The sequence below is a fragment of the Panthera onca genome, chromosome A2 (genome assembly GCF_046562875.1).
Source record: "Panthera onca isolate mPanOnc1 chromosome A2, mPanOnc1 haplotype 2, whole genome shotgun sequence".
NCBI classification, from domain to species: domain Eukaryota; kingdom Metazoa; phylum Chordata; class Mammalia; order Carnivora; family Felidae; genus Panthera; species Panthera onca.
Window position 1 is genome coordinate 16425943 of NC_138340.1, and position 475831 is coordinate 16901773.

The 475831-nt window shown below is 47.7% G+C and overlaps 8 protein-coding genes, 2 long non-coding RNA genes and 2 pseudogenes across 64 annotated transcripts; 7 read left to right on the forward strand and 5 right to left on the reverse strand.

Annotated features, from left to right (window-relative positions):
* Positions 1-19289: 19289 nt before the first annotated feature.
* Positions 19290-25010, reverse strand: MYL3 (myosin light chain 3). Of its 2 annotated transcripts, none has more exons than XM_078443136.2 (7): positions 24800-25010; positions 22518-22545; positions 22236-22385; positions 21277-21450; positions 19854-19931; positions 19693-19735; positions 19290-19577 (listed from the first exon to the last, which is right to left on the reverse strand). In XM_078443136.2, exons 1-6 carry the CDS (start codon positions 24929-24931, stop codon positions 19707-19709), a joined length of 591 nt encoding a protein of 196 aa, XP_078299262.1. In that variant the 5' UTR covers positions 24932-25010; the 3' UTR covers positions 19290-19577; positions 19693-19706. The 2 variants fall into 2 exon arrangements, with proteins under 2 accessions (XP_078299262.1, XP_078299261.1); XM_078443135.2 differs by having other exon boundaries at positions 19290-19508; positions 24800-25008.
* Positions 25011-42287: 17277 nt separating this feature from the next.
* Positions 42288-64123, forward strand: PTH1R (parathyroid hormone 1 receptor). 5 transcript variants are annotated; one of them, XM_060630856.3, is made up of 16 exons: positions 52768-52874; positions 53404-53524; positions 54035-54253; positions 54405-54507; positions 56435-56569; positions 58176-58286; positions 58390-58508; positions 58664-58758; positions 58961-59156; positions 59663-59816; positions 61351-61411; positions 61751-61817; positions 62093-62187; positions 62804-62945; positions 63063-63104; positions 63610-64123. In XM_060630856.3, the coding sequence occupies exons 4-16, from the start codon at positions 54423-54425 to the stop codon at positions 63985-63987; spliced, it is 1680 nt and encodes a 559-aa protein (XP_060486839.1). In that variant the 5' UTR covers positions 52768-52874; positions 53404-53524; positions 54035-54253; positions 54405-54422; the 3' UTR covers positions 63988-64123. The 5 variants fall into 5 exon arrangements, with proteins under 5 accessions (XP_060486837.1, XP_060486839.1, XP_060486838.1 ...); XM_060630854.3 differs by lacking the exons at positions 52768-52874; positions 53404-53524; positions 54035-54253 and adding exons at positions 42288-42510; positions 43553-43675; XM_060630855.3 differs by lacking the exon at positions 54035-54253.
* Positions 64124-80291: 16168 nt separating this feature from the next.
* CCDC12 (coiled-coil domain containing 12) lies at positions 80292-133954 on the reverse strand. 2 transcript variants are annotated; one of them, XM_060630858.2, is made up of 7 exons: positions 133819-133954; positions 101038-101105; positions 83843-83922; positions 82171-82232; positions 81913-81947; positions 80760-80836; positions 80292-80664 (listed from the first exon to the last, which is right to left on the reverse strand). In XM_060630858.2, the coding sequence occupies exons 1-7, from the start codon at positions 133912-133914 to the stop codon at positions 80582-80584; spliced, it is 501 nt and encodes a 166-aa protein (XP_060486841.1). In that variant the 5' UTR covers positions 133915-133954; the 3' UTR covers positions 80292-80581. The 2 variants fall into 2 exon arrangements, with proteins under 2 accessions (XP_060486841.1, XP_060486842.1); XM_060630859.2 differs by lacking the exon at positions 133819-133954 and adding an exon at positions 124613-124639.
* A 2486-nt stretch (positions 133955-136440) lies between these two features.
* On the forward strand, positions 136441-166191 carry NBEAL2 (neurobeachin like 2). Of its 7 annotated transcripts, XM_060630862.3 has the most exons (55): positions 136442-136695; positions 144731-144819; positions 144902-145030; positions 145134-145215; positions 145306-145430; positions 145639-145721; positions 147330-147415; positions 147512-147794; positions 147956-148062; positions 148571-148651; positions 150057-150140; positions 150569-150667; positions 151107-151714; positions 151792-151924; positions 152016-152135; positions 152353-152674; positions 152890-152972; positions 153079-153171; positions 153413-153587; positions 153709-153842; positions 154204-154363; positions 154557-154659; positions 154825-154978; positions 155090-155248; positions 155405-155564; positions 155751-155836; positions 156009-156521; positions 157176-157354; positions 157450-157609; positions 157842-157979; positions 158071-158430; positions 158520-158669; positions 158807-158964; positions 159114-159238; positions 159328-159463; positions 159906-160066; positions 160166-160299; positions 160375-160482; positions 160594-160689; positions 161053-161177; positions 161264-161404; positions 161585-161715; positions 161815-161924; positions 162026-162143; positions 162245-162342; positions 162858-162974; positions 163618-163707; positions 163792-163901; positions 164066-164238; positions 164338-164432; positions 164637-164753; positions 164852-165010; positions 165087-165235; positions 165481-165616; positions 165701-166191. In XM_060630862.3, exons 1-55 carry the CDS (start codon positions 136645-136647, stop codon positions 165800-165802), a joined length of 8178 nt encoding a protein of 2725 aa, XP_060486845.3. In that variant the 5' UTR covers positions 136442-136644; the 3' UTR covers positions 165803-166191. The 7 variants fall into 7 exon arrangements, with proteins under 7 accessions (XP_060486843.3, XP_060486849.3, XP_060486845.3 ...); XM_060630860.3 differs by having other exon boundaries at positions 136441-136695; positions 160166-160482; XM_060630861.3 differs by lacking the exon at positions 136442-136695 and adding an exon at positions 143966-144124 and having other exon boundaries at positions 160166-160482.
* A 112-nt stretch (positions 166192-166303) lies between these two features.
* LOC132678497 (death domain-containing membrane protein NRADD-like) lies at positions 166304-169863 on the forward strand. The gene is made up of 5 exons (XM_060630867.3): positions 166304-166650; positions 167910-168050; positions 168721-168904; positions 169019-169161; positions 169260-169863. The coding sequence occupies exons 2-5, from the start codon at positions 167960-167962 to the stop codon at positions 169577-169579; spliced, it is 738 nt and encodes a 245-aa protein (XP_060486850.1). The 5' UTR covers positions 166304-166650; positions 167910-167959; the 3' UTR covers positions 169580-169863.
* A 2452-nt stretch (positions 169864-172315) lies between these two features.
* Positions 172316-297322, reverse strand: SETD2 (SET domain containing 2, histone lysine methyltransferase). 4 transcript variants are annotated; one of them, XM_060630869.3, is made up of 21 exons: positions 297122-297322; positions 268539-268554; positions 262361-266727; positions 259015-259146; positions 255557-255685; positions 253170-253293; positions 252124-252201; positions 249831-249928; positions 247403-247529; positions 239436-239570; positions 239066-239185; positions 236760-237422; positions 213442-213490; positions 210428-210611; positions 203189-203858; positions 196793-196927; positions 194145-194284; positions 191430-191541; positions 175495-175575; positions 173485-173586; positions 172316-173141 (listed from the first exon to the last, which is right to left on the reverse strand). In XM_060630869.3, the coding sequence occupies exons 1-21, from the start codon at positions 297190-297192 to the stop codon at positions 172980-172982; spliced, it is 7695 nt and encodes a 2564-aa protein (XP_060486852.3). In that variant the 5' UTR covers positions 297193-297322; the 3' UTR covers positions 172316-172979. The 4 variants fall into 4 exon arrangements, 3 of the variants coding, with proteins under 3 accessions (XP_060486852.3, XP_081649630.1, XP_081649652.1); XM_081793504.1 differs by having other exon boundaries at positions 268539-268577; positions 297121-297322; XR_014136814.1 differs by lacking the exons at positions 172316-173141; positions 173485-173586; positions 175495-175575; ... (3 more) ...; positions 203189-203858; positions 210428-210611 and adding an exon at positions 233646-233813 and having other exon boundaries at positions 268539-268577; positions 297121-297322.
* On the forward strand, positions 228534-228957 carry LOC132678502 (sterol carrier protein 2 pseudogene; annotated as a pseudogene).
* On the forward strand, positions 256551-257438 carry LOC132678501 (phosphatidylinositol N-acetylglucosaminyltransferase subunit C-like; annotated as a pseudogene).
* Positions 297323-297558: 236 nt separating the features above from the next.
* Positions 297559-394487, forward strand: LOC132678503 (uncharacterized). 23 transcript variants are annotated; one of them, XR_014136852.1, is made up of 10 exons: positions 297559-297804; positions 297906-298117; positions 298267-298688; positions 299399-299469; positions 301556-301624; positions 302038-302101; positions 339765-339948; positions 350641-350776; positions 372561-372645; positions 393551-393670. It is a non-coding gene; the product is annotated as an uncharacterized LOC132678503 (long non-coding RNA). The 23 variants fall into 23 exon arrangements; XR_014136836.1 differs by having other exon boundaries at positions 297559-298117; positions 393551-393679; XR_014136842.1 differs by lacking the exon at positions 393551-393670 and adding an exon at positions 378631-379375 and having other exon boundaries at positions 297559-298117.
* On the reverse strand, positions 343854-398856 carry KIF9 (kinesin family member 9). Of its 16 annotated transcripts, none has more exons than XM_060630875.3 (22): positions 398748-398854; positions 397394-397638; positions 393631-393728; positions 391712-391877; positions 389836-389942; positions 387060-387284; positions 380533-380616; positions 380306-380398; positions 379387-379534; positions 378252-378316; positions 375543-375620; positions 368170-368238; positions 367317-367421; positions 366100-366155; positions 365008-365098; positions 364420-364553; positions 362903-363094; positions 360679-360893; positions 356664-356840; positions 356102-356217; positions 355588-355692; positions 343854-345020 (listed from the first exon to the last, which is right to left on the reverse strand). In XM_060630875.3, the coding sequence occupies exons 2-22, from the start codon at positions 397428-397430 to the stop codon at positions 344970-344972; spliced, it is 2412 nt and encodes an 803-aa protein (XP_060486858.1). In that variant the 5' UTR covers positions 397431-397638; positions 398748-398854; the 3' UTR covers positions 343854-344969. The 16 variants fall into 16 exon arrangements, with proteins under 16 accessions (XP_060486858.1, XP_060486861.1, XP_060486856.1 ...); XM_060630878.3 differs by lacking the exon at positions 398748-398854 and adding an exon at positions 398640-398747 and having other exon boundaries at positions 397412-397638; XM_060630873.3 differs by lacking the exon at positions 398748-398854 and adding an exon at positions 398640-398747.
* A 161-nt stretch (positions 398857-399017) lies between these two features.
* On the forward strand, positions 399018-454490 carry KLHL18 (kelch like family member 18). Of its 3 annotated transcripts, XM_060630888.3 has the most exons (11): positions 399114-399228; positions 405664-405768; positions 432009-432139; positions 434568-434708; positions 439030-439228; positions 442041-442201; positions 443418-443554; positions 444906-445143; positions 448298-448402; positions 450409-450520; positions 451262-454490. In XM_060630888.3, exons 3-11 carry the CDS (start codon positions 432075-432077, stop codon positions 451646-451648), a joined length of 1545 nt encoding a protein of 514 aa, XP_060486871.1. In that variant the 5' UTR covers positions 399114-399228; positions 405664-405768; positions 432009-432074; the 3' UTR covers positions 451649-454490. The 3 variants fall into 3 exon arrangements, with proteins under 3 accessions (XP_060486869.1, XP_060486870.1, XP_060486871.1); XM_060630886.3 differs by lacking the exon at positions 405664-405768 and having other exon boundaries at positions 399018-399228; XM_060630887.3 differs by lacking the exon at positions 405664-405768 and having other exon boundaries at positions 399018-399228; positions 444921-445143.
* A 9527-nt stretch (positions 454491-464017) lies between these two features.
* LOC132674013 (uncharacterized) lies at positions 464018-467237 on the reverse strand. The gene is made up of 3 exons (XR_009608345.3): positions 466803-467237; positions 465159-465243; positions 464018-464281 (listed from the first exon to the last, which is right to left on the reverse strand). It is a non-coding gene; the product is annotated as an uncharacterized LOC132674013 (long non-coding RNA).
* Between the last annotated feature and the right edge of the window lie 8594 nt (positions 467238-475831).

Here is a 475831-nt window from a genome sequence, read left to right on the forward strand (position 1 = left end):
GGAGGGGCAGAGAGAGAGGGAGACACAGAATCTGAAACAGGCGCCAGGCTCTGAGCTGTCAGCCCAGAGCCCGACGCGGGGCTCGAACTCACGGACCGCAAGATCGTGACCTGAGCCGAAGTCGGCCGCTTAACCGACTGAGCCACCCAGGCGCCCCAATGCTTCTTTTTTTTTTTAAGTAAGTTCCACACCCAGCGTGGAGCCCAACATGGCACTTGAACTCACAACCCTGAGATCAAGACCTGAGCTGAGATCGAGAGTTGGACATTCAACCATCTGAGCCACCCAGGTGCCTTGAATGAAAGCTTCTATTACGTGAATTAAGACACTCAAACTGGGTTTTTTTTAAAAAAAAACACAGCTCAAATATATAAAAACACAGCTTGGGGCGCCTGGGTGGCTCAGTCGGTTAAGCGTCCGACTTCGGCTCAGGTCATGATCTCACCGTCTTTGAGTTCGAGCCCCGCGTCGGGCTCTGTGCTGACAGCTCGGAGCCTGGAGCCTGCTTCAGATTCTGTGTCTCCCTCTCTCTCTGTCCCTCCCCCGTTCATGCTCTGTCTTTCTCTGTCTCAAAAATAAATAAACATTAAAAAGAAATATTTTTTAAATAAAAACACAGCTCAAATATAAAAACAGGGAGGTTATAGGGAAAAGGATGGACTATGATATATGGTGCAAACACTGGCTAAACAAAGGAGTGGCTCTATTACCAACAGCCAAAGCCAACCTCAGAGCAAAGGATATTATCAGGGATAAGCAGAGACATTAATTACAGATGATAAACAAAATTCTAAATGCGTATGTACCTAAATACACCTAAACAACAGAGCTCAGAATTTACAGAGCAAGGAGAAAAAGACAACCTAACCAAAATTAGAATCTGGAACTTCAACATGTCTTTCTAAAAAACTGATAGAACGAGTACACAGAGAACTAGTAAGCATACATAAGATCTGCAAAATACTATCAACGAGTTAGACCTAATGGACATTTATAGATATTCTATCCTAGCAACAGCAGGATACACTTTTTTGCCCAGTATTTGTGAAACATACACCAAGACAGACTGCATTATGGGCCATTAAAGAAGTGGTCATAAATTTAAAGAACTGAGACTATACAAATTACATCATGCAGATACAGATCATAACAGAAATTAGAATAACAGAAAAATGTCTTGAAAGTTGGCAAATGTTTCGAGTTTTTTAAAACTTGGGAGTTTGGACTTCCAGAATGGCTTCGTGAAGAATTTGGTTGATTCTCCCTCTAGAGAAAAAGCTACTTAACTGGTGAAAGTTATTTTTTAAAAACCATGATGTCAGGTGTCTGGAAAAATCCTATGGGCATACAAAACACCGAGAAATATTTATACGAGAAAATCTACAAAACTTGGTAAGAACAGCAGGAGCCTATGGCATTTGAGCCCTAACCAGCTCTCATCCCCCCTCCTTAGCTCCATTTTATGGAACTCTGCTATGAATAAGTGGCCAAGACAACGGGATCTCCTTCTCCCCCAGCTAAGATTTCACCTCAGAAGAAGGAGGTAGCTCGTGTCTCTCCTTCCCCAAAGTCCATTTGCAGAAGCCCTGTTCCAACAGGCATGCCCAGGAGGACTGGAGCTCCCTTTCCACACTTTGCTCCTACTCACAGGGCAGAAGGTCAACCCCAGGCACAGAAGGCTGAGAGCACTGGGGCTTCGGGTGCCCCATCCCAGCTCACTCACAGGACACAGGTTCCGCCTGGGGAAGGGCCAGTGAGAAGCCCCATGGATTCCATCTGTTTCCCAGCGCCCACTCACGGATCAGGAGTTTCACTCGAGGAGAAGCAGGCTGCCCCCCCCCATCCTCGGCTCTGGTGCAGCAGCAGCACAAACATTCTGCCCAGGGGGACAGGCAGGCTGCAAGGAGGGCACTGCAGCTCTGTCTGAAATAACTGAATTTATTTGGAACAGACGTAGAGAAATTCGTGCCTCAGGGAGTTGTTTAAAACAGAGAGATCTTCCTGATTAGCAAGTAAGAGAGGGTTGATAGCTCCATAACACTGGCAGCGACAAGTGAAATGGTAGACCAGCTGGAAGTTTAACAGAGAAAACTAGTTCAGAAAACTAGAAAGAAAACTAGAGAGAGCCAGAAAGACCATGCACACACCACTGTGCACAAACTATGTCTTCTAGGGAGTGAATGGACAAGGAACTCCCAAGCTACTAGTCCCTGGCTGAACATGTAGGGGAAAAGTAAATTCCCTAAGCTGTGAAAGCAGTCTCCAAGATAAACACACATATTCAACAGTCAATAGCGAAAATAAAACTGACTAAAGGGGTTTACACACGACCATTGACCAATGAGTGGCTTATGCTGATTCAGGAATCAACCCTAAAATAAGGGGGGGGGGGGTGCAGGAATCTGAGCGAGGATATCTCAGAGACTGCAAAATGGAAGGGAAATAGACTTCACAGAATTATCTTACCCAAGTCACTAAACAAATAAACAAATGACCAAACAAACGACATGACCATAAGTCCGGGGTGGGGCCGGGGGGCACAGAACCAGTGTCCAGATTCGCTACAATATATTACCTGCTGTCTGCCTTTCAGTGAAAAAATTGCAAGACCTGCAAAGAAATAAGAAATGCACAGGGGAAAAAGGCAGATAATAAAAATTGTCCTTAAGGGGACATCTCAATTGAGATGCAAGAAAGGATTCCACAAAATGTAACACCTTTTCGTGATAAAAACATTCAGTAAACTAGGAATAGAGAGAAATGTCCTAAATATGATAAAGGCCATATATGGAAAACCTACAGTGAACATCATACTCAGTGGTGGAAGATTAAAAGCTTTCGCCTAAGATCAAGAACAAAACAAGGATGCCAACTTTCACCACTTCTATTCAACGTAGTACTGAAAGGTCTAGCCTCAGCAATTAGGCAAGAAAAAGAAATAAAGGCACCCAAATTGGCAAGAAGTAAAATTATCTCTGTTCATAGATGGCATGATCTTACCATAAAGGTTTCACAAAAAAGAAGAACCTGTTAGCAATAATAAACAAATTCAGAAAAGTTGTAGGATACAAAATCAACCACAAATATCTATTCTCTAATGCATACACGAACAGTGAACAATCAAAAAGGAAAGTAAGAGGGGCGCCTGGGTGGCTCGGTTGGTTAAGCATCTGACTCTTGGTTTCTGCTCAGGTCATGATCTGATGGCTTTGTGGGTTGGAGCAACATGGAGCCTGCTTGGGATTCTCTCTCTCTCTCTCTCTCTCTCTCTCTCTCCTCTCTCTCTGACACTCCCCCACTCACACTCTGTCTCTCTCGAAATAAATAAACTTTTTTAAAAAATGAAATTAAGAAAACAATCCCATTTACAACAGCATCAAAAAGAATACAAATACTTAGGAATAAATAAATTTAAGCAAGGAGGTGAAACAACTGTACAATGATAACTATAAAACACTGCTTAAGGAAATTAGAGACTTTAAGTAAACAGAATGACATCCTCTATTCATGGACTGGAAGACTTAATGCAGTCTTGTTAAAATGATAATATTATCCAACGCAATCTGAAGATTCAATGGAATCCTTACCAAAATCTCAGTGACTTTTTTTTGCAGAAATAGGAAAGCCTATTCTAAAATTCATATGGAAACTTAAGAACCCCAAATAGCCAAAACAATCTTGAAAAAGAAATCCAGGTTGGAAGACACATTTTCTGACCCTGAGGATGGCAGAGCACAGAGGAGTGAAATATAGGTCCTGGCTGTACCCACCGAAGCCATCTGACATCTGGACTCCTGAGGAACAGCCATCTACTAGTCTCCTTTATACTCAGAGCCACATGACATCAGTGTTCTGTTCCCTATCACAAAGCCTCTTCTGATTGTCACAGACATTCTTTTGACTTCCCCTTCTGGAGTCTGTGTATGACCCTCCCGGTCCCCACATCCACATCCAGGTTCCATCTGGGGACAAAGCCTTCTGCCCCTACCCCGGGGGGGGGGGGGGGGGCATCAAAGGTACATGATGGAGATACCTCTCATCAAGTCTCTTTTGAAAATTTAAATTCTCATTTTTATGAGGGGAAAGTAGGAAAGTGGGGAGAAGAAGAAAAAGCAGGGGAAGGAGGGAATTAAATGTGAAGAGTGGGGAAGGGAGGGGAGAGGAGGGAAGGTAAAAGGGGAAAGGAAGGAGGTGAGGAGAGCATAGGGAGGCAAAGAGAAGAGAAGTGGAAGGAGGGAAAGAAAGGAAGAAACTGAGTCATATGCAGGTAGGAAGATACAGAAGGCACTTGCCTTCCAAAACAAATCCAAATGAACCAACTGAAAAATTAATAAAACTATAAGAAAATAGACTAAGAGGGCTGGGAGAAAAGATCAATATACAAAGTCAATAACTTCTATCCTGCAGCAATCACAAATTAGAAAATATAATAGAAAACAAGCGATTCCACTAATGATAGCCACGCACATTTTTAAAAATACCTACGAAATGGGGTATCTGAGTGGCTCAGTTGTTAAGCAACTGACTTCAGCTCAGGTCATGATCTCATGGTTCATGAGTTCAAGCCCTGCATCGGGTGTTCACGAGAATTCTCTCCCTTTCCTCTCTCTCTCTCTCTCTCTCTCTCTCTCCTCACTCACTTGTATCCTCTCTCTCTAAAAAAATAATAATAAACAAACAAACAAACCTAGGAACTGACATTACACCATTAGCCCAGGACCCTCTGACCCTTTCCAATCCCTCCCCTCCTCACTAAAGGGGCTCCAGCCTCACTGGCCTCCTTGATAGGCCTCATGACCTCCTGCCTCCTGGCCTTTGTACTGGCTGCTCCCTCTGTCCCCAGATATCCAGAGAGTTCATTTCCTCACCTCCTAGGTCTATACAAGGGTTGGCAAACTTTTTCTGTAAAGGGCCAGATACTAAATATCTTAGGCCCTGTGGGCCAAGAGACAAAATCAAGAATATTACACACATACTTAAATAGAACAGAGAAAACAAACTTCCACAAAATATTTATTGATGAAATTCAAAATATAATCACAACTGGGGTGCCTGGATGGCTCAGTCGGTTAAGCGTCCAACTTCGGCTCAGGTCATGACCTCACAGTTCGTGGGTTCAAGCCCCATGTCAGGCTCTGTGCTGACAGCTCAGAGCCTGGAACCTGCTTCGGATTCTGTGTCTCCCTCTCTGTCCTTCCCCCGCTCATGCTCTGTCTCTCTCTCTCTCAAAAATAAATAAGCATTAAAAAAAAAAAAAAATATATATATATATATATATATATATAATAAAATTAAAAAAATAAAAAATTTTTAAAAATTAAAAATATATATATATACACACATATATATGTGTGTATATATATATAATCACCACTGAGTACTATTTTTTTGTCTTTATTTTTTGGTAATACAGGTTTACAAAGGAGAAAGAATGGAGTTCTTTTAAGGGGATACCATCAGTGTTAAGTGTTCCGGATCGTGGAATTGACTGCAAATGCTCTTCTGTAAGAACCACTCTCAGCTCAGAGGTGGCAGGCCAGATTTGGTCTGTACTCAAATGTCACCTCCCCGATGAGGCTCTCCCAGGATACCCTCTCAAAAGCTGTGCCCTCCACCCAGTCTTCCCCCCTTATCCTTTGATGATCTATGCTGCACTATGTATTTTACTCACGTATACATCAACCGCCCTCCCCTTTCACGTCTAAACGTTCCGCCTGCAGGTTCGTCTTGCCACTGCTATAGTCCCAGCCCCTGGGACACGTCTGGCACCTGGTAGGCACTTGATACACCTCTGAATGAAAACACAGAATCCTAGCGCAAGAACGTAGATAACTCTCAAGTGCTTAGAGAAGTGCCTGGCTTGTGCTGTGCTCAAGAAGTATTAGTCACCGTTATTGTCACTTGCAGGAGGGGCCCAAGCTTCTGGATGGTGCAGGCCCCAGAGCCGACAAACCAAATTTCTAGCCACCAGCCACCGCCATGTCCTGCCTACCTGCCTGCGGCATCTCCTCTCTCTGTCTCCCTGCTCCCTCTGCGGCCCCTAGTCTCTGTCCCTCCACTGGATCCTGCGTCCCCCTCTGGCTCTCTCGGTCTTTGTCCCTCGTTTACAGAGGGGACTTCAGGACCAGCTCCCAGGGCTCCTCGCCCCTCAGGCAGAGGCCCCACTCACTTACGGAGATGCCTTAGCTCCACTCTCCTCCATTCTGTCCCCCACCCCACCCCCTCAGTGCCTAAAGATTCTGGCCCCCATGTCTCCACGTGACTAGGTGCACCTTTCTGCTGACCCTTCACTGAGCACTGTGACTCTGCCAGGACACCTGACTTGTCCCTATCTACCCCAGGCTGCCAATTCCCCAGGCCCTACCCCTGCCTCGGCCACCCTGCTCCAAGAAGCTCAGGCCTGATCCCTGCCCCCCAGCTTCTGAGAGCCCCTCCCCCTGCCCTCGGGAAATTTCTCGTTGCTGGGGTACATCCGCTCTCCCTCGCCGGTCCCCTCTCTAATCCCACAACAGCCCCGTCCTACAAGAGAGGAAATGCCAGGTGAGGGGTCGAGCACTTTGCCACACAAGGAGGCAGGGGTGAAGCAGGACCCTGGGCAGGGCTGGAAAGGGCTTCTGGCAGTACAGCAGACAGAAAGCGACGGCAGACAGAAAGATGGACAGATTTTTGGGTGAGCGGTAGCAGAGCTGGGACTAGAAGCCGGAGCCCCTCCTCCCCGCCCGACTTCTCCGCAAGACCAGGCGTCAGGGGCTCACCCGGGAGCCGGCTCCCGCCCCCTGGCCCAGCGCCAGCCGTCATCCCCGTGAGGTCAGCCACCGGCCCGCGATTTCGGGGAAATACCAGCTCCTTATTAAAACCAGGCGGTGGTCAGGCCCCTGCTGCTTTCCCAGTAGAAACTAGGGTGTTTGTTCCGAGAGCGACGAGAGTGGGCAGGGCCTGGCCAGCGCCGCGGGCGGGAGGCGGGAGCCGCAGCACCTACCTGGCCGGGGGTCCGGGCGTCCCGGGGAGCCGGGCAGGGGGAGGGGGCGCACCCCGAGGTGTGGGCCGGGGCCGCGGTGGGGGGCGGGGGAAGCACACAGCACAGGAAAGCGGGGCCGACCGGGGAGGAGGGGCGTGGGCTGGTGACCGGGAAAGCACGCGGGAGCCGGCGGGACAGCCCCCCCCCACCCCGGGACAGCCCCCCCCCACCCCCACCCGCGGCGGCTCCGACCGCGGGCGGGGGGCCTGAGGCCCTCCCCTTCCGGGCGGGCGGTGCGCCCCGAGCCGCCCGCCGCTCCCTGCAGGGGGCGCCCGAGGGCCGCGCTCCCGGCCGGGCCGCCGGCATCTGGAGCGAGTTAGGCCGGGGAGGCCGGCGGGCGGCGGCGTGAGCTCATCCCGGCCCGCCCGCTGCGGTCCCGGCGCTGGAAGCGAACGGAACAGAAGCGCCGCGCCGCGGGCCGATCGGGGCAGCGCGGCGGGAGCGCGACTCCGCCCGGAATGTGGGTGCGAGTGGAGAGGCGGTGTTGTGTGTGTCGCTGGCGCGCCGCCGAGGGAGGGCTGAGTCCCGGGAGCCGGCCGCCAGCGTGTGTCGCTGTATGTCACCGCGTGTCGTGGCTTGTGAGGGTGTGTGTGTGTTCCCGTGGGGCAAACACCGCGTGTGACAAGTTACGCGCATCCCAGCACACAGTCTTCATTCTACCAAGTGCAGAGAGGGGAGAGGGCCGGCTGGACCGCACAAAGCTGGGTCTCCTGGCTCCCTGCCACTGATCCCCTTCTCCGTGTGTGTGTGTGTGTGTGTGTGTGTGTGTGTGTGTGCGCGCGCGCGCGCGCGCACGCAGAACAACGAGCCCGCCCACCGTGCCCCACAGTGCCGGCGTCCACCTCCCCTCTGCCCACACACAAACTTACCCTTCCCGGTCACTGCCCCAGGCCCCCACCCCTGCATCCTCAGGCCCTCTCCTCCTTCAGGAGGGAAGGAGAGACCACTTCACACCCACTTCACACCGGGGTCACGGTCACGGCTAACAGTGACACACAGAGACCACACGAGGAGACCTTCGTATAAGAAACTCCTTCTTGTTAGCAGGGCTCCCAAGTGGGAGAACCCACAGGCAGGTTGCAAAGTAGTTAGCAGCCTAGAGAGGTCCCTTGGGGAAATGCACTCATCCCTGCCAGCCCGGGGAGGGGGGAGCAGGAGAGGCTGGAGGTCACTGAACCCTGCAATGGGCCCTGGGGTTACTGCACAGGGTCTGAAGGGCCTCCAAGGCCCCAGCACCCCCAGGGCCAGGAGCCAGGGTGGGGAACATGGCATTGTGGCCATCCCCAGACACAGAGTGGGGAGCTAGAGCTAGAGGAGATGTCTCTGAGCATCCAGGGCTCCCCTGACCCATCAGGCTGGTCCCGGCCTTTGACCCTCACCTAAAGGATCAGCTGTGCCAGCTTTGGGTATCTGTAGCCCCAGCTGTGCTAGAGACCTTAGGGGGGTAGCCCTGGCCACCCAGCACCCACCAGCCTTCCTCGCGGGGCTTGCAGCATTGTTATGCTCCCATCCTCCTCCCTTCACCCCACAGCTGGGCAGTGGCTCTGAGACAAGGACCCTGCCTGCAAGATGGGGCACAGGAGTCTGTCCCCCTTCCTCACCAGCTGTTGCTCCTGGGGCCCAAAGTACACGTTTGCAAAGGGTTGGCCAAGAGCTCCAGGCCTCTGAGTCACCTCTGGGCCTCCACCTGTGAGACGAAAGGATGCCCTGACCTGGCTACGCCTCCACACAGAGTGTAAACTCTAAAGGGACAGGCATCTACTGTAGCCAAAGGGGTCCTCAGCTCCCAGGACACAGGCTCAGCTCTCAAGACACTGGGGCAAGCTGGGTGAGGGTGTTTTTTTTGTTGTTGTTGTTGTTTTTAACTGGAATGACTCTGGTTTGTATAACCAGAGCTTCCAAATTACTTAGCAAAACATGTTTGCTTTTTAATTAACATGTGCTTGCAAACAATGGTTTTAATTAAAGTGGGTGGGGGGAGGGAAGGGACGTGGGGGAGAATATTTCAAGGAGCTCCAAGTCCTGGGCCAGACTTCTTAAAAATAAAGTGGCAGCTTTGCCCCAAGCCAGCAGAAGCTGGGAGGCCAGGCTCTTTGGGAAGCTCCAAGAACACCCCTACCTGCCTCCACCCCTCTCCAGCTCCTTTGTTGAGAATTCACCGTATTGCTGATGGTTAAGTTGCTCACGTACCTACTGTTCCCTGGGCCCCCTGGGAAGGGGTGGTCTTTTAGAAGGCCATTTTGCAGGTAGATGGAGCGGGGTCCACCAGATAAGAAAGAGGGGACAGCATGAGTGGAGACGTGAGAGTGTGGGCTTTGTTGGGGGAATATTAAGTTCACTGGGGAGGGAGAGAGCAGAGGTGGGGGAAGGTGACCTGTGAAAAAGCCAGATTCCCCAGACTGGTGGACTGAAAGGGTAGTGCTGGACTGGGAGGCACTGATGTCCAAGTCCCAAGGAGAGGTGAGCTGGGGCCAGGGTGGAAGGCTGCTTTGGGCAGAGGGATTGGTGGAGGAAGGGGAGGGACTGTGGAGACTAGAAGTCAGGAGGTGGCCTGGAATCAGGGGCCTGGGGCTTGCTGGTCAGAGGCGGCTGCTGCAGGTTTGGTGGGATCCAGCAGGGGGCAGCGTGGGCCCCCTCATCCTGGACTCAGGATGCACCCAATCAGTGCTCTGTTCAGGAAGAGTGAGAATGAAGAAAGAGATGGTCCCTCCAAGTCAGCTACACTTTCTCCCTTTTCTGACTTTTAGAGCCAATACTGGAGTGCAGCCCAGGGTCAGAGGTCAGCACCAGGATGGGACAGTGCCCCCACCCCCTCTCACATGCAGACAAAGGGAGATTGAGAGGAAGGTTTTGGGGAATAAGGGCACCCACTGCCAAGGCTCGGGTCAGGTGGCCCCTGGCTCCAGATCCCGGGGGCCCCACCAGGACACTGTTTCTCATTAGGGGCCCTCTAGCCTCCCCCAGCCTGCGCCCCCACATGAAACGTGCCTCCCTGTACTTAATTCATTACGCCAGGCAGGGTGGGAGGCCCAGCGGGTGGGGGTTATTTTTTTCCCCTGAGCTCAGACATTCCTCGCTTTATTATTCTCCACATTTCAAAGCAGCTGTCGCCTCCCGCCGCCCCCCACCGCCCCCAGCCCGAAGCTCAGAGTCCAGAAGGGGCCTCTCCAGGGTTCAGAACGGCAGAGGCTTCCACACCTCCAGCCCAGCACAGGAGAGAGACTGAGGCTCAGAGCTAGAGCTCCAGGACAACCTGCAGGGACCTCCCCCCACAGTCTGCACCTGAACTTACCTCCCCCCAAGCTTGGATCCCCGCTGCCCTGTCACCCTCTTGTAACACTGTCTTCCCTGTCTCTATTCACCCTCTCTGGGCTACCTTCCACACTGGTGACCTCAGAGGCCCCCTCTACAATGCAGAGCCGGCCCTGGCGTCTCTTGCCTGGAGCAGGTGCTAGAACAGCCCTCAGGGGCCCCGCCCTGCTCAGGGCATTAACAAACCGAACTCTGGCTGGGTCAGCAACCTTACAGAGGGCAAGGCCCATCCTGGATCAAGGGATCAGCCCAGAGGACGGCAGGGCTGGGGTCAGCCTAGAGAGTCACCTAGAGGACAGGCCGGGGAGCAACAGTTCTAAGGACGCAGTTTTGGAGAACTAGGGAGGCCCTGGACAAACTGTTGCCCCACATCAGGAAGCTGCCCACTCAGCAGAGACGCCTCAACAGGGGGTGAGTTTCCTGTTGCTGGGGGTGTTCAAGCACACAGCAGCTCATCAGACTCGCCCTGGAAGAAAAGAGGTTGGCCCAGGTGTCTGAGGCCCCTTCCTGCCCACCTTTGAGGTCGGAACCCAAGGCCGGCAGGGAAGGCACCCATTCCAGATGAATGGAATTAGAGGTCCCTCCTCACTCGCTCCGGGATGGCAAGACGGGTCTGGAAGCATAGGCCGAGCTGTAAGGACAGGACACTTGGGAGCGGGGCCAAGACCAGGGCAGGACCTGGCAAAGGCATTTTCCTTGTCACCTCACCACAGTGTCCTGGTGCCTGGGGGAGAGCTGGGAGCACAAGCAGGTGATGGTTGTGTCCTGATGAGTTAAATGCGGTCTGACCCAGACCCTGGTCCCCGAGCCTGCAGGCTTCAGGGCCTCCACCTAAAAGAGGGACTGTGACCTCAGGGGAAACTGAGGCAGGAGCCTAGACGGGGCAGGCAACCCTGGGGGTGCTGAGGACTGAGTGTGGAAGCCACTCTTTTTTCTGTTTTAATGTTTATTTATTTTTGAGAGAGAGAGAGAGCACGGAGAGGAGACAGGGAATCTGAAGCAGGATCCTCAATGATGACAGAGAGCCCGATGCGGGTCTCAAACCCACAAACCGCGGGATCATGACCTGAGCCGAAGTCGGACGCTCAACCGACTGAGCCCCCCAGGCGCCCCTGGAGGCCACCCCTGATACCGTCTCGCCGCTGCTGACCCGAGAGCCAGGCATGTCCACCCTACGTGTGGGGCTTGATGACCGGATCCTCAGATTCTTCAGAGGGTCAGAGTCACTCTGTGGTGTGACCCTGGAGGGTTCACGCCTTCCACCCAAGCCTAGGGGCCCAGGGCCTGCCCACACCCCCAGCTCTACTCTTCAGACCTACCCCAGGGACCCCCTTACTACAAGGAAGGCACCCTCTGGGGCATGGACTGCACAGAGCCTGAGCTCCTGAGAGACGGAGAAGCTACTAGTTAGTCCGGAGATGGCTTAACCTGGAGCTGTGGATCTGGGTGTGTGTCCCTCCTGGGGGCTCCCAGCCCTGGGCCCCTTTACTCAAATCAGGCCGTGCAGAAGGAACCCCTGAAGCTCCTGGGATGTGCTCAGCCTCCCCCCTCATCTGTCCCTCAGCCCTGAGCACTGTTTCTCTTCCCCGAGTTAGAAACCATTGAACATGTGCCGTCCTGTCTCTGCAGCCACCATCCCGCCCCTGTGCTGCAGCTAGAGACAAGGGGCTGTGGCCACTGGCTTCCCACTCCCAGCTGCAGGTGGGAACAGGTATAGGCATCCAAAGGTTTGGGGACACTCCGAATCACAGGGTCCCAGAGTCTGCAATGAAGGGAATGGAAGCGTCTTCCCCCCGCCAACCCTGTGTGCCCCCTCCCCCAGCCCCGGCCCCGTCAGTGCCCTTTTGTCTTAAGGGCTCATCTGCATTGCCCCTGCCAAGTCTCCACTCCCTGCTCCGTTCCAACTGGCAGGGCCAGGCCTCTGTTAGCCATCACAGAGGGAGCACAGTACGCATCTAGCCATCACAGAGGGAGCATAGGCATCTGATGATGACAGGACAGGTGGATGAATGAATGAGTGAATGAATGAATGGATGGATGGATGGATAGATGGATGGATGGATGGATTACAATGAGCCTTAGACCTAGAAAGGCTAGGCCTCATTCAAGGGTTTCTTTCCAGGGGTTGGGGGAGATGTTGATCGCAGATTTTCTCTGTGAGATTTTCTCAAAACCTAAAAATTGATTTGTAAGGTCTTATTTTGCCAACTAAAGACATGAAAACAACAGCCACCAGCTACCATCAGCATTGTTTTGTAAACAAAAGGATATTCTCAAGACAAAAAAAAAAAAAAAAAAAAAGGAGGCCACATGAGATCTTGGAAGAAAGACAAGCAGGCCTTAAAGATGGATAAATTGAGCTTCATGGAAAGGCCATGGGCCACCAACGTGGGCCTTACTTTTTTCTCATGAAAACGTTCTTGGATATTGTCACAAGCTGGGCCCTGGGGCTTGGGGACACCCCAATGCTTCCAAACTCTACCAGCACAAGAACCCCTTTGGCAGCCTTCCTGACTAGAATGGGTTTCCCTGTGCTTGCACACCCCTGGGGGCAAGGTGCTCACTACCTCTCCCAGTTAGCTCCAGAGCTGGGGCTGTCATTCTGGAGCACCTTTAAGTGGCTTCTAGGCTCACCATGGAAGGAAGGGAGGGGAAAAGACCAGAAGACGAATGAGGTGAGGTAGAAGAGATGCTGAGGGGAGGGAAGATCGAGGCCTCCAGACCCAGGGTATTGGACTGGTGGGGGAAAAGGGGAGCTCATCATATTCAGCTGAACCAAAGTATAAAAATCAGAAAGTTGGCCAAGACCTAAGACTTCCCAAGGGCCACTGTCTTCCCTTCTCTGGAGTTCCAGAGTCTTCCGACATTCCACCCCCAATCCTCTAGAAAGGCTCTGGCATGCTCATTCCCACCAAGACCTCCCCGGATAGGTGGGTGAGGTACCCAGACCTATAGGCCAGAGAAGGGAACACAGATTGGAAGAAAACTGTGGAGTCCCAGGCGTCCTCAGCTAGGCAGGGGAAGAGGGGGCTGGCAGGGGCCCCCTCCCAGCCCTGACCTTCTAGGCCCTCCCCTGTCCGAGGGGCCCTGGGCCCTGGCTGCTGAGACCGGAGGGGGCATGTTGGGCGGTCGGCCCCAGGGAGCCTCATGTACACACACTCACACACTCCCCACATTCCAGCTGTGCTCTGTCAGTGTTTGGGCAAACCAGGATTGTGCGGCTTTGGGAAAGCGGGAACAAATAGCCCCCAAACTTGGGTGAGGGCGGGCCTGGGGCTGGGTGGAAGGGACCTGGGAGAACCCCAGGGAGCCACTTCTGTGCCGGGGTCACCGGGTTCAAGGTCTGGGGTTTTCCTGCTGTTCTCTGAGGCGACCGGGCCAGCAGTCCTGGGGTGTGGCTAGGCCGGCACCCACAGGCTCCTCTGCGCCCCCTCCCCTCAGCACTCCCCACCACCCACAGCTTCGGGACGGACAGCAGAGCCTCCAGCCTGGTGTCCCCAAGCACATACTTTCACAGCAATGAGGGCTGCCTGTCACACCCGCCACCGCCTGATTTCTTTGGCCTCTCCTCCTATCTCCCCCACATCCCCCCCCAACCCTGCCTCTGATTTCATACACTCTGTGGCTTGGACCCTTTTACTCCGCCTCTGATTTCTCTTAACGTCTTCATCAGCTTTCTGTCGGCCCCTCTGCCGCTGAGTGCTTTGAGCCCTAGCGTCCCCTTTCTCATACCTGCAGCCTGATTTCTTTCCTTCTCGTGAGATTTTCCTTCTCGTAATATTTGATGTCTTCAAGACCCTGCCTGACTTCATTCTACCTCGGTCTGAGATTCTGGCCTTCTCAGCCCCTCACTTAGTGCTATCTGACCCATGCCCCGTGGTGACCTCACGATCCCTGAGGATGGTGTTTGGAGAGAGGACGCAGGGCGTAGCAGGCTACCAAGAGCCGGAAGCAGCCATGCAGGGACGTCAGAGCAGAGGAGGGACAGTTGGTTCTAGGGTCCTGAGGCTGAACTCTGCCCCTGGCCCCCGGTTTTCCCTGGCTGCCCCACTGACTCTCTGGATCAGCCTGGACCAGGACCGAAACCAAAGAGGAATATTCCTGCCACCTTAGAAAGACCTCAGAGGGGGCACCTGGGTGACTCAGTTAAGCATCCGACTTCAGCTCAGGTCATGATCTCACTGTCTGTGGGTTCAAGCCCTGCATTGGGCTCTGTGCTGACAGCTCAGAGTTCCTTCGGATTCTGTGTCTCCCCCTCTCTCTGCTCCTCCCCTGCTCACACGCTGTCTCTATCTCTCTTTCAAAATAATAAATAAACATTAAAAAAAATTTTTTTAAAGAACAACCTCAGAGATCAGGCCTCAGACCAGATGGGGTAAGTGAGCCATAGAGAGACCCCAGATCAGACCCCACCTTAAAGGGCACGTGACCAGGCACTTGAGACATGGAGGGGACCAGGCCAATAAGGAGGCAAACCCTTTGTCCCCTCCCATCCCTTGCCACCGGCCACAGGGCCACAGGCTAGACCACCCTGCTTGAGGGGACAGCTGGGACAGTGTTTATGCAACGGTGGGAAGGCCACAACCCGGCTGGCAGTGCTGTCCCCCCGGCCCAGCACTGACTCAGCAGAGCCCCCTAGCACATACGCACTTTAACATGCATGCAAACACACGTGCCCATATGCACAGACAAGCAGCACACACGTATACAGGTATGCACACGGGCAACTCATGCACTCACAGACACACTCAGACACAAACACACAGGCCCGCTTGTGGGCACACGCATGCACAAACACACGGGGACACACAGAGATACACATTCCACCCAGCCGAGGCCGGGGGGGAGAGGGGATGCTGAGTGAGGAAAACTCTCACCCCTGCAGCTGAGTGGCTCCCCTGGAACCCTCCACCCACCCACTGCGACGCTTGTACCTACAGCTGGTGGCCGGAGCCCACACGTGGTCAGCACAGCCATATACAAGAGGCAAAAAAGGCCCAGAGGGGCAACATGACCATGACTGGGATAGAGACATATTCCGAGGGGAGTCCCAACGAGTGGGACCAAACCTCCCCAGCCAGAGCTTATCAGACACAACAGCCCCTGCTGTACCCCGCCAGCCACCTCCAGCCTGCCCCCTCATCCACACAGGAAGACCGGTGGGTTCGGGCTGCAGAGTGTCTTAGGGGAACGCGTGGGACACTCCCTTCCGCTGCCAGACCAAGCCGAGTGGGGTGGTAGCTCCCAGGAACTAAGGAAGGCTGGGAGCCCCGCAGGACCATTCTGGAAGGGGCAGGCATTCTTGAGAGAGCAACGTATCCCCTGGGATCCAGGAGAGACGTGAACTTGGAGGCAGGGTCGCTTCTTGCCTGGAGATGACAGGTGTGATCCCTGCCTGCAGGACTCCGGCCCAGGGTGAGCATCCCCAGAAAGAAAAAGCTGGGATGTCCCAGTCCCATGCGGCCCCTGGAGACTTCTGAAAGAGAGCTCAGCAGTTCCCCGGCTTGGCGTCCGGGAATGAGGTGGCTGGGACAGGCAGGAAGTGGGGGCTGCCCAGAAGGGTATCGGTCAGTCACGTGGCTCCCTGCCCTGATTGTAACCAGCGGGAGGCCCTGCTTTTCTGTGAGGGTCCTCAGCCACCATTTGTCCTGGGAGGCTAGCCAGAGTCCAGCAAGGTCACACGTACTCGGGAGACACCCCCACTAACAGAGGCCACCGCACGCCTCCCCACCAGCCAGCCAGACTCCCCGCCATAAAAGAGCAGGCCCCAGTCCCTCTCCTGCCGCCCCAGACAGGATCTGGGGCTGGGGTGGACTGCGTTGAGACAAGGAAAGGAACCGGAAAGCCTCGAAATCTGCCCAAGATGTTGTTGAGACTGGTTTCGAAGTGACCTGCAGTCTGACTGCCTCTCATCTCCACCGGGCCAAGCTGCTGCCTCTCATCTGTTTTCCTCTCCTGGACCCTCCTCCCTTATCACTCTGTTTCTGCTAGTGTCCCCCAGGCTATTCTCCACGCGGCAGCCAGAGTGATGCTGATAAAAATCTCCCCGGAGCACCCACCAAAGCCCATCCCGTGGCCACAGGCCCTCTGTCACCTCTCTGACTTGGGTCCCACCACCTCCCCCATGGCACCGCCTGCTCCCGCTCAGCGTCCTTGTGCCCTCTGCGGGAATGTCTTCCCTCGATGCTGCCCGGGGCAAATGCCGACGTGCCCCACGCGAATGTTCCAGCCTGCCTAGGAGGCCCTGCCTCAACCAGCGAGGACAGGAGTAGCTGGATAGCCTGATTCCCTTATCCCCTCAGTAGGACAGCCAGCCATCTTCTGGAGGCCCCCAGTGGGGCTGAGCCCCCACTGTCCGCAGCGCTCTCTGCTCCCATGCGCCCCACAGAGACTTCCTTTCCTTCCAGCTGCTCTCCCATGCTCCCTGGGGTCACCTCCCAGGGAGACCACTTGCATTCAGGCCCCTGTCTCAGCTGAGACATTCCATCTCTCCTTTCTTCCCATTCTCCTCTCCCCCTGCAACCGCATTCTACTTTCTGTCTCTATGAATTTGAGGACTCAAGGTACCTCATTCAAGTGGCATCACACAGCATTTGTCCATACCTGCAGTCTGGACAGTAACCAGCGGGAGGCCCTGCTTTTCTGTGAGGGTCCTCAGCCACCGTTTGTCCTGTTTCACTCAGCAGAACATCCTCAAATTTCATCCATGTTGTAACGCGTGCCAGAATGTCCTTCCTTTTTCGGGGCCGAATAACTGTCCATTGTGTGTATACACCATTCATCTGTCCGTGGGCGCTTGGCTGTTTCCACCTTGGGGCTATGGTGAATAATGGCTCTATGAACGTTGATGTGCGAGTATCTCTTTGTCCCTGCTTTCAATCCTTTCGGGCATGTACTTAGGAATGGAGTTGCAGGAATCATATGGCAACGTGTGTTTAATTTTGCGATGACCCTCCGTGGCGTTTTCCACAGCCGCTGCACCATTTTATATTCCCACCGACAGCACCCACGGGTCCCAGTCTCTCCACATTCTCGCCAACGCTTGTCGTTTCGTGGGTAATCGTCATCCTAATGGGCGTGAAGTGGTATCCCATAGTGGTCTGGATTTGCATTTCCCTAATTAGGGATGTTGAACATCCGTTCACATGCTAATTGGACATTTGTAGACCTTCTTTGGAGGAATGTCTGTTCAAGTCTTGCCCTGTTTTGTTTTGTTTTTTAATTTTAGAGAGAAAGAGTGCCTGTGCGGGAAAGAAAGGCAGAGGGAGAGAGAGAACCTTTGGGGCCCCATCCCAAGACCCTGGGATCACGACCTGAGCCGAAATCAAGAGTCAGACGCTCAACCGACTGAGCCACCCAGGCACCCCAAGTCTTGCCCATCGTTGAGGCAGGTTATTAATTATTTTGCTCTTGAGTTGTAGAGATCCTTTATATATTCTGGGTATTATCTCCTCTTTTTTTTAAGTCGTTGTCCAACTATTACCTTCTCCGATCATCACCGGCCTCATTATTTAACATGTCAACTCCCTCCTAGCTCTTACACATGGGCACGCACGTGCACACACACACACACACACACACGCACCGTAAAGCCTCTTCCCCACTTTGGGTCCCTCCTCAGCCTTTATCACGTGTTGACACACTTTATGGTTGGTGACTTTGTGAGCTCCACGGGGCAGAGGTTTTGACACTTTCTCCACAACGGTGTTCCCGGGGCCTAGGCGAGAGCCTGGCAAACAGTCGGTGCTCAATAAACTCTGAGAAAATGAAAGGAAGATGAGTGGGGCTCCCGCACACTCACCCCCTCATACATACTGTCTCACACGCGCTGCGGGCGCACTCCCCACACGCGCTTACACTGACAACCCGAGCGCACTTGCAGACAGGACCCCCACCCACCACACCACACCCTCACGCAGCGACTCACACAGCCACAGGCTCACCTCACATGCTGACGCACTCACATGCACAGGAGGCCATGCAAATGCACCTTGATGGAGCTGCCTCCTGGCCTGCGGGCTGTTTCCTACCCTGTGTGGCCCACTCCTCACTCTGAGCCCCTGATCTCCCCCACACCCCCGGTCTCTAGGGCCCCCAGCCTCTCTGCAGGGCATTGCTTTTCCTCCCGATCAAAACCACGTGGATCACCTCCTCCAGGAAGTCTCCCCTCACACTCCCCACTGAACTCCAAGGGGAGGGGAGGAGCCCTGGCCCCAAGCAAGGTGTGGGCAACGGGACGGGGTTTGCAGGTCGTGTATGTACCTCCCCCTGTCATTTCAGAGACTGTACACTTATCTGCTGCTGAGAAGCCCAGGGCTGGGGAACCCACCAGGGACCCCGGATACTGCCCCAGTAAGGCCTCTTCCTCTGGCCTACAGCCACAACACAGGCAGAGTGCCTCAGTTTCCCCATCTGAGTCAGGCAGGGGTCTAAGGCCCCTTCCATTCTGATAGCCTGGAAACAAAGTTAGCTCCTGCCCTGCCATTCATTCCCAATGTGACTCAGTGTGACTGCTCTGGGCCTCGGTTTCCCCACCTGCGACACGGGCGGCCCTGGGCCCATGCCCTGTGAGTCCCTGATTACTGGTGGTGGGAGGAGACAGTTCAGACACCCTAGTGCCATCCCTGTGTTGGGGGCTACAGCACAGCTCCCACCTCCAGAGGGGAGAGGGGGAGGAGGAGAGGACAAGAGCAAGGGGGGGGGGGGCACCCGGGCCTCTTCCAGCTCAGCCCTACTCCTACCTGTGCCCCTGGACGCAGGCGCAGGGGATTTGGGCACACCGGACAGGATAGTTTGAAGGGGAGAAAGGAGGCAGGATCTCGGCATGACTCCCCTCATTTTGTCCAGGGCTAACCATGTGGGGCTCATACATATTACAGAAGTCAACCAAAGGGCCACAGAGGGGAAAGAAGGAAGGAGGGAGAGAGGGAAGGAAGAAAGGAATGAATGAGGAAGAAAGGAAGGACAGAAGCCGTTTATTCATGAGGCCCCTGGGGTGAAGACAGGGAGGCACAGCTCATAGAGGGAGATGACAGGCACACGGAGATCTGCAGGGCGGTGCGGAGGGAGCTGGTGTAGGAGCCTCGATGCCCTCCCTTGCTCCCCACAACTCCAGGCCACTGGTGTCAGCGCTGAGAGTGGGGGATGAGCGGTCCCCAGCATGGCCTCCCTGGGCTCCCTGAGAGCAAAGGCGGTCACTGGTTACAGAGGACAGGGCGGAGCGAGGCAGCAGGATGCCAACTGAGAACTGGAGTTGGTGGGGATGGGGAGGTGGCGATAAGGGATCCGGATGACAGCACGTGAGGCCATCTCTGCTCTCAGCAGAGGCCACAGCTGGTTTGGAAAGAAGTGGGGGGTCTCACCTGCGATGGGAGGCTCAGCTGGCCATGATGTGCTTCACGAATGCTGGAAGGAAGGGGAGAGTGAGTGGCAGGGCTCAAGCACTGGGTAGCCAAGGGCGGGAGCCTAGGGTCCCAGTCCCCACCCCCGACCCCCCACCAGCTCCTGGCCTGCTGAGCAGCACCTTCGTAGTTGATGCAGCCATTGGAGTCTTCCTGCCCCGCCATCAATTTCTCCACCTCATCTTCCGTCAGCCTCTCACCTGGCGGGGCGGGAGGCTGAGTCAGCACCCCCGGAAGGTGCGAAGGGTGCGGGGACCCCCTGAGCCCCTCTGGGTGGTGGGTCTGCCTCCCTAGTGCTCCCACACCTCACTTTGGCACGGCCATCCCGGCTCACAAGGCCTCGGCCATCACCCCATTTCTGAGTCCAGGGGAATCAGTGACAAGTCAAAAACGGTGGAACCTGGGGTGCAGGTCTGGTACCCCCTCCAAGCCTGGGCTCTGTCTTTAAAAAGCCAGCTTGGGGGGCGCCTGGGTGGCGCAGTCGGCTAAGCATCCGACTTCAGCCAGGTCACGATCTCGCGGTCCGTGAGTTTGAGCCCCGCGTCAGGCTCTGGGCTGATGGCTCAGAGCCTGGAGCCTGTTTCCGATTCTGTGTCTCCCTCTCTCTCTGCCCCTCCCCCGTTCATGCTCTGTCTCTCTCTGTGCCAAAAATAAATAAAAACGTTGAAAAAAAAAATTTTTTAAAAAAATAAAAAAATAAAAAAATAAAAAGCCAGCTTGGCGTTCAAGTCACCAGCACGCACTGTCCTCTTTTTTCGACGGGCTGCTGGGGGTCCTCCCATCATGAGGAGGCCAGCCCCACCATGTCCCCAGAAGCAGTTCCCCAGGGCAGCCTTTTGAGGCTCGAGGAAGGACCCGTGGGGTGAAGCTGAGGGCCTTGAGGGGTGATGGTGGAGGAGACCAAGAGACAACATCTCTGTTCTCCAGACAAGTCTGCCACGCTCCTGCCTCTGGGTTTTGTGTGCTGTGTGGGTTCCCTCACTGCGGTGGGGGGCGACCTCCTACCCCCAGCCACACACACAACCCAGAGACCAGCACAGGGCTAAGCACGCAGTAGGAGTTCAGTCAACGTTTGGTACGGGGAAAAGCTGCTTTGAGCAGACATAGTAGGTGCTCAATAAACATTTGCTGTACAAAAAAGCTTCTTTGAGAAGGGGGTGCCCCTGCCAGCCAGATGATGGGGGTCTGGATGTCCAAGAGGCAGGCGCCTAACCTACTGGGCCACTTACTTGCCGTGTCCCTGGGATGTGACCTCAAGACAACGAACACCGGGACTGAGTTGATCCTGCTGGATACGCCACACTGCCCTACCCTGTCCCCAGAGCTGTCCTCAGCCCCCTGGGGTTCTGTGAGCTGCACCAACACCTTCTCTTCCTCCCTACCTAAGTCTCTAAATTCCCCACATTGCTGTCGCCTGCCATAGAGGCTTCTTGACTGTCACTCTCTCCATTTCAGACATGAGACACAGGCTCGCCTGGTGACGAGTGGTTTCTCCCAGGATGCCCCGTGAGGGAGGAGTGGGGGTGAGGAGGACGCGGCCCTCACCTAGAGTGGCCAGCACGTGGCGGAGCTCGGCACCCATGACAGTGCCATTGCCCTCTTTGTCGAAGACCCGCAGCCCCTCCACAAAGTCCTCATAGGTGCCTGTGTCCTTGTTCTTGGAAATGTGCTGGAGCATGGGCAGGAAGGTGTCAAAGTCCATCATCTTGGTGTTAAGCTCTGTGGAGAGATGGTCCTTGGTCCCACGCTCTGAGGGGCGGGATGGGCACACCCTTCCGCTGTGCCTTATGGTGAAGGGCTGTGGCCCTCACACGGTCCCAAAGCACTCTCTACACCCGTTAGCCATTTACAAAGCACTTCACCATCACGAGGCACTTCACAGTCAACGGAGAAATGCATTGTTTACATAATCCTTTGCTGTCCACAAGGACGGTTGGCTGCAGTGCTCTGTCTAGAGCCTCTGCTCTCCTTTGGGGAAACCCTCCTAGATAGTGTCATTTTCTAATAGACCCCACCCTCCCCACAACCTGTGATTGGCCAGGAGCAGTGGGGCCAATCAGAGACCGTCCCTGGGACTTTTGAACCTGGGGAGAGGGCTTAAGTCTCACTCTTCCTCGGGGCAAAGTAGGCAAACCTCTCTGGCAAAAACGGTGAGGGAATCTGGGGCCCGGAGCCCCAGAGAGATGTGGAGGAGACAAGGAAGGGCCACGGAGCAGAGGGTGGCCAAGGCTGGGTGCCCCCCCCCCCCGCCCGCCCTCACACCAGCCACGGCAGCTCATTTGCACTGTCAGTTTCCTATCTGGCGAATAAGCGTGGGGCCAGATGGCCCAGCAAACTCACTGCTTGTTGCCCCATCGGCATCGCCTGAGACCAGCTCAGTGTCCTCATCCAAACAATGGGAAGATGTCAGGAGAACCCAGAGCAGGGAGGGTCCCACGTTGTCCCACCACAGACGGCGCCCCCCCCAGTGGCCTCCCCGGGGCCTGGCACTCACGCATACCAACCTTCTTGCTTTGGTCTCCCCAGGACGCGGAGCACCTCGGCCTGCGTAGGGTTCTGGCCCAGCGCCCGCAGGACATCCCCGCACTGCCCGTATGTGATCTTCATCTCACACTTGGGTGTGCGGTCGAACAGCATGAAGGCTTCCTTGAATTCTGCCAGGAGAGGGCGTGAACCGGGGACACGCCCAGAGTCAGCCCACCCCACTCACGCTGCGCTGGCAGGACTCTCAGGCTGGGGACCCTGGGCCCCACCCTGCCGCCCTCGGGCTCAAGACCCTCACTCACCTTCAATCTGCTCTGGTGTAAACTCGATCTGAAAGGAGACCCCAAAGATTCTGAGTGCCTGGCTCAGAGGGTGGGACCAGGCCTCCTCCCAGGCACTTCCAGGGGCACAACCCAGGCCTCAGCCTCTTGGCCACCCAACTTGTCCCCGTTCCAGCACCCACAACCTCCTGCCATCGACCCTGGCACCTTCCTGCCTTCTTCCCCCTCCTGACCTGTTAGAACGAGGGCCTTCAGTCTGCATGTGCTCAGACCCTGATGGCAGCGGGGGGAGGGGGCGGGGGACCGCATCTGGGGAAGAGGTGAGAAGGCTGGCCCGGTCCCCTGAGTCCCCAGCTCAGCCTAGGCCTTACCTGTCACCCCTGGTCCTGGACAGAGGTGTCTGAAGCCACAAGATTTGATCAGACTGGCTTTGCCCCCACCCCCGGCAGGCCTGGGGGCCCAACGGGCAGGACCATCCACAGGAGAGAGACAGGAGGCCTCAACTCCTTGTGGAGGGTGACAGGAGGGGGAAGGGGGAAGGTACAGGCCAGATCGTTTCTGTCAGCATGAGAGCATATCCACAGGAATGCACGCGTGTGTGTGAGAGAGAGGCACGTGTGTATATTCACACACGTGTGTGCATCTGCAAGTGTTTACACGCGCCTGTCCCGCACAGGGCCCTCAAGGCTAGGCACTGTCACTCACATGGCCCCGCTCTACAATGGGGTCTTACACACCCCTTCCATAAGCCCAAGGCCACCCCCACCGAAGCAGAGCATGGGGCCAGGGGGGTGTGGGTGAGTGTTTGCTGAGGCCACATCAGAGCCACCTGAGGTCAGGAGGCCTCCTGGGACCTGGTTTCCCCCTCCTCACCCGATACCAGGTCTATTTTTATCACGGCAGTCACTCGCCCCAAGGTCAAGGTCGCAGGAGGGAAAGGAGCTTGGGGGAGGGGGCGTGACTGGCACCTCTTCCACTGCTGCTCCCTGGGAGCCCCACCGACCTCCACCTCCACGGCACACATCAGCGCAGAGGAACCCTGCCACCTTGTCGTGCTTGTCCCCACCCAGTGCTGGGAAGAACAAGTTGTTGCTCCCGGCCCCCTGCGAGCTCTCTCGGCACCAGGAAGCCTGCTGACATTAGGCTGCCTGGCCTCCTGGCAAAGCCTCCTGCCCTTCACTGGCCGGCCCGAGGGGCTCCCTACACCCTCCTCTCGGAGGGGAGTCTGTGCCCGCCGCAGATCCGGGGAGACTGGACAACGCCACCTTGGGCCTGGAGTGGTCAGACCTCAGCAGGGGGCCTGTGGGACACGAGTTTGGACACAGGGGGTGGCTGGGGCTCAGGGAGCCAACTCCAAAGAGCACTTTCTGTGAACAGTTCCTGGTAGCCTGCAAGGAAGGTTTATTACCCCATTTCACATCTGGGGAAACCGAGCCCCAGAGCAGTGAACAGGAGGGAACAATGTTGGGATTTGAACCCGGGTCTTGAGGGACAAGGTAGGCGCCCCGGGAAGGGCTCACGAACGGGAGACGGTTCTGTGCAGTTGGGCCACAGGTCTGGCTGGACAGGCAGGAGCTGTGTAGGGCTGGGGGAGCTAGCTCCACAGGGCAGGGTGGCAGTGACCGGTGGCCAGCCACGAACAGGGGACAGGCAGGACACGGGGGATGTGCCACTATGCAAATACCACAGGTGGGAGTCATGGCTCTCCCTCCAAGTTTAGACTCTGAGAAAGAATCTCTGGTTCCACTGGTCACGGCTCCAAGACCAATTTCCTACATGATCTACTCAGCCTGTGCCTCAACTTCCCTACCTAAAAGCTGAGGCTTGACTAAGTCTGGGGCTCGGCCACTCTGGTAGGGGTGAGTGTGACCCAGCCTGGGCAGGGGCCTCACTTCCTCATCCTCTCCCCCCAGGCCACCCTGGGGGACTTGGCGTGGACGTGAGACCCCGCTGCTAGACAAGGAAGATCTCCACTTGGCCACAGGGGTTGGGTCCAGGCAGCTCCGGGATTCCCCAAGGATGTGAGGTCCAGAGAGAAGGGCAAGAGACAGTTTCCAGAGCCAGCAAAAGACTTGCCCTTCGGCGGCACTGGGGGAGTCCTGCCTGATGTCTGACAACCATCCCTCCTGCTGCAGCCCTCCGGATGCCTGAAAGCCCCCAGGGCCTGTCTGACCTCTGCGTGGAGGCTTCCAGGGTCAGCTCAGTGCTCACTTTCTAGAGTCTGGCCTGCCACTGAGTAGGTCCACTCTGGGATCCACTGACTTGCCCCGTCCTTCCTGCTGAAACCCAGCTCCCACACCCACCTTGATTTTGGAGGCATCAAACTCCACTTCCTTGGGGCGCTCGGGCTCGGGTGCAGGTGCGGGCGGTGGCGCGGGAGCCGCCTTGGCTGCTTTGGCGTCGTCCTTCTTGGGGTCTGGCTTTTTGGGGGCCATGGGAGCTGTAAGCACAGAGAGGGATGTGGAGAGATGGAAAGCAGAGAGCAGGGTAGGTGAGGCTCCCAGGCCTGGCCTTTATCCTGTCCGGACACCTCCTGACCCCAGTCCCCCCCACCCCCACAGTGCACAATAGGGACAGGGCCATAAAAGGACATTGGCTAAGCTCAGGGGCTATTTCGGGGCCTGGGGAGGGCATTGTTCGGGCTCGGGAATGGGTGGGGAAGAGGGAGGGCCCTCCCTTCCTCCCAATCACCTGTTGGGGAGAGGGAGGGGGAGGAGAGGACCGAAGCCACTGCTCAACACACACCACTCACCCTCAAATGCACACGCACCCATAGGCACAGCAGCCCTGATGCCCCTCGGCAAGTCAATACACTGAACAGGACCCGAAGGCTGGACCGGAGCGTGTTGTGTCAGGAGCAGAAGGGCTGTGATCACCTAAGGGCACCTCTTGAGTTAAATTTCCCATCTGTGCACCGAATTCCCGTGTGTGTGTGTGTGTGTGTGTGTGTGTGCGCGCGCGCGCGCGTATGTGGCTGTTTGTGTATGTCTGTCTGTCTATGGTGGGAGGCGTGTATCTGTGTGTGTTGTCCAGGTGTCTTCATGCTTGGTGGGGGAGGTCCTCGTGTGCGCCTCTGTGTCTCGTGGGGAATGGCCCATGCCCATCTCCGTGTTGGCTCTGCGGGTCTGTCGGGGTGTTTATACGTACGCACATGTCTGTGTGTATCTCTGTGAGCGTGTCTGTGAGTGTCGCTTCCGTGTGTTTGTGTCTGGGTGTTTATAAGTATCTGTGTGTGTCTGCTCAAGGCTCGCAGGCAGCTGTGGCCCCGGGCGGGGCGGGGGGGGGGGGGTGGCGCTCCGGGAAGGCCTCAAGTGGCAACGGAATGTGCTGCTCCCTCGAGCACAGTTCAGCAGCCCAGCGGCCCCCACTGCCTCCTTCCTCGGCACGCGGCTGGCCCCTCGCCGGCTCCTGTTTCACCTCATTTCCCATCTCCTCTCCCCCCCACTGCCCTCTGCCTGTGGACCACTTATTTATGCCTCTGAGGGACCTCAGGGAGCCAAGCGAGATTTGCAACCCCCACCCCCGCCCCGGCACCCACCCCGTGCCCAGGTCTCACCAGAGGGCAGTGACAGAGGGCAGCCTGGCCAGGCCACCACTTGGGAAAGCGGGGGAGGTGGGAAGGCTGAGCTGGCATGAGGCCCCTCCGGGCCCAGAACTGTGAGAGTGGGGACATCTTGTGAGCACATTGGGCTCCCTCCCTCTGTGCCGGGGGTGGGAAGGAGGTGCTCCTTGTTATTTTTAAGTGCCCGGAGCCTTTGATAGAAACTTCAGAGGCAATGCCTCACCCATCCAGACCCCAGGGGGGATTCCTGGGTGTGGAGAGGGGCTGGGGCTGGAGCCTGGGGTGGGGGGAAGGATTCACAGGGGCCTCCCCCTCCTGGGGTCCCCCCACCATCTACCTGCTGAGCCCAGGTCGCTCTGATCCTGTCACTCGTCCTCACCAAAAGGGGGAGAGCAGTGGAACAGACGGGGCCGGGTCCCCCCCCCCCCCCCAGCTAGAACACAGGAAATGCCTCCCCTCATCTGGAGGACAGAACACCCCACATCTGGAAATCTGACAACATCCGGTGCTGGGGGGGGGGGGCAAGTTTTTCACTTTCCTTCCAGATGTTTGGCAAAAGTATTGAGAAAAAAAGGGGTGGGGGGAGGGTCCACAGAGACAAGCCAGAAATACCACAAGAGAAGACAGCCAGAGGAGGACACACAGAGAGAGAGGCTCTTGGGCGGCCCCACTGCCCAGGCCCGATGGCCCTCAAGACAACTGACTCTGGATGTCCCACAGGGACTCCAGCCACCCACAGGCACAACCAGTGAGACACTACCCAGTCCCCTTTCACTCATGATGGGTGAAACCAAGACCCAGGGCAGAGGACACACTCAGGGTCACCCAGACTTCTGATCTCGTTCCTTTCGTCCACACATGACTGCCATATCTCAGAAACCACTCGACACCAGCTTGAACAGGGGTAGGTGAGTGACATAGGGCTCCTGACCGGCAGCTGCCAGGTCCGTGCTACGGGGTGGGACAGGCTGATGCAGCCAGCCGGAGCCATACTGCACCACGTCCTCTGCTTGGGAGAACGTTGGGGGGGAGGGGGGCCTCTGTCCCCTTCCCTCATGCACAGGGCAGGTGCGGTCCTGCAGTGGGGACATTGTGCACAGAACCACCTTCCACTGCCTCCTGAGGGCTTAGACGGAGGCAGGGGCCAGGTCTTTGACTGCTGAGCTCTGGTTCCTGGGAGCCACAGCATCCCCAGGGCTCACCCTGGGGGACCTGTCTCAACCTCAAGCTAATGCCCAGCCCCCCAGCAGGGGCTCTGCAGGGATCAGCCTCCTCCATTGCCAGCAGGACAGGCTGTTGAGGCCAGAAGCAAGGCAGGGGGTGGGCTGGTGGGCAGGCAGGTGAGCAGTAAGGAGGGCCACTCTAAGGTGTGGCTCTCCTCTCTCTCTCCCAGCTCCCAGCCTGAGCTCTGTGTCCCTTAGGAAGGACAGCCTGCAGGCAAGATCCTGGCAGGGCCTGTGGGGTCTGGAGAGCCTGGCTCTTATCCCTCCGGTGCCGCCAGCCCCGGTGTCTGAGTGGTGACCGGTCTGATGCAGACTCACAGGTACTACAGTCCAGAGCCTTCTGGGGGGCAACTACCTTGCCCCCCTCTCTCTCCAGCCAAGGGGAATGCTGGGGAAGATATGGGCCCTAACTTCTGAGGGGCCCATGGATAGAGGCAGAAGACCTCAGGCCACACTGGCCTCCTTCTAGGTTATTTCCAGCCCGCATACCTTTTGCATAGGCTGTTTCCTCCCCTCGTCTGGGACCCTGGCCATGGCTTGCTCCTTGTCATCCCCTGATCTCAGTGATATGTCACCTCCTCTGCGAAGCCTTCTCAGACTACCCTGGACCTGCTCTTTCTGCCTTGTCTCTCACTCAGACTCCCCATCGCGGTGCACCCTAAAACGAGCCTGTTTCTTTGTTGTTTTGTTTCTTATGTGGATTCCCACCCTCCCCCCCATCCCATGAGGGTCAGCTGGCACAGAGGAAATTTTGTTCTTTCACATCTGTATATTCCCAGAGTCTACGACAGAGCCTGGTACACAGTAGGCACTCAATAAATGTCGGATGAGCAGATGTCCCAAAACATCTCAGTTTTACCCATTCCTCACACGGGGACTGGGACCTATTGCTAAACTCCACCCATGGGGTGGTGTCAGGGGAGATTGAGGAGGGGGGATTGGCCGGAAGACTGGTAGGAGCCTGGGTCGCTGCAAGGGGCACCCCAGGACAGGAGTACAGTCAGCAGCTGCGGCCACCTCAGCCCAGGCCTGCGCCGTCTGCCACTCCCACCCGCTGGCTGGGACTCCTGTCACTAGCCTGAAGAAACACTGTGACCCCGTGCTATAGGCAGTGACTTGACCATGAAGACCAGCCAGCAGGGGGCGTAAAAGGGATAGAAACCAGCCAACCCCCAGGACCCAGGATCCCGAACCAGAACCCAGAATCCAGAACTGGAACCTGGAACCCCAAGCCCCGACTCCGGTTTCAAATCTCAGGATCTGAACCTCAAAACTAGAACCTGGAACCCAGAGCCCAGGACCTGACCCCACTCCGGAGACCCAGACTTTAAAACCCGGGATGCCAAACCCAGACCCTCAATCCAGACTCCAGACCCAAGACCCCAGGCCGAGGAGCAGGACTGTCAACCCAGAGTCCAGACCCAGGACTCAAGACCCAGGACCCAGGACTGTCAACCCAGACCCCGGACCCAGGACCCAGGACGGGGGCTTGCTGGCTCCCCAGAGTGGCACTGCTGACATCTCTGTGTAGACAAGGGCGGGGAAGGGGGGAGGGTAAACGCTTGGCAAACAGCAGGGGTGAGTGCTTGGCAGACCTTCCTGTAATGTTCAGAGGGGCATGAGGAATGTCCCTCATCCTGTCAGAGCCAATTCGGGGAGCTCAGAATATGGTGGCCACGTGGAGAGGGTGGTGGAGGGTGACGGGAGGGAGGGATGGACAAGGCCTGGCTGTCCTTTAGGCTCAGGAGCCAGAGGCAGGGAAGGAGGGTCGGGCTCTTGTCCCCCTGGCCGCAGGCTCCACAGGCCGTCCTGGCCCGCCCCAGCCCTCCCCTCCTGGCCTGAGGCCTCTGGGCTGGGACGCAGGCCCACACTTCCCGGAGGAGTCGAGAACGCGGCCTGGGCCAGACCCAGAGCCTTAGAAGTAGGTCAAATGTTGCTGTGCAGCAGGTCCTGGGGACCCCGTCCAGGCGTGGGCAAGCCCACGGGCAGCAGCTCACCCACCAGGGCACCCGTGTGTATCCACATAGACGTGAACCCACCACCACGTGTTGGGTGCCCATAAGCACAGACCCCACGCAGGGCCCCCGGTCCCTGCCCAGCTGCACAGATGGGGGCACTGAGGCAGCCCCCCCCCCCCCAGAGAGGCAGCAGCTGCCCAGCAACTCTGGCCAGAGGTGGCACGAGGCAGACACGAGGAGCAGGAGGACAGGAATTTCTGCACCATTCCATGGCCCTGGGGCCTTGGGTGAAAGTCTGACTCCAAAGAGGACTTCCCAGCAGGGCTGCTATGCCACCAACAGGATGTGGCCTGCTTCCCGGAGCATAGCCCCAGGCCTTGAAAGACGGGAAGGAGTGGCCAAGGGGGAAGCAGGAGACTCTGTACGCTCTTGTGACCCAGGCTGGTCCTGGCTTCTCTGGGCCTCAGTTTCCCCATCTGTACAATGGCCATGGTGGGGCGAGGTGACAGTCACTGCCCCAGAGTCCCAGTCCATCCTCACCACCCCCACACCGCACACAGACAACTCTGTCCTCGGCAGGCCAAACACAACCCTCAGGCCCCTCCCTCTGCCCACTGTGCTGACGGGGACCAGATGCTCCAACCTTGTGGTTCTGGGGTGGGGGTGGCAGGACCCAGCGGGCTGGCAGGCAAGCCCTGGGTTTGGCCCAGGGACCTATAATCAGCTCCTGCCCCTCTGATCCCTGCCCAGGACTGACGCTTGGGGCTGTGGTGTCCTGGCCGGCTGTGGCCACGGCCGCTATATTTGGGAGCCCAATTGAGCATGAGGGAGGGGTGGGCAGGCAGGAGCCTCCAGGGACCAGCGCCTCGTGGGAGGACAGACTGGGGGACTGTTGGCCAGGCTTGGTCCGTTACAGAAGGAGGGCAGAGCCCTGACTTTAGGGGCCCAGTGTGAGGGGCGTGCTCTGCTCTCAGAGGCCTGGCCTGGGGGGCATCGGTCTTGCCCTCCGCAGCTGGTCCGAGGAGGTAGATTGGAAACGGGTCCGAGAATACCGAACCCCTTATTTAGTCCAAAGAGTCAGACTGCAAGTTGGGGCCGGGCATCCTGAGTGTGTGGGAAAGGGGTAGGGGCTGACAAGTGTGAATGGGAGTGGGAAGGCTCTCCGGGGGTGAGTTTGGGGCTAGAGGGGTCTCAGATGGAAGGGACGGGAGGAGGGGTACCCATGAGCCGAGCCAAGGAATGGAGAAAGCAAGGCCGGAGGCAGGGGTCCGAAGGAACGGGGCCAGGTGCTGCCCAGTCCCTCGCCGGCATGGCCTGCGGCCTCCCTGAACTGCCCTGGACATTCCCGCCGCTGGGCCAAACCCTGTACCCTCCCACCAGCAGTTTCCCAAAGAGCAAATATTTATTGTCCTTGGAAGAAAAAAAAAGAGTCCCCTTTTAGGATCGGGGTCTGGGAACTGGTACTGAGGCTTGCAGGGGCTCGGCGGCGGCCCCAGATGACCAGAGGCCCCACCTAGACAGGCTGAGGGTGGAAGGAGCCTGGCACGGAGGCTGGCCTCGGAGGACAGGGGTCGTGGCTGCCCCGGGCTGCGGGGTGGGGGCTTTGCCCAGGCCCATTTCCCCAAGGCTTCCCCAGAACAGGTCGGAGGGTGGACAGACACTGTCACCGTGGCAGGAGGTGTGAACGCGTGTGTGCAGATGTGTGCCATGTCGTGTGCTCACGCGTGTCGCGAGAGGCCATGACCACACGCGTGTATGAGTGTGTCTGGGGGCGTCCCTCTGTGAGCCTGTTCATCTGCTGGCACGGGGCAGGGTGGGGGCATGTGGACACAACCTCTGTTGAATGGCCAATTCAGTCAAAAATGAGAGTAAATTTAGCAGGGGAAAAAAAAAAAAACCCGTCAGTCAGACGAGGAGTCTGAATTGGGCGGTTGTTTGACTGGATGGACCGACTGTCTCAGGCAAACAGTCCCTGCTGGCTGGGAGGGGGAACGGGCCCCCCTACTCCGTGCCCATGCAGGCATGGGGGGAAACTGGAGGCGGGGACCCCCACCGACCGCAGCAGAGACGTGACACGGGGACTGAGACAGAGATGGGGACGGATTCAGAGACAGGGCAGGGAGGGTTGTGAGGCAAGCCAGAGACAAAGAGAGAACCCAGGGTGGGAGCAGCTTCCCAGGGCCACCAGACGAGGTGCGCGCGCACCGGGCCCTCAGCTGGGAGCCGGGATACGGCAGGTTCGGCCTCACCCGCGAGCAGCCCAGAGTGGACAGGAAAGGGGCCCCAGACCAGGGTGCGGGAAGAGAGCGAGGCCACGGGCGGCCGTGACAGCGGGGGTGGTGGCGGGAACGTAGGCAGCGCAGGGTTCAGTGATGGCAGTGGCGGAGGTGACGGCAGGAGGGTGACTGGGAGGTGATGGTGGTGATGGCAGAAGAGGCGATGATGACCGGGAGGGCCTCCCTCCCCGTCCCCTTGCACACGCCACCTAGTCGTGGTGGCCCCACCAGACCCACACACTCCACCCAGCACCAGCTGTGTCCTTGTGCCTCCAGTGGCCACACAAACACCCTCTGTGGCCCAGGGTGTGGAACTGCATAAAAATGGCCCAAGCCCCCAGCCAGGAATAGTTAGGATCAATTCCGGTACCTGCCTCTGCAGATATTTATATATCCGCCCCACCTACCCTGTCTAAAACACAACACACTCACACACACACACACACACACACACACACACACACACTCAGAAATACCATAGTCAGGCTAACCTGCTCTTGCTGTGAGTCCCTGTCTGTCTGGAAATACTCACTGGGCCCTAGACACTCCCCACACCACCTGGTCCCTTTCCACCAACGCCAGGGCCAACAGGAATCACACGGAGGCGTGTATGTGCACACACACACACACGCCCCGTCCACGGGGGCTTGCACCAAGAGCAACCACGCTCCCACGCGCACACCTTTAAACATAAATCCTCACACAATATAGATGCGTTTGCACAAATGTTTATACACATGTGTACCTGCCTGTGCGCACACATGCACCCACACATATGCCTGTCGCACGCATATGCACACACACTCGTGTGCCTCCGCATACACGCACACCTAGCACATCACACCTCTGAGCTCACTGGAACAGAAAGAGTTCTGGGTGGGAATTAGGAGGAGCGAGAAGGAGGAGAGATCAGGGAGATCGGGGAACCACAGCAGGCCTGCCTGATGAGGTCTGGGAGATCATGTGAGCACACATGAGTGTGAGTGAGTGTGTGTGTGTGTGTGTGTGTGTGTACATCCAGGTGTTTGGGACCTTTTCACTGCCTCCTCCCTGGCCCCCACCCCCACTCCTGTTCACAGAGGGAAAATAGAGGCCAGAGCACAGCAGCTGGGCCTGGGGAGGTCAGCGTCCCCAGGTTTGGGGCTCTCAGGCCTTAGCATCTGTGTTATTCTTGGCAAACCCAGGCCAGATAAGCACGGGGGTCAGAGCTCGGCTCTCGTGGGAAAGGACTCTCTGGAAGTCTCCCGACCCATTCCTTTCCCAGAACCTGGACCCCAGAGCAGGCAGGGGTGAGGGCAAAGGGAAAGAGCAATGGCCGAGGGACAGGCAAGTCCTCATCAGGCTGGCCTTGAGGGCCAGGGTGGGAGAACACAGCAGGTTCAGACACTCACAGATGCCCAGGAACGTGGAGTGACCCCTCAAACCAGCCCAGGGATGCCCAAGTGCACAGCCGGAGCACAAGGAGAGGGGCCATGACAGGCACCCAGCTCTCTGCAGCGGCGGAACTTGAGCTCCTCTGCTCCAGGGGGCTTCATGAGGTTTGGAGCCAGGGCTAATGGAAAAGCTATTTTGGGGAGATGGTTGGGATGTTAGGGGACACGAAAGCATCATGCCCCATCCAAAGCAGATGATGAGGTGCTGGTCCTGGGATTAGTTACCTGCTCCTGGTGTCATCACTGACTCCTGGAGCCTCTTCCCTCCAGAGACCTCTGGGTACACACTGGCAGGATGGGGTGGGGTCTTGGGTCAGCTCAAAAGGCAAGCAGTGTCCCCAGCATAGTCAGATCGGGGCATGCTCCGCCCGAGTCTCCTCGTTCCCCACTTGCACCAACTTCTGCCCACCCCCCCCCACCCCCCCACCCCACCCCCACCCCCGCACAGGTCTCAGTCCCTAGCAGAAGGCTGAGGCTTCTCTGCTGGAGCTTAGAGCTCAGAGCCGAGTCATCAAGGGAACAATCAGCTGGAATTCTGCACAACTATAGGGCTAGTCCGAGGCTGCAGATAAGCGAGAGGCACTGGGGGCTTCCTGCGCCCCCTGCCCTCAGAGAGCCTTGCCTGCTGGCAAACCCCGCCCCTCTGAAGAGGGGTTCTGCCTTCAGGAGTTCTGGTCAGAGGGGATAAGCAGGCCACTCCCACAGCCCACCCCCATCAGCACGCTCTCTCCCCGGCCTGGCCTCTACTGGCTGCAGCAGTCTGGGGTCAACAACCACGAAGAGACTCATTGATTGCGGCTGCCAAGAGCACTCGCCACCTCCGGCCCCCGCTTGCCTGACCTTGGGGTCCAGAGAGAGGGCATGCCAGTCTCCCCACCCCCATCACCCCACTGAGGACAGCAGCCACAGGGACAGCCGGGTTGGCCTGCACTGGAGGACTGGGGTGGCCCCTCCCTGCAGTCCCCCAGCCTCCCAGGTTTCAGTCTCCCCTTTGGGTTTTGGGCTCCAGTCACCTCCAGCTTGATGCTTGGGCTGCTCCCTGATTTGCTAAGAACTCTCCATTGGACGGGTTCAGTTTCATAAGGCTCCCTGGAGGAGAACTTTCTAACACTGCATGACAGGGACTTGTCCACAGGCCAGAGGAGGACCCCTCTGAGATCCTGGGATTCCCTTCCTCCCCGTGGGGAAACTGAGGATCAGGAAGGGAAGGCCTTCCCCATAGCAGATGAGAGATGAGAGGGGACAAGAAGGAGCACAGTGTTCAAAGTCTAAAGCTCCAGCCACTAAACCCCTTCCTGCAGAGATACAGGACAAGATGAGGATTTTTTCTACCACGGAGGACGCAGCAGGACAGAGATGACCCAGTCCCTGCCCTCATGGGCTCACTGTCTCTTAGGATATGGCAAGAATCAGGAGAGTGAGGTCCCATTCTGCTGGGGAGTGGGGGGGGGGGGGCGGGGGCAGATCCAGGAAGACCTCGGAGAAGAAGGGACATTAGAAGAGCATAGGAGAGCCTCCCAGCCGAAAAGGGAGGGCAAGTCAGACTGGAAGAAGCAGGGGCCAAGGTGAGAGCTCACTGAGGGTTCAGGCAACGGGAACCCCAGTCCAGGGGGGCTAACAGGGAAGTAGCTCCTGGAAGCAAAGCAAAGCCTCCACATCTGGGGGCCCAGCCAAACACACAGTAAGCTCTCAAGTGTTGGGGACTGAGTGATCTGATCCAGGAGGCCACAGGAAGGCATTTGAGCAGAGGAGTGGCCCCATCAGGGCTGAGCTTACAGAACAATTCTTTTCTCTCTCCTCCAACTTCTTTCTTTGCTAGGTCATCACTCCCTTATCCCCCTGGGCCCCTCAATAGCCCCGTGTGGTTATGCTTGAATCAGAACAGTGGTGTGGAGCACTGAGTGGGAGAGGCAGGGCTTCCCTCCACGTGGGGCCCAGCTCAGCTCACTAGGCCAGGAATGGCTCCTGGGGTTTCGAGCGGGGACAGGACATGCTGGATGGCCCAGGGGTCAGCATGCCTGCTCCCTGCCTCTGCATCCCCGATATGGCTCAGGAAGGCGGGAAGGAAAGGGGTGCAGTGGGGGTCCAGGACCTCTGCTTTCCACCTGGGAAGTGAGGCTTGAGCTTTTCGTTCACTCCAGAAGAGGCAGAGGTGCCCCAGAGATAGAGCAGTGGGCCGGAGCAGGCAGGGGCTCCGTATGTGACTTTGAGCAGCCCTCCCTGGGTCCAAGCAGCTGCTGGAGCCCTTCCAGCTCTGGGGAAGTTTCTGATGTGTGCACAGTCACTCTCCTGTTATCTCTGGAATCTCCTCCGAGGTGGGGACCCACTGGTCCCCAGTCAGGACGCTTCAGCCTCTCCCACAGCCAGCGGGGTCCTGGGTGTTGGGAAGACCTGGGTACTTGGTCTGAATGAGCTTGATGACCTCTGGCACGCCATTGCCCCTCTCTGGACATCGTTCTCCCACACACGGTTTTATAAACTTCCCCAAGTGCTTCCTCTTTCTGGCCAGTTCAGCCAACGTCCACGGCGCCTCTGGGCCAGGCTCTGTGCCGGGTGCTGGATGGCCGGACAGACACAGTCTGGTCCCAGCCCAAGATGTTCCCAGTGTCATTGCCAGCTCATTGCTTCACCCGGCTAGTGTTCTCCGAGGCAGGAGAGGAAACTGAGGCCCAGAGAGATGGCCCCGCCGTCCTCAAATGGCCCAGCCTGACCAAGGACCACCCACAGAGAGCACCCCTCCAGTCCAAGCAGGGCCCAGTATCAAGACCTAGGGGTCCCTGACCCTAGATCTCCCCACCATAACCCCCAGCCAGGACCCCGTGTCTGAGCTAACCCCCTTCTTTCTGTGTCTTCCTTCCTGGCCCCCCGTCCCTTCAAACCGCAGGGCCCAGCCGGCCTCTGGAACGCGTGCCCAGGACCTCGGTGATATTTTGAGTTTAAGAAAACTTTGCAGTCGGCAGGAGCTCTTAAAAGTTATAAATAGCAGCAGCGGGAGCCCATGCTGGGAGAGGCGGAAACACGTGTCAAACACGCCTGGGAGGGGGGTATTCCGAGGCACAGACACCCCCCCCTCTCCAGGGACCCACCAAGCTTCAGGGGATTTTACAACCACTGGAGTGGGAAGTCACACCCCACCCGGAAGGCGTCTGGGAAAGGAGACTCCATTCTAGTCCCGCCTCCCCCACCAGGGTCCCAGAAGTTTGGCCAGGTTGCCCAGGCATGTGAGGACGCTGTTGAAAGGCATCTGGGGTGGGAGGGCTTGCTCCTACCCTGCCCTTTCCATCACCAGGTCCCCACCCAGATGCCCGGCATGGGAACCCTAAGGGCTTAACCCCAGCCAATGATGGCAGGGGTGCGGAGGGGGTGGGAGCTGGTAAGCCTGGAGGGAGGAAGGGACTATTCCAAGGTCACACGGCAGCTGGGTGGAATTTAGACCCCCAAGCCACAGTTCTTCCCACCTAACAAATACTGCTGCTGCCTCCCTTCCATTTCAAGGGACCAGGGGACAATATTTGACCCCATCCGACTAAAGCAGAGTTGGAAGCCTGAAGACAGTGTGAGGCATGAGCTATCCCCGTCCTCACCTGGGGGTGGACGGACCCTGGAGCCTCATTCCTTAACGCCCCAAGCAATCCTCACCCTTCCACTTCTGATGGAGACCCTCTGTTGAACAGATGAGGACCTGTGTGCTGGAGAGAACAAGTGTCCCCCTCCACCGCTGTAGGATGTGCACCCACGCCCACCCCAAGGCCAGGTGTGGGGTCTCAGGTTTGCCTTGAAGGCCATGGGCTTTGAGGACACGCTCTCAGAAGCCTGGTGTGATGGGACACAGCCACCAAAGCCCCCTCGATTTTCTCAGCTGCTCTGCAACACTCATGGGCAGGAACCATTACTCCAACGTACAGGTCAGGAAACTGAGGCTTGTCCGAGGCCACCCCCAGGCCTGCCTTGCTCACGCCCCACCTGCTGCCCATGGCCCCCAGCAGGTCCGGGGGCGGTAGCCAGTCCTGGCGTCCAGGCGCTCTGAACCTCAGGGAGCCCCAAAGGGTTTATGGGGCTCCCGATGAATGGGCCTGTTGAGCTCAGAGGGGGCCGGGCCCGAGTAAACATGACTGGGTCTGAGCTGCCATTCTCCCTTGCCTCCTTCCCGAGGACCCAGGACCAAAATACAACTTCCTGTCCCCGGAGCTGAGGGCCAGACTCGCCCCTCAGAGCCCTGGACTGGGGCTCACTGGAGGAGCACAGCCACAGCCAGGCGGCCCCCAAGGGGAGAGAGGTCTTCAGGTTTTCAGATTCATAGATTCCAAGCCCTGAGCGCCTGCACACTTTGTGGAGCCCCTTCAAGCCTTGAACTGGCCTGTGAATGACAGATCAGGAAACCAAGGCAGGAAGGGGACCCACAGGTCAGGGCAGAACAGGCCCCAGCCTCCCACTCCCCTGGCCAGAGAGAGTGGGAACAGCAGGAAGAGCAGAGGGGTGCGTGGGGCTCAGAGGAGGGAGAGGCTCCGTGAGTGGAGAGTCAGGAAGCAGCAAGCTTGACAGAGGGCAGAGGAAAACTGACCTGCAAAGCTGAAATCTGGTCCCCATTGTGCACCCAGGGATCCCTCTTGGTGCTGCGCTCCTAGGAGCAGCCCAGCACCGGGGGGCAGGAGCCCCATAAACACTAATTTGTCATCGTCTCACTCCAGGCCCCTGGCCATCCTGGTCTACCCCCTCAGCCTCATTTCCCCCACCCGGAGGCCAGGTATGGACAAGCTCTCTACCTCCCTCTCCAGCCTGTGAACTAGAATGTGCTCGGAAACTGTAAATTGTGGTGTCCTCCCCAGGAGCCTGGAAGACCTGGGGAAGGGTCTCCCCTGAGGATGGGGGCCCCAGGAACGTGCCCCAGCTGCTGGGGTTGGTCTGGGGCCAGCCATCTCACATGCCAGGCGCTGGGGGCTACTGCTGGAATGTGCTGAGAGGCAGCAGCCACGTGAATCATTACACCTCGTCAGGCTCGGCCTGGGACTTCCAGACACAAACCAGCTCAGGCTGGGCTCAGGCAGAAGGGCAGCCTCCAGCCAGGGTCTCCAGGTGCAGGAGCGAGGCTCCAGGGTCTTGCATGGCCTCTTCCACCCCATCTGTCCACGTCCTCGCTCTCGGTGTCGGGACCCAGCCCTGGTTCCGTCACAGCTCACTCCACAGAACCACAGAGGAAGGTCATCCTGTCCACAACCCTGCCTCCGTAACAGCATAAGCAGACCCTGAGCCTGAGTGGCACTGGCTGGTTTCATGCCAAGAACCCACATTCCAGTGGGCAAGGAGTCAGATACGGAGCGGCTATGGGGTTGCAGGATTAGGACAAGGGCTGGGTGGAATGAGTATCCCCACGTGTCACCTGCCTGAAGAACACTGAGCACCCAGTGCTGAGAGGTGAGGCCTTCTCAGGTCTGTTTTTCTGCCTGTGAGCTAGGTATAAACTACCTGTAGCCTCCATCTGATTCCTTCAGGTGCCAAAGACTTTAACAAAGTCACTCAGAGGGGCTCTGCTCATACCTCACGGTGGCCTGAAATTTCTGAGACATGGAAAAGGCCAGGAGAGGCAGACAGGGACACCAGAACAGACGGAAGAAGAGTTAGCCAGAGAGAGGCTTGGAAGGGCAAGGAGAGGACCACCGTGTCACATCCACACCTGAAGGGCTGGGCTGGCCTGTGTCACACCCATGGAGGTGGGGGAGGGCCCAGTTCAGGGCACGGAACACAGGTACACTTGGACCTCCCTCTGCTCCCCCACCAGGCGTCTGGGACAAAGTCCTGGGCTGGTGCAGGGCTTGGTAAAAAATAATTAATTTTTCTTTTCAAGCGAAAGCTCTCACTTAAGCCTTTTCCTGTCCCCAGCAGCAACATCCTTGCTTAGGTCTGAAGCAGAGGCAGCTCAGACCTATCCATGGCCTCTCCATGGCCGACCTGAGTCTGCTCTGTGTTTCCAGGCCCTACCCGGAAGACCCTGTGGGCTCCAGGTGAGTGGGGTCCAAGGCAACCCTGGGACCTGAGCACAGCTGGGAGAGGCAAGGCTGTTGTGCCCCATTGCGTTAGCGCATGTGTTTGTGTGCGTGTGCACATGTGTGTGCCTGTGTCGTGCTGCGGGGCAGACAAGGCGTGCCTGCGTGGAGATGTCTGTGGATCTGGCGTTACTGCAGGAGGGGGTCTCTGACAGGAGGCCCCCCCTCCTCCAGGCGCCCCAAGAGTGCTCCCTGCCTGGGGCAGAGCCTCCCAACCCCTCTGCCCCCAGCTTCCCTCCCTTCGCCTTCCTGAGAGGTGAGAAAACCAGGCTTCCTGCTGCAAGGGGAGGGGGCTGCCCGAGCGAGCAGCTGCCGTGGGAGCCTCCAGTGACTCATCTGGGTGGGGGGTGTTTATGAGCAGGCGAAATGGCTGTAAAAGTGGCACCTCGGTTCACTTATGGCCTGGCCATCCCCACCCCCACCAGCCCCTTGCCTTGAAAAACTTCCAGAGGGGCCTGGAACCAGGGAGAGGTCTGAGGCTTGGTGGAGGCTCAGCCTGGGGTCAGGGTTCAGCTAGGGGTCAGAGGTCAGACTGGGATAAAGACTCTGTGTGGGGGATAAAGCTCAGTCTGGGATCAGGGTTGAGATTGGGATTCAAGCTGACTTTGGAGCTAGGATTGGGGGATGAAGTGTTGAGGGTCTGCAGGCCAGTTTTCCCACAGAGCTCCCAGAATGGGACAAGGGGTTTTCTGAGGGAGTGAGGCCAGGCTGAAGAGCTAAGAGCTGAGCCTCTGTCTTTCCTTCCTGAGTCTGGTGCCCACCGTGGCCCTAGGGTCTGTGTAGCTTGGCCAGAGCCCTACTCACAGCAGCAATGGCAGCAGCAGAATCCAGTTTAGGGTCACTGGGCCGGAGTCCAGTCTCTGCTCCAGTTCTGAGCTCCAGTAACCATCTTGGCTCTTCCCCATCAGAGGCAGGAATCCCTAAAGGCAGCTCCCTACCCCCCCAACCAGACCTTTTCAAACCACTGAAACTGACCAGAAACTGACCCTGGGGCCCTGGGGCTTGCCTATCAAAAAGGGCAGGCTGGCTCTGTCAGGCAGGCGGGTGCTACCAGTTAATGTGTGACACCCAATCCCCATGGTGGTACTTTAACCAGAGGCCTAAAGGTGACTTAGGGGATCAGCCTCACCCACAGTGGTGGAATATCCAGCAAGGGCTTCTGGGGTGAGGCACAGGAGTTATGGCTAGAGGAACGCCCTTAAGGGGCCCACCGCCCGTCAGACCCCTCTCTGCAGCCCTACCCACAGCCCACCCCGGTCCTCCCGAGTACAAATATTGTTTGTTTCCCAGTCTCAAGCTTTCTGGTGTCAGATCTAAGGCCTCCCTACATCAGCCCCTAGTTCCTGCAATCCCTCCATGAATGTTCTTTTCCTATCACAGGGCAGGGGTGGTCAGCCATAGAACCATAAAACATAATAGAATGGTTTAGGAACAGAGACATAAAAGTGAGACTATCAAAATATCACCCTGAAGAAGCACAAAGGTTCCTTAGGTACCCACTCTGGGCACCTGGGCCTCTCTGTCCCTGTTCCTAAGTAACCCACACACCATAGGGGGCAGCTCCCAAATCACAGCCCCTCCCCCCACCGGCCCCCCAGTAATGGAGAAGATGGTGTCACAAGGAGGGAGGGATGTTCTCTACACCAGGCATAGCATGATCCTAGCACAGTAAACTATAAAGGCCGAGGGCTGGGGAGTGAGCATGAGAAGGCCAGGAGTCTAGGGGACAGTACTTGTTGGGGAAAGTCACCTCTGGAGGAAACTGCCTCAAACAGCATAGTCCTTAATCACCAGGACAAGAAATTTGAGGGTAGTGGGATACAGAGGAGGATGTGGCCACAGACCCATAGGAAGACAGCTGTGCATACAGTATGGGAGATGGGTGGGTTTGGGTCTGAAGAAGGGTGGGCTGACAGAAAGGCTGGTTGCAGCTGGATTCCAGTAGTCTGAGGGTTTAGACTGGCAGATCCATTCACATGGGGGGAGGGGCCATCCCTGAAATGTTGGGGGGGGGGCCAGGGCTGGTTTGGGGGCTCTGAGGAGCTCCATTTCCACAGGCTGAGTCTGGGAAGCTTACAGACCCCATGGGTCTGGCCACCCACCCTCTGCAGCACGAAAACAGTAAAGTTAAAAGTGCCCTTTGAATCAGCTGGTCAAATCCTCGGTTTACAGATGAGGCAACTGAGGCCCAGACAGCAGGAAGTCGTCCTGCGCAGGATATACAACAGGTGAGTGGGTAAGCAGGGACTGCCACTCCACTCAGGTATTTCCCAGGGCAGCTTCCCCCAAGCCATCCCTAAAGCCATTCGCTCCAGGCGTCCCAGGCCCTCCCCAGCACCTCGGCTTCCCTGCCAGATACTGAAAGGTGGCAGGCTTGGGGTCCGAGATGCCTTCCTCTCGGCACTACAGCGTCCCCTCCCGGGCATGAGCTCGTAACCCCGCCCCCACAGACTCATCCCGCTCTTCCCCCAAGTTGGGGGTTCCCAGTGGACCAGAGCCCGCCTGGAGTGTTTGGAGATGTGAAGGGGTGGAGAGGGACGCGGGGCTCCGGAGTGGGGGTCCCGGCCGAGCCCCGGGTCTCGCGGCCTGGAGCCTCCCGGGGTGGAGTCAGGGGCGGAGCTGGAGGGGTGGAGGCCGGGCCGGCGTCTGGAAGGGTCGAGACTCTTGAGAGACCCGGACCCGGGGAGAGACCGGGGAGGGTGGGAGAGGGACGTGAGCCCCGAGACGCGGGCAGGGGCGGGGGCGGGTCTAGAGCACAGCGGACCTACCCACTAGGGAGTTCCCGAGGCCGGGGGTCCAGGCGAGGGCGGGGCGGGAGGGCCGTGGCGGCCGAGCCAGGCTCGGGGCTGGCGGCCCGGCAGCCTCCCCAGGGACCCCGGTGCAGCCCGAGCGGGAGTCCCGCGGGCGAACAGACAGCGCCGCGGCCGGGGGCGCGCGGGGTACCTCCCGTGAAGAGGTCCTGCTTCGCGGCTGAGGGTCCCTGTTCACGGGCCCGGGCAGGCCGATCAGAAAAAATAACCTCTGTGCCTCCCGGAGAAGAGAATGAAGCGGCGGCAGCGTCGCGGGCTACGTTCCCGGGCCCCGATGTCAGGGCTCCCTTGGCCCCGTCCCCTCCACACTCACATCCCGCCGCTGGCGACCCGGGGCGCGGCCTCTAGAGAGACGTCCCGGGGCAGGGGCAGCGGGCTCGGCTCGGCAGCTCCGCACACCCGTGGCGGAGGCGGCGCGGGGGGGCGGGGGGGCGGGGGCGGGAGAGGCCCAGGGAGGGCGCGGGGGAGGGAAGAGGCGCCCGGCCGCGGGGGGGAGGGGGAGCGGCAGACGCCGAGGCGAGGGACGCGCGCGGCGGGCGGCGGCTCCGAGCGGCGGCCGGGCGGGGGGCGCTGGAGGCCAGGCCGGCCAGAGGGGATCCCGAGAGCCCCATGAAGTGCCCCCGGGGCCGCGGACGGGGCGCTGTCCTGGGGAGGCTGTCGGGGGGTCCCCGACATCCATGGCTAGGCGCGGGCCGCGGCGGCGCGCTCGGAGTAAGTCGGGGTCGGGGGCCGGCGCCTCGGGGAGGGGGGCCGGCGTTGAGTAGGGGTGACGCCGGGCCTGGCCGGGGCGGGCGGGCTGGTCCGTCTCGGTGTCAGTCGGCGGCGCCTCCTCGGAGCCCGGTGGAGCCGGCGGCCCCGCGCCGCTCGGCTCGGTGGCTTTTTTGGAAACTTGCAAATGTTTTCGTAGAGAGAGGGAAGGGGGAGGGGAGGGAGGGAGCGAGGGAGTGACCGAAACGGAGCTCGGGGCTGCTGGAAGAACGGAGGCCAAGGCTGGGGGAGCTAGAGACGGACTGACAGACAGGCCGACAGGCAGAGCGTCCCGGCCGCAGGCGTGCTTCAGCCGCGCGGGCGCAGGCGGGGCTCCGGCCCAGGATGGGGAGAGGGTGCGGGAGGCGGCGGCGGACAGGATGGGGATCCGAGGGGGCTGAGGGGCAGGGAGCCGGCGGCCCGATCGCCGAAGGGCTCAATGTGGTTGCAAAGTTGGGATCGCGTCCCTAAGCTGCACGCCCCGAGCGGCTCGAAACGCGCCCCCCGCCCCGCCCCACCTCCCCTCCTTGCGCTGCCCGCGGAGCTAAAAATAACAGCCCGGTTCGCCCCCCGCAGACCGCGACCCCAACCCCTCCCCCGACCCCTCCCCCACTGGGCGTGGGGCGAAGCCACAGCTCCTAGTTCCCCAAAAGAAAAAAAAAAAAAAAAAAGAAAGAAAGAAAAGGCGGCGCGGGGTGGGGTGGGGGGGACGGGGGGCGGGCCGGGGGCGGGGGGCCCGGCCATATGGATGTGATTTCTCCGCTCCGAGGCAGACGGGCAGCTCCGCAGCGCTCGGCGCCCGCCCGCCGCCCGCCCGGCCCCCGGCTGCCTCCCTTCCTCCCTCCCTCTCTTTCTCCTTTGCGCTCGCTTGCTAGCCCTCGGCGCATGGGCCCCGCGCCGGGCCCCGGGGCCTCGGGCCGCCGGGCCTCCGGGGTCCCCTAGGCCCGGGCGTGGGCGGGGCAGCCCGGCCTGACGCAGCTCTGTACCCCACCACCACCACCACCAGGGCCGGCGGCGGCGGCTGCCCCGAGGGACGGGGCCCTAGGCGGTGGCGATGGGGGCCGCCCGGATCGCGCCCGGCCTGGCGCTCCTGCTCTGCTGCCCGGTGCTCAGCTCCGCATACGCACTGGTAAGTCCCTCACCCGCACTCCAGGACAGGCTGCGGGCTTGCTCTGCGGTCCCTGGGGTGGGTCCGACCGGGGCGCAGAGTCTTAGGTTCCCTGAGTAATCTGAACTCTGGGTGAGCGTCCTCTCTGACCCGAGATCCTGGGTGCCTGCTGTCTCTGGGGTGTCTGGACCTGGTGTCAGATGCCTAAGGTCTCCTAATTTCTGAAGGCTGGGTTTGGGGTCCCAAGTCTGGAAATCTATGGTTGGGGTTCCCCTATCTTCTGCTTCTGCGAGCACCACTCCCGTGGCTGTGTCTCCCTCAGAGATGACAATGTGATCTAGCTGTAGCCCGGGCTTTGGCCCTAAGGTAGGGTCCCACAGACTTTGTTCCAGGGCCTCTGTTTTCTGCAAATGTTGTTTGCAATCCAGCACACGGGGCTGTGAGTCTGAGGTCAGAACCAACCAGGCAGGGGGTAGGATTTAGGGGTCCCCTCCAGCTCTCACAATCACATGCGTGCACACACCGCGTACGCTCTTGCCCAGGGAGGCGGTGTGTGTGGCATGGAGGAAGGATGGAGGTCCCCTGAAGGAGACCGACCTCACAGAACACTTCTCCAGGAGAATCGTGCTGGAGGGGGACTCTGGTGAGTGAGGGACAGAGCAGAGGCCAAGAGGGGACCGGAGGGAGAAGAAGAAACAGGCTGGGAGATGGGCAAGAGAGACAGATGGGGTGGGGATGAGGGCTCCCCAGAGCAGAAGCAGCAGACAGACCAACAATAGCACAGAAAAGCAGGCACTGGCGGAGGCCAAGAGCCGGAGACAAGGAGGGAAGCATCATCGTCCGGGGCCAGAGTCTGGGTGCTAGGTGCCGGGGAGTCGGTCAGATCCCTCAGCAGCCCTGTCCCGGGAGACTAGCTCATTGCTGAGGAGACTGTCCGCCTGTGTGTCCCACTTCAAGGCCCCTGCTTCCTCCCTGGTACCTCCCCGGTGGGGGCATCTGCCTTCTAGAGAGACAAGCAGGCAGGCAGGCAGCTGCCTCCCCCCTGACCAGCTCCCTACCCAGGCAGAACCTTCATCGGGAAAGCAAGAGCTCTGAGATTCCTCCAGCTGCCTAATGCCCATGTGACCTTGGCCATCCTCCACATCTCAGTTTCCCCATCTGTAAAAAAACAGCAAGAACTATTTAGCTAAGAATCCCCTGATCTGAGGCTCTCTTCTCCTCTGGGAGCCTCAGCACGTTCCATTCCCTGGTGCCCGCGCCCTCTTAACTCTGGCTCCCCAAAGCCAGAGACCTCACCCCATAGGAGGACTTGCAGATGGGGGAAATCGAGGCTCAGACTCGTGCGGAGGCAAATGCAAGGACCCAGAGCTGTTTCCCCACACCCCCTTGGGCCAGGCTCACGGTCCCCAGGGCCCCTTCCAGGCTGTGTGCAGAGCCAGCCCGCGGTCTGTGTGCACATATATGGGGTAGACAGGAGGGTGGGTGTAAGTGTCCTGAGAGCATGTCTGTGTGTCAGAGCAGGGCTGAGCCAGACTTGGGGCATGCTGTTCTCCAGGTCCCCGTGAGTGTGTGTCTGAAACGCGTGTGAACTCACATGTGTCTGAAGCTGGGTCTGCACATCACTTGCAGGGACGTGGTTGTGCATATATGTGCATGTGCTTTTGTGAGCACATGTGCACCCAGGTCTATTGTTTCTTATTTTTATTTAATAGATGCTTTTGTAGCACTCTCTTCTTGCCAGACACTGTTCTAAGCACTTTACAATATTAACTACTTTAATCTTTCCAACAACCCTCTAAAAAAGGTTCTGTTATTGTTCCCATTTTTAAAGTAATCTGAATCACGCAATCAATATGACCATTTTTTATTGCATGCCAACCTGGTGCCAAGCCCTGTGTCTCTGTGGGGAGGGGGTAATGGGTCCCCAGGGCCCCTCACTGCTTTCTGGGGAAGTGGAGGCACATGCAGAGAATCGGCCTGGCTTAGCCCCGATGCAGTTCTGAGGGTAGGGCAGGAGGAGGGATGCCCTGGCTGGGTCTGCCCTGAGACCTTGTCGGGACAGCAGTGGCGGGATACTAGGACTGTGTATACACTGGACCTTCCCAAAGACCTTCTAGGTTTTAGGTCTAGAGGATGTGGCCCAAGCGTCACCCAATAGCCTGTAGGCCCCCTGGGCTCAGCTGGAGCCAGCGAGAGACTGACAGCCTGCCAGTTTCTTCTTCTGAACCCCGGGGTGACCGTTCCCACCCAGATCTGTGCTGTGGCCCACTAAGCCCGCCAAACTCAGCGAATAGTTCCCATCACCAAACCTGCATGCTGCCTGTCTAGCCAGTCCCAGAAGTGGGCTCCCAGGGACCTCAGGTTTGGGGGGCCAGAAAGCGCCCCACTGTGAGGACATCGGCTATGGCCAGACTCAGCTGGTCCATCTTGTGCCTTACGGGGAATAGTAGCCGCGAGCTGGGGGTCAGGTGGAGTGGATTTTGGAGGAAGGGACGGACCCACAGATTGTGAGTAGGGGGCAAAGGCATCCTTGGGGATGCCTCATCCTAAGGACATGTGAAAGAGAAACTGCAGGTCAGCATGGGGGGCAGGCCTTGAGTGCAGAGATGTGATGCGACCTCAGGGTCAGACCCAGGAGGGGCTGTGGTGGGTGGGAGTACAGGTGAGCCCTCCTAGCCTGCTCCAGAGCCAGTGTGGCCATGGACCCTCTTTTAAAGACAGGAAGGAGGGGCGCCTGGGTGGCGCAGTCGGTTAAGCGTCTGACTTCAGCCAGGTCACGATCTCGTGGTCCGTGGGTTCGAGCCCCGCGTCAGGCTCTGGGCTGATGGCTCGGAGCCTGGAGCCTGTTTCCGATTCTGTGTCTCCCTCTCTCTCTGCCCCTCCCCCGTTCATGCTCTGTCTCTCTCTGTCCCAAAAATAAATAAAAAAAAAAACGTTGGGAAAAAATTTAAAAAAAAAAAAATAAATAAAGACAGGAAGGAACCACCACGTGTTGAACAATGGCTGTCCTCAGATTCAGAGCTAGAAACTGTCACAAATGTTTTCTCATTCCATCCTTTCACCAGCCCATTTTATGGGAAAGGGCCCTGAGGTTCAGGCAGTGAATCTGTGGCAGAGGTGGGTCTTGAACCCACATCTTCAGACTCTTGCACCAAGTTTCTTCCTCCAAAGCAAGATCCCCATGTCCCACTGTGGGTTATTTAATTTTCCTTCCTTCCTTCCTTCCTTCCTTCCTTCCTTCCTTCCTTCCTTCTTTTCCTTCTTTTTTCCCTCTTTCCCTTTTCTTTCTTCCTCCCTTTCTTTCTTTTTCTTTTCTTTCTTTCCTTCTTTCTTTCTTTCTTTCTTTCTTTCTTTCTTTTTTTCTCCCTTCCTCCCTTCCTTCCTTCCTTCTCTCTCTTTCCTTTCTTCCTTCCTTCCTTCCATAAAATCCTTGTTATTTTACTTTTTTAAAATTTTTTTATTGAACAACTGATACTTGAATATGTTCTTTCTTATAAAAGAGTCACATAGTACAGAGTAAACAGAATTCACCCTTGATGGCTCCCAAGCCCCAGGGCCCCCTCTAGAGAAGATCATTTTTAACAGTCTGGGTCTGTGGGTGTCCTCCCAGACCTTTTCCTGTATATTTCCAAAAGGTACTTTTTTGTGTACATATAAAGCAGACAGTTTTGTTCTGTCGTTTTCTGCTTGTTGTCAAATGAATGGTGTCTGTTTGTAGGTAAAGCTCTGCCATGTGCATTTTTTTGCATAAAGGTATGTCTTAGAGATCTTCTTGCCAGGAAACATAAATCTATTTTTTAATGGTGCATAGTATTCCAAAATCTGGGATGCATTAAGCAGTCCCCAGAAATGTATATTTAGATCTTTTCTGCATAGGGGTGTGTGTGTGTGTGTGTGTGTGTGTGTGTGTGTGTGAGATTCCAGATGGGGGGGCAGAGGAGCTCCTTGAAACGCCCTCCCGTGGCCCAGTGTGACCATTTCTCCGCAGGGTATTTCTAGATTCTGTCATTGCTGGGTCTGAGAACATTCACGTTTTTTTATCTTAATAGACATGGCCAAACTGGCTTCTAGAAAGCTTGCGCAAGTTTATACTCACAATACCAGGAGGGACCAGGAGGGTCTCTCCCCAACACCCTCTGTCTCACGGGGGAAGCATGAGGATTTTCACCTTTGCCATTCTGATAGGTGAAAAATGGTGCGTCTTGTCATTTTAATTTGCCAATTACCCATAAGCTTTAGGACTTTAAGTTGGTCTATTGTCCCTCTTCTAAGAGCTTGCACAGAGCCATTACTCACTCCTCTTTCCATAGCTCATTTGTCTTTTTTGTATTGATTTGTTCAAGCTTTTTATATCACCTGCCCTTAAACACCTCCCCCCCCCCCCAACACACACACCCCAGCTCTGGGAACGGCCTGTGGACAGAGCAGGAGGAGGGGAGCCGAGCCCTCCCGGGAACTTGGGTTTTCTTCGGAATGTTTTAATGAGGCGTCAAGTGGCCTCCCCCAGATTCCTGTTGTGGGCCTTCTGGGGACACTCCCTGGTCCAGCCACCGCATCAGGAAAGCAGCTCTTTCAGAGAGAGAGTCCCTAGGAAAAAGAAAGGGTGGGGTGGGGTTTTTGCAGACCCCTGAAATTGTCTGCAAAATACCGTGTGACTGAGAGAGGGTGCAAAGCCCCCCTCAGACTCGCAAAGACACCAGAAACCTCCAAACCCTAAAGACCCCCAACTCTGGGACCGGCCTGAGCGGAGGTGAGTGCTGGTGGATCCTATTCTGCTGACCAGGCGTACGCTTAAGTTAGGCTGTACTATCCTTCTGGGCCTTGGTCCTCCGGGCCGGGTAGAGGCCGCCTGTGAAGATCCACCGGGTCCAGCAGCCAACTCCGCCATCCCAGGTTCCATCCCACCTCCTGCCCTGAAGGCGTCCACGCTGGCCAGGATGAGAGGCGTCACAGTGCCTCCCCCCCCCCCCAGCCCCTCCCAGCCCTGAACACAGGCAGCCTGTTCAGGAAGGCCTGGAGAGGGGGAGGAAAAGTCAGCACTTGTCAGCGGTGGCGGGGCAGGAGTGTCCCCGGCAGGGAGCCCGTCCCAGCCTGCTCGGGCCAGCCGGACAGACAGAGGGCAGCAAGGGGCGGGGAGCAGTCCCTAGCCAGCTGGCACGGGAGATATCGAGGGGTGCCAGCACAGGTCCCAGTAGTGGAACCTGGAGAAGAGGTGCAGGAAGGCCAGGAGGTCACGAGGGGGTCTCCTGTGAGCCAAGGTTTTCCCCTCCTGGCTTTTGTGGAGGTACAGCTCTCCTCGCTCCAAACACCAGGGCACAACTGTCCTCTGTCCCATTAAAGCCGAGCACAAGATGCCATCACCAACACCATCGCCGTGTGGTCGCCTCTGTCTGCCCCCACCCCTGAATTACCTTTCTGCCTCGGAGCCTCTGCTGGGAGGCTCTTGCCTGGTGCAGCAAGAGGTAGAATCCAGAAGGACTCTGGAAAGCCGGAATTGAGGCTTGCGCTAGAGGATCCATGGGGCCTGGTGCTTCCTCAAGCAGACTGGCCCTCTTCTTTTTAACTGTGACTCTCGGCCTCAGTGTCCCCATTTGTCAGATGGGGATGTGGTGGAAGATAAAGGAGATGTAGATAAAGCTCCACGGGCAACGGGGTGGGTGCCAATAGGCAGAGGGGCTAGACGGATGCCAGGCAGGTCTGCTTTCTCTAGAGGTGATGAGGAAGCTGACAGCCGCCTTCCCCCACGGGACCAGGGCGAACCCTGGCAGAGGGATGGGTGAGATGACCCAAGAGGACATCTCGAGTCTGACACCACTCAGTGGAAGAAGCCCCTTTCCCAAAGGCAGGGGTGTCGGCAGCTGAAGAAGTAGCCCTTGTATTTCCTTCTTAGTTTTGCCTGGAGGAGAATGTAGGCATGTCTGGGATCACAGACAGCAAATGTGTGGAATTTGGCAGTTAGGAGAGGAGCTGAGAGGAGTGGCCCTCATTTGGTCAGTGGCATGGAACTGGCTCTCTCCACCACAGCTGTCACCGTCACACCTCCATCACCACCCCTGGCCTCCCCGTCCTCACCTCCACCCCCACTGCCACCACACGAGGACGCTCATCCCCAACTGGGAGACTGTCCTCAGTGGGACTTCTCTGGGAGCTCAGGTAGAAGGAACTGCTCCCCCCCCCCCACCCCGTCCCCACCCCAGGGGAGGGGTAATGAGCAGATGGCCTTTTCTCTTCGTCTGGGCTTCTGAACTCAGGAAATGAGAAACACATCCGGGCCTCTTGACCACACACTAGTCTCTCCCTGGGACAGCAGCTTCTATGTTTGTAAATAACATACTGGCTTCCAGCCTCCACCTGCACCCTGCCTGGAGCCCCACAGACACCAGCTCATTGCTCCCAGGCTGCCCTCTCCCTATTCCTCCAGCTCAGGGCTGAAGTCAGGGCATCACCCCACCCCTTGCGTGTTCACAAACTGCACATCGTGCACACATGTGCACAGAGGAAGGCTCTGTGTTGGGGGGTCCACCATGGGGAGTGTGCTACAGCAAGGGGCACTGAAGCCGAGCCGTATATCGGTTAGGTCAGGAGAAGTCAGCCCTGACTCCAGACCATAAGAGGGATGTGGGAGGGGGGATTTGGGGCACCTGGTGCTGGGGCTGGGTGGCCCCCTCATTGGTGGGTGACCCCTGGCTATGATCCATCCCTGGGTCCCTCAGTCCTCACCCCTGACACCCAAGATCTGCCAGTACTCTAGGTCTAAACTGAGTCCCCACTCAGTTTATTTAAACTGAGCCAGCGTGAGTCCCCCGCACCAGGAGCTGGGCCAGAAAGACCTGAACTCTGCTGGGAAAGGGGAAGAAGGGCTGGTTAGGTCCGGGGAGGGAGGAGCAGACAGAGTCGACAGGCCAGGAGGGGAAATCGATCTGCCTTCGCTTTCCCCTTCACACTCGGGAGATAAGGCCTCCTCAGTCAGGGCAGAGGCAGATGAAGGACCCTGTTACCCACCAAGCCCAAGCCTGGGGGGCCTTGCAGTGACTTGCAATCTTACTGGGAATCCAGCTTGGATCGCCCCAAAAACTCACCAGGCACACTTCACCCAGCAGGCCCTCCTGTACTTCCTCCTCCCCCGCCTTCTGGAGTCCCGCCTCCCATCCACCCCTCACTGTGGGTCCCTGGACTTAGTCATCTACTCGGTCTCCCTCTGCCATTCTAGGTCCCCAGCCTGGAGCCACCTGCAGTGCCCAGCAGCAGGGGAGCCCATAGCAAGTGGGAGAGCCACGACTTGGCACTGGTGGCGCTGCTAAGGGGAGCAGTTATAGCGACCAGCTCGGCCCCGACCCAACCCCTGTCCAGGCTGTCCATGCAGTACCTCACTGAATGCTCACGACAGCCCTATCATCCCCCTGTTCGCACAGGTGGAAAACTGAGGCACGAGGGTTAAGCAACTTCCCTAGACACAGAGCCCATCAGTGGTGGAGGTGGGATTCAAGGTCCAGTGGTGGCCAGCAGAATGTCCCTGGACGAGGAGAGGGCACAGCTGGAGGGAAGGACGAATGGGGGCACTGCGGGCAGGGGAGCTGTACTCAAGGGCAGTGGGAATGAACTTGGCATGGAACTGTCCTCCTTTCCTTGGGAAAGTGCTTCCTTGATTCTGGCTTGGGTTCTTGCTGCAGTGGCAGTCCTGAGTGGCAATGGGTCCTACAACTTCAGGGAGGTCAGAGGTGGGGCCACCATCCCTGTGGATAAATGGAGAAGTTTGGGGGCCATGAGGTGCCTCCCTTCTCCTGAGTGTCCCCAGCCCCACCGTGGAAGCCAGACTCCAGAAAAGAGCGGTGCCTCCCCTTGGCCATAGAGAGGATAAAGCAGCAGCAGTTAAGTGGAGGCTGAGCGGACGCCTTGGGCCTGTGAGGGAGCGTGTGGTTAGTTCCTGGTCATCACCCAGCCAGCACGCTTTGCCAAATGGGCAGTTTTCAACCCATGACTGCTCACATCAGTGGGCTAGTCTATTAGGAGGGCTGGTGTGCCAGCCTTTGGGGACTGGTAGGAGCTTCAGTCACTCAGGAGCTTTCCATCAGCTGGCAAAAAGATGGGGCATTATCTGTTTGTCTTGAGAGAGATGGAGATGGGCAGAAGAAGGGGTGGGGAGGGGGGTGCGGTGAGGGAGTAAGGATAAGGCAATGGTAGAGGTGGTACCGACAGTGGTTATGGGGCTGGTGGCAATAATGGTGATGGCAGTGGTGGTCCTAATGTTGCCTTTGGTGGGGATTGCGACAGCGGTGATGGTAATGATGCTCTACTGGTCCGGATGGTGCTCATGGTGGTCATGGCGGTCACACTGCTGGTAATAATTAGTGCTCGCGGTGGCAATGGTGCTGGTGCAGGTGGCGGTGGTGATGGGGGTAGTGATGGTTTGTGTTGGCGTCGTCGGTCAAGGTGATGATGGTTGTTGGTGGTGATGGTGGTGGCGTTTATTGATGGAGGTGCCAGTTGTAATGATGGAAATGGTAGTGAAGGGGTGCTATCATGGGTTGGGGTGAGCTCAGCTATGCAGGGATCAGACCTCTCAGGAGCCTGGACCCCCAATGCCAGAGGCACAAAGAGAACTTCTGGTTAACCTTGGAGCCCCGTGAACTAGGGCAGGCCCAGTTGTCCTCCCTCAAGCCCCATCCTGCTCCGCTGCAGCTCAGGGAGGAGCGTGTAGAGCCGGGAGGAAACAGGAGGTGTGGGGGCCACTAGGGAGCACATGACAATCTGCCCCAGCCCTTCCCGGGGTGCCCTGGGCACTGGATCCAGCGGAGATCTCAGGGTCCAACTCAGACTGCAGAGACGGAGCACGGACATCTGATAGACGCCCCCGCCCCCCCCCCCCCCCCCCCCCCCCGCCCCGTAAGGAACCGCCGCATGACACACTTGCAGGGGCGCACACGCGGACCTTTGCCCGGGAACACATGTACACATGCATGTTCCCAGACACCCGAGGCTCACGTCCCAGATGCATGCGGGACAGTCCCCACGTGAGAACGCAAAGAGACAAGGGCGCACACGAGCGCGCGAGCCGGCCCGCAGTGGGTGCGCGGCCGCTGGACGCCGCGCCGCCCCTCACGCGCACGCGCACAGACGCGCACGCGCTCCGCTAAGTAAAACCAGCGGAACCCAAGTCCGGCCGAGCCAATTGGAGACTCCTTGGCCCTGGAAGCCGTTGCTGCTGCCACCGAGAGACGCGGTCAATTAACTTCTCCCAGCAGCCGGGCTCCCTGACCCGCCCCGCCCGGCCAGCCCGCCCCTTCCCCAGCCCGCCTCCTTCCTCCCCTGCCTCCCCCTGGCTCTCCGCCCTGCAAAGCTCCCCTCTGACAAGGGACCGGCCCTGCCGTGCGTTGGCTGAGGGGCGGCAGCTCTGCCTGTTGAGAGCCTAAGGGAGCCAGGCTCTGCCCTGTGGAGTGTGAGGGGACACAGCCCTGCTCTTGGGGCTGAGGGGTCTAAGGGGACAGACATGTCCCTGTCCTGGTGTCTGAGGGGACCTGGCTCCAACTTGGGGGGGGGGAGGGGGATGCGAGGGGAATGTATTAACCTCTGTGGGTCCCACTCGTGGAAGTGGCTAGACTTGGTCACACTAAGCTGTCCCCAGGGCAGCATGCTGCCTTTACTCTGACCCGCTTCCAACCCTGTCGGGGGGGGGGGGGGGCACAGCTTCAGGGTGCGACCACACCCCGATGCCCGTGATGATCTTGTTCTCCTCCTCAAAATGATTCCAGGGAACCCCAGTGGGTGGCAGCGAGTGCCCAGGGTGCCCAGGTTGGAAGGAAAAGAAGGAAGTATATTCCAGAGGAAACAGTGGGAACTGATACTCTCTTGTTGGCACCGTCAAAATACAGGGTCAGTCGGGCACCTGGGTGGCTCAGTCGGTTTAGCATCTGACTCTTGAGATTTCAGCTCAGATCATGCTCTCACGGTGCGTGAGTTCAAGCCCCGTGTCGGGCTCTGCGCTGATAGAGCAGAGGTGCTTGGGATTCGCTCTTTGTCTCCCGCTCTCTCTCCCAAAATAAGTACACTTCAAAAAAGAAAAAAACACAGGGTCGGCTTGGGTGGAAGGAGCCTCCAGATAAGCAGTGGGATGTGGGTGACTCCCACCCACAGCCCGCAGGGGAGTGTCCGCCCAACCAGACCACTGGCCAGCAATTCCTCAGTCCTCTAGCTTCTGGGACCACAAGGGTGGGAGCGGCTGAGGCACTCACCATTCACTGCAGAGAGCAGTGACTGGGGAGAGGGCCAGGATGGAAATTGGTGACTCCGGAGGTCCCCCAGGGCACTAGGGCTTGAAAGAATCCAGGGCTGGTTTATTTCCCCAGAGTTCACCACTCCTTATCCACCCCCTCTCCCTACCAGGTCCCCAACAGACAGGATCCTGTGAGGATCCATCCTGGGACATTCCATCCCTTTCCCATGTACCCTTAGGGAACAGACTGCACAGACAGTATCAGTGGCTGCAGCCTACAGGGTCACTAGCGGACAGGCAGGGGACATTCCCCTCCCTCTTTTATCCTGCTGGTGGGACAGGCCCTACCCTTTGGAGCTGCAGATTCCCATCTGTAAAATGGGAGCTTTGTAAGGCAGAGTTCCCAAATTCTAGACTCAAGGCCTTTGGAAAGGGTCGGGGGGGGGGGGGTGTGGGAATCCCTCAGGGAGGTTGGGATGGTTGTAGGACCTGCCTCTGAGCTGGTAAGTCGTGCCTGCAGTCTGACGCTCAACTTGGTAGGTGGATGCAGATGACGTCATGACCAAAGAGGAGCAGATCTTCCTGCTGCACCGTGCCCAGGCCCAATGCCAGAAGCGGCTCAAAGAAGTCCTGCAGAGGCCAGGTGGGGGCGGAGCCGGAGGGAGGTGGGGCCAAAGAAGGAGGGTCTGGAAGCGAGGTCCGAGGGAGGGAGGGTCCAGATGAAGATGAGGGCCTAGGATGCGGAACCAAGTGGCACCAGGGAAGTGGGGGGGGGAGGGGGGGGTGCTGGAAGAGGAGGTCAGGCCAAAGTGGGGTGGGTCAGGTGTCATCAAAGTCAGCAGACTGAAATGCACTGAGCCTTCCCTCCAGTGGCAGGGTTAGGGCGGTATGAAGGCAGCCACAGTCCGAATCACCCCTACAGGCTTAGATCTGGCAAGGCACACCAGGATCAGGGGCACTGACTAGGGCGCCAAATCCCACTGGGGTGCGCTGGGACAGCCTCCTGGAGGAGGAGGTATCCAAGGAAGGTCCAGAAAGATAAGTAGATCTTTGAAGAGGGCCACCTGGTCAGAAGACGAGGCTGAGGTGTCCAGGGTCAGGAGAATTGGGGTGCATGGGGCTGGACGGGGAGGATGGGTACCTGGGACTCTGAGTCATAGTTACTGTCCGGGAGAAGGTGTTTGATCTGAGGTAGGGAGGGCTGCTGCCCACCAGTGCAGCCTCTCCAGGGACCTGTGCTAAGGTGAAGAGGGGGCACTCACCTTCCTTCCTGCCTCCTGCCCTATCTTGCCCTGAGTCCATTTCCTGGAAGAGAAGATGGGAGCTCATTAGCAACCATCCGGGCCTCTGCCGCCTGTCTGATCAGTCTCATGGACCTGGAAGAAGCCCAGACCCACCCTCCCCCCCGCCCCCCCGACTGGCTGTCAAGAACAGTTTCCTGTCTGGAGCTGGCTCTCAGACTGCCGGGGACCCAAGCACACAGTGACACACTTTGTAGCACGTGGACTTTGCTCACAGTCACAGGGATTCACCTGGTCTCTTTGGTCACAGCCCTGTCCACACTGGCCCCACTGGTGACTCCTTGGTTCCCTGCCCTGGTGACTTCAGGGCTTGGGGGTCAGGTGGGCCCCCTCTCTTTGGGTCCCAGCACTCTTCCTAGTTGTGGAAGCCTGGAGGCACCTTGCCCCGCCCCAGCCCGCCCCCTCCCGATGGAGCCCCTCTCTTCCTGCTCTACCCCATCTTGCTACCCCCTCCCTGCTGATGCCCCAAGGATCAGGCACAGCCATTCCATCCCAGTTGGGGCGTCTGCCCTCAGCTTCCCATTGCTGCCACAGACCCTGACATGGGAGGGCCAGGGGCCCTGCTCAGGCTGTCACTGAAGGGACACAAGTCAGAGAATGAGGGAGACTTTTCAGCGAGGGAGAGAGATCTTGAACATCTCTCTACTGGAGAGAAAGGCCAGCCCAGCTCAGTCTCTGGAGTCCCTCTGTGGACCCTGTGGACCCTTAACTCAAGTATCTCAGGGCAGGGGACGGACGGGTAGGTAGACTTGCCTGAACACCCTTGACAGCTGCACACTCTTGCTGTTGTCATCCACACCGCCAGCTTCCTGAGCTGCACAATGCTCTGGCCAGGCTGCGTTTTCACAGTTTAACCTCTCCGTGGACATCACCCCTACCGTCCGCTTTTGTCCTGCGCCCCCTGGTGGGGCCTCGTCCTCCTGCACAGGCTCTGGCTCCGACTCCTGGGTGGGAGGACACCGCCTCTGCCCGTGGGTTGCCCACGTTTACTGCTCTGCCAGCTAGTTGATCCCACGCCCGCGTGGTGTTCGTTCCCATTTGAACCTCCTGTTGACAGTCTCCATACCCTCTGCTTACTTTGCACCTGGCAAGTACTTTACAGTTTGTAAAGCGCTTCCTCACCTGTTACCTCAGCTCTTTCAATGGCCTGGGCTGTCAGCAGGACAGGGATGAACCCACACTGCACAAAGGGGGAGTCTGAGGCAGGAGTGTGCCCTGGGTCTCCTGCCGTAGGACAATCGATAGCCATGACTGCCCTGATTTCTCCAGCTGACATAATGGAATCAGACAAAGGATGGGCATCTGCATCCACATCAGGGAAGCCTAAGAAAGACAAGGCATCTGGGAAGCTCTACCCCGAGTCCGAGGAGGACAAGGAGGCGCCCACTGGCAGCAGGCGCCGAGGTATGTCTGTGCTTCCATGCATCCATGGGATACCACCTAGGACCCACCCACCCCGCCGCTCGATCCCCGGCAAGTGAGCTCATGCTCTTCAGCTCTGTGGAAAAGAAGAGGCTGTGGCCCCCTCCCTTAGGAAAGCAGGGGAGGGGCTGGGAGGAGACAGAGCCCAGGAGGTATGGTGTGGAGGGGGCCGGCAGCTGGATGGGCCCAGACACCCAGGAGATTTGGGCAGAGAACTTGTCCCACATTACCCCAGCGGTGGCCCCAGGGCTGTGGCCCCTCCCATGGAGAGAGATGACAGAGAACCTGGGAGACAGAGGGGCAGGGCCAGATACAAAGACAGGGAGAGACAGACAGGGGACCGGGAGGCACAAACTGGGACTGGCACTCTGTCAGAGGAGGGTCCATCAAAAATAGTATCCTGGGCCATAGACACAGAGCAGGAGAGGATGGAAGCCACGGAGGAGCGGGGCCAGAGAGAGTGAGACAAGGAGGGGAGAAGAAAAGAGAGGGAGGAAGATGCAGGGCAGTGTTGTCCCTCAGGAAGGTAAGGAGAGACAAACGCAGAGCCCAGGCTGCAGCCACAGGGCCGGTTTGAACCGGCTGGGTGGGCAGCAGATTCCAGATGGGCCACATCTGGGAGGCTGTGGTCACCCTGTGGCTCCCCAGGGACCAGAGGGAATTGTGGGCCTAGCCAGGCGGGGCTGGGAATATGGTGCCCAGGACAGAGAGCCTTTCACCAGGCTGGGGTGGGTCCAGCCATCAAGGCAGCCTTCCAGGATGGCTGGAGAGTCCTGTGGCTGGAGCCCTGCAGAGGGAAAGAAGGGAGCTGGGGGGTGGAAAGTAGAAGATTCAGAGGCCGGGGACCCTCCAAGGTCACTTAGTAGCTCTGCTGTAAGGCTGGAGCCCTAAAGTAGGGTAGAATCCCACAGATAGCACTTAGATTTGGGGGGATGATACCTTCCCTACGAATGATCATTGGAGTCTTGTAGCAGGTGCTCAGGGTGGGTCTGGGAGGGGGGTGGAAGCACAGGCTGATATGGTCAGTCCCAGCTACCCGGTGAAGAAGCTGGAATACAAAGAGGGTGGACATCTGCATGAGGTCAGCTGGCACTGGAAGCTAGTCCTCCTGCCTCCTGTCCATGGTCCCTGGGCAACGATCACACGGAAAGCATTCTCAGCTGAGGGAATTAGTCTGGGAACTTCCCCTTCTCCAGGGACACCTGGCGGTGGGACCAAGAGTAGAGGAAAAAGAGAAAGGCCCGGCCAGGGGCTGAGTCCCTGAGGAGGGCAGGGCCCTAGGCTGTATGACTTCAGCAGATCACTTGTCTCTCTTGGCCTCCACCAGTCAATCTAGAAAATAGGGCCATGCCAGTACCTGCATACAGGGGCTGTGGGTGAATTCTATGAGGCCAGGTGGGTGCAGGGCACAGTAGGTAGTAAGGCTCAATACATTCTCTCCAGAATGCTCCAGGCCTGAGTTCTCCAGTCCTGGGGCACACCTGTCCCTGAGGGAGCCAGCGACCACAGGTGTGTTCATTCTTCTGGGTCACTAACCATGGACTTGACTGGTGTCCCCCACCTTGTCTGTCTGTCTCTGTGGGCACAGGGCGCCCCTGCCTGCCCGAGTGGGACCACATCCTTTGCTGGCCGCTGGGGGCACCAGGTGAGGTGGTGGCCGTGCCCTGTCCCGACTACATTTATGACTTCAATCACAAAGGTAAGGCAGGCTGGAGTAGGGTGGGGACCACAGGGGTGCCAGGACTTGGAGCTCAGAGCTCCAGACCTCTCTGCCTGCCCTGACCCTCCCCATGGACCCGCAGGCCATGCCTACCGTCGCTGTGACCGCAATGGCAGCTGGGAACTGGTCCCTGGGCACAACCGGACATGGGCCAACTACAGCGAGTGTGTCAAGTTCCTGACCAATGAGACTCGTGAACGGGTGCGAGCTTTCCCCCTCCCCAACCTGACCTGGATAAGGTCACCCTACCCCATTGGTGACCCCTGAGCTAGGCCTGACTCCTCCGGCAACCTTCACTGGCCTCTTACCCTCCACCTGAGTCCCAGGGCTCTGACGGTGTGTCCCCACCGGCACAGGAGGTGTTTGACCGCCTGGGCATGATCTACACCGTGGGCTACTCTGTCTCCCTGGCCTCCCTCACCGTGGCTGTGCTCATCTTGGCGTACTTCAGGTGGGCGGGGCTATGGGCGGGGCCGCGCTCGGTGGGCGTGGGCGTGGGCGTGGGTGGGGCCGAGGTCCGGTGCCTCCCTTCCCCTTACCCGGGCGGGGCGTCCCTGCCAGCCGCGCACAGCCTGGCTTCCCGGCCACACACCCCCCCCCCCCCCCCGCGCGTCCCCGTGCCCTCACCCACGGTGTTGTCGCGCGCCCCGCAGGAGGCTGCATTGCACGCGCAACTACATCCACATGCACCTATTCCTGTCCTTCATGCTTCGCGCCGTGAGCATCTTCGTCAAGGACGCGGTGCTCTACTCGGGGGCCACGCTCGATGAGGCCGAGCGCCTCACCGAGGAAGAGCTGCGCGCCATCGCCCAGGCGCCCCCGCCGCCCGCCGCCGCCGCCGCTGGCTACGTGAGTGCCCCTCCCTCTCACCGGCGGCCCGCGCCCCCCTCCCCCCCTCCCCACCTCTGGCTTCGCGCGAGACCCACCCTGCCGTCCCTCGCCCGGCACCTCCACTTGCCGCTAGGCCCTCCCCTCTGCCCGTCTCCTCCTGCCATGCCACTGGAGTGAGCCACGCACAGCCACCCGGCACCCTCGACCCCCGCTTCCAGCCCCTGCTGCCGTGGGCTTTGTGACTGTCTTCACCCGGCACTTTCCTCAACACTCCTGCCTCAGCCCAGCACGCCCACCTACCCCACCTCTTCACATTGCCCCCTGCCACTGTCCTGAGTGCCCTCCTGCCCCTGGCGACGGCTTTCTCCCTCTCCCTGCACCCCCAGCTCTGCCCTTGACCAGAGTCTGGCCCTTCCTGCCCTCGTGACCAGCACCACTTGTCCTATGTTATGAGCAGCCCTCAGCCCATCTCCAACTTCTGCACATGCAGGCCTGCCTTCTGGCTAACACCACTGCTCTCCTAGGCGGGCTGCAGGGTAGCTGTGACCTTCTTCCTTTACTTCCTGGCCACCAACTACTACTGGATTCTGGTGGAGGGGCTGTACCTGCATAGCCTCATCTTCATGGCCTTCTTCTCAGAGAAGAAGTATCTGTGGGGCTTCACGGTCTTCGGCTGGGGTAGGCAGGCGTGGGGGACAGCGGGGGCTGGGGCAAGGGTGGGGCCATGGGCAGCAGGGTCAAAGGGTCAGGTGCCCACACAGCATATGCCATCCCATCCACCCTTCTGTGAGTCTGACCCCATCCCAGATTCAGGCAACAGGCCTTGGCCAGGGGTCAGGGTTCACCTGGGATTGGCTCAGCCCGGGGTTGGGGTTCACTTGGCCTTGAGGCCCAGCCCAAGAGAAGGAGGGGGTCCTCTCAAGTTAAGATTCAGGTCAGGATCAGAGTGGGATCTCGGGTCAGAGATCACCCTAGGGCCAAGGTTGGGATCTGGGGTGCCCCCTCCACCCTGAGCCCTGTTTCCCTGCCGATCCCCCTCACTGCCTGCAGGATCCATGACCCAGAACCCCAGGGCGGGCTCTCGGCATCATCTGAGCTTCAGCAGCCCCTCTGAAGAGTGGGTTGCTGGGGCTCTGCACGGCTCCCCCACGGGCTCTGGGATTGAGTTACCGATAATTGTCCATTATTGTTGGCAGCTCCCGAGCTTGGCTGGGCTCCGGGGCAACTGGCCAGACTGGGGCGACTGGCCAGACTGCAAAGGGGTAGGCCCGGTGGCTGAAGCCCTCCTCCCTGCACTCAGCACCCAGAAGCTCTCAGGTCAACAGCCACAGCCCCTTGCCACACCCTGACCTTGTCCTCACCCACAGCAAGCCCCAGAGCTGGGGGAGATCTGAGCCTGGTTCCAGGAACTGACATGGGCTCTGGGGCTAGAAGGTGTCAGGGTGGGCAGGAAACACACAGATTGGGAGCACACAGAGCTTCATGACACAAGAATGTCACAGCTCTTTTTCCCACCATAAACCCAGGTCGCACCCTGCCCCTCCCAAGAGTTCACCTGGCCTAGAATGAAGTGTGAGGGGCTGGAGGGTGGGAACCTGGGCTCCCTTCTAGAGGCAGAGCTCACTGAGAGGTACCATGTGCATTCTGAGCTGACTCGGGCCTGGGAACACCAAGGTTCCCCTGTGGACTTTACTCAGCCTGGAACGACGGTTGTCACTCCATCCAGTCTCATCCGTGGGGGCTAGGGCCTTTCACGCTGGGTGTTGGGGAGGGGGGCGTGCTGGGACAGAAGAATGCTGGCACTGGGCCCCCTCCCCACAAGAGCACCCCGTGCGGATCACTGCCCTTGAGAGGAGAGCAGGGGGGAATGGGCTGGGCACAGGGAAGTCAGCGATGCCTTATTTTACCCTGTGCCCGGCAGGTCTGCATGTGTGGGTAGGAGACGCAGAGCCAAGATGAGGGCAGAGGGCTGAACTGGGCGCTGGGCACTAGAGCCTTCAGAGGAGGCTGTTGGGGAAGCGGAGTGGCACATGCCAGCCTGTGGCTCTGTCGCCAAGCAGCCCGTGGCTCCAGGGTGAGGGGGGTCAGGGACGGTGACTGGGTAAGCTAGGGGTCCTCAAGGATGAGAGGGGTCTGGCGAGGAGGGCTGAGGGGGGAGACATCGTGGGCAGCACCTACGGTTCCTCACACGCTGCCCCCTCTGCACCCACAGGTCTGCCCGCCATCTTCGTGGCCGTGTGGGTCAGTGTGAGAGCCAGCCTGGCCAACACCGGGTAGGTCCAGGTGGAGAAGGGGGCCAGCGGGGGCGGGGGGGTTCTGACACAGGCCAGAAATACCCCTGGAGCCCTCTTCCTCTGTGCGGTATGTGAGGGGGCTTCCTGTACCCTGGCCCTGAGTGGGCCCCGCTTCAGTTTTGTATCCAGCGTTGAGTCAGGTGCCCCCTCAGGGTCACAAGAGGCTGCTGCAAAAGAAGCGTGTGAGGGTGGCCTTAGGCCTGGCCACACCCAACACTCGGCTGTCCTCTGTCAGAGCAGACCAGCTCCGGGGCCACTCTGTGGGCAGGCTCAGGGTGGGAACAGGGGGGTGGGAGCTGATGCCTCGGCCTCCCCCAGGTGCTGGGACTTGAGCTCCGGGAACAAGAAGTGGATCATCCAGGTGCCCATCCTGGCCTCCATCGTGGTGAGCAGGGGTGGCAACAGGGCCGGGTGGGGGTATGTGCCACAGGCCCCAGTGCCCAGCCCCTGACGGGGACTCGAGGCTTCCCCGGACCCCAGGACTGGAGCCACAGGCCTGAGAAGCAGCTGCCCCCAACCCCAGTCCGCTGGGGAAACCAAGGGCCCACCTGGGGACGCAGTGGCAGAGCAGAGTCCGGGCAGGGCCGCGTGCCCCGGGGCCCTTGCCCCCACCCCCGGCTGGGGTGCAGCTCGAGATGCAGCCCTCCCTCCCTCCCACAGCTCAACTTCATCCTCTTTATCAACATCGTCCGGGTGCTGGCCACCAAGCTGCGGGAGACCAATGCCGGCCGGTGCGACACGCGGCAGCAGTACCGGTGAGCTGTGCCCGGCAGACCCCGGCTCCTCAGAGCTCAGGGGTCATCAGACCCCGGCACCATGTGAAAAAGCAAAGACAGAGGCTCCAGGAGTGAGCCTGTGTCAGGGGGAGAACCCAGCTCCTGACTCCCTGGCTGGCCCCAGGGATCTCACCCCAGAGCCAACCTGGGCCATTCGGTGCTAGGCCCTGCCCTAGAGCTGGGGTCTGCAAGGGTGAGACAAACCCAGACCTCTCCTTAAAGAGCTGATCGTTCAACTCTGAGGGACCTGAGGGCCGTGGGTGGCTTCGAGAGGGCGGTGGTTCAGCTAAGACCTGAGGAATGGGCCGTGGGATGAAGAAGGAAGGCAGGGGTGGCAGGGGGGGCGGGGGGGGGAGATGAGTGTGTGCCAGTAGGGGGACCGGCAGGTGCAAGCACCAAAGGGCCCTATTAACACTCTGCCAAGACAGCGAAGGGTGGTTGTCCCAGGTTAACTGGATTGTGCTCCACCCTGGCCCGAGCCTCAGGTCCCGTAGTGGCTCCCGAAGCCTGGAGCCTAGGGCTGGCGGGTGGGGACGGCACCGTGCCTACTGAGGGGAAGGGGCTTGTTCCTGACCCACGTGCCCTGCCGGCCCAGGAAGCTGCTCAAATCCACGCTGGTGCTCATGCCGCTCTTTGGCGTCCACTACATCGTCTTCATGGCCACGCCGTACACCGAGGTCTCAGGGACGCTCTGGCAAGTCCAGATGCACTACGAGATGCTCTTCAACTCCTTCCAGGTGCGCAGGCCCTGCCCAAGGCCCGGCCGAAGGTGGGGAGGGCAGCGGAGGAGGGTCCACTCCCACCCTCCCTGGATGCGGCCTCCGGGCCCTGACCCCACGTGCCTCTCTCCACAGGGATTTTTTGTCGCCATCATATACTGTTTCTGCAACGGCGAGGTAAGCGGTGGGCGACGTTGGTACGAGGCAGGGAGAACGGGAAAGCGCCAGGGGCCCCCCAAGTCCTGTCCTTCCATTCTTCTGTTCGGCTCCTCCTATATTCCTCCAAGAACATCCCCGAGAACATTTGTGAAAGCAGAGTCTTTCCAGATGATTCAGGCTTGGGACGTCCTAGGATTTGTGGGCTCTTCGATCTCTGGCATAGCCAGTGTCTTCCCAAGCCCACAGTTGAATCTCCGTAATCCAGACTGAACAACTCAGCCACCCTTGGGGCCATTTGAGCCTTGTAGACTCTGGGCGTGTCAGCTGCCTGAAGCCAGGCACCATGTTCTGAGGATGACGGGATTTTACTTGGCCTTGGAATTTTCCAGTGATATCCCGTGCCTTCGGTTCTATTCAGTGCTGAGTGTTGTAGGGGCAGGGAGGAGGGCACGGCTGGGCCTGGCCGGGGGGCACATGCGGCAGAGGGGTTACCTGACGTCCTGCCCTCCTCCCACCACCCCAGGTACAGGCTGAGATCAAGAAATCCTGGAGCCGCTGGACACTGGCACTGGACTTCAAGCGGAAGGCACGCAGCGGAAGCAGCAGCTACAGCTACGGCCCGATGGTGTCTCACACGAGTGTGACCAACGTAGGCCCCCGCACGGGACTCGGCCTGCCCCTCAGCCCCCGCCTGCTGCCCGCCGCCACCACCAACGGCCACCCCCCGCTCCCCGGCCACACCAAACCGGGAGCCCCGGCCCTCCAGACCACACCACCTGCCGTGGCTGCTCCCAAGGACGATGGGTTCCTCAATGGCTCCTGTTCGGGGCTGGACGAGGAGGCCTCTGCGCCGGAGCGGCCACCTGCCCTGCTGCAGGAGGAGTGGGAGACAGTCATGTGACGGGGGACCTGAGGGTGGGACCCATGGACATGAGGGCCGACAGACGGACCAAGAGACGGGTGGTTGGACGGTTGCCCACTCAGGGCTGGGGCTGGGAAGACAAAACAGGAAAAAAAAAAAAAAAAGGGAAAAGGAAGCAGCGTGTAGCTTCCTGTGGTCTGAACTGGGGACTTGGGAGGGGAGGGGCAGGAGCATCGGAGAAGTTCATGGGTGTCACCTCAGGAGGGACTCTGGGGGCCACAGGCACAGTGGAGCAGGAAAGACCTGGGAGAGGCCTACAGTGGCTGGAGTTTGCTGGGGTCACACAGGGACCCGGCGGAGCCATGCAGGGGCGGGGCCCCAACCTTTCCCTGCCACCCTTGGATGCTTCTGGTTGGACCGAGGCCCCCGGGGGGACCCAGGCTCCTCCGGGCCAGCTCTCCACCTGCTGCCCCAGTCACTGTCCACCAAGGGCCAACCGCATATCCCTAGGTCCCTGGCCCTGCTCCGGACCCCTTCCTGCCCCTCTGGTGGCCATACTGGGCCCCTTGGAGGCTGGGGTACGCAGGGAGCCCTCCATACGTGGTCCCAGCCCCCACCCCAGATGTGACACACCCCTGGCAATCAGACTGAGGGTGAGGGTGCGGGGAACATGCCGAGGCCATCAACTGAAGTGTGAGCTGCGGCCTCTGCTCTGGCCTGGGAGCTGTGGGGGAGCCTGGGGACAGCCCACAGGTCTGGCTGGGCTGAGGACCTGCAGGACCCGGCATGTCCACTCCCTGTGCATCCGAGGCCGTCGCTGAGCACCCCCCTCCGTCACCCATCCACTACATTCCTTGCCCCCTTGGCCCCTGCACTGCCCAGTCCTGGGCCCCAGAATGACCTCCTTGAGAACTGACCCAGCTGAGTGTCCATCCCGTGCTCTGACCAGCACAAGCTTCTTTCTCCATTCCGAAGGCAGCCCTGCCCGACTCTGGGCTTACACAGGCCAGCACCCCTGCCTGGCCCTTCCTTCAGCCCAGCGCCACCCGTTTGTTCTGCTCCATGGACTCAGCGTCTGGAAGGCGCTCCCAACTCTAACGGCACCGCCACCACGGGGGGCTGGGTGAGGGGTCACGGGGGAGGGACCGCAAACTCACTGGGGCAGCGGGTGGCACAGGTGTGCTCTGGGCAGCCTCAAGCCCGGCCCTGCCTGTCCTTCTAGATGGTGGGCAGGGCAAACAACTGCCCAAGGCCTGGCACACGCCTGGAGCACCATGTGGTGTCATGTGCTTGGAATGGCGGGAGACGCACGGGCCAGGACCTGAGCCAGTTTAAGCATCGAGGACTCCCGTGAACACCGGGCGCCACTGGAAATCATACAGGGAGAGCAACAAGGTCTGAGCCACATTTAGAAGAGTGCATCAGTGGAGAGGCCGGAGGAAGTTAGGGGTCAGGGGACAGGCAGCCTTGTGGGAGGCAGGTGGCAGGCCAGAAGCACCCTGGATGAGGTGCTGGCTGGGAGGAGGCCCAAGCAGAAGAGAACCCCCATCCCCTTCCCAGGGGTGTCCGTGTGATGCCCCTCTTCAGGGCTCAGAGCTATGGGACCTCTGGACCACTGGGCTTTCTGGGAAACTCGTCCCACCCACCCCGCAGGCAGGCACTGAGGCCTCTAGTGGGCTGGGCCCTGGGGCCCCACCGTCTAGCCCAGACTCCTCCTGGGGAGGCTTCTGAAATAGAGTCCATGAGGCCCCCTCACCCTGAAACATTCAGACTGGGTATCCCTAGGCCAGGGCTGTGTCTTCCCCCTCAGACTAGGCATGCCCCAGAACAGAGCTGAGCCTCCTCTTTCAGATTGGATTCCCTCTAGGACAGGGTTTAGTCTCTTCCTACAGACCAGGGACCTCCACCCCAGGACAAGGCTGTGCTCACTTCAGGTGAGATACCCACAGGACAGGGCTGTGCTCCTCAGACTATATACCCCCACACCCCTACCCCAGGACAGAGCCAGGCCTTCCCCTTTAGACTGGGAACCATTTCTGGGATGTCCAGGACCGGACTAGACCTTATACCCGTCCAAGCCCCTAGGCCAGGACCCTCCTCTCTCAGACCCAGAGCCCCTGGGCCAGGGCCGGGCTTCCCACTCAGAGAGGCCCTTGAGCAGCGCCCGGGCCATCCAGGTGTTGGCAGAGGAAGTGGGAGCCCTCAGTGGGCCTGGCAGGCAGTCAGGACCCTGTTTTCCTTGAGCAGGGGCTGGAGCCAGGTGGTCACTTCTCCCTTCAAGGCCTCCCAGCGCAGCCAAGCCGCAGGGAACACGTAAACAGCAGGCGAGCCGGGAGCAGGCAGGCAGGGAGGAGGGCACTGAGACCCCGGCTCCGCAGCCTCCTTGGCCACAGCGGCTGGCACCTCATGGGCTGCCATCGACTCTGAGCTGGGCCAGCGAGGCTGCCTGCAGCTCCCACCTGTCCTGGGCGTGTGGAGAGGCCCTGCCCTCTCTGGCCTGTGTTCCTTCGGCCCAGACTGGGACAGGGACCTCGGAAGACCATTGGAAGGTACCCTCTTAGGGCCCCCTGGAACACAAGGCCAGGCCTCTAGGCTGGGTGAGACCATAGCTCCCGGCTCAGAGTGGGGCCTAGGGGTCCAGGGGCACCAAAGAGACGGCCCTGCTCACCCTCAGCCTGCAAGCCTGTTGAGAACCAGGATGGAGTGGGACCCCCATGCCCACCTGGAGCGGGCAGGCTGGGAGAGCCCACATCCTTCTGCTCTCACCCTGGGAAGGTGGGAGGGGGCAGAACAGACACAGGGGAAAGGGGACTGAGTTCTCTGGAAGTTCAGAAGGGACACGACCCTGCCCTAGAGGGTCTTAAGGGGACACAGCCCTGCTCTGATGGCGTGTGAGGGGCCGTGACCCTGCCCGGGGGTCTGACAAGGTCCTCCTCTGCCTTGGTTCATGGAAGAGGTCTGGCTGTGGGGGTCTGTCGGTGGGGGGGGGGGGGGGGGGGGCAGGAGCAGTGGGGCTTGCTGCTCAGCTCCGGCACACAGGCTGGGCTGGGTCCAGCTGCCTGTACCTCATGCCTCCTCAGCCAATTCCAGGAGAATGATCCCCGCCTGAGGCTACCGTGGCCAACTGAAACAAGCCTTGGCTGGGGCGGAAGAGCCTCCTCTCGGGCAGAGGAGGGGACTCCAGAGCCAGGCAGGGGCCTGGACCCTGGCTGGCTCCCGGTGTGTGCTGTGTGATCCCGGGCAAGCTGCCTTCCCTCTCTGAGCCTCAGCTTCTCTTCTGTGGTCAGGCCCCTGTCCAGGTCTCCAGGCCTGTGTGGATTCAGTAGTCCCACTCCTCAGTGGGCCCCCAGGACACAAGGCCAGGATATCCCCGGTGACTGGTTCCCTCCTTCGGTATATCACAGTCCTGCAGGCAGTGGGGGCCAAGAGATGGTGGGTGTGGATTCTGGGCAGCTCCTCCTGTCTGAGGGCCGGGGGAGCGGTGAGGGGAAGGGGGCCAGGGTCTCAGAGGCAAAAGAGGCAAAAGAGGCAGAAGACCAGATTCCAACCTTCCCTTCTGGCCTCAGCTCTCCATCTGTGGGGGGAAGGGAGGCAGCTGCATTAATTATGTGCCTCCTGTTCAGGCCCCCCGGCCCCCAGCAGTCTTTGTGGGGGTAGAGAGGTGAGCTTCCCAGGGAACCGCTGGGGGTGGGGTGGGGAGCTGTGCAGATGAGCAGCCCCCATGGGCTCCTGCTGGCTTTGCTTCCCAATGGGGAGGAGGAGGGGACGAGGCGAGGCTGGGAGGATGGGCTTCCGGGCATGGGAGGGCCGGCCTGGGGCCACCCAGCACCTGTGGCTGCAAACGCTTCAGGTGCTGGCATTTGAGGCCCTTCCCCTGCTCCTCCCGCTCCCCACGCTGTGCTGTGCTCTCCTGGCAGCCCAAGGCAGCTGGTCCCTCCTGGGAACCGTCCAACCCCAGCATGTATCAGTCCGGGGACAGCCTTGATGGGAACCACGCTCTGGCCCCGCCCAGAGGCCACACTGGCCAGCTGGGTGCCCCCAACAAGCTCACCATCAGCGATAGAGGGATGTGCTGTGGGGCTGTTATGTGTGTACATATTTGTGTGGGTCTATGTTTATTTGTATTTGTGTGTGCATATTAGTATGTGTCTATTTATTAGTATTTATGTATGTATATTTATAAACATGTGTGCCTGTTCATATATGTGCCTAGCCATATGTGTCTGCTGTGTCTTAATTGTATTGTCAATTTGTGGTTCTATCTGTATATAAACGATACCTATCTGTGTGTGTGTGTGTGTGTGTGTGTGTCCATTTGCGTGGCTGTATTGTGTGTTTATTTGTATTTGTGTGTATGTCTGTGTATACATGTGTGTCTGTTTGTGTGTGTGTGTCTGTGTGGACCTGTGGTCTGAGAACGCCGCCTGTGGGTGGAATTTGGCCCAGAGACGTGTTTGGTTTGGCCCCTACAATATTTTCAACGTCTTGAGCCAACATTTAAAAATCAGGATATTTCACATAAAAATTCAGCTTTTCAGTTTCTCTTAAAAATTCAGAAGCCCTGGCAGCCTTGGGCCTGTGCTCCCATGAGGCTGCTCTCCTCCAGCGCCACACACGGGTGCCCATCCTCCTGCCCTCCGCACCCTCCCCACTTACCTGCCTACTGGCACCTTGAGGATGACTCAGTTTGTGACCCCAGAGTGTGCGGTCACAACTGAGTGTGAGCCCAGCTGTCAGGGAGCACGTACCTGGACTGAGTCTGCAATGTGGGGCTGTACATGTGAATGCATATGTGTGTGTGAGGTCAGTCTGTGTGAATAGGGTAAGTGTGAAGGCATGAGGCCAATCTGAGTGCACGGGGGACATGCGGGTGTCTGTGTGTGCACGTGGGGGTATATGTGTGTGAATGCACGCACGTGTGTGTGCATGGGGGGGGGGGGTGTGCGTGGCTGTGTTCGTGGCCATGTGGAGTGTGTGGGCCACTGTGGTCTGGCATGCTCTGCATAGGGGCCTCTTCCGGCCTTTGATGGGGAATTGGATTCCCAGCTTCTGGCTGGGCTGCCTTGTGGGATTTATTTCTGTCTCAGTGCCGACCAGAGGCCTGAGTAATGGGAACATTTAAAGAAAACCAGTAAATACATAGAGAAGGGGCAGGCTGGCCGGGAAACTCTGCCTGGACACCCCTGCCCAGCCCACAGCTGCCAGAGGCCCTGAGGCCAGGCCTGAGCCGGGGAGGGAAGCAGCCTTAGGACCTAGCACGCACATGCACCCCGTTCTGTGGGTTGCTCACTTCTGCCCACCCAGGCCCATCAGGTGAGGGCTGTGCTGCCCGGATGGCCCCTGGGACAAAGACAGGCATCTTGGGAGCTTGGCTTCAAACAAGAGATGCTCAGGACCGGCTCAGAAGATGGCAGAGGATGCCATGTGAGGTCTGGCCCAGGGGCTAAGGGACCCTGACCTTCCTTCCAGGCGAGTCCCTTTCCCAGCCAGACTATACAGGGTCCACATCCCTGGGTATTCTGTACATACGGGCCTCACACAGGTGCAGACCCTTCCCCAGGAGGAATGAGGCTGCCTGAGACCTGACAGGGCTGGTGCTGCCCCTAGAGCTGTGGTGCCTGGTGCCTGGAACCTGAGTAAGGCTGGTGTGGACTGGGGGCCTGGGGTGCTGTTCTCCTAGCGGGCCCCCACAGTTCTGGGCTTCAGGTCGACAGAGCACCACTCTTGGGACCGTCTTGGACATCAGTCACTTAAATGACATATGCCGTGTGGGAAAGGAAGGATTGCTTTCCCTGGTGGCGAGATGTGCATTACACAAGACCCACAGAGCAGCAGGAAAACAGGCTGAGCTGACCCACACTCCCTCTCAGGGGCCCCGGGTTGATGTCTTCTGCTGCCCCCCAGTGGCCATGTGAAGATGGGGAAATAAAGGCTGCCCGGAGACTTGTCCCCACAGTCTCCAGGCTGAGTGGAATAGCGGGGCCCTTGAGGCCCCAGATCTCACCACTTACGATGCCCCACTAATGTCTAGCCAGAGGGCTCTGGGGGAAGCGAGGAATTTCAGGCGGGTCTAAGGGAGGGAGTTTGGCTCCCACCACCAGAGGAAGGTCAACTCCTAGAGGACAGGGTATCATCGGATTCACAGCCATACAATCAGCCCCTGAAATAGTGCCCAGCACCAGGCGGATACTCAGGGAGCAGATCTGAATCCCCAGATCCTATAGGGTGGGCGGCCTTGCAGCAGGTCCTGGACATGGCTCAGAGCCCCGCGGAGAGGATGCCTGGATGAAGGCGAGCAGACATCTCACACTAGAGCCCAGCAGTGTGAACACTAGCAGTGCTGGTGAGCAGCAGTGTGGAACCCCAACAGGGGATTTGGCCGCAAGGCCAGGCCAACTCCACAGAACTAGATTTGCCCAAACTGGGTGCCTTCACACTCTTGACTGCAGCCTGCTGGGCTAGGCAGAATCTTCCCTCGTAACTTGAGGGGTTGTGCCTCTCTCTGACCCCGTCGGCTATTCCTCACTGTGGTATAGGCCCTGTACCAGCCCCCGGGGACCCATCCCTGCAATCCCAGGTCCAACTTCCTCCCAATCCCCTTGCTGCCCTTCCTACCTAGAGGCACCAAGCCTGGGTCTCTGGGCCAGCAGGCCTCATCCCCCTGTCCTCTGCTGGGGAAGGGGTGTTGCAGCTCAGGCCCGATAACCTCTCCAGAGATGACCCAGCGGCCAGATGTCCTCAAGGATTGCAAGCAGGAGGGACATGAAGTGTTGGGAGGGCAGTCAGGGCTGTCCTGGGGAGGTACCTGATGAGCTGGGCAGCAAGGGGCACACCAGAGCTCCCTCCATCCACAGAGGTGGGCACTGCCACCTGTCATTCCCTCAGCCCTGTGATACGGGGGCTGCTGGGGCCCGAGAGCCCCCAACCTGCCCCTCCAACCAAGGCCAAGATTCACTATGACCAAGTCTGTGGATCCAGAAAACTTGTGTCTTATTTTTCAAGTGCTTCTTAAAAAAAAAATCACACAATTTATTAACATGTGTTACCATTTTCTTTGTTCACCACTAAAGACATCTTAAAACTTTTCGACAGAATATAAATTCAGAGGAAGTTAAAAAGATAGTACACCACAGTCCTGTGTACTGTTCACCCAGTCTCCCCTGATGGCTACATCTTCTGAAGCTATAGCATAATGTCAAAACCAAAACCAGGAATCTGACATTGGCACGTGTATGTACAGTTCCATCCCATTTTACCACGTATATAGATTTGCATAATCACCAGTGCGACCAAGAACTATTCTATCACCACTAGGAACTCTCTCAAGCTACCCTGTCATATACAGCCATGCTTGCCCCTTACCATTCCTAACCCCCTGCACCCACAAATCTGTTCCCTATGTGTAGGATTTTGTCACTTCAAGAATATTATAGATAGGGAATTGTACAGCATGTGATTTTTATATGTATAAGATAGATGCATATATGTATATTTCACTCAGCATTAATGCCCCCGAGATTCATCCAAGCCACTCACTTTTATCAAGTTTGTTGTTCCTTTTTTACTGCTGAGTAGTATTCCATGGTATGGATGCACCAGTTTAACCAGGCACCAGGACATTTTGTGGTTGGTTAATTTGTTTTTTTCATAGAATAAAAACTTACTTAATTTTCCATTCCGTTACTCCCCGAAGTACAGGACCAAGTGAAGTAATGCCTTCATCCACCGCCATAGGTCAGAAATGTATTACCACATATCCTTATTTCACCCATTTTTGTGTAATATTTTAATTCCAAAATGAAGGATGGGGAGTTATACTAAGACCTTGATCTTCATCTGATGACTTGGAAACCTCCATTAAACTGGAGATCTGGGCTGGGTTTTTTTTCGTTGTTGTTTGTTTTTAAGTGACATATCCTGGATGGACAACAAATTCAAATAATCTAGCATTCAATAAGCCAATAATACTTGTGAGATTTGGCTTTTTCCTAGCTTTCGGTGATTATAAATAAAGCTGTTACGAACATTTGTGTGGACAGGCTTTATTTCTCTGGAATAAATGCCCAGGCGGAGCGTGGTTACTGGGTTACACAGAAAGTGTATGTTAGTTTCTTGAGAAACTGCCAAACTGTTTTCCAGAGTAACTGTACCATTTACAGTGCCACCACCAATGTACGAAAGATTCAGCTTCTCTACAGCCTTGTCAGAATTTGGTATCAGCACTCTTTTTGGAACCTTGCTGATGCAGGGCTCGATCGCACAACTCTGGGATCATGACCTGAGTGAAACCAAGAGTGGGACGTTTATTCGGCTGAGCCACCCAGGCGCCCCAGCACTCTTTTTTAGTTAAGCTATCCTAACAGGTGTGTGATGATGGCTCATCATGGCCTTCATTTGCATTTTTCCTTAATGGCCAATGATGCTCTCCTGTGCTTATCTGCCATTTATATACCCTCTTCCTTCCTTCTGTTGTGAGAGTTCCTTATATATTCCAGATAGGAGTCCTTTATCAGATATCGGGTCTGCAATTTAGTCTGCAGCTTTTCATTCTCTTAACATTTTTTTTAAAGTTTTTATTTATTTTTGAGAGAGAGAGGGAGAAAGAGAGCACAAGGACAGAGGAGCAGAGAGAGAGGGAGACACAGAATGTGAAGCAGGCTCCGGGCTCTGAGCTGTCAGCTCTGAGCCCGACGCAGGGCTCGACCCCACAATCCATGAGATCATGACCTGACCTGGAGTCAGATGCTTAACCGACTGAGCCACGCAGGCACCCCTTAACAGATTTTGTTGAAATAAAAGCTTTCTGTTTCAGTTAAATCAAATTTCGATTTTCTTTCTTCATGAATGCGCTTCTGGGTCTCGTGTCTAAGAACTCTTCACCGAGCTCTAGGTCCTGAATGTTTTCTCCTAAAAGCTTTTATAGTTTTACATTTTATGTTTACACCTATGATCCACTTTAAGTTTTGGAACCTACGTTTTTAAGAATAACAACTGGGCTTTAGGTTGGGGCTTTCTTCGGCATGTGGGGATCCAATCGCTCCAGCACCATTTGCTGAAGAGTATCTTGCCTCTACTGAGCTCGTTTTGCACCTCTGTTAAAAATTAGTGGGGCATCTGGGTGGCTCAGCCGGTTAAGCATCGGACTTCGGCTCGGGTCATGATCTCACGGTTCCTGGGTTCGAGCCCCATGTGGGGCTCCATGCTGACAGTGCAGAGCCTGCTTGGGATTCTCTCTCTCCCTCTCTTTCTGCCCCTCCCCCGAGCACACATGCTCTCTCAAAATAACTAAACTTAAAAAAAAAAAAAAAAAAAAAAGCAAATCAGTCGGCTGTTACTTGTTTGGGGCTACTTGAGTTCCCTACTCTTTCCCACTGTTCTCTGTGCCTATCTTTCCACCAACACCACCATCTTGATTACAGGGTTTTTTTAAGTCAGGAATTCAATATCCTTAGTATAGAGCTATGCAAATTATTTCGTCTTGGGTGAGCTGTGGTAGTTTGTGCTTTTCAAGGAATTGGTCCATTTCAGCAACTTTTCAAATTGATGTGGATATTTACAGCATCCCCTTATTGTCTCTTTGAGGTCTATGGGGTCGGTAGTGACAGCCTTGCTGCCTTCTGAATATTCGTAACTTGTGTCTTTGTCAGTCTTGCTGGAGGTTAGTCAATTATTGATTTTTGCAATGTTTACCAGTTTCTTTGCTTACCACTTCTTCCTGCATCCTGTGGCAGGCACTGCTGGCTGCCTTCCCAGGACTCTTTCTACCCTTCTTCTTTTCTCATGGAACCTCAATTCCAATCACGGTGGCAACGTGCCCAGCTTAAAATACCCTTACTCCCCACATGTCTGCAGTTCGGGCTGGATCGGACATGGTAATGGCTGGTGGATGTGAAGGCGAGCCTGGTGGACTGGGCTTGAAGCCACAGTTTCCTTAGTTGGCTTGCCCCTTGCCCTTCCCCCTCCTGCCCGTAGTTGCAACCCGGTGGCGCAAAGACTCCTAGGGGAGCTAAGGACGGCAGCTGGGGAGACAACGGGGAACCACGTCCCTGGAGTCACCGCATCCCCATGGACTTAACACAAGAACAGCAAAGCCTCCTGGTTGAAGATCCTGTTTGTGAGCGTCCACCAGATGTAGTCCCGATTCTCTCCTGCTCTCCCAGCTCCTACCATGCTTCCTCTCACTACAGAGCGTTCCTTTCGAGTTCTTCCAGCAAAGATCTGTGCAGAGTAAACACTTGGTATCGGAAGCCCAAAAATGTCTGTCTGGTGCTATGTCTGATAATTAAGCAGATGGACATTTGCTTCCTCAGCACTCAGGAAAATGTTGTCTTGTAGTATCTACCACTGATGAAAACAGAATGCATTCATTCATAGGTTGTTTTATCTTCCGTGTGCTTGTATGATTTTTCTTTTTACCCCCAGTGTTCTAACCCAGACCATTGTAGTGAAATTGCAGACGTGGTCATTAAAAAATTGCACTTCAGGGGTGCCTGCGTGGCTCAGGTGGTTGAGCGTTCGACCCTTGATCTCAGCTCAGGTCTTGATCTCAGGGGGAGTTCAAGCCCCTTACTGGGCTCCAAGCTGGGCATGGAGCCTACTTAAAAAAAGAAAAAAATTGGGGTGCCTGGGTGACTCAGTCGGTTAAGCGTCTGACTGATCTTGCAGTTCACGAGTTCAAGCCCCGCGTCCGGCTCTGTGCTGACAGCTCAGAACCTGGAGCCTGCTTCCAATTCTGTGTCTCCCTCTCCCTCTGCCCCTCCTCTGATCACACTCTGTCCCTCTCTCTCTCTCAAAAAATAAACAGTAAAAAAAAAAAAAAAAAAAAATTCCATTTCACACTTACCGAGTAATTTGGTTGTGAATTCTGGAGACCTCTCTCCTTAAACAAGTATGCATGTGACATACAGAATATATACCAAGAAAGTATATAAAATGAATGGATAGAGAATAAAACGAATTCCTGCCACTCAAGCCAAGTTAAAGAACGTTATCAATACCTCAGAGGGCTCCTTCCCGGAGTGAACTGCAAGCCTAGTGTTGAGAACTGTCACCTTGCTTTTCTGCACCCACTTTACCCTCCGTACGCATATCCTTAGAGAGTGTATTGTTTCACTGCCTGTTATGTAACACCACAGAAGTGGCTCATACTCCCTTTCTTCTGGGACATGACATCGCATGTGGCTGTAGCTCACTTCATTGCCAGAGTCTTCCGCCAGACGAATCACAGCTTATTACACGTGTGTTTCAATGTGGTGGATGTGTGCACATGCGCTGTGATGAATGACGCTCCTGCAAGTGTCACACCCGTGCCAAGGTCCCCCAGGACACTACTTCTGGAATTGATGCTCACAGCTTGTACACGTGTTCCGCTTCTCCAAAGTGGTCGCACCCTTTGGGCGGCAAGTGACAGCCCCAGTGCTGCAAAGCACATTCACATAGCTAATACCACTTCTGTCCAAATGTCTCCCCGTCTGAGGTTACCCCAGCTACCTTTGTTGGTTCTGGGCTTGATAGAGCTTTTCTAATCCCTTCACTTTCCATCTTTCTTTGAGTTTAGGTTTGGATTTAAGCTTTATTTTTTAAACAGCATCAGACTGAGTTTAAAAAAAAATAAGGTGGTTTAGTACACTGATGTATTTTGGATTAATTTACTTGTCCCACTTTTCTCTCTTTGCCTTCTTTTGGGTAGTTTTTTTTTTGTTTTGTTTTGTTTTCTTACAACTGCTTTGGAAGTGGTACACTCTTTTTCTATTGTTAGGGTCACCGCAGAAATGTCAGCCTGCCTGTGTAGCAGAGTCTCAGTCTTTTGTCTCCTCACCCGTGAGCTTCGTAGAGAGCTGTAATTCCAATCAAGAGTATGTACCTACCACTGCTGTTACATGTTCTCGTAGCCCTTGTCTTACTTTCATTCCATGGAACATTCTCATTTTATAACCTATTTAGAGTTCCACCTTCTCTTTGTTCCTACTTCTAGCTCAGATTTTCCATCTGGGATCCAGTCTCATTTCAATCTGAAGACATCCTGTAGAACTTTTTTTTTTTTTAAGAATGCTTATTTATTTCATTTTTAGTTTTTTTTTTTTAACATTTATTCATTTTTGAGAGAGAGAGAGCATGAGCAGGGGAGAGGCAGAGAGAGTGGGGCACCCAGAATCAGAAGCAGGCTCCAGGCTCTGAAATGTCAGCATAAAGCCCAACATGGGGCTCAAACTCACAGACCACAAAATCATGACCTGAGCTGAAGTTGGACGATTAACTGCCTGAGCTGCCCAGGCACCCCTATTCAATTTTTTAACAACAGCTTGGATATAATATACACCTCATACAATTTGCCCATTGATAGTGTATAATTCAATGGCTGTTAGCATATTTCCAGATGTGTGCAACCACCATAATCCACTGTAGAATATTTTCATTACCCCCAAAATCAATTTTTTTTTTCATGAGGGTCTGCTGGTAATAGATGCTCTGGGCTTGCTTGTCTGAAACTATCTTGTACTTGTAAGATATTTTCTCTGGGTATAGAATTTTAAGTTGACAATTTCTTTTCGTCCAGTTAACACTGATACCAGAAGGTATCTCCCCAGTTAACACTGGTTGTGATTGAGACATCTGCTGTCTTGCTCATTAAAAGGGAATAAATCTTTTCTAATTTTAACATCATTTCTGCTCTTTTCATTCTGCCAACTTATTGCACTGTGTCTGGGTATGCAGTGGTTTTAAAATACATCCACAAATCCTTAGACCTCCCTTCCAGAGGTGGAACTAATTCTCCTTTGAGTGTGGTCTGGATGTAGTGACTTGCTCCTCACAATATAATGTGGCAGCACATCACTTCCAAGACCAGGTCATAAAAGGCTCTAAAGCTTCCACTTGCCTCTGTCTTGGCTCGCTCATTCTGGGGAAAACCAGTTGCCACAGGACGCAAACACGCAGGGAAGCCTGCCAGAGAGATCCATGTGGCAAGGACTTGTGCACACGGCATGCTTCCATGAGCCTTCCTGGGAGTGGAAGCCATCACGGAAGCCTCACCCCCCAGCCTCGGCCAAACTTTTGGGTGGCTACAGCTCTGGGGGATGTCTTGACTGCAACCTCAAAGAGACCCCAAGCTGGAACTACCCAGGTGAGCTACTCCTGCATTCGAAACCATCCAGTAGTAAAGGTTTGTTTCAAGCCACTGGGTTTTGATTGTAATTTGTATACAGTGATGGAGGATTGATCCAAGAAAACATTTTAAGTAAACGTGCCTACTGAGCTTTAACACACATACAAAAAGCATACAGATCATATGTGTGTGGTTCGACGAATAGTCATAAAGTGAATATACCTAATTAATCACCATCCACATCAAGAGATGGGACATCTCAGTGTTGGTTTCTTTTTTCTGCCCTGCTTGAGATTTGCTGGCCTCGCTGAATCTGTGGATTGGTCATTTTGAAAAGTTCAGTCATTTAAAAAAAGTGTTTCCTCCACCCCATTTTTGTCTTTTTTTCCTCTCCTGGGACTCCAATCACACATCATGTCGGCTCTTCCTACTCTGTCCTCCATCTCTCTTAGCTTCTTGTTTTAGGTTTTATCAATCTGTTTATCCTGCTACATTCTGGAGGACCTCTTCAGGCCTAGCTTCCTGTACATGAACCACTTCTTTAGTTCTAACTCACAGATGCAGGGCTTTTAACTGCTATAATAATTTTTATTTCCAGAACATCACTTTGGTTTTTGGCAAATAGGTTCCTATTTTCAAGCCTGTCTTTTAATTCTTGCATCGTTTTTAAACATTTAAATCGTCTACCTGGTCATTCTAATGTATGAATCCTTTGCAAGTCTGATTCTACCACATCCTTGCCCATGTCCTTTGCTCCTTGTGCCTTGTTGCCTAGTAGATTTGGTGGGTGACCTTTTCCAGAAGCTGCTCACTTTTCCTGAACTTTATCAACAGGCGTTCGTTAAGGACTGCAATGAATCAAGGTTCATTCAGGTAGGATTTGCATTTCTATCAAGCATCTGAGACCACCACATTCTGGAGCCATTTATATTCTTGGCTGGAGGTTTCTCATGAGCAAACCCACACGAGGGCCAGCTCAGTTCTCAAGGGAGACCTTTTTCCAGTTCAGTCAGTGGCAAGGTTCAGTTTTCCTTTGGGATGCCAAGACAGCAGATTTATTATTCGTTCAGAGGGAGTGCCCTTGGGGGCCCCAGCTTTCTGGAGGGCTCTCCTACCAGGCCCCTCATTATGCATAGGCATTGCGTTATCTTAGCCCCAGGCACCGAGGACCCCAAAAACCAAGACTGGTTTCACCTGGTTTGTTACATATCTTCAAGGCAAAGGTCAGGCTTCAGCATTCTGCTGCTTCTCTTACCTTCTTGCTTGAGTGTTCTTGACTTTCTTGCCAGATCAATGATGCATTTAAAAAGTATTTGTTGTAATGACTTATTTACCTAGTGTTTTTAGCTGTTTGCAAAGGGAGGATCAGTTCAGGCAACTATTCTACTGTGATGCCAGAAACCGACGTGGTCAGCCATTCCTTCTTCAAGTACCTTCTGTCTCCAGGTTTCTTTTCTCCATCTCCTGTCCACTAAAGGCCATCGAGCAGTACGTCAAGGTTCTCAACCGCCCTCTCTCTCTTCTTTCTCTCTTCTTTTTCTCTCTCTGCCACCTTTTGGAGCTTCAGCTTTCCCTTCCTATTTATCAATTCCTTCTTTGTTATTATTTAGTTCCTCCAGTGAGTTGCTGAGTGTGTGTGTGTGTGTGTACGCGCTGCTTATTTTCATAAACATTCTTTGTTTCCAAGATTTCTAAACAGATCTCCCTCATGCCTAATCCCTGTTCCTGAGACATGGGGCTCAGTCCCTCTTTTATCTCTGTGGTAATAAAACAAACACTCATTTTAAAAGCCTGTTAGGATGTAACTGTTTCAGCTTCCTTGGGTGTAAATTCTTCCACATGTTGGGATGGTAGCCATTCTTCAAGGTGTTGGATTTTCTCACACATTTTGTAATGTGAGTCTAAGTGCCCATCGTGTGTGATGGTTTTTGTTCTCTCTCTCTCTGCCTGGCAGTCTTCTATAGGCATAGAGAGCTGTAAATGCAGAAGGAAACTTCTCATCAGCACTCGGGGCTCTTGTTCTGTGGGGCTGGCCACACTCTAGTCCTAGTGGGAAGCTAGCCGCCAGTCACCACGTGTGAGTCTCACACTGTCACAGACGAGCACCCCACTTCCTACAGCAGTCCTGGGCCGGGGACACCTTCTTATCTTTTATTCCCAGGAAGGGAAGCCCAGCTCCAGACGCTATGCAGAAGGAGTGTGGCTTTAGACCTGACACCTGTGGGCATGTCTAACCCCCACTGGTGTGGGAACCAGAGTGCTGGGTTGCCCACTGTTCAGCCAGCTACCTGCCACTTTAGCCCTATCATCCCTGCAAGTTTCTGCTCCCTTTCTGCACAAATTACCTTCCTCGGGTAATTGCATACTTTTAGCTGAAAGCATTTACTTTTTTGTATGAGCATGCTGGTCTCTGTGTGCACACACTCACTCCACCACTATGACCTGGGGTCCTCGGCACTGTCTGCCAGAGCCAGGCCAATGTGTTCCTCTGACTGAGCACAGAGGGGACGACACCCTGGAATGACACAGGGCGGGGGTGGGAGGCTCAAGGGGAAACCCTGAAGGAGACTCAAGAGTGTAATCATTCTGGTCATGAAATTCTAGCTGGCCACAGGTACTTGGACTCGGGAGTTGTGGCCAGCCAGTCGCTCTGGAGAGTCAGCTCCAGAGAAGGGTCACGGTCCTAATGCCAGGACCCTGGGGACCCAGGGTCCATGACCACACTCAAAACCAAAGCTATGATACCCTAGTCTATATGAGCCACCCTCCCCAATACAGGGGCCCTGTCCCAGAGAAGCCACAGTCTAGCTCTGACTGTGTTGTGGGGAGAAGGGCTGCTTGGGGTTGTGCAGGGTGAGAGAGAACAGCACCAGGGGCCTGGAATCTGGAGCGGCCCAGAATGGAGCCTTGCCAGGCACAGTGCACCCTCTCCACACCCCCAGCCTCTCTCACACTGTGAGGGGGTCCACAGAGGACCAGGGTGGGAGCCCCTCCACGCTGTCCCACAGACTGCTGTGAGGCCCAGGCCCGCAAGGCTTCTCTCAGACTCGGTCTCTGTCACCTGTGGGTTTTGGCACGACTACCTTCTGGACTCAGAAGGTCAGGCCTGGGCCTTTTGCACCCCTCCAGCCTCAACATGCTCAGCCCAACACAGCACTTACTCATACTAAGCTTCACCTCTGCTTTGCCCTGGGGCCCAAACCCACAGCGCCCCAAGGACTCAGAAAATATTGACAGGTTTCTGGCGCACATACAGGTCTGCTTGTTTCTATTTCTAGAGATAAAAGAAAGTTCAAAATACACACATATGTACAGACACAGCAAGCCCACAGGGTTGCTGTCAGCTCTGCCCCTGTCGGGGTGACGGGGACCACTTAGGAGACAAGGAGCTGACCTCACCCCACGGCGGGGGTTTCAGGCTGACGGGGCGGTTTGGCTCTGGAGGTAACAGCAAGCCCAGCCCCACCCTTGCCCGAGACCACCCACCCACAGGACAGGCCCGACAGGGGCAAGGGGACATGGCGTGCCTCAGTCAGAGTCACAGGCCTCTTGCTCGGTGGTGGCGTCCACTGCAGAGGCCAGGCTGTCCTCTTGGCCTTTCAGCCTCTCACCTGGATGAGGGACAGACAGAGGAGTGGGGAGGGGCCCTGTGCTTGGGCCACCACCCAGAGGGCAGGGATCCCGCCTCGCCAGGCCCTGCACTTACGGATCAGCTCGGCAATGGCCCTCTGGGTCCGTTTTTCTAGCTTCTCTAGTTTCTTGGCTACGTCTCTCTTGAGGTCCCTGGAGCAGGCAGGTGTGAGGAGGCCGAAGTTGAAGACTGGCTTGGTGTGGCCTTGGGACCCTCCCCTCCCAAAGCCCCTCTGGCATTAGGAATGACACTCAGCTGCCTGAGGAGACCACCGCAGGGAGGAGACCACCCCGGGGAGGAGGCCAGGAAGCTCCTCTCTCCCTTTCTGCACCCTCCAAAACCCAGCAGCAGTCACCCTTCCGTGTCCCGCTGAGGCAGCGACTGATGGCGCAGACCCACCAAACACGGGACCAAGTCAAGGTGTGCAAGGGTGGGTGGGGTATCTCAGGGTCCCTCTCAGCCTGGTCCCCTCGGTCACCATCAGGGAGTGACCTGCCCTGGCCCACTGTGGGTCCTGCTCCTCCTCTAGCCGTGTGCTCACCCTCACCACCAGGAGCTTCCAGAAGTGCACACACAGCCTATTCTCCCTGCCCAGGGATTCGGAGGACACATGCCCCGTGCTTCTGTTTCGACAAATGAGAACACCTTCAGTGGTGCTGTACTTGTCACAGAATCGCAGGTGAGGGATGTGGTCTGCACCTCTGGCCCAAGGTCAAGTAGAACACAAGCCCCAGGCCACATGGCCCCTCTCTCCCCCACTCTGTATCAGCCTGGTCACAGGGGCATCAGGAAAGGATGAGCAGCCCCATTTCACAGAAGGGGAAACTGAGGACAAAGCAGAACAGGCCAGTGGCAGCAGAACTGGGACAGCAATCTATACCTGCCCTTCCCATCCTCTCGCCTCCATCCTGTGGTTCCTTGAGGGCCAAGGCCGGCCTTGCTCAAATGGAGCTCTCTGAGGTGGCCGGACCCCCACCCTTGCAACAGGGACTTCTTCAAGGGACTGCTGCTCCTCACCCTCCTGGAGCCCCTCCCCCGCCCTCCAGGTGTCACCCCCATGGCCACCCTCTCACTCTCCACTTCTGTCCTGTCAGCACGTCCTTTGGACAGCAAGTGTCGACACTGTCCATCTCCCTGCTGTGAGGTGGGAGAGGCCCAGCCTGAGGGCCGTGTCTGGCACCCAGAGCGGCCGGTGGGTCCGCGCGAGTCCTGCAGCGGTGGCACTCACCAGTCAGGCTTCCGGGGCGCGAGGTTGGCCAGGTCCTGGGGAGGAAGAGACACGTGTCAGGACCGGACGGCCCCTGCTCCAGGGCACGTGGGCAGACAGGGGACTGAGGCAGAAAGTGGGAGAAAGGGAGGGAGGAAGGAGGGGTGTGGGAAAAGGGGGCGGAAGGGAATGTAGAAGTGGAGAGGAGGAAGAGGGAAGTAGGAGGGAGGAGAGCCGTGGGGGAAGAGAAAAGGGCCCACGGCGGCGGGGGCCACTCACCACTTCCTCAATGACGGGCTCTGGCTTGGCGGCCTCCAGCTGCTCCTTCACCTTCTCTTCCACTAGAGGGTGCAAGACAACAACACAGGCCGTCGGAAAGGGGCCGCCACTCTCCCTGAGGCACACGAGGCACACCCGGCACCCCGCACGGGAGAGGGGGAGGGTGCGGAACGGGCTCACCCAGAGACCCTGGGCTCTCTCGCCCCCACCTCTCCCGGGGCTCCCAACCTCCAGAGGCAAAGACTCTGCAAACGCAGCCGTGGAGGCAGGCCTGGGTTTTCCCGGATGACAGCCAACCTGGGGCGAAGGAGGGCCGGCAGGAGGCAGATGGCTAGAGTAGACAGAGCCCAGACCTCCAGCATGGAAGCATGGCCAGTATTCTCGGCCCTTCTCCCCAGCTGGGAAGTGAGAGACCTGCCTTGGTATAGCCACAGGATGGTTCTGCGAAAAGCTGTGAGTACTGGCTTTCCCACAATCTCCAGGGGCTCCTGGGCTCTGAGGACATCCTCTGGGCCCTGGACTAGCTGGGGCACAGGTGGCTTTTCTTCCCATCCCACTTGGATATGTGCCCGCAAGGATACGTGCTCCCCACCTTGGGGAGCCCTGACCTCACGCGCCTCCCAGCTATGCGCAGCGGCTGACGGCACCCTAACCCTAACCCTAACCCTGGGTGGGGAGAGCAGGAGGGCCTGCCTAGGCCCAGGCGCACTAACAAGTCTGGGCTCCGGGCGAAAGTTTCCTCCAACCACCCCCACCGCCGCCCCTCCCCCCCTCCCCACCACCACTCCCCGTCACTGTGGCCACATGTTGCCTCACCTGCCTCCAGCCACAGATGCTGAAGCCACGGGACGGGACTACTCCCCGCCCCTCTCCCCGGTCCCGCCTACTGCCCCCACCATGGGGGCCCAAACCACGAAGCGAACCACCTAAGAAGCACGCGAATCTTGAGGTGAACAACTGGCGAAGTAGACGAGGGTGGGGCAGGGGTGGCTGAATGGGCAACAATTTGCTGTCTTCAAGATAAATGTACTTATTCATTTATAATTTGTATAATTAGAAACCGATAACAGAAACGAAGGATAAAAACAGGGCCAGGGGTCTACGTGGTAAGTATTCTGCATCTCCAGTGTGGAGCATCTCCAGAAGCTCCCGGCTGCTGTGCTGCTCCCCACGCCACGAGACCGGGCAGCCCCACGGCCAGGCCGCTCACACAGGGACACCTGCCGTCAGGGACACCTTCTCCATCCTCTGCGCTCTGGCACTGCCACGCCTCGCAGCCGGCGGGCGCCTGCCCGCCCGCTGCTCTCTGAGCACCTGAGTGGTCAGCTCTTCTCCAGGGTCTCTCACTCTGACCCCCAAGTGCCCCCAGGATCCATCCCCACCTATGCCCCACCCCTACTGCCCCTTCCATGTCTCAGCCCAGAGAGGTCCTTTAGGGGAATGGGGCCTCTTCTCTTGCAGGTCCCCGGAAGGCCCTCCAGCCGTGCCCTGACCACCTCTCTGCTGTCACTCAGCACTGACCACTTCTGGATGGCTGTGAGACGTTGCCAGGGGTCCTGGAGGCCCAACTTCCAGGCCTGGCACTGCCAGTTATCCTCCAAGAGAGGACGACACCTGACAAGGTGGAGGCGGCTGACGGCGCCTCGAAGGTGGAAAGCTGCAGCCCACCTACCGGCGACTGGCTTGGCCTGGGGCACCCTCCTCCTCTTCAGGTCCTCGTCCTCTGGGACGTAGTTCCGCAGCCTGAGTTCCCTACGAGAGGAGATGACAAGCAGAGATGGAGCGAAGCATGTGGCAGTCTCGTTCACCTCGTACACCTGGAGGTCAGACTGTGAGGAAGCCACACGAGCCGGTGACTTCTAGACTTTCCTCCGGTCTCTCTGGAAACAGCCTGGTGAAGAGGGAGAGCACGGGAACAGAAGGACCATAGGGACGGGCCCCCCTCTCCATGCAGCCCCGTCATCTGCCGGGGAGCAGCTGGGCGGGTCACTCGCAAGGCCCCACCCGCACCGTAGGTTCTCGCCCAGAGCTGGGGCCAGGGATGCCCGGGAGCATTCTCTGGCTGTCTCTCCCGGATGAGCTCCATCTGACAGCCGGGAGAACTGAGGGTCAGAGAGACTGGAGCATTTTCATAAGGTCTCACAGCAGTGGCTGCAGCGTCTGACCCGGAGTCAGGGCCGGAGCTCCTGGGCTGAGTTTCTCCTACAGGACAAAGCCGGTGGTCACCCACTGTTTCTCCAAGCCTGGCTTCCTTCTTAGAGCCTCTGTGGCCTGGAGCCGCTGGCACAGACCTCAGCTCCTGGCGGCAAGGGTGTGTGCGTGCGAGGAGTAGCCGGCAAGGGTGAAGGACAGGCACGACAGCGTGCAAGGCTGGGACAGCCGGGAGAACTGCATGGCCCCGCGGCCACAAGAGGGCTTTAAAACGCTACTGGGCAGACCCCAAGACCTCCGTGAAGGGAGGGGAGCTGTGAGGGACCAGGATCACACACTGGGCTCGGCCAGCAACAGCGCTGTTACTTTCCTCTCACGTCAGTCCCCTTGGGCAGGGGTGGCCTCCACGCCAAGCGTGTGCTGGGGTCTTCCTGGCTCAGCAGCTCATCAATCCCAACCCCCACACAGGGAAGCTTGACCACAGGAGAAATGGCCCCAGGCTCCCTCCATGGGCTGGCAAAGTGACACTTTGCATGTGGGGGCTGCTGCTTCATAAAGGCAAGACAGACTGTGGGACAGACCATTTCCACTCTAGGGAAGCAGAACAGCCCCCTGACATGCCAGCCAGGTGAGCCTGGGAGGTGGGTCCTCCTTCACCACGTCTTCTGAGCCCCTCAACGACTGCTGGCCCCTCAGAAGTCCTGGGATGGTTTTCCCAGCAGGAGGGCTCCCACAGTCCATCACCTACCAAACCCTCTCTGCCGGGCAAAACCGCTGCTGAGGTCCCCTGTGCAGGCAAGCTGTTCTAGAGATGAGGCAGCAGGTGTCTGTGGCCACACACCTAGCAAGTGGCAGAGGTCTGAATCTGGGAGCTTTCTGTTGCCAACCAGTCCCTATCACCAGCTCTGGCAGCCCCCTTCTCTGCCAGGGCCCCAGGCCCAGAGTCCACGGCGCTAAGAGCAGGACACCCACCCTGTCCTCTACCCTCTCGCGCCTCCTGCAGGCCTGCTGGTAAATGCCACGGAAGCCCCAGCAGAGAAAGTGGGGCATGATTCGGTACACTGACTTTCGTTCACAACAAGGTAGTGAGAAAAGCAGAAGAGAAGAGAAACTGGGTGTGGGAAGAAAACTGCATGGACTAGTGAGAAAAAAAAAAAAAAAAAAAAAAAAACTATCGCTCTCAGAAACCAGCTTCAGGGTTTTGTGAGAAATCAGCAGGAGAGAGGGGAGTCTGCTAGGAACTAGACCCAGAGCTCGAAGCCCCAGGAACAAGTACCCGCGCCCCAGCCGCCTTGCTGCCCAGGCTTCGTAAGACGTTGGAACAGGGAAGACACAGCAGGGGGACAGGGAGAGGGCAGCACAATAGGAAAGAGCAGCACTGGTGGGGCCGGCGGGAGGCTGGCCACACAGCAGCCCCATCCCCCACAGCAGTGCTACCTCCCAGCGTCCCCTGCTCTCCCTGGGAGCTGAGCACCAGTCCAGCAGTCGAGAACACCTGTGTCCCAGTCACTGTGGGACCATCCCATTCTCAGCCTCAGCTTCCACATCATTAAACAAGAAGGCTATGTCCAGCTCCGTCAAGCTACATCCAAGCCCTCTCTGATTCACTCTGTGAGAGCTCATGAAGAGATAGCCTCTAATGAATGCCCAGTTACCTGCCCTGCCCTCGGCCCCCACCCCTGAAGGGCAGGAGTCTCTGTGACAGGTCATGGGGGCACTGGGTTCTGCTCCAGGGCCTGGCTTTTCCAACACAGAGCCGAGGTTTAACCCCCTGCTTCTGAAAATGGCTGAAAACACCTGACAAGAGACATAATTTTATTTATTTATTTATTTATTTATTTATTTATTTATTTATTTATTTTTACCGTTTATTCACTTTTGAGAGAGGCAGAGCATGAGCAGGAGAGGGGCAGAGAGAGGGGGAGACACAGAATCCGAAGCAGGCTCCAGGCTCCGAGCTGTCAGCACAGAGCCCGATGCGGGGCTCGAACTCACAAACCGTGAGATCATGACCTGAGCTGAAGTCGGACGCTTAACCAAGTGAACCACCCAGGAGCCCCGAGACATATTTTAAAAAATCTGTTAGCCTTGGACAAGTCCCAAGGCAACCAGGATCTGAGGGACTGCAATCATAGGGAGGGCAAGTGTGACAGGTGAGCCTGACACTGGGCACCTCATCTCCCCTAAAGCATCTGTCTATTTACGAGCAGAGGCTGCACAGCTGAGACCCCAAGGAGAGCTCCCTGCAATCTCATGTGGCCGAAGAGATAAAAGTTTCCATCAGTGCAAGAAGGAAGCCTCTTCCCCAGTCCTGAGAGGGTGGGTCAGGGCACCCCTAGTCTAACTGCCTGCCCGAAGCTTGAATACATCTTCCCTGGAGGAAAATAAATGATTCAGAACCCCAGATTATTTGTAAGATTTTTCATACACAACATCCAGGATTCAACCAAAGCCACGATAAAAGAAAATAATAATAAAGGTGATAGAAATACACTCACAGGAGATCCAGATATTAAAATGATTAGAAATGAAATATAGGGGCACCTGGGTGGCTCAGTTGGTAAAATATCTGACCTTGGCTCAGGTCATCATCTCATAGTTTGTGGGTTCAAGTCCCGCATAGGGCTTTCTGCTCTAAGCACAAGCCTGCTTCAGATCCTGTCTGTCTCTCTCTCTCTCTCTCTGCCCCTCCCCTGCGCTCGTTCTCACTCTCTCACTCAAAAATATAAACGTTTAGGGGCGCCTGGGTGGCTCAGTCGGTTAAGCGTCCGGCTTCAGCTCAGGTCATGATCTCGTGGTTTGTGAGTTAGAGCCCTGCATCGGGCTCTGTGCTGACAGCTCGGAGCCTGGAGCCTGTTTCGGATTCTGTGTCTCTCTCTCTCTCTCTGCCCCTCCCCCGCTCATGCTCTGTCTCTGACTCTCTCAAAAATAAACATTAGAAAAAAAATCTAAAAATAAATAAATGTTTTTTAAAAAGAAATGAAATATAAAATAACTGAAATTTGGGGGTGCCTGGGTGGCTTAGTCAGTTAAGTGACCGACTTTAGCTCAGGTCATGATCTTGTAGTTTGTGAGTTGAGCCCCACATCAGGCTCACTACTGTCAATGCAGAACCTGCTTCGGACCCTCTCTCCCCCTCTCTGCTGTTCCCCTGCTCGTGCTTGCTCTCTTTCTCAAAAATAAACATTAAAATAAAATAAAAATAAAAATAAAATAACATAACACATTTTTTAAAGTTCAGGAAAATATACCACAAGGTGGAGAATTTCAGCAGAGCATCTGAAACTGTAAAACTTAATGAAATGGAAATTCTGCAACTGAAAATCAACCAAAGTTAAGAACTCAATAAATGGATTTAATAGCAGTTTAAAACAGCTAGACAAAGGGTTAGTGAACCACCAATAAGTCAGAAAATACCCAGACTGAGGCACAGAGGGAAAAAAGTTGGAAAATAGAGAAAAGAACATAAGAAACCTATGGGACACAGCAAGAAGATCTAACATACATATAACGACAGCCCCGGAAGCAATGTTTAAAGAGATAATAGCGGGGGCACTAAAGCAGCTCAGTCAGTTAAGTGCCAACTCTTGATTTCGGCTCAGGGCACAATCTCACAGTCCATGAGTTCAAGCTCTGCGTCAGGCTCCATGCTGACAGTGCAGAGCCTGCTTGGGATTCTCTCTCTCTTTCCCTCTCTCTCTGCCCTTCCCCTGGTCGTGCCTGCACACTTTCTCTCTCTAAAAATAAATAAATAAAACATTAAGAAAAGAGACAATAACTGATGATTTTACATAATAAGTGGAAAACATCAAGCCATACAATATACACAGATTAAAGAAACACTATGAACCCCAAAGAAGAGCACACCTGGGCAAATCATTATCAAACTCCTAAACACCACAGACAAAGAGAAAATTCTTAAATTCAACAGACTCCTGATCTTCAAAGGAGAAACTAAAATGGACAGCTGATTTCTCGACAGAAACAATGGAAACCGACAATGGGGTGATATGGCCAGAGAAAGAAAAGTTGGCGAAACTGGTTGTCAGGGAATCTGTTCTTTACTAAAGGGAGTGCTTTTGACAGAAGGAAAATGACCTCAGATGAGAGCAATCAAACTGCAGGTAGGAATTAAACGCCTCAGAAAGAGTATGTGGGGAAATCTAAATGAATATTGACTGCACAAAAGAGTAAAAATGACTTGTGGGGGGAGCCTGGGTGGCTTGGTCGGTTAAGCGTCCGACTTCGGCTCAGGTCATGATCTCACGGCCCGTGAGTTCGAGCCCCGCATCGGGCTCTGTGCTGACCGCTCAGAGCCTGCAGCCTGTTTCAGATTCTGTGTCTCCCTCTGTCTCTGCCCCTCCCCTGTTCATGCTCTGTCTCTCTCTGTCTCAAAAATAAATAAACGTTGAAAAAAAAAATTAAAAAAAAAAAAATGACTTGTGGGATTGAAAATGCAGCAGCAATAGCACTAGAGACGGGAAGAACCATCCATGGTGTGAGAATGTTCTGCAGTCCTGGCGTCGCATGGGAAACGGTACAGTGTTACTTTATGTTGGACTTCGGTAGGTTCAGGATGTATGTTGTATCCCTACGGAAACCCCTGACAGGAAAAAGAGTATATAATTAACAAGTTATATTAACAGGAAATGGAATGATTAAAAACAAAACAAAAATCCAAAAAACCAAAATTGAGATAAAAAGGAAAGCTGAGAAACAACAAGTTCGCACACAAAACGGGCCCAGGCCGCCAACCTGGGGGCTCCCCACGGCGGCATCTGGCGGTATCCGGAGCTGCCACAGCTCTGGGAGGCTGGGAGATGGGACTACACCGCGCCAGCCGGGCCCCTCGGAAGCTGCCACAGTCACTAGGCAGACGCTGGCATCTGGAGCTCACTCTTCTAGAGGCCACTGGAGCCACGCACAGGTTCTGCTACCCTGGTCTTAGAATGTGGAGGCTGCGGCGGGAGGAGGTGCTGGAGCCCGAGGCTCCTAACAGGGTGACCTGGGTCCAAATCCCAGCTTTGATGCTTCCGAGACAAGGATGGGAAGGGTCATGCTCTCATTGGCTTCCACATGGAAATCAAGGACATCTTGATTTCATGAGGCTGTGTAAGGGATTCAAGCTGTGGACATCGATACTGAACAGAGCAGTGCCCTGCAGCACAGAGTCAAATCTCCCAGGAGTGCCTTGTTCTCACTCCACAACGCTGCCCCAGAAGCCCCGCCCCACACCCCAAGGGCTCCACCTGCCAGGGTGGGAATATGGCAGACTGTCCCAAGATGGGACAGTTAGCCCTCCGAAGCCCAGAGAGTAACCCTCGAGTGCAGCTGGGAACAGCAACCCAGCAGACACATACGTGGCCTAGCAAAGCTTCTCAAAATACCCTCCATGAGCTAGGGTGCCTGAGCAGATGAAGTGGTCCTTGTGTGGCCCACCAGGTGGCAGAGATGTGCCTATTCCTGCACACCACACACCGAGTGGCAGGACGGGCCAGGACATACCACCAGCAGTTGAGGGCTAGCCAAAGAACAGAAAACTACTCTCTCCCTGCCTGCCTCCTCAGTATGTCTGGTCTCCACGAGCCCAGCCTCGGTCACGAGTGAGTCCCGGAAGCGGGGCCAGCCAGGAGCCTGGCTTCTCTTCTCTTACTTATCTCTGCAGCCCTCTCTGCTCAGAACCGGGTGTGGAGTGGACCTGGACTGGACTGAAATCTGCGGATAGGGCTTAGAAGACAGGCTCTGAGGCAAGGCCTAAGCAATAGGCCACAGGCGGGGTGGGCTGGCCCCGGCCCCGGCCCCGGAGGAGCCACAGGCAGAGGCGTGGGAGACGGCCAGGCCAGAGGAGTGCCCAGAACTTTTCCCCAGCCATCTCCGGGCCTGAGGCTACAAAACACATGAGTCCTGAGCTAGGGGCTACGGAGGACACAGACTTGAGGGCCCCTTCCCCGAGCTAACCCTCTCCTGGTGGGGAGAGAGCGCTTCACGCAGACCCTGGTCACATGCCCTCTGGCCTGTATCAACAACAGAATGCCACAGGACCAGAGGGACAATGAAGACGCTCTTTGTGACTTTTGTGGGATGAACGCCATGATGTGCTACTGCTAGACTAACCAGAGCAAGGTGAGGAAGAGTAGCGTGCTATCACGTGTGTAAAAACAAGTGTGCTGTTTGGTGGGGGGGCGGGGTTGGACATACCAGCATAGTTTCCTATCTGTGTACCGCCTACCTCTGGAAGATGCCAAGAAGCCGGCCCTAAAAAGGTGGTCTTAGGGGCACCTGGCTGGCTCGGCTGGTAGAGCACATGACTCTTGATCTCAGGCTTGTGAGTTCAAGCCCCACATGGGGGCAAGGAGCCTACTGAGGGGAGGGGGGAGGTTGTCTTATAAGCAAGGGTTGGGAGTGAATGAAGAATTTTTTCCCCGTGTGCCTTTTAATACCTTTGAATTAGGAGCCACGAATCCCTTACATACTCAAAAACTAAAATAAAATGTGTAAATATACACCCAAATAACTACAGACATCGGATCCATCACTGCATAACCACTGAAAACGTTGTCTGTGAAAGACTGCCCTTAACACGCAACCGAACAATTAACAGAAAGACAAAAACAACCAAACGCTGACAGTGATTAGCTAAGCGATCCTTTTACTTGCTTCTCTGATTTTCTGTAGTTTCTAGAGTTGCTAATGTAGTTAATATTCTGTCTGCACAGAAACAGCCAACCAATTAGACAGAAGAAAACAAAGAAAGAGGCAGCAGGCAGAGGGGACACAGTGAGGCTGACCCCCAGGAGCAGTGACTGTGGTGGGCTCAGCACCCGGCAGCCATCAGCGCCTCTGGCCAAAGAGAAGCAGAGGCCAAGACGCGCTCCGGAGGCTTTTGGCCCTGGAGTCTACGGACAGGAGGGCAACACAGTGAGCCCAGTGCCTTCTAGGACTCCACCCTTTGCAACCACGTGTCCTGGGCCACCCACAGGCCCCTCCATGGAGGCAACTGGCATCTGAGCTGAGCCTGTGGTCTGTCCCATGGGGAGGACAGACACAGAGGCCACCTGGGAACCTCTACTTTCACCCTCTCTGATCCAGGGTCCCCAGTGTCCCCTAAACAAGACTAAGCCTCTTAGCACAGTCCTGGCCTCATTCCTCATTGGTCCCTACAGCCTGCTTTCCAATCAAATGTCCCCTGGGTCACTGCCAGCCCTGCCTCCTACACACTCTGAAGCCCCTTAGGCTTCAAGAGCTAGCTCAACAAGATGGCACTGCGGGCAGCCCTAATGTCCCCACTCACCCCAAGACAGCTGACCGCTCCTCTCCTGTGCCCCCTCTTTGCCCTACATGCCCCTACCCTCTACTCAGCAGCCCTCACACCCCACTGCACATGGCCCCTTTGTGGCTGTCCTGCACACCCTGCCTTACAAGTGCCTAGGGACTGAGCTCCGGCACTAAGCTCCCAGCATGCGCTTGCCCCCGGCTCGATGGAAGAATTCAGAGAGGGCGCTGATGGGTGGCCAGGGGCCCTGTGGGCCTTTTAATGCTTGGGAAGACAATATAGGAAGTAAAGGATTTGTGCCCAGGAGATTCAAAAAAGGCAGGAATGTGTTCTGGTCAAGGCAGCCAACTCCTAAGTGACTTCCACTGTCTCCGTGGCAAAGCAACAGTGATGCCCAGGTCCACATTCTATGGAGCCTCCTTAAATTGGGGGAAATGTACCCTTTCCCATCTCCTGTCTTCCGCCTTCTCCCCAGGCATCTGAGGAGACCTATCAAGTGCCCGAGCAGGTTCGGTGACCGCTGAGAGGTCTTCCTCAAGACCAGCTGCAGGGCCCCCAGGCGTGGGCTGGCTGGGAGAGCCCGGGGAGAGGACACGGAGGTGCCTTTTCACACCTTCCATGTGTGCCATTCAGAGGAAGGGAGGAAAAAGCTGGCATTCTCTGTAAAGTGGGAAACTCTACCCAGGAGTAGAGTTCTAGAATGTCCAAGTGAAAGGAAATTTCCAGATGATGTGGTCCAAACCACTCCCTGGTGAACGGGCATCAGAGAAAGCCCGCTGCTCATGGAGGTTTCCTAACCCTGGCCCACTTCACCCTCCTTCATCCATGCTACCAGCCTTACCCTCTGGGACACGAGCCTCTCTTCTCACCTCGCACGCAGCCCGTCCTGCACCCCTGGAGAGAGGCCGGAATGGGGCAGTCCCACGTGGCCTGCTGAGAACACAGCCAACCCCACCTGGCTACCGTGGTCCCTCCTGCCTATACAGGCCCCTCCAGGACCAGAAAGAGGGCTGTCTCGAAGCTCTCCCCCCAGCCACTGACCACAGGGAAGGCCAAGCCCAGGAGGGACCTGCAAGGCCCTGGAGGCCAGCACTGGCTGAAGACAGCAGCTCTGACCGCAGAGGCACACAGTGTGCACATCCGGGGTACAGAGACGCAGGGCTCTTCCAGGGACACACACACCCAAACAACCTTCTGGCTGCCTTAGGCTCTGCACACGGACGACACTCACCTCCGTGTCCCCAGTACAAACAAGGCCTCGTTTCTTGCTACCAGTGGCCAGACCCTGGAGACCCATGAAAACAAGGTGACAGGCGACCATCTCAATTGGTGTGCACAAGGGCTCCAGAGGCTGGGAGTCACTTCTCTCAAGACTGATGAAAGTGTTCAAACCTCATGACCTGATAAGCCTGCTCTGGGGAACTTATTCCGTAGAAATAGCAACAAAACAGGGACAAACAAAACACAATGTTCCACACAGAAATGTTTCTGGTAGCAGAATCTGTAGCAGCCCTGGGCAGACACTTGTGGCTCTCTTCTGGCAGAGTCCCCCAGAGGATGAGCACCCTTCCAGATGACGGCCAGGACTGGGGTGAGGGTGGGTGGGAATGTCCAGCTCGGGACAGTGCAATCACAACACCTAGAAACTTCACTATAGGTAAAGTGCAAAATCAGCGTGGAACCTGTTGGGCTATGGTGATGTTTTTGTTTGGTGGCTGCTGAACAGTTTAACCCAGGACACTTGGATACTTGATGGTTGGCTTAATAGCAAATGAAGCTTTTAAAGAGCCCAGCGGCTTCCCCACTCATGGGCAGAAGACATAGGACTCCAGCTGTCCTCCCAAAGGACGACTCTGGCCACACCATGGGGACAGACTACAGATAGGGGACAAAGCTCCCTCCCCTTCCATCCGGCCAGCCACCCCAGGCCTCCTGTCCTATGACAGGCAGAGAGGATGTGGCACAAGAACCGACCACGTGCTGGACAGGGCCACATCACGTGGACAAAGCCTCTCAAGTGACCCCTCAGAGGGCTTCAGGGAAAGCGGTGGGAGTTCCCACATCCGCTGGTCCTGCCCCGGCCCCAAGGCCCAGGCGACAGGCAGAGAATGGGATAATGCTTGCTTCTCAACAGGAATGCCCTCCACATGCTGCCCTCAGGGCTGCCCTTCAACCTAAGGTGGTTACTGACACGCTCCAGACGTGGAAATCAGTCCAGAGAGGCTCATGGATGTGTTCAAGGCATCGGAGTGAGGGAAAAGTCAGAGCCAGAATCCAAACCCAGGTCTCCCCCTCACCGAGCTCCTCAGGGACCCGCGATCATGTGGAAGAGTAAAGGCTTCCTGACCCCACGACCGGGAGTCCTGCCCAGGGCTGCAGTCCCACTTGCAGTGCAAGTGCTCTGAGCCCTTGGTGTTCCTTAAGGGGAAAATGCATGCTGGGCACCCCCCACCCTCCCGCTCCAGGAGTGCAGCCCACAGCGCCATTCTTGAAACCCCTCTTCCCTCTCCAAAGCCCATCCCCCCAGCCCTCCGAGCTACCAGGACCCCCACTCAGCTCCTAAAATCACAGTGGGTCACAGGTGTTAGCAGCACAAAGGGCTTTAGAAATACACAACAGAAAGGCAGCCACGCCTTTGCCTTAAAAACAGGGAGGCCACGGGGCACCAGAGCCGCTAGGGATGGGACCCACATGGGAGCCCCACCAAGACAGACTGACAGCTATGTTCACCGAACTGTGTCGGCCCCAAGGCCCACCAAGAGCACCAGATGCCCAGCCCCTGATGGTTCAGAAGAGCCAGCAGCTGTTCAAGGCAATGCCCAGGGCCAAGGGTCAGGTCCCTGCCCGGCTCGAGCTGCCGGCACAGCAGGGTCATGTGGCCTGCACCCGCTCCCACCCGAGCCTCTGCAGAGCCCAGATCACGTTCTCTGGATTTCCAGGTTGGGCTTTGTACCCACCCCACCTGAAAACGCACAGCTGACGCGGACGTGAAGCACCAGAAGTGGCTGAGGTACCAAAAATCAAGAGCTGAAAAATAAATTATGAGTAGTACTCTCAAAGAAATATTAAGCAGCCACTGAGAATCTTGTAGAAGTGTATTTATCAAAAGATGGTCGGGCTACAGTACGTGAAAACGGTAACAGCAGGATATGCACAGATACATGGTGGTCTGTATTTTCTAAGTTTTCCACAACTGAAAGAAATATGTAATTTAAGTACTTTGTATCAATTTAAATTTTAAAAGAGGAGGAGGGTAAAGGCTTTGGCAGCTGAGCTGAACCCCAAAGGGCCCACAAGACGAGGCCAGACACTGGCCACACTGGCTGTCTGGGGCCAGACGGGACTGGGGAGAAGGAGCCTGCACAGCCCCTCGCCCCCCATCCTCCTGGGGCCCAACCCGTCGCACAGGCCACACGGTGGATGGCGCTCAACCCCACCAGGCTGCCCTGGGCTGTAAGCCGCCAGCCTCTGCTGCAGGCTGCCAGAGAAACCCTCCTCTTCTCGCCGCACAGCTGCCTGGCCCCCCTGATGCCCACCCCGCCGGCCCCGGCCAAGAGGGCACATGGTACGGAGGCTCTAGCACCTCCGGGTTTGGGAGCAGCGCTAAGGGTAAAGGTCATGGAGCAGAACCAGGCCTGGCCTGCCTCAGGAGCTGGCAGACAGAGGCATCTGGGGGGAGTCCCAGCGCTGTTCCGCTTGCTCTCAGGAGGGAGATCTTGGACAAGTCACTTCATCTGCATGAAGCACAGCTTCTTCACCTCACAGTGCACCACACCTACCCCCAGAACAGACAGGGGGATTTACTGAGAAGGGCTTTGGAAGCACTGATGATCATGACCTACGAGATCAGGCCTCCTTTCCACGAAGAAAGGACCCAGCCAGCCTCCCACCTTTCCCTGACACAGAAGGGAAGAGCCTGGCCTGGTCTCATGGTGAACACTGCCTTCCTTCAACTAGTTCTCTCTTGGTTCATTCTCCCACATTCCAGGCCTATTCCTGAGCAACAGAGCAAAAGCAGAGTGGCCGCAGGTCTTTGTGCTGGTGCCTCAGCACGAGCCATGGAGCCACGCTCCCTCCCCAGTGCCACGGATGGGACAGCCCCAGGCCCGGAGCGCAGTGAGGGAAGCCCAGAGGAGTGGGTGAGGGCCACTCTGGTGGTTACCGCTACAGTGGAACAAGGGCCGCTGAATCAAGCGGATGCCACGGGTCTGTGAGCACGCCCTGGCACACAGACACCGTCCTGGGGACCCAACTCGCAGACAAAAGAAGGCCTGCCATTTGCCAGCCTACAGGGTTTGGGCGCCAGGCCAGGCCCAGGATGGGCCTCAGCTGGGATGGGACCTCTCTCCACACGGGAGTGGGAGAACTGGTTTTCCATCCTGAAGAAGGAGGGCCAGTGGCCCAGTTTCTTCAGCAGCAGTGTGTGACACGCACTCCAGAGTGAACCACTGTCCCCGAATGGTGACTGCTCCAGCTGGGTGCAGACCTTGATCCAAAGCCAGAGGGAGGTGGTGACTGTGGGGGCTGAGGGTTGAGGCTTGCTTGTTCAGGCACTCAACAAGACACGCTCCCCTGCCCCATGCCCAGTAGAGTGTGCAACACCTCCCCTCTCCTCCCACCTGGCAGGGTGGCTGTGACTATCAGCCACGAACCCTACCCCAGGCACCCCTCTATGGCACATATGTCAGCTGACTTGCCATCAGAGGAAGCGACTGAGGGCTTGAAAAGAAAAAAACAAAAGCAGCTGACAGAAATACCCCTTTCTGTGGGCCAGCTTTCCAGGGCCGCCAGATCGTCTCTTATCTAGGCAGCAGGCAAGGAGCTGTGTTAGAGATGAGTCACGGAGGCCCCTCAGAGTTAGCTACAGGGCAGGCTGGCTAGAAGAGGGCGGATCCAGCCCAGAGAACAAGCAGGACCCTTTTCTGGCAATGCAAACACGTCTTTCCTTCCCACAGAACGTGGCTCAGGCTGGTCCCCCTTCAAGGGACCGACTCCCCACCCTAGTGGGGATTTGGTTGTATGGGGACAGGGTAGGGTTTATCCTGAAGAGAGTAATACAAATTTTTAAAAAGGAATTTTGATCTACAGGTTCCAAGCAATTCCAATCAAAATCCCAGCAAGCTTTTCTTATAGATACGAACAAGCTGATGCTAAAATTTATCAGGAAGGGCAAAGGAACTAGAACAGCCAAGATTCTGAGAAGATTCCTTAGGCAAATGGGCAGGAGCACGGGCAGAGAGGAAGCTGGGTGAGTCGCCAGCATGGCTGGTGAGGGGCGACGTCCTGTGGTGCCTGCCTCCAATCCTGTTGGGTTTTCCTGTTTCCTCAGCCACATACCCTACCCCCCACGCCCCTGCATGTGCAAAATGATGCCGCTCAACTTCTTTGCTGAGGACGATCTGTACCAAGGAAGGGAGGCCCCACAGAAGACCTCCTAACGATTCATTTCTTGGCCAATGTACTTACTTCTATCCTTATCCACCCACCTCCCTGTTTCCCCCATGACTGCCCTATTTGCAAAGTTAGCATAGCCTACACAAACATTAGTTCTGCCTTTTCCAGGTGTGTCTGGAGTCCTTCAGCTGGCTCAGGAGGGCCTACAAGTGTCTTCTTCCTGCCCACAGCCCAGTGACGGTATCTGCTGTGCTCATCAGGAAAGCAAGTGTTATTTTTCTCCCCATCTTTCAGTCAAAGAAAGCCTCGGGTGAGGCTCACTGAGGCAATGTGACTTGCCAAGGCCAGAAGGCTCCTGAGTGGCAGTCCTGAGGTCTCACCATCAGCCTAGTTCCTACAACTTTGGGGCCGCTGCTGCACAAAGAACTGCCTCAACCTTTCTTATTTTGCTCAGTCCTGTCAGTGTAAACAAAGGCACGTGACGACCTAGTTAGTGAACACCAACTGAAGAAACAGGCTGCGTGCCACGTGCCTGTGCAGAGCCTAAAGGCCACCATATTAAATCCTCCTCCCTGCTCCAGCGACCTGTATAAAGCCCGGGCTGGGGTCTACAAGCAATGGGTCAGAGGATGTCTGTCCATGCCTCTCCAACAAGTGGCCATCCCACTTGTCCTTTCACCCTGCTGGTGTACACCTCTGGACCTTCTCTGCCTAAATCCTACCCACTAAGATTCCAGACCTAACTCAAGAGGAATGTTCTCCAGGAGGCCTTGTCCTGCTGCCCTGGGCTGAAGGCGGCCTGGAGCGGGCCCTGCGTTTCTCTCAGGACACTTCAGAAGGGCTGGTGCCCACAGGGCTGCCCACCTGGCACCTTGGCTCAGTGTGCGTGGACCTGGACTGAAGCAGACTATTCTTACCTCCCAGGAGCCAAGGAAGCTGAGATGCTCACCGGTTAACTGGCCTCAGAGGTCATCCCTTCCACCCCACCCCCCCCCCCCCCCCCGCTCAGTGGACCTAGAAGGTAGCCGCTTTCTCCCCATTGGCAAAGGGGGCCGTGGCAGGGGGCTGTGGCCTAGGGGCTGGAGCCTGCTTTCAAGCCGTAAGCATCCTGCTGGGAGTTCCTTTCCAGACTTGGGGTACAGATGAGCAGAAAGGTCCCCTCTTTCCTGGGAGAGACACTGACAGACTCTGCTGCCTCATGGTACTTCTGGAAAGCCCACACCCAAACCCTGGACCCTGCAGTCTGGGGTTACACCCACAAGGGTCTGGCCACTTGGCACAGGGACTGAGGCCTTCCAAGATAAACCCAGACAAACCCTTTACTCTACGCCAGTTAAAGTGAGGAGAGTCCATTTTTCCTGGGGGGGGGGGCCACAAATTCACTCCTGGCTAAGGCTGGGCTTCCTGACAAGCTAGGCAGTGACTGAGCAGCAGAGGGACAGCCACTGAAGTCAAGCCCCTGCCTACTAGGCCGGACTGGCCCACCACACACCCTACCTTAAAGGGGCAGGGTCAGAGGAAAGTGGAAGAACAGGATAAGCTGAAGCAGAACCCAATTCAATGTCTTCAAGTTTGATGCCTGGGCTGCTACGAGCAAAGGAACAGGGACCCTGAATTCGCTCACTGAGGGGGATCTCACAGGGGGTCTGGAGCTTCACTACAAAGGACTCTAGCAGGCGAACGGGGTCTCTTTGACCCGGAGATCCCGCACAGGAACCTGGAACTGTGCGCCCTTCACTTTCTCTTTCACACTGCTTTCATTATGAATCTCTCAGGCACACAGGAAAATTCAGAGAATAACACAACACTTGTACTCACTTCCTGCAGAGTCAACAAAAGCAACATTTTGCATTTTTTGAGACAGGTTTGTCCCCCCCCACCCACTTTGTTGTTGTTGTTAAAGAAATCCTATGCTGTAGCCGGTGAAAGCCTCTCCCTAATTCTGTCTCCTCCCCGCTTCCCAGCAGCTAATCTGAGGCACCTCCACCTGCGTGTTTACACTTCTGCAGCTCCCGCTTCCTAGCCCTTGACAGCTTACCACACACTTGCTTTTCTGTGAAGTCTGTCTCCCTCTAGAGAATGCCAGCCCCCTGAGGGCAGGGCCTATTTCGTCCACTGCTGCCTCCCAGGCCAGGAAGGATGCCCTGTGCCAATCAGACAACCAGCCGAGTCAGGCCTTGTTGAACGAGTAACACCTCTATCGCTGTGGGGGCTTCTGTATTTGATATACACGTTCCTACCCTGTCTGTTCTCAGTTCTGAAGCCCGCTTTTTCCTCTATCAACACCATGTTTGAGATTCAATCGCACAGTTCAACAGTCAAGTCTTCTACTCTATGACCCACCCACCTGCTAACCAATGACCCTTCTCTTTCTCATCAAGGAGGAGGGGGGATGAAAGCAGGGACCTTCCAGCAGAGCCAAGAGAGCCCAGGACTCGACGCTCTAGCCAGTGACTGAGAACCTAAGAACAAACCAGAAGAAAACCAAAGGTTCCCCCAGCAGTTACCACAGAACAGGGGAAACTGTGCAGGTACGCACCCCCAAACCACACAAGTGGAGTCACCTGACAAAAGAGCAACCACCTGGCCTTTGTCTCTGTCACCAGCCAGGCTCCCTGAGGTGATGGGGGGAGGGTGGGCCGAATAAGAAAGCACAGAGCCCACTGGGGTGGCGAGGGTCCCAGCACCACCAGCCTCTCAGCACAGAGCTGTTACCATCTCTGATAATAAGGGAGGTGGCAAGGACCCCACAGGGCTGCTGTGAGGACAGTGTGAACCCACTGGGTAAACTGTGAAGCCACACTCACACGTGCACGCACACACACACACACACACACACACACACACACACACACCCCTCTGTGGACCTGGAAAGCCCTACCTCATTTGAGATCAGCTCCAGATGAGGGGTCTGCTCCTTCTGAGTTCCCACTCACACTGGTAAAGACAACACAAGGCTGTGGCATCAGGAAGGCCTGCTCCCTCCTCCGGGGAGGGTCCCCCACTCCTGCTATAAACCCGCAAAGCACAGTCCGCCCAGGTAAGTTTTCTGAGGACCTCAAGATCCACTCCCCCAAGTGAGCCAGTGCCGTCAAGCCCTGTGCCTGCTTGGGACAGAGGACATCAAGGTGACCTGTCCATTCGGAAACCCAAGTCTGATCCTAAGCACAGCCCCCCAGCTACCCTTATGGCCCCAGCTCGGTGCTGGGTGTGGGAGGGAGGGCACGAGACTCAACCCTGGTATGGGAAGTGCTGGGCACACAAGAAGGTTCTCCCCAGCTCATGAAGACCAAACACAGAGCTCCTGCCTGCCCCACACGCTAGCTCTGCAAGTGGCTCCCGGGTATTTCTGATGCAAAGCAGCACCCAGGTCGTGTGGAGGTGCCAGCCCTCGAGACTGGAGGCAGACCATGTGCCCGCAACCACAGGGGAGAGTGCCAGGTTCAGGGAAACTACAGTTGACTCAGCCAGAAGACAGGATTTGCAAAGAGGAATGCCCTCTATGACCTGAGAGGGTTGGGGGAGCACAGACAGGGATGAAGAAGTGGAGGCCTCCGAGCTGAGCTCCACATGAAGACCGACATGTCAAAGGCAGAGATGAAAGGAAAACGGAGATGAGGAGGAATCCAGGCTGAGAGAGGATGCTGTCAGGAGATGCTGAAGGGCCAGAGAGGTTACGGGGGGACTAGGTTGGACCAGGCCGGTGGCCTGGACAGAGCTTACACACCAGGCAGGGTCTGGGCCTGATTCTGCAGGTGCCAAAGAATCACGACACGAAAGCGGTTTGACGGGAAGAGTGATAAACCATAAGGAGGGTCGGGAAGAAATTGCCGGTGGCTGAGTACGAGCCAGCGGGCCAGCAGGGGAAAGGGTACAGAGCAGGCTCAGGCTCCGACTGGGGAGAAGGGCGACATTTTCAGCTCTGAGCAGGCAGCCCGGGGTGGGGAGGAAGGCACGGGGTATAAAGACTGTGAACAGAGGTGAGAAGACACAGAAACCGGGAGGTGTCACTGGAGCACACAGGGCAGAGCGCGGCACACGGGCCTCACCTGTGCTTCTCGCCTTCCTCTTCCCCTTCTCTGAGCTGCTTGGTCTTGGGCTCCCCATCTTCCTTGTCCTGCAAAGGAAGGGAGAAAACCACTTGGTCACATGCAATCCTTGATGCCCAGGCACCTGGCGAAAAACGGGACTCCCTGGCCAGGAGCAGCCTGGTGTTGCAGCCCCCAAGTGGGGCACAACACTGGAGCCTCCCTCTCCCCCGCCAGCCTTCTACCCTCCCAAGCCCCCTCCCCACCCCACCAAACTTAACCACCGGTAAGCCCAGGCCAGACCCCCAGTGGCCCTCGGAGAACACCAGGAGGAGCTAGAAGGTTTTCATGGTGAGTAATGAAGCTGGCCTGTGTCAGAGGCCCACTTCCTGGGTCTGGAGGGAGTCCCCTGCTGAGCTGGGAAGAGTAGTGACCAGCAACGAGGGTGGGGCAAAAGCTCAGGCCTCCGGACTCCCCTTCCAGGCCGGACTCCTCTTCTCCAGAAACACCTATTTGCTTACATTAAGGAGGAACCACAGCTCAAACTAGAACTGGGCTTGCAATATGACTCCCGCAATGTATTCAGGGGATGGAGGGAAGGGGAACTAATTTGAAGTTTCTATAGGAAAAATTCTGAATCGTTTTTGTCTTTCTCCTGCCCCCCATCTCTTTGCGAGTCTAAAGAAGTCATGTTCATGTCACACTTGACATAGTATACTTGTTCTCCAGATCCACCAGGGGCCACAACAACGGATACCACCATGCTGCGTCCACCTGTGGAAGCAAGTCTTCCTGGGCCTTCTCCCTTACTCCGTTAGATCAGACTGGGGACAGACAGACATCCACGGTGTGTGCAGCGGTCTGTGCTCAAATGCATGACCATGCTCTCTGCTCTCAGTGCATGTCCTGAGAGACTCCAGGGTCTCCCTGCCTGCCAGGGCTGACCCTCCAGAGGGTGTCACTGTGTACTTCATTTCTGGCAGCAACGTGCCTTTGACCATCTCGCTGGAGCGGTGTTCCGAGAAGACATCAGTAAGGTGCCACAGGGAGCTGGCTATGACATAAGAAAGAGCTGGTGGCGGGGGTGGAGGTGGGGTAGGGGGGTGGGGGTGGGGTGGAAGCATCGGTCCAGGCAGCCTTTGGGAACAGGCTTCGTCAAAGGAGCATGAGATTCTTGATCTCGGGGTTGTGAGTTCAAGCCCCATGTTGAGTGTAGAGATTACTAAAAAAAATAAGCTTAAAAAAAAAAAAAGCTAGAACTGACATAAATTACAGGTGAAGTAGCTGGTGTACTAGCTCTCCTAGAAGTCCGTTTATGCCGTTGATGATTGCCTCCCCAGGAGTGGCATTTATTTTATGAGTCACTTCCTAACAGTGATCATCATGGAGACTCAGAAAAACCAGACCCCACCGTTCCTTGGCCTCCCACTTACGGGGAAAGGAGACCACCAAAACCAGCCTAGAGGCTTTTGGCTCAAAGAAAACCTTAGGTGATGTGATCAAGATAATCCTTTGCTCTTTCAACCCAGGGCAGCTTAGTCTCTTGGGGATGAGGCAGGAGGCAGCAGGGAACGAGTGACAGCAACGACAGGAGAGTGGTCAGCATGGTTTTGTGGGGTGGGGAGGGGATGGATGGGCAGAATTTGGGTGTTACAGAAGTAGGAAAGGCATTCCTGGAGGGGGGCACAGCTTGAGCCAAGGCGGGTGTGGTCAGATGAACACCTAGGTGGTTGCAATAGCAGTCATGGTGAAGGTGAATGCTGGTAAGGTTGTCAAGGCAGGTGGGGTCAATCACAGAGGGCTCTGACCAGTGTCCTAAGGCACTAGGAGCCCAAGGAGAGGCTGGGGGAGCTGCTGGCAGGACCTTTCCTAAGAGTCTGGCAATCGCACTGGACAAGTAAGCCCTGGGGCAGAGAGGCATTCGTTTGGTGATGGGAAAGAGAGAAGGGAGAACAGAGTACAAATTCTTTTTTTTTTTTTTTTAATGTTTATTTATACTTGAGAGAGACAGAGACAGAGTGTGAGCAGAGGAGGGGCAGAGAGAGAGGGAGACATAGAATCCAAAGCAGGCTCCATGTTCTGAGCTGTCAGCACAGAACCCGACATGGGGCTCAAAATCACAAGTTGTGAGATCATGACCTGAGCTGAAGTTGAATGCTCAACAGACTGAGCCATGCAGGTGCCCTTAGAATACAAATCCTTAAATAAGAAACAAGCTAGAGTTCTCAGGGCCTCCAGGGCTGCTGGGGCCTGGGTAGGACCCCTCCACAAAGGCCCAACAGACACATGCCCCCCCCCCCCGACAAAATGCCAGTGGATTATTCAAGCCATAAGCCTGGACAGTCAAACAAAAGCTCCTTCCCAACTGGCAGCTAGCAGACACCCTGATGGCCATCAGTGCCTGCCTCCCCTTGGTGATGAAGGACAGAGGTGCAAGGGCAGAAAAGGCTCAGCTTTCCCCAAAGTGGGCTGGTGGCCGACCCCACAGGAAGGCTTCTTTCCACAGGGCTCAGTTAACCTGGACTACCTGGCAGAGGAGGGTGAGGACTAAGGAACAGCCTTTGGGAACCAGTCCTGTGCAAACACCATGCCCCTTCTCAGCAGCTACCACAGCCACCACTGTCCTGGAGTCCCAGAGACACTCAAGTGCCTTGGCGCAGGCCAGTTATTCATTAACAAATGAGAAAACACCCAACTACCTAGGTGACATTTTAAAAAATGCCGGGCAGTCTGGTGGGCGGGCTGTGTCATCACCTCTGCGCACAGTGTGAGGTTAAGGATGACCCCAGCCTGGGCTGCTGTGGGAAGGGCAGGTGCTCCAGAACAATAAAGATATGCGTGTGGGGCAGGAGCAGGCTGACAAATACACAGGCCACATAAACACAAGGACAAGGTGTGCTCCAGTCTTCCCACTCAACAGCGATTCAGATAAGACAGTGAGTGTCATGAGTAGCAGAACAGCTTTTGGGCCATCCTGGCCTCGGTCACAGCAGGGATGTGTGACCTGGGATGGCAGCAGGAGGTGCACACCAGCCTCACGCTGCCGCCCCCCACCCCCCCACCCCGCCAGCCTAAGAGACTCAAAGGTCCTCCTGGGGCTGTCTTCCAGGTCCTCCATGCAATCCACAGGGAGTCTGGTGAATGGCCATCAGGGAAAAGGGAAAAGATTTGACCAAGGCCACAGTGCCTGACAGTGGTGGCTGCAGGTCTGGATCAAGGTCCTGACCCCCACCCTGTGTTCGCCAAGCAGATGAGAGATAGTGTGTCAAGAGTGGCATTCAGTTTCTAAAAACAGCGCTGATCCAGCCACCTCTCCCGTGCCTCCCCCCACCTCCCCACCGCCGCCATAGTTCAGACCTGGTTCAGACATGGCTTGGATCTGGCCACGCGCACTCAGACTGGCCACGGCCAGCTTGAAGTACACCCTGCGGGTGCAGGCAGGGCTCAAGAGGCTCAGCATCCCAGGGAATCTGGAGACACTCGCCCACCCGGAGACCATTAAATCTGACTCACCGCTTAACCCCTCCCCCCACACACTCTTCCCCAAATCTCCCTTCTTTCTCCTTCTTTCTCCTTCCCAGTCCCTGTTCTGTTCTCGGTTCCTTCCCCTCTCCCAAGCTACCTCCATAGGTCCCCACCACAACCCAGCCCACAACCATCCCTGCCCCCCTTGTGGGCCAGCCAGCCAGCTGCCCCTCTGCCCCTCTGCTCTGGAGGATGCAGCTCCCTGCTGCACTTCTCTCCTTTTTCCTCTTCCACCTCCCCAAAGACTCTCTCCACCTTACCATCCATGCCCAAGATGCTGGTCACATCTCCTGCTCCTCTGCTCAAAGCTCTCGTTGGCTCCCCAGACCCTCGGGACAACTGCCATTCTCAAGATGCAGTCTCACAAGGCCCCAACACTCGCCCTGCAGCCCATTCCAGAATACCCTGATGCTAGACTCTCTGTCTCAAATCCTGACATGCCCATTCTCATAACCCTGAAGAAAACCCACCCTCTGACCAATTCTGGAGGCCAACCCAAAGGCCACCTCCTGCAGGCAGCCTTCTGAGGCTCACAGGCAATAAGCTTGTGGCTCCTCTGGGCCTAGAGCACATCAGGGTCTGACCCCAGGCCCGGGACACAGTCCTGGGTTCCTCGCTATTCATATCCAGTCCCTCAAGTCCTTCACGTCTTCCTCAAGTGTGGGGGCATTTCCTGGAGCTCCTCCGGGCCTGGAGGAGACAACCTTCATCAAACGTTTGCCTATTTAATTACTCTCTCCACCAATTCCAGAAGAGCCAAACTCTTAGAAACACTGGTGGAGAAGGGCAGGAAAGCCATGTCTTGGACTAGGATCCTCCCCGCAGTCCACTTGCCTGTTCCTGGAAATACCCCCCATTTCTGACCCCAGCCCAGTTTCCACACCTAGGCCTTGACCCTGCTGCCCTCACTTGTCCCAGAGCCTGCAGGAGGAAGGGGCCTCTAAAGCAACACTTAAAGGGCTCTCAAAAATAGCCCTGCCCCAAACAGGGCTTGATTGAGTGGTTTCACACTGTTAGAAGTGCTTTTGCCAAAACCAACATTTTTACAAATAAAATGAGGGTTGTGCAAGACTGGTATCATTTCTTCCTGAAGTCTACGATAAGACTTCGGTGAAGCCATCTTGGCCCAAAGTTTTCTTTGTGAGGTTTTAGATATGGGGCTCTACAGATTTTATTTCTTCCTGTGTCAGTCTCATTAATTTGTATCTTTCAAGGGATATCCATTTCACCTAAGTTACTGAATTTACTGGCATAAAACTGCTTATAATACTCTTATTATCCTTTCAATGTCTGTGGGATCCATAATGATAATCCATTGACACTGACAACCTGTGTCTCTTCTCTTTCTTTATTAGATTAGCTGGAGGGGTGCCTGACTGGCTCAGTCAGTACAGCATGCAAGTCTTGATCTCAGGGTCATGAGTTCAAGCCCGTCGGGCATAGAGCTTACTTAACAAAAATAATAAAATATCAGATCAGCTGGAGGTTTATCAATTCTGGGGCATTCCAGACTTGGTGTTTTAACAATGTGTTTGTTCTTCAGTGCCCTCCTGGAAGAAGCCCTCATTAGCTGAGTATCCCTGCAGGGGGTAGGGGGTGCGCATCAATCCCTATTTGCCTGAATCCTATTAGAAACTCAATCAGCCCGCAAAAATGCAGAGGGCTGGGGGGTGGGGTGGGAGAAAAGCTGCTGTCTCCTGCTGCTGCCCTCCCTCTCCCCTTGTAACTCCGGTCCCCTGTGTGTGCGCTCGGTCTGCCCCTGGTCACAAACATAAAGGAAACAAGAGTGCTGTCCTCAAGGACCTCAAATCCACACAAAGGAACAGAAAGAAAAAGGTAACTCTGTGTCATGAGTGGGTGGTAAGGAAGACTTTATTAAATGTTTTGTATGCTTGGGGAACTGGCAAGGGATAGGTGTTGTCAGAGAAGGAGGTAACCCTTAAACTCAATTCTAAATGTCCAGCAGAGGGAGGGTTACCAAGCAGCTACCAAGCTGGAATGGTAAGTGCTCGGCAAAGCCACGAGGGCAGAGCCAGGGCACTGTCCAGGCCTGTGGCTGGCTCAGCCAGGATTGGGCGAGGTCAGGAGCAGAGGGGGCTGATGAGGCAATCCTCCAGGGCTGCGGACAGGCTTAGCCCAACTCTCAAAGGGCACTGTGGCAGCCTAGAAGGGGAGTTATGGGAGAAGATGGGGAGACCAGAAACCAGGTGAGATGGTCCACTCCCAGCCTACACCTGTCCCGGCCTGCGGCTGTTGCGCATCTGTGCTGGTTACGATCACACAAGGGTGGGAACTGCCATCAGGGCAGCCTGCTGAAGCAGGAGCTCTTTTGCTGAGGCAAGGAGCAAGCTCCTCCCTCATCCTAAGAGGAGATGCTGCCCAGGGTTCTTCCTTCCGGAAGAGGAAGAGGGAAGCAGGAAAGTGTTAACAGACACTTCAACCTCTGATCTAGGTTCCCCCTACCATCAGCCCGTTACTGAAGCAGCTAGAGACCCGACAGGAACTCACAGGTACAGAAACCCTTTCCAGTAAGTACCCAGATGCCTCACTAGCTCTGGGTGTGCCTGCTGAGCTGTTCATGGAAACGGCCTTTCTGTTCAACAATCAAGAGAGAACAAGGCCCCAAATCTAGTCCCCTAAGAAGAAGTGAAAGTGACCCCAGCTTGAGCCTCTCCAGTTGATTTGGGCCCAGGGCGGGGAAAAATCAAGGAGAGGTAGGCACAGAAAGGGGCGGAGGGGGGACAGACAGGAAGGGACTGGCTGGGGGCAAAGCTGGCAGGTTTCACAATTTCACCCTGTTGCCCATCCTCAGAACCAGGGCAGCCGCATGTCAGGTGGAGAGACTTCCTGTGGGGTGCGGCTGCAGCAGGCGCTGTGCTCCAAGGGCACTCATGGGGTAGGGCAGTCACCCAGGGTCTGACTCACCCTGAATATGCAGTGATAAGCCCCGGGCTGAATGCCACCACACTGGGGCACAGAAACTGCATAGTCCTCTACTGCCCAGGGACTGGGGAAAGGGTGGGGAGGGAGGTTCTGAGTCTCCTGGGCAGGCAGTGATCCCCGCAGGGCGGCACTCTGGTCTGGGACTACCTGGCCTGCTATGCCCACTCTGTCCAGCAGGTGGACACTCCCTTGAGGGCAGGCACTTGTCTTAACTGCTGTACCCACGAGCCTGACACTACCCACAGCAGGGACAGTGGTAGAGCGCAAGGGCTCTGGGCCGAACCCTGCCTGGCAAAACCCAGCTCCGTATTCGCCCTGCTGTGTGACCCTGGACAAGTTATTTGACCTGTCTGGCCTTAGTTTCCTATTCTATGAAAACAAAGACTACCACACTGACATCATGGCACTGTCACAGGAGTGGAGGAGGAGCCAGGGAGGAAGGAGAAGAACCTGCCACTCACATGGATGAGGCAGCAGACCTGAAGAGCAGGGAGGACTGGGCCAGGGCAGGAAGGGCAGGGCCACAGAGAAACCACAGGGCTAGAGGCCCAGACTGCCTGCATCTGCAGAGGTCATGATAAGCTTTCACTTTCATCAATCCTGAGAGTAGACAAGCAGCATGACAGCGTCTGCTTCATGAACACATCAGAAAACGGGTGACAATCTGTGCCGGGGGACAGATCTTTTGATTCTGCGTTCAGTGCTTCACCAAGAATCAGACTCACAGCGTCCAGGAACAGAGAGCCACTGCTCTCCCGGGGGTGCAGGCACTCCCTAAAAGCTTGTGAGCGGCGAGAACAAAGAGAGGGGGGCACAGTAATAAACTGGAGATAAGGGCCGCAGATAAGAGCCGGAACCAGGGCAGTGGTGCTGAGACGGAACACGGGGGTGCCTGAGCGCTCTGGGGGACAGGGCGAGGTCAGACAGACGACTGGCTCCAGGCTGTGACTGAGCCTCATGGGGAGAAGAAGGTGCCTGTGACACAGAAGGTAGCCGTGGTGAGGGGACTAAGAGAAGGGAGCAGTGGCTCTCAGGCAGACGAGGGTTAGGCTGATGCCTGCAGTCTGACAAAGGCCGGTGTGGACGCGGGCCAAGGGTCCAGAGCCTGTCCAGGCGTCCTCAGCAGAGGCAGGGTTGGCCCCACCATCGATGCCCTATTACATGGCCCCACCCCAGAGGAGTGGGGGGAACTGGCCCCATGCCAAGCCTGGTCCTATTCTTGTCGCAGGTGCAAATGGGAAACCGGCTGTGTTCAAAGGAGGCAGCAGATGCCCCGTCCAGCAGATTATTAGTTAACAAATATTGACTGGCTCCCTCGTGCTAGGTACGCCACATTAGGTCCAGAGGAGGAGAAAGAACAAGGAGGCCCCTAGTGTTCAGGGACCAGGGTGGGAACTCTTAGCCTGGGTCCATGGACAGGATCCCAGAGCTCAGCGATCAGACACACACACAGGCCAGGTGTGAAAAGGCTCATTCTTCTGGAGTAACAACCCATAGCTCTTCAGAGTCTCAAGGGGGTAGTGACCCAGAGGAGGAAAGGGAAGGCGTCAACAGCATGGTGCTGGTGGGGAGGCACACAGAGTTCTCTCTGTGGCATTTGAGGTATCCGGGGAGGCCCTCCAAAGGAAGTACCCCTGTCCTGCACCTTAAGGAGTGGGGGCAAGGGGAAAGGGCAGCAGAGGGAACAAGTAGCACTGTGAGGTGCAGAGGCTTGGGACGACCCCCATGGGCCCCGTGTCCCCAGCAGGAAAGAAGCCCTTGAAAGGTCCTGCCGAGGGCAGGGCAAAGACCAGGCGCCCCCTTTCCTTCACACGCGGCCAGCCAGGGCCATTGCCTCTGGGCCGCCAGAGGGGAGGGCCCTATGGGACGAGGAAGCCCAGGCAGCGGGGCTAGACCGGCAGGCGCAGGCAAACCACAGCTCCACAGCTTAGCGATGGTGGGAAGCGCGGCAAACTCAGGACCTCTCCAATTCCTCCCCTGTTAAAGCAGGGCCGGCGCTACTCCAGCAGTGATGTCAAGGATTAAAGAAAGTAGCCTGGGTCCGCCTTCTGGTGCAGGACCTACGTGCCAGGCCTGGCATCCAGGGGTGTCCCCCGAGTCCCGCCGTCATGTCCATCGTGTCTGCACCCCCCTGGGGAACGAGCTAGCTGTTCCCTGTTTTCATCCCCTCCACCCCTTGCTCTGACTGTACCCCACACACACCAAAAAACCCCCAAGAAAGTGGATAGCCAGTTGAGTTCTGGGAACCAAAACAGACTTAACAGGTACCCAGGGCCCAGGGCCCAGATCCAGGCTGGGAAACAAGAGACCAGTTACTGTCAGTCCATCCTGCAGAGAAACTGATCTACCTCTAACCTTTTCAAACGTAGTGATGTGTGAATGGAAGGCATCATCCTTTTCTAATATCGCTTCTTTATTTTTTTTGCCAAGTTTCTGTAGGTGACAAACGTGTCATTTTTAAAATTGAAGCTCAAGTTAAGAATGACCCATCTGATCCCCTCGGGGATGAGTGACAAGGGCCCCAGGCTGGAAGGACAGGCACCACCCGCGGGAGGCTTCCCCACAGAAGCCATCGCTCTGCACATACCACCCAACTGCAGGGCAGCTGGCAGACGGCAGGTGGGCTTCGGCACGTCCCCCGCTGTGTGGGCCGCAGGTCACACCCCTGTTCAGCAGAAGGGCTTTCTTCCCCAGGCAGGCCCTCCATTGATAAGTACCCCAGACACTGGATTTTACCTGGATTTGCTAGCATGCGATTTTATCATCTGCCTTCCCCCCCTAAAGGGGGCGCTCTGAGAGGCCTCTCCATCTCTGTTCCCCAGCACCTAGCACATTACGGCAGCGGGACTAACAGCAAAAGAGGGAATGAGCAAGCCAGAGGAGGTAGGACACACATGCTAATTCCTCCCCTATACACAAGGTTCTCCTCCCACAACTTCCAGGCATCAGGGGTCAGTAGGTTTGTCTCACGGATGCAAAGACTGAGGCTGCTTAGCACCTAACTCAGGTCTGTGCACGTCAGACCCCTACTCTTCCCACTGCTTTGGGGACACAGCCAGAAGCCCAGTTCCCTGCTGCCACACATGCGGTTCTTCCCACCACACACATCTGCGTGTTCACCACTCAGCTGTCAGTGCTACACTCCCCTCCGACAATCACCTGCACCTCTGCTTCTCCCCTGTAGATCGAGGGCAAAAATCTCAACCGTGCCCACTTCCTAGGAGTGTGGGAAGGATCATATCTAACCAGGTCCATCAAATGAGAAGACTTCCCAGTGGAAGGTGAGCTCTGGGAGGGCGGGACCCGACTGTTCCTCATCCCTGCTCTACTGTATTTCCTACAATAATAGCGGTCACGACAGCACGCCAGGCAACCGATGATTCAATTAACTGAAATAATCATTACTTGAGTAGTTGTCATAAAAGTCTAGTGAGGTCAGGGCTGCTTGCTTGCTTTCACAGATTAGAAAAATGCAAGTCTAGGGCCCACCCGGAGTCACACAGCTCAGGTCCCAGGGTCCAAAGGGGAGGGTAGGCCTCAAGCCTAGGCTGCTCCCCATAGAACCCAGCCCTCTGCTCTGGCCACACGGCCGCCCCCACCTCACACACACACACACACACACACACACACACACACACACACACACGTGGTCTCATGGGTGTATAACAGCACGTCTGCATCAGCATCACACTGCTCCCGTCTCTTCCTGGTGTAGTTTCAGAGAGATGTGACCCAGACGGGACCATTTCTGAGCCAGGAACTTCAATTCCAGAAAAGCACCACAAGGAGAGAAAAGAGCAATGCGCGGAGAGGTGCTCACAGCTAGGTTTCTCCTAACAGGGAGGACTGGAGCTACGAGGGGAGTCCAACCTGCTGGCGCGGCTAGGCCACCCGGTCACGGGAACGGCACCACGAAACAGAACACACGGGACCGTGAGAGGCACAGAGCCCACACACACAGCCGTGAGCCAAACCATGGCAACAAGACACAGGCGGTGGCCTGAGACTTCACGGGCTCACACAGCACGACTGTGGGTAATGTTTTTTCCATTTCCTTTCATTCCGTCGTCAAAGTGATTTAATAACAAAATGATCTAAAACAGCTAGAGGAACCCAGCTGTGTGTAGCTCACCGTCTGGACTGTCCTCACACCCTACACAGACTCTCCTGACCTTCACCCGGCTCAACGGGAAAGCAGGAAACCAAGGCTGGCCTTCAGGCCCAATGCAGCCTCGTCAACGTTTAGTGACCTCTGTCAAGCTTAAAAACACACAAAACCCAAAGAACCAGCATGCCACGGGAAGAGGAGGGCAGACGCACACTGGCGTCGCTCTGCAGCCCGGGACTGGGCCCAGCAGCCAAACCAGCAGCTGCGCTGGAGGACGAGCACCCTCCAACGAGGCCAGACAGCTGCCCGGCTCATGACAAAAATTTCAGTTAAGAAACCAACTGATGGTGAGCGGTGAGGTTACCTCCCCACCCTCTCACCCGGCCTCACCATTTCCCGTTTTTGGGAGGGAAAACGCGTCCTCTGCCACAAAGCAGAACTCACAACCACCAGGACTTCCTCACCATGGTAAAGCCCACGGCTGGAGCGAGAGCAAGCGAATCACAAGGCAAACAAGAAGGTCCGCGAAGCTGAGAAACCCCCTGCCCCGGTATGAGACGGCCTCGTGTGGCACTGGGAGGCTGGCCCAGAACCCCCTTCCCGTGCTTCACAGTGGACAGCAGAGTCACAAAGCACTGCAACGGGAGCCCAGCTGGCTGTTTTGGGGGATGGAACAGCCACCCAGAATCTCCGGTCCTGAGGCCGTACAGCTGGCACCCGACCCTCATCAGATCTGTCCAACTACAGAGCAAACAGGCTTCCCCTCTGCACATGAACTCTGGATGGTGGACAGGATTCTCAGCCTGAGCCCCCGAGGGAAGAGGGAGCCCACCTATCACGTGTTCACCATCCTTGAATCCAAGGGAAACGGCAAGCAAGGGCCTGAAAACCCCAGTAAGTGACCCTGAAAATTACTCTTCTACCTCCCCCTCCCCACCAGGCCCATGTGCCTGTTCACACCCGTGCTGGGTCCCCCCCAGCGTTCCCTGACAGCCACCAACAGGGTCCCCCCCAGCGTTCCCTGACAGCCACCAACAAGACCACATCAGGGTTCCTGCTATCACATGACACCACTGGCTTTACTCAAAGCGTGTGATCAACCCGGATGCGCCGCTACTTTTCTGCGTGGGCGGGCGTCCGAGCGCCCCAGTCCATGCCTGAACAACCGACTTAGGAAACTGTGTGGTCTTGGATAGGCTTCGCACACAGTGCAGTTCATCTGGCAGGTATGGCCACAGACTACAGACTCTTAAGTAAAGGCAACTCTGCTTCTCCCTGAGAAAAGTCTCAGCCCGGCCAACTCCCAAATCCACGTGCCTGTCTAGTGGCCTCATTTCTTCATTCAACTATTTTCAGAGTGTCTCTGAGCCTTGTCCTCTGTGAACAGAAAGGTGAGGAAGACATGACTGCTGCCCTCAGGCGGACGGGGGCAGATGAAAGGGGAAGGAGACAGGTGAATGGACAGTCATCACACAGCGTGAGCGCTGTGACTTCCTGGGTGACTAACAGCTGACAAGATGAAACCTGAACTCACCTGCAAGAAGCGTGAGCTGTCCGTGGAGGGCAGGGGCATGAGGGGAACTGGAAGGAGCAGGTGTGCTAAGCCTGAGCCCCATCTCTGTGGAGAGCAGGGAGACATCCAAGGTGCACTGGGGCTGCAGGAAGGAGGCGCCAGCATGGAGGCTTGCCCCAGGGGCTACAGACATTAGCCCGCGGGGACTGAGAAGCCAGGAAAAGCCAGAGGACAGGCAGGGGGTAGCAACAACATGACTACAGAGTGTGATTTATAAAGAGCACAAAGAAAGGACCAGAAAGGAAAGGGCGAGGGTCACCGGGTGAAGCCACTGAAAACCGAGTCGGATATGGGTCAAGAGAGCCACTTTCTCATCCCCAGGGTGGCAGAGGGCAGCTGCCTGGGAGTCTGTGTGGAGCGGCAGCCCGTTCCACCTGCACAGTGTACTGCCCACACAGCTATCCACGTCTCCCTCTCACACGCACATAGGGCCTCTGGCCCCACAACTTCCCTGGGATCAGGTATGGTCACCCCCTCCGTGCAGCGAGGTTTGGAACAACTAAAGGACTTTCTCAATGGTTCTCAGCTAATAAAAGATAGGTCAGCACTAAAACTGAGGTTTTCTGATTGCATCATGCTTCCAAAACTTTCAAAATAAGGCTTGGGTGTGTGTTCTGCATAACAGCCAGAGAAGTGTGACCATGTCCATTCTTACCAAATGAGAAAAGAAAGAAAACCACAAACGGTTAGGGCTGCAAAGGCCTCAGATAACATCAGGTACAGGATGAACCAGATCCAGTGGCCCACGGAACCTGTTATAAATAGAACCTACCAAGTCACAATCTTCCTGGTAAGACCTGGAAGTCTGAATGCTCCCAGAGCCTGCCCACTCCCGGGTCACACTTCTGCCACATGGTCCACCGGAAGAGCCTCCGAGTCAGACCCCATCCCTCCTCCTAGAGAGGCTGACCGAGGAAGTGAGCGGTAGGAGGCCGCCCCAAGCTGCAGTGACCAGGGTGGCTCTGGACAGAGCAGGCAGGATGAGGAGCAGTACAGACAAAGCTCTCATACAACATAAACATCCTGAGGGCAGCAGGAGGTCCAGGTGAAACGTGCAGGACGAGAAGGACAAGAGCTAGGCCTGGACCACAGTCTCCTGACTTCAAGCTGACCGGGCTGTCTACACCATCAGGTTGCCTGCAGCCATGGAGGAAGGAGAACGGACCCTGAGTTCCCAGGTCACTCTACGGGCCGCCCAGTGCCTGTGCCCCCGCCTTACGTGGGAAGGCTCTACCTAAGCCTGGGCAAAACAGAGCCAGCTGCACAGTAAAGAGGCTGAGACCGCCCTACACTCACTTTCTGAGCTAGGAAGGGGGCAGGGGGCAGCAGCACAGACTTCCCTTTGGCAGCAGCTGCAACAGGACTGCAGGGCCACAGCCGAGCCCGTGGCTGAGTCTAGTACAGAGGCAGGTAGGCAGGTAGGGGAGCCACTTTTCGCGAGAACTGCTGGGCTTCTTTTTGCCTGCATACCTCCAAGACTGGCTCTTGTTTTTTAAACAAACAAAATAGATTTCTGTTGCTTGCAACTAAGTACCCGGGCTACACGTGACCCTTTATAGCAATAACCTAACAGTAAAGTATGTGCAGGACTTTCAGGGCTCAAAATTGTCTTAGGTCCCACAGCTCACTGGATCCATGGGGAGACCTTGGGAGGTAAGCAGCATAAAGGTTCTGATGCCCACTTTGCAAATGGAGAAGCTGGGCGCAGGATGTCGGGTGTTCTGTGTACTTGGCCCCAGCACCCCCTCCCCCCAGCCAAGTCCATCACAAAAGGCCAACGGCTGACGCAGGCAAGGCACTCAGCTGGCCTGGGGTCCGCCTCCCCATCCCTCCATCCCAACACGGAGCTGAGCGTGCAAGGTACACAGCCCCAACACGAGCAGGTTGGAAAAGCAAATTCTTTGCACGTCAGTTCCCAGGCAAGTCAGCACTTTACAGAGCGACAAAGTGTGCTGAGGCTTCTGGGCGACTAGAAGCTATTTTAACCTCTGATCAGCTGCTTCTCCAAGTGTCACAGTCTGGGGAGAAGTAAAGGTAAGGCAGCTGTCTTCTCTCTGGTGTGATTCAGAAGTGATAAAATCCTAATTGAAACCAAATTTAAACTATAAGTCAGAACTGGCACATTTATTTGTGGGAGGAAATACTGCTTAAAGGAGGTCTTTTAATCCTCACCTATACATATTTCCTCGAGAAGCCAAGAGTACTTTTTTAAGCCATGTGCTGGGCTGAGGGGCTGAGAAGGCAGAAGCACATGAGGAAGCAGCTGGGAGCTGACCGGCTTGCCGTGAACTTGGGCGATCACTAGCTTTGCGGGGCTGCACCTTCCTCGGCTGCGGAGAGCTGATAACGAGAGTCGACACGGTGTGAGGAGCCCTGTGCTGTGGCCCGCATGGAGTAGGTCCTCAGTGAGGAGGCGCCAACCACGGTGATGACGGTGGAGCCCCGGAACAAGGCCTGTGCCCTCAAAGCGTGAGGCCCACGACATCCCACCCCCCTGCCCAGCGATGTCCACTCCCCCCCTCACCCCACTGCCGAAAAGGGTCACGGAACAGATCCCCGCACGCATGCCTCTTTCCTTCCCTCAGGTCACCCAGAGCGGCCACCAGCATCACCCAGTGGGCGACCAAGCTCTTGCCCTTGGGCTGACCAGTTCAGAAGGGCAGACCCTACGTGCACGCAGAGAATGTGAGTCCAAGCCAGAAGAGACCAGCCACAGTGTGCAGGGAACCGGGGGAGGCAGGCGGTTTCCACACAGGGTCTTCCCAGATTTGGACCACCTCCACACCTGCCAGCGCTGCCCCACCCCTCCTCTTCTTCCATGCCTCCCCATAAGCTGTCATCCTCCATGCCCTGTGCTCGATCCCTTCTCAGATGTTCTCTCAGCGCCTCGGCCAGGTCTCACTCCAGTTGGAGAGCTACACAGCCTGGGACACAGAGCCCAAATGGGGACAGCCCCATAAGCTAACCAAGGAGATCAAGCGGGGTCAGCACATTCACAGCGGGTTCAGAAGCTCCCTCCTCGGCACAGCGCACCGTGTATGGAGTACAAGTGCTCCCAGCCCTCCCTCCAGGACTCTCGTGGCTCTGGGACACCCCTCCCCAGTGTATAGCGCTGTGTTGTCTTATAATTTCTTTTTTTTTTTTAATTTTTTTTTAACGTTTATTTATTTTTGAGACAGAGCATGAACGGGGGAGGGTCAGAGACAGGGAGACACAGAATCTGAAACAGCCTCCAGGCTCTGAGCTGTCAGCACAGAGCCCGACACGGGGCTCAAACTCACGGACCGCGAGATCGTGACCTGAGCCGAAGTCGGCCGCTTAACCGACTGAGCCACCCAGGCGCCCCTATAATTTCTTATAATATTATTATTATATTGGTGGGACATGGGTCCAGTCTCCCCACGGGGTCCCCAGTCTGCCCTTGCTGACCTCAGTCCCCAAGCCCTACACAGGGCCTGGCACATAGCAGGCACTCAACAAGAAGAGTGATGCTGGCCAGGTGCACAAGGAGGGCTCAAAGGGCTCAGTGATCTACTCCTTGCCCCAGAGGGCCCAGTGTGCACGCCCACTCCTGAACAGTTCTGGGCTCCTGGACCCCCGGACCCAGAGCAGGGAAAGTTCTCTCATCTGATGGCTTCCTCACCCAGGTAGCAAACACAGGTGCATTTTCTTTAGGATTCAATTACCCGCTCCCCCCTCTCCCTCCCTGCCCCCCCCCCCCGCAAGAAATCTGGGGGCGCCTGGGTGGCTCAGTCGGTTAAGCGTCCGACTTCAGCTCAGGTCATGATCTCACAGTTCATGAGTTTGAGCCCCACATCAGGCTCTGTGCTCACAGCTCAGAGCCTGGAGCCTGACTGAGATTCTGTGTCTCCCTCTCTCTACCCCTTGCCTGCTTGAGCGCGCTCTCTCTCTCTCTCTCTCTCTCTCTCCCCTCTCTCTCTCTCTCTCTCTCTCAAAAGTAAATAAACATTAAAAAATTTTTTAAAAAAAAGCTGGTGGTACCAGGCCCAGAACACAGTGTGGAGGCAGGAGGGAGGGGCTGTCCTTGAAAGGACAAATGTCTTCTGCTCCAGCCACTCACACTTTCTCCAGACAGAGCAGCTCTTTAGAAGCCTCAATGAAAACAGCCCTCGAGTGTGGATTTTTACTCCCCACGGGGCATCGTTACCACAGTGACCGTTTTTCCTCTTGGAATTCTTTCAGGAGTACAAGCCATTGCTTCCCTCCTAAACAAAACTGGGGAGAAGCCAGGCCACCAAGGGTTAAGGGAAGGGCCCTGAAGGAAGCAGGGCTAGACACATCCAAGCCACATCAAGCGCTGCAGTGGGGTCTCCTGAACCTCTACAGCCGCTTAGAAATGACAAGCCCCTCCCAGCTGCTGAGCGTGTGCGTAGCAGGGGAGTGTTGAGGGAACAGTGTGTGGGGGGAGGGGGGGCGGCTTGTGAGTATGGGGGAGTTGTGTGTGTGTAGTCTGGGGAGGTACGGGTTGTGTGTAGGTGGGGGCTGGAGGCACTGGGAGCTGGGGGTGTAGAGGGAGTGGGGGTGTGGGGACTGGAGGGTGGGCAGGTATACTGTATGTGTGTACGCATACATGCACTGGGGGTGGCTTGGGAATCTCGGGGGGCATGTGGGGAAGTGTGTGGGTTGGGGAAGTGTTCCTCACTATCCCAACATGAAACACAGGCCACATCTTCCCCCTAAACAAGAACATGAATTGCATTTCAAATCAGAATTACAATACTTAGCACTACAGATCGGCCACATCCTGGCCCAAATGTCCACAGGGGCCAAATGTTTTGTTTTGTGTCTTTTTTTACTTTTTTTTTTTTTTTAACATTTTTTTACTTTTGACAGAGTATGAGGGGGGCGGAGGGACAAGGAGACACAGAATCTGAACCAGGCTCCAGGCTGTGCGCAAGCTGTCAACACAGAGCCCGATGCGAGGCTCAAACCCATGAACCGTGAGCTCGTGACCTGAGCCGAAGTCGGACCCTCAGCCGACAGAGCCACCCAGGTGGCCAATTTAAAGCACGCAGCCCAAGTCTGAAACAAGTGACCTAGAAGCAACTGTTTGAGGCAACTCCTATTTCTTTTCAGAACACCCCTGCTCAGTTGGTCCGGGGCATGGATGGCAGCGCCAAGGAGCTCTTGAGGAACTGGCTTGGCAGGTCCCTGCCCACCCTGCAGGTCCAGCCAGTCCTCTTTTGATGCACAAAGCCCAGGGAGCTCAGAGTCATGGGACACAGAGCACTCAGTAAGGTGCCATTGGGGGGGGGGGGGGCGCAGCACTGGGAGATGTTAAGTAAGTTTAGGAGTGGTCGCCGCCTACAAGGAGCTACCCGTCTACTGAGGAGCTGGCAGAAACTGGGACTAACATGCCAAAAAAAGAAAAAAAGCCACTACTACTAGCTACTGCTACTATTATAATCACCACAATTATTATCGAGATGTTGCGTGAGGTTAGCAGTATCATCAAGGATGCTGCGTGCCAACCATTCACAAGAAAATAGTCTTCTTTCTAAAAAACAAATGCCAAATAACGAATAGTGCTGAGTCACTGATATCCACGCTGGGGGAAAAAAAATCCTGACTCCTACCTCACGCCATGCAAAAACAAAGAAATTCCAAACGGACTGGAAATCTAAGGGTGAGGGGTGCCTGGACAGTCAGTCGGTTAAGCGTCCGACTTCGGCTCAGGTCATGATCTCACGGTTCGTGGGTTCGAGCCCTGCATCGGGCTCTGTGCTGACAGCTCGGAGCCTGGAGCCTGCTTCGGATTCTGTGTCTCCGTCTCTCTCTGCCCCTCCCTGGCTCACACTCTGTCTCTCTCTCTCTCAAAAATAAATAAACATAAAAAAAAATTTTTTTTAACTCTAAAGGTGAAAGGTAAGACAATAAAACTTCTAGAATATAGCATAAGAGAACATCATCATGACCTAGGAGTATATAACTACTGCATTTCCTTAAGCAGGCCACAGAACATATTCAGAAAAAAAATTTTTGATGAACTGGACTACATAAAAATAAAGAACATCTTCCGTCCACCAAAGAAATCAATTAAAAGGATGAAAAGTCAGGGCACCTGGTGGCTCAGTCGGTTAGGCATCCGACTCTTGGTTTCGGCTCAGGTCGTGATCTCACGGTCCTGAGATTGAGCCCCATCAGGCTCTGAGCTCTGCACTAGGCACGGAGCCTGCTTGGGATTCTCTCTCTGCCACTCTCTCTGTCCCTCCTCCGCTTGTGTGCTTGCTCTCACACACTTGTACATGTGCACATGCTCTCTCTTTCTTTCTCTCTCAAAATAAATAAATAAACTTAAAAAAAAAAAGCATGAAAGTCAAGGCCTAGAGGAGGAGAAAATGCAATACATCTACAGAACAAAGGACTTACTCAGGACACGAATGAAGAACTAGAAATTAACAGGAAACAGTATCAGGCAACCCAATAAAAAAGGGGAAAAGGAAAAAGGCTTGAACAGGCACTCACTTAAACATATGAAAAGATGCTCAACTGTATTTGCGAATTTAAGCCGTAAAGGGATACCACTACATCCCCACCAGCATGGCTCACATGAAAAAGACTAGCCGCTGGGAGTGTCAGAGAGGAATGCTCAGACACTGCTGGTGGGAGTGTGAAATGGTGTAGCCACTGGGAAAGCTGCCTGGCAGTATCTAGCCATGACCAAGCACTTCTACTCCTAGGCATATACATACCCAGCAGACATATGTACACAAGTCCACCAAGACATTCACAAGACCGGGACTAACAGCACAGTCCATTATGGCTCCAGCCTCAAAACCTAGAGGACAGATCCCATGGGGTACATTCGAATACTGGAATACTGTACAGCAGTAAGAATGAACTGACACCACACCCGATGGCTCAGACACAACAATGAATGAAAGAAGTCAGACCCCAAAAGACTATGTACTTTATGACTCCCTTTGTATAAAGTTCGAAAGAAAAGCCAACCAACGGTGTTAAAAGTCCCAAACGATTAATCTTGGGGCGCAAGCGCCCGGGCAGGGAGCAGGAGGGGAATTCTGGGAGGCTGCCATGTTTCTTGATCTGAGTGACTGATTACGTAATGTGCTCGTGTGGTGTAAAAAAAAAAAAAAAAAAACAACCAAAAATCACTGGGCTGATTTGTCTCCTTTTCTCTATGTACAGTACACTTCAATTAAAAGAGAATTTTTTTTTAATGCCACTACAGAGTTGTCAAAAACAGAAGCTAAGCCCATATATAAACAAAAACACATTACTAAAATCGAAAGAGAGGACAGTAAGAAGTCAGTCCCCAAAGAGAGGAGTACCTCAGGTCCCGGAAGCACACCCAGAGGACGGCTACCTGGAGGGAAGCACACGCCCTTCTGCCCTCCTGGCTCTAAGAAACAGGCAACAACAACTGAGGGATTCACCACCAAGGTCACAAAAATTCTCTTGTTGCAAAAAGCTAATGGAAAAATGAAAAACCAGCTTGAATTTCAAGATTCCTTTGCTTTTCAACCCTCTGTCCCCCATTTGTAGGCCTTGCAAACACCTGGTTACATCTTGTCACGCCACAGGAGTCACTCAAAGGGAAAGCTGAGGCCCCAACAACGTGTCAGTCGCGTAGCAAGAAAGAGGGACCTCATCTTACGGCCTCCTGCCCAGGGCTGCTTCATGAGGCTGCCTCGGGTGACAGGTGAGCTAAACAGCGAAGGATCCAGAACAGCATGCATCTACCTCGAGAAGCCCTGCCCTCTGAGGGACACTTAGAGGCTCACCCCTAGCCCAGGCCAGTAGTGTCTCCCCAGAATATGAGACCAGTTTGCGGGAAGGTCTCCTCCGCTTTGAGGCAGCCACTGCAGGGCCCTCCCTGCTCGGCTCCCAGGGGAAGCAGGCACCAGTTCCACGCCACGGGCAGAGCACCACGGGACTCGGCCAGGAGGCGGTGGGCTCCCCAGAGAGGTGACCAAGGTCAGAGGATCAGGGTGTGGGCCCTGTCTCGGTCTCTGCTGTCACATCTGTAAAATAAAGGGGTCCTCACTAGGGGTAAAATACGAGTGTAGCAGAAAGGACACATGCGCACACACCATCTCACTTCATCTTCATCCCGGGAGGCAGGGGTTACCATGGCGACTTCTGGCCAAAGACTCACAAAGCTCGGGAACATGAAGAGATTTATCTCTCCATTGATCTCAGGGTTGGCAGAGCACGGTGGCAAAAAGCAATTGTTCCAACAACCCCCGGTGCAGGGGGCTGACTCCGGCACAGCATTCAGCTCCCCTGGGAGCAGCCCTCAGGGCCTGCCCACCTGCAGGGGAGGGGGTAGGGAAGGCTGCCCACACAACAGTGGGCCAGCCCAGAGAGCAAGGCCACAGGAGCACTGCCTCAGCCTGGTGCTGCCTCTCCTGGGAAATCAGGGAGTCTCACAGGTGAAGGCTGGCGTGGCCTCAAAGCAGAGGACAGGCCTAACCCACGGCGAGGCTGTGACCAGGACCCCCCTGGCACCTTCCCCTCCCGCACGCACTTCCCGGAAACAGCCGGACCAAAATCGCTTGCCCATCACCTTGTCGGGTCCAAACCCATTCTGGTCTTCACCTGGCTTCTCTCAGCCCCCCTGCCCCCCATCCAAGTTTCCTCTGCTAGTGCCTCTGACATGCCTGTTCCCCCAGCCCTCGTCTCTGCTGGCTAAACCGGCACCTAGGGGACCTCCTCTAGCCCCAGGGCTCCAGATCCTATCCACACAGGCATCTCTCTGCAGTCCCGATGCCCGCTTGACAGGCTCTCTCCACCTAGATGGCTAATAGGCCCGATGTAGCCACACCACACTCCTGATTCCCCTTCAAAACCACTCTCCCTGTACCTCTCACCTCAGGTACAGGTGCCGCCATCCCCCCAGCCAGCACAGCCCACCTGCCAGGATGTCCTGTGACCCTCACGGCTCGCCCAATGCAGCAGCCTCCTGCCTCCACACAGTCAGGACAGGGCCCAGCCCTCAGGTCTCCAATGGCTCCCCACTGCCCCTAGAGCCCAGCCCCTGTGACGCCAGCCTGCCAGGGCCTCTCTACTCAAGTTCCTGCCCTACCTCCCCAACCCTTCACTGGATGCCTGCCACGCAGGGGTTCTTTCTGCCCCTCAAACAAGCCAAGCTAGTTCTCTGCTCAGTTTAGAATGTTCTTCCCTAGATCCTGGCATCCCATCCCTCCCCTGCAACCACCACCATCTCCAATCTCCCCCTCAGAGGGGTCTTCCTGTCTTACACACAGCCCCTCCTTACACACACACACACACACACACACACACACACACACACGCCCCGCCACTCACAGGTTCCTGACACTATCTTCCCTGTTCACATGTATACTGTCTCCCACCCCTCCTAGAGAAGCCCCTTGAGGAAGAGAAGCAGTCTTATGCGCAATCTGGATCCCCAGGCCTGGCATACAGCCAGTCCTCCATAAATACCTGTTTGATGGCTGACTGCAGAGTTCCTGCCATGAGGATATGCAACTAATGCCCCAGGGAAAGGAGGTGTTCTCCTTCCTTTTGTCATGGGAGAATGTCAAGGAAGTGATCAAAGATTTGTGAAAAAAAAGAAAAAAAAAAAAATGAATCATCTGGGGATCTTTAAAACTGCATGATTTCTAGGCTCCATACCAAGATCTCAACAGGAGATTTGGGGTGGAGCCAAAGAAAAGAATGCACCTTGTCTCCCCAGGTGATCCTGACGCACAGGTAGGTTTGAAAACCTCAGACTGATCTGACACCTTCATTTCACACATGACAAGTTAAGGCCCTCTGAAGGGATGACTCCATGCAAAGTTGCAACACTGGCTCATCAACAGGTGTCTGTGTTGAGAGTCCCAAACTTCCCACCCACAAGGTTCTCCCTGTCACTGGCTCCAAGATCTCAGGGTCTGAGCAGAGCTGGGGAAGAGAAGGTTGGTCCTCAGGAAGAATGGGGAACACACACACCATCTTGGCTGTGGCTCTGCAAATCTACTTGTGTTAATCTAACACTTTGCACTAAACGTGAATTCCACTTCAAGGAAGGAGAGCTAGGCTGAGGAAAGCCGGGGGGACCACCGAGATGTCCTCTTCGCTTCCCTTAGAAACACCAGCTCTACCCACTGTCACCCAGCAGTGACACCCAGACTTCCTCACTTTGACAGGGTGGGTGAGAAAGGACACACATCCAACTTATAAAAGGCTCGTGGGTAAGACCTTGAACTAGCCACTTCATGGACCTCTTTCTCTGTTCTTCTAGCTACTTGATGAGGTCAGAAGCCATGTCTCGGTTTTACAGACAAGGCCAGGGAGGCTCAGAGTTTTAAAGATCCACTCTGGGTCCCACAGATGTGTGGAACTGAGATTTAAATCAGATCCATCTGGGGGCACCTGGGTGGCTCACTCAGTTAAATGTCCAACTCTTGGTTTCAGCTCAAGGTCATGATCTCACGGCTCATTGAGTTGCAGCCCAGCATCGGGTTCTGTGCTGACAGTGCAGAGCCTGCTTAGGATTCTCTCCCTCTCTCTCTTACCCTCCCCTGCTCCCTTGAGCTCTCTCTCTCTCTTTCAAAATAAACAAACTTAAAAAAAAATCCATCTGGCTCCAAAAACTTAAAACAAACCAAACAAAACAATCCATCTGGCTCCAAAGCCCATGCTCTCCACTATACCACCCAGCGTCCACCAGGCGGCCTGATGGCAGTTTCTGTGTGTGATGGGAAGGAGACCCCATCCTGGGGGCTGCTTCTTCCCAAGCATCGGGGGGTGAGAAGCAGAGAGGGACACAGGGCCAGGGCTTCCTGGTCTACGGAACAGGGATAAACTGTTTTAAACCCACCTCAAAGGGCTGCTTGCGGATTGAGCAAATCAAGAGATCCCCTCACAAGCTGCCACATAAATGTTATGACAGCCGATCTGCAAGAGGCTGTCAACATGGAGGCAGTGGGCATGGGGATATGGCCACATGAGGTCAGGCCAGAGGCAACTTCCTGACAGATGAGCAGGACATAGACAAGTCTGACTCCTCACCTAGAACACTAGGCTCTTCTCCACACCTACCCCACTCCACCCTACCCCACCCCACCCGACCCCTCAATGTCCCCCCACCAACAACTGCCAGCCCTTCCCTCCAGCTCCCCCTTCCACCCTCAGCCCACATCGGCCAAGACCCTCCCCGGTGCACCCAAGTCCGACATTATCAACGTGCTCCCCTCCACCTTGGCGCTGTTCTACTCTCCAGACTGCCAGTCTCTTCAGCACATAACTCATAACTGTACCTCGATGAAATGTCAGCATTTAACTCCACCAGAGTTAATGCACACACAGAGAATAATGCACACAGAAATAAGCATCTGCTGCAGACAGCGGCCATGAAGACTGACAACCTCAAAGCCCTCTGCCGCAACTCTAGGCTCCCCAAGGCTGATCTCATGGTCATCTGGGTTTCCACTTACCCTCTCCTTCATAGCTCTCAATAAATAAGGAGTTCGGTCAGAGACACGGCCTCTTACGAGTTGGGCGAGAGGGAACAGGTCCTCCAGAGATGCATTGTCCAATAAGACAACCCTAAGTCAAGTGTGGCTGTTTAAATATAAATTAACTAAAAACGAGAGGGGCCTGGGTGCCTCAGTCATCCGACTTCAGCTCAGGTCATGATCTCACAGTTCATGAGTTGGAGCCCTGCATCGGGCTTTGCGCTGACAGCTTGGAGTCTGGAGCCTGCTTCAGATTCTGTGTCTCCTTCTCTCTCTCTGCCCCTCCCCTGCTCGCACTCTGTCTCTTAGAACTGAATAAATGTTAAAAAAAAAATTTTTTTTTAATTAACTAAAAGCGAAAAAATTTAATGAAACATCCTGTTGGTCACATTTCAGGGGCCCAAGAGCCACATGTGGCTATGGCTAGGGTACCGGCCAGCACAGCTTCTGTGCAGAACACTGCTGTGGCCACACCAAGTCCCACTGCTCCGGTCCATAGAGCCGGGTGAGAGACAGGCACCACTGGGGAAGCTGCAAGCTGACAGCCAAAGCTTGCTCCTGAGCTCATGAGCAGCCGGAGAAGCTGGCCAGCCACACCACGAGACTCCCTGTCACGGGATGGAACGAGACAGTCCAATCCAGGGTAAATGCTCAGGAAAGCCGACAGCCAAGGGCAAGTGTTTGTGCCAAGTTGATGACCTTTAGGAGCCTCCACCTGACTGCTGAGAAAGACATGAGAGAAGGACGAAACGGCCTCACACTGCTCTGCTGGATAGCACCGTAGAGAAATGCCACAGAGTTTCCTCTACACAGCTTTGAACTGTTCACCTACTCACCCAGCTTGGAACTTCTGCATGAGCACCAAGAAATGAGGCTCAAGTACAATATAGAAATACGGGTGGCTGCCCTCCCAGCTAGAAGCCTGGACTCCTGCAGAACTTGGCCACCAAAGCACCCAACAGCACTTTCAGACCTCACCCCTACTGCCATCACAGCCAAATGCTCGCTGTCAAACCCTCTGGAGCCTCCCTGACTGTCCCCACTCTTCCCCCCAACTGTTCCCCCCTCTGAGCTGCTCCCCTGGAATACTCCTTTCCAGCTACCTCAATATTCACTTCCCAGTCCCATCCTCCACACCTTGGCCCAAATTCCACTGTGCCTTCTCATGAAGCGTCCCCAGACCCAGCCTGGCTTTCCCAGGAAATGACCCCCAGCAATACAGTCTAATAGCTTATGTTTTCTTCCCACCTATCAGCCTGGGCTGGCTGACCCACAGGCAGTCCTGCACCCTTGCATGGAATCCTCTTCTTGCAGGCGTTCTTGCATGCTGGAATCCAGAAGTCACTTATGTTCCTTAACCGTGGGCACCCTAGCATCTCTGAACCTCTTGACTGGCCCCCCCCACCAATCAGCGGGCTAGCAAGGAAGTACTTTATAAGACTGCCAGCTGCACAACTATAGCTGAACTCTACGGCTGAATAACATGCGGAAACCTTACAACCCTGATCTTGTCTCCGTTTGTCACAATGTCAGGATTGGCTCTCCCCCATACTGTCACCAAACCAAGTTTATAGTCTGCTGCAGGGAGGGGAGGAAGCTAACACCATGAAGGGACATCAACCCCATGCAGGAAATCTTGATGCCTCCAGCAAAACCACGTGCCTACAGGTATCAGTGAGAGACCTGCCACCGAGTTGTAGGGGACCAGCAAGGAGCCATTCCCTTGGGGCAGACAGGTACTCTCCATCAGCAGGGGCAGGCTGAGAAAGTCAGTTCTCGTCTTCACCTCAGACAACTGAGCTGCAAATGGGGAGCCACTTCCACTCTGCAGGAGGGGACCCCCTGCTCCCCGTCTGCCCACAGCAGGACAGCCTTACTTCCTTCCCAGACTCCCCACTCAGATGTCTCACAAGAAATGACTGTGGGCTGGAAAATTAACTCAAACTGGAGACCCTTGACTGTCTTTCTCTCAGGCATTGACCCTAAGAGAAATATCACTTAAGAACTGTAGATTAGGGGCGCCTGGGTGGCTCATTCGGCTGAGCATCCGACTTCGGCTTAGGTCATGATCTCACGGTTTGTGGGTTCAAGCCCCACATCAGGCTCTGTGCTGACAGCTGGGAGCCTGGAGCCTGTTTCGGATTCTGTGTCTCCCTCTCTCTCTGCCCCTCACCTGCTCATGCTCTGTCTCTCTCTCTCTCTCTCTCTCTCTCTGTCAAAAATAAATAGACATTAAAAAAAAAAAAACTGTAGATTAAATCTGACACTAAAAGCACTCTTACAAAAATAAATAAAACTTAAAAACTTGTGCATCAAAGGACACTACCAAGGGAATGAAAAGACAACCCAAAGAATGGGGAAAAAATACCTGGAAATCCCGTATTTAATAACGGTTTAATACCCAGAATATATAAAGAATTCAACTACAGCTCGATAACAGAAAAGCAACCCAACTGAAAAATAGGCAAAGGATATGAAGAGATATTTCTCCTAAGAACATATACACATGGGAAATAAGCACATGATTAAATGTTCAACGGCACTTACCATCAGGGAAATGCAAATCAAAACCACAATGAGATGCCACTTCACACCTACTAGGGTAACTATCATTTGTTGTTTTTTTTTTTTTTTTAGAGAGAGACACCCATGCAAGTGGGGGAGAGGGGCAGAGGAAAGAGAGAGAATCCCAAGCAGGCTCCACACTCAGCACAGAGCCCAACGCAGGGCTCGATCTCACGACCCTGGGATTATGACTTGAGCTGAAATCAAGACTCGGACACTCAACCGGGCTACCGGGCGCCCCTACAATTTTTTTTTTAAGGGAAAATAAGTGTCGGCAGGATGTAAGGAAATTGGAATCCTCAGGCACTGCTGGTGGTAGCGGAAAATGGTACAGCCACCATGGCAAACAGTTCGGTGGTTCCTCTAAAAGTTAAACATAGAATTACTATATGACCCAGCAATTCCACTCCGTAAGTATACGTCCAAAAGAACTGAAAATGGGGACTCCAATAACACTTATAAACCAGTAAGTCCACCAACACGCCAATGCCGGCATTAGTCACAAAATCCGACAGGCATTCATCAGCAGACGAATGAATAAACATCCATTGCATGTGATACATCCACACAGTGGAATATTATGCAGCCTTAAAAAGGAATGGAATTCTCTTACATGCTAGAACATGGAAGAACCTTGAAAACTCATGCTTATGCTAAGAGAAACAAGCCAAACACAAAAGGACAAAGGTTCCACTTGTATGAGGTACTTAGACTGGGCAAATTCATCAGCTTTGAGGTTGCAAGGGGCTTAGGAGAGGGGAAGGGGGAAGAGTTACTACTGTTCTATGGGTGTCACGTTTCTGTTTGGTGTGATAAAAAAAAGTTTTAGAATCAGTGGTGGTGGTGGTACAACACTGTGAATATACTAATATCACTGAAAAATGTTTAAATGGCAAGTTTTAGGTTATATGTATTTTACCATTAAGAGAGAGAGAGAGAGAACTGTGGCGAATAAGGCTATACCCATCCTCACCAGCGGAAAGGAGGGCCAGAAATCAGGATCCAGAGGGGATTAAGACCTGTGTATAAGGGCAGCCTGGACTTGGGACCTGTGCTCTTTTTCCAGTGTTGTGGTTTTTTGTTTTTGTTTTAAGCATGTAACTCACAAAACCAAGAGGTATCAGGAAGTATACAATGAAGTTTTTCAAGCCACCCCTACCTTGCATCTGGGCAACCAGTCCAAGTCAGTGCATAAAAAGAGTCACCACATGTTCTTGTGGCCTCTCCTAACCTTAACACTCACTTGGGATACCTCCTAGCTACGTGACCTTGGCAAACTACCTCACATTTATCAGCCTCAGTGCTTCCACCTATAAATTAACCCTCTTCCTTTCTTCTCAGGGTGGTCATCCAGACCTAGATAAGATAAAGCAGGCAACAGGCACCATTACCATGTTAAAGTTGAAAACACTGCTGTCTTTAGTAAAGGAAATTAAACCATTAGGAGCTACAGAGAAAAACAGGCACACTATGTACTCTCCATCTCCCTTCTTTCCTTTTCTCCATAGCACCTTCTCTGTCCAACACTACATGTTGCCTGACCATCTGTCTCTCCAGCTAAACACAAGCTTCTTGGAGCAAAGACTTCTATCTGCTTTGTTCACTGCTGTACCTCCAGGGTCTAAATTACTGGTGCGCAGTAGGCACTCGGTGCACGTCTGTTGAAGGAATGGATTACAAGCTCCAATAGCCCATTCTGAACCAAGCCAAACCACATCTCATCACCTGGCACTGATCCACCATTGACACCACAGCCCGCAAACTAAAGAGTCAACAAAATATTCTAACTCCCCCTTTGCAAGAAAAGGACTAGAGAGGGTAGAAAAATCAGGAGCTCCTGGATAGGAAAGATGCACCAGGAAAGGAAAAGGCTTCCCAATGGAGTCAAGAATGTAGCCTCACAATAACTCTTCCTTAAAAAGAATGGAAGGAAACTCCAAAAGCCAGTGAACTCTCAATTCCAAGATAGAAGCCATGTGATTTCCGACTGCACATTTTTTAGAAATGAGTTCACCGCTAAGAACTTTCTGAGGCCAGAACTGTGAAGATTAAACCCAACTGAAGTAGCAATCCGTACACTAACAAATTGGATAATCTAGATGAAATGGACAAATTCCTAGAGATACACAATGTACCTAAACTGACTCATGAAAAAATTAAAAAATTGGAAAACATCTATATATCTATACATAGAAAAAAATCTGAATACATCTATATGTATCTAATAAGGAAACTGAATAAGTAATCAAAAACTTCCCAACAAAGAAAAGCCCTGAGCCAGATTGCTTTACTGGTGAATTCTACCAAACATTTAAAGAAATAACACCAATCCTTTTTCAAACTCTTCCAGAAAATTGAAGAGGAGGGAATACTTCCTAACTCATTCTAGGAGTTCAGCATTACCCTAATTCCAAAGCCAAAAACACTACAAGAAAAACTACAAACTCATATCCCTCATGAACACTGATGCAAAAATCCTCAACAAAATACAGCAAACTGAATCCAGCAATGATGAAGGACCAAGGGGAATTTACTTACTCCTGCGATGCAAAAATGGTTCAACATACAAAAACCAATTAATGCAATACAATAATAAGAATGAAGGAAAAAAACTGCATGATCATCTCAACTGATAAAGAAAAGCATTTGACAAAATTCAACTCTCCTTCATGATAAAAACACCCAACAAACTAGGAACAGAAGGAAACTTCCTCAACATGATAAAGGCCATATTTGAAAAACCCACAGTGAATGTCACACTTGACGTTAAAAGACTGAAAGATTTTCCCCTTTGATAAGGAACAAAATAAGGATGACTGCTTTCACAACTTCTAGCCAACATAACACTTAAAGTTCTAGCCAGGGCAATCAGGCAAGAAATAGAAATAAAAGCCATCCAAACTGGAATAGAAGCAAAACCATCTCTGTTCACATACGATAGATTTTTTATATGCAGAAAAGTCTAGAGTCCACGAAAAAAGAGCTGTTAAAATAGCAAACAAATTCAGCAAAGTTCCAGGATGTTGATTTTGTAAATCAACAGACAAATGTCAGTTGCATTTCTACATACACTGGCAATGTACAATCTGAACAGGAAATTAAGAAAACAATCCCATTTATAATAGCACCAAAAAGAATAAAATACTTAGGAATAAATTTAACCAAAGAGCTAAAGACTTGTACAATGAACACTAAAGGACACTGCTGAAAAAAATTAAAGACTTAAAATGGAAAGACATCCCATGCTCATGGATTGGAAGACTTAGTATCGCTAGGATGGCAACGCTTCCCCAAATCATCGACAGATTCAGTGCAATCCCTATCAAAATCTCAACGGTGTTTTTTGCACAAACTGAAAAAATCCATTCTAAAATTCACACGGAATCTCAAGGGATCCCAAAAGCCAAAACAATCCTGGAAGAGAACTAAGTCAGAAGACACACACTTCCTGATTTCAAAACTTACTACAAGCTATAGTAATCAAAACAGTGTGGTACTGGCAAAATGACAGACGTATAAACCAATAAAATAGAACAGAGAGACCCTAAATAAGGTTATTCAACAAGGGTGCCAAGGCCACTCAACAGGGAAAGGACAGTCTTTTCAACAAATGATACTGAGAAAGCTGGATATTCACGTGCAAAAGACCGTTATTAGACACTGCATAATACTATACATAAAAATTAACTTGGAATGGATCAAAGACCTAAATGTAAGAGCTCCTACTATAAAACTCTTAAAAGAAAATAATGGGGGGAAAGCTTTAGGATTTTGGATTTGACAATGGTTCGTTTGGTATGAAAAGCAGGATCAACAAAAGAAAATTGGACTTTATCAAAATCAAAAACTCTGTGCATCAAAGGACACTACTGGGAAAGTGAAAAGACAATTTTGGAAATGGGAGAAAATATTTGTGAATCCCAGATCTGATAAAGGGTTAATATGCAGAATATACTAAGAACTTGTACAATTCAACCACAAAAACCAATTAAAAAATGGGCAAAGAACCTGAATAGACATTCTCCAAAAAAGATATACAAATGGCCACAGGCACATGAGAAGATGCCCAACATCACTCATCATTACAGAAATGCAAATCAAAACTACAATGTGATACCATTTCACGCCCATTAGGATGGCTACAATCAACAAAACAGAACATAACAAGTGTTGATGAGGATGTGGAAAAATTGAAATCCATGTGCTGCTGGAAATGTAAACTGAGTGGCTGCTATGGAAAATATGGCAGGCAGTTCCTTAAAACATAATCCAAAATTTCCAATTCTGGGTACATACCCAAAAGAACTGAAAAAACAGAAGCACAAACAGATTATTTGTACACTCATTGCCCACAATGGCCAAAAGTTAGAAGCAACCCCAAATGAATGGATAAACAAAATGTGGTATGTGTACAAAGTAATACTGAGGTTTAGATAGGAATGAAATTTCACACATGCTACAACACGGATAAACCTTAAAAACATTACACTGAGTGAAATAAACTAGTCATAAAAAGTCAAATAGTATATGATTCTACTTATGTAAGATACCTGAAGTAGTCAAATTCACAGAATGGTGGTTGTCAGCGGCTGGGGTGAGAAGGGAATGGGAAGTTATTGTTTAAAGGGTACAGAGTTTATATCTGGGATGTTTAAAAAGGTCTGGACATCATGGTAGAGTTACATACCGTTATGAGCATATTTCAAATAGTAAATTTTATGTTATGTGTATTCTACCACAATAAAAAATTTTTGAGAAAAAATAGCAATCAGGACATATTTTCAGCCCATTGAGAGAATTCCACTTTTTTTTTTAAGTTTATTTATTTATTTATTTAGACCATGAGCTGGGGAGGATCAGAGAGAGAGAGAGAGAGAGAGAGAGAGAGAGAATCCCAAGCAGGCCCTGTGCTGTCAGCGCAGAGCCCAACATGGGGCTTGATCCCAAAAATGGTGAGATCAAGATGTGAGCCAAAACCAAGAGTCGGTTGACTGAGCCACCCAGGCACCCGGAGAATCCTTCTTTAAAAGCCAGTGCTCCTGGGCACCTTTCCCATGGCAATGGGCCCTGAAGATGCTACGTTGTCCTTTGTATTCTGACCTCAAGTCCAGCCCCAATAATCTGGGCCCTAAATACAACCCAACAGCACAGGTTGGCTACCCACTGAGAGGCTGAGGCTTGAGCTTCCCTAGGTCAGGCAGTTTTTGAGCACAGCGATCTGACACGGCCGACAAGTTGCCAACAAAAGCAGAAGCCAATCTGGCTAGTTTTCACTCTCTGTTACTTCCCCTTGTACTTTCCCTCAGGATACCAGACCGCCCTGTAGAAAGGAAACAGGGGCCAGATTGGCCAGTCTGATTCTTTAAAGTTGGAAAGTTGAGTCCCTGTTTTCCCCCATCCCTCGAAGGTCTAGATATTTACCATCCTTTGTACTTTGTAGAATTGAGAGAGGAGTTTTTGCTCATCCAAGGAGAGCAGAACTGACAACCTCCCCGCTCTGTGGTCTCTAGTGCTCTTTCATACAGATGATCCTGTCAGATCTCAAAATAACCCAGCAAGAATTAATATAGAGGGGTTGTTATCCTCCACTGCAGACATGAAGAAACGGGCTCAAGAAGCGGCTCCTGGGTGGCTCAGACAGTTAAGCATCCAACTCTTTGTTTCAGTTCAGGTCACAATCTCATGGTTTTGTGAGTTAGAGCCCCACATCCAGCTCCACGCTGATAGTGTGGAGCCTGAGATTCTCTCTCTCCCTCTCTCTCTCTGCCCCTCCCCCTCTCACTCTCTCTCAAAAATAAACAAACTTAAAAAAAATTAAAAAGAAACAGGATCAAGGAGATGAAGCCATTTGTCCCAAGTCCCACGACCCCAAGTGACAGGGACAGGGTTATGAACTTCGCACAGGTAATGAACTCCAGAGTTCTCCTTCCTCCTGATTACTCAGAAAGATCAAGAAAGTGGAAATGTAATCGGACTATTTTGGTGTCAAACAAAAGCAAAGAAGAGGCTTCCAAGTTTGGCCACTAATAGGACTAGGAGATCCATCCCCAGAGAAGTAGCCTGGGAAGTGTTCTCCCCTTTCCCTGAGGTGCACCATGACCAAGAAATTGGGGTTTTCTTTTTAGACTTTGTACTCAACGACTCCAGCTCAACGCCCACAGCACAGTCTAGTACTGCCGTGCCCAAGGCGCACTGGTGGGCAGGCGTCTGCCAAATTCAGTGAATTTCACCAGAGATGGAAGGCCGGCTGGGTCGTGGGGAAACGGATGATTCAGGGCGCTCATACGCGAAAAAAAAAATCACACCTAATCCAACGAGCATCTCCAACTTAGAAGTTGCCCAGGAGACCCACGCGGCAAACACCAGACAGTAGTGAAGACCATAGCGCGCTTACCACTGCCCGCCCCACCCCCGCGCATGCGCGACCACAGCATCAGCGCCCAGGGTCCCAGGCAGCTAGCACAGACTTGGTAGGCGGGCTACGACTCCTCGCGCATGCTCCACACGGGCGCGCATGCGCGTCTTTAGCAGCTGCCTTTTCTTCCTCTCCTGTCTCTCGTCCCTGTTCTGGATCCCAACGCTGACTACCTCATCCACGGCCCTCACTCCGCATTCCTCACCTTGCGCCCGGTTTTTTCCCGTAGGGCTTTCAGCCGTTCCTTTCGCCGCAACGCCTCTTCCTCTAGCCGGCCCACACCAGCCGCAGTAGCGGCCATGTTACCCGCCCGCCTCGTCCCGCAATGCGCAGGCCCAGGGAGTAGAGGAACCTCTGGTGGCCAATCCAGGGACGGGAATGGGAGAACAGGAAGTCTTGAAAACCAATCAATACCGAGTTGCTATAGGAGGGCCCGCCCTATCTTTCCCCGCGACTTGCTTCGCCTGTTGGGGGAGGGCACGGCAAAGAGAAAGGTTTTAAGGCTCGATTCGTCCAATGCCAATCAGTGAGAAAGTAGCAAGTGGAATCAGACCTGAGTGAAGGAGGATAGAGCGCGTCGATCGCTTGGCTTTTGCCTAAGCATGCGCAAACCCCAGCGCGCTCCGTATCGGCCACTTGGAATGTGCTGACCCTCCGTATCCACTTGTCCTGGTTCTTCAAGGCCCGAATACCTTCAAAGAAGTCTTCCCTGACTCTCCACTCCCATCCTAGTTTAATAAGAGATCTGCCTCTTCCTTCCTCTGCTGCTATCAAGTGGCTCCTGATGCACTTGTTCATGCGCTTCTGTGTCTTCTCTCAGGACTCTCAGCTCCTGCGCAGTGACCATTTCCTCGGCCTCAAGGATGATCCCCTCCCACCTCCAAGCACCCTGAAGCAACAAAGTACTCAGGGTCAGACTACCCGACCTGGCCCAGTGGGCCCCAGGAACCTCCTGAGCTTAGTTCCTGAGAACTAAGCTGAGAGTTGGTTTGGCCTTGACTACAACAAGTGGCCAAGCGGTGCACTGCTCCCCAGCAGGAGCCGCCAGGGTCTTTCCTGCATTAACCAGAATGCCCTGACAACCAGGAGACCACTTAGGCTGAAGTCAAGACCGTTTTTTTTTTTGTTTGTTTTTTTTTTAACATTTATTCATTTTTGAGGGAGAATCTGAGGACAAGCAGGGGCGGGGCTGAGAGAGAGGGAGACACAGAATCCAAAGCAGGCTTCAGCCTCTGAGCTGCCAGCACAGAGCCTGATGCAGGGCTCAAACCCATGAACTGTAAGATCATGACCTGAGCCAAAGTTGGGCACTTAACCGACTGAGCCACACAGGTACCTCTGAAGTCAAGATCTTCTGATAGGATGTAAAAGGTCCCGAAAGCCACACAGAGGCCATGCCCCCACCCCCACCTCCCACCCCGCCAACACATACCACGACTTGTCTCAGCAAAGCTGTTTCCTGCTTGGGGCCTCCCTTCCCAGGCTGGTAGCAGGTGAATGCCCACTCCTCCCAGTTCCCCTCAAAGGCTCCTGTGCCACAAGACCTCTGTTCAGTCCCTCCAAAACAACCCTTGACCTCACTAGCCTTTTGGTGCCCTGTTCCCCTGCATCAGGAGGGGTGACTTGACAGAACCTCATTCACAGGTAGTGAGTGCTCAGGAAATGTCAGCTCAGAGGTAGGATGGACAGAGCAGGAAAAAAAGCCAGAGTGGAAGGGCTGCCTAAGAAGCCAGGAGGACAGAAAAGGATGGGAATGGAGACAGTCTGTCTTCTCTTGGCCACTCAAGGTCTAGGGGACTCCAGACTCCTAGAGTTCCTCTAGCTGATAGTACCTTTCTGAGCCTCACAAACTTCCCAACTCCAACACAGGGCCTGACCCCTGCCCAACACCCGGGGACCCCTCACCTCCAGAGCAGGCTGGTTTGGGGAGGAGAGAGGGGTCCAGTGGTGATGGTGGCAATGGCCCAGCAAAGAGTCAGTCAGGCCTCCATCCCTGTCCACGCTGTCCCTGGCTACCCAAGTGATTCTCATTTGGCTTATCTGGGCCTCAATTTCTCCATCTGTAAAACAGAGGCATGAGACATCCTCCTGTCTTTAACCTCTTGAGATGAAAGAAAACAAAAGATGTGACGCCAAGTACTGAGCCCTGGAGTGGAGGATGCCTCCACTGGAATATCTAGGAGGATCCTTTGAAGAGGGGATCCGTGAGGACTGCCTAAATCTTCCAGGGATCTGCCTGACAGGTGGAGGGCACTGCTTCTCCGGAGGTATTTTGGGAATGCCCTGCTGCTTGCGCTCTGATTTCCCCCATCCTGCTCCACAAACAGTAGAAGCAAAAACATTGCATATTTGGTCTCCCCCGTGAAAGTGCTTAGAACAGCACCAGGCACGTGGTAAACTCCACAAGTGTCATCGTGGCTGTTGTTACCATTATTTGTTGACGGAATCTGGCCATCTGAACGCATCCCGCAGTCCCGTCCCCCTCCCCCCCCCCACCTCCCCCCACCCCCCCCCCACCCCCCCGCCAGACCCTGTTCCTTGCACAAAAGGTGGCAATTCCAGCTAAGCGGGCTGCTCCGGGGGTGGATCTAGACTAAGGGCGAGTCTGGAAAACCTGACCCCAGCCCTCGTCAGGGAGACTCAGATTGGCCCTTTTCAAGGCACTGTTAGGGGATGGCTGCGGCTGCGACGGCGAGCTGGGCTGCGGGGCGCCCTCCGGGGCCGCCCTGACCTCAAGCTCCTCCTCCCTTCGGGCTCCCCGCCCTTTGCACGGTCCCGGGAGAGGCGGGGCGGCGGTAGCGGCAGCTAAGTGCAGGAAGCCGGGCGGCGGCCGGCCGCGAGGAGGAGGAGCGTGCAGACTTAGGTGGCTCGGCGCGGCGGGGGCCAGTACTACTTCCCCGAGTAGTACCGCGCCGCTCCGCCCCGGAGTGACGCCCTCCGCCCATGGGCCTGGCCGAGGGCAACCGGCGGGCGGCGCGGAGGAGGCGGCGGCGGCAGGTGGCGCGCAGCAGGGCCGGAGCCGGGCCGGGCCATGGCCGCCTCGGAGCGGCTGTACGAGCTGTGGCTGCTCTACTATGCTCAGGTGAGCCCGCCCCACGCCGTCCCGCTGTGCCCCCAGCTCCGCGCGCCCCGCGCCTGCTGCACCTGCGCCCCGCGTCCCGCGTCCCGCGTCCCTGGGGCCGTGTAGATGAGCGCGCGCCGGGCGGACTTGGGCTCCGCACACACGTGTGCGCCGCCCCCGGCCCGCCGGTGCCTCCGGCACTTATACCTGGGGGGGTGACCCTCGCGGGCGTGCACCTCAACAGAGCCTCGGGGTTGGGTACCGCCCGCCTCGGTCGTGCCTGATGAGGAGAGGGACCCGGATACAGGCGGCTGGACACTTCCCCCCTTTTACAGATGGTGAAACTGAGGCCCGGAAAATAAACGAGAGACTGGGAGGGTTGGGAGAGGCAGGAAGCCTTAGTTTGCATTTGGGCTTGCCCCTCCTGTGGGCGAGGCCCCATTGGGTGGTCGTGGTCAATGGGTCGGAGTGGACTCTGGGTGCCTGCAGGCGAGGTGGAAAGGTAGGGTCCTGCTTTGATCTGATTGGAGTCAACTCAGACTGCTCCCCACCAGGGCACCAGCAGTGATGAGCTCCTCCCTGACCCTGACCGAGGAGGCCCCTACCTCCTGGGGGTCCAGCCAGAAGGAAAGATTTGCCTTGATTGCCGAAGGAGGGGGTAGGGGAGGTGAGCTAGGAGGGATGTTTGAAAGGGATGGAGGGAGGCCCTCCCCTCCTGAGTTCCCTGTCCTGTCTCAGAGACTACCTCAAGTGGCCTCTGAAGGTGAAGGGAGTGACTCTGACCCAGGTGTCCTGTCAGAGCTGAAAATCTGGTGTCCCCCAAACTCTGTGTCTCACACACATAGGCTCCCACTTTCCTTCTGCTTTCACAGCAGGGAGGGATTCCAGGGTAATGCCCCCCTCCTCTTCACCTAGCATCAGCCTCCCTCCCTACACCTGCCTGGCATCACGCTGCTGGCTCAGGTGTGCCCTGGGCACAATGGGCTATTGTGTGCCCCTGATCTCGTCACTAGGGGGAAGTTCATGACCAGATCAGCTGGCCCTCTGTGAAGAGGCTGGCTGACTGTCTCCTAGGACTGCAGGCTGGATCTGGGGGGCCCTGGGGACCTAGAATACAGGCCATAAGTGCCACAGTTTATTGAGTCCCCTTAGGTGGTGAGAGGTCCAGGCCCCTGGCAGGAGGCAGTGTGTGTGACCCAGGGCAAGCTCTTTACACCTCTGAGTCTCTATCTGTAAATTTGGCACACCCTTGATCTCAGGGTAGCTTAGACTCCGCAGAGAAGTAGCCAGTATGGCTTGTCTGCGCCAGAGAAAGTTCCTGCTTCCTTGGGTTCCCTTATCCAGGCCTCTCTGTTGACATCTCCAAGGGTTGGTCTTTGGGAAGGGAAAAGATTCAGAAGGAAATCTGCCCCTGGCCCCCATGCGTCTGATTGCCCGAGTGGCTGTGGGCAAGTTCTTGGTCCTCAGTTTCTTCCCCTGTGACCAGACGAAGGCGGGGGCGGGGGGGGGGGGCGCTTGAACCAGATAATGAGTCTGAGGGACGTTAATGGTGGGTCTTCGGGTTGCCTTGGTACTGTCTCCCAGGACTGTACCTCCGGTATAGCGTGGTGCCTACCCTTCTAGTTGAGTTCTGCAAATGGTCAGCCCCCCTATTCCCTCGGCGGGGGGGGGGGGGGGAGGTTAGCACTCATCTGTGCTGAGTCCCCTCTCCCTTCCAGCTCCTCACTTCATCAGGGCAGGTCTGGGGCACAGGCTGGCTGGTTGTAGCCCCAGAAGCCTGGGCAGTCAGGGGGTGGCCTAGGGCCGAGCAAACAAATCCAGGATGTGAGTATGAACCGGAAGCTTCGGCCAACCTCCCAGTGCTGCCTTCCTGCCCACATGGTCCTGCTCCTGCTCTCGGAACAGGTCCCCACCCCTCCATGCTGGGCTCCCAGGGAGTGGTGGCTGTGCTACTTTGAGCCCTGCTAGGGACCTATTGTGTGTGTGTGTGTGTGTGTGTGTGTGTGTGTGTGTGTGTGCTTGGGGGAGGGGTAAGATAAGGTAAGACTGATAGAGGGTGTTGTGTTAAGAGACCCCTCAGTTGGCCAGCCACCCAGTCAGAAGGTTCTCCCAACAACCGTGCCCCTCCCCTCAGCAGAGAGCTGACATCAGCTGGCAAACCTGTTTTCCCAGTTGTGGGTCTAGGCCCGCCCAGGGGAGCACCCCCCCCTTTCTGCCCTTCCTTTCTCCTCACAGACCCCAGGTTCAGACCCGCCCACCCCTCTCCCTCTAGGGGCCACAACTGGGGAAGGAGCATTGCTGAGGGAGGAGTAGCCCTTGGACAACATCACTCAATCTGAGCCCCTCGGGGCCCTGGTAGGGAAACCAAGGCAGGGTCATACCAAGGTCATCGGACACATTTGGGGCAGAGTCCGGCAGAGTTCTGACCCAGTCTCCGTCCTGGGAAAGGTCTAGTTCTGTGGGCAGGAAGCCTTAGGTGGGTCTGCACCCTGGGACAGCACAAGCTGTTTCCTCCGCATGGAGTCTTCTCCTTCCCGTTTGGGGGGGCCTTTGTCTCCTGTTCCCCTGACTGGGCTGGACCTCAGATCAGGCAGGTCCCCATTTTTACCCTCACTGTGCTTGCTACTTGGCAGTTTCCCCCCACCTCACGTTTCGCAGAGGCTCCGCAGGTGTTAGCTGAGTGGCTGGATGCAGGAGACAGGCCCCACAGCAGTGACCTGTCATGCCCTCGGAGGCTTAGTTTGGGCCTTGTGGGCAGAGGGGATGGGAACTCCAGGAGCCAGCACAAGGCAGTGGGAAGCACGAGAGGCCAGTTGTCAGGAGTGAGGGGGTGCCCGGGCGATAGGTGGGGGCTTCCCCAGGGAGGGCTAGCAAGGGGGTGAGGACAGGAGGACTGGGAACAGCACCCAGCAGGCTGGCAGTTGGGCAGCATGTAAAAGTTATGCAAAATAACACGCACACGAGCAGCCCCTCTTTGGGCGGAGCAGTAGTGTTGCTCAACAGCCCCCCAGTGAAAGGGAGTGCTGGGGGGCATGGCATCTGGGGGCGCTCAGGGCCGCCAAGGTCAGGACAGGTCAGACATTCAGGTTACAGGTGGGGAGCCCAGGCTGAACTCTCCAGTTACGCCTTTGAGGACTCGGGGTTCCAGGGAGGTCAGGTTGGAGCTGGAGGTGACGTTGCTCTGTTCACCCCTCACTGGTCCTTAACCTGACTGCTGACCTCCACTGCTTCATGGAAACCTGGTCAGGCCCTCTGCTTCCTCTGGGACTTTAGCTGGATCATATGCCTCCCTGTGCCTCAGTTTACCCTCTTCAAATGGGGAAAAGCGAGGCAGAATAGCCTCCTTAGTGCTTATACCTCAGAGGAGCAACCAGGGTTTCCTCTTCCCTGCCTTTATTCCTAAGGCAGCTGACGGGGCAGGACTGAGGTGATGGGGAGAGTAGCACAGAGCCCAGGCGTGGGGGGAGGGGCTGGTAATCCCTGGAGTTGTCATGGCAACTGGGGAGCTGATGTGGAAGTGTGGGGTCCCCATGGAAACAAGGTCGGTTACTATGGGGACCCTGGAAGGAAATTCTCGGTTTCCATAGTGATAGGACAAGGGGAAGGTTAAGCCCTAGGGGGCATTATGGAGACCAAAAAGCCCACCCCTTTCAAGACCCCATCCTCAGGTAAGGGGGAGAGCCTGGTCCAGCCACCTGGGGAACTTGTAGCACTGTGCCTCAGTTGCCATTGCCTCTGGCAAAGTCCCCATCTTCCTGCTTCATTCTTTGACCTGGGGTCCTCCAAGTCTGACCTCCGGGCCCCATGGTGTAGCCAGAAGCCACCTTCGGCTTGACGTTGCCATCACCCTCCTGATGCTGAGCGGGAAGACCCCCAGGCCTGAAAGAGTTTATCCTGACCAGACCCCACCCCACCCTGTCCCATTTCTGCTTGCCTGTCCCTGGAAATGGGGTGCTCACTACCACCCAGGCAATTCTGACCAGGAGCGGTCACCCACTGTGGAGCTACAATCCTCTCTCCTCACCCTGTTCCTGGCTCTAACCTGGGGACCACCAACAGACTCCCATTCTACCCACCTGGGACAGCCACCCGTGAGACCTTGGCTCTGCTAGTGAGCCAAGGTCCGCCACTCGTTAGTCACTCACCGAGGTGTGTGGGGAGAACGTTAGTGCTGCTCTAGCGTGCCAAGGGCTTGGGAAGGCAGAGCCCCTGGATTTGGGGATGGAGCTCCCCGCTCGCCTTACCTGGTGCTGGTGGGTGTGGCTAGCGAGCCTCTTGGGGCAGCTGAAGCGTAAAGAGATTAATGCTGAGTAACAGCCTACTAAATGTGAGAACCGGGGCTGGACTCCAGAACCCGTGCCCTCAGCCCCTGACTGGCAGCCCCAGCCCCCGAATCACCAGACAGGGCTGGGTCTTGAAAAAGATGCTGGCTCTGGGGAGCATTCAGGCAGAGGAAGCATGGAGGGCAAAGCTGTTACAGACCCGTGGGCGTGGGGACAGAGAGTCATGCCTTGGGGCTGGGCCATCCAGGGGGTACGGGGTGCTGTGACATGGGAGGAGGCCGTGGACTTGCCTAAACCTCGTGCTGGGTGGGCTGATCAGACAGTGGCGGCCGCTCGTGCGTACCTGAGGCACACTGGACGCCAGACGCCGGTTAAGGAATTTTTGCGTATTGCGCCACTGTAAACTCCAAGAGAGGTGGTGATGGGGAGAGGGGTTTGAAGCCAGGTCTGGGCCCTGAGGTGACACCCAGGGCAAGCCAGGGCCGGTGTTGGGCTTGGGGCAGGGCAAGCAGCTTGGTCGTCCCTGTCCCCTGGCAGACAGCCCCACCCACCCATCCACACCAAAGCTGCCTGCCCTCAGCCCTCCTGGGTTACCTCAGAGTTCTGGGGAAGTGGCAGTTCAGTGCCCACCCAGGGACTGTTTGGGCCCAAATAGCCCTTGGGGTCTCCCCACCCCTAGTACTGAGTGTCCTCAGGGCTGGCCGGGCATAGACTGGGGCTCCCGCAGACATGGTCGTGAGTCCCCCTCATCTGTCCCGGGTCCACTGACCTCCCCCTCCCCGCAGCTTGCTCGCCTGCAGCAGAGCCTCATTACCACTTACACATGAGCCCCAGGGCCTGAGGAGGAGTGTGGGTGCTCGTGGGAGAGGTGGGGTTGGGCCCTGGCCCCTTCAAGTTAGGGACTGGACTGGCCCTGCCCAGCATTCCTGCTCTGAGCTGGAAAGGGAGGGAAGAGCCAGTGGAGGCAGAGTGTGGGAAGCCCAGGCACCACAGCCACCTCTTCCAGCTCTTGGAGCCCTTGGCATTCAACACTGCCACCGTGACTGTGAGCCCCGACCCCTGCAGGGACCCCTGTGCCCCTGAGCACCGCAGCCTCATGTCATGGGGCTCAGGTCAGAGGTGAGAGAGGCAGATACCCCTATCCTCCCTAGTCCTATGCTTTAGAGAGACCCCTTATGCTCCTTCCAGAGCCATGAAGGCTACCTTGATTGCCTCAGCCCTGAACCCAGCCCAGCCTGGACCTGCTGGACAGGCCCAAGGGTGTGGTTCTAGGGATGGAAAGCAGGAGTGTGCTGAGTTTGAGGGGCCCACCCAGGTTCTGGGAGGGTCAGTCCAGGTGATGGCCACGAAGAGGGTGGCAGGTTTCTGTTTAAGTACCAAAAGCTCAGGTCACAGATGGCAGGGGGGCATAGGGTGGATAGAGGCCTGGACTGGAGGATGTGACGCAGAGCGGACGGAGAGCCTGGAGAAGCAGGTGCGATTGGACTGGGGGCCTGGAATGCCAGGCTCAGCTGAGCCCTTATCCTTAGGTTGGGTGGGCGGGGTGGAGGTGGGGTGGGGTGGGGGAGGGGTGGTGGACACGGTCAAACTTGGGTTTTCAGGGGCTCGGCAGAGCTACAGTGGGCAAAAGGGACTCACATTTTAGGTGAGAGATGTCTGTGGCTTACCTGGGGGTGGTTTGGGGGGTAGAAGAGGAGAGGGTGGTGTTGGGCCAGTTTTGAAGGTAGACCGGGATCTGTGGGGTCGCTGAGGCAGGGGCCACATGGTCAGCTTGGATGGGCTGGCCAGCAACCATGAGTGGCCCTGGCCTAAAACAAAGATCTGGCTTTCAACACCCTCAGAAGAGCAGCTGAAGCAGTTCTAGTGGATGAGACATCCTCTCTGGAGCCCCCCTTTACCCCCAACGCAATGGGAAATGTTCAGAAGTGGTCAAAGAGCCTGGCCTGCTCTGGCGTCTCAGGGTTGGGCATTTTGGTGTCATTGCTGATTGGTGGAGAGAAGGGGTGTGGACAGAGGTAGGGGAGCAGGAAGGCTGCCAGTGGCAGAGGGTGGAGAGGTCACCGAAGGTAACTGACAGAGAAAAAGTCACGGTGGTGTGGGCCTGCACCTTGGTAGCCCCAGCCCCTCTCACAGTTGCCCAGGCCTCGGGTCTGTGACAAATGCACAAGTAAGGTGCCCAGCCACAGGGTGAGGGTTTGCTCTGCCTAGGTTTCTTGTGCTCCTGGCCCATTCTGCTGAGGTGTAGCCCTTTCCCTGGGGTCCATTCAGTCCCTATCCTGTGGTCTGGGGTCTGCAGGCAGCAGAAATGAGCCATCCACCCGAGGTAGTTCCAGAAGTCCTTGGGTTGAGGTCCATGGCACCGGGGACGCAGCACCTATGATGTGTCCCTTGCCCCTTCAGCCTTCTCCAGTCCAGTCCCTGCCCTACCTCTGCCCCTGGGAAAGAAAGCTGCCTTCTGGGCTCAGCTGGTTTGGGGGTGGAGCTGCAGATGCGGGAGGGAGGACTGGGTAGGAGGAGGAGCTCCAGGCTACCACCCACTCTGTGCCCTGGGAGGGGCATAGCGGTTAGAGCCAACTGGGGCTAGGCTAGGACCTACTCAACTGTGTCCCTGGGGTAGAGACCAGTAGGGCCGGGTGGGAAGTCCAGGACACAGGGAAGGGGGACAGCGCAAAGGTATGACTGAGTCCTCCATAATCCACATTGTTCCCTGGGCCTGAAGTGTTGCATCCAGGTGAGGAAGCTCTGAGTGCCTTGAATGAAGGGCCCGTATTAGCATCAGGGATCAGAACCTGTCCCTAGATAGGCCTGCCCTGACTCCCCAAGTCCAGACCTCATGCCAGGAAAACGAGTCCCTGGTCTCCAAGCCCCACCCGGAGCAGGGTGACCACGCCCCTCTGCACTCCAGGCCCCGCCCCCAGTGCTGGGCCAGGTCCCTCGCAGCTTCTCTTGCAGGGCCCTGGGTGCCCCGGGGGGGCCCCCCCCACATCCCTGCGGTCTGCCGGGAGGAAGCGGCCCCCCTCCCCCACCGTGACTCTGCGCTTCCTGCCCCTGCCGGGGCGGGAGGGGACATTTCCCGTTCACACCAAAGTTTCCCTGGCGGCGCCCAGACTCGGGCTCAGCCGCTGCCCCTCTTGCCCATGGAGCCGGCTTTGGGGCCTGGGGTCCAGGTAACCAGCCAGGGAGGGCGTTAGGTTCCCAGGGCCAGGTAGGGCATTCTGCTTGTACTTGCGGGGAGTGTGCGTGTGCATGGGTCTGCCTGACCCATGGTGTGCATGTAGCACCAGAGCCATAGTCAGGGAAGGTCTCCTGGAGGTAGTGGCGGCTGCTGAGCTGAGAGAAGGTGGAAGGCAGAGGCCAGCCCAAGGCTTTGGATCAGGGGTGGCTGGAGGGTGGAAGGTCTTCAGCCCCAGCACCAGTGTGGGCCATGGCCACATCCCAGGACTGTGCACACTTAAGCCCCACCCTCCCCTGCCTATGTCAGGCTTGCCTGAGGCCCCAGGAGTTAGGGAGGTGGGAGCAGAGACTGGGGAAAGCAGACAGGGAGCCTGTGAGAGCTGTCAGCATGCGGGGTAGTCCTCTGATGCTGACCTTCCAACTTCCCATCCTCCTCCCCTCCCCGTCCCTCACTGTCTCCACCTGCACTGCCCTGCCTCCAACCCCTGTCTACCCCACGTCTACCTCCATTCGTTGCTGTCTACACCCCCTTGTCCTTCCCATGTGCACTGAACCCTCTCTGTCTCCCACCGCTCTTCCCCCCACTCCTTGGCCTGCAGAAGGACCTGGGCTACCTGCAGCAGTGGCTGAAGGCCTTCGTGGGTGCCTTCGAGAAAAGCATCTCGCTGTTCTCTCTGGAGCCGCGCAGGTGAGGCTGAATCTCCACGGAGGGCAGGGGCGGGGCAGGGAGACGGAGGGGCCTGGTGCCCTAGTGACCCCCCTCCCCGCAGGCCAGAGGAGGCAGGCGCAGAGGTGCCGCTGTTGCCGCTGGACGCGCTGCACGTGCTGGCCGAGCAGCTAGACAAGGGGGACCTGGAGCAGGCCCTGCTGCTGCTCAAGCTTTTCATCATTCTCTGCAGGTGAGTCCGTGTTGTTCTCGGCTCAGGGAGGTGGGGGGCAGCTTGGAACTGTGGGCCGAGGTGGGGCTGGCCTGTGCCTGTGACTTTTGTGACCTCTCTCCAGGAACCTGGAGAACGTAGAGGCGGGCTGGGGCCAGGTGCTGGTGCCCCGGGTGCTGGCATTGCTGACCTGGTTGACGGCAGAGGTGAGGTGGGCTCTACCCTGGGTGGGGAGGTGGTGGTAGGCGGTAGCCAGGGCCCAGCTAACCCCCTCCACCCTGTCCCCATACCTACAGCTGAAAGGAGCCCATGCATCACAGGAGGGCCGTGGGCCGCAGCTGGAGAACGTGGCCCTGCATGCCCTCCTCCTCTGCGAGGGCCTCTTTGACCCTTACCAGACCTGGCGGCGCCAGCATAGTGGGTGAGAGCCAGCCCACCGCAGAGGGGGCTCTACCCTCCAGCCACCCCTGATCCCCAGAGAAGGCTGGGGAGAGAATGGGGGGAACCGCTTTGGCCAAGGTGTGGAGGTGGGAGGGGGCACGGGTGTAGGCTGGTGAAGGAGGATGGCCAAAGAGGGGTGGGTGCCTGGCCTCACCCGGGCCCCTGCCCATCCCCCACCCCACCCCCAGGGAAGTCATCACTTCCAAGGAGAAGAGCAAATACAAGTTCCCTCCAGCTGCTTTGCCCAGTGAATTCAGCGCCTTCTTCAGAGGTCAGGCCCCGCCCCTTCCCCCCCCAAGGCCCCACCTGGCCCCGCCCCCAAACCTGAGCCCCTTCCTGCTGTCCTGCAGTTCCCCATCCCAGAGGCAGGATGGGTTGTGCTTAGTGGTGGCTGCAAACAGGGCTGGGAGCACCACGGGAAACTGAGGGGGGCCCCTGGCGCGGGGAGGGGCAAGGAGGACTTCGGGGGCAGAGAGGAGAGAAAGGGCACGTCGGAACAAAATGAGTAATTTCTTTTCTGGGATGGAGCGAAGGCCTCCCATAAGGTGGGGGAGATAAGTTTCCCTTCCCCCTTCCCCCCCACCTCTTGAGTCCCCGCAGCCACTTGGACCCCACTCTGATCTGGACCATCTGAAAACTCCCTGGTCCAATCCCTTTGTCCCTGCAGCCTCCACCCCTCTTCTAGGCAACGTCTACACTAAGTGTCTCTACTTCCTGCTCCCTCGGTCCTGGGGTCAGTTCCTCCAGGACCTGTGCCCCCTGGGAGCCCTCTTCTCTTAGGTCCCCTCTTTTCCTCTCATTGGAATGAGACTGGCCAGGACCTTAGATGGGACAGGGCAAGGTGTGCCTGGACAGGGGCAGGCCAGGCTTGGTAAAGTGGTGGCCTGTGGGGACAGAAAGTGTCTAAGTGTCTCTGGGATGTCCCGTGGAACTGCAGGCCTGGCATCTGGAGCAGGGGCTACAGCCCCAAGAGAGGAGATGCCCCTGGGGAACTCCCTGCCTCCATTGTCCCACAACCTGAATGCACTTCCCAGCACAGACTGGATTTTGTTCCCGTTGCCCTAAACCCCTCACTGGTGGCCTGGCACCTCCGGATCAGATCCTGCTCCTCCCACAGCCTCCCTTTCCAGCCCCACTTGCCCTCTGCACCCGGTCTGCTAGTCCTGGAATGCGACTAGTTACCACGTCTTTTCCTACCGTCTCCTTTCCCTGCCCAGGCCACCTGCACTTTCAAATGCCCTGTGTCCAGGGAGCTGTCCCACCCCATCCCACGTAAATCTAGTGAGCCCTGCCCTTGCCCCACCCCCGCCCCCCGCCATACACACCACTCATGTGACCCAGGGCTGGTCCTTTCTGCTCTCTGGGTTTCATTCTGTGGCCTGGCATCCTGTCCAGCTTTGCTGGAGCAGGGCCAGGTGGGCCTCCCACATATGAAGCTGTGAAAGCCCCTAGAAGTCCCCAGCAGGCGCATGGGTGGGGGTGGGGGGGCATCTGTATGGTAGATACAGCAAAGTCCCCGGAGCAGGTCACAGGAAGCTCCAACCGTCACAGGGTAGAGGGACCAGATTTGTATCTGAGAAACTAAACCCTGGGTTGCCATGGGGAAGCGGGGTGGGGTGTGTGTGTTTACCCTGGGGTCCCCACATTGGGGATTAAGGATCTGGGGAACTGGCCAGGCTCTCCGGGCAGGACCACGTCCCTTCAAGCTCCCCAAAGAAGGGCTGTGTTGTCCCTAGACACCCTGGCACAGAGCCATGGCATCTTAGACCCCCCAAGTACAGAGCCAGGTCTTTTCTCTCAGACCCAGCCCCCTACCCCCACCCCAGGGCACCTGCAAGCTTGGTGACATTGTCCTGTCCTGCCCACTCACCCTATCCAGAGAGCCTGCAGGATGCAGATGGCTTGCCTCCCGTGCTGCTTTTGCGTCTCGTCCACCTCTTTGGTGCTGTCCTTGCAGGAGGGAAGGTAACCCAGGAAGAGCCTGTGGACCAGAGGGTGGCCATCTCAGGGTCTCTGCTGGTTGAGCGCCTTGACCATTGCCATCTCTGCCCACACCTGCAGGAGAACGGGCAGATGGCTGTGAGCGCCGGCTCTGTGCAGGGCCTGTTGGGTGTGGTACGGGGCTGGGACCATGGGCCAGCCCAGGACCCCCGCCTAGTGCCCCTGGCACTGGAGGCACTAGTGGGTGCAGTACATGTCCTGCATGCCAGCCGCACACCCCCTCGTGGGCCAGAGCTCCGAACCCTGCTTGAGGGCTACTTCCGCATCCTTAATGCCGACTGGCCGGCGGGCCCAAGCCCAGGCCCTGAAGAGGCCCTTGTCACCCTACGGGTCAGCATGCTCGGTGGGTATGGGCTCCCAGGCTCTTGGGGAGGTGGCTCTAGCAGGGAAAGGTCTAAGTGACGATGGAAGGCAGGACTGGGAAGCACGGGAAGAAGGTTTAAGGCCGAGCGGAGGTGTTGCTGACAAGGGATCGAGCGGGGCTGACCCTAGACCCCTCCACAGATGCCATCCCCATGATGCTGGCATGTGAGGACCGGCCGGTGCTGCAGGCCACCTTCCTCAGCAACAATTGCTTTGAGCACCTTACTCGCCTCATCCAGAATAGCAAGGTGGGCTGGGCCCGGCTGGGGGGGAGGGCCTGGAACCCAGAGGCTGCTGAGCCACTTCTGGGGACCGAGCTGCTGCTGAGCAAACCTGAGCTGGACTTGGCCGGGGTGTGGCTGGTGGGATGGCCTAAGGCTCAGGATGGCTCTGCATGCCATAGGAGGGGGATGTCCTGGAAGGACCGGAGCTGCCCTGGCCCCTGGTCCCTCTTTCCCCAGCCCCAAGTCCGAGGGCAGGAAGAGGGCTCAGCTGTTTTAGATACAGTACCTTCTCCTGCCCACTTATCTGCTCCACCCTCCCCGACTCTGTTCTGAGCAGGGGATGGGCAGCTCAGATTCCCCCATTCTTCTTAGTGCCTGGTGGGGCAATCGGCCTGGGGCACACAGAGCCTTCCCTTGGGGTGGAGCTCTAGCAGCCTCCCCAGGTCCTGCTCTAACCCCACCCCTCCCCCCATCTTCCTCCTCTTCTCTCTCCTCTGCCTCCTATATCTTGTGCCTTCCCCCTTCCCCACAGCTGTACCTGCAGGCCCGGGCGCCCCCTGAGGGGGACAGTGACCTGGCTACCCGGTTACTGACCGAGCCCGATGTCCAGAAGGTACCACCTTGGGGCTGACCAGCTCAGGCACTCACCTCCCTGGGTCCCCACCCCCTGTGGCTCCCTCTCTAAGCCTTTCCTGCCTATGCAGGGGGAATGAGCAGACATGTGTAAGGTCTGGTGTGGCCTAGCAACAGGGCTGGGTCCCCCATGCTATCTCGCCCACCTTCCCTATCCTTATCCTAGGGAATGGGCAGGAGTGTTCTGTGCCCTGCCTAGTATTTGTATGGGGAGCTAGAGTTTGGCTTTGCCAGGCTGGAAGGAACCTTCGAAACTCAACCACCTACCCCCATTCCCAGAAGCGGAGACTGAGGCCCAGATACTACTGGATTTGGCTGTAGTCACTCACAGAAAAGGAGGTCCCCCACATGGGGCCATTTCTTTCCATGGGTCCTTGTCCCTGCCTTAAGCAGGTTACTGGGAGTCCCTTGTCCCCTTATGATGTGCTGCCTGCCTCACCTTGCATGAGGGCTGTAGGAGGCTGCAAGCTGTCAGTTAGGGGCTCTGTGTGGAGAGCCCTCTCTCTGGTGGTTTAACACCTGGGCCCCAACCTCTAGAGTCTCCCAGCTTTGTCTTTATGAGGCAGCCCCCTGTGGCCATTACACTTGCCTATTTTCTGAGAGCCTGCATATCTATTCATCTACTAAGCAGGCAAGGCAGGTGAGACCCCCGGTTTTCACAGATGAGAAAAAAATTGAGGCCCAGAGAGGGGAAAGAGGTCGTGTGAAGTCACTTGGGGAGTCAGGCCCCATGGAGCCCAAATACAGCCTAGCCCCTGTTGACAAATTCTCCAAGCCCTGCTGACCCCCTCAGCCCTCAGGGGTGGGGCAGGGCGAGTGAGCAGCGCATGCTTCTAGCTGTCAGGTTCAGCCAGGGTGAGCCTCAGTGTCTCCACCTGGATCTAGGGGCAAGGGGCAGGGTAGGACTCAAAGGTCTCGAAGGTTCTTCCGGTTCTAACATCCTGTGATTGATGGTCCCTAAATTCCCCAACCCCCTATCAATCATCATGGGTGATGGGGCACTTGCCTGCCTGCACATGTGTGTCTAGATTGGGTGGGGATGGGTGGGGGCCCGTAAGCCTACCAGACACAGGGGCATAAAGAGTTATGGCGAGAGGGTCCCCTGTTGATGTGTCCCAGTGAGGCACTTCCTGGTCTTGGTTTCTTCCTGGCTTCTTTGTCAAAGTGGGCCTTGCCGAGCTCCTCAGAGGGGGCCCTGGGGTAGGGTGAGGGTCATAACAGCTCAAGCAAGGAGGAGGAGGCCTGGTACCTCTACTCCCAAAGCCTCCAGCCAGCTCAGCTATGTGCCTTGGGGCACCTGCTCCTGGCCCTACACCGGGAGCAGGGGGCTGCCAGCTGTGACCCCCTGGCCCCCAGTTCTTCTGACTGACCCTCCCCACCCCAAGGTACTGGACCAGGACACAGATGCCATCGCGGTGCACGTAGTCAGAGTACTTACCTGCATCATGAGCGGCTCTCCCTCAGCCAAGGTGAGGACACGGCGTTCTGGCTGTGGTAGGGGTGGGGGATGGCAGTTAAGCTGACCGCGTGCCCCCAGAACTAGTCTGGTTGGTGGCTGTTAGAGCAAGGGAGCTGGGGAGGTGACCGTCTTGCCCTCTGGGGTGCAGCTCAGCCCACTGGGCAGACATGGTCATTGGTCAGTGCTGGCAGCTGGATATCCTGGGTCAGGGAAGCACTAGGGAGGATACTTGTGGGCTAACCACCATCTAGAGCCTTCTGAGGGGGACCCTTGCCCCCACATCCACCCACAGCCCCTTTCCCTTGCTAGCACTGCAACCCAGAGGCAGAGCCGGCGGGGGAGCCCTGGAAGATGACGCTTCCTCCAGGGTTTCCGTGGGGTGTGTTTGCCCCGGGGCCCACACACATGCTCACTTTTTCCCCACACAACCCTGCACAGGAGGTGTTTAAAGAGCGCATTGGCTACCCTCACCTGCACGAGGTTTTGCAGAGCCAAGGTCCCCCCACCCATCGGCTGCTGCAGGAGCTACTCAACATGGTGAGGGCAGGGGCATTTTGGCGTCAGGGTCCCAGAGACGGTCAGGACTGAGGGTTTCCCTGGAAGGGGAACTCTCCACCCTGGGGACTGTGTTGGCTGTGGGCAGTACATAGTGTGACCTGTGGCCTGAGCACATGTGTCAGTTGCACTGGGGTGAAGATTCTGGTACGTGTGAGCAAGCCCCAAGATCATCCTGGGAACACGCCATTGGGGCGGGCCAACCCAGACCAAAAGCCAAGGCTCGGGAATTAACGGTGCTCGTCCTGGACTTCCCTGAACTTTCCTGAACCTCAGATCCGCCCCGTGAGCAAGATGGGGTAGCACGTGTTGCTTTCCCACGCCGAAGGCAAATCCACTGAGGCCGGGGAGTCCCACTGTTGGCAGGGTGGCCCGTCCCATGCCAGCTGCCCAGGAACTATGCCGTTCTCTCTCCCCATAGGCTGTGGAGGGGGACCACAGCGTATGTCCACCACCACCGATCCTGAACGAGCAGCCCGTGCTGATGCTGATGCAGTGGCTGCCGGCCCTGCCCACGGCGGAGCTGCGGCTCTTCCTCGCACAACGCCTTTGGTGGCTCTGCGACAGCTGCCCCGCCAGCCGCTCCACGTGTGTGCAGGCGGGTCTGGTGGGCTACCTGCTGGAGACGCTCAGCACGGGGGTCGCCCTGGGGGTCCGCTGCCAGGAGCAGCTGTTGGCGCTGCTGCAGGCATTGGGCCGTGTGTCTCTGCGGCCCTTGGAGCTTCGTTGCCTGCTGCGCCCCCCGCCAGGGCTGGACTCGGGGCCGGGCGGAGCCGAGGCTGGGAATGCCCGACACGCCGGTGCCATCATTCGTGCGTTGTCGGGCATGGCCCGGCACCGGGGCCCTGCACGAGCCCTGCACTACTTTGACCTCACGCCCAGCATGGCCGGTATTATGGTACCCCCCGTGCAGCGATGGCCAGGACCCGGCTTCACCTTCCATGCCTGGCTCTGTCTGCACCCCACGGCTGCAGCACCTGCCCCGGCCCCGGCCCCCTCACGGCCCCTCCAGCGGAAGCAGCTGTACAGGTGGGTAACTTCCAGGGACCGGGTGCAGGGCCAGGGTGAGGAGAGCAGCAGGCATAACTGGCTTGGCCTCCCCCCAGCTTCTTCACCAGCAGCGGCTCAGGGTTTGAGGCCTTCTTCACGGCAGCTGGGACACTGGTGGTGGCCGTGTGCACCCGGAAGGAGTACTTGACCATGAGCTTGCCTGAAGTGTCCTTTGCCGACTCTGCCTGGGTGAGCCTCTACCCTCTTATGGTCCAGGGGGAGTGGGCGGAGGAGGCCCCCAGTGCCAGCCCACGGCTTGATGTTGTGGCTTCTGTTCTAGCACTGCGTGGCCATTGTCCATATGCCTGGGCGCCGGCCCTTCAGCCAGAACCTGGTCCATGTCTACAAAGACGGCCATCTGGTCAAGACAGCACCCCTCCGCTGCCCCTCTCTCAGTGAGGTGTGCCAAGCAGGGTTTGGGGAGGCCTTGGGTAGCGGGAGCGTCTTGGATAGGGTGAAGCCTGCAGCCCCTGTGTCCCCCACCCCCACCCCACATAGACCTCAGACTTCAGCCTCTGGGGTCTGTGCAGCCTTGGGGGTCACTGTGAGGAACCGGATGCAGGTGGAGCCCCAGGCTCTGCTGTGACCTGACCACTCCCCCAACCCTGGCCCCGCAGCCTTTCTCCTCCTGCTGTATCGGCTCCGCTGGGCACCGCACAACGACCACCACCACGGGGCTGCCTCCGCCACCAGTCCCCGCTGCCCTGGCTCACACTCACCCCTCCCTGTCCCGCTCCCAGTCGGTCCCGGCTACCGCAGGGCTTGGCTGGGGGTCGGGGCTGGTGGCCCCCCTGCAGGAGGGCAGCATCAGCTCCACCCTTGCAGGCACACAGGACACTCGGTGGGGCAGCCCCACGTCTCTGGAGGGTGAGCTGGGAGCCGTGGTCATCTTCCACGAAGCCCTGCAGGCAGCGGCCCTGCGGGCCCTGAGCACCTTGGGTATGCATCACCTGCCACGCACCGGCCCAGCCCCACCCCAGACGCGGCTGGTTGGGGCTCATGAAGTGCCCTGGCCAGAGACTAGGGGTCCAGGAGGGGAGGGAGAAGGTGTCCCTAGGCATATATGTCCTCTGGTCGGACAGAGAAGAGGCGGGCTCTGGATGGGGTTTGGCCAGAGGCCCAGCCAGGCCTGAAACCCCCTGCCTACCCCCCAGGGCCCAATGAGATGGCACCCTTCAAGCCCGAGGGGGAACTACACGAGCTCAGCACCAAGCTGCTCCTCCATTACTCACCTCAGGTACTGGGTGGGAGGCAACTGGCTCGCCCCTGCCGCCGTCCCCCTGTGGCTCCCACGCTCTGTGTGCCGCCTCGTCTCTCAACTGACCCTTGCCGCCTGCCCGCAGGCCTGTAAGAACAACATCTGCCTGGACCTGTCTCCTGGCCACAGGCTGGATGGCCGCCTGACAGGCCACAGGGTGGAGACCTGGGACGTGAAGGTGTGTGTGCCCATGCGGGCAGTGTGTGCAGAGAGTGTAAACACAGGCACGTGTGTGTGTGTGTGTGTGTGTGTGTGTGTGTGTGTGTGTGTGTGCAGGGTGGGCTGGGAGGTCTCTGGGAGAAAAGCTCTAGAGAACAAAACTCCCCTGGACCCAGGTTCCCAGACTGGAAGGTCTGCTGGGGTGGAACGGGGCAGGAAGCGACAGGCAGCTGCCCTCACACGGCCAGCCCTTCCCCTAGGACGTGGTGACTTGCGTGGGAGGCATGGCTGCCTTGCTGCCCCTGCTGGAGCGAGTGGCCTCACAGCCCCAAGAGGCCGAGGCGGGTCCAGCCGAGACACATGACCTCGTGGGGCCCGAACTGACCTCTGGCCACAACACCCAGGGCCTGCTTCTCCCACTGGGCAAGTCCTCCGGTAAGCGGCCCTGGTGCCTAGGTTGGGGTGGCGAGGAAATCTTGCCATGACAAGGAGGCCAGAGTGCTTGACCGCTGGCAGGCCCTTGACACACATCTGTCCCCTTCCTGGTGGCGGGTAGAAGAGCGCATGGAGAGGAATGCAGTGGCCGCCTTTCTGCTGATGCTGCGGAACTTCCTGCAGGGCCACACGGTGAACCAGGAGAGCCTGGTGCAGTGCCAGGGGCCTGCCATCATCGGGGCCCTGCTGCGCAAGGTGGGGCAGGCGGGGAGGGGGCTGCCCTATCTGACCAAGTGGACTGGGTGGGGGGACTAGGAAGGGGAAGCTGAGTCTGTTGAGGAGAGCCTCCTGGGAGAGGCGGTGGCGTCTGAGTGGGGCCTTGCCAGGCGTGGCAGGATTTGGCTGATGGTCTGGTGGAAGCATCAGCACCTGCTGGGGCTGGAGACCTGCATAGCAGGCTGGGGGCCTTGCGCCTCAGGCAGTGGGGAGCCGGCAAAGGGTTCCGAGTAGGCAGGATGCTCGTGTCCATCCGCCTGTGCAGGGCAGGGTGGGTACCGGGAGGCTCAGGAGCACGCAGCCAGGGCCTGCCACCTCACCCTGGCTCCTTCCACCCCAGGTCCCCAGCTGGGCCATGGACATGAATGTGCTCATGTCTGCCCAGCTGCTGATGGAGCAGGTGGCAGCGGAGGGCAGTGGGCCCCTCCTGTACTTGCTCTACCAGCATTTGCTCTTCAATTTCCACCTGTGGAGCCCCAGTGACTTTGCTGTGCGCCTGGGTAGGTGTGGGGCCTTGGATGAGGGACGCCACTGGGCAGGGTGGGGGTAGAGGTTCTGAGAAGTTCTAGCCCCGCTTCGGGTGACTTGAGGGGACCTGTGGCATGTGAGGGGAACATGGCCCTGTCCTGGAGGGATAGCTGAAGGGGCTCAGCTCAGCCTGGTGGCCTGAGGCCTCTGGTGATGCCCGCTCAGGCCACATCCAGTACATGTCTAGCATCGTCCGGGAGCACAGACAGAAGCTGCGGAAGAAGTATGGGGTTCAGTTCATCCTGGATGCGCTGCGCACCCATTACAGGTGAGGCTGCGGGGCTGACACAGCTGCCTCTGGCCTTGCGGACGGGGTCGACCCTCCCCCCCACCCCCCTCCAGCTCACCTGCCCACTGCCCTCCCTGTTCTCTCCCCTCCGCTGCCCTGCCTTCTCCTGGCCCTGGGTGGCTGCGCTTGCCGGGACCGGCCCAGCCCACAGCGGGAGCACCCCCTAGCGGCTGACGACGTGCGCACAGTGCAGACCTCACTCCTCGGCCTGGTGCGGGAGTTCCTGGTCCGGAGCTCCGCCACTGATCACTTGCAGGTCACGCTGAGCTTTCTGGCGGCTACAGGCGATGATGGCCAGGTAGGCTGGAGGCTGTTGAGGGTGAGACTTAGGTGCGGGGTGGAGTGTGGGCCGTGTTGTGGGGAGCGGCCGGCCCAGAATGAGGCTTTGTGTCACTTGCTGTGTCCCCAGGTGGCGGGTGCTCTGGACCTGCTGCTGGCACTGCTGCAGGGCTCACCAGCACAGGAGGCTCTGGCTATCTTCCTGTTGGAGCAGGGGAACCTTGAGGTTTTGCTGGCACTGCTGGTGCAGCCAAGGTCACTGCCCCTGCTGCCCGACCGAGTCTGCAAGGTACACCGAGCCCACCCCCCCCAGCATCCGTTTGACATGGCCCCTGCCTGAGGGCCAGGGAGGTGTGACTTCCCCTCCTCCAGTAACTCCTTCCCCAGTGATAACAAACCCCCTGTGACGCTTAACCCCCCGCCCCCCCCGCCCCCCCCGCCCCAGATCCTGCGCAGATTGCAGCAGAACGAGCGCTTACCTGAACGGAGTCGCCAGCGGCTCCGGCTGCGAGAATACGGTCTCCAGGGTCTCATCGCCTGCCTGCCGGAGGGGGCTGCTTCGCCCCAGCTCTGCCAGGGCCTCTACAAGCTATTCCTGGGGGCAGGTATATATCTCAGTCGGGGCCAAGAGGCAGGCCAGGCGGAAGGGTGTGATGGATTCAGGAAACAGGGCAGGTGGACATAGGAAAGGTGTTGGTACAGGGGCCAAGGCTGAGCCAGCAGGGCTGGGGTCAATCCCTCAGAGCCTTCCCGGGGTCAGTCCCTCAGAGTCTCTCTGGCCATCTTCCCAGACTGCCTGAACCTCTCAGATCTGTTGGCTGTGGTGCAGCTGTCCCTCCAGGCTGACCTCGGCGTCCGCCTGGACGTTTGTCGCCAGGTGAGTATGGGAAGTGAAAGCTTGCGGAAGAGGGGGCTTCTATCCTGGGGGCTTCGCTTTACCTTCCTGTGAGGAGCGCTCTCTGGAGGCCTCCCCCCTGCGAAGGCCCTAGGACGGGAGTCTGGGGGGCAGATTGCTGGATGAGTCTCTCACTTGTGCCCTGGCCCGGCAGCTTTTCCACCTCATCCACGGACAGCCAGACGTAGTGCAGCTGCTGGCCCGGCAGGCCGGCTGGCAGGACGTGCTGACCCGGCTGTACGTCCTGGAGGCTGCCACAGCTGGCGGTCCCCTGCCCTTTCCCCCAGAGACACCCACATCCCCAGAGCCAGCCTTATGCAAGCCACCCACCGAATCACCTGAGTCTTCGGATGTCTTCCTGCCCTCGGAAACCCCCAGCCCCGACCCTGACAGCTTTTACCACGCTCTCTCTCCATTTTGTACACCCTTTGACCTGGGCCTGGAACGGGCCAGTGTGGGTTCGTGCAACAATGTGGGCAGTGGCGGTGGCAGTGGGACTCTTACTCCGGCCAGCCAGCCTGGCACACCTTCCCCACTGGATGGGCCCCGGCCCTTCCCTGTGGCCCATGGCCGCCATAGCTCTAGTCTCTCCAACGTGCTAGAGGACGGCAGCCTCCCGGAGCCCGCCACCAGTGGGGATGATACCTCAAATACCAGCAACCCACAGGTGAGGCGGGTCCGCTCTCTGCCACTGCGGCACTCTAAGGGACACCTCTGGGACACAGCGCAGGCAGTATAGACTTTCCAGAGGTGGGGTCTTGTCTGACATCAGGGCTATAGGTGCTGGTCAGCCCTGGTGCTGCGGCCTCATTGCTGTCATCTGCAGTTGTGTTCCCGGGGTAGGGGGTCCTAGAACGGGACAGACGATGCTGAGCCAGAGTGGAGGCGCCAGCCAGGCTTTGGAAAGTCCTCAAGAGAGCCTGTAGGGCAGACACTTCACAGGGCCTGTGGGCATTATAGTTCTAAGGAATCTGCCTTGGGTTTCCGGGTTTGGGCATGGGTCTCTGCTTATTCTATGGCATTCCTCCAGAGAATTCCAGTATGGTTCTTGGGCCTGAGATTGCCGTGGGGCAATTTGTGAGCCAGCTCATCTGTTCTTAGGAGTCCTTGGAACCCCAGGATTCTGTCTAGAATATTCAGGTAGTGGCTAAGGCCCCTGCGCCATTCTTCCAGGCCCCAGGGTGTCTGCTGGCTGAATGCTCTGCCTCCAGCTGTCCCTACTAGTGGTCGGCAAGGCAAGGGGTGCTCGGCAGGGATAGTGTAAGAGCCAGTGCCTCCCTCCCACCCCCGCCCACACCCCCACACCCTTTTGTGCCCACAGCAAACCCCTGAGGAGGAGTTGTGCAACCTGCTCACCAACGTGCTGTTCTCGGTGGCGTGGCGGGGCGTGGAAGGCAGCGATGAGGCCGCCTGGCGGGAGCGTGGCCAGGTCTTCTCGGTGCTCACCCAGCTGGGCGCCTCAGCCACGCTGGTGCGCCCGCCAGACTGCATCAAGCGCAGGTGAGGAGACAGCTTGGCAGGGCGAGGGGCCTCTGGGACGCCTGAGGGGAAGCAAGACAGCCAGGCGGACACCTGAGTCCCTTGCCCACCCCCAGCCTCCTGGAGATGATGCTGGAGTCAGCCCTGACCGACATCAAAGAGGCCCCTGCTGGGGTCCTGGCCAGCCTCACCCAGCAGGCGCTTTGGCTGCTGCGCCTGCTGCAGGACTTCCTGTGCGCCGAGGGTCACGGTAATCAGGAGCTGTGGAGTGAGAAGGTGCGACAGCTCAGGGGCCTGTGAGGGCCACATGAGTCCGCGTGTTCACAGGAGCCTGCAGGCATCCGGCGTGGGAGGTGGGCGAGTGCACACGTGCACTCACGGGTGCGTCAGAATGGTGTCTGTGTGTGCAAACCCTACCTGGCCCCCAGACTTAAACCCTACCTTGCTCCCTCCCGGTGGGCTTCTGGCTTCCTCTGGTGGTGGCTGCCTGGAATGTGTTGGGCTGTAGCTCTTTGAAGGCGTGTGCAGCCTGCTGGATCGCATGGGAGCCTGGCCACACCTGGCCAATGGCACAGCAGATCTGCGAGAGATGGCACAGATTGGCCTGCGCCTGGTGCTTGGCTACATCCAGCTGGAGGACCCGCAGGTGAGCACGGGGTGGGTTGGGGTCTGGCAGCGGCAGGCGTAGGGAACTCGGGGTGTGCCTGGACGCCACCCACACCCGCTTCCGCCCACAGCTGCACGCCCAGGCCTATGTGAAGCTGCACTCGCTCCTGCAGACAGCGGTGCCCATGCGGCGCGAGGAGGCCTGCTACGTGCTCTCCAAGCTGGAGTCGGCGCTGGCGAGGGCGCTCAACACCCCCACCTCAGAAACGCCCACCGAGGAAAGGGAGCCCTCAGCTGCAGCTGCCGCAGCCACGGAACGCTGCTCGTGGCTGGTGCCACTGGTGCGCACGCTGCTGGACCGTGCCTACGGGCCGCTGGGGCTCCAGTGGGGGCTGCCTTCCCTGCCGCCCACCAACGGCAGCCCCACCTTCTTCGAGGACTTTCAGGCCTTTTGTGCCACACCTGAATGGCGCCACTTCATCGACAAGCAGGTATTTGGAGGTGGGGGCCAGGGAAGAGAAACGGGGGGGCTGGGAACCCACATAGAGCGCTGGTGTCCTCTCCCTGCCCAATCCTTCAGGTGCAGCCCACCATGTCGCAGTTCGAAATGGACACCTACGCCAAGAGCCACGACCTCATGTCAGGCTTCTGGAATGCCTGCTACGACACGCTCATGAGTAGTGGACAGCGGCGCCAGAGGGAGCGGGCACACAGTCGTCGGGCTTTCCAGGTGTGCAGCCTGGGGCGGGGGTGGGGAGCTGCTCCACTCCTGTGCCCAGAGGATAGCTGGTGGGACAGCGTGAAGAAACCCAACGGGACAGGAAGCCGCCGGCGGGACTGACCCATTCCTCCACCCCCACTCCCCAGGAGCTGGTGCTGGAACCAGCACAGAGACGGGCACGCCTGGAAGGGCTGCGTTACGCGGCGGCCCTGAAGCAGCAGGCAGCGCAGCACTCCACGGCTCTGCTCCACTGGGGGGCGCTGTGGCGTCAGCAATCCAGCCCCTGTGGGGCCTGGGCCCTTAGGTGGGCGGGGCTCGGGTAGAGGCCGGGAGGGGCGGGGCTCCGGGAGGGACCTGGACAGCGAGACTGCGTTTGGGGTGAGGCCTGGGAGGAATCGGGGCTTCTACAGACTTCTGTGCCCACCCATGACCACCAGCGGTGGGTATCTGCAGAGACCCACCGTTTCCCCGCTGGAAGTTGTCCAGTGCCGAGACATACTCGCGCATGCGTCTGAAGCTAGTGCCCAACCATCACTTCAACCCTCATTTGGAAGCTAGCGCCCTGCGGGACAACCTGGGTGAGAGAGGGTGTTCTGAGCTGGATCTGCCCAACCTCAAAAGCCCTGCCCCGCCCAGCTCTTGCTGAGCACCCTTGGGCCTGTTGCAGGTGAGGCCCCCCTGACACCTACCGAGGAGGCCTCGCTACCTCTAGCAGTCACCAAGGAGGCCAAAGTCAGCACGCTGCCAGAGGAGCTTCCGGAAGACCAGCTCGGCGAAGATGAGCTGGCCGCGCTGGAGACTGCGTGAGTGGGGCTTGGAGAGAGCTGACCAGGAGTGGGGGCAGGAGTCTGTGCCAGGGCTAAACACCCCGAGCGGGGTGTCCAAAATCAGGTGGGGGGTTGGGGAGAGCTGTCTAGCAGAATCGAGAGTGACTCTTTCATAACTAGACACCCCCGGGCAGGACTGAGACACACAAACCAGACCAGCATGGGGGCCCCCAGAACAGGGGGAGCCAGGGGTGGGAGTTGGTGTCATGGCCAGACATTTAGGGGCTCTGGTTTGGGGTGGGGACTGGGGTCAGTGGGCACTGGACCCCAGACAGTTCCTCCCTGTCCTCTGGGAAGCATGATAGTATGTTCCTCATGACGTGACAGCACTTGGGGAGTCTGGTCCTTGGGCTTATTCGGAAGGCGGCGGGGGGGGCGGTCCTAGAGCCTTGAGCCTGAACCAGGTGCTGGCCCCCAGGATGCAGGCAGCAGAACTGGACGAGCAGCACGAGAAGCTGGTGCTATCAGCGGAGTGCCAGCTGGTCACAGTGGTGGCTGTAATCCCAGGGCTGCTGGAGATCACCACGCAGCACGTGTACTTCTACGATGGCAGCGCAGAGCGTGTGGAAACTGAGGAGGGTGTGTCCTACTGGAGCTGGTTAGAAGGGCGTCAGGGGATGGCTTGCCTCTGGCGGGGCAAGGGTGAGTGACTCCTGCCCCTGATGTCTGTCTGCACAGGCATCGGCCACGACTTCCGGCGCCCACTCGCCCAGCTGCGTGAAGTCCACCTGCGGCGTTTCAACCTGCGCCGCTCAGCCCTTGAGCTCTTCTTCATCGATCAGGCCAACTACTTCCTCAACTTCCCGTGCAAGGTGGGCGGGACCACAGCCTCGTCTCCTTGGCAGGCCCCCAGGCCCCAACCCTGCCTCATCCCACCCCACACCCAGGTACGGAACCAGGTGTACTCGTGGCTCCTGCGCCTGCGCCCCCCAGCCCAAGGCTACCTAAGCAGCCGCTCCCCCCAGGAGATGCTGCGTGCCTCTGGCCTCACCCAGGTGAGAGGCCTCAAGTGTGGGGGGCGGGCAAGGTCAGAGCCCTGCGGTTGGGAGGAGTGCCGGACAGCCCAGCTGGCTCACCTCTTGCCTGCCCCTGCCCCTGCCCCCCAGAAATGGGTACAGCGTGAGATATCCAACTTTGAATACTTGATGCAACTCAACACCATTGCAGGGCGGACCTACAACGACCTGTCTCAGTACCCTGTGGTGAGGGTCCACTCCTTACCTCCGCCCCTACCCCTCTGGTCTGCCAGCCCTGGTTTGCCCCAGTGTAGGTGCTGTGGGGGCGGGGCGGGGGGGGGTGCCGCCTGACAGCTGGCTTCTGTTCCCTGCCCCTCCTCCCGACACACCCACACCCACTCTCCACCCTCCCCCGCTGGCCTCTCTTCTCCCTGAAGGGAATCCTGTTTATATGGACTGTCTGTCCTGCTTCCCTGGGGTCCCTCTAAGTGGTGTGCCCCTACCTGGGGGCTCTGCCCATCTTCCTGAGGGTGAGGGTGAGGGTGGGGCAGGCTGGGCAGATAGGCCATCAGGACCCTCATGCAGCTCCTTCCCTGGGTGGGTGGCCAGTTCCCCTGGGTCCTGCAGGACTACGTGTCCCCAACTTTGGACCTCAGCAACCCGGCCGTCTTCCGGGACCTGTCCAAGCCCATCGGTGTGGTGAACCCCAAGCATGCCCAGCTCGTGAGGGAGAAGTGAGCGTGTGGGCAAGACCGGGCTTGGGGGCTGGGATGGGCCAGGGCAGGGCTTCTGCTGACTCTCCCGCTACCCTCGGCTGCAGGTACGAGAGCTTCGAGGACCCTGCGGGCACCATCGACAAGTTCCACTATGGCACCCACTATTCCAATGCGGCGGGTGTGATGCACTACCTCATCCGCGTGGAACCCTTCACCTCCCTGCATGTCCAGCTGCAGAGTGGCCGGTGCGGCCCGGGGGGTGGCTGGCAGGTGGTAGGGGTGAGGGTGGCTTGCTGCAGATGGGGGGAAGAGGCAGGTCCTCCAGGTATCCTGGGCCCTTCGGCTCCCTTCGTTTCCCCAGCGTCACGCTCGCCCTCCCTGTCCCCACCCTCCCCACCTCACCTTGGCCTGTGCCCCTCCCCCAGCTTTGACTGCTCCGACCGGCAGTTCCACTCAGTGGCGGCAGCCTGGCAGGCCCGCCTGGAGAGCCCCGCCGACGTGAAGGAGCTCATCCCAGAGTTCTTCTACTTCCCCGACTTCCTGGAGAACCAGAACGGTAAGAGCTGGTGCGGGGCCGGGAGGCCTGGGCACGGAGCACGCAGGCTGGGGGTGGCCAGGGAGCAGGTGACCGTGAGACAGCTGACCTCCCTGCCAGGCTTCGACCTGGGCTGCCTCCAGCTGACCAACGAGAAGGTGGGCGATGTGGTGCTGCCGCCATGGGCCAGCTCTCCTGAGGACTTCATCCAGCAGCACCGCCAGGCTCTGGTGAGGAGAGGAACACAGGCGGACAGCCAGGGTTGAGGGTCAGGGGTGGGGGTGGGGGGGTCAGCCGTCCCTGGACTGACCGGCCCCGTCCCCACCCCCAGGAGTCGGAGTATGTGTCTGCCCACCTGCACGAGTGGATTGACCTCATCTTTGGCTACAAGCAGCGGGGACCGGCCGCGGAGGAGGCCCTCAATGTCTTCTATTACTGCACCTATGAGGGTGGGCATGCGCTGGACTCAAGTGGGGGCTGGGGCACAGGAGAGGAGGGCTGAGGGCAGAGGGCAGAGAGGGAGCCCTGACTGCTCTGCCTACCTGCCCAGGGGCTGTGGACCTGGACCACGTGGCGGATGAGCGGGAACGGAAGGCTCTGGAGGGCATTATCAGTAATTTTGGGCAGACTCCCTGTCAGCTGCTAAAGGTAAGGCCAGCTTGGAGATTAATGGTCAGATATGGGGTGCCTGGGTGGCTCAGTCAGTTAAGCGTCCGACTTCGGCTCTCATGGTTCATGAGTTCGAGTCCCATGTCTGGCTCTGCACTGGCAGTGCGGAACCAGCCTGGAATTCTCTCTCTGCCCCTCTCTCACTTGAACACGTGCACACAATGTTTCTCTCATTCTCTCTCTCAAACTAAATAAATAAACTTAAAAAAAAAAAAAAAAAAAAGAGGGGCACCTGGGTGGCTCAGTCGGTTAAGCATCCGACTTCAGCTCAGGTCGTGATCTCATGGTTCGTGAGTTCAAGTCTCACGTCAGGCTCTGTGCTTACGGCTTGGAGCCTGGAGCCTGTTCAGGCTGTTCTGTGTCTGTCTCCCTCTCTCTCTGCCCCTCCCTTGCTCATGCTCTGTCTCTCTCAAAAATAAATAAACATTAAAAAAAAAAAAGATAATGGTCAAGGATGTTCATGCCATGGTACTGACCGGGCCACTTGTCCACAGGAGCCACATCCAGCTCGGCTATCAGCCGAGGAAGCAGCCCAACGCCTTGCACGTCTGGACACTAACTCACCTAGTATATTCCAGCACCTGGACCAGCTCAAGGCCTTCTTTGCGGAGGTGAGGGGAGGCAGGGCTTCATCTTCCTACTCTGTGAAATGGGTTTAACTCCACTGTCCTTACGAACTTCTTGGGGCAGATGGAAAACCTAAATCAAGACCACTGGTGTTAGACACCTTTGGAAAAGAGGTAACAGGAAAGGAATGTGGGAGTGGGAGTGGGGCACCTTCTTTGCCAAGGCCCGGACAAGGTGTTGACTCGCCTAACCGTCTCTGAAAACCTTAGGGAGACCAGAAGTAAGGGTCTTGGCCTTGGATGTTTCTTTCCTCACCTTCATGCTTACATCAGAATGCCTCCCGGCCCGACGTTGTTAGTTTAGTTTATCCTCTCCTGCTGCCCGCGGGCTTGGGAATATGAAGTAACAGTAACAGGATTGGAGGACCAAGGTTGAGACCAAGCTTGAGATTCTGAAGGACCATCCTTGTCCGTCCCTGCATCTCACTTACTTTCTGAGATGCCCTCCTGAAAGCCCACTGATCTCTCTTGACTGTTTCTCAGAGGGACCTCTGCCTCTATGATGCCTAGTCTGTGGCCACTGGGGGTTGAGAGGAGAGGAAAGAATGGCAGCCCAGGCTGTAGGTACGGGAGTGGGGCACCCGGCTGACCACGCAAGCATAGCTAGCCTGGTACTCTTACTCTGTAGGTCATCAGTGATGGCGTGCCCCTGGTACTGGCCCTGGTTCCCCACCGGCAGTCCCACTCCTTCATCATCCAGGGCTCCTCAGACCTGTTGGTAAGTGCACCAGGCAGAGCCCATCTTAGCTGCACCCCTCACTGACTCCGCCCCACACCCACCTCTGCCCCCTCTTGCCCACAGGTGACCGTGAGTGCCAGTGGGCTGCTGGGCACCCACAGCTGGTTGCCCTACGACCGTAACATAAACAACTACTTCAGCTTCAGCAAAGACCCCACCATAGGCAACCCCAAGTAGGACACAGGGATGTGGGCAGGGGTGGGCTCTAAATACCCTGTCCCCTGACTCATCTTCCCACCCAGCCAGAGCGTGGGCCGGTGGCGGGGTCTGGCCTAGGTCTCTGAGGGCCTGGGTCTTCTTGGCCTGGCCTCACCTGTCATCCCCCTCACTGGGTCAGGATGCAGCGACTGCTGAGTGGCCCGTGGGTGCCAGGCAGTGGTGTGAGTGGGCAAGCCCTGGCAGTGACCCCCGACGGAAAGCTGCTGTTCAGTGGTGGCCACTGGGATGGCAGTCTGCGAGTGACCTCACTATCCCGGGGCAAGCTGTTGAAGCAACTCAACCGCCACCTTGGTATGGGCAGCCTTGGAGGTGGGGTGGTGCGGGTGGGGGTAGCTGGCCAGGGGGGGTGTGACTACTCTGTTCCATTTGTACCCTCCCCTCCCTATGCAGATGTAGTGACCTGCCTTGCATTGGACACCTGTGGCATCTACCTCATCTCAGGCTCCCGGGACACCACGTGCATGGTGTGGCGGCTCCTGCAGGAGGTATGCTGGGTGGGCAGCCCCGTGGGGCCCCCGTGAGTCCAGACCTGCCCTTCTCTCTGCTACCGTGAGCAAGCCTGGGGCTCCACGACCCTCCAGCTCTCTGGCTTTGGACGAGGCCATCACTTTCCTGAGCCTTAGCCTTCTCACTCAGGGGCCAGGGTAGTGAGATGTCCCCAGTTCTGAGCCAGCCCTGGCTCCCTACAGGGTGGTCTCTCGGTGGGACTGGCATCAAAGCCCGTGCAGGTCCTCTACGGGCATGAGGCTGCAGTGAGCTGTGTGGCCATCAGCACTGAACTCGACATGGCTGTGTCTGGATCTGAGGTGTGTGTGGGCCTGTGCCCAGGGGAGGCCAAGTTTGCTAGGCAATGCCCCTGGAGATTAGAGACCCCTGCCCAGCACCCTAAGCTGCCTTCCTGCAGGATGGAACTGTGATCATCCACACTGTACGCCGTGGCCAATTTGTGGCAGCACTACAGCCCCCAGGGGCCACGTTACCCGGACCTGTGTCCCACCTGGTGCTGGGGTCAGAGGGCCAGATTGTGGTACAGAGCTCGGCGTGGGAACGTGTTGGGGCTCAGGTATGGAAAAGGGGTGCTCAAACAAGAAAGGGGCAGTTGGTGTTCTGTCCTTGCTGACACCTCTTGCTTCTTCCAGGTCACCTACTCCTTGCACCTGTACTCAGTGAATGGGAAGTTGCGGGTTTCGCTGCCCCTGGTAGAGCAGCCCACAGCCCTGGCAGTGACAGAGGACTTTGTTCTGCTGGGCACAGCACAGTGTGCCCTGCACATCCTCCACCTGAACAAGTGAGTGCCACTGTTGATGAGTTCACGGGTCCTCAGGGTGGTAGTCACCGTAAGAAGACACTAAGAGGTGCTATCCCCCAGCCCACCCCCACCCCTCTCTGGTGTGTACCCACAGCCCCTTACCTGTCTGTGGGCACATTCTTCATGGCTGTCTCCTGTCCCACAGTGGGCAGAGAAGGTACCTGGGAGAATGAAGAGACACAAAGCTAACTTGCACTTGAGAGCATATCCCTCCCTCCCTGCAGACTGCTCCCAGCTGCGCCTCCTCTACCCATGAAGGTGCCCATCCGAAGTGTGGCTGTGACCAAGGAGCGCAGCCATGTGCTGGTGGGCCTGGAGGACGGCAAGCTTATCGTGGTGGGCGCGGGGCAGCCCTCTGAGGTGAGGATAAGGGCAGGGCGGGCCTCGATCGGGGCGGGGGGCCGACAGTCCTGGCCCACTTCTCCCCGATCCTACTTCCCCCAGGCGCGCAGCAGCCAGTTCGCGCGGAAGCTGTGGCGGTCCTCCAGGCGCATCTCCCAGGTGTCCTCAGGGGAGACAGAGTACAACCCTGGAGACGCGCGCTGACAGCCGTCACGCAGGCTCCTCCCCCGGCGGGCCCCGCCCTTGGAGGCCCCGCCCAGGAGTCGGCGGGAACCCGGAGGAGGAGGAGACCAAGAGGCCGCGGCCGGGGGTCGGCCCGGCTCCGGGGGTGGGCGGGACCCCACCCCTGCCCAGCTCAGGGATTGGTGGGCGGTTCACTCCAGGAAGTCCCGCCCCTCGCCGGCAGAGGGGCCGTCCGGAGTCTGGCACTGGCCTCAGCGGCAACACAGCACTTTTTTGCACAGTGTGGGGCGGGAGCCTAGGCTCTCCAGCCCCGCGTCCCGGCAGAGCACGGGGACCGGACTGTGGCCTTAATCTCTAAAGGCGGCCCCTCGCTCTCCCGGTCTCGGCAATAAACCTGGCCTGGTTTTGTAGCTGCTTCGCCTCCGAGTATGCATGCGCGCGGCGTCTCCGCCTGCCTAGGCCACCGTCCGGGCCTCGTGTCCCCCTGGCCCGTAAGCCCACCAGGGCGACTCGTTCCCTCCGCGTGGCCTCCGTTTCTCCAGCCGCGCCGTTCCGGCCCCTGTGGGCCTCAGCCACCGTTTCTCCCCTGCGGATGGCTCCCAGCTCTCAGCGCGCTCCCGCAACACCTCCGCACGTGTGCGCGTCCCTGCGCGGGGCGGGGCGGGGCTAAGGACGGCCACGCCCCCGCGCGCCCCCGCGCTCGGGCCTAGGCGGCTCCTCGGCGGGACCGCCCGCCTCGCGCCGGAGCTGGCCTCCCCAGGGTCTCCACGCAGCCGTCCTGGCTAGCCCATGGTAGCCTGGCAGCGCGGAGCTCCGAGCCCCGCCAGCCCGAGTGGATCCCGGGAGCCTCCGAGGGACGGCCGCTCCAGGTCAGGAGAGGGGTGGGGACAGAGCCCCGGTCTCCCTGGACCGGGAGAACCGAGGGCTGCTTTTCTGTTCCCCCACCTCGAGGCCCGTGATCCTGCGGATGTCGCCCGTCGTGCCGGCGTCCGTGTGGGCATGTGCGGGCGTATTTTGTGGTCTGGAGGTGCGCGCGCGCGCGCGCGTGTGTGTGTGTGTGTGTGTGTGTGTGTGTGTGTGGAGGTGGGGATTGGGGAGAAGCAGCTCCAGCCCCGCAGCAGCGCGGGTGGGGGGTGGGGGTCGAGCAGACACGGGCCTGGCTGTGGCTAGGCGCTCTAGTCACGGGCCCACCTGCCAACCAGGATCCGGGAAGGGCCCCTTATATGGTAAGCGACCCAGTTGTACAAGCCCCACATGTGGCAAGGGCCACCGCCGTCTCTATCCCAGACCCACTTGCACACTGGGTGGGGAAGTGAGTTTGGAGACAAGGCCGGATGTGGTGGTGGATGTCGGGGAGTTAGAGGGCCTTCCCCCAGGTTTCTTGTCCATGCCTTCCCGGCAACATCCCTCCTCAGCCCAGAGGAGGCTTCTCTTACCCAGACCTTAGGAAGCGCGTCCCAGCAGGATCCGCCCCGTGGTCTACATGGGTCCTGGGACTGAGTAGTCCTGGCCTTGAGGTTTCTAGCCTCAAAGGCCTCTCAATTCCCAGATGAGCAAGGACAAGGGGGCCTCTGAGCCCATATACTCTGCCCTTGCTGAACCCACCAAGGAACCTTCCTGTCCAGTTTCTGAGCAGGAAGTGAGGGTTAGATACCGATCCTGGAGAAGTGGGGCCACAGTCGCGCCAGGGAGCCCTGTTTTAGAGACTTAGGGTGTGGGGTTCCCAGGCTCATGCTGAGAAGTCTGGGGGAGATTCCCACTAAGCAGGCCTCTGGTCTGGCTTTGGCTGAGGTGGGGATGGGAGTCGCTCGTCCTCCAGTGCCATCCCTGGACTCAGACCAGGGGGGTTGCTAAGGTCTTTGAGATAGGGAAGTTTCCAGCCTGCTCTCCTCCATTCTGAGCTGCCGGCTCCTCTAGCTTTGGCCAGTGGGGGCTTAGCTCTGTCAACCCCACCCCCACCTGACACCGGCGGAAACTGGTCCAGGTTGGTGAGTGGGGAAGTGGAGGGGGCGGTGGTAACCAGCCCTGGGGTGAATCAGGATGGAGTGAGCCAAGAGAGGGGGACGGAGTCTACCAGGGGACTCCTGACATCAGGCCTGAGGAATTTCTCCCGTCTCGCTACACATAGCCCCTTTTGGACTCCGAGAAGTGTCCCAGCTCCTTTGCCTGAGTGTTGGAATGACACTCCAACATCTTCTCCAAGAGATGCAGTCCATGGGAGCACTGCTAGCCAGCAGAGCCATGCTTCACAACTCCAGCCACAGGGAGGGTAAGCTCCACGTGGGTAGGTAACTGTCATTCGAAGTTTGGGGGCACTGGGTAGGTGGGTAGGTCACACACAAGTCCAGTTACAAGTTCTGGAGTCCCTGTACCTTGTGCCTTGCCTGCACCGGATTGTGGAAATAACTGGCCTCCAGGCAGAAGTGAGCAGCAGCATTTACTTGACTTCCAGCTCAGCTTTATTTTGTACAAATCTCCAAGGTCTCATGTGCAGAAAAGCCCCCGTCGGGACCACCATGAATCCATTTGCTCTCCCGGACTTGGTGGCAGAGACAGGACACACAGTCTAAAGCCCCAGTAGACAGAGGAAGTAGAACAGGAGCCAGGAAAGGGAGAGACTGGAAGAGATAAAGGAAGTCTTCCCCAAGTAGGCGGTACCTGCCAGTGTGTCAGATGGAGAGGGTACAACCACAAGAGCAGACGTCTGGAAACCTGGGAGAAGGGTACACCTGGGAAGGGCTAGGTGTCCAAGAGTGGCGAGCAGAGGGGAGGATGCGAGAGATGGCCAAGCAGCTCCTGATGCCATGCTATGCGTTTTTGACTCTACGTAGTAGGGACTGTTGTTTCAAACCTTTTGGGCAGCAAAGTCTAAGTGAGGCTACCCAGGGATCCTAGCCTTGATTCCTTGCCCTTGATCCTGTTTGTCCTTTCCTCTACAGATAAGACCTGGAGGGTACAGGGCAGGGACAGGGAAGAGGTATGGGGAGGGGGAGCCCTGGCCCCCAATACCTCCTCCCCATTCCCTCCTGAGCCTCCAGGGGCCTCAGGCAGCATTATCCCTGTCTACTGTGCCCTCCTGGCCACTGTGGTCCTCGGTCTGCTCGCCTACGTGGCCTTCAAGTGGTAAGTAGTCTGGGCACTGCCCTGTGGCACACCCTCCCCAGCTGGACTCCCAGCTAGCTCCCTCTGTCTCAGTGAAGGCTGGAACAGGTTGGCGGGTCCCCCTGCTCCCCACAGCTGGCGCTCCCATAAACAAAGACAGCAGTTGGCCAAAGCTCGGACTGCAGAGCTGGGGACCTTCGATAGGGACCAGAGGCACGGAGACAGCATTGTTTTCCTGGACAATCCTAGCGGTCAGGAGCCCTGCGCCCCCAGTCAGGGTGAGCCCCCTTTCCCAATCTACAGACTTTCACACCTGGCTGTGCCATAGCACCCGGCCCACCTGACCCTGTTGTGCCCCTCACGTCTCCCACCCTAGGGCCACATCCTGAGCTTGGCTGCCGCCTCTACCTTCACCTCCCTCAGCAGCAGCAGGAGGAAGTGGAGCGGCTCCTGGAAGTCTCAGGCGAACCTGACAAGGGCTGGCAGGGTCTGGCGGGCCGCCTGGGCTACCAGACTGATGCTGTGGAGGTCATGGCCCAGGACCAGGTGCCAGCCTACACCCTGCTGAGGGACTGGGCTGTCAAAGAAGGCAGCGGTGCCACTCTCGGGGTGTTAGAGGACGCCCTGGCTGCCATGGGCCGCGAAGACGTGGTCCGGGTTCTGCGCCCCCCAGCTGAGGGCTGCTCTGTGGTGTGAGCGGTGCCGGCACAGCCCGGCCGCTCAGGGAATCTGCTTCGGTGCTTTTCCTTTCTTCGGCTTCCTGGCACTGGTGGCCTCAGCCTGCCTTGCTCTGGGGGAACAGAAGATCCGGCCACCACTCAGCTCCCCTTGTCCGGCCTTCCTCCAGGACAGGGACCAGGATGTGGGGGGGTCAGCAGTGAGGGGTGGTCCTGCCCTCCTCCCTGCCCCACCTCCCCTCACTTAGCCTCAACTGGTTTTTCTATTTTTGTATCTCGTATTAAAGGCAACTTTGGACTACCGTGCCGCCTCTGACTCCTTGGGCCTGAGAGACAGTGGGTTGCTAGGAGGCAGAGGCCCAGAAAGAGAAGAGGGTCCGCGGGAGGTGGGAGGAGCACGTGAGGTGGCAGGCAGCATGCTCCTGTAGAAGATGCGAGCACTCTGGAGACACAGGCTGGAGTTCACATCTGCACCTTGCCACTCGCTGGCTGTGCGTGTCAGGGAGCGATTTTTACCTTTCTGAACTTTAGCTTTCTTAGCTGGAGAACAACACATAGAATGGCACATTTGGTAGTCCCCCCCCCCCCCCCCCCCGCCCCTAGACTCTCAAACTGGCACTGAGGGGCCTGGGGTTTGAGACCATTTTTGTGACTTCTGCTGTGACCGGCATCAAGAGGAGACTGGAGGCAGACTGGCCCTGGGAAGCCAGCTACCGAGGGCCTCAGGTCACTGCTAGTTGAGAAAAAGGAAGAAAGGTCTCCTTGTAAGACCCATGCTCCAGGCTCCGGAGGGCGTTCCAAACATGCTTCCACAGCTGCTTCCGTGATTTCCACACAAGCCAACGGCAAGCAGGTCATCCCGCCCACCTGAGGGGCAGTTGAGAGCAGGGCAGCTGCAGCCAAACCGCCTGCACCCCATGCATCCCCTCCCACCCTGAAAGGAGGAGTGGGCAGGCTGGTACCGGCCTTTGGAAGGGTTTCCTACGACGGATGGGCCCTGCTCAGGAAGGAGTAGGGGCCACCATCCTGACATCCATGAGGCTCAGGGCACATAGCCAACACAGCCACCCGAATTCAGGAGTCGTGGGATTCCATGGTGGCCTAGGGAGGCCTTGGGGGGATCCTGTCCTCTGGCTGACAGAGGTGACTGGGGCTGGCTGCTTAAAATAAGGAAGGGGAGGTTTATAGCCACCTCCAGCCTAAAACAACCCCTGGGCAATAACCCAGGAGGGAAAGCAGGAAAGGCCCAGCATCTAGTCCACTAAAGTGAGACCGGTGCACTCGACCTCGCAGCTACTTGGGCAGGGAGTCGCCCACCCTCAGGGCTCTCAAGGATTGGACTGGTGATGAATGTGGAAGCCTGTGCCGAGGGGCACCGGACAGTTTCTGCATTAGCTGGTGCCCCTTCTCACAACCGAGGGGATTGGAGTCTGAAGTGTCAAGAGGTGTGTGGAAGGGGAAAGATTTTGGTAACACTAAATAGGGAGCTAAGATAACAATTCCTCTTCAAAGGTGTCCTGTCTGAAACTCTACAACTCCCTGGTCACCACCCTTTAATGGGAGGCCACCTAAATTTCCTTAGAAAATCTGAAACCTGGAGCCTCGGGTCGAACCATGAATTTGACTTGGTTGCATGCGAGCAGCAGCAGAAGACAGGGCTGCTCCCCTGCACCACGAGCCCACCCAAGAGAGAAACGCTCCCTTTTAATGTGCATGTTAACTGAAACATTCTGAATAACTCTCAAATGTTAAGAGGGTTGAATCAGAGTCCATCCATTCGATGTAATATGTGCTTTAAATAGTTTTGAAGGCTGCAGTAGCATGGGAAAACACTTTGTCTATATTGTTAAATAGTGGGTCTAATGATTAGGACTTTAAATAGGGGTTTTTCTCCTTCATTAACAATGAGGATCTGAGGAACCGAATTTTCCTCATCCAAACAGCACCAACTCCCGTCCTCAGGGTCGTAAGGATCGAATGGGCACGACCTGAGCACAAAAAATGCCCAGCATAACCTGCGTAACCCGCAGCAGGCGAGTGCACACCAATCCACACCGATCCACTTGGCCCAACCGAGACTTAGCAGGCAACAGCCCCTTCCCCAAGGGCGTTGCTGCAGGAAGCAAAAGAGCCCTGGTGAGGAAGAGATGGGACCAGTCTCTTTGTAAAGATAGCCCCAGATGGCCTGAAGCCTTCGGCTCTCCTCACAACGCTGACAACTGGTGCATCAAAGGGTGGCGGGAGGGGGTTTGCCACGGAGCCCTGCATCCTCCAGGAGCTGCCCACTCTCACAACCCGTGCACTGTACCCCGTAGTGTCCAAACCCAGTGTCAGGATGCATGGTGGGGGAGGTCAGGGAACCCAAACATCAAAAGAGCGTCCCGGTGAGCTTGGGGAACTCAAGTTCTGGAGGGAAGAGGGCCAATGCCCCTCCTCAGCCAGGAAGTATAAAGGGGAATTCTCATGCCCTTCTCCAGACTGACTTATTTAAAACTGAAGTAAAGAAGCCCAGAGGCCCACCTCCTTGCTCTGGAATACATGTTAAAGCTGACTCCACCCTGTATACAGGCACAAGATCCCAGGGCCAAAAGTGTCAGTCACAGTGAGACCTGTTGGGGACAAGGCCTGTGATGAACTCCAAGTTCAAGGATTAACTTTGGACTTCACACACCTATGGCAACCGTCGCTCCTTTCTCCAGTGACACCACCATATAGAAACATGCTTGACTAGCCTTTAGGGAACACACGTGCCAAGTTCTTTAATTGATTTTATTTTTTACATAAAAAGTTCAGTAAAAATTGGATAAAGTAAAGTGATTTTAAGCAGTAAATCAATCTTATCAACATAGCACAAGGCTGGCCGAAACCACAAGGCAGCCTGCTTTGGAATATTTACATGATAACAAATTAAACCTTGCAGGAGAACTTAAACTGTCCTTACAAAGTCTTCCTGTGATCTAGCACGTAGAGGCTAAAAGCAAAACGAAAAACAAACAAAACCAGGAAAAAACAAATTATTTTCAATATATTCACATATACATTAAAATATAATACAGATCGTCAGGGTGAGGGGTCGTGGGTGGGGACGCGCATGGGTCTGTGCGCTGACAGCACCGCCAAGGAGGAGACCCAGGTTTGGGAGTGGGGCTAGGCCTGGCCAGGATCTTAGCGGGGTCCTTCCCTAAGCCCTTGCCTCTGATGGGCCTCCAGCCACACCCCAACGGCTAGTGACCAGGGATCACTTGTTGTAGATGGAGCTCGTTTTCCTAGTTTTCAGTTGAAAACCTGCGGGTCTGAATTCCCCAGGGCGACACATCACCAGTAGCATAGCCCTGACAGAGGGGTGGGGCGGCGGGCCCGCAGGATTTCTCCGAGTCTGTCCTACCTGCTCGCCTGTCCTCCCACCCTGGCCCCACCAGTCACTCTAATTCAGTGTCCTCTTTGGGTTTGTAAACAGCCCCAAACTTCTGCATGTACTTCTTAATATACTCCTTGGTTTTGTGTTTCACATTCTCATTGCACTCCAGGTCCTCAGGGTTCTTACAGTACTTCAGCTCCTTATTCATAACGCCGTGAGTCAGCTGTCCAGGACACAGGAAGAGAGACCACAGTGGAAATGATTTTAGCGGGGGAGGACCAGCCTGGTGCCTCAGGGCCCTTCTCACCAAGACTGAGGTTGAATCAAGAGACAGGCTGGGGCAGGCTGGTGCTGGGGTCAGCAGAAAGGGGAAGCTCAGCTCTGTAAGTCTGTTAGAAAACACCAACCCTATCCTCAAGTAGGGTGCCCTCTCTTCCCAGACCTTCCCTCTCTCTTCCTGGGTCCCCAGCCCAGGCTTCTGGCAAAGAAAACCCACTTTCTGTGGTGAAAGGTACACGGTTTTCCCAGAACACTGCCAGACCACAAGCAGAGGGGAGAGGGGATACCTTGCGAGCTAGGTGTTTGAAGTCTTCAGTTGTGGTGATTCTTCCCACTTTGCAGTCAGGTTTCCGGTAAGGGTTCAGGCACTGGACGATGAACTGGGACATCTGCAGGCAGGAGAAAATGCACACACTGCTCAAAAGTCCAGAGAGGGCAAGGGCCTGTGCTGGGGAAATAATCAGACAGCCAATCCTTCCCTTCTCACCACTCAGGCTGGCTGGTTTAGACAGAAGGATGCTACTCTGCCGGGGAGGGGCGGGGGGAGGTGGCAAAAGAGAAGATGACCCTAGGTTGGGCCCGGGAAGGAAAGTGCTTCCTGGGGTAGAGGGAGCAAGCCTGACTTTGAGCAGGAGGGGGAGAGCCAGGGTGGGACTCCTCTGCTGCATCTCATGGTAGCCCCAGGTTTCAGCTAATAAATCTCAGGTGCCTGGCACAGATAGAGTGGAACTGAGTTCTCTGAGCCCTGGAGGCATAGCAGAGAGGGTGTGCAAGTGCTACCAGCAGGAGGCTCAGCAACCCCAGAAACACAGGCATTTTGTTATAGAAGGTCACTTAGATTCTGTGTGAACTTCTTTTAATTTTTTTTTTTTTTTTTTTAACTAGGCTCCACACCCAATGTGGGGCTTGAACTCAGGACCCTGAGATTAAGGGTCACAAGCTCTGAGTCAGTCAGGCGCCCCAGCGTCACACTTCATCTGATTCCTACAACACAACGTGAAGCACATGGAAGTGCGTGTGGTGTGACAGCTGCTGGGAGAGAACCCAGGGTAGGACCCTCTTCAACACACAACTCCAGTGTCCTCCCGAGCTGTAGCGTCTGTCCTACCCAGTGGCTCTCAAAAGAGACCCTGGCACAGGACCTCCGAAAGTATCTGTGGTGCTAAGATCCCAGGGTACAGAGGAAGCAAAGAGGCCAATGACAGCCATTTGGTCAGGAGGCACCCTAGACAGGGTCTACCCATCCCTGAAACTCAGGGAAGCTTCAGATGATCAAAGAATAAGGCTATATCACGAGGCAGGCACCAAACAAAGCTGCTGGTAGGCTGGGCCAAAACAGCAATAATTTCACTCAGGGACAGCGAGAAACTAAGTTTTATCCCTGGAAAGGGCTTTTATTCAACGTTTTTCTATGGCATTCTGGCCTCCATACTCTCTCGCTTCAATCCACTTCCCCAAGTATAGCCAGGGAATTCCTTCTTCCCAGCTTCAAGTCGGCAGTGGGGCCCTGTGACTCCCAGACACACAGACCCTGTATGAAGAAGCACGAGACTGTTCAGTCTCATCTTCCAACACCCCTCACATACCCTGTGCAAAACCCCCAGACTACTTACAATCCCTTGGGAGGGACGAGGGTTTCTTTTACTCCTGTACATTCTACAGCCTGAAGTTCTATCCCTCCTGATCCACCCGGTCCATTCCTACCTGCTACACAAGAGCCCTTCGTGACACCCTGAACAGTGACCTCTAGCCCTGTGCTGGCACACTCCTCACACAGCCGCCATTACTTATTTACAGGTCTGTTTCCTCCAACAGTCAGTGAATCAAAACTGGAGTTTAGAACCTAGATGCCCGAGGCAGACCAGGCTCGTGTGCTGACAGCGGGAAACACACACTTCCAGTAGCATGAAGAGGAGCTGCTTTCTCCCAATCCTGTGAGGATAAGGCAGCCACCAAATGAGAAGTCGTAGAAACAGGACTGGACTTTGAGCCAGAGGGCCTGAATTCAGGTTTTCTGTCTAGAACTTGCCTTGTCTGAACCTTAAGAGGTCCACCACCTGCGTAAGAAGAATGACAATTCCTGTCTTGCCTACCTCAAGAGCTGTTACAGGGATGAAATGACAATGGATATGAAAGTGCTTAATACCTACCTGTAAAGGACCATTCCAATGTGCCCTCGTCACGTGACAACTATACAGTCACAGAAGCAAGGGAATGCCCAAAGGCATTAGGACAAGAAAGGAAAGGGCTTAAGCTTAGGCCTACAGAGCTTAGTGCCCACACCCACTAAACCTTACCTCTTTTCTGAATACTTCTTTGCTTTTCTTAGCCAGCTCACTGGAGGTGTCTGCTTCTGCTGTCTTAGGCTTTTTTGAGGTCTAGAAATGCAAAAGAAAACACAACAGTGGTGGCATGAGACGTCATGTCAGTGATGCCCTGCTGTTCCAGAGCCCTCCTTTCTTTCCCCAGCTGGGACACCTGACCCCATTCAGGAGCCTAAGTGGGCATGGCTTGGAGTCAGCTCGGCTGCTGTCACCCCAGTCTCACCTGGCATCTGGCTCTGGTCTCCTTCCTGTAAACCAAGTTCTTTGCCCAAAGTCAAAGTTACATCCTTGATGTAGCTATACATTTCCAGTTGTTTCAGAGTCCCCTTCCCTGCGGAGGAATGTGCTGTGTGACAACGGACCACTCGGGTCCCTGTTCTGCGCTTCAGTACCCACACTGTCAAGTGAGGCTGGGACTCGGTGAGCCCCACCTCTCCTGGCTCTGACATTCCGTGATTCCAGGACAAAAGAAAATGCTCTGAAGACCTTTCACCACACAACTGGAAGGTCAGACCACATCACTGCCCTCATCCAGGCCTTTCCACTCTCCGTGGATACTCGTCACCTCTCCTCCAAAGGCAGAACCAGCCAGACTGCAGGAAAACAGTGTCAGCATGCAGGGGAGGCTCCCTGGAGGTTGGGATCTCCAGCTCGGGAATGGAAAGCCTAAAGACATATCGTAGTACTGGGGGGGGAGGAGACCAGGGTCATCCAAGTCAGTGAACAGATGAGAGGATGCTAAGACACAGAAGATACTCCATCCGAAGCTGGTAAGATGACGACAAACCTAAAAATACTCCCTCTTCCAGCTGTGCTGGAGTCAAGGCTGCCAAGTTCCCCCTAACTGGGCACCGCCAGGAGGTAAGGGGCCAGCAGCTATGGCATTTGGAGCACCTGCCATGCAAGGCCACCTCCCCATACCTTTGCCCACCACCAAGCATCAAGCCCCTCGCTATTAAATGTGCTTTTCCACGGAAAAGATCTAGGAGCATTCCCCTGTGAAAGATTTCAGATGGACATAGCAGCCACAGTTGCTATGACGGGTACTTCATGTTTTTGCCAGCTGCTTAGAGCAGAGAATTTTTCTACTCCCAAACCATCCCCCAGTTTGGATTCCTCCGTTTCCATAAACAGTATGAAGGCGCTGGTGATGAAGGAGCTGTTCAGCTCACTTTGCTCTGGACCGGCTCCAGAGAAAGGTGAAACTCCCTTGGCTTTGGGCTGCTACAAATCTGCCTTCTCTGATTTGTTATAAAAGCTTTACATATTTTCCATTTTTCCACTTTCTGAGGCTGTGGGAGCAGGAGGGAGAAGGCAGGGCAGAAAGAATATTACAGATTCAACCTGTTTTCAGGAAACAAGACCAAACAGCACACTGTAACTCTATTTTCAAATGTTTTGCTTTGGGATTTTGTGGTTATTTTTTCCAGTAGTAAGGACTGTGGCTGTGCTTCACAATAAGACCTCAGGTAGCAAGGGATCAAGAATTGCCTGACTGCGCCAAGGAAACTTCCAACACACCCTCAGCTGTTCTCTTGTAGCTCTCGGAAATGAGTAGCAATACCAACGGCTACAGAGAGCCCCTGGAGATGACAACCATCTCAAGGCTCCTGATCCTAGAGAAGAGGCCAGGCTCTCAGTGAGGGTACTGTGCAAACAGAAATGTTCTGCTTTCCTCTGAATGCGGTATGTGTTCAAAAGCTAAATAAATCTAGCATATATTTAACAGCTTTCTAATTGAATCTCTGACTTGGTGAGGTTGGTAGGGCTTTAAAAACACAGTTACAGAGCACAGTCCACTGAGCTCTGTCTAGGAGATTTCGTGGTCCTTTTGAGTGCTGAGAAACTGGGACTGAGAAAGGGAATTTTCAAATGAAGGGTACCTAACTTTACATCACAGAAATCATACACCAAAATGAAGTACTCTAGGGAGTACTGAAATTCATGTATGCCTCTTGGTCTGTGGTCTGCAAATGGCATGTGAAATGATTTCAGAAACTGGTTAATGCTTACTTCAGCCCAATGCCAAGCAATACCTGGAGCCAGAGTCAGAGCCAAGGACAGCACCTGATGGACACTGACATGAAAAACCTCCTTTACTCCAGAAAAGTCCCATTTAAAATATTAGCATCTCTACAATACATAAACTTTTAAAACAAGTGTTAGTAACCTTCTCAAATGCCTACTGCCAAATAAAAATCCTTTAGCACCAGAAAAGACCATTAGCTTGTACCAACGGTCCCAAACATATAACAAGCTATCTCATGGGGTACAGAACATCTACCTAATGCAAGTGGTCTTGCTGAGATCCCAGGAACCCATCAGAGAGGGGAAGGCACTCTGATGGGTGCAAAAGCAATGTTTTCCCAGGGCCTCAGCAATAATCAGCTTTTTCCATCTGCTGCCTCATACGGGGCATCAGCCAATGGAGAACTGTGGTGGGAATCTACGTGAACAGTGGCCAGATGAGAACACACAATGAGATGCAGGCAGAGGGCTCGGTAGACAGCCAGAGCTTCCTGCCTTGAGCAGCTCACCCTGCTGTTGGTCTTCATCTGGGGCATGTCCGGATTCCAGGGAATCTGGTTGGAATATGATCAGACATGAATATGACAAGGAAGGCCCAAGTACCTTCACATTACCTAAGGTGAGGCTTCAAGTCCTTTTGGCTTAGAAGGGAATGACTTCAAGTTTTTTGGATGGCTCTGATAATCACATACTGGCTGTGTAACACGACAAATGCAAACTCCAATCTTTATTATACTGACAGAGATGACCATGTCACAAAGCCCACATGCCTTGGAACTTAGGAGTGTGGGGCTGGCTGAAATGAGTCCTGCCAGAGAGAGAGCAGGATATACCCACCTAATGCTTCTCTCTTCCTGAATTTAATTTAAATACTACCCCTTGGAACATGAAATGTAAGACATTATTCAAGAAGGAACTTTATCTTTCAGGGCAGCATGAATCCAGAAGAAGTTGAGCTTATCAGAAACACTGCACATGATTCAACCAAAATCCTGCAGTGTGTGACCCTGTATATGTCAACTGAAAATAATAAAAGCTCAGTATATTCTGTTTTGGAGCTGCCACCACCTTTGGTAGCAAAAAGAGCAAAATTATTTATTTCAATGTTTGGCTCTAGATAAGGCGCTACACTTCATTCTGTCAAGAAAAAAAAAAAAGGTACTCGTTAGGGAAGGGAGGATTGGACAGGAACAAAAAGATCTTTAAGGCAGTTTCTAGAAACAGTGTTTCAAAAGTCTGACTAGATTACACATAGGCTGCATCTATTTCCCTCAGAAAAGTGGAACTGAAAAAGCTGGAACGAAGGTCCTAAAGACATCTCTGCGAACCAGAAGGCCCCCTACTCTTTCCATCTGGCCCTGAGTGCAGCGCAGCCCTGGCGGCTTCTCTCTGGTCCCCCAGCTAGCAACCAGGCTGTACTTATTGGGCAACTTAACTATCTGCTCTGCAGAGATCTGGGCTCTGGTTTCTGACAGTCCTCTCTCAAATGTGATTTCTCTCTATTGCTAGGAAGTGATTTCATGTGGCATCCTTTTGCAAACTGCCCCAAAGCCAAAGATAGGACCATCAACTGAGGAAAGACTCATGGCCCCTGATCCCATCCTCTTCCAATTCCATCAATCCAACAAACACTCTACAGCCACTCTTTTAACGTAACATAGTTGCACTCAGGACATCTACTACACTGTGTCTGAGTGTTAATTAAAAGCCAGAAGCCGGTAGTAAAAACTGCTGTCTCTCAGTCATGCAAGCAGTCAGCAATGATTCATGTCTCAGGCCTCAAAGGGAAAGCTGGACTTCACACTCACCAAATGAGGGATGATGGAAGAGAGCACAAGATGACCAAGAGGAAGGAACAACACTGGAGGAAAACAGAGAAGGAGGGCTCTCACAGATGCTTACTCTCAGCATCAAAAGCTTTCAAAACCACCCATCCAGCACTACATAGCACTCTTCAAATAATTCTCTGCCCATTACACACCTCCCCCGTGTAGATATCATAAGGTTTCAAAAAAACACTAATTTACTGATGTCTCAAACCTAGATACAACTGCCTACCGGCCACCATTCCTACCCTGAATCTTGTAAGGAGCTCGAATCCACAATGAACTTATTTCCAAACCTCTTCCTGATCTTTCCTTCATCTCCTAGACTGAATTAATGGGATCTCATGCCACCAAGCAATAAATGAAGATGGTGGGCCATCCTTGCCTCTTCCATACCCACTTGTTTGCAAAGCCTTGACCACAATGCCTCTCAAATGTCTTTGCATGAATCCCCAACATCTCCACTCTTAGTCCCTCACTTTGCCTAAACTATTCTAATACTCTCCAATCTGATCTCCCTGCTACCAATCTCAACTTTTCAAATGAGCCTGTTTCGCTCAAGGGAAACATGAGACTATCTGATTCCCCTGCTTTAAAAGCATTCACTGGCTCCCAAGTACCTATCATACTTATAATAATCACATCAGTAGCACACAAAGATCTTAAGAGAACTTAAATAGGACTTTTCCATATTTTTTGTCTTGCTCACTACCCCATATGCACCAAACTCACCATACCCAAATATATTGTTCCCTATATATATGGTCTTGTCCTCACCTTATGTGTTTGCAAAAACTGCTTTCTCTACCTAGAATGCTCCATCCTGCCCACACTGGCTATAAGGTAAAGTCATGTTTTGTGACATTTCACCGATGCATCTTCTCAAACCATTAATCACTGTGCTCCCATAGCATTTTGTACATACTTTTTATTTTTTATTGTTTTATTTTAAGCAGGCTCCATGCCCAACATGGGGACAGAACTCACGACCCTGAGACCAAGAGTCGCATGTTCTACTGACTGAGCCAGCCAGGCGCTCCTGTACATACTTCTAATATAGCAATTATCCCACTGTGTTCTTGGTTTATATATGTGGCTATTTCTTTAGAATGAACTTCCTGAAGACTAGTATTCAGTTTTATTTCTTTTTCTATCCCTAATACCTCACACAAAACATGTAAATTAATGAAAATTCACAATAGTACAATCTGTACCTCCAAGGGAATTAAAATCTATACAAAAGCCCTAAAGATGAAAAAAAAAAAAAAAAGTTGGCCAGAGAAATAAAAACACTCTAAAGGCTTCCTTCTCCTGTCTTTTGAGATACTAGCCAGGTGAATGCAGTTGTAAACTGGTTAGGAAGGTTGGATCCAAGTAAGTCCCTAGCTATCCAAGTCAGAGTACATCTTAATGTCAGAAACTATGGTCTGGAAAGGGGTACAAAGACTGACACCTCAAGCCTTTGGTCTTTCAGGACAAGTTTGGGTGGAAGATCAAAACTCATTTGTTCTGTCATCTGTTATATCCAGATCAAAGGGTTAATAACAGAATAGATGACTTTTGTTTACATTTTCTCATAGAAATACTAGAAAAGGAAAAGCTGACAAATCAGAGATAAAAGGCTAAGAAGCTAAGATACAGGGTGAATATCCAACGAGATTTTGCTGGAAGCACATAACAGTTATGGGGTTTTTCTCTGGGTACTTGTTTCTATAAAAACTCTCCTACTGAACCTTCACATACTGCTGGGGTGGAAATGTACAATGATATAGCTACTTTAGAAAACAATTTGACAATTTCTTAAAAGTTCAACATAAATCAGACATATGACCCAGCAATTCCACTGTTAAGTGCCTACCCAAGAGAGCCGAAAATGCACATGCAATGAGATACACAGATATCCACACAGCATTGTTCCTAACGGCCAAAGATCAGGAACAACCCAAACATCCATCAAGTGGTGAGTGGCTAAACAAAATGTGGTCCATCTATACAAGGGAATAGTGTTCAGCCATAAAAATGAAATTCTGATATATGCTATAACAAGGATGAACTTTGAAAACCTTCCACTATGTAAGAAGCCAGTCACAAAGACCATGCATTATATAATTCCACTTATATGAAATGTCCAGAAAAGGCAAATCTATCAAGAAAGAAACAGATACAGGGCACCTGGGTGGCTCAGTCAGTTGAGCGTCTGACTTCGGCTCAGGTCATGATCCCATGGTTTGTGAGTTCGAGCCCCACATCAGCCTTGCTGCTGTCAGCCTGTCAGTGCAGACCCTACTTTGGATCCTCTGTCCCCCTCTCTCTGCCCCTCTCCTGCTTACACTCTCCCCCCAAAATAAAATAAATATAAAAGAAAGAAAGAAAGAAAGAAAGAAAGAAAGAAAGAAAGAAAGAAACCAACCAGATCTGTTGTTGAGCTGGGGGTAGGTATGGGGATTAACTGTAAAGGGATAGAAAAAAATCTTACGGGGGGGGGGATAAAAAGCGTTCTAAAAGCGTATTATAGTAATGGCTGCATAACTGGTAAATTGATTAATTTTTGACATCTATTTATTCTTGAGAGAAAGACTGAGTGTGAGCAGGGGAGGGGCAGAGAGAGACAGAGACACAGAATCTGAACCAGGCTCCAGGCTCTGAGCCAAAGTCGGATGCTTAGAGCCACCCAGGCACCCCACAACTTGGTGAATTTACTAAAAGTCACTGAATTGTAAATGTAAAACAACTAAATTTTATGGTAGGTATGTTTTACCTCAATAAAGTTGTTTGTTTAAGCCCTTCCACAGTCTTGTGCTTCTTGGCCATGACAAGTTAACTGTTAATGAACTATCCCTCTTACTGTAAACAACCAAAACACTAGGCAAAATACATGAAAAAAACAGTTGCCATGCATTGGACATTAGGCAGCACTGGATTACCATACCAGAAACAAGGGACAAAAGAAGGTATGCCCTGAGTATCCTGGCTTTCCTTGTGTACCAGACCCCAGAGCAGGGAGGAAAACCTAAGCATAGCATAGCATGCTGGTCTCATGAGCTGAGGAGATAAGACTGCAGCTCGAAGTGTCTGAGATGAGCTATAAACTAACAACTGCCAGAGCTCACAGAAGACTGGAAAACATCTGAGCTTCTACCAGTCGGAGTGAAGAGACCTTGGTGTGAACCTAAGGCATTCAGTGAAGATCCAAGAAAGACCACCTCTTGGATAGTGGCAGTCATCCCAAGAGAAAAGACTACTCTGGACCCAACCTACCAAAAATTAACAACAAACTTCTGAAGAATCAAACTGATCTTTAACTGCCTGCCAAGAACAAAGCCCATCAGTCTTTCATAGACAATAAAACTCTGAAACTCAATGATGTAACAAGCACAATGTCCAGTGCTCAAACGAAAATTACTCGATGCACGTGAAGCAGGAAAATTTTAATCTGATAATCACAGGAAAAGTCAGTCACTAGAAACATGCCCAGAAATAAAAGTGAAGCTGAACATTACGAACATTCAAGGATCTAAAGGAAAACAAAGAGCAAAGAAACTGATACTATTAAAAATAACGAAACTGAAATTTTAGAGCTGAAAAATATAATTGAAATAAAAAAATCTATTTCCATATTTGATGAAAAATATCAATCCACAGATCCAAATGGCTAAAAAAACCAGAGAGGTTAAACAAAGAAGACAACACCAAGGTACATCACAATCAAATTCTTAAAAACCAATTTTAATGAGAAGATTAAGACTTTTCTCCATGCAGACAGAAAGGAGGAAAGAAATATCATATTTGGGGGAACAAAGAGAAGTACATCCTTCTTATTAGAAACAACTGTAAATTGGGGCACCTGGGTGGCTCAGTTGGTTGGGTGTCCGACTTCAGCTCAGGTCGTGAGTTCGAGCCCTGCGTCAGGCTCTGTGCTGACAGCTCAGAGCCTGGAGCCTGCATCAGATTCTGTGTCTCCCTCTCTCTCTCTGACCCTCCCCCCCACTCACACTGTCTCTGTCTCTTGAGAATAAACATTAAAAAAAAAAAAAAATAAAAGAAAAACTGTAAATAAGGAAAAAATGGAATAACATCTTTTAAGTGTTGAAAGGGAAAATAAAGTATCAACTTAGAATTCTATATCCAGTGAAAATATCCTTCAAAAAATAAAGGTAAGAAGGAGTCTGGCAGCTTCTCACAAAATTGAACATACTCTTATGATCCAACAATCATGATTCTGGATATTTACCCAAATGAGGAGAAAATTTATGCCCACAAAAAACTTGCACAAACTTGGAAGCAACCAAGATGTCTTTCAGTAGCTAATGTATACATGAACTGTGGTTAATCCAGACAATGAAATATTTAGTGCTACAAAGAAGTGAGCTAGCAAGCCACGAAAAGATCTGAAGGAACCTTAAATATATAATGCTAACTAAATGAAGCCAATCTGAAAAGGCAACACAGTACATGAGCCCAGCTATATGACATTCTGTAAAAAGCCAAACTACACACACAGTAAAAAGATCACTGGTTGTCAGGGACAGTGATAAGGGACGTGGACAAGGAGGGTAGGATGAACAGGGGGAGCACAGAGGATTTTTAGGGCAGTAAAACGATCCTGTATGATACTATAATGGTGGATACATACCATTATACATTTCTCAAACCCACAGAGTGTAGAACACCAAGAATCCTAATGCAAACTATAGACTTTGGGTGGTAATGATAGGTCATTGTAGGTTCACTGACTGTAATAAATGGACTGCTCTGGCAGGCTATTGATAGTGGGTGAAGCTGTGCATGTGTGGTGACAGGGTTATAGAGAAACTCTGTGCACTTCCCACCCAATTTTGACGTGAACCTAAAACTGCTCTAAAAAATAAAGTCTGTTAAAAAGAAAAAAAAAAAAAAAAAAAAAAAAAAAAAAGGAAAGACAAGGACACTTTTCAGACAAACAAAAACTGAGAGAATTCATGACCATTAGACCTAAAATACTAGAAATATTAAAGGAAACTCTTCAGTCTAAAGGAAAATGATTCCAGAAAGAGCTCAAATCTCCATGAAAGAATAAAATTTGCCAGAACTGGTAATCATGTGGGTAAATATAAGACTTTGCTCCCAAGTTTAAAAAATTTAACATGTAATGAACTGTTGAAAGCAAAAAAGTAACAATATATTCTGGGGTTCATAGCATATGACAGGATAAAAAGAATGTATGGTAACAGTACAATGGACAGGAGGGGGCAAAATATAAGTAGGTTCTTACAATTATAGATACAATGGTATTTGGCATGAGACTATAAGGAGATAAATATTCATATTGTAAACCACAGACCAGCAGTTCTTAAACTTTTAGGTCTCAGGATTCCTTTTTTGCTCTTCAAATGTTTTTTAAATGTTTATTTTGAGAGAGAGTGAGTACATGTGCACACGAACAAGGTAGGGGCAGAGAGAGAGAGAGAGAGAGAGAGAGAGAATGAGAATGAATGAATGAATGAGAATGAGAATATATCCCAAGCAGGCTCCACACTATCAGCATAGAGCCTGATGCAGGGCTTGATCCCACGAACCGGGAGATCACGACCTGAGCCAAAATCAAGCTTAACTGACTGAGCCACCCAGGCGCCCCTGCTCTTCAAAGAGCTTTTGCTCATATGGAGTCTATCTATCCAAATTTACCATTATTAGAAATTAAATGTAAAAAAATATATTAATTTTAAAACAGCATTAACAAACCTATCATATGTGAATATAAATTTTTTTTTGTGAAAAGGTAACTTTCTTTTCCAAAACTAAAGAAATTATTAACAGTGGCACAGTTTTATATATTAGAAATCTCTTTAATGTCAGGCTTACAGAAGACAGCTGGATTCTCATTTCCTTCACATTTAATCATGACATGTACCCTTTGGAAAATTCCATGGTATACTTATGAATGAATGAGAGTGACAAAGGAATATGATGTTTTAGTATTACTATGAAAACAGTTTTGACCTCATGGCTCCCTTGAAAGGGTCTTCAAGTCCCTAGGGGTCCCCGCACTACACTCTGATAACCACTCCTTACAGAAACTACTAAAAAGTTAAATAAGGAAGAACGGATAATAAGCCAATAGAAAAAAATAAAATGAAGTATTTTGGGGGAAAATGTAAATTTATCCAAAAAGAAAGAAAAAAACACACAGAAGACAGATGAAAAAAATAGAAAAAAAATGAGGGGGGTAGATCTTAAACCCAACGTTCCTGACACATTTACTAAATATTAACAGATTAAACACACCAATTAAAAGGCAGAGACTGTCAGAGTCATGGGTAATGAAAAGGTAATGGGTAATAAAACCATCCATAAGAGTCTGAATTGCTTTGCATCAGTGCTTACAAATTCCTCTATTTGCAGCCCCATTCTGAATTTTAGGGCCTATGACATAAGCCTTAAGACATAAACACTGTAGAAATCAATGAGCTACTCATCTACTCCCCTGATAGATTCATTTCATAAATATTCTATTAAGTACCTCTATGTCATAAACTGAATAAACATCCTTCTTTTGTTCTTGATAGGTAAAGAACCTAAAGCCAAAATCTGTACAATACCTTTCTAAATATTTAACTTGCAAAAAATTCGCATATAGTTTATTTTTTCTCTGTGAGTAGATTCTGAAAAATCTCTGAAGAACAGCTCTCATACATGGCCAAAAGTGCCCTCCACTAAGTAACGTAAACGTTCCTAAAGTCAGGCGGTTTGCCCCATCACCGCCAACACAGAGATTTCCCATATGTAGATGGCAGCTTCTGCTGCAGGCGCTGGTCAGCCTTCTCCCAGCTTCCACGGGTCCACAGCACTTGAGTGGATTTCACAAGTACTCTCTTCTACCTTCCTATGATAACTGACCAAAACAATGCCAAAATCTTGCTCATTATTCATACTCAAAGATCATCAAAATCATTTTAAAAAATTTTTATATTTTTGAGAGAAAGAGAGAGGGAGGGAGAGAGAGAGAGCATGCAGGTGAGGGGCAGAGAGAGAGGAGAACAGAGGATTCGAAGTGGGCTATGTGCCAATAGCAGAGAACCCTATGCAGGGCTCAAAGTCACAAAGTGAGATCATGACCTAAGCTGAAGTCGGACACTTAACCAACTGAGCCACCCAGGCGTCCCCAAGATCAATTTTCTTAAGAGCTGAGGGTGACTCAGCTCCTGGCTATATAGAAACTAATCTGACAGATTCTATATGTGAATCACTGGCTGAAAATCTAGGACAGTTAACACAGGAGTCTCCGTGATCTCCCCATGATCAGGTAAGCTATTTGGGTGGTAGGGACTCAGGTCACACCACTATCATCCCTTACCCTTACCCAAAGCACGGTGCTTTATGAAGACTCCTCCAACAATCATTGAGCTGTTCTTAAAAGAATTTCCAGATTTGACTCTGACTTGTTTACACATAGAGAGGAGAATCAGAGATTATAATAAATCTGACACCATGATCTGAGCCACAGAATCTAGCTATACCTAAAGCCAATACCACTCTTGACTTTCAAGTTACACAAGCCAATGTCTTTTTTTTTTTTAATGTTTGTTTATTTTTGAGGGAGAGAGACAGAGCGTGAGTGGGGGAGGGGCAGAGAGAGAGGGAGTCAGAGAATCCAAAGCAGGCTCCAGGCTCTGCACTATCAGCACAGAGCCCGATGTGGGTCTCGAACCACGAGACCATGACCTGAGCCGAAGTCGGACACTTAACTGACTGAGTCACCCAGGCACCCCCAATACGTCTCTTTTTATGTTTATGCTGGTTTCAGCTACATTTTTGTTATTTACATTTGAAAGCAAACATCTGCAAATACAAAGGTGTAATATTAAATGTGCTGCAAAGGATAAAGTGTTTTATGTGCGAGAATAAGGGAGAAAAAGTTTAGACAAAAGCAAATAGCCACAGAAAAAGTTTTCCTTTCTTCTGAATTACATGGCTAGAATGTTTCAAGCTGGTTACCAAAGGTGTCATTTACATAAAATCAAACATTAGGTATAAAACCTCCTCAAATTGATTTTTATCTTCTGCTCAGATAGAAATGGTACAACTATTTCATGAACAGGTCAAATGTACTCAAGAAACTGAAGATATAAGCATTGTTTTGGTTTGACTATGATTCTATTTAGGAGAAAAGACACCTCTAATCTTCAACTATTTGTCCACAGCAAGAACTACACTTGGCAGCCTAATTACATTGTGCACCCAGATTATTATGATTTGAATTCCAAGAGAGTTATTTATGTATTTGTACTTTGGTAAAGAAGAATAATGGAAACATTTCTCTCCTATTTTCTCTGAAAATTGACATCTTTAAATTTCCATTAGAAGTCTCACTATGTAACATCTCTGAGGCAATTAAGAGCTAGGAGGAATGTTTCCTCTTTATAATTTCCCACTTTATAATTTCTCATCTTTACATAAGCACCAACCCCCATCCCAACATATAGGAGCATAGCTATACAGGAGAGTTATTTCTGAATTAAACACTGGATTTAGATTCGCTTTTGCAGACCCCTGAATGGACTCCTTGTTATCTGTTGTTCAACATTCCTGAAATAATTTAATGATATAATTGAAACAAATGTCAGGAGGCTAGCCTTTAAGAAATGCTAGAGAAAGGCTACACTATGTGGGTTGATTGGAGAAAATTCTGGTACTCTTACAAATACACATTACAGTGGAAGTCCTTCAGTCAAACACCTCTCTGCTACAAATGCAAATATGCTGATTTCTTAGCTTTCCTCGTCTGTCCCTCTAAACCAAATGAAGCACACCTTGGAGAATGTAATACACACTCACGTATTAAAAAATAACAGTATATAGTTAAAGTATCTTATTCTTTCAGAAGCCTATTACCAGGTTTCAAAATATATTAAAAACACATAGAGTTCTTTCTGATCTCTTATTAGTGGCGTTAAAGTCAAGCAATCTCTTTTAATAGTGCTAATGAGTAGTGTGGTACAGTTATTTGAAAACAGCAACTATTTTTCCCTCTCTTATCACTGACATTTTAGAAGAGCACCAAGGAACACTCTTCCATTAGACAGTGGAAATCCCACCATCTTAGTCATTCCCAAGTAGAATTTCACCTTGGGAGTCATCTCTATTATCTCGCTACACAATGAAAACAAAAATCGTAATTTTTAGTTGGTTTAAACTCCTAAGTAGAGACCCCGTGAGAAAACACTTCTCTGCTGCCATAGAAAGTTCCTTAATCATAGTCAAGTTATATCTATCATACTCCAACCGATTTCCTGGCTGAGGTCTGGCCCTTCAAATTTCATACAGGCTTTCACGATGTAAGCATGCAGTAAGAGCTTCATATTTACAATTCACGAAAGGGATATATGATACGCATCCCTATACACCCCACCTGTGGACTGAGTATTCTCTCCCAACTTTCAAATCTGATCAAACTAAAAGTCTGTTATTTTGCCTTCTATTAATAGCAACAAAAAAGTATTAATTCTAATCCTAACTTGAACCCACACTCCAGTATGTTCAGACAGATTATAAGTAGAACAGTTTTCCACTAAAACCTAATTATACATCCACATATTTTTCCACGGTTATCGTTGTGAATATCATGTTAATTTAGGGTCTTGAAGCTTTTCTGGGATTCAGTGTACATATTTACTATAAATAATCCAGGGCAGGAGTTGAGAACCCACAGCCTTGCCTAGAACATGTTACTCACTTTCTCTCCATGTTATCAGATACAATCTGATAAACAGACTCCCCGAGTGGTATGTATACAGTGAGCTTTTGCAATTATACTTCTCCTACAGTCAACCAAACAGTATTCTACACTAGACCAAAACACTGAATCATAATTAATGGCTAAGGTGCAAAAAGTAAGGTCTCTTGACATGCTTTATAAACTTGGTCTCAGAGCTCAGCTGTATTCCTACACCAGGGATCTCTTCTCAAACTTTGTTTATCTTTCAAAGGATATAACTAACAGAGCTACAGACGTCTGCAAAGAGGGAGCTGTTGTGGTTTTTTGTTTGTGGTGTGTTAGCTTCTGGATACTTTAAATGGCAGTTGCCTAACAATCCTGGGCATATTCCTAAATGATTCAAGAAAATGTGACAATACCACAGTTACAGTGATGTGGTTAAGTGACTCCAGTGATTCAGTCGAAATTTAGCAGGCTCCACGTGGACTTAACTGAAATGCTTGGTTTTTTGGAGAATGGCAAATATATGCTGAAGGAAGGAAAATGCTTCCCCCAAGTGAATAAAAGGACAGAAAGTACATTGTTTCCACTTTGATTCTTTCACTCCAACCTCCTTCCTTTCTGCCCTCTTCCCTCTCCTACCTCTCCACTGACTTAACTAGTTAAGTGCCTCTTCTCATTAAAAAAAATTTTTGAATACTATTCAGATCTTAGGACACAGAAATATGGTCTTTGATTTCACTGAAGACACCTTATTCCAGGAGATAGTGGGTCTTATTATAAGCGGACAGGGATAAAAATGGTTATAATTCAGTCACTGTGTATTTCATTTACTTGACCTCTAATCCTAATTACTGTTTTGTCAGAGGGAGAGATCAGGGATAAGCTCTTTTTTGCCTTGTTTCTAAAATAATATTTCCATAGTAAAATATAGGTCCCAAATCTTCAAAAAAAAAAAAAAAAAAAAAAAGTGTGTGTGTTGGGGGGAGGTGGTGGAGGATACTCCTTTGGTGAGGTTGTAAACAGTTAACTTTTTCCCAGAACTATGAATCCCAAAATGGCAGGACATTGAAACACACCATCTATGTAAGATTTCAGTCAATGAGCTAAAACATTTAAAATGAGACACAGTGCATCAAAAAAGGATGCAGCAGATCTACAAGGAAAGAGCTAAGACAGACATATTTTTTAAGGTTTTATTTTTGAGTAATCTCTACACTTAACACGGGGCTCGAACTCACAACCCCAAGATCGAGAGTTGCATGCTCCAATTGACCCAGCCAGGTACCCCAGATTGCTAAGAAATACTAAAGGAAGTTACAATAGAGTATAAATACTATGATTCTATTTGTGTGTTTAAAATGAAAAGTAAGGAGCACCTGGGCTTAACCAGTCAGCTAAGCGCCTCTTTTTTTTAAAAAATATTTTAATGTTTATTTTACTATTGAGAGACAGAGCAAGACAGAGCATGAGCATGGGAGGGGCAGACAGAGGAAGAGACACAGAATTTGAAGCAGGCTCCAGGCTCTGAGCTGTCAGCACAGAGCCCGACGCAGGGCTTAAACCCACCAACTGTGAGATCATGACCTGAGCCGAAGTCAGATGCCCAACCAACTGAGCCACCCAGGCGCCCCAAGCGTCTGACTCTTTAAATTTCCACTTAGGTCATGTTCTCACGGCGTGTGGGAATGAGCCCATGCCCGATGGATGTCTGCGCTGACACGCGGAGCCTGCTTGGGATCCTCTCTCTCGCTCTCTCTGCCCCTCCCCTCCTCATGCACTCACTCTCTCTCAAAATAAATAAACTTTTAAAAACAAACACACAAACAAACAAATAAAATGAAAAGAAAGAAAAACACTTGTGTGTGTACATTTCCCAGAAGGGTCTGGAAGAACACACACCAAAGTAAAGTTTCACAACCTTGGCATTATTAACATTTTGGGCCAGTTCTTTGTTGTGGGGGACTGTCCTGTGCACTGTAAGATGTTTGGTGACTTCCCTTGTCTGTAGCATTCCTTCAGTTTTAACAACCAAAAATGTCTCTAAATATTATCAAATGTTCTCGAGGGAGCAAAATTACTCCAGGTTTGAGAACTCCTGTACTAGTTAACAGTATTTATCTCCAGAAAAGGATGATAGGAGAGCAGCTGGAAAGAAATTAAGGGCTTGTATTTTTTGCTTTATATACCATACTGCTGTATTGTTTGGATGTCCTAGGCCTCTCAAGCATTTACTACATGTGTTAATTCTCCAGAACAATAAGGAAAACAGAATCACAAGACCACATGGCTATTGGCCCAGCAAGATGACAGGATACAGACTCCCAGATGATCCGGAAACATGTGTAAGCCAGACTCACCTTCATGGGGTTTTCATCATACGTTGGGGTCCCCAGGTCCATTTCAGCTTCATGCTCAAGGCTGGCATCATCTCCTGGGCTTTCCCAAGTAGGAGGATCCCACTGAGTCTGCCTAGAAGAAGGTAAGAACAGCCATGCTATCGTGGCCAGAAAACAGAGAACTCTGGCACAGGCATCTCTGTTCATATACACATAAAATACAACATTTGTAATGAGACATAGAGGAAGTCTGCTTCATAAGATAGAAACATTCTTTTGCTATCTTCCCAGCAGCAGTGATTCTATCCCACAGACATACATTGTTTAGCCCACTGTATTTCTCTAGCCAGTGAGGTGGCGATGTTTGCCTTGTCGAAGAGTAGTAAAACCAAAACATCCTGTCTGTTTCTCACTTGGCTCTTAATGTTCTGAAAATAGGATTCAGCAAAACCTAAAAAGTACATGGAGTCAGTGCTTGCCTATACCTCCCCTCTGCAGGTGAAGAGATAAACAGCAACTGTACCCAGCATGTACTTGGAGCAAATAAAATAAATCACAACACACTCCTCACAATCCTTGGTCACATGAGAAAATGGTTCCTTGCTTTGGGAGCCTTCTTGTCTGTGGTTGTGCCCCTTTGCTTCAATGACTCATAGCATGGAAAAGACTTCAAGTCAAAAACTTATGCCCTTGGTCCCAAATATTCTCAACTGACTGCAAGAAGAAGGGGTCTACCGTGTTAACTCATTCATTGCATGCTATAGTTGTTTTGCAAATAAGAAAGCATTGTAGTTTTTTTGTGTTTTTTTTGTTTTTTTTTTTACAGCTAGATCTGTGAGGTAACAACTGGAAGTAAGGAAATTCAATTCAGGAGTCTGAAGTCAGCTGTCACAGGGAATGCTATAAGGAGAATCCCTCAAAATGTCAAAAGCCTCAGAGAACTAGCAACGTATCTGGTGGGTCAACCCTGCCTTTGCAGTCTTGTGCTCTCCTACCACACCAAACTTTTGTCAGCAACGTTAGAGGCACTTGAAAAATCATAAAAGAAAATATTTGTATGAAATTTTTTTTTTTTTAATTTTTTTTTTTTTTTCAACGTTTTTTATTTATTTTTGGGACAGAGAGAGACAGAGCATGAACGGGGGAGGGGCAGAGAGAGAGGGAGACACAGAATCGGAAACAGGCTCCAGGCTCCGAGCCATCAGCCCAGAGCCTGACGCGGGGCTCGAACTCACGGACCGCGAGATCGTGACCTGGCTGAAGTCGGACGCTTAACCGACTGCGCCACCCAGGCGCCCCTGAAATTTTTTAAACTTGTAAGACATTACAAACAAAAACATTTGCAATAAGCTTGATAAAGGGATCTAATAATAATGACAGAAAATGGGTACATGCCCCAAACAAGCAAATCACAAAAGATGTAAACGGCCAACAATAAAGATGGTTCAACAATAAGAGAACTGGAAATGAAAATAAGATGTCTCACCAATTACACTTACAAGATTAAAAGAAATTACGTGAAGAAAAAGGCGCTATTGTACACTTTTTGTGGGAGTCTACAATGGTACAGTTTTTTTTCATGGTAAGCTGACAATAGTTATCAATTTGAAATGTCTATCTTTTTAACCGACAATTCTACCTCTAGAAATCTACCCAAAGAAGGTAAGATTAGTATCTACGAGGATGTCCAGGGTTAGAGTTATATATAAAATCGTGAAAATCCATCAATTAGGGTGGGTTAAATAAAATTTTATATAGCCATACAAAAGAACAGGAGTTGGCAAACTTTTTTTCTATAAATGATCACAGAGTAAATATTTTTGACTTTGTGGGTCACATGGTCTCTGCCACAACTATTCTACTCTGCCACTATATTGTGAAAGCAGCCATAAACAACTCCTAAATAAATGGGAGTGGCTGTGTTCCCCCCAAAACTTCATTTGCAAATACCAGTGGCCTATGGGCATAGTTTGCTGATCTCTCAAAGTATAAGCATGCACTAAAAACAGTGTAGTTCTATATTAACTGATAACGTTCTATACAGATTGGTAGAAAGATTATAAAAGACGTATCCCAACAACTCACATAAGATTATATACCAATGAGTGTACACACACACACACACACACACACACACACACACACAGAAATTACATATATTCACATAAAGCTATCTTTTGTCTAAAAGACATGTGTATTTTTTAAACTTCTAAGAAAAAGATAAATTGAGCTTTCTATAAACAGCAAGGGTCACCAAACTATGGCTCACGGACCAAAACTGACCTATTGCCTATTTTTGTAAATGAAGTTTTATTGGGCAGACATGACCATTCACTATGTATGGTCTATGGCTGTTTGCACAACAATGGCAGAACTAAGTAATTGTGTTTGGCTGGCAAAGCCTAAAACATTATTTGACCTTTTACAGAAAAGGTTTGCCCAGGACCCTCGATACCCACAACGTTAGATCAAGTCATTATCTTTTTATTTATTTTTTTTTTACAAACTCTTTAATTTTCTGCAAAAGAGTCTTGTAGATTAAAAATATATCAAAATTTATCTATCTAAAAAGGCATAACATAACATTTAAGACGTGATTCTGGAAATCTAGCAGCCCTCAAGCACAGTGAACACCAGCCAATGACATCAAGCCAATAATCATAAATCTCCCCTTATGATGGCAGCTTCTTTGACCAACTGAAACTGATTTGGGGATGCCCACACAGCCTTTCTTACCTTGTGATCACGTGGTAGTAATAAATCTTCCCTTCTGGATCTCGGGCTGTCTTCCAGTTGGGAGGTAAGACAATGGTTTTTGGTTTGGGAGGAGAGGGGGGTGGCAGATCCAGAAGATTATTTGTCACTACCATTTCAGGCTAAAAAGAAATACACACACAGACTCTTCATCAGTGACATCTCAAAAAGGACAAAGTAGCCTACTTAAGCAATATGTAAAAACATACCTCTATCTCTATCTTTTAAAAAAAAGATAAAAAAAGGTTCAATCTGGGAAATGATCAGAGTATATAAACAGCTTTAGGGATCTATCAGAAAATTGACAGTTGGCTCCAAGTTCACCATCCAACATATCACATTTAAAAATATTCAGCAGCTCACTATCCAGAGCAGTATCTTTCAACCTTAAAAAAAAGAATAAAATAGAAAATGCTAGGAGCGCCTGGGTGGCTCAGTTAAGTGTCCAACTTCAGCTCAGGTCATGATCTTGCGGTTTGTGAATTCGAGCCCCATGTCGGGCTCTGTGCTAACAGCTCAGAGCCTGGAGTCTGCTTTGGATTCTGTGTCTCCCCCTCTCTCTTTGCCCCTCCCTGCTCAAGGTCTGTATCTTTCAAAAATAAACAGGGGCGCCTGGGTGGCTCAGTCAGTTAAGCATCCGACTTCAGCTCAGGTCATGATCTTGCGGTATGTGAGTTTGAGCCCCACGTCGGGCTCTGTGCTGACAGCTCAGAGCCTGGAGCCTGCTTCAGATTCTGTGTCTCCTTCTCTCTCTGTCCGCCCCCCCCCCCCCCCGCTCATGCTCTGTCTCTCTGCCTCAAAAATAAATAAAAACATTAAAAAAAATAAAAACAAAAATAAACAAACATGTAAAAAATTCAAAACAAAACAAAACAGTGCTAAATGGCATATACCAACTTCTGGATCCTGATTAGCTGAATTAGCTTTAGATGTATCTTTTTTAAAGAAAAAAAGCTGAAAAGCAGTATGACAGAATGTTACCACTTAACCCTTATCTATTTTTCTGTACGTTTTAAACTGCATATTTATAAAAATTTAACATCACATTTTGAAAAACATGAAAACCTCACAATCCCTGTCTAGGCACTGAACTGTATCCCCCAAATTCCTATGTTGGAGCTCTAACTCCCAACGTGACTATATTTGGAGATAGGGCCTTTAAAGAGGCAATGAAGATTAAATGAGGTCAAAAGGGTAGTTTCCTCATAAGAGGAAAAGACACATTAGGGAACGTAAATATATAGGGAGACGGCAGCCATGTGCAAGGCAAGGAGAAGCGTTAGGACCAAACCTCACCAACACCTTGATGGTATAGACTTCCAGACTCTAGAGCAGTGAGAAACTCAATTTCTGTTGTTTAAACCTCTTGGTTTGTGGTATCTTGTTATAATAGATCTAGCAGACTAATAATAAATTACTATAAGAATATATGCCCTGAATTCTCATTCTGTGTAAGCCAATTAATATAGAATACTTTTTCCAGCTTTACCTCTGCTTGAGCAGTCAAAGAGGAACCGGAGATCCCAGGCTCAGATAAAATGGGACCACTTTTAAGCAAACACAGGTCTTTGAGCATCACTGTTTTATGCATACCACTAATCCTACTTCATGTAGCTGCTTTTTTTGGTGTCCTACTTCAGTTCTACCTGTAGTCCTCCTTCCAGCCTATAAAGTGACCTCTTTGTCCTAAGCTTCTGTGTCACCTAAGAATACTTCGAATCATTCAGAACGTATTACTAATCCTTCCCACACTTGGGAATGATTCTTTCCCTCCTCAAACTATCTGCTCCTTATGTGACACTAATCTCTACTTTTAGTATTATTCATTGTGATCCTCAACTCTCTTATTGGAATGTCAGCTTCTAAGGATAGGAATGGAGTCTTAGGTTTGTATTCAAAATTCCTAGGGCCCAACTCCTAGCAAGCCCTCAAATGCCTGCTGTAAGAGCACACTGTCTCATCTCCCAACTGTTTCACATGTAGTCTTTATACTCCATCCCCACTAACTGTACTACCTGTCTAAAGCCGCCATCACTCACCGGACTGCTGCAGGAACCTTCTCTGGAGCTGTCGCAACTCCAAAGTGCTAATGTGATCAAGTTATTCTGTTCAGCTTTTCAACGGCTTCCAATGCCAGCCATTTCCCACTTCATCAAGATTTCACCACATCCTTCTCCATATGTTACAGAATACCAAACGTTTCTCTTACTACATATTGTACAGCATGTACAGTGAAGTAGTTCACTTCTGTACTCCTAGTCCACGGGTCTGATATAGTATCATATTCCAGTACTCCATAAAATACAAATAGCTACTCTATAAAATTGTTACTTTAGAAATTCATAGCAAAGTATAAAAATACAAAGTCGGTTTAAATTATAAATAAAAAGGATATCGGGAGCAAAATATGTATCAATCAACACAGGGGTAAAATCTAGAGAACTTTTATTTTAATGATTGAGTAATGCTTCCTCAGAGACACAAGCCCTTGAGTGAAACTGGGGACCAAAGTTAAAGAAAAAAAAAAAACCAAGTGAAAGAAACAAAAATAAAAACCTAAACCAAAAGTAGACCTTCTAAAGATAAGGTACACAGCTAAGGAGTATTTTATCACCTGAAGGGTTTCTTACCGGCTGTAAGGGCTGAGGCTGCCCTGGTGTGACTATCGCAGTCACGGCTGCAGCTGGCTGTACGACCACGCCTTGCGGATGGGCTGTGAAAATCTGCTGTCCTTGGATGTACTGAAGACTTGGTTGGGCATAACTCTAAAGATAAAATGAAGAAATTCATGATTTATACCCTTCTGGCTCTAATAAAGCAGTAACTGTCTTCTCAGTTGGCATTCTCTTACTGGAATCCATGAATTTTAACTTTTAGTAAAGAGTATTTCGATACAAATGTGTAAAACAATCCTTTATTTCAAACACAGAAGTTTCTTTTTTTAGTAATTCCCTAGTCATTTACTTACTTTGGTTTTACCATTAAAACACAAAAAACAAAAAAACAGAAAAGGCTGGGGGGAGGTGGGGAGGCTTCTAAGAGCTGTCCAACTCTTTAGCCTCCAGGGAGACCACAGTAATAACAACTGAAGTGCCGCACCTAGTATATCCAAGACAGCTCCACAGGGCTCTTTTCAGAAAGCCTTTTTACTACCAACTCCTAAAAACTAACAGGTTGTTCTGACTGGAAAAGGTCAGAGAGAGTGAGTGATTCATAGCAGAGGAAGTAAGACAATGATCTAATTACAACTCCCTCTGAGAAAGACAGCAGAATTCATTCTAGATAAAATTCTTACCACACGCTGATTTATACAGTGCCTCGTGACACTTAGAAAGCCCTTTCACGTATATAATCTCATTTAGTCCTGACCACCATCAGAGGTGAGGATCTCCCCCACCTGGAGTCACATAAGAAATTAAGGACCACGGCTAGGACTTAAACCTACTCTGGAATTAGTTCTCAGCACTAGAAACACTCTTAAAGAAGAGGTGACAACAAGCCCTGAAACACAACCCTGTTGTCTCAAGAGGTGATGACTACCAAGGAGGTGAACAGAGATAGATGTAGCCTGTACTTGAGGACAGATTTTGATCCTAGGGACTGAGATTCCACCACATAAAATAATTTCAGAAGTATTAACTGGTAAGTACTCAAAATATAAAATACAATCATTCCAAATGATACCAGTAAAGACCCAAAGAGTCCGATTAGGCCAATGGAGCTACCAAGGAGATTTCTGGATAAGTACCGAGAGGGCACAGAGAAAAAGAGGAAGAATACAACCCAGCTGACCCTTGAACATGTGGATTTGAACTACACAGGGCCACTTATAACAGATTTTCTACAGTATAGTACTGTAAATGTATTTTCCTATGATTTTCTTAATGTTCTTTTTCTCTAGCTGACTTTAAGAATACAGAATATAAAACATGTAGCATACAAAATATCGGTTCATCAACTGCTTATGTTATTGGTAAGGTAACAGTAGTGAAGTTTTGGGGGAGTTAAAAGTCATATACAGATTTTTGACTGAGGAGGGAGGTTTGGCACTCCTAACCCCTACATAGTACAAAAGTCAAGAGTACTTGATTCATTATTCTGGAACAGCTTAATCTACACAGAACAAAAACCCACACTCAATGGTCAAAGCAGAATTATTATCAGAATAGTATCACAAAATAGAAATGCTTTCATCTCTAGGTATTTGGATATAAGATGGGAAATCTGTGCAACATCAAAGATTTTGTAGAAACAAATCTTACTTCCCCACCTGATTCCAGTTTCAAAGACTGAAATGTGGTTGAACCCAAAAGGCTTTTTTTAACACTGATGCATCTACACCCAGACAACACTGAATTAAGAGGTCAGTACAAAAAGAGATATTAGCAAAAAAGATGGTAAAATAGTGTTTAAGAAATTTAAAAACGGGGCGCCTAGGTGCCTCAGTCAGTTGAGAGTCCAACTTTGGCTTAGGTCATGATCTCATGGTTCGTGACGTCAGGCTCTGTGCTGACAGCTGGGAGCCTGCAGCCTGCTTCGGATACCGTGTCTCCCTATCTCTCTGCCCCTCCTCCGTCCATTCTCTGTCTCTTTCAAAAATAAACATTTAAAAATTGAAAAAAAAAGAAATTTAAAAGTATAATCTCAGAGGTGAAGTATAAATAATTCTTATAACGTTCAATTTCAACTTTGCTAAAAATAAGCTATAAAACAAAATATATCTAACTGGGGTCTAGTCTATGATCTAGTGTATGATCTGGAAAGTGAATCTGCAACGGCCCTGATGCCCGAAGGAAGCATCCTGAAGAGTGGATACAACAGGCAAGTTATTGTGCATGTAGGGAGTTAATATAAATGTGCTGGTATATCTAATTGAGTAAAAACAGTTTCTGGGAGGCTGAAGAAGACAGTAAACTGATAAACATGTTATCTCCATAGTGATCAGGAGACTAAGCACCCAAATCTACAACAGAAAAATGCTAATATTTTGGAGGCTAAAAATTCTTTTGACTCTCAGTTAAACTTTGTGCATGGAGAATTGGACAAGATCAGAGCTAATAAGTAAGGCTCATCTAAAGGATTTGATGACTGGAGTTTTAAAGCTATAGTCTCCTTGAAATGAAGACTCTGGCTCCAAATGCTGGCTGTGAGGTAACTTCTGACCTGAAATGGCATTATCCAGCTTGAGCACTCCCTCTATTTACCAGATGAGGTAATTTACCAGATGAGAAATTTCCAGACAAATTTCACCTGTTTCTAACATGCAAAGATATATTTAAAGGATAATAATTTATCATCAGGAAGGAATGTGACACATACTGGAAATAACTTCCAAAGGAAATGCCAAAAATATCTGAACAACATCAGCCTTGCTGGACTAAAAACAAAGTCACCCAAGATAGCAGTAATCATTTAGAGGTACAGTGTTTAAAACACAGACTGTCAAAAAGAAAGAAAACGGGGCACCTGGGTGACTCAGTCAGTTGAGGATCTGACTCTTGATTTTGGCTCAGGTCATGATCTCACGGTTCGTGGGATCAACCCCCATGCTGGCTCTGTGCTGTCAAACACGGAGCCTGCTTGGGATTCTCCCTCTTCCTCTCTCTCTCTGCCCCTGGCCTCCACCTCTCAAAATAAATAAGCTTAAAAAAAAAAAAAAAGAAAAAAAAGAAAAAAGAAAGAAGAAAGAAAGAAAGAAAGAAAGAAAGAAAGAAAGAAAGAAAGAAAATAAATGAACATTCTTCAGGGTTCTATTAAATTATCTATCCAAACCAGCTGATAATCACATGGCAATGCCAAAACTAACAACAGTAATAAAAAGGGGAAACTGGTTTGCAATCCCACTGAAGTTAGTATGGAAGATGAACATACTTGTGAGATGTATCTAAATAGCATATGCCTATCAAGTCTCTCTTTTGCTGGGGGGAAATCTGTAGGAGATTGGCTCTCCCCTTCAAGAGACCTGAAATTACATGAAAGCTAATTTCTCAAACATAAATACAGTCTAGAAATAGCTTTAAAATGGGACTTCTAATGGGAATTATAAGAGAAATCTAAGGAGGTCCAAAATGTTATAGAAAACATAATTATTCTGCTCCTACTTCTAGAGGGGAAAAAAAAAAATCACTATTACTTTATATCTGAGTCACTTCACTTTATAATGTGAAAATTATAGTCTTAGGACTCAATTTTTTGAGATGTGATTTAGTATAACTTTGTAAGAATAGGTCACTTAGTAATGTCACAAAACCACTACAAATCAGGTGGCCTTAGTTGAAGTTGAGTTTTTACATTTGATAAGCAATTGTGGCAAAAAATGAAAGTCACCTTCTGATAACATATCTGCTCCAAATGTGAAAGATACTGCATATGTGTACACATACACACACACACAAATTTATATCACACCACATCACATACTACTTCACTGTCAAAGTTATCATATCTTGCAAATTCTTAGTAGCCCATGATGGTATGGTCAATACTACACTTGAACACCACAGACCTCAAGGTCTCCTTTTACTGGAGGTTAGATGGTTAGACCAGATATCGGATAGATGACTTTGACTAGGAGCATTTCACACTCCACAAATGTCAATACTCTGTCCACATCATTAAGGTAACTATAATTAAACCTTCAAGGTAAATGGTGCTTTAATTCTGTCATTATTAATATCCATTATCTCATGCAAACCTCAACCATGCTGAGGCATTCTGCTCATTTCATAGATAAGAAAACTAAAACTGAAGTGGCACCTGGGTGGCTCAGTCAATCAAGCATCTGACTTCAGCTCAGGTCATGATCTCATGGTTCGTGAGTTTGAGCCCCACATTGGGCTCTCTGCTGTCAGTGCAGGGCCCACCTCGGATCTTCTGTCCCCCTCTCTCTCTGCCCCTCCCTCGCTCACGCTCTCTCTCAAAAATGAACATTAAAAAAAAAAAAAACTTTAACTGAAGAATATAAGCTAAGCACCTATCCCCAAGACACATTAAATGATGGACAGGGACTCAAAACACATAAACAATAACAAAATGCTCTACATTTCTCATAACCTAAAGCCCAACATCATCTCTGATAACTAATCTCACAGAGAAGTAAAGGACAATCTGGACTATCTGAGTCCATTCATCTGCCACCTAATACACACAAAATAGATTAGGGAGCCAACAAATGACTCCTTGGTAGGAACAAAATGGAAAACTGTAAGCAAGCAAAATTGTGATGCTTCAGTCTTAAGGCTATGACTAAAACTTACAGAAAATCTTTTGCTCCATGGGATAGAAAAAATAGATTACTTTTTATAAGAATGGCCAAATGACCAGTGAAATCTCTCCTGGAGAGTCTTCAATAAATATCTTCCACTGCTATTGCTTAGGCTCTGAAACCTAGGTTAAGAACATACTTCAGGAATAGAAATGGGAGAGAAGTAGACCATGTTTCTTATATCTGATACACATTCTCAGGGAAAAAACTCAAAATAAATGGCTTGGTCCAAGAAAGAATGTGGCAAGACAGCAGAAGTTAGAACCTAAGAAATTTGTTTAAGATACTTAAAACACACACACACACACACACACACACACACACACACACACACACACAAAGTAATTTGGAAAAATGGTTAAGAATCATGTTAAGTAGAAACCCATGGGAAAAAGTTTCAAGTCTTCTTCAAAATTACAAATACATGAAATATAGATATAAGCATGTGGTTCAGGAGACCATACAAAATGAATGTAGTTAGTACACTTAAGATTTTAGGAATTCAAGCTGGATACTTTGCCATGGCCTTACAAACTAAATTTTTATGCAGCTTCATCACAAAAATACTAACAGAAGTAACTGATCAGTACTAGGTAATGTGTGCAGGAAGCATCCCTGACAATCTCTCTCATCCACGATAATTCACCTTTAAGGAGCGATATGGAGTGATGTGAGGGACATCAGAATGTGGTGAAGATGATGCTTTATATATATTTTTTGTTTAAGCTTAAAATGTATTGCTGGGTTCTATAGAAAAGAAGCTTGATTAAAAAACATAAAAATACACCTTGAAATACAAATTCAGTATAATCAGCTTTTAAATTTAACATTATATTTACTACCATAGTAAATATCCTTAGGTTCACTCTGGCAAACTTCATGACAATAAAATGTAGGGGATATAAAATAATACACAAGCTGGGTCTAAGAAAAGGGCAAGCCATCTCCTGACTCAATTACCATGACCAGAGGGTTTTCCGTTTGTGAGCATATAAAACAATAAACTGTATATTATTCACTGTCTATAAGCAAAAAGGAGAGGAGTAACCCATAAGTCTCTCCCTGACTACCTGACTTTGCGGGAAGTCAGCTGGAATGTGGTAAGCAGCCCTATTAAGAGGTCCATGTGATGGTAAGAAACCGAGGCCAGTTAACAACCACGTGAGTGAGCTTGAAAGTCAATCTTCCAGGGGCGCCTGGGTGGCTCAGTCGGTTAAGCGTCCGACTTCAGCTCAGGTCACGATCTCGCGGTCCGTGAGTTCGAGCCCCGCGTCGGGCTCTGGGCTGATGGCTCAGAGCCTGGAGCCTGCTTCCGATTCTGTGTCTCCCTCTCTCTCTGCCCCTCCCCCGTTCATTCTCTGTCTCTCTCTGTCTCAAAAATAAATAAACGTTAAAAAAAAAAAAATCAAAAAAAAAAAAAAAAAAAAAAAGAAAGTCAACCTTCCTTCCTCTTCCTAACCTTCGATGACTACAACCTTGGTTAACAGCCAGGCTGTATGTAATTTAATGAAAGACTCTGAGCCTGAACCACCCAGCCAGTCAAGCTGCTTCTGAATTCCTGCCCTACAAAAACTAAGAAATAATAATTACTAGTTGTCTCAAGCTGCTAAGTTTCGGAGTAACTTGTCACACAACAATAAGTAACTAATATATACACAATTCATCAATATATAAAAGTGAGCAATGGCAGGTTTCCCCTTCACATCAGATTTAATATCCTATAAACAGACTGTAAGACAAGAGAGGTTCCAAAATTAATTACCTGCACAATTGGTGGAGTTGTCTGTGAATAGGGTGATGTCACACCATAGACAGCTGGACAAGTCTGTCCTTGATAATATATGGTTGCTTGAGACTGTGCAGGAGAATACTGCTGGGGGACACTGACAGACTGTTGATTTGAATCCCAAACACCATAATTCTGTCCCTGAACTGGGCCTGGGGCTGGCACTGGCAAGACGGTGACGCTGGAGTCTTGGTGTACCACACCATCACTTTGGGCCACATACTGTGAACTGGAAACTTCCACAGGGGCTGCCACATGTGGCACCACTGGTACAGGTGGAGGGGCAGCAAGGGGTTCTGTAGAATGTCCCACCAAGGGCTGAGAATGATCATAAGGAGCAGGAGAACACACGGGGTCCATGCTAGGTGTGGGGAGGAGCACCTTTCCAGCATTAGGGTTGCTGGGATCCACATAGGCCTGCATAGGATAACCTGGTGGGTAGCCAGCAAAGGGGTGATGAGGGGCATTGTAGCCCAGAGAGTCATAGGGCAGTGGAGATGTCATTCCCAGGTTCTGCATCTGCTGCTGTTGTTTCTGAGCCTCCCGCTGAGCCACCTCTTGCTCAAACAACTTCCGGCGCTCCTCTGTAGAAAGTTTATTGCGGTCTTTAATTCGAACTTTCTTCTTAGAAGTTGGTGTATCATATCTAGAAAGAAAATAGTAAGAGCATCACAAACTTTTTCCCCTAAATCAAGGGCATAATCAAAGCACTAATAAATGTTATGTCCCTCACTACTCAACCATTAACCACACCAACTCCAATTTGGCATTGGTTAAAAATCAGTCAAAATTACTTAAGGAGTCTTGCAGATAGTAGAGAATCCCAAAGAATCATTTAGATGAAAATAGTAACTTTAATTTTATTCTCAGGTTCTAGAACATCAAATTAAAGATACACATAATATTCTAAACAGATTCTTCTTTACAGTTGGGGACACTTCTAGATCTACAAATTCGTTCATTAAAACAAAGTACACCAGTAAGAGCTATAGAATTTGATGTACGTCTGACCACATACATTTATGATAAATATCAACAAAGGATAGTTGAATGAAAGACGATAATGCACACATAAAAATATGGGGAGCTCTATTCACATACTCTTCTCTATGCAGGATCAAGGATAATGTCTTACTGCTGAGCTTAATGCCCTGGGATGGTTCTGACAAGGCCCACTGGAAACCATCAGCTCTAACATTCAAAAGAAAAAAACTGAGGGCTTAAAAGATTCTGCTGCCAAGGTTTATGGAGTGAATCAAACTTATGAGAAAGTGCTCTTGGCAAAAATTAAAAACTGACAACTAACTTCAAGAGGTTTCACTGCACAGAAACATCTAAGAACATCTCCATGGACAAGGGCATAACATTCATCCAAACAACAAAAAAACAAATGGTCTAAAACCTCCATACTGACAATTTCCTTTAAAATGTTAATGGTACAGTAGTATCCTTAGTTGCTGGGCAGAAACAAATGCAAATTAGTCTACAGAACAAAGCACCTTAAGCCCAGGCCTCAGTGAATTCCCACAGATCAAATTCTAAGGAACATGTTGAGTTCATTAGAAAATAAAATCATTATTTTATATAATTACAAAATTATACACGTATATATATAAACAAACGAGAGGACAAGACCCACAAAAACTACTAGTACTGGAATGATCCAATACAAACTGAAGAGACATTTAGTATGTTTAATGAATATCAAAGAGGCAATCAAAAATATCACTAAGGAATGGGAACATAAAAAACTATCAGGTAGATTTGAAAAAGAACTCCATGAAACATCTAGAAACGAAACAGAGTGGAAATTAAAACTCAATTATCATATGAAATTGAGCATGCACATACCTGACAATCTGACAAGTCTGGTCATTTACCCAAGAGACACTATTGCACATGTACATCAAAATTAGATAATAGCACTATACATAACTGAAGAAGCTTTACAACAAAATGTTACACAAAGCAGTGAAAATGAATAAACTGACACATGCAATTATGGGTAAATCTTAGCAATACACTATCAGGTGAAAACAAAGTACCCCCAAATTAAATGCAGAATGGCAGCCTTTTCATAAAGTTAAAAACTAACATTATTTAAAAACATGTATTAGACAACATAAAACTGTATTTTAAAAAAGGAAAGCCAGGGTATAATGAACACAGGATGCAAGATGATATCATCTCAAGCAGTAAAGGCAAGGGACAGTATAGGAAGAAATGGCTTAGCCAGATTTATACAGTGGTTAAGATCACAGCACAAAAGCATTATAATATACGGAGAAGAAGTCTATGCACAGAAATGTGTCATGAACCAAGAAATAATCCAACATTCAATCCAATGTCCCTAAGATCCATGCCATGGTATGGTTAAGTAAGAGATCAGATCTGAAGAGAATTAGTAATGTGGAAGATGATCTTCAAATTCAAAAAGTTAAATTAATTTCAACCAGATAAAATAAAAAGAAACCCTAAACAGAGGGTAGTGATACTGCAGAACACCAAACACAAAGAGGACTCATAAAAGCAGACCAAGAGAAAAGCCAGATTACTTAAAGAACAACAATTAGACCAATAAAGTTTCATTAACAACAAGGGAAGTTAGAAGACTGAAGAATAACAGTTTCAAAGTGTCGAGAAAAACTTGTTAACTAAGCAAAACTTCCTTTTAAAAATGAGAGTCAATGTTCACATAAAGATTCATACATATACGAGTCTTGTAATATTCTTTTTTTTTTTTTTTTTAACGTTTATTTATTATTGAGAGACAGACACAGAGCATGAGCAGGGGAGGAGCAGAGAGCGGCGGGAGACACAGAATCTGAAGCAGGCTTCAGGCTCTGAGCGGACAGCACAGAGCCTGACATGGGGCTTGAACTCACGAACTGTGAGATCATGACCTGAGCCGAAGTCAGACGCTTAACAGACTAGGCCACCCAGGCACCCCCTAGTCTGGTAATATTCTTAACAGCCATCTGGAAACAATCCAAATGCCTATCAACTAATGAATTTGTAAACAAGCTATGTTGTACCTATCCAATAGATTACCCACTCATCAATAAAAGGAACTACTGAGACCTAACAACATGAATGGATTTCAAATGCAATCTGCTAAGTGAAAGACAGACTCAAATATTATCTAGACTATGATACTATATACATCACATTCTGGAAAAGACAAAAACAGAGCATCAGAAAGCAGAGCAATGGCTGCCAGCAACTAGGAGTAGGTAAAGGGGACTGACTCCAAAGAGCTCAAGAAAATTTTCTGAGATAACAGAAGTGTCTATACCATGACTGTAGTGGTGGTTACTTAACTGCATGCGTTTGACAAAACACTTTGAATTATACACTTAAAACTGAATATTTCTGTAAGTAATTTTTATCTACTGATTAAATAAAACTGATTTTTAAAACTGAGGGTGATGGGGCGCCTGGGTGGCTCAGTCGGTTAAGTGTCCGACTTCAGCCCAGGTCACGATCTCACGGTCCGTGAGTTCGAGCCCCGCGTCGGGCTCTGGGCTGGCGGCTCAGAGCCTGGAGCCTGCTTCCGATTCTGTGTCTCCCTCTCTCTCTGCTCCTCCCCCATTCATGCTCTGTCTCTCTATCTCAAAAATAAATAAACGTTAAAAAAAATTAAAAAAAAAAAAAAAAAAAAAAAAAAAAAAAAAAAAAAAAAAAAACTGAGGGTGAGCAATGAAAACCAAAAAGATTTTTCAGACATATTTGAAACACAGTATGAACAAAAACTCATCAAGGAAATCTTTTGTTGTTGTTGTTGTTTGAGTGAGAAAGAGCCAGAAAGAGTGAGAAAGAGCACAAGCTGAGGAAGAGCAGAGGGAGAGGAGACACGGGAGTCTCAAGTAGGCTCAGTGCCCAGTGCAGAGCCCAACACGAGGCTCAATCTCAACTCAAATCAAGAGTCGGACGCTTAACAAACTGAGCCACCCAGGGTCCCCTAAAGGAAATCTTTTTTTTTTTTTTAGGAAATCTTTTAAAGGAAGGTCTAAGGAAAAAGAAAGGAGAACAAAAAAACCCTAATTAATGTAAACAAACTAAATAAATCAATTTGTGTACATATAAAAAAATTAACAATAACTGACAGGGAAGGAGGAGGAACAAGAAATTATAATATTGGACAATAATGGCATATAAATTGGGAAGGCTGAATGATCAGAGTTAAAGTATCCTAAAGTACTTGTGTTGTTTAGGATATGGATTAAATTTAGATTTTATTAAAGTAAAACGAGTTAAATACCACAAAGAATTAAAATATCAATCAGCTATAAACTATGTATCAGCCACAGAAAAGTTAAAAGGAAAAAGGAAATAAAAAATTTCAGTTAAATCCTATCAATAGGAAGATAGCATACTTCTATTAATATCAAACAAAACAGACTATACAGCCAGTCTCAATAAAATTCTAAGAACTGGTAAAATACAAACCAATGAATGGCAATTAAATTTGAAACTTAACAAAAGAAGGGGGTGCTTGGTGGCTCAGTCAGTTAAGCATCTGACTTTGGCTCAGATTATGATCTCGTGGTTCATGGGTTCAAGCTCTGCATCGAGCTCTGCGTTGACAGTTCAGAGTCCAGAGACTGCTTCGGGTTCTGTGTCTCCCTCTCTCTCTTCCCCTCCCCCACTTGTTTTCTCTCTCTCTCAAAATAAATAAAAACTAAAAAAAAAAAAAAAAAAAATTTTAAGCAGGCTGTAAAGCCTGATAGTATTTAGAACTAAATTATGACAAACTATACTATCACAAGAGTAGTTCAATGGTATTTATGAAGAAATTAAAATCCTCAAACACTTTCATTTGAAGACAAAAAATGCTGAAAATTAAGGAGCTAAGAATCCCAATTGCTCCAATTAAAAAAAAAATATATATGTATATATATATATATCCTATCTGTATGTCCAAAAGAGTGGAATAAAACATGAATAGCAATCAATTACCAAAATAAAAAATGCTGTTATTCTGTGATTTGTATCGGTTGTGTTGTTAGTAAAATAACAAGAACAAAGCAAAAGGATTAGAAAGGAAAAAACCCAAATTCATAGGATATGGACTGTTGGCAAAGACCCAAAAAAAGGGCAAAAACCCCAACACTTTGAAATATCATTGAGAGTTTTGTATGGTTGCCAGCATGAGATCAATATACAAAAGTCAACTGCGGTATCGAAACACAAGCAACAAACTGAAAATGTAACAAAAAAGGCAAGGTTTTCAGAAATGAATATACCAAGATACGTTAAGTCTTTCTAGAGAAAATGTAAACAGGAGATTAATGAAGAACTTAATCTTTATTTAAAGTATTAAAGAAGACGTAATTACACAGAAAATATCTGAATACTCAATTTGAATATAGGAATAGGACTCCTTAAAACTGTAAAGATGTCAAGTCTTCTCAGAATCATCTTTTGGGTGATGGGTGGAGGGAATCTGACAAGCAGATCTGAAGGAGAACAAGTCTGAGAAAAGACATGACATCCCAGAAGATCAAGGAGGGACCTGTCCTACTTGCTATCAAGACTTAAATATGAGCTACAGACACATTATGAGCCCCAAACCAGATCCTCCCACATATGAGAACTTGTTGGAGAGAGCGTGCTGCAGATCAAGGAGAAAGGATGGGCTTTCAAGTAAATGGTACAGAGACTGGGTATTCACTTAGGAAAAAAAAAGAAACCATAAACCTACCTCACAACATACACAAAAATTAATTCCCAATAAATTAAGGACAAGAAAGAAAGAAAAGAGTATCATTGCCTCAAGAGTAGGGAAGAAATTTTTTTTTTTTTAGTTAAAAAAATTTTTATGTTTATTTATTCATTTTGAGAGAGAGAGAGAGAGAGACAGGCAGACAGACAGAGTGTGAGCGCAAGCAGGGGAGGGGCAGAGAGAGAGAATCCCAAGCAGGCTCTGTGCTGTCAGTGCAGAGCCCAACGTGGGGCTTGATCCCACAAACCATGAGATCATGACCTGAGCCGAATCCAGAGTCGGATGGTTAACTGACTAAGCCACCCAGGTGCCCCAGAAAGAATTTCTTGACAGCCATCTGTTGTTTTGTTTTGTTTTGTTTTATTTGTTTATTCATTTATTTATTTTTGAGACCTAGAGAAATAGAGCATGAGCGGGGCAGGGGCAGAGAGAGACGGAGACAGAATCTGAAGCAGGCTCTAGGTTCTGAGCTGTCAGCATAGAGGCCGACGTGGGGCTTGAACCCACCAACCGTGAGATCATGACCTGAGCTGAATCCAGAGGCAGATGCTTAACTGACTGAGCCACCCAGGTGCCCCAGAAAGAATTTCTTAAAACACAGTAAAAGCACTGACCATGAAGGAAACATACAATATGTGTGATATATTCAATTATACCATAATTAATAAATTCTGTATATCAAAAGACACAAAAGAGTCAAAATGCAAGCCACAAACTGAGAAAAACATATTTGCAAAAATTATCACCCAAGCAGAATTATATTTAGAGTATAAAGAATCTTTAAAAAAAAAAATTTCTAAAACTCAAAAAGGTAAATGAACAGCACATATGAAAAGACACTTCACAGAAGAAACAGGAATGGCCAATAAATGTATGACAAGATGTTTAATCTACTTAGTAATTAGGGTAATGCAAATGAAAATCATGATGGATTTACTATTATAAACCCTGACAACCCAAAATTAAAATTTTGGCAATTACACTATATGAATGCTATATCTCATTTTTTCAAACAAATAAATTTAATTTAAAAAGAACTTCTCTGGAATAAATGTTTTCTAGTCCCCAGTGACCGATCATGCAGCTTGTTTTTCTACAAGCATGAGGAAGATAGCCTCTGACACAGAGATCAACCAGCATTTTGACTGGTAAGGCACAAGATTCACTAAAAAAAAGTTCTGACTTTCGAAGATTTATCATTACCTCTGAAGAGTTATCTCCCACCCACCTCCACTCCCTTGAAAGAACAAGTCTCTGGCTCCTCAAATAACATTTAAATGTTATCAAGTAGAAACCATTCAAGTACTGAAAATCCACTAGTCTTCACTGTCAAAAGAGACTCTGTCTCAATATTTATCAGTAAAGTTTTATACTCATTCATCAAGAGAATATACTTATTCCAAAACCCTTTGGTGCCCCAAATCAGAAGTACTGACTTGGGAACTTTCTAACTGGCTCAGAAAAGAGAGTAACTCACACAGGCCACTTACCTGTCATCTGGCCTTTTTGTTCCCCGCTCATAGGCAGAAGAAGGTGGTGAGAGAGAGCCCCTTCGTTTCCTTTTCTCTTTATTTTGAGTTTGCTTGTCTGGGTCTCTCTCTCTTGACCTGTTAGGAGTCTTTGGGGCAGCTGTTTGATCTCTGAAGCCAACAGCATCCCTTCCTCGTTCAGTTACTAAGGGAAAAGGGTTTTTAAAAATTTACTTGGCAGACTCTACTCCATCATGATAGCACGTCAACTGTAGAACACAATTTCTATCCAACAAATGGATCTATGGATTCCTCCCTCATATGCCCATCCTGAATTTGGATGAGAAACAAGGTGTTGTGTGTGTGTACACTCTACTTCCTGAAAGTCTCTGCCATGAATTCTCTTTTCTACCTTTCCCAAACTCTCAGTCTAAGCCTTCAGCCTTTCTAACAAGTTCTGTGGAACACATGCATGCGAGATGTTCCCGTTACCTTTAACAAGGCAGTCTGCTTGCAGTTCAAAATGTAAAAGCCTTCTACTGTCCCTGTAACTCTGCATATTTACAATTTGTAGAAGAGCAGCCTGGCATGCTAAGCATAAAAACTAAAAGGGAAATAAATGTCTTTTTAGTTTAACAACAAAAAAAAAAGAAAAACAGATTAGAGAATTTTTTATGAACTACCATTTCAAAATGAAAATATTTCAAACACAAATGATACAGCTGATAACTCATGAAGTTATCAAAGCCAGAGAGTTACATCTTCAAAAAAAGAATGCCATCTTCCTACTGAAAGATGATACTATTAAACTTTTCCACTCAGCCTCTTTACCTAGAATGGTCTTCCCCAATATCATTGCCACTGTTCCCAAAAGCTGTGCTAAGTGCTACTTTTCACTGACCACACCTCCTAGTTTCTCATCTCCCTAAGAAGTCTAAATCCCACCAATGAATATTTCAATATAAATTAACTGGTATTATATGCCACTGCTTTGTGTATGTTAGCACTGCTACTTGATTAATCAGATTGCTCTTGTCCTGTGGAAATAATTTCTTATAAAATATCTCTCAGAGCACAAAGCAGATTCTCAATAAACATTAACTGTTTTTTCTTCTCACCTCAGAAAAACATGCTATCACTTGTTTTCTTCCCTGGCATCACGGTTAGGTTTACATATGCCATTCTTGCAGTTCTCCTTTTAGTGGGCCAAAAACTCCATTTGTTTGCAAAAAAGTTACTAATCAATGGCCACATACGAGCATTTGTCAGTGAGAGGCTCATAGAGCTCATCTACACCACACACTGGTAGAAAACACTACACAATTAAAACAATTGTTCCAGCTCACAAGGTATTAGCACCACATTCTTCTGGGACGTACTACTGCCTAGTTTCACCTGGATCTGCCCACGACTACTCTATTTCCTTCTTACAACAGGTTCCATGTACTGATGTTAACTTCCTTAAAATGTGACTATTTCTGCACTATATCCTGGTAAAATAAGAAAAGGAATCATACTAACAGTTCATATTCTGACTCTGCATCTTGGAATATGTGAGGCAGATGTCATTCCATTTATTCAGGCTGATGTTTTCATATTATAAAACAAAAGTAAAGCTAGGCTACATATTTCCCAAAATAATTTACAGTTCTTAGGAATTTTACAAGTTCTAAGCTTTTTAATTTGCCATTGAGGGTTGACATAGAAGCTAGGCTTGAATTGTAAGTATTTCTTATAAAAGACTGAGACTGGTTGGGGCTGGGGCACATATGTGAAGGAGAAACTGAAGGTGGCACACAAAAGGCTGCTTCCTGAAAAGATTACAGTCTTCCATTATAGATGCCTCTCAAAGGCCATCGCTCTCAGAGGGCACCCCAGAGTAGATATTTGCAAAATATTGGGGGGAAAACCCCACAGATATTTAAGCTTTGCCCATCCTGCTATTGATTTCAGCTCAGTGAGCCCAGAGAAGCTAGCCTCTGATGATCAAGCTTACAGTGGTGCCACTGGTTTTGCCAACCAGCACTACTCAACCCTGCCTTCTTTCTCATGGGAGGAATTCTTTCCAGCCCTAACTAGGATGTTTGGCTATGAAGAGACTAAACCAATCGAGTTAAAAATATTCAAGACAAAAACAAAACCCCAACAACGGTACAAAGTACACCTCACAGGGCATTAACCTATATGATTATTTAACCATTAAGTTTTAAGACTATAAAAAGCTCTTCATGCCAAAAATAAAGAAAAAGAAAAAAAACAAACAAAAAAAGAAACAAAAACACCAAAAATATGATCACACTGGCTCCTTCACTCTACATTGGGTCAATACTGGAGGGCTCAAGAGATCAACAACAGCCACCATAAGATCCATTGCTTTCATCTTTAAAGAAGTATGCTGGAAACACAACTAAGTAGTAAAACCCAGAAACCAGACTACCATGGCCTCCCTGTTACCTTTTCTGGAATGATTCTTTTTTTTTTTTTTCGAGATTTTATTTTTAATTAATCTCAAAACCCAACATGGGGCTCGTACCCACAACCCCGAGATCAAGAGTCATGTGTTCCACCGACTGAACCAGCCAGGTGTCCCTGTAAATGACTCTTAACCTTTTGAGGGATCACTGAGCCCCTGAGAACCTGATGAAAGTTTTGAATTTTCCCTAGAAAAATGAACGTAAATAAAGGATTCTGCATATAAACATCTACAGGTAAAGACTTATACAGACATTTAGGAGTACAGGTTTAACAATGCCTGTTCTAGAGGGACAAATAAATGAAAGAAAAGCTACTAAAAGCAGCGACTTCAAGGAAAGCAACACCAAAGGTAGTGTAAAGGGACATCTCTTTTGGCAAAAATTCACTAAGAAAGAATAAAAAGGCAAGTTCACAAACTTTTACACCAAATACTTCATTTACCTAATTACATACTGTTGGGTTTCAAAAACAAAATAGCTAAAATTCTTATCATTTACCTCTGCATATTTCCAAAAGAGTATTTGTAAAGCCATATACACAGAGTACCTCTGAATACCTACTTGTGTTCTCCTTTTCAGTTTGACTTTTCTTTGGAATTCGATAAACCTCCTGCAATTACAAAAAAAAAAAAAAAAAAAAAAAAAAAAAAAAAAACCAAAAGAAGAGTTATTAGTATGGAGTGGAAGTGGTGATTGCTTTGAAGCTGATTGACTTCACGTGGCAAGAAAGAACTAGGAAGGAACAGACTGGTATTTAATTATTCTCCAAAATCTGACTTACATCTAGCTTTAAGAATTGATCCTGGTCCCTCAGAAATAAGTAATAACTTATATAAACTCATGTACATACACACATACACACACATTTATTATGTATATGTATGTTTTGTTTTTTAAACACCTACCAGGCTTGTCTGATCTCATCAGCCAAGTGGCAGACTAAGTAACTTGGACATTACATTTCTGGCAGGAATATACTTCCTGATAATCTTCATTTCTGCAAAGCTTCTGCATATAAAATGAAGTCATCTAAAGTTCCTTTATCGAGAGTATTCATAAGAACAATTCTAACCTCTCACTTGCCATCCCTACTTAAGGGAAAAAAGGTTAGTAATTACTCAGCTATATAAAAACACCTCTGAAAAAACTTATGTCTAAAGACAATGCCCATTATTCATATTCTTATATAAATGCAAAACCAACTTGGCTAATGGCCAAATGTAATATCTACTTACGTATTGTTATTTTTAAAAAAGGAAAGGTAAATATTAGATCATTGTCATTCTTGAAACAGCATCAATGCTGTACCAAAACTGTTCTCTACAAATGTAAACTGTTTTTCAGCCCTGAATACCTTTTCTTGCTATATGAATCTAAGGCCTAGAACATGTCCTGTTCCCTGACAATCCCTCACTTTCTAGTCCATCAAGTACTTCTTGGCAAGGCACAACATTCCCTTATTCAGTCACCTTGGTTAAGTGGGCAAATGGCAAATCTACACATCCTCAATGGTTTATCACATGATACCTCCACTTTATAGTAACCTCATAATATTGACCATACCTATACAAGCTGGTAATTCCATTTTTTTAAGCAACTGTACTCCAAAAAAATCAAAGAACTCCTCCTTCCACGTAATTGTCAGTTCTAGCAATTATTTGTGGAAAACGAGAAATAACCCACATGCTATACAACTGAAGAAGGGTCAAGATTTAATATTCAGGTGTGATTAAAAATGACAAATATGAACCACACAGATAAAGAGCAATCTATATGAATGTAGATTTTTTAGAAATAATTATTCAACACCCCATGCGTGCTGACAAATTATGTAATAAAGATGTCCTAATTAGATGTGCACTTATCCTGTGTGCCAGGTATCACACTAGGCATTTCAAACACATTACTTTATTTGAGCTTCAAAACAACTCTATTAATTAAATACTATCATCTCCATTTTTAAGGTTATGATGCTTTCAGATAGACTGACTCCAGAGCAATTTAATCTCCTGTACTACACAGGAAATGGTGAACGGTGGCATTATTTGGGAAGGAGTACTACTTTAGGGACACACACATAAATGCAGGTGGCATTCTCTATTCCCCCAGTCCCTTTCCTGTGTAGGACTTCCACTGGAACTCTGGCTACACAATTAGACTGCTCCAGGAAACTTTTATAGAAATACCGTCCCAACAAATTAAATCTAAAATTCCAGGCACTGGACCCAAGTATCTGTATTTTTTTAAATTAATTTGTTTTGGGGGCAGGGGGAGGGAGGGAGAGCGCGCACGTGCACACGAGTCGGGGAGGGATAGGGAGAGAATCCCAAGCAGGGTCTGCACTTGACAGTGCAGAGCCTGACATGGGGTTCAATCCCACGAATGATGAGGTCATGACTTGAGCCGAAATCAAGAGTCTGACGCCCAACCAACCGAGCAACCCAGGGGTGCCTACGCTTTTTAAAGCTCTCTAGATGATTCTGATGCCTACAGAATGTTGAGAACCACTGAACTACTAGCTTCTCTTAGCAGCCTTCACACACTCTCCTCACAAGGGAGAATTTGAGAGAAAGAACTGTATATGCCTGTCCTCAGCTCAAAGCCACCTGGGGGTGGCTCCTCTGAGGGATGCTTGGAGCTGTCGAGCTGTGTCCAGCTATAATGGTGAATCAGGAATAAACACAGGAAGGACAAAGCTGACACTCTTAGCTCTGTCGACTCCTCTGTCCACCTCTCAGAGGGGTTATCAAACTTGGGAAAAAGTAAGAATGCCACTCATCACCACCTACCCACACTATAAGGAAAAACACATGTTCTATTCATTTTTAAAGGCTTCAAAATGACTGTTGCATTAGGTCCTCTGTAAATTTAGGTACTCCAAAAAGATAACATGTTCATTCACAAAGGGTGCTTAGAACAGACACAGAGATACATAAGTCTGTGTCAACTAAGGATTACAAAATTTTTACCTATATAGTTTCTTTTGCCTAAGGTCTTGGGCATTACAAGTATTCATTACAAACATTTATCATAATTTATTACACAGACTTCAAGTTGGGACCTATTCTATGGTGGCAGTTAAGGTACCAAAGAAAATGTTTCTCAAAAATATATTCCTAACTTCATTCAAAAGTTTAGAGCAACTACTAAAGTAGAAAATATATTCCAGTGTTCACAAAATGGAAGATTATTACTGACTCATGACCAAAAGCTATTGACTTTTACTGTGTGCCTCAAACTATGGGGAGTAAATTCCATTAACATGCACCCAAGCACTTGGGAGCTACTAACTGGATCCTCATCTTCATATAGTTAAAGCTGTATGTATATAAAATTAAACTGGAAACTCAGGTTGTCTATTTTGAGGCCCTGAATTTTTCCAAAGCCCCACAATAATGTAAACTGAGAAGGAAGCAGTCATGTGAAGATTACTATACTATTTCTTAAAATCATTCTGTCTTAAGAATAAATAGCAATAATGGTAGCTTATGTGATATGGAATTCGAGAATAATGTCCTATCTGCAGGCCACAGAATCCACCGAAGAAAATGTTTGAGTTGGCTTCATTCACACTAACCCTCCATGTAAACTTACTCTGGTCTGCTAAAAATTCTACTCAAAAGACTAGCATGTTATGAAAGAACACTAAACCATGAGTCAGGAGACCTGGGTTCAGGGACTAACCCTGCCTTCAGAAGGGCCTAAAAGAATCTAGTTCCCCACTCCACCTGATATTCTTTACCTATCATCCCGCTTTACTTCTTTGGTGTCTACGTTGCTGCTCCTAACACATACACATACACACTCAAAGCTGTAATTCTTAAGGGCCAACACTATCTTACTCTTTGCTCTATCTCTAGTACCGGGAAAATGTCTGACACAAAGGCAACACTCAATTGCTTGTTGAATGGACCAATAAGTGAAATTCTACTAGTAATGTGCAGAAATCAACCACACAGTGCTAAAGAAATTCAAAGTATTGCATAGCTTTTTTTTTTTTTTTTTAATCACTAAATCTATACCACCATTCTCTTTTATCCCTGGTAAGAATGCTACTTACAGGCCTATATAACCATAGACTAGACATTGCGTATTTCCAGGGTCAGACTAATAAGTACGCCTTTACAACATTCTGAACTCTTTTCAATGCTTAGAACAGCTTACCCTTAGTCTATCAATCATTCCTCTTCCATCAAAGGCTCTAAATCAATCTCCAGAAATTGTTTGATAAACACTGAATCACTAATAAATTCACGCACAAGCAGTGCATCCAACATCCCTTATAAAAGCCTATAAATGTGTGTGGAGTTGTTTTTAATTTATAGACAAAGACAGCACAAGTTCTTTGATGGCTATTTATGGAATTCTGGTTTGCTCATTTATACAGCAAGTATTTATGTGTTAAAAGCACATATTAACAGTCTCCTATGTTTAAAGGACACTGGAGATACCCAGTAGCAGCCACCAAGGAATTCACAGGCTAACAATCATGGCTGACAATTCTTACTGTGTGCCACGTCCTTTAACTGCATTCTCATATACTTTTACACTGCTATTAGAAGTATCTTTATTATATCTACAGTACATACTCGGGTTAAATAACTATACTAGGGTCATACATGCCACAGTGAGCTCTATACTGGACCCAGGATCTAAGCCTAGATTTGTCTCTGTCCAAAGCATACACTTTTAACCACCACCACTACTACCTCATGGGCACTCGAGGAAAATAGAAAGGAAACATATACTATCTTATACTAAAACTGGCCTTAGGAGAGAGGACTGGAAAAAGTATCCTGAAGGAAATAAACATCCGAATTGTCTTAAAGGATGACAAGGAGTTGTACATAGAAAGAAAGAGGCAGAAAACAAAAACATGGAGACAGAACACATGTGTTTATTCCAGTTCCATCCTGAAGTCCTATACAATGACAGTGGAAGAACAAAAAAAAAAAAAAAAAAAAAAAAAAAAAAGTGTATATATGCCCATCTGTGTTATCTTTTCTAAGAAAGGAGTACTGAATGTACATGCATTCTTAAATATCTTATTGTATTCCATGTACTGTATTCTCTTTCATGTGCTTTCGTCTGATGCTTCATAAAGAAAAAAAAAATACTCTATCAATGAAATAAGATGCTATTAAAAAAAGACAGCAAGATAAGAACAAATAAGAACTGTGATGGAAAAAAGAGCTGAATGTCACCCAGAAAGCAGACCAAAAAGTCAAGAAAGAAAGTGGAAAACCAAAAAAAATTAGAGGATAAGCGCTAGATGACCTACATCTAACACAGACATGCCAGAAAGCATGAGAGAGAAGACTGAGGGAAGTAGGAAAAAAAATACCAACAAAACAAAACAAAACAAAAAACCTAACACACACACACACACACAAAGTTTTTAGAACTTAAAGACATGAGTCACCAGAAGGAAGAAATGAGAGCACCTACTACAACAAAGGAATCGAAATGGCATCAGACTTCAATAGACAGCAACACTGTAAGCTAGAAAGTGATACAATGTCTTGAACATTTTAAAGAAAAATTTATTTTCAAATGATAATTATGATTTGCCTAACAAGCAAGAATAAAATAGAGGCATTTTTCAGATCGACAAGGTCTCAAAATTTTTCTACCAATAGAGAATGTTGAAAACCAAGACTAGGGAGGGTCTAAGATTCTCAATTCTGTGTCAAACACTTATTAATTAGCTACAGTGTAAATAGTACCACACAAGATACTTTAAAACAAAAGAAAGCAAAAACAACTAACCGTTCCTGAGAGAGTGATGGGAAAACGCTGAAAAGTAATGTAAATGAATTACTTAGCACTTAGAATATGATACAGGCATATATTAACATATATTTGCATATAATTCAACAAGTGGGCATTTAATATAGGTCAAGTATCCAAGCTCTACTTTTGTGCAAATAACCAGAAGTAGTGGCTGCTTAAAATAACACCTGCAAAAGATGTAAAGATGTCATTCAAGGGGTGCCTGCGGGACTCAGTCCGTTGAGCGTCCGACTTCGGCTCAGGTCATGATCTCACGGTTTTTGTGTTCGAGCCCAACGCGGGGCTCGAACTCACAAGCCGTGAGATCATGACCTGAGCCGAAGTCGGACGCTCAACCGACTGAGCCACCCAGGCGCCCCAAAAATGATGATGCTTTTAATAAAAATGTACCTCAGAGAATGATAAACCAGCGTGTAAGAGAAGATTATGAGCTTGTATCTAAAAGCCAAGTGGAGGAGTCAAAAGCAAGCTGAAAATATATATCTGAAATTTAGGAAACAGGCTAAGGAAAGAGATCCACGATTTGGGAACATCTTAGGAGATCGTAACTTATATTGTGGTACTTAGGAGACTGCCAAGAGAGAAAGTACATAGAGAAAAATAGGCTGACTAGAAGAAAATAAAACTTAAAGGTGGAAGGACTTTATACTTAGTCATGCAGTATGTTTTCTATTTTTTGATAAACACTTGCCAGCCATTCCACTTCCGGGTATATATCCAAAGGGAATGAAAACAGGATCTCAGAGAGCTGCAGTCCCACGTTCACTACAGCATCATTCACACTAGCCACGATATGGAAACAACCTAAGTGTCCATCAACAGATGGAGAAGATACAGTGTACATGTACATGATGCAGTATTATTCAGTCATGAGAAAAAAGGACATCTTGCCATTTATGACAACATGGATGATCCCTGAGGATATTATGCTAAGTAAAAAAGTGAGGACGTAGAGAAATTAGAGAAATTAAAAACCTTACACACTGCAGGTAAAGGTAAAGGTAAAAACCTTATTACATTGCATTGTAAACGGTACAGCTATTGGGGAAAAGAGTCTGGCAGTTCCTCAGAAGTTAAATATAGAAGAGTTACTATGACTCACAAGTTCTACTCGTAGGTATATACCCAAGAGACATGAAAACCAGTTTCACACAAAATGTGTACATAAATATTCACAGTAACTGTATTCGTAACAGTCAAAAAGTAGAAACAACACAAATGTCCATACAAATGAGTAACAAAATTGGGTATATCCACACAAGGGAATAATACTATTCAGCTATAAAATGGAATTAAGTACTGATACGTGCTACAACATGGATGAATCCTGGAAACATTATGCTAGGTAAAGATCAGATAGAAAAAGCTATACTGTATGATTCCATTTATCCTTATTCACAGATTATGCAAATTCACAAACCCACTAAAATTTATTTGCAATCTCCAAAACAGTAAGCTAGAGAAAACTTCTCCAATTCTTCCCCCCAAAAGATGAGTCAACCACTGATATTTTTTGGTATACTTTTTCCAAATAATGGACTGATTAAGACGATGCCACACTTTTTGCCCAAGTCTCTCAGAATCCTTTCATTACTCTTTCTAAAAATGCTTCCAGTACACTACTACTCTTGTATACTATTTCTTCAGTATCATTTTCACTGACTTTATGAAATCAATGCATTTTTATTTTGTAATAGATCTGTACTGTATTTGTACTACATTGCCCAATTCTTAGAACAGTGAGACTTTGGCTAAGAAACACAACAACCCTAGACAAAGACAGATGCTAATGTTAACAGAGAAGGGATGTTTGGATGACAATCTTTTAGTGTTCAGTTCATCAATTAATGTTTTGTGTCACAATGTTTGTTTTCTAAGCAATTTTAAAACCGTGAAAATTAAGATACTAAGAACACCATACATACACACACACACACACACACACACACACGTGGATTTATGTATTTAATTACACAAGAGATAAGTTTTTTTAAGTATTTATTTTGGGGAGAGCACAAGTGGGGCAGGGGCAGAGAGAGGGGGACAGAGTACCCAAAGTGGGCTCTGTGCTGACAGCAGAGAGCCCGATGTGGGGCTTGAACTCACAAACCATGAGATCATGACCTGAGACAAAGAGTGTCCCAAGAGATAAGCTTTTCCACGTAACTGAATGTATTTGAAAAGGATTTCAAAATATCCCACCATATTCCCAGGATTTTCGGGCATCTATGAAGTTTTAGTGTCAAAAGAAAATATGCCAAATATTTATCTGATTACTGAACACCGAAAATTTAGAAAAAGAGGTAAGAACTTAGAGAAACATACAAAAACTTTGGGTAAAATAGGACCATGTCATGGAACCTGATTCACAATTCTATACACTGGCTTAAAGATTAAAAACCCAGTTTCTCAATTAACAACAAAATCAAAAAATGAACACACAACATAGAACACCTCCATGTCTACAGCCCTACACTACCTCAAGGCCCAATCAAAGAAAATAAACCTACTGGACAAATACTGCTATGTACCATAGCTCCTTTCCTGTCAGCATAAATTCTGCGAAATACCTTCAGTGGTAATGGCTCTATAACCAGGATTTAGTTTCCTTTAACAGAAGGAAGAATTATTTAACTCCCATCATCATGTCCCCGTAGAGCATAAGAGTCTGTGGTTTTACCTCACAAACTGTATTATAAATGGTAGGAGTAGAGGGGTTTCCATCAGGTCACAGAGGTCTTAAAATCTGACTACAAAGAAAATTCAGAAGAGAACATAAACGTCTGGAGACTTCATAAAATCACACACTTATGAGGGGCAGAGGAAGGGAGAGTAAAGGAAAGAGGGAGTATAATAATTTCATTTATTCCTTTAACTCCCTAAAGAGACACTCTTCTAACTTCAGACAAATGGGCTCCCGTGAAACGGAAGGTAGTAAGAATCAATCTCAGTTTTTAGCCATTGAGAAAAATAGACAAAACACTGACTGAGTCAAAGTTCTTAAAACAGGAAACAAAAATGTAAAGATATTCAATACTTCATGCGTAAGTGACATGCAAATTAACACTTCAATAATTTTCCGTCTGTGTCAGTCTGACCAAGATAAAGTTACACAGTACCTGTGCTGACCAGAGTATAGTGAGATAGATGCCTTTGTGTACATACACTGCTGGTGAGAGTTAAACTGGTACAGAAACTATAAAGATCAATCTGGCAAGACCTATGAATATGACAGAAAACACAGACCAGGACTCAGAGATATTGCTTTTAGTAATTTATCAAACATGTATATTCCCACATATGTAAATGTGTTTAAAATGATTTATATAGAAGTTATGTGCTGAGCTTTTAAAAAAAAAAAAAAAAAAGAGGAATCAACTGAAACGGCCAAAATAGGGGACTGATTAATAGGATTGAAAGGATAATGATTATAAGGGGCGCCTTAGTGGCTTAGTCAGTTGAGCATCTGACTCGATTTCACCTCAGGGCATGATCCCAGGGTCATAGGATCAAGCCCTGCATTGGGCTCTGCATGGAGTGTGGAGCCTGGTTGGGATTCTCTCTCTCCCCCTCTGCCCCCTTCCCCTCTCACATATGCTCTCTAAAAAAAATTAAAAAATTTAAAACGGAAACTGATGATTGCATATCTTTACAATAAAATACCATGCAGTATGAAAGCTAAGTTCTGTAAATTGGCATGAAACTAGCTTCATAATATATTAAATAAAAACAAGGAGCTAAAGAGTGCTGCCAGTTTTATAAAAAAAGAAATACACACACACAGTATGCACACATTATCTCTGGAAGGATATACAAGAAGCTGGTTGTGCTGGTTGCCTTCAGGGAACAGGACATGGGTCAGGGGTAGGAGCAAAACACCACACCGTATGCCTTTTGAACTTTGTATCATGTACAGGAAAGGCCTATTTAAAAATTAAAATAAAAAGAGGAGAAAAAGATAACACGCCTCAGAAGAATCCCCTGACAAAGTACCAAAAAACTTTTTTGGCATTACTGCTGTACCAATGGTAAAGACCACCACCTGAGGGCTGTGACATCTCAGGCTGAGGCCTCAGGAACCCAAGGCAACTTCTAAATGCTGCTCTTCAGCAAATGCCATACCTTAAAAAGCCCTCCCAGTTCACTGTTGTTCACTTTAAACTTGTCCCCTGGCCCCTCCTTCTTCTCCAGCCTTAACCAGCTTGACTCTAATTCAAAGAATCTACCTTAGCAATGCTCAGTTTTATTCAACACACACCTAAAATGTGCTGGGCTTATGCTAAAAAATACTGAAGCACAAGGTGAACAGGTAACACAAGTGCCTGCTTTTGAGGCCTCTCTAGGCCAGTAGTAAATGTGTGTAGAAAAATAAGGGTTTTCGTGTTAAGTAATCACCGAAGAATAACCAAGATTATTATGATGATTAAGTGTGTCTCATTTTCAGAGTTCTGTTTTCTAAGCAAATTAATTCCAAATCTAAGATTTTTTCTTACACTTTTCAAATGTAACCATCTCTTCTAATTAAAAATTTTCAAACTTTAAAATCACCACAGCCCTCCAAGTGATTGCACTGAAGTTACAGGTTGTACTGGTGAACCTAACGCTTAAGTGACGAGTAGATGGTCATTATTTAACATAGTACTGGAAGTGCTAGCCACAGCAATCAGACAAGAAGAAGGAATAAAAGGCATCCAAATTGGTTAGGATGAAGTAAAACTTTCACTACCTGTAGATGATATGGTATTACATATAGAAAACCCTAAAGATGCCACCAAAAAACTACTAGACTGATAAATGAATTCAGTAAGGTTGCAGGATACAAAATCAACATACAGAAACCCGTGGCATTTTTATACACTAATAATGAAGCAACAGAAAGAGAAATTAAGAAAGCAGTCCCATTTACAATTGCACCAAAGATAATAAAATACCTAGGAATAAATTCAACCCAGGAGGTGAAACACCTGTACTCTGAAAACTATAAAACACCAATGAAGGAAACTGAAGATGACAAAAATAAATGGAAAAATATTCCATGCTCCTGGATTGGAAAAACAAATATTGTTAAGATGTCCATACTACCCCAAAGCAATCTACAGATTTAATGCAATCCCTATCAAAATACCAACAACATTTTTCACAGAAAACAATCCTAAAATTTGTATGGAACCACAGAAGACCCAGGACAGCTAAAACAATCTTGAAAAAGAACAACACTGGAGATATCACAATTCCAGATTTCCAGTTATACTACAAGGCTGTAGTAATCAAAACAGTATGGTATTGGCACAAAAATAAGCACATAGATCAATGGAATAGGATAAAAATCACAGAAACAAATCCACATTTATATGATCAATGTATCTATGACAAAGGAGGAAAGAATAGGAAATGGGAAAAAGCCTCTTCAACAAATGTTACTGAGAGAACTGGATGGCTCCATGCAAAATACTGAAACTGGACCACTGGCTTACTCTATACATGAAGATAAATTCAAAATGGGTTAAGAACCTAAATGTGAGACCTAAAACCATAAAAATCCTCAGAGAGCACAGGCAGTAATTTCTCGGACATTGGCTGTAGCAACATTTTTCTAAATAGGCCTCCTGAGGCAAGGGAAACAAAAGCAAAAATAAACTACTGGGACGTCATCAAAATAAAAAGCTTCTGCCCAGTAAAGGAAACAACCCACAAAACTAAAAGGCAGCCTACTGTATGGAAGAAGATATTTGCAAATGACATATCTCACAAAGGGTTAATGTCCAAAATATATGAAGAATTTATACATTATACAACTCAACACCCAAAAAACAAATCATACAGTAAGAAATGGGCAGGAGACATGAACAGACATTTCTCCAAACATCCAGATGGCCAAGAGAGATATGCTTAACAACACGCATCATCAGGGAAATGCAAATCAAAACCACAATGAGCTATCACTTCACACCTGTCAGAATGGCTAAAATCAAAAACATAAACAACAGTGTTGGCGAGGATATGGAGAAACAGGAATCTTCCTGTACTGTTGGTGAGACTGCAAACTGGTGCAGCCACTGTGAAAAACAGTATGGAGGTTCCTCAAAAGTTAAAAATGGAATTACCTTATGATCCAACAATGACACTATTGGGTATTTACCCAAAGAATACAAAAACACCAATTTGAAGATATATACCCACCCCTATGTTTATTGCAGCATAATTTCCAATAGCCAAAATTACAGAAGCATCCCAGTATCCACTGATAGATGAATGGATAAAGAAGATATTATATACATTTACAATAGAATATTATTCAGCCAAAAAATGAAATCTTGCCATCTGCAACAATACGGATGGAGCTAGAGTATCATGCTAAGTGAAATAAGCCAGTCAGAGAAAGATAAACACCGTATGATTTCACTCATATGTGGAACTTAAGAAACAAATGAGCAAAGGAAGAAAAAAAAGGAGAAAGACAAACCAAGAAAAAGACTCTTAATTATAGAGAACTGCAGGATACAAGAAGTGGGTTGGAGGGTGGGTGAAATAGGTGATGGGGATTAGTGCACTTAACATGATGAGCACCAACTAATGTGTACAATTGTCAGATCATTCTATTGTAAACACTGTATGTCAACTATACTGGAGTTTAAAACTTAATTTAAAAAAAAAAAAAAAAGAAGATTAGGTGATCCAGCCAGTACTCCAGTTAAGAGTAGGAGACCTCCTGGGGTGTCTGGGTGGCTCAGTCGGTTGAGCGGCTGACTTCGGCTCAGGTCATGATCTCACAACTCGAAGGCTCGTGAGTTCGAGCCCCACGTCAGGCTCTGTGCTGACAGCTCAGAGCCTGGAGCCTGCTTCGGATTCTGTGTCTCCCTCTCTCTCTGCCCTCCCCTGCTCATGTTCTGTCTCTCTCTTTCAAAAAAATAAAATAAACATTAAAAAAAAAAAAAAAAAAAAAAAAAAAGAGTAGGAAACCTCCTGATGTCCAGATCATCCAGAAAATACTTTTTGGACCACAGTTCATTCTTTTCCCAACTCACACATATACACATCTCTGTTTGACAAGCTGCTCATATTCATGGACCCCTGCCCCAGAAAAACCCCAGTTTTGCATATGATTTCAGGGGTTCTGAAAATGCCCTGAAGTTCAATCATAGATCACAGTTTGCCAATCTCTACTGCACGGAAAAAAAAAAAAAAAAAAAAAACTTGAATAAAACACTAAAATGGAAGTTTCTAAGATTTCAGAATGTATTTGGACTTACTAGTTTCTAAATCAGAAGCAGATTAAGAGAAATCTGAAGTATTCACCAAAGGTACATAATTATATAAATTGCCTCGCAAAGATATAGAAGTCACTATTTATTAGATCAGCAAAAGGGAATGGAAAGAATATGGGATTTAAATCAGAAGACCCAAGTCAATTTTCAGCTCTGTCACTTAAAAGCTAAGTCACAACCTCATGGGCCTATTTGTTTTCTGTTTTACAGGGAATAAAAACACCACCATGTATACTTCACAGGGTTGTAAAGATTATATGACACTCATTCAAATATTTTCTGACCACCTATCAAATAAAATACACACACCACAGTTTCAAGAAGCAGTGTGATACCATGGGGAAAGATGAAACTTCTTCACACTTCATTCAAATATTTATGAAGTGTCAAACGACATATCCTGGGGAGACTTGAATGACCAAGACATAAGCATTCTTTGCCCTCACACTCCGTGCAAGTACGAAAGAAATATTATGTGCTGTGACTGGAAAGGAGGTTATGAGACCATACAGAAAGGGCAGAATACTCTTAGAGGAACGGGAATGGCTTTCCTGGGGAAAGGATGAAACTTACACAAGAGACATCCAAACAGAAGTAAGTGTTTTCAGGAATGAATGAATGTGTGTTCACGTGTGTATGAACATTAGTAGCACAGACCCACTGGGGGGGCCAGAACGGCTTGATGTGAGACTGCATAAATAAATAAGGACCAGACTATATCATGGTAGGCAAACCTCATGAAGAAAAATGGATTTTATTATAACAGTGTAATAAGGAACCATATAAAAGTTTTAAATAGGACACTGACATGATCAGATCTTCATTTCCAAACAGCAATCTGGCTACTGATCATAGGGGGCACACAGTAGTCATTCACTACTATTAAGAGGTAACTTATTATTATAACCACTATTTAAATGATACCATAATAAAAGTAACCTTTACTACAAAAATCAAGATACAATCCCTGCCCTTGAAGATCTCATGGTCCAGTGAGGGGACTAAGCAACTAATTTTAGTAATCTGTTAAGATTACAACTACTGTATAGAGAAATACAGAAAAGGACAAAGTATCACAAAGAATGAGCTGCAACTGTAAGTCTAAGTAAAGGAAGATAAAAAAAAAAAAAAAAAAAAAAAAAAAAACCCGGAGAGAAAGAAGAAAAGATATTGCAAGCAAAAAGAACAGCATGCACAAGGCCACGGAAGGGTGAGTACGTATGAACAGCCTGATGTGATTCATGCACTGAATGTGTAAGAAACACTGTTGGGCAAGAAAGTTAGATAAACGTAGAAGTACCTCTCATGTCATACACTAAAGGCTCTCTTCTTGAATTAATGGGAGTCTCTGTGATGATACTAGAGGTTCCTGTTGATACATCTATTTTTTTTTTAGTGTGTGTGTGTTTGTTTTTTTGAGAGAGAGACAGAGACAGAGAATACGAGCAGGGGAGGGGCAGAGAGAAAGGGAGACAGAGAATCCCAACCAGGCTCTGCACTTTCAGTGTGGAGCCCAACGTGGGGCTCTAACTCACGAACCATGAGAGCATGACCTGAGCCAAAAATCAAGAGTCGGATGCTTAACCAACTGAGCCACCCAGGCGACCCAGATCACATCTATGTTTTTAAAAAGATAACACGATAGCATATAAAGGAAAATATGAAGGGAGGGAGGAATGGGAGCAAGAAGGACAAACAGGAGGCTGTTCCAACAGTCTAAGCAAGAAATGACAGGAGCCTGAATTAAAAATGGCAATGAGAAGACAATGTGACCTATTTAACATGTAGGACAAAAGAAATCTCAGGTGCTGCAAGAAATACCACCTTTTGAGGGATAGGCAGAATAGTGAAAATCACAGGGAAATCCAAATGATTCAGACAAGGGTGTGCTCTCAGATTAACAGAAGGAAGGCGAGAGAAACGACAGGTTGAGTACATTATGTGTTCACACATTTACTCATACACAGAAATACACATATGCGTATGTACGTATAGATACGGTCTGGTGACAGCCCCTACAAGCAATGCCCCAGTAGCAATGACTTCATCTAGAGCCCAGATCTTGGTTTCTTAATAAGAGTTTCTGTTTGTTTGTTTCAGAGAGAAAGAGAGCAAGCAAGCATGCAGGGGAGGGGCACAGAGAGAGAGAGAGAGAGAATATCCCAAGCAGGCTCTGCACTGTCAGGACCAGGGGCTTGATCTCACAAACCATGAGATCATGACCTGAGCTGAAATCAAGAGTCAGACAGGTAACCAACTGAGCCAGCCAGGTGCCTCCAGATCTTGGTTTCTCAATCTCACTTCACATCATAGAAAGCAGAGTTTATTGGACAAATGGCCGATTCCAGGGCTGGGTAAGGGAAAGTGCAAGATAAGCCTGGAATAGCATGTTGTTCCAGGTTAAAAAACTGACGGCAACCTGTCAAAATCACACAGAAGGGAACCTAAAGGGTCTCTCACACTGGCCAAACAAGGGACAACTTAAGCAAATAAATAACAAAATTAATGGATAATTCACTGAATAAAACAAGAACCCAGGAGGCTCTGCAGCATAATTTAGGCACTGTAGGAGTTGTGGTTGTCACACTGTACAAGATGGGTTTTCCTGAAGCTGCTGGTTCTTTTAGAACTCATCAAATTAAGGCTGCCCCAATTCGCTCTGCAGTTGGTAGATTTAAGGCAAATCTTGTCTTCAAGGAGACTGAAAAGAAGCTTAAAGAGGAAGGGGAACAGTTTGTGAAGAAATTGGTAGTATTTCTGCCTTCAAGGTAAAGGATGGCCCTGGAGGTAAAGAAGCCACCAGGGTGGTGGATGTGACGAACAGCAGTTCAGTGCTTCCTAACTCAGACAAGAAGGCTGACTGCAGAGTCCCAATGGCTGACCTGGACTTGCTGGCTTTAATGACTGGTAAAATTAATCCTCAGTTGGCCTTCTTTCAAGGCAAATTGAAAATCACTGGCAATCACTGCCTATGGAGTTACAAAGTCTTCAGTTTCAGCCGAGCAAAACTAAACTGTGAGGAATCCCCTCTGCCTACCTTTGAAAACTAAAGATGAGATATACAGATTTATATCCATATATTTCATTGTCAGAACTTAGAAATTACACACTGGCAAACAGTGTGAGATTTGTTTTTAATGGCTTTTTTAATTTTTTTATTATTTTTTTTAATGTTTTTTTAATGCTCCACATCCAACATGGGGCTTGAACACACAACTCTGAGTTTAAGAGTCACATGCTCAGGGCGCCCGGGTGGCTGAGTCAGTTAAGCGTTCGACCCTTGATTTCGGCTCAGGTCATGATCTCACAGTTCATGAGTTCAAGCCCCGCATTGGGCTCTGTGCTGACAGTGTGGAGCCTGCATGGGACTGACTCTCTCTCTCTCTCTCTCTCTCTCTCTTTCTCTGTCCCTCCCCAATTCATGCATTCTCTCTTTCAAAATAAATAAGCCTTAAAAAAAAAAAAAAAAAAAAAAAGAGTCACATGCTCTACTAAGGGAACCAGCCAGGTGCCCTTAGATTGGTTTTTAATGGCTGTGACCCAGGCGCCTGGTGGCTCAGTTGGTTAAGTGCCGGCCTCCTGATTTCAGCTCAGGTCATGATCCCAGTGTTGTGGAACTGAGTCCTGCATCAGGCTCTGCACTGAGCTCTGTGCTGAGTGTGGAGCCTGCTTAACATTCTCTTTCCCCCTCTGCCCTTCTCCATCTCACACAGGTGTGTACACACATGCTCAATCAATCATTCAATCAATCAATACATGCCTGTGACCAATTCTGTTTTTCCTAAACTCTGGGGGAACAGAGCCTGAGGTATACTACTGCTTTGCTGAACTGCATACAAGTGTACATTACAAAGCTAATATGATTTGGCATAAAATTGAGTTTCAGAATAAAATTAGGAAGAACAAAATCTAAAAGTTATATAAACAAAAGCTCTCATTTTTTATAAAGTATATTTAAGGATCATTCTGCTGAAGATTCAATTTAAGGTTTTCTTGGGAGAAGCAGGGAAGAAACAGAATACCAGTACCTCGCCAGTAATTAGTGTTGTGCACTTAATGTTCTTCATTTATTTTCTATTAATAGTTTTAAAAGTTCTGTACTGGGATGTTTAAAAGAAAACTTTTCCCAAATCAAAATAAATCTGATCAGAGCTTGGCGGGGGCCGGGGGGCACTATAGCTGAATGCAGGACTATTTTTAAAATAAAAAAATTGTACTGGGTTTCCTTCTTGAAAAATAAGTATTTTTGTTAAAAAATAATTGAACAGGGGCATGTGGATGGGTCAACTGGTTGAGTGTCCAACTCCTGATTTTGGCTTAGGTCATGATCTCACAGTTTCATAAGATCAAGCCCTACACTGGGCTCTGTGCTGACAGCATGAAGCCTTCTCTCACTCCCTCTCTCTGCCCTCCCCTGCTCTCTCTCAAACATTAAAAAAAACTGAAAATAGTAATAACTGAGCAAATACACGTTTGCTCTGAGATGCAGTTTTCAAATCAGAATCTCCTATTTAACTAAATGTGTAAAGCTCTGTCCTTTGTTATAATTTTCTTTCTTTATAGAAGAAGGAAACATTTATCGTTCTTCCTAGTTTTTCTAATGCCAATGTTATTTCTTATAACTGTAAGATACAGGGTAAAATAATGCTTTGGAAGAATGTTTAATAGAGAATTAAAATAAAAAAATAATAAAAAAATGAGAATGCATGAGCCTAAACTGATAAAAATCAATGAATACAGAACTACATGGGAGAGCAGGAAAAGCTCTTGCTTACAAGAGGGCTACAACCAAAACAGAGGGGAGCAGAAGGAATGAGGGGTTAGAAAATCACCACTTGGCAACCATCACAGCTGTTAAGTGATTTGGGTAAATTCACTGGATGTTGAAACTAATGAATAAATCTGATAAAAAGCAGATTATTTACACACTTCCAAAGGTGCTCCTATAGGATAATTCTTAATGATAAGGATCAAACAGTAACTTTATGTTGGAAAACCTGGCAGACGCCACTTTAACCAAGGGATTGGAGTTGACAGTGCCAATAGTGGAACAAATCAACATCATGTGAAGGATACTCCTTACTATTCCAGACAAAAATGTATAACCTGAACCCAAAAGAAAACTTCAGACAAGCCCAAAATGAGGAATATTCTAAAAAATTTCAAAATATTTTAAAAATTTGAAATGTATAAAAAGCAAAGATAGACTTAGGAACTATTCCAGATTAAAGGATACTAGAGAGATACAACCCAACATAACACTTTAGCTCCAATTCTGGATCAGATTTTTTTTTCTTGCTATAGACATTATGGGTACAATTGGCAAAGTCTGAAGGAGATCTGTTGGTCAGATAACAGTATTTTGTCACTAATCTGCTGATTTTAACAAATATACTGCAGTCATATGGAATAATATCCTTGTTTTTATAAAATATGCACTAAAATATCTAGGGGAAATGGATGTCACATCTGTAACTTATTTTAAGAGAAAATGATAAAGCATATTTGGTAAAATGTTAACATTGGGGAATCTGGGTGGAGGAATAAGAGGAATTTTTAGCTTTTTTTCTACATTTGTCACTAGAATGTGTATCACATACAGAATACATACACAGAATAGTATCCTTGCAGTTTTCCTATAAGTCTGAAATCACATCAAAAGTAAAAGGAATATTAAGAAAAATTTATACATTTTATTATGGTTACATGTAAGACTAGATTGCACCAACTTATCTATACTCAAAACCTCCCTTAAGTTTCCAACTAACCTGATCATGGTCCTGAGGGAAAAACAACATTGCGTAAAGGTCTCTTCTCTCCCACTTCTCAGACAGCCTTACATCCAAATTATTTAAAGTAACTTTTCCCAAACAGAGTCAAGACTTTTTTTTTTTTTTTTCAAACTAACTTCATGAGCTATAGAACCATAATCATCATGTCTTTAGGGAAACAGAATTAAGAGTTCATCCAAAAGAATAAAGTATCAAAATGACTTCACTCAAAATCAGAATGTTTCCAGCAGCCAGACTCTGAACTTTACCACAGTGCAAAAGCAGCCACAGACAGTATGTAAATGAATGAGCATGGCTGTGTTCCCAAAAATCTTTACAAAAACAAGCAGTGGGACAGATATAGCCAAGCCATGATTTAGATTAAAGGACCTATCCAGTAATAACAAAATGGACTACTAATAAGCTTTAGACCATTTTTGCCTTTTACTAAGTCTGATACTTGTAAAACAAACTTTGGAGCGCCTAAGCGACCCAGTTGGTTGAGAGGCCAACTCCTGATTTTGGATCAGGTCATGATCTCACGGTTTGTGGGTTCAAGCCCCACACGGTGCTCCCCACTAGCAGTGCGGAGCCTGCTGTCTGGGATTCTCTCTCTCTTCCCCTCTGCTCTGCCCCGCACGTACTCTCTCTCTCTCTTTCAAAATAAGTAAATAAACTTAAAAAAAAAAAAAAAAACTTTCAATGTAGCAGTATCTAAGACTGCTTCTTTGGGGGCAATTCTAAATTTTAAAGGAGGGGCGTCTGGGTGGCTCAGTTAGTTAAGCATCCAACTTGGGCTCAGGTCATGATCTCATGGTTCACGGGTTGGAGCCCTGTGTCGGACTCTGTGCTTACAGCTCAGAGCCTGGAGCCTGCTTCAGTTTCTGTGTCTCCCTCTCTTTCTGCCCCTTCCTGCTTGTGCTTTGTCTCTCTCTCTCTCAAAAATAAATGTTTAAAAAAATATATTTTAAAGGAAAGGATAATATTGATCCTTATGAATACAGAATAATCGCTACGAAAGATTTTGAAATTTATTACAGAAACCCAGGGTACATAATTTCATTCTGAAATGTTGCATAGCAGATTCCACATAGGATATCAGTTACAGACTGAAATTCCAAGTAGTGACTTAAACGTTTTCAGCTGAGTAACCCTATGTTTTATTTAAACTTTCTGTAAAGAGTTTAATGCTTAACTTTCTAGGCAAATAATATGTTTGTTGAATTAAAGATAGTCTTGACATAAACACGAAGAAGAGTATTATTAAGAATAGTCCAACTTATCACATGTACAGAATGGTGCCCCTAAATCATGTTAACCAGGTGTAACTGTAACTACCCAGATTTCATTATGAGAGATGCATATCCTGCAGTCTAAGTGTTTACAAGAGAGGCTCTGGAATCACTAGCCATCATAATCTGCTGGGTTTCACTAGCCATCATAATCTACTGAAAAAAAAAAAACTGCCAAATTCACAGGAACCTTACCTCTTCTTCTCATGATCCAAATGAATGAGGATTTTCCAGTCAAGTTATAATCAATGACCACTTATAACCAACTGTTTTGCCCTGTGAAGTCTAGGGTATATTTTCAGCATGAGGGGTGATGTACAGTAATTCCTTTTGCAAATAGAAATATACGCACATGTCCCTGCTGAAAATGTAGCCCGATAAATCTGCACATGAAAATACATGCTCATGTGTAGTAGCAATGTGTTAGGTGATGTTTCTTGTTTAGGTCTACTTTAGGAGTCAAAATGTGCAAGCCCTGTGGAGCCATGGCAGCAGTCCTGTGTATAGAGGTATAGAAAAAGTAGCTCACTTAATCCTTTCTCGCCAGGAGTCGGGATTTTCCCGGAACGACATCCATTGTCGGCAATGGACGCACCAAAATAACGCCGGCGCCAGTGAGTTAACCACCTCTGTCCTCTTTTCACCTATTATATTTTTCATGCATCATCCAACTTCCCAACCATCTTCCTGTTTCTTCACAGAATGCACGCTAGGTTCTCGTTTTTCTTCAGCACGAAGTTGAAAATGGAGTTGAGAAAAGGAGACACATGGTCAGCTGGTGATGTTAACAAGCTCCTTGCTGCCCTGAGAAGCTAGATGGAAATGGTTCAAGTTACAAGGGGGATCATCATCAGATCTGGGAGGACAAAGAGTAATTCATGAAGCTTCATTCCCTTCCCTCCCACCCTCTTTCATTTACTGATGATCCCTATGGTCTGCCTTCACAGCAAAAATCAAGATTAAGGATCTGAAGCAACCTCTTTCAGTTCTTCACTCCATCCAATGTGTAGAAAGGCCAAGTGGAACACATGTCCAACAATGTTACAGTGGCCCCAGAAGGTCAGGGAAGCTTGGAGTGGCTAACATAACCACAATCTTAGAGTAATGCTTTTTTTAGTATGATCTTGGAATTAACATCAGCAACTAACCCAGTGCTTGGCAATAGGTGCTTAATAAAGGTTGGTTGAATAAGACATTGTCTTTTCTGCCAACATCTACTTGAATACATAGGTGGAAGTCAGACAGAAGTAGTTAACTCTTTCAATGCCGGGATAGTATGGGTATAGTGTAATCACATCAAGTCCATGTGTTTATCTAAAACATGTTCAAATTATGGGTTTCTGATTTCAATGTTCTGATTAAATGCTGGCTAAAGTTCTTTCTTTCTCTTTCTCTCTTTTTTCTTGACAACCATAATCAGAGTTTTGGAATTAGAATCATGGTAAATGTTAAACAGAATGATAGATGAATTAAGAGCCCCAACACCAATGTGTAACAAAACATCACAGTTCAGTCAAGTGACAACATTTCTCAGTCATGCAATTCTAGGTGAGTAATGATTCCAGAGCAAACTAAAGTTTGAAGAAGGAAAATCTCATTCAATGGCTTCCTTGATGCTAAGAATCAGGATACATCCAAAGTATGAAGGTTAAGAAGGATATATTTTAAGTATGAATAAAATTTTGAGCCTCAAGTCAAAAGGATCATCAAGCTACATAGTGCTATGCAACTGCTTTGATCTTTCAGACAGGAGGAACGAGGACAAGCAGGGGAAGAAATAATTTCGTAGGACTCAAAAACGTCTAGAGTGTGACTTTAAATGACCAGTTACAGCTAACTGAGTTAAGGATATCCCAGAGAGTAATTCATACCACTACCATTACAATAAAAAACTACCATAGAGAGAAATGAAAGTATTACTTTTTTTCCAGGTTTTAAGAAGAGACAGGTTTTTAAAGAAATGATGCTTAAATCTCATTTTTTTAAACTTATGTCAACCAGAGATTTATCAGGCAAAAGTGAACTACTGGGTCTGCCACCCCATTCTCACTCTGTAAAACTATGTCTGTAAGGCCTTTTCTATGCCCATTCGAGTACAGGTCTCCATTTCCACCTTCCTTATGAAGCCAGTCATGCCACAGGCTGTACTAGCCTCCAAACTCAAGAGGGACTTCTTCCACACTCCTGTGCCCTCACAAAGCAGGCCTTAAATGAAGGTCCACCCACGTGACCATCCCAGCATTTCTTTCTTTTAACTGCAATTCTGGTTCCTGCAGTTCACGTGTTGTATCATAAGCAGATTTACTATGAATTCTTCCTTTTAGGTTTATAAAAAGGAAGGATTTCACAAGGTTTATTAATAAGGTTGAGTAACGATAAACTCTAAGTGGTGCAAGAGTAGCAAACAGGTCAGCGAGAACTGAAACCACACCATACTTAAAGAAGGGTCTCAACACAGCAAATTACAAATGCCGGAAGTAAGAATAGTGCACAACCAATCAACTACTCCTTTTGTTCAGTGTGAGGTCAGTTCCATATGGGTCAAATCGCAGGATCTAATGGGTGAGTTTTGTAATCATAATTGGGGACAGGTAGGATTCAGTTGTCCATCTTACTGCAAATAAACCTGTACTGCTGGTTTACCTGGTTGCTTCACTTCTGACAGAAGAAAGGAACAGAAAAATAGAAGCTAGGAAGTAACCTGTTCCCACAGGGTCCTCAAGACCTGAATCCCAGATACAGATCACTTACAATCAAAATGTATCACATCTCTCCTAGGCTCATCCTGTTATTCACTTCTGTTTATCCAAGACCCAGACTGAGTTTTCTGCAAAGCAAACCCTGTACATCTTGCTACGTTCTTTAATGACAGATTTCGTACGTATTAGGCGTAAGGGTTCCAGACCTCTCTATTTTCCTCTGGGTAACATCTTTTGACCAAAGAAGTAGGCATTTAAAGACAGGCCTATTTCAGAAACAATAATGGAACTGAACACCAACTAGCTCCATATAAAGTTGTTTTACTGGAATAGAAATTTGTGTTCAATCATTTTTGATAAGAAGTTGCTGAATTACCTTGGTTTTCCAGTTATAATTAATTTTTAAAAATTAATTTTTAGTTAATCCAATATATTAATTTCCAATTACTTTAAACACTGACTTTTTTTCTTACATACACTCTTACAAAGAATTTTCAAATGTAGAATCATACGTTTGTAACTCAACGTATTTCTGGTTTTGGTTTTAATGTAAGGTGCACTTAAATAACTGAAGTCACTGGGGCACCTGGGTGGCTCAGCTGGTTTAAGCATCCAACTTCGGCTCAGGTCATGATCTCACTGTTGGTGAGTTTGAGCCCCACATTGGGCTCTATGTGATCAGCCGGGAGCCTGGAGCCTGCTTCGGATTCTGTGTCTCCCTCTCTCTCTGTCCTTCCCCCACTTGCACTGTCTCTCTCTGTCTCTCAAAAAATGAGTACATGTTTAAAAAATTACAAAAAATAAAAAAAAAACTGAAGTCACTGCTGCGATATGCTTTTCTAAATGAAGAAAAGGGGATATCTGTATATTAGTTTGGCTGGTATATCTCTTGCCAAGGTTTAAAAGATTTGAGACATTTGTAATTAGTTATCAGTAAGAGAGATGGTATTCCATTTTTCAAATATATGTATAGCTAGAAAAGTAGGTAATTCAACTTAAGATTTGTGGAACTCTAGACCTGAGTAATTCAGGTTAAAGTAAACAGAAATGTTTCCTTACCTTTAGGTCTTTCCAACTATCCAGGAGCTTGGTGGCCAAATCACTTATATCTACTGTTTTATCTGGCTGTTCCTGGCTCCTCTCACTCTCCACATCAGATACACCCTCCTCTTCATCTTGGGATGGTGTTTCCTCAGCAATAGTTTCTTCCAGTTTCGTGCCATTGCCCTCTTTAGGCTCTATTTCAGCATCAGCCTCTGGTTCAGATATGGGTAGCTTACTGGCTTCCATGGCGATTTCACTCTCAACTTTAGACTCAGGCAGCTGTTGTGTGAGTAGCTGTTGTGACTGTAACTCTTCCTCTTCTTCTACAGGGACGTGTTCTAACTGGTCAAGGTCCTCTTTGCCATCCTTGCCTTCCAGCTCACTGGTAGCATCAGATATTGCACTGTCCATGCTATTTTCACTTATAATTTTAAGTCTGCGAAACATGAGCTTCTTGGGGGTATCTGTGTCAGCTTCTGTGCTTAGCTTGGTGGAAGGATCAGGAGTGTTGAGTGGTGTGTGAGCACGTGACGTATTCTCACTTGAATACCCATCTCCTTCACTCAACGGAGGAATGGCAGTTTTGGTCTGAGACCAGCGTTGAATAATTGGAAGTACTTTGCTTTCCTCCAACATATTTTTAGTAGGAATGGGTAAGTGTTCCAAAGTCTTTATAATCTGATTAAACACAATAAAAAAAAAAATCTCATCACTTTACACAGTTGACTTTTCAAACCTCTGGATGGGACTCAGATCATTTTTGCAAGAGCAGTGGGGTTTCTTTACTGTCTTATTCAGACCAAAGTCTCTATAACTACAGAAGGATTTAAATGTCATAATATTATTTTCCTCCAGAAAGGAAAGAAAACTTTTTTAAGACTGACCAGCAAAAATAAAAATGTGGGCAGGTAACTGCTCACAATATTAAACAGGAGCAATTAATATCCTCCACCAGTGCTTCTCAAACCTGAGATTAAAAAAAAAAAAAAAAAATACATATATATATATATATATATATATATATATATATACATACACACACACACACACATATATACATATACACATATATACATATATGTATGTGTGTGTGTGTGTATGTATATGTATGTGTATATACACACACACACACCCGTATATATACATACGCTAGTGGACCTCATCCTGGGTATCTTTTTCTAAAAAGTTTCCCAAATGACTGTGATATAGGCTTGGGAACTATGCAACAACATATATTTAAATGATGTCTCACATACACACACAAAACAATGCAGATATTACTTACCTCGTTTAGCTTTTGATAAATAGCTATCTAACAAAGTGAGACTCTCTCTTCAGAGATAATCATCCCCTCCATCCAGAAATCCAAGAATTTCTTCTAAAGTACTCCCTAATGTAGTTCTACAGAAACCCCAAGGATAGGGAGTTCCCCTCCACTTGCTCGATAGGATGCTGCCCAATTCATAAATCATTTAATAAAGTCAACTAGATCTTGAAGGAAGAAAGGAAAAAAGGAAGGAAGGAAAGAAAGGAGGGAGGGAAGGAGGGATGGAGGGAGGGAAGGAGGGATGGAGGAAGAGAGAAAGAAACCAACCAACCAACCCACCCACCCACCTACCCCAAGTCCTCCTCAACTTCTACTTATTGCCAAATCTCCTGGGAGAAGAATGGAGGCAAGACAACCACTTATTTGCTTATTCCTGACGTTTTTAAAAGTTATTTGGTATTATCTATCTCTCTCTCTCTCTCTCTCTCTCTCTCTATCTCTGTATGTAACATGCAACACTTTGGTATTATATTAAAAAGAACTACATTTAGACTAGGTCAAAAAATATTGTTTATTTCATGGGGAGGTATAAACATCACAACTCCACTAACAATGCTGCAATGAACATTTATTTAGATCTTTAAAACACTTATTGACTCCTCAAAATGTTCTTACTCTTGTCATCCAGAATTCAGCTCTTCACTAATTTTTTAGAACACGAGAATTTAAGTTTCATATGGCTTCCTATCTGTTTAACACTATGGCTTTAGCAACGAACTGGATCTTTCACTCAACTATGATATTGTATTTTGCTCTTGCAGTTCCCAGCTACACAATATCAACTATAGGGATTCTATAGGAAAAGCCATAGGGCAAACTCACTACTAGCAAGTTTTAAGCAAAGGTTATAGTTACAAGAATGATACTGACATAATAAAATTATTTAATACCAGTAGTAAATATAGTGCTAGATTCATTACCACTGATATCATCGCTCAACCTAAGCAATCTATATAGTGGTTTTAAAAAACAAGCAAGTTGAATGTGAACTGACCTCTTCTTGAAGCTTCTGGTTACTTTCCCGGCCATCACCTAGCTCTGCCATCCAGATCCACAACAAAGACAGCCCATGACGTTCCAGAAAGGACTTCAGGCAAGACTGTGAATGTGTGTTCTTCCATGGGGGAAGGGAAGCAAGATGCAGGGTATTGGGATGGGGTTGGGGTGGGTTGGGGTAGGAAATACCAAACATAGCATTAAAAAGGGTCCACAAAGAGGAATAAAATTTTTGTTTATATTCACAAAACACCCAGAAACTGTTTTGATTGATGCAAAATAAAAGTGTACAAAAAATAAATGGTTTAAAGTTAGATGCCCCACCACAAACTCAGAAATAAAAAACAAATTAGTATCAAAGAGCTCACCTGTATGAGCTCAAGACAGGTAAGTTTCTGCTCCAAAGTTTCAATTCTAACCATTAGCCGGGATAAGCTGAGCACCTGGTTTTTATCAGAGAGACCCTCACCATTCTCCATCAGAGCTTCTAGCTCTCCATCCACCTGCCACAGCAAAGAAAAATATCTGGTTATAAAAACAACAACAACAACAACAACAACCCCCACTAATCTAAGAATCAAACAGCCTAAAAAAGATGCTCAACTTTGTCAGTAACAGGGAAAATGCAATTAGACCGGGAGTGAGAAAACATGTTAAATTTACTAGATTAACCCAGGAAAAAAAAATTAAGAAGTCTGATAATATCAAGTCTAGGCAAAGATGTGGATCAAAAGGCACTTTTATGTACTGTCGATGAAAGTATAAATTAGTATGATCAATTTGAAAAGCATTTCATTCTCTCATCAAATATTTACCAACTACATATTGTATGTCAAATACAATCCTGGGTGCTAAAGACATTGCAATGAAGCAAAACAAAAGTCTGCCCTTCTTGGGAGACAAACAACAAATTGTTAGGTGAAAAGTATGCCAGAAAAAAATAAAGCACTGGCTTCAAAAATAAATATTTGTATCCCCTATGCCTAGCACTGCACACCTAAGAATAAACCCTAGAGAAAACCTCTCCACATGTCTACTCAAAGAGTCAAAACAATGTTCACTGCACAGCCCTTATAATAGCAAAAAACTTCCAACAATGCAAACATCTGTGGCCAGGTTGTATAAACCAGCATGTTCATACAACGGATCATTCTACCACAGTGAAAGGAATAAAGTGCAGCCAAATGCAACAACATTCATCAACCTTATAAACATAATGTTGTATGAAAAAAGTTCCAGATTACATGCTGTATGAATCTGTTTTTGTAAGCCTCAGAAACAAAAATTTTATAGATGCATGTCTGCAAAATTAATTTTAAAAAGGCAATGGAGGTAAGACACAATTCCAAACACTGGTGTTCTCCAGGGGCTGAGCAGGAAGCAGAGACGTTCTTTTGTAATTATACCTTATAACTTACATCTATTCTCTGCGTGTTTCAAATATTACATTTAAATAATGGGGGAACAACAACAACAAAATCAACCTACCAACAGTTGTTTTCCAGCTGTGTTATAAAAGGTATAAAGATGGCTTACAGAACTTACTCTGGGGGAGATAAAATTAATTCATGTGAAAACAAACAATGAAGCATTAAATGTAAATGTTAAAAACATAGAGGCCTAAGAAGGAAGGCAGCAGTTTAGAATGAGTCACCAGAAGGGAACTCACAGAAGCAGGGTTAGCAGGAGGTAAGATAAAGGGGAGAGTAAAGTAGAGGGAAAATCATGAACACAGGGAAATGGAAAATTAGGATAGTGCCTAGCTCCACCTGGCTGGAGTAGACAATGTGTGTGGTGAGGAAGTGAGAAAAGCCTCATTTAAAGGAAGGCTTGTTAGATCGGAAGATCTCAGAGGTGATATAAAAAAATCTGGATTTGATGTGACTGAGCAAGAGAGCTCTATTACTGAATCCAAAAAAAGGGGAATAATCTGATTGAAATGGAATTTGAGAATAATTAGTGGAGCAATAACAGAACAAAATTTACACAAGATAGCGACTGATGAAGAAGAGATACAAAGATGACATTAAACTGACATGGCCTAAGATGAAAGAAGTCCAGAATGTGCTGACAGACGAAAGCAAATCTGAAAGAAAAGAATCTTGAGGAAATTTTCTGTTACTTAACTTTTAATCATCTCAATTTTAGGCAATGCACTGAACATTTCCTTTTTATATGATATCACAAACTTCACATAACATAATGGTGAAGAACAAAAATAAGAAAACACAAGATGCTATCTGCGAGATGAAGAAATGTAAATTCATTTTATCCCTTCCAAATGTACATTTAAAGCTCCTTTCTCATTTCCAGTATCATTTATGTTTTGAACAGATTAAGTATTTACACAGAAAAATCAATTTATAGTTAAATATTAATCCAAGACAATTTCCTTGAGGATGTTTTTCTCCTGTATATCCTAAATATAGAACTTCCTATGTCCCAAACTCTAGAGGATTAGAGCAGGAAAGACAAAGGGCTTTAAAATTACACTTTCCGGGGCACTCGGGTGGCTCAGTCGGTTAAGCGTCCAACTCTTGGTTTCGGCTCAGGTCATGAACTCAGTTTGTGAGTTCAAGCCCTGCACCGGGCTCCGCGCTGACGGTGCAGAGCCTACTTGGGATTCTCTCTCCATCTCTCCCTGCCCCTCCCCTGTTCACTCTCCTTGTCTCTCTCAAAAATAAATAAACTTAAAAAAATAAAAAAAATTAAATAAAATTCCACATTCCCCTCCCCCCAATGCAACAACCAGAACCTCACTTTGGACAGAGTTTCAGATGCAAATACTACTAGACTAAGTGATGGGGTTTTCTTTTCATATTTAGGCATGACAGGATTCTATAACTCTGAACATTTAAGAGACAAAATGGAGCATTTTGCTTCATTGTTTGTTTTCACATGAATTAATTTTATTTTTCATTTAATAAACATTTATCGAATAGATACTATACCATAGAAAGCTCCACTGGGATATAAAAACAGTAGCAGTCTTATCTTAAGGAAATAAACAGTAAAAATGTAGAAACTAAAGTAAAAATAACAAAATTTTGCAAACAACACAGAAGGTAAAGAACCTTTGAACATTCCCACTACAATTATAAGATTAATAGTCATATTGTATACCTAAAAGTTATCATGCCAATCCCAGTAACATGCTACAGCTTCCATAATTTGGGGTACTCAAGTGGACAATCAATTGTGGAATTAATAACTTTTGGGATATCTGGGAGGAAGGGAGCCAGGGGACCAACAGACTGCTCTCATTAATTTGCATTTACTACAAATATTTATTTTTAATTTGTGGGTCACAACCTACCTGAAAGGATTTGAAGTAACTATAAGCTAACATAAAAGTATAAAAATGATTAAGGAATATGTTAATAAATTACTGACAATTGAACATTTATACATATATGCATAATTCCATAGCACTTAAAAATTCATTCTATTGAGTACTTAATCCAAAAAATTATTTACTCTTTTTTATTTAAATACTTTAGTCCTTTTGGCCATGAACTATCTTTAATGGGTCTAAGAATTTTTAATAGTTTCTGATGAAATACAACACACATAAAGTATATAAATGACCTGTAAACAAATAGGTTTATTAATAAACAGGTGAGCAATAGATTTAATAAACAGGTGAGCAATATCCATGCAACCAGCTTGCAGGTTAAAAGCGGGGTGGGGGAACGACACTGTCAACATTCCTGAAGTGCTCCATGGGCTCTTCCCTTGTTCTAATACCTCCTCTTCTCTGCTCTCAAGATAACATCTCCTAACTTTTTAGGAAATCATCTCTGATTTTTAAAACAGATTTACCATCTGTGTATAAATCCCTAAATAATTTTGTCTATTTTTCATCTTTATGGAAATCATACTGGACAAAACTTTTGTGTCATGCTCATTCTACATTCATCCTTAAATTTTAGGAGCCCTCCATGCTGTTGCATGCAGTCATAGTTCCTGCACTTTCATGACCAGTTTTTCATTCTAGGATTACATTATGAATTTGTCTATATTAGTGTTAACAGATACTTGAGTTGTTTCTACTTTTTCTAATGTTTGTTTATTTTTGAGAGAGACAGAGACAGAATGCGAGTGGGTTAGGGGCAGAGAGACAGGGAGACACAGAAGCAGAAGCAGGCTCCAGGCTCTGAGGTGTCAGCACAGAGCCCGACGCGGGGCTCAAACTCACAAGGTGTGAGATCATGACCCGAGCCGAAGTCGGACGCTCAACCCACTGAGCCACCCAGGCGCCCCTCTACTTTTTCTAATAGAAGCAGATGCTGCTGTGACTCCTGATGCACATACATTCACTTTTAGTAAACAATTCCAAAGTACTTTCAAAAGTGGTTGCACCCATTTACACCCCCACCAGCAGTGCAGGAGATCTCCTGTTCCTAGGAGTCATCAGACTTTTTACCAATCTGATGAGTATATAAATGACATCTGATAGTTTTAATTGATATTCCCCTGATAATTAATGAGGTTGAACATCTCTCTATGTTTATTAGCTATTTGGATTAGTGAAGTGTCTGGATGTTGTCTATTTTTCTTTTGTGTTGGCTTTTTCCTTAGTGATTAGTAGCAGCTCTCTATACACTCTGGTTATTAGTGCTTGTGTGTTATGTGTTGAAGGCAAATATTTCCTCTCTTAGGCGTCTTCTTGCCCTCTTACTGTGTACACTGGTTATCATTAATTTGTTTCGCAAATTTAAACAAAAGAGACTAAGGGAAGATTCAGACTATTTACTGTTTGTACTTTACAAACTACAAATATCATCAGGTAATAGGGAATTATTATACCTCCATCTGCTAAGTATTTAATTACCTGATTTGTGACATCCCCCCAAAAAACTATCACCTTCAACTGGAAAAGCTTATAGTTTTGTTAAGGAGATACGCTGTATAGAGATGCAATCATAAGATCAATTAAAAAAAAATGTTTACCAATCAAGGGATAATATGGGGACGCAGACTATAATGCTATTAACATATTCTTGTTAATAGTTACAATAATCAAAACTATATTTTAAACTGTGCTATCTTATCCCTTCCATGGCCTCCTCTACCCAAAAGAATTCCCAAGACTGTAGCTGACTGTAATTCAGAATCTAGGCATGCAGAAGGGATTTTCAGTAGGAGACAATCCAAGTAAAATTAACTTGAGTTCAACTCTTCATTACAGCCAGGGCAAAGAACCCCTCTACGGAACTCAGACTCATTCCTCTATCAGGGCAAAATTTTATCCAAATCATTCTTGTTCCAGAGTAACTTCAAATTCATAGCTGGAGCAATCCACAATGACTAGATTCATGCTACACCAAATTCCATCTAGAATACCAAGGCCTATACTGATATGGGACACAACATTACCAGAATAAAAATAAGCAAAGAAAAGGAATGTCTACACTTTGGTGCCTTGGGATTGTTCTTGAATCTTATCAGATAGAAAGCCATCTGATATTGGTATGATGGAGGTATAACCCTGCCTAAGAAACCATCATATTACAAGGACACTCCCCACCAACAATAAAATTAAAAAAAAAAAAAAAAGTTTATTCTGTAAGTTTTGAGAACAGGAAATAGCCAAAGGGAAGTTTTTATGGAGATTTTAACATAGGTCAACATGTTTAATGACTATTTTGTGGCTGCTCTGACAAACTATCAATTATAAGTTAAAAATAAAAGCAACCTTAACAAAGTTGAGAGAAAAGTTTCCTGCAATACTCAAGTCAAGAAGCCTAATAGGCTATGACCTAGTGACACCACTTCCATGGATACACCTTAAAGAAACATGTGCAGAAGAGACATATATAGATACAAATTATGACATTAAGAGAAAAGCTTAAAAACACTAGTGTCCAGGGGAGCCTGTGTGGCTTAGTCGGTTGAGCATCTGACTTCAGCTCAGGTCACGATCTCATGGTTCATGGGTTCAAGGCCCACATCGGGCTCTGTGCTGACAGCTCAAAGCCCAGAGCTTGCTTCAGATTCTGTGTCTCCCTCTCTCTCTCTGCGCCCCTCCCTTGCTCACACCCTGTCTGTCTCTCTCTCTCTCTCTCAAAAATACACATTAAAAAATAAACAAAACACTAGTGTCCATTAGGAGGGCTATATATAAACTGTTACATGATGAAAAACTTTACAGCAGTTAAAAATATGTTTATATATATAGGGGCACTTGGGTGGCTCAATCAGTAAGCCTCTGACTTTGGCTCAGGTGATGATCTCAAGATCATGTATTGTGTGTGCTGACAGCTCAGAGCCTGGAACCTGCATCGGATTCTGTGTCTCCCTCTTTTCTGCCCCTCCCCCGCTCGTGCTCTGTCTCTCTCTCAAAAATAAACAAACATTAAAAAAAATTTTTTTAATATGTTTATATAGAAGTCAATGTGGATCAAATTTTAAAATAAGAGTAAAAAAAAGCAAATTGCAGAAATGTACATATTATACCATTTCTAAAATCCTATACAAAACAACTTAATAAGTTTTAAAATGCAGAAATGTTGGCTGTTATGACCGACCACAATGGTCACCAAGTTGGGAGAGGATAGAATTATTCTCTACAATTTGCAGTGCAACACAATGGTCAAGAGCAGAGACCAGAGCTAGACTAGTTCATTTCCATCACCTACTGGATGATGCCTCAGTGTTCTCATCTGTAAAATCCTTGCACCTAATTTCAAGGCTTGCTATGAGAATTAAATGAGTCATGTGTCAAAAGCTGAGCTGAGGGGCGCCTAGGTGGCTCAGTCGGTTAAACGTCCGACTTCGGCTCAGGTCATGATCTCACAGCCTGTGGGTTCGAGCCCCGCATCGGGCTCTGTGCTGACAGCTCAGAGCCTGGAGCCTGTTTCAGATTCAGTGTCTCCCTCTTTCTCTGACCCTCCCTGTTCATGCTCTCTCTCTCTCTGTCTCAAAAATAAATAAATGTTAAAAAAAAAAAAAAAAAAAAAAAAAAGCTGAGCTGAGTGTCTGGCACACTGCTACAGAGTATATGCTCTCCAAAAACAGAGCAGAAGCACACACAATGCTCAAAAGAACATGTGTTCGTCTTGGGTGGTCTACCACCATGGCCATTTGTTGAAGGTTTCCTTTTTGGCACTTTTTAAATGGCCTTTTTTTTCAACTGCCCTTTCCAATGCTTTTTGGTTCTTACAGAATTTAATTTGGGCTTAATGACATCACCTTTTAGCCATTATACTTTTATCCCCTCACCCTATACATCTTCTATCTACTCATCTAAACACTAATTTATATGTAACTTAAGCATTTATAATTCTTAATGTATTAGTTCCTGAAAAGCTCAGGCATGAGCTAACTGCCAAAGAATCACAGGGGAATTTGCTAACCCTCTCAGTACCCCCCGCCCCCCGCACCCCCGTTAAGATTCACAGGTCTGAGGATGGACCCAGAAATGCGCTTTTTCACAATGGACCCTGCCAGGTGATTCAGAGGCTGAGAAACGCTATTCTGGTGAAGGGATCCTCAGAAAAAAGGTGTTTGTTTTTTTTTTAACGTGAAGCTCTTGTCCCAGTTAAGAGTCCCTTGATTAACAAGATAGCTCCTTCCTCCATAGTAACTGAGGTGAGCTGGGGTAGAAAAAAGGTTATCAATCACCATTTTAAAAAAAGACCATTTTCACTATTTCATTTTCACTCCTGGGTTGCCTATTACCTCTCAAAACTCACCTTATACCCCTCCAAAGAGGGTTTTCAGAGATTGTAAGAACACTTGCAAACTTTAAGAGTTCCAAGCAAAAAACAAACCAACATTAAAAGACTAGGAATGTAGATCAGACTTAAGTAAATTAATAGATGAACATCTTATTTGTACTTAGGATTAGGAGTTTTACAGGCTCCAAAAAAACTATCAGTCCATTGTTTTCAATATGACTTCAGTAGTTCTTAGCAACACCTAATTCTAATCTCTATGAACCTGAAATAAAAACAGCAACCAGGGCCACCTGGGTGGTTCAGTGGGTTAAGCATCCAACTCTTGATTTCGGCTCAGGTCATGGTCTCACAGTTCATAGGACTGAAGCCCTTTGTCAAGCTCTGCGCTGACAGCATGGAACCTGCTTGGGATTCTCTCCCTCTCTCTGCCCCTCTCATGCTTGTACTTGCTCGCATTCTCTCTCTCAAAAATAAACAAACATTAAAAAAAAAAACAAAAAAAAAAAACCAACCATACTTCTTTCTCTAATGGTCTCCTCTGATTCTGAATTTCTCTGTTGTTTGGCTTTTCAAATTTTAATCAGAAAAGCTACCTCCCTCCTTTAAAGGTATATGGTAAAAGTTGAAAAAAAAGGGATGAAAGAAACACTTACTGAATCCTTCTTACGAGATCGCTCCTTCTTCATTTTTCCTCCTGCTGCTCTGATACTGACTCTATTCTCTCCTCCCAGGTAACCTCGGCAATTAGCTGACCCACAGAAACATTTCTGAGCTTCTTTTCTGTTCAAGGAACATAGGAAAGATGTCAGTTACGTGAAAGTACACCACATAAAAATGTCAACAACCTAACAATCACATACAAGAAAGAAATCAATTCAGCCTAAAAAACAATTATTTTAAAAGACTCCAACAAACCTAATACCATTTAATGGAAATGCCTGAAAACTGCTCTTAAAAAAATATTCTTTTTCTAATCCTCCTTTATTAGCTAGACAAAATTAGCCAAGAAGTTAATGAGTAATTTCTCCATTTTATGAGTACCTACTCATGTATAAAAATTAAGGATTTTTATACTTCTATGTGCATAAAGAGATATATAAAGGTAGACATGTGTAAAATGTATAAAAATAAGAGATCGTATATATATTGAGCTAAGAACAAAACTGCTTAAATAGTTCAACATCTCTCATATGTAAATATTTAACTGGCACCAAGAACAACAAATATATTCTTACAAATAGATGTACACAGATACGAAATTCAATATGTACAGGATACTTAAAAGGAAGCACATGATTATTAAAAGTTATCACCACTTAAGGATGAGACTCTAATAAGAAATATAGTAATAAGTAAATATAACTGTGGAGTTCAGGAAAAGTGGTAGAAACAACACAGGCCTAACTCTACAGGCCTGGGTACAAACCACCATGGCCATTTATTTATTCTGCGATCACAACTACCTGAGAAAAGCAAGAAGAACTATACCAAAAGGAAACTGATAGATTGAATTTATGATGGTAGCAATCAAAAGCATAAAAATAAATTATTCAATAAATAGAGCAGGGAATCACAAACAGCACCTGATTTCCAGTTTTCCTTCCTTCAAATAGGACAGTGCAAAAGTAAGAGGGAGAAAGCATGGAGCTGTACACAGAACCTGGGTCTGCACTCATCTGCGGAATGCTAGGCCACTGCCTAGATGCATTAGTTCACGAGGTTACGCAACATGGTGATACCATTACTACTTCATTCATTAGCATGAAATAACCTCCAAAAGAAGAACTTCCTCTCATCAACTATTTGGTTTAACCTGAAGTAGAATTCACTTGGGGAAAGCAGGATAAGTGTTTGATTTTTTTTTCCCCTTTTCTGACTTTTAAGCTACTTTATAAAAATCATGAATTGGTTCCCTTCTATTACGACTAATGCAGTTTTATTTTTAAAGTATCATTAAATCTCATGGTTTTTACATCATACGTTTCAAACCACTGCAGTTATTATCCTTTCAATGCTTAAGTGTTAATGAAAACTCTCCCACTGTTGTTGTTTTTTGTTAATGTTTACTTATTTTTGAGAGAGAAACAGCACGAGCAGGGAAGGGGAAGAGAGAGAAGGGGACAGAGGATTCAAAGCAGGCTCAACGCTGACAGCAGGGAGCCCCTTGTGGGGCTCGAACTCACAAACCACAAGATCGTGACCTGAGCCAAAGTCAACCGACTGAGCCACCCAGGCACCCTTCTCCCACTGTTTTGAGAGCCTATTAAAGCTAGCTCCTGGGACCCTTTGACAAGAATCTCCTAATCTTTCATAACTGGTTTTCTGGTATGACAAAATAAACCAAAATCACCTTGTCTAATTCCTGTCTTAACTTGAAATCAGACACTTCTCCAAGGAACCCTGTTCCTTTTAGTGGGATTCTGTGAAACCACAATATAGATGCTAGGGGTATTCATTCTTATTGTATCAGTTATTATTTTGGTTCAAAAGAACTAGTAAATTATTTTTCATAGTACAATGTGGTACAGATGAGAAAAGATTAGTCATGAGTTGATAACTGACAGATAAATACACACTTATACACACACTGTAGACATTTCCAAAATTTAAAGGGTTTTCTAATTACTTAAGAAACATAAATATATAAATAAGACAGCATGAAATTCAGAAGAAAATTATGGAGTTCCTGTACAAATCCTTTAATGGCTGGAAATGTCACAGTAGGAAAAAACACAGAAAACTGAAAAAGTAAAGAACTGGTGGTACATATAACTTTTTTTTTTTTTAACCTTTATTCATTTTTGAGACAGAGCGTGAGTGGGGGAGGGGCAGAGAGAGAGGGAGACACAGAATCCGAAGCAGGCTCTAGGCTCTGAGCTGTCAGCACAGAGCCCGGTGTGGGGCTCAAACTCACAAACCACGAGATCATGACCTGAGGCGAAGTCAGATGCTTAACCAACTGAGCCACCCAGGCATCCCCATATAACTTCTTAGTAATTCATATCAAAGTTTTATGTCTCTGTATCTGAACAGTCCATTTCCCCACCAGAAGCAGCGAAACAGAATAAAAACAATACTCACCCATATCTTTGGAACTGATAATCAAATGTTAACTCCGAGCCTGAAGGAACTAGTTTGGTGGTAAAAAACCCGACCCTCAGTTGTCCGTTCACAGTCCACTGAGAAGTTGTTTTTAAAAGAAAAGAAATTTGTAACCGATTAATCTGTGTGTTTTTCTTTAAAGATCATTTGCCTTAATAATGCATGAGCCTCTTTTGACAATTAAGAAGACTTTACCAAATAGCAAATAGGAAACTTTTTTCTTGAAGTAAACTACCATATTTAAGTGTTAATCTCATTTAATAAACTACCAGGTTGAGTATCACCTATAATTTGTCTCTAATAAAAGTAACTGCTACTTATACCTGTCTTAATACACATTTCCACACAGTAAATATTCACTTGTACTAAAAATAAGCAGATAGGGAATGCTTGGTGTCATTGACTGTTACTGGCAAATTCATATTATTATGTTAAAAGTAACTATATTCCAAGATAAGGTGAGGCATGGAACCAGGGAAAGAATGATGCCAAATGTTTAATTTCATAAAGCAATGGTCCTATGACTGAGTATAGGGAAAGGGAAGGAAAGCATGACAACAACTGCATAAAACTCAAGAATTAAAATGGGAGTAAATACACAGGAGTTAGAACTTGTGGTTCCAGAACATGTTAAGACGTAACTCGACTGCAGAGCTCCTGTTCGATCTTTTGAGCACATTACTGATGAAAACCCCCAGACTTAAAGAGATGAAGGGACACAGTACAAGTGGAAATCTCACAGGTAGACACATGGCCACCAGATGCAGACAAAACTAGAACAGAACTTACATAAAATGATCATGGAGTGTGTTCTCCTATTCGTTATATGGCTTGGCTCCCAGAAGAGCCGTATCTAAGATCTATTAGTATACAGGTCAAAAGGACAAAAAAAAATATCCAGGAGTTGAAAGCACTATTTTATTTATTTATTTATTTATTTATTTATTTATTTATTTATTTATTTACGTTTACTTATTTTTTGAGACAGAGAGAGACAAGAGCATGAACGGGGGAGGGTCAGAGAGAGAGGGAGACACAGAATCTGAAACAGGCTCCGGGCTCTGAGCTGTCAGCACAGAGCCCGACGCGGGGCTCGAACTCACAGACCACGAGATCATGACCTGAGCCGAAATCGGACGCTTAACCGACTGAGTCACCCAGGCGCCCTGAAAGCACTATTTTTTTTTTTTTTAATTTTTTTTAATGTTTATTTATGGGACAGGGAGAGACAGAGCATGAACGGGGGAGGGTCAGAGAGAGAGGGAGACACAGAATCTGAAACAGGCCCCAGGCTCTGAGCTGTCAGCACAGAGCCCGATGCGGGGCTTAAACTCATGGACCGCGAGGTCATGACCTGAGCCGAAGTCGGACGCTTAACCGACTGAGCCACCCAGGCGCCCCTGAAAGCACTATTTTAATATGAGAGGAAACCATTAATACTACTTTTCTAGGGTGTGGGTCCATAGCCTTCTTAGTCTAAGAAAGAACCAATGTTCTAACGTTTGTGTGTGTGTGTGTATTTTTTTTTTAAATCTAAGATCAAAACACAAATTAGAGAGAGTACTAAAATTATCTCAAAATGTTTTACCAAATTCAATAAATGAATGTATCAAGCATCAACTATGTGCCAGGCACAGGGACAAAGAGAGAGCCATGACCCAGAGTCTGGCCTTGTTGAGGAGAAGCAGTGTCACTCCATGTACATGATATACGATCTCTCTTATCTGTGGCCATTCAGCCCCCCTTACATTATTAAAGCAGCCAAATTTGGCACCTGGATTAAGAGCTGATAAAAATCTGAATAGAATAGTACACACTGGACTTCATCAGAATTCAATTTTAGTTTTGTATTTTGGCACCTTTGAAATAATAGTTAAAACTTATGGGCAAAGAGAGGTGACAATTAAATGCAATGGGAGTTCCTGGACTGGATGCTAGTCCAGAAAAATGACAGATGGCAAAATATGAATAAAGACTTTAGATTAGTTAATAGTTAACAGTACTTCCTGGATTGGATAACTGTATAATGGCTATTTACAATGTGAACCTTTGAGGAAGCTAGGTGAAGGATGATATATGGAACTCTGTACTGTTTCTGCACTATTATTTTATAAATCTGAACTTAATTCAAAATAAGATTTTTAACAATAGGAAAAAAACAATTAAAATGATTTAAAAATAAAATCCATGGGAAGCCTTGATATGGAATCTAAAATTAATACAACATCAATCTTGAACAAAGATCCAAACTTCTAAATCTACCTCAACTTACTTTTTGAGTCTCACAGTTTGGTTCACAGCTGTGATTCATGAAACGAGAGCAGTTTCCTTTCTGAGTGGCATCTATTATCTAGGGAAAAGGATCATTTAAGAGATAAAAATGAGACCTAAAATATACATATATTTTGCAAAGGAAAGGCATCAGGCAAATGTAAGATCTGCATGCCCAACCCCGCCTCCTCTTTCACGTACAGACACATCCAAGTGACAAATATCTAACTACTTCCTCTGGGACATCTGCTAACTATAAACATCTTACAGGCAAAACGATCTCCATATCTATCAATGTCTCTTCCATTTACTTTTAGCTACTTCTAACATCCTCTTATATTCCAATCTCACTCCATGTGTATAAAACTCCATTTTAAAGTGCATGTTACACCACAGTGCAGGATCTCTCAAACTTGAATGTGTATCTGAATTCCCTGGAGAGCATGTTAAAACTCCTGCTGGACCCACCACCAGAGTTATTAGATTCAGCAAGTCTGGGGCAGGATCTAGAAATAGGTTTTCCAGGACTGAATGTAGAGACAGATATAAGAATCTAGCTAAAATTTATCACACAAGACATTAAAGAGATTTGTAAAAATGTAAAACAGTTGCACTCCTCACTAAAACAAAAATATTTTGAAAATTATTTTCATAAAAACATGTTGCTTATGTCAACATATAATTGACTTGTTACTTTAAAGTGATTTAACAAATATTTTTCAATTTTTCAGCTTTAATTTTTATGTAAGTATTGACAAATATAACCCACATTAAAAAATCTCTTCTAGGGGTATCAGTAATTTTTAAGAGTTGTAATATGAAGCTCATAGGTTTACATTTACATGTATATGTAAACATCTCCTTCTCCCTTTTTGTAAACAAAAACATCTCCCTCTCTCCTTTTTGTAAAGAAAAGCTATATATATATACTATTCTGTCCCTCTTTTTTGTCACTTAATATATTTTCAAGATCAGTCTGTATCAATGACCCTTCCAAACTCAACAATTTCCAGATCTGTTTCAAAGCAAATACATTCGTCCGCTCACCTCATCATTCTTCAGGGCCATGAAATAGTAGTGGATGTTTTTGTTTCGTGCATACTCCTTTACCCGGGCTTTAAACTCTTTATGATCAAGTACCTCTCCACAATATTCCAGGACAAAGGTGTTCCTGGCAAAACAAAAGGGAAACAATAGCACTTCCTGCCTAGGAGCTGTATGGAAAACACATACATCTATGCAAAAAAATAGATTTAAGGAAATATTGAAAAGAATAAATACGGTCTTATACAAGATATAATTAAAATATACGTAAAGTACCTAACATCTAACTGAGGTTTTCTCCTTCCTAATACTTTTTAAAAAATGTTGATTCTAAGATGCTTTTACATTTATACATACTATCAAAACGTGTATCCTTGCTCTAACTAGATATTAAAACAAACACTCAAATCTGGTTTACAATGCCATGAAAACAGTGATTCACAGCTGAGAAACAGCTCTGAAGAAATCAGGAGGCACTGAAATATTAGAGGCTTTATGTTCTAAGAAAAAAGAAGATAATTTAAATACAGCAGCCATGGGGCGCCTGGGTGGCTCAGTCGGTTAAGCGTCCGACTTCAGCTCAGGTCATGATCTCGCGGTCCGTGGGTTCGAGCCCCGCATCGGGCTCTGGGCTGATGGCTCAGAGCCTGGAGCCTGCTTCCGATTCTGTGTCTCCCTCTCTCTCTGCCCCTCCCCCGTTCATACTCTGTCTCTATCTCAAAAATAAATAAACGTTAAAATAAATACATACATACATACATACATACATACAGCGGCCCTTCTACTGTCTTTATTCAAAGACCTCTAATGATGTCAAAAGTCAAGCAGATCTTTTCTCCTGAGGCACGTGGATGGCTCAGTTGGTTAAGCATCCAACTCTTAATTTCAGCCCAAGTCACGATCTCACAGGTTCGTGAGTTCAAGCCCAATATCAGGTTCCACACTGGCAGTGCAGAGCCTGCTTGGGATTCTGTTCTCTCCCCTTCTCTCTGCTCTTTCTCGCTCTTAAATAAACTTAAAAAAATTTATAAACCCATCTTTTCTCTGACTGCATTCTCTGTGAGTTTTTTCTAGCATTTATCAGTAATTATGATTAATCTCTCTCCTTGGCTTCTTTCAAGTTCCTTCCACCCCTGACCGGTCTTTCCTCAGTTATTTAGTATCTTCAGTAGAGAAGAAACAGGTATAATATAGAGAGAGAATGTCATGATATTTAACACTAACTGGCAGATTTGTTCCAAAGACCTCCTCATCCTATGTATATCGGACAATGTCCCTGTTCAATGGGCATGAATACTCTCTTCGTGAACATCTACACAGTTTTGAACTAAAAATTTATGAAACCAGCACTACTATGCTAATGAGCATATGGAAATTAAGGAGTAGGAAAATATGGGAAACCTGAAAATATCCAGTCTAGGGTATTTTACCAAAGGAGGGTTCTTCGTGAGGAGCTTAAGAAAGCTTTAAGAAACAGTTTTATTTTCTTCCTTTACTCCTTTTACATATTTAAAACTTTTTCAATCATAAACACATGTAATCTGTATATATTTAAAGAAAAAGGTACTCATCTTTCATGATACTTAAATATGCTTTCCATAAAAAACTTACTGTTTAAAGTAAACACTAAATATGGTAGAAAATAAAGTGACCCTTTTATGGCATTATGTACAAAAAAGTTACAGGAATTAGGTAGAAAGCAACATTTACTCATTCAATAAATGTTTATTGTTTTTAATCCCTACCTCAATCATCTCAGATACTCTCTTCCCCTCTTACTCCAAGATTTATCTATTTAATTATTACTATTTTTTAATTTTAGAGAGAGAGAAAAAGAGAGCACAAGGAGGGGAGAGGAAGAGAAGGAGAGAGAGACTCCCAACCAGGCTCCACACTCAGTACAGAGCCCAATACAGGGCTCAATCCCACGACGCTGGGATCATGACCTAAGCCAAAATCAAGAGTCAGACAATCGACTAAGCCACCCAGGCACCCCCTCTCCAACTCAGTTTTATGTAAACTAACTAATCAATTCTGTCCCAAATCCTTACAGTTTCATAGTGATTCTGGGGGTCTACAGCAAACACTGGTAACTGCTTGGAATTAAACGAAAAGTAACTGTCATACAAAGAAGGACCTATCTGGTCCAAATGTCACAGATGACAAAATGCTCTTCATATACAGAGACAGAGGAGTTTTTTTGTTTTCTTTTAATTTCCTAAAAGAAATGGAAAAAAAAAATTTTTTAAACTAGTTACCAGGTGGTCATTCTACACAATAAACATTATTAACCTTCAGTATAATAGACACGTTATTTTCCTTCCTACAAAGTAGCTAACCAACTTCAACAACACAAAAAGGAAATGAAAGATGATTACAACATAACTTACGAAGGAAGGTCTTTGGCAGCTCTCAAGCCCCAGCCTTTCTTTTCTGTGAGTATGACTTCCACATCTGCGTGCTGTTTTCTCTGAAACCGTCTATTGGAACAATAATCCCCATTCGGACACCGAGAAGAACTGAAATGAGAAACAGAGAAAATCAATTCTTCAAAGAAGAATCTCTAATGACAAATAGGATGTGGATTAAAAAAAAAAAAAAAAAAAAAGAGATACCACAGAGCCTGCCCATGTGCAGAAATAGGAAACAAGGCCCACCTGAGGAAAGGAGAATAAAACAGTTGAGGATGACTGACAAGAAAGGTGGATTGCTGGAAGATGGAAAGGCAGGTTGTTGATACACGATGAAGAGCTCTGCATACCAGGCTAAATTTGAACCTAATCCTGACAACTACTAGAAGTTTAAGTGTGAGAAACATGAGAAGAAAGATATCCTATACTTCCTATCTCTTTAGCAAGGCTGGCAGGAAAGTCAGAAGAACGCAGAGACCAGAACTACACTGTCAACTTAGGAGAATAGGGCTAAGTCTCACGTCTCCTTACATGCGTAATGTCATCTCTACTTTCAATTTAGATAAAGGAATTGCCAAAAACGCTTTCTCTTTAATTTTCTGAGGTATAGGTTTTGTTCTCATAATACTTGAACATGGGCAAAACCAAAATCTGGGCCTTGAAAGAAAACAGTTCAGCGACCCCTGGCGCCCCGGATGGGGAAGGAGGCGGGTGGCCGCCCTTCCCAGCCGCGCAGCCTTAGGAACTGCGGGCAGGAACTTGGCCGTACTGTCCTGCCTCAGAGAACAAACTCATCTGTTGCAGGCCTAGCCTGGGTTGCTGCCTTTGAAAGCAAGGGAAGGTCGGTGCAGTATCAGCCACCACCCAGCATGGGATTTCCAGAGAGGTCTTATTTCAGAACTTTGTAAGGAACAAGAACCACGTGGACTTCTGCGAGGGAGACTGAGCTGGCCTGAGTTTGAGGGAGAGGATAATGGGGACCCAGCCTGTAGCTGACACTAAGCAGGCCAGTGGCAGGTCTTGTACGAGCGATAGCCATTTCCCGATAACTACGTGGACTGGTGTTTCCTGGAAGAGCTCCGGAAAAACATCTACACCCGGAAATACCAATACTGGGCTGTGGTCTTCGAGTCGAGCGTGGTGATACAGCAGTGTGCAGTGTCTGTGTGTTTGTGCTCATCTGGTGGTATATGGATGAGGGCCTTCTGGCCCCCCAATGGCTCTCCGGGACTGGCCTGGCTTCTTCACTGATTGGCTATGTATTGTTTGATCTCATTGACAGAGGTGAAGGATGGAAGAAGAGGGGGCGGACCCGGTGGGCTGACTTGAAGAGTGCCCTGGTTTTCATTACTTTCACCTACGGTTCTTCCCCAGTGCTGAAGACCCTGACGGAGTCTGTCAGCACTGACACCATCTATGCCATGTCAGTCTTCATGCTTTTAGGTCGCCTCATTTTCTTTGACTATGGTGCCAATGCTGCCATTGTATCCAGCACACTGTCCTTGAACATGGCCATCTTTGCTTCTGTCTGCCTTGCCTCATGCCTGCCCCGTTCCCTGCATGCCTTCATCATGGTGACTTCTGCCATCCAGATTTTTGCCCTGTGGCCCATGTTGCAGAAGAAACTGAAGGCATGTACTCCCCGTAGCTACATGGGTGTCACACTGCTTTTTGCATTTTCAGCCTTGGGAGGCCTGCTGTCCATTAGTGCTGTGGGAGCCATCCTCTTTGCCCTTCTGCCGGTTTCCATCTCTTGTCTCTGCCCTTTCTACCTCATTCGCCTGCAGCTTTTTAAAGAAACATTCATGGGCCTTGGGATGAGGCTGAAATCAAAGAAGACTTGTCCAGGTTTCTCAGCTAAGTTAGGGACTTCCATTCGGTCTTAAGGGAAGCTGATAGACTAGCCTCCCGACTCATACAACATTCGAAGGCAGAATCCCATTCTGGAAGCAACATACTATTGTGGGTGGGGGAACAGAGATCAAAAGAAAAAGCTAACCAAGAGCGTGAGTGGTGAAGGTGCTTTTTCTTTCTGTTATTTTGTGGATGAAAAAGCTTTCTGGGACCCTCTTGAATTATTGCCTCATTACTGCTGTAACAAATGAAGTGATGTGGTTTCTATTAAAAAAAAAAAAAAAAAAAAAAATCCAAAAAAGAAAAAGAAAGAAAACCGTTCATCAACACTGAAAACAAGGTATCTACACTATAAATCACCTTAATATTCTTTCCATGTTAAAAAATAAGGATACTGGGGCACCTGGATGGCTCAGTTGGTTAAGCGCCCAACTCCTGGGTTGGACTCAGATCATGATCTCACGGTTTGTGGGATTGAGCCCTGTGTCAGGCTCTACACACTGACAGCTCAGAGCCTGTTTGGGATTCTCTCTTTCCCTCTCTCTGCCCCTCCCGCGACTCGCATGCTCGCTCGCTCTCTCTCTCAAAACAAATAAACATTAAAAAAAATGTTAAGGAAACAAATTTTTCATAAAATTGGTAAAAAATTTTAATCACACATTTTTCAATGTAAAGATGTTTACTGTTTATAAGAAAAATGCAAAAGCAGGGGCGCCTGGGTGGCTCAGTCAGCTAAGTGTCCAACTTTGGCTCAGGTCATGATCTCACATTCATGAGTTCAAACCCTGCATCAGCCTCTGTGCTGACAGCTCAGAGCCTGGAACCTGCTCCAGATTCTGTGTCTCCCTCTCTCTCTGCCCCTCTCCTGTTCACTCTCTCTCTCTCTCTCAAAAATAAACATTCAAAAAAATTTTTTAAAAAAAGAAAGAAAAATACAGAAGCAAATATCTACCTTTGAAAATTAATAATTATGAGTTAACTATAAATAGACTATATAAAGCAGCCAAGGGAAAGATTTAGCTAAGTCTGCACGTGTAGCACTGAACAGGTCTCCAGAATTTATTTAATTAAGAGTGTATGAGAGTGTGTGAGAGTGTGTGAGAACATGTGTGTTTGGGCCAAGGTGAGGGAATAAAACTCAAAAAAGTACATATAGAAAGATTTCATTTCTATACATAAAATGAGGAAATATTTTGGTATAGGCATAAAAATTATCTGAAAAGACTACAAACAGAAGGACTGAGGTTTGGAAGTGGAAGACATTTTACTTTATACCCTTTTGAAATGCTAGGGTTTTATCTTATTTGATAGTAAAAGCTAAAAAATACCAACATTTGCCTCTCAGGACAAACACAAGAAACAAAAGGTTAAGGGCTACTTTACGGAGCACTTAAAATGTATACTATAATGAATAATGCAAGGAAAATTTGTCTCCTTATAAAGGCTATTATACATAGGAGATTTTATTGCTTATAAATAATACTAGGTAAAAGAAGAAAGGTTAAGTTTTATTCATTACTAATTCTTAATATTTTGGGACATTTAACAGAATGAGCAAAATCAGAGCATTTCAATTTACTTACCATTCAATCATGAGGAGACGATTAAGACAATCTTCCCCACATGCTATTTCACCTTGCGCTCTTTCATCTTTAGAAAGAGGTGCACACTCACACTGCATTCGCTTAATATCCCGATGTGATTTATTCTTCTTTCTATTAGATAAAATTTTATAAGAATTGGTTTAAGAAATCTCCTGGTAATGATACAATGTACACAAATATGTGCTAAATCTCATTAGTTTCACATTTAATGATTCTGGTTAAGTTAAACATTCAAAAGGAAGAAAACATCTAATCACTAGCAATTGTGAAACTGAAAACACTAATTATGTTACACAAACAAGAGGCAACGTGAGCCCTGGCAAGTGGGAAGACAAGAGTTCAAGTCTATCATTTTGGACTGAGCCCTCATTTCTTAGTCCAAGTCAATTAAACCTCAAATTATGAGCAATTTCAAGGGTCAACTGTCCTACTGGGCTCAGGAAAAATAAAACACAGGAAAACTCATGAGGATCAGAAAGTAACACAGATGATGAAAGTGAAGTTTAAGAATGAGCCCTCCTGGGGGTACCTGGGTGGCTCAGTCAGTTAAGCGTCCAACTCTTTCTTTTTTTTTAATTTTTTTTTTTTTTTTTAACATTTTATTTATTTTTGAGACAGAGAGAGAGACAGCATGAATAGGGGAGGGTCAGAGAAAGAGGGAGACACAGAACCTGAAACAGGCTCCAGGCTCTGAGCTGTCAGCACAGAGCCTGATGCGGGGCTCGAACCCACGGACCACGAGATCATGACCTGAGCCGAAGTCGGACACTTAACCAACTGAGCCACCCAGGCGCCCCTTAAGCGTCCAACTCTTGATTTTGACTCAGGTTATGATCTCACAGTCATGAGATTGAGCCCCGCTCAACACAGAGCCTGCTTGGGATTCTCTCTCTCTCCCTCTTTCTCTGCCCCTCCCCCACTCTCTCTCTCTCTCTCAAAGTAAACAAACAAAACATATAAGAATTAGTCCTCCTGGATGGACAAATAATGGTTGAGACACAGCAAAGAAAGAAAGGCAGAGGAAGAAACGAAGTTGCTAAAAAAATAAATTTAAAAATAGGTAATTTTTAATTAAGAGTTTAACTCAATCTTTCAGAGAGAATCTTTCAGTAACATTGTATTTCTAAAAATCTTGTTTAAAAGAAAACTGAATGATTAAGAAAAGAATGAAGTATAATTTACAGAACTGTATTACAGAATAATCAGGTATTACAGAATAATCAGAGGACTAAATTTTCCCAACAGACTAACTGATTTGGGAGTAAAAGGGGAAACTGTTCAAAATGGGTTAGGTTCATAAATACCTATGCCAGAGTTTGCAAAGAAAAAGTGAAAATGTGATTATTTCCTGGCCTTTATGTTGAACTTTCTTTTGTTAAAAAAAAAAAAATCAGAAATGAAGAAGATCTCCTTAAGATTAGGGCAGTCTAACTTACTCTCCAACTATCAGACAGTGAAGAGCACCGCTGTTCTATGTGGCTGTCTTAATCTCCTAACTAATCTGCTTTCATCTTCAACATATGTTCAATGTTTATAAAGTACCCGAAGAGTGTCTTGATGGTTTCAACTACCTATGAGTAAAAAAAGAATGACTCAGCTGGTTCAAGATATAATTCATTAATGAGTATATGAATATTCTCAGCCTGAAGAAATCAGGACTGAACACAAACAAAATATCTGTTTACAAGTACTTTAAGAACTGTAATTTTGAAGAATCAGCAGTAGCTTTATTTTGTATTGCTCCATAAGGTCAGATAAGGACTCATGGCCACAGATTCAGGTAACTCTATTTTCATTAGACCTAAGAAAAATTTTTTTCACCATCTTCAATACTATTTTTCAATAATTAGTTTTCTTGGTGGCTCCGAAAGGCCCAGCATACAACAACAGGCCCTTTAAAAATGTTCCCACTCTAAAAAGGCTCTCCAATGTTTCCACCAACTAGATCTTTTTTTTTTTTTAATGTTTATTTTTATTTTTGAGAGAGACAGAGAGACAAAGCACAAGCGGGGGAAGGCAGAGACACAGGGAGACACAGAATCTGAAGCTGGCTCCAGGTTCTGAGCTTTCAGCACTGACCCCAATGTGGGGCTCAAACTCACAAACTGTGAGATCATGACCTGAGCTGAAGTCGGACGCTTAGCCGCTGAACCACCCAGGTGCCCCCTCCACCAAACCAGATCTATAATGCACATATGCAGGTGGTAGATTTATCTGGATCTCAGTGCTGAGTAAATCCCAGAGGGTTGGGTTGATTAGTTTTACTTCTATTCTTTTACAAAGACCCTGGAAGCTGCATCAATGTACTCACACAATTCCTAAAAACTACTACTTAAAAGATTCAATATTTTAAATTTAAACCTAATTTACTAGATATAAGAGGCTCTCTATATCATAAAAAGGTTTTTGTTAAAATATGAAAAACTTCTCATGAGACCTAACTTTACCTTAACCAGTGAAAAAATTTCGTTAAACAAAAAAATTTTTAACACTTAAAGGGATGATGGTTAAGCAGATTTTCAAATAGAGGAGAAATTTCCAAAAGGAAAATGGATGTAAGACAGATTTTTTTCAAAAAGGCATATTTCACATATATTCATACTGGAAAAATGAAGAAACTGTCGAGGAAGGGTGAAAGAAAGCAGACTGAGCAGCTCTGCTTTGAAGGAGTCTGTCTTCCATTACTCCTATTCTCATTATCCCCTTGTTTCAGGTTAGGGGTCTGTAGGAAACCACTGTATCATTTATTTCTAAAATACTGGTTATGCTATTGCCAAATGTAATCAATTAGCAACAGACTAAAAAATAATGAACAGAAAACGATGTTCTAATGTGGTTCCCACTTTATAAAGCATCCTTCAAAGATACTTCATTATGAACATTTTTCAAAAGGAAAAAAATCCAGCACAACTACTTTTTTCTTAAGAGCAGACTGTTTTGCTGGGACTTTATTTTGTGTTTCATCAGTTTCACATGTAAAAGAAACTTAAAAATAGGGCTGGCCTAAATCATACTTTCAGAACCAAAAAGATAATGAGACCAAAAAAAAAAAAAAAAAAAAAAAAAAAAATTTTTTTTTTTTTTTTTTTTTTTTTTTTTTTTAAAAGACATCCCCTTCCTGCGGAGGGTGGAGGAAGGGATACTGAGGGAAGGATTCTGCCATCAAATTTAAATAGGTAAATAGGCTTTTTAGACTTTTTAACTTATATCCTATTATGCAACTGTATTTCATACAATTGACCTCAATATGTTCTGAACTGTTGAAAGCTAACTTTTTCAACAAAAAGACGTTAAAATTTGTTGGACAAGCATTAATTAAGCTTACCTTTCTGTTAAATAAACATTTTCTTCAATCAGATCAAAGTAACAGGGCATCTTCCCTTGCTTGGCACATTCTTTCCATCGCTGTGGGTCCCTGAAATCCTCCATGACACAGGAAGGCCCAACCAGTGCTGAGCCTGGGGGCACTGCCGTTTCTCCCTGCTCTACTGCCACTCGAACTTTCTTTCTGTCCTGAAGTTCACCATCGCTTTCAGAATCACTCTCCAATTCCGGTCTCCTTTTTTTAGGAGGCCCTCTATCTTTCATATCATTTTTTTCTAAGTTTTTTGAAAGATCTCTCTTTTCATTCACAGCTAAAGAGTCCTTAATGGAATTGCTGCTTATTTCAGGTGCCTGCACGGACCCCTTGTCCTTCTGAAGGGATAGAAAAAATTTACTGGACTGGCTTGAAAAGTGAGACCCTGCACATTGATCCCAATTGTCCTCCTCTTCACGGTCATCTGTTAAGGAATCTGGTACCTGCCCTTGAATTCGATCATACACAACCCCTGTTCCAGGAGGTCTACCTGCTGATCTTGGATCCCAGTAGCCATTACCTTGCCAGTAATTACGTGTCCCACCATAATGTTCTGCACTTTGCTGATACTTGTGTCCACCACAGGCTCCATAGCTGCTGTCAGGTTGCTGATATGTGGTCGTAGGCTTTTCTTGTTGAGAGAATTCCCACCCTAGGTTCCTGAGCTCTTCTGATGAGCGGAAGCCATCCACTCGGGAGATGTCACAAGAGGAAGAAAAACTCAACTCTGTTTTTCCCAGTCTACTATCTGGCCTGTTAGGGAAAATGGTTTGTTGCCGAGACTTATTCGGGACGTCTTCAAAATCGTCAGAAGAATAAACTGGCAGCTCTTCTTGCTGCCTAGAGGCTATTTTGGCTTTTGCTGTTTCTTCAGAATTTGGATGACCTAGAAAGTCAGATTTCACATCTGTATGACTTGTACTATCAACCCCGTCACTCTGAGGATGAACAATTTCAGACAGGTGGTTATCTATCTGTTTTCTGCTGGGGTGTGTAAAAGAAATTTCCGGATTCTTCTCTGTTCCTTTATGATGGAAGAACTTCTCAGTCTGAGAACAAGGTTTACTTGCTACACTGTCAAATTTTTCCTCATATGAATGTCTCCTCGACTCCAATCTCTCATCTTCCCAGTGGTCAGAATAGTGTCTATAACTTTGACTACTCCGAGAAGAACATGGACTGGTTTCTTCCGTGGGCAAAGTAGAATTCTTTGGGACTACCACAACAGACTGAAGACGGTTTCTTGGAAAACTGCTATCATCAGAATCTGTATCTTCAGAGTCACTTTCATCACTTGAGCTTTCAGAAGACTCAGAATAATCTTCATGGACAGTGGATACGATCTCTGAGGCGTGACCACTACTGTCACATTTTAAGGTGTATGCTATGCCATCACTGTCCTCCATGGTTAAATTCAAGTCACAAGAAGAAAATACAACTTCTGAGTCATCAGAAGTATGAGCATGTCCTCTCCCTCCTTCTTCATCTAAAGACATTTCTGACCTTCCTCTTCTCTCAAGCACTATGGAACTCCCTTCTTCTTGAGCCTCTTGCACACATTTCCCAGAGAGCCCATTATTATGCCTGTTTTCCCAAGAGGCAAATCCCCTTCCTGAATCAGGAAGGCCGCTACCTACTTCTATGATGGTTTCTTTCTCTGCATGCTTTACAAACTCTGTGCTTTTACTCTTCAGCACAGCATCCAAAACTGGAGATGCATTCTCTCCACATTGTAAGAGAGTTAAACTGTCCACTTTTACTCCTGGTGGCAGACTCTGAAGAGATGAAGCAATGCCTGAACTCTCTATCGGTTGATATATGTCATCAAAATGATTAACAGAAGCTGAACTGGTGCTACCAACGCTCTGCTTATATTCTTCACGTGCAAATTTTGAGTGCTGATCTGTCAGATTTCTATTATCGCATATAACTGTTTTTGATTTCAAATGCACATTCATAAAGCTATTTGAAGAAATCTTCATAACCGAAGGCTCAATCTTTTCAGCTTCAGAATGACGCAAAGAAGGGTTGTTGTCATTTGAAGTACAGTATAGATCTGAATCTTTGGTTTTACAATGAGAAACTGTCATATCAACTGGTTCTTTAATTACAGTTTTGGAATAATCTATAGTCGTAACTGGCAAAGACATGTGTTTATCTTGGTGTGGCGACACTGTAGGTTCTGTTTCTCTAAATGGGCTTCCTGACTTACTACGCAGCATGCACGTATTGTCTGAGTCTTTCTCTTTACATCTATTAATATTCTGAAATCCATTTGATGAAAGCATGCATGCTTTGACCAAAGGGGATACCTCTGATCCGGTCACACTATCATCAGAAGACATCAAAACAGTGTCAGTTTTAGAAGTGCAAAATGTTGCCAAATCAGATTCTGCCCCAGGAGATCCATTTATATTTAATTCTATGGGACAATAACTTCTTAACTGATCATTCTTCACTTTAGATAAAGAGTCTAATTCCTTAATACTATCATGGCTATCATGTCCTATAAGTTCAGATTTAAAAATAAGGGATTCATCTAGCTTTTTAAAAGTAGGTGAATCATTTAATCGATTTGATGGTGATGGAGACCCAGTCTTTTCTCTTTCAGGAATTTTACTAATCATTCTTAATTCACTACCTTTTGAACAAGGAGCCTGTAAATTAAAAGAATGAGATGATCTGATTTCCTCATTTAATTCTGTACAACAGAAAGAATTCTTAAATTTATCGGACTTGGATACAGACTTTGAAAGGGCAGATTTGTAACGGGAAGCACTGTTATCATGCTTGGAATAGGATGAGCCCCGTCGGAATCCCAGTTCATTAGGGGGAGAACAACATCTTTTCATTGCTTCATTTTCTGAAGTCCTTTTGGATTCTCTTTCTACTTTTGAAGAATACTTTCCTCTTTTCTCCATCTCTAAGTAAGAGGACTCAGTTTTGCAGTCCCGATCAGATTTAGAATAGGATGACGATGTCCTTAGGTCTCTGTAAGAGAAGGAATGGGATGAGGTGCGCCTTGAGTAGGTCTTCTTATACTCCTCTTCTGAGTCAGAACTCTCCCGAGCTCTGTTATCTGTATATGGCCGAGAATAGCGAGCCCTCTCTCGGTAAGGGGAACTCCGATGGTAGCGACGATCAGAGTCATAATAATGGGATCGTTCCGACCGGGAATAGGATAAACTAGTTCTAGAGCCTCTGTCAGATCTTGAGCGAGATCTGCTCCGCCTTCGCTCTCTCTCTGATCTACATCGAGAAGATATATACCGAGTATCTCTTTCAAGTTTTGAGTAGCTAAAATATTTATCATCTCTCTCTGTTTTAGATCGTGAAGATTTCCCTAAATCCTCACTTTTTAAAGGTGCTAAGCTCTTTTTTGAATCTCTTTCCTTTTCAATGCTTGCTGAAAATTTTAAATCGTGTGATCTTTGACTTGAGGAAGTCCGTACAGAATCTTCATCAGATTCTGAAGCAAGAAAGGTGCCTTCGGATTGTGAGGATTTCTTCTTAGAACCTGTTTTTTTAGAGCCCAGATTACTCTTAGAACTATCTGGAATTTCTTCTTCCTTCCCAATATGGGAATCTTCTTTTTGTGAGGGAGTATCTGCTTGCTCATTCAAATTTTGAGTTATGTGTTCTTCTGAACTATTAGATACAGCGTCCTGCTTAGTGTCCACGTCTGAAGATTCTGGTACAGTCGTAACTGGTGGTTCCTTCAGTATTCTAACTGCTACATCTACCGGTGCTGTCATCAGAACTGGGATTGGTGTGTGTGGCAAGGCCACTGGCTCTGTTACTGGTGCTGGTGGTGAGGGTGTCGTGGCCTGGGGAGGTGGAGGTGGTGGAGGTGGAGAAGAGGGTGGTGAATCTACAGTTGTTGATTCTGCTATGACTGCTGGTAATGGTACTACTGGAGGAGGTGGAGACACCACTGCTGTAGCTGTAGTCAGCAGTGGCCTGGACGTCACGTGAAGCAGGTGTTTCTTAAAATGAATTTTGCCCAATTCTACCCTTGATTTTGGTGGGGAAGATTCTTCTGTAGTAGATAAGGTATCTCCAATGTCCATTTTTATTTTAGGAGTCAAGTCTACTTGAAGAGGTCCAGCTGGGGAGTTTGGAGTATCATTTTGCTTTTCATTGCCAAGTGCAGTCAGAAACCTATTCTGCAAAGTTTTCTTTGTAAGGCTGAAGCTGAAAGACACCTTTTGTCGTCCCTGTTCCTCCAAATTAACTTTTGTCTTGGTGCCTTTAGGTAAAAATCGACTAGAAGCAACACCTTTGAACATTGGTCCTTTGAAGAAACCTGTTTTCTGCACATTTTCAATCTTTGCCTATAAGTGAACAAAACAAGCAGTTACTACAACAATAAAGTTACTTTCAAATGGCTAGCATTACAGTTTAAAATGTCAGGAAAATGAAAAATCCTCTTTAAGGACAGTATGAATTTCACTAAGCTAGATAAAACTTCATTATAGAAAATTTGAAACATACACAAAAGTATAGAGAATAGTATAATAAACCCTTAAGTACCCACCCCAAGTTTCAACAATTACCCATACTTTCCTATTTTTGTCTCTTACATAAAGAATTTATCTGTTTTGGGGCACCTGGGTGGCTCAGTCGGTTAAGCGGCCGACTTCAGCTCAGATCATGATCTCGCGGTCCATGAGTTCGAGCCCCGCGTCGGGCTCTGTGCTGACAGCTCAGAGCCTGGAGCCTGTTTCAGATTCCGTCTCCCTCTCTCTCTGACCCTCCCCCGTTCATGCTCTGTCTCTCTCTGTCTCAAAAATAAATAATTGCTTAAAAATATATATATATATATAAAAGAATTTATCTGTTTTTATAACTTTTTTTTTTCCAGGCAGACTTTTTAACGAGAATAAAAAAAAAAAAATCCAACATGTACTTCAATATAGAACACAAAATGACATGTAGATAGAGAGCAATAATTAACATCTCAGTGTGGAAAATAGTTTGTTCCTGTGTTCTGAGAAGAAACATCAGAAGCCATTATAGTGGTGTTCTGGCATCACACAGAATCACTTAGGTGCTTCATAAAATACAGATCTGCAACACAACTAGATCTAAAGCAACAAAGTATGTTTTGTTTGGGTTTGTTTTTGGAAAACAAGCACATAAGACAATTCTGATGGACTTTACAGATCTGAAAAACCACTGGTCTAGAGCAGTCTCCTATCTCGTTTTATAGATGAGGTAAGCAAATGAGGCCCAGATCTTTCTGCTTTACTATAAATTACTCTGCCCTGGCACACTACCACTGTCTCTGCCCGGGCCTCACACACTCAGGCCATGCTGATTTATAGTCCAACCCTACTCTAGGAGCAACAACTACAGAGTATATATCTAAGAAAATTTTTCCTTCCATTATTTGCCAAACCACCAAAGGAAATGGTAGGCTTTAGAAGTTAAAGGCAAAACCTAGGTGGTAGAGAGAACATCAGAAAAATCTATAAGAAACAAACTCAAGTCTAAATTAAAGATGGCACACTGGTCATCCGCAATATTTTTTTAATGGATCTTCTTTAATCAACTCTGGCTAAGAGAATAGTTTTCTCCTTCAATATGGTAAAATCTGCATCAGTTTTCAACATTATACACTAATCAAGTGAGAAAAAAAATGTTCTCTCATGCATTATCATAAAGCAGTGGTCTTCAAATATTTTTTAAGAAACAGAATGCACTTGTCAAATGAAATCTTACATGGTAGCTCAATACATAAAAACAGGTAAATGCTGTCTCCAGAGCTCCCAGCTTCCTCTACCTTGCCTAAAGCTTTTGAAGCTCCATTTTAAAAACCACTTCCTTGAGATACACAACATTCCTCCTTGGAATGGAGTTACTACAGATTCAAAAATTCAGCAAAAACTATTTCTTCATTTCACATTCAAAATGATAGCTAGAGGCACCTGGCTCTAGCCAGGTCTGTGGAGGCACCTGGCTCTCAGTCAGTCAGTGGAGCATGCAACGACACTTGGTCTTGGGGTTGTTGAGTTCGAGCCTCAAGCTGGGGGTAGATAGTACTTAAATATAAAATCTTAAAAACCAAACAAAACAAAAAACATAGATAAATTTTGAGTTTTTAATCCAATAACCATTGAATAACTAGTTAAATTATACTTACCTCATTTTCTTCTTCTCTATTGCCATCCAGCCAAGAGAGCATGCAAAAGAATAAAAAGAAATCATAAATACTAAAAACAATTGAAATCAAAGTTTTTTATTATTAAAACCTAGGATACCAACAACCTATAGGTTTTTGACATGAGCTGTTCATTCCTTCAAAGTTTCAATTACATTTAGTACAGCAAATATTTATTGAAGATAATACCAGGCACTGTGAAATAAAAGGTGAACACAGTCCCTGCCCTTAAAAAGCTTAATGTCCTGTAAAACAAAATACAATTTTGTTACAAAGTAATTCCAACATAATGGAATAAATACAAAGAAATAAGCGCAGTGTAACAGCAAAGGGAGAAAATGCAGTTTAATAACTCAGTTTAGTAGGAGAATAGGAAAGCAAAAAAATCCTTCCTAAAAGAAGAGTAGCTCCTGAAGATACATTTGTAGGGAGATCCCAGGCAGAGGAAGATTCCCCACAAAGGCAAAGAGATTAAAACGCAGAACATGTGCAAGAAAACTATAAACAGTTCAGCATTACCGGAGTATAAAGTGTAAGGCAGAAAGTAGCCAACATAGGGAACAGTAGCCAAGTCCACAGACAGATTTCTCATGAGGAGAAACACAGTTCGTTTTATGGATTAGGGGTTCTCAATCCTTTGTGGTGTCCATTCAGCAGTCCCTTTGCTGAACACAAGGTATACGCTCTGCTCCACATCACAGCATGTGGCTCTCCGAGCTCACAGTTATGTTCTAAAAAAGGTAACCACACTGTGTCCTGAGACAGAGGAATCAAAAGCCAAAAGTCTGGTGTACACCAGTGCGCCAGGCATCCTGGGGAAAAGGAAGCTACAAAAGGGCTTTGGATGATGACAGCCAGATTAGGATTTTAAGCAGACCACTCTGCAGGCTACAGGAGTATACAGGAGTATAATCATCTGTTTGAAATGTCCCTTAAAAGAAATGTACAAAAACCTGGTCTCCAAATGTAGGCTTCACTCCATCATAATTCAGTCCATTCACCAGTGTAGCCATACAAAAACCAAGTAATGAAGAGGGGGAAAGGATGGCAATACAAGGATGAGATTGGAAGCGAGGTCAAGGTTAAACACCTTTTTCCTATTCCAAAACCACTAAACAAACACTTCACAGATGCAATCTGAGAACAACTATATTTCATTAATTCTGTGAGGTACATTTTCCCTACATACAACACCTCTGCATCATACTATCAATAACATCATAGTTTGATTGGCAGAATGTTTTCCTTTCTTAGTCGTTCATAAAATAGTTGTGTCTTACAATCCATGACCTACTAGATTTGATTTAAATTAGTATCATGTGGAATTTTTTCAAGAACATAAAAGGTACCTGGACATGTCAGAGCATTTGGAAGGTCATTCCTATTGGTACTCCCCTTTTCAGTGGATATTCAGAGAACTGCTTGACAGAGATGGCAAGACATTTCCCCGAACTTGATAATAAGATGTTTGTAATACAAAGAATATAAGCATATACAAAAAATACAGGGGAAAATATAAATTTCCTTTTAATTTTCTCATGGCAAAAGCATTTCAATAGAGAAAATTCAAATTACAAAACAAGCAAAAGGAAGAGTCCACAATCCAACATCCAGAGACTGCTGTTAACACCTTAGTCTACCGAGCCCTCTAATGCTTCTTTTGTGTACATGGTTGTCAGTGGGGGCGGGGGGGGGGGGGGGGGGGGGGGGGGTGGTACTTAAACACAGGTCTTTCTTTTTAAGTATAGCAATCATACCATACAAGCCATTCTGTATCTTGCCTCTCTCCCTCATCACAAATAGAGCAGGTGAGCAAACAAGGTGTTTAGATCACAAAAAGTATGGAATCACTACAACACATTGAAGGGAATGATCCTGAAAGAAGGGGACACAGGGGCACCTGGGTGGCTCAGTCAGTTTAGTGTCCCACTCTTGGTTTTGGTTCGGGTCATGATCTCATGGTTTCATGGGTTCAAGCCCCATAACAGGCTCTGTGCTAGCAGCACAGAGTCTGCTTGGGATTCATTCATTCATTCATGCTCTCTCTCACCCCCCCCCACTGCCCCTCCCCCCCACTGCCCCTCCCCCACTCACTCTGTTTCTCCCAAAATGAATTTAAAAAAAAAAAAAAAAAAAAAAAAACAAAGAGGGGCACCTGGGTGGCTCAGTCAGTTGAGCTTCTGACTTCAGCTCAGGTCATTATCTCACGGTTTATGGGTTCAGGCCCCGCGTCGGGCTCTGTGCTGACAGCTCAGAGCCTGGAGCTTGCTTTGGATTCTGTATCTCACTCTCTCTCTGCTCCTCCCCAACTCACTCTCTCTCTCTCTCTCAAAAATAAATAAAGACTAAAAAAATTTTTTTTAAGAAAGACAGAAATAAATACAGATAAGTGAAGACATAGTTAAGTTTCAAAATAAAGTAAGCATTTCTCTCTCACATCCTCAGCTGAAAGTTGGGAGAAGAAACAGGGCAAAATACTTAAACAAAATTCAAGTGTAAGAAACAGAAATGGAAGTGGACTATATTACTAATTTATATTAGAGCTTATCAGCACACTTATTCTACTTGGCTGGCAGCATTAAACTATCTAGAAACAACCAGAAGAAACAACTGGTGAATTACTCCAGGAAGCTGGATGGGACAAGAGAGGTAGAAAGAAAGCAAGATGAGAGAACTCAGGGCATTCCCAAGAATACTAAAATGACTGACCTAGTAATCCATAGATAACAGAGAAGAGAGAAATCTGGAAGAAGCTGATAAACTGAAGGAACAGGGTAAGGGCAAGATACTTGAAGCTTCAAAGAGTAAATGTGCTGGAAACCAGAAAGTGAGGTAGAAGGGTGAGGTGAAAGAACTGGAAATTCTGGTCAGAGTAACAGAGTTAGGGTACATTTCCAATAATGATAATAGCTCGCTGTGGACATGGAAGCAGACTGCCACTGCAATAAGAGGACAAGACCTTTTTGAAGAAGTGATTGTGAGGCCACAATTAATAGCAAGAATCAGTCACAAACGTTTAATAAAAAGGAAACTTGTTTTGGTAAATAACATAACATCACGTCAAGGGAAGGCTGATGGAACAAAGGTATACAGAGTCCCCAGGATCTCTGACATGAAAAATAATGAGGCATGCGCAAACAGGCATTTAACTCTTTAGCATAAGATTGTGCTGGAATGGGGGCACCTGGGTGGCTTGGTCGGTTAAGCGTCCGACTTCGGCTCAGGTCATGATCTCACGGTCCGTGAGTTCGAGCCTCGCATCGGGCTCTGTGCTGACAGCTCAGAGCCTGGAGCCTGTTTCAGATTCTGTGTCTCCCTCTCTCTCTGCCCCTCCCCTGTTCATGCTCTGTCTCAAAAATAAATAAATGTTAAAAAAAAAAAATTTAAAAATAAATAAATAAATAAAAAGATTGTGCTGGAACGGCCTTATTTCTTCTTTTGAAAAGCTACTACAGAAGAAAAATCAGGAATATTGAAGCAAGCTGTCTGTCAAAAATGTACAGGACAAATATTTGCAGCTTGCTGAAGAACTGTTTCAAGAATGTTGATTAATCTGGGTCAACATGGTGACAAATCTCAATGAGGTCACAGGGCACATGTGGAAAAGGAATTAAGAGATTTCATCACAGCAGTTCGAAGATCCAAAGAAATGACATGATTATTAAAATCAACCCCCTAACTACCCAATCTCTCTGGCTAGGACACAAAAACTGAAGCCTCCAAAGGGAAGCCTGGTATGAGAGAGACTTGGCCATATCAAGAATATTCATAAATATAAACAAGTTGGATAGCAAGGGAGTCTATTCTGGATACCAGGTCATACAAGAAATAGTTACAGTTAAACAAGTATTTTTAGTTACACTGGGGAAAAGACCACTTACAAGACCACAGTGATTTATTTATAAAATATCAGAAAACTTAAAGATAAAATAGTCCTATTTTGCACAATTCCAAAAGTTGGACCTGTGACCAACAGAAGGACAGAATGACAGATTTTAGCTCATTTTAAGTTTGAATATTTTAAATTCATTTTATTTGAAAAATACACACACCCACAAGAGAAATTCATAATACAAAAAGATATACAACTAAAATTAGATATCTCTCTCCAGTGGCAACTATTGTTAAGTTTTGTATATCCTTCCAGAAATTGTGTGCATATGTGAGCATATGTATCTCTTTTTAAGGAGAAAACACACAAAAGGAAACACACCTTTCTATACCTTGTTTTTGTTCATTTAAAGCCTTAGATATTATATATCAACATATAACAGACATAGCTTCATTTTTAGTTCTACCATCATAATAGCTTTTTCATGTTTGTAAGTCATTGGTGTTTCCTTTTAGCTGGGAAGTGCTTTTTCAGGTCTTTGGCCAATCAGTTGAGTTGTTGGTCTTTCTTACTGATTTATAAAAATCAGATGTGATACGTCTGCAACTAGAATGTGTCACTGTACAGAGCACTTAAGTTTCCTCCTCATCAGAAATGTTTACGAAGAATCTGGATAAGAACTTACCTCAAATGAGATAGAATTCCTGCCCTAGATGTAAAGCTAAAAGTGTGATCCTAGAAGGTCTCATTCCAGGCCTTCAGTTCACTGAATTTCCTGAACTACAAATCAGAAGCAGCACTTATTACTTTATGTGGATTTTAATAACACTTTAAAGATCCACTCCTATCTCATCTTTAAAGACTTCTTACTAAAACTCATATAATCCTGGGATGCCTGAGTGGCTCAGCCTTTGAGCACTGACTTGATTATGGCTCAGGTCATGATCCCAGGGTTGTGGGATCAAGCCCCGCCCCACATCCACGTTCAGAGTGGAACCTACTTAAGATTCTTTCCCTCTCTTTCCCTTTCCCTCTCCCCCACTAGTGCTAGCTCGTTCTTTCTCTCTCTCTCTCTCTCTCTGCAAAAATAAAAAACAAAAAATAAAAATCAGATACTCCTCAAATGCTCAGTGTTTCTCACATTTGAGTGATATATGGGCCTTTTTTAAGAAGACAAAAAATTGTCAGATATCTAAGGCTAGATCTCAACTTAAGAACACTGACCTAAGAAAATTAATATATTAAAATATTAAATAATTAATACTCTTTTAATATTAAAAATTCATATGTTATATTTTACTTGAAAGTTACCACTGGAAAGTGGCAGTCTTCAGGAAAAATAAATTTCAAAATTTAAAACTGGTCAAAATAATGTTTAACGTTTGTAGTTAGCAAACAGAATTGTATCCATGTTAATTTCTCAAAATTGATAATTGTACAGTGATTATATTAAGGGAATGCCTTTGTTTTTGGCAAGTACACACTGAAGGATATGGGGGTAAAAGGCATCATGACTATAACCATCAAACATTTCAGAAAAAAAAAAAAAAGCAATGTATGTGTGTAGAAAGAATGATAAATGATAAAATGTTCACAATGGGGTGAAGGGTATATATATATATAGGAAATCTCTGTATTGTTTTTGACCATTCTGTAAGTTTGACATTATTTCAAAACTAAAAATTATTTTTTCAACTTAAGATAATCAAATATGAAAAACTGTTAAATACCCTCACAAAATCTACACCCCATAAGAATTTTTTATGAAAAACACTGTATGGACTCTTCAAGATCCTAGAGCCTCAGCTAGAGAAACACTACCTCAAATGTTCCAAATTCATATTCTGGAAAGCAGCGATGAGGATAAGCTACATCAAAACTAGACCCTATACTAGACTGAAATTGCAGACTCAGGGTAGTGTGAAGAACTAAAAAGGTAAGAGAAGTGTCGATAACAAAAGGAAGGAAGCCACCAATGACAAACTGAAGACCATTTCCCAACACTGCTTGTAACACAACCCCACCCAGAGGTATAGTCAAGTAGTACTCTGAGCTCCCTGGAAGAAAGGTAGCTTGCCGTATACACCCAGGTCCAAGGAAGGGTCACAGAGAGCGCTTCTCAAGTACTAAAGTCACTATCTCCACCATTAGGAAAGACCTGGAATTTCATAGCTTCAGCCACTCTCCTCCCCCCTCCATTTGTTTCCATTTCAGGTTGCTAAATCTGTGACCCGCTCCCTAACAAGTACAAACAAAAACATCTGTCATGGAAAAAGAAGTCTGAATGCACTGAAGTCGGGCAGGTTTTGACATTTACACAGTTTAGGCACTTGCAGTGTCATACATTTAAGACTAAATGCCTCAGATATTCAATGATATGGAAAAGTAATACACCAGAGAGAAAGTCTTCATAAGTAAAATTTTTATTACAAAAGATCATATCTACCTAGCTCACAGCCACAGCCTCACCTATGGTCACACACATTTGCAAACCTCTTCTCAACAAACTGAGTAATCCTTCTGTAGGCCAAGGTTTTCGTACCATGAGCTAGCGAGGCTTAAGGCCAATGTGGAGACTACACCACAACATGTCTTTCAACAGCACACAACCACACTGATGGATTGCCCAACGACTCATTTTTTTTTTTTAATTTATTATTTTTTTTTATTTTTTAATATATGAAATTTACTGTCAAATTGGTTTCCATACAACACCCAGTGCTCATCCCAAAAGGTGCCCTCTTCAATACCCATCACCCACCCTGCCCTCCCTCCCACACTGCCCTCCCTCCCACCCCCCATCAACCCTCAGTTTGTTCTCAGTTTTTAACAGTCTCTAATGCTTTGGCTCTCTCCCACTCTAACCTCTTTTTTTTTTTTTTTTTTCCTTCCCCTCCCCCATGGGTTTCTGTTATGTTTCTCAGGATCCACATAAGAGTGAAACCATATGGTATCTGTCTTTCTCTGTATGGCTTATTTCACTTAGCATCACACTCTCCAGTTCCATCCATGTTGCTACAAAAGGCCATATTTCATTTTTTCTCATTGCCATGTAGTATTCCATTGTGTATATAAACCACAATTTCTTTATCCATTCATCAGTTGATGGACATTTAGGCTCTTTCCATAATTTGGCTATTGTTGAGAGTGCCGCTATAAACATTGGGGTACAGGTGCCCCTATGCATCAGTACTCCTGTATCCCTTGGATAAATTCCTAGCAGTGCTATTGCTGGGTCATAGGGTAGGTCTATTTTTAATTTTCTGAGGAACCTCCACACTGCTTTCCAGAGCGGCTGCACCAATTTGCATTCCCACCAACAGTACAAGAGGGTTCCTGTTTCTCCACATCCTCTCCAGCATCTATAGTCTCCTGATTTCTTCATTTTGGCCACTCTGACTGGCGTGAGGTGGTATCTGAGTGTGGTTTTGATTTGTATTTCCCTGATAAGGAGCGACGTTGAACATCTTTTCATGTGCCTGTTGGCCATCCGGATGTCTTCTTTAGAGAAGTGTCTATTCATGTTTTCTGCCCATTTCTTCACTGGGTTATTTGTTTTTCGGGTGTGGAGTTTGATGAGCTCTTTATAGATTTTGGATACTAGCCCTTTGTCCGATGTGTCATTTGCAAATATCTTTTCCCATTCCGTTGGTTGCCTTTTAGTTTTGTTGGTTGTTTCCTTTGCTGTGCAGAAGCTTTTTATCTTCATAAGGTCCCAGTAATTCACTTTTGCTTTTAATTCCCTTGCCTTTGGGGATGTGCCGAGTAAGAGATTGCTACGGCTGAGGTCAGAGAGGTCTTTTCCTGCTTTCTCCTCTAAGGTTTTGATGGTTTCCTGTCTCACATTCAGGTCCTTTATCCATTTTGAGTTTATTTTTGTGAATGGTGTGAGAAAGTGGTCTAGTTTCAACCTTCTGCATGTTGCTGTCCAGTTCTCCCAGCACCATTTGTTAAAGAGACTGTCTTTTTTCCATTGGATGTTCTTTCCTGCTTTGTCAAAGATGAGTTGGCCATACGTTTGTGGGTCTAGTTCTGGGGTTTCTATTCTATTCCATTGGCCAACGACTTATTTTAGAAAGGCAACACTTAACTACAAGTATCAGTACTCTTATCAATCACAAGACTATTTATTCAACAATTATTTAAGGATCTATCCTTCTTTTTTTTTTTTTTTTTAAATTTTTTTTTTCAACGTTTTTTATTTATTTTTGGGACAGAGAGAGACAGAGCATGAACGGGGGAGGGGCAGAGAGAGAGGGAGACACAGAATCGGAAACAGGCTCCAGGCTCCGAGCCATCAGCCCAGAGCCTGACGCGGGGCTCGAACTCACGGACCGCGAGATCGTGACCTGGCTGAAGTCGGACGCTTAACCGACTGCGCCACCCAGGCGCCCCAAGGATCTATCCTTCTGAAGGCAGTGTTAACTCTGTTAGGGCAAGATATCAAGTTCATACACAGTTCCTACCCAGAATTTCATCCTTTACTTGAAGTAATATGGCACAGAGGTATACCAAATAACTATAATACAAGGTAATAATAATTTCCATAAATGAGAAGGCTAATGGGGGGGCTTTCTCTTTAATTTTCCTCTTTCAGCTCAACCTCATCTCGATTTCCTGACTGTCCTTCATGAAAGCATACCTTCTTCAGCATTTATTACTTTGCTTATTAGGACGGCAATGTAACACAGCAAAAAAGATCAAACTTTGATAATTCCTAGGTCAGAATCCTGTCCCTACCATTCACTAACTCTATGACTTGTGCCACTCAATTCCCTTCCTTACTCTCCTAGGTACCTGTTTCACACATCCCCCTACCCCAAATCTCCATCACTACCATGACCCTGACCACTCTCAATTGAAGATCCCATCACTTAACTCTATGCCCCATCCTCTTGCCTTCTCAAAGATGTATTTCCTATTTCCTTTCCTCTATCATCTGTATCTTTTTCTTCACTCTCATTAGTCAAACAGCTTTAAAGATACCTTACCTTAAAAAAAAAAAAAAAAAAAAAAAGGCAGGAGGGTGAATTGTCATTAGGGACCAACATCTTAAAAGACAAGGGTCAATTTTTTTTTTCAGGGACGTTTTTAAGGGACATTTCAATGCCTACAGGGGCACCTGGGTGGCTCAGTCGGTTAAGCATCTGACTCTTGATTTCAGATCAAGTCATGATCTCGTGGTTTGTGGGTTCGAGTCCTGCATCGGGCTCTTCTCTAGCAGTATAGAGCCTGCTTGGGATTCTTTTTCTTTCTTTCCTTCTTTCTCTCTCTCTCTCTCTGCCTCTCCCTGCTCATGCTCACTCTCTAATTCAATAAACTGTAAAAAATAGAGAACCTACATATTATGGTGATTAAAGCTAATAACTTATTTTCTTTAAACAAGCAATCACTTTGTAAAACAAACACAGCTGATCTTTAGAGTTCCATAGTCACTGAGGGAAGGTAAGAATATCATCCCAAATGTTAACAATTGTATATTTACCTGAAATGTTTCTAAATTTGTCTTCCAAATTAGTTTGCAGGAGCACCTGCATTAAGTGAATTATGTTTTCTTCAAGCAATCTTTTTCCAAAACCCATAAACTGGGGTGTATGGTGATTTTGAACATTTTAAGGCCTGTTACATACAAATGAGTTTCACAGGGCACATGGATGGCTCAGCCAGTTAAGTGGCTGACTCTTAATTTCGGCTCAGGTCGTGATCTCACATTTCATGGGACTGAGCCCCATGCAGAGCTCTGCACTCACTGTGCAGAGCTTGCTTGGGATTCTCCCTGCCCCCAACCCCCCACCCCCCCTCCTGCCCCTCATTGCACTTGCATTCCCTCTCCCTCTCTCTCTCAAAATAAATATACATTTTTTTAAAATAAATAAAAACAAATGGATTTCACTACCTTTATTCACTATTTGGGGTTAAATCTCAAATTACCTGTTTTATTTTCCTCACTGAGCAAATGTGGGAGGGGATACCCAGTACCAAACAATCTTTAAAACACAGAAATGCATAAATGCTGAAATTCAATTTTAGTACCAGGCAATGAACCACAACAGAAAGAGTGGAGGATAAGTTCTTAGTGAGCTGGTCACGTTACACTATTGTCTTACAGCCCCATTAGACCACCATCACCACTACAAGCAGCTAACAGAATGTTTCCTATTTTGGGGGTAGTAGGTTTAATGCTTTACATACATCTAGCTTGTCCTCAAAACTATGAAGGGTGTACTACTTGTATTCTCATTTTGCATATGGAGAAACCTAACATCATAGCTAGCAAAGTGACAGAGACAAGTATCCAGGCTTTTTTGACTGCAGAGCCCTTGCTCTTTAACAAATATTTATTAGCTATTACCCAGAACTGGGAGCAAAGGGCAAAAAGTTTCAGAGAAATGTATTTTGACTCAATGTACTAGTAACTTATCTACCTAGCAACAGAAGGGGCTGTATCGTGAAACAGAGTAACAGTCCTGATGGTCATGTGTCTATAACAACTCCTAAATTGGATGCAAGAAATCATTCGGGTTTTTTTCCCCCATCTCAACTTCAGACTAGATTCTTCTATGAAGAGCTAGTATACTGAAAGGTGTGTCATACCAAGAGTCTGAGAGAGATGGCTAACTATAGACAGACCTGTAGGATATAAACTAGTTAATGTTTAAAAAGCTGTACCTATCCTGTATTTTAGCAGGTGACTACTTAATGCCAGTCTTCCAGTCCTACTCTTGCTTAACCACATTAAACAGAAACAGGAAAATAGATGGTGGTCAGTTCCTTCATGTGGTTATAGACGCTGATGCAAATTAGCTCTTTAAAATCCACTTTCAAAATTAAAACAATGAAAGTAAAACATGTGATTAAATCTACACATGAGACAAAAGAGGTTTCTCTTTTTATACACAAATAATTCAGGATCTTTCTCTTTCATAAATCTGCTTTCTTTTGTGTTAATATTAAAAATGCTTCTAAAAATAATTTCATTTTTTCACATTTCACATGTTTGTCATAAATCTAAAAAAAAAAAAAAATCTACATGGGCTGCATTTAATTTTGGTAACACAATGAATACAGCAACTCAGAAAGCTCCTAGAATAAATTACCACCAGACCAAAACCAAAACACACCAAAAAGGTATAAAGGTCAGTTTTCTTCAGGAACACCACCTTAAACATAATAGCCACCATTTATTTTCTGACTGTTGTGAAGTTTTAGTATTTTCCCCAAAATAGCAAATTAGTGCTTGAGGTGTAAAAGAGAAAGGTTTCAAGTCAGCTAACACAAGTAGAAGTATGGCAAAGATACCCATGCCTAAAAACAAAAACAAACCCTGAAATACTTATTCTTACAAGGCAAAGCTGATGATAATGTAAGATCATTGTGAATTAAATGCACTAAAAAAAAAAAAAAAAAAAACAACGCACCACCCCTCACACTTTCATGCATGGAAAATGAAGGTTAAAATAAAATGCAAAGGTTATCCATGTGATAGCAAAAGACTGGAAATAGCCTAAATGTTCATCAAAAGAGTGTTTGAGTAACTCTGCCACATCCATTCAATGAAGCAGTACACAGCATTAAAAGCAATGATGAAGAGCTCTGTATACTCTTCTGGTATGATCTCCAGAATACATTGTTAAGTGAACAGCAAGACACAAAACAGCATGTTTTGTGTGCTTCTATGTTCAAAATGGAAGACTCAACCAAAATTAAACATAATTATTACATGTTAAAGGACATGGTAAAAAAATAAGAATGAAAGCTATGCCTCTTTGGACATTCTTTTATTGTAGTAACTTTGGAATCATGTAAAATGATGCATTTTTTTAATGAGAAAATAAAAAAAATAATTTCTAGAAATTCAAACTATTAAAACTATACCAAATTGGTGACTGGCACAAACATGAAGAAAAGTTGAACTATTTTGACTAAAAATACCTTCCTGGAATATATCCTGAAGGTAAAAAAAAAAAAAACATAAAGAAATCTTACACTGTTAGTAGTCTGTTATAATAATACTGGTATTACCACTGAAACTGTCACATAAAAATGGATAAAGCAAATAAGCCATTCCATTAATGTCATTAGGAACTAAGATTTTCAACATAAAAGTGGCATGTTTTAAAATAAAAACTATAGGGGCGCCTGGGTGGCTCGGTCGGTTAAGCGTCCGACTTCGGCTCAGGTCACGATCTCGCGGTCCGTGAGTTCGAGCCCCGCGTCAGGCTCTGTGCTGACAGCTCAGAGCCTGGAGCCTGTTTCAGATTCTGTGTCTTCCTCTCTCTCTGCCCCTCCCCTGTTCATGCTCTGTCTCTCTCTGTCTCAAGGATAAATAAACGTTAAAAAAAAAAAAAAATTAAAAAAAAAATAAATAAAATAAAATAAAATAAAATAAAATAAAATAAAATAAAATAAAATAAAATAAAAACTATAGGACCTGGATGGCTCAATCAATTAAGCGGTAGACTCTTGGGTCTCCGCTCAGGTCATGATCTCATGGTTCAGGAGTTTGAGCCACGTGTTGAGCTCTGCACTGACAGCGCAGAGCCTACTTGGGATTCTGTCTCTCCCTCTCTCTGCCCGTCCCAGCTCTCTCTCTAAATAAAAAAAAACTTAAGTAAATAAAGCTGAAAGAGTACTACTCTATTTACTTCAAAGAGAGGATCAAGGAGAACATCAATTTAAAATCCTCCATACGTAGGGTCACCTGACCAGCTCAGTAGGTGGACATGCAACCCTCAATCTCAGGGTTGTGAGTTCGAGCTCCATGTTGGGTGTGGAGATTACTTAAAAATAGAATCTTAAAAAAAATAAATAAAATCCTCCATATAGTGCCTGGCACATAGTTAATACGCAAAATAAATGGGCATTGTTAGCAATTTGGATACATATTTGTAAGATTCTTTAACAACAGCATTTACTCATAATGCATAAAAATATAAATCACTATGATGTACACCTGAAATTAATAAGATACTGATGTCAATTACAGTTCAGTTAAAAAAAAAAAAAAATAGTTTCGGGGCACCTGGATGGCTCAGTTGGTTAAGCGTCCGGCTCTTGATTTCAGCTCAGGTCATGATCTCATAGTTCGTGGGTTCGGGCACTGTACTGGGTTCTGTGTGGACAGTGCAGAGCCTGCTTGGGATTCTCATTCTCTCTGCCCCGCCTCCCCTACCCCACTTGCTATCTCTCTCAAAATAAAAATAAACTTAAATAGTCTCGGGGTGCCTAGGTAGCTCAGTTAAACAGCCTACTTCAGCTAGGGTCATGATCTCGCAGTTCATGAGTTCGAAACCTGCATCGGGCTCTGTGCTAACAGCTGGGAGCCTGGAGCCTGCTTGGGATTCTGTGTGCGTGTGTGTGTGTGTGTGTCTTGTCTATCTGTCTCTCCCCCACTCACACTCTTTGTCTCTCAAAAATAAACATTAAGAAAAAAAAATTTTTTTTAATAGTCTTGGGGTACTTGGGTGGCTCAGTCAGTTAAGCTTCCGGTTCCTGATTTCAGCTCAGGTCATGATCTCTCTCGGTTCATAGGATTGAGCCCCAGGTCAGGCTCCACACAGATAGCATGGGTTCTGCTCCAGATTCTCTCTCTCTGCCCCTACCACCCCACTTGTTTGCATGCTCTTGCTCTCAAAATAAACTTAAAAAAAAATAGTCTCCGCTTTTAGAAAATAAGCATAAATAGCAAAGACCTTCCTCATTTTTATATCCCCAGGTCTTGTCACTAAAAAGGTGCATAGTAAATAATTTTAAACAAATGGAGACACAGAAGTAGGAGGTGAAAGGTAGAGAGATTGAGGAGAATGGTAAAAATACAGAGTAGCTACAGAAGTTGAAAAGCTACACTTAACTGTAGTCTTTAGGCCAGTGCCAACTGGCTAAGTTTGTTACATATCTACAAGTACAGAAATTGAGACCAGAGTTTGGAAACTTCTATAGCAATTTGACCTTGACCAGTGATCAGTTGGCTTATACTTTTCTAAGCTTTTTATTTTGAAATAATTACAGATTGACAGGGAGTTACAAAAATAGTACAAAGAGTCTCTGTACACTTCACCCAGCCCCCTCCAATGGTGACATCTTACGGAGCTGGGGTCCAATATCAAAACCAGGAAATTTACATTGGTACATTACTGTTCACCAGATTAGACCTTATTCAGTTTTCACCATTCTTTTTAACCTGCATTCATATTCATTTGTGTGTGCAAGTAGCTCTATGCAAAACTATTCATGTAACCACCACCACAATGAAGATACAAAACTGTTCAACCAGTGGCATTGGATTCTTAATTTTTCACTTCATTTTTCTAGGACTTCATTTTTATTGTATGTTTTTAAGGTATACCAATCCATGATAAACTACAGGCAGTTTGAGAAACACTAGATGATGTGTAAATTGGCTTTATCCTATTTAGAACCCCTTATTTCCTAATAATTGATAACTGGACTTACTCTCCTGTTAGGTAATAGAAAATCCAAAACTGAAGCATATACAAAAAGTCCCCATTTTTTATATGTTAGGGTTTTACTGCTATCTAACAAAGTTCAGATATTCTTCATTCCTATAGACCAAGGTAAACAAAAGCCAGGATTTTACTTTAAAACAATGCCTCCAAAAGAATGTGTGAGGAACAGATATCAGGACCTTTAAAAAAAAAAAAAAAAAAAAAAAAAAAAAGGCCTCTACACACACTTCACGATGCTTGTCCAAAATTTCCTTTTGGGGCATCTGGGTGGCTCAGTCAATTGATCTCATGTTCTCACAGTTCGTCATGATCTCACAGTTCGTGGGTTCAAGCCCCGCTTAAGGCTCCACACTATCAGTTTGGGGATTCTCTCTCCCTCTCTCTCTGCCCTTCCCCCTAGCAAACTCTGCACATGCTTTCAAAATAAATAAACTTAAAAAAAAAACATCGGAGCACCCAGGTGGCTCAGTCAGTTAAGCATCCAACTTCGGCACAAGTCATAATCTCACAGTTCGTGAGTTCGAGCCCCACATGGGGCTCTCTGCTTGTCAGCGCAGAGCCCCCTTCAGAACTTCTGTCACTCTCTCCTGCACTCTCTCTCTCAAAAATAAATATTTTAAAAAATATATCAAAAATCTTCTTTTTGAATTTCTTTTTTACCTTCCCAGATTCCTGAAAACATACTAGAATCATTTCTTACCTGGAGCTTTGAGAAATGTTTCAATATGTTTAGACCATCTGTCCTCTATTAAGATACTTTCAGCTCCCGGCCCCCACTTTCTACACTCTTGTGACAGTAAACTACATTGCTTCTCTGACACAAATAGCATGTGCTAGAGGAAGACTGAAAAGCTGGATAGGTAGGAGGGAACTTGTTCCTTCCTACTGGGCACAGTTCCCACATGTATTGATCCACAAATACGCTTCTCCCTGGCGCTGATTCCAGTTTCTACCTTTCTTCCATAATCCCAGACCAGCCTGACTGCAACTCCTCAGACACCAGCATGTCCAATACCCCTTTCCTCAGAGATCTCAGCTCCAAGGGGCCCTACTCCAAGCTTCTGGGTTCTGGGAACCAAACCCTTTTCCATTTTTCCTCTCAGCGCTAAGATGGGTAGTTACTTCCTGCCTTTCTATCACTACTACCTCCAGAGTCCCCTTTTCATTTTCTCAGTTCTCCAAAAACCCTTTTGACCAATTCTTTACATTAAATTCTATATTCTGACTGATATAGAGAAAAACAACGTGAAAGTTTAAAGCTTCTTCTTAAAAGTTTCTAATAATTTAGAATTTAAAAAAAAAAAATTTTAACGTTTATTTATTTTTGATACAGAGAGAGACAGAGCATGAACAGGGGAGGGGCAGAAAGAGAGGGAGACACAGAATCTGAAGCAGGCTCCAAGCTGTCAGCACAGAGCCCGACACGGGGCTCGAACTCACGGACCGTGAGATCATGACCTGAGCCGAAGTCGGACGTTTAATCGACCGAGCCACCCAGGCGCCCCTAATTTAGAATTATTCTAGTATCACTGTGATATTCATCACTAATGCCAAGTTGGGGTACAATGAGCTTCTTTCCAAGACATTCTAAAAAAGCATAAAACTAGGATGGGCCATGCTTTCCTGAAAATTTAACCTAACTTAAAACTTTACATAAGCAGTCTTGGAAATGATTTTTTTCATCAGTGTTCTAGAGCAAGTATAGGCAAATTTTCTATTAAGAGCCAGAAAGTAAATATTTCAGGCTTTACAGGCCATGCAGTCTCTGTCACAACTATTCAACTCTTGTGTGAAAGCAGCCATATACAATAACTGAATGAGTGTGGCTGTGCTCCAATAACTCTATTTACTGACATAAAAACTCCAATGTCATATCATTTTACATGTCACAAGATACTATTCTTTCAGTTTTTTTACCACTTAAAAGATATAATTATTATTAATTCATAGTCTGTACTAACACAGGCAAGGCTGGACTTGGCCCACTGGCTAGTTTGCCAACCCCTATTCTAGACCACACCTCTTACAAAATCAAAGTATGATATTTGTTGATGAGCTCAAAAGCAATTTAGTTTAAACCTAGGCTTAAACTAGAACTAATCTGAAACTCCATGGAGAGAAAACAATGTTACTTACCCTCTTCAAACTTTCTTTTGATGAAAACAAAAGATTAGAAAATTTACTAACCAAGAAATTTCATCAAAGTATGATCTAGGCTCAATTTAAGCATTCACCAACCTTTTATATCTTCTTTCTATCTACATAATACCATAAAAATAAGCACTGGGTTTTTTTGGTGGGGGGGGTGGAGGGGGGTGGGGAGGTTGGTTTTTGTGTGCGTGGCTGTGTTCCAACAAAACTTCATTTATAAGTAGTAAAATGTGAATTTCATATAATTTTCATATGTCACGAGGTATTCTTTTGATTTTATCCCCCACCATTAAAAAATGTAAAAACCACTCTTAGCTCATAGGTACAAAATAGGTGGTCCACCAGACTTGGCTTGTGAGCCATAGTTTACACCAACCCTTGTTTTATTTATTATTATTATTTTTTTTTTTTTTTTTTTTTTTTTTTTTTTTTTTTACTTTTCAGCTCCATGACTTAAGCATTGGTTTTTAAATTAACCTTGAATGATACAAATTTCTGGATCAGAGAATCATTAAGTTAGGGTCGTGATGTTCAAATTAGAACAAGTTAAGAGTAATAATGGTCTCATTTCCCAAACAATTCAAATAGAAAAAATATCTATAGACATCTAAGCAAGCTACATACAAGTTTATTTCACAGTAGCCATGATAACACAGTCTCTCCCATTAAGCCATAACTACTTTGATTCCCTAGTGTCAGAAACAAGGAATGATGTCTCTTTGGCATCTTATGGTCTCACAAATATGTTCATTATCACTACTTGTGAGATGTGTCCATTTGTCCCAAAACCTTGAGTTAAAGTCCTAAGAGAACCCTTGAACTAGAACTACCTCATCACTTGGACAGAGCATGAACTGGTAAGGCAAATGCACAAACAGCAGTGCAGTATTATGCAGGACACGAAGGCAAAAATAACTACTAGCCCTCTTCTCTTCCCCTCTCCTAGGGGCGGGATTCACTGTGGGGTGGCGTGGCCTGTCTGGGCTACTTGCACACTGCCAGGCTTGTGGTGCTGGGGATCTGGTGTATTAGCTGGGGTGTGTACCTTCTCTTCCTACTAGCTCTCTTAACAAAGGCAAGTTATCTACCTATGTACTTCTGGTTTTCCTTAATATACGGAATGACATAAAGGCTGCAGTTTCTCATGGGATTAAAAATTCCTAGAAGCTCATTTCCAATGAAGATTTCAGACTACTTAAGGCACTTGGCCAAAGGAGCAGATCTGGATCATCCACATATCCAGTGTACCTTTTGCTGAGATGACTGATGTTCAGCCCTCTAATCCTCTAGCATATGTATTTGCAAAATTGGAGAAAAGAAATAACTTAAGGAGGGAATCCCCTGCACCCTCCAAATTAAATTATTTTAAGCACCTCAAGACTAATCCAGAAGACTCCTAGGAAAATAAGTTAACTCAGAATACTGATATCCAATTGATTATAAATGGCAGAGCTAATATAAATGGTATTCCCTAGTATCATTAAAAAGTTAGTCTTTGACAAATTGTTAAACAAAGAGACCTTGCTCAAGTTGTGGTACTGCCACAAAACTAGTGAGCATACCTTGAATTTCTTTAGGCCTTCTTTTCCTCTCTTATCTATAAAATGAGAGACACAATTTTCCATGCCCTTTACAATCACAGCCATGGTAAGCCATGGTAAACCACGGTAATGAGTGAGTCAAGGGGAAAAAACAGGGGAAGCCAGAGGAATGAGAAGTCATTAGGTAAGGTAATAAGGCCTCCCTACATAAGACACCTCTTGTGCCGCTCAGCCGCTTACAATGGGGCAAATGCAGAGGAATCTTTAACAGGAAATGGACATAGGGACAATCTTCCCTATGTACCCTACCCTTCAGTGTCACCCTAGAGCATCCTCCATTCACCCTTTTTGCCTAACTCCCATTCTTTCAGACTAAGTATACATCCTCTGAGCAGCCCTCCCCAACTATCTACCCCTCTATTCTACCAGTCTGGGTTAGATGTCCCTGCTATAGCTCACTGTACTTACTTCTGTAGCCTTATCACAAGGTTGGCATTCAACAAATGTTAGCTGAATAGTCAAGAGTTCAATTCAGCTAGTTTTTCTTAACATCAGGTTTAAAAGGTTTGATTATAATGGAAAAAAAAAAAACCAACTCTGAATATAACTTTATAATTTTCTTCCAAGAAAATTATAAATTTCTTATAATTTTAAGGCTTAGCATATAAAATTTTCAGTTTTCTCAGTATAAAAAGCATCAGCGGGGCGCCTGGGTGGCGCAGTCGGTTGAGCGTCCGACTTCAGCCAGGTCACGATCTCACGGTCCATGAGTTCGAGCCCCGCGTCAGGCTCTGGGCTGATGGCTCAGAGCCTGGAGCCTGTTTCTGATTCTGTGTCTCCCTCTCTCTCTGCCCCTCCCCCGTTCATGCTATGTCTCTCTCTGTCCCAAAAATAAATAAAAAAAAAAAAAAAGCATCAGCTATCCTAGAGAAAAAAAGCCTCAATTTTAAAGATTTCTTTTTGTATGTTTATTTTTGAAAGAGAGAGGGTCAGCATGGGAGGGGCAGAGAGGGGGACAGAAGATCTGAAGCAGGCTCTGCGCTGACAGCAGCAAGCCAGATGCAGGGCTCAAACTCATGAACTGTGTGATTGGGACCTGAGCCAAAGTTGGACGTTCAACTGACTTAGCCACCCAGGCGCGCCCCCCTTTATTTAGACTCAATTTTTTTTTTAAATGTTTATTGTTTTTGAGAGAGAAAGAGCACGGGCAGGGGAGGGGCAGAGAGAGGAAGAGACAGAATCTGAAGCAGGCTCCAGGCTCTGAGCTGTCAGCACAGAGCCCGATACAGGACTCGAACCCGTGAACTGCAAGATCATGACCTGAGCCGGTGAGATGTTTAACGGACTGAGCCACCTGGGTGCCCCAAAAGCCTCAATTTTAGAGGATCAAATTTTCTATCATTTTTCAGTGTCGCATCCTTAACGTATACCCAAAAACACTCTTTATCGCCACATCTGTAGTTTCATCATTTTCTTTTGGCCCCAACAGTCATAAAGAGATAAATGAGACTGTTGATCTGAAGGATTTGAATAGAAAGACAACTAAGCAAGGGTAAAGCAAGGGTAAAGGGCATAGTTTAAATAGAGCATCCATCCTGGAGAAAAGACAAATATAAAACTAACAACTAAAAAAGCTGGGGGAAAAATACTAGTCTAGCACAAAACACAATAGGTTATCCAACCTTAGGAAGCAACTCATGTTCTCTCTCAAGCCACCAGCATGAGATCTACAATTTTCATCAGTCTGTCTCCACAAGGACCAATGAAAGAAGCATAAAAAGTTCTCTGATCACCAATGACATTCATTAGCTCAACTCATCCTCAATTCCCTGACCTTCTGTGTCCTAATGCAATAGTTATTTAAGAATGTCTTACGAAAGATGCCAGTAATTATTAATGATGCTATTCACTCTATCAGAAAATTAGAATGACCGTTACGAAGAATCAGGTCAACTCAAACTTTTACTAAGCACATACTACTCTGTACCCAATGGTTACTGAGATTCTTTTTAGAAGAATAAGTCTCGGGGCGCTGGGTAGCTCAGTCCGTTAAGCATCCGACTTCAGCTCAGATCATGATCTCGTGGTTCACGAGTTCATGCCTGGCGTCGGGCTCTGTGCTGACAGCTCAGAGGCTGGAGCCTGCTTCAGATTCTGTCTCCCTCTCTGTGCTCCTCCCCCACTCGTGCTGTCTGTCTCTGTCTCTCTCCCCCTCAAAAATAAACATTTAAAAATTTTTTTTTAGAAAAAAAGAGTCTCCATAACATATTCCTCACGTTCCTTGGATTTTTGAGTACATGAGACAAAACCCCTTGGGTCCTAGCAATAGATAGAACCAAACAAGTCTAAAAGGAGCAAGAGAATGCATGAATGCTGATAGACAGCTCTAATGAAATGTTTAGCCTTTCCTGATGCTTCATATTAGCAATCACCTAAGGTATCTTAAAAGTTGGAGAATTATAAAAATGCACATGCATGCAAACTTACCTTTTAAAATATTTATGTGGGAAAGTAGTAATGATGGGAACAAAAATACTTAAGCAATGGGTACATTTCACAAAAGCACCCAGCTAACAAATTTTGTAGCTATCATATGCATAGCTGAAAAAATGTTCTCTATCACAGCCAGGTTCTAACTCCTGCCCCAATTCATATCTTCTAGCACTATTGTTATCTTCTCTAATAAGTAAGTAGTCAAATAAAGATGGGCATCAAGTATTTCTTGGTAGTCTCACTGTCTCTGTAATGAATGCAAGCATTATTATAATTGGGGAAACATTAGTTATTTAACTACCACTGTTTCAATGTGTTAATATTCAGCTATTAACATTACTGTGTTACACAAACTGCTGTTAATCTTCCAGAAAGGCTATATTATACTTTTCATGATTGGGACAATTGGCTTCCTGAATTATACAATAAACTATTAAAGGACGTGGTAAACTTAAGCTTAAAGAGCATACCTATTAAGGTTATCTTGGGGAAAATTTTAGGAGTATATTTTCACCTATTACTAACAAAAAGTTTTACTGTATGTCAACAAAATTCATCTCTTTAGGTAATTTTTAGCACAAAAGTAGCATCATAAAACATGTAGCTTATGTTTTATAGTTGATACAGATACTCTGGTCTAGAATTGATAAAATAATGGAAGAGTTATATTTTTAACTAAGTAATTTTAGGAAGTCTGTGTGTGCTCCAGATCAGAATAAATGGATTTCCACAGAAAGAGTTTGCAGCCATCTATGTAATTTATGAAAAATATTAGCTCTACTTTACATTCACACAAAATTCATAAAAATTTTAAACCTGGCAGCATCTGCCTACTAAAGTAGAAAGTATGTAATTAATAACCATTCACTAAGAGGCCAAATATCAGACAAAAGACTCAAAGTAGAATTAATCCATGGGTCTCCACAAAGAGCTAATCATGAAGCAAATATCGGTGATTACTATACAACCAATTCTCCCCAAAGAGAATCTAAGTGCATTTGGCAGGAAGTGGCAGCAGAAAGAACTACAGTCAGAAACCACCACTTGCTCCAGGCTCTTGCAAGCCCACAAGCAGTGCTCCCAAAAGCAGACCTCCCAGCATGATCACACTCCTATCAACACCCACACCAACCCAACGATATAATCACCTGTGAGATGTTAGCATCTGACAGAAAAAGCACTCTAAAAAGCATCTTTAAGAATTTAGACCAACTTCCATCTAAATGACCAATGTGTTTGCTTAGCTGGAAAAGGCACTGAAGTAACCACTAGCTAGAGTTAAAAAAAAAAAAAAAAAAAAAAAGATTGTCAAATTAAAATACATTATACGTGAATTCCAAACCTAAGGAACTCAAATACAACATTTTACTAGCACACAGTGACCAAAAATTACACAAGGTAAACTCCCTCTCATTTGAATCCATGAAAGTAGACTTCCAAATATAAATCCCATTATGAAAAACAACAAACCTATTGAATTTTCAGTTGGCCAGCTTCAAACCAACTATTTTCAAAAAACTGTACTTAAATGCCTCGAGTTTTCTTTTTAAAATAACCAATCAACTCATCTAAGTAGGGCAGAAATAAAAACTACTTAATCCACCAGCACCAGACAGGACAAATAGAAATAAGTATACACAATAGATTTTTTAAAAGCAAGGAAGTATAGGAGTCAAAGTCTACACAAAATCGTGAAATACTATTATAAATTACCAGATACACTCACCCTGTGGGGAAACATATTTGCAAGGAGACCCCTTCCACACAGCACAACATGTCCCAAGGCCTTTTTAAACTGCTTAACATGACAACCAGACACCTTAAGAAAATAAAGCAACTCAATATTGCCTGTTAAAAAAGGTAAGTATATCTTACCTGTAAATGCAAATATGCAGAGAATACAGTATGTAGAAAAAAGACAGAATGATATATGTAGTAGGACTCCACTTAAATAACAACAAAAAAACAAAAGGAAAAGGTCTGGAAAGGTATACCCTACATTGTTAGTACTGGTTACCCTCTTGGACGTGGAATTTGGAGAGATGGAGCAGGGACGAAACGCTAAGGGTGGGTTTTTACTTTTTCTTCTATAGACGTCTGCACTATCCTACCCTTTTGCAATAAGCATCCATGGTTTTGGTAGTTAAAAAAAATAAATAAACTATTTAAAACATACTACCAGACACTTTTATTGTTCTTGAAATATCACAATTGTGGTAAGTACAAAGACAATAATAAAGTACCTCCAAAGCTTGAATTTAAAGCTCTCTCCTCAGAGATTAAAGACTGAGAGGCATCACAATTAAAAGAAATTTGTAATCCTACACTGAAAAGAGAGGACACTATTGAGACAACTGACAAAATTTAAATACAAACATTTTATCAGTTAACAGTATAGGTACAAATATTAAATTGCCTGAATTTGATTACTGTACATTGGTTATCTGAGAGAAAGCTTCTTCTAAGGTAATGAAGATATTTAGGGGTGAAAGGTCTTGATGTTTCCAACTTGATTCAGACAAAAATAAACACATGTATATTTATTTTTTTATATAGAAAGATACGTCAATAGGACAAACTTTCAATTACCGGTTAATGTGGATGAACAGCATATGGACACTCATTATACTATTCTTACAACTTCTCTGTAAGTTTGAAATTTTTTCAGAATAAAATGCCTCCCCCACTCCAGAGTAGATTTCTCTCAGAAAGGAAGGGTTCTAAACGTGATGTTTGGTGCCTCCAGATGTAATGGTTCAGTTTCTAATATGAATGGTCTCACAGGGCCTTATTATAATAATAGCTCTTAGTGCATTACAAAATAAAGTACTCTACGGTACTCTGGAAGAATTAACAGAAATGAACATCAACTTTTGATTCTGTAACCCAGGCTAGTCATCCTTTGTCATCCAGCATATGACTATTCTAGCTTCTCTCCAAAAACTGACAACGCTCACAGAAAAACACAGATTATCAAGTCAAGAAAAATTTTACGTATCTGTTAAAGACTAAATTATAATACATTTCTATTTTTAAAAGGGAATCAATTAGGACAATAAAAAAAAATGGCAAAAAAGATTTGGGTATATCAAACTCCCACTGAGGAAACTACAAAAGTATGATTGGCTGATAATGTTATATATATGAAGGAGGTCTTGGCAGTTTGAACATTTCTTAGTAAAACACAACTGTATCAACAGTTGCTTGATACCTTTCTAAAGACATAATGTGTCAGAAGAATGGTCCGCCTGAAATCTAAAAAAGAGCAAAGAGGAACACGAATACTGGAGAGGTATATACTCTGTTCTAAGCACTAGGATAGTTCATCAGGCTTTCTAACCAGGAAATTTTCCCAGAAATATTTCTCTTAGATAGCTTCCTGAGGTATCTCTATTCCCACTCTAGGGTGAATTACAAGGATTTTATGAGCATTTGAATAATCTCACTGCTTTGTATTTTATTAGAACACGTAGAAATATTTTTTCCCAGTTAATAAACTTTGGCTAAATTCACCATGCTTTTCCTATCATGGTGCCTTGTAAAGTACTCTTCTTCCTAGATGCATTCAATGCTAATCATAAAAGATCTAACACTGTCCTTATCTTTAAGTCCTCACAAAACCTTTCACAGAAAATACTATGATCCCCCACTTTGTAAATAATGACTCCAAAGCAGAGAGTAATTATGAAACTCGCTCAGGTTCATAAAGCTATTAAGAGGTGAAATTCTAAAACCAGGAACCATTGGCTCCAGAGCCCAAAGTTTAACTTCTTTTTGTTCTTTGGACCATTTTAGCAGTCTGATGAAGCCTGTAGATTTCTTCTCAGTTTAATATTTTTAAATGCATAAAATATATATTATAAATGAAACCAATTACATGGAGGACAAAAACCCCCAATGTGTGATACAGTAATATATATATACTTGTTAACAATGTAGTAGTGGTAGATGTCTACTATAACTTGGATGTAATGATAAACATCAACAGTATTTTGAGACATCTACAATAACCACAGCATATCAAAATATCTGTGACCTGTCTAGTAGTAAAATCACAAGTACTGCTAATAGTACTGTAGTTTGCTGTTTACATCGGTAATTTTAAAAAGTGCTAACTCCTAGTTAGAGGTAGTAAAGAGGTAATTTCCCTCCCTAAGTTTATGGATGCCTTCCATGTAAGGCACACTATATAACAAAAGCTTCTTAATACTGCAGTTTAAAGGGATCACTCCCAGGTTCTTGTCTCCTTCTACACTGGCCCCCTTGGTGATCTCTTCCAATGCTGTGGTTCTGAATACTAAGTTAATGACCACAAAATACATCTCTAGTCCAGGCAATTTCCCTTAACTCCAGGGTCTGACCTGGATATCAACTCAACCCAAATGTCTAACAGGCATCCCAAAGTTACCATGTCTAAAACTGAATTCCTAATCTATTTCCCAAACTTGGTCTGGTCACGAAGTCATACCTACCTTGGTTGATCGCAAATCCCATCTTTCTAACTGCTCAGACCAAAAACCTGGGAATCATCCTTGGCTCCTCTCTCATCTGCCACATCTGATCTATTAACAAACCATACTGGTTTGATCTTCAATGTGTATCCTGAATCCAGTCATTTCTCACCATGTCCTATTACCACTTTACAAGTCACCAGCATCTCTCTCCCAGATTGCTAGCTTCAAGTCTCCTTGCTTTGCTGTTCCCCCCTGCCTGAAGCTGAAAACAGACCATGTCATTCCTCTATTGAAAACTCTGGGCAAAGTCCTTAAAATGGCTCTACGAAGCACTGTGAGATCTACGCCCCACCCTGACCCAAGTTATATCACTCTTTTTGTTCACTCCATTCTAGCCACACCAGGCAGAACTCACTAGGTCTGCCTCAGCACCTTGGAACGATTTCCTCTGCTTGGAATGCTTTCACCCCAGATATGAACACAGCTAATCCCTGTCCCTTTTTGCCTAAATATCATTCTCAAGAAGGTTCACCCAGTCTACCCCATTTTAAACTATAACATCTTCCCCAGAAATTCTGGATCCTCCTTACCCTGCTCCATTTTGCAAAGCACTTACCTTTGAACATTCTATATTATTCATCAGCACCCCTCACTAGGAGGGGTGCCCATAAGGCCAAAATTTTGCGTGTTTTGTATACCACCCACCCCTAGCGTGCCTGTGTCTGGCACAAAATACGCATATGTTCAAAGAACAGCACTTCTATCATTGTTAAGTACTTGCCTGTCTCTCTCATTAGAGAAGTTCCTTGAAGACTTTAACTGGATCTAATTTGCAGCATCCTCAACACCTGGCCCCGACAGCAAACACCTAGCGCACAGATACTCAGGTGATTACAGCCATTTTCACCTGAAATACAATCCTATATGCCACAGGAAAAAAGCCAGGTCTCACAGCTGTGCCTGATTAAAGAGTGAGTGCAAGACAAACACAGAACATCAGGCTCCAACTGTTTCTTCGATCAAACTAAATTCACATGCTGTGCCTCAATTTCTTCCCGTGTCAAAGAACCATTTCAAACTACCTAAAGTCTAAAAGGGACACTTGGTCATGTCACCCCCTCAAGCCCACCTCATCTTTTCAAGCTTGACTTACAATCCTACCTCTTTTAAGTTTTCCCTGATAACCCCAGAGAGAAGCATTTGCAGATGCCACGCTCTGTGCCCAGGGCTTTTCACACATAATGTTCATTCAATCCTCCCAAAAGCCCTAGGAGGTCGCTACCGTCACGATCCCGATTTCAAAGATGGGAAAACCTTGGGGGTAGAGCTCAGGGGTAGAGCATTTGACTGCAAAGATGGGAAAACCCGAGCTTAGAGACATGGAGTCACTTGTCCAAGGTTCAACGAGTGTACAAACCCAGGTATGTCGGATTCCGAAATCCGAGTTCTTTACCCCTACACTGTAGTGCTCTTGTCTATGCACGAGTATCATGACTGACTGGCAGCGTACACATACTACCTCAACAGGGTTTCCTGTCACTTCACTCTCTAGGCTTCAGTTTCTGCACCTGAAAGACAAGTGACACTGTCCAGGATGCCGACGAGGATCCCCTCTAGTTCTTACGTTATAACAGAAGACATTTTACAATTCTTTATATACTCCATGCAGGTTAATACACACACACACACACACACCCACACCCCTTTGGAACTCAGTCACTTAGAAATCCAAAGCAGTAACAACAGAAAAGCAGTGAAAATAAAAACTCTCAAGACCTTGTGTAAAACAATAAACATCCTTGATTCTTCCCCACGTAGGTCCATCCAAGATGCACTTCTGAGTCCATTTTGCCACACAATATGAAAAATGTTTTCCCAAGAAAGTGGAAGGATGTGATCCTTAAAGCCTGTGAACTTCACCACACAACCAAGTAAAAACTGGAAGCAGGCATTTAGTCGGATCAAGGGATAGCATGTTATTTTGTACCAGACAACTGTTCAATAAGTGTTTATTGGATCATGATACAGAGCTGTTTGAGGTTTTCCAAGTCTCACACCAAAAGCCTATATAACATGAGCTCTGTCACTGGACTGAGGATTGTGCAGTAAATCAAAACAAACCTAATCAAGGTAATGTTAACCTAAAAGCAAGGAACCCATGAAAGGATAAAGCCATGTAGGGCCAACTTACTGTCGTAAAAGTTGGGTTTGTTTAGAAGGGTAGCGTAAGTACTTCTCTTTCGGTGCAGAAACCATCAACACCCCAGCAGAATCCTTCTGTGTTGCAACTAAATCTATAAGTAAGATCCAGACGTGACTGGACCAAGTTGCAAAGCTTCGGGCAAAGAGTTCCAAAAAAAAAAAAAAAAAAAAAAAAAGCCATAGCAGAGCTAAGGTAAAATGTGTCAAAAGAGCAAATCTCTTGGAATCATTCTGCTGACAAAAAGTGACAGTTTCAACCGAAACCCCTACCAACCGTTAAGTTTGCAAAGAGTCGTACATTCATATCTCTAGGTAGACTCCGACCAACACCAGCAAATGGAGTTTAAGAATAGCTTTTTAAAACAATAGTCTTGTGAGGGCGGAGGGAAAGAAGTGAATCCAGGCTCTGGAGTGGAAGCTCTCGGAGGTATTGGATACAGTAGCAGCTACAGCCCTCCACAGAAATGTGTTAAAAAAAAAAAAAAAAAAAAAAAATTCTCCAAGTCTGAAAAAATACGGCCGGGCAAAACTATTTCAGTTTTCTGGAACGCTGTCTCTTTAGAGAATCCTCACACGATCCTCAGTTTTTAAGTCTTTATGAGCGGTAGAAAGTCATCCGTTTAGGGTAAAAGGTTCCTGTTACCAAGGAAGTAGTGTCCCAAAGTGTGCAAATCCCACAATGTGGAAGAGAACGTATGCCCCTCCGAAGGCTTTCATTTTCAGGCGGAAAAACAAACCCGGTGTCACCTCAACATTGGGGCCACACAAACCTCGCCACCATTACAAAACCCAAGTGCCAAAGGTGCAGAAGCTGAAGCCGGAAGCACTGCGAGGCCGGGATCGAGTTCCAGAAGGGGGGAAAAAAAAAAAAAAAACCCAAGAGTGCAGCGCGGACCCTCCACGGACCCCGGCCGAGCGACGCACGCTAGGCCCTTCCGGTCCGAGCCGCCGTCTCCGGGAGGCCGGGCGACAGGCCGGGCGACGGGCCGGGCTTCCACCCGAGCCCGGGGATTCGCGGCCTACCCTCGCCGGTGCCCTCTCGCTGACTCCGACACCGGCAGCTCCTCCGCCTCGGTCCCTGCGCCTGCGGCGCGGCCTGAGGGGTTCGCGGGAAGCCGGAGGAGACCGCCGAGCCACGGGCCGGCCGGGTCGGTGAGGACGCGGCGGCGGCGGAGGCCGTGGCCGCCCCTCCCCCACCGGCCCGGCCCAACCGCCGCTGCGACGCGACCGGCCGCGCCAACGCCGGGCCCAACCGCCGACCCGCGGAGGCCCGGGCGAGGCGGCGGCGCGGGCCTGCTCCCCACGCCGCCCGCGCGAGTACACCGCGGGCCCGTTACTCCTCGCGCCGGCCCGCGCCGCCGCCCGTCAGGACGCGCCGCCCTCGGTTCGGGCCGAGGCGGCGGGAGACCGCGGAGCTGATACTTACTCAGGGGTCGGGTGCTCGGGGTCGTAGAAATCCCCCATCTTCGGAGGCGGCTGCGGCGGCAGCTGCTTCATCGGGAGCGGCTGGAGGCGGCGACGCGAGCCCCCTCCCCGCGGCAGGGCGACGCGCGGGAGGGGAGGGGAGGGGAGGAGGCCGCTGGTCCGACCGCGGCGGCGGCGGCAGGGGCGGCCCGCGTCGCTTGCTCGCTCGTTCCCTCCCTCCCTCCGGCGCCCGCCCGCCGCTCTCTCCCCCACACACTCACACGGGGAGCGACGCGCACCCCGCCAGCCCCTCCGCCGCACAGGCCCGGCCCCTTAAAGGGACACGCACGGGCCGCGCGTCCGCCGCCAGTCGGCGCTCCCGCAGCTGCCGAGCGACCCCCAGGCGGGGGCGGGTCGGCCGGCCCGAGTCTGCCCGCGGCTTCCCGGAACAATAAGCTCCGGGCCCGAGCGCCGTGGACCCGCCCGGGACCCCGAGAGAAGGCGCCGCGGCGACCTCTCTGTCAGGCCCGCCGAGGCTGCGGGGGGCTGAGGCGTGACCCGGCCCGGCCCCAGGCTGTTGGCAGGCGACGTCGGGGGAACGGCCCGAGCCCGCCGGGACTCTAACCTTCCTGCCCCGCCGCCCGTAGCACCGACGTCCGCGGCCGCGCCGACGACGGCCCCTCCCCCGGGTCCCGGGACTCTGAGGTACCGCGGTCGCCGCTCCTCCCGAGCCTGTCTCCCTTCTCTCCTTTATTCCTCCTGCTCGCGCTCTCTCCCCCTTGCCTCTTCATCTCGCCCCTCGGCAGGAACGGAAACGGAGCCAGGCCGGGGATTCGCCCGGAGCCCAAGCTCCCCGGACGCCCCCTCCTCCTTCCCGCCTCCCTCTGGGTCATCTGCTCCCCTCACCCCCACCCCAACTCGGCCAGGCCACCGCGCCAGCCTTCCGCCGGCTTCTTAAGGCCTCGGAACAAACATCCTTTTTAAAGGCTGCTAATCACTTTCCTGCAAAGATGACAAGGTGAGCTTAAAGGGGACAACTTGAAAGGGCCAGGGTTTTTAGTTCTTCTTTTTGGAAGGAGAAACAAGAATGCGCAAAGCCTTTAGCTAAACGCTCGGGGCGTTGAAGAGTTCGTGGCAACTGATCATTTTGAAATTGGGAGTTCACAGGATCACCGTAACTTTGAGTAAGATTTTACCAGCCGACGGCTGCACGGAAGTCTGTGTTGTGGACTGGAATGTTCGTGTGCCACCCCCCACCCACCTGCACACCGTTGAAAACCCTAACCTCTCAGGGATTAGGAGGTGGGGCCTTTGAGGTGATTAGGTCACGAGGGTGGAGCCCTCCTGAATGGAATTAGTGCCCTTATAAAAGAGACCCCATTGAGCTCTCTCGCTGTGCTGTGTGCCACGTGAGGGAGGACCCAAGGAGAAAAGGGAGGAGTACAACCCAGAAGAGTTCCTCCAGCAGACTTCGGCCATGCCGGCACCTGCACTCCGATTTCCAGCGTGCAGAACCGTCAGCACTAAATTTCGGTTGTTTGTAGCCACCCAGTCCATGGTATTCTGCTATAGCAGCCTAAAACAAGACGGTATGTGTCCTAATTACTGAAGTGTGACCTAAGTGAATTGACATCCTTTATTAGCTCTTTTTTATATCCTGTGTGCGCGCACGTGTCCGTGCCTGCGTGTATAAATTCATATGCAGGCAGTGTCTATATTAGCGTTTTATCATCGTTTCTCACTTGGGGGTCATTTTGGCTTTTTTTTTTTTTTTTTTTTTTCTGTTGCCTTTAGGCATAGGATCCAGGTGCAGGGCCCATCTGATTCCCTAGATTCAAGTCTCCCATGACCACTTCTCTAGAGACCGTGAACGTTACATAATTTCTGTGTTGTTTTTTTATTTTTTTCTCATTGTAAGATGAGAATATTGATGTGGACAGGTCCTTTCACTGTTTTTAAGGATTAAATGAGAGGATATTTGTAAAGCTCTAAACCTTCAGTAAATGTCAGCACTTAATCAGACATTTCAGGGCAGTGGTTAAGTGTACCAGCCCTGCCACTTTCTAGTATGTGACACTGGGCATGGTTACTTTTCATGCACGATTGTTGGAGGATTGAATACTATTAAATGCCTTCATCTATTGTTGTACCAGCGTTTTTTGTGCACGTATTTTAAATCCAAAGAGGATGTATCTTCAGAACTTATTCTCGGGCCTGGCCTCTTGATCAAAGCTGTGGAATAATTTGGTCTTTAGCATTATTATTATATATTGACTGTCTCCTGTTTTGTTACATGAAGCCTTCTGCAAATGTGTTTGAAGGAAAAATGTCAAACGTCTTAAGGTGAAACCTAAGAAGCATTTATCCCTGGTGAGCTGAAAACCATAAAAACCTTCATAATTGCTCCTGCCATTCCTGCTTCCTGTTGACCCATCCCAGGGGACCCCAGGGTAGCCTTTAGTGACCTTGAAACAAAGTTGACTCAGGCAGCTCTTGCTTTGGGGTAGACAAAAGGCCAAAAGTTGGACATTGTCCACTGTTCGGCTCCAGGTACCTGGTAAAGAGTTGGGGGGAAAAATGTGGTTGAGGGGATGGCAGAGGCACCAGTTGCTCCCTCTTCAAAACTAGTATTTGTAAACAAAATGTTTAAGGTAATATACTGGCAAGACAGAACTGACACACACAGACATAATACAATCAAGACAGTGAGGTATCTAAAGTGCCACTGGACGGTACTTTTTTTTTTTTTTTTTTTTTTTTTTTTTTTTTACCTCCAATGTGCCCAGGCCAAAGCTCTCCTGCCTCACATAGGAACCTGGCCAAAGCTCTAGAGAGAGGAAAATGGTCATTCCCTTCCTTGAACCCACAGCTGAAGCTGAATGGGGAAACCACTCCTAACCACTTACTCTTGCCTCTTCCCATCCCGCTCTTCTCGCACCGAATCTTTTCCCCAGGTGAGGATTCTCAGGAGACTGGTTGTGCTCAAGAGATGCCAATTTGGAATAGACCAGCAAGCCCCAGACCTTCAGTCCTAGGACTCCTCTAAGTTCCTTGCTTTGCCAAGAGGGGGCAGAGTTGACAGTGGCCACAAGGCCAGCATTGGGAGTGGGAGCAGGGCAGCGTGGGCAGTTGTGTCTCTACCCATGTGCTCCCACAAAAACTCTCACCCTGGCAGAGTCAGGCCTATTGTGGCAGCCATAGCCTGTGGTTAGTAGTCATCTGCTGATATGTGAAAGGTTGAATATGGTATCAGAGAGGCAGTTTGGGAGTATACATGAATAACATACGCAAAGCTGGGTTATATCAAGATCAAATGTTTGAAAATTCAGGCTTGCCAGTACAAGACTCATGTAGATCACAACAGTTTGTGAGATACTTACTCAGTTTCCTTGATTATTTAAATATTATCTTGAATCTATTCCCAGCTGACATGATCCTTATCTATTTATTCTTTCCACCCCCCCACCATGTGCTCTTAAATAGAGGAATGGTGTGTATTACAGATTCCAAAAATGTCTTTTTCTTTATTTGGTCTCTGGGAACCCAAAATTAGTTGTTGCTATGATTGCATATTAACCAAAAAATCATAAATGCATACAGGTCCATCCTAGCATTAGAGTAGAAACATGACTTGGGCATTTAGAAGCTGTTACATACTGTTTTTTTATGGTGATTTACTGCTTAGTTTTAATAGATCGACAAATTATTCTGTTACAACTGAAATTGATTCCTTTCCATTAATTAAAAATGTAATGAGATACTGGTTGGATCACTTGGATCAAGTGGTTTAAATGTGTATTTACTTCCCTGTAGGATAGAAATATATAAAGCCAACATCTTAGCATTTGGGGAGGATAAAATGTGATAATGTCTGAGAAAGTACTTGGTGAATGTAAACTAACAGCCATGCACCAAAAAATTAGCTACCTTATAAATTTATGTAGATACCCGAAGCTCGGCATAATTGAAAGTTATTTTAGATTTAATCAGTATACAAAAGATAGGTAGCATCCTTTAGAATAATGGTTATTTTAACTGTTCTACACAAATCTATCACACCCTTTGGCTCTGGAATTCCTTAGAGAAAAGAGTATAATTGCAATTGATCTTCAATCATGTTCAATCTGCAGATCTCTACACAAGAGGAATCTGTGAAACAATACGCAACCCATACTGAGTCCTATCACATACATTATTTATGTCAAGTGAGCACCTTCCTCTGGAGTAGTAGTATACTCTGTAGTTGTCTTTTCTCTTCCATATCTCTTTGTTAACTGACTTCCATTACCTAAGTCTATCTTCCCAACTCCTATCATTGTAGGCAGAAGCATCATTGTCTTTCATATTTTATAGTGTTTGGCCTGTATGTTCCAGGTGTGTAATAAATACTTTGCTGCTTTTTTTAAAACCTTACCTTTTTTTTTTTTTTTTTTTTTTTTTACTCTTTTTCTTTTAGAAACTCCTCAAGCGTTCACATTGGATTTTTCTGTCAAGACTACATTGTTGACCAGCTAATAACATCCAGGTAAGCACTGTCTTTTGTGAAGACTCCTTCATAAGCCCCTGAGAGCCAACCATTTCATTGGGCTTGAAAGTGCTGACTTGAAAGAACCATACACTTAACCGTCAAGTACACAGGAATATTATTAGTTATGTGTTAACATGTGTTAATCTCGTCTTCCCTACAAGAGTATCAAACACTCAGGGAACTGATGTAATGTTTGTTCTATTGTGTTTTGATGTTGGCATCTTGGATCTTGGGAGCTACTTATTGCATCTTTCTTCCCAGCCTTTTCTCTCCCAGCAAAGGACTAAACTCATTTTAACAGATTAATAAACCAAAGATCCTAGAGATTAAGGTACTTAACCTAGAGTCACATGACTTTTAAGGAATGATAGAGCCAGGATTTGAATGTAGCTGATTCAAGATATTTTCAGATCAAAAAATCTGGAGCTTACCACCAACAGAAAACACTCCCTGATGCAAGAAGCAAAGAAATGGGTAAGTAAGTGGTTAAAATTAAAAATGCAATAAAGGAATAATACTAACAATGTGTGTGGTTAATGAAGTAAGGCAAGATGGAACTAATATCCTGGACAACAAAGTCATACTTTGAAGTGGGAAGGGTGGGATGATGATTAGACTTAAAGTTTTCCAAAGTCCTTGTATTGTTTGGGAAAACAATAAAAATATTGATTAAGCTTTATTCTTTTAAGTATTCAAGTTAAAATATCTCAGGTGACTAAGAGTTTTAATTTCTAAATTAATAGAGGGAGAAAATAGAATAAAAATCCAACAAAAGCATCATATGATGATAGAAAAAAGAAACAAATGGTGAAACAAATAGAAATCACAAATAATATGGTAAAAAATAAATGCAAATATTTCAGTAACTATAGTAAATGTAAGCCGAATAAGGTCTCCAATTTAAAAAAAGAATGCAGGGGCGCCCGGGTGGCTTAGTCGGTTAGACTTCGGCTCAGGTCATGTTCTCACAGTTTGTGGTTCAAGCCCCGTGTTGGGCTCTGTGCTGCCAGCTCAGAGCCTGGAGCTTGCTTCTGATTCTGTGTCTCCCTCTCTCTGCCCCTCCCCCGCTCACGCTCTGTCTCGCTTGCTCTCTCAAAAATTAACATTAAAAAAAAATTTTTTTTAATAATAAAAAATAAAAAAAGAATGCAAACAGACAAGAAAACAAAATCCAACCGTATGCTATTTTTGAAACATTCTCAAAACGAAGAACATAGAAAAATGTAGGAGGATGGAAAAAGATGTCAGGCTAACATATCGGTAGAAAGCTTACCAGTAACATCAGACAAACTAAGAATAAATGAAGGTTGTTAAATAATGGTAAGTTCAGGACCCTAGGACTTCAGAATTCTAAACATGTATGTTCATAATTACAGGTCCTTAAAATACTGAAAACAAACTTTGACAGAACTATGAGAAAAATGTATAAATTTCCCACTGTAGTGGAGATTTTAATACACCTCAAAATAATGAATGGATAGATCTTACAAGAATCAGAAGATATGAGCAACATAATTAAGAGATTAAGGGGCACCTGGGTGGCTGTGTCAAACGTCTGACTCTGGATTTCAGCTCAGGTCATGATCTCATGGTTTGTGAGTTTGAGCCCCACGTGTGGCTCTGCACTGACAGTGCGGAGCTTGCTTAGGATTCTCTCTCTCTACCTCCCTCTCTGCCCCTCCCCTGCTCATGCTCTCTCTCAAAATGAACAAAGTTTAAAAAAAAAATGAGACTGAATTAATAGACATATTAAATGTTGCACTTAATAGTGCATTCATATCCTTTTAATGCACACATGTGAGATATTTATGAAGATTGAGCACATGTATGTCCATGTAGTAATTCTCAACAAATTTTAGATAATTGATGTTGCATAAGCCACATTCTCTAACAAACATGCAATTAAGTCAGAAATACTAAGGGGAGAAAAATACATTTGAATATTGAAACACATGCTTGTAAATAACTTGTTGGTCAGAAAAAAAAAAAACTATGATGGGAATTATAAAATAATCGGATCTAAAGAACAATGAAATGTAAATCCTGGATTTTTCTCACTAGGAAAATTTTTTTTGTTTTCTATCTAGATGAGAAGATGCATTTAGCAGAGCCTAATGTGGTAATCACTTCACAATATATGTAAATCAGACCATCACACTGTATGCCTCAAACTTACATGGTGATTTATAGCAATTATTTCTCAATAAAACTGGAAAAAATAGTGAAATACCAAAATCATAGATATAGCTAAAGCAGTAATTAAAGGGAAATTAGGAATTTAAATACTTATGGAGGAAAAGACAAAATTGACAATTACATGTCAAACCTAAAGTAGAAGTAAAGAAAAAATAAAGATGAGAGTACAAAATTAATGAAAGAAAAGGCATACGATGGAGAAGATGCACAAAGCCAACAATTCGTTCTTTCGGAACGAACAATTCGACCAAATTCTGACAAACTGGGGAAAAAGTAGAAGATACAAGTAATGAGAAGAGGGACAAAACTGTGGAAACTACTGCAATGATAAAATTGACCCAAAAAATGAACAATCTGATATCAATAAATTTGAAAACTTAGATCAACTCGGGTAACTTTCTAAGATAATAGAAATTAGCAAAACTGACTTAGTGAGAAATGAAAAACCTATCTGTTCCTAAAACTATGAAAATCAGTAGTCTGGGGTGCCTTGGTGGCTCATCGGTTAAGTGGCTGGCTCTTGATTTCAGCTCCAGTCATGATTTCACAGTCATGGGATCCACCTGCATCAGGCTCTACACTCAGCATGGAGCCTGCTTGGAATTCTCTCTCTCCCTGCCCCTCCCTTGCTCATTCTCTCAAAATAGATAAACTTTTTAAAAAAATTTTAATAAGATTAATCAGTAGTCAATTTTCCCTCAAAAAGAAAGGAAGGGGTAGAAGGACAGACAGACTCAGACAAAGATAGGACAAAAAAGGAAAAGGTTACAAGCTATTCTCATTCTTTAACAAAGATGGAATAATCCTGAACAAAATATTAAAGCAAATCCAGCGATTCATCAAAAAGATAAAAACCATAATCAAGTTGAATTTATTTCAGGAATGAAAGGGTTCAATGTTGCAAACTTTTTAAAGCAATTCACCATACTGACAAATTATGATGATGTGATAGGCAGAATAATAGCTCCCCAAAGATGTCCACTTCCTCATCGCTAGAACCTGTATTTTTCTTTTTGCAGCAAAAGGGACTTGGATGTGATTGAGTTCCACACCTTGGGATGGGGAGGTTATCTTGGATTATCTGGGCTCAGTCTAATAATAAATCCTAAAAATGGAAGAGGAAGGCAAAAGAGAGATGAAAAAGGGCAAGGACTTAACCTGCCTGTTGCTGGCTTTGAAAATGGAGGAAAAGGGCCATGAGCCAAGGAATGTGGCAGCCTCTGCAAGATGAAAATAACCCTCACTCATTTTACAGCCAGCAAGAAAATAGGGACTGTGGTCCCACAACCTCTAGGAACTGAATTCTGCCAATAACCCAAATGAGCAGGAAATAGATTTTCTCCCAGAGCCTCCAGAATGGAATGCAACCTGCCAATACTGTTTTTAGTTCAGTTAGACCCATACTGGATTTCTGGTGTGCAGAAATTTATGTTGTCTTATGCTTCTAAGTTTGTAGCAATTTGTTACATCAGCAATTGAAAGCTAATACAAGATGGTACAACCAAATACTTTTAGATGGAGGCAAAAGTGTTAACTTTCAGTAACCATTCTTAATTTTAAAAAAAGAAAAGAAAGAGGGGGAAAAAAAACCTTTAACAAACAGGAATAGAATGAAACGTCCTTAACCTGATAAAGATCTAGAGCAAACATGATACATCATTGTGAAATCATTTTTTATTTCTTTTGAAATTAAAAAGCAAAATGTTTGCTATCACATTTCTTTTTTTCTTTTTCTTTTCTTCTTCTTTTTTTTTTTTTGCTATCACCATTTCTTTTCAAATTGTACTTGAGTCCTAGCCAGCAAAATAAAACAATGCAAGAAATAAAACATGTAAGAAGTAAAAAGGACAGTTGTTATTTACAGGTGGTATGATAGTCTATTTAGAGAACCCCAAATCATTTACAGAATAATACTTAGAACTAAAGACATTTCTTCAAGTTTTTCAGATTAAAAAAAAAAAAGTCAACTGCATTTCCATAATCCAGCAGTTAGAAAGCACAAGCAAATAAAACATACCATTTATAAAAACAACACTAACATCAAAATATGAGAGCTAGGTTATCTTACTGGTTATCCATCTGGAGAGCAAGTAAAAATGGATCCTTATTTCATATTTAACCCAAAAGTCAATTCCAGATGGATTAAAGACTTCAATATGAAAGGCAAAACATGGAAAGATTTAGAATAAAATATATAATAATACATTATCTTTAGTACATGCCCATGTGATAGAAAAAATGTTCTTAAAATTCAAAGTGCAAACCAAAGGGGTCAAAACTCAGCTTCTTTGAAACTTTGTCGTCAAAAGACAAAAAGTGAAAGGAAAAATCATAAACTGGACAGAAAGACCTGCAACACACATAACAACAACAACAAAAGTATCTACACCCCAGTATAGTGGTACTAACCACATACAACTGGCAAGTACTTAAAATGTAACTAGGCCAAATTAAGATGTGTGTAAGTATGAAAAAGACACCAGATTGCAAAGAGTTAGTACAAAAAAAAAAAAAAAAAAAAAAAAAAATATATATATATATATATATATATATATATATATACACACATGTATATATGTATATATGTATTACATGTTGAAATGATAATATCTTGGTAAGTATATTATTAAGTAAAAAATATTATAAAAAATAATTTGGCCTGTTTCTTATCACTATTTTAAATGAGGCTTCTAGAACATTTGAAATTAAATTTTGACTTGCATTTTATTTCTGTTGGACAGCACTGATCTAGAATATATAACGAACTCGTGCAAATCAGGGGAAAAAAACAATTTTTTAAATTGGCAAATATCACCCAAGAAGACAAATTAATAGCTAAGAAACATTGAAAAGATGTTTTAGGGAAATCAGATACGATGCAGTGTTAGTGGGAGTGTTAATTAGTATAACAGCTTTGGAAAACAATTTGACTTTACCTAGTAAAGATGAGTATGGGCATACCCTACAACCTAACAATTACACTCTTAGATATGCAAACTAGAGAAACTTGCACATGTACCACAAAGGCCATGTTTGGAAATGTTCTTAGCAGTATTGGCAAATGTCCCATCAACTGTAGTGTATTTATGTATTGAATGATTAAACAGCATTTGAAAACAGGGGCTCCTGGGTGGCTAAGTTGGTTAAGTGTCCAAGTTCAGCTCAGGTCATGATTTCACAGTTCATGAGTTCAAGCCCCACATTGAGCTTTCCACTCTCAGCCCAGAGCCTGCTTCAAATCCTCTGTATCCCTCTCTCTCTGCCCCCGCGCCCCAAAGAATAAAAAATAAGATGAAATTTCCAGCTACACCTATCAAAAATGGTTAAATCTCAGGAACAGGGGTGCCTGGATGGCTCTGTCAGTTAAGCGTCCCACTTTGGCTCAGGCCATGATCTCATGGTTTATGGGTTCAAGTCCCACATCGGGCTGTGTGCTGACAGCTTGGAGCCTGCTTGGATTCTGTGTCTCCCTCTCTCTGTACCCCTCCCCTGCTCATGGTCTGTATCTCAAAAAAATAAATAAATAATAATAATAATAAATGTTAAAAAATAAAAAATCTTAATAACATAATAAGCAGGAAAAAAGACATAAAAGGATATATATATATTTTTTTCTATTTATATGAAGTTTTACAAGTCAAAATTAACAGATTATGCAGGGATTTAAACAAGAAAATTCAGGGGTGCCTTGGTAGCTCAGTCAGTTGAGCATCTGAAGCTTGATTTTGGCTCAGGTCATGATCTCATGGTTCATAAGATGGAGCCCCACATCAGACTCTGCACTGACAGTGTGGAACCTCTTTGAGATTCTCTTTCTCTCTCTGCCCCTCCCCCCCAAGAGTAAATAAATAAACATTTTTTTAAAAAAACATGTCAAAACTCAAAGGGAAAAAAACTGAAGGGAGAAGTAAAAAAATTCAGGTTCTTTTTTTTTCTATAGGGGGAAAAGAAATCATATGGAAGCATCCAGGAGGCTTCAGAGAATCACTAAAGCTCTATTTCTTAAACTAGGTTGTAAGTACATAGTTGTTTTACTGTTATTTTGTCTACCCTCTGCTTGATTAATAATTGTATCTACTTACTATTTTTTTTTTTAATTTTTTTTAAGTTTATTTTTGGGAGAGAGACAGAGAGAGATTGGGAGATTGGGAGAGAAAGAATCTATAGCAGGCTCTGCACTGTCAGTGTGGAGCCCGACGTGGGGCTCGAACTCATAAACCATGAGATCGTGACCTGAGCCGAGACAAGGAGTCGGACGCTTAACTGACTGAGCCACCCAGGCGCCCCATCTACTTACTATTTAATAAAAATTTGTGTGTATCCTTTGACTCGGCAAATTCTATTTCTGAAATTCTAGTATATAGAATTCTAGTATTCTAGAAGTATATAGAAATACTTGTACAAAGAATAAATGTACAAAGATATTAATTGTATTGTTAGTTATATTGGGGGAAATAAAGAGAATGCTCCTAAACAATGGAATGGAAGAATACATTTTGTAATATTCATACCAAGGAATGTTAACGCTGTCATTTAAAAGAAAGAATTTTTGGAATGCAAGCCGGTGCAGCCACTCTGAAAAACAGTATGGAGGTTCCTCAAAAAACTAAAAATAGAACTACCCTACGACCCAGCAATTGCACTACTAGGCATTTATCCACGGGATACAGGTGTGCTGTTTCGAAGGGACACATGCATCCCCATGTTTATAGCAGTGCTATCAACAATACCCAAAGTATGGAAAGAGCCCAAATGTCCATCGATGGATGAATGGATAAAGAAGATGTGATATATATATGCAATGGAGTATTACTCAGCAATCAAAAAGAATGAAATCTTGCCATTTGCAACTACGTGGATGGAACTGGAGGGTATTATGCTAAGTGAAATTAGAGAAAGGCAAAAATCATATGACTTCACTCATATGAGGACGTTAAGAGACAAAACAGATGAACATAAGGGAAGGGAAACAAAAATAACAGGGAGGGGGACAAAACAGAAGAGACTCATAAATATGGAGAACAAACAGAGGGTTACTGGAGGGGTTGTGGGAGGGGGGATGGACTAAATGGGTGAGGGGCATTAAGGAATCTACTGAAATCATTGCTTCACTATATACCAACTAATTTGGATGTAAATTTTAAAAAATAAAAAATAAAGTTAAATCAAAAAATAATAAAGAATGAATTTTCTTAGGGGCGCCTGGGTGGCTCAGTCGGTTGAGCATCCAACTTCTGCTCAGGTCATGATTTTGTGGTTTGTGAGTTTGAGCCCCGTGTCGGGCTCTGTGCTGACAGCTCAGAGCCTGGAGCCTGCTTCGGATTCTGTGTCTCCCTCTCTGCCCCTCCCCTGCTCATACTCTGTCTCTCAAAAATAAATAAACATTGAAAAAAAAATTTTAATAAAATAAAGGAATGAATTTTTGCTATACTAGATGTTCTAGAGGCGTTTCCATGAGGTTTTGGGATTTGCTGAATGGGAAAAGCTTAAGATGCTTAAACTTCTATATACATGCATTTAAAAAAATTTTTTTTTTCGTACAGAGAAAGATACAAGTGGATATATGCCGTCTAGTTATCTTTTTTTGGACATTATTTTAAAGTTTATTTATTTATTGAGAGAGAGTATGCACACACACAAATGGTGGAGGGGCAGAGAGAGAGAATCCCAAGGAGGCTCTATGCTGACAGCACAGAGCCTGTCATGGGGCTCGATCCCATAAACTGTGAGATCATAACCTGAACTGAGATCAAGAGTGGGACACTTAACTGGCTGAGCCACCCAAGTGCCTCTAGTTATCTTGATTTGAGAGTTAGGAGAAATGAAGGAAGGAGGAAATGATAGGAAAAAAAGAAGAGAAAATTACCACCACATCCCAGTAAATATATTGTGATCCTGTGTATATATAAAACTACAGATGTTTGTATATATTTAGAGATCCATTAAGAAATTGGGAGAAAAAAATAGAGTTGAATATATATTTACTGACACAGGGATATCAACTGAAAAAAGTTAAGTTCCAGAGTAGAATGTGTTCGGAGTCATACTAGTCATTTCAATTAAGCCAAAAGCCATATATATGCATATTCATGTAAGAGCTTTTATAAATATATCTGAACAATGAGAGATGCGGAGTATTATATTGTCTGTTAATATTGCTGATGGTATGGATGCAAGAAGTGAGAGAAAAACAAAGATAAATCCTAAATTTTTTACCTCAGCAACTGATGACTGATGGAGACTGGTGGAGACTTACGGAGACTGGGGGAGAAATAGGTCAGGGGATGTGGGATTAATAATTCTTCTTTGAACATATTAAGGCAGAGAATGTTGCTAAACATTCAAATGGAGATACAAAGTGACCAGTTCAACAGTACCAGTCAGGAGTTTAGAGGAATGCTATAGATATAAACACATAGATTTTGAAGTCATCAGTGTATAAGTCTGCATGAGATCTACTAGGGAGAAAGTATAGCTAGAGAAAAGGGCAAGTAAAAGGACAGGGCCCAGGATTGAGCATTTGGGAACATTAGTATTTACAGGTCATAAAGAATGATAAGCCACCAAAGGGACAAAGGTGAAGAAAACAGGAGAGTGTGGTCTTGTGGAAGCCATGAGAAGAAAGCTTTTAAATGAATGAACAGAGAAATTCAGAAGCGATATGCTTCCCACTCTTAACTAGTTTTCATATTTATCTTTGTATGTTATCAGTTGCTACATAATAAAACAGTGATTTAAAATAAAAAATAGTCATGGGGCACCTGGATGGCTCAGTTGGTTAAGTGGCTGACTTCGGCTCAGGTCATGATCTCACGGTTTGTGAGTTCAAGTCCCGCGTCAGGCTCTGTGCTGACAGCTCAGAGCCTGGAGCCTGCTTCAGATTCCGCGTCTCCCTCTCTCTCTGCCCCTTCCCTGCTCACACTCTGTCTCTCTTGCTCTCTCAAAAATAAACATAAAAAATTTTTTTAATAAAATAAAAAATAGTCATTTATTGTGCTTACAAATTTTCAGCCTGGTCAGGACTCAGGCAAGGAAGGTTAGTCTCTGCTCCACATGGGATCACCTGGGACAGCTCTACTGAAAGCTAGCAGTTTTGTTTCCAAGGTGGCTCACACATGCTGCAGTCAAGTTGGTACAGGCTGTTGGGTGGCAGCTCAGCCAAGGCCGAGGACCAAGGCCCTTAGTTCTTCCTGTTAGACCTCTTCATGTGGCCTGGGCTTTTTCACAGTATAGTGGCTATTTCTAACAGTGGGCCTCCTAAGAAAGAGCTGAGTAAAAACTACATTTTATGACCGAGCCTTAAGTCACATAGCATTTACTTCCGTTATACTCTATTAATTGAAGCTATCACAAGACCCACCCAAGTTCAAGGGGAAAGAACATAACTCCACCTCTTAATGGGGGAGTGGTGAGGTTTTGGAAGAGCACTTTGGATGGGAAATATCATTACCATTTGGTGAAAATATCTACACAAACCTAGTCTGGCTTAACAGCTAAAAAGCAAAGCCTAGCAATGTCTGCACAGATGGGTACCAAATTTATTGACAGAGTATATTAGAAAGAAACTGCTTGGGGTGCCCGGGTGGCTCAGTCACTTAAGCGTCCAACTTCGGCTCAGGTCATATCTCACCGTTTGTAAGTTCAAGCGCCACATCCGGCTCTGTGCTGTCAGCTCAGAGCCTTGAGCCTGCTTCAAATTCTGTGTCTCCCTCTCTCTCTGCCCCTCCTCCACTCACACTCTGTCTCTCTGTCTCAAAAATGAATAAACATTAAAAAAAAAAACAAAAAACATTGCAACCAAGTGTATAAGAATCACATTTAATGCAGTACCTTAAAAAGAGTTCTATGTGATATATATTTCATAATTGAAGGGGAAAGCCTGGTTATAAGATGAGGCATAGATTGGGCAGATTTTTTTCATGTTAAGTGACAAAGACCACAACATTATTCATATTAACAATATCACTTAAATTTAGTATGTCCATATAAAAAGATCTCTTTTGAAAAATCATGTTTAATATTACCAGTTCTTTGCTATTTCATTTAATTTAAAGTTAAAATTTTTTAATGAAATAAAGAATATTCTTAGAAAAATGAAAATCCCCAAACTTGGATCAAGAAGAATCAGAAAGCTTTTGGGGGCCCCTGGATGGCTCAGCTGGTGGGACACACGACTCTTGGTCTCAGGGTTGTGAGTTTGAGCCCCACATTGGGTGTAGACATTACTTGAAAATAAAATGTTAGGGGCACCTGGGTGACTCATTTGGTTAGGCATCCTACTCTAGCTCAGGTCATGATCTCACAATTCGTGGGTTTGAGCCCTATGTCGGACACTGTGCTGACAGCTCAGAACCTGGAGCCTATTTTGGATTCTGTGTCTCCCTCTCTCTGCCCCTCCCATGCTTGCTCTCTGTCTCTCTTTCTCAAAAATATTTTTAAAATGTTTTAATTAAAAAAAAAATCTTAAAATCAGAAAGCTTGAATAACCACAGAGGAAATAAAGGGTAGTCAAATATCTAAAAGAGATGCCAGATTGCTTCATTAAAGAAGAAAATTTTAGGGGCACCTGGGTGGCTCAGTTGGTTGAGTGCCAGACTTGATTTCAGCTCACATCATGATCCCAGGATCATGGGATGAAGCCCTATATCATGCTCCATGCTGAATGTGGAGCCTGCTTAAGATTCTCCACCCACTCCCCTCTCTCTCCCCTTCTGTCCCTCCCCCCTCCTGGTGTTCTCTCTCCCTCTTTCTCTCTCTCTCAAATAGAAAAAGAAAAATGTATATGATTATCTCAGTAAATGTAAAAAATATTAATGAAGGTTAACACTCATTACTGCCAAATACGCTTAGTGAACTAGAAGCAGAAGAAAATTTAATATGAAAATGTTTATTGGAAAATTATAGCAAACATCATAATGTGGAACATTGGGAACTCCTGGGAGCTTTCCCATTAAAAGTAGAAATGTAAGTATATTGATAGCACTGTACTAGAGGGCCTGATAGATTAATTAATGCCTATAAATAAAGAGGGAAAGGAAAATATTACACATTTTCTGCAGACGATATGATGTAGGATATAGAATATTTAAGAAAATCAGCTGGTTAACTAGTAGCTCTGATAAAAGTTTAATATCAATGTGGCTGGATACAAGATTAGCCTATTTTTTTTTAAGTTTTAGGAGTCCCATGATCATTCTCAGGCCAGGTGGTTTACTAGAATGATTCTCAAGACTTACTTGCAGGCTATTCTCACAGCTAAGGCTTTATTACAGCAAAAGATATCAAGTAAGAGCAGCAGAACAAAAATATGCCTTGGGTGAAGTCCAGAGAAATCAGACATAGGTTTCCAAGTCTTTCCCCTCCTGGGACTGCACAGGATACACTCTTTCTAGCAGCAAACTGGAAGGATATGTGAAATGTCTGCCCAAGGAAGCTCACTCTGGTCCAGGGTTCTGAAGCTCTTATCACAGGTTGGTCACATAGGCAACTGTTTTGGCTACATGACCATCCATGATAACTGATACTCAGGACCCCAGCAGTGAAATGAGGTACATCATCAATCTTGGTGTTTGTGCGAAGCAATCCTGATAAAGTGGTACAGCATCATCCATTATTCTAGGCATACAGAACATTATCAGGAACATAAAGAGCATTCTGAAGGCCATATTCTTAGTGGTTGGCCAACGGTTAACAGGGTTCTAGGCTCCCCAAGAGACATGCAAAGACTGAGCAACCAGACCTACAGTATTAACTCTTTTCTTCGCAAAAATGAACAATGTTAACCAGTTTTTTTTTTTTTTAGTGTTTTATTTATTTTTGAGAGAGAGACAGAATACAAGCAGGGGAGGGGCAGAGAGAGAGGGAGACACAGAATCCAAAGCAGGTTTCAGGCCCTGAGCTGTCAGCACAGAGCCCCATGCGTGGCTCAAACTCGTGAACTGCAAGATCATGCCGTGAGCCAAAGTCGGACACTTAACCTACTGAACCACCCAGACAGTCTTAACCAATTTTAAAATGTAAGAAGGAAAGGATCCCATTCATAATGGCAACAAAAGTATAATAAACTTAATAAGAAATAAGCACACCCTATATTAAGAAAACTGAAAAGTAAAGTTTTAAGAAATGGGGAAATAAATGTTGTACCTAGATAGAAAGATAATATTGACTTTTGGTTCTGGATAAAAAGGGAATAAATACACATCTTACTCTTCTACAAAGGTCAGCTAAAAAACAAAACAAAACCACAAAAACCCTGGACATTATACATAAAATAAACCAAAGTGATTCTGAAGTCTTACTGCCTTGGGACTTTGGGATCACAGGATGATACAGTGATGATACACCTGGGTTTTCTCTTTTGGTCTCCTATACCCTAGACTGGGTGCTAGAGAAGCTGGAAACTAAGAAAGGCCAACAGGAATACACACACAAAAAGCCCCCCCACAAGCTGCTTCTCTAGCTCATGCCCCAAGAAAGGGGCCACCTACCAAGAGAGAAATAGACAACACTTCCCTACCCTACCAAACAACATGGAACAAACCCATGGTCTCTCTCTACTCCTGTCAGCAATACCTCGGGAATGGGGAGCCTAGGGTGCCACTCCCAACTGTAATGTGGCACCACCCCTCACTTCCAGAGGGGTTGTATTAGAGAAGACTGAATGGGAAGTTGGGATTTTTTTTTTAATCCCTGCTGGTGGTATTGAGCCCCCTCTATAGTGTCAGTGGAGGCCACATGGGGATTCTGGACGTGTTCCCACCAACCATAAAAAGGTGCTCCTCCCTTTACCCTTCAGTATCAGAGAAGGCTGAGTGTGAAGATGGAACTTTCACCAACACCCAGCAATAATGAGGCCTCCTCTCCCAACAAGTCACCCCTCCCCTCTCAACCCAAGGTGATGTCAGGCATAATGGGAGGTAAGATACCTGACTTCCATACAAAGGAACAAGGCACTGAGGTACCACTTCCCTCTTGAGGGATCAAGAAAGTCAAATGGGAAGTCTAGAATTTCACCCCCACCTGGCAGTAAGGAGGTGGTACCCCATTCCTCTCTGGCATGGTGTCACAGACAACCTGCTAAAATAGATTTATGTGAGATCCAGAGTCTCAGGGGTGCCTCAGTGGCTCAGTTGGTTAAGCATCCAATTTCAGCTCAGGTTATGATCTCACATTTCATGAGTTCAAGCCCCACGTTGGGCTCTGTGCTGACAGCTCAGAGCCTGGAGCCTCCTTCAGATTCTGTGTCTCCCTTTCTCTCTGCCCCTCCCCTGCTCACACTGTTTCTCTCTCAATCAATCTCTCTCTCTCTCTCTCTCTCTCTCTCTCTCTCTCTCTTTCTCTCTCTCTCTCTCTCTCTCTCAAAAAAGGAATAAACATTTTTTTAAAAAAGTTTTTTAAAGACCCAGAGTCTCATGTCTCTGTCCAGGGTACAATTAAAAAAAAAAAAAAAAAATCACTCACTATAGAAGAACCAGGAAAATTTCAACTTGAATGACAAAATACAACTTTAAAAATGCTGACACCAAAATGAATCAGATGTCAGAATTATCTGACAAGGATTTTAAAGCAACCATCATAAAACAGCTTCGTCAAGCATTTGTGATGAAACAAATAAGCTTGAAACATATAAAAGCAAAAAGTCTCAGCAAAGAAATAGAGTATAAAGTAGAACCAAATGGAAATGTTCAATTCAGTGGGTAAGCTCAAAAACAGAATGAAGACAGAGGAAAGAACCAGTGAACTTGAAGATAAGACAAAGCTACCCAATCTGAACCACAAAGAGAAAATAGAAAAAAAATAATGAAATGGTCATCAGGAACCAGTGGAAGTATAACAAAAGATATACATTTGTGTAATCAGAGTCCCAGAAGAAGAGAAAGAAGGAGGGGCTGAAAAAGTATTCAAAGACATGATGGCTACATGAAAAGATGCTCAACGTCGCTCCTCATCAGGGAAATACAAATCAAAACCACACTCAGATATCACCTCACTCCAGTCAGAGTGGCCAAAATGAACAAATCAGGAGACTATAGATGCTGGAGAGGATGTGGAGAAATGGGAACCCTCTTGCACTGTTGGTGGGAATGCAAACTGGTGCAGCCGCTCTGGAAAACAGTGTGGAGGTTCCTCAAAAAATTAAAAATAGACCTACCCTATGACCCAGCAGTAGCACTGTTAGGAATTTACCCAAGGGATACAGGAGTACTGATGCATAGGGGCACTTGTACCCCAATGTTTATAGCAGCACTCTCAACGATAGCCAAATTATGGAAAAAGCCTAAATGTCTATCAACTGACGAATGGATAAAGAAATTGTGGTTTATATACACAATGGAGTACTACGTGGCAATGAGAAAGAATGAAATACGGCCCTTTGTAGCAACGTGGATGGAACTGGAGAGTGTTATGCTAAGTGAGATAAGTCATACAGAGAAATACAGATACCATATGTTTTCTCTCTTATGTAGATCTGAGAAACTTAACAGAAGACCATGGGGGAGGGGAAGAAAAAAAAGAGAGAGAGAGAGAGAGATTAGAGTGGGAGAGAGCCAAAGCATAAGAGACTCTTAAAAACTGAGAACAAACTGAGGGTTGATGGGGGGTGGGAGGGAGGGGAGGGTGGGTGATGGGTATTGAAGAGGGCATCTTTTGGGATGAGCACTGGGTGTTGTATGGAAACCAATTTGACAATAAATTTCATGTATTAAAAAAAAAAGACATGATGGCTGAAATTTTCCAAATTTTTCAAAATACATAAATCTATAGATTCAAGAAGCTGGACAAATCATAAACAGGACATACCGAAAGAAATCACCCCAAGATACATCATATTTAAACTTCTTAAAACTAGAGACAAAGGAAAAAATTTTGAAAGCAATGACAGAGAAATAACACCTATAGGAGAAGGTTTTTTTGAATGACATCAGATTTCTCATGAGAAACTATGAATGTCAAAAGAAGCACATTTTCCAAGTACTCAAGGAAGAGAACTGTGAACCCCAAATTCTACATCTGGTGAAATTATCCTTCAAGAATGAAGGGAAATAGGGGCACCTGGGTAGCCCAGTCAGTTAAGTGGCCGACTCTTGATTGGCTCAGGTCATGCATGATCTCACAGTTTATGACATTGAGCCCTATGTTGGGCTCTGCACTGACATAGCAGAGCCTGCTTCGATTCTTTCTCCCTCACTCTCTGCCCCCTCCCCTGTTCATGCACCCCCCACACAAATAAATATTAGGGAAAAAAAGAATGAAAGAAAACTACAGAAAACTTAGAACCAAGAATTTGTCACCACTAAACATACTCTAAAAATTGCTAAGGAATGTTCTTAAAATATAAGGAAGATGATAAAAGGTGAAAACTTAGAATATCAGGAAGAATTAAACCACAATAGAAACTGAAAATATTGGTAAATACCTTCCTTCTTCTCTCAAGTTTTAAAAATGATATTTGATAGTTGAAGCAATATATATAACATTGCCTGATATGGTTCTCAGTGTATGTAGAAGAAATATTTAAGACAATTATAAATAGGGGAGGGTAAAAGGACTTAAAGGGAGGTAAGGTTTTTAAACTTCATTTGAACTGGTAAAATATGAAAACCTGCATACTGTGATAAGTAATGTGTGTATAATGTAATATCTAGAGCAACTACCAAAAAACTCTATACACTCAAAAACACTATAGATAAATCAAAATTGAATTTTTTTTCCAAAAAGGAATTCTTTTAAAAAATCAATCAACTCACAAGAAGGCAAGAAAAAGAAAAAAAGAGAAATGGAAAATAGAAGGAATGAACAAAACAAAAAAGAAAATGACAGATTTAAGCTCTAACATATCATTGATTAAATTAAATATAAATTATCTAAATACAGTAATTAACAGAGATTAGGAGAGTAAATTTTTAGGGGCACCTGAGTGGTTCAGTTGGTTTTGGCTCAGGTCATGATCTCACCGTTTGTGAGTTTGAGCCCCACATCGGGCTCTGTGCTAACAGTGTGGAACCTGCTTGAGATTCCATCTCTCCCTCTCTCTTTGCCCCTCCACTGTTTGCACTGTCTCTGTCTCTCTCAAAGTAAATAAACAGGGGCTCCTGGGTGGCTCAGTTGGTTAAGCATCTAACTTCAGCTCATATCATGATCTCACAGTTCATGAGTTCAAGCCCCATGTTGGGCTCTGTGCTGACAGCTCAGAGCCTGGAGCCTGCTTTGGATTCCTTGTCTCCCCCTCTCTCTGCTCCTCCCCTGCTCGTGCTCTGCCTCTCTCTCTCTCTTTCTCAAAAATAAATAAACATTAAAAAAAAATTTTTAAGGGAGAGTAAATTTTTTTAAATCAGGAGTCAGACACTCAACTGAGCCACCCAGGCATCCCAAGGAGAGTAAATTTTTTAAAAATCATGACTATTATAAGAAAAGGCAAAGGTGTGGTACCTGGCTGGCTCAGTTAGAAGAGCATGTGACTCTCGATCTTTGGGTTATGAGTTTGAGCCACTGGTGGGGTGTAGAGATTAACTTAAAAAAAAAAAGGAGGGGAACCTGGGTGACTCAGTTGGTTGAGAGTCCAACTTCAGCTCAGGTCATGATCTCACGGTTCATGAGTTTGAGCCCCATGTTGGACTCTGTGCTAACAGCTCAGAGCCTGGAGCCTGCTTCAGATTCTGTGTCTCTCTCTCTCTCTCTCTCTCTCTCTCTCTCTGCCCCTCCCCTGCTCATGCACTGTCCCTCTCTCTCTAAATATAAACAAACATAAAAAAGAAAGAAAGAAAAGACAAAAGAACTTGAATAAGCAAAATAATTTTGACTTCATAATTTTTTTTTAACTTTTGTGCTAGAAATGATACCATCAAGAAAGTAAAAACGTAACCCACTGGATGGGAGAAAATATTTGCAAGTCATATATCTGATAAAAGACTTATATCCAAAATATATAAAGAACTCTTAAAAGTTAATAAAAGATCAATAACCCAATTTTTAAAAAAGTTTTTTTTAATGTTTATTTTTGAGGCAATGCAAGAGACAGAGTGCAAGCAGCGAAGAGGCAGATCACTATGTTGCATATTAAGTGAAACTAATGTAACATTGTGTGTCACCTAAACTTCAAAAAAAAATCACTAAGAGAATAAGAAAATTTATATGCAAAATTTAAAGGGACAGGAAAAACTAGGGTTTTAACTTTGTAACTATAATGTATCAAATATTAATTTTAGAAACTAAACTTCAGAATAATCTCTTCCATGCAATAATTAATTAATCAATTAAAAAATAAAATGACCAAAGGATCTGAGTAGACAGTTTTCCAAAGAAAATATACAAATTGCTAATAAGCTTATGAAGAAAATGTTTAACACCATTATCATTAGGTAAGTGCAAATCAAAACCATAATGAAATACTGATTTATATCCACTAGGATGGCTACAGTTAAGGCACTTATTTCAACAATAAGTGCTGAGAGGATGTGGAGAAATTAGAACTCTCATACAATGCCAGTGAGAATATAAAATTGTGAAGCCACTTTGGAAAATAGTCTGGGTAGTTCCTCAAACCTCAAAAGAGAGAAAGAGCACGACAGGGGAGAGGAGCAGAGAGAGAGAGAGAGAGAGAGAGAGAATCCCAAGCAGGCTCCATGGTCAGTGCAGAGCCCAACACGGAACTCAATCCCACAACCCTGGGATCACGACCTGAGCTGAAATCAAGAGTCAGATGCTCAACCGATTCAGCCACCTATGCCCCCCAATTCCTCAAAATATTAAATACACAGTTAATATGTAACCCAGCAATTCCACTTCTGAGTATTAAAAAATGCATCTACATAAAACTTGCAAGTGAATTTCATAGAAGCATTACTTACAATAACAAAAAGTGGAAACAACCCAAATAGGTACATTAACTGATGAATGGATAAACAAAATATGGTATATCCACATAACAGGAATATTAGGTTGGCAGTAAAAAAAGGAATGAAGTCTGATAATATGCTACAGCATAGATGAGTCTTAAAAACATTGTTTTAAGTGAGGGAAGCCAGCCACAAAAGACCACATATTGTATGATCTTATTCATCTGAAATGTGCAAATAGGCAAATCCATAGAGACAGAACAAAGAACAGTGGTTGCCTATGGCTGATGGAGGTGAGGTGGAGAAAAGAGGAGTGACTAATAATACATATGAGGTTTTTGGGGGGGTGACAGGTCTTCTCAGATTGCAGTGCTCTGTGGATATACTAAAGTCCATTGAATTACATTCTTTAAATGGGTGACTTTTGGGGCGCCTGGGTGGCGCAGTCGGTTAAGCGTCCGACTTCAGCCAGGTCATGATCTCGCGGTCTGTGAGTTCGAGCCCCGCGTCGGGCTCTGGGCTGATGGCTCGGAGCCTGGAGCCTGTTTCCGATTCTGTGTCTCCCTCTCTCTGCCCCTCCCCCGTTCATGCTCTGTCTCTCTCTGTCCCAAAAATAAATAAAAAAAAAAAAAAAAAAAAAATGGGTGACTTTTATTGTGTGTGAAATATATCTTAATAAAGCATTTAATAGGAGAAACCACAGGGAAAAAAAGTCAGTTGTTTTTTTTTACATGCTAGCAATAAACAACTGGAAATTAAATTTGAAAAGCAGTATCATTAATAATATAAAAATATGAACTACTTAGGGATAAATTTGCAAGGGATATGAAAGATCTATATACTGAAAACTATAAAATACTGCTGAGAAAAATTAAAGAAAACCTGCTTAAAATAAAACCTAAATTAAAATAATGCTGACAAAAATTAAGTGGAAAGATATACCTTCTTTATGGTTAAAAGACTCAATAGTATTGGGGCGCCTGGGTGGCTCAGTCAGTTAAGCAGCTGGTTCTTGGTTTTAGCTCAGGTAATGATCTTACGGTTCATGAGTTTGAGCCCGTGTCAACCCCGAGTCAAGCCCTACTCTGACAGTGCAGAACCTGCTTGGAATTTTCTCTCTCCCTCTCTCTCTGCCCCTCCCTGCCCTCTCTCTCTCTCTCTCTCTCTCTCTCTCTCTCTCTCTCTCTCAAAATCAATAAATGAACTTAAAAAAATGACTCAATAGTGTTCAAAAGTCAATTCTCCCCAAATTTATCTATAGATTCGGTGCAATACCAATCAAAATCCCGGCAAGCTTTTTTGAAAACATTGACTTACTGATTCTAAAATTCTCATAGAAATTCATAGAACTAGAAGGGTCAAAACAACTCAGAAAAAGAAAAAAAGTTGGAAGGCTAATACCATGTAATCACAATAGTTATTACAAACCTATAGTAATCAAAATAGTTTGTTTTTGACATAAAGTTAGGAACACATACATCAAAGGAATAGAATAGAGTCCCAAAACAAACCCACACATGTAGGGACAACTATTTGTAACAAAGACATAAAGGCAACTTAGTGGAGAAAGTATATACTTTTCAACAAGCGGTACTTGAACAACTGGACTAAAACATGCAAAAAAACAAACAAAACAAATTTGGATCCATATCTCACAGCATGTACAGCAATTAACTCTAAATGAATCATAGACCTAAATGCGAAACCTCAAATTATAAAACTTATAGAAGAAAACGGAAGGGGCTCCTGGCTGGCTCAGTCGGTTAAGTGTCCGGCTTCAGCTCAGGTCACGATCTCACAGTTTGTGAGTTCCACCCCCCCCCCCACCATTGGGCTCTGTGCTGACAGCTCAGAGCCTGGAGCCTGCTTTGGATTCTGTGTCTCCCTCTCTCTCTGCCTCTCTGCTGTGCATGCTGTGGCTCCCTCTGTCTCTCAAAATATAATAATAATAATAATAATAATAATAATAATAATAATAATAAATTTTTTAAAAATTTTGAAAAAAGAAAGTGGACTTTGTGAAAATTTAAAACTCCTGCTCTTCAGGGGCACCTGGGTGGCTTAGTCGGTTAAACATCAGACTTTGGCTCAGGTCATGATCTCATGGTCCGTGAGTTCTAGCCCCATGTTGGGCTGTCTGTCGTCAGTGCAGAGCCTGCTTTGGATCCTCTGTTCCCCTCTCTCTCTGCCCCTCCCCCATTTGCATTTTCTGGTTTTCTCTCTCTCAGAAATAAATGAACAGTAAAAAAAAATTTTTAACGCCTGCTCTTCAAATGACATTGTTAAGAAAATGAAAAGACAAAGCATAAGCTAGGAGAAAATCCTTGCAAGGCATATATCTGATAAAGGACTTGCACATGTATAGAACTCTGAGAAATCAACAATAAGAAAATGACACAATTTTAATGACTAGAAGATTTGAACAGGCACTTCATCAAAGAAGATATCCAGATGGCAAGTAAGAACATGAAAAGATGTTCAACATCATGCAAATTAATTATGCAAATTAAAAATGGAACAAGAGACCACTACACAACAATTATTAGAATAGCTGAAGTTAAAGAAACTGACCATACTGAATATTGGCAAGAATGTATTGTGCTTTCTTCTTGGTAGTGGGAGGTATGAGATGCAATAATTTGTCTTTTATTTTGGAGGTGATGTCCCAGACTACTAAACTCCTAAAAATTTTACTGAATGTGATGGACACCTGAGTCTTCAAAGGATTTATCTCCCAGCCATTGTAGCACATGAGTCTTACCAAGGACTTTACAATACTATCCATTTATTGCTTATTTGGTTCAATTAGCATGATGTCATCAATACGGTTGACCAATGTGATAATCTGGTGGATGTCGAGATTGTTTAGATCTCTCCATTTTATAATTTGACAGAAGTCAGGAGAATTAAAGCAGCTTTGAGCGTCTGACTTCAGCTCAGTTCATGATCTCACAGTACATGAGTTCGAGCCCCGCATTGGGCTCTGTGCTGACAGCTCAGAGCCTGGAGCCTGTTTCAGATTCTGTGTCTCCCTCCCTCTCTGCCCAACCCCCCACCCCCGCTCATGCTCTGTCTCTCTCTCTCTCTCTCTCTCTCTCAAAAATAAGCATTAAAACAAACTTAATAAATAATAGTTTTTCACATAAAGTAAATAACTTTTAAAAAACTGTAAATGTATACTGTTGTCCATTCCAAATGAATGTGAATTGTTTTTGAGATTAGAGATTAATATTTATAAACTGTCTTTTAACACTATTATAATATGCATAGCTTTTGTCTGTTTAGTTTCACATTATTTAACCCTAGCATATGACTGAACATAATTCAGCTAAGCCCCCCACATGGTAGAAACAATTTTCTGTCATTTTATCCCTCTGACACCCTAATTTCTGCCTCCCTAGACAGAAGTCACAACTATTTGTATCTCAGAAAGAAAAATGATATGTACACTCTAAGGAAGTACAATAATGTCCTATGCATTTTTTTAATTGAGAAATTGGTTTGTATGATAATTGGTGCCCAGATTGTACTGAAAAAGGCTAATTTCTATTGAGTTACACAAATGCTACTTTTTTTTCTTTTACTGTTTTATCTAACCCAAGCTATTTCACCCCTACCATGAGAAACCCAAGCAAGTTGAAATTAATCCCAAGCTTGGAGCAATAAATTAGTAGATTTCTGCTTCTCTCTGTGAACATCTTTTATTTTTATTTTTTGGTTCGCCAGTTATAGTACCTGCCAATAGGACTTTTCCAGAAATGTGTTCTTTCAACTGCAGTTTATCAAATGCTTTCTGAATGCCAACTCCTGTGGGTAGAAATAGGGGATATGGAGATAAATGAGATCATCTCTGTCTCTGGGAAGCTCTCAAACTAATTGGGGAACACTTCTAAACAGTTAACATTTCCAGGCGGTGAACAGTAACCCCATTGGTGGGTTTGTTAGTCACTTTGGACCATACTTGAAGCCAAGAGGGTTATTCTGTCCTTTCCCACAGAGAACCAAAGTAGTAGTCAGCTCTATGTGCTAAGTTATGATCATCCAAATGTCTTAACATGGACTTTCTTTTTTTTCTTTAATGTTTATTTATTTTTGACAGAGAGTGTGAGTGGGGGAGGGGTAGAGAGAGAGGGTGTCAGAGGGTCCAAAGCAAGCTCTGCTCTGACAGCAGCAAGCCGATGCAGGGCTCGAACCTATGAACCGTGAGATCACGACCTGAGCTGAAGTCGGACACTCACCAACTGGGCCACCCAGGCACCCCTTAACATGGACTTTCAGCAATGGAGCAGCAGGGTGCCAAGGCAAGGGCTGAGATGAAATACTGCCTGAAATCATTCTTAAACATATGCTTCTGTGAGAATGTCTGGCTCACTTGACATGTCAGGCCTCCTAGCATTTGTGCAATGATATAATATCACAGCCATCAGGAAAGAGCCTCCCTCTCCCTTGGAATGCACTTTTCACAGCTTTTGCATCTAGTTCCTTACAAATCCATGAAGAAGGAGGAATCCAATGGCAATTTAGAGTTGAGCTCGTTGTTGCAATGAGGGCTACTGTTTCCTCCTCAAAGGACACTTAACAACCCTTGGTCAGTGAGTCATCACAGGCTGAATCCTGGCAAAGTCTAATTTTCCAAAAATTGAAAACATGACTTATACAAATATGAGGGAGCAAGTAAGATGTCAACGCTGGTTCAAAGAGCAGGTTGAGCAACTGGGTATTCACAGACATTTATAAAGGAATATTGGGAGAGAAAAAAGTAATGTTAGAATTAAAATGTTAGGGGCGCCTGGGTGGCTCAGTCGGTTAAGCGTCCGACTTCGGCTCAGGTCATGATCTCGCCGTCCGTGAATTCGAGCCCCACGTCAGGCTCTGTGCTGACGGCTCAGAGCCTGGAGCCTATTTCGGATTCTGTGTCTCCTTCTCTGTCTGCCCCTCCCCCGCTCACGCTCTGTCTCTCTGTCTCTGAAAAATGAATAAACCTTAAAAAAAAAAAAGAATTAAAATGTTAAGTTAGATGGGGAGCCTGAGTGGCTCAGTCAGTTAAGCGTCCAACTCTTGATTTTGGCTAATCTCACGATTTTATGAGATCAAGCCCCACATCAGGCTCTGAGCTGACAGCTTGGAGCCTGCTTCAGATTCTCTGCCTTCCTCTTTGTCTTTCCCCCTGCCCATGCAAAAGTGCATGCGCATGTACTCTCAAAACAAATAAATAAATATTTTAAAAATAAATAAAATGTTAGATAAGATATAAAATTGGTTCGTGTCGAGAGGGCAATCAAACCATAACCTTTGGGTTTATATTTTCCACTGGATAATATTTAGCATATAACTTTAGAATAATTAATAAATGACAAAGCACATTACTTTAAGATAGATAATTAAATAACTCTTAGATGAGACCATCATCCCCCTTAATTCTCAGTATGACATTGAAAGTACATACCAACTACCTTTTTGCCTTTTTTTCCAAGTAGTTTTTCTTTTTTTGTTCCAAGTAATTTTTTTAATTTTTTTAATGTTTATTTATTATTGAGAGACAGAGAGACACAGAACATGAGCAGGGGAGGGGTAGAGAGAGGGGAGACACAGAATCTAAAGTTGGCTCCAGGCTCTGAGCTGTCAGCACAGAGCCTGACACAGGGCTCGAACTCACAAACTGCGAGATCATGACCTGAGCCGAAGTTGGTCGCCTAAACAACTGAGCCACCTAGGCACCCCATGTTCCAAGTAATTTTTAACAACATCTTTGTATTTCTTCAGCCAGGGATCTGAGCCCTCTCCCAGCCGCCCATCTGTCCCAGCATGCCTTTATAAGTTCATCTTCCCTCTATACCTTTCCCATACTCTCCTATGTTAGAATTTCTCCCCAACCTCCTTATCAACCAAAGATCCCGTGGTTCATTGCCAGAGGTCAAGGTACCACTCACCCTTCAAGGGCAATGCAGTTGGCATCTCCCCTCAGAGTCAGTGCTGTTAATGAATTGAATCCCCCTTGATACTATTCCAAATTACTCAGTACCAATCTTTCTTGGCTGGTATGAAAAAAAACGGTTTCTTGGGATTTCACTATTTATTTGCCTGGAACCTCTCTAGAGACAGCCTGATGAAAAACTAAGTCTTCAACTATTAAGGCATTTGATCCTGTTAAATTGGATTTGACAGCTTGGGCACACCTGCACAAAAGCTTTAAAATGAAATGTGCATTTTATTGCATGAGCCTAATTTAGAATTGACCCAAAGGGATGTTTTGTACAATTGGTGGGAAATTTGTGGTATCATGTTGAAACTTAACATGACTAAATTCAGCTTTGACGATTCTGATGAAAAAAAATCATAAAACCTTGGAAACCAGAAGGGTATAGACTGTTACATATATGTGTGTGTGTGTGTGTGTGTGTGTGTGTGTGTGTGTGTGTTTGTGTGTGTGTGTATACACACAAAAAGAAGGATATAGACTGTTAACTCTGGCAGTCGATAATGGGACAATCAAATGTCCACATGCAAAAGAATGAATTTGGACTACTACCTCACAAAATAAATTCAAAAGAATGAAAACTGGAAAACTCTTAGAAGAAAACATAGGGGTAAATCTTCACTTCTATGGATGTGGCAGTGACTTTTTAGATATGATACCAAAAGCATGAGTAACAAAAGAAAAATAGATGAATTGGACTTAATCAAAATCAAAAACTTTTGTGCTTTATAGGACACCATCAAGAAAATGAGCCCACATATAGGAGAAAATATTTGCAAATTATGTATCTGATAAGGGACATGTATCTAGACTATATAAAGAACTCTTACAATGCAATAATGAAAAGATAAATAACCCATTAAAAATGGGCAAAGGATGAAATAGACATTTCTCCAAAGAAGATATACAAAGGGCCAATAAGCACATGAAAAGATACTCAACGTCATTAGTCATTAGGAAAATGCACATCAAAACCACAATGAGATAGCACTTCATATCTACTGGGATGGCTATAATAAACAAGACAAATAATTACAAGTATTGTTTAACACGTGGAGAAATTGGAACCCTTAAATGCTGCTGGAGAAAGACAAAATGGTACAGCCGCTTTGAAAAACAGTCTGGCAACTACTCAAAAGGTTAAACACAGAGCTACAATATGACCCAGCAATTCCACTCCTAGGTATATATTCAAAAGAAGTGAAAATATACATCTACACAAAACCTTGTACTTGGTTCATAACAGCACCATTCATAATAGCCCAAAAGTGGAAACAATCCAAATATCCATCAACTGATGAATGGATAAAATAATTGTGATATATCCATACAATGGACTATAATTCAGCTCTAAAAAGGAATGAAATACTGATACATGCTGCAACATACATTAACCTTGAAAACATTATGCTAAGTGAAAGAAGCCAGTCATACGTGGTGTGAAGTGTTCAGAACAGACAAACCTATAGACAGAAAATAGATTGGTGGTTGTCTATGACTGGAAAGTGGCATGAGGAAACGAGGAGTGATTGCTAATAGTACAAGGTTTTTTAAGGGGTGAAAAATGTTCTAATATTAGACTGTGGGGATAATTGCACAACACTGAATATACTAAAAACAGAGTTGATAGCTGTGACAGAGACTGTACAGTCCACAGAGCCTAACATACTTACTATCTAGCCCTTTACCAAAAAGTTTGCCAATCTCTCCCTTACAGTGAGTTTTAGATTGGGAAGTGTGAGTCCTCCAACTTTGTTCTTTTTGTTCATTGTTTTGGCTATCCTGGGTTCTTTGCATTTCCATATTAATTTGAGGATTGGCTTGTCAGTTTTGGCCAAAAAAAAAAACAAAACACTGCTGGACTTTGATAGTGATTATGTTACATTTGCAGATCAAATTAAGGAGATCATTTTAAAAAATTTATCTGAAATTGTCTGATTTAACCATGAGAGCCTCTTCCAACTTGCCTCCAGGTCCTTTTGATAAAAATTGTATTATTCTTTGAGGACTTCCTTGCTTTCTGGCAAGGAATACCAAGCTCATCTCATAATTTTTCTTATAACAGCCAAGGAATTCTGACTCTTTTGGTGGAGGATGGTATTTAGAAGCCAAGGTCTTGGTACTTGGTGTTAAATCTGGTACCTTGCTGTTGAAGGTGTTACTGCTCCAAAGCTCTCTCAGTGCCCAGAGCTAGGGATATAGGGAATATTTGCATGTGAATACACACACGCACACAAACACATTTATTAAGGTAGGACTTCCTACCACCTCTGAGACTAGCAGAGACAACCTGTCTTCTTTTCTCATGTTCCAGTTGGGAACCCAAGAAGTCAAGGAACACTTCCCAAAGCACCCTATTAGTGATGGACACAGGCCTGGCTGAACACAGACCTCTCTACCCTCTTATGGATTTGCTTGTTTCCTGGGATTCTGCAGCAAGCACAGGCCTGACTCCCAATAGGAGGATGTCTTAGATTGGTTTCCTTTGAAACAGACTCTGAGCTGCAGAGAATTTGTTCAGCAAACTGGTACAGCAAGGTTGTTAGAGGATGTGCTCAGTAGACATAACAGTAAGGGGGTGAGGGAGGCAGAACTGGGCAAAGGGAGCAGCTGACCCCCAGTGAGATTGCAAATGGGGCCTCAGATAATCCTACAAGCAGATCTGGAGCTGGGGTAGCCCCACAGAGTTGACTCAAATTGTGTAATGAAGAGCAAGCTTTTAAATCTCCATATGCACCAACCACTAGCTATGAGCCTGGAAGGGGGCATATTCTGCACAGGCAGTTCCCTTTGGCTGAGGACAGTTTCTGGTGAGGAGTGCAGCTATGAACTGCCAGCAACTATTATTTCCAGCAGTGGAGGGGTGGGCACATCAGCTCCGAAGAGGGAATGGCATAGAGCCCCCCCAGAATCCCCTAGAGGGAAGGAAGTCTAGGCTGTAGGCAGTGGCATCAGACAAGCATCCAGCCCTGCACAGCAGGTAGAGCTCAAAGAGCAGAATTGGAACAGGCAAGAGCAGCTGGCATTTTGGCTGTGGAGACAGACTGGGCATGAAGAGGCCACATGGTGTGAGGAAGCTCTAAGTTAGAACTTCTACCTCCAGTCTGTGTGTTCAGGGGCTGGATGGTCTAACTAAAAAAAAAATAAAAAAAAAATAAAAAAAAATCACAGCCTCTCTGAGTAGCTTCCTTCTAGTCCATCAACTTCAAGTAGCAACTGTGATTTAGTTTTCAGTGTTGCCTTCCTCCTTTAGTAATTGAACATAAGACAGTTGATAAATTGATCTCCGTAAAAAAGCATAAGAATCATCAGAAAAATTCCGATTCTTACAATGGAGTCTTAGTCTAAGACTGGTTATGACCCTTGGATACTCCTCACCTGCCATGTAACGATAGCCTAATATCGTCCTAATGCTGCCCTGTGGTCGGCTCAGCCCACAGGGAAAGCCTGGAAGAAAGTACTTTTCTGCTCCAGTCAGGAGACTTGGACATCTGGGACTGTGGGATTTTTGCCTGGTCTACCCCTCCTGCTGTTAGCCCCAGCTGCAAAGACCAGTCACCACTACACTTTCAGCATGATTACTGAGTGCTGCATGGGCTTTATAGGCTTTATAACTGGCTGTTCCAGAGAACCTGGGACCAGCTGCCTCCTCTGGTATTTCTCACCCAACCCCCAAACTGTGGCTCCTTAATGTACACTGTCCTCTGACGTTCAACCTGGAGAAAAGTGAGGAAATAGTCGCACCTCTGACTTATTTACTTCCTATTCCTCTCTTCCAAAACATTGGAAGAAAGTAAAAACCACACATTACCCCAGAAATAAATACTGATGATATTTGCATAATAATATTTATTTGTATGTGTATTTGAAATGGAACACACTATACATATATTTTTTTCATTTAATAGTATATTTGTTTATCTGATTTTTTTAAAAATATTTATTTTTGAAAGAGAGAGAGAGAACACAAATGGGAGGGGCAGAGAAAGAGGGAAAACAGAGGATCTGAAGCCCGCTCCTTGCTGACAGCAGAAAACCTGACACGGGGCTCAAACCCAGAAACAGCGAGATTATGACCTGAGCCAAAGTCAGATGCTTAACTGATTGAGCCACTCAGGTGCCCCTGTTTATCTTATTTATTATTATTATTATTATTATTTTTAATTTACATCCAAGTTAGTATATAGTGCAACAGTGATTTCAGGAGTAGATTCCTTAATGCCCCTTACCCATTTAGCCCATCCCCCCACCCACAACCCCTCCAGGAACCCTCTGTTTGTTCTCCGTATTTAAGAGTCTCTTATGTTTTGTCCCCCTCCCTGTTTTTATATTATTTTTGTGTCCCTTCCCTTGTGTTCATCTCTTCTGTGTCTTAAAGTCCTCAAATAAGTGAACTCATATGACATTTGTCTTTCTCTGACTAATTTCACTTAGCATAATAGTTCCATCCACATAGTTACAAATGGCAAGATTTCATTCTTTTGGATTGCCGAGTAATATTTCTCTGATGATGAGTGAGGTTGAGCATTTTTTCATGTATCAGTTGGCTATCTGGATGTCTTCTTTGGAGAAGTGTCTATTCATGTCTTTTGACCATTTATTCACTGGATTATTTGTTTATTGGGTATTGAGTTTGATAAGTTATTTATAGATTTTGGATACTAACCCTTTATCTGATATGTCCTTTGCAAATATCTTCTCCCATTCTGTCGGTTGCCTTTTAGTTTTGCTGATTGTTTCCTAAGCTGTGCAGGAGCTTTTTATTTTGATGAGGTCCCAATAGTTCATTTTTGCTTTTGTTTCCCTTGCCTCTGGAGATGTATTGAATAAGAAGTTGCTGTGGCCAAGGTCAAAGAGGTTTTTGCCTGCTTTCTCCTCGAGGATTTTGATGGCTTCCTGTCTTACATTTAGGTCTTTCATCCATTTTGAGTTAATTTTTGTGTATGGTGCAAGAAAGTGGTCCAGGTTCATTTTTCTGCATGTTGCTGTCCAGTTTTCCCAGCACCACTTGCTGATGAGACTGTCTTTCTTCCATTGGATAGTCTTTCCTGCTTTGTCAAAGATTTGTTGGCCACATGTTTGTGGGTCCATTTCTGGGTTCTGTATTCTGTTCCATTGATCTGAGTGTCTGTTTTTGTGCCATGTTTGTCTTATTTTTAACAGCTGTATACTCTTCCAAAGTATAAATGTACAACTCATTTAATCAATTCCCCCTTCATTTTGGGTGCTAATGATTGTTCACTCTTAAACAATGGTATTTATCTTTGTAGATAAATCTCTGTTCATCATCATGATGTTTTCCTTAGTAAATTCCCAAAATTAGAATTTCTGGGTCCAGGGATAAATGAAAATGATGCATGCTCATCGTCAAAAATCTAGATAACTCAGCAGTTTCTATTGCGAACAGGTATATATCCTTCTAGACCTTTTTCTCTGGACATTCCTACACATTTGTGCACACACACAGACACACACTTACAGAAGGTAAAATGGTTTCATACTGTGCATTTTGTTCCACAGCTTGCTCTTTTATAAAAACTACAATAGATCATGAACATCTATTCTCCTAGTTGATAATTATAATTTTACCTCATTTTATGTAAGTCGCAAAATGTTCCAGAATAAGGGTATAGTATACTTCGCGAACTTTCCCCCTATGGACAGACAATTGTCTACAGTTTTCCTCTTATCCAAATCATGTGGCAGTATATATTCTTGTTGGTATAAATTTGCACAGTTATATGAGTAATTTTGTAGAGTAAATTTCTAGATGTGGACTGCTGGACCAAAGGGTGTTAGGAATGCACTGCAGTTCAGTCTCAGCCTTTGTATTATACCAAAATCTGATATTTGAGGGGCGCCTGGGAGGCTCAGTCAGTTTGGTGTCCGACTTTGGCTCAGGTCATGACCTCATGGTCCGTGGGTTTGAGCCCCATGTTGGACTCTGTGCTGACAGCTCAGAGCCTGGAGCCTGCTTTGGATTCTGTGTCTCCTCCTCTCTGCCCCTCCCCTGCTCATGCTCTGTGTTTCTCTAGAATAAATAAACATTTAAACAAATGTGGTATTTGAGTTTGGGTTTAGCCAAATACCCAAATACCTACCTCATAATTACTTCTGACTTCCCTGAATTTGTCACCAGTGATCACATGGTAGGCCCAAACATCTGGAAGTCCATCTAGCCAGCTAGGCTCCTTCTTCACTTGATGACTGTGGTAGGTAAAATAGTGCTTCTCTCTCCAAAGATGTCCATGTCCTAAGTCCTAAAATCTGGAACCTGTGAATATGTTAGGTTACATGGCAAAGGTGAATTAAGGTTGCAGTTAGAACCAAGTTTTCTAATTAGCTGGTTTTAAAATAAAGAAATTATCCAGGGTACTTGGGTGCCTCAGTAAGTTAAGTGTCTGACTTCGGCTCAGGTCATGATCTCATGGCTTGTGAGTTTAAGCCCCACATCAGGCTCATTGCCGTCAGCATGGAGCCTGCTTTGGATCCTCTGTCCCCCTCTCTCTCTGCCCCTCCTCCACTCATTCTCTCTCTCTCTCTCTCTCTCTCTCTCTCTCTCAAAAATAAACATTAAAAATAAAATAAAGAAATTATCCTGGATTATCCAGACGGGGACAATGTTATAACAACCATCCTTAAAAGGGGGAGAAGAAAAGGAGAGTCAAAGGGAGACATGACACTGGAAGAATTTTCAGAGATATGGCTTTGAAGTTGGAAGGAATTATGTCCTATAAATTTAAGATTCTACAGTGTTTAGCTCCATTTATTCAAAAACGAAAACTTTTCATGTAAAACCAACTAGTAAATGTAGAGTTGTTGTAACCTTTACAATGCAGGTTAACATAACCTTAGGCAGTGATGTGGAATACAAAGCATCGCTGCCAGTGGCTCATTTGCACCGCCCACCGCAGCTCTGGCTTCTCTGCTATTCTTAAACTCATTTTTGCTGGTAAGATAACGGACAGTTTTATTTTTAAGGTTAGCAGGACCATGAGCCAAGGAATGTAAGCAGCCCGCAGAATCTGAAAAAGGCAAGGAAATGGATTCTTCCCTAGTGCCACCTTGATTTTAGCCCCATGTCAAACCTCAAACTGTAAAACAATAAATTTGTATTGTTTGTATTAAATAAAATTGTATTGTTTCACACTACTAAGTTTGTGATAATTTATAACAGCAGCAAAGAACACTAATATAGTCATCAGGGGATTTCTGGGCCTAACAACAGTGAGTCTGGTGAAGTATTTAGGGGATGGAAGATCAGTAAAGTAAATGCTTGATGGGACACACATGGCAAAAACCAGGAGTGTTTTGGGAATCACAAGCATACAAAGTTCCGTTCACATGCTTCAGATGTTTGTTCAAGACAGTCCCCTCAGGGGCGCCTGGGTGGCTCAGTCGGTTGGGAGTCTGACTTCAGCTCAGGTCATGATCTCAACATTCATGGGTTCGAGCCCCGTGTCAGGCTCTGTGCTGACAGTTCAGAGCCTGGAGCCTGCTTCCGATTCCGTGTCTCCCTCTCTCTGCCCCTCCTCTGCTCATGCTGTCTCTCTCTCAATAATAAATAAGTGTTAAAAAAAATGTTTAATACTAATAATAAAAAAAGACAGTCCCTTCGGCACAGCAGGATGTAACAGAATTGCTGGTTGAAGGCAGAGAGTGGGCTGTTTTCACCATTTTTCTTCGGGCAAAGATATTACCTGACCTGTCAAAGATTTGGGAACTGCCTTGTCATGCTTATACAAGTTGCTCAAATAAGGTGAAACGGCAGCTGTTAGGTGTTCAGTTCAACAACAAGAAGACTTGTCACTATTTTTTTAATAATAATAATAATACCAGCGTAGGACTTACTAGCAACCAATGGTGGCTTACAACCAAAGTAGTTTGCAGGAACCTGATAAAGAGAACTAAAACCAACTTAATTTCCTGTCTCTGCATTAAAAAATACCAGGCATACTTTCCTGTCCTTGTATTAAATAATATGGAGAACAAGCAAAAATAGCTTAGCTATTTGCTCCAAGAAATACTCGCTCCCAGAACACTATGGACTGACAAGAAGAGCTTACTTATTGAAACTAGCATTTTACTCAAGACCTGCTTAAAGATTGTTGCCTTACCAGGTGTTGTATGTAAGTGTTGAATCACTAAATTCTACACCTAAAACTGATATTACACTGTATGTTAATTGACTTGAATTTAAATTAAAAAAAAAAAAAAAGACTGTTGCCTCACTGTGCCTACCAATCCAAAATGGTTGTTATAAACTCTGCCTAGTCTTAATCAGTTTCCTGCTTCGGAAGAGCCTCCTTAAAATCACCTAGTTTAGGCCCTAACACTCTATAACTATCCTCCCCTGACTCTCACCTTCTGAGAAATTATGACTTAGTCAAGTTGGCATTCTTAATGCAGTAAGTCTATCAAATTTAGCTTTACTTGATAAATAGCTTTCCAGGCAGTCTTTTGGAAGGTATCTACTTAACAGAAGTAATCTTTTTTTTTTTTTTTAATTTTTAACGTTTATTTACTTTTGAAAGAGAGAGAGATACAGAGCATGAGCGGGGGGAGGGGCAGAGAGAGAGAGGGAGACACAGAATCGGAAGCAGGCTCCAGGCTCTGAGCTGTCAGCACAGAGCCCGATGCGGGGCTTGAACTCATGAACCATGAGATCATGAACTGAGTCGAAGTCTGACACTCAACCGACTGAGCTACCCAGGCGCCCCATAACAGAAGTAATCTTGAGAGTGCCAGTGTATGTCTCCTGTGAAACCAGCTGTAGAGATCCTCCACTGGTCCCACTCCGGGGAAGATGCTAAAATTGGTGTGTATGCAATGGAAGCTGAGTATCTTGTTACCTTAAAAACAAGTTACACTGCTCCATAGCCACAGTTCTAGATCCAAGGCCAAAGGATGGTATGATGGGACACTATTAGAAATAAAAATACGTAGGGACGCCTGGGTGGGTCAGTCGGTTGAGCGTCCGACTTTGGCTCAGGTCATGATCTCACAGCTCGTGAATTCGAGCCCCATGTCGGGCTCTGTGCTGACAGCTCGGAGCCTGCAGCCTGCTTCAGATTCTGTGCCTCCCTCTCTCTCTGCCCCAACCCACTCGCATTCTGTCTCTTTCTCTCTCAAAAATAAATTTAAAAAATCAAAAAAAATTTAGAAAATAAAAATAAAAATACATAGGGGTGCTTGGGTGGCTCAATCTGTTGAGTGTCCGACTCTTGACTTCAGCTCAGGTCATGATCTCACAGTTCTTGAGTTCGAGCCCTGTGTTGGGGTCTGCGCTGACAGTACGGATCCTGCTTGGGATTCTCTCTATCCCCCTCTCTCTTCCCCTCCCCCACTGTCTCTCTCTCTCTCTCTAAATAAACGAAAAAAAAATGCAAAAGTGGCAATGATACACCTAATATTCACTAAGCATCCTCTTCAAGTAGAGCAAAAACTCTGTAGTTTGTGTGTTTACCTCAAAGAAATGGTATCCTCACCCTAGTCTCAAGTCCAGGAATCAAAGAGGTGATAAATCTTTACCCAATTACTATTAGGGAAGAAGGAAACTTTAGTAACTTGAGGACATCACTGTCAGCTGAACCCTTTACTGCAGAACCTGCGGACATAAATCTGGCTTCTCCACTCACCTTTGCTGAAAGCTGTGGATAACAAAATTCATCTGAGTAAAGCAAAGCATCTCACTGGCTTTCTTCATTGATTCATGAATTAGCAGCAGTCCATTCAAGTAGAAAGGCATTCAAAAGGAGCTGTGCGAAATGGGAGGCTTTTGTAGAGGGGCTGGGAAGGAAGTTTGCTAACAAAGAGTGGATTATCTCAGACAACGTTTCTTTTCTTTCTTTCTTTTAAGTTTATTTGTTTATTTTGCCAGAGACTGTGTAAGCTGAGGACAGGCAGAGAGAGAGAGAGAGATGGAGAGAGAGAGAACCCCAAGCAGGCTCAGTGCTGTCAGCTCAGAGCCCAATGCAGGGCTCCATCTCATGAACCATGACATTGTGAGCCAAAATCAAGTCGGACACTTAACTGACTGAGCCACTCAGGTGCCTCTCAGACAAGGTTTCTTTGGTGGGGAGGGTGTCTCTCATGCAGATGACTTCACTGGTGCTGACCAGGTAATCCCAGATCAACTGGTTAAAGGTCACCTTCCTGGAAGTCACTGAAACTGCAATTCCATCTTGGTTTGCTGTGGGGGCAAGTGACTCTGTTTTTGGTCTGTTGTTCCTTTTTGAACAATGTGAATGTCTTTTTAATATCTCCGAAGTACACATAGCAGTTGAGCAGCCAAAGCTGCTTGGAAATTCCAATGTCCATAAGTATTAAAATGTTGAATTTTTGAAATTTGGTTACTAAAATAAAATAATTATGATTATTATATAGTATAATTAAAATAATTGTATAATAATTTTAAAATAAAATAATAATTAAAATCTGCATTTGAACAAAATGTGTTTATAGTAGAACTCTGGTATACACAATTAAAAGTGTTAAGGTATTGCCAAATTTGTATCCAAAATGTAAGTACTAATGTATATAGTATGTACCAATATGTATATTTTAAGGCTCTGGAAATACACTGCCTAATAGCCCTCCAGAAACCATAAGCCAACTGATTTTCTCCTAACACTGAAGAATAATGCCCATTTATCTGTTAAAGGAGAATTTTTCAAAGAAGTTGTAATCATGATTATCCTACAGATATAAAATGAACATGTGTCAAAGATTTTTTCTAACTCCTTAATTAATGAGGGCACCGCTAACATGTTATAGCTAGTTCAAAGGAGAATATAACCCTTCCTCCTATCCAACCATCTTTCCACCCACCCATCCATCCATCCATCCATTCATTAATCTACTCCAGTCATTCTTTTTTTTTTTTTTAATGTTTATTTATTTTTGAGACAGAGAGAGACAGAGCATGAACGGGGGAGGGGCAGAGAGAGAGGGAGACACAGAACTGGAAGCAGGCTCCAGGCTCCGAGCCATTAGCCCAGAGCCCGACGCGGGGTTCGAACCCACGGTCCGTGAGATTGTGACCTGAGCCGAAGTCGGACGCCCAACCGACTGAGCCACCCAGGCGCCCCGCCAGTCATTCTTAAACCAGGGCAGTTCTGTCCCCAGAGAACATTTGGAAATGTCTAAAGACATTTTGGGCTGTATAACTGGGGGATGTTTCTGGCATCTTGTGGATAATGGTCGGAGATGCTGATAAACATCCTACAACACACAGGATCTCCCCCGACAAATAATTGACCTAAAATGTCAGTAGAACCAAGATTGAGAATCCCTCATATGTCCCCATCCAACAACCTACCCACCCATACACCCACACCCATCTATTTTTTTAAGTATTATTTATTATTTATTTTTTTGAGAGAGAGGGACAGCACGAATGGGGAGGGGTCAAAGAGATAGGGAAAGCACGAATCCCAAGCAGGCTCTGCACTGTCAGCACAGAGCTCAACACAGGGTTCAAACTCATGGAAACTGTGAGATCATGACCTGAGTCAAAACCAAGAGTCACATGCTTAACCGACTGAACCACCCAGGTGCCCCACACACCCATCTATTTCAATGTTTACGGAACACCTGTCACAATGTCTCTCAGTCTTGACTGCAAATCAGAGTCACCTGTGCACATATACAACCTACACGTGCCCAGGTATTCCCTTTGAGTATTTGGATTTTTATAATCAGAAATTATGGAAGTTTGTGAATTGAAAGTTAATCAGCAGAGAAGCTTCTATGCTTGTTTCTAAGACAGTATATGATATTAAACAATTGCTAAGATTAACAAAAAATTTATCACCATATTAATCAGGGAATATACCAAAGGTGAAAAACAAATGTCCAGTACTCCTTCTACCAGGGTAGTCTCAACTGAATGTACACATTAGAAACACTTGGGGGCTTTTAAAAAATACTGACGCCCAGATCCCAGAGGCTCTGATTTAATTGGTCTAGGATGTGCCTTAGGCATCAGGATTTTATAAAAGCACCCTAGATAATTATAATATGCAACCAGGGATAAGAACAGCTGTGTCGTGGGGGACCTGGGTGGCTCAGTTGGTTAAGTGTCCTGACTCTTGATTTCAGATCAGGTCAAGGTCTCACGGTTCATGGTATTGAGCCCTACATCAGGATCTGTGCTGACAGAGTGGAGCCTGCTTGAGTATCTCTGACTCCCTCTTTCTCTGCCCCTTCCTCACTTTCTAAACAAACAAACAAACAAACAAACAAACAAACATTTAAAAAAAAAGAACAGCTGCATCCGAACTCAAAGAAATGCACTTCTCTTTTTCTTTATTGGCTAATTTTTTTTTGGCATGTTCGTAACAGGTTTTTTCTTTTTCAATTTAGAGTCTAATCTTAAAATAATGTTTGAGTTAATCTGCATCCTCTTTGTCCTTGGATTCTTGGCTTGCTTTATTTTGTGTGTGTGGGATTGACCTAGAATCACAGGCCCCCAGAATTGTAGGATTGCCGACCATCAAGGGAAGGGCTCTTAAGTCATTTTCTGCTTCTGGAGCTTTTCAAGAAAGTGGCATTGGCAGAAGACCACGAGGTCTGTTCCAGGAGCTAATTATACATCTTTACTAATATTAGAATACTCAAACAGATGGTAACAAAATTTAGGTGAAAAGATTTAAAGGAATGGAAACACCTAAATACCATTAGATGTTCCTCTCACTAACATCCAGGCTTGTGCTGCAGAAGACCTGGTTTCATGTCAGGTTTGAGAAAAGTCACATCTCAGGTCCAAAATCTTTCTTAGCTTTGGACACCATTGCTGCTGCCACCACCATGTTTTTCTGTAGCTCTGGGGCTTTTTAATGTTCTTCCTAGATGTCAAAACTCCCATTCTTTTCTAAGGCCCCCACCCCAACAGAAGGGATTCTTACCTTATGCAGCTTTCTGCCATTCTGGGGGAACAGGAATAATAACAGATATTTATGGAAGGCTTTAGGCATTGTGAAGTCTTCATAGACTTTATCTCCATGATCCTTTTAGCGTCCCTGTAGTGGAGAGGGCAGTGATAGCTGCTGCCTCCTTTTTACAGATGTAGAGACTGAGACTCAGAGAAGTGTGCCCAAGGTCCCAGACGCTGAGTGGCAGCAACTGGACTTGCGGTTCTCAGATCCAGTGTTACCTTCTCGTACACCTGGCCACATGCGTGGCCCCACACGTTCTCTCGTTCAACTTGCCCACTTTCTGCAGAAGGCCAGGGCACCGGCCCATAGTAAATCATCCCCAAGTTTAAGAATAGTACTTGTCTACTACACACACACACACACACACACACACACACACACACACAACCCCAGCTTCCTAATGCCTTTTATAGCTTTTCTGGCTAGAACAGATTGTCCTTCAAGCAACTTGTAACAGGAAAATCCCACCTGTGTTCAGAAATCCATCTCTCACAAGCCACTTAAGTCATCAAATCACACTGTCGTGTCTGGCCTCGAGGGAAGCCCCTTCCCTATGTGTAAGACCCCCTTTTTCCTTCTAGCCTTTGCGGATACGTTTCTGCAAACAGGGTGCCTCTCCCTTTATTGTTGGAAAGCTGAGCTGGCAGAAGTGTCTGTCATCTGCTCATAGACAGATTGTTTTTATTAAAATATTATTTATAAATTAGATATTTTTGTTAATAATAGCAATTCATATTTAATAAATTAAAATTTCAAAAGGGAAAAACATCACTTCTACTTTCATCCGGAAGCAACCATTGACCTTTCAACATTTTAGTCTTTTTTTATTCAAATATAAATGTATCTATGTATTGGATATGTGAATTAGCTTTTTCACACCTGCTTTTACAGAATCACAGAATTTAAATTTAGAAGGAACTCAGAGGCCTCAAAGTCCTGTCTTCCTGGTTTGAGGATTCCTTTCACATGGACCTTCACTGGGGCTGCTCAGACACGGCTTGCATCCTCCAGGGACTGGGGGCCCAGTTTGCACCAAGACCACCCATTCTGGGTTTAGAAACTTCATCTTGTTATTTCCTCCTGAGGGGACAGAAAATTCAACTACCCCCACTCCTGTCCCACAGCCCACTTTGGACTTCACTTCTCAGATTGAATATCTTTAATTTCTGTGACTATCCCTTACTTGACAGTGTTTTCAGAGCGCTTCATGATGCTGGTCACCCTCCACTGGGCAGTCGGTCCAGCTAAAACCCTGCCTCCAGCCCCCAACATGAAGTTCCAAGTGCAGCCTGGCTGACGTGGTATACAGTGGGACTACTACTTCCCTAACCCAAGACGCCTGACCTCCAGTAACACCACCCACGATGACACCAGGTATATTTTTAGCAACTACTTCTCTCTACCGTCAGCTTTTGGATTGGTCTTTAAAGGCCATCAGAATCAGGGTTAATTAAAGAAAGATAATGCCAGTCTCAATGCTGCCTTTTCAAATTCAAAATCCATTTTGGGGAGTGGAAACGGAGCCCAACGTTTGGGGGGGGGTGTATGTTTGTACGTTCACCATTTATCAGACATAATGCTGGGCACATTCATATCCTTCTTTTGTACTTGGTTGAGGCCCAGCTGTGCGCTAGACATACATGGTGCCAGGATTATTAATCATTGTTTTACACATGAAAAAAGGCTGGGAAATTGGACACCTTGACCCAGGTGCCATGCCGGTAAGATATGGAGTCCCAGTTTAACTTGTATGTCTTGGCCCAAAGCCTGTGCTCTACCCCTATAATGTATTGCCTCAGATACGTGCAGCCTGCTATCAAGAGTCAAGTCCAGGGGTGCCTGGGTGGCTCAGTAGGTTGAGCGTCCGACTTCAGCTCAGGTCATGATCTTGAAGTTCATGAGTTTGAGCCCTGCATCAGGCTCTGTGCTGATGGCTCAGAACCTGGAGCCTGCTTTGGCTTCTGTGTCTCCCTCTCTCTCTTCCCCTCCCCGACTCACGATCTCTCTCTTTCTCTCTCAAAAATAAACATTAAAAAAAAAAAAGTCAAGTCCAGAGTGAGACTCCCCAGGCCCAGCTGATGGGGGCCGTGGGTGAGGGGCGGTGAGTGGATTAGTACCTCCATATGATGCCAGGGACACAACAGAGGTGTCTGAGCCCTCCAGGTTAAAGATTGTGGAGGACATGGAAGGACTACCCGGAGTTCTTTATCCTATCTTGAATCTCTGCACTTCTGAAGGAAACTTGGGTGCTATAATGGTCCAATCTTATCCTTTTCATTATACTTTTATAACACATATCATTAAAAATTCTATCATTAATTACTTTAATGATTTTGTCATATTATTTCACTAAAAATCCCATGATACATAGCAACCATCTTTTTTCCCCCTTTGGTTCCATTCATCTGTGTGTGAATTTGTACTTTTATTGGGGAGTCCCAGGAAATAGTGGAGAACCTGTCTCAGAGTTGTCCCACCAAGGGAGAGGAGGTAAGGGTGCTCATCTACCAACTCACTGGTTGAGTTGCTCCTAAATGTGTTAACTCTCTGGCATTTGGGCCCACTTTGCAGCAAATAAGTACCTATGGTTGAGAAAGACTTTATGTAGAAAGCTACAGATGCTTTCAGTGGGAACCTACTAGCAGGAATGGCAAGTGCATGGGGTTATGATCAAGGCATGGCAGTATCTGCTACAGAAGGTGACATTTAAGCAAAGACTTGAAGTGAGAGAGTGAGCCATGTGGACATCTGGGAGAATATTTCAGGCAGAGGAAAACAGCCAGTAAGTACAAAGGTCCTGAGGCAGGAGCTCCCGGGCATGTCTGAAGAACAGTAAGGAGGCCCACATGGCTGGAGCATAGTGAGCAAGGGGGAGAAGAGAGTGAAGTCATAGGAGACAAAATCATGTAGGGCCTTCGAGTTGCTTTGAGGAATTGGGTTTCACTCTGGGAGAAACAGGAACCATGTGACGTTTGAAAAGATGTGTTTCGTGGTCTAACTTCTATTTCAAAAGGATCAACCAGGCAGCTGTTCTGGAAATGGACTATATAAGAGCAGAGGAGGAAGCAAGGACATAGGAAGTTGCTGCAATATCCAGGCAAGAGATGACAATGGCTTAGGTCAGAACAGGGGCAGTAGAAGTAGGAAGTGGTCAAATTTTTAATGTAGCAGGAAGGTAAAGCCCATTGGATCTCTTGACGGATTTGATATGGGGTGTTGGGGGGAAGAGAAGTATAAAACTACTAAGGATTTAGCCTGAGCAATTGGGCTGAGATTAGGGAGACTTTGGGTGGAGCATATCTGGGGGACAATTAGGCATTTAGTTTTAAACATGGTGATTTGTAGATGTCTTAACAGACATTCAAATGGAGATGCCACGTTAACAGGTTTGGAGCTCAGGAGAGCAGTCTAGTCTAGATATATAAGATGGATAATTGGCTATGAACGCTGGATGAGCTAAGAGAGTGATCTCCTTGGGATCGCCTCCAAATCTGTGATTACCTGTATCCCGGCACTTCTCATGCTGTCTACCATGTCTCTTATCCACACATTCAATCTTCTCTCTCTTCATCCCACTATGCTACATTCCGGGCAATTTCTTCAGATCAAACATCCAGGTCAGCAATTCTCTCTTTTGCTGTTTCTAGTCTGTCATTTAAACTTTTAGAACTACAGTTTTTCATTCCCACAGGTTTCACTTAAAAAAAAAAAAATCTGTGCTCTATTTTGATAGCCTTTATCATATCGATTCCTACTTTTGTCTTTGTTTAAAACATATATGTTGTATAATCTTTATTCAATAATTTGTTATCTGAAGTTCTTAAAATCTGACCATGCTCTCATTATGCCCCCACTATGACAGGCTGTTTCCACACGCACATGTGCATGCACGTGTGTGTGTTTAATCTTTGGAGCTCATGTTTATGAGGGTCTTGTGGGAGTGTTGTGTGGCTCAGTAAGGGCATGTACAGATTTTTTTTTTTTTTTTTTTTTTTTTTTTTTTACTCTGCTGGGTGTTTTATCCTTGGGCTAAGTTTTTTTTTAATTTTTTAATGTTTTTATTTATTTTTGAGAGAGAGACAGACAGAACATGATCGGGGGAGGGGCAGAGAGAGAGAGAGGGAGACACAGAATCTGAAGCAGGCTCCAGGCTCTGAGCCATCAGCACAGAGCCCGATGTGGGGCTTGAACTCACAAGCTATCAGATCATGACCCGAGTCAAAGTCAGACTCTGAACCAACTGAGCCACGCAAGCGTCCCTCTCTGGGCTAATTTTTACACTAATTCCTCAGGCTGGGGGTTCCTGGACACAGTGTAAATCTGAATCCCAAACCTGTGCATGGTTGCAAATTCTCTCAGGACCTGTTTCCCCTCATCTCTAGAAACTTTTCCCCCAAAAGTGGGGGAACTTTTTCTAGCTTACCTCTTTATGAAGGATGAAGCCTTCAAGGTGCCAGCTTTATGCCCAAGGTCCCACTTTCAACTTCCTATGGGGCATGGCCAGAGCCTTATTTCTCACACTTACGTGGACATTCACACTCAAGGGCAACAATCCATGCACACCCCTTCCTACCTCTAGCAGCCACAGCCAGTTCCCATGCTGACCACTTGGGTTTTCAGTTCTCCAGCTCCTGGCAGTTCTCTGTCTCTTCCTGCAAATTTAGCTTTGCATTGAAAAGAATTTTTACTTGAGCCAGCATTTCTGTTTGTAGCAGGAGTATTTTCAGGTTATCTTATCTGTCCCATGTTGGAACTGGAAGTCCCCTCAGGGATGATTTTGGTGGTCAGATTAGCTCAGCAGAAACTATTTTCTAGAACAACAGGCCCATTTGAGTGGACGTGATGCCCCCTAGCTCCCTGTCATGTTGGAAACATCTGCTCCCGTGAGGAGTTTGTGGAGGGTGATCTGCCAGGCACCATCCTGGCTTATTTCTCTGGCTCTGCCCACATTGATGATTACTTGGTTCACTTTGTGCCACAGAGGCCTTTGTCATAATGAATTGAGCTAGAGACCAATGTGCCCAGCTGCCATGACAGAGGCCTAGCTCGCCCTGGCCAGCAGGCCCCAGGACTGGCTGTCTAGAAATCCTATGGAGCGACGTCCAGTAGGGCCATGCCATTGCAGCCAGTGGCAGGGAATGAAGGGAAGGGGGACCAGTAATGCCACAAACAGCTGCTTCCTATGGCCCCCAAAAGATGATGTACCCATTTGCTATGGCCTATTTCCTGAGATGCCCTAAAGACCTGGGAACCCCAAACAAGTCCCGGTAAGAATCAGGTGCAGCCCGAGGCCTGCACTAGCTGGGAGGGCAGGCAGAGCCTGGGCAGACTCGTCTATTTGGCCACAATCAAAGGAGACATGAGGACTGACCAGTAGGGCTGTGTGCACACCATTAGTGCCGATCAGTGACAGTCCCCATGTGTGTCATCCAGGGTGAGGGAGCAGGGGCACTTCAAAGCCGCTCTGCGAAGCCTCGGTGTAGTAGGAGCCTCTGAAAGCTGTTTTAGGACCATTATGTATCAGTCAGTGAAAGTGAAAGGGGCTGAAGAGGAAGAGGGCAGAGACCTCACGGATGCCTTTCTACTTTCTCTGTTCCACAAACCCCCATCCATCTGCTCACTGCTGGGCTGAAGGACAGGGTCACCGAGTGTTTGAATGGACTGATGCCATCCAGTTCAACCTTCTATCTGATACAGGTTCTGCAACCTCCTTGCCAGACAGCCTCCCACTGTGGGGCTCTTGCCGCTAACTTCAGGTAGGGCTGTGCTCATTTTAAGCCTCTTCTTATTCTGAGATAAAAATCTGCCTTTCAGCCATTTCCACCTAGACCCATTCCTCTGCTGGTTGCTGAGGAAGGAGGGCCTCCCGCTTTCACTGGCTCAGGATCACAGAGAGGATGTCCCAAGAGAACCTACAGTCTGACAGGGACTGAGAGAACCAGGGCTCCTCAGAACTAGCTCCCCCCAAGAATGCCCATCCAAGGAAGGAAAGAGGGTGACCAGTGGGACAAAGGCATGCCAGAGGAAGGTGGCTGAGCTACTTTTTCCCTTTCTTACCGGAGACTCGGTTCTGACCCCACCTGTGCATAGGGAAGCATCCTCCTGGACGGGAAATAAAATCAGGCTCTTGAGTGAGCACTGAACGTCCAAGCTAGAAAATTATTTTATCCTGTCCCTGCATATAAAACAGTGAATTGAAACCAAAAGTGGTCTGTGAAGATGAGTGTCCTGTGAAGGATGTTCCTGTTGGGAGGCAGGCCATTGTGAGTCCTCTGGGCTGGGCTCCAGCATTGGAGCAGGCTGTCTGGAACTCTGGGCAAGGGGTTTGGCAGCCCCACTCCAGAGCAGCAGGAGTTACTGGGGGTCTTGTCCTTGAAGGCACTGGCGATGAATCCCTATTTTCTGTGTGCCTGATGGAGGCCCATCATGGTTTTCAAGTAATTGTGCTGGACGCAGAAAGGGGGAGAAAACAGGAATTGATTAGCAGGTATGGAATTAAGAACCAGAAGCCATGCCACTTACACCCACCCCACCATTCATCCTGCAAACATCACATTCTGGGGACGAGGATGCCCACTGACCAGCCCCAATTCTGTTGAGAAATAATGTTCCATTCATCCCCTTTCATATTTTCATCCTAAAGAAAGTGTGTAAAACTGTTTTAAAATGGTGTGGCAGGCATGTTTAAAAGCAGATGTGTATGCTTCAAAGGCCCACTTGAAAGTTTCTGGCAAGAATTAGGTTCAAAAAGAAAAGAAGAGGGTTCTGTCTCCACAGGGGTGGGCACACATGTATTCCAAAGGGCCCTCCCTCTGCAAACCAGATTGATGTTCACAAATTCTTCCCTTTTAATGCAGTTCTAGGCCCTCAGAAAGCAAGTGGGAAAGGTGCGCTGAAACAGAAACAGTGGGCAGTAAGCAAGCAAGTCCTAAAACCAACTTGAAATGTAGGTATGAATCCTCGATCCCCCACAACGTGGGAACGGAAACTGAAGCTCCCGTATTCAGCCAGAATTCTTTTCTACCCCCAATGTTTTTATTGTGGCAAAATACCTACCTTACATAAAAATTTCCCATTTTAACCATTAAATTTTTTTAATTATTATTTTAGAGAGAGGGTGCGTGCACAAGTGGGAGAGGGGGAGAGGGAGAAGGAGAGAGAATCTTAGGTAGGCTCCATGCTCAGTGTGGAGCCTGATGTGGGGGCTCGATCCCCTGACCTGGGATCATGACCTGAGCCAGAATCAAGAGTCAGATGCCCAACGAACTGGGCCCCCGCAGGTGCCCCCCCATCTTAACCATTTTTAAGTGTACAGTTTGGTGATGTACTGATAATGTGCAACCACCACTATCACCCATCTCTGTATGTCTTTTCATCTGGCAAAACTGAAATTCCATACCCATTAAACACTCACTCCTCATTCCCCTACCCCCGAGACCCTACCAACCACCATTCTATTTACTGTCTCTATGATTCTGGCTACTCCAAACACTTCATGTGAATGGAATCATATAGCTAATTCGCCTTTTTGTGACTGGCTTATTTCACTTAGTGGCTGGACTATTTTATATTCCCGCCAATAGCACACACACAACGGTTCCAATTATTCCACCTCCTCACCAATACTTGTTATTTTGTTGTTGTTGTTTTGTTTTGTTTTGTTTTTTCTGGATCATTGCCATCCTAATGGGTATAAGGAGGTATGTTGTAGTTTTAATTTGCCTTTTCCTGATGATTTGTGACGTTGAGCATCTTTTCATACGCTTACTGTCCATCTGTATATTGTCTTTTGAGAAATGTCTACTCTTTGCCCATTTTTTAGTTTTAAAGTTCTCTAGAGGGGGGCCTGGGTGGCTCAGCTGGCTAAGCATCCAACTTCGGCTCGGGTTGGATCTCAGAGTTTATGGGTTTGAGCCTGTGTCAGCATAGAGCCCGGAGCCTGCTTCAGATTCTGTCTCCCTCTCTCTCTGCCCCTCTCCCATTTGCACTCTATCTCTGTTTTTCTTTTTTTTTTTTTAATTTTTTTTAATGTTTATTTATTTTTTTGAGACAGAGAGAGACAGAGCATGAACAGGGGAGGAGCAGAGAGAGAGGGAGACACAGAATCCGAAACAGGCTCCAGGCTCTGAGCTGTCAGCACAGAGCCCGACGCGGGGCTCGAACTCACGGACCGTGAGATCATGACCTGAGCCGAAGTCGGACGCTTAACCGACCGAGCCACCCAGGCACCCCTCTATCTCTGTTTTTCAAAAATAAACATTAAAAAATTTTTTAAAAAAAGAAGTTCTCTATATATTCAGGATATTAATCCCTTATCAAGTTGGAATTTTTGAAGGGAAGTTAAAATGGTCCTGGGTTGGCAATGCCCTGTGGCTAACTGCAAAATCAAGTGCAAATGCCATCAGGGGGAAAGAATGCACTTATGCACTCATGACTCCTACACCTTCAGTTCAGTCAAACATGAACTTATCACACGCGCGCGCGCACACACACACACACACACACACACACACACACACAGATAAAAGCCACCATAAGAGAAATTTAGCAAGATGGAAAACATTTTGACCTTGAAAAATCTGATCCTGTATACTTTACGTATAAAAATATATATGAAAAGTTTAAATAAATATTAAGATGGAATGGCTCAAGTATAACATTTACATATCAAGTTTCTGTGTTGGCATGTCTTTTTCTTTCCTTCCTTCCTTTCTTCTTTCTTTCCTTCCTTCTTTCTTTTCTTTCCATTCTTCTTTCCTTTCTCTCTTCTCTTCCCCCCTCCCCCCTCCCCTCCCCTCCTCTCCCCTCCCCTCCCCTCCTCTTGCCTCCTCTCCTCTCCTCTCCTCTCCTCTCATAGGTTCCACACTGGGCTTAAACTCATGACCCTGAGATAAAGACCTGAGCTGAGATCAAGAGTCAGGTGTTTAACTGACTGAGTCATCCAGGCGCTCCATGTGGGCACATCTTAAACATAAAAATTGTCCAATGCAGAGTTCTCCTAGAGATTGAGGGATGGTGGGAGAATATAATACTGACCTATAGAAATGCAGGATTCCCCTGTTGAATGGTTTAGAATTTAAATGTTTATCTGAGACTTTGGAAGTAAAGACAACACAAGGTTATGGGGCACCTGGGTGGCTCAATCTCTAATGCTTCCAACTCTTGGTTTTGGCTCAGATCATGATCTCATGGTTTGTGAATTCGATCCCTACATTGAGCTCTGCATGGACAGCACAGAGCCTACTTGGGAGTCTCTCTCTCTCTCTCTCTCTCTCTCTCTCTCTCTCTCTCTGTCCCTCCCCTGTGCACACGCACTTACCTCTCTCTCAAAAAATAAATAAATAAGCATTTAAAAAAGAAAAAGGAAGGTTTGCCTGGAATGTCAAGAGAGAAATTCAGGGTGGTAGCCATGCAAATCACTTTGGTCCATCTTTTCTGTGATCTTGAAATAATTTATGCCAGTCAAAACAAGTTCACAACAATAAGGAATAAAATTTTGGAAGCTCTTTCCTCAAAGCCAAAGACCTTTTGGTCCTCCTATTCAATATATATGATGACTTTAACCAATTGATCAAAATTAACCTCACCAATAATGGGACAAAGCAACATCTTGTGCCTCTTGTTACAGACTGAATGTTTATACCACCTCAAAACACATTTGTTTATCGCCACTGTAATGGTATTTAGAGGTGGGAAACTTTGGGAGGTAATTAGGTTTAGATGAAATCATGAGGGTAGAGCTCTCATGATGGTTTAGTGTCCTTATAAAAAGAGGAAGAGTGAGAAGACTCTCTCTACACAAATACATGTCTAGGAAAAGGCCATGTGAGCACACAGCAAAAAGATGGCTGCTTACAAGCCAGGAAGAAGGCCCTCACCAAGAAGCAAATCTGCCAGCACCTTGATCTTGGTCTTCCCAGCCTCCAGAGCCATAAGAAAGAAATGTCTGTTGTTTAAGACACTCGTGTATGGCATTTTGTTATAGCATCCCAGGCTGAATAAGACATGTCCTGATATGATGTACATGAAGAACATGACATCATTCCTGTGGTATTTCTGCCCAGAATGCAGAACTTGAACTTAAATCACAAGAAAACATCAGACAAACCTAAACTGAGGGACATTCAACCAAATAACTGGCCTGTACTCTTCAAAAATATCAAAATCATGGGGCGCCTGGGTGGCTCAGTCGGTTGGGCGTCTGACTTTGGCTCAGGTCATAATCTTGCAGTCTGTGAGTTCAAGCCCCATGTCAGGCTCTGCGCTGACAGCTCAGAGCCTGGAGCCTGCTTCAGATTCTGTCTCTATCTCTCTCTGACCCTCCCCTGCTCTCACTGTGTCTCTCTCTCTCAAAAATAAAATAAAAACATGGGGCGCCTGGGTGGCGCAGTCGGTTAAGCGTCCGACTTCAGCCAGGTCACGATCTCACGGTCCATGAGTTCGAGCCCCGCGTCAGGCTCTGGGCTGATGGCTCGGAGCCTGGAGCCTGTTTCTGATTCTGTGTCTCCCTCTCTCTCTGCCCCTTCCCCGTTCATGCTATGTCTCTCTCTGTCCCAAAAATAAATAAAAAACGTTGAAAAAAAAAAAATTAAAAAAAAAAAAATAAAATAAAATAAAAACATAAAAAAAAATGTTTTTAAAAATCAAAATCACGAAACACAAGGAAAGACCCAGGAATTGTTCTAGATTAAAGGAGACATGGCACCTAAATGTGATGTGTAATCCTAGACTTGATCCTGGCCAGGGTGTGAGAGGAAAACAACTATAAAGGACACCATTAGGTCAACTGTCGAAAGTTACATATGGACCTTGGGTTAAATAATATTGTTGCATCATTGTTAATTTTCCTGATTTCAATTACTATATCATGATTATGTAGGAGAATGTACTTGCTCTTTTTTTTTTTTAGGGTTTATTTTTGAGAGAGAGAGAGAGAGAGCGAGCGTGAGTGGGGGAGGGGCAGAGAGCAAGGGAGACACAGAATCTGAAGCAGGTTTCAGTCTCTGAGCTGTCAGCACAGAGCCCAACGAAGGGCTCGAACTCACAAGCCGTGAGATCATGACCTGAGCTGAAGTCGGACACTTAACTGCCTGAGCCACCCAGGCACCCTGAGAAGGTACTTGTTCTTAAAAAGTAAACACTGAAATATTTAGGAGTAAAAAACCAAGAGAATGACATGTTCTAAAATTCACTGTGGTTATGGTTGCATTTAACTGTGGATATATGAAAAAACCACTGGTTGTACACTATAAATGGGCGAATTGTATGGTATTTAAATTATATTATATCTCAAAGGTTTTTTTTAATGGTTATTTATTTATTTATTTATTTGAGAAAGAGAGAGAGTGTCAGCAGGGGACGCGCAGAGAGAGAGAGAGAGAGAATCTCAAGCAGGACTTGAGCCATCAATAGGAAATCTTATGTGGTGTTCAACCCCACATACCACAAGATTGTGACCTGAGCCAAAATCAAGAGTCAGACACTGAATAAGCCACCCAGATGACCCCCTTTGTTTCTTTTTATTTTTATTCTCTCTTATGATGTATGTTAGACTTTCTCATTATGTCCTGTGTATCTCCTAAAGTCTGTCATTTCTTCTAGCCTCTCACCTCTCTATGCTGTAATTTGGGTAATTTTGTTACATTCCTATTTCAGTTTATTAATGCCCTCTTCAGCTGTGTCTAGTCAGCCATATCTAAAAACTGTACTTGGTTTTTCTTCAAATCTACTTGGTCATTTTTAATAAACTCTTTTTTCATGCCCTTTAAAAAAAGGATAAGGCTCCAATATCCTTTCATGATAAAAATACTCAGTGAACTAGGTACAGAAGAGAGCTTTTTCACCCTGATAGAAGAAAGGTTCTAAGAATAAACTTCAAAGTGTGCTACTCAGAGTGTGTTCCCTGCACCAGCCACATCAGCATCATCTGGGAGCTTATCAGAAATGCAGAATCTCAGGCTCCACCCCAGGGCTGCTGCATCAGACTCTATTCTAACAGCCTGGTGATTCATGTGTACTGCACAGAGTGAGAAGTTCTGCTATAAGGCTCTTCTTTTTTTTTTCTAGGAAAACCCCATAGCCAACATTATACTTAATGGTGAAGGAATGAACACCTTCCCCCTAAGGTCAGGAACAAGACAAAGATGGCGACTTTCATCTCTTATTTCAACATCATACTAGAGGTTCCAGCCAGGCAAAGCAGGTGAGAAAAAGATATAAAAGGCATTGGATTGGAAAGAAAGAAGTAAAACTATTTGTATTTGTATATGACATGATCTCCTATATAGAGATAACCCTAAGGAATCCACTAAAGAACTATTAAAATTAATAAATTAGTTTAGCAAGGTGGTAGAATACCACATCATTATACAAAAATCGGGGGCACCTAGGTGGCCCAGTCAGTTAAGTGTCCAACTTCGGCTTAAGTGTCTGACTTCGGCTCAGGTAATGATCTCACGGTTTGTGAGTTTGAGCCCTGTGTTGGGCTCTGTGCTGATCTGTGCTGACAGCTGGGAGCCTGGAGCCTGCCTCAGATTCTGTGTCTCCCTCTCTCTCTGCCCCTCCCCTGATCATGCTTTCTTTCTCTCTCTCTCAAAAAAACATTAAAAAAAAAAAAAACTTTAGAAAAAAAATCAATTGTATTTCTATACACATGCAATGAACAATCCAAAAGTGAAATTTAAAATACAATTCAATTCATAATAGGGGTGCCTGGTGGCTCAGCTGGTTAAGTGCCCAACTCTTGGTTTCAGCTCAGGTCATGATCTCACAGTTTGTGAGTTCAAGTCCTGATTCAGGCTCTGCACTGATAGTGCAGGCAAGGGATTCTCTGTCTCCCTCTCTCTGTCGCTCCCCCGCTCTCTCACTCTCTCTCAAAAATAAATAAATATTTTAATAAACAAAATTCCATTCATAATAGCATCAAAAAGAATAAAATACTTAGGGGCACCTGGGTAGCTCAGTCGGTTAAGCATCTGACTTCGGCTCAGGTCATGATCTCACGGTTTGTGAGTTCGAGCCCCGCATTGGGCTCTGTGCTGACAGCTTGGAGCCTGGAGCCTCCTTCGGATTCTGTGTCTCCCTCTCTCTCTGCCCCTCCCCAACTTGTGCTCTGTCTCTCTATGTCTCTCAAAAAATAAATAAATGTAAAAAAAAATTTTTTTTTAAAGAATAAAATACTTAGGAATAAACTTTTTTTTTTAAAGTACAAAACTTATACTTAAAAGTACAATTATACTGAAAGAAATTAAAGACCTAAATAAATAGAAAGATAGCCTATGTTCATAGGTTTGAAGACAATATTAAGATGTCAATATTCCCCAAAGCAACCGATAGATTCAACACAACCCCTGTCCCAGCTGGCTTCTTTGCATAAACTGACAAGCTGGTCTGAAAATTTGTTTGGAAATACAAGGAACCCAGAATAGTCAAAACAATCTTAAAAAAGAACAAAGATGGAGAATTTCTACTTTGTAATTTCAAAACTAACTACAAATCTACAGCAACCAACACAGTATAGTACTGGCATAATGACATATACATCAATGGGATAGAACTGAGAGTCCAAAAATTAAAACCTCACATTTCTGGTCAATTGAATTTCAACAAGGGTAACAAGATAATTCAAAAAAGAATGGCTTTTTTTCAATAATTGGCACTGGAAAAACTGGATATCCACCTGCAAGAGAATAAAGTTGGATCCCTGCCTCATACCATGTGCCCCCTCCACTGAGCCCAGCAGGGGCAGGCCTCTTTATGGCCAAAGAAGGAAATTCCTACATGATGGTCACAGTCAAATGATCTTTGAGGCTGGGCTATCTAGGCCTACTTGTCCCTACTCCATTCTCTGCCAAATGTTCTGGGAGAGCCCTGCCTCCCCACAGAGAGATTTTCATGGACAACCCTGAGTGAGCTCTTTGGAGTCAGGTAGTGGGGTCAAGGGGGACAGCCTGGCCAGGGTCTCCTTCCCCAGCCAACGTGGTTGTGTTCCAGCAAACTTTTTCAGAGAGTCAGGGCCCTGTCCACTGATCTGGGCATCCCTCCAGGGGCCAGGGTTAATAAAGCTTGATGTTCACAGCACAAAGCTAAATGGCTAAATTTAGCTCCCATCCTCTCTTCTGCTGAGGGAATTAGACCAGGCAGCTGGAGCAGGCAGGGGAACCTGCTCCAAACCACCACTAATTAGGCCAGGAATGTACATTTAACCCAAGAAGAGTCACCTAGGCTTTCCCTCTGGAGAGACACAAAGTAAGTAGTCAGGTGATATACTGGACATTGGAGCTGGGAAGTCTTAGAAAATAGCCAGACTGGGGGCAAAGACTGGGGCTAAAATCGAGAAGTGAGTGGGAAGAACAGATAGGGGAAGGAGTAGACCTCAGGAAGAAGCTCAGGGACAGAGAGAGGCCTGGAGGGAGAGGAGCCAGAGGCTGTTTCCTGCAGATGAGCTCTGTGGCCTGCTACTCAAAGTGTGATCTCGGACAAGCAGCATATGCATCATCTGAGCCTTATTAGAAATGCGGAATCTCAGGCTCCACCCTAGACATGCTATGTCTGAATCTGCAATCTAACAAGTCAGTACAGATGTCAGCTTAACTATAAGTGTAAAGAGAATGAATTCAATAAGGAGAGGACTTAATTATGACACAAAATCCAGAAGCCAAGAAAGAAAAGACTAATACACTTGATTTCATAAAAATCAACAGAATAACTACAAAAAAAAAAGGTAAAGACAAATGACAAACAGGGAAACATATTTGCAATTCATATCATAAAGAGCCAATCTCCCCAGTATATCAAGACTTCCTACAAATTAATAAGAATAAAGACCAATATACAATGGAAAAATAGGGGCGCCTGGGTGGCTCAGTCGGTTAAGCATCTGACTTTGGCTCAGGTCATATCATGGTTCATGAGTTTGAGCCCCTCATTGGGCTCTGTGCTGACAGCTCTCAGCCTGGAGCCTACTTCAGATTCTGTGTCTCCTTCTCTCTTTCTGCCCCTCCCTCACCTCTTTCTCTCTCTCTCTCTCTCAAAAATTAAAAAAAATAGGCAAAAATATCAACAGGCAATTTATAGGAAAAGAAATTAAAATGGCTCTTAAATATATGAGGAGAAGCTCAACTTCACTTATAATAAGAGAAATGTAAAATAGAATACCTGAGAGACCATTTTTCACCTTTTAGACTGGAAAAAAAAACAAAAAGCAGGATAATACATCTTGTAGTGAGGCTGTGGGGGTACAGATGGGTCCAGCTCTAGGCAGGCGATTTAGCACCATCCATTAAAAGTACACATGTCCTGGGGTGCCTGGGTGGCTTAGTCAGTTAAGCATCTGACTTCTGCTCAGGTCATGATCTCATGATTTGTTGGTTCGAGCCCCGCGTCAGGCTCTGTGCTGATGGCTCAGAGCCTGGAGCCTGCTTCAGATTCTGTGTCTCCCTCTCTCTCTGCCCCTCCCCCACTTGTGCTCTGTCTCTCTCTGTCTCTCCAAAATAAATAAATGTAAAAAAAAAAAAAAAAAAGTTTGAAAAAAGTACACATGTCCTTGGGGTGCCTGGATGGTTCAGTCAGTTGAGCGCCTGACTTGATTTCGGCTCAGGTCATGAGATCGAGGACTGTGTTGGGCTCTGCACTGAGTGTGGAGCCTGTTTAAAATTCTCTCTCTTCCTCTCCCTCTGCCCCTCCCTAGCTTGCACAGGCACTCTCTCAAAAAAACAAACAAAAAAAAAGTATACGTCTTTGTGACCAAGAAATTCACTTCTACAAACTTCTCTCTCACATATATTCACTCATATGTGAATTCACATTTCTACAAGGTTAATCATCACAACAATATTTGTATTGTAAAGAAATGGAATCACCTAAATATTCCTCAATATGAGATGGGTTAAATAAATTTTGATACATCCTCACAATGGAGTACCACTATACAGCTATAAAAAAAAAAAGAAGAAGAAAACAAGCAGCTATGAGTTGACATAGAATGATCTTCAGGATACACGGTTAAGTGCAAAAAGCAAAGATATAGCACAATGTGCAAGGGGAACAGTAGAAATAAGTGACAGGGTTTCCCTGTCAGAGCGGGTTGGTGGGAATTGGATGGATGGGGACTGGGTATTTGTATTTACATTTATATTTTGTATATATATATATATATATATATATATATATATATATATATATATATTAGAGAGAGAGAAAGAGTGTGAGCAGGGAGGGGAGGGGCACTGGGGGTGGTGAAAGAGAGACAGAGAGAGAGAGAGAGAGAGAGAATACAACGAGAGAGAGAGAGAGAGAGAGAGAGAGAGAGAGAGAGAGAGAGAGAATCTTAAGCAGGTTCCACACTGGACGTGGAGCCCAACACAGGGCTCGATCCCTCGACCCTGGGATCTTGACCTGAGCTGAAATCTAGTCAGACACTTAACCAACTGAGCCACCCAGGTTCCCTGTATTTATATATCTTACATGATGAGCTCTCTTAAGCAGTCCCCCATGTGCACCTGCCACTTGCATATAGGAGCCTGTGGGCACAGAGAAGTACACAGCACACAGGCCCTCTGTGTTCTGGCTCCAGACTGAGCCTCAGTAGACCGAACCCTTCTGCTCCAGCCCAAGCTGCTCAGGGAGGAGAGTGCAGGCCCACCCCATGGCCAACACCTGGTCTAGCTTTGCCTCAGCTGCATGTGGTCCTCTGTCCCCTGCCTCCTGTTCATGGTGGCCCCCATTGGAGACATTGTCCCCAGCAGGCAGACCCTGTCCTGGGCTACGAACCACACATGGACCAGCTTAGCTCCCAATAGCCATGTCCAGGCCTGGCCATGGTCTGTGGGGCTCCTATTGGTTCCCAGGACTCTGGTGTCAGCAGGAGATCCCAGTGACTCCAGGTGACTCTGTATTTCCCGCGGCTGGCATATTCCTTCTTTGTCTTTTCAAAGTAGGAAGTGTGATCTTGGGTGTCCCAGTAATGTGGCCCCCGAGGCCTCACCTTCCTGGAGACATGAACCCCCAAGTTACCTTCTGTTCTGTCTTGACTTTGGCATTGTAGAAGGCGACGGAGTCAGGGCCCTCGGGCAGCACCACCTGCTGCAGCTGGCTGAACTTGTCCTGGGCATCTTCTCCCTAGAAGAGGCTCAACTCAGTACAGTCCCTTCAGCCTGGCACTGTCGAGATCGACCCTGACACGGCCTGTGGGGGGCATCAGGGCAGCCCCTCGCAGGGTTGGCAACCCCCTGCGCAGGGTAGCTCACGACCCCCAGCCCCAAGTTTGCCAGACACTCTGCAACTGCCTTCGGGGCGGGATGAGCCACCCCAGAGAGGTGACGGCAGCAAGTGATGTTTCCTGGGTCCCCATCTTCTCCATACCTGGGGAGAGACCTATACCTGTCTGTTTGCCTGGGTCCGCCATGGGCGAGGCCAGGAGCAGCCTATACATTGCCATGTTCGCGGAGAAAAGAGAGGATGAAGGGCGCTGCCCACTCACTACCCCGTGCTCGTCCATTAGCCCCACTCCTGCCCTTGTGCCACTCACCAGGGACATGATCCTGCTGACAGGCACCATGCCTGGCCGGATGCTGCCTCCTGGCTTCAGTGCCACTTGTAGGTCCTCGGGGATGAAGAAGGACTCGTTGTACCAGATATCAAATTCTGCAAGCAGGCAGGCAGACGGCACTGTGAGCTGTGGGGGCGTCTCTGAGGGAGCACTTACAGCCTATGTGTGCAGGTCACAGGCTCGCCCTCTGTTTACTTCCTGTCCCAGGGTCTCACCCTTTCCTATCTCCCTCCCCTACCCTCGGAGTGTTTTTTTTTTTTTAAGTTTGTTTGTTTGTTTGTTTAGAGAGAGGGAGAGAGAGAATCCCAAGCAGGTCCCCCACTGATGAGAGACTCAAATTCATGAATTGCGAGATCATGACCTGAGCCAAAAACTGACAGAGCCACCCAGACGCCCCTCTTAGAAACACTTCTGAAGCCCCTGTCCAGCCCCAGCCTCTGTCAGAGAGACGCTCTGAAGCCACTTCTAGAACCCAGGTGGTGGCCTTGCCCTCTGTCTCCCAGGACCTCAAGTGGCCAGCCGACCTTCCCAAATGGCACACCTGTGAGCAGGCGGTGACGACACTGATCCACCAAGTGCTGGCAGTACTGGATCTCTGCCCTGAGGTCTCGCAAGTCCTGATACTCAGTACGGTACTGCTTCTTGAGGTCTTTGAGCTTCAGGATCAGCAGGAATTCCTCCTCATCGATGATCATCAGCCCCTTGTTCTCATACTCACCTGCAGGGACACAGGAGGTCAGAGAATGAGGTGCTCACTTGGGGTGTGGGGAGGAAGGTATTCTGGAAGGACAGAACAAAGTGCTGACAAAGCCTGAAGACCAGAAACCAGAGGAAAGGCTGGGGTGTGGTGTGCGGGTGGGCAAAGCACCTGGACTTGCCAGGCGACAAGGACATATGTGGAAGAGGGAACTCAGGCCGGAGGGGCCACACTGGCACCTTTAAGAACAGGTGGGGGCGCCTGGGTGCCTCAGTCGGTTATGCATCCGACCTCGGCTCAGGTCATGGTCTCACAGTCCCTGGGTTCAAGCCCCGCTTGGGCTCTGTGCTGACAGCTCGGAGCCTGGAGCCTGCTTCAGATTCTGTGTCTCCCTCTCTCCCTCTCTGCCCCTCCCCCGCTCATGCCCTGTCTCTCTCTCTCTCTCTCTCTCTCTCTCAAAAAATAAACATTAAAAAAAAAAAAAAAAAGAACAAGAGGGGTGGCAGAGGAGAGGGTAGAGATGGCCCATGTTTCACACTTATGTTGATCTTAAACCTCAGTGGCCAAAGATAATTTAGTAAGCACCTGGATTAAATGGATGTTTTCCTTTTTTGTAAGCTATATACATGAACTGCCAGCACTTGGGCAAGGTTCCCTATTAATAACAGTGGCTGTAAATCTGTATCATGTCGAGTGGCTGTCAGAAGCTCCAGGAGGAGAGGGGTCACTTGCGCTGTTCGTCAGCTCTACTCACGGTCTCTGCATGACCTTCGAAGGTCTGTCAGTTGATGAGCGTTGCTGAGTTAAGACAACATAACATGGTCTGTGGAGTCACGCACCTCAGCCACTGCCACTGCCCGCAGCACCTTGAAAGCTCAACATAGGCATCATGTCAACCCCCGCCCCCCACCAGGGAGTGTGGGGCTTCCACCCCAGGACCCCTGGAGAGTGAGTCCTGCGTGCGACTGAGGTGTGTGGCGGGGGTGTGCGAGGCAGTCTCCAGGTGCCCTTCCGCTGAAGTTTACTGCAGAAAAGTTAAGACGCTGTCACAGACACCACATATGGAAAGGCAACTGGGACCTTGAATTGGTCCCAATTCAAGGAGTCTGGAGTTGGAGGGTACAGTGTGGAGTGACGTGGTCCGTGTACTGTGGGCAGTCCCCAGTGTGGTCACTGTGACAGACACAAATCCTTTATAAAGTCTTTACAGTATTCTATTTCACAGAGTCTTTACGGTATTCTGTTGACATGGGGAGGGACTGTGAGCAGTCCCACTGCAGGGGAGGGGGGGTTCTCTGATTATCTGCAAGGAAAACACTTCAACCTAAAATGATTTTTCAGGGGCACCTGGGTGGCTCAGTCAGTTAAGCATCCCACTCTTGGTTATGGCTCAGGTCATGATCTCACAGTTCATGGGATAGAGCCCTGTGTCGGGGTCTGCGCTGACAGCATGGAGCCTGCTTGGGATTCTCTCTCTCTCCCTCTCCCTCTGCCCCTACCTTGCTTGCACATTCTCTGTCTCTCAAAATAAACATTTTTTAAAAATTAAAATGATTTTTCATTTTTCTTTCACAAAACACTAATCAACATGCCAAATTTGCTGACCTTCTGGGCCAATAAGTGGCTATCGATCAAAATGAATCAAAAAATGAATTCAGTTGATCTATTTCCTCAAGATAAAAGTATTTTATTTGGTATTTTAACAACCAATGGGAAAACAAGTGATGTTGGGGGTAAGAGCAAAAATGTTTTCTTTGGTACTGATAGATAAAATTTATTTATTTATTCATTTATTTATTTATAAGTTTATTTATTTTGAGAGAGAGTTCAGGACCATGAGGGGGAGCAGAGAAAGAGTGAGAGAGAGAGAATTCTAAACAGACTCTGTGCCATCGGTGCAGAGCTGGATGCGAGGCTCAAACCCACAAACCACGAGATCATGACCGGAGCCAAAATCAACAGTTGGATGCTTAAACCAACTGAGCCACCCAGGTGCCCCTGACAGATAAAATTTTAAATATTTTATTTTACTATTTTTTTAATCAATTGAATGTAATTTTTTTAATGTTTATTGATTTTGGGAGAAAGGGTGCATGCATGAGCGGGGAAGGGACAGAGAGAGAGAGATGGAGAGAGAATCCTAAGTGGGCTCCATGCCTAGTGCAGAGCCCAACTTAGGGCTCAATGTCACGACTGTTAGGTTATGACCTGAGCTGAAATCGAGAGTTGGATGCTTGACTGAGCCACCCAGGTGCCCCTAATTTAAAATATTTTATTTTTATTTTTATAATGTTTATTTATTTTTGAGAGACAGAGAGAGACAGCATGAGCAGGGGAGGGGCAGAAAGAGAGGTAGACATAGAACATGAAGCAGGCTCCAGGCTCTGAGCTGTCAGCACAGAGCACGACGCGGGGCTTAAACTCACGAGCCATGAGATCATGACCTGAGCCGAAGTCGGACGCCCAACTGACTGAGCCACCCAGGTGCCCCTGAAATATGTTAAAGTACTGTTTATTTATTCTTCATCTCATCCTTTAAAAACAACTGTTTTCAGGTATATTTAGGAATAGATGATATGTCAGCACAGCATGAGTATATATTATTTAAGGTATGTAAATATGTAATAAGAAATTGTATATTCAAAGAAGGTGTGGGCAGAAGAGACAAAGAAGTACTTGGCTCTGGGGGCGCCTGGAGCTTCTGGGTGGGGGCATGAGAGCCACCGTCACCAGCCCTTCCCTGTCCCCAGATCCTTGGAGGCTTTGCCCTCTGGAATAGTGTGTGACAGTTGCTCTGTAGGGTGTGAGCAGAGTGGCCTCAAGAATTTGGAGGTGCCCTCTGAGAAGTAAATGAGCAAGGTACGTGTCTCACTGTGACATGATCCACCTGGCCTGCAGAAATAAAACAGATGACATCTAGAGATGTCCCCACTGATAATCACCTGGAAAAAGGTTGTGATTTAGCAAGATAAAGCCCAGTAACCTGTGGTGTGTCCTGCTGAAAGGACAATGGGACCAAGCTAGGGGTGTGAACAAAGATGTGGTTTCTGAACCTCTGGCCTCAGAGTCAGGATGGTTACTCATTAAAATGCAGGTTCTGAGCCTTGCTCCAGATCCCCTGAGTTAGAACCAGCAGTCCGGGCCTGGGAACCTGTGTTTGACTAGCCCTCCCAGAGGAGTTCTCTGAATACTCAAGCTTGAGGGTCCCTGGCCCACAGTGCAGGTGTGGGCAGTGTCTGCCACTGTGACAAGGGCACCAGGTCAGGGTAACCAGGTGAGCACCCTCCTCACAGTAAGGTCCCTGCTTTCTGAGCCTGAGGGCCCCCACACCACCTGGCTTAGGGGACGAGATTTTGCCAGGCCAGCATTGGGTGTTGAGGGTTTGGCATAAGGAATGGTCCTAGTGACAATGAATCCCCAGGCTCTCTGGTATCCACATTCTCTTTCCTTCCTCAGTTTCCTGTGTCTTGACCAGCACCCTCATGTCAGTCAGACTACCCTGGGTAGTAAGGAGACCACACCAGGATCTCGGGGCCTTGTGGGGGACGCCAGCTGCCCATCTTCCTGGGGAAGCCTCTATAAGACCAAGGCCTGCTTCTCCACTGGGAGAAGCACCTAGGTCTGAGATAACAAAATAATGGGGGGCCCACAGGCAGAAGCTGACTGACAGGGAAGGACCCTGTGATTCCCAGGGCTGATTAGAGCCACGTGATGACCCAGGGGTGAAGACTGCACCCCAACATGCCCTGAGGCCCCCTCCCATCTGAGTCCTCCAGTACCCAGGGCTGCCCCATTTAGCGCAGGATATTCAGCTCCCACAGCCGCCCCCCCCACCCCACTATCTTCCCATCATATTTACCTTGTTTCTCCCGGAGTGACTTCTGGAAATTTAGTGCCTCCTTGGTCACGTCCATCTCCCGTTTGATGGCATTGATGCGCTGTGTGGTCTCGCTGGCCCTTTTCCTCCGCTCGTTCAAGATGGATTTGTTCTCTTTGAAGATGCGGTTGATCTCACTGCCTCGCTCGTTCTTAAAGTCCTCGAAGGCCACAGGTTTGGGGGGTGGGGTACTGGGCCTGAAGACAGAGGGGGAGGGGAAGGAGAAAGTGGGGCAGGGTCTTAGAGCCTAGAGGCACTTGGCCTCTCTTCGCCGGGGCTTCTGTGGGCAGAAGGCCCAAACTCCCAGGCACCACCTATCCTGCACTGGAGCTACCCTGTGTGGGAACCGCTCACCTGTGTCTGTCTCACTCAGCAAGCAAGGACACATGACCATTGCAGAAAGTGAGGACAGCAAGGAAAAGTGTAAAAAACAGAAAACAAAACAAAAAACCACTCACTGCCTATTAGCAATTACACTCTGGTGTCTCTACTTCAGGGATCTCTTCGATAATTTTTTTAATGTTTGAGGAGCACTTGGGTGGCTCAGTCGGTTGAGCATCTGACTCTTGATTTCGGCTCAGGTCATGATCCCAGGCTCGTGGGATCAAGCCCCATCTCGGGCTCCGTGCTGAGCATGGAGCCTGCTTGGGATTCTCTCTCACCCTCTGCTCCTCTCCCCCGCTCACACATGTTCTCTCCCTCTCTCTCTAAAATAAAAATAAATAAATAATTAAAGTTTTTTTAATGTTTGAGGCCACACAGTAGATGTAATTTTACATCTTACGTCATTCACAGAACCATTCTTTCGTGTTATAAGGAGCCCCGAGAACTCTGGTTAACAACATATAATTTGAAGTGCTGGGGCAGGGAGAAGCAGATCGTCTGCAACTTCCTATGAAATGCATCGAAAAAATAAGAGGGATTGGGGTGACTGGGTGGCTCAGTGAGTTAGGCGTCCGACTTCAGCTCAGGTCATGATCTCGTGGTCCGTGAGTTTGAGCGCTACATCAGGCTCTGTGCTGACAGCTCAGAGACAGGAGCCTGCTTCGGATTCTGTGTCTCCCTCTCTCTCTGCCCCTCCCCTGCTCACACTCTGTCTCTCTCACTCTCAAAAATGCATAAATGTTAAAAAAAATTTTTTTTAATAAGAGGGATGGAGAGAAAGATGGATGTGTGATGCAATAAGTATAGTAATATGTTAAATGTAGACTCAAGACAGTATTCACTGTCCAGTACTTCCAACTTCTCTGAGTGCTTAGAACTGTTCACCTGCTGGGGAAAAAATTCTTCATGCATATCCTTGTACATCCCAAGGGCAGAGATAATAACTCATTTAGTGCCTTTGCCATCACATTAGCTCCTGAAGGTATTTCACAAAAAACTGTTGTCACCTTTTTAAATTGATGATGCAATTAACATCTGTTTGCACAAATCTTTGTGCAAACATCTCTAATTATTTCCTCAGGATGGATTACTGAACACTCAATGACCGACTCACCAGGGAGAGAAACTGGGTAGCCAGAGGAAGGGGTCTCATACCTTGAGAATTTGGTGCCTTTTTTTTTCTTTGTCTTTAAGTAGGCTTCAAACCCAGCATGGAGCCCAACGTGGGGCTTGAACTCATGACCCTGAGATCAAGACCTGAGCTGAGATCATGAGTCAGACACTGACTGAGCCACCCAAGCACCCTGAGGGGCCTTTTAAATGCATTAGTTATTTAAAGAAAAAAAAATTTTTAATGCTTATTTATTTTCTAGAGAGACAGAGCACGAGCAGGGGAGTGGTAGAGAGCAAGAGGGACAGAGCAACCGAGCGGGCTCTGCAGTGATAGCAGAGAGCCTGATGTGGGGCTCAAACTCACGAACCATGAAATCATGACTTGAGCTGAAGTCGGACGCTCAGCTGACTGAGCCACCCAGGCGCCCCTAAAAATTTTTATTTAAATAATGGCTATTTGAAGGGTCTAAAATGATTCCATGTGTAACTGCATATCTTGGAGGAGTCCTGAGGCGGGACCATTTTGCATGTGTATAAGCCATCATCTTACTTCTTTTTTTTTTTGTTGTTACTTCTTTTTGGATTGTACTCCTAGTCTTTGCCTGTTATCCCCTGTTTTATCTCATGTATCTACAGGTACTATTCACATGTTGAGGATCACATTCTGGTTTTGAAAGATCTGGAGCAGGAACTACCATTAGAGGGTCACCTGGGTGGGCGTAATTCCTCCTTTGGGGAGTCCGAAGGAAGGGGCTCAAGGCTGGAGGTCTCCCGTTCCCGTATAGTCATGTCTTTGACATCCCCCTCCTTGGAGGATGGGGTCAGCTGGGTCTTGGACGTAGAGACATCCAACTCCTTGCCACTCACAGGGCTGCTGGCACCTTCCTTTCTTGCTGAGGAGCTAGAAGGAGAAGGCAGGGAGACCCCAGGCTTAGTCATGGGCAGTAAGGTGTCTCTGGTGCTGAGGAGAGTGACCTTTCCAAACCCTGTTATATCAGAAGCCCCATCCCACTCAGTCTTATTTAGATCATACATGTGGGCCCAAACGCAAAGAGTAAGACCCTATGGATAGGAAGAGGAGAGCATCCTTCTCCTCCTCATCAGAATACGTAGCCCCCCCTTCAGCAGCCTCAGCAGGAGACACCTGGGAAAATGGCAGTCTCCAGGTCTGGAAGCAGGTGCACCTGTGGGGTGGGCCACAGGCTCCCGGGAATATCCTGGCCATTGAGGTACTTATCACACAGGCACCCCTGGAAAGGAGTGGCAGAGCCCCCATCCAGGTTAGGTCTGGGGACCGAAGGTAAAGCAAGACATGTCTGCCCTGATGCCTTGACCAGCCCATGAGTTCTGCATTCTCCCACCTACATGGGTGCCCACACCAGCTCCCAGGAAGGTAGCTGCCCTTCCCCTCCAAGTGACGGTGCCCAGGGTCCTCCTTCTCAGAGAGGCACGTCTGAGCAGGCCTGAATCATCAGGAGGATGCGAGGGGCCTCGGCAACCCCCGCTACCTGACTCCTGTCCTGCATGTGATGGTTTTGCACAATCAGCTTTGGACTGTGTCCTTTACCAAGTGATAGTAACAACAACAACACATTCCCACTGTGTACTTTCTAGGAACGGGGACTGCATTCACCCACATCTTCACAACCCCCATGATTTTGATGCTACTATTATGAGTCCCAACTTAGGGACCAGAAAATGGAAGCACAGAGAGGCTGTCATGCCTCGCACAAGGGTGAAAGGCGCTTCCTAGAGCCTATGCTCTTTGTCCACTGCTACGAGCATCTCCCAGGGAGAGCGTCTCATTAGGTGAGCCTTGCATCCACAAATGATCTTTGCCTGAAAGGTGAACTGTGGTTTTTAGGGGACATGAGCACCAGGCAGCTGGGTCACAGGTGGTTTCCGTGTGCAGTACTAGAGTGGGGAGTGCTAGCCTGGCCTCTCTCTTCTACTCTACCACTCATCAGTGGTGTGGCCTTGGACCACACCCCTGGGCCTTGGTTTCCACATCAGTAAGATGGAGACATTAATGCCCACCTCATGGGGTCGCTGTGTGGACAAGAGGTAACCAGCCCAACCTGAGTCCCGCGGATACTGCTAGTACTGGCAGTAATGGGAGCAACTGTGACCAGCCAGTAGCTAAGACACTAGCTTAGCTACTCTCTTCTTTCACCAGCCAAGGAGGGCCAGGTGTTGAGCAGGTAGAGCAGCAGGAAGGTTACTCACCTGAGCTGCTCTTTGAAGGTCTTCTTGGACTTAGATTTCTTCCCAGGTTTGGCAGAGAAAGGGGTGACCCCGAGTCCGAAGCCTTGTCCATCAGGCTCACCTACTAGGTGGCCATCAACGTCCACAAGCCCTGCCTGGAAGAGGCCAGCCACAGGGCAAGGAGTTATTTGAAGGGTTCTGGCCTGTGGGGGACCCAAGTGCATACGTGCTCTGGTGGGCACGTTGACCCCACACACCAAGATAGCTGTCGCCAGTGCCGCTGACTTCAGGCTGCCCCCAACAGCACTATCTCTGGCCATTCTACCAAATGTCCACTTTCCACATCAACACCACGCCATACCGAGAATCTCGAGTCCTGTTGCCAACGTGACTCCAGGAACCGGTCTTGTCTGTGGTCACGTCTCTAATTTTGGAGACCATTTTAAATTCCTGTATGGCAGACTCTTGCATGGGTCACACTCATCCTGGTGTTACCTTTACCTGTTGCAACCCTAGATCTGCTTTAATGTGACACTTGCTGCTTCTGAAAAGGTCTGGGGATGGAAACATCTGACATGAATGCTGTCAACAAGAAGCAACCATGCATACCTTCTGGACCGCAGAAATGGCTGCAAAGTCATTCTTATCTATGAGGGTATACTTCCTGCGCAAAGCAGATTCCACTTCCTGTTCCTGTTGGCTTGAGAGAGAGAATGAGAGAACACCTGACACCTGGGGCCATGCTGAACCCTCTGGAGCAAGAACCAAGTACTGGAGGTAGACCTCATGTGGGTGTGGCCCCCCTGTGATGGAACCACACCCTCCTCATGAACCAGACCAGACAAAACAAGTTCATGCCACATCCCGATTTCTCAGTGCACACATCTATTGTCCAGCCTCCCAAATTTGTAATGGCCACCCTTGCTTGCCAGGCACTTCTGCTCCAAGATAACTTTAACAAGGACTGTAAGCCTGCCTCAGGACCATGCTTTCCTAGGTGCTATCTTTAAAGGCCCTCTGGGGGGTGCCTGGGTGGCTCACTTGATTAAGTGTCCGACTTCAGTTCAGGTCATGATCTCACGGTCCGTGAGTTCAAGCCTCACATCGAGCTCTGTGTGACAGCTCAGAGCCTGGAGCCTGTTTCGGATTCTGCGTCTCTGTCTCTTGCTGCCCCTCCACCACTCAAGCTCCCTCTCTCTCTCAAAAATAAATAAACATTTAAAAATTATTTAAAAAGGGCCCTTTGGAATCACGTGACCCACTTCTGTGATCCACCCAGCATAAGCCACTCAGTTTACAGGTATGCCTGTACCCATATAAACCACAAATGCCTCTTGAGGTGGGGGTGGGGAGCAGGGAATATTCACGATGCCCTGCTCTGGCCATGCTCAGGGCGCTCAGGGTCGGCACTCCATAAGGACCTCCTGTTGAGTTAATGAACTCAAGAAACATCTACCAGGGACTACCAGGGACTCCTCTCTGTGTTGTCCTTAAATGGATGTCTGTCCTCCCCGCTTCCCCCAGGGGAAGGGAAGGGCTGGAGGATTTGAGAGCTCAGGGGCCTGGGCACACCCCAAGAACTCTGATCTGGCTCTTCACCCACGAGAGACGAGGCAGTGCACTTAGAGGCCATGCCCTGACCACGGGAAATGAAAATGGCCGCCTGATGTAGGAATCCAGTGGGTGGGGAGGGTCCCTTACCTCAGAACCACCCGGAACTGGTTGAACACCTCCTGGATCTGTCTGAGGTTGATTATCTGGAGGGAAGAGAGCAAGGCAGAGGTTAGGCCTCTGGCAGCACAGCACAGGGTGTGTCTCTGTTCATAGAGAAACCAGGACTCCTTGACTAACCCTTTGATCCTCTGTCTTGAGAATGGCATATCTGTTCTCCTCAAGAACAAAGAAACAATTGGTTAATAGTTTTCAAGCTAAGTATTTATTGAGGCTATAAAAATGACCTTTTCTAAGGGAAGATCTCCTCCGTAAAATTAGAATGTCTCTAGTACTTGAAAATACTAAGAAAAAACATTTTAATAAAATGTATTGTCCTCAGCTCTCTCCTGTTGCTGAAAGCTTCTGTTGAACTTTTGTGTGGTTACAGACACATATACATCTATGGCTGGGGGAAGGCTATTGGCTTCCCTCTCAGCCCTAGGGACCACAAGCATTACCCCTGAGGGTCAGTCTAGGACTAGCACTGTTACAATGCCAGAAGGGCCTGCCCCTCCATCGTCTGAGGCCTGCCAGTTATAGCTGCCACAGTGACAGGCTAGGGATGGGGAGGTGTCTGTCACGTAGCTCCCTGATGAAGGGTTTGCTGGCCTGCACTGTGAAAAAAGAATGCAACCTTCCTCCTGAGGGCCCTTCCCCATGTGGCTGCTGTCTCTTCCTCCTTGGCCTACTCCAACTCAGGCCCTGGGTGTCTGCCTTGTAAACCAGCATGACCATCATCCTTGAATGGCCTCACCCCACGTGGCAGAGCCAAGCACCTGAGCTCCTACAGCTCAGTTAATTCCAGCTTGCTTTCCCTCCTCACTGTGCAAGTGTGGCCACCAAAGTCCACAAGGTTAAGCATTTTGCTGACATCACTCAGCAAGGAGGCAGCTGAGCTGGGACGTGATTCAGGGTAGCCTGGCTCCAGGGCCTGCACTTGTGATGGACCACCCCCTGTGTGGTCAGGGCCGGTCAAGGCTTCTGGCCACTCTGTGGGGCACACCCATGCTTGTAACCCTAAACATGGATGCTGAGGCTTCAGTGGGCTGCAGGGCCCGAGGCCGGGGGTCCAGCACCACCCACCCGACACCCACTGCACCCACTCAGTGTAAGGTTCTAAGGCCAGCACAGCACAAGTGGGGGTATGCCCAGGATAGGGAGACCCAGGCCACTGGGCATGGTGGTCCCAAGGAGATGCTCCTTACATCAATCTCGTCCAGTGTCCCCTCCAGGTACCTCCGCACCTGGGAGTTGATCTCAGCAATCTGGATTTCATCCATGGGATCGTAGTTCACAAGGGTGCGGTTGGCCTTGGAGGAGGATGAAGAACATGTCAACGAGCTCCAAATACCTGAGCCCGACAGGGGCAGGAGGGGTCATTCTGAGAATCAAGGTGGAGAGGTTTGGGCACAGGTCCTGGCCACCTAAGCCAGCTCCATTCCCTTCACCATCAGGTCTTGGCCAGGTGCTCGGGTCACAGAGGGACAACTGGGTCTTGGAGGGAAGGAAAGCCACCTGTCATGAGCTTGCCACTCCAAGCAAAGGGCTCTGCTGCCCGAGTCTCAGGAGACTCTAGGATGACAGCCATGGGTGGGAGGTGGCTGCCTCTGCCTTGAGACACCCCCCCCCCCCCCCACTCATGAGCAGGCCCAGGCAAGCCACCAGAGGTCTCCTGTCCCCACCCTCTGCCCTCAGGGCTCTATGCTGCTGCCCCTCCCCCACTGCCCAGTATGCCCCACCTCCTCTGACCTTGACCATCATGCTATCTATCCCTGCCCTACCTGCCTGGCACCTGGCCCCCTGCCCCTCATCTTCCTGCCAACTGTCTGCCTCTGCTCCCTGATATCTGACACCCCTGCCCACATCCTCCTGCTCTTCCAATTTCCTGCCCACCAGGCATCCCTGGCTCCTTAGCCCCTCTGACCCCAAAGTCTCCCTGCCTACTTGGCCCTCCTGGGGCCTGTCTACCCAATCCCTCTGCCTACCTGGTACTGTGACCGCAGTCCCTCCAGCACTCCGGCCAGCCCCTCACCCAGCCACCTGCCTCCAGCCCCTTACCAGGCTGTCGTGGATGGCCAGCTCCTGCTTGAGCAGTGCCAGCTCCTTCTCCAGGTTCTTGACCATTCGCTGCCAGGGAAACACAGTTTGGGACGGGGCAGGGAGGACAGTCAGAGAGGCCACTCTGCCTCTTCCACATCAAGCCCACAGTTCCCCAACCTGTGGCCGGACATCCTGGCCCCTCCTGGTAATCCATGGAGTGTGATCTCAGCATCTGGACAATTCCTTCCCCGCCAGTGACTCTTTCCCAACTGGGGTGAGTTTAGGGCCTTCGGGGGCCTCACAAGTCCCTGGCCTCTGCTTCTTTCAGCAGACAGAGGAGATTTAACAGAGTGAGCACAGGCACCCACAGGGCAACCTCACACCTCAACTTCCAGGAACTTCGGGTTATTTCCAGTCTACCGGGGTGAAGGCCTTCTCGTTGCAGCCCGCTGCCTCCAGGAGGCTCCCCACGCAGTCGTACCTTTTACCCTCATCCTTCCCAACCACTGCACAAACATGTCACATTCCCTGCTGATAATCATGTATGTCACCTCCAAAGTTTTGCTGTTATAAACAAGGCTGCACAACATTTTTGTACTTACATCTTTGTGTCTTTATAGGTTTCTGTAGGATAGCACAGGCTCTTTGTGATCTGCCCCCATTAACTCTTCCCTACCGTTCTCCTCCAAGCTCATTCCACTCCTACCAAATTGGCACACTCCCGCCTCTGCACTGCCTGTCCCCTCTGCCCAGGACACTCTTCCCCCAGGTGTTGCCCTGGCACACCCCCACACCTCCTTCAAGTCTTTGTTCAAAAGCTTCTAAATTAGGCACATTTCAATCACTCTATGTAAAACTGCAGTTTTACACACTCCCACTCCCACACCACTCTTTTTTCAAATCTTGCTCTAATTTTCTTTATAGCACCTATCACCAACACACCCTAGAGCAGTGCTGTTTGACAGTACTTCCTGTAATGATGGAAATGTTCTCTATCTGGGCCCTGAGTTACATGTAGCTACTGAACCCTGGAAATGTCATTAGGGTGACCAAGGAAGTGAACTTTTAATTTTATGTAACTAATTTAAATAACCCCAAGCGAGTAGCAGCTACTATTCTGGATGGTGGAGCTCTAGAACTTACCTATTTCTTTTTTTTTTTTTTTTAATATTTTTATTTTTTTATATTTATTTATTTATTTATTTATTTATTTATTTATTAACGTTTATTTATTTTTGAGACAGAGAGAGACACAGCATGAACAGGGGAGGGGCAGAGAGAGAGGGAGACACAGAATCTGAAACGGGCTCCAGGCTCTGAGCTGGCAGCACAGAGCCCGACGCGGGGCTCGAACTCACGGACCGTGAGATCGTGACCTGAGCCGAAGTTGGACGCTTAACCGACTGAGCCACCCAGGCGCCCCTTTTTTAATTTGTTTTTAAATTTATTTATTTATTTTGAGAGAGAGAGAAAGCAGGGGGAGAGAGAGAGGAAGAGAGACCCAAGCAGGCTCCACGCTGTCAGTGCAGAGCACAATGTGGGGCTCCAACTCACAAACCATGAGATCATAACCTGAGCTGAAATTGAGAGTCAGATGCTCAACCAACTGAGTCACCCAGGCACCCCTTTAAACATTTTTTAAAGAAAAATTGTAGGCACACATACCTCATTTCATTGTTCTTTGCTTTACTGAGCTTCTCAGATACTGTTTTTTATAGATTGAAGATTTGTGGCAACCTTGAATCAGGCAAGTCTATCGGCACTATTTTTCCACAACATTTGCTCACTTCCTGTCTCTGTGTTACATTTGGTAACTTCTGCAGTATTTCAAATTTTTCATTATTATTTTATTTGTTATATTATCTGTGATCAGGGATTATGAGTCACTGAAAGCTCAGACTTGGGGTGAAGTAGGCTCCATGCCCAGCATGGAGCCTGACACGGGGCTTGAATTCATGACCCTGAGATCAAGACCTCAGCTGAGATCAAGAGTCAGACACTGAACTGACTGAGCCACCCAGGTGTCCCAGCAATAAAGTATTTTTAAATTAAGGTAGGTGCATTGTTTTTTTAGACATAATGCTATTGCACACTTAACAGACTACAGTATAGGGGTGCCTGGGTAGCTCAGTCAGTTAAGCATCCAACACTTGATTTCAACTCGGGTCATGTTATCACAGTTTGTGAGATTGAGCCCTGCATCAGACTCCATGCTGACAGTTCCAGAGGCTGCATGGGATTCTCTCTCCCCATCTCTCTTTGCCCCGCCCCAGACTACTGTATAGCATAAAAGTAACTTTTACAGGCACTGGGAAACCACAAAACTCATTTGACTTGCTTTATTGTGATATTCACTATATTATAGTGGTCTAGAACTGAACCCACAATATCTCTGGAGGTATGCCTGAATATTTGAGGTGTACAACATGATATACACATACATAGTAAAATGATTACTATAGTCAAGTTAGCTAACGTATCTATCTCCTCACCTAGGGAAAATTTTTTGTGTGTGGTTAAGAGCATCTGAGATCTACTTTCCCAGCAAAGCTCAGATGATGGTTAGCATTTTTGAGCAATAAAGCATTTTTTAAATACAGTATACAATACGGTATTATTTTTTGAAAAAATGTTTAATGTTTATTTTTGAGAGAGAGAGACAAAGCACGAGCAACGGAGGGGCAGAGAGGGGGAGATACAGAATCCGAAGCAGGCTCCAGGCTCTGAGCTGTCAGCACAGAGCTCAATGTGGGGCTTGAATTCACAGAGTGCAAGATCATGACCTGAGCTGAAGTCGGACGCTCAACCGACTGAGCCACCCAGGTACCCCTACAATATGGTATTATTAACTATGGTCACCATGCTGTACTGAACTGGGGATAAGATAAGATCCCCAGAACTTATCCATCCTATAAATGAAAATTTGTGTACTTTGAGCAACATTTCCCCTTTCCTCAGCCCCTACCCCCACTCTTGGTAACCACCACTCTACTCCCTGTTTCTGTGAATTTGACTTTTTAGGTTCCACATGTAAATGAAATCTTGCAGTATTTTTCCTTCTGTATCTGGTTTATTTCACTTGGAATAATGTCTTCTAAGTTCATCAATGTTGTTGCAAATGGCAGGATCTAGATTCACTTCTTTTATTTTTTTTAAGTTTATTTATTTAAGTAATCTCTACACCGAATCTGGGGCTCAAACTCACAAATCCGAGAGTAAGAATTATATGCTCTCCCTGGGGCGCCTGGGTGGCTTAGTCAGTTGAACGTCTGACTTCAGCTCAGGTCATGATCTCACAGTTGGTGAGTTCGGGTCCCACATCGGGCTCTATGCTGACAGCTCAGAGCCTGGAGCCTGCTTCCGATTCTGTGTCTCCCTCTCTCTCTGCCCCTCCCCCACACATGCTCTGTCTCTCTCTGCCTCTCAGAAATAAAGAAAACTAATAAAAAAAATTTTTTTTAAATAGAATTATATGCTCTCCCAACTAAGCCAGCCAGGCTCATTTATTTCTTATATTTATCGTATCTCTCTCTCCCACCCCCAGTAGTCAGCTCTTTGAGGACACAGATTTGTGTTTTTTGTATATTAACACACTCCAGGTGCTTCAAAAAGTGCCTGGCACATGGTAAGTGCTCTATAGATTTTAGGTGAATGGATAAATGACATATTTCTAGAAACAGAATTGCTGAGTCATTTTACATTTGATGGATGCTGTCCTGTTGTCTTTCAAATGAGAGTCACAAGGGATTTTATGCTGAGAACCTTCTCTGTGAACAACAGGGCGTTCTTCAGTTGTCAAAAAATGGCCACTGGAGGGAGCCCCTGACAACTGCATCCTGGTACTGGTGACCAGGGCTGTGACCAGTCTGCAGCGAGAGGTGACAGAACCCTGGCATTCTGGTGTCTTTGTGGCAATTCAGGGCACAAAGCCTAAGACTCAAAGCACATGACCAGGGTCCAAATCCCGGCTCTGCCCCTCTGGGAAGCCCCAAGAGGTTCTCCTTCAGGTAGACTTCCTATGAGGTCAACGGGAGAGGCTTGGTGGCCAAGCCCCTCCCCTCAGCTGAGGGATCTCAGTTCTAAAAAATACATCATGCCGCCGCTAGGGAAAGTCGGGCTGTTGAGGGCCTCCAGCTGGATGACTGTCCAGTGTGGTGCGGGGAGCCAGGCTTAGATCTCTGGGCCAATCAGGTGATGTGAGGAAATGGGTCATTGGCTCCCCCTGTAACCAGCCTCCATGTCACATCCTGAGACCATAGGTGCTTCTCCTCATGCCTGGCAGACTCGCCCTCCTGTACCGAATGGAAAGAAGCTGCTTGGAAACACAGGGCTGGGGCACCAGACCCCACAGAACAGGGCCTGGCAGCACCTCCTGGCTGACCAACTCCTTTTTTTTTTTTGTATCTCAGATGGAACACGAACCTGACCAATGCCTTTAAAGACCAGGGACATTTTCTGGATGGAACTAATGCCTTGGAAACAGCACAGACTCAAGTAAGTTCCCTGACGGTCAGGGGTTTTCATCATAAACATAATGAGGATAATTCAGCACCTTCTGTTTAAGCAGCACACCAGGCTAGGAGCACCTCTCCACTCGGGAAACTTCCCTGGTTGACCCCACTGCAGCCTGCAGGTATGATCTTCTCTCAGCAGAGCAGAATATCAAGTGTTTGTCTGCTGCCTGTTTACACCCAAGGCTCACAACCTTTACACCACCTCACAGAATCACAGACTGACAGAGTACGAGGGTCACCTGGAGGTCATCAGTCCAGCCTCCTAGTCCATAGGTGAAAACTCTGAGGCAATTCCACAGAAGCTACCCCATGGTCCAGAAAACAGGCATCTATGCTGAAGAGGGCGCTAGAAATAACACAGGCAGACTGGCTGTGGTCTATGGAAGGCGGCAGCCCAGGTAATTTTCCATGCCTCTCTCAAGAACTCATGCTTATAAATGCTTATCATTTTTTAAGTTTACTTATCTTGAGAGAGAGAGAGAGAGAGAGAGAGAATGAGGGACAGAGAGAAAGGGAGAGAGAGAAAATCCCAAGCAGGTTCTGCCCTTTCAGTGCAGAGCCCGATAAGCTCTTTTTTAATTAAAAAAAAAATTTTTTTTAATGTTTTTATTTATTTTTGAGACAGAGAGAGACAGAGCATGAGCAGGGGAAGGACAGAGAGAGAGGGAGGCATAGAATCCGAAGCAGGCTCCAGGCTCTGAGCTGTCAGCACAGAGCCCGATGCGGGGCTCGAACTCACAGACTGCGAGATCATGACCTGAGCTGAAGTCGAACACTTAACCGACTGAGCCACCCAGGCGCCCCTTACATTTTTTTAATTAAAAAAATTTTTCATTTTTTAAGTAGGCTTCGCACCCAGCATGGAGCCCATTGCAGGGTTTGAACTCACAGCCCTTGAGATCAAGACCTGAGCTTAGATCGAGTCAGACACTTAACCGACTGAGGCACCCAGGTGCCCCCCCCCCACCTTTTTAAAGAAATAAAACACTGCAGACAAATATGCAGCCCCTATGTACCTCTCTCCAAGTCCACCGCCCCCCCCGACATCCCAGAGGGAACCCCCAGCCTCAGGTTGGTCTTTTCGCCCCTGTGTTTTGTTGTTGTTGCTTTTTTTTAATGCACACACATGTATCGATGAACGATATTCAGCTATGCTTCACATGTGTTTAGACAGATGCTACCATTTGGCCCGCTTCAATCCCGCTTGAGATTATCCAGCTGGCAGCTCGAGCCCTGGCTCTCTCCCTCCCTGACTCACTCAGCTCCTCTCTGGTGAAGGGCTAGCGGTCCCGTGCCCAGCTGCTCACTAGTACAATGAGCAGCACAGGCACCGTTCTGCCTCGAGGCTCTTCACATACATATGTGGGGACTGCCTCCAGACTGTCCACCGGGAAAGGGAACACTGCTGACCCATACAGTGAGCAGCGCGCTAGCTAACATTTACTGAGCATTCACTCCACGACAGCACTGTGGGAAGAGGTTTCTCCCCATTGTATGATTCTCCACAGCCTCTCTTAGAGAGTGGATTCTGCCACTCCCCCAATTTACTATTGAAGAAATGGTGGCTTACTAAGAATAAGTATCTTGCTGAGGCTGTACAGCTGATGGAAGGAAAGAGCAGGTTGCTGAACCCCCAATGTGGGGGCCATGGCTCTTAACTACTGTGCCAGTGGTTCTTGAGTGTGGCCCCGGAAGAGCAGCAGCAGCAGCATCTGGAAACTTATTAGAAACGTGAATCCTTAGGCCTCACCCTTTGGCCAATGGAATCAGGAACTCTGAATGGGTTCAGTGACCTGCGGTTCTAGAAGCCTGCCTAGAGGGGCTCCTGGGTGGCTCAGGCGATTAAGCGACAGGCTCCAGGTTTCTTCTCAGGTCATGATCTCACAGTTCCTGAGGTGAAGCCCTGTGTGGGGCTCTGCTCTGATGGTATGGAGCCTGCTTGGGATTCTTTCTCACCTCTCTCTCTGCTTGTCGCCCCCTCACATTCTCTCTCTCAAAACAAACAAACAAACAAACATTAAAAAAAAAAAAAAAAGAAGCCGGCCTGGGGTTCTGCTACCAGCTCGGTCTGAGAGCCACTGCTCTAACCCACCCCCCTCCTCAACCTCCAAACCATGGGTTAGTTACACAGAGCCACGGGGACCACTATTTTCCTTTAGGATTTGGAATCTGGAAGGTTTAACTACTTTGTCATGAGCTCAGGGCACGTACATGCTCCTGTCTCTGGTAACCATGATTCCACAAGCATCCTGAAGGAAAATGAGGTAAATGAGTTTTTACTTTACAAGAACTTGCCAAGATGCTCTCAAAAGCAATTTTATAGATTATGCTCTGGCCAGGAACAGACAAAGGCTCTGGTTTCTGCACATTCTCGCCACCACTCTGCATTGTGGAAACGTGCTAATTTTTGCTAGTCTAAGGGTGGACTTTCACTAAGGTTTCAACCTACACCTCCCTGGTGGTGGTGCTGAGCGCTCCTTCTGATCGGTCAGCTGTGCTTGCTGAGAGGGATCACACAAGTCGGCAGCAAAGAGGTTCCGTAGCGTTCTAACCAGAGGAGTCTGAGAGATGGTCCACACTGACTGAACTCTGAAACAGCTCTAAGGAACTCTCATATAGAAGCCCAGGGTAGTCAGAGGCCCTGAAGCCTCACACATGAACTGGGTGGGGACCTGACCTAGTCCTTTCACCTGTGCAGTGACCCCCAAGTGGGGGGGGTGGGTCTCCAGGGGCTCTGAAGACTCTGGCCTGTCCCAGAGTGGAAAGGGACTGACCCGGGATCTCATTGAGGCAGGAAGGGAAGCCAGGCTTGTGTGACCCAGGCAGCAAACCCACACACCTCCACGGTGAGACATCTGCCCACAAACCCCTTACTACCTCAGCATCATACTTTTCGTTGATGGCAGGCTCAGTGGTGACCAGCTTCATCCTGCTGGCAAACCGCAGTGAAGACAGCTGAAAAACAGATCAGACAGCCCTCTATGTCTCTGGCCAATTGCTTATGAATAGAGATATTTTCAAAACAGGCCAAAGGAGTCCACTAGGAAAGACGAATTTCTGCATATAAGTCTACTCCAATGTGAAGTGTGGGGTCTCCTTGGGGGTTCCACCCAAGTCCCTCTGGAGGGGCAGCCAGGCAGGGGTAATTATGGCCGCAGGCCCAGGAGGCAGCCACATAAGTAGGCACTTGAGAAACAGCCCCGGCACTGTGCCCCACTGCACCGATGTTACACGACAGGTGGAGGACTGTCCCTTGGCAACGAGGAACTGCCAGTGGTAGCACGGGGCAGGCCCTGAGATCCCAGCCTCACACGATGGCGGGCTGTCGCAGGGCTCCAAAACAGGGGGGCGGGCCTGGGGGAGGGCCACCCAGAAGTGGCCCAGAAGAAGGCCCGAAAGCGCTCTTCAGTCCACCCTGGTGATTAAGAACCCTACCGCTGACCCACCACGCGACCTCAAACAGGTTTTGTAGCTTCTCTGTAAAGTCAGGGAGACTTCATGAAGAGGTGGGTGGTGTGCTCTGGATGGAGCTGGCAGGAGGTCCTCCGGAGGAGGCCCCTGTCACTAGTCGCAGCTGCTTCTGTGTGGGGTGGATTCGGACTCTCCTGCTCCAAACACAGCAGCGAGTGTGGCCACGACCCCCTTGCTGTGTTTACTCCCATACATACGTGCAGCGGCCCTGAATAAAGCAATGTGATCCACGACAGGAACACTGTCAAGGTTTTAAAGCATTTGGAGAAGAGACTCATTAGCTTCCACACCCCAATATGCCTTCGTCCCAACCCCCTGAGGCCCCTCCAGCAGCTCCTCTGGGCTCCATGGGCACCGTCCTGGGTCACAGGACGGGATGGCGGGGTACCGGCAGAATGGCTTTCTATGCGGTGACCATCTCAGGGGTGGGAATGAGAGAGAGGGGCCTTCCACCGTCTTGGAGGGCATTGCTCAACAAGGCAGTCAGGAGGCCCAATTTTCATATGGCTCCTCTCGGGGTTCACTCGTGCTTTGTTATACTATGCGGTTCCTGAAGCCTTCCCCCCCGGGGATGCTGCCTGCACGTCAGTGGGAGCTCCCTCCCCGGCCTCCCAAGCCCCAGGGCGCTCTCTCTGGAAGCTGGAATGGTCCCTGATGCAAGAAACTGGGAGGCCCTGCAGGAGCATCTTGCCCTGCAACGTGCCTGGAAAGGACCTGTTTCACCTAAGTGGATTCGCCAGATGACTGAGGCTTGCCTTAAACATCCACACCTGACAAAATGTCTATGGAGCACTTTCCAAATCTGTCTTATTTATGATGAGTGGCCCTTCAGAGGAAGAAGGGAAGCCTCAGCCGGAATGCCCAGTTGTGTGAGCTCACCTGTGTCACTGCCTCAGCCATTAGAGCCCATATTCCTGCCTCTGGGTCTCCTAAGCTTGTCCCCTCCCAGGTCCCCTGGGTCCTGCTGCTGGGTTAATCTTCCTGAGTCACAACTCTGGCCACAGCCCTCCCTGCTCAAACCCCATGACACCCCAGCAACCAACAGAACAGCCAAGGCGGCACCCTGGCCGCCAGGACCCGAGCAGACTCTGGAGTCTTTTCTCCCCCTTCTCCTTCCTGAACACCACCCCCCACTCCCCCTGCAGCAGCCAGGTGTTCCCGGCATGGGCCACACCATCAGGCCCACAGTTGCCTCTGCCAGAAGCATCTCTGCTTTCTTTTTATTTTATTTTATTTTATTTTATTTTATTTTATTTTATTTGTTTTGTTTTGTTTTGTTTTGTTTTTAAATGTTTACTTATTGTGAGAGAGAGCGCGCACACGTGCGTAAGGGGCAGAGAGGGAGAGAAAGAATCCCAAGCAGGCTCTGTGCTGTCAGCACAGAGCCCGATGTGGGACTTGAACCCACAAGCCATGAGAGCCTAATCCTGAACCAAAACCAAGAGCCAGCCACGTAACGAATTGAGCCACCCAGGCAACCCGCCTCTCTGCTTTCTGTACCACCAACCCTTTAAACCCAGCCAGCTCGGTGCCCACCTACCTCACCCCACTTTCAGGAAAAGTACCTTTTCCTCTGAAGGATTCTTTCGTCCAGACCTCTCACATTACTCAGGGCCATGGCAAGGAACTCTGAGGCGCGAGGCCACGTATAATTCACCTCTACCGAGCTGCTCTTCCCCCCACACGCACACACAGTACGTGCTCAATGCCCATCAGTTTGCACCAGCCTCATAACCACAGCCTGGAACCCTGTGGTGCTTCTAAGATTTTTCAGCGTGTAATTATGAAGAACAAGAAATCAGCTGCCCTAGATCCCAATTCACAGGAGCAGCACCGTGGGAAGCATGGTCCTTGCCCCCACAAAACCCTCTTCACATAGACTCCCACGGTGCGCCTGCTCCCTGCCTTGCCTCTTCCTCAACACAGCCTCTGCCCCTTGGTACTTGGTATTTGGATCCCGCAACAATTTTGGTTGATTCAGTCCCCGGATCTCTTCCCTCTTGACAATGTCTATGGCCCAGTATGCCAGCTTAGCCAGCCCGGAGCCAGCCTTACCCAGCCCTGGAACCCACAAGAAGGGATTCCAACCAGGCCGCCTCGGCTATCTTTACGTACCGTCTCTTCTAACTGGGCGGCTTCTCCGTAGATGTTTGTCAAGAGAACCATATTGCAATTTCCCCCTGCAGAAAGCAGGACACAGAAGGGCCATGAACCATGTGGGTATTCTGCCAAGAGATTCTTTTAAGGCTGGTAGGGGTCTGCTATGGGTTGAGAGTTTGTGTCCTGACAAAATTCCTATGTTGAAGTCCTATCCCCAAGTGTGATGGTATCTGGAGATGGGGCCTGGGGGAGGTGATCAGGTTTAGAGGAGGTCCTGAGTGTGGAGCCGGCATAATGGGATTAGTGCCCTTATATGAGAGAAAGAGAAAGACCAGAACTCTGTCTCTCTTTCTGGTCCCTTTCTCTTTTCTTTCTTGCTCTTTGCCGTGTGAAGGCATAGAAAGAAAGCAGCTGTGTATGAGCCAAAAAGAGCCCTCACCAGGAACCATCCATGCTGAACCTTGATCTGGGACTTCCAGCCTCCAGAGCTGTGAGGAATAAATGTCTATTGTTGAAGCACTCCAGACTGTGGCGTTTTGTTACAGCCACCTGAGCTGACTCAGACAGAGTCAGGAGGGACATGCCCCAGCATGTGTGAGACTGGAGGAGGGCAGGGAAGGGGAGAGGCCTCTGGATGTACCTAAAAGAGGAGCCGGGGGAACAGCAGAGGAGAGATGGCATGGGGCAGGGGAGAGGGCTGTGGGCCAGGGCTTTGCTACTGGTGGCTCTCAATCAGTAATCAGACACCCAAGACCGTGCCATCAGGCGACACAAATATGACAAACACAACCCCTGTTCCTCTGTCAGGGAGGCTGTGGGGGAAGAGAAGGAGGCATGACAGAGACCCTCCACCTGGTCACCTTGAAGGCTGTGAAGGATTCTGCCAGGTTAGGGATGAGGGGAAGTGAGAAGGTAGTCCCAACAGAGGCAAAAGTTTAAGCAAAGCTTCTGAGGGAGCAGCACTGCATGCTGTGTGTGAAAGAGGGGACCATGCATGACTCTGCCTTTTCAGCTGTGTCTGGGATCACAGTGAAAAGGTTGCAGGGAAGTGCCAGCTGCCGGAAGGGAGCAATTCCATTACCACCAGCAGCAGCTAGACCCGGCCTGGCCCTCCTCCCTGTGCATGGACCTCGCCCTCACCTGCCCTTACCTAATGAGTCCTTGAGGGCGTGGGTAAGCTTGCACTGCCGGAAGGGGATGTGCTCCCGCTTCTGGTCCCCGAGGGCAATGATGGCCTGCTCCAGGAATGACAGCGACTTGTTGATGTAGGTGGCTTCCTTCAGGACTCGGCCCTCAGACTACAAACCAAAGGTCAATTCCACTTCACACCAAATGGGGAGGCTGCCTCACTGGGAACACTGTGGGTGGGTGGCCAGGCCGGAGCCTCCTTTCCAGAGCCAGCTCTTTTCTCAATATCATGGGATTGTATTCCATCATGGCCTAATACTAATACTCACAGGAATGCTCATGCAAATATTCATGGGAACGCTCACGGGAATATGAATACTTCTGTGAATATTCACGTGAATTCTCATGTAAGAGTCACATCGATATGAATACGCACAGGAATGTTTGTGCAGACACTTGGGCAAATCATCCTGTGACTATCATACACATACAAACACTTAGCTGAATGCACATAGGAATGCTCACTGCATACTTCTGTGAATACTTATACTAATTCATGGCCAAGCCCATGAATAGCTGAGCTGAAATACTCATGGAAAGACTCATGTGGACACTCTTACTCATATGCAGACAAATGTTACTACCAGCACCAAGCATTTTCTGAGTACTTATGGGGGGCTAGGCACCTGGCTAAGAATTTAGGGGCTGTCCTCTCATTTAATATTTACAAAAATCCTCTTAGGTAGGATGCAACTATGGTGCAGCTGTTTCCCCTCCACTAATTCCATCCCTCAAAGCTCCATGGGGTCATGCCCACATGCTCCACTGTGCCCAGCTCAGGGCTGGGCGCACAAATGCCCCATGAGGGACGTCCCATGTGCATAGGCACTGTGCAGGAAACAGGGCTGTGGCTTGAGAAGGGATGTCCTGCTCCCACTTACCCCAGACTTTCCCAGCCTTTCTGAGCCCGCTAGATCCACCAAGTTAATTTTGGAAGTGATGTACTTTTCGTCTGATAAGGTCCTCGAATGAGCCTACAAAACATCCAAACAGAGGTTAGATGTCACAGGGAGAAGCTTCTAGTCTGCAGCAGATCCAGTGGGACTGGGCTGTGCCCCCCCCCCCCCCATCCCCCCATCACTGGGCTATTCAAGGAGCTCAGACCCACCTCCACATAGATGGTGAAAATGCAGTGCGACCTGGATGAGTTTTTATTCATTGTGTGGGAGGCTATAATCCTGTTGGTCTCTCCCTGAAGAGGAGAGGAAAAGTAGACAGCATTTTGAAGAATTAAAACAATAAAGCATTTGGGTTATTTTCAACTATTCTGACAGGTATACAAGTGATTTCATGTTACTGCAATCAGACCTTCCAGAGATATCTCATTTATACACTAGTAGAATGGGAGACCAATTGGAGTCCAGACCTAGACTTTCACCCTCTGCTAGGGATGTGTGAATTTGTAGAGCTTTCTGAAAAGCCAAGTAGCAATAAGAATGAAAAAGTCTTAAAAATGTTCATGAGTATTGACTAACAATTAACCTACATACCCAATGATTAGGTCTATCTGTACAATGGAATGTTATATAGCCAGGAAAATGTTGACAAATATTTTTTTAATAATAGAGAAATGCAGAATCCAAAATCATAACAAACTGACTTCAATGGCACATTAAAAGGATCATGTACCAGGGCACCTGGGTGGCTCAGTCAGTTAAGTGTCTGACTCTTGATTTTAGTCATGATCTCACGGTTCATGAGTTTGAGCCCTGCATCAGGCTGTGTGGTCACAGTGGGAAGCCTGCTTGGGATTCTCTCTCTCCCTCTCTCTGTCTGCCCCTCCCCTGCTCAATCTCTCTGTCTCTCTCTCAAAATAAATTTAAAAACATTAAAAAAAATTTTTTTTGCACATTTAATCCCATCTTGGCATCTGCTTCTCAGAAGGCACAGACTAACATACTTTTAAAGGACTATTGAACAGACTGACATTGACTTCTCACTACTAGTGATGGAAACCATAACTTTGCAATGATCTCTTTAATATGGTAGAACAAAACAGGGGCACCTGGGAGGCTCAGTTGGTTAAGCATCCGACTTCAGCTCAGGTCATGATCTCACAGTTTTTGGGTTTGAGCCCCATGTCGGGCTATGTGTGGACAGCCCAGAGCCTGGAGCCTGCTTCAAATTCTGTGTCTCCCTCTCTCTCTGCCCCTCCCCCACTCTCACTCTGTCTCTCTGTCTCTCAAAAATAAATAAACATTAAAAAAAATTTTTTTTAAATATGGTAGAAGAAAACAAATGTGAAAATAGAATTTTATACCCAGCAAAAATATCTCTCAAGACTAAGGGTAAAATAAGGACATTTCAAAAAACAAGAAACTCTTTGTCACCAGCATGCTCACTGTAAAGGATATACAACAGAAGAAAGAAAACAATCTCCAGTGGAAGGTGATGGAGAAAAGAAAGGAAAAGCAATGAGGGTGGTAAATACGAGGGTAAACGTAAAAGAATGTGTACTATATAAAACATTAATAATGATGCCCCTGCAGAGTCAAAAAACAAAAACATAAAAGACAAGGTAGCAATCCTAAGGTTCTTATAGAATGCAGGAGGAAGTAAAAGGTTTTCATGAACTTTAGATTTTTAGAGGTTTTATTTTTTTATTTATTAAAAATTTTTTAATGTTTATTTATTTTTGAGAGAGAGAGAGACAGAGCATGAGCTGGGAAAGACAGAGAGAGAGGGAGATACAGAATCTGAAGCAGGCTCCAGGCTCTGAGCTATCAGCACAGAGCCCAATGCAGGGCTCAAACTCACAAAGTGTTAGATCATAACCTGAGCTGAAGTCAGATATTCAACTGACTGAGTCACCCAGGCGCACCACAGAGGTTTTATTTTTAAATATATATATATGTCTATTTATTAATTTTGAGAGATAGCAATCAGGGTAAGAGCAGAGAGAGAGGGAGAGACAGAGAGAATCCCAAGCAGTCTCTGAGCTGTCAGTACAGAACCTGACATGGGGCTTGAACTCATGAGCAGTGAGATCATACATGACCTGAGCCGAAATCAAGAGTCGGACGCTTAAATGACCAAGCCCCCAGGCACCCCTATTTTTAAACATTTTAATGTAATTATAACACAATTAAAATGATAATGTTATAGTAAAATATAATAAAAATTATGATAAAATGACACTTTATTTTGATCCACAGGAGTTTTGAAGAAATGTACAGGGAGGTCCCCTGTACTCTTCACTCAGTCTCTCCCTAAGATAATATCTTGCAAAACTATAGCGCAATATCAAAACCAAGAAGCTGACTTTGGATAATCCATAGAGCTTATTCACATCTCACTAGTTAGATACACTCACTTGGGTGTGTATGTATTAACTAAATGTGCCAAGTTGTTATTTCTGGGCTAAACGGAGAGAGTGAGAGAATATAAATATGAATGAACATACAACTTCTAAATTAGTAAAAGGGAAAACAAGTATAATAAAAAATATCCAATAAAAAAGGGGCAAAACATGGGTAAGGGGCATTAAGGAGGACACTTGTTGGGATGAGCACTGGGTGTTATATGTAGGGGATGAATCACTGGATTCTACTCCTGAAATCATTATTGCACTGGATGCTAACTAACTTGGATGTAAATTAAAAAAAATAAATTAATGAAATTAAATTAAATTAGGGGCAAAACGGGTAAGAAAAATAAATGTAGAACAAATGGAACAACGAGATAGCACATAATAACATGACAGATGTAAACCCCAATATATCAGTAATTACATTAAGTGCAAATGCAATGAAATGCTTCAGTTAAAAGATAAAGACTGTCAGACTCCCAAGACTGAATTATGATGAAAAGGAAAATCTAAACAGACCAATTTATGAATCAGTAATCAAAAACCTCTCAACAAATAAAAGTCCAAGGTCAGATGACTTAACTGGAGAATTCTACATGTTGATTAAAAAAAAAAAATTGGGGGTGGGGCACCTGGGTGGCTCAGTCGGTTAAGCATCTGACTTTGGCTCAGGTCATGATCTCACCGTTCATGAGTTCGAGCCCCACATCAGGCTCTGCACTGACAGCACAGAGCCTTCTTGGGATTCTCTCTCTCCCTCTCTCTTTGCTCCTCTCCTGCTTGCTCACTCTCTCTCAAAATAAATAAATAAACATAAAAAAATAAAATTTTTTTAATGTTTTATTTATTTTTAAGAGAGAGGCAGAGTACGAGCAGGGGAGGGAGAGAGGGAGGGAGACACAGAATCTGAAGCAGGTTCCAGGCTCTGAGCTGTCAGCACAGAGCCCATCGTGGGGCTCAAACCCACGAAAAGTGAGATCATGACCTGAGCTGAAGTCAGATGCCCAACTGACTGAGCCACCCAGGTGGCCCTCTACCTGTGGATTTTTAAAAGAAAATCCTCTTATGTGCTCTTTACACAGAAAGTCAAAACAAAAAATTTACATACATTCAATTAACCTAAAATCAAGAATTTTTGTTCATCAAATAACACATAAAGAGTGAAAAAAAGGCAAGCCATGGGAAATATAACATATTCACAATACATATAATTGAAAAAGTATTAGTTTTCAGAGTATATAAAGAATTCATGCAAACAAGACAAAGAAAAAAAAAGACATCTATAAAGAAGATAAAAAATATGGGAAGGGAAATCCAAATGGTCAATAAACATATGAAAAGGCCCTTCACTTCATTAGTAATTAGGGAGAAGAAAACAAAGATCACAGTGGGAAAAACCACACACCAGCCAGATTGGTCAAAATTTTAAGGTCTTAAGGTCTAACCCACTGTGGGAGTATACCATTATGGGAAAGAGTTGGCATTGCCTAAGAAAGTTTAAGACACACTCAATGACCCATAACTGCAGTTCTTGGTTTTACCTAGAAAAATTCATGCTTATGTACACGAGGCAGACATACAAGAATGTTCCCAGTGGCATTGTACGAAATATCCCTCAAACTAGGAAAACCTACGTGTCCATCAGAAGTAGAGTGGATAGGGGCACCGAGGCGGCTCAGTCGGCTCAGCATCTGACTCAATTTCAGCTCAGGTCATGATTCCAGGGTCGTGGGATCAAGCCCTGTGTTGGGCTCTGCACTGAGCATTGAGCCTGCTTAAGATTTTCTCTCTTTCTTCCCCTACCCCTCTCCCTTGCTCATGAGCACACTCACTCTAAAAGAAAAAAAAAAAAGAAAAAGAAAAAAAAAGAAAAGGAAAGAAAGAGAGTGGATAACTAACTTGTAGTATATTCACCTAACACCCAATGTAATACAGTGATGATGACAATGAAAAATATATAGCAAGAACATAGATGAATTTCACATAAAAAGTAGATAAGAGGGAAAAGTAATCAGAATTCATCCTACATGATTCCTTTTATATAAAAGTTTTCAAAAAAATTAAACTATGCTGTTTGAGGAAACATACATGGTATGCTAGAAGTGGTAAAGCTATAAAGAAGACCAATGAAATGATTACAAATCAGGAGAGTGGTTACCACTAAGGGTATGAATAAATACTTATTAATGGTAAAAACTCTTCCCAAACTTGGACATTCTTTAACCTTAAGCCACCAAAGCCCCACAGCAAATACCATTAGTCGTGGTGAAATGTCAGGAGCAACAATAAGAATGCTCTACTGCTGGGGGCACCTGGGTGGCTCAGTCGAGCGTCTGACTTCGGCTCAGGTCATGATCTCACAGTTCGTGAGTTTGAGCCCCGCATCTGACTCTGCGCTGACAGCTCAGAGCCTGGAGCCTGCTTTGGATTCTGTGCCTCCCTCTCGCTCTCTGCCCCTCCCCACTCACACTCCGTCTCTGCCTCTCAAAAAATAAAGAAATGTAATAAAAATTTTTTTTAAGAATGCTCTATTGCTGCCTCCTGGGATGCTCTTTCCTCCCTGTAGATCCAAGGGCTCCAGGTTTAAATCACCCTGAGGACCCCTATGTGACCTTTTTTTTAATATGTAAATGTTTATTCATTTTTGACTGGGAGGGGAGGGGGGAAGGGCAGAGAGAGAGGGGACAGAGGATCCGAAGCGGGCTCTGCATTGACAGCAGTGAGTTTGATGTGGGGCTCCAGCTCACGACTGTGAGATCATGACCTGAGCTGAAGTTGGCTGTTCAACCACTCAACCAACTGAGCCACCCAGGCGCTCCACCTATGTGACTTTTTAAATAAACTTTTATTGACATATAATTTAATAATTTTTTAACATGTTTGTTTATTTATTTTGCGAGAGAGACACACAGAGAGAGATCAGAGGATCAGGGGAGGGGCAGAGAGAGAGGGAGACAGAGAATCCCAAGCAGGCTCTGCACAGTCAGTGTGGAACCCTATGCGGGGCTCAACCTCACAAACAGTGAGATCGTGACCTGAGTTGAAATCAAGAGTCGGAGGCTTAATCAAGTCACACAGGTGCCTCTATTGACATATAACTTATATGACATAAAATTCTCTGTTTTAAGTATACAGTTTGTGATTTTTTAAAGGAAATTTAGAGCTATGCAACCATCACCACAATCCTGTTTTAGAAATGTTACATCACCCAAAAAGTTCCCTGGGCTCATCTGTAGCCATTTCCCACCCCGTCCTCCCAGCTAATCTACTTGTATCTCTAAAGATGTGGCTACTGGGAACATTTCAAATGAATGGAACCAAACAGGATGTGATCTTCTGTATTTCTTTTACTTAGCATTTTTTTGAGATTCATCTATGTTGTAGCATGCATATATCAGTACTCCATTTCTTTTATTGTTAAATAGTTTTGCATCATTTTATTTACCCATTCACCAGGTGATAGAATTTTGGTTATTTCCAGTCTATGGCTATTTTGAATAATTCTGCTATAGTATTTGCTTACAAGCCTTTGTGTAACATACGCTTGTGAACATACGCTTTCATTTCCCTTGGAAAAATACCTAGGATATTTGCTAAGTTCTATGATAAAATTAATTAACTTTTTAGGATACTGCCAATATGGCCACACCATTTTATAGTTCATCAGTGAGGTATAAGAGTTCCAATGTATATGACTTTAAAAAAAATTTTTTAATGTTTATTTTTTTGAGAGAGAGAGAGACAGAGACAGAGACAGAACACGAGCAAGGGAGGGACAGAAAAGGAGACACAGAATCCAAAGCAGCTCCAGGCTCTAAGCTGTCAGCAAAGAGCCCAACGTAGGGCTCAAACCCACAAACTGTGAGTTCATGACCTGAGCCGGAGTCGGAGGCTTAACTGACTGAGCCACCCAGGTGCCCCCTATATGACTTTTAAAAGAATAACATATGCTGAGGAATTTATAGATTTATAAGAGCTTTTATATACTAAGAATGTTAATTCTTTTTTTTTCTATACCACAAATGCCATGATTTCACATTAACTGAAAATTTCAACTGACAATTTCAATTATGTTAATTTTTGTTCCTGTATTTTTTCATTACTATCTGAACTTGCTAAACGAGCATATATTAACATTTATTCTGGTTATCAAAGTAAGTAAAAAAACTAAGGAGGGAGGGAGAAAAGAAAAAAAAGAACAAAGGAAGAGAGAGATGGAAGGAGAAAGGGAGGGAGGGAGGGGGATGTGAGGGAGGGAGAGAGGAAGGGAGGAAGGAAGGAAGGAAGGAAGAAAGGGCAGAAGGCATCCTTAGACTTGGTCATCTCACCTCAAAAAGGAGGCTGAATGCATCCTCCTCCTGACTTGTAAGATGGACTGACAAGCCCTTAATGAAGACCCCTTGAGGGTTTTCCACGATGGTCATTGGTGTGACTGATGGTCCGACATAGGGCAGAGTGGACAGGAGATCAAACAGACTCTCATTGTAAATTTCCAGGTAGGAAACACGCACAGTGATGGCATGTGTGGGGCGTTCTTCAATCATCCTAAAAACCTACATGGAATATTGGACAGTAGTCACCAAGAGCAAAACTCCAATGACCAACCAGTGTTAGGAGAGTTCTTACCTCAGCAGGAAACATCAAGAAGTACAATAAAAAAAAAAAAAAAAATCTGTCCTAAAAGAATTTACAGTCTAGCTGGCATAATGGTCATCATCATCAACAATTACTATTAATAGTTCATTGAGTGGCACTTATTATCATCTTGTAGAGTTTTTTTTTTTAATGTTTTTATTTATTTTTGAGAGAGAGACAGAGTGTGAGCGGGGGAGGAGCAGAGAGAGGGAGACACAGAATCTGAAGAAGGCTCCAGGCTCTGAGTTGTCAGTACAGAGCCAACACGGGGCTCGAACCCACAAACCGTGAGATCATGACCTGAGCTGAAGTCGGACGCTTAACTGACTGAGCCACCCAGGTGCCCCACATCTTGTAGAATTTTGAAGACTGACTTAACAGATTGTACAGCCATGATGAATGGAAAGGACTCTGGAGTGAAGATCCCTCATTTTATGGAGTCTCACCATATATAAGCCTCTTACACATCCATTATTTAATCCTATTCTTACAACTCCCCTGTGATTGAAGAAGGATAGGGGCAATGCCCATCTGGGTAAAGGCCCATGCAATGAAATTATTTGTCTATGGCCTCAGCTAGTAAGAGAAGAAGCCAAGCCAAAAATCAGTCTTCCCAACTAATAACTTCCAAATATCCTTCCTGGTACTTCTGAGCAGGTGGTGACTTTGGACTGGTCTTTTCCCCTCTCTGGACCTTAACTTTCTTAGTTGCCACATGAAGGGAGGGGTTGGGCTGGATGATCCCTGAGGCCCCCACCTGGCTCTAACAGTCGAGGGTAGTGCTGTCCAACACGGTAGATACTAGCCACAGGTGGCTGCTGAACACCTGAAATGTGGCTGATGCAAATAAGGAATGGAATTTTAAATTTTACTTGATCGTAATTAATTTGAATTGAAAGTTAAAACTAGCTGCTAAAGGGGCACCTGGGTGGCTCAGTCAGTTGAACATCTGACTCTTGATTTTGGCTCAGGTCATGATCTCACGGTTGTGGGATTGAGTCCCACGTCAGGCTCTGAGCTGACAGCAAGGAGCCTTTTTGGGATTCTCTCTCTCCCTCTCCCTCTGCCCTTCCCCAGCATGTGTATGCACATGCGTGCACACACACACACACACACTCTCTCTCTATCAAAATAAATAAATAAACTTTAAAAAATGTCCACTAAGTTCAATTACTGGTAAACTTTTCAGAATGTTGGCAACAACTTGAGTTTATAAATCTACTTTTTCAACTGTAAATTTTATGAAATCTAAATGCAGATTGAGTATTCCTGATAAGTACTTAGTGTCTAAATTGAAATGGACCGTAAGTGTAAAATACACACTGCATAGACTTAGTGTGAGAAAAATAATGTAAAATATTTCAAGAATTTTTATATTGATTATATGTGTAAATTATATTTTGGATATACTCAGTTACATAAAATATATTATTAAAATCAATTTCACCTGTTTTACTTAAAAAAAAATTTTTTTTTTAATATTTACTTATTTTTGAGAGAGAGAGAGACAGAGTGTGAGCCGGGGAGGGGCAGAGAGAGAGGGAGACACAGAATCTGAAGCAGGTTCCAGGCTCTGAGCTGTCAGCACACAGCCTAATGTGGGGCTTGAACTCACAAACTGTGAGATCATGACCTGAGCCAAAGTCGGGCGTCCAACCAACTGAGTCACCCAGGCGCCCCTTCCTGTTTTACTTTTTAAACTGTGGTTACTAGAAAACTCAAAATTGCATGTGTGACTTACACCGTGTCTCTACTGGGCAGTGCTGGGCTCGACTACTGAAATCTAAGATACCGAGATACTGAAGCTTGGACAGTGGGATGTGAAGGCTACTGCTTCATAAATTAGAGCATGGATGCTTTATACACTAGACAGTCATCTATGTTTTTTATAGGACAGGGCTATAAAACCTCGAGACGCTTTTGGGGAAAGGCCCTTTGCCTCCTACCTTCCAACAGAAGGTCCTCACAGAACTCCAGAGGAAGGCCCTTGTGTACTGTCTTCAGTCATACTTCCCAGACCCCCAGGACTCACTCGATCCTGAAAGTTCATGTTGGGCCCTGCTTCTTCCCTTTGTTCTTTCTGGGGCTGTGGCAGTGGAAGAAGCCAGAGCAGGCCAGGGAGGAAGCTTTGCAAGAGGCCATATCCCCCTCATTAAAATGAGGCAGGAACATGATTAGGACTTCCAAATCCTCAATTACAGGTTCACAGACCATCACAGCAGCAAGAAGCTGGTTGGCACGTCCAACTCCCTCTTTTGCAATGAGGAAATAGGTTCCTCATGGGCTTGGGTCAGACCCTGAAACTTGAAGTCCCAGTTTCCTAGTTTCCTGAGGCCTCTGCACTACCCTGCCCCCCACCCCCCACCCGCCACCATGTGTATCCTGTCTCCAGTAGCAGGCCTAGGGTTAGCAGCAGGTGTGGTAGAAAGGGGACCTGTGTGGTACCCTGCCTGTGGGCCCTCTCTCTACCTGCTGTAGGGCACGAGGAAGGATCCCCCGGTGCTTGTAATTCTCAGTTGTCCCTGTCATGGTATATGTCTTGCCGGCTCCCGTCTGCCCGTAACACATGATGGTACCTGCAAACATTTGGAAGCGTGTCTTGGTGATGTCCAGGAAAATAGCTCCAAGGATAGCTCTCCTATCCCCCAGCATGCCTGGTGCCAGCCTGGACCCTGGCGCGAAGGTGGCCATCAGGAGCAGCCAGGGACAGGAGGGATTCCTGCCTTGGGGGGCAGGGTGAGTGGGCAAGGAAACAGGACATAAATGGTCAAAACACAGACTGCAGCTCTGAATGTGTGGCCCAGGTAGTGCTCTACTGATCCCTCTGCCAAGAGACCAGACCCTAGGGCTGCTGAGCAGAGTGGGGAATCCCAGGGAACAGAGGAACTGGGAATTTTTCTAGACAGGTGAGGAGGGAGATAGAACATTGAACTCCAGCCCTTCTTTAGCAAGGCCATGAACTGTCAAGAGTCTCGGGGTAGGCCTCCCAGGGGCTGGCCAGGCAGGAGACAAGGAGAGCTTTCAAAATCCCCAGGAAGAGATGGGAGTGGGGAGAGAATTTCCTGTTGATGGTGAGGATTCTTTGCAGACTGCAAGTTCCCACAGGATCAAACAGGGCTACTAGTTGGCCCCAAGCCACTTCCAAACACAGACCATGACAGGTCCTGATCTGGTCCCACGGCCCTCTCTGGGAAGACTTCCACTTGCACTTCTCACATCTCTTAGGTCTACTGTCACCACCAGGCTCTGGGACACGAAGAATGCTGTCACCCTGGACTCCGGTTCCCATCTGCTCTTTCTCTTGGCTTGGCCAACCTGAGCCAGACCCCATCCCAAATGCCGCTTCTGGGCAACACTGGGCCATGGAAATCAGCATTTGCCTTCACCACACCAATGCTCTAGTTCCTGGGATTGGTAGGTTTTGCACACGGGGCTCAAACTCAGCATGTGAGCTGAGGTCAGAAACAGTGCCGATTAGCACAGATGTGCAGGAAGGAGTCACTTCAGCTGGGACTCAGAGCCCACTTGTAATTCTATAGCAGCCAGGGCCCAAGACTCTTAACTTCCTTGGCCTTCTTAGTTCCTCTGTCTCTACCTCCTCAGGGCCATATCCCCTCAGGATTAATAAGGACCACGTCTATGTTTCACAAGTAGGATACATTACAATGTTTAGTTCTCAACACTAAACAGACTTTAAAAGAGACTTTTAAACAGAAGACCTAAAACTTGCAGACAGGGGTCATTCTAGTCACATGGGCAAAGTTTACAAACTGTGATAGATTCTTTCTACAGATTTTCAAATCTTAAGATTTTAAAGCAACCTTAGACCAAACTAGTTTGTAAAAATCTCCCAATAAAGCTGCTTTCCATTTGTTAAGAAAATCAAACTCTACTCCATTTTTTCATGCTATATGTAAATAACTCTATGCTAAAATAGGAAGAGTAGATTTATTTTGCTGGTAAAATGATGGAAATAACTCCTGGCAGGTAGTCAAGAGAGAAGTATTTGGACTCCATCAAATTCGTAAGGACATTATCTTCAAACTAGTATTTGAGAGATTTGAAACAGGATAATAGTTCAATCCCCATGACCTATAGAGAGCCACAGTCACTTAGTCTTCCTAGGAAAATAGGACCCCAGAAGTTTGGATCAAGTCATGCCCACAATACCACCAAGCAAATAATAAGTTTTCTACTATAAGAATATGAGATAGACACATAAACAAACAAAAGTTAGCACAAGAGGTTATATTTTATTTTATTCACCATAAAATACTTGCACCTCTTCCTCCAGGAAGGGTTCTGCAGGTTCTTACAGTCAATTAATAACAATTAACTAAATTACCATTGTATCCGTCGAGAGCCTGAGCAACCACGTCCTTTGCGACCGTCTCATAAACCAAGTCCTGGGAGGCATTGTGGAGAACTCCATCCAGCTTGAACGACCAGTCTGTCTGCTGGTTATTGACAACCCCTCTCCGAGTATCTTTTTTTAAGTGAATATCAATGCTCTAGAAAGAGAGAGAGAGAGAGAGAGTTAGCCAGCTAGTTAGGTATTAGGAAACTGGTATGAAAAACTCACTGATAGCTGAGGCCTGACCTGGAGAAAATAAGAGGAAGCAAACTTTAGGAAGAACAGGGATTCTCACACATGGGCTGATATTCAGATGATTTCTTTGGGATGGGAGAGGAGAAGGGAGGCCACACCACCTTTACGGTGGAAGGATCAGGAGACTGGAGCACTTACTGGTTTCAGGCCTTGTCACCCTAGGTTACAGGGTGCTGTTTGGCTTGATTCCCACATCTATGATACGAGGTCAAGCACATTTATCATGTTTTTTTATTAAACAAGCTTTAGACACATTTAATAAGCACAGGGAGGCCTTGACTTAGGCCAGAGAGAAGACTGGGCTTGGTGACAGAGACCTGGGCTTGAGCCACATCTTTTACATGCTACGGAGCATTGTGAGGAATGATGAATTAATAACCACAGAAATGGCTCTTGGCTTCTCAGACAGTTCCTCACTGGTATTATAGCAAATCAAGGGTGACTATCACTTGTAATTAGCATATCTTCAGGTGCAAAGATTTCATTTTTTTTTTTTTTTTTAGATGCAAAGATTCCTAAAGACATTTTTAGACTTTTAGATCTCTCCATAGCAAGCCACTAAGGCAACAGCTGGTTTAGGAACATATTGGGTTAGGTCAAGGGGAGATTCCAATCTTCACCGTGGGGCCTTCTGATGTAAAGAGACTCTTGTCAGAATTTTACACTGGCTGTCCTAATCCAGGAGCCAACACACAGCCACATGCAGAAAAAGTAAGATCAAGCAAGAGGAGGGGCTTTGTCCATTCACACATGAAATGCTCTGTGTTTCTGTGCTCACTGAGACCATGTCCTGCAGGATTTGCTGCACATGAGCTTTTCTCTGACTGTCAAGACTTTCAAAGCTTGGGCAGTTTGCTCTCGGATTCTTCCCTTAACGAATGTCCTCATGCTGCCCATGTAGGTTCACAGATGTTTGCTCAATGAAAACATAGAACTCTCTCAACCTGTCCTAAGCCTGTCATGGGCTTCAGAAAGGTTGTCAGGACAGTGGTCGGGACACAGGGATGGATACATCTTTCCAGTTCTTTCGAAAAGAGTTTCTCTCACTGGTTTGGTAAGTTGAACAGTTATCAACTTAAGACATCTTACTTGACCCCCTCCCTGAGGGATCATGTAACAGCAGATCTGATCCCCACAGAGTTTTATGAGTGTGGACAAATGTCAGCTTTTCTGTGTCAGACACAAGGATGAAGGCAAACTTATTAACCACAAATACAATTAAAAGTGGGAGCTTCGGGGCACCTGGGTGGCTCAGTCGGTCAAGTGCCTGACTTTGGCTCAGGTCACGATCTCACGGTTCATGAGTTCGAGCCCCACGTCGGGCTCTGTGCTGACAGCTCGGAGCCTGGAGCCTGCTTTGGATTCTGTGTCTCCCTCTCTCTCTGCTCCTCCCCTGCTCACGTTCTGTCTCAATCTCTCTCTCAAAAAAAAATAAACATTAAAAAAAATTAAAACAAAAAAAAGTGGGAGCTTCAGGAGTTTCCTTATCAAAAGTGACTCAAGGGGAGTGGTTTGGACTTGTTGGAAGTCTGGACTCCATCTGAACTTTTATCAATTCTGTCTTGGTCCTTAAAGGCTGTTTGGACACAGGGTCCCACCGCAGCAAGGTGGGACAGAGAGGACCAAGCTGGTGAAAGCAAGCACATCCCACTTACTTTGTTGTCATCTCCGTATTTGATCATTTCGTGAGCAAAGTCATCGGTGGGTTTGACACGGACAAAGGTATGAACTTTTTTCCTAGTACCCATTCTAGCTAAAAAGAAGAAAACAGTACAGCTTTCAGTAGTTATCATCAAGTGGCAACGCATTAAGAAGATCAGAATGGAGTGACTGACACTCGGTCTGTGTTCTTCTATCCCAATGAGACCCAGTCTTCCTTTTTACCCCTTCTCGTGTCAGTGCTCTACCCACAGGACCCGCTGTTCAACAAGTACAGGCACTTCCTACTTTACAGGCTGCCTCACCATTTTCCGCCATGGGCCCCTAAGAGACAGAAACACGAAGCAAGAAGAACGCTCCCTTTAGTGGCCTAATCTTAGACGTGTTTCCTAAAAATGTTCTGCACCTAAAAATGTCCGCTTATGCTTTGCCTCATTCATTATGCTTTCATCTAAAATACTTACTATGAAATGCATTTAAACTTAATTTTCTTGTCTTCACGAACATATGTTATTTCAGATGCAGCAGCCCCTCCTTTACCTCCGTTTGACCAGCTTAGATCAGAAAATGATTCCCTAGAAGTGTATTTAATCTAGTCCACAATCAGATACTCTTTCTTTTCTGACAGTCCATTGAGAAAAAATCAAACAGCCCTCTACCTCCTCGTCTTCTCGTCAACCTAACTAGAGTTTCATCATTTTCTTTCAGGTAGATCCACTTAATCTGTATTCCTTTATTTATACTACCACAAATAATTACCGTGTATAACAAAAATGTCAAAATAAATGCTTGGTGTGGCTTCATGGAATAGGATGTAAGCATATAGGTGTATGTGTTTAGGGAGGGAGATTTAGGTAAATGACCTTCCTACTATGTAGAGCTGTCCTATAATGGAAAAGACTCAAGCAAGGTCAAGATGCCAGCTAGCAGAGATGCTACCAAAGGGACTGTTGCACTGAGGGGAGAGTTAATTAATTTCTAAGATCCTGTCCAACTGAAGTATTTTATTAAAATTTAAAAAAATTGATTGCACAATCAAATGATAACCAAGAAATCTCGTATTTTATCGGCTATTAGTCTCATTGGTGAAATCACACTAGGCCCTTTCCTGAGAGTGCCTGTGTAAAAATATTGAATACTAATCAGACAGTAAATTTTGGTTCCAACATTGACATAGAGTGGAAAAGCAAAGAGGGTTATTAAACAGAAGTAACAATTGTGCGATTTTTATTGCTTTAAGGGGAACTTAAAACTTAGTTCTTCAAAAAATAAAAATAAAAAACAAAACTTAGTTCTTTAGGTACCTCTTATACCCTGATGACAAAGGATTAAATATTGAGAGAAAATGTCAAAAGCTCTAAGGAGAGCTAAGGAAAAATCAACCTGTAATCATCATCAATACATTTAACCTAGTTAAGTAATACCACTAAACAAGATGAAAGTCTATGAAAATGTACTAAACTTCGTTATTTGAAACTATTAGGGAAATTAACATAATACAATTTTAATTTGTTCAAAGGGGAAACATTTCTAATTTTACATATAAGTTTTCCTAATATCAACCTAATATTTTTTCTTTCCTTCTTTTTCAAATGATGTGAACAGTATCATCAAGTGGTCTATGGTCATGCAGTCCTAACATTGGGCTCTCACATTTCAATAATTTCACTTTTTTTTTTTTTTATTTTTTTTATTTTTTTAAATTTTTTTTTTTTTCAACATTTTTTATTTATTTTTGGGACAGAGAGAGACAGAGCATGAACGGGGGAGGGGCAGAGAGAGAGGGAGACACAGAATCGGAAACAGGCTCCAGGCTCCGAGCCATCAGCCCAGAGCCTGACGCGGGGCTCGAACTCACGGACCGCGAGATCGTGACCTGGCTGAAGTCGGACGCTTAACCGACTGCGCCACCCAGGCGCCCCTCAATAATTTCACTTTTATGGAACTATGAATACACAGAAAGAATGTTAAAAACTCATTTAGCGTTAATGTTCCAAATGTACCAAACACATTTGGAATAGGGACAAGTCCTGAGGGTCAGTCAGGATGTATGCTGCTTGGTACACTTCTCTTCTGACCTTCCTATTGGGGTTGAATCAGTTGAATAAGAGATGAGGCATTTGGTGCTAAAATAACTTGCATCTTCATAGGGCAGGAAAGAGGAGTTAAGGCCAAAGAAATCACCTGTATGCTTTTGTAAACAACAACAACAACAACAACAACAACAACCAGCAAAAGAATTTGTTGAATTTAGGAAGAGTTAGGGAAACATGAGACATAGGGAGCTGATTCAATTTCATATTCAAATTGGAAAAGAGCAATAACACAGCAATTAAGGAAAAATAGCTTGCTTGAACTACTGCAAAGCACTCTAATAAACTGCTATGATGCTTAATATTTTTAAAAAACGAAATGTTAAGACCTGTACTGTAAAGAAAAAAATCATGCATGACAGGGATTTCTTCTCTGAAATACAGTTAATTATTTCACTTTTTAAAAAAAAAAGCACTTTAAGGGGCATCTGGGTGGCTCAGTCAGTTAAGCGGCCAACTTCAGCTCAGGTCATGATCTCATGGTTCGTGGGTTTGAGGCCCGCATCGGGCTCTGAGCTGACAGCTGGAGCCTGGAGCTTGCATTGGATTCTCTGTCTCCCTCTCTCTCTCCCCGTCCCCTGCTCATGCTCTGTCTCTCATTCTCTCAATAAATAAAAAAAAAAAATTAAAGCACATTAAATAAAGAATATTAACATTTTCCCTGTATTATCTAAGACAGGCTCACTGAATGTTACCTGATAGATTTTAAGGATATTAAACATATTTCTAGACACAACTTGCAATGACCGGTAGATTTCCTATTACAATTATATTAACTATCATCAGTGGCATGAAATATCTCTATAGAAGTAAATTAAATAGAGACAGTTCCTGCCCTTTCAGTCTACAGTTTCAATGATGTAGACAAACGAAACTCTAACCCCTGTTACAAGCCCTTCAGATGTAAAATCAAATAAGCAAACATGACACTTTCACATCTGCCAACTGTAGAACTGCGTGTCCGCTTGCTACATTCCTCAAGTAATTAGTTCATGGAAGTCTTTTCCCAGCCACTATGGGACCATTCAGACCTTTCAATTTTTAGAAAACGAAGCTGAAAAGTATTCAGGTGATCAAGGATGATGGCTTATCCAATTTCAGTCCTAAAATTTTTGTCTACAACATTGAGGTCGAGCGATAAAGAGCCACAAATAGCTTGAAGGTCAATAGCTCTGGGTCTGAGGATCCAGCCTCCTGGCCAGGGTGCCCTCTGAAAGGAACCAGCCTAGGTGGCAGGTGCCCAGGCCTCCCTCCTGGAAGCCTCCACCCACCAAGCACAGGAACAGCACGGACAGCCTGAGCATCGCCCTCCCCTCAGAGTGGGGCCTGTAATTTGCCAACATGCACATGCACATGCAGCTCCCCTATCCTCCCCAGACCCTCCCCGTGCTCACATCCATAGCTTCAAGTATGCCAGGAGTCATACCCACCTAAGACAAACTTTCTCTATTTTCAGATTTTTTTTTTTTTTATTTTTAAGTAATCTCTGTACCCAATGTGGGGCTCGAACTCACAACCCCAAGATCAAGAGCTGCATGCTCTACCCACTGAGCCAGCCAGGCACTCTGCAAGCTTTTTCTATTAACTTAACTCCTCCTATAAGGCTCCTACTCAGCAGCCCCTCAACACCCAGACATTCAGAGACCCCATGCCATCTTGCACTTACTGAAATAACGCTTGTTACCATTCTTACGCCACATCATTTGAGTGGGTTTCCGCTCCCAAATTAAATTACAAGTTGCTTGTGGGACAGAACTGTGCTTTCTCTCTTTTGAATCCCCCTTCAATGTCCAGAACAGTGCCCAGCACAGAACAGGTACTCAAGAAATGGTGGTTGGTAGTGATGGTCATGGCTGGAAGTCAGAGGGTGGCTGGCTGAATCTCCACATGTGGGTCCATCTTCGGTCACTACTGAGAAAGTCCCAAGGGGCATATGTCACTTCCCTCCCACACCACATCCAACCCCTGAGCCCACAGACCTTCCAGAAGGGCTTAGCTTCCAGGCACCACTTACAACAAGCCATATTCAGCCCCTCACCATGCCCTCTCTTTTAGCAGGGGTTTCCTCCCTCAGGATCTTATGGGAAATGCTTCTCTCTCATGGGCACCACCCTTAGATATTTCTTGTGTAAATAAATGAACCTCGGAGTGGCCACCAGCAGATCTCCCTGAAGGTTCGTGGTTTCCTTATTCGTTTTAGTGGTGGGAATGAACAGAATTTGCTACCAAGCGTTTCTGAAAGCTGGATTAAAGAAGAGGAAGCGTCTGCTGGAATGGTGGGCACCAGGTGAATCCCTACCTTTCAGCGCTCCTGCCCAGACCAGACGCTCTCATATGGAACCCTCATCGTTTTAAAGCGGCGGCAGCACCTGAACCCCGAAACAACAGGGTCCAAACGCACCCGGCCCTAGGCTAAACCAAAGACTCGATTCCCGACAGACCTGGTCTTCTCCCTTTTCCTCACCCAACATACCGGACCCCTGTGTGGAGTGTGGGAGGCAGTGGAACTTGGGACCATTCTTGCCCCTCTTTGGAGCGGCTTCCTCATCCATAAAGCGAAGGGCTCTACCTAGCGATCCCGAAGCCCCCTCCAGTTCGAAAACTGCCGTGTATGAAAGGGTCCAACAGACCTCTGGTCCCCCACCTCACGCCCTCTCAACCTCGGCAGAGACGCAGAGGTCTCGTGGGGCCAGGGAACGTTAGATCCGAAGACCCTAAACTGCAGCCAGCCTGAAAGAGCCCCCACGATGCCGCGCCCTCTCCTCCGCTCGGGTTTCACAAATCAGCGAGCCAAGCTGGGGGACTCCCGGGTAGGGCGGTGTTCGGATCCCAGCCGCTGCCCACCGCCTGGGCGTATACCCCGTCTCGGGCCTCCCTTCTCCCCATCCGTGCGGCGCGTGGTCGCTGCTCACCGCTCCCGAGGCAGAGGCCCTCCCGCCGCGCGACCGCTGCAGGAGCAGCGACCGCAGCCCTGCATTCGCGGCTGCAGAACTGTGTACATAGCCGCCATGGCAACGGACCGTTTCCGCAGATGCCGGAAGTGTCGGGTAGTGGCGGAAGTGAAGTCCGCGGCCCTGGGTGGAGACACGAGTAAGGTCAGGGCCGAATCGGAAAGGCGGGAGATGGGACCGGTTAATCCAGAAAGACTGCGGCAACGGCAGGCGCGACAGCACGGTCGGGAAAGCGAGGGAAAGAAGGCTGCGCTCGCACCAGGAAGCGGGGCAGCGGAGCTTCCGGCGCAGAGTAGCCGAGACTACGGCGGCCGTGCAGGTCCGTCTACTTCTAGCCGTGTGCTCGCGGCGGCAGTCCGCCCCGCCCCGTTTGGTTTCTAGCCGGCCTCCCAGGCCTGCGCAGTCGCGGCGGCCGGGGAAGATGGTGGAGGACGGCGCGGAGGAGCTGGAGGACCTGGTGCACTTCTCCGTGTCCGAGTTGCCTAGTCGCGGCTACGGCGTCATGGAGGAGATCCGGCGGCAAGGCAAGCTGTGCGACGTGACGCTCAAGGTACCGAGGGCTGGGCAGCGCGAGGCTGAGGGATAAGGAACCGAGTGGGGAGGAAAGAAGGGCGGGGGGTAGGGGAAGAGAGGTCTAGCGGGCAGAGCGATGGGGCAAGAAGGTTGGAGACCGAGTAGGGGAGAGAGAGGTGCCGAGGGGGAGAGGGGATTGGGGCTGAATGGGGAGACGGACAGGAACAGCCTCTTAGCCCTTGGAAGGCAAGGCTGAAAGGTGCGCGACTGAGGCCCTCGGCGTGGGAGACATTGGGGTGCCGCCTCCCTTTTCTGTCAGACAGGAGAAAATGGACTTGCAGCCTCTTTGGAGGAGGGGGCGGTGGCCGCCTCCACATTCTGACGGGCACCAGTGAAGCACCTTCTCTTGTCACCATAGACATTTCTTTGTGCCCCTCGAAGTTAGCTGTTCTGTTGTAGAGGCGCAGGCTACGCCTTAGGAGTCATTGCTTGCCCTTGGACGTTAGATTACTACCTTGTTTCCTAAGAGCTTTTAAAACCATATCTGGACATCTTTTGAGGTGGGCATCTACTCTGCCCCCCACCCCATACTGGACGGCACACCACCACTACCACCTCCACAAGGGTCTCTGAGGATGGACTGGGTCTGCGTGGGGAGAGGGATCTCTTAACCACCTGTTTCCTACCGGTATTCTGGGCGCAAGAGCCAGCCTTCCTCCTGTGCTTTGCATCCATTCCTGCTGGGGAGGCATGCTGTGCTGCTCCTTGGCCAGATTCCTGAGCCCTCAGGAGCCCTCCAGGTGGGGAGAGACTGCTGTGAACTGTGTTCCCTGTTGGGCTTTGACTTGAGGCTCTGAGCATCTGTGGAAGACCACGCTAAAACGTGTGTGTGTGTGTGTGTGTGTATGTATATGTATATATACATATTTATATATATGTATCTATATTTATATATGTGTGTATACGTGTATATATATATATACGTATATATATATATATGTATATATATATACACGTATATATACGTATACATATATATATGTATATATACGTGTATATATATACATATATATGTGTATACACACACACACACACACACGCAGAGCTCCTTTTGCTCTTCTCATTTTCTGCAGAATTAAGGAAACTTTTTTTCTTCCCATATTTGAGTCAGACCTCTGGAGACATGAGAGTAGATTTAAGAGTGTGGAGATAGAAGGATTTGGATTAGAATCCTAGTCATAACCTTGGGCAAGTTACTTAATGTCTCTAAACATCAGTGTTCCAAATGTAAAAATAGGGATGCTTTCTTATTAGTGTGAGAATTAAATGAGACCATTTGTGGTGTTCTTTGCATGAGGCCTGGCCTGCGTTTTCATCCCTTGAGGGAGGTCAGTTTTCCAGGAGAGGCATGAGGTGGCCTGAGAGGGAAAAGGATCTTTAGTGGGGAACCAAGGGGTTTGAGAAAAATGAGCTGGACTAAAGGAGTCAGAGGAAGTAAATATAAATGAGGCGGTTACATGTAGATGTCGCGGCTACTAGAGGTTTGTAAGCACAAGAATGATCTGGTTGTGGGGGTGACACTTAGGGTGAGTAGAGACTGGTAAAAAGCAGTAATAGGGGAGGGTTTTTGGATTAAGATTTAGGCTGTAAGGGTGAGCCATGGAAAGCCTGAGAGAGAAGCAAAAGCGTATGATACAGGGGGATGATTACAGATATTTCTACATAAAATAAAGCAGTGCAGTTTGCCTCTGCATGTAATGCAAACACAGAATATAACAAGCCTTTGGCATAACAATGCTCGCGTGATTTTTTTCCATTAAAATGCTATTTATTCATTCAAAGAGACAAGATAATTACCAGAGGTAGTTCCAACCCAGAGTGTCAGTCTAAATTGCTGTGTTAGTTTCGAGCATCCGGCACATAAGGATAAAGTATAAAGGCACAGAGTAGAACTGAACAGGACCTAGAGAGCGTTTGCTTCATTGGTTTTCTAACTCTTCTGTACAGCCTTAGGAGTAGCTCAGTGGCAATGTGAGGTCAGAGGCCAGGGAGAGGTCATACAAACCAGGCTCTCTCTCATTTCTCTCCCCTTCACTAAAGCTGCCCTGTGAAATCTGTTTTGGTTTCTCTCTCTCTCTCTCTCTCTCTCTCTGTCCCTCAAGATAGAGTCTTTCCTGAAACTTCTGATGTTTCCTGACTGTCTTCCAAATAAATGGGTACTGAAAAGCTGGTTGGAAGCATTTTGGTGTGGGATGGGTTTACTGACTAGTGGTCCTCCTTATAGGGCAGTGCTTCTCAATCTTTAGCAGGTATTATAATCACTCGGTGGCCTGTTCACACACTGGTTGTTGGACCTCACCCCAGAATTTTTTATTCAATTCGTCTGGCATGGGCCCAAGAATTTACATTTCTGACAAATTCTCCAGTGATGCTACTGCTGGCCTGGAGCTGCATTCTGAGAGCCAAAACTGTAGGGTGATGGACCTGACCTTTTCAATGCGATGTGTTCAGAGTCCATGGATCTTCATTCAGGCTTCTGCCTGAGTGGAATAACCTTGGCTGTTACCATTTGAGGAGCCTTGTGATGGGAGGGGACTGGGGGCTCTTGCTTCTGTGTGCAGACTTTCACTTAGTCCCCTGAATGGTGCCACTTCCTTGTCTTCAGTGGTTCCCTGGCTGCCCAAGTTTGGAGTCTAGTTCGTCCTGTCCAGATGATAAACCTCCAGCGTTTATCCAGCAACGGAACAGTTGCTTGCCTAGTGGAGGGGAGCAGTACTGTCTGATTGCAGCCTCCCTTATCCCCACACCTTCAGAGGAAGCCTGAGTCTCCAACAGTTGAGTTTTGGAGGGGGCTCTGCAGGGACTTGCCGTCTGTAGCAGTCAGTATTCTCCATCTAAATCAGCTACTACTCATCTTCCAAAATTTGGTGATGCTTTTAATATCCTCTTTCTTTCAGCTTCTTTTTCCTTGGGAGCTTTGCTGTTTCTTGATTTTCAGTCTGAGAGGTAGTATATAGTACAGACTCAAGCCAGACTGCCTGGGTTTGAACCCTGGCTCTGCCAGTTATTAGCTGTGACAGCTTGGGCAAGTTCCTTAAACACTGGTGACTCAGTTCCTTCATCTTTAAAATGGGTGTCATCACCTACCTAGTAAGTGTGTTAGGGATTCCATTAGTTAATGCACTTAAAACAATCATGTAGTAAATGTTCAGTAAGCAGTAGATATTTATGAATAATAATTTGATGGCGCTTCTAGAAGGGAGGGGAAATAAATGGGTATGTTCAACCTGCCATTTTGAATTTGTTTTAGCTTCTGATGAATTCTGGATGATTTTATCTAAACATAACGTTCATTGCCTTAAAAGAGTTTGCAAACCACTGCTTTGCTTCAGTAGCCTGCATTTTACAGATGAGGACCCAAGCCCAGAAGAAGGGACTGGTCCAAGGTCACAGACTGAGTTAGGCGGAGCTAGAACTAGAGACTGGACTCCTGGTCTCTGTTCTCCTGGCCAAGTGTTCTTTCGTGCTCTCCTGTTGCCTCTTCTGTCACTGACAGTGGCAGAACTGATTCCAGCTGCTGATTCAAAGTGGATTAATCTACCTCAGGTCAACCCTCACTCATCCTTAACAACATGTCATCTTTTCTGTCCTCCCGAGTTTTAGTGAGAGTGTGCAAGTTAGCGTTAGCAGGTATGATGCAGTCTGTAAGTTCACTGCCAACTCCTAAACCTTTCTTAGTTTTGTTTTTGGAAATATTTGAAATTTAAATTCCTTGGGCACCTGTTGGATAATTAAGAAGAGGCATAACAGAAAGAGTAATAATGCTGGATTTTTAAAACCATATTCTGTATCTATGTTGACTTGAACCTTTTTCTTAAAAACTGAACATGATGAACCCTCTTCCCAGAAAAATGTGCATACAAAATTTTGTATTCAGTCATAGGCGCAATTCCCCTGAAGCCCATCTTTGGATCATGGGTCATGAATCCAGCTGAGTATTGTTCTCCTATCAGGAAAAACCCATGGTCCATCTACTTGGCAAATCATTTTATCTTGAAGGTACGGAGGATAGCAGTGCAGGACTTCTCGGCAACATATAGCAGAAGGCTTGGTCTGGGTAGAGGGGTTTGCGTCCGGTCAAGGCTCTTAGCCCCTCTTTCCAACAGCTGGTTTCATGTCCTTTCCTCTGGGCCACCAGCTGCCCAGTGCTCAGGCCACATCTGTCAGGCTCACATGCGTCCAGCGAGTTGAGCAGATTCAGTGAGTGCTCACCACGGTTTGTTATTCATAAGATCTAGACCCACCACTTTAACATTTGTCTGTTCTCCTCTCACCTCACATACTCCTTTTTCTTTATTTGTGAAGACAGAATGGGGTCACCAAACCTGAATATTACTCACTGATCCATCAGCTTAGGAGAACAGCTTCCTACACACACACACACACACACACACACACACACACACACACACTCTCTCACACCCTGATTTGCAACCACTAATGAATGGTTCTCCAACAGTTTTCTGGCATCAGTCTTCTAGCATTTTCCCAAGGCCCTTGCTAAAGTTTTGAGCCCAGATCTGAGAATTTATCCTCTGGAAAGAAATGTCTTTTCCATGGGTAAAAGGCACAGTATTAGAATATTTCCTTTTGACCCACTAAACCCAAGTACGCAATTTTCATTGAGACTGGCTTCAAAAGCCACACATTTGAGTGGAATCTTGCCTAAGTTTCTCTCACACTGATTTTGTGATGAAGGAGTATGTGGAGAAGGATATCAGGAAGTGAAGTAAGAACTTGTTGATACATGCCACTTTTATGTTGTGTGTGGTGTTACACAGGTATAATTACAGAGCTGGAGGAATCCTATGAAAAGGAGCCATAGAGATCCTCTATCAAAGCCATTCATTTTACAGATTAAAAAACCCTGAGGCTTAGAGATATTAAGGGACTGCCCAAGGCACAAAGCTATATTCTCTGGGATCCAACATAGCTGTTTGTTGGTGGAAGGAATGCCTTTGCGTCCTCTATCAGATTACTCACCTGCCCTGCTGGTGTTATGCAGCAGAGCAGGGAACACCATCTGCAGTGTCATTTTTGAGCAGGGAGGACAGTGATGGGTATGCTGCTAGTCTTTTGGACGTATGGATTGTGAACTCTTTTGAATTTGAAATGACACTGTATTGGAAAACTTGAGCCTCTGAATATCGTTCATTCCTGGTGTTTTCTACTGACTTTTTCCAGGCGTCTGTGTTCATTTCCAGCCTCTCCTCTTTTTAGTGAACAGTTAGACCTCAGAGGAAGAGTGTGCTCCTTGAGAGCACGTGTGCACTTGGGATATGAATTCATATTCATCGAAAAGTCAGTTTTGCTCTTTCTTCCTCAAGTTATGTGGTGGGTAATACTGTTACCTTTGGACACCAGGCAGAGGATGAGAGAACTTGCTGCTGCCTGATGTAGGGAGGGAAAGGGAGTCGGAGGCATCCTGGAAAATCAGTTACCACCCAAGCAGTGTTCCTGGGGTTCACCCTGAGGCTTCTGGAGCTTGGCCAGCCGGCTGTGTGAATTTAAGAAGCTTATTTTGGGGATGCTTCTTAATGCAGGTGGTTCCTTTATTATTTTGTACATGAGACTCCATCGTTTGCCCCTTGGCCACACCTGGTTCAGCTTAGAGGCTGGTTGATGGAAAATGAGATCACATCTTTCTAAAGGTGTGTTCCTCGCCCCTTCTAAATTGCAAGCATGGCGTGTCCCTTCCTACTCTTGATTTGTTGCCTGTTGGCACTCCTGTTGCCTCCTTGGTGTAGAGCCAGCCAGTTTCCCCACAGTCAGTTTGGGGAGGCCCCTTCCGCACAAACCACTGACCACATCACCCGTTTCCAGCGGGGGAGAAGAGAATGAACCAAGATGTGTGAACCAGGAGTTGGCAAGCATTTTCTGTAAAGAGCCAGATAGTAAATATTTTAGGATTTGTAGGTCATACAGGTTCAGTTGCAACTGCTCAACTCTGATGTTGTAGCACCAAAGCAGCTGTACAGAATACATAAACAAATGGGTATGGCTTTGTCCTGTTAAAACTTTATCTGCCAAAAACAGGTGTAGGCCTAACCCATTGGCTGTGGCTGGCTGACCCCCGTTGTAGAGTGATATGGCCTTTGTAAAGTTAAAGGCTTTTGAAGTAGGCTCCACTTGCTTTATTGCCCCAGCGTATACTTCTGTGGTTTCAACACAGTATCTAGCAGTGGGAAGCATCTCTTGTTAAAGAGTACAAATGAGCCCGAAGTGAAGCACTTTCTTTTTCCAGCTCACTGCAGGGGATCATGGGACTATCCTGGTTGGTGACTGAATAACTGACATAGGAGAAGTTACTGTTAAATTTTGCATCTCTAAAGTCTTGTTAGCTCTGCTGGAGCTTGAACCAGACTGTTTCTGAAGCATTAACTAAAGACACCATGCTCCCTTTCTGTCTCAGTTGAAGCTGAGGATGCTTAGCTGCTTGCAGAATGGCAGGCCAGAGGAGACCGTGATGGCTCCTGTGTTCCAGTGGACCTGACCGGCTGTGTTCAGGGCCGTGAAGGTAAGGGCCAGAGTTGGGGCTGCCCGCCGGCAGGCAAAGTAGACAGTTCACATATGGCCCAATACATCTGGGCAGAGTGTGCTGCATATCTGATCAGAACACAAAAGTGCTTTCCAAAAAACAAGCTCAAGAACAGATATTTTTATATATTTACGGCAGAATTATTCACAGTAGCTGAAAGATGGAAACCACCCAAGGGGCACCGACTGTTGAATGGATAAAATTTACTCCATTTTGTTGAAATATACACGATGGAATAATATTCCATACATACAATGGAATATTATGTAGCCTTAAAAATGGAAGAAACTCTGACACCTGCTACAATATGGATGAACCTTAAAGACTTTATTTATGCTGAGTGAAACTAGCCGTTCATAAAAGGACAAACACCATAAGATTCCACTTGAATGACATAACCAGAGTACACAAAGGAGGTAGAGTGGGGGCTGCTTAGGATTGGGAGGAGGGGACAGAGTTTCAGTTTGGGAAGATGGAAAAGTTCTGGAGACAGATAGTGGGGCTGGTTGCACACCAATGTGAATGTCTTTCACGCCACTCAACTGGACACTTAAGAATGGTTAAAATGGTAAACTTTACGTTATGTGTATGTTACCACAATTTTTTAAAAAGCTAATAAGCTCAAGAAGACTTGTTACCAGGTGGGCACGTGAGACTGCTTGTAGTGCTGTGATTGTGGAGACACTGAAGATAGAATCTGGCTCTGTGTCCAGACCCACCGAGGAGAAACACAGATACTGAGGGGTGATCTCTCCTGTTCTTTTGCTGCCTCAGCTGTTAAGAGCCAGATTTTATTAGCTCAGCCCTGGAGCTGCACTTCAAATGGTCACTTAAAAGGAATCGATTTCTGAGAGATACGTAGTAAAGTGATGCACACGTGTCGTAAGCTTATTTTTCCTGTGCTGATTTGTGAAATCTAAATGTCCTGTAACCTTGACAGAGCTGTTCTGAGGACCAGCAAAACATACTGTGCTAACCTGTCTTCCCACTAAAGGTTTGTTGGCATAATCTGTAAATTACAGTGGCTTTCACATCAATATCTCTGTTTTGCTTATTTTGCTTCTAAATACTAGACCTGCTTTTCACCTGTCCTGTTGATCCTCATGCTAATTATGTCTCAAATGAAGGCTCTTTCCCTCCCAAACTATCTCTTCTTTTGTTCATTTTGTGTATGAATGGCACACTATCCACGTAGTCAGGTAGAAGGGAAGCTCTGGAATTGGCTTTGGCTCATCCTCTCTCTCTTCTGTATATTTTATGGCACTTATCACAATAATAATGACATTACTTACAATATCATAACTCCGTGAGAGCAGGGACTGTGACTGAATTATTCACTGATGTGTCTATGTAATGTGTCTAGTAAGCCGCTGTCCTAATTCAGGTCCTCTTCATCTTTTCCCTAAACCAGGATTTCTGGAGTAGTGTGTTGAGAGAATTCTTACAGACCCTTTAGGGAATGGTCCTTGTGCAGCTGCCGGATTGTTTCTCCCCAGGCTCTGGTCTGATCATTCGTTCTCCTGTTGTGAGTGACCTCCCATTCCATTCTCATTCAGCAGTGTGCTCAGCAGATATGTCAGCGCCTTCCGCGTGCCAAGCACTGTTCCATCTGCTGAGCAAGCAGCCCTAGGCAGGGTAGGCAGCGCCTCCGTGAGTGTGAGCTCACGTTCTGGTGGGAGGTGGAGTGGCAGACAATAAACAGATAAATAGGTATAAAATGTCCCGTGGTGATAAGTGCTATGGAGAAAAATAAAGCCCGATAAAGGGACTGAGGGTGTTGTTTTTGTCAGAGGGACCAGAACCAGCCTTGCTGAGTAGAGGTCTGAATGAAATGAGGGAATGACCCATGAGCATATCTAAGGGAAAGTATTCTAGGCAGAGGGAATAGCAAGCACAGAATCCTGAGACAGGAGCATACTTGGTATTTGGGGACACACCAGGCAGCTGGTGTGATAGGAAGAGAGTGACCTGGGTGACAAGTGGAAGAACACAAGGTTAGAGAGGTAGATCTGCAGGCCCAACATAGTTCCTTGTGTGGCTCAGTGAATACTTGTTGAATGAATGAATGAATGAATGAATGAAGCTAGACAGTAATTATTCGTTTATTGGTTTATGAGTTTAGAATCAGGGCAGGGTGTTTGGGGTACACATAAGAAACGTAGGGAGAGGGCAGGGACTGTGATTGAATTATTCACTGGTGAAGAGAGCACAGGATTTCACTTGGACTTTTCCCTTCTCCCATTCAGGAGACATGAGCTCTCTGGCCAGAGCTAGAGAGACCAATGTTGGCGTGTGTGTGTGTGTTTTTAATGTTTATTTATTTGAGAGAGAGAGAGAGAGAGAGAGCATGAGCAGGGGAGGGGCAGAGAGGGAGACATAGAATCTGAAGCAGGCTCCAGCTGTCAGCACAGAGCTGGATGTGGGACTCGAACCCACGAACTGTGAGATTGTGACCTGAGCCGAAGTCAGAGACTTAACTGACTGAGCCACCCAGGCGCCCCTGGCTTGTTCTTGAAGTAACTTCTCTTCACCACAGAGAACATCAGAAGTTAGAAACTTGTCAGGGGAACAGGAAGTAGAACTCTTGGTGGTTTAAAAGGTGCTCCTACCCATGTTTGGGAAAGCTTGTCTTTTCTCCGCCTGTCCATAGGCTGTACTTTTAAGTCAGCAGGACATCTGGGGAAAGCCACTGGCTGGTGGGAGTGCAGGAGCAGCAGGTGGTGGCTGGTTTTCGGTGGGATTAGAGGAAAGACTGCTGATTTAACTGCTTCTCTGATTATTCTAAGCTGCTCACAGAAATCTGCCACTGTGTCTATGAGACGTAAGAGAAGCTTAAGCATGCCCTGTTGGTGCTGACCGCTACTCCTGGTTGACTTTTTTAGGGCCACCAGCGGCACCCTTGATATACACATTCCACCAGACCGGCCCTTCTCTGCCTTTCTCTCCTAGTCGTCTGTAGGCTCCTCCTGCCGACTGTGTCTTTGTGATCTGTGTTCTCCAACTTCCAAGCCTTTGCTCCCGCATTCTTTTGGCTTAGAGTATCGCTCACATCTGCCAGCATTCTTACCCGTGTGCGAGGCTCCTTTCATATTTTTTTTTCCCCAATTAAGGGGAAAGAAGTGGCCAAACACTCCTTCCTCTGTTCTCCTAAGGCACGCTGCATTGTTTCTGTTCAGCATTGTCTTGTGGTCACAAGTTTGCACTCCTGCCTCCCTGCCAATCTGTGTTTTTGTGAGGCACAGGCCTGTGCCACCTTCTCTCTTTTGCGCTGCCCTGTTGCGGTGGGGGGTGGTGTGAAATCCCGTCTGTCTGGAGTCTTCTCATATCCCTCCAGGTGCAGTCAATCTCTCCCTCTTCTGTTGTACCTTATCCCCTTGTTACTGACAATATGGCCCTTGCACTGATAGCTTCCATGTCCCCTGAGAGCTCGTTGGAAATGCACACTCTCTGCCCCCACCTCAGACCTGCTGAACCGGAATCTGGTGGTTCTTACATCCTGTGCACATGAAAATTTGAGAAGCATTGCCTTCACACTTCGCACCCCTTACCATACTGAACACAGTGTAGACGTGCTTGAGTGTTCACTCTTCCCATCCAGACGTTGAGCTCCTGTGGCCTGTGAAGCCTCTATTATCCAACATAGTTCTTAGCATGTTTCAGGTGCTCAAAAGTGTTTGCTGTATTATCTGAAAGGGCCCCTGGTGTTATGTTTGAGATGCTCCTTCAGTCAACATATTCATGAAGTGCCTAACTGTGCATGCTGCTTTCCCAGTGCACGAGGCACCCTGCTGTTGAGTGGGCATCAGCCCCTAACTTTGGCATTGAGAGGTCGGTGGGTGAGATGGATACCCATAATTAATTATGAGACAAGGTGGAGTGTGGTAAATTCTGTAAGTGCCCAGCTGTTACCAGAGGCCTAAGGGAATGCCAAAGGAATGGCAGCTATTTCCAGTTCACAGGATTTGTGATGGTTTCATGGAGAGGATAGTGTCCGATTGGTGCCCTGCACGATGAATAGAACTTTGACAAACAGACTTTGTGGGAGGAGGCATTCCAGGCTGGGGAGAACCTGTTTAAGGGCCTAGGCATGAAAGTGCACAGACAGGATGTTCCTTGAACAAGTAAGACGTAGAGGTGGAAGGTGTGATTGGGGAGGTGCGTGCGTGTGCACTGAACTCCTGGAATTCTAGTGGTGAGGAGTCTGGACGGGTGAGGAACTGGAAAATCACATGCTATTGTTGCAGTTAGATGTTCAGTGGTTTCTAGGGACTCTGCCCTCATGTCTCCCTCTCTCCCTCTCTCCCATTCTACCTTGCTGGACATGGTGGGAGGCAGGGGAGGGTTTAGAAGCAGTGGGACAGGCCTGAATATTGTAGCTGGCTCTTTACTGGCTCTATATGGGACCATGGCCCACGTCTTTTTTTAGTCCTAGCTGGTCAGCCACTTCCTCCCTCACCCCCTTCCGGAGTCACTTAGCCAGTGGGGGCTCCCTATAGCTCATCAATAGAGGGTTTCACACAGTGAGCTTTAAGATGCCATCAAAACCCCAGACTGAACCCAGTGTGTTTTATTATGCCTGCTGTCTGCTTCTCAACCCTGTGGGTTTGGGATACTAATCATTTTTCCTTTTGGTGGGATGGACTAACATCCCTCAGCCCATGTTCTGGGCTGGGGGCAGGTCATCCAGCATTCAAAATGAAAGGACACACCCCTACCTTCATTTCCTTACATGCCACCCTGTTAGAAATGCACCTGAACAAGGCAACCATAGTGTGGCTTGTTTATTTCTTCTAGGGTTGGGACTGCACTGTCAGCCTGGACACCAGGTCCTCCTCTGGTCGTCCCTAAGCTTTACCATCTTTTTGTTGAGCCTCTTACTTCAGCTCACTGAATTTCCAGATAAGGTTAGATAGTAACCCACTGAACTTTTTTTTTTTTTTTTTTTTTTAAGGTTATTTTTGAGAGAGAGTGTGTGAGCAGGAGAGAGGCAGAGAGAGATGGGGACAGAGGATCTGAAGCGGGCTCTACATTGACAGCCTGATGTGGGGCTCAAACTCACGAACTGTGAGATTATGACCTGAGCTGAAGTCAGACACTCAGCCGACTGAGCCACCCAGGGGCCCCTAGATAGTAACCCTCTTGATGCTTCAGTGCCTTCCCCCCACCAGCTCTGTCAGTCCTGAGCCAAAAGATCAAGGTTAAAAAGAAGAGATGGCACTCATCAGAAGTTTTGTTATTTGTTTGTATCTCAGATGAAAGACTGAGAGCTATCTCTTAGATGAAATGGGCTCTGGGATTCATTAAGTACACTTGGCAATGAGTTACTGTGTTAAGTGCTAGGACATCATAGCCTTTCCTTTCTGCGGGAAGAACATTCGTTCCGGATGGGGAGACATTCATTAGAGACAATATAAAAATGCTACAAGTTATGCTGGAGGCTTGTACCAGGCACTACAGGATGGGGATGCCCACTGCCTGGGAGTCTCGGAAGCCCCATAGAAGAGGGAGCATTTGAGCTGGATCTTCATAGATGAGCAGTAATTCACCAGGCAGAAAAATATGGGATAAGGATCCCAGCAGAGGAAATAGGGTGATTTAGGGGAATTGCCAAGAGCTGAGAAGAAAGGCATGGTGGGGGATTTGGGGTAGATAGAGGCTAATTCGGGATTTGGATCTGACTTGTAGTCAATAGGGAGCCCAACAAAATGGGGACTGACATGACAGACTCCATTATATTTTGAGTTGATTTATTCAGAAACTTTATTCATTCAACAAATACTGAGCGTTCATTGCCAGAACTAGTCCAGGAAACATACAAAGATTGCTCCCTTGGTAGACCTCGTGATTTAGTAAGATAGGTAAGTTACTTATGTCAGGCCGCCACCATTTGCTCTTGTCAAGGTTGCCCGTGACCTCCACATACAGAATGACCTCCACAGTATAGAACTATTCTGTAACCACAAAGATTTCCCTTGTGTTGCCCCTTTATAGTCACACCCATCCCCCTCCCACCCTCCATCCCTGGTCTCTGGCGGCCACTAATTTGTTCTGCTTCTCTCATTTCAAGAATGCTGTATGAATGGAATCATGAAGTACGTGACGTTTTGAGATTGACTTTTTCTACTCAGCATAATGCCTTTGAGGGCCATCCAGGTTGTTAAATGTACTGATAGTTTTTTACTTAATATTTCTGACTAGTATGCCATAGTGTGGATGTACCATGTTTTGTTTAACCGTTTACTCATTGAAAGACATTTAGGTTCTTTCCAGTTTGGGGCTACAAATAAGGCTGCTATGAATATTCATTTACGGGATTTTGCACGAAGGTAGGTTTTCGTTTCTCTGGGATAAATGCCCAAAGAGTACAATTGCTGGGTCATCCAGTAAATTGATTTTTAGTTTTAGCAGACATTGCCAAACTAGTTTCCAGAGTGGCTGTGCCATTTTACATTCATACCAGCATGTATGAATACCATGGTTAATTTTGGGGGTCAAGTTGACTAGACTGTGGTGTCTAGTTGTTTGGCCAAACATCAGTCTGGATGTTGCAGTGAAGGTATTTTTTTGGATGTGGTTAGCATTTAAATTGGTAGACCTTGAGTAAAGCAGATTACCTTCCATAATGTGGGTGGGCCTCATAAAATTGTTGAAGGTCTCAGGAGCAAAAACTGAGGTTTCCTGAAGAAGAAACAATTCTTCGAGATTGTAACATAAAAACCTTGTCTGATTTTCCCACCTGGGGGCCTGCCCTGCTGATTTCACACTCTAGACTGCAACATCAAATCTGATCTGAATCTCCTTCCTGTCGGCCCACCATATAGATTTCAGACTTACCAGCCCCTGTAATTGTGTGAGCCAATTCCTTAAAATCAACCTCCCCTCCCTCTCCCACCTTCCCTCCTTTCTCTGGCTCCCTCCCCATACGTACACACAACACTTCTGTTTATCTGGAGAACCCTGACTAATATAATGAGTGACTGAGTTCTGCATCTTCACCAGCAATTGGTGTTACCACTTTTTTAATAGTAGCCATTGTGTTAAATATATAGTGATATCTAATTGTGACTTTAATTTGCATTTCCCTAACGGGTGGTAGGGTTGAACATCCCATGTATTTATTTGCCAGCTGTATATCCTTTCTGATGAACTGTCTCTTCATGTCTTTTGCCCATTTTCTCGTTGGATTATTTTTGTTAGACAACTGTTGTGCATTTAGTGTTCTTTATGTATTGGAGGTAGGAGTCCTTTGTCAGATGGACTCACATTTGGCAAATAGGTCAAAAATACAGTGTTAAATAGCATCAAGTCCTATATTTGCAAGTAATAATACAAATTTACAAGTGTAATTTGCAAATAACAATACTTTCATTTTTCTTTCAATCCCACACCTCTCAGAGTGAGAGGATTTCTACACTAGCCTAGTCTGCCTTTGTAATGAATCTGATAATTTGCCACTTATTCAGTTCTGGGGAAACCTGTTCCTACCATACAGAAAACATACTCTTTGCTGATCCCCTGTCCTTGGATTCCTGCAGAGAAAGGACAAGATCCAAGATCCAAGATCTGAACTCTTAAGTGAGATCCTGCTGAGTATCCCTATAAAGTATTTTAAGTTTATTTATTTATTTTGAGAGAGAGAGAGTGCATGCATGTGCATCCGAGTGGGGAAGGGGCAGAGAGAGAGGGAAGACAGAATCCCAGGTGTCCAAGGCAGGCTCCACGATGTCAGCGGGAAGCCCAAAGTGGAGCTTGAAATCATGACTTGAGCGAAATCAAGAGTTGGACACTTATCCACTTAACCAACTGAGCCACCCAGGCACCCCTGAGTGTCTTTTTAATTTAAAAAATGCTTTTATTTCTTTTGTATCATTTAATTTTGAAAAAAAGATTTTCTTTCTTTTTTGAAAAACATATATTTTTTTAAATGTGTATTCATTTTTGAGAGAGAGAGAGTGTGCAAGAGAGTGCACACAAGTGGGGGAGGGAAGAGAGAGGAAGACAGAGAATCCAAAGGAGGCTCCTTTGAGGTCAGTGCACAGAGCCTGAAGTGGGGCTCGAGCCCATGAACCATGAGATCATGACCTGAGCTGAAGTTGGATGCTCAACTGACTAAGCCACCCAGGTGCCCCCCCAAAATATTTTCTTAAAGACAATATAAGTCTCCCCATTTCATAGCAGATAAAGTTGAGGCCCAGGGAAATTGGGCCTGTATTTAATTTGCAAATAAAATTTATTTATATTGCAAGTTTGCAAATATTTCTCCCCATCTGTAGATTGTCTTTTCATTCCCCTAGGAGGGTGTTTCATGGCACAAAAGTTTTAAATTGTGATTTAGTCTAATTCATTAAATCTTTTCCTTATGGATTGTAGTTTTCAGTCTCATATCTGATAACTCTTTACCAAGCCCTAGGTCCTGAAGAATTTCTCCTATGTTTTCATCTAAGTTTTATATTTGTAAGTTTTACATTTAAAAATCTATGATCTGGGGTGCCTGGGTGGCTCAGTCTATTAAACGTCCGACTCTTGGTCCCCACTCAGGTCAGGGTCTCCTGGTTTGTAGGTTCAAGCCCTGTGTTGGGCTCTGCACTGACAGTGCCGAGCCTACTTTGAATTCTCTCACCCTCTCTCTGCCCCTACCCAACTTGTGCTTGGCTGCTCTCTCAAAATAAATAAATAAACTTAAAAAAAAATTAAAAATCTATGATCCATTTTGAGTTAATTTTTGTGTGTGCTGAGGTGTAAGCTGAAGTTCTTTTCTTTGCCTGTGGATTTCCAATTGCTCAGCCCTATTTGCTGAAAAGACCTATCTTTCCTCCATTTTAGGTACAGATGTTTTCGTACCTTTGTCAGAATTCAGCGGCGGGAGATGCTCAGGTGGCTCATTCGGTTAAGCATCTGATTCTTGATCTCAGCTCAGGTCTTGATCTCAAGGTTGTGAGTTTAAGCCCTGCTTTGGGCTCCATGCTGGGCATGGAGCCTACTAAGAAAAAAAAATCAGTTGGTCATACTTGGGTGGGGTTACTTCTGGGTTCCTAGTTCTCTTCCATTGGTCAAGGTCCCTATCCCTACACCACTTATTCTGGCTATATAGTAAATCTTGAAATGGAGAGAGTGATTCCTCCCACATTATCCTTTTATTATACTATTTTAATTATTATTATTATTTACATTTTAAACCATTTTTAAATGTATAATTCATTTGTCATTATGATGCCAGCAAGTTGGGTCCAGAGACCCAGAGGATGGATGGACTTTAAATGTAAGCCAGCAGGGGGTGCCTGGGTGGCTCAGTCGGTTGAGCTCCGACTTCAGCTCAGGTCACGATCTCGCGGTCCGTGAGTTCGAGCCCCGCGTCAGGCTCTGTGCTGACGGCTCAGAGCCTGGAGCCTGCTTCGGATTCTGTGTCTCCCTCTCTCTCTGCCCCTCCCCTGCTCACGCTCTGTCTCTCTCTCTCTCAAAAATAAATAAACATTAAAAAAATTTTTTTTTTAAAAATGTAAGCCAGCAGGAGGTGAAAGCAGAGTTTATTGAAGGTATAGAGAGAGTGCAGGTACAGAGAATCCCAGAGACTCAGAAGGAAAAAGAGGGAGTCTCGTCTTTGCTCATGGTCTTGGGGTTTTTGTTGAAGACTGTGGTGTGGTGGATTACGTGTCCACTCACGCATCCAGGAACTGGTTGGAACAAAGAGGAGGGCCCAGGTGTTATTCCCAGGAGCCATAGGGCCCGGGTGTCAAGATGTCCAGAGCTGTGGTGGTCTGAAATGCGCGTATGAGGGCTTCCCAGCCATTCTCATCTGGTCCTTCCTTAGATGTTATCTATTCTAAAGAAATCATTATTAACTCCTTGTCCCTTACTTACAAGAGGACATATACTATTTGCTTTATAAGGCCTGTGTAAAGTGGGGTGGACGTTTAGGTCCTAGCAAGAATAGAAGTAGGAAAAGGAGTAAAGTGCAGATATTTATGGAATCCTTCAGTCTCCCTCTCTCAATTAAATACACTTAAAATGTGTAACCATCACCCTCGCCCACCGTCTATTACAAACCTTTTTCATCACCCAAAACAGAACCCTGTAACCAATAAGCAATAATTCTCCGTTGCCCCTTCCCCTGTCCCTTTGAGCCTCCTTTTCTGTCTCTGGTTTGCCTATTCTAGACCTCTCCTGTAAGAATCATACAGTATTGGCCTTTGTGTCCGGTTTATTTTGCTTAGTATGATGTTTTCAAGGTTCATCCACATTGTAGTATGTATTCTAATTTAATTCCTTAAAAAAAAAAAAAAAAGACTTGGGGCACTTGGCTGGCTCAGGCAGTAGAGCATGCAACTCTTGATCTTGGGGTCATAAGTTTAAGCCCCACATTGGGGGCAGCATTTACTTAAAATTTTTTAAAAAGGCTTTATTTTTTAGAGTAGTTTTAGGTTCACAGTAAAATTGATCAGAAGGTGTAGAAATTTCCCGTATACCCACTACCCCCACAGCACACACAGCACCCTTCACTATCAGTTCCTGCACCAGAGTGTGGTACACTTGTCATAATCAAACCCACACGAATACATCATGATCAGAGCTTATGGTGTACATCAAGGTCCCCTCTTAGTCGCGTATGTTCTGTGATTTTTGACATGTATAATAACATGTAAGCACCATTATAGTATCATAAAGAATGGTTTCACTGCCCTAAAACCCCTCTGTGCTCTACCTTTCATCTCTCTCTCCCTACACCCACAGGCAACCACTGATCCTTTTATTGTCTCCATAGTTTGCCTTTTCCTGAGTGTTGGAATCCTGTAGTATGTAGCCTTTTCAGATTGGCTTCTTTCACTTAGCAATATACGTTTTAAAGTTCCTCTACATCCTTTCATGGCTTGATAGCTCATTTCTTTTTGCGCTGAATGATATTCCACGTCTGGATGGATGGACCACAGCTTATTTATCCATTCAGCTCCTGAAGGATATCTTCAGGATATCCTTTTAACTTTTGGTAATTATGAATGTGGCTGCTATAAACATTCACGTGAAGGTTTTAGTGCGGACATAGGTTTTTAACTCCTTTGGGGAAATCTCAGGGAGTGTGATTTTAGATTGTATGATAAGAATATGTTTAGTTTTATAAGAAAATGCCAAATTAGGGGCACCTGGGTGGCTCAGTCGATTAGCGTCCGACTTGGGCTCAGGTCATGATCTCGCAGTTCGTGGGTTTGAGCCCTGCCTCGGGTTCTGTGCTGTTAGCTCGGAGCCTGGAGCCTGCTTCGGATTCTGTGTCTCCTTCTGTCTCTGTTCCTCTCCTGCTCACGCTCTGTCTCTCTCTCCCTCTCTCAAAAATAAATAAAGATTTAAAAAATTTTTCTTTTTAAAGAAAATGCCAAATTGTCTTCCAAAGTGGCTATACCATTTTACATTCCCACCAGCACGAATGAGAGTTCCCGATGCTGCACATCTTTGTCAGCATTTGGTGTTTTCAGTGTTTTGGATTTTGGCCATCATAATAGATGCACAGAGATACTTTTTTTTTAATTTACATTTCCTTGATGACATGGTATGGAACATCTTTTCATATGCGTATTTGCCATCTGTGTATCTTCTTGCTGAGATGTCTGTTAAAATCTTTTGCCTGTTTTTTAAATTCACTTGTTTGTTTTCTTATTGTTAGGTTTTAAGAGTTCTTTGTATGTTTTGAGGGGCTCCTGGGTGGCTCAGTCAGCTCAGGTCATTATCTCTTGGTTTGTGGGTTTGAGCCCCGCATCAGGATCTGTTCTGACAGCTCAGAGCCTGGAGCCTGCTTCAGATTCAGTGTCTCTCTCTCTCTCTCTCTCTGCCCCTCCCCTGCTTGTACTCTGCCTCTCTCTGTCTCTCAAAAATAAATAAATGTTAAAAAATTAAAAAAAGTTCTTTGTTTTGATTAACAGCCCTTTATCAGTTAGGTCCTTTGCAAATATTTGCTCCCCATTTATGGCTTATCTTCTCATTCTCTTGATTCATTCCTTTTTAAGGCTAACTAATATTCCATTGTATGTATATGTACCACATTTTGTATACCCATTCATCTATTGATGGAGACCTGGGTGGGCTGTTTCCACCTTTTGGCTATTGTCAATAATGCTGCTGTGAATTTATGGGCATACAAATATCTCTTTGAGACTATGCTTTCAATCCTTTTGGGTATATACCTAGGAGTAGAATTGCTGTGTCATATTATTATTCTATGTTTAACTTTCTGAAGAACCTCCAAACTTTTCCACCATTTTATATTTGCACCAACAGTACAAGCAGTGCACAAGGCTTCTAGTTTCTCCACATCTTCACCAGCACTTGTTATTTTGTTTTTTTGTTTTGTTTCGTTTTGTTTTGGTAATAGCTATCATTGTGGGTGTAAAATGGTATCTTAATCGTAGTTTTGATTTGCATTTCCCTGATGACTAATAATTTTAAACATTTTTTCATGTGCATATTGACCATTTGCGTGCACTTTATTACTTGAAATTGGTTCAGATTATTTTAGTTCTTTTTCCCATCATATGAATTTTGGGAGAATCTTGTCTGTATCTATAAAAATAATCTCGCTGTGGTTAGGAATTGCATCAGATCCACACATCAGTTGGGGGGAGAAATGACCTCTCTTTACTGTGTTGAGTGTTGTAATCCCTTAAGACCTGACTGGTGAGCAGAATGGGGGCCTTGAGACACGACAAGGGCCCAGTCAGAGCTAAAGCCACCCATCTACTAAAGCCGGGAAAGAAGGTCCGCCTTTTCTGATCTTCCCCAGGGCTTTCTCTGGATCACAGTGCTCAGAACTCTGCTCTTAATAGCAGAACTACCCTCAGCAAGACCAACCATTTATTGGCTCATGCAATCCAACTGGAGAAAAGACAGTATTGATGATGTGCCGGGGACTGAAATGCTGTCAAGATACTTTCCCTGCATGTTCAATGCGCTCCTCCCGCTGCAGACTGGTTTTTCATACATGGAGGGTGGTGGAGCATCTGATGGGCCCTTGTTATCCTGGGAGGGGGTTGTCCCTCTTTCTCATTTGAAAAGTCCTGAGGAAGGGCCTCATTGTTAGGGTTTAAATCATATGTTATATAGTGTGGTTGGAATGAATATGGAAGTTCCCAGAAGGTAAGGAGCACTAGACAAAGCTGACACGAGACGGAGTCTATAGCTAGTCATGTTTTTGGAAGGTTTTTAGTGGCATGTGTTGAAGCCACAAGTGTTTTCTGTTAACCTTCAAGTAACCTAAAATAGTTTAGTAAGAAATCATCGTTATATTACAGATCATTGATAGCTAATATATGTTATTAGTATACATAGTTACCTAATTATATGGCTATTTGGTGACGTATATCTAGTTAAAGGTAAATAATAATAATAAACATATTGTCATTGCAGTAGCCTTCAAGTGTTACACTTATTTGCAGACTTACTGTACCTATTTATATATGTAAGAAAAATTTGAAGGACATGAATAGAAAATCATAATGCCTCCTGCTCAATCTTTTTCTTTTTTTTTTTTTTTAATTTATTTTGAGAGAGAGAGAGAGAGAGAAAGAGAGCCCGGGAGGGGCAGAGAGACAATCCCAAGCAGGCCCCATACTGTCAGCGTGGAGCCTAACGAACCGTGAGATCATGACCTGAGCCGAAATCAAGAGTCTGAGGCTTAATCAACTGAGCCACCCAGGCGCCCCTCCTGCTCAATTTTTGATAGGCTTTTCTAAATTTAACCAAGAGAACCTGCTGTCCATTTTGACTATAACCTTCAGTGAAACTGCCATCTTTCTGAATGTGCAGTTAATTTATTTTCACAGGGAATTGTTTGTTGACTTTCTAAGTCGCTGTTGAGGATAGAGTTGGTATTTTAATACCAATGACTATTTACTGAGCTATGTGAGGGATGTAGGAGACCCTTTTTGTCCTCAAGGAGTCTGAAGTCTACTAAGGGGGTAAAAACAAAAATACAGTGCTTGTGACTGAGGCTTCATATCTCCAACATGAAATAGCCTTACTTGTCTAAAATCTGAATGAGATTTTGTTTAGGGGTAGAGAGCTGGGTTGAGCTGACTTTGTGTTTGGCAGTTGCTGCATAAGATAGGGGTTTGGTTGATACCTGAGGTAGGAAAACAGATGCTTCAAGGCATCTCCATTCAGTCCACCTCTTCCATTTCTAATGGACAAGGCTGCTTTATTGCTGAAACTGATTAGCATTTAAACTCCATGGGGGTGGGGGTTGGGGCAGAAAGAGAGAATAATTGTGTAACTATGATTAAGAAACTGAAGTTTAAAAAAAAATGACATTGGTGGTGAGTAGGCCTATAACAGGCCATTAATGGCTCAAGTGTGAATGCTTCTATATCGGGCTTAGCTCATTTCCTTTTTTAAAAGGAGCATTTTGTATAAGATACTGTTTATCTCAGTGTTGAATTCCACAAAGTGCAGACAGTTCATACTGGTTCAGTGAGTCTGTGAATACCAGCAAATCAGGTGTGATGTAAGGTGAGGGGGTTCTTAAGTTACAATCGGTATCTTCTCCTTTCTAGAGAATGTATTCACATCCCTCTTCATAATATGTGTTCCCTGTGACTCTAAAGCAGAAATTAGCAAACTTTTTTTTTTATTATTTTTTTCTTTTTTTAATGTTTATTTATTTTTAAGAGAGAGAGAGGGACAGAGCACGAGCCAGGGGAGGGGCAGAGAGAGGGGGAGACACAGAATCTGAAGCAAGCTCTGGGCTCTGAGCTGACAGCACAGAGCCCGACATGGGACTCGAACTCACGAACTGTGAGATCATGACCTGAACTGAAGTCAGATGCTTAACCAACTGAGCCACCCAGGCACCCCTTGCAAACTTTTTCTATAAAGGTCCAAACAGTAAATATTTTTGGCTTTGTAGGCCAATGGTCATTGTCATAGCTACTCAACTTTGAGATTGTATGGACATGTCTGTGTTCCAATAAAACTGTATGTGGACACTGAAATTTGGATTTCATATAATTCTCACATGTCATATTAGTCTCCTTTTGATTCCCTCCCCCCCCCCCCCCCCAATATATAAAAATGTGAATGGGGCACCTGGGTGGCTCAGTTGGTTGGGCATCCGACTTTGGCTCAGGTCATGATCTCGCGGTCCGTGAGTTCGAGCACCGCGTCGGGCTCTGTGCTGACAGCTCGGAGCCTGGAGCCTGCTTCCGGTTCTGTGTCTCCCTCTCTCTCTGCCCCTCCCCCACTCATGCTCTGTCTCTCTCTGTCAAAAATAAACATTAAAAAAAAATTTTTTTTAATGTGAAAAACTACACTTAGCTCATGGGCCACACAAAAACAAGAGGCAGGCCAGATTTGGGCCCATAGACTATAGTTTGCTGACCCCTTCTCTAAAGATCTTAAAAATAACTTCTATCGGGGGTGCCTGGCTGGGAGCAAAGGACTCTGGATCTTGGTTTGAGCCCTACTTTTTGGGTGTAGAGGTTACTTAAAAATAAAATATTTATTAAAAAAAGGGGCACCTGGGTGGCCTAGTTGGTGAAGCATCGACTTTGGCTCAGGTCTTGATCTCACTGTTTGTGAGTTCAAGCCCTGCATCAGGTTCTGTGTTGGCAGTGCGAAGCCTACTTGGAATTCTCTCTCTCTCCCTCTCTCTCTGCCCCTCCCTGACTCGTGCTTTCTCTCTCTCTTTCTCTTTCTCTCAAAATAAATAAATAAATAGTTAAGAAAACTTCTATACAGTCTTATATTTGAGGACATTTTATTTATTTAACAGTCATATTGCACTTAATATGTGCCATGCACTATTTTAAATGCCTTACAGAGATTAATTTAATCCTCACAATTAACCCCAGGAAAAAGGTACTGTTTAAATTTTTTTTTAATGTTTATTTGTTTTTGAGAGAGACAGAGTGTGAACAGGGGAGGGGCAGAGAGAGAGGGAGACACAGAATCCAAAGTAGGCTCCAGGCTCTGAGCTGATAGCCCAGAGCCTGACGTGGGGCTTAAACTCACGAACCGCAAGATCATGACCTCAGCCAAAGGTAGACGCTTAACTGACTGAGCCACCCAGGCGCCCCAAGAAAGGTACTGTTTAATAACATTTTGCAGATGTGTGAATTGAGGCACAGAGAGGTTGAGTGACTAGCCCAGAGTCACACAGCTAGCAAATGGCAGAACCTGGATCTGAACCCAGGTATTCTAGCTCCAGAGTACTTGCTCTTATCTACAATGATATGCTATCTGTCTTAAAGGATTTATAATTATTGATTTTCTAGCCTAAAGGAATTTTAGAGATTAATCCATCCCTACTACATTTCCATTTTGTAGACACATTCTCACGCACCAGCTTCCTACATAGCCTTTATGATTCAAATTTGTGCCTCAGTAAAATCATGGATTACCACTTATGCACTTTCAGCATCTCTTGTGACTGCCTAAAAGCTTAGTCTTAAATCCCACTTATCCCAAGGGTAATCTGTCTGCACAGGCTGGGCACTTAACTGTTCCCTTAGTGTTTTATTTATGTTCCTTGTGAGATGTTTGAAGGTAGGAGCAAAAGTATCAAAATGCTTTCCATCAAAGGGAAATCTATTCTGGGCATATCTTTTGCTTTCTTTGGGAACACCTGTCTCAGATTACTCCCAACTCAGATTTTGCCCTGATGCTTTTCCTGCTTGAATAAGCAGCTGGTTGAATCTTGAGCCCCACCTGTCTGTTGATAGGAAACAGAATTTGTGGTGTCATGCTACACTATCCTTGTTGATCTAAAGATACCACCAAAGCAGGGCTGTGAATGGAAAATTTCCCAGTCTTTCCAAGGAAAAAAATGGAAGCTAGGTGTGAATGCATGCGTGTGTGTGTGTGTGTGTGTGTGTGTGTGTGTGTGTGTTAAAGCAAGTCAAAATTTAGGTAAATGATGAGGTGCTCAGGTCTTCTGGTTCTTTTTGCTTATAGTCTCAGATTCTACTAACCTCTGATGAAGAGGTTCCTGTGCCACAGGGACTCAGCAGAGTTGTTGCCAGGGGCTCTCATATCCAAATGTGCACCAGTCTGTCAGCCAGATAAATGATACGTTTAAGAGGTGGGCGTAATTACTTTTCAAACATATGTAGGTACCATCATGAGCAAAAAGCAAAGCTTTGCTGAATTCGTGTTAGATGGCTGTTATTAATACAGTTACTACCTATTGAGACACCCGATCCAGTTAGAGCCCCTTATTTACAGATGAAGAAACTGAGGCTCAGGGGTGAAGGGAAGAGATTTGCCTTGGTCACACAGAAAGAGAACAGCTGGCCTGGAAGTTGGCACGGTTTGTATGTACCATATGGCTTGTGCTGTCTCCCTTGGGATGATCAGATAAAGCGATTGGTAAATATTTTGACCTTTAATACTGCGCTGTACTTTCTAATAGAGTGGTTGATCATTGTAACATTTACCAGTATTTATAGTGCTTCTCTTGAGAATTTTAATGTGTTTTTTGGGGGTTTTTTTTGTTTGTTTGTTTGTTTTTACTGTATTCCTTGCTATACCAGCATTAAGTAGTAATCCTACCTGGAAATCCAGTCCAACCTAGAAGCAAAGCATAGGAGAATTGGGCAGCTTGCTTATGTCTGTAGTAGAGCTGGCTCTAAAACTCAAGGTTTAATCTCTATGAATCAGACTGAACTTGTGAGGATTTTAGTTATTTATATCTTAGCCTTCTATGGCTGTTACTCTCAGCTGGGTGTAAAAACAAACTTTTGTTAAATCTCTGCTAAGTGCCTGGCAGTGTGCTAGGGTATTTTCACATGTATTACCTACCTATCACTTAATTTAATAAGACCAATGTTGCAATTCTGAGGCTCTGCTCAGAAAAAGCTAAATAGCTTCAATCTGCTCCAGAGCCCATCCATCTAGTCATTGATTTATTCATCTATTTACTGTTGTGGAGCACCAACATCATGTTTGCAAATGTGCCCTTGAGTCATGTCCCATTGGTGGCCAAGCTGGGACAAATCAGCACAGATCCATTCCTCCAACAAGACTCAGGATTGGCAGGAACATCAGCATGGTCTGCACAGGGCAACACTTTTTTCCCACTAGAACTTCAGGAGTTCCCACTAGAACTTTGGAGTGACCCTGCTGATTTGGTCGAATGACGTTCGCAGCAGCCATTCTTGTACATCTTTCTATTTGATCTTCTTAAAAACTCTTAAGAAGTCAGATGAATAGGGACGATCTCATAAGTTGAGAAGCCAAACATGGAGGAGGCCTGTATGAGGTGACCTTGCTAGCACGGGCTGGGCCTTCTAGCTTGCACGTTTGTGTCACGTGGCCATGTGTTATGGTTACATGGCATCATGAGCCACCGCTGCCCCCACGCTCTTCTCTTCCTTCAGGCGGCTCCTTGCTTCTCTTCTTTTCTTTTCCTTCCTGTACTTTCCTTCTGTTGCCTTGCAGATGCGTCCCCAGTAGGTAGGCTTTGACTGTCAGAGTTCCACAAGGCTTCTTATACCCTTTTTGCGCTTTAAGCTCTCCCTCAGTGACCTCTTCTTGTCTCTACACTGACAACTCCAAAAAGTGTCATTTGAGCCTAGACTCCATCTCTCTGTGTTCCGGATGTAGCCATCCACTTACTACACGGTATCTGTTCGGATGCCTCCCAGGCACTCAGTGGCAGCTTGTCCCAAACTTGACTCCATCTTCTACCCCTAACATAGCCCTTCTGTGTCATTTCTCATCTAAGTGAATGGCAACTCCCAGTTCATGCTCTGCCTGCAGAGAATGGCCCCATGGCCTTAGAGACCCTTCCTTGTACTGTTTCCTGGTTTCCTAACACTCTTAAAGTAAAATGTAGAATTTCTGAGTGCCCTATCTACTTTTCCAGCTTCACATCACATCACTTTCCTTTTCATATCTGTACTTGCATCATGGAGGCCACTTTGATTTTTAACGACTATCGATGGAATAGTGTGTTCATGATTTTTAAAACCAAGTATAGAGGAGTTGCAATACATGTGGATTTATGTTACCCTTACCTTCTTCCCCTTCATTTAACCCCATTAGCTCTTAATTTTCCCAACAAAGCTATTAACAGACATTATAAGTTACAGGGGCTTCATAATTAAAAAAAAAAAAACACCATGCAGAGGAACTCTGTAGGTGAGCTTCAGTCTCTTCAGATCCTACTGTGCAGAGCCCCTGCTTAGAAAGAGGTTCTGATTCCACTCTTTGTAGAAGCCAGATGGCCTGAGTGCCGAGTCTTTGCTGCAGTTTTAGTGGAAGTTGGTTGGGTTTTCAGTTGGAATTGGTGTTTTTTTCTCAGAAGCACACTTATGTACCTAGGGAGTCCTGGGATTGCCCCTAATTTGCTTTGTAGATGCTAGTCATCGCATACCATTCCAGAGCGGTTAAGTGGCTGGTGCTGATCCATGCGCTTACTAAGGAGTAGTGTGAGCACAGGCACTAGGAGTGTGCTGTGTGCACAAAGACCTGATGTCCTGATCCAACCCAGGCAGCTCCATATGTGGTCATGCATTTAACTCTTTCAGTTCAGAGTGTTTCATTATACCACATATTTACTTTTTTCCTTCTGCCCTAGCTTGGACTTGGAACCTAGCTCTTTCCAATACTTTAAATTAATGGTCTGATTCCGTTCTAGTGGTGCCACCAAAGCACCCTTGCTTTATTCCTTTTTTTTTTTTTTCAAATGAACTTTTTATTTTGAGATAATTGTAGATTTGGATGTAGTTATTTGAAATGATAACAGTGCACGGCGCCTGAGTGGCTCATTCGGTTGAGCGTCCAACTCTTGATTTCGACTCAGGTCATGATCCCAGGGTCATGGGATGGAGCCCCACATGAAGCTCCATACTGAGCGTGGTACCTGCTTAAGATTCTCTCTCTCTCCCTCCCTCCCTCCCTCCCTCCCCCCTCCCTCCCTCGCTCCCTCTTCCCCACTCTCCCCCACTCTCCCTCACTCTCCCTCCCTCTCCTTGTGCCCCCTCCCCCATGCATGCTGTCTCTCTCTAAAATAAAAATAAGTGAAAAGAGGAAATAATAACAGGGAGATCCTGTTTACCCTTTACCCAGTTTCCCCCATGGTAATCTTACAAAACTTCAGTACAACATCACAACTAAGATTTTTTTTTTTTTTTTTTAATTTTTTTTTTTTCAATGTTTTTTATTTATTTTTGGGACAGAGAGAGGCAGAGCATGAACGGGGGAGGGGCAGAGAGAGAGAGGGAGACACAGAATCGGAAACAGGCTCCAGGCTCCGAGCCATCAGCCCAGAGCCCGACGCGGGGCTCGAACTCACGGACCGCGAGATCGTGACCTGGCTGAAGTCGGAGGCTTAACCGACTGCGCCACCCAGGCGCCCCTAAGATTTTGACATTGATATAATTCACCACTCTTACTCAGATAACCCCAGCTTTACTTTTATTCACTGGTGTGTATATGTGTGTTTAGTTCTATCTAATTTTTTTTATCGTGTGTAGGTTTTTTTATTTTTTCAAAAATTTCCCACATGGCTGAGAACTTGAGCTGGGAGGAGGTGTTTATTTACTGGGTCCCTCTCAAACTCCACTAGTAAACAGCTCAAGCATAATTCCTTCTCTTTTACATAATAGCTACTTAATTTTCAGGCAAGTTATTTAACTTCTAAATCTTCGTTTCCTCTTTTACAAAATGGAATTCACAGTAGCTACTTAATGCACAGGTTGCTATGAGGGCCAAAATGAGAAAATAATGCATAATGGGTACTTAACAAAAAGGAATTCAGTAAATGATCATCTCTCTCTATCTCTGTCTCTCTTTCTTTTCCTTTTTTTTTTTTTTTTAAAGAAAGTGTGCGCAAGCTGCAGAGAGAAGCATGCGGGGGGGGGGGGGGGGAGAGAGAGAGAGAGAGAGAGAAAGAGAGAATCTTAAGCAGGCTCACACTCAGCACACAGCCCTGAGGGGGCTTGATCCCATGGCCGTGGAATCATGACCTGAGCCAAAACCAAGAGTTGGTCATTCAGCCGACTGAGCTACGCAGACAGGCACCCCTGATCATCTCATTTTTTAAGTGATTTTTTAAAACTGAGATTACAAATGAGAGTATTTGGGTTTTTTAAAGCTTTTCACAAAAATGTGGTATCTTAGGGTTATAGAATTGGAAGATCCCTTAATAGGTTTGGGACTGGTGAAGAACCGCCCTAAACATTCTTAGGTGATAGGACCTTATTCTTTGTAATAAACTAAAATCTGCCTCCCTGTCATTTCTGGATCTGCCCTCATCCATGTGATGGCCCTTCTAGGGTTTGAGGACAGCTGCTATGTCCCCCTTCCCAAATTATCTTTTACAAATGGGCTATCCTTTAGCCATTCCTCTTAAGATGTAGCTTCCAGACCTTCCCCCAGCTTGGTCTCCCTCTTCTGGATAAAGACAAATTTGTTGTCCCCTTTAACAAAATACAGAGTTCAGTTGTAATCTGGCTAACGTATCCCAAGATAGGCCTGCCTTCTCTTTACCTGAGCTTTTTGGGGAAACCAGGTCACCTAGTTTATACATGTACCGTTTGTTCTTTTGTCTTCTGTCTACTTCCCAGATGAAAAATAAATGCATGGCAGTTTAACACAGCTAATTGAACACACATTTTAACCCCCGTGCTCTGCTGTAATCCCATTAAAATGATAGTAAGAGGGAGAAGAGGTATCAGTAGTTGAGAGGTCAATGGAATGTTGACACCAGAAAGTAGGAAGTGTGGTGAGCTTTGAGGGCCAGAGGAACTGAAAGTGCCTGCCAGGGGGAGAGACTAAGAAGAAAGAGGATTTGTAATGCAGAACCCTGGAATAGTTCCAGAATTAGAGAAACAAAATACTGAAAACAGGAAGATTAGTTGAAAGTCTGTGTGAAAAGCAATTAGTTGCCTACAACTCCTCCCCCACTCTCCCAGGAGACCAGAATTTCAGTCTTACATATTGAACCAGAGGCATACCAAGGATAGAAGAGGGGATGGAATATGGTACAAAACTGAAAATAAAGGCTTTAAGGCAGAGGTCTAAATAGTGAGTGGTAGGACCATCACCTCTCTAACCTACTTTTCAGAATATCTGCAGGCGGGCACTCCCATCCAAGAGATTGGAAGATCCATCTCTGATAAAGTTTGCCACAGAGAAAAAGTTCCAAAGATACTATTTTTAGGGGTCCTCAGTAGAATGGCAGGGTCTTGCTTGGTCACCCCAATGTGAAGTCCACAAGTTGATAAGCCTAGTTCTCCCACACAGAACTTTCAAACAGTTTCTAAAAATATCAGCAGTTAGGGGTGCCTGGTTGGCTCAGTCGGTTGAGCATCTGACTTCGGTTCAGGTTATGATCTCACGGTTCGTGGGTTTGAGCCCATGTCAGGCTCTGTGCTGACAGCTCAGAGCCTGGAGCCTGATTCAGATTCTGTGTCTCCCTCTCTCTCTCTCTCTGCCCCTCCCTTGCTCACACTCTGTCTGTCTCTCTCTCAAAATTTAAACATTAAAAAAAATTTTTTTTTAAAGTATCAGCAGATAGCCACTGTCACGAGGCATTTAAAGCAAGCCTCTAACATAAAAGACAGAGACCAAAACAAATGGGGGAGAAAAGAACTCAGAGGAATAACAGTAAAAGCAGGGAGGAAGAAGAAAAAAAGAAGAAAAAAATTTAACATTTTAAAAAAAGGTTATTTATTTATTTTCAGAGTCTCAGAAAAGAGAGAGCGTGGAGGAGGGGAAGAGAGAGTGAGAATCCCAAGCAGGTTCCACGCCAGTGGTGCAGAGCCCACACAGGGCTTGATCTCATGGCCATGAGATCATGACTTGAGCTGAAGTCTAGAGTCAGACACTTAACCAAATAAGCCACCCAGGTGCCCCTAACTATAATATTGAGAGAGGTTAGAGAAAATACTGCATTTGTGAAAGATGAATAAGATTCTTTCAGTAAAAAGCTGGATGGGGGAGACCTTCAGAAAACAAGAAGGGCCTCTTGGAAATTAAAAATACACCATAGCCTTATAAAAAGCTACAACACAGAAATATTGAAAGATAAAGTTGAAGATTCCCAGGAGACTGACCAAATGAAAGAGATGGGAAATGGGGAACAGGTGAAAAAAATAGAGGATCATGGGGCGCCTCAGTGGCTCAGTCAGTTGAGCATCTGACTTTGGCTTGGGTCATGATCTCGCGGTTCATAGGTTTGAGCCCCATGTCGGGCTCTATGCTGACAGCTCAGGTCCTGGAGCCTGCTTCGGATTCTGTATCTCCCTCTCTCTCTGCCCCTTGCCCCTCCCCCCTCAAAAATAAACATTAAAAAAAAATTTTTTTTTAATATAGGCACATTCCAAGAGGCCTAACATCCGACTAATAGAAATTTTGGAAAAGAAAAAATAGACAATAGAGAGGAGGAAATTATCAAAGAAATAGGATGGAAAAGTATTCTGAGAACTAGAATCAAGTCTGTGGATTGATAAAGCACGCTGAATAAAGGATACCAAGAGCAAGGTATAATCCTGTTAGATTCAGAACTCTGAGAATAAAGAGAAAGTACTAAAAGCTTCTAGAGAGAGCAGTCACATACTGAGGGTTAGTGATCAGAAGGGCATTAAATTCCTCAAAAGCAACAAAGTAGAAGACATTGGAGCAATGCCTTCAGAATTCTGATAGAAAAATATATTCCCAACTTAGAATTTTATAGCCAGCTAAACTGTCACCCAGGTTTAAGGCTAATAAAGACGTTTTCAAACATATTGTGCATATGCCCTATGATATTCTGATATAATAAGAATATGTATTTGGTCTTTTTCCCTGGTTTCTGGCACAGAGCTCCTCAAACCCTTGGAATTTCCTGAATAGGGGTGATAAAAGCATCTTTTGTTATAATATTTGGTCTTTGTTCCCAGTTCCTGACACAAAAACTTCTAAAACCCTTGGAATTTCCTGAGTGATAGGTGTGTCCTTTGTTATTCATAACAAATCTCTTTCAGCCACGCCTGGGTTTATGCTAATAAGGTGACTCTTTGTGGGCCCCTAGATAGCTTCAGGATGGGGGCTGGTTCCCAGAGGAGACAACCATGTGATTAGAGGGTTGGAATTTCAGTCCCACCCTTTGACCCTTGGGGACCTTCCAGCTTAGTGAAGGTAGCCATGTGTGAGGAGAGTGGCACACATAAGGACAGAAGCTCCTGTGCTCCGGACCCATCTAGACTTTGCCCTATGTACCTCTTCATCTGGCTGTTCTTTTGTATCCCTTTACACTGTCCCTTTATGGTGTATCCCTTTATGATTACACCAGTAACAGTAGGTAATCCATTTTCCCTGAGTTCTGTGAGCCATTTTAGTAAATTATTACACCTGAGAAGTGGGTTGTGGGGAATACTCCCCCCTCAACCCTGCCCCGACTTTATCACCAATTGCTCAGAAGTACATGTGGCCCAGCCAGACAAGCCAACCCTGAGACAGTGTAGGAGGGACAGCACAAGGGTGTGAGCACCAGGAGGCAGGGATCACTGGGGGCTGTTTGTAGTTAGGCTGCCACAAGTAATAACTAGAAGTGAAAACTCAAGAACTATTATAGGGATATTACTTAGAAAGGTGAGATAGGGGCACCTGGGTGGCTCATTCGGTTAAGGGTCGGACTTCGGCTCAGGGCATGATCTCATGGTTCGTGAGTGTGAGCCCCACGTTGGGCTCTGTGCTGACAGCTCAGAGCCTGGAGCCTGCTTCAGATTCTGTGTCTCCCTCTCTCTCTGACCCTCCTCTGCTTACATTCTGTCTCTCTCAAAAGTAAATAAACATTAAAAATTAAAAAAAAAAAAAAAAAAAAGAAAAGAAAGAAAGGTGAGATAAATACCAGAAGAAAGAAGTTGTCCCTGAGAGCAGGAATCAGGGAACCAGAAACTGCTGGTGTGAAAAACCTTGTAGAACAACTTTAAGAAATATTTCCAGGGGCATCTGGATGGTTTAGTAGGTTAAGCGTCCAACTTCAGCTCAGGTCATGATCTCCCAGTTCAGGAGTTTGAGCCCTGTATTGGGCTCTGCGCTGACCCTGCAGAGACTCCTTGGGATTCTTTCTGTGCCCCTGTCCCATCCCACGTGCTATCTCTTAAAATAAATAAGTAAACTTAAAATATATATATATATTTCCTTTTTTTTTTTTTTTAATTTCTGACCCCCCGCCCCAGAGCACACAGCCATTTAATGCCCCTGAACACCAGTAGGAGAGCAACACGTAGATTATGTGAGGAACTCATAGAATCTGAATCAGTGAGGCCCCTTCAGTGTTTGGAAGATGGTGTGATCTTAAAGAACAGCTTCCAGATAATAAACCTAAAGTGGTACAAAAGAGGCCATAGTGACAGAACCTGAACTAGAACCCTTAAATAAATGTGACCCGGGGAAGAGCATTGGGTAGTGAGATGCTCTGGCATTTCTCTAATGTGGAACTGGGCAGGGAGGGTGGGGGGGAGACTGTTCTTTCTGAAGACTAGAAAGTTCTTAAGTGGAAATGTTTATGTGGTTTGAAGCTATAAATGGCAAAGCTTGTGAAAAAGACTATCCTTTTGACAGATAGTTGGAAAGCTCTTTATAGGACTCCCCAGGCTAAGGATGTGTCTCCTTAGTGAGGGTTTGACACACTTTGGAGAGAGTCTCTGTCCCTGTGTGGCCTGAGCCTTGTGGGCCATGCAGAGCCCCTGCCAGTACACAGCACCAGCCATTTGAGCTGGTTGTTGTCCCAGGACCCCCCAACATTTGTGCCCACAATGCTTGCTTTGTCCTTCATCCCCACATGTGCCCCTATTCAAGTCTGGTCTTGTTTCTCCTTATCTCTTCCTGTCACTGTGTATTTACCCTTCTCGAGCCTGCTGTCAGGAGCTCCAGGGTTCTTGGACAGTTTGTCAATTCCATCTGCCTTTAATCGGGATCAGGATAACATGAGAAATCAGGTGTTTGAGTTGGCGGCGAGTTGGGAACAGTGCAGTGAGACTGCCATATAAGTAAAAACTACCACTGGAAGCATTCAGGCTTCTAACTTTTTAACCATTTTAATGCCTCATTAAGATGTATTGCTTACATTCTTCTACTATAACTGAGTGTGTTGAATTGAAAATCTCAGGGTCTCCATGACAGGCTCAGCTCTCATGTACTGGGATGCCTCCAGTACCATTGCAAGGGGCAGAAGCTTAAGCGGGGGAAGGGGCAGTTTGGGTTTTGGATGTGCGTTCCTCAGTGTCTCTGTTTATATTTCACTCTGCCCACAGATTGGGGACCACAAATTCAGTGCCCACCGGATCGTCCTAGCGGCCTCAATCCCGTACTTCCACGCTATGTTTACAAATGACATGATGGAGTGCAAGCAGGATGAGATTGTAATGCAAGGAATGGACCCAAGGTACTCCATGTCTCCGCTAGGTCTCACAGCCTGCAGTGCCACTGGGGGGCCTGCAGCGGGACGCGGCATCTAGCGCAGCTGTGCGCACACAGTAGGTGATTTGGTAAACCAGTTAGAACCTCTGCCCAGTGGCCCGAGACAGGGTTAAATTGAGGAGAGTTTTTTTGATGCGTTTTTACTCTATTAGAGTAACACATTTAATAGGAACTAGACCGAGATATTTTTTATAACTAGGACTGGGTACAAGGTGCTGGAATACTATTCTGTGTGCTTTTTTGTGCCAGCCATTGTAGCTGGCAAAACAGTTTTTCAAATAAGTGTCTTCATTCATTACCCTCCTTACCAGTCTAGAAGTGTTATATCCATCAGAACTTCCTGCATTTGTACTCTCTACAGTGGTAGCTACTAGCCATACATAGCTACTGAGCACTTGAATTTTAACTAGTGGGATAAAGGTGCTGAATTTAAAATGTTTTAAATTTAATTGTAATTAATACAGTTTTTAAATGGCCACGTGTGACTGGTGACTACTCTATTGAGACAACACAGATTCAGAAGATGGCAAGATTGTGGTTATTTGATGGTTGAGAACATTGATGTCCAAAAAGGTCAGGCCCAAAAGTGATCCCATCTAAATTTCTTCCACTGTCCAATACAGCCCTTCCTAGCAAACAGTTATTGGCCTCAAATGTCAGTACTGCCGCTAGATGAATTTGTGCTAGATGAATTTTTGGGGACGGAAGGCAGTACCATAACCCCTGAAATCATGCCATTTAGGCACTTACTTAAAGTTGTCCTTACATGTAGAGTTGCTTACTACTGGACCCTCTACATGGAAATACTTTCCTGATTACTGCATGCAGACTTTATGTAAACATATCCCATAGTATGCCTTTTTGGGCCTCGAAAGGGAAATGGATGTTTATGTGACTGATTCTATGCAAGTCTATGAACTGAGAATGTATGTTTATAACCTAGGCTGTATCCAGGGGCCCGCTGCACACCTACTATGTGCCTGGCACTGTTCTGAGATCTGGAAATGCAGTAGCGAACAAAACACACAGGGTGACTCAGGGCCATGACATTCTCGTTGGAGAAGAAATAATAAACGAAACAGGGACTCTAAAACGTCAGCCAGTAACCTGTCATTTGTTGCCTACCTTCTTAATCTCACAGTGATGGAAAGAAGGGGTAAGGGAGCCAGGAAACTGTAGTACGCTCTGACTGATTGAAGGTGATCTGCCCCAGCACATGGGGAGGATTTATATACCCAGTGCAAGGCAGAAATCTCAGGCCAGCTCCCTCTAAGGAAAGACACAGAAGTGGGTGTGCAAGGGCAGCTATGCACTCTCTTCTCTCAGGTCTGTGTCTGAAGGAGCTGTGCTCATCAGCACGCACAGCGCACGCGCTTCATTTAAAAGAGGTAGACTGAGCACCTGTTATGTGTGCTGCTGTAGACACTGAGGAATAGCACTGAGAAGACAGCACCTCTTATTGTACCAGCTTTCTAGTCGTGAGCATCTGGCAATAAACATGCACATGCATCATATGGCTGGCAAGTGAAAGTGATATGAGAAAAGTAAAGCAAATGAAGGTGGGCTTCTGTGCTGTTCCAGGGTGATCAGGGAAGGCTTCTGTGATGAGGTGACATTTGAGCTGAGACCTTAATTAAAGTGAGGGAGTGAGCCATCTGGGGAAAGAGACCTCCAAATAGAGGAGCAGCCAGTGCAAAGGCCCTGCGGTGAGAGTGTGTTTGGCATATTAGAATGGAGTGAGGGCTAAGAGTAGAAGGTGATGAGGTCAGAGAGCTGGAGAGGGGTCAGACCACATAAGGCCCTAGAAACAGAATTTGGATTTCATGCTCAGTGGGAATAGAAAGGCAGAAAAGTTTGTTGGAATCTCATTCTGGAAATTTATCTCGAAGAAATAATAAGAAACATTATTTATGATTGCAATACAATGAATGCTATGAGCTATTATGCCTACCAATAAAGGAAATAAATTATAGCTTGTTTATGTGTTGAAATACTATATAGCAGTCACTAAAAATGATAAACATGAGGACAGTATAGCAACATGGGAAAGGAGTTGATAAGTTACATGATTATATCCGTACCATCTCTACATGCAGGCAAATGGGGACTGAAAATGAACCTAGAAAAATAACCACCGTTGACTCATTCAGTAGTAAGATAATGGGCACTTGCTTTCTTTTTTCAGAATTTTCTGAATAAAATTAAGCAATAAAGACAGCTTAAGAAGTAGAATGTATCTTTGGCTCCTGGTGAAGTAATTATTCCTTTCAGATAGATTCTCAAAGGGCATGGGCAAAATGGATTTTAGAGAGGAGCCCACACACTCGCCAGGTCAGCATGTCAGCTTGGTTAGGGCCAGAATCTCTGAAGAGTATCTTTTCTGTTTCCTCTAGCGCCCTGGAGGCTCTGATCAACTTTGCTTACAACGGCCACCTTGCCATTGACCAACAAAATGTGCAGTCGTTGCTGATGGGGGCGAGCTTCCTGCAGCTGCAGAGCATCAAAGACGCCTGCTGCACGTTCCTCCGAGAACGGTGAGGTCGTGCGATGGACCTGGCCCATTTCGTTCCTGGAATCCCCTGTGAATTTGTTGAGTCTTTGGGGCATGCCGAGTTTTCCAAAGGGAGTGAGCCAGGGAGTTTACTCTGCAGAAATAACCTTTCTTCAGATCTCTGTCAAGTAGTGTCCAGTTATTTGGGGTGAACATTTGAGGGGACACGATTTATGGACCCCCGCCTGCACTCCCCCTGGCCTGACATGTACCTCTTCTTCTGGTCCTCTCTCTTCAGTTTGACCAGCCACTAATTTAGCTGACTGTTCTCACCGAGCCGATTGGTTCAGTGCTACCTGTTGCCTAGCCTGTCTCCATCTTTGTGTAGATCCTGCCCCCTCCTTGAGTGTCTTGGCTTCTTTTCCCTTCATCTCTTGAGGAGCCTACCCAGATTTCACCTCCTAGAATTCTCTGTCTCCCTCCGTCTCCCAGAAGCAATCATGGACTGTATCCTTACCTAAGTCCAGCATTTGGCAATGACCTTTTGATGACAGAGCAGATAAGAAGGCTCTTCCTCCTCCTCAGGAGGCAGAGCTCTTAGCCACAGGGTAAAAGCTGCGCCTTCACCACTAGAGACTTGAGGGTGCAGGTTAGCACTGGGCTCCACATAGGCAGGGAGAAAGCAGAACAACGTTTCTACCTGAGCTTCTATGATCACAGGTCCCTGACCTGAAAACCAGCATTCTTCCCACCTCAGATCTGCCCTCCTGAACCTCATTGCGTTGTAGAGCTGCCCCCTCCCATTCCTGCTCCACCAGACCAGTTCACTTAGCAGCTCTGTGGACCCCACCTGCTGTCCATGTCCTGCCCATGCGGTGTTCTTGGATGTCACTGAGCACTGCTGTGTGTGCACCTAGTCTTGATAACCGTGGTAATGATGCTTAGCATGCAAGGCGCTCTCTGCTGGGCTCAGAGTGAGTGGTTTCATCATGAGGTAGATGGTCTGTTTTAGGTTTTATAGATGGAGACCACATAATGAGAGCACAGCCCCAGAGCCCCGCCTGACCTTGCCCCGGAATGCTGGGGGTGTGGGGCACGCAGTCTTTCCTACTCATTTGTGAGCTGCTTCTTCTTCTTCCTTTTTTTTTTTTTTTTTTGTCTATTTATTTATTTTGGGAGAGATAGAGACAGCATGAGTGGGGGAGGGGTGAAGAAGGCGAATCCTAAGCAGGCTCTGTGCTGCCAGCTGCATAGCCAGATGCAGCGCTTGAACCCACGAACCGTGAGATCATGACCTGAGCTGAAACCAAGAGTCAGACACTTAACAGACTGAGTCACCCAGGCTCCCCTCATTTGTGAGCTTTTTAAGGACACAGATGAGACTCTTGTTTGTCTCTTTGTCCCCACAGAACTCAATGATTAATTAGGCACTCTGGAAAGAATTAAGGCTGGCCACTCTCACAAGGGGACAGCAGCTCCACCTAGGGGCTTTTGAGGTCATCACTATCAATACTGGACCAGCCTCTTTTATAAAGTAGTGTCGTCCAAAAGATGCTTAAAAAGTGATTTTTAGACCAGTGGAATTTTTACATGCATCAGTGACATTTTAGGAAGACATACTTAAACACAAAGCCTGATGTTATGTCTGTCTTTTGACATTTTTCCATTCAGCCCTGCAAGAAAAACACACCTTCAACTAAACTGGGCTTTGACATCTAAAAGAATGGGATGTGGGAAGCCTGTCTTTATTCCTCCACACAGGCCCCAGAGGCTTGGCCTGCTTTCTATTTTCTTTCCAGTAGTTACCATCACTGCTTCTGTTCCTTGGGGTGGTTCTCCTGAGCCTGGCTGCAGAGTGTGTTAGGGTGTCCCAGCTGCCCCCTTCCTATGTATCCCCTTCCTATGGAAGCATGTGGACCTTCCATTTTCAAGTTTTGATTGCTAATGACTTGAGAGAAACCATTCTGAGCAGTGGTGGAAAAGACAGGATGTGCCAGGGCACAGAGAAGCTGCAAAGCCATCAGAGTTCTTAGAACAGTCGTTCCTGAAGTCTCTCCACCTATTGGGTCTTCAGCCTCTCCTGATTTTTTTTCTTTCATGAGACTGGGTTGATTTTTTTTTCTTGTGGCCCCTTTCCAAGTCTTCAGATGTACGGACCTCCTTGTGTCTAGGTGAGCGTTGGAGCTGTGTATTTTCTAAAACACTCGTCTCAGAACATCAAATGCATCAGTGAACCAAGCCAGTAAGTTATTTAATTCAAGTCATTGCTTCCTGACTTTGATAAAGCATTACATCTTACTGTGGCCTCCTTGCTTACAAGCTGTGCCAGCAAGGAAGGAGGTCGTGAAGTGTCCACTGAAAGATGTGCGTCTGTATCAACACTTTGGGTTCATTTTCCCTCTTATCTTCTTCCTGCTCCTGAACGGGGCCGTCTCCTGTGTGCCAGCATTCCCTCCTCCTTCCCCACCTGCTGCCTCACAAGCAGGCTGCCCACATCCCATCCTTTTAGATGTCAAAGCCCAGTTCAGTTGAAGATGTGTTTTGTTCTTAATGCCAAGCCAGTGAAAGGCAAAGGTGAGGTGCAGGAATCCTAGCCCGAGAGGGAGCGGATGGGAACGTGCACAAGTCTCATTCAGTCACTGTGAGCACTGCAGGAGAAAGGCGTTATTTGATGACTGAGCTGACATTCTGATCTTAAGCCCTGTGTTCCTCACTGGACATGCTGCCTTGCCTAAGTGTTGCTCAGTGCTCATGCTTCCCTGGCCTTTGTGGAAATGCATGTAGGTTTCCAAAGCAATGGACAGACAGAGCCAGTTCAGTCTGGAAGGGAAACAACATCTTGTGGAGTTTAGACTATCCCAGAGCCAGACTCCTGAGATTGCCCTTCAGGTTTGCTGATGAGGGGCAGGGGTACTTGTTGGTGAGTACAACTCTGCCTAGAACTTTAAACAACATGGCGGCGGGGTGGGGGGAGCAAACCTTCTGATACATACCCTCTCCCTCCATGGATTATCAGTCACAAAGTCAAAATAAGAAAAGCCCCATCCCCCCAGGATCTTCTGCTGTCACTAAGATTTCAGCACCACTTTGGGCTCATTTGAGATGCAACAGTAGTAAGAAAACCATTATAAAAATGAAGGCAGCTGCCCCGACTTCATGCCAGCCACCATGCTGAGTGCTTTTGCCACATTCTTGCTTAATCATGGCCACAGCCTGAGGAGGTGGGTAGCTGTTGTCAGGTGAGGCTTTTTCCAGGTGAGGCTGTTAGTGGCACTTGAGGGATCCTCCCCTGTCACCTGGTGCCATGCAAGGCCCGGATTTACCCAGACGGCCCCAGCGAGGGCAAGTCTGCCTTGGGGCCACGGGAACACGCACAGGGTTCAGCCTGGCACCGCCACTTGCTTGTAGAAGGCTGTGGGCACATTTCTTAGTTTCTCTGAGCCTCAGTTTTCCGTCTAAAAATGGAGGCAATTACTGCTTGGCAGTGCGGTTGGAGACTCTGGCCTGGCAAAGTACTGGGCTCACCGATGGTGCTGAGTAGTAGCTGCTGCTGTCACTTCTGGGCGTCTGAACAATTAGACCCATAGAGCTTCTTGCTATTTAAAAAAGATGAAAGGGGCGCCTGGGTGGCTCAGTCGGTTAAGCGTCCGACTTCAGCTCAGGTCACGATCTCGAGGTCCGTGAGTTCGAGCCCCGTATCGGGCTCTGGGCTGATGGCTCAGAGCCTGGAGCCTGCTTCCGATTCTGTGTCTCCCTCTCTCTCTGCCCCTCCCCCGTTCATGCTGTGTCTCTCTCTGTCTCAAAAATAAATAAACGTTAAAAAAGAAATTAAAAAAAAAAAAAGAAAGAAAAGAAAAAAAAAAGATGAAAAAAGTAAGTAAAAGAATAAGATTTTAGATCAACTAAAAAGATGAAAAAGTGGAAGGGTCCCGATGTTAGAGAAGTCGTCTCCCCACGTGGTTTAAAGTCTCATCCTACAACCTCAGTACCCTCCTGGGGAACAGAGGTAGATGTTCACCAAAGCATGCCAGCGGCTGAAGGAAAGCAAACAGGTTTTCCAGTATGTGCTCTCTTCTTCTCTCCTCAGGGCTGCTTCACGGGACTTCCCGGAGAACTCATTCCACCTAGACACACTGGGCACGAGGCCCAAGAGGCAGGGCCCTCTGAGGATATAAACTGTCTTAATTTTAAGCCTGTACAGTTGAGGCGCTGAGAGGCACCCCTGAGATCACACAGGGAGTTTCCAGCAAAGCTGGGGTTTTTTCCATTCTGTAGCACCCCACCCCCCGGAACCAGCCTGAGAATAATCGAAGAGAACATTCTTCCTCTAAATTATTTCTTTTCATCTTCTCTTACGCCAAAAGCCTCCACCCCAAAAATTGCCTGGGTGTACGCCAGTTTGCTGAGACGATGATGTGCGCGGTGCTGTACGATGCGGCCAACAGCTTCATCCACCAGCACTTTGTGGAGGTGTCCATGTCAGAAGAATTCCTGGCCCTGCCCTTGGAAGACGTGCTTGAGCTGGTGTCTCGGGATGAGCTGAATGTAAAATCTGAGGAGCAGGTGTGTAGAGCAGGGCAGCGGTCTGCAGGTGACACGGGGCTACTGCTCTTTCTGATCTTTGTTTTCAGTTGTTTTTTTTTTTTTAATTTTTTTTTTTTTTTTAACGTTTTATTTATTTTTGAGACAGGGAGAGACAGAGCATGAACAGGGGAGGGTCAGAGAGAGGGAGACACAGAATCTGAAACAGGCTCCAGGCTCTGAGCTGTCAGCACAGAGCCCGACGCGGGGCTCGAACTCACGAACCGCGAGATCATGACCTGAGCCGAAGTCGGACGCTTAACCGACTGAGCCACCCAGGCGCCCCCAGTTGTTATTTTTTTAATGAAGATCATGATGTGTGTGCAGCTTGTTGATTGTGGGTTTGTTTTATTATACTACATACATCTTTCATGAACATTTGTATCCATGTTAGTGTCTAACATTCAGTTGATTTTATCAACATCGCATCCCTTATTGGATGTTCGGGTTATTTCCAGCATTTACTATTGGAAGTAATGCTGCCATGAAAGAATCTTATTCTAAAGGAGAACAGAGCACCGGGGCAGTCGCTGGGGAGGAGTATGAGGTCAGGAGGGGTTGGTTTGTTTTTTAAGGTGAGAGAAATGACGGGTACATTTGGCTGATGGTGGGAATTTTCCAGAAGAGAGGGAAGAGTTGGTGATGTAGGAGAAAAGGGAGAATGACTGCTGGAGCAATGTCCTCAGTAAGCGAGAGGAGGCAGAGCAGAGGGCACAAGGCGTGTACCTGTTAGAAGTGCCAGCCGTTCTCATCCGCCACCACAGGAGGAAGAACCCCCGCACCCAAGGGGGAGGTGTGGGGTGAGAAGGGAGGTGCTGGCAGATTCCACTGACATTCTCTTCTGGCTTGGTTCTGTTTTCTCAGCTGAGAATGGGGATCAGGAGGAGTAGTAAAAACGTGAGGTCGGATGAAGAGGCATGCACCAGCCCTGTGGGAGCTGGAAAAGAGATGCAGCTAGAGGAAGGAAGAGGGCTTGGTGGGAAGCGGCCCCGATGAGATTAGCAGTCACATATTTAGAATGGGCCGGCCAAAGGGCGCCTGGCTGGGCCGAGTCGGAGGTGCATGCAACTCATCTTGATCTTGGGGTTGTGAGTTGGAGCCTCATGCTGTGCGTACAGATTACCAAAAAGAATAGATAAACTTAAAAAAAAAAAAAGAATGGGTGGGCCAACTCTGTCAGCTGCAGAGTTCGGGTGGGGGTGAGCTTAAAGAGCTGGACCTCACTAGAGACTTTTTTCCCAGGTGGGCGTGATTAAGGGAGATAGGCTCAGCATGGGCACTGAGGGCACCCACATCATAACTCATGGAGCCGGTGCTGGATGACAGTGGGGAGGAAAGAGGCTCTGCAGGGGGCCCTGAGAGGGAGGTTGGGGGAGAGGGAGCACTGTCAAAGGCTCATTGGCATCAGTTACCGAGCAGAAAGGATTGGAGGCGGTGATCAGTGCCGGGAGATTGAAATTGATGGAAGAGGTGGAGCCTTTGGATGATCAGAGGGTCCTCGAAGGACAAAGAAGACCTCTTATCGGAATGGTCAAGAAGAATGTGAATAAATGGGAGTGCAGGGTGTTAGCAGAGGAGCGAAGGGTGACCCTTTAGGTGAGCAGAGGTGGGTGTAAGTGCCTGAAGAGGACTGGGAGTAGATATTACCTGGAACAGAGTGGGGCGAGGGCTGCACAGCAGAGGGCTCGAATGCAGGGGTGAGGTGTTTAGATCTGGCCCTCCGGACACCGGGAGCACCACCCGACAAGGCCTCCACCTGTTCAGTCGTTGGGAAACCTAACCAAAGTCCAGGGCAGAGCAGCTTGGGGTATTTGCAGTGGAGAGTCCTGGCCTGTCGTGAAGTTCTGCTTCAGCAGGAGGAGCCCCAGGCTCCAGGAGGCTGCTTATTTCCCTAATGTCAGAAAAGCAGGGGGAAAGTGGGCCCTGAGTGTGGTCATGTGGGCCCTGTGATTCACAGGGAAGATCTCCGTCCCAAGAGCAAGCCCCTCTCTAGCCATTCCACTAATGAGCGTGACCTGGGGCAGCTCAGTTACAAGTGGTACATTTCAGGGGTTTTAGAGGGACGTACCCTTGTGGCTAGAGCTGTTAGGGAGACCTCCAGAGAACGTGGATCTGGAGCCAGGCGTTAAGAAAAGGGGAGTGGGTTTAGAAGAAGAGGAGGAGGTGAGGGGACTTGGAGGTGACGTGAAGGTAGCAGTATGAACAGAGAACTAGCCAGCCTGGGAGGCAGTGGGGGAGGGGGCTAAGGAGGAAAGCAGGCAGGGTGGAATGCAGAAAGGAATAAGGAACCATTGACAGCTTTTCTTTTCTTCTTTTTTTTTTAATGTTTATTAATTTGAGAGGGAGAGACAGAGCATGAGCAGGCGAGGGGCAGAGAGAGATGGGGAGACACAGAATCCAAAGCAGCTCCAGGTTCTGGGCTGTCAGGACAGAGCCCAATGCAGGGCTCGAACCCATGAACTGTGAGATCATGACCTGAGCTGAAGTTGGACGCTCAACTGACTGAGCCACCCAGGTGCCCCGGCAGCTAGCTTTTCATTAGGAAGGTATAATGAAAGCCAGGAGCCTGTTATAGTCACGAGGCTTGTGTTTCAAAAGATGGCCAAATGGGGCAGCTTGGGGAGGTAGAAAACAGTGGCTTCAGGAAACAAGGAGGAGGAAAGATTGACGGACCCAAGAGACTAGCTGAATATAGGGAGTGGAGGGATGGAGACAGGGTGGTTGGGTGAGGTGCCTGGGGGTACGGCCTGGGGAGAGAGGAGTTACTGTACAGCTTGCATCTCTGCCACGGCAGGTCTTTGAAGCTGCGTTGGCCTGGGTCAGATACGACCGGGAGCAGAGGGGGCCCTGCCTGCCTGAGCTGCTGTCCAATATCCGCCTACCCCTCTGCCGGCCCCAGTTCCTGTCGGACCGTGTGCAGCAAGATGACATGGTGCGTTGCTGCCACAAATGCAGGTGAGCGAGGATCAGCCTGCACAGGATGCTGCCGGGGTCCAGGCAGAGGAGAGGACGTGGCCCCACTTAGGCTGTTTATGTTCCAGCTCAGGGGAGGAAGGATTGAGTGATCAGTCCTAATTTATAGCACGCAGATTGATCTGTCTTCTGTCTGGAGCCTGGAAAAGCCCAAGTCTGACCTCTTGAGCAAAGAAATGTGCCATGAGGGAGCATCAAGGCAGAAGGGGCTTCCTCCCCCATGCTGCCTGAAGATTTCCTAGCATCTCCAGGAGCTCACTTGGTGGCGACTCCCTGGGGCTCCTTACTGTCTCCAGTAAACATTAGGGCACTGGCCTTGGGTGGGTTTGGGCCCATCTAAGTGATGGGCAAGTGGGTGGGGGGACATGTTTGTGGCACCTGAAACTTTTACCCTGGGTAAATCAGTGCTGACCTGGCACAGCAGAGCTCCCAAAACAGCTCAGAAGGCGGTAGCCCTTTAGGAGGATCATTATAAAAGCAGAGCAGCAAAGAACAATGTTCACCTTCCTCCAAACTGCTTGTCATATTCCCAGCGGGTTCAAGGGAGGTCAGTGGCTGTGTGCGAGCAGTATGAAGGTGTGTTTTGACAAGGGGTGGAAGTGTGGCTACGGGTAGGTGGGACCCCTCAACCAGCAATCTCAACGGTGCTGTTAAATTTGAACTTCATTCTGTAGGCAATGGGTAGCTATCGGAGGTTCTTACAGAGACAGCTTGGACTATAGTGTGGAGGGTGGAATGGAGAGGCAGGACTGGAGGCAGAGAAATCCACCAGGAGCAGTCGGCTTCTGTTGCCACAGTCTAGGTGAGCAATAGCGAATTGCAGGGTGCGAGCCATAGGTATAGGAAGGGCTGGGTCTCCGTTGTGACAGGATGCAGGCTGCTTGTTGAACCTCCCCAATGCCAACTGCTGTGGCCGTCACCCTGTTCTTCCGCCAGGTGTGTGCTTGTTAGAAGATACTCATTTTGATTACACCTGCTGACATGGGCTCTGCTCACCCTGCCTCTCCAATTTTGAGCATGTTTCAATAGCTGTGTATGGTTTCCCCTGGACTCACCTGGGTTCAAGACCAAACCTTCCAGAAGGCTTCTCCTCCCATGTTTCCCCTGCAGTTCGGTTGGGGAAGCCATGATTGGAAATACACGTGTAGACCACGTGGGGAGAGTACCTCCTGTCATAACATCTTGTGCCTTGTTCCAGGGACCTGGTAGACGAAGCAAAGGACTATCACCTCATGCCAGAGCGCCGGCCCCACCTGCCGGCTTTCAGAACTAGGCCTCGCTGCTGCACATCCATCACTGGCCTTATCTACGCCGTGGGGGGCCTCAACTCAGCAGGTATCTTGCAGCTCCTCTTTGCAGCGCCCTGTCTTGGACTTTGTGGACGAAAAGGCACCCAAACAACCTAGCCCGGCCCTCTGGTTCCCCTCCCTCGTGTGTCACCACCCTGGTCCCTCTTGATTTTGTATAACTGTACTGCAGTTAAAGCATGTCGGATGTTAATACCGTTGAATCAGAATATCAGAGCTAAATACAGCCCTGGGTAGAATTCAGTTAAATACCCAGTTCTGTTACCAAGCTAATCACATTGGTCATACGGATCTCTGGAGTTAGACTATGACCATGTCCCCATGAGAAGGAAAATTCTCCATATACACAGGTTCTGCCACTATCAATAATGCTGTTTTCACTTCCTACCTGCAATGAAAAGCACACATGCTTCAGAATCTGTATGTTGTTGGCAGCTCTTACACAGTCAAGTTTTCAGGAAAGCTTGTGGGCCCCTCTGCCCTCCTGCCCACCCAGGCACTGCTGCAGGGCCGGAGAGATTTGTAACGTGGCGCCTGAATCTTTGTGGTACAGTGGCGTGAGATTGTCATCTAGGTGAAGGCCAGGCCGGTTCACAGTGTCAGTCTCGGTTTGTGGAGGTGGGGAGTTGGTGGGCAATCCTGGGCAGCTTCATTTTTAATTGAAGGTTAATGAGAGGTGGGTACAAGTCTCTGCTGCTTGTTAACCATGTGACCTGGAGAAGGGAAGTCCTTAACTAGTACACACTGAAGTGTGGACGGTATGAGGTACCCCACAACAGAATAACACAGGGAAGGTGGATTTTCTTATTTGATCCACAAAACAAACAAACAAACCTGTTGTATAAAGATAGGGTTGGAATCACTCCTGGCTACTGTAACTACTGTTTATTGAGAACTTAGTATGTTTTAGAACTATGCTAGGTGCTTTGCCTATTCTGTCATTTGATCTTGACAACAAAGCTGCCACAGAGATTATCCCCATTTCATGTGTGAGAATAGAAGATAAGAATACAAAGCAACTTGCCCAGAGTCACATGGTAGTAAGTGAAAGTCAGCAGGGGACCCACCCCTTCCCTCCAGGCATGCTTCCTGCCCTGGGGGGATAGTGTGCCCATTTCCCATCTTTGGCTTTAAGCAGGTGGAATACCTCACTGCAGTTATAAAACTGCCCTCTCTAGAAAGTACATGCCTCTTGTCTGATTCTGATTTTCCTTGAAGAATTAGGTTTGAGGTTAACACAGCTGGAATGTCGTAGTGGGGCCATCTGGCTCCAGTAATTCTGTGGGAAGAATTGATAGAGTCAGGTCAAACGTTCCATATAATCAATGCCCAACAGCCGTGATCTAAACACGTGGTCTCATTTGTTTTAATTTGAGTAGCAAATTTTTATGCAGGTGATTCCCTGAATGTGGTAGAAGTATTCGACCCCATCGCCAACCGCTGGGAGAAGTGCCATCCCATGACAACAGCCCGCAGCCGTGTCGGTGTGGCTGTGGTGAACGGGCTTCTGTATGCCATCGGAGGGTATGACGGCCAGCTACGGCTGAGCACTGTGGAGGTCTACAACCCAGAGACGGACACATGGACCAGAGTGGGGAGCATGAATAGCAAGAGAAGGTATCCTGGAAGCCACTTGTGCAGCCCGAGCACACACACTGAACATCTGGGGAGCACCATGAGAGACAAGCAGAGGCACATAATAATGTAAAACACAAGCTGGCCTGGGAGTTTCCTGCGGCCAGGCCAGCCACAGCCAGCACCTCCCGGGAGCCAGCCCCCGCATCTGCTTTAAAATCCCTGCCTTGTCCTTTGAGGAACCTGGGGAGATGAGACACAGACATGTGGAAGTTGTATTATTATTTAAGTGTCAGATAAGGACTGAAAATGCACGTTATGGAAGATTCGAGAAGGGGAAAAAACTGGATGGGAACCTCTGGAAGATTTCAGGGAAGAGGTGGGATGAAAGTCGACACTTGAAGAATGAGTAGGATTTCACTATATTAGTGATAAAAGGAAATGAGCGATGTTGTCCCTTATACTCTCTTCCCCCCCACATCTCTGCCACACGCAGGCTTCCACTACCCCAGGGAGTATGTGAGCCGCAGCAATGCACTTTACTTCAGGGCCCCCACCCCCAGGTGTGAGCACATAGGTATTTGTGAAATGGACCAAGTTTATGTCGCTTAACAACTTCCAGATACTTGTTTCCTCCATCGCTTGCCTGCTCAGATTTCCTGAAGAAGGGTTCGAGGGCATCCAAATAGCACCTCCATTCAGCCTTCTTAGTGCTGAAGACGCAGGCAGCCTCTTCCCTTACACCAGGCATGTGTGGAGCATGTGCACAGTTGGGCGGTGGGAGCTCTGGAGTGGGAGGGGATAACTGGACAAGTTCTTCTGCCCTCCGTGGGGCCACCCGGATCAGCAGTTTCAAGTGGCATTCAGGTTTCTCTTCCGGGGCTGACAGAGGAGAGGAAGTTGTCCCTACCCGTATAACCAGAACAGTTCTGCATTTCTCTTTCATAAACTGAGCTTCCTTGACAGAAGCCCAACTCTAGGGGGAAAGTTAAATGAATTATTTTTGAAAGGGACAGTTTGAAATCCACTGGGGCAGATGCTGTGCTTTGGGTTTTCTGTTTGTAAGATCAAGTGACTGCATATGTGGTGAGGAGGAAGAATCGGGGTAGGAGACCTTTACCATGTGGAAGTGTTGGGCCGGGAGGCACACGTGCCCTGTCGTGCAGTTAGTATGTGGCCTCGAACCGGAAGGAATCTGCTTCTGTACCGATAAGACCAGATTCACAAAGGGTCAAATTAGGCTCATTTGGGAAAAATAAAGTTTTTATACACGATCTGTTCCTCTCGAGACCCTGAGCTAACAGGCTTGTGGTTCCTTTCTCTCCCTCTCCCTGCCTCAGTGCTTCCCTTTTCAGCTCCTTGGGTGCTTTGTGGCCTTCTGTGGCCTCGAATGACTCATCGCTCCATTTCCCCAACCCCTGACTGCCTTTTTTGCTTTCACTGCAACTACTTGTTCTTCCTTGTGTGTCTGCTCTGGGCAACTGCCTTGCCTTGACGTCCCCGGGTTTGGAGTGTTGTCCAGCAGGAGAGTCCCCTGGGCATCCCCTTCCCTCACTGTGGCTAATGCCCTGTTATTAGTAGCGTGGATCCAGCTCCATTTCCTCCCTTTTAAATTATAGGCTGCCTAAAAATGTTCTGAGTCCCTTGCCTGCTGACACCCCACATGGCAGTCTGTCTTGCCAGTTGGTGACAAACTCCTCCCTGCTGTCAGCCCTTCCCCTTCAGGCTTTCTCTTGTGGCCCATTCTAGTCCATGCTGGTCTGCGTGCCCCCCACCCCCCTCCCCCTTCACGCTGGTCTCTACCATTTGGTTGACAGTTAACCTGACGCAGTTTTGTGGCACCTCTTCTCTCATATTGCTGTTGAGCTCATTCCTGTGTTGTTATGTATGTCTGCTTCTAGCAAGATAGTGATGTGTCTAGTGAATTTGTGGTCTTCCCACGGTCCTTGCCTGAGGCAAGAGTCCTTTTCCTCTTCTAGGCTGGTTCGGGGTGGGGGGGGGGGGGGGTTCTGTTACCGAGTCCCTCAAAGGGACATTGCATGGAATCAGCTTGATTTTACATTGGAAAGGTGGCAGTTAGCCTGGTATATTTTATTTTCCTGTTTGTCAGCCACCCAAATTCATTTTTAATCTTCTCCAACATCAGATTTGAAAAACGTGAATCGGGCAGCTTGGCACTCATGTTTCTCATGAGGCTTTATGTAGAACGGAAGATTATGTGATTATGCCAGACCACCGGATCTTTAATCTGAGGGGAGTGGGGCATGGTAGACAGCAGGGGAGTGGGCTTGTCTCATTTAGATAGGAAGCATGCCTCTCCCTGGGCAGTCTGGAAAAGCACCCGACCTCCCCAGCCGCAGCTGCTCATCTGTACGGTGAAGATGGTGGTGCCTCCTTGCAGGGTGTGGTGAGGGTGGGAGATAGCAAGCCTAGAGTACCTTCCCTATGTCATAAGTGCACAACAGGAGACTAGCGTCACCCACTGAGACAAGTAGGGGCCATCGGGGCCACATCTGTCATGAAAAGACATCTGTCAAACTTCACAGCGAATTAAATAAAATCAGGCTAACACAACAAACATGTTGAAGGCCTATCACGTACAAAGCACCATGCTAAGCACTGTCAGAGTCACACAGAGGAAGACCCCTGTCTTCCAGGAGGTCCCCACTTGTTGAGAGGTGACAGGTGCCAGAGTATAGCACCTGTGGGTGGGAGCTTTGGCTTGCTCAGCACTGTGAATCTAGTGCCTGGGATGCGAGCCTCCTGAGTACTTCATGGGATCTGAGGAGTGAATGAGTGACCACAACCAAGCTGTGATAAAGAAGCTGTCCCTGGCAGCGAGGGGCGGGAGGGACGGACTCTTGCTGAAGGATCCAAGATGGCTTTTTGAGCAGGAGAAAGAGGAATTTGACCTGGGCCTCAAAGGTGTTGAGACCCTGAGCATAGCAAGGTGGAAGGTGAGCATTTCAGACAGATCAAGGACTGAGAAGGGGCCCCAGAGCGAACCCTGGCAGGGGGTACCACACGGCAGCTTCTTTCTTTCCCCCTCAATTTTACACCTTTACTTAGTCACACGTGTGGGATTTAGGTCTGCTCTAGAAAGAGGCAGTTGATGGTTAGGTTTATCCCCCAGGGAGCATGAAGGCTGGCCCTGGAAGTCGGAGGCCCATCTGGATGACAGCTCTGTCTTTTTCAGTGCCATGGGGACAGTCGTGCTGGACGGGCAGATCTACGTCTGTGGGGGCTACGATGGCAACTCTTCTCTCAACTCTGTGGAGACCTACTCACCCGAGACAGACAAGTAAGGACTCCAGCTCCTGGGGACAACTGAAACTTGTTAAACAGAGTATAAAGAATTAGACCTTCAGGATAGAGAATATCCTAGTCGCCTTTTCAGCCTGTATAGTACCTTGCATATAATAAGTATTTAATAACTTTTGGTTAAATGAATGAAGGACTGAATAAATTTTGTTTTACTTTATTTTTTTAAGTAAGCTCTGCACCCAACGTGGGGCTTGAACTCATGACCCTGAGGTCAAGGGTTGCAAGCTGTACCAACTGAGCCAGCCAGGCTTATTTTATTTAGTTTTTTAATTTTTTTGATTTGAGAGAGAGGCAGAGGGAGAGAGAGAGAATCCCAAGCAGGCTCCACTCAGCATGAAAGCCCGACATGGGGCTCGATCCCACGACCCTGGGATCATGACCTGAGCCAAAGTCGTGAGTCAGATGCTCAACCAACTGATCCATCCAGGCACCCATTGATTGAATGAATTTTTAAAACAGATAAGCCTGTGTAGATAGCTGGAAATGTTTATTTAATCATCTATACCTCTTTGTTAAATCAGCCCATTTTTTAAAATCTTTATTTATTTTTGAGAGAGAGACAGAGTGTGAGCAGGGGAGGAACAGAGAGAGAGGGAGACACGGAATCCGAAGCAGGCTCCAGGCTCCAAGCCGTCAGTACAGAGCCCGACGTGAGGCTCGAACCATGAGATCATGACCTGAGCCGAAGTCGGCCACTCAACCGACTGAGCCACCCAGGCGCCCCTGAATCAGCCCATTTAATGGAAGTGCAGGTGAAAGGGGATAAGAAATAAATGCACAACACTTTCCAAAGTAGGATAGGTATGACTCGGGTAGGATGTGATTTAGAGAAAAAAAAAAAGTTATATGGTCAAATAAGCTTAGATGACATTGATGTATGTACCGCTAGAGTTCCTATCTTTCCATAAAACATATTAACATTTTAAAGACTGAAAAATTCTGCAGTGAAGAAGTCTGTTCAATCTCATCTTACACAATGCCTGTCACCATCTTCCTTTATGGAATACTCTTTGGAAAACAACTGGCAAGGTTAGCCCAAATTTTTCATTTCAGTATTTGAATCTTCTCATAAGCCAGTTAGTTGATTCATCAGAATGCTTTTCAGCCAATGTTCCATTCACTTAACCAACTTACTATGTATCAGGCAGCAGGCTGGGTGTCTGAGATCCTAGCAGCCGGTCTGCAGGGGCCACAGGTGCATCGTGATTATCCTACCCTGGGGGCGTCTGTTTGGAGCTCTTGGGTGCAGGGTGGGGAGCACCTTGATCTTTACCATGGCTGGCAGGGAGAGGCAGGGTGTCAGGGTTGACTTCTGAGAGGAGACCCATTATGGATAGTGGGAGATGCGCATTGTAGGCAGGGAGCAAAAATAGAGGCCCAGAGGACAGCGAGTGCTCAGTGTGACCGAGCAGCCAGCATGCATGGCACATGGCCGGAAATGAAAATGAAGTAGATGGGGACCAAGAGATAAAGAACCGCATAGGGAACTGGGACTCTGCCATGGAGAAGACAGTAAGGAGCCACTCCCGGGGTGGGCTGCATAGGGTTGGGATGGGGAGGGTTTGAAAGCCAGGCCACCTGTAAGGAGGCTGGTGGCAGGCCACCAGGTGAGAGGCCCGAGCTAGGGCAGCGGTAGCAGGGATGGGAACGAGCAGTGACTACCAAGGCAAACCAGCTGGGACTTGGTGACCACAGGAATGTTGATGATGAGGGAGAAAAGACCATGAAAACACTGAATCTGAGTATGGCGGTTCAGTGGCTGGTGGTCCTATTAACAAGACGGCAGTGCAAGGGAGGAGCAGATCTGTAAGGGAGAGGGGCCTTGTTTGGGACGTGCTGGTTTTGAGTGCCTGCAGAGGTGGGGAGATTGTGCGGGGTGAGAAGGAACACTCCACGCTTCACCCCAGCCCTTCTGAGCTGTCCTGGGAGGACAGCAACGCCGAATCTCATGGCGCCCCCTCCTCCTCTGGCTCTTCCCTGAAGGTGGACGGTGGTGACCCCGATGAGCTCAAGTCGCAGTGCTGCTGGGGTGACGGTGTTTGAGGGGAGGATATATGTGTCGGGTGGCCACGACGGTCTGCAGATCTTCAACAGTGTAAGTCTGGGCTCCCCCTGGGTTAAGGGTACCCACTCCTTCCATCTTTGAGAATGATTTTGAAAGGCAGTTCTTTGGAAGAAACTCCAGCCTTGCCGTAGCTGGGTAAAGCGTCATCTAGTGAGGTTTCAGGCCATCTGCCACGTGCTCTGAAATTCTTCTGAGAATGGGAGCCAGTGCACACAAAGGAGGGGTAGAGTATAGCCATGCCAGCCCCACCCCCACCCTGTCCAGTTCACAAACGCTTCATGAGACCTGGCAAAATCCCTGCCCAGAGTAGGCGCAATTATACACAGTGTGAAGTTTCAAACAGTTGTATTCTGGATGATTTATTCTTTAAAATAAACATTTATTCTTTAAAAAGCAAACAAACAAACAAAAAAACCCTCAACCGCCATCTAGTGGTAGATCCATGGAGTTGCTCGGTGCTGTGGTGGAATGCACTCTGGACAGGTTTCGGGAGACCCTGCTCTCATCCCAGCTCTGTCACTACATAGCAGTGTATCCTTGGGCAACCCCTTTGTTCCCTGAGATGTAAGACAGAGGGGGTCAGATTAAGTGATCTCTCTCCTGTCCCATAAGCCCCAGAGCAGGTGCGCAGCCAAGGAAGCAGGGCATGGGAGCCAGGGCACACACTGGCCTCTGACTGGAGTCTGACACCATGCAGGTCATCGTGCCCTGTGAGGTCGCCCTGCGGACTGAGCTTCGGCTCTGACCCCCGTACCTCTGTCCCCAATGCAGGTGGAACACTACAACCACCACACAGCCACCTGGCATCCAGCGGCCAGCATGCTCAACAAGCGTTGCCGGCACGGAGCCGCGTCCCTGGGAAGCAAGATGTTCGTCTGTGGGGGCTACGACGGCTCGGGCTTCCTCAGTATCGCTGAGGTGTACAGCTCCGTGGCAGACCAGTGGTGCCTGATCGTCCCCATGCACACGCGCCGGAGTCGGGTCTCCCTGGTGGCCAGCTGTGGGCGTCTCTACGCTGTCGGGGGCTATGATGGACAGTCAAACCTGAGCTCGGTGGAGATGTATGACCCGGAGACGGACCGCTGGACGTTTATGGCCCCCATGGCGTGTCACGAGGGAGGGGTTGGCGTGGGCTGCATCCCCCTCCTCACCATCTAAGGCAGAGGCAGGGGATGTGGCGGGGTAGGGATCTGGTACAGGCACAGGCACTCCCTTCCAGGGACAGGCCCCCTTGGGAGAGGTGGTAGACCAGGGGATGGGGTAAATGTGAGCTTGCTGGAGGTACAGCCTTTCCAAGTGCTCACAGCCTCCCTCACTGTGCTGCCCTTGTGACCGTCAAGCCTAGGTCACCAAGATGCACAGCGTGGGACCGAGCCCCTCCGGGTTCCACAGCTGGTGGCATGGGACTGCTTTGCTGGTCCACGCGTACACAGGCTCCATCCAAGTCGGCCTCCCACCTGCCACTTGGCGGAAAGCCTGCCATCTGACGCTCTTCCTCGCCTGCTGTTCTGGCCACGCGGTGGCCAGCTTGCAATGGGGTAGCTGCAGTGGCCAAGACTGCTGGAAGCTGGGGTGTGGCTAGGGGAGGAAGGACACGCCCCAGGGGCTCTCGTTGCCTGTGGCGGTGCAGCCACAGCAACATGCCCGTTGCACACAAGCACCTCCCTCTTCCATCTTAGGGCACAGAGGACTTCGTCTTCATTGCTGGGTGAGCAGGGAGAGCAGAAGCTTTTCCTGAATTTTGGAATTTTAACGAGGTCTTTTTCATCTTGTTCAGGAGAAATAGAAGGAGAAAAAAGATACTTGAAAGAAACCGAAAGATATTTAAACAACGAAGCAGTTGAAAGAAACTGGAAAGAAAAATACCTTTTTTTAAGTGAACATTTTTTGCGAGTAGAAGGCATTAGAAGACACTAAAGGCAAATGTGAGTTTAAATGGAAAACTGCCCACCACGAAAAAGGGCGGCATCCACTCCCACATTCGGGTCCCAGGGTCCTGAGGCCTCGCACAGCACTTGGGGTTGCCTCTGAGCCCTCACGTGTCTGGTGTCAGTACGCTCTCCACTGGTCCTCTAGCAAGGTGCTCATGGGGTTTGTACTCACACTCACCATCAGAGGACTTTTTTAATCGTAGGCTTAGTGAATCGGCTCAATTACGGCCACTCTTCTAGGGGAGAGTTTCCAGCTGGTCGCCAGAGGCTCCAGGGTGCCCCTGTGGTCACCTCCCACTGCCACCATGGCGCTCACTCAGACTCTCCGCCCCTACTTTCATTCCTCATATGACCAGCAAGGAGACAGCAGGTCTGGCCAGATTCTCGCCCGTCTATCATTCTCAGATAGTTTTCCTCATTGCGATACTTCTGGGGCACATTGACCATTTGTACCTCTAGAACCTAACCAGGGACTTGGTCCTTCCACCAGCCATGGCTGGCTTGGTCCAGTAGCCTCGTCTACCCTCCAGTCCACTGCTTCTCCATCCACTCGCCAATTCCAGGGGTCTGGCCTCCCTCCAGCCCTTGGCAGACCAACCAGCAAGGTGGACCTTTACACTCAAGCAAAGCTGACTTTATGGCAAAGAACTAAAGGCCGAAAGAATCTCTTGCTGCTGCAAAGAACAGATTTTATATTTCTTCTTCTGATCTTAGCAAATGACCTCTTGAAGAGACTCCATGCTCCTTCCTCCTCCTCCCTGAACAGGACCTTGACGTCACACAGCAGGGCCTGAGCAGGAGGACACTTCTGTTACCAGTGCACTGGGCAGTGGGGCTGGGCTTCAGCTGCTGCTGCCAAAACCTGGTTTTCTAAACTGCTTCCAGCACAGACTAAATGAGGACACAGTTCCTTTAAAGCAAGACTGGGTCTTAGGATCCCATTCTCTGCCTGGCTGGTCTCCTGTCCCTTGCTGCCTACTAGGGTGGCCTGGAAGCCTGTTCAGAAAGGCACAGTGTGGATCCTGAGACGTCTTTTCCACCCCCACACCACAAGGTTTACGAGTGTGTGCAATCGCCACGTATCCAGAAGGATGTACCTTTGTTACCTGCCACTTAGGAGCCGGGCCTCTGCTACAAGCACTTGAAAATGATGTTTTTATTTCAAAAGACCCAACAGTCTGATGTAGTTTCACCTGGGCTCGTGGTGGAGCCTCAGCATTTCTCTCTCACTCCCTCTGGGTTTGCCTACAGAAGTAGACTCGGAAGGCGGTTGGGTCTGCGTTTCCTGTTAGAGAGGCGTGTGTCAGTGCTCCTCTTATTATCAGAAGCCCTTTTGTGAACTAGAAGCAGTCCTGGCCATCCCAGATTGTGGAGGGGTTAAGGATCAGTCAGTGGGCTAATGAGGGGGCCTCCCGGGCCCTCAGGATGCTGGCACGAATGTTGCCATTGAGGCTGATAGATGATTTCCCCACCATCTGCTGCTCTTGTAGTGGCCTTCCTGAGTCCACTCCCACCTCCTGGTGTGGAAGTTAACACTGCTGCACCCGGGGCCAGTGCTTTGATCTGGGTGGGCTGTGAGCACGAGTGAGCCAACACCAACATTTTCACACTCTTCCAGCCATCGCTTCCTCAGTCTGAGGGGGGTGTTTGCAAATGACTGGGCTGGCTCTTTGGGGTTGGAGCCTTTCCAGTAGCCCTGTGAAAAGAAGAGTCCTCACCCAAGGATGTTGTGAAAAGCGTGTAACTAGGAGGTAGGAGAGATGTCATGCTCAGTGGACCTTGGGGTCCAGCCCAGCTGTGAGCACGGGATTGTGGCACTCAACGTCCTTGGGCATTTCCCCTCCTCAGATAACACACAGAGCCTTCTGGGTTTCACCTGAGATCAAAGCCAGGATGGGAGCTGAAGACCAGCCTTTTGGTCACAGAGATGGAAGTAGGTAGAAATTCTTCCCGCCCCCCCACCCCCCGGCAGTTTAACCTTTCCCAGAAAATCTTATTTCCTTTTATTTATAGAACGCATGTCTTTTGTGTTAAGAAACCAAAGAAAAATAAAAAGTACACTCCTAATATCTTCTTGTCCTTTCTTGTTGTATTTTTTAAATATTAGAAGTAAATCATGTTTTTATTGAAGTTCAGTGAAAAGATATATTGGACAAAGTAAAAACATTCCTGTGAAAATAAGGGAAGAGCCAGATGTATAGCAAAATCAGTCTTTGGAGAGACATATGTATGTTTTATAAGAATGAGTTCGGGCGAAAAATACACAAAAGTCTTCGCTAGCATGTTGCGTATTTGCTGCCGTGCAGATCAGCACTCTTCTTGGATTTCCCCTTTTCTTCGCTCAGTGCCGTAAAACTCCAGAGTTCCCTGGCAGAGTGCGGCTAGCCTGTCTACTGCTGAGAACCCAGACGGCTCCTTAAAACTCTGGGCCAGAGGTGCTTAACTTCGGCGTACATAAAAGTCCCTAACAAATTCTTAAACCACACGCTGATTCACAGATCCCTCCTGTGGGACCAACGGCTGGGGTGCAGCTCGGGCACACGGGCACAGGCAGATTTCCATGGTGGTTTGTCCACTCCTCAAAGTGTGAGAGACCCACTCAAAGTGGACTCCTGTGTTTAATTTCCACTTCTCCAAATACAGCCACATTCCAGAGCTGCCTTCCTGAGATTACACCCTGGTCACTGTGGTTGTGGATGTCAGGAAACTTCATTCACACTTTCCCGAAAGCCAGCTACAGTCAGTCCTATCTAGTGGGTAAGGATTATGCTTGAACGGCAACTTTTATTTTTCAAGACTTTAGAAGGGTAGGTCTCTCCCACGTACATCCCACCAGCACGTTTCACACATAAACACTATTGATTCTCACCAGGTCCCCTCAGGAATCCCCACAGGGTAGGTTGCGTGGCTCATTTTAGCATAAAGAAAGAGCTTCAGAAGGGCCGAGTAACTGACCTGATTCATCAGCTAACTTGTAGTGTTTTCAAGAATTGAGACCGGATTTCCACTCAGTCCAGCTTGCCAGAAGGGAACAGCGTCTGACCTTTGCAAGCAGCTAGTCCATCTGGCCTCGTGCTGTGTGTGGAGGGTGGTTGCCTAGTACCGTGACGGACCTTGGAGAAGACTGGGCAGTGAGGGAAAAGGAAGAACTCATCGGATTATAGAAGCAAGCACCCTTGTGCTGAAGCAGAGGAAGCCAGACTATCTGTGGGCTCTGTGCTAGGGGAGAAAAGTCTCTAAAATAAGAGCTGCCCTTTCCATGTAATCTACACCCTCTTGCTCAGAACCAAAGCGCCCATGGGTGAAGAGTGGACTGTGACCTTTATTCAGCTAGATTCATCTGCTTGATTTCCCATGTCCTTTCGTTGTTCCGTGGACTCCTCTCCCCTCACAGCCAACAGCAGAGCCTACCCCTCTTCACCCCAAAGCAAGCAGTACTGTTTTCTGCTGCTGCTCCCGATCACGTAACATGACACAACCAAAAACTGACAACGGGGGGTTCTCATAGTGATTACCCCAGACTTGCTGTTCCCAATTTCATCTTTAGTGGTACATAGATATTTTTCTCTGTAATGGAGCTCAGTTCCCTATTCTGTTTTTCTACTAGCTTTGCAGTTCAGGATAAAAGCCCAAACTCCATAGCATGGCACAGAAGGCCACCGTGATCTGGCACTTTTTCTCACCAGGTTCCCTGAAATCGTCCTTCAGGGTGTCAGTTTAGATGTCACCCCTGCAGGAAAGCATCTCTCGTCAGCCTGGTGCCCCTTCTCTGTGCTTGTCCCCGCTGTATCCCACCAGGGCAATGGCCTGTTTGCTTGCCTTACCTGGTAGATGGGGTCTTTTCTTGTGTACCCAGCACCAGGCACATAGAGGAGGAGCAACAACTGTGTTTCTTGAACTTGAGGACACTCGGGTATATCAGATTCAAAGGTTGCCTAATCATGCTTCTCTCTCTATTCTTCCTCAATCTCCCATCACTAAGTTTTTCATAGTTTTAGTGAGGCATAATCTGCATACCTTAACACTGACCCATTTTAAGCACTCAACGATTTTTATATGGAATTATCCCATTTTAGAATACTTTCATCATTTTGAAAAGTTCCCTCATGCCCACGTGCAATTAGTCCCCCCTTCACTCTCATCCTCAGGTAACCACTATTTTGCTTTCTATATCTTATAGATTGGCCTATTCTGGACATTTTATTTAAATTTTTTTTTTCAACTTTTTTTTATTTATTTTTGGGACAGAGAGAGAGAGACAGAGCATGAACGGGGGAGGGGCAGAGAGAGAGGGAGACACAGAATCGGAAACAGGCTCCAGGCTCCGAGCCATCAGCCCAGAGCCTGACGCGGGGCTCGAACTCACGGACCGCGAGATCGTGACCTGAGCCAAAATCGGCCGCTTAACTGACTGAGCCACCCAGGCGCCCCTCTCCTTGGTTCTTTGTAGAGTATTTGTCCAACAGGTCTCGTTGGATCCTCCCAAAGAGACAGCAGGGATATCCCCATCTTATAGATGAGCAAACTAAAGGTGAGAGGGGGAGGAGACCTCCCCAAGGTCACTCAACAATAAGTGGTAAACAGAAAATCAACAGGTAGATAACAAATTGTGATACATCTATACTTGGCAATAAAAGGAATGAAGTATTGATACAACATGAATGAATCTCAGAATAATAGTGCTCGGTGAAAAAGAGCCAGGCATGAAAACAATGTACGCTGTATGATTCGATCTTAGTCCATTCAGGTTGCTATAACAGAATACCGTAGACCGGGTAGCTTATTTATTAAACAGAAATTTATTTCTCATGGTTGTGGAGGCTGGGAAGTCCACAATCAAGGGACCAGCAGACTCAGTGTCTAGTGAGGTCCTGCTTCCTGGTTCACAGACAGCTAACTTTTTGTTGTGTGCGGCCTCACAAAGTGGGAGTGAGGATGGGGGAGAGGGGGCCGGGAGCTCACTGCCACCTCTTTTATAAAGGCACAAATTCCATTCATGGGGACTCCACCCTCATGACCTAACTACCTGCCAAAGGCTCCACCTCCAAATACCATCACTTTAGGGATGAGTATTTCAACATACAAATTTTGAGGGGACTCAATCATCCAATCTATAGGAGCTTCCATTTATATAAAACTCTGGAAATTGGAAGCTAATCTGTAGTGACATCAAGAAAGCAGTGGTTGCCTGAAACAGCAGGGTTGGGGAAGAGGCAGGGATTATAAAGGTGTGTGAGGAAACTTTGTGGGGTGGTGGATGTGTGTACTGTTCTGATTGGTGGTGATGGTTTCACTGGTGTATACTATGTCAAATGTATCTAATGTATCTAAAGTGCATACTTTGAATACATACATGCAAGTTATTGTATGTCAAGTAGAGCTCAATAAAGCTCTTTTTTTTTTTTTTTTTTTAAAGCAGCAGAACACTGACTGCAGAGAACCTCACTGCAGCTTCTGAGTCCCCAAGGGCAGCTGTGTCCTCTGGGGCTCCCAGGACTGTACGGGGTCCTGTGGGCTCTCAGAACATTGTAGTCTCCATCACACGGGGACAACCCCAGCTCAGCAGCTCCCAAGGGGTGCCTGGTATGTCCTCTGTGTAGGTAGACTTTGGGGTCCTGCTTTTGCCATTTGACACAAACACTTTCCTCGACATTCCAGCAGTCCTCAAGATTATCACTGTTCAATTTCTTTATGCATACACTCACCTTATACGGACTCCTTCCCCTTTCACATAAAGAAGAAGGGTGCCTCGCTCCAGGGCACCCCCCCACTTTTGTCCTTTTCTGCTCGACTTCTCCTCACTCTCCTACCGCTTGTATCGGTAGCCCCCAACAAAGACCCCTGCTAACACTCATGTATTTTCTTCTCTGTTGTTCTCTATATTCCTACAAACCATCTGTGTGCATCTGTCCACATGTGCGAGGTTTTGTCTGTTTTACAGAAAATGGATTCTACTGTACATAGTTGTTGAGCCTTCTTTTCCTCGCACCTTCTGCCGAAGCTCTGATCTACCCCACGTATTTGTCCCACAGCTCATTCGGCCATTCTGCCAGCCATTCCTGGTTGCCTCTATGTTTCCACATTTTGGCCACTTGGTTTTCTTGAAAGATGTTTTATTTTTTACACCCGTGTCTCTAATTCAGCTGGAATTATTAATAGATGTTACATATTTTTTTCCTCCAAGTGGCAAACCAGTAAGACCTGCCTCATTTTTTTTTAATTTTTTTTTTTTAACGTTTATTTATTTTTGAGACAGAGAGAGACAGAACATGAACGGGGGAGGGTCAGAGAGAGGGAGACACAGAATCTGAAACAGGCTCCAGGCTCTGAGCAGTCAGCACAGAGCCCGATGCGGGGCTCGAACTCACGGACCGCGAAATCATGACCTGAGCCGAAGTCGGCCGCTTAACCGACTGAGCCACCCAGGCGCCCCAGGCCTGCCTCATTTGAAAACTACCTTTTCCCACTGAACTGCACTGCTGTCCTCATCATCCACATATGAGAGTCACCCTCTCATTGATATACGGCAACCTGTTTCCAGGTTCCTCCGTGCCCTTTACCCCCCTTCCCAGACCCAACTCACTGTTCTTTTTCAGTTTTCTTGGCTGTTCTTCAACATGTATTCTCACAAATGAAGTGTTTTTAAATGTTTATTTAAAAAAAAATTTTTTTTAACCTTTATTTATTTTTCAGACAGAGAGAGACAGAGCATGAACGGGGGAAGGTCAGAGAGAGGGAGACACAGAATCTGAAACAGACTCCAGGCTCTGAGCTGTCAGCACAGAGCCTGACACGGGGCTCGAACTCATGGACTGCGAGATCACGACCTGAGCCGAAGTCGGACGCTTAACCGACTGAGCCACCCAGGCGCCCCTAAATGTTTATTTTTGACAGAGCATGAGTGAGGGAGGGGCAGAGAGAGGGAGAGACAATCTCAAGCAGGGTCCCCACTGTCAGTGCAGAGCCTGGCATCCCACGAACTGTGAGATCATGACCTGAGCCGAAATCAAGAGTTGGACGCTTAACCGACTGAGCCCCCTAGGCGCCCCTCTCACAAATGAATTTTAAGATGACTAGGAGCCCCTGGCTGGGTCTGCCAGTAAAGCATGCAACTCTTGATCTCAGGGTTGTGAGTCTGAGCCCTACATTGGGTGTGGAGATCTTAAAGTCTTTAAAAAAATAAATAAATAAAAATAAGATTATTCCCTTCAAAAACACACAAACCCTTTTAGGATCCTAATGGATTCTAATATATTAAATTTATATATTTTGAGAAAATATTTTGGTTCAGAATTCATTTTTATTTTATTTTGAGAGAGAGAGAGAGAGAGAGAAAGAGAGAGAGAGAGAGAGAGAGAGAGTGCAGGGGAGGGTCAAGCTGGAGAATCCCAAGCAGGGTCCATGCCCAGCATGGAGCTTGACGCAGGGCTCAATCTCACCACCATGAGATCGTGACCTGAGCCGAAACCAAGAGTCAGATGCTTAACTGACTGAGCCACCCAGACACCCCAGGATTTATTTTTAATTAATAAGTACTGAACTTTTAATTATGGAGATAAAGCAGCAAACAAACCAATCAAGTTCCCTGCCTCTTGGAGCTTAACTTAGAAAGCTTCTCTTTCCATTTTGATTGGGCTCTAATTTGGCTGAATTTAACCTGCAAAAATCTAGAGCTTCCTCTAGAAGCTCCCTAAACTGGAATTTTTCAGATCAGAAAAGATTTGACTTCATGTCTGCTAGTGTAAAAGAGTGGGTAAAGGACACGGGATTTCAGATCCCAGGGAAGGCAGTACAAGAGGCCCGATTCCCAACATTACTATTGTTATTAGTTGCCAATAGTCTATAGAGAATTGCTTCATAAAGTGATTTTTATACCATCTTTAGGTTTCGTGTGAAGTGTATTCTGAGATTAATAAAATTAACTGAAGAGCTTTTCTGTCTTTTTCCTTGATTTTGAATTAAATAACTATTATATATAGATAGATGTGATTTTGTGTATATTTTACAGAAATACAGCTCTTCCTTGACTTACCATGGGGTTATGTCCTGATTAGCCCATAAACTGAAAATACTGTAAAATGATTTAATACACCGCCTAACCCACTGAGAATCTCAGCCTAGCCTGGCCTAGCTTGAACATGCTCAGGATACTTACGGTAGCCTGCAGTTGGGCAAAATCATCTAATATCAAGCGTATTTTATAACAAAGTATTAAATATTTCGTGTAATTTGGGGCACCTGGGTGGCTCAGTCAGTTAAGGACCTGACTTTGGCTCAGGTCATGATCTCCCAGTTTGTGAGTTCAAGCCCCGTGTTGGCCTCTGTGCTGACAGCTTGGAGCCTAGACCCTGCTTCTGATTTTGTGTCTCCCTCTCTGTCTGTCTGTCTCTCTCTTTCTCTCTCGGCCCCTTCCCACTTGCACTCTGTCTCTTCTCTCTCTCAAGAATAAACATTAACATTTTTTTAAAAAAATCCATGTAATTTATTGATTGCTGTACTGAAAGTGAAAAGCAGTGTGGCAGTATGGGTGCAGGATGATTGTGAGCATATGAATTGTTCACCCTGTGATCACACGGCTCCTACCACCGCCCAGCATCAGGAGAGAGGATCGTACTGCGTGTCGCCAGCCCAGGAAAAAATCCAAATTCAAAATTTGAAGTACAGTTTGTAGTAATGCGTGTCGCTTTGCATCATTGTCCAGGAAAATCATGAGTCAGACCATCGTTAAGTCAGGGACTGTCTGTATTAACAAAGTTTAAATAACTTTGGAATGATGTCCTTTTTAAAAAAAATATTTATTTATTTTGAGAGAGCACCTGAGCGAGTAGGGGAGGAGCAGAAAGAGAAAGAGAGAGAGAGAAAATCCCAAGCAGGCTCCATGCCCAGTGTGGAGCCTGATGCAGGGCTCAGTCTCATGACCTTGAGATCACAACCTGAGCTGATAATCAAGAGTCGGGTGCTCAATCGACTGAGCCACCCATGCGTCCCTAGAATGATGTCCTTTAAAGCCTTGCTACTCCAAGTGTGGTCCATTGGACCCAGCAGCACCTGAAAGCTACTGGCAAAAGCAGATTCCCGGGGCTCACCCAGGCCTACTGGACTGGAAGCTGTGTTTTAGGACAAGTCCTTGGAGGACCCTTGTGTGCACTGAGCAGCCCCCCTCTACAGCCTAAGTAAATCTCAGCTGTGGGCCATATTGTCCTGAAATTCTCATCACTTTTCCAGGCTCCGTCTGAGAAAACTGACCTTTCCACTTTTTCCCCGTCTGGGTCAAGGTTGATAATTCATATTTAGCTAGGAAATCGTTCACTTCCTCCAGCTTTTCATTCTCTGTGGCAGGGTAGTAAACAGTCATAAAGTAATGTTTATTATGTATGTATGTATGTATGTATGTATGTATGTATTTGTGTCTGTATTTATTGCAAATTCTCGAATTCCATCACTCTGGTCTCTGGGTATCTGTGGCTCTTCCCCTTTCATGTCACGTGAACTCACTTTGCCCTCTCTCCTCTTTATCAGGCTTACGAAACGCAAGCATCTTCCTTGGTATAACAGTGTCTTCAAATTCATTTTAACAGCTGCACAATATTCCATCTACTGGATATATGACATAAGTTACTTAACCATTCCCCTCTTGGGCACTCAGGCAATTCCCTATTTCCCAGTAGCATAAATAAACCTGCCTAAAGACCTCTACCCCCACCTTAGATAGTAGTTTAGCAATACATTCAGTTCTTATATGGCCACACGCCTGGATGCCACGTCCATTCTAGGAACTTACTGTCATCTCAGCGTTGTTTACCACAATTTCAGAACAAAACACATGGAAACGGCTTCTGTGTTCAGCAGCAGAAGTGATTTAAATCATATCTGCATTGGGTAGATAAAAAAATACGTTGGATCAGAAGCAACTGAATTGCTGATATGTTTACATGAGAATAAGCTGGTTATAAAATGGAGCATATACCATGAGGTCATTTTGTTTAAAAAATAAAACTCAGGGGGCACCTGGGTGGCTCAGTCGGTTGACCGCCAAACTTCGGTTCAGGTCATGATCTCACTGCTCATGAGTTCGAGCCCCGCGAAGGGCTTTGTGCTGACAGCTCAGAGCCTGGAGCCTGCTTCGGATTCTGTGTCTTCCTCTCTCTCTCTGCCCCACCCCTGCTCATGCTCTGTCTCTCAAGGATTAATAAACGTTAAAAAAATTAAAAAAAAAAAAAAAAGCTTCTCTCTCTCTCCCTCTGCCCCTCCTTCCCTCAAATTAAAAAAATAATAAAATCAAAATAAAAATTGAAAACATTTAAATAAATAAATAAATAAATATTAAATAAATAAATAAATAAAACTCAGCACCTGGGTGGCTCAGTCAGTTAAGTGTCTGACTCTTGGTTTCAGCTTGGGTCATGATCTCGTGGTTTGTAGGTTCAAGCCCCATGTCGGGCAGTGCAGAACCTGCTTGGGATTCTGTCTCTCCCTCTCTGCCTCTCCCCTGCTTGTGCACATGCTCGCTCTCTCTGTCTCTCAGTCTCTCTCTCTCTCAAAAATAAACATTAAAAAAAATAAAAAATATAAAACTCACATGTGCGTGTGTATATCTGCACATGTATGGAGTAAAATTTGATTCCTGCAGCCATTTAAATGTTGCCCTAGAGGTCTGTTCACCCATTGTGTTCCCACCCCCAAATCCAGTGAATGCTTCCTTCTTAATTTTGCTTCTGTGGCCCTGAAGGCTTTCAGAAGCTGCCAGGCCAAGAAACTGAGCAGTTTGGAGCCTCTGAGTTATCTCAGGGGCTGTGAGAGTGTAGCAGTGTAGCAGGCCCCCGCAGGGCCTGTGGCTGGTCCTATGGGCCCCCCTCTCCTGCAGGGTATAGCATGATGGGCCAGTTTCCCCAGGCCTTGTGTGATATGCTGTTGACCATCACAGATGGGCCTGGAGCCTCCTGGGAGAAGTTCCTCAGCCCAGTGTCCAGGGCCCAAGGGGCTGGGAGGACTGGAAGTATGCCCTTTCAGGAGCAGGGGGCCAGGCAGGGAAGTGGCATGCGGGTGTGAATGAGGTGCTCGTGCATTCTGTGGGGGCTGCAAGTGTTTGAAGTAGCCTCCAGCTGAACATCGTCTCCCCACTATGGGGAGAGGGTCTGAGGGGCTTATTTATCCTGCTCAGCCCAAACCTACCTATTTCCCAACCCCACCCAAGGCTCACCCCCTGCTCACTCCCTCTCCTCTCACCCACCAGTGGGTGCTATCCAGGATTTAGGTGGCAAGGGGGTTGGAGTGTGGGCTGCTGTTCAGTCAACCAATTTCCTGGACACGTTGTTTCCTCCCCAAGAGCTGTAGATGGTACCTGCAGCTTGCAAGGGAGTCCTGAGAAGACTGTATGGGAAGTGGCATTCATAATGCTAATGGCTAGTATTCTCATTCACAGAGAGGAGTCTTTGGCCTCCCTGGGACTGTTCCTAAAAAGTCCATTTCCCCAAGGAGCTGTGCACCATAGCCCCTCAGATGAGAGAGTTTCTCCTGGCTATTTCTGTAGTAATGACTCGAAGAAGCAGGGTAGTGAAAGAAGGAACGAGCCTATGTCCAGTGACCAAGCATTTATTGAGCCTTCGTCATGGTGTGCCAGGCCAGACACTGCTCTTAGGGAGGGATGCCCCAGTGACCAAAGCCAGGGGGTTGCTGGTAGACAAGGAGCAAGTCGTGAGAGACAGTGAGGAGCCAGGGATGACACTCAGGTTTCTGGATGAATGAAGTTGCCATTGGTTGGATTGGGATGGGCTGGAGGAAAGGCAGGTTTGGAAGGAAGATACTGAGTGTGTCGTACCCTGTGGACATCCATGGGAAGGAGGCAGTCTGCTACACAAGTCTGGGGTTCAGGGAGAGAGAAAGGAGGGGTATAAAGGTAGCATGAAGGAACCAATGGCAGTTGAAGAAGCTGGGGCAGATTACTCTGCTTTCCTGAATCTCCAGGCCAGCCCTCGGACAGCCTCCTTCTGCCCTCAGCCCGTTTCTCTCCTCCGTCCCTGACCTGACCTCAAGGAGTCTGGGTTCCCATGATGCACAGTGGAATTGCACCCAGGGCTGCCTCACTGGTCTCCTCCCCTCAAGTCCAGCTCGTCTCTAACACTTCATTCATTCACTCATTCAATCATTTATTTCAGAAACATTTGATTGAGCCTGTCTCCTGTGGTTCTCACCAGAGTGTGGACTGACCCCCTTGGAGGAACCTGGATATGTGAAGGGACATTTAATTGTCACAGTGACTGGGCAGGGTGCAGGGGCGCTCAGGGTCCTGCGTGAAAAGAATTGCCCTCCTGGCATTCCAGGGGCGCCTTGTTAGAAACTCATTCCACAGCCACCTGCAGCTGGCTCCAGAAGGCCTAGCTGTGAGTAGACACAGTGTTATCTGGCTGGCGACACAGGTAACGCCAGCTGGTTTGAGGATCATGAATGAGGAAAGAACACTTCTGCCTGGGGAAGAGCAGAGAGGCTTCCTGGAGGAGGTGACTTTGGAGCTGTGTCTTAAAGGGTGAGTAGGATTTATAGATGGGGTGGTGCAGGAATTCCAGGCAGAGAGAAGTAGGTGTGCAAAGGCAGAGGGATATGGGGAAATACAGGAAAGGGGCATGCATAGGGCAGCAGTGGAAAGTGGATGGGTGAGAAGAGGTCAAGGTGGGTTGCAGGGCCCCTCTTCCCTTCTCCAGCCCTAGAAATTCTGCAGGATGTTGGCCACAGTGTCATACTTGGCTTCCTGGTACGTGTAGCACAGGTGGCAGCTTGGAGCTCTCAGCTCCTGGAGTGGCTGCCCCAGAGGACCCAGCAGAATGCCTGGGGAGGCAGGTACAGGGAGCTGGAGAGGTGATGCTGGATAGTCAATCCCATCATCCTCACTGACCCCCTTTCCTGCCCTGCCTGTGACTCATCTCTCCCAAGGCAGGGGTAAAGAAACTGAGGCACTAGCAGCAAGCTAGGTGATAGGACTGGAGGAGGTCCCCAGTCAGCCCTTCCCCTGGGAACCCAAAGGGCCTGGCCAGGCCTGGGCTGTGAGACTTGTTTCTCCTCTGGCTGTTCCACTCAGTGGCCAGGAGGCCCCACCTCTGGTTCCCATTTTTCCAAACGTGGGATGCGAAGGAGGGTCAGTTTCCAAGGAGTCTTGGGTCCAGAGCTCAGGGCCAGAGCACAGGCATTGTCCTGAGAACCGGGAAGCCAGGACCACCAGTGTCTCCCCACCTCACCACCTCCCAAACCTTGGGCAGTCATCTCCTCCCCTCACCTTCTCAAGACAACTTGCCTTGAGAAGACTTTGATGAGTCTTTTCATTTCCCAGATGAGGAAACTGAGGCCCCACTGTGCTGAAGTCAATGGCCTCAGTGGTGGCCCCTCAGTGGTCTGACAGTGACCTGGCAGAAAGTCACCAGCGATGGGAACTAATCACAGGGAGGCTGGAGGAGGAAGAGGGGTGGGTGGAGGCGTGGGAAGAGTAGGGGGGGAATGGAGAGAGGTAGGGAAGTTGGAGGGGAGATGGGGGGGCGGTGGGAAGGACTGGGGGAGGAGGCAGGGGAGATGGGGAGTGGGAGCTACTGGGGGAGGAGGCGGGGAGGGGGGTAGAAGGGGGCGGGACGGGTGTAGAGGCGTGGAGGAGGCGGGGCCCATCTCTGCTCCCTCCGCGGAGGCGCCGGCAGCAGGAGGGCGAGGAGGCTGGTTGGTCCCTGCTGCGGGAGCGAGCACACGGACGGGATCCCCGTGGGAGCCCGCCTGCTGCACGACCCTCCGCGGCCCTACTCGAACCCTACTCGAACCCTCCTCGAACCAGGGATGCAGACAGAGGATGACCCCGAGCCGGGCCCACAGTGGAGGCGTGCACTAAATAAAGGACGTTCAGTAAGTGATTAAATGGGAAAAGGCCTCCATAAATTAGCATGCCCGGAGGAGGCCATATTTGTGGAAAATAGAAGTGTGTACAATAGAAAAGATACAGAGGACGATACACTAACGGTTAATGTCGGTCCCTGGGTAGTGGGGTTGCAGGAGATTTAAAATTTTATTCTGGGTCTCCACATTTTGTTCATTCCCTATAATAAAACGTCATTTTCCTAATTCTATAAAAACGATGATCTCTGGGTGGATTTTGGTCCTGATTTGTTCTCTTTTTTATATTTAGTCATTTTTTAAAGCATGCGTTGCTTCTTTAATAAGGATTGATAATCATTTATAAGAAGAAAAAGCAATAAGGGAAAAACAGGTTTTTAAAAAGTCCAACCTCACATGGCCAGGTTGAGGTGGGTGGAGGCAGACACACAGCGAGCGCCCTTGAGGTGGGAGAGTGGACAGGACTCTCTTCCACTGCCTGGGGCTGGGAAATCACCCCACCCTCCCTGAAGGCACACCTTCTCTTTTCTCCTGAAGTTGAAGTGGGTGGTGGTGTTGGGATTCCAAAGAAGCAGGAGGAAACTGGTGATCAGATTTCCCTTTTCAGATGACAGAACAAAAGCACAGTTACACGTCGGAAGGGGCTCAGCCAAGGTGTCTGCACTTCCCACCAAAACCTCTTAAAGGGGCCTCCTAAGTGGCCTCCACGGAGATCTAGTGTGTGGGGGGCTTTCAGGAACTAGCTACAGGATGCCACTGCATAGCTGCATACGACCTTGAGGGGTCACTTCCTGGCTTTGCCCCTCAATTTCCACTTCTGTGACGTAAGAATACCTGCCTTGCATATTCAGCTGCGGGAGAAGGGCGATAGGGCTGGCACCGGACACCGGAAGTCCCCCACCCCCACCCCCGTGTGAGGCTCTAGAGAGACCAGTTCAATTCTCGTCTGTCCTTTGAAAAACAGCTCTGCATATTCCTTTATGCCCAGGGCCTGAGTATAGGCTGAATCCCTAGACCCACATTTCACCCTCGGGCAAACCCCCAAATTTACCAGCTAGCCAGCTGTCAGGCCTTGAGATTACAATCTCTGTCTTACGTTACCATGGAAGAAACATTATCATAATAACAGCAATAGCTAATGTTAACCACTCTGTGCCTGTGACAGGCATTCTTTCCTGTTCTAAGGCAGATGGTACCTGCTTCCCCAGCCTGGGCCCTCAGACACTTACCGAACTAGGCGGCAGGATGGCTTCCAGAAGGCTGAAGAGGGGCTGACCTCATTGCCCCCGCTGAAGAACCAGAAAGCCTGGGTGACAGTCTCCTCATAGCTCGGTTGGTACTGGGCCACACAGGCCACTGCTGCCAAGCCTACCTCTAGCCGTAGAGTCCTCCAGACCCCCGCCATTGTCCTTCCTCTGATCCACTGCCACTTGCAATCCCTTTTAGGTGCTACGCTGGCCATTTTGCCCAAGGGCCTGCTGGTGAAACATGTAGGGCTGGTGCCTTCCTGAAAGGGGCCTCTCCTTTCCTATGCTACAGATCAGGCAACCAGTCCAAATGGGGACTGACAGTCCCCAGTTTAAAATGGAGCCTCCGATGGGGCATCTGGGTGGTTCAGTGGCTAAGCCTCTGACTCTTGGTTTTAGCTCAGGTCACGATCTCGAGGTTTGTGAGTTCAACTCTCTGAGTCTCTCAAAAATAAAGAAATAAACTTATTTTTTAAATGGAGCCTCTGAAAGATTTTTTGGGGGCTGGGCTCCCTCTATTCTGGAGGCTGTCCAGGAGTTGGAGGCTGGCCAGAGTCCCAGTGGCCTGAAAGGACCCAGCAGCCAAAGGCCAGCTGACAGTGCAGGCTGTGCACAAGGGGACTGCAAAGGCCAGGGAAACCAGGGACCTGGAACAGGTCAGCTGTGGGGAAGAGGCCTAGTCACAGGAACAGGCTAATTGGAGTGACTGGCATGTGCCTAGTTTTAAGTTTTATCCTATCCAATAAGAGACACCAAGTTTAAAATATAGCCTCAGAAAGATTTCTGAAGTCTGGACTCTACAGCCTGAGGTCATTCTGGTGTTTGGAGTCCCGCCACAGATCCATGGACCTAGAGTGCCCCCTGCAGACGGAGGCCTGCTAATAACGTGCAGCCGGTGCATGCTCAGGCAGTGCACATCAGGGTAGCCAGGACAATGTGTCAGGCAAGGCTGACTCATGGGAGAGGCCTGTTGAGGGGTCCCTGGCATCATCCTAATAGCAAGCCTTCACCTACACAAATACGTATATTTGCCCTGCAGGCAAAGATGGAGGAAACTGCACGCTGGCCAGGATATCGTCCAGTAAGAGACACCTGGGAGTCTTGATTGCTGGAGAAACCAGAGACCCCATTGAGCAGCCAGTCCAAATAGGGACAGTCACTGAAAGTTGCCACCTCAGAAAGATATTTTAGGGGTGGGCTCCCTAGTTCTGGAAGCCATGTGAGTGGCTCTGTACCAATTCCAGCTCCACTTACCTAGAGGACCCTGGGTGACCTCGGTCACCTGAGGTGGCTTTCAGGGCAGTGGTGGTTTGGGGGGGCAGTGATGGCCTAGAGATGCAGCTGAGACTGGGCTCTGACCAGGACCCGATTTTGCAGATGAGGAAACTCGGGCACCGGGAAGTTAAGAACTGGACCCAGGCACAGAGCTGGTAAGTGGAGGTGCTGGGATCCCAACTACTGCGTCTTCGGCATGAGGGCTGCGGGGTGGTCCAGCCTGCTGGGAGCCGAGCTGCACAGGGTGAAGACAGGATTCCAAGCGTCTGCCCAGCAGGAGGTTTCTCCGAGACCCACAGAGCAGGTGACTCGGCCCGGGGGCCTGAGGTTGAGCCAGGGGGTGGGTGAGGTTCTGGGGGACTCTGGAGGGTGGAGCGAGCAGGAAGTGGACACTCCCCAGAAAAGTCATCCACCTTCGGGAGGCAAGATCCTATTCACGTGAGTGGTCTACGCCAGTTTTTTCTTCAGCCAGCACCACAGGCAGCTGAGACCTGCAATTCCTTCTGAATGTCCCCACAGCTTCTTCACCTCCTCGAGAAGATGTTTGGAGCAAGAAATTTTCACACGGGCCAAAGAATTATGAGAAAAGCCCAGTGAACCCTTGGCCAAGCCCCTCCCCTTCTCGGGCCTTAGCTTCCCCCTCGCTCTAATGGGGTGGCCAAGAGAGGGGGCACAGATTCCAGGAACAGAGCCCCCGCCCAGTGGCCTGCACGTGTCAAATGGGGTGGAGAAAGCAGCTGTGGCCGTATTGGGCCCACGGGGACACACACTTGTTCCAGAACCAGCAATTTGGCTCTACTACCCACAGACACTGAGACCTCGGCTAGGAAGACCTTGGCATCTGAGAATCCCATGTGTTGACCCCAGCCCTGGCCCATCAGGTTTGGCACCCCTCTCCCCGCCCAGGGGGTGTCACTGCAGGCTGTCACTGCAAAGGCCAGGCTGTCACTGCAAAGGCCAGGATGTCTCAGAGTTCTGCCATGTTTAGCTGTGCTACTGCTTATTTTTGACTGATGTTTACTCATCCATCTGATTAGTATAAAATGGACTTTCATCAGGGTTCGGGTTTGCATTTCCCTGGGTACTGATGAGGCTAGACATCTTTCCATTTGTGTCGGGCTGTTCTTGTAAGTTCCCTTCCAAGTTGTGTGCCTATTTTCCTATCAGGCTGTTTGTCTTTCTTGGGAACTGGTGAGAGTTCTTTATGTACTCTATTATTATTATTTTTTTTTTTTAAGTAGGCTCCATGCTCAACGTGAGGATAGAACTCACAACCCCGAGATCAAGAGTCACATGTGCTCTACTGACTGAGCCAGCCAGACACTCCGAGTTTTTTACATATTCTAGATGGTAATCCTTTGTTGGTTATGTCTGACAGATACCTTCTCCCAGTTTTGTATTGTCCTTCCATTTTCTTTATGGTGTCCTGTTTTTAATTTTATATATTTACATAATTTCAGACTTACATAGAAAAGTTGCAGAAGTAGTGTAAAGAATTTCTTCATACTCTTTACCCAGATTCCCCAAATGTTAATATTTTATCATATTTGCATCCTCTTCCTCTCTTTCTATAATATTATATATATAATACATACACACACACACACACTTTTTTCTCTTCTCTCCCTGCCCCTTCCTCCCAGACACTTGAGAGTAAGGGACAGGGGCAGAATGATGCCTTTTCCCACCTAAATACTTCGGTGTATATTTTCTAAAAATAAGAGCATTCCCTTATACGTAAATATAACATTGAACAAGTCTCAAATTTAAGAAATTAACACTAGTACACTACCATTATCTAATCTACAGACCCTATTCCGATTTCAGCAGTTTTCCTAGTGATGTCCTTTGGTGCAAAAGAAAATCCCGTATCATGTGTTTCATTCCATTGTTATGTCTCTCTAGTGTCCTTCAGTTTGAAACAGCATTTCTTTGTGTTTCATAACACTGACATTTTTGAAGATTATAAACCAGCCATGTCATCAAACCCTTAATGTAGGTTTGTCTAACTTTGATTCAAGATTAAAGCAATGTATTTTTGAGGCTTTGTCCTCAATGCCTAATACCTAAAAGCACATGACGTCGATTTACCCCATTGCTGGTGATACTAAATTCCATCACTTAGTTAAAGTGGAGTCTATCAAGTTTCTTCATTTGAAAGTTACTATTTTTCCCTTTGTAATTAATAAGTATATCGTGGGGAGATACTATGGGACTATATAATTGCTGTGTTCCTTTATTTCTTAAGTTCACTAGTTTTATGTCCATTGATGATTTTGCCTGAATTATTAATATGATGGTTGCTGAAGAGTGGTTTTCTAATTTCTTCCTTCCTAATAAATCTAGCAGTTGGCTTTCGGCTGTTTGTCCTGTTATTTACTTATACCTGTATAAGTTCATGTATTCTTTTATTTGATGGGGTATAATCCTTTAGTATCCTTATACTTTGATTCTCAAATTGTCCCAGATTTGGTGGATGAAGCCTCTTAAGCTGGCTCCTGTGTTTTATGATGTCTTGCTCAACAGAATTTCTTAACTCAGATGAAGTTGAATTTATTGACCTTCCTTCATGGCTGGTATTTTCTATACCTTAAGAAATGTTTCCCTGTTTGACTTATAAAGATATTCTCCTATATCTACTTTTAAAAGTTAGACGTATTTGCCTTTCTCATTTCAGTCCTTAATATCCCTAAAATTAACTACTTTTTTCCCTAAAGTTTATTTATTTTTGAGAGAGAAAGAGTGACACAGAGAGAGTGCATGCATGTGCGAGCAGGAGAGGGGCAGAGAAAGAGGGAGAGAGAGAACCCCTAGCAGGCTCCTTACTGTCAGCGCAGAGCCCAACTCGGGGCTCAATCTCACAAACCAAACAGTGAGATCATGACCTGAGCTTAAATCAAGTTTAACCAACTGGGCCACCTGGGTGCCTCTACCTGGAATTAATTTATGTTAACTTTTCAACTGTAACACGAATACAAAAAATGCTCAGTAGAGAAGTGTACAGCCTGGTTTATTTACCTCTTACAGAAGTAAGGAAACAAATTCCTGTAACCAGCACCCTGATCATTCAAGAGACAGAACATTCACAGAATCCCACGAGCTCCTCGTGTGCCCCCTACTTCCGATCATTTCTCTTCCCCCACTCCCAAAGATGACCATTCTCCTGATTTCATGCATAACTGGAAACATGACGTGAGGTAGACTCCAGGGTTTTCCAGAGAAAACAAAACCAAAAGAAGACAGATAGATAGTTAATAGACATGTAGATAGACGGACTGATCTTAAGGAATTGGCTAACGTGATTGAGGGGTTTGCCACAACCAAAGTATGTAGGTATGTTAAGGACAAAGTATGTTAAGGACACCAGTTGCTGGATTAGGGCCCACCTTAATCCAATATGATGTCATCTTAATTTGATGATGTCTGCAAAGACCTGATTTCTAACTACAGTCAGTCACAGATACCCGGGGGTTAGGATTTCAACATATCTTCATGGGGGATACAATTCACCCCTTAACAGACTCCAATTTAATTGTTTCCACGTGGGTGACTAGTTGACCTGCATCATTTTGTCAGTGGCGCCCCCCCTCCCCTTTCCTCTCTGGCCTGCGGTGCTAACTCTGGAGTCCATTAGATGGACTTGGAAGGGTTCAGGGGGCCCTGGGTGGCTCAGTTGGTTAAGCGGCCAACACTTGATTTCAGCTCAGGTCATGATCTCATGGTTAGTGGGATCAAGCCCCACATCAGGCTCTGTGCTGACAGCATGGAGCCTGCTTGGGATTCTCTCTCTTTGTCTCTCTCTCAAAATGAATAAATTTTTAAAAAATAATAAAAGATGGACATGGGAGGCTTTGGTCTGTTACTGGGTTTTCTACACTGTTCCAATGGTCTAATGTTATGTTCCTGATGAAATACCCACCCTGTTCCAATTACTCATCTTTCTAACAGGATTAGATATCTGGTAGAACAGATCTCATTTTGTTTCTCTTCTTTAAGACTGTATACTTTCTTCTTAGTCCTTTGCTTTTCCATATAAATTTGAGACACATCTTGTCAACTTACACACACACACACACACACACACACACACAGAGACATTGGGAATTTGACAGGAGTTGCACAGAGTGTGAGGATAACCTCTCTTCTTCTAGGAAGACTTCTCTCCTCACCTACCCCATTAGGCTCTCTGTCCATTCCCCACCCCCGAGATTCACACTCTACCCACCCTCTACCCTGTTCTGTGGAGGCGATGTGGCCTAAACACACACCAAATCCCACCCCATTCTTCCCTGTGGTATATTCTTTCCTCAAGTCCACCCCACGTTTCCTGTGTGTGCCCGGTCCTCTCTGTGAAGACCCTGAGGCAGCAGTTCTGCCCCCACCTCCTCTCTGTAGGGCCCAGAACAGAATCCTGGGAATCCAGAATTCTTGGTATGGGCGTTTCCTCCGAGTCACCATCCTCCTCCCCAGTCCATCAACAGTGCAGCCAGTGTAACCTGTAAACCTATGTACGATCATCTCTCCTCTGTGCCAAACCCTCCCGTGGTTCCCCAGACCACCCAAGGAAGAGTCCAAGTCCACACCATGGTTTTAGGGACCGTATACCACATGCAACCCCCGACCTCACCTCCACCCTCTCTGACCCCATCTCTTGCTGTTTTCTACACGTCCTGGACTCAGCACTCTGGCCTCCTTACTGTTCTCCAGGCACGATCTTGGTTCAGGGTCTTTGCATTTTCTTCTCTTCTCTCTTTCTAGGACTGTCTTCCCCTAGCTATGTCCCTGGCTTGCTCCTTTACTTCCTCAGATCTCTGCTCAAATAGTACCTTCTGAGTGAATCTTTCTCCCCACCCCACCCCGTATAGATACAAAATTGTAAATGTCCCTTCCTCATACTCCCATCCTCCTTTTTCTGCTGCTTTATATGTTTTGTCTTACCATAACTCTTCTTGCCATCAAACATACCGTATATTCTTTATTCTGTTAATGTCTGTGACCCCTCACTAGATTGTGAGCTCATTATGGCAGAGATCTTTGCTTGTTTTATTAAAAAAAATTTTTTTTAAAGTTTATTTATTTTTGAGAGAGAGAGGGAGAGCAAGCGAGCTGGGGAGGGGCAGAGAGAGGGAGAGTCAGAAACCCAAGCAGGCTCTGTGCTCCCACCAACAGAGCCTGATGTGGGGCTCGAACTCACAAACCACGAAATCATGACCTGAGCCGAGATCAAGAATCAGTGGCTCAACTGACTGAGACACCCACGCGCCTCGATCTTTACCTGTTTTATTCAACAGCACCTAGAACGGTGCACAGGGCACAGGGCACAGGGGGTGTTGAGTAAATATTTGTTGAATAACTGAGCTGGGAGGGACGATACCCAGGCCCAGCCTGGACTCTACAATTCGCTTGCTGGGAGACTTGATCGATCCATTCACCAATCCAGGCCTCAATTTCCATTTCCATAAAATGGGGGGTGGATGTCTGTGTCTCTGAGGACCTTCCAGCCCTGCTGAGTGTGATGGGATTGTGTTGAGAAAGGGGTGAACTGATCTGGCTGAATGGGGTGTTTGCTGCCCCCTTGTGATGGGTTCTCCTCTTCCTCAGTCCTATGGAGTCTTAGGCTTCCCCAGACTCCCAACTCTGTCCATTCCTGTGAGGAAATATGTGCATTGGGAGGGCACTTCTTACCCCAGGCACATCCTTTCTGCTGTCTCACCTCCAATGGCCTATCCCTACCCATTGCCTTAACATTCAAGGCCCTCTCACAGAACCTCTTGGTTTTTGATACGTCTCACACCAATTGCCCTTTACATCACTGACCCTGTGTTATAGGCTGAATTGTGTCTCCCCCAAATGCATATGTTGAAGTACTAACCCCCAGGACCCAGAATGTAACCGTATTTGGAGAAAGAGGTTATTAATTTAACATGGGGTCATGAGGGTGGGCCCTAATCCATTATGACTGGTGTCCTAAGAGATTAGGACACAGACATGCACAGAGGGAAGACCATGCGAAGACACAGGTAGAGGACATTCATCTACAAACCAGAGTGAGTCCTCAGAAGATACCAACCCTGCTAACACCTTCATCTCAGACTTGTGGCCTCCAGAATTGTGAAAAAATTAAATTCTGCTGTTAAAGCCACTCAGTCTGTGATCATATCTGTAATTGTAGTTCAACCCCAGAAGCACCACGTGGGGACAAGGTGGTCCCATTCTAAAGAGAAGGAGAGTGAGGGGCACCTGGGTGGCTCAGTCAGTTAAGCATCTGACTTCAGCTCAGGTCATGATATCGCAGTTCATGAGTTCGAGCCCTGTGTCAGGCTCTGTGCTGGCAGCTCAGAGCCTGGACCCTGTTTCAGATTCTCTCTCTCCTCTCTCTCTCTCTCTCTCTCCCCTCCCCCACTCATGCTCTGTCTCTCTCAAAAATAAAGATAAAAAAAAAAGTTGAAAAAAAGAAAAGAGGAGAGTGAAGCTAGGGGAAGGAAGGACAGTAGGGCCAAAGGTGCTGCTCTAGGAAACTGATTAGGTAGGGACCCATCTGCCTGGCTCCTTTGAATCCTGGAGCCTAGCCAGAGATCTCTTTTGTAGCTGCAGTTCCACCCACCTGGAATGCCTGCCTCTCTGGGCCCTCCCTGTCTTAGGAGGAGGCTTCCTACTCCCAACCTGTCCTGTCCCTTTCTGACTGTTCCAGTCCATACTGACTTCCAACTGCTTAATCCTGACCCTTTGCCGTCTCGTGTTTGGGGCCTAAACTGTCTGTCCTGTGGCCAAATTGCTTCCTGTAGCTGCCTGCTTCATAGTCCCATGTCCTATCTTGCTTCTTTCCTTGCTCAGCGATGCTATGCTATGTCTCCCACCGCCATAGCCTCCTCTGGTCCCAGCTGCTGTGTCCAGGTCTAATGATTCCCTTATGGCTGGCCACTACCACACAATCAGAGGACCCCAAGATGGGCTACTTTATGTTCCTGCATTTCATTTACTATAAATTGTGTTGGGGCAACTTTCTCCTCTTCCTCATGGTTGGG

Bases quoted from the DNA above. Each gene is read 5' to 3' on its own strand.
- CCDC12 (XM_060630858.2), bottom strand. From the start codon at position 133,914: ATGGCCGCTACTGCGGCTGGTGTGGGCCGGCTAGAGGAAGAGGCGTTG. The intron at 83,923-101,037 runs GTGAGGCCCGTG...CTCCTCTCGTAG, and splicing joins GAGGAAGGCGAGAAGCACAG to GGAACTCAGGCTGCGGAACT. The intron at 81,948-82,170 runs GTGAGTGGCCCC...CTTCCTCCCCAG, and splicing joins AGCCCGTCATTGAGGAAGTG to GACCTGGCCAACCTCGCGCC.
- KIF9 (XM_060630871.3), bottom strand. From the start codon at position 398,279: ATGGATGAGGAAGCCGCTCCAAAGAGGGGCAAGAATGGTCCCAAGTTC. The intron at 365,099-366,099 runs GTAAGGGACCCT...CTCTCTCTCAAG, and splicing joins CAGTTCCGGGTGGTTCTGAG to CCAACAGGAACAGGAAGTGG. The intron at 356,841-360,678 runs GTAAATATGATG...GTGTCCCTGCAG, and splicing joins GTCACTCCGGGAGAAACAAG to GTGAGTATGAGAACAAGGGG.
- MYL3 (XM_078443136.2), bottom strand. From the start codon at position 24,931: ATGGCCCCCAAAAAGCCAGACCCCAAGAAGGACGACGCCAAAGCAGCC. The intron at 22,386-22,517 runs GTGAGTGAGGGT...CTCTCCTGGCAG, and splicing joins TACACCAGAGCAGATTGAAG to AATTCAAGGAAGCCTTCATG. The intron at 19,736-19,853 runs GTGCTGCTCAGC...CCTTCCTTCCAG, and splicing joins TGGCTGCATCAACTACGAAG to CATTCGTGAAGCACATCATG.
- LOC132678497 (XM_060630867.3), top strand. From the start codon at position 167,960: ATGACACTCCAACATCTTCTCCAAGAGATGCAGTCCATGGGAGCACTG. The intron at 168,905-169,018 runs GTAAGTAGTCTG...TGCTCCCCACAG, and splicing joins GCCTACGTGGCCTTCAAGTG to CTGGCGCTCCCATAAACAAA. The intron at 169,162-169,259 runs GTGAGCCCCCTT...CTCCCACCCTAG, and splicing joins GCCCTGCGCCCCCAGTCAGG to GGCCACATCCTGAGCTTGGC.
- NBEAL2 (XM_060630860.3), top strand. From the start codon at position 136,645: ATGGCCGCCTCGGAGCGGCTGTACGAGCTGTGGCTGCTCTACTATGCT. The intron at 154,979-155,089 runs GTAGGCTGGAGG...CTGTGTCCCCAG, and splicing joins CTACAGGCGATGATGGCCAG to GTGGCGGGTGCTCTGGACCT. The intron at 163,902-164,065 runs GTAGGACACAGG...TCACTGGGTCAG, and splicing joins CCCACCATAGGCAACCCCAA to GATGCAGCGACTGCTGAGTG.
- PTH1R (XM_060630854.3), top strand. From the start codon at position 43,601: ATGGGGGCCGCCCGGATCGCGCCCGGCCTGGCGCTCCTGCTCTGCTGC. The intron at 43,676-54,404 runs GTAAGTCCCTCA...TCAACTTGGTAG, and splicing joins TCAGCTCCGCATACGCACTG to GTGGATGCAGATGACGTCAT. The intron at 59,817-61,350 runs GTAGGCAGGCGT...CTGCACCCACAG, and splicing joins CTTCACGGTCTTCGGCTGGG to GTCTGCCCGCCATCTTCGTG.
- KLHL18 (XM_060630886.3), top strand. From the start codon at position 399,100: ATGGTGGAGGACGGCGCGGAGGAGCTGGAGGACCTGGTGCACTTCTCC. The intron at 399,229-432,008 runs GTACCGAGGGCT...CTCTGCCCACAG, and splicing joins TGTGCGACGTGACGCTCAAG to ATTGGGGACCACAAATTCAG. The intron at 443,555-444,905 runs GTATCTTGCAGC...TAATTTGAGTAG, and splicing joins GGGGGGCCTCAACTCAGCAG to CAAATTTTTATGCAGGTGAT.
- SETD2 (XM_081793504.1), bottom strand. From the start codon at position 297,192: ATGAAGCAGCTGCCGCCGCAGCCGCCTCCGAAGATGGGGGATTTCTAC. The intron at 255,686-259,014 runs GTAAGTAAATTG...TTCTCATTTCAG, and splicing joins CGTCTCCTCATGATTGAATG to TTCTTCTCGGTGTCCGAATG. The intron at 237,423-239,065 runs GTCAGTTCACAT...GTGTTTAATCAG, and splicing joins ACCAGAAGCTTCAAGAAGAG to ATTATAAAGACTTTGGAACA.